At 42.6% G+C, this 576,716-nt stretch overlaps 2 protein-coding genes and 1 non-coding gene across 3 annotated transcripts; all 3 read right to left on the bottom strand.

Moving 5' to 3' along the window:
* Nucleotides 1–1,896: 1,896 nt before the first annotated feature.
* Nucleotides 1,897–2,454, bottom strand: LOC126156469 (protein mono-ADP-ribosyltransferase PARP12-like). The gene has a single exon (XM_049916312.1). It carries the CDS (start codon nt 2,452–2,454, stop codon nt 1,897–1,899), a length of 558 nt encoding a protein of 185 aa, XP_049772269.1.
* A 175,100-nt stretch (nt 2,455–177,554) lies between these two features.
* On the bottom strand, nt 177,555–461,502 carry LOC126156453 (uncharacterized). Its single transcript, XM_049916311.1, has 4 exons — nt 461,190–461,502; nt 385,341–385,451; nt 209,968–210,105; nt 177,555–177,880 (listed from the first exon to the last, which is right to left on the bottom strand). Exons 1-4 carry the CDS (start codon nt 461,500–461,502, stop codon nt 177,555–177,557), a joined length of 888 nt encoding a protein of 295 aa, XP_049772268.1.
* Nucleotides 230,308–230,381, bottom strand: Trnai-aau (transfer RNA isoleucine (anticodon AAU)). Its single transcript has one exon. It is a non-coding gene; the product is annotated as a tRNA-Ile (tRNA).
* Nucleotides 461,503–576,716: the final 115,214 nt, after the last annotated feature.

Raw genomic sequence — 576,716 nt, 5'->3', positions numbered from 1 at the left:
AAGATAAATACAGTAATATACAGTAAAATGGCAGTTTATTCTTTCAAACAATATTGCACGACTGTGGCTCAGCACCATTGAAAACTTTTAAAATATTTTCCTCTTTGATGAGCTTAAAGTATTTTCTCCTTTTTGTTTTGTGCAGACTATTACATATATCTTTTTCCCCTTTACCCACAATATAATCTGGCACACAAACATTGTGCATAGTGATTGTATATTATTATAAGGAAGAGTAGGAACACAGTGATCAGTTGCAATCCCATTGTTTTTTTTAATTATTATTCTTTCATATCTAGATTTCAGCAACACACTGATGTGACAAAAGTTATGGGAGTTCAGGCCTTCTTTTGCCCAACATAGTACAGCAGCTTGATGTGGCATGGACTCAACAAGTCATCGGAAGTCCCTTGCGGAAATACTGAGCCATGCTGCCTCTATAGCTATCCATAATTGCAAATATGTTGCCGGAGTAGGTTTTTGTGCATGAACTGATCTCTTGATTACGTCGCATAAATGTTCAAAGGGATCTGTGTCATAAGATCTGGGTGGCCAGATCATTCACTCAGGTTGTCCAGAATATTTTTCAAAACAATCACGAACAATTATGGCCCGGTGACGCGGCATATTGTCATCCAAAAAAACTCCATTGTTTAAGTACATGAAGTCCATTAATGGTTGAAAATGTTCTCCAAGTACCCGAACTTAACCATTTCCAGTCAGTGATCGGTTCAGTGGACCAGAGGACCCAGTCAATTCCATACAAACACAGTGACACCATTATGTAGCCACCATCAACCTGCATAGTGCCACATTGACAATTTAAGTCCATGGCTTCGTAAAGTCTGTGCCACACTCAAACCCTACCATTTACTCTTACCAGCTGAAATTGGGACTCATCTGACCAGACCATGGTTTTCCAGTCATTCAGGGTCCAACCATTTGGTCAATACCCCAGGAAAGGCGCTTCAGGCAATGTTGTGTTGTTAGAAAAGGCACTCGCATTGGTTGTTGTTGTAGGTCATTAACCCTAAATTTCAATGCACCGTCCTAACAGGTATGTTCGTTGTATGTTCCACGTTGATTTGTGCTATTATTTCATGCTGTGTTGCTTGTCTGTTAGCACTGACAACTTAACAAAAACATCACTGCTCTCGGTCATTGAGTGAAGCCTGCCAGCCAGTGTGGTGTTCTTAGTGAGAGGTAATACCTGAAATTTGGTAATCTCATCACCCTCTTGACACTGTGGATCTCAGGATATTGAATTCCCTACAATTTCTGAAATGGAATGTCTGATGCACGTAGCTCAAACCACCATTCCATGTTCGAAGTCTGCTAATTCCCACTGTGCAGCCATAATCACACCCGACACCTTTTCACACGTATTGTATGAGTACAAATGACAGCTCCACTAATGCATTGCCCTTTTATATATTGTGTGTGCAATACTACCACTTTCTGTATATGTGCATATCACTATACCATATATTTTAATTTTCCTCAGGCAGAGGCTCATCATTGTCTTAGACACTCCTTTACTGCCCTTAATGTTGCGTGATTTAGCAAGAATTCACATATCTGAAAAGTGCTACAGTGTCTCAAATACTGTGGTAAGTCCCGTGGTTTAACATATATTTTGGAAAGCACAATATTATACAGCAAGTCCCAATAGAATCAGTCATGCACATACATTAAAATATTTGTGCCACTACATTCCAGTGAGGTAACACCTAAACATCCAGTGTGCAGCATGTAAAGGCATGGTTGGCTATTCATGGGTTTGGAGTAAAATAATTTTCTTTTTATTACAAAATATAATTCATGCAACATTATTCAAATATACACAATAATTACAAAACTATGCACTCTCATGAAGGATGAAAAAAACTGAACAACTCAAATATTATAGTAAATGACATATTGTGGATAAAATTCATTGTCACTATACTTAACATAAACTTGCAAGGAATTTCCAACAGTTGTATCAATATCTGTGGGAGGCAGTGTAGTCCAGCTGTTACCTTCTGCAGTATTATTAACTAGTACAGTTGCAGCAATCATTGCTCTGTAAATGCCATTTCTCCTGTTACAATATGTATTGGCATAACTGGGTGATGGACTGAAACTAACACCTTGACCAAATCTGATTCGACATGAACGTCTCCAATCCAAGTTGCTCCTAATTATAGAGTCAATATTACTTTTGCTTGTAGCATGATACAGAGTTGTTTCCCTAACACTGCCATATCGATTCATGTATTCTGCCTTTTTCAGCTGATAACAGCTCCATAAATATGGATTCATAACCTTCACAACTGATGTGACTTTCAAGTCACGTGGCATAGAGTGGGTTATCCTTTTTTTTTCGAAGGTACCAATTTCTTCCACTTCAACTTCATCGGAACATGTATATGTCCAATTTGGATGTAGATGCTTCAATGCTAATTCTGTCATTGCTGAGTCACCTGTGGCAGAAATTAATTAAGAAATCAGGAGAGATACAAACATAGAAATATGAGCCACTGTAGTTTAACTACAATAGCTACAAACATATTTTTACATTTTCATACTTGCATTTTTTTGAAAAGGAAATATAATTTCAGCTTGCAACATTATTGCTGTTGTGCTACTACAGGACACACTAGGCCATATGATGTAAAAAGTGAGAAAGACACACCATTATGGGCCAATTATAGTCTAATCAACATTTAGCAAAATACACACTTACCAATATATTAAACAGTGCTTGGAGTTGTTGCCCTGACTTTCTGGATCTGCCACTTCACCAGAAAAAATTTTGTATTTACAAAATGTATGCACTGTGATTAAAAGAAGTCAGTGTCAGTACATGGAAGTGCACATTTCTGTTTTGTAACTAGTGCTGACTTTTAATACTGCTTGTTTGTATTCTAGATTGATGGTGATGTATTTGAAACATTAATAGGGACTATGTTTGTCCCAATATAATGTTTCATGTTATCTAGTGTAAACTGCCCTCCAAATATTGGAGTAAATAAGCATACATTAGTAATATATACTATGGACCTCTGAGGCCATGGATTGTTAAAGCCCTGTGCAATATATTACAGTTATACACTGAAGAGCCAAATAAACTGGTACACCTGCCTAATATCGTGTGGGGACCCCGCGAGCACCAGAAGGGCCGCCAACAGGACGTGGCATGGACTCGACTAATGTCTGAAGTAGTTCCGGTGGGAATTGACACAATGAGTCCTCCAAAACCATCCATAAATTGGTAAGAGTACGAGGGGGTGGAGATCTCTTCTGAACAGCACATTGCAAGGCATCCCAGATATGCTCAATAATGTTCATGTATGGGTAATTTGATGGCTAGACATGAATGGATGCAGGTGATCGGACAGGATGCCTTTGTACATGTCACCTGTCACAGTCATGTCTAGACATATCAGGGGTCCCATATCACTCCAACTGCACATGCCTCGCATCATTATAGAGCCTCCACCAGCTTGAACATTCCCCTGCTGGCATGCAGGGTCCATGGATTCATGATGTTGTCTCCATACCCATACACGTCCATAAGTTCAATACAATTTGAAATGAGACCTGTCTGACCAAACAACATGTTTCCAGTCATCAACAGTCCATTGTCGTGTTAACAGGCCCAGGTGAGGCATAAAGCTTTATGTCGTGCAGTCATCAAGGGTACATGAGTGGGTCTTTGGCTCAAAAAGCCTATATCGGTGATGTTTCATTGAATAGTTTGCACGCTGACACTTGCTGATGACCCAGCATTGAAATCTGCTGCTATTTGCAGAAGGTTTCACTTCTGTCACACTGAACATTTCTCTTCGGTCGTTGTTGGTCCCATTCTTCCAGAATCTTTGTCTGACAACAGAGATGTTAGAGATTTGATGTTTTATCAGATTTCTGGTATTCAGGGCACTCATGAAACGGTTGTATGGGAAAATCCCATCATCATCACTACCTTACTACCTCGGAGATGCTGTGTCCCATCATTCATGCGCCGACTATAACACCTCTTTCAAACTTAACTTAAATCTTGATAACCTGCCACTGTAGCAGCAGTAACCGATCTAACAACTTTGCCAAATGCTTGTCTTACACAGGCTTTGCTGACTGCAGTGCCATATCCTGCCTGTTTACATATCTCTGTATTTGAATAAGTGTGCCTATGGCAGTTTCTTTGGCACTGCAGTGTAGTTATAGCATATGTAATTTGACTTTTGGCAACAATAATGCTTCTGCAATTAGAAAACAGGTAAGGAAATTTTAGTACAAAGACAGCCACATAGTTTCACAAGTAGACAAATATCCTAGAATAATTAATTAAAAATCTTAATCCTCTCAAACAAAAAATTAGGATCATATTGCACCAAAGAAACCAACTACACGTGATTCCATTACTGCTACCATTTTAAATGTGGCAGGATCTAACCATTTGCAGCTATAAAATCATATATTTAAGACAACAAATACAAATGAAATTTTTAATTACCATTAGAAACAAATGTGTTTGTCAGTACAAAACTTTCACCCCTTTGTATGGATTTGATCTCTCTTCTTTCAGCTAGTTGTATAGCTGTATTAGGTAACAACTTAAAGCATCCTACTATAGAATATAGTTCTGCTGCATCCTTAAATGTTATAAATGTGGATGTGTGTACATTTCATATCTCCTCCTAAGCCACTAACTGATTTCAATCACCTCCTTAAGCCACTTCCTGATTTCAACCAAATTTGTTACACACGGCTCCAAAATACTGACACGAATTCTGTACAGACGAATGGAAAAACTGGTAGAAGCTGACCTCAGGGAGGATTCTGTTAAGACGTTGTAACACGCGAGGCAATACTGATCCTATGATTTATCTTAGAAGATACATTAAGGAAAGGCAAACCTCCTTTTTTAGCAGTTGTAGACTTAGAGAAAGCTTTTGACAATGTTGACTGGAATTCTCTCTTTCAAATTCTGAAGGTGACAGGGGTCAAATACTGGGAGGGAAAGGCTATTTACAATTTCTACAGAAATCAGATGGCAGTTACAAAGAGTCGAGGGGCATGAAAGGGAAGCAGTGGTTGGGAAGGGAGTGTGACAGGATTGTAGCCTATCCCCGATGTTATTCAATCTGTATACTGAGCAAGCAGTGAAGGAAACAAAAGAAAAATTTAGAGTAGTATTAAAATTCATGGAGAAGAATTAAAAACTTTGAGGTTTGTCGATGGGATTGTAATTCTGTCAGAGACAGCAAAGGACCTGGAAGAGCAATGCAAGAATGGGCAGTGTCTGAAAGGAGGATATAAGATTAACATGAACAACAACAAAACGAGGATAAGGCAATGTAGTCGCACTAAATCAGGTGATGCTGAGGGAATTAGATTGGGAAATGAGACACTTAAAGTAGTAGACGATTTTGCTATTTGGGAAGCAAAATAACTGATGATGGTTGAAGTAGAGAGGATATAAAATGTAGACTGGCAATGGCAAGGAAAGCATTTCTGAAGACGAGCAATTTGTTAACATCGAGTATAGATTTAAGTGTCAGGAAGTCATTTCTGAATGTATTTGTATGGAGTGTAGCCATGCATGGAAGTGAAACATGGACAATAAATAGTTTAGACAAGAAGAGAATAGAAGCTTTCGAGATGTGGTGCTACAGAAGAATGCTGAAGATTAGATGGGTAGATCACTAACTAATTAGGAGGTATTGAATAGAATTTGGGAGAAGAGAATTTTGTGGCACAACTTGACTAGAAGAAGGGATCGGTTGGTAGGACATGTTCCGAGGCATCATGGGATTGGAGGGCAGCATGGAGGGTAAAGTCACAGAGGGAGACCAAGGGATGAATACACTAAGCAGATTCAGAAGGCTGTAGGTTGCACAGGTTAGGGTAGCATGGAGAGCTGCATCAAACCAGTCTCTGGACTGAAGACCAAAACAATAACAGCATCGCTTATATCTGGACAGAGTCACTATGGAGGTAAGAACTGCCTACCTCTCAAAAGGGTGGGAGAGGAGTGAAAAATAAGCACAGCTCAGGAAGCGCAAATAGTCAGACTATACTTATCCAGTATTTAGAATGAGAGCACTTTGTGACTTGCAACAAACTTTACACATAATTTCAAACCTTTTCAAGACTTTTTCTTGCTCACACCACCCACAAAATGACGAAAGGATATAAGTTTATTGCTTATGACACTTTCAGTGTTCATACACTAAAAATTTAGCATCGTGCATGTCCTTTTAATGTATTACTTCTTTACTACTTATTCTATTCACAAAACATTTTACAGACATCGACCACATATACTACTGGATTTACCATATACTACTGGATTTACCTGCAAAATTATATCATTGGAAAACACAGTTCAGAAAATATATCATCATAAACCCTTAGCTGTGTGAAAACAAAACTGCAGGTTGAAATTCATTAGAGATACAGGTGAGATCGAAATTTTTTTAGAGGTACAGGTGAAATGTGTGTGCAAATATATGAGAAATACATTAAATAAATGTGAAATATTTTTTGCATGTAAGTAAGTGTATGCAGGCAAAGCAGTGGGTAAAAGGCTTCTAAATCCCTGGATCAATTTAAACCAAACTTAGTACACATGTTACATACTATATGCAAAGAAGTACTTTTGGGTAAGAACCAGTAATCTCCTACTGGAGTGGTAGTGGATAATGTGAAGAGAGAGGGGGGCAGGAAGAGATGGACTGACAGTGAGGGGGAAGGAGGAGATGAACAGAGAAGGGCTGGGGGTGGGGAAAACGCATAGAGAGAGGGGGAAGGAGGAGACTGACTAACAGAATTGAAATAAATACATACCTGGGCAATGCTGGGTACTAAGCTAGTAATATATAAAATGTTTTAGAAGTCTATTATAAAGAGAACTGTCAAACCATTACACATGTATGAACTGCTGTACTGGAATGTTAAGGTCACCATTCCTCAAAGACAATGGGGAGTCGCATATATTTCAACCATTAATAGAGTTGGAGCAGTATCCTAACCAGAAAAATAATGGGTTGGAAAATACTTGTTAAAAAATACAAGAACTTGTAATGGCTCTTTTTCTAAAAGTTTCAGTAACACCATTTGGCAGTGTAATTAGAATTAAAACTTCCTATCATGGAAGCTGAATTCACCAACTCTGATTACATGTCACATAGTGGTAACAAATTGTCTTGTATTCTGTTTAGGAGCAGGGTGTAATTAAAGCACTTCCCTGTGCACTACCTAGAGTAGAGCTTAGCAATCAGTTTACAACACACTCAGAACTGTTAGTTACCATAGTACATACGTTACCATGTAACATTACCATCTCCATTTTAACCTATTATCTTGTGTATTTGTTGGATGTTATGCAAGTCTGTAGCTGTTGGAAAGAATCTTATTGGTATTATCTGAGTAGTAGGAATGCTATTACTTATGGTTTTTTTTTTACAGAATGCAAGTGAGTCATTGACATTTTCTGCAACAACATATTTAACTACATTCTACTACCTTTTCATGACTACACTTCAATTCCATCTTTATACACAACATCCCATAAGCCATGGGGACACTATAATAAAAACCACTTTGAAACATATACAGTTTATGAATATTAACTCTGCACAACGTGACAACTTAGGTACCACTGTCCATTACTGATATTTCTATGCAGCACCCAACTGTAGATTTGAAAAAATAACAGCATCCAGCACTGATGTAAAACAGGATGGCTTGGTTCCAACTCCTGGGGGGAGGGGGGATGTGCCAGCATTAATGACCCAGAGGTGTCTCGTTCAGCATGGTATGAACTGAAGGTCACTGGCAGAGTTGAAATTGTTCCCATACAAAGTGAAACTGGTGCAGAGAGTGAGTCCCACAGATGCACAAGCCTGTCTCACAAGAAAACATCACGAACTTGACGTCATATTTTAACGAACAAAAGCAGCCCCAGTAATCGAAAATAATGAAAATTTGGGCCATAATTCTGACAGCACACAATTATGGCCTTATGAAAGTGCTCTGAATGTGTAATATCATCAGATACTACTTTGCTCCTGCCCATAACAGATGAGTAGACGGAATGACCTCACCGCATTTTGAAAAAGTGGAAAGACTGGAAATCTATCTTTCTGAACAGTCAAGACGAAATTCCCATTATGAAGAGAAATAAGTGATCTGTACATCTGGAGTACATACAATGAAAACTGTGGTATGCATCAACTAAAGTTTACCAAGTTTGACACAATCTGTCTAGATAAATTTAATAATGCATCCAGAAAAAAAGATGAAAATTCATGACATTAATGTATAGAAGTGGGTTTTCATGTCAAAACGGAGATGGGACTAAAACGTGAATGCTTTTAAAAAGCATGGTATTAAGTTGAAAAAAACATGTTACTACAAGTAAAGAGCCAGGTAAATAGACAGTGATACTTACTGCATGTGAAGAGTTTGTCATTAGCACTAGAGCTAATAAGGAAATGGTCAGTAGATGGAATGTGTACAATATGGATGAGAGCAGTTTTAATTTATAAATCATGTCTAGTCAATCTACTGTCAATAAAGGGATGAAATATGTTGAAACAGTAGTGCAGTCCATCTGTAACATAATGTACAGTTCCACAATAATGACAATGATACCTGCAGATGGACACTTACTGTCACCCCTGTGTGTAGTTTTAAAAAAGAGCCAAGCAGGATGTTTGGACTGCAAGTCAAACAAATTTTGTTTCATGTAACAGGATTGTAGCAGTCACCTCATTTTCTGGAGAAGTAAACAAGAAACATTTATGGATGTGGCAATAAAAAAAGTACTGAATAACTGTGCAAAATGACAGCAGAACAGTTTTAATTGTGGACTCATTTTATAGTCACAAAAGATAGTCAATGCATAAAGAGCATGAAGTAGAACACTGCAGTTTCTGTACTGACTATACCACAAAGTGGAACTGATACTGTCAACCACTGGATGTATTTGGCTTACACGTATTCAACGGCTTTGTTCACAGTTTACCAACTTGACATGACTTCTGGGCACTGGGTGAACTTCAGCCAGTATAACAGTCTCTTTTTCACAAGCAGTTACATGTACCAGTATTTCAGACAGTCGTCTGGTATCCTTGGTATCGAAGCAGCCCACCAGTGACTGGCTAGACATCCAGTGAAGTACTGCACTGTTTTGACGTTAGTAATGTGCTCTGTTCAATGTGTCAAAGTGTGTGTTTCCAACCAGTAGCTGATGCTAGAGATCTCTTTGCTCTGAACATTTTTATCTCACATACACAAATGCAATGTAAATGAATGAGCTGACTGAGTGTATCATTAATAGCACTGAATAATACTATCAAGATGTTAGCACCACTGTTGTGTGTTCTTTTCTTCAGACTGCAGAGCTGACACTGTAAAGATGAAGTACATTTTCAGGAGTTGTGCTGTTCTTCAATGTGACAAGAATTAAAATGTAAATAAAAAACTATTACCTTCATTTCCTAATAATTCTCCAGCTGTTTAGTATTATTTCTGTTGATTTTGTGTTACCCCCATTCTGCATAAAATAATGTGTTCTCAAGCAAAATTTCAAAACACATTGGGCACATGTGAAACTCTCCCTCCTCCTTCTCCACCTGCTTCAACATCTTGTGAATAGGTTGAGTTCTGGTTGTCACTCCACAGTACAGTAATTTGCACTCTGGCATTAAGCGGCTGCACTTGAGTGGAGCAAGTGACACACAACAGTGCATGCACAATTTAAAAGCTGTACTTTCAAAATATGGTAACTGCACACTGTCAGAATTGTGGCCCAAATAGTTGCAAGGGATTGACTGCTGGGGCTGATATTCCACATATGTGCTTTTTTCTCTATCTCCCCCCCCCCCCCCCCCCCCGTTTTTTTTTTTTTTTTTTTTTTTTTTTTTTTTTTTTTAATGAAGTCAACTTGGTGATATTTTCTTGTTAGGTTGTTCGGTATTCAAGACTTGTTGATGGAACAACAGGACTCTTAAAGAATGTGTGTATGTCAACAAACTGGCCACTATCAAGCAGCTCAATAACAATATATGAGTCAAGATTTGTGAATTAAAACCGCAATTCTTTGCGGACATACAAACACTGTACCGCAAACAGCTGCTCTTTTGTGAGGAATGGCTGTCATTTCAAAGATGTTAATTTTTCAATAACTAGTGTTTCCACATTTCCCAACCACATACTTCATATTGCAGACAGGAGTAATTAAGTGCATTTCCGAACAAAAAAGTTACACACTATTCAACCCCATGCATGAATTGTGTGCCACACTGCACGAGACATTTAAGCATTTGTGATGTGAGATGTTGAATGAGGAACATTGAAGGAGACTATTTACCCTCATGATTACAATATTTTCGGAATGTAATGTGAATTACCTATCAATAATAATTATTATTTATTTTACTGTCTCCATTGAACCACTCCAGATGTATACAAATTGTTGTTATTCAATAATAGTGCAGACAGATAATTGAATAAATTGTTGTTATTCAATAATAGTGCAAACATATAATTGAATAATACAATAGTTATGCAACGATTATTAAAATTTAAAAGACATAATTTTCAGAACTAATGTTCCTGCATTTCTCAACCATGTACTTCATATTGTAGACAGGAGTAATTAAATGCATACACACTTTCCAAACCCAATGTGTGATTTCTGTGCCACACTGTTTGAGACATCTCAGCATCAGTGATGCAAGATGTTGAATGAGGAACATTGCCCGTATGATTAAAATTTATTTGGAAAATAAAATGAATTACCTATGAATTATTATTATTATTATTAATCTTTTGTCTTCATAGGGCCACTCTTGTTAAAAGTTTATACAAGTTGTTATTCAATAATACAATTCAGTTCAATAATAATTCAAAAAGATAATTCAGTAACACAGTGGTTATACAAGGATTATTACAATTTTATTGTTACCTGAAGGGTGTTTTGCTCTATACTTCTTCACTGTTTCAGACATTTTCTTTCTTGCTTCATCTGAGATCACTATTGCTGTATTGCTTTTATTGATCTCTGTTTGTGTATCATGCAGTACCTGGTTTTCTTTATTTGGTTTTTTTAGGTCATATATTGGAGTTATTTCCTTAATTTCTGTGGTCCATTTAATGTTGCTCTTACTATTCTAAAAAAATTTCTATAATTCTCTAACTAATTCTGTTTTCTTGTGTTCTCATCAGATGTCTAAAGAATGAGATGTTTTTCTTCCGGATCGTGCTCATTACTGGTTCTATTTACTTTTATACTGTTTCATTTGAAGGTATTCTCCAGTGTCCAGTTATTTGATGTTGTTTATTTACGCATGCCCTAAATATTCTACTTCATATCTTTAGTACTTTCTCAATTTCTGCTGTACTGGCTAATTTGAAGATCATTTCAGCTGCATATGTTATTTCTGGCTGTGTAACATTTTCATAATGCTTTGATTTTGCAGCTAAATATAGGTGTTTTTGTTGTTACTGTTTTTGGTAATGTAATTTGATTTGTTCAGTTTTTTATTCTATTTTGTCATGGTGGTTTCTCATTTAGGTTGTATGTTATCATTCCATGTAAATATTTAAATTTATCAACAATTTTAATTTCCTGTTCTTCTGTAGTAACTTTGTTTGCAAGTGGTGGACCAATCACCGTAATCTGTGTTTTTTAAATGATGTTCTAAGGGCAATTTTCTGTGTTATTTGTTGTAGTGATTTGACTTACTGTCTATAGTTTCTTGAATATTGTTGGCTAGAAGAGCAAGATCATCAGCAAATCCCAAGCAGTTTAAACTTACACCATCTTTCACATTTCCAGTTCTTATGTTCTTTGGGTTATCCCCATACCATTCTCTCACTATGTATTCCAGTTCACAATTGAACAGTAAAGGCAACAGACAATCACCTTGTGTTAAGCCTGTGGTATGAGGAATGGTTCAGAAATTTTTCCTCTAAACTTAACATATCAACAATACTTAATGATGAAAACAAAACAATGAAAAGTCAAGAATGGACGGTCACTGCTTCTGGGCACTGTGGACAGCAACTGCATCTGACATGAGCAGCAATTAGGGCTGGTGGTGGGGCAAGGAGGAGGCATCAGGCGATGAGGAGAGGGATAGCAGGGTATGGGTGGGGGAAGATGATGTGCTGCTTGCGAGAGCATGCAGGGATGCGGTAGGGACAGGGTAGGGCTGCTAGGTGCATATTCGAGAGGCTGTGTTGGAGGGATGGGGAGTGAAAGAGGAAGAGGGAGAGGGGAGAAGATTGAAGTAGTGAAGGGGAAAGACTAGTAAGTGCATTGGTGAAACAGAAGGCGTGGGAGTGGCGGTGTGGGAGCAGGAAAGGGAATAGGTAGGACTGGGACTAGTGAAGGTTCCCAGCCCTCCATGACTATCAATGTCTCTTATTCCATCAATGCACTACTAGTCTTTTCCCCTTCTCTACTTTTTTTGCATCACCACCCTCCTCCATGTCTCAGTACACTTCTACAGGCAGCACATCTTCTCCAACCCCTGCTTTGCTAATCTTTCCCCTCCTCACCCCATGCCACCTTCTTGCCACCTCTATCCTCTCCAAATTGCTGCTCATATCAGATGCTGTCCACAGTATGGCTACAGCAGTCTGAGAAAGTGGTAATATGCACAGGACTTGGGCTTGTGTTTGCATGTTTGCTAGTTCTAGCAATGGACATGAAACTTTTACAGGACACTGCACTTTATGTTCTCGGTGTACTGAACTAAAATCATTGCACTTCAGTTATTGGTTTGGAAAATATAATTTTTTAACTGTAAGGTTAAAGTTTTGTGTAATTTTTGTACATTCTCCAAAATAATTGTAATTATTCATTGTGTTTTTATTTTCGTTTATTAGACTCAGTATATCTATGTATTAACTCCATTAAAGTTTGAATAATTTACTCCAAGTGGTTCCCGAGATTTAGGGAATAGATTTTTCATGGATCACATTCTTCTCTTAGTGATTATTTCTACTGAATTCTGTGCTTTATCAAGGCAAAATTATAGATTAGTTACAACAGTACAGTGGTACTGCTGTTAGGAATAACACTGATGGGTTGTTCAGAACGTGCAGGCAGTATGAGCTAAATTCCTCCAGTCTACAGAAAACAAATCAATATACCAACTATGGTGCAAGTAACACGATACCAATGAAGTTCTCTGAATTCCTATATGCCATAGCATTTTGCCCCCATAAAAACATCAAAGACGACCCCCCCCCCCCCCCCCCGCAATTTTAATGTCTTCCTCCAAACAAAACATTTTATGGTATGCAATTCAATATGGGATTATTGAAGGACTCATTCGGATTCTAAGCCTAAGTCCACAAATCAGGATATTCCAGGTCTTTGTAAATTGGTTTTATGACTTCCGTCACTGCTGCTGGTATGCAATGCTTCTGGCTATAGGAAGTGTTTGAATACTGGGCATTGTGTAACTTGCACCTTGAATCTGGTCTAGGATGGTAAAGTTGGTTTGTTATCTGTAGACAGGAGGAATGTAGCTCATACGGCCTGCGCATTCTAAACAACCCATCAGTGTTATTCCTAACAGCCATCCCACTGTATTGTTGTAACTAATTTATAAATTTGCCTTCAAGCCTACACTTAATAGTTTCACCATCAGAAAGTTTCTTGTTTCTCAATGTTATGTTATGTTAACCGGGGACCTAGAAACGACGGAGAGGCTCCGTTACTGCCGCAGCCGCAGTGGTCCGCAACCCCACGACGACTACTGCAGTCCATTTCACCCCTCCGCCACCCCACACCAAACCCAGGGTTATTGTGCAGTTGCCCCCCCCCCCCCCTGGTGGACCCCCAGGGAACGTCTCACACCAGACAAGTGTAACCCCTATGTTTGCATGGTAGAGTAATGGTGGTGTACGCATACGTGAAGAACTTGTTTGCACAGTAATCGCTGACATAGTGTAGCTGAGGTGGAATAAGGGGATCCAGCCCGCATTTGCTGAGGCAGATGGAAAACTGCATAAAAACCGTCCACAGAATGGCTGGCTTACCGGACCTCGACACAAATTTGCCGGGCGATTCCTGCCGGGGACCGATGCTCCTTCCCGCCCGGAAATTCTCAAATTTAGTTTTAATGCCCTCAACCGGATACCCATCCTCTTTTGGGCATGATCCAGACACTCCACATTCGTGCTACTCCACTTCTGTAAGCTTTTGGGTCCCATTACCTAACAATTTAGAATAACAAACACCTGTTTCATACATGGCCCGACAGAAAATTTCAGTGGCTGCAGAGGCCTCCATTCCACATATACGATATGCTTGGGTCACTGATTTACCATTACAAAAATGTTTTGTCAGAAGGAAGTCTACTACCTTTCCATTACTCACATTGTTCACTACTTCTACATACTACATCGGTTTGCATTATCAAAAGTGACTATACTGTTTTCAACAGTGCTACCATGAGAAACAACACAGTTCTGCCTGTGTACTACTGGAATCCACAGCCTTCTGTACAAACAGTTACTAACTTCATTTGATCCTGGAGTAATGCATGTGAAAATTTCAACATTTTAAATAGGTGCAGATTACACAAAAAATAAAATGAAAAATGGGATAAAATCCATAAATACATTTAAAAAAACATTTAAATTCCAGCTCCCCTTAAATGCTGAGTGGAGTCTCCTCTATGCTGTGAGTGACAATGTATCCTTTCCATTAACTTATGATGAATATTTTTAACCATAATAAACGCAACCATTACATTAGCTTGCTTGAAACATCATGAACGGCCAGATGTTGCAAATTTTCATCTTCAAGAATGAAGGCCATCTTCTGGCAGTCTCACTGCAGCAACTTTTTGGTACTTTCACACAGATTTGGAAATATGGCGATGAGGGTAGATGCAGGACGAGCCTCAATTAATAACCATCCTATCCTGTGTGGAGTAAGCAGTCAAATTATGTATCCACAAAAACAAAAGAAAACTGTGTAGGCTGCTGTTGAACTCTACACTTGAAATGTTTTGTACATCCATATCTACCACAGAGAAATGACACTAATCAATCACTTCATTGCTTCTATGAATTTTCCCCTGTCCTTTGATTTCTTAAAGATGAACAAAACTAAAATTTGTATCATTGGCACTCTCTTTGAAGCTTTTATGATGGATTTTTCTGTTTGTGATACTGCTTGCTTTCCTTAAGGAGATACTTATAACCACTCCTGCAAAGCACTGAACTGAAGTCTTAGGAATCAGAATCACTTCAATCCAGATGGAGTTAACACCTAATAGTTTCCAAGAAATTATTGATGAATCTGTTGGTAATGAATCTGATACTCTTCTTATGCAGAGTCTGGATATTGACCATTCAGCCACAAATACCACCCACAAAACGTTATGTAAGTAGTTACTAAGCAGCATAACTTTGAGAAATGAGTGCTTCCTAATAGCAGAAAAGTACTTGAATTAGATGTAGAATACAGAAAGGATCAGTTTCATCTAATTTTTGAAGTAATACTACGTCTTTCGCAAAGTCCACATATTAATGGAAAAACTTGTAGGCTTTGTTGCATTTCATTCATGTCAGGGTTGTACAACATCTGCTAACTGACAATTTTTGTGTTATTAAGTGTACTTTTCATCTCTCATCACAAAAGGTAGCAACTGTTATAGCCGCAGCAAAGCAAGCACTGGACAGCCATCTTCTTCATGGTTAATACTGGTTTTGCTACCATCTCGGAAGCAAATGTGTTTTTCTATGAAAAAACCAAGAACTTAACGCCATGCATGTAACTTCAATAAAACAGTGACTTGAGGTGATGTCTTGTCTGGTGTCAGAAGGGGAGTATATAATTGTTTTTAAGTGAGCTCACAGCACAGTCCTTCCATGTGTTTCTATGAGGAGGAATGCCACGCAGATCTATGGATGTTACATCCTAAATTATCTGTATTTTTATATCCGTCCAATAGGTACTGAATTCATCTAACATAATAGTTCCACACAAAGTTCATTCAACATATGAATATTTTCAATGAAAAAATGTAAGCACATGATGCAGTCAGTATGTTATCCAAGACAGTATCAGAGAACATGCTTGAGATGCTCTCAGGACACAGGCTAAAAGTAGCATCCTACCTTGAGTCTTCAACTGGGCTAAGAGCAGCTTTATACAAAGAATGGAGTTCACTTTTATGAAACTCTTGGACATCATGATAAACAGTCTCACATACTGCCGTATGTCTGCTAGGGGTAAACACATTCTACACATTCAAAACCAGTCCAAATCCTTTGTTTGGAACTGTGTTTTCATATTTTATGTTGTGTTGTGGTTGTGCATACACACAACTTGTATGTATTGTGCATTCTGTAGGTTTCATTATAGGGAAGAACCTTTATCCATATAAAACAAGCCAAAAACAATAAACTGACACATTAACTGTGCTATATCAGTACACATAAAGTAGCTTGGTAATTTTCATTGGGAATACTAAGAACATATGTAAGGGATGACACCTACTTCTCTACTCCCAAAATCTCTCAAACCAAGTGCAAACTCACATTGCATGTACAGTACAATAAAATGCCTCTGTTATAATCTATGAGGATCATTAATTCCAATTTTTCCTTTGGGTCTGTCAACGAAAATTTAGTTACCTTTAGCAAGAAATTAATCATAATGTCATATGGATTTGCATAAACATCAGTGCATAATTTTATGATGTGCTCTTTTGCTCTGAAGATATATCACACTTAGTAGTGAAAACTGACACAGGTGAAAGTTTATGAGGGAAAAGGGGGGGGGGGGGGGGCAAATAATCCGTCGCTTGTGTGGAAAAATGTTCTCAGACTGGCCGTGCAAGTAACTTTTTTGACAGATGGTACAAAACCTTTTAAGTATCAACTAAGGTTCAGAAAAATTGCATCAGGGTTCCAAAAAAATTCTGGCAACAGCAGATGAGTATTACTTTCCCGAATAAATGTTTGGCAACAGTGCATATGTATTTGATTGGTGAATAAGTTCGTAGCATTTTTATGTTGGATGTTGGTATCCCAGTTGCTATGGGTTTATTTATTGATAGTAAATTTTTATTTGTAGTTTGCTGTTGCTATTGGAATTTACATATTTTCATTCTGTTATTTCGAGATTGTGAGTGGAGCTGTGGGCACTAGAAAATGGAGTGCCAAGTGTAGAAATAATTTCTGACATATTCTTCTGTTTGAGTGAATAGAGTGGTGACAGCAGCAGAGGCAGGTAGAAGAATTTGTGCTTTGTACTGTGGTAATGCCATTGCAAGATGGTAATGATAATGCACTGTAAGAAAATGGTTTTCAAGTTTTAAGGAGGATCATTTTGACATTAGTGACTGCACGTTCAGGAAGACCTTCGGAATTTGATCAAGATCATTTAAATTCATTAATCCACAATAATCCATGTCAATGTACTCAGGAATTGACAAATATGATGAACTGTGATCTTTCTACCATCGTGCAACATTTGCATGCAATGGGGAAGGTAGAAAAATTGGCTTTAAGCCAAAATCACAAAAATCAGCAGGTGGCCATATGCAAATCTCTGCTTGCTCGTCATCAGTTGGCTCATAAACGGCAATGTCCATTCCTATCCTGTATTGTTACTGGTTACGAGAAATGGTGTTTTTATGCTAAAATGTGAAAAAGAAAAGGTATGGTTGAACCCAAACAAAGTTAACGACTCCCGTACAAAGACCTGCATGCATCGATGTAATGCTATGCATCTGGTGAAACAGCAATGGTATGGTGTATTATGAATTTCTTCTCTGAGGTGTAACCATCACTGCTGACATTTATCGTCAACAACTGAGACACCTTGCACACACAATCCAAGAACAATGACCATGGAGAGTGGGTGAAATGATGCTACTCCATAACAATGCCTGCCCACATTCTGCTAGATTGATAAAAAATACTAATGCCATTTCCCATCCACCTGATTGTGTGCCCTCAGATTTTCACCTTTTCTGCTCTCTACCTAACAACCTTCAAGGAACTTCCTTTGGATGAAAATGCACTCCAAACATGGCTCGACAAGTTCTTCACCTCAAACCATGTGATGTCTGTAGTTGCCAAATCAAATAGTTACCCCAGCATTGGTAAACTGTTGGAAATTGTGAAGGAGAATATATTATTGATGACTAAAGTCTTTGTTATGTTTATTAAACTTATGGAAAACTGCTGTGAACCTCACCCCTAAGCTTCACCTTTGTATTTGACAGAATACACTTTGTGTAGTTCATATAGTGAGGCCAGAATGTTTCATTCATAAGTCTTTGAATTAAATTTGTACCATTAAATTGGACAATACATCCAACAAAAACAAAAATACTTGTACATATGTACTTGTATGTATGAATACGGTTAAAAAGCCCACATTGTTATGGTTCAAGAACAATATTAGTATATTCAAGAACAATACTGGATACACAGAGAAGCTCAAAGCTTTGCTGCCAAGTTTCCACAGCTAACAGTGAATATGTCTGAAAAATAAAATGGTAACATGGAACTCCTGACACTTAGTAACTGTACAGACGAGGAAGGTGATCCATCATGTATATTTGTGATTTTGTGTTATTAAGTGTACTTTTCCTCTCTCATCACAGGAGGTAGCAATGGTAGCAGCCATAGCAACACGTGCTGGACAGCAGATCAATGGAGGACCACCGTCTTCATAAATGAATTCTGGTTTGTTACCGTGTTAAAAGCAAATGAGTTTTTCTCTGACAAAAAAAATAGAGAACTTAAAAGCATGTATGTATTTGATAGATACTATGAACTGTTGCTGCCTAAAATCTTTGGAAAAGTTAGGAAAAGAAAGTGGTTTTGAAATTTCTGCTGTAGAACTAACCTCAGTAAAAACAAACATCATTTGCCTGTACAGAAGTCCAAACTCAAACAAATTTATTCTTTAACAAACTTAAAGGCAGTCTACACAGTATCAAAGAGCTGAACAAAACAGTTAAAATTTGTGTAGTATTTAACACTGATTTCAACTATCCTTTTTGTAATATTGTAACTTCAACAAAGTTTCAAAAGACAGAGATGATTCTATGGTCATATTTGCAGTGTACAACTTGCTGCCAAATATAAATTCCCCACCAGTATCACAAATGTATCCAACATCACTACTGATACAGTACCGATAAACAAGGGAAGTTATGAATACACAGGTTTCCATGACCATTGTTCACAGCTCCTTGTAATATCTTCATCACTGAGCATATCTGTGCAAACAGAAACAGTGAAAAATGGAAGAACCATCAGCCATCAAAACATTGAGCATGTTGGGAGTCTTAAGGAAGGAAACATGGATTGATGTATACACATGTGAAGTTCAATATATTTATGGACGTCGTACCTCACGTCATTTTGTCCTAAGAGAGAGAGAGAGAGATCAAAACTTATCCTGAAGAAATAGAAAATGTGTTCAATACTTATTTTAACAATGTAAGTGAGCATTTGTCACTCAAGTCAAACCTTGCATTAATAGCCGTCCAGTATCATCTGAAAATACCAACATAAATCGTGCTTCGCACTTTCTCTTTATAATAACCCAGAAAGAAGCCCTGTCAGTTATCAGAACATTAAAAATGAACCTATCAGTTGGAATAGATAGCATCACAGACAGTCTTATTAAAAACATGGGGATCTCATTGCTGAACCATCACCTCTCTTTTGCAACAGTTCCTTTAGAACTGGAAATCAATCTACTTGTACAGTACAATATATTCCCTTTCCACTTGGCCAATAGGTACTCCGTACATCATAACTTATTGCACATTTAATGTAAAAATAGTGCAATTAATGTAAATTTAAATCGTGTAATGTTATATTTTGTTGTACATTGACGTGTCCTACATCAGAATTTACCATTTGTGTACTACATGATTATGTGCACCAATAAATATCTATTCTAATCATAACAATTTGGTAGCTCAATTACTGCAGCAGCTGAAGGAGAAAAAGCTACATTGCATATTTAATGACACAGTACCAGAAGTGATGTTGAAGTGTTGGTTCCTGCTAGTCAACAACTATTTTAATAATTATTAACTTCTTGGGATACACCGCATACTATTCAGTAAAGGAACATTTATGAAAAGACTGTAAAGATCACTTAAATTCAGTAAGTGAATAACCCCAGCACCACATAGTGTTCAACATTGTTTTCAAACAGGCAAAGTATAGAAACAACAACAATGGATTACATTACAGAAATATTGGTAATTTGAAAATTAAATAGGTGTTGCCGATGTCTATTTAGCTGTTTCTAAAACTGAACGATTACGTCCTAGTGTTAATCAAAAAATATATTCTATGTAAATTGGAAGCACTAGAAATTCAAGATGTAGCATAAAGTTGTTGAAATCAGATTCACATAACAGGATACAGATTGGGGAAGTATCATAAACAAATTCTAGACATAAAATTGGATTGATGACAGATGCAAACAACACTGAAGTAGGAGCACCAGAAGGCAGTGGTCCTTTGCTGACCCTCCTGTACATCAATGGGATACAGACAAAACTGCACAGTTATATTAATAAGATAAATTTGGTGTGTCATTTCAATACATTTGCCAATGTATATGGCACCTTAAATATTTAACTTTTTTGGAAATCATTTAGAATGTACATTTACCAGCCACTATTACTACGCATAACAAGTTTTCAGCCTCTACTGAGTCCAACATTGTATATACTTTTACCACAATTGTAGTAAACACGGACTCTGACTTGCGCGTGTAATACCAATAGGCCGGCCCTAAAACACCGGTTCTTTAAAAAATCAAACTCCTACGGATAAAACACCATTAAACTTCTGATTATTTTACAAATGAATTAATGTGTTAAATATTTGATGTTAAGTATGTAATCGAGAAAAAGTTTGAAGTGGCTAGTTTTTTACACATCTCAGTAGTAATATGGTCATATCTCTTGAACTACATATCGTACAATGATATAACTTTGCAGGTACATTCACTGCTATATGTGGATACAGTCTTCGAAAGGTCCGAGTGCAGCAAATTGTAAAGAAGAAATAAATTACAGCGTCATGCCAGATGCGGAAGTTTTACGGCATGAACGGTGAAAATATTGTAAGCGATAAACTTTATTTTTCCTTTCTTCATTTTGTGGGTGATGTTGGCGAGAAAAAGTTAGCAGTGGTTTGAAATTATGTCTGAAGTTTGTTGCAAGTCACTAAATGCTTCCATTCTCAAATAATTGAAGAATATGTTCTGGATATTTGCGCGCAGCGAGTTAACGCTGCCTCTCGATATATATTCTGAAATTTATACCTGTAATAATGGTCTTACTGTATTGAAGAAGGATTATACGTCGTAATAATCAGAACATGTCAGCTTTTTAAATTCGGGAACTAATTATATGAAATATTGAAAAAACAATTTTGTTGCCCCGGAAGCCGTTAGATAGGCAACCTGCAACTGCCCAGGGTTCCACGCCCAGCAAAAGTCGCTTATATGTAAGTACTGTAGATACGTTTAGAAAACGCCAACTTCTTTCTCACATTGCACTTTCTCTAAATTTTCTGCTTCAATTATAGAACTGTCAGTGCCGCGACTGAGGAGGTTCGGTGTACCTTGTTACATAATCTTTCACGAAACATTTTATAGGCTCTGTGAATTGATATAATACCGTATTACTGCTTATCTTGGTCAAGCGCACAGTGTTCCTCAGTGGAACGGTTCTCGTAATATTTAACTCTACATCAGTCTGTACCGTATTCTCCTATTTAGACACAGGAAACATGAAATGTTTCCAACGATCGAAATCGCGTAACATTTAAATTGCGATAACATTTATCAACGATACACACTATGCAAACCACTCTACTTACTCGCACTGCACTTACCTATAGCGCATTGTTTGTCATGGGATAAAAAAAAATCTTACCAAGAAATTATTCACTTTCAAGTTTACCAAGGTAATATAAATGAGAGTGGAAACTTACGAAGTTTGAATCTTCAGTTAAAAGTCCTTAACAGAGATCCGTCCCTAATGACCTTGATGTCGACGGGACATTAAATCCCAATTTTCTTTCTTTTCTTGATAGAATGACACTGACGTCTTCCACACCATTCACTTCCTACCCTCCCCGGCTTCGCATGGAATTATAGAACTGTCAGTGCCGCGACTAAGGAGGTTCCGTGTACGACGTACTTGCAGACTGCTACTGCATTGGTCGCAGCAGTGTCGCCACACAATTTTTCTACGTAGGATCCCGCTTCTGCGTAGGAAGGAAAATCCCCAAACAGTAGTGCCAACAGTGTAGGTGTACACGATGACAGGGATAGTAACCTAGTGTCTGCCTCGTACTACGCTGGTATTGCACCATTTTGCGACAGCTTCAGTAAATGTCTAAAATAACATAGAAGATCTATTCTGATTTAACACTGAATATAGTTTGACAGTTAAGTTCTGAACTCAGCGATTTCTTTCTTGTGGTGTAAAATCCGAGTAAAACGTTATCCGAAATTCGGTTTTTCGTCTTTCGGAAGATGTGTTGCATGCAAACGAAAAAGGATGGCAGCGGGTAAGCTATCTAAATCGGCAACTGGTTGCCGACTGGCTGGCAACGCATTTCTGCAGACCGTCCAATTCTGATATGAGAAACTGAAATTGCCGTGTTTGAGTGTGGAGAGGCAGGGTCCATACCGATGACATAGCGAGATAAGACCCTGCATAGGGTGGGCACAAAATCTTACCTTTTAAAAAATAAATACCTCTTGTATAATGTGGGCCAAAGAAATTTTCATCTGGTGTGTTTGTGTGTGTGGCGAGGGGGGAGGGGAATACAACTATTGTGGTGTATTCTCACCCACCGTGCTCTGTCTAAAGGCCTTATCCCTATACACGGCGCAAATGTTTCTGTCTCTGACGCTATCGCAGCTCTCCTAAACTCAAACGGAAGAATATGTCGTAAGTGTTCAGGTTTCTCCACCTGGCACTCCACTTTCTAGCGTCTATAGCTCCTCTCACCATCTCAAAATAACGGAATGGCAATACGTAAATACAAATATCAACACCTGAACTACAAATAAAAAATGACAATCGATAAATGAACCTATAGCAACCGGAACAACAACATGCAAAATAAAAACGCTACGAACTTAGACACCAACCTGATATTCCCAGTTCAATACGTTTGCCACACTTCGGTCAGAAAACTCTATGTTAAACTGCGTGCAGAAAACTTTTCAGGAAAACGCTTGAGTGACTTTCTCTTGATCATCTTTTTCTGCATTCCCCCTCGGATTTCTACTGGGAAATGAGAGTTACCTTTCTAGTAGTTTTTGAACAGACCTATGACACTGCTTGGTTACTAATGTTAACACCCTGAGGAATGTTTCACGACGGACTTGCAGACTGTTACTGCGTTGGTTGGCAATAATGTATTTAAATGTGGTCGATTTTCCTTCAAGACCTTAGTTCCTTTTCTTCTTAGGATTGGGTGTTTCAGCGTGACAGTATTCTTGCTTACTCTGTTCAGGAATGGAGTAAAAAGCGTCGTGGAAGTCTTCAATGTCGTACGTACACTATGTGATCAAAAGTATCCGAACACCCTAAAAAACATACGTTTTTCATATTAGGTGCATTGTGCTGCCACCTACTGCCAGGTACTCCATATCAGCGGCCTCAGTAGTCGTTAGACATCGTGAGAGAGCAGAGTGGGGCGCTCCTCGGAACCCACGTACTTCGAAAGTGGTCAGGTGATTGGGTGTCACTTGTGTCATACGTCTGTATGCGAGATTTCCGCACTCCTGAGCATCCCTAGGTACACTGTTTACGATGTGATAGTGAAGTGGAAACGCGAAGGGACACGTACTGCACAAAAGCGTAAAGGTCGACCTCTGTTGACTGACAGAGACTGTCGGCAGTTAAAGAGGGTCGTAATGTGTAATAGGCAGATATCTGTCCAGACCATCGCACAGGAATTCCAAACTGCATCAGGGTCCACTGCAAGTGCTATGAGAATTAGGCGGGAGGTGAGAAAACTTGGATTTCATGGTCCAGCAGTTGTTCATAAACCACACATCACGCCGTTAAATGTCAAACGACGCCTTGCTTTGTGTAAGGAGCATAAACATTAGACGATTGAACAGTGGAAAAACGATGTGTGGAGTGACGTTTTACGGTACACAATGTGGGGATCCGATAACAGGGTGTGGGTGTGGCGAATGCCTGGTGAACATCTGCCATCGTGTGTACTGCCAACAGTAAAATTCGGAGGTGATGTTGTTGTAGTGTCGTCGTGTTTTTCATGGAGAGGGCTTGCACCCCCTGTAGTTTTGCGTGGCACTATCACAGAAAAGGCCTACATTGATGTTTTAAGAACGTCCTTTTTAAGAACGTCCTTGCTTCCCACTGTTGAAGAGCGATTCGGGGAAGGCTATTGCATCTTTCAACACGATGGAGCACCTGTTCATCATGCACGGCCTGTGGCGGAGTGGTTACAAGACAATTACGTCCCTGTAATGGACTGGCCTGCACACAGTCCTGAACTGAATCCTACAGAACACTTCTGGGATGTTTTGGAAAGCCGACTTCATACCAGGCCTCACCGACCGACATTGACACCTCTCCTCAGTGCAGTACTCCGTGAAGAATGGGCTGTCATTCCCCAAGAAACCTTCCAGCACCTGATTGAGCGTTTGCCTGACAGAGTGGAGGCTGCCATCAAGGCTAAGGGTGGACCAACACCGTATTGAATTCCAGCGTTACCGATGGAGGGCGCCACGAATCTGTAAACCATTTTCGGCCAGGTGTCCGGATACTTTTGATCACATAGGTAGTGAGGAACATTGACAACCAACTCCATGGCTACATGCAGGTTACTGTAGGAGACCTTTTGCGAAATACCTGGATGCACGAAACAATGAACTCACTACAACAGTTGTAAATTGTTATATGAGTATAGTAGGCACATTTAACAGTTGAAGAAATTATACAAAAACGGAGACATAACTATATAAAATAACAGTTAAAATCTGTTTCTCCATTAATATACCAATTACATGGATTTACAAAAAAATTAATTCCCAAAGATATTTGAACACATGTATTATATTTCAGAGGTCCTGAATCCGAATATAGCTTTACTTTTCCCGAATTGGGTGTAGCTCTCAAGATACTTATGTTTTCGTATTTTAATTAAGTGTCCCATAGATGCTTATTTTCCACCAGTATCGTTGTCTTTATTTTCGTCTAACTTTTTCACTCTTTAATATTTCACAAGTAAATGTTCTATTAAATTCTTTAAAATTTATTTTGTTTATTTCTTTTATCTGTTTCAGGAAAATATGGGTTCTTCACGAAGAAGCAATGCCAATGTGTTCTTGTTATATTTACGGCGAATACTGCCAACAGGGACAAAGATGGAACATCACACACTTCCTGAAGATTTCATACCTTGCATGTTTTGGGATACAGCTTGGAGACCGTGATAGACAATGTGCTCCCCACACTGTTTGTAAAAATTTTGTAAAGTGTCAATACGGGAAAAAAGAACAAAGAGAATGTTTAAATTTCGGTGTGTCAATGGTCTGGCGAGAGCCAAAAAACTATACGAAGACTGTTACTTTTGTGCTGTAGATGTCAAAGGTTTCAGTCGATTCAAAAAATGTAAATGGTAGTATTCAAATTCAGAATCAGCCAGGAGACCTGTGGCATACAATGAGGAAGTTCCTATACCTGTGTTTACTAAACTAACTGAACTTGGATGTCAGAACCTGAAGAAACACAGGATTTGTAGTGCAAAAGCAATGTCAGCAGTGAACGTGAATGTGAAGGAGAAATTTCCACACTTATACTGTTCACTCAAGAGAAACTGAATTATCTAATACAATATTTTGATTTTCAAAGATGGAGTAGAACTTCTGGTACCCAGCTTAAAGGGAAGCTACTGTCTTAGTCAAAGTGAAAATTTCAGTACACCGTACAAGAGAGGCAATTTTCTGCAATACTTCAGGCAAGACAAAGAATTTGTATATTGCAATAACATTGGCTCAAATGGCTCTGAGCACTATGGGACTTAACATCTGAGGTCATCAATCCCCTGCAATAACATTCCCACTCTACTCATTCAGATGGGTTACAGGTATATCAACCAAAAGACTGGCGACTTTTTGTAGTTAGCTCCACCAGAAGCCTGAAATGTGTATTGCTTCACAACAGTAACATCTTTTCATCGATTCCTTTGGCCACTCAACAAAACTGAAAGAGGAATATGAAATTATCAAAACTATTGTAGAAATTTCGCTATCATGAACATGGTCTATTTGTTGTGATATGAAAATGGTAAACATCTTGGTTGGGCAGCAGTGAGGTTGCACAAAGTACTCTTGTTTTATATGCTTAAGTGACAGCAGAGCAAAACAAAATCATTGGAGCAAAGTGACATGGTCTTTAAGGAAGGAAAGTCTTAACTGTAGGTGCAGCCAACATCTGTCAGGAGCCATTACTTAAGAGAGAGAAAATAATTCTCCCTCCATTGCATATAAAACTAGGACTGATGAATGGAATTGTTACGGCCCTAGATAAAGGAGGCAATTGCTTCGAATATACATGTAGATTTTTTCCTGCACTGGAAATTAAAAAATTGAAAACAGGTGTATCTGATGGGCCACAGATTCGCAAACTCACGAATTATTCCAACGTGACAAATTTCATGAATGTTTCAGAACCGTCGACCTGGTGTTGTTATATCTTAGTTGTGAAAAACTTCTTCGTTAATCATAAGGCAGGTAGTTACAGACAAACTGTGCAGTCTTTAAAAAGTTCGGTGATAATATGAGTATCACAGTGCATTTCCTCCACAGCCACTTATCAAGATTTCCAGATAACTTAGGCGATTACAGCTAGGAGCAAGGGGAGAGGTCCACCAAGAAATTAAGATGATGGGAGATATCAAAAAGGTGGGACACACATATGTTGGCCGACTACTGTTGGTGCCTCCAACGCGATTGTCCTGAAGACCAGTACAAAATAAAATCAAACCGACATCGTCGCAGGAAGGAATAACTGCTATAGTCTCACTGAATGTAGGCATACTGTTTTCTTTGTTATGAAGTAATGCAACGTAATTAATTACAATACTTGATATGTTATTTTGGTGTTATATGAAACAGTAATCATGAACTTGAAATCAGGATACGCCTGCTCAGACGTGACATTGTTGTATGTTTATATTCATCAATAAATGTCAACCTGTAGCAAAGCGAGAGCCAATTTCGCAAAACTGAGGCCATATTCACATTCAGCAACGCAATGTGGTCCTCAGAACACTTAAAAATCATTGGCAAAGAAAACAGTGTTCAGCAGTGTTATAAAATATTGATGGCACTGGGTTTGGAAACACGTCTGCTTTGTTGGTTAAAGTGTTGCATTTTAATAATTATTTTTCTTGTATTGTAGTGTGTATTTTCAAAACAGTGACTCTCTCACCGCTTCCCCTATCCCCCTTTAGCTAATAATCCAACCCACGACCTCAGATTTTATCACAAGAATAGCAGAAGCAATCATATACGATTAAGAATCTGCCCATCTCTCAGTCAGTAATATGGCCTATATTACTACTTTACATGGCCTTGTATCTCGAAAACTCTTAGCATAAGGCCAGTTAAAACTCTCCAGAGATTTCTTCCTACATACCGTACATCGCCTCTGACCTTAAAATTCTTTCCCGCAATTGATAGTTACTTGCAATACACCCAAAAACGAAGCAGTGTAGATTTCAAGCTATCCTTATCTTTGTCTCTTTTCAGTTTTTCTTTTCCATATTCCAGGTTGCTGAATTCTCTTTCTGGCTTTTCCTTCTAAGGCTGGTGAAACATTTCCTTCCACTTCACTCATTTAACAGTTATTATTGGAAGTAGTACTATAAAAAGGCTTCAAACCTGAAGTACGGTTTAACACGCTTATTAGCTGGCACTGGCTATCACCATGTCCTATTTTCGAGGTCAGGTGATCATGTACGGTCTTACCATTGGTCACAGTGGCTTATTCAGCAAATGTCAGATTTTGAAACCAGGCTGTTGTGTAGGTGTCCACTTTCGAAGCGAACACTGAACTTCATTCAGCGTGTAGTTTATCATACGTACGTCCATTTCTGAAACAAAAGACTTCACCAAAATTCTCTATTGGAATTCACTGATAACAAAATTTCGACCGGGAGGACAGATGTCCATATTTAATATTAGGCAGCGGCAACGGAGCACTCGATTTACGTAGTTGCTCCTATACAACAATGGAGCCACGGGCGTCTCCAGAGAGGGACGGAAATTCTAAAGCCTAGTTTACACGACGCAGTTGGGTTGCGCCACTCGCGTGGAATGAGTTGCACGCAAATAGTTTCATATTTGACTGTAGACACGGTGAAACCAGTATATACTTCAGTTTCGTCGTTTTGTGGGTTCTTGAGTCGTGTCTGAAATGAAAGTTTTGGCAGCTGCACGTCGCACGAGTTGTGATGGAGTTAAAGCTTGTTGCGTGGAATCGCTGCATACGATAAAAGTAAGAAACATGTTTCGATTCGTGACTGGATGAAGAAAAGACGTCAGCTCGGTTGCTCGGCATCCTTGCTGAAATAATTTGTAATGGAAGACCCAAGAAGTTCTCTTAATTATCTTAGAATGTCACCAGAACTGTTAACGTTTCGTCTAAATAGAGTTAATTATGCGATAAGGAATAAACATATTGTAATGCATGAAGCACTGTCGCCAGAACTGAAATTACATATCATATTGCATGCATTACAATCGGGAACACTCGGCATGTAATAAGATGCGGTTTCAATTGGTGATGACGCTTTTTCACTGACACCAATAGTTATTAACAGCATTAATTATCAACATTAACAGCAGTAAATATAAGCAGGCCACATTTAAAAAGAGAATGGTTTGCAAACTACTCTCTTGAAGATGGCCGTGTTTCAAATTTCAAACATGTGTGAATGGGGAGCACTGCTGCGACGTTTTAAATAGATAAATATTGAATAAGGAATGTAGATTCTTGATTTGTGAAGCCATCCCTCCTGTCAACAATATTCCTTAAAAAAAGAGTGGGCCAATGCGAACAATGGGATTTTAGACACGAGCATTTCTACAGCTAGAATTATATTTGCTTGTATTCTTCTTAATTCAGTTGTATATGCACTCCTAATTCAATAAATTTTGCCCTGCAGCTCAGATATTGTCAAACTATTTATGTTCTGATCGCAAATGACGGTCAAAAGGAGCAGCAATATGTTGCTTATTTTTGGAACCAGCATAACTGAAATCCCACAAACACCTATGCAAAGCATATATGTACAAAAAGCGAACATTATTCTCCGTTCCCCACTTCATATTTCAGTTTGTCTACATTCTACGAACACAAATAACCTCAAAACTCATGCAACTAGTGTCGCCAAAGTTGGAACACGCCGAAACTGTTTAGTTTCACCGACGAGTTGCGCAAACGCGCGGCGCGCATGCGCAGTGGCCGGTAGCGCAGTAGCCTGCAACCTAGTGTCGTCATGTAAACTAGGCTTAAGATATGTTAATGGAAAAATGCAACTGAAATACTTTCTGTATCTCAAATTCGAATCTTGGGACACAAGCCATCGCAAGAGTGTCACTCGAAATTGGAGCTACAAGCACAGCACGCTGCACAGTGTAATTTGTTCCTCTTTTTTGATGCTTGTGCCCATAGTTCAGAACTCGCCTACAGAATTCGAACATTTTCGCATCACTTGCAACTACTGCCAACGTACGTGATTCAAGACTGCGTAGAACTGCGGCAGCGAGTAGTACGGAGCGCGAATTTTATGTATTTGCCAGACAGAGTCTCCCCTCTTAATTGCTCACCTGACGCCAGAATAGTGAGCAAGGTTTTTGTAATAGAATTAATGTAGCTAACTAAATTTACATATCTCAACATCTGCATTTCACCAAATATAATGAAATGAAGTAAACGATTTATATAATCTAATTCCCATGTCTCATTCATTGAACCTGCAATATAGGTTTTAGTGGTACTTATAAGTAATTTCTTAAATAATTTGCTTTGGCAGTTTACAGACATCTCATTTTACTCCGGGAAATTTCTAATATGGGCACTGTAGACATGGCATCACCACAGTGTCATCTGCTTTATGGCTGACAAATTAAGGTATGGCACACTTAAATGTATAACTTTGGCTTTGACGATCACTTTTCTCAGTTTACTAGGCATACATGCTCGAAATATATTTAAAGTAAATCCCAAAACAGTAGTTTCTTCCTCTGAGAGTTGTTTGTGGCCGGCGAGTTAAGTGCACTAGGTTCCTGACTTCACAGCGCATGGTACATTTCATCATACATCCAAAAAGTAAAGCTCAGTTCTAGAAAATCGTGAGTTCCCGGTGTTCAGCAAGTAATTAGAAATTAAAAATATCGTTTCAGCTGGTAGTCAATAGGACAGTGAAAACTGACGCCCTTACAGTCTTAACACAATGCATGTCTTATACATAACAGGTTTTCCTTCACCTGTGGCTAAGGAGATAGTTTGTTACAGTCAAAAATAAAAAATTGTACATAAGATTATGAAAAAGATTTCATGGAACTGATTCAAAAATAATGCAGACCGTCCCAGCATTTGCCTGAAGCGATTTAGGGAAATCACGGAAAACCTAAATCAGAATGGCCGGACCCGGGATTGAACCCCGTCGTGCTCCCGAATGCGAGTCCACTGCGCCACCTCGCTCGGTGGCAGTTGTGGGGAAGGCGGATAGTCGTCTTTGGTTCATTGGTAGAATTTTGGGAAGATGTGGTTCATCTGTAAAGGAGACCGCTTATAAAACACTAATACGACGTTTTCTTGAGTACTGCTCGAGCGTTTGGGATCCATACAAGGTCGGATTGTGGGAGGACATAGAAGCAATACAGAGGCGGGCTGCTAGATTTGTTACTGGTAGGTTTGATCATCACGCGAGTGTTACGTAAATGCTTCAGGAACTCGGGTGGGAGTCTCTGGAGGAAAGGAGGCGTTCTTTTCGTGAATCGCTACTGAGGAAATTTAGAGAACCAGTATTTGAGGCTGACTGCAGTACAGTTTTACTGCCGCCAACTTACATTTCGCGGAAAGACCACATAGATGAGATAAGAGAGATTAGGGCTCGTACAGAGGCATATAGGCTGTCATTTTTCCCTCGTTCTGTTTGGGAGTGGAACAGGGAGAGAAGATGCTAGTTGTGGTACGAGGTACCCTCCGCCACGCACCGTATGGTGGATTGCGGAGTATGTATGTAGATGTAGATGTAGGTAGGCGTTTTGCTACCTATTTCTGCTCGAGACACGTATGTATTGTGCACAATTCGGTTCGGTAGGCTGCGTGACGGTGGTATTCGTTTTCCATTGCTGACTACAGCGAGCTAGCAGTTCCAGGATTGTAGCTGCCTGTTAAGCGTATGCAGTATGGTAAGCTTTTAAAGAGCTCGCCTCACCTTAGTTCTTCTCCTGCATTTTCTCGCTGCTACCAACACTTGTGGTATAGCAGTCTTTGGCACAGAATAGATATGCTACTGCTGTACGTGAGCCCTGCAGGAATCTACATTGGCATTGTCAGCACCGCACAACACGGTGTGAACTGCATTGCCCCTTTCCGCGCAACCCCCTCTGAGGCGAGCTCTTAAAAAAGTTGTCGCAACTCATTGAGCTGTATCGCGGCAAACTCAGTTTCACATTCATTGATAGCAATAAATAGACTTATATATTTGAAAATGAATGTTCCTACAAAGGACTTTGACGAAACGTCTTTATGTCTGTGTATCATTTCTTCATTTCTACCATACCAGCTGATCGGTAAGTGGTGCAGTTGTTGGTAGCTGTGTACGAGCGCGAGAGCAATCTTAGAAGTATGATGAACTCGTTTTTCCACCCACGTGATAATTTCTAATTTAAACGTGAAAAACTTTTCAGTCTAAGTGAAAGTCGAAAACACATAAATCGTCATCCATACCCCATTCACAGTGAACTATTGCCACGTTTTTAAATCGCTGCTAGAAAATTATTGGAATATTTAATCGGATGCTTATTTCATTCTGGTAAGAATAGTATAGATTAAAATTAAAAAATTAATTATTTTTAACTTTACCTTAGTAAATTTAACATTATTTTAACAAGTGCTACAAAAAAGGACGAAATACTTTAGAATGGTGGGAAGCAGGCCCAATGGTGCAGTAGATAAAGTGCTTAACTGGAAATCAATGTATTAAAATGTCAGTTGTTTAGTAGGTCTATATATTTTCCAGTTTCGTTTTTCAGAATATTTAAAAAAAATCAGTAGGCAAAAACATTGGCAGCGATAAGGAGGATGAAGAAGTAAAGAACGGGAAAAACCTGGATTTCGCAACAGGGGATTCTCTTTCTCGAAAACTTAACTTAAATTCTTGGAGCTGGCGCTCTATACTCATGGCTATGTGGGTCACCCGTCAAAATCTAGTGCTTCAGAAGGTGACTTTGTGATAGGGTTTGGGGGAAAACATTGGCAGTCGCTGACTACCAACTTTCTCATAATCTCATGGCGAGTTACTGTCCAATAGCATATCTAAAATTCATGATAGAATTAATCTTCAATACTTTTCCCGTTCTACCCATGGCGATCCAGCGATTTAGAATTCGCTCAGATAGATTCTACACTGGACGACTGCTACGAAAATGATATCGGCCGATATGTTGACCGCGCATCAGTTTTATCGACAGAAGAGTTGCCGGGAAGTTACTGGACCCCTCCAGTGTCGTATAACTTTGCGAAAGACGCCACACATTTGAAGCGAAAATTCACTTATTCCTGGTTGGAAACTTATTTCCTTCGTTGGCATATTCCTGGTACAAAAGTAGTTTTCTGTTAATAGTGTACGATTTTTTTCGACAAGTCTGAATTCTGTTAGGGGCGTATCACACTGGGCTCTTTTTATCGTAAGACCATTCTGCAAGATGCTCACGAGCTGTGCAAGAAGCAGAAAGAAACCCACTTCCACAGAGCGGCACTGGAAGCTGCTAGAGACTTTCTTGCAAGTGTTCCAGCTGATCCACAAATTAATAAATACGCCCAGAAAAATTTAGAAGAAAACCCGAAAATTATTAAATCCGTTATGTCTTGTATTACGTTTTGCGGGACTCAACTTAGCTCTGAGAGCTAAGCATTATAGAGAAGGAAGGGTTATACACGAAACGAACTGAAGCAAGAGACGTGTGGCTCTGAAGAAGCGTATTGAGCATGGGAAGAAGAGTGCAAGCTATGGATCGGTCCATATCTAAACCGACATAGGAAGAATCGTCTAGTGTGTTAGCACATGAAACAGCTTATATTCTGGAGCTGAACAATTATCGATTGGGCTTCGATATTTCGATGAGGAATCCGATATAGACGAAAAGATGTATGTTCGATTTATCGAGCTGAAAACTCTAATGATAAATCGATTGCACAGACCATCGATGGCTTTTTGGCAAAAGCAAATCTTGAGTCTGTGAATTGCGTTGGTTTGGAATTTGACGGTCGTTCGACAGTGGCTTGAAAAGACACTGGTGTTCAGTTTCCCTCAAGTACATCAAGACTTCATTTTTTCACTGCTCTTCACAGAAACTGAATCTAGTCGTCAATGATCTCAACAATCTTCCTGCGATTCGGAGCATTATGAGAACCATCAAAGATATTATTAAATTTTGCCGTGGATTAGTATTGCGAAGGAAGCTGGTACCTAATAATTCCAAACTATGTGAAATATGGTGGAGTGGGAAACACAAAAGCGTCAGAATTTTAAAGGGAATTTCCCGGGTATAATGAAGGCCTCAGAAATTTTATCACAAGAAGGGAACGGTCCGACTAGAAAAATGTTTTTCAACTACATGCCGCTGCTTCTGGCTGCTTCCATTTGTTCTTAGCTTAATTTTAATATCCAAATATTTAGCTTTGATGAAATCAGTCGTAAATATTCTGCAGTCCATTCCTTTGGACACAGTCAAGGCTTTGCAGCACATAAAATTAATTCTGCAACTGTAGAAAAATTATCGTGGCAGTTTCGAAAAAGTCACAGACAAAATTATGAACGATGCTACTATCATTGCTGAAAAAATATTCTGCAGTCCATTCCTTTGGACACAGTCAAGGCTTTGCAGCACATAAAATTAATTCTGCAACTGTAGAAAAATCATCGTGGCAGTTTCGAAAAAGTCACAGACAAAATTGTGAACGATGCTACTATCATTGCTGAAAAAAATGGTTTTGAGGATGTAAAAATCCTCCGTGCAAGATTGGGAGACAGCAATACCAGGCAACCCCTCAGCAGAAAGCCTATCATATCTATCATTAATCCTCTTGAAGTATGTTTTGCTGAGGAAAACACCCTAACATTCGCTTTATCTCACTCATATCCTGCGCAAATGATGACCATGTCGAAATGTCATTTAATGGAAGTTGTATAACCTTCGTCAAATTTTATGATTTATCGAATGTAACAAGTGAAGCTGGACTTTGGCGAAATTGTGGAAGAACACGTAGAGCCCAACGAGCTAACTGTTCTTGATATCCTGAATGAAATGGAAAACTTCTTCCCCGAGACACGAAACACATCAAAAATTTTGATTTCGATCTCTTGCACAACAGATACTGTGGAACGATCTTTCAGCAGTTAAAGAAGAATCAATATCGGTTGAGGGCACAGCGTCAGAAAACTGCCTCAGTGGTTTAGCAATGATGAGTATTCACGGAATAATTATTGTTGACAATAAAGAGGTTTTTATTAGTAAATTGTTGGAAGACTTTACAAAAAATCAAATAGATTATGTTTTAACTAAATTTCTTTAAATTTTACTAATTTGTAAAACTCATTTTAATTGTCCATAATTTTTCTTATCATTAAACAATTTTTCTGCCTTAATCACTGTACCAGCATTTCTTGCTTCCCTTATTCTCTTTATCATCCTGCTCCACCCCCTCCCTCCTCCCCCCCTGTAGCCAGCTGACCGGTGACACTCTTGAATGGAGCTCCTGCTGCAACTTCGCTACAGTATTGTAGGATCTCAAACTTTAGCAAGCTGATACTCACTGAAATCTTCCGTTTGACTGATGGCAGGGCCGTTGTTAGGGAGGCATCAGTACCCCAGACCCGTACACCTGAAAGGGGCTCACAGGTCCAGACGCCTAACTGAATATAAATCAAGCGAAAGTTTTAAAATCTTTTTGAACGATAGGTCTGAGCGCTGGAGGCCATCGCTATAAAAAAATACACGTGCCTTCGTAACTATAGTCTGATTAAAATTACCTGATAGTTGAAACTTCGCACATTGGAGCTGCCTTCCTCCAATCAGAGGAACTGTTTGCATTGCAAAAGCCACAACAAATGGGTGGTTCACTTCTGAGTGCTTGTGTGGTTTTTTTCCCCTTGATGTGTCTGGACTCTCAAATCGTAGGACCAGCTGTTTTATTCCGCATTTCATCATCACGGAAAAGAACCCACAAAAAAACAACAGTAAGGAAATACGCACGTTTCATATACACCAGTACTGCATGATTTCGCACAAGATGCGTTTTGACGTTGCGTATTCGATTATTACCACCATAGAGATCGGCCTACAGTAGATAAACTTCACAAAACATTGTATGATGCAGCAAATCATCGTTCCAAGCGTTTGTATAGAGTAGTGAATATAACCAAGTCGTGCTGTAGCCGAGTGGATAAGTCCGCTGTTAGCAGCGGTGGGGCAAGGTCGTCGTGCCTGTGTCCCCCTGTTAGCGTACCGCGCGCGCGAGTGTTTACTGTTTACCTTTCGCTGCGGCGAGTGTCACGCGTCCGTGTCTCGGTAGTGCCATGGCGCATTCGTATCGCAAGTCCACAATTAAGATCACATTTCAAGCGGACTACGCAAGACCTCGAGCACTTGACATTGAACGTTTCATCTGGGAAGAACTTCATATTGCACCTCAAGACATCATTGGGATCCACTTTTCTATAACACAAACTGTCGTCTACATGAAACTGATCAATGGAAAGGCGTGCACTGATGTTGTGTGCCGACACACTCATGGACTTAAATTTAAGCATCCTGATGGCCACATAAGAACTGTCACGATCGACCACGCTGGACTAGGCCTTCGCACTCTGAGGGTCTTCGAGCTGCCATTCGAAGTCCCGCCAGATGTTGTGATGACAGCTTTCAAACCGTACGGCAACGTGCTAAGCCACTTGGCTGAAAAATGGCAAACGTTTGAGACGTACCCCGTCTTAAACGGAGTGCGACAAATTAAGATTGAACTGAAGAAGCATGTGCCATCCTATTTAGTAATTGGCGGCTGCAGAGCCATTGTCATGTACGACGGACAACCGCGTACTTGTGCCGGCTGTGGCCAGGAAGGACATGTCCGATCGGCCTGCATTCAACGCCGACTGACTCAGACACCGGTTGGTGAAGTTCCATCCTCGGCGACGCCTACTTCACTCCCCATCACGTATGCAGCGGCTGCAACCGCATCAGTTGTCCCTGCCCAGGATCGTAACACCATATTGCAGTCAGTGGTCGATGACAGTGTGGCGGCCAGCATATCCCCCTCTACGACGTCATCGGCAGACTTGCCTCAAGACGGTGATCAATTGTGCCACCAAGACGAGCCTAAAGAGAAGATGGAAGTAGAAACAGAAATTGTCCCGACTTCTGCCTTCCTACCAATGGAGACCGCATCAGATGATTGCCGCCCGCACTCTGACACAGAACAACATGTCCGGAAACAACGGTCCGCTCGAAAACGCAAGAAACGGCGCCATTCGCCATCCGATGATTGCCTGCTTCGGATGTGAGACCCGGACGAACATCCGGCGTCGGACGACACTCAGGACTCTACCACCACAACTCACCCTTCCCATCACGATGCTACGGCGGATACAATTTCTGAGCCTCGGTCTGACAACATCGCTTCTGCTACTAAACATGCGCGCGAGCGCTCTATTGACAGCACTAATCAACAGTTACCAATTGCTGCATCTGATTCTTGGGCGGATGATGTCGAGGATGAGCCACAGCACCAGGAGGATGCCGAAGGCAGAGATGCTCCCTCGGCTGTACCCAGCACCGACCAACCACAGTGACTACGGCTGTATCGTCAGTCTTCTGTGGGGCCGCCCCTGCCGCCAACAGCTGGCCTCCTAAACAACCCAATTGCCGACCCGGCTACCAAACATACCGTCTGGCGACGATTAACATCAACAACATACGTGCCCGACATAAACTAGCGATGATACAGGATCTGCTCAACGCAGCAGACATCGACATTGCGCTCCTTCAAGAGGTGTATGTCGCAGACTTCAAGGAACCCTATGGCTACAAGACTTGGGTCTCCTATGCGTCTGCCAATGGCAGTGGTGTGATGATCCTCCTCCGCGAAGGTATATCCGCAGGAGAAGTCGAGTATCTCCCTGACGCCAGAGGCATGGCTCTTACTATCCAAGGAGTCAAGCTTATTAACATCTATGCACTGTCTGGATCTGGTCGGCGTCGTGAACGATCCACCTTTTTCCCTCATACAATCACGCCCCTCTTTATGGGCCGTCAGGACGCCTTGATATCGGAGGGGACTTCAACTGTAGCCAAGCACCTAAGGATCAGATACCACATCATTGTCCTGCGCAGAACTTGCGACAATTATAAATAATCTTCAATTGGTGGACTCATGGGAACATGTTTGTGGCGATCGGCCCGGATTTACTCACTACACCAGCCATTCCTCCAGCCGCATCGACCGGATTTACATCTCGCGCTCCATAGCTTGGGGACAAGAGCTGCCGAAGTATGGCCCACAGCTGTTTCTGACCACGAGGCCTACATCTGCGCTATTACTCTCGGCCGTCAGAAGGTATGGCACAGCCGTGGTCCTTGGAAGTTGAACGTCGCCCTCCTAGCCTCTCAGGAATGCCGCCGCCTTATAGAGAACACGTGGGACTCTTGTAGCCGCCGGCGTGGCACGCACCGGTCTACACTGTCGTGGTGGTTACTCTGCGCCAAACCAGCCCTCCGGAAGACCTTGATAGGCTACGGCCGAGATGTTGCAGCATGGAAGAGACATACCATGGACTTTTATTACAGCATATTAAGGGAATGTACAACACTTACGTACTCACCTGCACGGCAGGTGACGGTGAACCGTGCCAAGGCACAGATCATCAGATTAACACGTTGCCACCTTGAGTGTGCGATAATCAGAGCGCGCACTCAAGACAGAGTGGCCGAGGAGGAACCGTCCATGTACCACGTCATTGCAGAACGACGGCGCCGACGCAGGACACTGATTCAAGCTATCACGCCGGAAGACGGACGACGCCTTGATATCCAGCGCGACGTAGGAAACGCCCTTCATGCTCACTGCACTAGGCTGCACTCGGAACATCGACATCCCCTAGAGGTGATCGCCAAAGTTTCTCAAATCACTTATGGCACGATCTCTCCGACAGCGGCAGCGGATTTGACTGCAGATGTAACGGAAGAGGAAATCATTGAAGCAATACAGGCTGGGGCTGCTCATAAGTCCCCGGGACCTGATGGCCTTCCTCTAGAATTTTACCTGACATATCAACAATTGCTGGCACAAGCATGGACTGATATTTGCCGCGATCTTATGTCTCCCCGACGCAGATCCCTGGGGCTTTCCTAGAAGGACTGACTGTGCCCATACACAAACTTTTCTTAAAAAATTTCACTAAATAAATGAGGTAAATAAAATCTTTAAACGGATCTAGGAACAGTGACTATCGCCCCTTGACCTTACTCAACAGTGACTTGAAGATTTTCACCCGGCTTCTGGCGGCACGCCTAAAGCGATCAGTACGATATGTTGTGTCGCAGGAACAGGCATCTTTAGGTGGTGACCATAATATTCGCACTGCACTGTGCCGATATCGAGATATGATCGTGCTAGCCAAAGCTCGCCAACTGCCAGGAGTTTTGGCCTCACTCGACTTTAGCCAGGTCTTTGACAGAGTCGACCACACATTTTTGATGGAGGTACTGCGACACATGGGGCATCCGGACGTCATAGTTGCGGCACTGATGCGTCTCCTACGCGGCGTGACGTCCAAGGTGTTATATAATGGCCGTCTCTCGCCGCCGATACAGATCCAGCGATCGGTGCGACAAGGCTGCCCTCTTTCGGCGATATTGTACGCCCTCGTCTTGGAACCACTCCTCTGCGGCCTCCGACAACGCCTGACTGGGATGTCCCTTGGTGGACACACTTTTTGCTGCACTGCCTATGCGGATGATCTGGTACTCCTTCTTCGCAGTAATGACGATGTTCGTGCAGCACTGGCGTGGGTGGCGACCTACGGCGCGGCATCGGGGAGCCATCTCAATCTCCACAAATCACACGCCCTGTCTATAGGCAGAGGTCTACCTGACGAGAGCGTCGCACCGCTACGAATCAGTGACACAATCCGCTGTCTTGGCATTGAATTTACATCTGACAGGAAGCGTTCAACAGCCCTTAACTACAGGCGTTTATTGAATCAGATGAGAGCAGGAATAAGTGACCACCGTCTTAGACATCTAGACGTCCTGCAACGGACACGATATGCTAACGTATATTTGGCGTCACGTATCCCCCATTTTGCACAGATACTCCCGATACCACCTATCCTGGCTCACCGCATGTTGGCGGTTTTGGGATCCTTTGTTAATACGGGCATGTTATTTAAGATTCGTTACGAGTCCCTAACCCTCCTGAGGAGCAGAGGGGGTTTAGGCCTTTGTCATGTTCAGAACAGAGCGAAGGCCCTGTTCGTCAGCTGTCACCTGCAACTGTGGTGACGAAGTCCGGCGTGCCTCACAAGTCTCTTACTGGAAGCCTTACGACCAATCTCACTCGCACCCCCTGTCATGATATCAGACATGCGAGCACCTTTCTTCTACATTAGCCAATTCTTCCTTGAATTAAGCTACATCCTCACTGCACTACTACCCACACGCTTGATGATGACGAGGGCAATATATGCTGCCATGCAACTGAACGGGACGCCGAATGTGAGTGAAAGCAAACACCCCACTACAAAGTGGCGCGCCGTGTGGCAGGCAGTGCATGCCACCACCCTTGATACTGACGTGCAATCTGCATGGTACGTAACTGTTACTGGGAAACAGTTGTGCCAGTCCCGCCTACATCACATCCACCTCGCCGACTCACCCTTGTGTGCCACATGCCAAGTGACTGACACGGATGAACATCGTTTTGAATGCGCTTCGGCAAAGGACGTTTGGTATTTGGTGCGTCAGATATTGGCTTTTCTCACACGCAATACTCCCGACAGGATAACTACCCGATCACTTCTTTTCCCCGATGAGATGTATTTCCCAAGAGCAAAAACGAACTCTGTGAAGTGGGTCAGCGGCCACGCTGTTCACTACCTATTCGGTAATGGCGAAAAGACAGTACCCGATTTTTGGTATTACCTCATCGAACGACATTGTGCGATCGTCAAGAACCCTAAATATAGGCAATATTTTTCTAATTTTCTTTGCAGCGCGCTCCGTAATCCGCCTCGCAGCTAGATTATCGATGACATGAGAAGATAACCATAGCACCTCTTCCCAGTTCCTTTTTTTTATGAGATTGAACAAACAACGGAAACAACACAGCAACGAGACGACAGTCACCGAAAAATTCGCAGCGGGCTAATAGTATGGAGCATCCTTTATTGTAATGGGACGACTTCCTATTATTCTGTTTATGTAGCCGAAGAGGAACGGCCTTCCTTTTATCCATTTGTATAAAAATAAAATAAAAATAAAAAAAGCAGAAAAACAAACCTTCCAAAATCCTTTTTTCTTTTTTTCATTTTTGTTAAAAAAGTGGCTAGGATATATTTAAAAAAAGTGGAAAAGGTAGAAAGCCGACATGCAAAAGTTCGAGGATTCAGATTTTGTTGGGTAAAATATTTTTTTTATTTGTAAATTTTTATCAAAATGGTTTTGATTATTATTAATTTCAATTCATTAGTTTAAATATAATTTTTAATTTTTAATTTTTCGTCACATCATTTTCATCATAGTAACGACTTTTTTGTTTGCTCTTATTTTTTCTTACAATCTTTCATTTTTCGGTTGGAATCTGCGTGTGTCACCTATAACCTGTAAATGAGTGCCAACCATGAGTGCTAATCAATTAGTATCGCGTCAGCGTCTGTAGCCAGTGTAAAGATAGTTTCAGGAAATCGATGAAAGCGAGCAGTTACAGTTCGCTTTTAGTGCTGAAAATGAAATTTTTTGTCTTGAGTTTGCATTTAGAGGTCAGATTTATTCACTGTGAGCAAAATGAACATCATTAATAGTTCTGCCACAGTTTGCTGACTGCCGTTGACGTTGATACATCACGAGGTTGGTTAGGTTAGGACTAGAGTGTAAATTGAGGGCTACAAAACGAGTCGTCTGCCGTATTTGATCATTGGCCACTTAAAAATCAGTTGTGGACAGACCTTCCAGCATTCCCGCCATACCTGACGGCAGCCTCTTCGATCATTGCTCCGAATTACATGAAACACACTTCAGCACTTGTGGAGTGACTCGCCTTGTGTACGCGTGTCGCCTTTAACCGAGCGTCAGCCGATATGCAACAGTGTAGCTTCAAGCGAAAGACGTCAACTATCAAGTAATTTTAATCAGACTATAGTGTTTAAATTAACGCAAAATACTATGGTTTTGCCTATAAGACACGACCAGTACGTGAGGCGCTGTAAAGAAAAAATACACTCCTGGAAATGAAAAAAAGAACACATTGACACCGGTGTGTCAGACCCACCATACTTGCTCCGGACACTGCGAGAGGGCTGTACAAGCAATGATCACACGCACGGCACAGCGGACACACCAGGAACCGCGGTGTTGGCCGTCGAATGGCGCTAGCTGCGCAGCATTTGTGCACCGCCGCCGTCAGTGTCAGCCAGTTTGCCGTGGCATACGGAGCTCCATCGCAGTCTTTAACACTGGTAGCATGCCGCGACAGCGTGGACGTGAACCGTATGTGCACTTGACGGACTTTGAGCGAGGGCGTATAGTGGGCATGCGGGAGGCCGGGTGGACGTACCGCCGAATTGCTCAACACGTGGGGCGTGAGGTCTCCACAGTACGTCGATGTCGCCAGTGGTCGGCGGAAGGTGCACGTGCCCGTCGACCTGGGACCGGACCGCAGCGACGCACGGATGCACGCCAAGACCGTAGGATCCTACGCAGTGCCGTAGGGGACCGCACCGCCACTTCCCAGCAAATTAGGGACACTGTTGCTCCTGGGGTATCGGCGAGGACCATTCGCAACCGTCTCCATGAAGCTGGGCTACGGTCCCGCACACCGTTAGGCCGTCTTCCGCTCACGCCCCAACATCGTGCAGCCCGCCTCCAGTGGTGTCGCGACAGGCGTGAATGGAGGGACGAATGGAGACGTGTCGTCTTCAGCGATGAGAGTCGCTTCTGCCTTGGTGCCAATGATGGTCGTATGCGTGTTTGGCGCCGTGCAGGTGAGCGCCACAATCAGGACTGCATACGACCGAGGCACACAGGGCCAACACCCGGCATCATGGTGTGGGGAGCGATCTCCTACACTGGCCGTACACCACTGGTGATCGTCGAGGGGACACTGAATAGTGCACGGTACATCCAAACCGTCATCGAACCCATCATTCTACCATTCCTAGACCGGCAAGGGAACTTGCTGTTCCAACAGGAGAATGCACGTCCGCATGTATCCCGTGCCACCCAACGTGCTCTAGAAGGTGTAAGTCAACTACCCTGGCCAGCAAGATCTCCGGATCTATCCCCCATTGAGCATGTTTGGGACTGGATGAAGCGTCGTCTCACGCGGTCTGCACGTCCAGCGCGAACGCTGGTCCAACTGAGGCGCCAGGTGGAAATGGCATGGCAAGCCGTTCCACAGGACTACATCCAGCATCTCTACGATCGTCTCCATGGGAGAATAGCAGCCTGCATTGCTGCGAAAGGTGGATATACACTGTACTAGTGCCGACATTGTGCATGCTCTGTTGCCTGTGTCTATGTGCCTGTGGTTCTGTCAGTGTGATCATGTGATGTATCTGACCCCAGGAATGTGTCAATAAAGTTTCCCCTTCCTGGGACAATGAATTCACGGTGTTCTTATTTCAATTTCCAGGAGTGTATTATTCAGACATCAAGTGTTGTAACATTTATGAATCAGTTTTAATTTCCACCAACTGATACTAGACTTTAATAGAAGTATAAGAAATTTTTTTAATCAAAGTAAGGACAATGTTTTAGCTATCAATTTTTCTAGCCATATCAAACGTGTATTACATAATATGAACGAGTATGCATTTATGAATAGTAAATTTCACATCCCTTGTTTAGTTCTGATTTCGCATACTGTCTCAGCTGTTGCCCACGTTTCGACAAGTTTAAAAACTTTTTTGACTTATGTTATATGGTAATAATGTAAGTATATAATGTATGTTCATTAGTGAAAGAAATAAGTGTTTAAAAGCTTGGGTTGCTTGCAGTACACTCTACTACCCAGATAAAAATGTTAGATGCATGAAAAGTTTAATTAATTGACATCTACATATGTTATACTTGATACTTCCTTCTTTTCTTTATTCCAAAACGATTTTCGCCTTTTATAGCATGAGGATGGCAAGGTAGACAAAATGTTTACACTTTGGTCTTGTAAAATGGTTTAGATTGGTAGTTTTGTTTAGGAGGAGGCCGGCCGGCTCACCCATTATCAGTCAGCCTCTACCATGAGTTACTGTAGGGGCCCAGCGATCGAAAGTAAGTTTTGACAAGAGGAGAGTACGGCACCGAATTACATAAATTGATAAATATTTGGGACAATATTGATGCAGAAAGTAGAAAATATTGTAATATTACTTGACTTGAATGTAACGATTCGTAGCACAAAGAAACATAAAGAAAAAAGAAAATGTCTTGTAGATGAAATACTAGAAGGAAATTTAAACCTGAGCACAGTGCACAGTTTTAAACTAATATTTTCAGTGTTGTTCTAGATACAGTTGTACGAAGCTTAACTGTAAGGTATGCTGCCATAGACGAATATATTTGCACGTGCTTCTGATTTTGGAACCAAGTACAGAACAGATAATGATACAGCGTAGCTAGTTTGAAACATCCCCTTAGAAAAATTTGTCAATTACTGTACTGGTTAATCCCTTACCTTATTTGATTTTCAAACAGCTGTGCAAAACTGAACGTACTCAGACATTTCTCACTTTACTTATTCTGATCATCACTAAACTGACACAATATTTCTTTTTTTTTTTAGCGCAACCTAGTCTGACTTTCTATACTCCCTACAAAAGAATGGCCCTGACTAACAATAACCTATAGCTTTCATGAATCACTTACCTCACAAAAATCTTTGTTACTCAAACTACTGCAATACAGCGACGCGAATACTGCCAGCTGAATAAAAATTTCTACCTACTGAAGGCACTAACTACTGATAGGCATAGTTAGCAAATGAAAGATTTTGATAATGAACAAACAACGTATTTACCTTAATAATGTTCAAAAGTCATCATATATATGTATCAATTCATGATATCCAATATTACAAATTTACTCTTTCTGATGGACACACGTCCAGATCGTCCGCTCTCTAAATTCTGCCATCTCTCTCCCCACATCCACTACTACTGGCGGCTCACCTCCAACTGCGCAACGTTACGCGCTGACCGCTGTTCACATCCAACACTACAATAGCATATATTCCAACAATGCCAACCAGCCACAGACTGCACACAGCACAGCCAGTGATTTTCATACAGAGCGCTACGTGACGTTACCAACATAAAAACCTAAACAGCCTACTTACAAGTTAAGGTAGTTGTTGCTTTCAAGTGAAAGAACAGATTAAGAGCATTGAACCGATTCCCATATCGATATTTTGAAGGTTTTTCAAAGTATGGGTTAAGAGAAGCGTATCTAAATGTTGAAATAGCTTTGCCAGAGACTGCAGTAATTTGGGTGAATGCAGCATGTCCACAGGATACGACACAGCTCTTAAAATGGACTTCAGTGACTTAATCACAGTGACGAAGATAATGGATTAATTGTGGGTAGGCTTAACTTATACCCTATTAGTCAGGAGATCCATGTGTCAATTCTTCTTGATAACAAAGTTATCAGGCACATAATCTTTAAATTTCTGATCACTTGTAAGTTTTCGCCCGTGGTAGCTGAGTGGTCAGCGCGACATGTCATACCTAACACCCCGGGTTCGATTCCCGGCTGGGTTGGAGATTTTCTCCGCTCAGGGACTGAGTGTTGTGTTGTCCTAATCGTCATCATCATTTCATCCCCATTGACAAGCAAGTCGCCGATGTGGCGTCAACTCGAAAGACTTGCACCAGGCGAACGGTCTACCCGACGGGAGGCCCTAGCCACACGGCATTTCCATTTTTATCACTTGTAAGTCGTTTAAGTGTTTTTTTTTTCTATGGCAGTTGTGTAGATAGAACTCAACCTGTCATATGTCATTGAATTGCGAAGGCAATCTTCAATGCTTTTAAGGGTGCTTATACTTGTTTCAGAAGTTGTAGTGACAGGAAAGGAAAGAATCGATTTGGAAAGCTTTGTTACTTCGTTTGAAATATTTTGAAGATCATTGTCCATTACGAATTTAAGAAGTTCTGCAGGCAGTAAATTTTATTTTTGTCATTACAAATGTTTCCTAACTCATTTTTCAGTCGTTCTATGTTGAAGAATGGATAAGTTGCGAAAATGCTGTTATGTATCATTGTTGGGAAATTACATTTATAACTTCCAAACTGATTCTTATCAAGAAACTCTATAAACTGAATATTCTGAAGACCTCTAAAACGCATTTCCACTTGCGCTATCATTTTGTCTAAACCTCATAAGATAATCTCTAAGGGACTGGAAGTCACGCTCACTAACAATTTTTTCTCTGTGAAATTTCTTATTACAGCTTTCAACACATGAGGTCACAGTTTTTTCTGATCTCCCATCCTTCAACAAACTGATGGTCTTCTTAATTTCAGCATTGCACATACTTACATCACGTGTAGTTGGTCTTCTTAATTTCAGCATTGCACATACTTACATCACGTGTAGTTTTGTGTTGAAGAAGTACGCAGAGATGATCAACATTTACAAATATTTCTGTGTAAAAGCAAAGCAGGAAAAAGAATTGTGTTTTATTAAGAACGATAAGCAAGCCAGAAAGCGCTACTGAAAGAATATGCATCCCAATCTTCTCCATCTGTGGTGATATTTTGGAAAATGTCTTTCAACTCACGGTATTTAAGGTATGTGGTCTGAACAGCTCGTGAATTGAAATTCCAATGTGAAGCATGTAAATGTTTGAGACAAACTGAATCCTTTACTTTCAAAGCGTTGTGTTTTCTTTGACAACTTCCTAAAAATAAATGGAATGCTAGAAGACTGTGAATGAAAAGCCTAACTGCTTTGATATTTTTAGAACAAAATAAGAGCGCTAGATTTTTATGAGTAAAACAGTGCAAAAGTATAGCTCATGGACATTTTAGTTTAACAAAATTTTGGACACCTCCTTGTTTATCTGCCATTACTGAGGCCCCATCACATGTCTGAATCACTATTTTGTCAGGAACTCCCCAAACAACAAGTGCACTGAATACAATTTCTGATAAACTCTGAACATTGCGAAAACCAATAAATCTTGCTAGAGTACCATCTTGAGTACAAAACTCGAAAATAAAACCCATTTGTGACTTTCAAGAAACATCCAAGGTTTCACCTCTTTGCAAACCAACAAACGAACTTGAGCTTAACTCTTTTTTAATGTGATCATTAATGTCATCGGTAATCAATTCAGTTAATTTGTTTTGAATTTTGCTTGATGTTCCTTTGAACGCTGTCTACACGAAAGTTACAAAAATTCAAGGTAATTCCCTTTGTTGTCCGAACATTCATCCTCATCCTTGCCCAAGAAACAAACAACATCAGTTTGGATCTCGATTATGAATCTGTTTTGTTACACAATCGCATTATTTTTTATGGCTAAAAGTTTGGCTCCTCCAGAAATTGAATGTTCAACTCGTCTCCGACCAAACAACCGAAAACTCTCTTGATTCTGGAGGCGTCTTCTGGAATTTTGGTGTTTCTCCTCTTTTCTGTCAAAATTTTCTTGTCAGCTAAAGTGTAAGTGACTGAACTATTTCGGGTTGCCTTACTATTGCAGTATTGTTTTTAGGGCGGAGATCAGTCCTACGCATCAGCAACATACTGGAAAATACGCTTGGTATGCGCCGATCTTATGTTCACGCTGTGCTTTTATTCTTTGAAGTAAATATGCTGAGAATATCTTACATGTGACTTTAAGGAGGGGGATACGTCTGTAGTTACTTACGTGTGTGTCCTGTTCACCTTTGTTTGTGGGGTGGGCTGGTGAGATGGTATTTCCAATCTTCTGGCTGTGTTCCATGTGTCAAATATCCACGATTGTTTATGTAAGTTTCTGAAGTGCTTCAACAACTCTGCGATGATGCCATCAGCCCAGATGTCCTGCTGTTTTTGAGTCTAAGGATATGCTTTACCGTCGTGGTTTCTGAAACATAGCACCTATAGTGTGTATCCACGTAAGTGTCCATAGAACGTCCTGTAAGTCACGTGTATTGTGTTCCCTAACGTTCTTTTCAATAATGTAATATTCTCTCTTGTGTCTCCTCTTTGTCTGTCTGATTAATGTCTACCACCTGCTTACTGATTTCCAAAACTTTTTTTTTAGTTTTTTTACTGTCATATTTCTAGAAAGCTCTCTTTCGTTCTTCCAGCCTTCACGTGCTTAGTCCCAACAAGACTGGTTCGTGTTCTTGTTCTGTGGGTTAGCTTTTTGGCTTTCTGTTGGTTTGGAACTATTCCCAGGTGACTGCTTTTCTTTCTCCTTACTATGTTCTATTAGTTTCTTAGATTATTTTCGTGTCAATTTTCTGAAGGTGTGTACTCTTGCAGTGTGCTCTTATGGGATGCTGACGACGTTTGCACCACTCGTATTTTTAAGTCGTGAACTTGTGTCTGAGAACTGTATGTGATAGCGATGTGGTGGATTTGATACTCATCAAGCGATTCCAGAATTGATTCTGGAAACATTCCCCAGGCTGTGGCTAAGCCATGTCTCCGCATTATCCTTTCTTCCAGGAGTGCTAGTTCTGCAAGGTTCGCAGGAGAGCTTCTGTGAAGTTTGGAAAGTAGGAGACGAGGTACTGGCGGAAGTAAAGCTGTGACAACGGCGCGTTGAGTCGTGCTTGGGTAGCACAGTTGGTAAAGCACTTGCCCGCGAAAGGCAAAGGTCTCGAGTTTGAGTCTCGGTCCAGCACACAGTTCTAATCTGCCAGGAAATTTCATAAAGCGATTGTTTGGTTTACCACCAGGTCTTTTGATTTCGGAAATGTTTTCTCAAGGACATAGACATGTTTTTCAAATTCTTTTGGTGATAAACGCAATGTATCTGGACCCATTTCTACTGATGCATTTATATGCTGGGAATCTGCAAACTTTTTTTGTGTACTTTATTTATGCCATGTTATGCGATGACATCGTCTAATAGACTTCTTATGTCGGTTCTTTATTATACATCATACTAAAACCAGTGTACAGCAGCTGTGCGAATAACATTTTATATAAATATAATTCAATTAAACAATATTTTTCAATTATCAAAATTAACTACAGCTGCGTGTAAAATATACAGAAAGAAATGTAGTTTTACGGGGGCAGGGGGAGCACGTTTGGTAGGTCTTCACCTCGTTATGACTTACGAGAGAAAGTAGTGTTTGTTGCTCCCAAGCACCCTGTGGTTACACTCGATTAAGATTCAGGGGAAGAAATGGTACTCTATTATTGTTAGACACCAAAGTGAACATTTTGAAACCGCTGCTGCTGCTGCTGAAATACCGTGTTATTAGCAGCTCACAACGTTGCAATTTGAGCTAATCCACAGCCACATTTATTAGCAAATTATTTAGCAAATTACTTTGTAACCCCACGAGCATCTCTTCCGTGGCGACAGAATACTGTACTTGAATGCTCATTTCACCCTGACTATATTTAAATTATGTGAATGACCACAAAACAAATCATTCACGTTGGTGTGTTTATGTCGATAACTCGATAGTTGTTCCATCATTTTTAAAAGAATTTCACACGCCGCGCCAGCAGCAAGCTGAACATCGCTAGACGGCGACAATTGGCCGCCATTAAGCGGCAATTATAAATTATCGTAATTATTATCCCGTTCTTTTCACAGGCGACGCTGGAGATCGGCGATATTATTTCTTTTATCCATGATCTGTAGGAAACTGAAATTTTCAATGTACTTAACTATTTATTCAGACGATTTATGTTACGTACGATAGGACACATACTTGGCCTGCACTAAGACGTATTAAATCACACGTAGGTCCTTACGTATTGAAAATGGTGAAATACTTTTGTATGTGTATATATCCTATAATGATTAACTGTTTTTGAGCATGGATTCGTCTAAGTGTATAATATAATTATACAGGATCCCACGCTACATTTTTGTGTCAGTAAAATCTAAGAACGATACGTGCCTTCCGCATCTTTTCAATGGAAACAAAATCAAATTAAAAATAAAATATAAATTAAATAAAATAGAATAATAAAACACACACACTAGTACGTTATAGACAGATATACTATAACTGGCGCCGTTTACCCGTGGGGCGAAAATAATAGAAAATAGACATAATTTCAAATAGAATTTGTTAATTCCTCTTCTTCTCCGCGGATGGATCACTTAGGACCATGCGTAATCAGCATTTGTTGGATTTTTTCGCCTAGTATTCCTTCATAAATAATGAATGGGCTAGCTTTCGTTGCGTAGACCATGTATGTTGGTTAGTTTTTCTCTCTTCTTCCTCAAAACCCCGTGTGTTTGTGATTTTTCTGATTTCATTTATGTCATGTAGATTTGGAGACCCTAATTCTCTCAGGTCTCTTTCCGTCTGTTTGTACCAGTTCAGTCTCGTAGTTTTGTTCTTTAAAAATGTATGGATTTTGTGCGTTAACCTGTTTGAGTCCATTCTTTCTAAATGCCCCATGAATTGAATTCTTCTCATGCGCATTGTTGTCTGTTATTTTGAGGATATTTTTATATATTTCTGCATTGGGTTTTGGATAATGCACACCATCTTTAGTTCTTGGTCCTAGGATTTTCCTCATTATTTTACGTTCTTTCACTTCTAATTCCCCTTTTACTGTTCTGTGTTGAAGGTTTAGTGTCTCAGATGCGTAGAGAGCTTCGGGTTTAATTAACTGTTGTGTAGTGCCGTATTTTGCACTTCCACGAGAGACTCTTTTTGTAGTAAACGTTTTTTGTTAACTGAAACGCCGACTCCATTTTCTGAACTCTTGATCTGACAGATTTCTTTTCATTACAATTATCTGCAATCCATTCACCTAAATATTTAAATTCTTTTACTCGAGAGATGTAGTTATTACCAATTTTGAGATCAGAAGGTGCATCTTTGATGTCAGTCATAAATTTTGGCCGCGCGGGATTAGCCTAGCGGGCTAAGGCGCTGCAGTCATCGACTGTGCGGCAGGTCCCGGCGGAGGTTCGAGTCCTACCGCGGGCATGGGTGTGTGTGTTTGTCCTTAGGATAATTTAGATTAAGTAGTGAGTAAGCTTAGGGAATGATGACCTTAGCAGTTAAGTCCCATAAAATTTCACACACACACACACATAAATTTTGTTTTTTCAAATTAAATTTGTAATCCTATTTTTGCTGCCTGCTCTTGTAATAATTCTAGCTATTTGTGCATCGGTAATGTCTTGTGCGATCAGTGCCATGTCATCAGCAAATGCTAAACAGTCTAATTCTATGCCCTTACGTTTTGATCCCAGTCTGTGTACTGGTGCACCTGCTTTTCTCCAGTCTCCAACAACTTTTTCAAGAGCACAATTAAAGAGCACTGGGGACAGTACATCCCGTTGTCGTACTCCTGTGTCTATTTCAAATTCTGTGCTCAATTCTCCCATAAATTTTACTTTGGATTTGGTCTCCGTGAGTGTTTCTTTTATGATGTTTGTTGTCTTTTGTTCTAGTCCAAATTCCGCTAATACTTCAAAAAGGGATTCACAGTCTATACTGTCATATGCTTCTTTAAAGTCGACAAACGTGATGACATAACTTTTGTTTGAAGTACTATGCAAATATTTCATCGAGTTTTTCTAGTTAAGGATTTGATCTACGCATGAGCGACCTTTTCTGAATCCACCTTGGTATTCGCCTAGTTTTGAATTCAGCTGAGGTTCTGCTTGGTTTAGTAGGGCTTTAGACAAAATTTTGTATGTTATTGACAATAAAGAGATTCCACGATAGTTGTTGGCGTCTGTTTCACTTCCTTTTTTGTACAGAGGATGTATGATTGCTGTCTTCCAGTCTGTGGGGATTTTTACAGTTCTCCAGATTTCATGTATAACTTCTTTGAGTTTTGCAATAAGATTTTCTCCTGCATTTTTCCATAATTCTGCGATGATTTGGTCTTCTCCTGATGTTTTGTTATTTTTCTTAATAATATTTGTATTTTTGTTATTTTATGTGTCTATAAGTACTCATAATTTGTATACTAACCAGAACCCAAACTTCTTTCACATGAGAATTACGAGCACCTAAGGAATGTTATATGGATGTGAAAAAAACCGACCCTGAGATGTACGAGGCTTGGAACTTTTAATAGTGGCAACTATTTATTTACAGATCGTACAAAATAGACGCGTGTTTCAAAGTTTAACTGACCTTCAAAGTAGTTACCAGCATTGTGTATAACCCGTTGCCAGCGATGTGGAAGTCGTGGGATACTCTTGGCAGTGCCAGTTGTGTTGACAGTTCGAACGCCGCGGTCTATTGCCCGACTACTTTTGTAGCAGTTCTGAAGCGAATGCCGTGATGTTTTTCTTTCAGTTAAGAAATCGAGTTGAACTTACGAGGGCTTAAGTCAGGGGGTTGCAGTAGGTGGGATAGCACTTAGCAGCCCCATCAGTGAAACAAATCAGTAACAGCTTGCACTGTACGTGCTTGAGCGTTGCCCTGCAAAATGATGGTCTGGTCCTGCAGAAAGTGTCATCACTTTTGTCTCCATGCTGTTCATTTTTGTAACACAGCCGACGACTTTGCCACAACAATCAAGGTTAGCATTGAGCATTTGTAATAGTACTTGCTTTTAGCGTGTGTGATTGTAAGTGTATATGTTTATGTACTGTGTCTAACGGAATGGACAGTGTCTTGAAAGGAGGGTATAAGATGAACATCAACAAAAGCAAAACGAGGATAATGGAATGTAGTCGAATTAAGTCGGGTGATGCTGAGGGAATTAGATTAGGAAATGAGACACTTAAAGTAGTAAAGGAGTTTTGCTATTTGGGGAGCAAAATAACTGATGATGGTCGAAGTAGAGAGGATATAAAATGTAGACTGGCAATGGCAAGGAAAGCGTTTCTGAAGAAGAAAAATTTGTTAACATCGAGTATAGATTTAAGTGTCAGGAAGTCGTTTCTGAAAGTATTTGTGTAGAGTGTAGCCATGTATGGAAATGAAACGTGGACGATAAATAGTTTAGGCAAGAAGAGAATAGAAGCTTTCAAGATGTGGTGCTACAGAAGAATGCTGAAGATTAGATGGGTAGATCACATAACTAATGAGGAGGTATTGAATAGAATTGGGGAGAAGAGGAGTCTGTGGCACAACTTGACGAGAAGAAGAGACCGGTTGGTAGGACATGTTCTGAGATATCGAGGGGTCACCAATTTAGTATTGGAGAGCAGCGTGGAGGGTAAAAATCGAAGAAGGAGACCAAGAGATGAATACACTAAGCAGATTCAGAAGGATGTAGGCTGCAGTAGGTACTGGGAGATGAAGAAGCTTGCTCAGGATAGAGTAGCATGAAGAGCTGCATCAAACCAGTCTCAGGACTGAAGACCACAACAACAATAACTGTGTCAAAGCGTGTGCAGACTTGTTACAATAGCAAAATCAAGCTATGAGCAAAGTGGGTAGAATTATGGATGCGAAAGCAAACACAGATTTTGTTCAGCATGATAACGTGCAGGGAATGAGTAGATTTGTTGATGATAGTACAGCCACTGCCTCATCAGGTGAGATGCTGGAGGCAGCTGGCAGCATTGGTCAGGTAGAACACCCGACACCAACAAATATGTTGGATATCGAGGATGTCAGGCCGTTAACAGAATATGTTTTGACACCGAACAGGCCAGTGGAGAGAATTTCTATGTCACCTGTGTGCTCTCCACCGACCGATCCATTTGCGGCTTTACTACGCAAATTGGAAGAACGTGATAAGGAACGTAATTGGTTACAAGCGGAGAGAGATAGACAGTGGTTGGAAAGAGACGAAAAGTTAAAACGAGAATTAGAAGAACGTGATCGATTACAAGGTGAAAGGGATAGGCAACTGCTATCACAGTTAGCTGAACGAGAACAAACTAATGAAAAAATGCTATCAGATTACCTGGAGAAAATTTCCTCAGAATTAAAGAATTCCTATCAGGGAATGCCTGAACTATTCAGCAACTTAACTTTGTAGGTAAAGGCTATACAGGGAGCACAAACGACTTTGAAGGTGGAGATCGATTCAATCACGACTCGCATGGAGCAACTACTAGTTTCACAGCGAGAGCGTATTGAAAATAATTTAGCCGATCAGGCTGACAAAATCGAGAAAGAATTCCAAGAATGGCTGGACTCGAAAGAACAGACAGTACTACATCAGGGAGACGAAAAAGTAAACACTGCGATACACCGTGTGACTAGGGGCGTTGACCTTGTTCAGGCCCGCTGCTTCCCCCATACCGCCCGCGTGCAAACTAAATTTGCCCCCCTCCCCCATAAAAAACTTTTTTTTCACATTCGTATTAAAGACCTGTCATCGGCATTTTCATACTACAGAATTTTTACAAAAAGAAAAAGTGAAAGTTTCTTCGACACTTACATATACACATACAAATTGAACTGTTCTTACTTTCATAATTGCGAAATCTTCTATTGTCTGTTTAGTACCTAAACTAATATCTTGTGTTCTATTGAAATAACAGCCAAATTTGTAACCCTTTGTTGACACATTGCTGATCTTAGAAAATTTTTTACAATTTTTAATTTCGAAAATGATCTTCCACCGGGTGCAACTGTGACTGGCAGTTAGAAATATTCTTAACTCTATTTCTGTGTTGGGAAACGTTGATATTAAATCATTTTTTAAAAGATATTGAAGAATATTATTTGGACCACAAGACTGATTTTCCAGGAAATGAAACCTTAAAATCAGTACCGTCAATGTCTGTTTCATTTCTGGAATCGGTTTCATTTCTGGAATGGTCTGTAAGTTTCATATGCAAATATTTACAACGTTTCATCAGTTCTTCTTTAGGGTAACTCAATAATGTACTACTGAAAAAAACGTCGTCTAAAATTTTTTAACTCTTCAGATCTGTTAGTTAAGGAAATTAATGTTTGGTCTAGAATTCGGAAAAAAACTCTACTCTGAAATTCGTTTTAGGTTCTAACAAAACTTCACACGATGTTCATATTGAAACTGAGTCGGTTTTCTTCTTGGGCGAAGTATATTTACTGGAGGGAAACTTGCTTCAGCATTTAGTTTATTTGCACATTGGTATCTTCCTTTAACGCTATTTCAAAGTTTTCATCTGTGCTGCTACATTGTGTGAATTCGTCAATCACGTCCTTTAACAAACTGATGCATATCTGAGTATTAACCGTCGGGTTTTACATCATTTCACTAAAATTAATTTTGCTCAAAACATCGTACCAAATTACAACAGAACAAATGAATGTATAATTTTCAATTTTTAAAGCAAGTGACTTTGCTTTGAGGCTGGTGGTGCAATCCCAACTAGAAGAGGCTTCTGATATTTCCCGCAGAGCATTATATACGTTTTCTGTGTAGTACCGTTATAAGGGATTGGTTGCTTCAGTTCTGCTAGACCGTCTCGTAGACCTTAAAGTTTTTAGCTTTAGCTCTGGTAAATGTTTGCAAATGATTGACCACCTGATTGCCGATGCTGAAAAGAAGACGTAAATTTTGTGAATAATTTCGAAGAAATTGATGGTCTCGTGAGAAATTTTGCTGTATCATTTACCACCAAGTTCAATCTATGAGCTGAGCATGGAACGTAAAATGCACGCTTATTGATATCCAAAATTGTTTTCTGCAGCCTGTTGTGTTTTCCACGCATGGTAGAGCCATTATCATAATACTGTCCACGCAAGTTTTGAATGTACAGGTTCAATTAAGAAAATAAATTCAAAACGAAATTTAACAAACCCTAGCCAGTTGAACCGATAATCGGGCACAAACCAATGAAATGTTCACTTATCTTTACTTTCTTGTCTGCGTGGTTTAGATAAACATGCCTAAATATTACTGTTATTTGTTCAGTATGGCTTGCATCTGATGTGCAGTCTAATATGATGGAAACACATTTAGAATCTCTTAGTTTCTTCAAAATATGTTTTTTATCATTGGGTCTAGTAAATCAATAATTTCATTTTGAATGTGATCTAAATAGTGTGCCATACTCACCCGACTTGTGTCAGATTTTGATTCAATTCGGCGAATATGTTACCGTATAACTGAATCAAAAGATGCCAGCGTCTCTGCTGCTTTTAAAAAAATCCCTTTATCACGTACACATATTTTTTTGGAAGAACCGCGAAAAGTCAGACATTGTCGCGACAAGAGCTTAATAACAGTAATAATCCTTTCTAGTACATCCATTCTCTATTAGTCTCAGTTGCATCTGATTTACATTGTTCTTTGTCTGTGACATATTATTCAATTGTACCAATGACTTCAAAGTTTCATTGTAGGAATCACTTGTTTCGTGTCTTTTCTAAGTCAATGATAAATGCTGCCAATCTGAGAATTCATTCGTATCAGGCAGACTGCTTACACTTTTACCAAACATTTCACAACAGAAACAATACACTGAATCCTTTGATAAAGAGTAAAGAAGCCAGTCTCTTTTAACTTTTCCGCCGTTAGCAAGATTTCTATGGTACTAAGTGTCAGCAAACTTTCTTCCCTCGTCGTTAATTGGATAAGTATGATTATGTACTTAAACAGGATCACGTTTAGTTAAAATATTAATCAGATTACTATTAATATTAAGAGGCCACAGCCCTAGGTTTTCGGTAAGTGTCAAACTCTCACAAACTGCTGTTGCACTGCTTGAAGATTCTTCAGTAGCAACATCACACGTGTCAATGTTTCGTTGAGACCACCAGAGGGAGCAGGAGCGCAACATGTCTTGTCTTCACTTGCTTCCGTAGTTTCAGACACAGACGTCGAGCACGTGGCAGAGGCAAGTTTCTTGACCGACTATTACAGATTTGGTCAAAAATTTCGTAACAGAACCTGCCAGTTTTTCTTTTTGCCTTTCCTTCTCTCGTTTCTGATTACGAATCTGAGCCCCAAGAAGGTTCATTTTTCTTTTCTGTGGTCCCTGAAATAATTTTTGGCTGAAACTAATGAAATTCTTTGTTGGTACTTGGTTGAGCAAATTTACAAACAAATGAAATGCCCACTCATCTGTTCTATAATATTTTATTTTGTGTTACTGTAGGCATTTTAGAGCGTATACGTATTTCCTTCCACTTCTGGCACTCTCAATGTTTTCCCGGCATGTCAGTGAGTGTTAATTCAAAACGTGGTCGATAACACTATGCAGTGTCTCTTAATTTTTATGAAGAGTTTATTAATTTAGGTTACAATTAGCAACAAAACCAGTGAGGCGGAGTGAATTAATCTATCTAAATACGAAACCAATCTTATATATCTTAATGTGATACGGAATGTACTTACTGTAATGTTTTAACATTAGTAAATAGTAAAGCCAATTAGTCCGCTTTTGGCTGACGTTGCCTCCATATACGGTTGGGTTTAACAATGAGAATATCGGTGATGTACTGGAGATGACAGGTAACCAGGATAAAAGCGCGACATAATGTTTCTCTGTTATTAATTGAATGTTACGGAAGCCACCTCTCCTTTGAATGCGCTGCCGCATTATGAGGTTCTAGTCAGTCACGGCTGGTGATCATGTGCTAATGTGCTACAGCACACTGTAAATATCGCACGAAAATTACGGCATTTATCTTTGAATGAAAGCCATAAATCGCAGTAAAATTACGTAATTTCTCCTCGATTGGGGGCCGGAAATCGCACTAAAATTACGTCAATTCTCTTCCAACGCGTGTTGGTATGTAAATAAAACGGAGAACAACTCGTTTTGGATATTCATTCTGATGTTAATGACGTAGGCCAATGACTTCAAAAACTCGTTTGTGGCAGACAGTGTTATATGAGAAAGCAGCAAGTCATGTATCAATGACACAACGAATGAAATTTACAAAACATATTTCGCTGTACGGACGGGGGCATGGAATTCATCCTACAGGGTGGCAGAATTCGTCAAGACAACTGAGCTTATGTACGAACCTTTTTATGATAGATTACAAATCACAAAGTTAGAAATCGTGATTACATTACCGACAAAAGTCAGTTTACCACAAGAATCAAATACGTATTGGCACAAAATTACGTCCTCCTTTCTTAAAAGGATATAAAGATGCCTACATTATTTTCAGAATTAACTGTGCTACTATTGCTTAAAAGTCCTTCGTTCGTACAGTAACTTACTGGGTATAAACGGCATTTTCCAAGTGGCGTTACTAATAAAAATATTATCACTTCGAAGAGGCAATAGGAAAGCAAATTGGAGTAAATTAGCCCAACTGATCGCTGCACAACTGTTACAAACTTCAGCGAAAATTTAATTTTTAATGTCAAAGGTGAATTACGGCCACTTTGGGAGAACGTTACGTTTGATCGATCGTTTAAAGTTCTGTATAGACACTGCTGTCAGAATTAACCTGCGAAAACAGCGACTATAAAACAGAATATTTAGTATTAGAAATTAATACAATTATAGTAGAAAACCGTACTCGCCATATGACGCTTTTTTCTCCGCCTATGTTTTATAAATCTAAAAAGAATGTGCGCTGATAGCATTCTTGAAGTTGCAATAAACAATCAACGGACAATGTGCGGCTTTCTGTATCACGCTAACGGCTCGGAATAAGTGAATGGAGAGCGAAATTTCGTCAGTCAAATGCACCTGCCGGAAAGCTACGGGGTTCCCTGTAAGGGAAAAGGCGTCTGGAGGCCGGCTTCTACTTAGTTCGAGTAATATCTCCATTGGGGATGTTCCTTAGAAAGTAAGAATATCTGCCGTTGTTAATGTGGTTCCAACATACAGACGTCTCGTATCTTCATTCAAACATACATTCCACTCTTAGGAGAGGATTAAATAATTCTGTCATGCAGACATGGAGACACTGAAACGAATCCGATCAAAACGATTCGGCTGAATTCTCCGCCCCCTAGGCGTGCAGCCCGTGTGCGCCGCACGCCTTGCACGCCCGCTCCCAGCGGCCCTGACCTTGCTCACAATTGAGTAACGGAAACGAACAGAAGTTGCACAGCTGAGCGATAAGTTACGCGCAGAGCTGCCACGTTGGCAGCGCGAAGTGACAGAGCGTATTGCCAACTTAGCGCGAGGAGCTCGGCTGTCAAAACATTAGGGAAAGTACGCCTACTCGTAAAGTGTATAGTAATGCACCGAGTATGGTCATAATTATGGTCAACCACATGATAGTGGCCGGAACAGCCACAATCCTAATAGTGTACCAATAATGCTATCTAGCATTCCGGGGGGCGGCGGTACTGGCACCGAACCTGATGGTAGAGGAAAGCCTACTTAAACACAGGCAATTCCAAATTTTTAATAGCAAAAAGAAATCAGTTCACCCAGTCATTTTCATTAAAAGTTTCAGGAATATCTTGCCTAGTATGTGGACAGAAAAGCAAAAGTTCAGTTTATTGTTATCTCATATACAGGGAGATGCTGGATTTAGGGCAAATGAGGCAATGGATAGGTGTCACAATACTAGGCAATTTGAAAAGACTTTCTCAGGCAAGTATTGGTCACCGAGTATTCAGGAGAGATTAAGAAATGAAGTCTATTGTCTAGAAATGTATAATCCCAGACACGGTAGTCTAAGGAAATATTTTGAGAAATACATTAGTAAGACCAGGTACCGGGGTGAGCCAATGGCTAGTAAAGATGTGATCCGGTTGATAGAGTTGCAGCTGTCCAGACATATCAAAGATAAGTTAATTAATGTTGACGAGGAACATTTAGACAAATACCTGTCAGTATTAGACAAGATTGAAATGGCACTAGAGGAGTCGAAGGCAGACAAAAGTGATACAAATCACTCGTCTTCTCCTCAGAAAAACAACAATATAAATAACAAAAAAGGCCACAATAATAACAGTGGTAAAGGTTATAATCAGCCAAACAGTAATGGAAGGCAAGCGAATGGCGATGGTTATCCGCAACTGAACAGAAAAAGAAAGCGGGATGACGGACCCAACACCGGATACCAAAGCAAATCGAAGTGGCGCAATAGCACAGTAACAAGCGAAACCAGTATCAGAGTAATTTTTCGCCACAGTGGAATCAAAACACAGGTCCCCCACAGGAACCGAACATTGAACAAAGAAATGAAAATCGCGGTGGAAACGTAAATGAACAACATTGGCCAGCACAGCAATCCAGTGTTAGGATAGTGGAGGTGTCAGACGGCAACCATCCAGGCCCCTCCCAGACAACAAACTACAGTAGTTCCGACCGCAATAAGGTCCCTATTGTTGGTCGGCGGGCGAAGTGGAGGCGCACCAAAACAGACTCGAGAAAACGTTAACCTGCGGCGGTATTATGATGATATCCCAACGCAGGATGAATTATTAAGCGAACCTAGTAAGCGCAAAAGCAGAGATCTAGAAGAGATACAGGCTGTGATTCAAACGCAGATAGAGGATATCCCACTCGACGCGTACATTGATACTGGCGCGGCTAGTAGTGTCCTGAGTTAGGAACTGTATAAGGCATTATGTAAGACAAATAAAATACCGACTTATCCAGTACAAAACTGTCGGGTGTCTGGAGCTATTGGGACACAGGCACAAATAGTTAAATTCCAGTTACAGGTTGACCTGAAATTAGGGAAGGAGCGATAAAATGCACTTTCCAAGTAGTAAAAGATTTATCAGTAGCTTGTATCCTGGGTTGTGATTTCCTGTGGAGCAGAAAGGCAAATACTGGTCTTTCCACTGGGGAAATTAGTTTAATGTATGGTGAGAGGAGAACTGTACTGGATATGGTTAGAACGAAAGAAGTACATGGCAAGTCCTGCCAGAGTATTCAAATAAAATGCCGCAGTTTAAAGATTTTACAGGTTAACTGTGATTTAAAAGAGAAGGAATACTGTTACCCTGAACAGGGAATAGAGAACACTACGGAAATACAGGAAATGGTTTACAACAAGGTTAAGGAATCGGATTATTTGAACAGCAGCCAGCAACATGAGCTTACTCGTTTGCTGTCAAATCATGTAAATATTTTCTCGGAGAAACCTGGAGTAATAAAGGGTTACGAATACAACACAGAGGTGTTGCCACATGAAACCTTCTGTCACGCCAGATCATCAAACTGTATATAAAATGATTCATAGTGACAATGTAGATATAAGATTTTCTTTCAGTTTTTGATGTATTTTTGCTGCATATAGTAGTATAGAAATGTTTTCCATGGTATATTTTTCTGTATTTAGGACACAGAAAATGTCATCCATGTGAGTGTACTTGACAAATGAACAATATTACTTGCTTTTCAAAGGCGCATAGGAAAGACATTAGTTACTGAATAATGCAATGAAGGACACAAGTTCATGAAATTGAATAGTGAATATAAAGTGACATCTATTTTTTAATGAGAACATTTGATTTAATTCCTTACTGTAAGGTAAAGTTAGGACTATTATTTCATTGGAACGTTCAGCTTGTGAAAGATTTAGTAGAGATGTAAGTTTAATTTTCTTAAATATACCATACCTATTTATTTGGTAATATTTCAACTACTAGAGTAAGAAGAAAGGTGACCATGAGTAAAACCCATGTTAAAGGGAAACACCATGGGGTCATAGGCAAAGCAGATTTCGATGGAACAATTTTTGGTCAGAGGGTCTCGGGAAAATACAAGAGGGGCTTCAGTCACAAAGGGTGCAGGCCGAACACAGGAAGAACGTAGATACAGGAACCATTGGTATAACAGTTGTAAATTGTCGTAGCTGTGTTGGAAAAGTACCAGAGCTCCAAGCGCTAATAGAAAGCACCGATTCCAAATCGTTATAAGTACTGAAAGCTGGCTAAAGCTGGATATAAGCTGAGCCGAAATTTTTGCGAAGAACCTAACGGTGTTCCGAAAATATAGGCTAAACACGGTTGGCGGTGGAGCGTTTGCTGCTGTTAGAAGTAGTTTAACTTGTCGCGAAATTGAAGTAGATACTTCCTGTGAGTTAGTATGGGAAGAGGTAATTGTTGGAAACCGGAATATAATAACAATTGGATCGTTTTACCGACTCCCCAATTCAGATGATACAGTTGCTGAAAGGTTCAAAGAAAACTTGAGTTTGATTTCAAACGCGTACCCAACTCATACGATTATAGTTGGTAGTGACTTTAATTTACCCTCAATATGTTGGCGAAAATACATGTTTAATTCCGGAGGTACGCATAAAATATCATCCGAAATTGTGCTAAACGCATTTCCTGAAAATTATTTCTAGCAGTTAGTTCATGAAACCACGCAAATAATAAACGGTTGTGAAAACACACTTGACCTCTTACCAACAAATAATCCTGAGTTAAAAACGAGCATCAAAACCGATACAGGGATTAGTGAACACAGGGTTGTCGTAGCGAGATTGAATACTGTAATCCCCAAATCCTCCAAAAATAAACGAAAAATATACCTATTCCAAAAATCAGATAAAAATTCACTTGACGCCTTCCTGAGGGACAATCTCCACAAATTCCAAATTAATAATACAAGTGTAGCCCAGATGTGGTTTCAATTCAAAGAAATAGTACCGGCAGCAATTAAGAGATCTACACCAAATAAATTAGCAAACTACGGAGCTGATTCTCCTTGGTACATAAAAAGGGTTAGAACACTGTTGCAGAAACTTTGGAACAAACACACCAAATTTAAACAGACGAAAAATCCCCAAGATTGGCGATATTTTACAGAAGCTCGAAATTTAGCGCGGACTTCATTGCGAGAAGCTCATAATAGTTTCCACAACGAAACTTTGTCTCGAAAACTGGCAGAAAATCCAAGGAGATTCTGGTCGTATGTGAAGTATGTTAGCGGCAAACAACAATCAATGCCTTCTCTGTGCGATAGCAATAGAGATACTAACGAAGACAGTGCTGCCAAAGCAGAGTTAACTGAACACAACCTTTCGAAATGCCTTCGCAAAAGAAGACGAAGTAAATATTTCAGAGTTCGAATCGAGAACAGCTGCCAACATGAGTAACGTAGAAGTAAATGTCCTCGGAGTAGTTAAGCAACTTGAATCACTTAATAAAAGCATGTCTTATGGTCCAGACTGTATATCAATTAGGTTCCTTTCGGAGTATGCTGATGCATTAGCTCTATACTTAACAATCGTATACAACCGTTCGCTCGATGAAAGATCGGTACCCAAAGACTGGAAAGTGCACAGGTCACACCAATATCCAAGAAAGGTAGTAGGAGTAAGCCACTTAATTACAGGCCCATACCGTTAACGTCGATATGCAGTAGGATTTTGGAACAAAAATTGTGTTCGAACATTATGAACTACCTCGAACAAAACTGCCTATTGACACACAGTCAACATGGGTTTAGAAAACATCTTTCTCGTGAAACACAACTAGCTATTTATTCACATGAAGTGTTGAGTGCTATTGACAAGGGATTTCGGATCGATTCCGTATTTCTGGAGTTCCGGAATGCTTTTGACACTGTACCACACAAGACAAGCGGCTTGTAGTGAAATTGCGTGCTTATGGAAATTTGTCTCAGTTATGTGACTGGACTTGTGATTTCCTGTCAGAGAGGTCACAGTTCGTAGTAATTGACGGAAAGTCATCGAGTAAAACAGAAGTGATTTGTTGCGTTCCGGCCGGCAGCGGTGGCCGAGCGGTTCTAGGCGCTTCAGTCCGGAACCGCGCGACTGCTACGGTCGCAGGTCGAATCCTGCCCGGGGCATGGATGTGTGTGATGACCTTAGATTAGTTAGGTTTAAGTAGTTATAAGTTCTAGGGGACTGATGACCTCAGATGTTAAGTCCCATAGTGCTCAGAGCCATTTTTCTTCTGGCGTTCCCCAAGGTGGTGTTATAGGCCCTTTGCTGTTCCTTATCTACATAAACGATTTGGGAGACAATCTGAGCAACCGTCTTCGGTTGTTTGCAGATGACGCTGTCGTTTATCGACTAATAAAGTCATCAGAAGATCAAAACTAATTGCAAAAAGATTTAGAAAAGATATCTGAATGGTGCGAAAATTGGTTGTTGACCCTAAATAGCGAAAAGTGTGAGGTCATCCACATGAGTGCTAAAAGGAATTCGTTAAACTTCGGTTACACGATAAATCAGACTAATCTAAAGGCCGCAAATTCAACTAAATTCTTAGGTGTTACAGTTGCGAACAACTTAAATTGGATCGAACAGTAATATAGCATTCTCCGATTACTGATTAGTTATCATATGTTTCAGTTTTCTCAGGAGGTGTATGACACGTTACAGTATGTCAAATACATGTGCAGTGTGTATTTGCCAAGTGAGTTTACTGTCTGTCGTGGATGCCAGAAGTTTCACAGCCCCTACACAGTTTAGGCAACCTTTGTAACTGAAGCTACATATCAATTTTTGCGTGTTTTCTCCATTGGCTTTCATTTTGCTTATAAGAAACCATTCCTCTGTCACATCAAACAAAGCAGCTGCTTCCTCTTGAGCCTTGCTGACATTGACGCTTTTGAGTAAAAGTTGTGTCATGTGCAAATTGCAAGAACTGTCCATGTGAGCTTAAATCATTTACAGAAACTACGTAAGAATAGGAGGGGGTCCATTACCGGCACGCAGTATTACAATTTCCGTTCACACTATAGTGCTCCTTGGACGGATCCAATCTGCGTTCTGTTTTGCAGATATGATTTGAGGATTGCCAGAACAGTGCATCCAGCGCCATAATGACTATGCTTATTTAGAAGGACCTTATGAGGAATGTAGTCAAAAGCGTTACTAAGGTGACAAAGTGTCAGTGCCAAAGATTATTTTTCTTCAAAACTCTGCTTTACCTTGTAACCAGATCTATCTCTGCTGGGGCTGTATATTTGCCTTTCCGGAAACCATGCTGTGCACCTGTGAAGAGGTCACTAATTTCAAAGTAATTAGAGATTTGGTCTCATTACAGTCTCAGTGACTAGCTAAGACTGCAATTACTGAGACTGGTCTGAAGCTACCTACCATTCTTGGGTCACTTTTTTTATGAACTGACAGTGTCTATGCAAGTATCAGTAATTCTAGAAATACACCAGCAGAGGGACACTTGTTAATTACCATAGTTAACGGTCAGCAATTTCGTAGATAATTTTCTTGAGGACTTAAATGGACATCCCATATACAGGGCGTCCCAGAAGAAAAAGTCAATATTCAGGGATATGACAGGAACGATTTCTCAAAGCAAAACAGTTTGGTAAACATGGCCTCTAAAATGCATGCCTTAACAGCTATGAGCACTTCTTCATCTTCGGTAGTGTGACACACATCTCTCTTAGTGTAAGCTGTTTGCTTTCCCTAATGTGAGAAGTGGTGGTATAGATCAGAAAAAAGAAAAAGTTCCCGTGAACATGGATTCAAAAGTGCTTACCTGAAGAGCTATCAGCACACTTCATCCTCGCTACTGTGAAACACATCTATCCTACTGAACAAGTGTCCATAGCTCTTAAGGCACGCATTTTAGAGCCCATGTATACATGACAACTTTTTTTTGGTTTTGATCCATACTACCTCCTCACGAAATATGGAAAGCAAAGAATTTGCGGTGTAAGAGATTTGTTTCACAGTATCGAAAATAAGGACGTGTTCATATACATTTTAAAGCCCATGTTTACTAGACTTTTTTACTTTGAATGATCCTCTCATATTACTGAAAACAGACCATTCCTCTTGGGGCAGCCTATATATCCCGGCTATCAGAAGGCTTGTAAGATTTTACAATCTTCATTATTTCATTTTTTTAAATAATTACCTCTATTTCGACATGGTGCACCTTTTATCATTTCTTACAGCAGCTGCAGGGTTTATTTGAGGTCTGGGAATGCACTTTTAATGTTTTCCACAGTGCCAATAAAATAAATGTTAAAGTTATCTGGACTACACTAGCTTAAGGGAGAGGTGGGTTTCTTTCTGTGTTCATTGACTAATCCCAGACTGCCTTGCATGGTTTGTGAGCTCCTTCAATGAACCTACCATTCTTTTTCTTTTTGGCTTCTTCTAAATCCTTTCACTAAAGTCTTTCTGCCCGTCGGTATTTGCTATAAAACATTTCTTTTGCACGTGGATCTGTTGCTGTTATGATTATGTAATAGCAGTACAATACATTTCAATTTTTCTCGGTTGAATATTATACTAAGTTGTTCTTTCTTTCACTGCATTTTGCCTATGTTGTGACATCCTTGCATGACGTTTTTTGGTCTTCTGTGGATAAATAGTCAAATTTAGTGTTGATGAACTGCAAGAAGTCTTAAAATGCATCAGTTGCTGCCATTTCCTGTAATCCAGGCTGCCACTGTATAGCAGATACTGCTGTTTGAATAGCACCTAAGGTTCACTTATTTATGATCCTTTTTGTGAATACTTAATTACTGTGCTAGGAAAGAACTCTCTGATTATTAGCTTTGATTATTAGTCCCATAACTGCTGCTCTATGATCAGAGATCGTTGGTTCAGTTACAATCATCTTAAAGTCCCAAGTATTTAGATTTGTGGCCACAGTGTCAAGGCAGGCATCACCTCTGGTCGGTAGATGGTTCGCTACAAACAGTCCTTAACTGACTACTATGTTCATAAATTCTCTTTCCTTCGTACTCTGTTTACCGAAGTGTAAATTGAAATTACCACAAAATGCAATTTTTGATTTGAAGCACATTACGTAGCACAAGCAAGATTCCATTTGGTTGCGCAAAATTTCAAAGCCGCCATTTGGAGAATGGCGTACTGAGGTGTCGATCTAATAGCTCCAAAGCAGCAAACTCTAAATCTAGAGGCAACGCCGTGAATACGGTCTACTAGCGATCTACAGTGCCATGTTAAGAGAATACAAATTGGAAACGTTTTGACTTCGATTGTTGTGAGCTGTGCAATGCCTGATAAACTGTTATCCCAGATGTTCAAATACCGATGATCTGTCTGTAAAAGCGAGTTTTTTTCTGTTTTGTTATTATAGAAACAATATATTTAAACACTGTTTCAAAGTGCAAGGCCACAAAATGTACTGCATAAACGTAACCTGCCAGTAAAAAGTGGTGTGTTATCTATAGTAGTAGATACGCATTGATATTAAGAAATAACGTTTTTCAGATGCCAATCAAATGCTGCATCACACGACATTCCAGCAGTTATCATTACGGTGGTGATACGAGCTACAGCATGATATTCCGGTTGCCAACTCGTACAGATACGAACAAAAAATTCCTTGGAAATGTTTAATAATTTGCAACAGATTCGTGGTCTATGTGAAACAATTTGAAGAAAATGATTAAAACAATTAATAGTTTATAACACGTGCAAGAAAATGAGCATAAGTGCCCACGAATTCGACCAAAATTACGTGAAAGTGAGATTCCAAGAATTTTTCCCGATCTACTGCATTATTTAAGTAACCCGACTAAATATGAGACTGGAAAAGATCCAAATAAAGAAGACTGAAGCGAGAAGATCTTCGTAGGAGAAACGAAGAGTGGCTTGCAGAAAATGTGGTTAAAAGATTTACAGACGTGTGTGAAAATGTAGCTAGGATTGAAGGGAATCACAAATGATACCATACTGTAATAAACGATTCATTGCGTTTCTATAGGTCTGCAGTGAAAGGACTTCAAAGAAGTTCAAAATTAGTGTAAGGACTGACAGTTATGAACTCATTGCTCCTTACACATATCAGCTGAAAATAAGCCAAGTAAACCTACACTGATCAGCCACAACATTATGACCACCTACCTTATAGCCTGTATGTCCGCCTTTGGCACGGATAACAGCGGTGCCGCTTCATGGCATGGGAGCAATGACGCCTTGGTAGATCGCTGGAGGGAGTCGCGCTACATCTGCACTCACAAATCACCTAATTTCCGTAAATTCCGGGGAGAGGGCGATGTGCTCTGATGCCACATTCAATCACATTCCAGATGTGTTCGATCGGGTTCAGATATGGCGAGCTTGGGGGCCAACACATCAACTGGAACTTGCTAGTGTTACTCGAAGCACTCCATCACACTCCTGACCTTGTGACATGGCACATTATCTTGTTGAAAAATGCCACTGCCGTTGGGAAACGAGATCGTCATGAAGGAGAGTATGTGGTCTGAAACCAGTGTGTGATACTCCTTGGCCACCATGGTGCCTTGCACGAGCTCCAGTGGACCCATGGATGCCCATATGAATGTTCCCCAGAGCATAATGGAGCCGCCACCAACTTGTCTTTGTCCCACCGTACAGGTGTCAAGGAGCTGTTCCCCTGGAGCACCACATACTCGCGCCCTCCCATCTGCATGATGAAGAAGGTGTTGGGATTCATCAGACCGTGCAACGCTCTGTCACGGCTCCAACACCCTGTGCCGATGGTCACGTCCCCATTTTAGCTGTAGTTGCCGATGTCGTCGTGTTAAATTGGCACATGCATGGGTCATCGGCTGCGAAGGTCCGTCTTTAAAAGTGTTCGGTAAAAGTGTCCGGCGCACTGTGTGTTCAGACTCACTTGTACACTACCAAGCATTAGAGTCTGTTGTTACTTCCGCGACAGTTCTTCGTCTGTCCTGTTTTACCAGTCTGCCCAGCTTACGACGTCCGACATCTGTAATGAGGGCTGGTCTTTCAATCCCACGACGTCTGGGCGCGGTTTTATTTTCGTTTCGCCGTTTGTTGAAGGCACCCACCACAGCACTACTCGAACTCCCGATAAGTCTTGCAGTTTCCGAAAGAAGACTGAAGCGAGAAGATCTTCGTAGGAGAAACGAAGAGTGGCTTGCAGAAAATGTGGAGGGAGTCGCACTACATCTGCACACACAAGTCACCTAATTTCCGTAAATTCCGGGGAGGGGGCGATGTGCTCTGATGCCACATTCAATCACATCCCAGATGTGTTCAATGGGGTTCAGATATGGCGAGCTTGGGGGCCAACACGTCAACTGGAACTCGCCAGTGTTACTCGAAGGCTTCGGGCTATCACAATCTGCCCTCGGTCAAACTCAGGTAGAGCGCGTGCATCCCTATCCTACACATGGACAGCACGCTCACTGATACTACATGAACCGTGCGTGTGTCTGACTACCGGTAATTTCCCGCCAGGTGACTCTGCTATAGCATGGACGGCTTTATATCCATAGTAGGTCGGTGGTCATAATGTTCTGGCTGATCAATGTATATCCAAATAATTTCATTTGTTCTCATATACCTTATTGTAGCTTTTACCTGTTAGTTGAATTGATTAAGAAACTGTGGTGATAAAACAGAATAAAATATAGTATATACCAGTTTCAAAAAACACCATAGAAAAACTTACCTAGCCAGAAAAATTTCACAGGCGCTACTTACAGGGCAGTTTACATCCACATATTTTCCCGCCTTCACAAATTTTTGAGACTTCCCGTTGAGTGAGTTCGTTTGAATATACAGACAGCAGAAACGGGTCTGCCAAAATAGCTAATCAGAAGTGTGTTTTTCGAACCAGACGCTGTATTACTTCTTACTCTTAATACTGACGAAGCTGATAATGAAATTCCTATGAATTAAGTGACTAATATTACAAACCACTTGGTGCGTACTACATCTAATAGCCTACTTGATAGCAAGTTACCATCATCTTTTACATATGCTTCAGTGAAAAAATTGTTTTTAATATATTGTCTTTTTGGTATGTGTTATGGATGTGCATGCCATGCGTGCTACCCTGTACTTAACAGCTTCTCAACATTTTATTTTCTTTTACTACAGTTTTCGTCTTTTGTTAAAATTCCACACGTGGTTATTTAAATGTTTCTTTTATATGTACGTCTGTTACTTATAGAATCACGCTTAGGGCCTATCCGTGTGCATACGTCCACCATTCGATAAGTACTGCCGTTTATTTGACTTCTGCACAATGTTCTGTTTTCGTGTTCAATTACTTTCGACACTTAGTTGAAATTACAATTGTCAGTGTTTAGTTCTTGAGTATGTGTGTTAAATGTACAAATGCATTTATTAGGAAGTAAAACGCCTTTGTTTTTGACGTGTAACGGCCGTCAGTTTGACAGTTGCGCGATGTTTTCAGATTGAAGGCTCCGGCCTGTGTAGAGTAGGCTAGTGGAGCGTGCTGCAGTCGCTTATCTGGTGAGTCACTCTGCAGTCGCGCCGTCTATGGAGCCCCATTTAACTGCACAGGAAGTGATTCATCATCCGCCGGCGACCATCTCACATGTCAAGAAGGTTCCATGTGAGTCACGGCTTTCTTTTTAACGCATAACGGCCGTCAATTGTACAGAGGACCTGAGGGCATAGTCTATACCTGAGTGTATGTGAATGTATGTATTCACGTTAGATGACATGTCACGTGACGTCATGCAATCTCAACTCGCGTGGCTATCCTCCTGCGTTATTAAATGTTTTTTCGCATGAACTACGCACCTTGCAAGGTATTTCTCAGGCTTTTTTTATGCATTAAGTACACATATAACACTGTAGTTTATATACGTGGGTTATGGAGCCCGCATTTGTACGAAACTGGTATTTCCCAATCGCAATGGTTTGCAGCTTGCAGCTATAGATCTTACGTTAAAGGAGGGAGAAAAAAGTGCTGAAGGAATAAAAAAAGAGAATGTGCGTCTAAAAAATGTAAAAATTACCTTGTTTGGAAGGAGAATTTCATACACTCCACCAGGAACTCGAGGAATATAGATCTTTCACGTCGAGACTGGTAGGTTTTTATATTGTGTACTTGCCTCTTTAACTCTTCAAGTGCCTTACCTGCACTGGGTATAATTAGTGAAACCATATAGATATTGGCCTCTGATGCTTACGACTACTTTTCACACTTAATTCAAAAAGCTTCTGGACGACATACCGGAGGCCCCTTCTAAGGGTCGTCAGGAGCATTTTCACTGCTCATCACATCTCTTCATGTGATACACAGTGTTGACGGAATCCGCCAGTTTGTTTCCTGATACGAACAAAATTATTTTTAAAGCGGGATTTTACATGTCCATTCGATAGAGCGGCCCCAAATTAGTCTAGTGCGATATTCGTTTTAGCCATATGTATCAGCGGAGACAGTAAAATACGTAGAATACCCATCACTCCAGCAGCGGCTGGGTAGCGCCCTAGCCCTCGCTGACTGCTACCGCGATGCAGAAGCGCGCTGCTCAGTCACTGCTTGAGTACTGACTAGTCTTCGAGTTGTAACGTCCCCGTTAATACATATCGATAAAACGAACAACGCACTAGACTAAACTGGAACCGGTCTAACGGATGGGGACTTGAAATACCGCATTAAAAATAATTTTGTTTGTAATGGGAAACAAACCGAAGTTGTCCATCGACACTGGGCTTCACATGAAAGATGTGATGAGTAGTGTTTGTTTGGCGTGACTCCTGCTAAATGCAATTATCTGGCGAGATGCCAGGGAAAATGCACCTGACGACTCTTAGGGGGAACACCCTATACAACACCTCAACTGTATAGAGGATATTTTCATTTCCCTTCAAGCTTTATCTAAACTGTATGGCTGCTAAGTGTTCAAGTGCCTTTCGTGTACTGAGCTAACTAGTGAAGCCTTATAAATATTGATATCTGATACTTGCAATAACTATTTCACACACTGCAGAAAGTACTTTACAGTGATGGCAATTTATCATGTGCTAATGTGCTACACCCCACTGTGAATATCGTACTAAAATTATGCCATTACGCTTCTATTGCAAACTGAAAATCACAAAAAGTTACACTTGAAATCGCACTGAAATTGTCGCTTCTCTTCAAATGCGCACTGGCGTGTGAATAAAACGGACGAAAATGTTTTGTCTAGCGTTCTCAATGCGAGAACTAGAAACCAGTTATACGATACAATGTGCAAAACAATTCATAAATTGTGTATTTTGTTCATATGTAACAGTGACGTACTTGTGTAACGCTATTTTGTTAAATAAAGTTTTGAAAAACAGAGTGATTTGATGCATAGATTGGCAATTTGTGGACCCAGAATCGATTCCCACTGATACAAACCTCTTTTTTTCATTTTGTTCCTTACAATTTTAAACTATTAATTATGAAATTTAAAAATAACAGTTTACTTTATATAAATAAAAGCAACATTTTCGATTTAGTTATGATTGCTACCATTTAAGTCAAAAGGCTATAGGCTAGAACTCTAGATGGTATAAAAGAGGCGAGCATACAAGGAAATTTAGTGTGAACGTGTTATCTGTAGATGATCTGCTAAAGATGCCATTTTCCAGCAGAACTTTGGAAGAGAAAGTTAAATTTTAAGAATTAGGTAGATGTACTTCAGACATAATCTAATAACATATGGATGTTGGACGAGGCTCACCTATTTGCCTTACATAAGACTAAAAATTTGGAAACACTTGCAAAATATTTTGATCAGCTTCCTAATTGTCCATAACCACTCTATAAGCTCGAATACTCAAACACCCCTGAAAATCAAGAAGAAGATTTACTCCAAACTATCAAAGGCACTGAATAAGTAATTAAAACCCTATAACGTTGGTAGAGAAGACTATTATAGCAGAACTTTTGAAACAGTCTCTGCCAAAAATTAAGAAGAATGAGCTAAAATTAACCTTTGAGAAAACTTTGAAAACAGAAAAACTGCTAGGAGAGTGGAAAGTGGTCTTGATACATGCACTACATAAGAAAGGCAGTAAACAAGATGTAAACAATAGCAGAGGAATTTCCTTGCAACCAGTTGCATGTATCATATTTTGCAAGATTGTACTGAACAGAGTAGAAACAACACTAGAGAGTAATTTAGGTGAATATCAAGGCGATTTTAGGAAGGTGAGTTCATGTTCTGAACAAATATTTAATCTGAAGTCAATCATTTGTCATAGATTACTGAAATCAAAAGATCAGTATTTTTCTTTGAAGTTGTGTGTAGCATATTGTGCATGCATAAAGTATGAAGGATTTTTCAAGCACTGTTGTAATAATTCTGCTGTAGGCGATTGGTCTAAGCATATACTGGTAATTTGGAGATGCAGGTTTGATTTCCATAATACTAACATTTTTGTTGTTTTGTCATTTTATTTTATTCTTTCCAATATTAAACTATTAATTATAAAATTTAAATATATATGTAAGTAATTCACTAAGTTAAATTATTATATTCAATTTGGTTATGATTACTACCATTGTAAGTCAAAAGGCTATAGGCCACCACATTGTAGCACATTGGTACATAAAATTTTGCATGAGCTGCCACTGGTACTTTATGCAGGAGGTATTTATCTAACATTTTCTTCGAAATATACAGCTACATTTTCAAAAGAAACATTTATATTGCCTTGCTTACATTTTAAATGTATGTATACAGCAGTAATTCCATGCTGCACGTCTCTAGCTTTTGTGGCAATGATACTCAATGTATCTACTAGATATGTTATCTAATAGATAATGTATTTGTACAGAAAGAGGATGTAAAACAAACACATGCTTTCCCCGTGGTAAATGGATTGTCAGACCATGATGCACAACTGATAAACTTACAAAACTTAACAGGGTACAGTTGAGAAACCATTAAGTAAAAGTGTGATGTTGCTCAACCTAGTATCTATAGAGCACTTCAGATAAAGTTTAAGAAATTTTAATTGAGGATGAGTATATAATGAGCCAAATGCCAATGATAAATGCAACATATTTCTTAATAAATTTATATCCCTTTTTGGACATTGTTTCCTAAAGAAAATTACTAAATGTAACACCACACACTTTTCAAAGAAACCTTGGATTACTACAGGTATTTATGTGTCTTCAGAAAGAAAAACAAAACTGTATGAAACAGCAAGAACTATTAAAGATCCAGAGGTAGTTTTACACTATAAAAATTAAGGTCATCAAGAAATATGTATGTTGAAGGAGAAATTAACCACTTCAGCAATAAAATTAAATCAATATGGAATGTTGTTAGAAGGGAGACAGGACAAGTAACAACCGGGGTAGGCAGTAACTATTAAAGAGAATGAAATCATCCTAACCAACAGTACAAAAATAGCTAATGTATTTAACAACTATTTCTTAAGTGTAGGAGAAAAGATTGATGAGAATAGTTCAAAAGAAAAGGCTAGGCAGTACATAGAAGAGTCATTCTTGAACAATTTTAGGCACATTAAGTTTCACCTAACAGCCTCTTGTGAAAAAAGGAAAATTATTAAATCTTTGAATAATAAATGTTCTGTTGGAGTAGATGACATCTCTAATAAGATATTAAAACAATGTAGAGCAATTACAGCTGATGTTCTGTGTCATATATGTAATGCATCACTAATTCAAGGTATTGTCCCAGACAGGTTAAAATATGACGTTGTCAGGCCTCTCTACAAAAAGGGGGACGCCACAGATGTCAATAATTATTGGCCAGTATCCGTGCTTACTGAATTTTCAAAAATCTTCCGGAAAGTAATGTACTAAAGAGTGGTTAGCTATTTCAGTGGTAATGGGGTAATGGGATACTTGGTAAATCACAGTTTGGATTTCACAAATGCTATTCCACCGAGACAGCAATACACATTTTCACTGTCCACATACGAGAGTCTTTAAATAGTAAAATGTTACCAACAGGTATTTCTGTGACTTGTCCAAAGCATTTGATTGTGTGAATCATGACAGTATGTTACAGAAATTATAATTCTGTGGTATAAATGGAGTAGTGTATGAGTGGTTTAAGTCATGCCTACAGAACAGGAAACAAAAAGTTTCTTTATATGGATCAGGTGATTTAAATAACTTTTCCACTTCATCTAACTGGGGTGAAACTACATTAGGTGTTACACAGGGTTCAATCATGGGGCCCCATCTGTTCTTGATATTTGTGAACGACCTCCCTTCTTATGTGAAACAAGAACCTGAACTGACACTGTTTACTGGTGATACAAGCTTCATTATTAATCCAGTAAAAGCACCCCAACTGAAAATGATACAAATAAGGTCTTTGGAAAAGTCATTAATTGGTTTTCTGCAAATGGGCTTGCTTTAAACTTTGAAAAAACACAGTACATCCACTTTTCTGCTGCAAAAAGTACATTTCCTTCCATAAATATAACACATCAACAGAAGTCAGTAGACAGAGTAGAGCATACTAAGTTTTTGGGTACACATATAGATGAGAATCTTAATTGGAAAATTCATATTTTGGATCTTCTAAAGCGACTAGGTTCAGAAACGTTTGCAATCAGAATAATTACCAATTTTTAGGATATAGAAATTAGTAAGATAACATACTTTGCATACTTTCACTGTCTGATGTAATACGGAATAATATTTTGGGTTAACTCAACACTTAGACAAAAAGTATTCACTGCTCAAAAGAAAGTAATTAGAATAATATGTGGGGTTCATACTTGCACATCTTGTAGGCATGTTTTGAAAAGATTGGCAATTCTTACAACAGCCTCACAATACGTTTACTCATTAATGAAATTCGTTCTCAACAAGATGGACCAGTTTAAAAACAACAGTGACATTCATTATTATAATACCAGTAAAAGGAAGACTTACAGTATCCTTTACTCTACCTATCTTTGACATAGAAAGGGGTAAAATAGGCTGCTATGAAATTTTTTGACAAATTACCAGATGAAATAAAATGTCAGACAGACAGCACTAATAGCTTGAAAAATAAATTGAAATCATATCTCCTTGACAACTCCTGCTATACCACAGATGAATTCTTGAATAGGAATAAATAAATCTATGATTATAGTATATGCATTTTGTACCATTTAAGGGAATGGGGTAATAGAAATATTAATCTTTAACATTGCATTGTATATTAAAAAAATCTTGTTTCATACTTGCATTTCTTGTGCACTTGACGCATTCCACATCATAACAGCTACCATACCATGCGATTGATCAATGGAACACGCAACTAACTAAGTAACTTAGAGCAGTGGAAGCAGTTTTTCTTTACACACCTGTCAATCTGAAAATGGAGGTGTTGCCGGGGCTTGTCATGTACACTGTTGGCAATGAGTAATCTGATTCAAATTCTGCAGCTGGTGTACCTCGTGATGCCTTGTCCTGGCCATGCCTTCAACAGTATTAACATCCACCACCGTCAAGCGCTCTGGCAAGAAAGGCCACAAGAAAGCCTTAACCTCTTCATATTTCCAGTCCTCCTTGCTCTTCTTTTTAAATGTTTTAGAAGCTGCTCTCGCTATGAAACTCGGCTTCGCTTGCATTCTGGGCCTGAAATCGAATGATATATATCGTTTTTTATCCAGCATTTTTTAAAAACAGAAGACAAAAATAATTAGAAATAGCTAATACTCATTGCTTCACAGTACATTTTCTAGCCCATCTACTATTTTCCAGAAATACTGAAACATGTTGTTCTCATCAGAATTGTTATCCAGAACAGACCACAGTCCGTATAACAGTGATCAATCAGGTGTAACTAAGTCATTCTTAATGATTAATTCTAACTTTAGAGCATATGAACTCATAAATTTTATTATAGATATGTTTGACAAAATATTAATAATAGGATAGATTGCTGCTTACCAGATACAGGGTGATGGTTATTGAACTATAAGAAATAAAATACTCTTAACTTCTGAACGGTTTGCGCGACCGCTGGGCATGATGGGAGTTAGTGTGCGCACGCGTGGTTTGATTTAGCGACGAAGTCCACTTCCATTTGGATGGGTTTGTCAATAAGCAAAATTTTCGCATTTGGGGCACTGAGAATCCGCATTTAGCGATGGAGAAGTCTCTTCACCCTCAACGGGTGACTGTGTTGTGTGAAATGCCCACTCACGGAATAATCAGTGCAATGTTCCTTGATGTCTTGGTGACTACTGAACGGTACGTGAAGGTTTTGGAAGATGATTTCATCCACAATATCCAAAGTGACCCTGATTTTGACAAGATGCGGTTCATGCAAGACGGAGCTCGACCTCATCGAAGCAGAAGAGTGTTTGATGTCCTGGAGGACTTTGGGGACCGCTTTCTGGTTCTGGGGTACCAAGAGGCCACTGTCATGGGCCTCGATTGGCCGCCATATTCTCCGGATCTGAACAAATGCGACTTCTTTTTGTGGGGCTGTATTAAAGACAAGGTGCACAGCAATAACCCCAAAACCATTGCTGAGCTGAAAACAGCGATTCAGGAGGTCATCGACAGCATCGATGTTCCGACACTTCAGCGCGTCATGCAGAATTTCGCTATTCGTCTACGCCACAGTATCTCCAGTAATGGTAGGCATATCGAACATGTCATAACCTAAATCCGAATATCTGTACTGACGTTACATGTTGAATAAAGTGTGTGTAAGCCGTAGTTTATAACAAATTTACGTTTTTTCTCATATTATTCAATAATTGTCACTCTTTAGATAGAAACTGAACAACAGACAAGCACATTTAACAATAGATTGGCTTACTGAGCCTTTGAGCAAAGCGCTCCATCACAGGGAGAAAACACACACACACACACACACACACACACACACACACACACATACATACACTTACAAAGCCTATTTTCTGACAGTTTAAATCTTTCAAAGTGATGCAAATCCAGAAAGAAGACAGTTTTAAACCTTATGTAGTGGAATCCGAAAATTAGAACAATATAAAGGTCTCTTGTGGGGCATTTAACACTCCTACTTGAAATCATGAGATCTGCGCAAATTCTTTATATTTCAAGTTTCTTTATAACAATCCCAGTATTTCCATGTCATGAACCTTCAGGTTTAATTACACATTAATGTATTTAGTAAATGTAAGTATATACATTCAGTTGGTAGGTTTTCCTATTTGGCCCATTATCTTCAACAGGTTTAATGTTTCTAAGAACTTGGTAAATAGTAACTCATTAGAAACAATTGTAAGTAGGCTGTTTAGGCTTTTATGTTGATAATGCCACGTAGTGCTCGGTATGAAAATCGCTGACTGCGCTGTGTGCAGTCTGTGGCTGGCTGGACTCATTGTTGGAATATTCGCTTGTGTAGTGTTGGGCAGTTGGATGTGAACAGCGCGTAGTGTTGTGCAGTTGGAGGTGAGCCGCCAGCAGTGGTGGATGGGGGGGGAGAGATGCCAGAGTTTTGAGCGGACGATGTGGACCTGTGTCCGTCAGAAAATGGAAATTTGTTTAATTGGATGTCACAAACTTATATTTATATATTATGACTTTTGAACGCTATTAAGGTAAATACATTGTTCTCTATCAAAATCTTTCATTTGCTAGCTATGCCTATTAGTAGTTAGTGCCCTCAGTAGTTAGAATCTTTTATTTAGCTGGCAGTATTGGCGCTCACTGTATTGCAGTAGTTCGAGTAACGAAGATTTTTGTGAGGTAAGTGATTCATGAAAGGTATAGGTTATTGTTAGTCAGAGTCATTCTTATGTAGAGATTATTGAAAGTCAGATTGCATTGCGCTAAAAAAATATTGTGTGTCAATTTAGTGATGATCAGAATAAGTAAAGAGAGAACTGTCTGAGTACGTTCAGTTTTGCTCAGCTGTTTGAAAATCAAATAACGTAGAAGTTTACCAGCACAGCCATTCATGCTTAAATTTTCTAAGGGACGTTTCACAATATACTTAAGTTTCTGGCTCTTTATTCTGCATATTAAAATACACTCCTGGAAATTGAAATAAGAACACCGTGAATTCATTGTCCCAGGAAGGGGAAACTTTATTGACACATTCCTGGGGTCAGATACATCACATGATCACACTGACAGAACCACAGGCACATAGGCACAGGCAACAGAGCATGCACAATGTCGGCACTAGTACAGTGTATATCCACCTTTCGCAGCAATGCAGGCTGCTATTCTCCCATGGAGACGATCGTAGAGATGCTGGATGTAGTCCTGTGGAACGGCTTGCCATGCCATTTCCACCTGGCGCCTCAGTTGGACCAGCGTTCGTGCTGGACGTGCAGACCGCGTGAGACGACGCTTCATCCAGTCCCAAACATGCTCAATGGGGGACAGATCCGGAGATCTTGCTGGCCAGGGTAGTTGACTTACACCTTCTAGAGCACGTTGGGTGGCACGGGATACATGCGGACGTGCATTGTCCTGTTGGAACATCAGTTCCCTTGCCGGTCTAGGAATGGTAGAACGATGGGTTCGATGACGGTTTGGATGTACCGTGCACTATTCAGTGTCCCCTCGACGGTCACCAGTGGTGTACGGCCAGTGTAGGAGATCACTCCCCACACCATGATGCCGGGTGTTGGCCCTGTGTGCCTCGGTCGTATGCAGTCCTGATTGTGGCGCTCACCTGCACGGCGCCAAACACGCATACGACCATCATTGGCACCAAGGCAGAAGCGACTCTCATCGCTGAAGACGACACGTCTCCATTCGTCCCTCCATTCACGCCTGTCGCGACACCACTGGAGGCGGGCTGCACGATGTTGGGGCGTGAGCGGAAGACGGCCTAACGGTGTGCGGGACCGTAGCCCAGCTTCATGGAGACGGTTGCGAATGGTCCTCGCCGATACCCCAGGAGCAACAGTGTCCCTAATTTGCTGGGATGTGGCGGTGCGGTCCCCTACGGCACTGCGTAGGATCCTACGGTCTTGGCGTGCATCCGTGCGTCGCTGCGGTCCGGTCCCAGGTCGACGGGCACGTGCACCTTCCGCCGACCACTGGCGACAACATCGATGTACTGTGGAGACCTCACGCCCCACGTGTTGAGCAATTCGGCGGTACGTCCACCCGGCCTCCCGCATGCCCACTATACGCCCTCGCTCAAAGTCCGTCAACTGCACATACGGTTCACGTCCATGCTGTCGCGGCATGCTACCAGTGTTAAAGACTGCGATGGAGCTCCGTATGCCACGGCAAACTGGCTGACACTGACGGCGCCGGTGCACAAATGCTGCGCAGCTAGCGCCATTCGACGGAAAACACCGCGGTTCCTGGTGTGTCCGCTGTGCCGTGCGTGTGATCATTGCTTGTACAGCCCTCTCGCAGTGTCCGGAGCAAGTATGGTGGGTCTGACACACCGGTGTCAATGTGTTCTTTTTTCCATTTCCAGGAGTGTATGACCGGCAGCGTATCGGACTGGTGCTCTCTCAGAAAACAAGACTCAAAATGAGGACAAAGAAATCTGAGAGCTAGTCGCAATTGCTGTATTGCATCCACTTAGAATTTTACAAACCCATTAATACGTGATTTATTTAACAGCGCATTAAATATCTGCAAATGTTTTGTAAATTAATCTACCAAATATCTCGGTTTATTATATGGTGTATCTTGTTTCTCTGTTGCATACTCAGCATTGTGCTTTCAAACACTCATCCTCATGGCGAAAATTTGTGCACATATACGCCTGCAAAAGTACTGATTATAGCTCAATAAAAAGCACATTTAAATTGTCTTTCGTTTACCTGGGTATCCCATTTCGTCCCTCATCTCTGTACGTACCGTTCCCTTACACAATGTGTCGCTGTAGCAATTGTCTTTCATGTCATACAGTTCAGAGACCGAACGAACCAACTCGATTACACATTCGTCGAATTTCATATTATAAATCTACTATAAAAATAACAATAACAAATAAAATATGCCACAGATTTATGAAAGTAAATAAAATGAAAAAGAGAAGTGAAGTATACGCACAATAGCAACCACCGATGGACTAAGACACTGATACATGTGCAGAGCTCCAAAATATGGGCGGAACGTAAACAAATATGGAGGTGCTCCTTGTCGACAGTAGGAGGGAAATATCACGTGACATCTTCAATGGCTCGTCGAAACATTCTTCCTGAGAAACCTGGACGTGATGTAACGGCGACGTTCCTTTGACAGTCTGTGTGAGTGCCGCCATTTGGACTACAGGAGAGAACCTTTTGACTTAATGGTGACGTTCCGTCAAGTGTGAATCGACCTTTAATCAAGCACGTGAACAGTAATCTGCTTACTGAGCATCGTGTCCCTGATCGGGGTAGTATAACCAGCACGCGTGAAAGAACGTAGTGCCAACCGTTTTAATAAAATACACAGAACCATCACCACTTAATCAACAAACACGGTTGAGAACCAAACGTCATTCTCGAATTACTTACGTGAAATTCACTGGAACATTTTCAGATCCAGACATCGCTATCTGCATTTTATGTACTAGGACGAGAGGTGAATACAAAATAAATATTCGTCATCGCCACATGCCACTAGGGGCGGCAATACAATTAGGCTTCTATTAAATGTTAGGTATGAAAAACATTAACCCAGATTAAAGAAATCATTTAGAGATATCAGCGCAAATGTTCTTTCCGAAGTTTCACTTCTAAACTTGGAATTAAATAAATATTCTCCGTACCACTGGGCACTTGAACCATGTATACTATACAAGCTGTCTCAGAAGTGATGGTCACTAAATCACACATGCAAAGATCAGGCCAAAAGTAGCTAAAACGCTCCAATAAACATGGATCCACAAATCAACCGTTGCTGAGGTATCGCATTAATTCGAGTTGGGAACCAACTGTAAACGACCCTGGATACCGCGGTATTTATGTTGATATCTCAAGATTAGGGATGGACTATCTGTTTGTTTATGCGTGCGCAACTACTTCCCTTTCCCCCTCGGTGCACTGTGCCATACCAGCCTCACAATAAGTTACGAACGTGAAAGCAACATGGACAGAGGTTACGCTAATGAACAGTATGCTGACATGCACTTCATGTGTGGCAAAGCGAACGGCAGTGCTCTTGAGGCTGCACGATTGTATGAATAAGATTTTCCTCTCGGCAGGCTGCCCGACAGGAGTACATATAGCCGGTTACATCAGCGCCTTAGAGAAACCGGGAGTTTCCCATACCACGTACGAGAAGGTCGACCCAGATCCATAACACTCGATGTTGAGGAAAACGTGTCACGCATTGTACACGAACGTACGAGTGCTTCAACAAGGAGGGTTGCCACCCAAGAGCGTGTCGTGAGTCATAGCAATGTGCGGCGGATTTTACGTCGGCACGTACTCTATCCATATCATCTCCAGCGAGTGCAAGGCCTTAACAATGCAGATTTCCCTCCTAGAAAGAATTTCCGTCAATGGGTGCAACAACAGTGTACCCTGGATTCCCTGTTTGTAAGTAGTATTCTGTTCACGGACGAGGCTAGATTTACCCTGACGGTATTTTTAACTACTATAACTGTCACATTTGGGCCGATGTCAATCCTAATGCAACAGACGCATCATGACATCAGCAACGTTATTCGTTCGACGTCTGGTCATGACTATCCAGAGGCCGCATAATTGTTCCACACTTGCTACCACAGAGACTAACCGGACAGCAGTACATGCGGTTTCATGCTGGAATTCAATATGGTGTTGGCCCACTCTTAGCCTTGATGACAGCTTCCGCTCTCGCAGGCAAACGTTCAATCAAGTGCTGGAAGGTTTCTTGGGGAATGGCATCCCATTATTCACGGAGTGCTGCACTGAGGAGAGGTATCGATGTCGGTCGGTGAGGCCTGGTACGAAGTCGGCATTCCAAAACATCCTAAGGGCGTTCTATAGGATTCAGGTCGGGACTCTGCAGGCCAGTCCATTACAGAAATGTTATTGTCGTGTAACCACTGCGCCACAGGCCGTGCATTATGAACAGGTGCTCGATCGTGTTGAAAGATGCAGTCGTCATCCCCGAATTGCTATTCAACAATGGGAAGCAAGAAGTTGCTTAAAACATCAATGTAGGCCTGTGCTGTGATAGCACCACGCAAAACAACAAGGGGCGCAAGCCACCTCCATGGAAAACACGACCACACCACAACACCACCTCCTCCGAATTTTACTGTCGACGCTACACACACAAGCAGACGACGTTCACCAGGCATTCGCCGTACCCACACCTTGCCATCGGATCGCCACATTGTGTACCGTGATTCGTCACTCCACACAACGTTTTTACACTGTTCAACCGTCCAATGCTTAACTCCGTACACTAAGCGAGGCGTCGTTTGGCATTTACCGGCGTGATGTGTGACTTATGAGCAGCCGCTCGACCATGAAATCCAAGTTTTCTCACCCCCCACATAACTGTCATAGTACTTGCAGTGGATCCTGGTGCAGTTTGGAATTGCTGTGTCATGGTCTGGATAGATGTCTGCCCATTAAACATTACGGCCCTCTTCAACTATCGGCGGTCTCTGCCAGTCAACAGACAAGGTCGGCTTGCACGTTGCTGGGCTGTACGTGTCCCTTCACGTTTCCACTTCACTGTCACATCGGAAACAGTGGACCTAGGTATGTTTAGGAGTGTGGAAATCTCGCGTACAGACGTAGACACTAGTGACACCCAGTCACCTGACCACTTTCGAAGTCCGCGAGTTCCGCGGAACGCCCCATTCTCTCTCTCACGATGTCTAATAACTACTGAGGTCGCTGATATGGAATACCTGGCAGTAGTGGGAGCACAATGCACCTAATATGAAAAACGTATGTTTTTGGTGGTGTCCGGATACTTTTGATCACATAGTGTATATGATGATGTCCCACTGAACCAACGCCTCAACATGTGGTTCATGAAAGACGGTGGTCCAGCACATTTTCATTTACGAGTGCGCCGGCTTCTAGCTCGGATGTATGGTCATCATTGGATACGTGGAGTAGGGCCTGTACCATGGTCTCCAAGGTCTCAGGATTTAAGTCCCATGTGGGGTCATATCAAAAGCGTGCTCTACTCTGCCGAGATCAACTCTCTTGAAGAATTACGCTTGCGGATTAAAGCAGCCTTCCAGCAATTATAGGATTCCCTAGGACCGTCTGAGAGGATTCGCAGCTCATTTGACAGACGAGTTAAATGTTGCTTTCAGACGCATGGACAGCATTTAGAACACCTACTTTAACGGCTGGAGATGCCTTGTATTCCTAGACACTGATGACCCGCAACATAAAACGTGTTGTATCTCGGTTGATTTGTGGACTCATGTTTATTGCAGGTTTTTAGCTACTTTTGGCCTGTACTTCTCACCTATGTGTTATTGACCATCACTTCTGAAACACCCTATGTACTATAATATAGTGGGCTACTGTTGCTATGTGCGAAAGAATGAATCCGGATTAAAGAGCCGTTTACGAGATAACGGCAACGGAATACTGGCGAAAATGCATTCTCTACGCTTCGGAGGTCTGTAGCTAAACGAATATTCGCAGCAAGTACGCCTTTATTCTACTGCTTGAATCCCCGAATCGGCTCGATAATCAGTGTACCTTATATCACACAAGGCGTTAAACACCTATTACTTTAAGTGATATGCGACGACGGCGAATTATAATTTAGTTTCGACCCTCAGAACTCAGCGCATAAACGTAGCTCGTATATTCTCGCCCATATTGAGCTGCGTGCAGCGGCCGCTCATGAGCACACATTCTGGATCCTCAAAAAATTTTTTATTCGGATAAATTTAGTGTGAGATAGCAAATGCTGTATAACAGTTATAAACAGGAACAAATTTATATAACTGCAGCCACTACCAATAATAATTACAACAACAATAATAATAGTAATATTCAATCTAATTTCACCATATAATGAGTGAATTGACATATCTGATGAGTTTGCTACCGTCTAACGGGATTTATGCCAACTGCCAAACGAACGGAGATACTCTTCAGCTGCAGTGTGCTACCACTTAGTGGCACTGACGTAAACTTGTACACTACTGGCCATTAAAACTGCTACACCAAGAAGAAATGCAGATGGTAAACGGGTATTCATTGGACAAATATATTATACTAGAACTGACATGTGATTACATTTTCACGCAATTTGGGTGCATAGATCCTGAGAAATCAGTACCCAGAACAACCACCTCTGGCCGATAATAACGGCCTTGATACGCCTGGGCATTGAGTCAAACAGAGCTTGGATGGCGTGTACAGGTACAGCTGCCCATGCAGGTTCAACACGATACTACAGTGCGTCAAGAGTAGTGACTGGCGTATTGTGACGAGCCAGTTGCTCGGCCACCATTGACCAGACGTTTTCAATTGGTGAGAGATCTGGAGAATGTGCTGGCCAGGGCAGCAGTCGAACATTTTCTGTATCGAGAGAGGCCCGTACAGGACCTCCAACATGCGGTCGTGCATTATCCTGCTGAAATGTAGGTTTTCGCAGGGATTGAACGAAGGGTAGAGCCACGGGTCGTAACACATCTGAAATGTAACGTCCACTGTTCAAAGTGCCGTCAATGCGAACAAGAGGTGACCGAGACGTGTAACCAATGGCACCCCATACCATCACGCCGGGTGATACGCCAGTATGGCGACGACGAATACACGCTTCCAATGTGCGTTCACTGCGACGCCACCAAACACGGATGCGAGCACCATGATGGTGTAAACTGAACCTGGAGTCATCCGAAAAAATGACGTTTTGCCCTTCGTGTACCCAGGTTCGTCGTTGAGTACACCATCGCTGGCGTTCCTGTCTGTGATGCAGCGTCAAGGGTAACCGCAGCCATGGTCTCCGAGATGATAGTCCATGCTGCTGCAAACGTCGTCGAACTGTTCATACAGATGGTTGTTGTCTGGCAAACGTCCCCATCTGTTGACTCAGGGATCGAGACGTGGCTGCACGATCCGTTACAGCCATGCGGATAAGATGCCTGTCATCTCGACTACTAGTGATGCGAGGCGGTTGGCATCGAGCACGGCGTTCCGTATTACCCTCCTGAACCCACCGATTCCATATTCTGCTAACAGTCATTGGATCTCGACCAACGCGAGCAGCAATGTCGCAATACGATAAACCGCAATCGCGATAGCCTACAATCCGACCTTTATCAAAGTCGGAAACGTGATGGTACGCATTTCTCCTCCTTACACGAGGCATCACAGCAACGTTTCACCAGGCAACGCCGGTCAACTGCTGTTTGTGTATGAGAAATCGGTTGGAAACTTTCCTCATGTCAGCACGTTGTAGGTGTCGCCACCATCGCCAATCTGGTGTGAATGCTCTGAAAAGCTAATCATTTGCATATCACAGCATCTTCTTCCTGTCGGTTAAATTTCGCGTCAGCAGCACGTCATCTTCGTGGTGTAGCAATTTTAATGGCCAGTAGTGTAGCTGAGTGGTAAGGCCTACCTGTGCACGCACGAACCGTGGACATTGCTTATCAAATCCGTAATGTATATTTCATCCCAATGAACCATGGACCTTACCGTTGGTGGGAAGACTTGCGTGCCTCAGCAATATTGACTGCCGTACCGTAGGTGCAACAACACACAAGGCTGAGAGGCCAGACAAATGTGTGTTCCTGAACAGGGGCAGCAGCCTTTTCAGTAGTTACAGGGGCAACAGTCTCGATGATTGACTGAACTGGACTTGTAACATCAACCAAAACGGCTTTTCTGTGCTAGTACTGTGAACAGCTGAAAGCAAGGGAAAACTACAGCCTTGATTTTTCCCAAGGGCATACAGCTCTACTGTATGCTTAAATGATTATGGCATCCTTTTGGGTAAAATATTCAGGAGGTAAAATAGTCTCCCATTCAGATCTCCGGGTAGGAACTACTCAGGAGGATGTCATTATCAGGAGAAACAAAACTGGCGTTCTATGTATCAGAGCGTGGAATGTCAGATCCATTAATCAGGCAGGTACATTAGAAAATTTAAGAAGGGAATGGACAGCTTAAAGTTAGAAATAGTCGGGATTAGTGAAGTTCGGTCGCAGGAGGAACAATACTTTTGGTCAGCTGAATACAGAGGTACAAATACAAAATGAAATAGGGTTAATGAAGGATTAGATTTAATAATGAATAAAAAATAGGAATGCGAATAAGGTACTACCAACAGAGTAGTGAACGCATTATTGCAGCCAAGATAATCACAAAGCCCACACCCACCACAATAGTACGAGTATACATGCCAACTAGCTATGCAGCTGATGGAGAGACTGAATAAATGTATGATGAGATAAAAGAAATTATTCAGATAGTTAAGGGAGAGGAAAATTTAGTAATCATGGGTGACTGGAGTAAGATAGTAGGAAAGGGAAGAGAAAAGGAAAGTCGTAGGTGAATATGAACTCGGGAAAGGAATGAAAGAGGAAGCCTCCTGGTAGAATTTTGCACAGAGTATAATTTAATCATAGCTAACACTTGGATTAGGTATCATGAAAGAAGGTTGTAAACGTGGAAGAGACCTGGAGACACCGGAAGGTTTCAGATTGATTATATAACGGTTAGACAGAGATTTAGGAACCAGTTTTTGGATTGTAAGACATTTCCAGGGGCAGATGTGGACTCTGACGACAATTTATTGGTTACGAACTGTAGATTAAAACTGAAGAAACTGGAAAAAGGCAGGAATTCAAGGAGATGGGACCTGGATGAACTGAAAAAACCAGAGGTTCTAGAGAGTTTCAGAAGGAGCACTAGCGAACGATTGACAAGAACAGGGAAAAGAACACAGTGGAAGAAAAATGGGTAGCTTTGAGAGATGAAATACTGAAGGCAGCAGAGGATCAGGTAGGTAAAAGGTCGACGGCTAGTAGAAATCCTTGCAAAACACAAGACATATTGAATTTAACTGATGAAAGGAGAAAATATGAAGCGGCAGTAAATAAAGCAGGTGAAAGGGAACACAAACGTCTAAAAAGTGAGATCGACAGCAAGTGCAAAATGGGTAAGCAGGGAAGGCTAGAGGACAAATGTAAGGATGTAGAAGCATATATCACCAAGGGTAAGATAGATGCCACCTACAGAAAAAGTAAAGAGACCTTTAGAGAGAAGAGAACCACCTGCATGAATATCAAACCAGTTCTAAGCGAAGAAGGAAAATCAGGAAATTGGAAGGAGTATATAGAGGGTCTATACAAGGGAGATGTACTTGATGGCAGTATTACGGAAATATAAGAGGACTTAGATGGAGATGTGATGGGAGATATGACACTGCGTGAAGAATTTGGCAGAGCACTGAAAGACCTAAGCCGGAACAAGGCCCCCGGAATATACAACATTCTGTTAGAGCTACTGTTAGCCTTGGTAGAGCCAGCCATTAAAAAACTCTTCCATCTGGTGAGCCAGATGTATGAAACAGATAAAATACTCTCTGAGTTCATGAAGCATATAATAATACCAATCAGCCGGCCGTGGTTGCCGAGCGGTTCTAGGCGCTTCAGTCCGGAACGGCGCGACTGGCACGGTCGCAGGTTCGAATCCTGCCTCGGGCATGGATGTGTGTCATATCCTTAGGTTAGTTAGGTTTAAGTAGTTCTAAGTTCTAGGGGACTGATGACCTCAGATGTTAAGTCCCATAGTGCTCAGAGCCATTTGCCAATAATACCAATCCAAAGAAAGCAGTTGCTGGCAGATGTGAAAATTACCGAACTATCAGTTTAATAAGTCACGGTTGCAAAATACTAACACGAATTATTTACAGACGAATGGAAAAACTGGTTGAAGCCGACCTCAAGGAAGATTAGTTTGTGTCCCGGACAAACGTAGGAACACACTAGGCAATACTGACCCTATGACTTCTCATACAGGACAGGTTAAGGAAAGACAAACCATCGTTTCTAGCATTTGTAGACTTAGAGAATGCTTTTGACAATGTTGATTGGAATACTCTCTTTCAAATTCTGAAGGTGGCAGGGGTAAAATACAGGGAGCGAAAGGCTATTTATAATTTATACGGAAACCAGATGGCAATTATAAGAGCCGAGGGACAGGAAAGGGAAGCAGAGGTGGAGAAGGGAGTGAGACAGGGTTATAGCCTATCCCCGATGTTATTTAATATGTATATTGAGCAAGCAGTAAAGGAAACAAAAGAAAAATTTGGAGCTGGAATTAACGTCCAGGGAGAAGAAATAAAAAATTTTTAGGTCTGCCAATGACATTGTACTTGTAATTCTCTCAGAGACCGCAAAGGACTTGGAAGAATAGTTGAACAGAATGGACAGTATCTTGAAAGGAGGATATAAGATTAGAAAATGATACACATAAAGTAGTAGATGAGTTTCGCTATTTGGGCAGCAAAATAACTGATGATGGTCGAAGTAGAGAGGATATAAAACGTAGAATGCCGATGGCAAGAAAATCGTTCCTGAAGAAGAGAAATTTATTAACATCGAGTATACTTTTAAGTGTCAGGAAGTCTTTTCTGAAAGTATTTGTATGGAGTGTAGCCATGTATGGAAGTGAAATATGGACGATAAACAGTTTATACAAGAAGAGAATAGAAGGTTTTGAAATGTGGTGCTACAGAAGAATGCTGAAGATTAGATGTGTAGATCATATAGCTAATGAGGAGATGCTGAATAGAATTGAGGAGAAGAAGAATTTGTGGCACAACTTGACTAAAAGAAGGATCGATTTGTAGGACACATTCTGAGTCATCAAGGGATCTCCAGTTTAGTACTGGAGGGAAGCATGTGGGGTAAAAATCGTAAATGGAGACCAAGTGATGAATACATTAAACAGATTCAGAAGGCTGTATGTTCCAGTAGTTACTCGGAGATGAAGAGGCTTGCACAGGATAGAGCAGCGTTGACGGTTGCATCAAACCAGTCTTTGGATTGTAGACCACAACAACAACAACAATGTTTATTTGACAAATAAGTCAATTACGTCATGCCAGTTTCGCATGTGCGAAGTCTCTTTAAAAAGAAAAAAAAAATGAAATTATCGTATGGCATTAGTGGCCAGGAGGACCCACCTGAGAAAGTTTGGCGGCCGAGATGCAGGTCTTTTCTGTTGAGTCCACACTGGGCGACTTGGGTATCGATGATGAGGAGAACACAACAGCCAATCCCGAGAAGAGAAACTCTATGCCCCGGGCAGGAATCGAACGCGGGCCCGGTGCATGGCAGTCAGATGCGCTGACTATTGTGCTAAATGGGCACACTCTTTAAAAAGTGCGGAACTGAAAATGTGCTCGCGACCCTGATGCCAAGTTTTACGGAGTGTAGAGGAGCAGTAGCACGGTAGATTTAAGTGCCATATGCGCACATTAAAATTCATGGAGAAGAAGTAAAAACTTTGAGGTTAGCCGATGACATTGTAATTCTGTCAGAGACAGCAAAGGACTTGGAAGAGCAATTGAACGGAATGGACAGTGCCTTGAAAGGAGGATATAAGATGAACATCAACAAAAGCAAAACGAGGATAATGGAATGTAGTCGAATTAAGTCGGGTGATGCTGAGGGAATTAGATTAGGAAGTGAGACACTTAAAGTAGTAAAGGAGTTTTGCTATTTAGGGAGTAAAATAACCGATGATGGTCGAAGTAGAGAGGATATAAAATGTAGACTGGCAATGGCAAGGAAAGCGTTTCTCAAGAAGAGGAATTTGTTAACATCGAGTATAGATTTAAGTGTCAGGAAGTCGTTTCTGAAAGTATTTGTATGGAGTGTAGCCATGTATGGAAGTGAAACATGGACGATAACTAGTTTGGACAAGAAGAGAATAGAAGCTTTCGAAATGTGGTGCTACAGAAGAATGCTGAAGATAAGGTGGGTAGATCACGTAACTAATGAGGAGGTATTGAATAGGATTGGGGAGAAGAGAAGTTTGTGGCACAACTTGACTAGAAGAAGGGATCGGTTGCTAGGACATGTTTTGAGGCATCAAGGGATCACAAATTTAGCATTGGAGGGCAGTGTGGAGGGTAAAAATTGTAGAGGGAGACCAAGAGATGAATACACTAAGCAGATTCAGAAGGATGTAGGTTGCAGTAGATACTGGGAGATGACGCTTGCACGGGATAGAGTAGCATGGAGAGCTGCATCAAACCAGTCTCAGGACTGAAGACCACAACAACAACAACATGCGCACATCACTTCGGTTCCGAGAGTCTCGGAACCTGTACAGAAAATTGGAATAGAGATCAACATAAACATCATTTCCGCCCTTTATACTGCTCATGAAAACCACACATTGCATCTTGTACCACCATACAGCGAGATCTTGAGAAGTGGTGGTCCAAATTGCTGTACACACCGGTGCCCCTAATACCCAGTAGCCCGTCCTCTTGCATTGATGCGTGCCTGTATTCGTCGTGACATATTACTCACAAGTTTATTAAGGCACTGTTGGTCCAGATTGTCCCACTCCTCAACGGCGATTCGCTGTAGATCCCTCAGAGTGTTTGGTTGGTCAAGTCGTCCGTAAATAGTCCCTTTCAATCTATCCCAGGCGTGTTCGATAGGGCTCATGTCTGAAGAACATGCTGCCCACTATAGTCAAACGATGTCGTTATCCTGAACAAGATGTGCACGATGGGGGCGCGAATTGTCGTCCCTGAAGACGAATGCCTCGCCAATATGCTGCCGATATGGTTGCACTATCGGTCGGAGGATGGCATTCACGTATCGTACAGCCGTTACGGCGCCTACCATGACCACCAGCGGCGTACGGCCACCCGAAAACAGCAGGGAACCTCCACCTTGCTGCACTCGCTGGACAATGTGTCTAAGGCGTTCAGCCTGACTGCGTTGCCTTCAGACACGTCTCCGACGATTGTCTGGTTGAAGGCATATGCGACAATCATCGGTGACGAGAAGGTGATGCCAGTCCCGAGCGGTCCATTCGGCACGTTGTTGGGCCCATCTGTACTGGTGTCGTGGTTGCAAAGATGGACCTCGCCATGTATGTCGGGAGTGAAGTTGCGCCTCATGCAGCCTGTTGCGCACAGTTTGAGTCGTAACACGACGTCCTGTGGCCGCACGAAAAGCATTATTCAACATGGTGGCGTTGCTGACAGGTTTCCTCCGAGCCATAATCCGTAGGTAGCGGACATCCACTGCTGTAGTAGCCCTTGGGCGCCCTGGGCGAGGCATGTCATCGAAAGTTCCTATCTCTCTGTATCTCCTCCATGCCCGAACAACATCGCATTGGTTCACTCCGAGACGCCTGGACACTTCCCTTGTTGAGAGCTCTTCCTGGCACTAAGTAACAGCGCGGACGCGATCGAACCGCGGTATTGACCGTCTAGGCATGATCGAACTACAGACAACACGAGGCGTGTACCTCCTTCTTGGTGGAATGACTCGAACTGATCGGCTGTCGGACCCCCTCCGTCTAATAGGCGCTGCTCATTCATGGTTATTTACACCTTTGGATGGGTTTAGTGACACTTCTGAACCGTGAAAGGGACTGTGTCTGTGATACAATACTCACAGTCAACTTCTATCTTCAGGAGTTCATGGAACCAGGGTGATGCAAAATATTTTTTGATGTGTGTATTTCAGATTAGCATCTACGTTACTTTTAACAAGATTCAATGGAAAATAACCAATAACGCCGCAACATGTCAAATGTTTGATATTCACGTGCTCTTGTGCTCTCACACAGCAGCCGCCACAAGCTGCCTGTATCTCCTAAATGACTCGTTAAACTGAATTCATTTATTCACACACAGTTGTAGAAGGACAATAGTGTGACTGGAGCAAGAGTGGTGTATCGACGGCGAATATTTATTTAGTTATGGGCTCCGAACTTAGCACTGAGAGCAGTTCTTACGTAGTTAATTGATTCCTTGTAATTGTTTCATTGCTTTGGATTGTAAGTTTTATGATGGTCAATCTTCAAAAATTCTTTCGTTATTACTGGTAGTAGGGCACTACAGCTTTCTGAAAAATGTGCACTGTGACGTTTGAAAATATTATATTTACGTTGCAGTTTTGTCGAAATAGTGCCGTGATTCCAGTAGCGTGCCATGGGAGGCGGGGGGCAGAAGTGGGGCGGATGCCGGGGACACATCATTTCTAGGGGTGGAAAGAAATTGTAAGACACAATGTTTATCACAAAATAAACTACGATATTTCAGGGCCTGCGTATAGTCCGCGTCACAGTTGGTGTCCAGTGTTAATGTTATTTCCAACAGTTATTACGAGTATTTTATATGTGCGGTCGTGCGGGTCGTCCTTACTCCGGCGAAGGCGGGTCGTTAGGTCTCTTGATTGGCTGGATTAGCTCGCTTTCGCTCGTGACACATGCACGAACTAAGTGCCCTCGCTTGCTTCACAACTCCATTCTTGTGCTTCTCTTCCAAACTAATGATTGTCCCTAATAGCCTACATCAGGACAGAAAAATCATCAGAATAGCCTTTAAATACAACAAAAAGGCAAATAATATTTATGTATTATAATAAGTTTATTTATTGATAAACTTACTTTCGAACTGAAGAAACAACAGCATTTTATTGCCAAGACTCGGGAATAAAAAGCCTGCTGTTTCCAAAATAGTTTTAGCAAGTTTCCCATAGGAAACAGTAGCTTATGAGATTGTTCTTAATCACTGCGTATCTGAGAGGGATGTCAGAGTTACCCAAATACACTTTTTTGTTCATAATTTATTAGTTTTTGCATATAATGGACTCCCTTTTTGTATTTTTTATTGATGCATCTGTTAAGAGACCATCTTTATATTGTAACGCAGGAAACAAATATTCTAAAGAAATAAGCAGTCGTTACTTGAATGCCCCACTCATTGTTCCCTGTGTGTTCTGACTTGCGACAGTATTTATTGTGCACGTTCTCTCCTGTTCGCCGTTTCTTTCCTGACTTGTGCATATGTACCACCACCTATTGTAGTCTTGGTTCTCTTCTCGCCTTCATTAGTGTCACTATGTCGACTACAAAGTTTTTACACAAGCTGTGTATGGATTGTGTTTATTTATTACCTGTATATATATATATATATATATATATATATATATATATATATATATATATATATTTCTTACAGGTATTTGATATCTTTTAAGAATTTATCTCATCTATAATGTGGTCAAGAAAGAATCTGGTGCCCAAGGTAGGAAAAGACAAAACTAGCTCAAAGTCTTGACAGATTTATTGCGGAAACTGCTGACAGCACTAGCTCTATGAGGACCACAGAATGTATATCTCCATACAATCCAGAGTCCGTAAACTTTTCGCTCTCTACAGGAGAAGCAGAGGCAGAGCTTATCAATTCCAAAGTTAGTTATTACCAACAAAAGGTGAGAGAACTACTTTGAATCACGAACTTGTTAAGAGAGGGCGTGTAAACTACAGAATAAATACGTATTTTTTCAACTGTTGATACTGGCAGAGCATTTTCGAAGGATTGTTTTTCTGGGAAGTTAGAAAATGGCGAGTGAGTTTTAAGGGCATGATTGTTGTATTTTTTTGTGAAACTTGGTATATATTGCTTTCCTTGCGATTAAGAAAATGAAGGAAGAAGTTCCTTTGTACAGCCACATCGTTTTAAAACATGGAAAAAGCTTAACCCCAAAGTACTAGAGCGTGAAAAAAGTTGTCATCAAGTTGAAGCGTTTAAAAATAGGAAAGAGCGTGAAAGGCGACTACAGAAATGTGAAACAATAGATGATGTTAGAACAACGTAAGTAATTTGAGAAATGAAAAGCTGTATTAACAACAATTCTTGATTGTGTATTTTATTAATCAAACAATACTTTCCCTTGAACGGTCACAGTAGATTTTTGTGGCATTGATAGCTGTGGAAATTTCCTTGAAACTTTCAAGCTAAATATGATTCAGTTGCGAATCATGATCTTCAAAAACCCCAGCAAACAGACGGCTTGTTGTGTCTTATCTTTCTAGACTACTTGGTGATCATGTCAGAATAGAGATATTTAAGAAAATTTCTAAGACTGGGGATTTGTCCATCATGTTTGATAGTACCCCAGACACATCAAATACCGACCAAGTATCTCAAGTAATTAATGAGTACAAGTTGAAGGTTCAGAAGTCACAGTCGAGGACTTATTCATTGACTTCATCCTATTACGTGGGGCGTCAGCTAATGAAATAATTGTACAAATTTGTAAGGAGATGGTCTAAAACTGGAGTACTGCAATGGACAAGGATATGATAATACTGCGACCATGACTGGAAACATTAGTGGTATTCAGAGACATATTTTGGATACAAATCCCAAAGCAGTGTTTGTGCCACGTAACAATCGCTCACTCAGTCTTGCTGGAGTACGAGAAGCTACTATTGGAACAAAACGGGTGGGTTTTTCTTCACTGTGCAAAATGTACACGTTTTTTTCTCAAGCTCTACATGCAGACGAAATGTTCTTAAAATCATGTTCCACTCGATGTGAAGCGATCCTGTGAAACAAGATGGAGTTATTAATCTGTGCCTTGAAAGGCTTGAGGGATAGTCAGAAGAAATTCTAGAAACCAAAGGAGGTGCAGGCAGTTTGTTGATTTGTACTGTGATCTATCCTTTCTTTGCATTCCTGAGGTGACACAAGTCGTGGGATACCTCCTAATGTCGTATCGGATCTTCTGTTCCACGTTGTAGTGCAGAAACTCGACGTGGCAAGGACTCAGCGAGTCGTTGGAAGTCCTCTGCAGCAATGGTGAGGCATGCTGCCTCTATAGCCGTCCATAGCTGCGAAAGCGTTGCCGGTGCAGCATTTTGTGCACGAACTGACCTGCGGAGCCGGCCCATGTGGCCGAGTGGTTCTAGGCGCTTCAGTCTGGAAACGCGCGACCGCTACGGTCGCAGGTTCGAATCCTGCCTCGGGCATGGATGTGTGTGATGTCCTTAGGTTAGTTAGGTTTAAGTAGTTCTAAGTTCTAGGGGACTGATGATCTCAGATGTTAAGTTCCATAGTGCTGAGAGCCATTTGAACCATTTTTTTGACCTGCCAATTACGTCCCATAAATGAAACTTCCTGGCAGATTAAAACTGTGTGCCCGACCGAGACTCGAACTCGGGACCTTTGCCTTTCGCGGGCAAGTGCTCTATCATCTGAGCTACCGAAGCACGACTCACGTCCTGTACTCACAGCTTTACTTCTGCCAGTACCTCGTCTCCTACCTTCCAAACTTTACAGAAGCTCTCCTGCGAACCTTGCAGAACTAGCACTCCTGAAAGAAAGGATATTGCGGAGACATGGCTTAGCCACAGCCTGGGGGATGTTTCCAGAATGAGATTTTCACTCTGCAGCGGAGTGTGCGCTGATATGAAACTTCCTGGCAGATTAAAACTGTGTGCCCGACCGAGACTCGAACTCGGGACCTTTGCCTTTCGCGGGCAAGTGCTCTATCATCTGAGCTACCGAAGCACGACTCACGTCCGGTACTCACAGCTTTACTTCTGCCAGTACCTCGTCTCCTACCTTCCAAACTTTACAGAAGCTCTCCTGCGAACCTTGCAGAACTAGCACTCCTGAAAGAAAGGATATTGCGGAGACATGGCTTAGCCACAGCCTGGGGGATGTTTCCAGAATGAGATTTTCACTCTGCAGCGGAGTGTGCGCTGATATGAAACTTCCTGGCAGATTAAAACTGTGTGCCCGACCGAGACTCGAACTCGGGACCTTTGCCTTTCGCGGGCAAGTGCTCTATCATCTGAGCTACCGAAGCACGACTCACGTCCGGTACTCACAGCTTTACTTCTGCCAGTACCTCGTCTCCTACCTTCCAAACTTTACAGAAGCTCTCCTGCGAACCTTGCAGAACTAGCACTCCTGAAAGAAAGGATATTGCGGAGACATAGCTTAGCCACAGTCTGGGGGATGTTTCCAGAATGAGATTTTCACTCTGCAGCGGAGTGTGCGCTGATATGAAACTTCCTGGCAGATTAAAACTGTGTGCCCGACCGAGACTCGAACTCGGGACCTTTGCCTTTCGCGGGCAAGTGCTCTATCAATCCGCCAGGAAGTTTCATATCAGCGCACACTCCGCTGCAGAGTGAAAATCTCATTCTGGAGACGTCCCATAAATGTTCGATGGGACTCACGTCTGGCGATTTGGGTGGCCAAATCATTCGCTCGAGCTGTCCGAAATGTTCTTCAAAACAATCGCTAACAATTGTGGTCTGGTGACTTGGCGCATTGTCATCCATAAAAATTCCATCGTTGTTTGGGAACATGAAGTGTACGAATGGCTGCAAATGGTCTTCAGATAGTCAGACATAACCATTTCCAGTCAATATCGGTTCAGCTGGACCAGAGGACCCATTCCATTCCATGTAAACACACACCACGCCGTTATGAGGCCAACACCACCTCGCACAGTGCATTGTTGACAATTTGAACTCATGGCTTCGCGGGGTCTGCGCTACACGTGAACCGTATCATCGGCTCATACCAATTGAAATTCAGTCTCATCTTAACAGACCACGGTCTTCCTGCCACCTATGGTCCAACTGACATGGTCATGAGCCCAGAAGAGGCGATGCAGACGATGTCGTGCTGTTTGCAAAAGCATTTGCACCGGTCACCTGCTGCCATAGCCCATTATCACACTGTCATATGCGTGCCACAATGATTTCTGCGATTATTTCACGAAGTGTTGCTTGATTGTTAGCACTGATAAATCTATGCAAACGCCACTGCTCTCGGTCGTTATGTGAAGGCCGTCGGTCACTGCGTTGCTGGTGGTGAGAGGTAATACCAGGCATTTGATATTCTCGGCACACTCTTGAAACTGTGGATCTCGGAATATTGAGTTTCCAACGATTTTAGAAATGGAATGCCTCATGCATCTAGCTCCAACTACCATTCCGCGTTCAGAGTCTGTTAATACCTGTCGTGTGGCCATAATCATTGCGGAAACCTTCTCAAATGAATCTGCCGAGTACAAATGATAGCTCAGTCAATGCACTGCCCCTTTGTACCTTGTGTACCCGATGCTACCGCCATCTGTAAGTGTGCATATCACTATCCCATGACTGTCACCTCAGTGTGTTTCAGTGCTTAAGGAACTGAATGATGCTCAGATATACCTACAACGAAGAGGACTTGGACTTTATCAGTGTTTTCAAAAGCAGAAGCACTCATTCTATTTTGTGAAGTAAAACGTGATTCCCTAGTCACAAAAGCAGCTGAGGGAGGTATGGGGGTATGCAGCCAAAACATCATGAACACTGCCTACTGCGACGTCGGTGGTGTTGTGGACTTGTGACGCGATAACAGATGCACGTAAGCGGCGCGGACACGGACGGGGGATCGCTTAGCGAAGATATGGACCGCATGTGGGGAACTCCATTGAGAGAAGTGATTTTGACAAATGGGAGATTATTATTACGTAGACCCTGTCAAAGAGTATTTCGAAAACGACGAAGCTGGACGAATGTTCCCGTGCTACTGTCGTGAGCATCTACGGGAGGAGGTAGAAGGACAGTGAAACTACCGCTACGCGCTAAACGGTTGGACGTAGATGGTGATCAGTGGCATCTCTGGAGAAACGGCATAATGCTGGTGCACGCACAAATGTTCCGGAGCATACCGTTCATTGCACATTGTTGAATATGAAGCTCGACATCAGACCATCCCTATATGTCCACTTGTTGACCCAACGACATCGTCAATTACAACTGCAGTGCGGAATCTGAGCGTCGATCAAAGGAAACGTGGAGGCTCTTCTGGTGAATCACATTTATGCTACATTAGATCGATGGTCGTCTCTACAAACGCCGTCCTCGAAGTGAACGCGCAGCGCGCCACGGACGCAGGCTGGTGGGAGCGGTCTTATGCTGTGGCAGACATTTTCCTGTGCTTGTATGGGATCTATGGTAGTAATCGACGACACGCTGACAGCTGCGAACCACCTGCACCCCTTCATGCTTGATGTCTTCCCCGACGACGATGTCATCTTTCAGCATTATAATTGTCCATGTCTCTGAGCCAGAACCGTGGTACAGTGCTTTGAGGAGCATTATAATTTGATGTCCCGGCGACCAAATTCGCCTGATGTAAATCCAGTGGAATCCATCTGTGTCTCTATCGGGCACCATCACCGCGCATGCAGATCAGCGGCCCGTTATTTACGTGAATTACATGACCTGTACGTAGACGTCAAATGTCACATACCTCCACAAAATTACCAAAAAACTGTCCAATCCATCATACGCAGAACCAGTGATGAATTTCGTTCCAAAGATGGACAAACAATTTATTAAGCAGGTGGTCATATTCTTTTGGCTCATCAGTGTATTTGATATTTCAACAGAAAAAAAGAATGGAAAGACGAAGGAAAATATCTGGTGAGAAAAGTATCGACTTTGGCTGAAATTGAAGTCAGGAAATTCTTCGGGGACAGTTTCAGGCAGTATATAAGCTCGTATCGGAATTATAAAAACCATATGTTACAAATGTATATACTTCATGAGCTATTTGCCTTCCTTCAACTTCAGAAAATATTGGATGCAGAAAAAGATTACTTCATTGCTCGAAAAGTTCAGCATTTACTTGAACAATATTGCGAATTGAATGCTTCATTATGATTGCTGAAGTACATTGTATTAGACGCCACATTTCTTTCTTTAAACAAGTCCATCCAGAAGAGAACATTTTTGCATAGACAACTTTAAAATTGTTATGCAGGATAATTAAGTGGAAGATGCAAGACAGTTTAATTTACACTATTGTGGAACTAAGAACTTTTTTTTATAAATCACTATGTCAAACTCTACAAGTAAAAGAAGTTTTTTTCGAAGTTAAAGCTAATAAAATCTATCAGAGATTGACTATGAGCCAGGAAAGGATACGTAACCTTGCAATTTTATCAACTGAAAGGATAATAAATGTAAATTTTAATCATTTCACTGAAAAATTTGCAAGAATAAAAGCCATAACATTTTGAATAAGTGCAGTTTATGCACTGAAATGTGCAGTACGTAAGTTTTTCTGTTTCCACGTTTTGTTACTCTTGTATTGATTGGTACTTGTAAGATGATACACTTTTGGAATAAACAATAATGACTTTAAAGAATTAATTTGATTTTGTGATTATAATTGGTGGTTTATAAAATAAATAGCTTTAAAACTTGGACTTGTAACAGCTTAAGAGTGGCGCATTATTTTAAATTGCCCCAGGCACTCAAACATCATGGTACGCCACTGCATGTGCGTCAGTTTGTTCAAAGCCTTGATGGACATTTGAACGATATTTTGATCAGAACATAACTGCAATGTCTAACCTTCAAAATAAAGCACAGTTCACTTTTATACGTTGAGTGCTTTATTTTTTAATTTTTTTTGGAAAAATTTAACAAGTAACATTCTTAATGAAAAACCATTTACATTTGTAACTTCAGAAGTTGACATTAAAAGGAAAGAGTTCGTTAGTTAGAGCACATCCTGCAAGATTCCGAAAAAAAATTATAGGAACGTCAATCAACGATTCATGCCCTTTTAAAAGTAAAGTGCATCAGCAGTAAGGCACGCCCCTCTGAAAATGAAGCTTAGATAGCAGCACTGGCGATGCTGCAAATCAATTAATGCTTTCTACCCGCATGCCTTGATAGTGTTACCAGCAGTGTTCACAAGGAAACAATGTGCTGCATTTGTGTTGACTGTTGTATGTCGCATTACAGGTTGGCTTAATGTTGACCGATTGTTTGTAATACGATGAGTGCTTCCGACAGTACACTACCGGAATACGACAACACAGAAGAATGTTGGAAATTAGGTGGACCGATAAGGTAAGGAATGAGGCGTTTCTCCGGAGAATCAGCGAGGAAAGAAGTATATGGCAAACACTGAGAAGAAGAAGGGGTAGAATGGCAGGACACCTGTTAACACTTCAAGGAGTAACTTTCATGGTACAGGAGGAGGCTGTGGGGGGCACTGTAGAGGAAGACAGAAACAGAAATACATCCAGAAAATAATTAAGGACGTAGGCTGCAAGTGCTACTCTGAGATGAAGCGGTTGGCACAGGATAGAAACTCGTGGCAGGCCACATTAAACCAGTCAGGTAACTGATGACTGAAAAAAAATCGTCGTCATTAGCTATTGTGAGCAGTTTTTAATAACCTATCTCCTGCATCTACCCGTCATCGTTTCTCCTTTGGAGTCTGTGGAACCTAATCCATGGTCTGCTGTAACTGTTCTCAAAGATAATCATAGGAGACTCGTAGCACTAGGTACTCCTCCTACACTTCGCTCAGTATCCCGTTCTCTCCGGCTACCAGGTGCATCCCCATGAAAGCTCTATGCAGTTTCCAAACTTCATCCTTAATGCCCATGTTAATTTCAACGTCTATCGATGATCTCTCATGACATCTTCTCGTCGAGTTAAAAGCGCCCTACCCTCTAGTAGTCATTATCTGCAAGGCACTCGCTCTTCCCGGCCGTCTCCATTGGCGGTGTTAACCTGCAGCAGGTATGCCTCAATCACTCTCTCTTCCCCTATACATCGGCTTCACACGAGGCATTAAGGCCTGGACGGACAGAACGCGGCCTGACGGTGCACCCCATGGCCTTGAGCCACAATAGCCAGCCACAATAGCCAGCCGCGCTCATCATTACATCGTGTCAGTCACGAATAGGGGAGCCTTGATGCGACAGACACTGGTCTAACGCAGTGGCCAGTGCAGAGTTGTCTCAGAATACAGATTCGCAACTGTGGCTTTGTGCACGTGCTGGTGCATTCAACTGTTGTGTTGCAACACTGATGACTGAGCCGGCAGTGGGGAAGCAGGCAGATCTGTCATATCGCTGCAAAATGGTTCAAATCTTATATCTCTGGCAGGAAACAAAGGGTGTTATTAGGAAAGAGACATGTATCAAGCTATCAGGCATCATCCAACTGGGAACTAATTACAAGTGAGGTCCCACAAGGTTCCATTTTAGGGCCCTTATTTTTCTTCTGTATATCAATGACCTTTCATCAGTAACATTACCGGAAGACAAGTTCGTTTTGTTTGCCGCTGATACAAACATTGCAATAAATAGCAAATCAAGTGTAGTCTTAGAAACGTCAGCTAATAAAATATTTGTGGACATTAATCACTGGTTCCTAGCCAATTCTTTGTCACTAAACTTTGAAAAAACACACTACATGCAGTTCAGAACTTGTAAGGCGTGTCCCACGAGTATATGCCTAACATACAATGACAAGCAGATAGAGGAAGTGGACAGTGTTAAATTCTTAGGATTACGGCTTGATAATAAATTCAACTGGGAGGAGCATACCATAGAACTGCTGAAGCGTCTTAAAAAATCTCTATTTGCAGTGCGAATTGTGTCAGACAAAGGGGATATAAAAATGAAAAAGCTGGCATACTATGCTTACTTTCATTACATAATGTCACACGGGATTATTTTTTGGGGCAATTCATCAAGCCAAGCTAAAGTTTTCTGGGCACAAAAACGTGCAGTAAGAGAACTCAAGAACATCCTGCAGAAGCCTGTTTAGGGAACTAGGGATACTAACTACTGCTTCCCAATATATCTATTCCTTATTGAAATTTGTCATTAAAAATATATCATTTTTTCAAATCAATATCTCAATTCATGGAATCAATACTGGAAATAAGAATAATCTTCACAAGGATTTAAAGTCACTTAGTCTTGTACAAAAACGTGTGCATTATTCAGGAACACACATTTTCAATAACTTGCCAGCAGCCATAAAAAGCTTAAGAACCAATGAAATTCAGTGTAAGAGAAGCCTAAAGGATTTATTGGTGGCCAACTCCTTCTATTCCACTGATAAGTGTGTGTGTGTGTGTGTGTGTGTGTGTGTGTGTGTGTGTGCGTGTGTGTGTGTGTGTATGTGTGTGTGTGTGTGTGTGTGTTTGGAATGAAAGTAAATCTAATCTAAACTATACACCAAAGCCTGTTGCTCTTACCTGCGTGGCGTCTCACGCCACTGTACATGCCAACCATCCATCACGCCTTGACCCGCAACCTCAGGTGGCATTCTGTTAAGCCAGGTCTTCAGTTTAAAAGGCAAGGTGTCCGCAAGTTGCACAGGAGCAGTCTACTTCTCTTCCTGTGTTATCTTCCCCTTCCTCCTTCCTTCCCCTCTTTTTGGTACTGACGCCAGCAACGGCTCTAAAGAGTCCAGTACATCCCAAAAGGGGCAGATACACCCCACTTGGACGACTGTTGTACGAGTAGAAAGTTGTAGATTCAGATTCACTGGTAAGGTAATCTCAGTCACTTGATATGAGCACTGAGAGTAGTTTCTTGTGTCTTTCGTTTCACAATGTATGGCTTTGTTAACATCACACACTGTCCTACACAGTATTCAAGTAACCCAGCATTTCGTCATCCCATCTGTTCCTAATGTTCCAGAGCCTTTGTATTTGATTTTTTTACACGATTCCATTTCTGCAATAAAGTTGTTCCGATATTCTGTACTGATTCCTCATTTTTCTCCACTTTTTTGTTTGTTTTTTGTTTTTTATAATACTACATGTATCTATTGTGTGTGTGTGTGTGTGTGTGTGTGTGTGTGTGTGTGTGTGTGTGTGTGTGCATGCAGTGTAGTGTAATATTTGTGTTGTACGATGGTGATGATGTGAGAAGGGAGTGGGTGAAACCCAGTGCTGGAACATAATCTACTCCTCAGAAATAGCACTGAGGGGACCACCAAGCTTAATGTCCCCATCTGACAGATGGATCACTATCAACCAGATGGATCACTATCAACAGTGTCACATGAAACATTGTAGAGAGGTTCAGTATTTAAACCAGGACACCGGTGCAAAGTCTAGTGATCTGGAACTTTATGTCACCACTTCTCCTCCCCTTGCCAACCAAAAATGTCTCGTGAGAATTCTTTCCAACACCATGAATTGACCCGGCTTATGCTAGGGGTCTAATGCCATGTGTTAGCGAAGTCGGCAAGGAGGTGAGTTATTCTTCTCAATATCAGGCTTCACTACCTCGAACGGTGATGGCATTTTTTGGCCATGCACTACGTTATATGATGAAAGTACCATATTTTTATGAACATTAGAATTATACGCTGCAACAGCATGTAGTACCAGCGTATCTCAGTATTGTTGTGGTGACTAATACATAGTACTGTTCAATGTACTTGCTCCTGTCTCCCATTCACTTATGGATGTACCACACTTGTTGTTAACTTACGAATACATGATAAATGACGAAGTAGCTACATGAAATCTGACTTGAAGTTGGTGCTCTGATCCGTATCCAATGTCTTTGGAACACTGAACTTCAACAGCCAACTATTTACTGTGGCCTGAGCCGCTTTGTCAGCTTGCTGATTTGGGATAGCCACTATTCTCATGTAGAGCAAAAAATGACCTGTTATTATGAGTACATAGTGATTTCTTGCAGCTATTTGCCCAAAAGGACCTAGAAAGCCCGTACCAATCATTTCAAACAATGTACCAGCCTCAGATAATCTTTGCAGTGGAATACACTGGTGGTTCAGATCAGCTCACTGTCCACATGTTATACAGTTCTTCGTGTTCTTTTTTATGTGTTTGCCAGCTGCATTCATCGATCACACGCTATTATGTGATTCTCCAACCCCTTGTCCTGCTAATACATGACCACATGTCTGTCTCGATACCTTCTCCTGCAGCATGGCTGGAACCACAATATGAGGTCCTAGTTCTGTTTTCCTTCATAACATTCCATCATGCACAATGACTGCACTGCAAATAGCTAACAGTCTTTGTTAGCTGCGTCCACTTTCTGTTACTCTGCAGTGGAGTGGTCTACTCTTTGTAACTGAGGACATGTGCATTCTTGTGCATTCTGCCTGGTGATGGATTACCTCAAAACTGAACTCACTAAGCTTCAGTACCTAACAGGATGCCGTCATCAGGAAAAACAAAAGTAGCATTCTGTGGGATAAAAGATCGAGTTTTAGATCCCTTAATCAGGTACGTCAGCTAGAGGATTTAAAAGCAAAATGGGTACATTGAAGTTAGATGTACTGGGAGCTGGTGAAGTACAGTCACAGGTATAACAGGATTTCTTGTATGGTAAGTAAAGGGTTGCAAACACAGAAACAAACAGAAGTGCAGAAGTAGATCTAGTAATGAACAAGAAAAAATGAATGCAGGTAAGCTACTATGAGCAGATTTATTTGATATGATATGATTCATGTAGGAAGAAAAAACAACAGCAGCCTCAGCACACTGTTGCCTTCGCCGAAACTGAGTTTATTGTACAATTTTACATCCTGTGATTCTCGTAAAGCCAACTAGTACCCTCAAAAAGTAGTAGGAGATCGTTTACTTGTTTCTTATTAGACACAGTTTCCTCAGGTTTTAATGACCTGAATATTCTGTGTCTTTTGCCCTCCAAAGCTTTGTATTGGCAGATTAGTTGTGGTTTGGTTTTATCTTCCTCACAACATAGTCTACACATAGTGGTTTCTTCCTCAATACCCATCCCTCCTATTCAGGTCCAAGATTACAGAACTTCTCTTGAAACATTGCTTCAGTATCATTAGCTTGCCATGTTTCTGTTTTTGGGTTATAGTCCAATATTCTGTGTGCTGACTTCTGATACAGCTACGTAGTTATGATTTTATGGTCGCCTTAGTGCTTGTTAGGACAGGTTTCGGTCCAATAAATGGAGTCATCCCACCTGTCCTGGCCAGTGTATCAGCTTGTTCATTGCCATTAATTCCTAAGTGACCAATTTTATCCTGTTGCTTTCCCCTAGTCTCTCAAGGGCTTCATGGCACTTTACAATCATCTTTGATCTCGTAGCGGGGGCTGATAGAGATTTCTGAATTGCCTGGTTGTCTGCCTAAATGCAGATACTATGGCCATTGAAGCACATAGGCAAATTCTCCTCTGTAAACGCACTGAAAGGGGAAATTTAAACCTGGAGTACTGTGGTCAGCTTACCTTGGGAGATTGCTCCCTCTAGTCGAGGTTGTACCCCATAACTCAGTCTCCAACGCCTTCATCTGTTTCCCAACCGTCAGTAAACCAGTCTGTCTCCCGAATGATGTCATGATTCGTTCTTTCACTGCCACCTACATCCAATTTTTACCTTGAAAGTTTTACTGAAGCAGCTGGAAGTTATTGTATGGTCAGATGCTATTTCACCTACCATTCCTATATTTACCACACTCACTATATTGGTGTGAGATTCTGGATATTCTACTTGTATCCAATTATTTCCAGTTTTTAACCTGTATGCGCCTGCAGCTACCACCTTTGTAACCCATATGTGGTAATTAGGGAATGCCCAACATGGTACCTATCCCAGCAGCGGGTGTGCTGCTAATTCCGTTTGTTATGGATCTCTGCACCCTGCCAAGCTCTTTAGCAGCCACCCTCTGTTCTACTTTACTCCACCAAATTATAACCCCATAAACTATCATGTGTCTTATTACAGTGGTGTACATTCTGTACTGTTCCTGAGGTTTAGACCTTCATAGCGCTCATAAGAGTACCTTTTGCCTCGGAACATATATTCCTTATTTGACGGATCCACGATAGTTTCAAATTCAAAGTTACCCCTAGGTACTTCACCACGCCATCTATGGCAGAGTTTCATTGAGGAAAATGAGATTACAGTGTGTATATTGGATATGCTTCCTCATTGGCAGTACTGAAACAGTTTTCTTGGACTGACCCTTAGATCCTGTTTTCTGCATCAGTTTTCAGGATGTTCAGTGCACATTGTGACGTTATTCTAATAGTACTAGCAATTTTACCGAGTATTACAATGGCTAAATAGTCTGCATATCCTTGGCAAGAGTTACCTCCAGTATTTAACTCTTCAATGAATTTATTCACCGCTAGGTTCCACAGTAGTGGACATAAAACCACTCCTTCCGAACACTCCCTGGTTGTGCTGGTGATCTTTTTCTTATTTCTTTTACTTCTTCATTCACCTGCATATGATGATCTCGGTGTCATGCTGTTCTGCAGCTCTATCCATTGATTCGACCTTTGTATTGCTAGAAGTTCCCTTCAATATCCGGGAAGATACAGAGAGTGATTTCCCGACATTATAGCGCTTTTTCCAACTTCCTAACAAATGCTGTTTCTCTCATGATTTGCTTAGTTGATATGCATGCTGATTTACATGTATAAGAACCTGAGTTAAACTCCTTTCCCTAACATTCACATTTAACAATTTTTCGGATGTCTTTAGAAGAAAGAGGGACATATTGATCAGTCTCATATCTTTAGTCTTGGTATGGCCAATTCTTCCTAGCTTCGGAATGAAAACAACCTGCACTGTCCTCCAAGCATTACGAATGATTCGTGCTGCTAGGGTGACCCTACACAGCCTATATAGGAATATAATCAAACCCACTTCTGATTGTTGCAGTAGAACTGGAAAGAGTCCATTTGAGCCTGGTGACTTGAGAGATTGAAACGTTCCCCATAGCCCACTGGATTTTTTCGAAATTATCACAGTCACTGCCAAATTCCAGGTTTTCCTTTTATTACCTGTATACCAGTACCTCCCAGGGACTACTCCTGTTCTGTGTTATCTACCAGAGTGTATTGAGGGAAATGGGGAGCAGATGCAGCATCTCACTCATTGTCCTAGTGTATCCACCATCCTCCTTCATTAGAGTACTTTTGGGCTCGTTCGTATATTAGTGAGAATTTTATGATGTCTGGCACAAGTAGTTGTACCTTCCACTTCTTCACAGAATACCTTCGCTTGCTTAACCTCAAGGATGTATTTGACAAGGACCTCCAGATGTTTTGCCAGCTGTCCTTTCTTTCTTATTAAGTTTGAAAGATCTTCTTACATGCTTCCTTTGCAGTTCCAGACTGTTGTTCTACCAAGATGTTTGCGCACTTCTTGGCGATTGAGCAGTTTTATAAACATGAGGTTGGATTGACCGATGTTACTATGTCTGCTATTTCCTCAGAATCTACTGGGTTCCTTAAAAAAGTTCTGACTTCAGATAAGTGGGAGTTCAGGTCTCTCCTATACGAGTCCCATTCTGTTTTCCTGGGATTCCTATAGGCCATGGTCTGTTTAACACCCATTTTAACCTCAAACTTAATATACATGTGGTCAGATAAGGATGGATCCTTAGACACATGCCTTTGTTTGATGTACTCGTAATTACCCATCAGAGTGGACCCAAAAGTTGTGTCACTTACTTTTTCCCTTCTTTTATTTCTGAAGGTAGGTTCCCTACCCCTATTCAAGATTTCCAAATTACTTCTTCGCATATATTCGAGTAGGTGCTCGCCTCTGCAGTTCATGTCACTGCTTTCCCACACCAAGTTGAGGGCCTTAGCATCAGAGTGAACCAACAAATATTCATTCTGCTGTGAGCGGCTGTCTACCTGTTTCCTCACTTCCTGGGAAAGAGGAATACTGTCCTTGTAAGGAAGGTAAGCTGAGACCAATACCGTTATCTTATGCATCCTCCTTCATTCTGATGGACGCTAAGTTCCTCGGATAGAAGTCCGCCTTTGACATGAACGAAATTCCATTGTTAATATAAATGCGTATTCTGGAGTTAATTAATTTCCAGCATAAATCAATTTACCTCCAGTTCCTCTGAGGCCTGAAATGCCTGGAAAGGGTTCCTGGATCACGCCCTCGTCCACTTCCTGTCTTCCCTGAAGGCAATTTCAGGGCGTCGGTTGCCACTTTACTGTGTTGCACGTTTATCAGCAACACTTGGAGCCTCCAACTTGCTGTCTTTGGTAGCTTCCGATGTGTTTAATTATCCTGACGGCGACCTGCGAGAATCCAAAGTACAATTTCAGGCCCAGTTCTCGCACTGCCGTCAGGGATTTTTCGCCGACTTACACCACCAGTGTTCGGCCATCCGATACAATCTCTCATTTGATTACGCTCCAGTTCTTTGTAGTGACGTGCTGGTTCTTTGCCCGTATTTTCCGGAACAGAGCTTGTAGGAGTATCCTTAAGAAGTACTGGTACTCAAAGTGAAATCTTTACAGTCTTGAAGAGCTCACACAACTGGTGTGTTAACCAGGAGCTTCGCCTCATCCCACAGAGATATCTTGGGGACCATCTCCTTAAGACAATCGACTGTTCCCATCTCTTCACAGACAAAGATAAGAGTACCCTTGTACCTAAAGCCGCCTTGACTGAAATCTTCCTGTCTTCTCAAACAAGACCTCTGAACAAAAGGAGCGAGGTGGCGCAGTGGTTAGCACACTGTACTCGCATTTGGGAGGACGACGGTTCAAACCCGCGTCTTGCTACACTGATTTAGGTTTTCTGTTCAAATGGCTCTGAGCACTATGGGACTTAACTGCTACGGTCATCAGTCCCCTAGAACTTAGAACTACTTAAACCTAACTAACCTAAGGACAGCACACAACACCCAGCCATCACGAGGCAGAGAAAATCCCTGACCCCGCCGGGAATCGAACCCGGGAACCCGGGCGTGGGAAGCGAGAACGCTACTGCACGACCACGAGATGCGGGCTAGGTTTTCTGTGATTTCCCTGAATCCCTTCAGGCAAATGCCGGGACGGTTCCGTTCAAAGGGCATCGCCGACTTCCTTCCCCATCCTTCCCTAATCCCAGAGGACTGATGGCCTCGCCAAATCAACCTCCCCCCAAATCAACCAACCAAACAGCGTCTGAAGGAGGTTCAACTGCTCTGAGGTTATGCTGGCCAGTGGATATCTCTGTTGGTTGACAGGTATCCTGCAATCTGAGGCTACAGTACTATAGGTCCCTGTCTCCTGCCTGGTTCTTTTTTTCTGGATTCGTTTATCCCGAGAAGTAGGAGATTAGATTCGGCCCTTGGAAGGGATTTGATTCCCCTCTACACCCCAACACAGCCTTGTTTTAGAGGTCTTAGGTCCAAGACCTTTTAGTTCCCTCTGTTTATATTTAGGAAGCCATTCCTCACGTTCCTTTTCTTGTAAAATGTAAACTTTCACAGCCAGAAATGTCACAATTAATAAAATGTTCCAGGCTATTACGCCATGGTCGAATGGATTTCACCTTGAAACCCCAAGTTTCTTCCCCATCTGATCATGACCTTACTCCTATATCACTTTCTAAGTTATATTTTCAGCTATAGTAAAAGTGGTTAGTTAATTTCTTAAAGCAAATTGCTACTACTTTGACACTGCACAGCAGCAGAAAGAGTAAAACTTTAAAGACAAGCAAAAGTTTACTTATTTATTATAAATGTCAGTTTCATAAAGTTTATATTTAACTGACTGTTAAGATTTTGCAAGATTAACGTAATTAACAGTCAAATTTACAAGTTCTTTCGACCTCTTTGACTAATATTATTAAAGTTGGTCGCAAACGTGATAAAAATTGTGCTTGCTTGACTCATTTTTTCACTAAATTCAAGTGGTAAAACTTCATAACAGATTTCGTCAATGAATTTGCGTAAAGATACAAAGAAAATTCTACATTTTATCCATTCAAGACTAGCAGTCGAGTTCTTTAGCAAATAGTTTTTCCATATAAAACCGTCGCAACGTCAGTTTTAATTCACCGTTAACCATCTTATAAATAAACAATTATTAAAAGTTTCATTGTAAATGAGCCAACGAAGAGTCAATGTGCCACCATATCAATTTATTCTCATGTAGAGCCTATGTGTGTATAGTGTTACATGAGTGTAGGTAGACTGTGCGAGTACAAAGACGCGATATAACACTCGGCAGTTAAAGTTTCATTCAACAGAGAGTACAGTTAACAAGCTTAAAGCTGAAATTAAACTGAAATAAAGTAGAAATAAAATGGTATGCGTCATATTTGACTCTCTAGCCGCAGGACTATCCAAAATTTGGTAGTGTCTAGTGATCCAAGTTTCCAAACAGCGCAAAGATACATTTATAAACGATAAAAAACTAATATTGGGTTGTATTTATGTACCTGCAAAAATACAGCCAGAACTTGAATAATAACAATTAAGTTCAAACTGAAATTAAAATGATGTTGAGTGGAGAAATATATTATTGTTCCAGTCCGGAAGCCTGGATACAGATCAGGCAGGCACAATACGTGTACCGTGTTGCAGAGGCTGCAAGGACGAAAACAGTCTGTATTGAACTGATATAAAAACCAAACCGGAGTGTTACAAGGATGAAGATGTAGAACCAACTCAGAGTACAATGCAACCATTTCAAGTCTAAATGATTAAAATATTGAAAACCATAAATGGAAAAATAGTTAACCTGAGAATGTATCATAGTTACAGAATGAACATTCCTAATACTAAAATAAATGCAAATGTGACTCTCTTGAAAAATAACATGAAAAGCCCGAAAAGTGAAATGCTCAATAGGATAACCATCTAATTAATAACGTGACTGAATTTAGTATTTGTTTGAAAGAGAGAAAGGATAGACATTACGCAGATAAATGAGTCCATGAATTCTGTTACAAAAGAACTAGTGAAGTGAAAAACTGGGTCACAAATATTAACAGTAAATTTGTTTCAGAAGTATAAAGAATCGAAAAAGTGTCAAATCTATTGTAGAGACGAAAGTACAAGAATTAATTTCAGCAATGAAAACTGAAATTCGAGAAGAAACAGGTTTAGAAATGTCAAGATTGAAAAACACCGTTTCTTGTTTATAGAGGAGCATATATAAACACTTAGGTTCATCTGAAAAGTAGCAAGTGAGAGTTGAAAAAAACACCTGAAAATGTTGCTCCATAAATTCGTAGCAAAGTGGAACCTTTGCAACAGTAAATACAGATTAATCGAATTTTTTAGCATGTGTGGTACATGAGGTCGAACTTTCAAACACCATATGGCCTTTTTTAAGAACTGTGAAAAATTTTTTCCTTCGGAAATGTGTGATCAGAAAAAAATCAACACATTGGTTGATGCCCTGGTCATTAAGGCAAGAAGGTTGGGATTGAAATTAAACAATCCGATAGGAGTCTTCTGAATTTAAAGACACATTATTAGAAGAATTTCAGTCGGAACAGAAACATGACAGCTCTTGCCATCAAATGGTCATCTAGCGAATGCCAGATCTTCATGAGAAGGAATTCCATGAAAGAATATTCATAAAACTGTCAATTAGAATGCTTAAAACGAAGAAGGTATGAATCTGAAATTGTGAAGGAGTTGTAGACAAAGCGCCTGATTACTGAAGTTGAGACAAGAAGAGAAACTACTGAAATATGGCAGTACAGAAGAACACTAAAGATTAGATAGGTTAATCAAGTAACTAATTAGGAGGCGCTCAGTCGAAATGGGTAAAAAACAAATGCATGGTACAGTTTGATGAAACGAAAGGCTTGTCTGTTAATGTATGTATAAAACCTGAAGGAACTGTCAATTTGGTAATGGAAGGAAGTGTGGAAGGTAAAAATTGCAGAGAGAGAGAGAGAGACCAAAGAAAAAATACAGTAAGCAGGTTGAGTAACGCAGGTTGCAGTAATTATTCAGAGATAAACAGGCTTGCACAGTCTGGAATAGCATAAACAGCTGCATCAAACCAATCTTCAAATTAAAGACCCAACAACGACAGTATTGTAAAATGTATACGAGCAGGTCTTGTCACCCACTGTGAGTTATTTGTTCAAATGAGACTCCACAGAACGTTTGTCACAGATTTGGTTCAAATGGCTCTGAGCACTATGGGACTCAACATCTTAGGTCATAAGTCCCCTTGAACTTAGAACTACTTAAATCTAACCAACCTAAGGACATCACACACACCCATACCCGAGGCAGGATTCGAACCTGCGACCGTAGCAGTCCCGCGGTTCCGGACTGCAGTGCCAGAACCGCTAGACCACCGCGGCTGGCTGTCACAGATTTGCTTGATGAACGATTGGAAATCATAATGTGAACATGTGTACGCTGCAGTTATGCTTTTCTAATTGGAGATGATTTGAAAGACCAAAACTAGTTTTAAAATAAAAGTACCTCACCTAGCAGATGTAGGTGTTTCTATACATTATCAGTTTCACTCTGTACTTGTCAGCTGTGCAGCACCAAATAGCAAAAATATTATACAGGACTTGCTTAGATACTTTTGTATTCCGCGAATATTGTTTGCGGTATGAAGTTACGAGTGGAACCGCAAAACCAGCTTACAAAAATGATGAACCTTTTTTCGATCATAATATTAAAAAACTCTCTATATGAGAAGACGTTTGCAAGCACATGTGGCTTACATTCAGTTTTAAATGTAGTGTCTATCAGTACCGTTGATTCAATAGGGAATTGATGAGTATTTTTTATCGTTACACATTTGAACCTTTCGACTCTAGCAAGCTTACATTGTGAATGGTAGAAATGACACTGCATGTTAGGAGTATAAGTGCAGATATATCTATTGAAGACAGATGACCATGTACTCAGCAACATTACATCCGTATATAGTTTATTTACAGACTGACAATTACAGCTATTACGAGTAATATGTTTTTAGGTTGGTTAGTACCTCAAAGTACGCGTGCACAAGCAAGCCATTAATGATTATTTTCCCCTGAGCCGTAGGTGAGATAGTGAAGTGTGAACACGTAGTCGCATACTGACAGATATGGTCTACTTCGTGACGCATTTACAACCGTGCGGAAAACCTCAGGTACTAATTTATGTGATATGTTTGTGGGAAGACTGTGAGAGGCAGAGAAAAGGAACTAACACACTGAAATGGGTACATATTAAAGTACCAATTATCACAATATCTGTACCTATACTGTAAAACCCTGTATTTAATCCTAATGATGACATACTTACGTACAGTACTATATTCTCAGATTCAGGACGTTTGTTAACCTTGTGTAGTGATAAGTTTTTTTCTTTATTTTTTATTTTTTGATAAGGGTCGCATTGTCACAGAACTTATTCAATATTACGTTAATGAATCCAAGTACCAAAACAAACGAATTCTTGACATCTACATCACAAAAATCAGCTGCCTACACAGAATAAAAGTTGCTGAACTAAAAAAGGGAAGTATGTGTAGAATTCAAGTCTGAAAATTTCAACACGCTACGCTCATGAGCCAAAACGTTATGACCACCTACTTAACAGCGTCTTCGTACAGGTCTGGAATGCGATACAGCAGTAATTCTGTATTGCATGAATTCAAAAGTTCTTGGTAGGCTTCCGATTGTATATATCTACACACAGATCATACAAATTAATATAAATTATGGGCCGGTGGTTTGTGTTTGCAGAGCTGTCATCCGGTAGTGTTCCAGAGGTGTTCCATCGGGTACAGATGAAGCAAATTTGGTGGCCTGGACTTCGATGCGAGTTCACTACCATGCTCCTAAAGCCATTGCAGTTCGGTTCTGATATTGTGACTTGGTCATCTTACCTGAAGATCCCATTGCGCAGGGAAGACGTCAAGCATTAAGGAATCCAGATGGTCGCCACTAATGTTCACAATGTCCACGGCCGTCATGTTGCGTTCCATTAGTACCACTAGAATGAGATGAGGTACTGGCGGAAGTAAAGCTGTGAGGACGGGACGTGAGTCGTGCTTGGGTAGCTCAGGTGGTAGAGCACTTGCCCGCGAAAGGCAAAGGTCCCGAGTTCGAGTCTCAGTCTGACACACAGTTTTAATCTACCAGGAAGTTTCATTAGTACCACTGCTTTCATGGAAGCCCAGAGCCCAGGTGAATTTCCTCATAGTATTATACACCCAAACCGGCATACATCCTTGGAAAGGTGTGTGTTTCGAACAGCTGTTTCCCCAAGATCCAATCTCGATAATGCCAGGCCCAGTGCAATCACAACTGACATTGTCGTTGAGTCAATTTGGGAAGACGCAGGCGTCATCTGCTGTGGAGTCCCGTGTTCAACAATGAGAGCTGAATGATGTGCTCCAAAACACACCAGCATTGTACTCTGTCATCAGATCTGCCACAGACAGCAGCCTATTTGAGTGGGAAAAACTCCGACCTCCAAGTGATAAGGCGTTGGAGCCCAACATCTTGACGTTTACTAGTTAGTTACTTAGTTAGTTACATGTACCATAGACAATTTGAACGATTCTTGTACTGAAACTATGTGAAATGAGTCAGTTTACAGGATTTGTATGCATGATTAATTTTGACATTAATGAACACATCATCGTTTTATTCCTGCTCATGCAGCTAGACTTAGAAACAACTTTATTTTTATTTTATGAGTATATTTTTACTGGCTACGAATTTTGATGTACAAATTCGTCAGTGGAATAGAAGGAATTGTCCAGGAGAAATAATTTTAGATCAAATTTAAACTTGCTTTCCTAGCTATGATACATTTTACGTTATTGGGCAAATGATCAAAAAATTTTATTGCAGCATATTGAACTCCTATCTCAGCTACTAATAGCTTTAACAAAGGGTAATAAAGGGCATTTTCCCTCTAGCGTTGTAGGTACTTTCATCACTGTTCTTCTCAAATTGTGATGTACTATTCTTGACGAATTTCATTAGCGAAAATATTTATTGTGATGGCGCAGTTAAAATGCCTAGCTCTCTGAATAAGTACCTTCAAGACATCCATGGGTGAACACCATATAATATTCTTACTACTCGCTTTTGAATAATCAATACATTCTTTCTAAGTGACGAGTTACTTCAATAAATTATTTTGTACGACCTTATTGAGTTGAAATAAGCCAAATATGTCTGGAAGTTGATACATTTGTTTCCAGGATTAGTAATTATATGAGGAGCAAAAGCAGCTTGTTGTAATTGTTTGAGAAACTCAGTAATACCAGTAATACCAGTTCAACTTGTCATTAATATGTACACCCAAACATTTCGAGCGTTCTACCATGTTCATTGACTCCTGGTCCTGTGCTGCATCAGTTGCTGGCCTGATTCTCATTTGTTGTACAGAACTGAATCTAGTGTGTTTTCCAAAATTGGTAGAGAGTTTATTTTGAGAGAACAACTTAATATTTCTGTGGAAAATATCATTTATTAATTCTTACCCTAGGTACTAAAATTATCTACTTTTCTGGCAGTGTCTGAATTATTCTGCACGACATTTTGCATTCAAACCAGCTGTAAAAAACCATCAATTTTATAAAACATGGGTTTTCTAATAGAGTACCATGCTCTACACAAACGAAGGCCTTGGAGGGATCACAAAAAATATCAACTGGCCATATACTATTATTTAATACTTGTACTAGTTGATGAGTGAATATATAAATAGCATTGTCAGTCATGCAACCTTTCTGGAATCCAAACTGTGATATGCTAAGTAAATTGTTTCCACTTAAGCGTGCAGCTACTCTTGACTACATTACTTTTTCAAATATTTTGGAAAATGATGTCTGTATGGGAATTGGACGATAATTCTTTAAATCTGTCTTGTCACCTTTTCTATGAAATCGTTTAATAATTGCATGTTTTAACCTGCTTGGAAAAAGCTTCTGTGGCTACTACTAAATTTGTGCTATGTTGATAATGTTATTGCTGTGAAAGGATTTTTGTGACCGTGACTGTGTGTAATGGGAAAGTATTGGACCATTTTTCGAATCTGGGAAGATTATTATTGAGAGGAAACAACAGCAAAATAAACGGGAATCGAACCAAGTTTCTATTAGTAATCAAGCATAGTAATTACATGACAATAAACGATCGCCAAATTAATTATGCAAAGTTGTAATCAGTACTAGCATGATTCACAAAGAAAATTAGCTATGTGGGTTGACTTCACTTGATACTAAGCTTCTGTTTTGCTGATCAGATACAAGAAAGTAGCAAAATTTAGCAAGTAATGTTCCAGTGAATTCACTTGAACTATACTGGAGAAGTATTAATGTGTTTAGGCAACAACTGGCTCTCAATAACACTTACTATCTGTACATTGCAGTACGAAAATGACGATAGTTATAGGTAAATGATTACTACTGGTGGAGCACTATTGACATAGTTAAGACGCTGTTTTGTCAGTTTAATTGTAGGAAATTAGTACAATTGAAATAGTTATGAATTAATAGTATCTTTTGTACTGATTGTTATTTGAATTTTTCTAAGTACGTTCACTACCTTGTATTATTTAGTTCAAATGGAATATGTGGCACCTGGATGTAGTATAGTTTGAGTAATCATAGTCAGCTGCTTATTTCTGATCGCTATTATAGAAAAGTAACATTTAAACTTAGCTCAACAACCAGCAAAAACTAATTTAATAGTAGATTCAGATCGTGTCTGGGGACTTTAGTTACAATACAAAATGGGAAACACTATTAACTTCATTACACATGAAATTGTAAACACTATTACTTCAATTAAAAGTATCTTCAAAGTGAATGCTTTAACTGCCCATTCATGTAAACTACTTGGAGTATTCAAAATATGCTCACTGAATAATTATGTACTTTACAACTCCACAAGGTTTGTCAACATGTGTTAAGGAAAATAAGTGCTTTTCAGTTCAGTGAAACAGGATACACGGATTCACCATAGCATTTGTGATAGTGTACTGTCTAGATAAATGACTAAGGATCAAACATGGTGACTCAATACAAAGCTTACAGAACACAAAATTATTTTTGAAACCGAAACAATGTAACTGGTTCGTGCAGTTATATAGTAATAATCTGATACTCCAGGATGAAGATGGAGGCAACGTCTATTTCGAGTGCTATTTAAAAAAAGGTGGCAAAAGTATCCATGATTCTTCCTGTGTGACAAGCTCTGAAAATTCTCTTCTTAGCGTCGGATTTTCATAGTATGGAGCCAAGCAAAGTATGGCATGACTAATGAGCCGCATTACCTCCATACCCACGGCTATACTGTATAACCTTGCAGTTCTTCTCGCCCCTTTCAGCTCACAAGATGCACACTCATCGCCTGCTAGCCACCGACTGACTCATGCCACGCAGAGCCTTGCAGTTCGACCGCTAGATCCACCTTTCCTATTCCCACCTAGTCAGTACTGTTGCAGAGGGACTTCTCACAAAGTTTTACATGATTACAAACCTACTTCCCCTACGCATAAACTAGTAAAACATAACATTTCATTCTTTTACAGGCGTTACTTTCGACATTGCGTTCATAGATTAATTACAATTATATAAATTATCACAAATAATCAATAAATGAATACATGGATGTAACATTAAAAAGCATAGTTACAAGGATATCATATTAAGTAAAAACAGACAAAGAAGTTAGATAAGACCATTATAGGTAATATCGATAATAGTGTTACACATGCCCCATGTTCAAGTGATGTTTCCTGTTAGGAATACATGAGTGAAATATCTGTATCACCTCAAACTGTGTTGGGTGAAAATAAATTTAAAACACACCACAACAACATTCACTTTACATAAATAACAATACAAAAACAAATATGTTATTTCACTTCATTCACATAAGAACAACATTAGTTACATTTTACATAACATTTGACTGAGGACTGAATAGCAACAGTTACATGCACATAATAATTACACATAAATAAGAGAACACTTAATACACAAATACAAGGGAGAAGATATGAGAGGAGCTTTTACATAAACATTATTTAAAATTTGTTCAATATTAACCAGTTGTTTACTAGAAACTTTCAGCAATATTTTGCTTTCAAGGCAATACAGGTAGCTAACCTTAAAATTTTTATCTTTTTCAAAATATTACTTTCAATTTGTGAGCATGAAAAACGATTAAAAATTATTGCTTTCACCAGATAGGTAGTTTTTCTATTTTATTTTATATGTAGTACAACAAAATAATACAACAGTAATTACAATAAGCATAAACTTTCTCATAGTTTCAGACTGTCTACTCCAATACATTTATTTACAAACCTTGCATTACTAAGGGATCACTTGGCTGCCCACTGAGATTTGTGGCAGTACATTTGAAACATCCTTTCCTGCTATGTTGCGAGCCCTAACAGCTTCTTTGGTTTTAGGTACACTAGATTGTGTGCGTTAGTGTGAGGAGTTACTTGCTCTTCAAACAGGTCATGGTAAATACAGTATATTTAAACTTTTAAATTTCATGATACAATTCCCTAGATTACTCATCAGTTTTGATAAGAACAAAATTTCCAGTTTCGAAACTGGTAGCTTTGAGGTTTTTATCATGCCTCTTAGATCTGGCTTCCGCTTTTTGCTTCAGTCTTTTCCTCACTAATTCCTTTTTTCCTTGTCCATTCACAAGTCCTCACATGGTGGAAATTCTAAGGCCTCTTCTATTATGCTTTTAGTTTTACTATTGAGCAAAATTCCTTCAGGTGTAAAGCGCAAGGGTTCAGGGTGTAGGGCATCTATGACAACTTCAAATTCCGACACAAATCTGCCCCACGCCCTATGGTTGTAGGGCAATAAATTCTGCATAATATACCATATTCACGCATATATAATTCAACAGGGCAACTTGCTGGGTGGTAGGCTGAAATATATTTTACATGGCCATTGTACTGCTACGTATCATCTTTCCAAATCTTTAAAATAAACTGAGGCCCATTATGTGATGGCACTAAGTTATATTTTCCTGTGGTATTGAAGTATTCTGCCATCCCATTCAATATTGCTTTAGCTGTTACCTTCTTGATATGGAGAAGTTTTATAAATTAAAATACTTCTAATACTAGTAACACATAAGTACAACTTGCAGAAGTTTTCAAAAGGTGGCCATACAAATCCACGGACAGTAGGTCAAATGTATCTTCCTGATTGTTGTTTAGCGTAGGAACTTGATTAGTTCGATTCATTACTTTCGCTCTTTGGCAAATGTCACACTACTTTAAAGGTCAGTTACTTTCTTGGTCACATTACTGATTATTCCTATTACATGTTAAAGCTTTTTCAAACATTTTTTCGGCGCACAGTGTCCTAATGCAAGGTAGAAGTAGTCTATCTCCTCAGTCTCGAACTGATAAGGCCAACATACTTTCCAATCGCCCCTATCCAGATTTTTTCGTTTATATAAAACGTCTTTACAGATCTTGTAATATTTGTCAATTTGGGGATAATTTACACGATCAAAATTGACTTTACTGATTTTCAAAATTTATCTTCATCTAGGCAATCATTATGTTTTTACAAATTTATTCAATTTTCCTTTTCCCATTCACTTCTTCAATGAACCTCATTCGCGAAGTACCATCTTCATTACTTTCTTTTGGCACACAGTTTAAATCTTATGGTAATCTAGATAAGGCATCTGCTACATAATTGTCAGTCTCTTTGACGTAACGAATTTCGTAATCGAACTGTTGAAGGTACAGAGCCCACCGGGCTAATATCCCTGCTAATAGTTGGCAATGTATCATAATAGTCAGTGCTTTATGGTCGGTATGTGTAATTATTTTATGCCTCCATAATAATTTCGCAATTTTTTCAAACCTCATACGATGTCTAAGACTTCCTTTTCTGATATGGTGTAATTCCTTTCGTATTTAGTTAACGACCCACTTGCGAATGCTATTGTTTTGTGACATGATTCCTCAGTTTCTTGAAAATTTCAACACCGATTCCACACGCACTGCCACATGCACTCATGTGAAAGGGTTCCGTTAATAGCGGGTAGTGTAAAACATTATTCTTCATTAGTTCACTTTTCAATTTTTCGAAGTTATCCTGACATTCTTTAGGCCCAATGGGCACTATTAAGTTCTTGCCTCGTTGCAAATTTGCGATAAAATCTGCAGAGTCCAAGGAAAGCCTTAAGCTCTTTTTGTTCTTGCGTGGAGTGCATTTTTCCATAGCATTTCATTTTCCAGGTTCTAGCCAATCAAAAATTCGAACTTTTTCAATTTTAATGTTATTGTAACTGCCTGAAGAGAAGGGAAAACTTTTTTAACTATTCACAGTACTCTTGCCACTCTTCTGTGGCGATTAACAAGTCGTCTACATGCACTGTCAATTTACCAGTTAGTTTCCATCCTAGAACTGGATCTAAAGCCCTGACAAATACCGAAACAGATGTATTAAGAGCAAAAGAGACAACTTCATACTGGTAACATTTTCCAGCAATTAAAAACGCGCTATATTTGCGAGATTCTGCATTCAGCGGAATTTGCCAATTTCCAGCCCTCAAACCAAGACTTGTTAAGTACCGAAAATTATGTAAATTTTGCAGCATCTCATATAAATTATCTGGCCGGTCTACTTCTCTTTGACAGGGAGCGAAAAGCTATTTACAATTTGTACAGAAACCAGATGGCAGTTATAAGAGTCGAGGGGCATGAAAGGGAAGCAGTGGTTGGGAAGGGAGTGAGACAGGGTTGTAGCCCATCCTCGATGTTATTCGATCTGTATATGGAGCAAGCAGTAAAGGAAACAAAAGAAAAATTCGGAGTAGGAATTAAAATCCACAGAGAAGAAATAAAAACTTTGAGGTTCGCCGATGACATTGTAATTCTGTCGGAGACAGCAAAGGACCTGGAAGAGCAGCTGAACGGAATCGAAAGTGCGTTGAAAGGAGGGTATAAGATGAACATCAACAGAAGCATAACGAGGATAATGGAATGTAGTGGAATTAAATCGGGTGATGCTGCGGGAATTAGATTAGGAAATGAGAGGCTTAAAGTAGTAGATTAGTTTTGCTATCTGGGGAGCAAAATAACTGATGATGGCCGAAGTAGAGAGGATATAAAATGTAGACTGGCAATGGCAAGGAAAGCGTTTCTGAAGAAGAGAAATTTGTTAACATCGAGTATAGTTTTAAGTGTCAGGAAGTCGTTTCTGAAAGTATTTGTATGGAGTGTAGCCATGTATGGTAGTGAAACGTGGACGATAAATAGTTTGGACAAGAAGAGAATAGAAGCTTTCGAAACATGGTGCTACAGAAGAATGCTGAAGATTACATGGGTAGATCACATAAGTAATGAGGAGGTATTGAATAGAATTGGAGAAAAGAGAATTTTGTGGCACAACTTGACTAGAAGAAGGGATCGGTTGGTAGGGCATATTCTGAGGCATTAAGGGATAACCAATTTAGTGTTGGAGGGCAGTGTGGAGGGTAAAAATCGTAGAGGGAGACCAAGAGATGAATACACTAAACAGATTCAGAAGGATGTAGGTTGCAGTAGGTACTGGGAGATGAAGAAGCTTGCACACAATGGAGTAGAATGGAGAGGTGCATCAAACCAATCTCTGGACTGAAGACCACAACAACAACAACAACAACAAATATATTCTTCATCCGAACTATGTTCTATATCTGATCATTACAGGTCACTGTTCCGTTCTAAACGCGGGTCCACACTGAGCGCGCCGTGCCGCGCCGCGCGAAACGGCTCTGCGCGGCTCTGTGCGCTCAGTGTGGACGGCGAACTGCGCTGTGCCGCGTCGTGCCGCGCAGTTTTCCGGCTGTTGTCGGTACATAAAAGGAAGTGGCGCGTTTGCGCGCGCTGAGTTTAGACGCGGTTTCGGCTCGCTCCATCTTCAGACTGTGCGCGCTTTCCAACTGGAACACAGTGCGCGCCTCGGAGCGGCGCGGCGGGGCGCGGACGGCGCACTCCTTTCTGTTAAAGGCGCTGCAGTCATGGACTGTGTGGCTGGTCCCGGCGAAGGTTCGAGTCCTCCTTCGGGCATGGTTGTGTGTGTTTGTCCTTAGGATAATTTAGAAGAAGTAGTGTGTAAGCTTAGGGACTGATGACCTTAGCAGTTAAGTCCCATAAGATTTCACACATATTTTTAGACACATGTGAATTTCCTCATCCGACCTTTTGTCGAGTTTTAAAAACACAGCCGCGATTTCCTCCTAATGCTTTTAGCTCTTTTTCTTTCACTGCAGACTCACAGTGTTTGCACTGACATTTACATCAGCTCTTAAGACCTCTACCTTAACTTCGTATCTAGTGTACCCTTTGTGAACTTAAGTAATTCGTAAACAATGATGTGTATCTGCTTCTTCTGTCCTCCTGACAAGAGTTTGTTCCGCAGGCGAATCGTTAGGAATGCTTCGTCAGCAACGATGAGGATTTCATCTTCTTCTATTCTCCTCATTGCGACCGTATTTCTGCTCTTGTTATCGATTCTCAACGTCCCTCTTTCTCTCCTTTCACTACTACCTAACTTTTTGGTCGTGTAATCTCGTTTGAAATCCTCCTACTGGCACTGCTTTAGCCCTTGGTATAGATCATCATTCTGTTCACAGTAACTAGTATACCCTGACAACTCATGTTCGCAAATTGTATTCTGCCCCTGCCTCGTTGAACAATATTAATGCGATACTTCCCGCCGTAATTTTGTTCATTTTCATTGTGATTAATCCTAGTGTTGTTATTATGGCGATAATCGCGATTACTTCGCCAATGATCTTCATCCTCTAATCTTCTGACCCTGTTATCAGCCATTATGGATTCTCGCCATAAACAATCTTGTTTATGTTCTGAACAGTATCTCTTGGTAAACTTTTGTTTGAAATCATTAAACGTCATCTGATCAGTATTCAAATTTAGCTCCCATCGTTTAGCATCAGCTGCTGATGCACTGATAACTACATTAATCTTTTCCTGATCTGACAAATAATCAGGGAAAATTATTTCGCAATTTCCCAGAAAATCCATTTGGCGCTGGCCAGTATGTCTTTTGGCAGGATCAAAGCATCCTTCACGATCTAATAGTTTATTATGCGGTATCCTATCACTGACGCAACTGGATTTGTCTCTTATTTTCTTTTCAAGTTCGCACATAGTGCCTTGAATTCGTGAAGTGTTTTGGCTACACATATGTTCACAGATATTTACTTCTTTGCTTACTTCTTTCTCAGAATCAACCACAGTCTCTCTCAAATGTAAGATTTCATTTCTACATTTGTAACCAGTTTCGATTTTTTCTCCGAAATCTTTGTTGTCCACTTTTCTTACTACTAAAGGTTCTACCGATTCTTGAATCTTTGGGATTTCTAAATCGAACATTTCGTAGATATCATTGACTGCCCCTGCATATTGGCCACATTGGTATTTATGGTATTTATTTCAAGTTTCTTGTCTTTTATTGCAGTACTGCAAACACCTGCTTTCTCGTCTGCTTTTTCTATCTGTTTACTGATTTTCACACTCAGTGTTTTCATTTGGTTATTGAGGCTACTAGTACAGCCTGCCTGTGTTTTCAGCTGATTCTCAAGACCACTAACTTGTCTTTCGTGTTGGTTATCCAGACCACTAATCTGTGTTTGAGTTAGTTGTCAAGACAACTAACTTGTGCCTTAATTTGACTGTTAATGCTACTAATTTGTGTTTTACTCTGATCATTAATTTGTTTAGACAAAACTTCGAATAGATCGTTCATGCTTAATATTTTTTCGTTATCCTGGTCTACTCTATCCTCATGCTCTGATTCTACATTACGTGATTGTATCGGTTCTTTCTGTTTGCGAAGTACTGAACATATGAGTAGATTCGCTTACTTAATCATTATCTTCCCCATAAGCTACTGTTTTTGTTTCCATTTAATACTGAGTATGAATTACAGTTTACTTTCTAAACTCCCGTAATATTTGGTATAATTTGTTTTATTGAATTTACTGCAGTTAGTGCCGCAGGATATTCAGTGCTCGTAATACATTTGTTTTGTGCTTAGTACCTGCGCTGTGGTCGGTATTTTACTGAATAAGAAGCTAAAAACCGTCCTGTCACGCAGAGCGACGTATAACACTGCCACTACTACTAAAGTTGTAGTTCCGATAATGGTCCGCCTGTGAAAAGATTTTTATGACGTGACTATTTGGGGAACAATATTCAATGATCCTCTGACACAGACTTTCTGATGTAAGCACTTTTATTATTCACAGTTATATACTGTATCCGCAAACTAAGTTGACACTCGGCGCGGTGGTTGCTGGGAGCGATCGCAGATGCATTTCCCATATACAATCGATCCCATCAGACATCGCGCCTTGTATCAACTTTGGTTGCGCGTACATTATATACCCATATATGCACAGCACACCTTCACAAACGTTTTGGTAAACAAACATTAGACGATCGGAACCAAAGAGATTACACTCGTCTATACCGGTGCATCCAGCATGCTATGTAAGTTCAGAATCGATTTTCGGTTTATTTGTGCATCCACCACAACTGTGTGCGATGGAAACATATCGGACTATTTTTCGATTCTGGGAAGATTGAGAGGAAATGATAGCAAAACAAACGGGAATCGAAACAAGCTTCTATTAGTAATCAAGCAAACTGTAATTACAGAACAAGAAACGGTCGCCACCCTAACTAAGCAAAGTTGTAATCTGTACTAACATGATTCATAAAGAAAGTTAACTATGTGGGCTGACTTTGCTTGCTACTGAACTTCGGTTTTCCTGATAATATACAGGAAAATATCACTATTTAGTAAATAATGTTCCAGTGAACTAACTTAAACTCCACTGGAGAAGTATTAATGCGTTTAGGCAACAACTGGTGTCAATAACACTTATTATCTGTACATTGCAGTGGGAAAATGATGATAATTATAGGTAAATGATTACTAATGGTGGAGTGATATTGACATGGACAGGACGCTCCTTTGTCAGTTTAATTATAGGAAATTATTACTGTGGAAATAATTATAAATTAATAGTAACTTTTGTACTGATTCTTATTTTCATTCACTACCTTATATTATTTAGATCAAATGGAATATGTGGCGCCTGGATCTGGTATAGTCTGAGTAATTATGTCAGCTGCTTATTTTTGATTGTTGTTATTGTAACATGGCAATTAAACTTGGCTCAACAACCTGCACTGGGGACCCAGAAACTAATTTAATGGTACGTTCAGATCGTGAACGCTTTAATTACAACACAAAATGAGAATCACTGTTAACAATATTACACATGAAATTGTAAACACTATTATTTCAGTTAAAGGTATCTTTGAAATGAATGCTTTTACTGTCCATTCATGAAAACTACGTGTAGTATTTCCAAACTTACTCTCACTAAATAATTATGTACTTTACAACCCCACAAGATTTCTTAACTTTTGTTAAGTAAAATAACTGCTTTTCAGTTCAGTAAAACAGGATACTCAGATTCATCGTAGCGTTTGTGATAGGATCCTGCCTAAATAAATGACTAAGGATCAAATATGGTGGCTCAATGCAAAGTTTACAGAACGCAAAATTATTATTGAAAACGAAACCATGTAACTAGTGTATGCAATTATATATTACCCTACTGATATTGTGAGATGAAGGTGGTGGCTGCGTCGATCTCCAGTTCTATTCAAAAAAAGGCAGCAAAAGTATCCATGATTCTTTCTATGTGACAAGCTCCGAAAATTGTCTTCTTAGAGTCGTATTTCCATAGTACAAAGCTAATCAAAGTATGGCATGAATAATAAGCAGCATTACCTCCGCATCTGCGGCTATGTTACATAATATTGAAGTTCTTATCGCCCCTGTCAGTTCATGAGATATACAATCATTGCCTGCTAGCCACCGAATGACTCATGCCTTACAGGAGCCTTTAGTTCGACTGCCAGATCCACCTTTTCTGTTCCCATCCAGCCAGTTCCGTTGCAGAGTGACTTGCCTCCAAGATTTAAATGATTACAAACTGACTTTCCTGTAAACCATAAAATATAACATTTTCATTCTTTCACAGCAGATTGCTTTCTACATCATATTCATAGATTAATTACAATAATATAAATTATCATAAATAATGAATAATACATTTACATGGGTGGTTCACATCAAAGAGAGTAGTTATACAGAAATCACATTAAGTAAAAACAGACAAAGAAGTTTATCAAGCTGGAACAACTTTTCAGAAATCTGTTTGAAAGTCCATCAACCCCACAAGCGATTTTTTATTTTAGAATTTCAGAGAAAGATGTTGCTGCTACAACTAGTTCCTCAAAGTTTTGTAAAGCGACATTTTTAATATATTCTCCTTGCATTTTCAACTGAACCAGTTTATCAGATACTTGCTGCTACGTTTAGGAAGTGATTGTTCAAGGTACTTGCACATTGTAAATTATCAGTCACAAAATTGTCATGTAGTTTAACTGTTTTTGAATCTTTTTGACTGACTAGTTGTCATGTCTTTTGATTAAAAATGTCCCATATACTTTTAGTGGTTTCACAGTTCTTCAAACACTTTCAATAAATGGTGACGACAGTAGCATGCCAACAGCTGACCAGCTTCTTCTTTTTCTGAGATTTTCGTTCTCAGGTAGTAGGCCACAACAATCTGCCATTTGTCAAAGTCGGCTATGTCGGTGGATTTCCCAGTTTGCAGCATGCAACATCACTAGAATAATTCCTATTCATCTCTTCTTCAGTTATATACATCGCTTTTTATGTTAGTAGTATATCTGCGTACTAGCAGGTGTACATTGCACTCCAATTCCATATTGAACTCGCAATACCACTGACTTCAGAGCAATGCTAGTGCAGGGTGCCAACATGCAAGGGCAATGTAGTCACAATAGAAGATAGTGGTAAGCTCATTCCTTATCAATGCTGTCATTATCACCACATGAAAAGCCATGTCATTGCCCATATCCCTGCCATTTCCCTCCTCCCTTCCCCTCTCTAGCCAATATCATATCAAAATTAAACAGTCAGTCACAGAGTAAAATTTTAATGGGCATTAAAACGAAATCATACTGCAGCATCAGAGCAGGCATCTTGTCAGAGTTAAGAGTAAAATATGAGTTTTTGAAACATGTTCACAATTATTTATTCAAAAATTAAGCAAAGCGTTTATCTTGTAGTATTCCTAGATCTAAAATATGCCAGTGACAGACACACATGCACACACTACACCTACCCACCCACCTACCCAGTCAACCACCCACCCACCCACCCACCCTCTGACACACACACACACACACACACACACACACACACACACACACACACACACACACACAATATTTTTACCATGAACTCACCGGTAAGTAGCACTAGTGAACTTGCAAAGTTCGACCTGTGTACCATACATGGTGTAAGGCACTACAGATCCTTGAATCAGACATACACATCTTGGTCATACACATCTTGGTCATACACATCTTGATCTTTCTATGATGTTTGCCAAGTGTCACAATGCTCTTTCAGCATCCAAAATCTCTGCAGAAGTATGTCATCAATACAAAATAATGATATTTTATGTTTTCATAAAGTTATTTTCCTCCAATTAAATATTTCCTTTGTGCAAATTGTTCTCTGCTGCTTGTCAAGTGTCACAATATTCTTTCCAAGTCTAAAATGCCTGCAGAAATACGCCTGCAACATAAAAAGGCAATGTTTTTGTCAAGCCTTGCAATGCTGTTTTATATTTTGTATTTTACACATTGTGTTGAGTTAATTTCTAAAATATCACTGTGGTCTCTTTGAGACCTCCTCCTTTCATTTCTATCTCAAGTGCCAGATAAATTTGGATCACACATTTTTTCATGTTAGTTTTGATATCAGACTTTTTTTATTCTGTCATGAGTGATTACAAGATTCAAGTACAGTGGAGTTTTGGTTTGGTTTTCATTTCTTATTTCCTTAAACATTTAGAAATCATTATAGTGTATGATGTTTTGGGATGTAGGATTATTGGCAGAGGCTCTGTTTTTCTCTTGGGCTGTAGTGAGCAGGGAATGTATTGCTAGCAGTTCGTGCCTGGGCTGAATAGTGAGGAATACTGACGGCCATGTAGGCCTGGCGGAAAGTGAAACTACCATGCACCTTTTGCTCTCAGGAAAAGGGCCCTTTCTGTAGCCATATTCTGTATCGCCCCCACCATTCGGCTCCATAGGTAAGCCCCAGTAGTGACCTCACTTTGTGTTTAGTGGATGAAGTTGCTATTCTGTACGATATTGAGGCCTGTTAATGATTGGTCTGCCTGCCGATTATTGGTCTGCTGTACCGAAAGGGGGTGAGGTGTCGGTAAGGTCACTTGTTTGGTTCGGTGTGCTTTGGTTGCGGAGGTAATATGATATTTTAGAAGTACTGAGTGATTTTTAGAGTTTTGATTTAGTGATTACCGGTACGTTTTACTGAAGTACCACTGAGACACATCCGAATGGAAAGTAAATTCGTAAATATTATTATACATGTAATTCAGCTGAAAAACATGGAAGTCGACATGGTGTGCACAGTGCTGTTAAGAAGAAGGCAAGAGTGATGGAGGCAGGCAAGGTGGCATGAGGAAATACGGCGCCATGCGATTTGGTAATGTAATATGCAGGATGGAGAGAACCACTTTCAAATGCCTGAGAGCAACTTTGTGGTGAGGTACAGATTGAGCTTGGAGGTGGCCTGTAATTTGTTTGAGGAAGTGCGGTCATACATGATCGCCCATCAAAGAGCTACAGCCATTCCTTTGCAACTCAGGGTACATTTTTAGCAAGTCCTGAAATGACTAAATCAGTTGAACAATTCTCATCAGTGATCAAATGCAATGGTTATTTTTTTCTTGTAGGTTTTGACATTTCTTAACTTATTGGAACAGGGGTCTAATCAAAAGGGGGTAAGGGCTGATAGTTCAGCTTACATGAGTTCGCCAAGCGCCTCAAAGTGCATCGACGAAATTGTGAGGGCTCTCAATGCACTGCAGTCGAAAACAGTAATAGGAATATCATGTCTGGTAGTTATATCGGCTGGCCACTTTGAGTGTGGGGTGCTGTGCACACTGTGGTGCGCCGTGCCATGTGCACAATCGTTGGGTGAACATGCCCACAGCTGTGGTTAGTTGTCTTTGATTGGCTGCTGTGAGGAGATATGGCAACATGGCTCTGACACACCTCAGTTCGTTGGGAGCCCCACTGACTCGCTACCGAATGGCTTACGGTATTGACCGGAGGCTTGGATGTGGTAACCCTACCACTCGGTGCAGTCAGCTACCGAACCAATCGGCAGAACGACTGAACAATACAGAATAGGGCTGCTGGCGAGGTCTAGCCACCTCACTGTAGCTGCCTGCATTTGGGAGATAGGTAGGAAGTGTGGTGCGTCAGAAAGATAATCAAACTGTGTTCCTAAGAATGGGATGCCTGGCAGACTGTTGCCAGTGGACGCTGTTTCGTCAATAAGTTTGAGACCAAAGAACAGGGAGCAGAAATATCAGTTGAGATAAAATCGTTTCCAGCCTTGTGGAAATATTGGACCACTTTAGGTTGAATATTCAGTTTTTAGCTTGCATTCTTGTGCGGAGGGTAAAAAGCAACTGTGTGTGTGTGTAGCCGGAGGGCTGGAAAACTTTGGACATGCTTCTGCCTTTTGGTAAAAGCGAGTCTGACTGGTCCTTTTATATTACCCACGCTGGTGGGACATAAAAAATTGTTACAAGGGTTTTGATTGGGAGCTGCATCTGCCATCCACCCAGCTACTGGGTATCTACCATGTGCCCAGCTATTGGTTATGGGGGAAGGCAATGAAGCTGGACTCCAAGGCTATGTGGCCAGCCATAGTTATCATTTTAGAACACTTTGGTATCGAGTCACTGGAAGTTAACACTTGGTATGCAGACTGTGACAGAGGGACCTCACATCAGGATTTTGTTAGAGACACCTTAGCTGGAAAACTTCATGTCCGACCATTTCCTTGATGGATAGAATTTTTGGGGGGGCTGTAACTTGCCAGGATTAAATCTTAGTTAGCCATCTTCACTGGATAGAAATGGCCTACTTCATTCAGCAGCACTAATGGTATGTTGAGGAGGGCAGCATTAGCAAGCGATTTCCATATGTTGCCCACTGCCCAGCTGAGGGTGCAGCTTGCAGTCACAGTACATCATCTACTGCCACAGACACAGATCCATCTGTGGTAAGATTGCAGCACAGTGTGAAGCATCGAGTGTAAATTTGTGAACAGATAGTTGAATTTTAGAATAGATAACGTGTGTTAAGTCATCACTAATATGTATTCAGTGGAAGACAGCTCTAGAGCCTATGGTAGTAAACTTTCACTTATCTTCTCTTGAACTGTTTTGATTCGAATAGTCATTCATTGGTCAGTTACATTTAACATAATTTCCATAACCATGTTATGAAGGGAATTGTGGCTGTTGTTGCTTTGCTTGAATTCCGCCATAGTCTTGGCTCCTCGTTTCAAGTACGATGGATTGTTTTGCAGTTTCCTCTGAGTTTTAACTTTGCATTGATTTATTTTTGTTTTCTCTTGCACAAACAATTGTCCAAAAAAAAAATTCTCTTCAAGCATGTAAACCACTTGTGGAAGCCCAAATTTTGTATCTTTTCTAATTAATAAAATTTTTTATCTGTATAAACACCTTTGGTTTAATAATTAGGAAGTCTGTTGAAGTTACTGACATTAGTACAACCTTATAACCACAACTTAGCTTTGTGACCACTATTCATTACAGATCAAATTCTAATTTACTTTTCAGTAACCTAACATGCACAGATTTAGTAGGTTCATACTAGCCCCTGCATCACAAGTTTAAAAAATTCAGGCATTGCCACAAATGTGACATTAGTCACAACCTTGAGCACGTGTTGACAAAAAAAAATTATAAACAGACATTGCTCTTTTCAAGTTAGGCTTAAATCACGCGATGTATCGATAGGCAGCGTTAATTACTCCCAGCTACTGGAAGAATGTAATTAATTCCAATATTTAGACCTACACTTTGTGTAAAACACGTTGCACCCTCATATTAAATATTTCACATCTTAATTGTTCTATGGCACTTATCAAGTGTCACTTTGGTATATTCATGTCTAACTACATATACGTATGTATAGGATGTTGTCATTTCAATCTGAGGAACTCTTATTCATGGTTCATAGAATGGAGTGTCATCACCTGTTGTTTTCACAAGTTTTAAAGTAAGTTGAGTAATTAAAGAAAATAAAAAAAAGTTTTTTCTCAAGATTGATCCCCCTAAAAACAAATTTATTTTCAGTAATGTTTCACCTTAGCAAGCACCATTTTAGGGATGAGGAGGATGATGAAATTGATGTATCATGATGAACACCAAAAAATATAAACATGATACTCATTGGCAATTATTACTTTTTATTACAAATTGTTGGGCTTAGTTGGGGTTATGTAGAATAACAACTTTCGAGAGAAACTGCAATATGTACCAAACAGATCCATGATGCAAAGGCTGTCAAAAACTTTATTTCTCATAATCAGCTACTAAATAACACAAAATCTAATCAAAATACATGGCCTACAAAAAAACACTACCATCAACCTCGACAAAAGACAAAGAAACTGAAGAAATGTGATTTTAGGAAGAAAGTAAATGCTTTGGTGAGATAATTTTTTGCAATTTTGTCATATTTTTATTGCAATGTATCACTTAAACTGCATATTTTTGTAACATGAAAAGAGAAATTCTGTTGTGTTTACAGTGAGAGTTGTTTCAGTTATGCAACAAGTTGTTACAATTTCAGGGCAAGTTGTGACAGTTACAAGCAAAGTAGCTAGATTCAGGGGAAAGTTATTATACTGTAGCTGTTGGACAAGTTGTTACAGTTGTGGTGAAAATTGGTACAGTTGGAGAGTAAATTATCACATTTGGACCCAAGATGTTACAGTTTTGGACCAAGTTATTACATTTCTGGGGCAAGTTGATACTCTCTTGAGGAAAGTTGTTATAGTTGTAGGGCAAGTTGTTGGAGTTGTGGGGCAAGGTTTTACAGTTGCCTAGCAAGCCGTTATATATGTGAGGTGCGTTGTTACAGTTGTTGAACACATTGTTTCAGTAGTGGGGCAAATATTAAAGTTGTGGTGCAAGTTGTTGCAGTCAAGAGTGCGAGTTGTTACAGTTGCAGAGCAAGCTGACCTGTTGTAGATCAAGTTATTACAATTGCTGGGGAAGTTGGTACAGGTACAGTGCAAATTATTACAGTTGCAGGCCAAACTGATCAGTTGTAGATCAAGTTATCGCAGTTGTTAAGCAAGTTGTTACAAGGAAGTACTGAAAAAGCTGAAATTATTTTTTTAAAAGCTATATATTTTCAGATTGTTTACAAAACAACTTTATTCCCTTCAAATACTCACTATTGCAACAAACACAATTGTATGATGCTTGCACTGTTCAAAAAATTTTATGTAGTCATGTTTAGAAATGGCTGACAGCTGCCCCCTCGTTTTTTACTTGACTTCTTCAATATTGTCAAATCTGTGTCCTTTCATGCTCCTTTTCATGTGTGGAAATAAGAAAAATCCTCATGCCATGTCAGGCAAGTAAGCTTGGGGCAGTGGAACCATGCCATTTTTAGCCAGAAGTTGTCTAACAGAGATGGCATGGTGGAAGAACCAGTCTCCTGTCTGCCACAACAAATCGGGTCTTTTTTGACGAACACTGTTGTGCAATATTCTTAAAATTTTCAAATAAAAAGTTTGATTGACAGTCTGACCTGGGGGAACAAAGTTTGAATGAACTACATTCTTGGAATCAAAAAATAAAATCAGCATTATTTTGATGTTTGATTTGACTTGACATTTTTTGGATGGTTTAACAAATAAAAATAAAATAATAATATAATAATAAAAATATATAATAATTTGTAAAATAATAATTATTGTTGTTTGTTTTTTGGATAACTGATCGAGAGATTATAATTTACGCCGTGAATTTATCGAGCTTCGCATGTCCGAAGATGTACGGAACGTAGCCAGGGCTCATTATATATTTTTTTTGTAGATGAAGTCTGCTATCTGACCTCAGCTTCAATCATGAAAATGGAGTGACTAAAACTACTAAAACAAAGAAAAGCATACGATTAAATAAAACATATATTCATTTTAACATGTACATTAAGATATAACTGACACTTACGTAAAATTATAGGTAAATAATTGCAGATCATTCACAAATGAGAGCGACTTATTAATTCTGCGCCTCTTTTCTGCTAATAAATATCAATATGGCTAACCGTGGAGCCGCACAAAATATTATGTCCTTCTAAGACAACGAATGACATCAGAGTGTGCTGATGCCTACTGGCTGTGACAAGAGAGCGGTGTTAATTCCTTTATTTTGCTTTCTATTGTCTTAAAAAATCGATTCATATACTCTAAGTGCAGTAAATTAAATATTGTCTGTGCTCGAGTGCAAATGGTTCCTTAAACTGCCCCACAAATTGCGAAGGCAAAGGTGTACCACCTGCAGCTGAGCAATTTGTTGACGTATTTTCTTTATTTGTCATGTCAGGAATCATGAGTTATTACGTATCATGTTTCACAGATTCACCATACATATAATATCATAAATCTATACAAATACATAAATAATATTAACATACAAGATAAATGAAAGTGAAAAGAAAAAATAAAAATATTTGATTCTGAGCAGTGTTGAACACGGGAACTCCGGTATCAAAGTCCAGTGCCCTGGCTCAGTACTATCACTGCCAATCCGCCCAAGGTTATCACTATTATAGAACAGTTCTACAGAGACTGCAACAAATTTCACAGTTCGTATTCACTTGTGCTGTTACTTTGTAAAATATTGTTGGGCGTATAGTCCATTGTTCTCTTTCACTTCAAGATTATTACACATGTTCATTCAATAAATAAAATTAATTAATGGTTTTGTGCATATTCAGAGATATTCTCTTTAGAATGTCACTTGTTAGTAAAGGTTTATACTGTGCTAAAGTCTTTGCACTTTAAAATAAATGTCACGTGTCACACGTTTTGTTTACACTGAGACGAAAGTTCTTGAAGTAATAAATTGGAAATCAAGAATCTCGCAATGAAGCGTGCTTTGGAAGACGTAGTTAAAATGTGGTTTCGTCTTGGTAGGAATTCATGGTGTGAGTGGTTCCATACTGACCAGTCCGTGTTACATCTACTCAATAATGTCCATATTTCGTCTTAAGAAAGGCGTATGTCGTCTCTTGGATACTGTGTCGTCGTTTCGTCGAAAAGTGTGCGATGGTTTTGCGACTCACGTCACCTAGTGTCCCATCATGAGCGCAGTGAACCGTTTTTTAAAAATTTGCATAAAACTTGTTCATACATGGTTCGTTGCAAAACAAAATGTTCGTTCACAACAGAGAGCACAAAACATAACAAATATCACTTCACATTGAGTACAGTTTTCTGTTACATATTTACATAGATATAAAAAATTTTCGGCACTTATGCAGTTTAGCAGGTACGGAAAACATTTTTCATTTTTTTTCAAAATTTGATCGATTATAGTCAAATTTGATACGCTGATTACGAATACGATATTTATTTTCGCCCCAGTCAATTATTTACATCAAAAAAATTGTTTTAAATTTTTTAAAAATTTTTTTATTTTTTTTATTTTTCAATATTTTGTCGATTACAGTATACGTTCATTTTAACGGAACGGTAGGTACGTATTTTTACTAATTAACCACAATTCGAATATAACATCCATTTTCATTTTCCCTTGACCGTCGGCGATATCTTCTGCCCGATAAGCGCGGCGCTGCCGATGACGCAACATTGCGTAATACACTAACTAATCAGTATTTTCAAATCATAGGCGGCCGCTGCCGCGGCCGCATTCCAGAAAATAAACTCCCAACCTAACCTCAAGTGGGCTACGCTACAGATCAATTTATGCAGTTTTGCAGGTACGGAAAATATTTTTCATTCCAAATGTATCTGGCTTGGAGAGCTTTGTGGGTGAATATGTAAAGTTTATTGGTGATTGTACTTTGTATTTTCATAAATAAAGTGATCTGTAGCGTAGCCCACTTGAGGTTAGGTTGGGAGTTTTTTTTTGGAATGCGGCCGCGGCAGCGGCCGCCTATGATTTGAAAATACTGATTAGTTAGTGTATTACGCAATGTTGCGTCATCGGCAGCGCCGCGCTTATCGGGTAGAAGATATCGCCGACGGTCAAGGGAAAATGAAAATGGATGTTATATTCGAAATCAGCACATCAGAATTCACTATATCGACAAAATATTGAAAAATAAAAAAAATTTTAAAAAATTTAAAACAATTTTTTTGATGTAAATAATTGACTGGGGCGAAAATAAATATCGTATTCGTAATCAGCGTATCAAATTTGACTATAATCGATCAAATTTTGAAAAAAAATGAAAAATTTTTTCCGTACCTGCTAAACTGCATAAGTGCCAAATTTTCTGTGGAACATGTACCTATACATTTACATTACATTGTTTGCTTAGACATATACATATTTTACATTTTTCAATTGTATTAAAATAGATATTTACAAATAAATATGGGTCAGACATAGAAAAAAAATATCTTATAGGTTCAGTGTATTGTGATATATTCAGAAAATCCATTTTCTTTTATAGGTCTCTTCTCCTTTTTAATAAAGTTTTCCTTTTAAGTATATTTTCCTTTACGTCAGTACTACACAATAAGTGTTCTTCCTCATTAAATGTTTCCTGCAACATAAACTTTCATAGTAGGTCAGAAAACAACTTGGAGATGATCTGTCCTGAAAAGTCATGATTACAATAAGACACGACACGTCAATCCACAATCAATTCCAAATTAGCACATGCACAAAGTATCATTTACAAATAAAATAAAGTATATAGCCTTGCTCAATTAATCTCATTTGTCATTTCCTGTAGAGTGTTTTTTGTGCGTGTTGTGTTCATGTGGAGTGTGGTGTGAGTGTGAATAGCAAATCAAGTGTCTATCATGCCAATTAATATATCAGGTTCAGGGCAGGAATTGTCTCCGGTCATTTAGTCTGTCAGCTTGTCTGCAGGGTATTAATAAATATAATCAGTAACTGTGCTTTGCATGAAAATTGTTAGTTCTTCTTGTGTCTTGCTGCTGCTGTTATTGCTGGTGCTGTAAAATGTAGATACTTAAGATTATAGCTTATATCTTCTTCTTCTTCCAGCTTGAAGTACCAGATGTGACTTACCTTGTTGTTGTATCTGCATACTCTGCTAAGTGCTAAAAGTTTTCAAATCTTTGTGAGTGTACAAACCTAAAATTCTCATATTCTTGGGGTTTTGTAACAGATATGCTCCAGGGTGTGGTATATCAATGATTGTTTAAGGACCTTCATATAATGGACGCCACTTAAAATTACGTTTTAGAGGTGATGACGATTTGTAGTGGGTCTTAAGTAAAACTTGCATGCCTATTGTAAAATTTTGCCTTCTTTTCAGATTAGCACCATAGTTCTTATTTCTAATGTCAGCTTGTTCAGTAATTGCAATGAGTACTTCCCTTACCTTTTTCTCTTATGAAGGTTTGGTGTCAAAATTGTGGTAGTGGGTTGCTCCATTCATTAGTTTCCTTTGTGTCAAACATGATTTCTCTGAGAGTATAGGGTGTGTTGTGTATTTCCTCAAAAAGTGCTAGGTAATGTATCCAGTTTGTGTGCTGTGTTGAGGTATAAGTTCTCATGAATCTATTTAATTCTCTAAAAATTCTCTCACAAGGGTTGGCTGTTGCATGAAACTTTGAAATAAGGATACTCTTAATGTTATTGTCCTTCAGAAATTTTCTCCAGGTGAAACCTACATAATACGTGGCGTTATCTGATAGAATGGCTTTGGGTTTTCCACAGTATGGCATGTAATCATTTGTGAATCTTCTGATGATGGTGTTTGCTGTGGGTGACTTAATGGCAAAAAGTTTGATGTGCTTAGAAAATATGTCATAAAATGCTAGAATGTATTTGCAACCTCCAATGCTAGTTGGATGAGGTCCGCTAAGATCTGTACAAAGTATCTCTCTAGGTCCAGTGGGTAAGATAGAGTGCAAATCTGTTTTGGTGGATTGATTTTGTGGCTTGGATTTTTGACATATGAGGCATTTGCTGATAACATCATGTATTTTTCTTCTCATGTTTGGAAAATAGCAATATGTATGTAACTTGTTTAGACATTTCTTTGTTCCGTAGTGTCCCCAAACTGTGTGAGTGTATGCAACGAGATTGTGTACAGAATCTTGTGGTATGCAAACGCACCAGTTAGTAGCATTTGTGTGTCTTTTGTAGAAAAGTATGTTGTTGTGTAACATGTATCTGTCTTGTAAAGTGTCATTGTGTTGTTGCACTATAATTTGTTTTATTTTGTACCAGTGTGGATCTGAATCTTGTAGTGTTGCCATGTTCTTGCATAGGTCTTTGTAGTATTGTGTAAACTGTTTGTCTTGCATGAGTAGTATTCTGTAATCGTGTGTGTTCTCAAAGTCTGTATTGTTGTGGTGTAATCCTTGCACTGGTCTTGAAAGTGTGTCAGCTATTATGTTGTCTTTTCCCTTGATGTGCTTGATTTCAAAAGAGTAATTCTGTAATGCAAGTGCCCATCGTGTAAGTCTAGGATGAATGAGTTTACATGACAAAAGGAAGGTAAGTGCTTGATGGTCAGTGTATATAATGGTGTGTCTTCCATACAGATAATAATTAAACTTTTTAAATGCCCATATAATACATAATGTTTCCAATTCTGTGGTGGAGTAGGATCTTTCACATTCCGTTAAAGTCCGACTGGCAAAACCAATGATCTTAATATGTTCTGAAGTTTCTGTTTTAACAAGTTGGAGTAAACAACATCCCAAACCAATGTCTGATGCATCACAAGCAATACAAAAGTTCAAATTGAAGTCTGGATGTTCCAGCATGTTAGAATTTACTAAGGCTTCTTTGATTTTAGTAAAGTCATTTTCACAGTCTTGGTTCCAAATCCATACCTGGTTCTTCTTTAATAAGTTTAGTAAGTATCTGCTAGTGAGGAACTGTTTAGGTATGAATCGTCTGAAAAATGAGCATAGACCGAGAAATGATTTTAACTGTTTCTTTATAGTGGGACTGGGGAAATGTCTGATAGCATCTAATTTTGAAGGGTCAGGTTTATGCCTTGTGTGTTGATGATGTGTCCTAGGTATTTGATCTCAGAACAAGCAAATCTAGATTTACAAAGATTGGCAGTGATTCCAGCTTGTGTGAATCTGCATAGTAAAGCGTTCAGGGTATCAGTGTGTTCCTTCCATGTTTTTGAGGCAATCAGTATGTCATCTATATAGTGTGTAACAGTTTCTAGTAAATCATCACTGAGTACAGAGTTTAGTGCAGTAAGGAATACTCCTGAGCTTACATTTAGGCCAAATGGTAATAACAAAATTGATAAGTTCTGCCACCAAACACAAAGGCTGTATATTTTCTGGATTATTTGCTTATTGGCACCTGCCAAAACGAATTTTTAAGGTCTATTGTAGAGAAATATTTTGCATCCAAGAATTTCTTTAGTTGTTCGTCAAGATTTTCTGGTTGTGTCCCCACAAGTAAGGTAATTTGGTTGATAGCTCTTGCATCTAATACTAACCTGGTACTTCCATTGGGTCTTTTCAGTCGCAGAGCTAGAGGTACATTGTATGACTTGTGGTAATAGATTTGGTGAGGCTTGACTTCAATCGTATACATATATGTGTTGATCCTACCTGGCTTACTAGTGAAAACATCCTTATTCATAAGTAAAATATGTTTAAGCTGGGATCTCTCCTCTTCATTAATAGCATCACATTCTGATAACTTAGAATTAATTTGTGTAAGTACATCATTCACTACCTCACTGTGTGATACAGGTTGTTGTGTGGAATCTATGTCAGTCTCACGTATAATCTGTATCTTGTAGCCAGAACAGTGCTTGTTGCTTGTTATGGTCTACTAGTCGAGTGCCCAAGTTCAAAACTATGTCTCTGTCTCTGTCTTCATACTTAAAATAACAAATGCCTTTGGAGAAGTCTACAGTGCAGTCATGCTCGCAAAGAAAATCAATACCCAATATACAATTGGCAGTAAGGTTTTGGACAACTAGGAAAGGCCATTGTACAATTCCATTTCCCATATTAACAGTCACAAATACCTGCTTATTAACTCTACTTGACTTATTACCTAATGCAGTTAATATTAAACAGTTTCAACTGGGAACTCTGGTAGCTTAGAAGTTTTCTTCATCATAGTATAAAAATTGTGAGAAATCACACTGACAGCAGCTCCTGTATCAATAATTATGTTGGTAGGTATACCTCCTACAACGCCTGAGGTGGAAGACAGTACAAATCTTTTCTTTACATTGTGACAGTGTGTGTTGTCATTTATCAGATCATCAGCTAAGTTTCCACTTTCATTATATCTTAAGAATAGTGTAGGCAACTCTTGTTGTGTAAATGTTAATTTTTCTTGTTTCACAGTTTCACTAGCAAGTGTGTATTCAAACATAGTTTCTAAATTGAAGTTGCCCCCCAAATGTTCCTCAGTCACAACCTGGGGCTCAGTAATGACTGGTTCTAGTTTACCTGGTTTCTCTGGTCATTGGCAAATGTAGTTGTAGTTTCATTAGCTACCTCAATAATATTTACATTAAGATATTGTCTTTGCCAATCGCCTGTCTGTTTTCGGTTGGCTGAAGTCACTTGTTGGTTTGTGTTGCTTGTTTGTGCAAAGTTCCCTTGTGGCATCTGAATATGATTTTATGGTGGCGGTTGCTGTGTTTGCCACTGTCTCACATAATACTGGTTGTTGTTCCGGTTAAAGTGTGGGGTAGGTGTTCCATTTCTTGTGTAATCTGTGTTGTTGTTTCTATGCCAGTATTTCTGTTTGGCTTTGTGTCCATTGTTGTTTCCATTATTCCTTCTTGAATTAAAATTGTCAAAATGGTTCAAATGGCTCTGAGCACTATGGGACTCAACTGCTGTGGTCATAAGTCCCCTAGAACTTAGAACTACTAAAACCTAACTAACCTAAGGACAGCACACAACACCCAGCCATCACGAGGCAGAGAAAATCCCTGACCCCGCCGGGAATCGAACCCGGGAACCCGGGCGTGGGAAGCGAGAACGCTACCGCACGACCACGAGATGCGGGCTTAAAATTGTCGTTTCTTCGTTTTTTGTACGGGTTATCTCCCTGTATATAGTTACAGTTGTTGCTTGTGTGCAGCTGTGAGTTTTGGTGATTGTTTTGCATGTTTACTGTGTAGTGATGTGAATTTTGCAGCGCGTTTGGTAATGTGGCAATGTAGACATGTTGATTCCTACTGTGTGAGTTGTGTGTTGGTTCTTGTTCTTCATACAGTAAATCAACAGCATCTAACTTTTCCAAAAAGTATTCAGCATCGTCGTCTGGTAAGTACAGTAATTTCTCTTTAATATTAAAAGGAAGTCTTGCTTTCAGTGATCGGATCACATCTTTTGGTTTCACTGGTTCATTAAGGAAGTGTATCATGTTTAGGTACTTCTCGAAATATCTGCGCAGGTTGCCGTTTTTAGGATTGAAGTGTTCGGGTTCAGTGACTTGTTTGCGGATACATTCCTGCACAGTGGGTGACCAAAACTTATTCAAGAAGGCGCGTTCAAACTGCTCGTATGTTACACATCTGTCACTTTCATGGTAAGCCCAGACAGCAGCGTCCCCTTGAATGTAATCCACAACGTACGCAATGCGTTTGTGGTCGCTCCACGAACGTGGGAAAGCGTTCCTAAAAGCTTTTAAGATGATGACTGGGTGTACAGCGTTTTTTCCTGGTATAAAAGGTTGGAATTTACGGTGCTTGAATAGACTTTCTTCTTCTTTGTTACGTTTTCGTCTGTTTCTTTCCGTGTAATCATTGAATTCTTCCATGTGTGTACATGGTTCTTCATCAAAATGATAATTGTATTGTATTTCAGGTGATGGGTATCTGTTGCTATGCGTGTCAGTGTATTGTGTATTTGAGTGTTGAAATTCGTGTGTGTACATGTGTTCATTTCCGAATCGAGATTTTCTTCTGTGTGTGTGTTAAAATGTGTAGTGGGTGTACTATACTGTTGTGCTTGGCATTGAGTTGTGTTTGTTTGCATATCGTCATCGATTACTTGCCTGTTGTTGTTCATGTATTCCACTACAGAATCGTGCACAATGTGTGACAATTTGTTTTGTATACATTGTTCAAAAATTTGGTCTTTGTGTGCTGTCCATTCTTTAAATTGTGAATTAATGCGAGAGAAATGGGGTTCTGTCTCTCTCTGTATTGTTGTGTGAATCTGTTTGTGAATGTCAGCTACGTTTGTTTCTATTGTATTCACCTTTAAATTAATTTCGTCACATGCATACGTGTTTGATTCTAATTTGCAATTAATAGTGTCACAGGTTTTTGTCAATTCATGGATGTGATTGGCATTGTCGCTTTGTCGTAACTCTAAATTTTCAAATTTTTCCGTAAGATCGTCGACCTGTTTGGAAAGACGTGTATTAGCTTTTGAGTCAGTGTGGCGAAGTCTGATTTTATCTCATTTCTGAAAGCTGCATTGTCTGTCATTAAATGTGTGAATTTTTCGTCATTATCTTGCTTAATATTGGATATGCCTTCCAAAATTGAATTCAGCATAACGGCAAAATTTTGATTGCAAAATGAACTTGCCCCCACCGCATTGTCGCTTTGTCGTAACTCTAAATTTTCAAATTTTTCCGTAAGATCGTCGACCTGTTTGGAAAGATGTGTATTAGCTTTTGAGTCAGTGTGGCGAAGTCTGATTTTATCTCATTTCTGAAAGCTGCATTGTCTGTCATTAAATGTGTGAATTTTTCGTCATTATCTTGCTTAATATTGGATATGCCTTCCAAAATTGAATTCAGTATAACGGCAAAATTTTGATTGCAAAATGAACTTGCCCCCGCCGCGTCATTAGACATGACGTGGTCTCTCAGGTTTGGTTCTGAATTGCTGCTTTCGGCGTTTGTGTGTGTGTGTGTGTGTGTGTGTAGCAGGTTATTTTGATGTGTTTGCGTGTCTGTATTAATTTCTGTGTCTGAATGTGTCTGTGTATCCATGTTTGCATTACTTGATTGTTGTTCCATTGTGTACTGGTGTCAAGTTTTTACCATATCGTGAATAAATTGTGTGCAATAAAAAAAATTGTTTAAATGCGTAATGTGAAAATGTACTGTCTATGTGTGTGTTTAAATGACAGAATGATTGAGAGATAACTTTAAAGATCGAAAGCAGCATACGTGTTAATGGTGACTAGCCATGTTGCTTGAATCCTGTACAGTGTCGGCCATATTGTGCAATGTAACTTGCGTATTGTTGGACCGGGATGTAATCGTCTGAATAATGAGATTCCGCGGAATTCGGAAAAAATTACTGAATGGAAACTGAATATTGAATTTAATGCTGAGAAAAATAATTTTGAATGAAAAATGTGCTTGGAATCAATCGTGGATGCGCGAGTGCTGCGTCTTACTGTACATGTAGTCTTGATGCGAAGATTGCATTTCCAGTCCAAATTGTCTCCAGATTTTATTCGCTTTCTTCCATATTCTCGTCACATGGGTCAGGATGTACATGAAAAAGAACAATTAGTTGTAGTACAGATACAAAAGTAGCACACAGTCGCCAGTTTAACAAATAAAAATAAAATAATAATATGTAATAATAATAATGATAATAATAATAATAATAATAATAATAATAATAATAAATCCTGTGGAGGCCAGGGACAAGAATAGGCCTCCAGTATGTTCTGCCAGTCGTAAAAGGCGACGAAAAGAACAAACCACTAATAGGGCTAACCCCCCTTTTAGTGTGATTACTTGGTTCAGGACAGAACTAAAGCCTCGGACAAGCGCCGTCATGGTCGGGGACGATGCTTGAACCCTATGCCCGCCCACAATGGTAACGACACTGCTAGAGAACTGGAAAATGATTTAAATCCAAATAAAGGTGTTTTGCAGGATATGCTTCCTGCAACCACCCTAGAAGGAAAACAAAGACAGAGGATGAGTTGGTCAGATGAAGTTAATCGACACCTCATGTTCTGTTATTACCAAGCAACAAACCTAGGAACCAACACAACTGTATACAGATCACAAGTATACACAACATTTATTACCAGGTACCCAGAATTAAAATTTTTAACAGAACAACGACTAGCTGATCAGATCCGGTAATAATAAAAAATAACTGGATACCCCTGTCAGAATTAGAAAACATCAAACAACAAGTACAACAAATACTGGAACAAAATAATGTGCAATCAAAAGAAGAAGAAGAAGAAAATACAGTAATGGACTCAAACATCCCAGAGCGAACAAACAAAGACCAACACGCATCAATTAAACAATCAGAGGAAAACGAAAACGAAATCTTAAAGACAGACACCAGAACAAGCACAAATAGAACACGAAGTGACACACATGTTAGATATAGAAGAGAAATTTCAGCTGACATATATAGAATACAAAGACACAAATACAGACATTAGACCATTCTTGCATAGACCGCCAAATAACCCACACGTCGAAACAACAATAAAAACTATCAACACAATCATACACAACAAAATAAATGAAAACACAACTATGGAAGAGTTACAACTACTAGTTTATATAGGAGCACTCACTACACTAAATATACACACTAGGCAGAGATCAGAACCAACCAACACACAGAAGAAACCCACAAAACCAGCATGGCACCACAGGCTACAGATCAGAATAGAAAAACTGAAAAAAGACATCGGACAGCTAACACAATTTATAAGAAATGAAATGTCAGAAAAAAAACGAAAAAGGTTAGGTAAAATCTCACAACAAGAAGCGATAGAGCAATTAGATGAAAAGAAGCAGAAATTACAAGCATTGGCCAAACGACTTAGAAGATACAAAAAAAGTGAAAATAGAAGGAAACAAAACCAAACATTCAACACAAACCAAAAGAAATTTTACCAGATAATAGATAACACACACATTAAAATAGACAATCCACCAAGCATAACAGACATGGAACACTTCTGGAGCAACATATGGTCAAACCCAGTACAACATAACAGGCATGCACGGTGGATACAAGCAGAAACAGACACATACAAGATGATACTGCGGATGCCTGAAGTGATAATTTTGCGACATGAAGTCACCCAAGCAATTAATTCTACTCACAATTGGAAAGCCCCTGGAAAAGATAAAATAGCAAATTTTTGGCTAAAGAAGATCACCTCAACACATTCACATCTAACTAAATTATTTAACAGTTACATTGCAGGCCCATACAGATTCCCTGATACACTTACACATGGAATAACTTATCTGAAACCTGAAGATCAAGCCGACACAGCAAACCCAGCTAAATATCGCCCCATAACATGCCTACCAACAATATACAAAATATTAACTTCAGTAATTACACAGAAATTAATGACACATACAACACAGAACAAAATTATAAATGAAGAACAAAAAGGCTGTTGCAAAGGAGCACGAGGATGTAAAGAGCAACTGATAATAGATGCAGAGGTGACATATCAAGCTAAAACTAAACAAAGGTCGCTACACTACGCATACATTGCTTACCAAAAAGCTTTTGATAGTGTACCCCACTCATGGTTACTACAAATATTGGAAATATGCAAAGTAGATCCTAAATTGATACAGTTCCTAAACATAGTAATGAAAAATTGGAAAACCACACTTAATATCCAAACAAATTCAAATAATATCACATCACAGCCAATACAGATTAAGTGTGGAATATACCAAGGAGACTCATTAACTCCTTTCTGGTTCTGCCTTGCTCTGAACCCACTATCCAACATGCTAAATAATACAAATTATGGATACAATATTACTGGAACATACCCACACAAAATCACACATTTGCTATACATGGATGATCTAAAACTACTGGCAGCAACAACTCAACCAATTACTAAAGATAACAGAAGTATTCAGCAATGATATAAATATAGCTTTTGGAACAGACAAATGTAAGAAAAATAGCATAGTCAAGGGAAAACACACTAAACAAGAAGATTACAATTTGGATAACCACAGTAACTGCATAGAAGCGATGGAAAAAACAGATGCCTAGAAATATCTAGGATACAGACAAAAAATAGGAATAGATAATACAAATATTAAAGAAGAACTACAAGAAGAATATAGACAAAGACTAACAAAAATACTGAAAACAGAATTGACAGCAAGAAACAAGACAAAAGCTATAAATACTTATGCTATACCAATATTGACCTACTCATTTGGAGTAGTGAAATGGAGTAACACAGACCTAGAAGCACTCAATACACTTACACGATCACAATGCCACAAACATAGAATACATCACATACATTCAGCAACAGAAAGATTCACATTAAGCAGAAAGGAAGGAGGAAGGGGATTTATCGACATAAAACACCTACATTATGGACAGGTAGACAATTTAAGAAAATTCTTTCTAGAACAAGCAGAAACTAGCAAAATACACAAAGCAATCACTCATATAAATACATCGGCTACACCACTGCAATTTCATAACCACTTCTACAACCCTCTAGATCACATAACATCAACAGATACGAAGAAAGTAAGTTGGAAAAAGAAAACACTACATGGCAAGCATCCGTATCATCTAACACAGCCACACATCGATCAAGACGCATCCAACACATGGCTAAGAAAAGGCAATATATACAGTAAGATGGAAAGATTCATGATTGCAATACAGGATCAAACAATAAATACCAGATATTACAGCAAGCATATTATTAAAGATCCCAATACCACAACAGATAAATGTAGACTTTGCAAACAACAAATAGAAACAGTAGATCGCATCACAAGCGGATGTACAGTACTAGCAAATACAGAATATCCCAGAAGACATGACAATGTAGCAAAAATAATACATCAACAGCTTGCCTTACAACATAAACTTATAAAACAACACGTTCCCACATACAAGTATGCACCACAAAATGTACTGGAGAATGATGAATACAAATTGTACTGCAACAGAACCATTATAACAGATAAAACAACACCACATAACAAACCTGACATCATACTCACCAATAAAAAGAAGAAATTAACACAACTAATCGAAATATCCATACCCAATACAACAAATATACAAAAGAAAACAGGAGAAAAAATTGAAAAATACATCCAACTGGCTGAGGAAGTCAAGGACATGTGGCATCAGGATAAAGTTGACATTAGACCAATTATACTATCAACTACAGGAGTCATACCACACAATATCCAACAGCACATCAATGCAATACAGCTACATCCAAACTTATGTATACAACTACAGAAATCCGTAATTATTGATACATGTTCAATCACCTGAAAGTTCGTAAATGCAATATAACATATACCGTACAGTTAAAAGGAAGTCACACTTGATCAAGGTCCGTGTCACTTTCCATTTTTGACCAGACATAACATCTGAGAAAAGAAAGAAAGAATAATAATAATAATAATTGTTTGTTATTTTGTTTTGGATAAGTAATTGAGAGATTAAAATTTACGCCGTGAATTTATCGAGCTTCGCACGTCCGAAGATGTACGGAACGTAGCCAGGGCTCATTATACATTTTTTTTTGTTGACGAAGTCTGCTATCTGACCTCAGCTTCAATCATGAAAATGGAGTGACTAAAACTACTAAAACAAAGAAAAGCATACGATTAAATAAAACATATATTCATTTTAACATGTACATTACGATATAACTGACACTTACGTAAAATTATAGGTAAATAATTGCAGATCATTCACAAATGAGAGCGACTTATTAATTCTGCGCCTCTTTTCTGCTAATAAATATCAATATGGCTAGCCGTGGAGCCGCACAATATATTATGTCCTTCTAAGACAACGAATGACATCAGAGTGTGCTGATGCCTACTGGCTGTGACAAGAGAGCGGTGTTAATTCCTTTATTTTGCTTTCTATTGTCTTAAAAATCGATTCATATACTCTAAATTCAGTAAATTAAATATTGTCTGTGCTCGAGTGCAAATGGTTCCTTAAAATGGGGACGGGAAAAACCCACCGTGGTTCAACAACAAAGTTAGGAAACTACTGCGAAAGCAAAGAGAGCTCCACTCCAAGTTAAAACGCAGCCAAAACCTCTCAGACAAACAGAAGCTAAACGATGTCAAAGTTAGCGTAAGGAGGGCTATGCGTGAAGCGTTCAGTGAATTCGAAAGTAAAATTCTATGTACCGACTTGACAGAAAATCCTAGGAAGTTCTGGTCTTACGTTAAATCAGTAAGTGGCTCGAAACAGCATATCCAGACACTCTGGGATGATGATATCATTGAAACAGAGGATGACACGCGTAAAGCTGAAATTCTAAACACCTTTTTCCAAAGCTGTTTCACAGAGGAAGACCGCACTGCAGTTCCTTCTCTAAATCCTCGCTCAAACGAAAAAATGGCTGACATCGAAATAAGTGTCCAAGGAATAGAAAAGCAACTGGAATCACTCAACAGAGGAAAGTCCACTGGACCTGACGGGATACCAATTCGACTCTACACAGAGTACGCGAAAGAACTTGCCCCCCTTCTAACAGCCGTGTACCGCAAGTCTATAGAGGAACGGAAGGTTCCAAACGATTGGAAAAGAGCACAGGTAGTCCCAGTCTTCAAGAAGGGTCGTCGAGCAGATGCGCAAAACTATAGACCTATATCTCTGACGTCGATTTGTTGTAGAATTTTAGAACATGTTTTTTGCTCGCGTATCATGTCGTTTTTGGAAACCCAGAATCTACTCTGTAGGAATCAACATGGATTCCGGAAACAGCGATCGTGTGAGACCCAACTCGCTTTATTTGTTCATGAGACCCAGAAAATATTAGATACAGGCTCCCAGGTAGATGCTATTTTCCTTGACTTCCGGAAGGCGTTCGATACAGTTCTGCACTGTCGCCTGATAGACAAAGTGAGAGCCTATGGAATATCAGACCAGCTGTGTGGCTGGATTGAATAGTTTTAGCAAATAGAACACAGCATGTTGTTATCAATGGAGAGACGTCTACAGACGTTAAAGTAACCTCTGGCGTGCCACAGGGGAGGGTTATGGGACCATTGCTTTTCACAATATATATAAATGACCTAGTAGATAGTGTCGGAAGTTCCATGCGGCTTTTCGCGGATGATGCTGTAGTATACAGAGAAGTTGCAACATTAGAAAATTGTAGCGAAATGCAGGAAGATCTGCAGCGGATAGGCACTTGGTGCAGGGAGTGGCAACTGGCCCTTAACATAGACAAATGTAATGTATTGCGAATACTTAGAAAGAAGGACCCTTTATTGTATGATTATATGATAGTGGAACAAACACTGGTAGCAGTTACTTCTGTAAAGTATCTGGGAGTATGCGTACGGAACGATTTGAAGTGGAATGATCATATAAAATTAATTGTTGGTAAGGCGGGTACCAGGTTGAGATTCATGTGGAGAATCCTTAGAAAATGTAGTCCATCAACAAAGGTGGTGGCTTACAAAACACTCGTTCGACCTATACTTGAGTATTGCACATCGGTGTGGTATCCGTACCAGATCGGGTTGACGGAGGAGATAGAGAAGATCCAAAGAAGAGCGGCGCGTTTCGTCACAGGGTTATTTGGTAACCGTGATAGCGTTATGGAGATGTTTAGCAAACTCAAGTGGCAGACTCTGCAAGAGAGGCGCACTGCATCGCGGTGTAGCTTGCTCGCCGGGTTTCGAGAGGGTGCGTTTCTGGATGAGGTATCGAATATATTGCTTCCCCTTACTTGTACCTCCCGAGGAGATCACGAATGTAAAATTAGAGATATTCGAGCGCACACGGAGGCTTTCCGACAGTCGTTCTTCCCGCGAACCATACGCGACTGGAACAGAAAAGGGAGGTAATGACAGTGGCACGTAAAGTGCCCTCCGCCACACACCGTTGGGTGGCTCGCGGAGTATGAATGTAAATGTAGATGATGACTTCGATTGGCCTGACTGTTGCTTTGTTTCTGGTTCATAAGCATCGCACCATGACCCATCACCAGTAATAACCTTTGATAGAAAATCTGGATCAGTTTGAAGCTGTCATTTTAAAACACTACTTGCTTCAACTCGACGTTCCTTTTGATTGCCATTCAGAACCTAAGTACCAACTTGGTGGCAACCCTTTCCATTCCCAAATCTTCCATTAAAATTCGCTGTGCCGAGTTCCAAGATAACCCAATAATCACTGAGAGTTGATCAATTGCCTGTCGACGGTCTGTGAGGACAACCTCTCGAATTTTTTCAATATTTTCATCGATTCGGGAAGCTGATGGACGTCCATAACGAGGTTTGTCATCAATCGACATGACGCCATTTTTAAATTTAGCAAATCATTTGTGCACTTGATGTTTTTCCCATAGCCCCGTCTTTGTAAGCATTTTTCAACATTAAAACAGCTTCAGAATAATTTTTACCAAGTAGAAAACATAATTTCACAGCTGCATGTTGTTCAATTAAACTTGCCATCATGAAAAACGAAACAAGAACAAAACAGCGCTAGCAAAAACAATCACAGTAGATGAATAGAACAAGCCAGGTCGTTCCGCCCACGACAATATTATTCTTTTTTTTTGGGGGGGGGGGAGGGTATTCCCATATACAGTTGTGTGGCAAGATGTTACAGTTACCTGGCAAGTTGTTACAACTATGGGTGAAGTTGGTGGAGTGGGTTATTACAGTTGGAGGGCAAGTTGTTGCAGTTCCAGGTCAAGTTGTTACAGTTGTAGGACAAGCTGTTACAGTTCTGAGGCAGTTTGTTACACTTTGGCACAAGCACTTACAGTTTCAAGACCATGTTGTTACAGTTATGGTGCAGCTTGTTATAGTTGTGGCACAAGTTTTTACATTTACAGTAGGAGCAATTCGTTATAATTTTTCACACACACACACACACACACACACACACACACAATGTATGTGAACCAGCTCACTTAATAATAAATTCCATATAATATGTGTGCACACACACACATCACAAATCAATAGATACTGTTTAGTATTACCACATCTCCCTCATCAACAGCACCATCTCTGGTTTATACACCATAGAAGATTTCTTATTTCTATCTCTCTGTAATGCTTACTTTAATGGGGCAACAAAATTTTAACATATTACAGAGTGAACAAAAGGATCTAATGTTTGCTTTCATGAGGCAACAACTTTATTATACACTCTAAGAGAACGAAAACGGCATACCATGATGTAATTATCCAAATGGGAAGAAGATCAGTAGATGTGATACGCTCGTACAGACAAGAAAACGATTAAAATTACAGAAAAAATTGAATGATTTATTCAAGAGAAAGAGCTTCATAAATAGAGCAAGTCAACATGCATTGGTCCACCTCTTGACCTTATGCAAGCAGTTATTTGGCATGGCATTGAGTGATAGAGTTGGATGTCCTCCTAAGGAATATTGTGCCAGATTCTCTCTAATTGGCACATTAGATCGACAAAATCCCAAGATGGTCGGATTGCTCTGCTCATAATGCTTCAAACATTTCAATTTGGATAGATCCAGAGACTTTGCTTTCCAAGGTAGGCCTGGCAAGCACAAAGACAACCAATAAAAACTCTCGACATATATAGGCCAGCATTATTTCTCACAAAATGTGAACCTTGCCATGAAGGGCAACAAAACAGGGCATAGAGTATCGTCGATGTACCGAAGTGCTGTGAGGGTACTGTGGTGACAACCATAGGGGCCCTGATATGAAAAGAAGTGGAACCCCAGACCTATTATGTCTGGACTGTCTGGACTTATGTCTGGATGTATGGCTGGTAAGATATATGTTGGTATCTGTCTGCTGTCTGGAGTCTCCATATACGTTTTCACTGGTCATTGTGGCTCAGTTAAAAGTGATACTCATCACTGAAAATAATTGTACTCTAGGCAATGAGATACCAGGTCAAAGATGTGTCTGGAGACGCCCTGAACAGCGATGGGATACCGAACTGACAGTCGCCTGACATACAGCCCAGAGACCAGAACTGACAGTCATTTCATTTCATAGAAGGACCGCTTTGGTTATCATCTGCGGCACCCTTACAGCACAATGATATGTCGACAATATTCTATGCCCCGTTTTGTTTCCCTTCATTGGCGTACCATCCTGGACTCACATTTCAGCAAGATAATGCCTGTCTGCACATGGCGAGAGTTTCTACTGCTTGTCTTTGTACCTAGAAAACCCTACCTTGGCCAGCAAGGTCAATGGATCCACCCCAGTTGATAATGTGTGGAGCATTATTTGCAGAGCCATCCAACCATCTTGGTATTTTTTCAATCTAATGTGCCAATTAAAGAGAATTTGGCACAATATTCCTTAGGAGAACTTTCGCTCAATCAATCAATGCCAAGCTGAATAACTGCTTGCATAAGGAGCAGAGGTAGACCAGTGTGTTATTGTGAAGCTCTTTTCATGAAATTTTTTGAAATTGTACTCATTTGTTTGTTTACACATGTTCATCACTTCTTCCGATTTTCATCCTATTTGGAATTTTCCTTCATGGTGTGTCGTTTTTTTGTCTTGGAGTCTCCATTTGTTTGTTTACACATGTTCATCACTTCTTCCGATTTTCATCCCATTTGGGATTTTCCTTCATGGTGTGTCGTTTTTTGTCTTGGAGTCTATATTATTATGTTGTCTCATCAAAATAAATATTGCAGGCTTTTGTTCTCTCTGTAGTGTAGTAAAATGTTGTAGTCCATTACAGTAAGCATTAGGGAATGAGAGGAATTTTTTGTAGTGTATAAATCATGAAGATGTTGCCAGCTACGGGTAATATAAGCCATGGGGAGATGATTATATGCCTCTCATTTCTCTCTGTAATATATTACAATGTTTTTACCTCGTTAAAGTAACCATTAATAGAAAGACGAAATTTACTGCAGTTTATAAATCAGAGAGATGATGATGGTTATGATGATGATGCAGTTGTGGAAACACTGTACTAATTTTTCTGTGTGCACACCTGTGAAATGGAATGTAATGGTGTTGCAGTTCTGCATTTACTGATGTGGAATTTTATACAGTGTGTGAGTTCATGTAAAATTTATGACATCTTGACCTCTCCTTTCTCCAAAGGATCAATTTGCTCGCAAAACTGTGACAAGTTGCCCCCTGAAACTGTAAGAACTTCCTCGGAAACTATAATAACTTACCCCAAAACAGTTGGGATCAAGTTGTTACAGTTGTGGGATAAGCTGTTACATTTGTGGGACAGTTATTATATTTGTGTGGAAAGTTGTTACAATTGCAGTGCAAGCTGTTACAGCTACAGGGCATGTTGTTACAGTTGTGGGACAAGTTGTCACAGTGTTGGGGCAAGATGTTACAACTGTGTGGTAACTTGTTGCTAACTGCTTAAGTTACAGAACAACTTATTACTGTTGTACAGAAAGTTGTTACACTTGTGAAGAAGCGAGTTGTTAGACTTGTGGAGCAAGTTGGTACGTTTGTGAGGCAACTTGTGGGGTGAGTTGTAACAACTGCAGGGCAAATTATTAGAGTTGTGTGGCAAGTTATTACAGTTGAATGGCAAGGCTATACAGCTGCCTGGCAAGTTGTTAAAGTTACGGAACAAGTTGATACTCTTGCAGGACAAGTTATTACAGTTGCAGGACAAGTTGTTACAGTTGTGGGGCAAGTTATTGCAGCCGCAGACCGTGTTCATACTGTTGTGAGGCATTTTGTAAAAACTCTGGGATTTTCTTAGCGTGACTGATTAATAGCATGCTTCAATGTGTTCTGCCAAGTTTTTGTTTCCATTTTACACACAATATATTGACAATCAACCCAGCTTTCTTCCTCAAGTGCTGCTGGTCCTGCTATTATTTGAACCAGACTGGTTGGAGGCCTGGAAGCGAGTACACATAACAGGAAAACTCCCAGTACCTGTAGTAGATGGCTGGATTGCTCATTGAAATACTGTTTTTAAAATAGAAACAACTTGGCAGAACACTTGGAAGCACATTGTTAAGCTCTTTCAATTGTCAGGTGAGATGTTAGAGTTGTGACACAAGTTGTTACAGTTTTTAAGACATTACAGACGGATGGCAAGACGTTACAGTTGCAGGGCAAGTTGTAATGCAGGTTACAAACTTACACTAACACTGCATAATGTATCAGCTCTGTTATTACTGTAATGCTTTGTCATTAAATTTAATATCGTATGTATGCACACAACATCGAAAAATTACATTCAGTGTTACCATGTCTCTTTCATCATCATCATCATCTCTCTGATTTATGCACCACAGTATATTTTCTCTCTCTATGTAACACTTTAATGAGGCAGCAACATTACAATATATTACAAAGAGAATGAAAAGAATACAATTTTCCCCAGTAGCTGGCACTCCCTGTAGCAGACACACCCGATACCTAACGTCATCTCTCTGATTTATATACAATGGCACATCCTCCCCTCTTTCTCTGTCCCCATAATGCTTGCTTTAATGAGGTGACGATATTATGATACATTACTCAGGGAATGAATGGCGTACACTTTTCCCTAAGTTTACATTGTGTCACAACAGAAGATGACAACATCTTGAACTGCAAAGCGAAGTTAAAACAGGGAATACTACACTTTTCGACTGATTTCGATATTAGGCGACGTTTTGATTGTTTAATTTAGTAGTTCTCATCGACAAACGTACTGTAAACTGTAATTTAGGTCAGTAGTATTGCTCATGTGTGTTTTACGATGTTATAGAACCATTATAATGCATTCATATGAATTTAATGTATGGAAAAGCTATCAAACTACACTCTTCTACTATCCTATAATTAATTAAGTAGCGCCAGTAATTGAGCTGAATGAATTTAACTACGTAATACAGTCAATTTAGATGTGGAAATGTTTAATTTCGAGGTCGTGTGTGCTCGTAAAGTGTGGTATAACAATCGTATTTTCCTTGTTGACAAGTGCTGCTTACTCACAAGCTTTTATCATAAATGAGCTGTAATTAATTTTGTTCATTTTGCGGAATAATTAAATTCTGATAATAGTGCCACGTGTGTTTTGCGTTGGAGGTCGTCGACATTTTGAGAAATAATAGAATTTCATTTTTTTGTCAAGTTTGAATTTTCATTTGCAATCATAGATGTGTAATTATTACTTGTGTATTATGATAAACAACATGCGCGTGTGCGCGCGCGCGCGAGCGCGCGCACCTGTGTGTTTGTGTGTGTGTTTTAGTACTTGGTAATTGATAAATAATTATACTTCGCTTCTGAAGATCACATTTCCGACATTCGAGCCTCCATCTCTGTCTTGTTGCAGCATTGTCATTGGCTACGTCCCATCTCTGTCATGCTCAGATGACTCGGATGACTCCAAACACGGCAGAATTTCTCCTTGCATATTACAAAAATACGCAGTTTAACCTATAGACTGCAATAAATAAATATCTCTTCAAAACATCTTCTTCCTTTCTTCCTAAAAACGAGTTTCTTTAGTTCGTTTGTCTTTTGTCTATGTTATGTGGCAATGTGTGTTTTGTTGATCATGTATTTTGATTAGATATTGGTGTTATTTAGAGTTGATTGCATGATGTGAAGTCTTAGAGAGCTTTGGGGCCATAGATCCGATTACTATATTGCAACTTTCCTCAAATGTTGTTTTTGTACATAACCACAATTAAGCCCAGTTATTTGTGATAAAAAGCAATCACTATCTCTAATTATATTGTGTAATTTAGAACGTGCTGAACTATGTTTGTACCCCCACCCCACTCTAAAATGGTGCCTGTTAAGGTGAAACATAACTGAAAAATCTGAAAAAGCAACACTTAATGACAGTTCACTTAATGCACCTCCAGTAACACTTCCATATATTTAAATGGCAATAACCTATACATATTTTAGGTAAGGAGATACCTGTGTAGCACTTGACAAGCATAGTAGAACAATTTAGATGTGAAATATTTAATTTGAGGGTGCAATGTGTCTTACTCTAAGTTAAGGTCTATGTAATGGAATTGATTCCACTCTTCCAGTAGCTGGTAATAGTTCCTACTGCCTATTTGTTTGTGCGCTTGCCTGCTTAGCATAGATTTCAACGAAGTGTATTCTGCAGTGATAAGCTTGGTCACATTATAGCCTAATTTGGGCCTAACTTGAAATGAGAGCTCTTTGTTTAGCATGTCTTCTTTTAGCCACATGTGTTTAGGCATGAAAATAGCAGTGAGGAACTTACTTTAAAGGTACACATTGATGTATTGGACATTAATTTGACGAATGTACGTTTGTGTGTTTCTCTCTCTCTCTCTCTCTCTCTCTCTCTCTCCCTCTCTCCCCCTCCCTCTGTGTGTGTGTGTGTGTGTGTGTGTGTATCTGTAGAAAATGACATTATGAAATTCACAAAATATTGCATTTTTTATGTTGTGGCATTTTTGGAGACTTTTAGATGTGAAAAAATCGTTGTGGCACTTGATAACCATTGTAGAAAAATTCATATGCGTAAAATATTTAATTTGAAGGAAATAACAATTTGAGACTTGACACAAAATTGCGTTTTTTGTATTAATGATGTACTTTTGCAGACATTTTAGATATTAAAAGTACATTGTTGCCTTCGACAAATATCATAGAACAATTAAATGTGGAAAACATTTAATTCAGTGGTTCAGTTTGTCTTATACCAGATCGACCTTTGAAAGTTCACTAGTGCTACTTACCTGTGAGTTTGTCGTACTTTTGAACATGGTACAAAAATTCAGATAGTTTTGATGATTTTGAAGATAATCAAGATGCCTGCTCTGGGGCTGCAATGTGGTTTCATTTTAAGTCACGCTAATGTACTTCATTACGCTCAATGTTTCATTTTAGTATTTGGATGATATTGGCTGGAGAAAGTAGGGGGAGGGGGAAAGGGGGTCGGTTTTTCATGTGATGGTCGTGACATCATTAATATGCAGGGTAGGGTTTCTAACCATCTAGTATTGTGACTACATTGTCTCTGCACATAGGCAATCTGCACTAGCATTTGTACCTGAAGTCCATCGTATCACCACATTTAAGTGCAAAATGTGCCGGGTAGTAGGCAGATATACTACTCATATGAAGTCTGCACAATGCTACCAAGCTGCACTCAGTATCGTGGTTGACAGTGATCCTAATGTGTTGGCTTATCGCTATAGTTTACATATAGAGTTTCCTCCGTTTTCTACCGTAATTTTTGAATCCACATCCTTTCTTGTATGTAACCGTGTTAAACATGTTTTCCTAAGTTTCGTAATAGCTGTTTATGTAAAATCAGTGATATTACAGGTACTTTTACTTACCTGCTTTACTTCAGTTGGTGTATTTGTGATGAACTTTTTTTTATGATGCTTCCATTGTCACCAAAGATAATTATTTTTGGGTTATCATTCATTATCCATAATATTGTTAGTATAACGTTTGACCAGAAGGTTGACAGATCATGGAAACAAGTTTTCCAAGCCTAACGGTCACGCCGTTCGAGTAGCAAGGTCTTCGCAGAGAATGAGGCGAACAGTGCGATAACCCCTCCCCCCCCCCCCCCCCCCCGGCAACATTTTGAATATTCTTTATGGAAGCCGAAGTCTGCAGGTCATGCTGGTATCCGTGTGTCGATTTTTTTTCTGCAGAAACGAGCGGAACGGGTATTCTGAGGTTGCGTGTTGTGCATTCGTAGGACGAGGCTGGCCCTGAGCACTATGGGACTTAACATCTATGGTCATCAGTCCCCTAGAACTTAGAACTACTTAAACCTAACTAACCTAAGGACAGCACACAACACCCAGCCATCACGAGGCAGAGAAAATCCCTGACCCCGCCGGGAATCGAACCCGGGAACCCGGGCGTGGGAAGCGAGAATGCTACCGCACGACCACGAGATGCGGGCCGCTCGTAGGACGAAAATAACATTTACTGCATTCTTTATATGTATATTTAAATGCAGTGTGAACTCCATTTACAAAATTTCAGAGGTTACTCGGGGACGTTTTTGAGTATTTTGGTGAAAAGGACTCATTGTCGCCGGTAGCTCAGTACAGAATAATAATACCATTATGACTTATTCGGTTTCTTACCCAATCGCCTTTGCTTCTGTGAAAATACCTTCACAACAGTGAAATAGCCTTTAATGTGGAATCACAAAAATGTACAGTGCAAAATGCAGAGTAATGCAGCAACCTCCAGTTTAAAAAGTATTGTGATGTGGTCGCTGCTGCAGCGGAAGTAGCTCTCCATAGCGTCGAGATGCCGCTCTCCCATTCCATTCAGTGAACCCACACACGCGGTGTACATCGGTCAGCTCTTCATCGATAAACGTACCCACACTGCTATGCGTCTCTGTTAACGTACAACTAATACCACGGAAAAAACAAATCGAAACAGAACTGAACAGTACAGAATTCAAGCTTGAGGGCGAAGATTTAAAGCGGACATTAAGTTGGCAACAGCAAGTACCGTGAATGAATGGAACAAGTCTTTTTTTCAGACAAGACACACAGTGAATACCGCCCATATTGGCACTGTCATGCAGGTATTTCAGTGCAATATTGATACAGAGCTAAATGAGGGTAAGCAACCAAACGACTTGTAAAAACTCTGTAACGAGCCTCTGGAACCCACGGCACCCTATTACCAGAACCTCCGAACAACCTTCGCAATATCGTCAATGGAGTTCACGTTCACCCTGTATATCGCATTCCTGACATAAACCCTGTCTAATCTGAAGGAATGAATGTGTGGTGTCCGTCAACGGGCCCTGACCTTCCACCAATTCAGAACAAGTGTGCTGTCATTTCCTGGAATGTTCGTCAGCATTCCCGCTGTAAAGGTTCCATGCTATGCTGAACGATCACAGCAACACGTCGTAACCACTTTGTTGTCCGTAGTTAAACCTTTAATCCTCGTACACACCTAGCCAAAATGTCGCACGACATTACAGTCCCGATGTACAAGTAAAGTATTGGATCAGTCACTATATAATGTCGCGTGTCCACAGTTTTGAAGTCAGTTTCACCACAGAATTCGACAAATGTTAAAAGAAACGGATTATACCTGAGATAAAGCGGCAAAGGTCAGATAAATAACAACTACAGCGGAACAAAATTATGTATTATAATGCGTGGTATTAATGTGCAGATGAGGGAATATTAATTAAATGAAAATGTATACGTATAATTTTTGCTCTTAGAAATGGTACTTACATATAATGTATAATAATTAATATTTCTCATTATAGTACAGGTAAAAGTCACTGTATCGTACTGTGGAAATGAAACGTACTATTGCATTGGGGGTCTATCATCGTCGCCTTCATTGCAGTATCTATGCCGACTTCCCCCGTATCACATCCCTTTTAGTGAAAAGTGTAATGTGTGGTAACCAAAATAGTTTAACTTTTTCAGAGAAGAACCACTTATTTTTATTTGGATAGTTTCTTGTGTTTTCTCATAGGACCTGAATTGTAATTTTACATTGTGTACTTCCTTTTTTACCACGTTGTGTTTTGGCCAAATGCTCACTAACCTGCCTCCTTTTCCTTCTGTTTTTGTAATCTTGGATCACCACAACCCAAAGACGTAGAAGGGCCTGAAAATCTTCAAGTATTTCCCATATTGTCTCTACAGAAGGCAAGTAGAAACTGACACAGAAACGAACAGATTACAGACTACGATAAGTTCGAAAAATGGTTCCAATGGCTCTGAGCACTATGGGACTCAACTACTGAGGTCATAAGTCCCCTAGAACTTAGAACTAGTTAAACCGAACTAACCTAAGGACATCACAAACATCCATGCCAGAGGCAGGATTCGAACCTGCGACCGTAGCGGTCTTGCGGTTCCAGACTGCAGCGCCTTTAACCGCACGGCCACTTCGGCCGGCACTACGATAAGTCGCGTAACGTTGTCGCATATACCCCGTTTCGATGGGGAAGCCGGGACGTGTGACTGTGTAACGGGACGGTTGCGGAACACGCCAAAAATGTCAAGGGACCGACCCGAAACTTATCTTTCGTGTCCCGCGACTTCGTCGCTAGGCATGTGCGGAGCTTCAGAAAGCCAAAACAGTGGTTCAAACTCGTTGCCATTGTTTATGAACAATAGAAGAGCGAATATCTAACCTCTTAAGACACTCTCTAGTGCGAAAGTTGTTACCGTTTGACAGATGGGGTTACACTACCACTCCAAGCGGTGAGGAAGCAGATAGTTATCTGCATCGTAAGGACAATGTTCGTTTTTCATTATTTTTCTACTTGATTAACGAAATAGTTGTCATGTTTCGCGTTCCCTGTCTTAGTAAATTCCAAAAGACATAAATTATCGTGAAAGAAACCTCACTGACTTAATTACATAAATTAAAACTCACTCATGAAGGAATACTTTCAAATATATCGCGCGTCTACACTTTTGCGGTCAGTTTCACTGCAGGATTCGACAAATGTTAAAAGAAACGGATTATATGATCAAGCAGCAAAGATCAGATAAACAACAACTACAATGGCACAAAAAATGTATTACAACGTGTGCTATTAATGTGCGGATGAGGAAATATTAATTAAATGAATATGTATGCATATAATTTTTACTCAGAATTATGTATACATATAATAATTAATATTCACTGTTGTAAAGGTATTATACTTTCAAATCTGTATAATTGTATCTTATATCATTGAAAGTAAGAGAATATGAACATATATTTCATTCTTGAGAAACATTTATTTCTATTACTGTCTTTTTCTATTGTATAGGAGCTTTCCTGGACACGTAAAAACTTTTTATGGAGTCTAATGATTCATCCATTTTTACACTTCACTCGACTTTCTAATTCATCAATTTTTTGTAAATGTAATTACTTTTGCTTCAAAAGCTGTTTGTGGTTCAGCTGTAGCAACTGTTTGGAATTGGTTTCTTTGGTCATGGGAAACCGTTTTATTTCCTTTGACGTTTTATTATCACGTCTGTGTGGCTTTTCCTTCAGCTTCAGTTGTGGTGGCTTATTTTGTATGTTAAATAATAAAGGTATTAAATTTCGCACAGGTTTCCTAAGTTCCACATTCATTTATTTGGATGGAACTGTAGCGATGTTGGGTAGATACAATAAGTCTTTCTGCAAAAGGTCAGGTCTTCTGGTGTTACTAGCAGTTTTTTCTTATTAAAGGTGTACGACATCTTTCAGCAAGTATTTGTACGTTCAATTGAATCAGTTATAAACTGTCCTGTAAGGTGCCATTTTAAACTTCCCAGTGTCCTTAGGAAACTAAAGAATGGCAAACGTGCTGTCATTTTTTAGTTATTGTCGATTTTTATTGCACTACATTCGAAGAGAAGTAATGTTAAAAAGACAGAAGGAATGTTGCGACTATTATGTTAGACCAGTGATGCCAGGTTGAGGGAAATTTCCCACAAACGAGAGAACATTAAGCAACAGTTTGGTCATGTGGTAAAAAGGGAAAAATAAGGGATAATTTCAGGAAATGTGCGAATTTTGAAATGATCAGCTAAGTAAGTCAACAAGGAAAAAATGTTCATACATGTACCTTTATTACAAACAAATGCAGTGGTTCTCGATATGTGCTGCTACCAGTGAGCTCATTTCCAGGGATTCCCTCATTTATAGAACTCAATGTTTCCTGCTGCCAGCAGCTCGCTGCCAGGGATTCCCCGGCTTATAGAACTCAATGTTTCCTGCTACCAGCTGCTCACTGCCAGGGATTCCCCCGTTTATAGAACCCGATATCCCGTGCTACTAGCGACCACTCTGCAGGGATTCCAGTGTTTATAAAACGTTCGCTGCGAAAAAGCAGTTTTAGTGCGTTAGTTTTCAATCTAGTTGCGTTTTCTCAGTATCAGTGAAAATGTACCTAGATAGAGAAAACTGGCTGTATTAACATTTCAGTATTACATATAAGTGTGCAAAATGAGCGAGAAACAAAGTACTCCTAAAAAGAAAAGGAGAGCTCATGGCGGATTAATGCCAGAAGAAGACGGTGAGAAAGTTTCTAGAAAGAGGACATTGCGAGACCAGTGGCTACGTGATCTTGCTTTCAAGGGATAGCTAATCAAATTGCAGGTAATGAATTCAAATGCAGATGCGTTGCATGTAGCGTGGAAATAATATGTGGAAAAATGTGAACTTCTCAAGCATGCTTAATGTCAAAAACATATCAAGTTAATCAAAACTTTCATGGCCACTCCGTCCACAAGTGGATACCTATCTAGATCAGAAGTAAGTGAAAGTGCAGGTCACAGAGCAGTCAAAGCAGCAGAGATGAAATTGGCAACTCTTTTTGTAGAACGTAATGATGCACTTCAGTTTGTTGACCATTTAATCTCCTTGGTGAAAGACATATTTTCTGATTCTAAAACTGCCGGGCACATTCGAATGAAAAGTTAGAAATGCACTAACAACATAAAATAAACTGTCGTCGAAGTAGAAACATATGAAATCGTAGGAGATATCAGAGGTACGCCCTTTTTAGTGTTGTTCTTTGATAGTTCAGCCATTAGCTTACATAAAACTCTGTGTGTGCTGATCAGGTATGTTTCTCCAGATTGGGGTAGCATCAGAATGCACCTTCTAGAACTCATTAGTTTAGACGCCAGAGATTGTTCTGTAGAACGAATATTGTAGGCATTTCCTATGATGATACCAATGTAATGGTCTGTGTTAGAGATTCTTTTTGTTTCCCGACTTGAAAACGAGGTAAATGGTTTTCCTGTAATCCAATGCCTTTGTCATTAAGCAACCTTAGTAGCTAGTATAGCTTGTGAAAAACTCTGTCTTGAGAAGATCTTTTAAGAGATGTCTTTTTACTTGTCTCATAGTTCCAAGCGTTGTGCCCATCTGGTTGAGATCCAAGAGTTTATGAACGTGGAAAAGAATAAGGTATTGAAACCAGCAGCTACAAGATGGCTAGCAGTGCATCAGCGCGTATTCCGTATAAACTGATAATTGGTCTGCATTAAAATGCGTTTTTAATGTAGCTGCATTTGAGGATAAATTATAACGTGCTGATTGCATCTTGAGTCAGCCAAAACAACTTGACACGTAAGCCTACATCTTACTTCTGAAATATCTCTTCATTTTTCCGATCGGACAGCACCTGAAGAAGACAGCGAGTCACGCAGTTGAAATATCGTGCAGGAAAGACGCGAATAACTATCAGAAATCCGATTAATCAACATGACAACGCCTCGCCGGGAAAGCCTGAAGAATTACATCTCTTCATTTTTTCAACAGTTTCAACGCCCTCTTCCAGATTCGAAGGGTTCTTATTCATTCCGTAGCAAAAAATTCTGTTAATCGTCTTAAAGAAATCGACCAGAACTTTTTGTCAGTAAGAACACTGTAGGAAATTGAAATACTTACTCTATGTTGTCCTCGGAACTTCCTTCCCGTAAGTGACATGTATTTAGGGTCCGATTGCGAAACGTTTCGCAGTGCTTCTGGCACTGATGAAATCGGAGAGAGACGTTTGGAATATTAAGTCGCTGCCGTCGAAGAACTATCCAGACGTTTGCCAGTTAGGGATCCAATGTATAAAGAAATGAAATTTTTGTGCCCTACTGGAGCACTGGGAAAGGATAAGTCTGGACTTACGGAATTACGACACTTAACTAAACATTTCAGCTAATATGTGAGTGAAAACAATGCGTCTGTACGGTGACGACTGTTACCCCATTTTTTGGTGAGCAGGAGACAAGTAATTTAACTAGAATGGAGGTAGTTGAAATGTGGAACTTTATAGCTAACGTTAAAGAATTTACTGATGAATTGAAATTTCCTAGCTTATGAAAACTTGCAACATTGGTTCTAACATTAGCACGTTCAAACGCAGAGTCAGAAAGAATTTTTTCAGTTGTGAGTGACGTAAAGACAAAGAAGAATCGAATAAGCGATGAAGCTCTCGGTGCAGTTGCAGTCGTACGGTCTTCCTTACAAGTCAAGGGAATGGACTGTCGTTCGATTAAGGCCACCAACACCCATCTGAAACTTCGCAATTCAGACATCCTGTATTAGACTGTGTACGTGCAATTTATGTATATTAGTATTTTAGATATTTTTATGAGCCTCTAATTGTTCAATTTTCTTCTTATGTGATTTCTGAATATTTCTGAATGTGTGGGAAAAATCTTGGTCTTATGGGAAATTCTGTGCGTACTTGAGGGAAAACTGAGATATGGTATCTGGCAACACTGTGTTAGACTGTGATATAGATCGAGTGTGTCGTCATACAGAAACCAGTATCTCGATCAACTGTCTATTAGAGGCAACAAGTTTCAGGCGATACTATTCAATTTATCTTTATCTTACCTGCAGTATTTTCAGTAAATTTTTCTTTATTACAGCAGGGGAATCTTGAGCAGTGCTTGAAAGTTAGGATGTATGTTGATCCTTAGACCTAAAACCCGATGGAAGTCATATATTTTGAAACAATAGACCATTAATATCCAGTTTACTACAGGAGTTTTATCTTTAACCAACGTTTCCTAGTGTATAATATTATACTTCTTACCTTGATATTGTTTCAATATCAGTAATGGAGTAAGCAGAAGTTCTAGGTAACCAACTTTTCCTAATGTATAATATTATACTTCTTACCTTGATATTGTTTCAATATCTGTACTGGAGTAAGCAGACGTTATAGGACATAAACCCTTATTTTGAAAAAAAAAAAAAACAAAGACAGATATAATGAATAGAAATGGATGCCATTTCTTATAAATCCATGTCACGCGTATCGTTCGGGCATTGTCAATCGAAATGCTTCCTGGCAAAGTGATATTTCGTCTTCTATTCCGGAAGAAGCGAAGAACACAGTGCAACAAAAAGAGGGATTCACTGAGGAATTGTCAGTGCAGATAGAATTGTCAGTGCAGTATTTCAAACTGTTTGTTACCATCTCACTTGACTGCATGTAAGAAAAGCTATTACCATTACATTAATGTTGAGAATTTCGGACTAATTACGTTGAACTGTACCACTACATTTGTACTACTAACAGAACCAAGTCGATCATTTGTTAAAATCAGTGGTTGACATCGGCTATAAATAAAAAAGATGGTAACTGAGGGTTCCACTTGGCATAGTGCATAATGAAAGAAACAGCTGTTCCCGTCACGTGACAGATGTTGGTTTCAAATTTTAACTCAGTGGAGACAGGGGTGTGCCCAATCCATATGTATTTACAGTATGTTCTAAGATTTAACCCGGACCACCTCAGTCTGAATTTGATGTGCTCCAATGTACTAACGTCCCTTCATCGTAATTATCCGCTAAATTATAATTCGACGGCATGTGAAGAAATTGCTTACCTCAACTATCTTTCATAGCTCTTTCGAAATCAGTACAAAGAGCCAAGTAAAGAATAAAAATTCAGATGGGTGTCGGCCTTCCGGCTCCGTAGCGTAGCGGTAACGTTACCGCCAACCACGCAGGGAGCCCGTGTTCGAGTCCCGGCAGGTGACTGGATATTGTGTGTCCTTCATCATCTTTTCATCATCATCATTGACTCGGAATTCGCTGCTGTGGCGTCACCTAAAGAGGACTTGCAACGTAGCAGCCGAACTCCTCCGCATGGGGCCTCCCGGCCAACAATGCCATACGATCATTTCATTTCATTATTCTAGGGCCTGGCAGCGGTGCAGAGTAGCATGTGATGGTTTTTGTCATTAGTACTGTGGCAGCAAGACACGAAAGAGTCATGTGCATTGCTTTGTTTTCACACATTATCACTGCTCATGTAGTTTTACACAATTTGTTGACGCCAGTAGATAGTTTTCCAGGATTTGTTGCTATGGATATCAAATAATTTCATGTTTGGTCGTCGCCAAGTAATCGTACAGTATCCAGAATAAAATTATCACTGTGGAACAGAGTATGCGCTGATATGAAAATTCCTGGTTCAAATGGCTCTGAGCACTATGGGACTCAACTGCTGAGGTCATTAGTCCCCGAGAACTTAGAACTAGTTAAATCTAACTAACCTAAGGACATCACAAACATCCATGCCCGAGGCAGGATTCGAACCTGCGACCGTAGCGGTCTTGCGTTTCCAGTCTGCAGCGCCTTTAACCGCACGGCCACTTCGGCCGGCTGAAAATTCCTGCCAGATTAAAACTATATGGCGGACCGAGACTCGTACTCGTGGTCTTTGACTTCCACAGACAAGTGCGCTATCGACTGAGCTACCCAAGAACGATTAACGGCATCTCCTTACTTCCGGCATTATCACATCTCTTACGTTCCAAACTTAACGGAAGTTCTCTTGTGAAACTTGGAGGGCCAGCACTCCTGAAAGAGAGAATATAAGATTTCATTCTGAAAACATCCCGCATGCTGTGGCTAAACCGCAAAATCCTTTCTTCCAGGAGTGTTAGTCCTGCAAGTTTCGGCAAAAGAGCTTCCGTGTTTGAAAGGTAGGAGGTGAGGTACTGCCTTAGTAAATCTGTGAGAAGAGCACCCAGTCGTGCTTGGGTAGCTCAGTCGGTTGAGCACTTGCTCCTGAAATGCGAGAGTTCCGATTCCGAGTCTACATAGTTTCAATCTGCCGTAGAGTTTCATTCGTGTAGTATGGTTGTGCCCTAAGGTCTGGTTAGTCTTTACAGTCTGAAGATGTTTGTATGTTCCAGATGCTACTAACACCTCTCATACTTACGTTTGGCTACATCAGGAGAGGAATACTTGGTAGTAAAAACACACACACAGTAAATGAACAAAGAAAATTGCCAATATTTTTATTGTCAGCACAGTTAGCTTGTTTACAATATCACGCAGTACATACGTAACAAGATGTTCGGCGCCGTGCTGTGAGCGGTGCCGGGTATAATGTTACAGGAAGAGTCACTCTCTAAATTTGCCTACGCTGGCAGCACAACTAGCCTTACTTTGGAAAAAAAGTAAGAGCCGACTTATATCCCCTACAACTTTGTACGGATGTGTTGTTGCGGAGCATGAGACTATAATTAAGGGAAAAACTGGGCGGAAGCTGGAAGCTGCGCTTGTTCAGCCACGTTACGTTATCTGGAGGGGGAAGGAGAGCATTCCGCCGGCTTTTGGTTGCGAAACTAGGGCTGGCTGGACGATGACGTCACAGGCCCTCTCGCTGCGGCGGCCAAAGCTGCTGCGTTGCTGTACGCAGCTCCTGGACAGTTCCCTAAGCTCAGGAGCTGCGCCTGCGCGGGAAGATGGAGAGGGAGCCATCGTTAGCCTTGGTCTTCTCCCCGGAAACCAGCACAAGTGCTGACATCGCGGCGCGCAGTCTTTCGTGTATCGACGTGAGTGCATTCGGAATGACTTCTTCAAAAACTACGCAAAGAAGTCGGTGCAGATTCGAAATTGTATTTAAACTTGGTAAAATAGTGTTTATTCTTATACAGTGCCGTTTCTAATTACCCTCGGATATATTTGATATGATGCCAAATAAGATAATTATCTTACAGTACTTCCTAGAAAGAATCGTTGTTTTTGCACTTCGTACGCGTTCTGGTTGAAGCCGGTGACGAAGGTCTCATTACTTTAAGAATAAGGAGTAGAAATGTGTACCTAATAGTCATATTTACTAAGCAAAGACTTGTGTATTCAGACTGCTGGGACAAACGTAAGGAAAATCCCTGTAAAGGAAGTTGAGCTGTAAACAATGTGAAATATGTGAAACAGTGAATCAACGACATTTACTTTCACTGTAGTGTAAATATAGATGAGAAATCTAAGTTGGAAGAATAGTAGTAGATGTCCTCATGTCATGCTTGTGCTATGAACTGAGTTGCTACTTAGCGATTGTTGGACACACGGTGTTCTAAAGAGTTGTACTTGTTCGATTGCTGTTCGTGACTCACAAAATTTTTCTTTTTTAAAAGTGTAACTGACTTAATATAGAGTCTGAGGCACGACTGGAACTCTTAGCGGAAAAAAAATTCTGTTGAAATGTGGAAATACGAGAACATAATAATAGTAGATACATCGATACTTTAGAACTGATATTAACAAGAATGAAGTACACAATACACAGTTAATTGCATCAGGGACAGTTTTAAAGCACCTGAATATGAAGCATGAGGTCCACGAACAATATTCTGGAAGACTGCTGCCATCTGTCGCTATCTCAAAAGAAAAACTGCTACTGTTACCCTCCTTCAGTCCCCATAATTGTCTGCACGACGAGCTCGTTATCAGAAAGTCAACCGTCCATCGTATATTTAAGAGAGTTTATTGGAAAATTTATACTCCAACATAACTTGATACTGACAACAGAGCTGAGTTTCGTCAGTGGTATCAAGAAAACTGTGCGGGTAGTACGAAATTTCCAAACAAAACAAACTGGATCGACGAAGCCATATTTAAATTAAAGGAACTGAACAACGTTGCAGTGTGGTGCCGTATAATAGCGATGGGTTGTTTTGGAACATTCTTTTTCACAGCTATGTCTGTGGTTCTCTCTGACTCTCAGAGCCTGTCGCTTGAGTAATTTGTGAAATCTTTTGTGTTGGAAAGATTTTCTTCCATCAACCTAGAGCATCTAGTCGCTACCTTCGTGAGGTAATTGCCTATCTTGGTGTCGGAGAGAGGACTGTAGGCAGGGAATATGTTGAATTCTCGTCGTGTTTACCGAAACTCACATACATGATCATTTTCTATGGTAATATTTCAAAGCTAAGGTTTATGCCATCAAAGGAGCGATAAATCTACTAGTTTCAAACGACATGTCTCATACAAATTATGAATTCACTACTCGGCCTTATCAGCTCTGTCTGACACAATGATGGTTATCAGTTTAACATTTGTCGAAGAACTAAGTGAAACAGACATGTTTTCTTTGAATAGATAATTCACTTTCCGCCTACGTTAACGAACAGTGCGTTTGATACCACTTAAACTATGAATTCGTCGTTTTCTGGAGGAACACCGTGTGTAACTGAAATTGTTCATCCTGTATGACTAGTGTATAATTAATGCTCAGAATGCAGCCGGCGGTAGTAATTATGCCGTTCTATTAGTACAAAAAAATGGGTATCATTTAACCTCCGTGCAAGAGCAGAATGAAATAATCGTTGACGCTCGACATTACAAGAAAATATCACAAAGAGTAAATGTTACCTTGATCCTTACGTGAAATGAGAAGAAGTGAAAGATACATTTTAACTGTAGTCTTGGAATCGTACGAAACAGTAATTTGCTTGTGTATGCAAGTCTAAAGACTTTTCAGATAATGCTGAAGACCTTACTGCAGAACAGAGATAGGACTGCATCGGTCAACTTCGGCTTTGTCATTTCGACCATGCCGTAAAGCCACTGGGAGACAGAAGTAAGCTGTTTCCACACGTAATCACTGGCATATTGCTCTGCGAATCTGTGACTATACGTATAAAACCACTCAGGTTATTGTTAACTTCCTCAAACTCAGATTTAAAACCCTAGAACGGTCATTTTTCCATACAACTGAATATTTTGTAATAACTGCGTTGTCGTATTTTAAGCAATGGTACCATGGTTGTCTGAAATACAGTGCGTGGGGGCTTCCTGCTTGGAAGAGTAGTGTATTGCTTCACCAGTTTAAGTCCGGAAGCGGGGAACAAAGATCGTAATTTATATGTAATACTTTGAACATCAGTTGGAGGCTATGCATTTAACTGAGGATATTGCTAAATTATGTGACTTCACACATAAATATGTTTGTAAAGGCTGTGCTCTGTTTGTGAAATTGCTTTGTAATCAGTCACTAGGTTTTATTCTTTTACTTACGTCACGTTTCGAAGGATTAGTTCCGTCTGCAGAAAATTTAAAATTTTAGCAGTTCAGCAGCTCAGGTGTACAACGTCGTTAATATTAATCACCTAAAATACTGATCACTTTGAATTTGAAAATAACGTATCTCGCAGTTCATATGCAGCGCTCTCCAGGATAAATACAGAGAGCGGAGAAACAAATTTCGAAGATGATGAAGTACATCAAAACAACTACTTTAGATAAAGTGCTAAATAAAAATGCTTAGTTACTTCCGGAAGTTTGAATTTCTAGGATATTGGTAGCAGTATCTGATCGCCAGATTTGATACCAGTGAATTATTTGCTGAAAGGCAGTTGAAGAATTTATTTCAAAGAAGTGGGGTCAGTCGAAAATATCATAGTTCTCCCTTTATCGGCATTACAAACTGGCAGCCGTTAAGATCTTTGTGGTAGAAAGGTTAAGCTATTAATGTTATAACAATTTCAGTAATAAATAGTCCTCCAAAAGTAGTGCCCCCTAGCGTTAGTTCATTTTTCTTTACACCTTTGACATTTAAGTCGCAAGAGAAAAATACTGGGTTTCCGAACCCTACTTTCTCATCTGAAGTAACTTGTTTTAATGCACTTTATTGTATCTTGAGGTCTGTGAAAGGTCTTCCGCACCTCTGCACACAGCACAAGTGGAATAAAGCTACAGAAATTCTAACGGCATTGCGTTCCTGAGAACTGCGTCGGCCATTTAAAACCAAATGACTGATTAAAGAGTCCTATTGTTTACTTTAAGGCTGCAAGAATGCTTCAGCCGTTCGAAATAGTTTCCGCAGCGGTATTGGCCGAATAGCAACCGCATACAATGGAAACAGATATACTATTGCTTTTCTTTTACCCGATTCTTTGGTAATATTTCAGCACAGAATTTTCCTCCGACGCTGTCTTAAAAACTGGTGATGAAATTAACAGATTAATAGCGAACTGTTAGGTCAAATAATTATTACCGATTGCGATACAAAGAATCGAACTGTTCATTGCACATTAAAGCCGAAAAAGTTGAGCCAATACTCTGGTGATGACAGCCGGTGTTCCCCCTCTGAGCTACCCGGGAATTCGCAACTCACATTCAATTTCAAGCAATGCTTTTCCTCTAACATCAATCATTTTCTTGCATCTGGTTGCTCTGGTGCAATGGAAAAACTTATGGTGTGACAGCTAAAAATTTAAATATGACATCCTATGAAGTTTCCCGTGAAGTAATCATATTAAACACCCTTATGAGTGAAAAGAGAAAACTAAGGTCCTATTTCTTTTACGTCTCTCGTTCCTGACGCGACTCTTTGAAATCCAATAGTTGGAAGTAACTATCTTCTCTATTTGTTTATTTTTATATGACCGTTCGCACGATAATAACTAAAATTATAGTTATGGGAAAGTTGTTGAAGAGAAAATCAATATTTCATTCCCCCAGCGGCCACAGTGGTAAAATAAGAGAATTGCGAACTGCATTGAAATGAGAACTAGTAGAAGTTAAGAACTTCGTTAAGCTATTGAGTACTTGTTTCTACTTTCGTTGATCAAAAATTTAGGGAAAAGGCCGTAAAATATACTCTAAGAACTACTGAAATTCTAGTTAGATAATATATAAATTCCGAAGAACTGACGTGACTACATTGGGAGTCCAATACCTCCGCCCGTCTACGAAGACTAAATGCGGCGTAATATGTTGTATAGAGGATCACCGAGTCGGCCAACTTTTGACAGTTGACAATACAGTACATCGATCGTGAGACGCTATCAATGACCGACAAAAATGTGGAGACGACAGAGAAGAGAAAAATGGATTCACTTCGTAAGCTTTCTGTCTTTTTATGTGACAGTGCTTCTCAATCAGAGATGTAAATCACTATAACGAAATATTGCCCTCAACCATTTAAAGCTTTTGAAGTCATAACGAACTCCCAAGCATCTACCACATTTTTTTTTTACTTCAACCATTTCTGAGTCACTGATGAAAACACTTCAGGGAGACTTGGAGCTTACAAATATTGGAGCAGAGCAGAACTGTTCCACGTCCGACATTTTGAAATGGAATGTAAGCGAGCGACGGTGAACATCAGTTACCTGTAGTTGTGGAAATAATACGACTCACGCCGACAATGGAGTCATGAAACCTACCTTTTCGAGTCATACAAGTATGATAAATTACTAAAATACTATGTTTCACAATAGATGAAGAAAGTATACTGGGCTCTCTCCCACATGCAACATGGAGTCCTAACATATTATAAGCGGTCCGAGATACTGAAACAAGGTTTTCGGCTAATGATAGTGTGTAAAAGTGTGAGTGTTTGTTGGATAGTTAATTTTCGTAACCTTAATATCTACCAAAATGTTGGAACAACTAAGATCTTTTCCAAATGAAAGGAATTACATTTTTAACAGCATTCTATAACTCGTGTCAAACTCCTTTATGAAATATATCGTTAAAATAGTTGGAAGATGTGCTTAGCGAGAGAGATATAACTATCGCTGAACAAATAAGTCTGAGCCTTTCTAGTTGGTGCATACATGAGACTACGCCAGAAGAAATCACCCTTCGTTTCACAAATTCCGTGACCATTTCTGCGAAAAGAGCCGCAGCGAAAACTGATATCTGCTAAGTCAACGTACTCCTATTCTGAAAAAGTCACTGTTACAGCGTCTGCAGATTTAGAACAGGCTTTTTACAACGTTGACTGCAATACCCTGTTTGAAATTCTGAAGTTATCAGCGATATAATAAAGACAGCGAAAAAGTTATATACAGATTGTACACAAACCAGACAACAGTTATAAGACATGGAAGAATGGCAGTGGTTGAGAACGAAGTGGGACAGGATCTCAGCTCATCCCATTTTATTCAATCCGTACTTTTTTAAATGGAATGAGGAGATATTTAGGGTAAAGCGGGTTAAAGTTCAGAAGGAAGAAAAAAGCTTTTCGGTTCATCGATGATCTTGTAATATTGTCAGAGGAGGCAAATAAGTTGAAAAACCAACTGAGCGGAATGGATAGTGCCTTGAAAAAAAAATGGTTCAAATGGCTCTGAGCACTATGGGACTCAACTGCTGAGGTCATTAGTCCCCTAGAACTTAGAACTAGTTAAACCTAACTAACCTAAGGACATCACAAACATCCATGCCCGAGGCAGGATTCGAACCTGCGACCGTAGCGGTCTTGCGGTTCCAGACTGCAGCGCCTTTAACCGCACGGCCACTTCGGCCGGCGATAGTGCCTTGAAAAGAAACAATAAGATAGACATTAAGAAAGGTAAAATAAGGATATGGAGTGTAGTCGAAGTAAGTCAGATGATACAGGGAGAATCAAATTGGGAAATGAATGCTGCAAGTAGTGGACGAATTTTGCTAGTTGGGCAACAAAATAACGGACTATGACCGAAGTAAAGAGCATGTGAGATACAGATTGGAAATATCAAGACATTCTTTCCTAAAAAAGAGAAATGTTAAACGTATTTGAGTGTAAGGAAGGATTTTCTGGGGCGAAGCCTTACATGGTAATGAACCGTCAATGATAAACAGAGCCGGCAAGATGAGAATCGAGTGTTTTGCGATCTGTGGTGCTGCGGAAGAATGCTGAACATTAAATGGGTAAACCAAATAACTAAAGAAGAGGTACTGAATGGATTTCGAGAACAAAGAGCCTTATGGCACAAGTTGAGTAAAATAAAAGACAAGTTGATAGGACACATCCTTACGCATCCAGAAACAGTTACCAGGTAATTAAGGTAATGGTGGGTAATGCGTGTTGTTGAGGGTGCCCAAGACTTGTATACAGTAAGCAGATTCGAATGGCTGTAGGTTGCAGTTATTTAAGCAGAGATGAAGGGAGTTTAAAATCTTCTGGGATGTTAAGCCCCGTCATATTTCTTCCAAACGATGGACGTTTCAACCTCTCTGCTGGGATTTTCCTCAGGACCTTGTGGTGTCCATTGCTGATTGTTGACTGTTGATTGTTTGTCAACAGTGGACACCACGAATCCGGAAGAATATCCCGAAGAGAAGTCGAAAGGTCGCTCTTATAGAAGAAATGTGATGAGGCTTAACATCCTAGAAGAGGCTATCTTCAGTGACAACGGCCACGAAAGCCTGTCGACTTACATGAAGAGACTTGGGTAGGACAGACGAGAGCTGCATTAAACTTTCTTCAGACTGAAGACTACAATAACAGGCCCCTCTTTTCACTAACCGCACAAATCCATTACAAAAACAATACGTTTCAGCCACAGTTGATTCCATCTCTCGGCAGATACAAAAGTTACAAATTTTGCTTGTAGAGAAAAACACTTGCGGTTTCGGTAAGCGAAAACCATGTTTCTGTGTCTTGAATATCGTGTGGAATAATAGAGGTCGCAGTCCGCGTTGTACATCCTGTGCCATTGATATCCAGTACCTGACACTTCCTCAATAATTCCTCCAGAGCCCTTTGGCTTCAAACGACTTTGAGTCAAACATGTGTAGAAGGACATGGATGGTGGTGTTTGAAACATCGTTGTTTTTAGAGGTATGATTACAACAACAATCTTTTCTCACTTGTGAAACATGTCCACCGTACAAATTATAAAATATTTAGAATGTGTTTTTCATAAGGTATTGCGTAAAAAAAATCCTCCGATACATGGAGAGACGAAAATAAGTAGAAGGCACTTCGATATTTTGGTTATGGCAGAGGCACTGTGACTTTTAAATTTAGGACATAATTAAAATTAATTCTTCGATTAAAACGTCCACCGTGTTTTTGAAAATCTGTGACATGGCATATACTTAACCATATTTTCTCACTATGCGAAGCTGTGCCCGAAGAATTCGTTGTTCCATTTCATATGTATTTTTAGGAACTAACCCTTTTTGTACTTTCCTGTTCAGGTGAGCGAAGATTGTAGTGATTTTTACACACTGCGCAGTGTGCTTAACTTGAAACACGGACTATGTCAGTGGGTGTACGCTTAAGGCTCTTCAGCCCGAAACTTGTACTGCTATAGCCAGTCGGAGCGGACTGTGCCTGGAAGAATAACATTACATTTCGCCGCTACTTGAAGTGTAACGTGACGAAGCTGTTATTTTTCTTATTTTTTTGTTCTACTGCTTGGGGAGAGAATAATGCGTACTATTAAAAGAACAGGTAACGCGTTTGAGGTATTTTCGCTGCTGAATGGTCAGAGAGCAGAGGTTTGTTGACATATAATGTTGTGGCTGTTGGAGTGGGCAACACAGGTAGACTGTTTCAAAGCTTTGTAACGGCGGGTAAAATATCAGTGTGGTGGCTGTGTGACTTGCTTGATGGATAGAATTCGAAATACGTTGATCGATAGTGAATGCTTTCCACTCCCTACCTACTTCAGGTAGGGGACAACGGAGTATTTAATTCGTCTTACATGCAGATAAACAAACTGATCTAAAATTCAATCTCACGCAACATCTCAGGAATTGAGTTTTGTTTTTGTAGATGCAGACAAACTAAATACAACGTTGTTTGCTAAGTAACGTTTTCAGCCACCGGGAAACAGTTTGTACTGATTCATATCAGTCGATTTGCTTCGGCTCAACAACTCAGTTCAGCAACCTCACTGAGAATCGACTTAGAGCGCACGTATAATCTCTGGCAGCCATTTGTCAAAGCCCGCCTAATTTGACGTTAGTCTCAGTCTTAAATTACCAAGAAAACAACAGTTCTGCTAGCAGTAGTGATCCTAGCGTGCCATATGGACCTCTGCAGTAGATCCTTGCTGTATCTACCGTTCTCGGCAAATGAGTGCCACCCACACTTTCGTGTTTCTCTGGCCGCTCGTATGGTGCAACTACCACTGATAATTATTCATCAGAAGAGTTGTGGTTAGTGCTCCAGCTCTAGTTTTGATCCACACCACAAAATAACACAGTGCTATAGTTTTGCCTGGCGCAAACAGTTCTCTCGGCTGCGCTCAACATAAGTCATCGGCGGTGGTACGTATTATGCGCAGTGCACCGAGTGTGACTCTCTGCAGCGAATGTCTCAGCAGTTTGAGATCTGAGACACGTCGTTCGTATCTCTTTTCCACAAAAAGTGGAGAGTCGATTTGTACCGGCTCAGAAGGCACCAGTTCCCTGTCTGATAAAAATTACTTGTTAGCTGACGCTTCGCATCTTGCAACCAATGCGTCCAGTCGAAGCACTCTGCGTCATGCGACACTTGTACTCCTTTGCCAGTGCGTGGCGAAGAGGCGCCAGTCGAGCTCGAGTACTACACAGCAGCCGGAGTGCCACGTCCCGACCGCTGTCGGCTTGTCCATCGCCTACCGCAGCGGCCAGTAAATTCGTTCCCCGCCACTAGCTGGTTGCTCTTCCAGGCGAGGGGCAGCTGACAAGCTGCCTTGGCAACGCCGTGGTGCCACGTCACAGGCGGCATCGACACTTACTAAAATATTCTGGGCTACGATGCTATGATCGGGTGAATTTCTTTGAAAAACCCAACGTTTCGACCCCTTCTGTGCAGGACTTCACAGAGGAGGACGGGATGGAAAGCATACGCCGCTTCTATGAAGGTTCGGTGCACACCGTGGCTCGCTGCTGACTGAAGTTAAATATTTCGTTTCCGCGCGCTCCTGAACAGAGGTGTGACGTCATATGTTTTTGAAAACTCGACCGCAATTTGCAGTTGGCAACTCTGTCGTCACATGGTAGACTAGCACATCTACGTCACCAGAATCCAGGTGGCGCTCAATTTCACACGCTCCTCCTTCCAATTAAAATTATTATCGTGTTTAATAATCTCGACAACCGCGCCGTTATCAGCCGAGCGGTCTGAGGCGCTGCCGTCCTGGACTGTGCGGCTGGTCCCGGCGGAGGCTCCAGTCCTCCCTCGGGCATGGGTGTGTGTGTGTGTTTGTCCTTAGGATAATTTAGGTTAAGTAATGTGTAAGCTTAGGGACTGATGACCTTAGCAGTTAAGTCCCATAAGACTTCATACACATTAGAACATTTTGAACAATAATTTCGACAGAGAGTGATAGAGGTTATCGAACAATATATACAAGAATTCGAACGTCCAGTTTTATATCTTCCTTCTTCCGACTAAAATTATCGTCTCGATGTCGGCAATGGTGTTCATTAAACTCGACAGTGATTTTACTCGGAAGGACGAGGGTGTGAAACTGAATACTGTCTGGAGTCTGGTGGCGAATAAGATCTATACCAATCTTCTACAGTGGGGCCACAGCAGTAGCGGATGACGCCGGCAGCGGGGAACGACTATTTTCGCTCGAGTTTTAAAAACATATGACGTCTCACTTCGACGGGGGAGCTCGCGGAAACGAAGTATTACTTACAAGGAGACGGCACGAGCGTGGAGTCGGGGATTTGTCCGAAATTTTGTGTGGTGAAAGAGGACCTCTAACATCTCACGTGGTTAAAATATTAGGAAAAACCTGGGAAAAATCGATCCAAAGTTTCTTAGATGCCTTATGAGTATAAAATGTTAGTCCATTGCCGAGCCGCCGTCTGGCCTAGACGTTTTTGCCGGCACGGTAGCTCAGCGTGTTCGGTCAGAGGGTTAGCTGCCCTCTGTAATAAAAAACTGAGTTAATCAACCAATAACGAAATTAAAACGGATGTCTTACGACGTCCGCCCCGAGCAGATGCAACGAATAAAATCGAACAAAATGAGATTTTTAAAAAAATGTTTGGGGCTCGGACTCTTACCCCAGAGGTCTCGGGTTCTATTCCTCCTCTGGCACCTTTCTTTTTTCTTCTGTTTCATTTACTTTTGTTATTCCACCAATTATTCAGAAAGTTTCCCAAACCTACATTATCTTTAACAAATTAGTTACATTACTGAATAAAAATTATTTTCTTTTTGTCCAACAACACAATTCATGGCGGTGGGTTTTCCATTTTTCATTGTAAAGTATATAAGGAGAATCATTGGGTTTTTAATCAGGATAACAAATTCGACTGGGAAACATTCAATTTTTATACATGTAATAATTATAAACAAGAACCGCAGTGGTAATTATCGTAAAAACAAGCAAAGCAATAATTTTTGCGACATCTTACGCAACATATAAAAGCGGAAGTTTTACAATCACAGGGCGTTTGCAATAAATCTGTACAAAAATATGCCCCATTAACATTTACCAAAATGTTTTGAGTTTCTGATAATTTTGAGGCAAACCAGGCATATTGAATCATGTCTCGGAATATTGGTGACGATAACTGATGGTGAATTATATAATGAATTTTTATACAGTCTTCCCGGAAATTAATTTCACGATTCTGCTGTAACAATGCGCTGCAATTTTGCAAGCAACAGAAGAAAAAAAAAGTGCCAGCGGAGGAATCGAACCCGAGACCTGTGGCGCAAGTGTCCGACCGCTAACCATGTAGGTCAGCCGGCGGCTCGTCAATGGACTAACATTTATACTCATAAGGCACCTAAGAAACTTTGGATCGATTTTTCTCGGGATTTTCCGAGTAGTGCGTCCTAATATTTTAACCACGTGAGGTGTTAGGGGTCCTCTTTCACCACACAAAATTTCGGAAAAATCCCGGACCCCACGGTCGTGCCGTCTCCTTGTTAAGTCAGTGGTGAGCCGGGCTGTGAAACGGAACTTGATAGAAGCTAGAAGCTCCGTAACGGGAGACAAAAACTTGGGTTTCTGCAAGAAATCTATCCGAACACGACACGATAGCTCGAAATAGTTTAGTAAGTGCTCGGATGTATACATTGTACAGTTGGTCGGCAACTAACAAGTAATTTTTATCGGAGTATAATTATTGCTTGTCGGCGAGGTGGCAGACATATTATTTTCTGTCCACTGTAGTGCAGGTATTGACGTCGATCACTCGCAAACGCCTTCGGGTTCGCGAACTGTCCGTGCAGTGTTTCGTCGTCGTGTGGTGTCCGTTGTCGGGCAGGGAGCGTCGGGTAAGCAGAGAAGCGGCGGAACGCTGCGGCGAGCCGAGCGGCGGTCAGACGCTGACGGGCGCGCTGACGCTGCGGCGCGGCCTCCCCCCTCCGGCGGGTCGCTATGCGGGCAGCAGCGAGGCGAGCGGGCTGCGGTAGCGCATGATCTTGGACAGCAGCAGCCAGAGCACGGCGGCGACGGCGCACAGCGCCACGCCGCCCCAGCCCAGGTCGACGCTCCAGCCGGGCGCGAAGAGGCGCGCGCGCAGCACGGCCGCGTCCAGGCGCAGCTGGCGCCGCTCCAGCGCCGCGCCGCTCGGCGACACGCCGTCCGTCAGCAGCGACGCCTCGTCCGCGCCCTGGCCCACGCACAGCGAGTCGACGCGCGCCGCGCGCCCCTGCGCCCGCTTGAAGTGCATGATGGTCAGCGTGAACATCGCGAACGTCGCTGCAACAGCACACAGAGTCGCGCGTCACTCTCAGCGGGCCAACTACACTGAAAGCATCGCAACTCGCCCTTTTTTCACACGATATCTTGCGAACCGTGGATGAAAGGTATCAGGCGGATTCCATATTCTGTGACTTCCGGAAAGCGTTTGACTCGGTGCCCCAATGCAGACTCCTAACTAAGGTACGAGCATATGGTATTGGTTCCCAAATATGTGAGTGGCTCGAAGACTTCTTAAGTAATAGAACCCAGTACGTGTTGAGTGTTCATCGGAGGTGAGGGTATCTTCTGGAGTGCTCCAGGGAAGTGTTGTAGGTCCGCTGTTGTTTTCTATCTACATAAATGATCTTTTGGATAGGGTGGATAGAAATGATGCTGTGGTGTACGGGAAGGTGTCGTCGTTGAGTGACTGTAGGAGGATACGAGATGACTTGGACAGGTTTTGTGATTGGTGTAAAGAATGGCAGCTAACTCTAAATATAGATAAATGTAAATTAATGCAGATGAATAGGAAAAAGAATCCCGTAATGTTTGTGTTGTGTATATAGTTCCGCGTAATCAGCGCGTACACAACTTTCCCACTAGATCGCGCCCCGCTAAGCACAACAGCGCTCGTCCGTCTCCGCACTACGAGATGGCGCTGCCATAGAGACGGACCGAATTCTGCTTCCGACAATCCTCATATTAATATGTAACGCAGCCAATGAGATTGCTGCTAACGTAGAACCTTTTATCCTCGCGGATCACTCTCGCACAGGATACGTGAATGTGCGAGGTATTATAACGAGTGTATAGACCTCCAGTTAGTCAGTCTGCATTTGTCTCACCAGTCTGTATGAGTTCTACATTTGTCTGTACCAGTCTATAGTCAAGTTTCAGTCTGCGCCCAATAAGATTACCATATTCCTGTACATAGCCATGAAGATAAATGTATTGACACTTTTGTCAAGTATCAGAGATATATGTGAGAATAAGATTAACGGACCAATACCAAAGGAACTTCAGATTGTCAGTTGTAAATAGCATCCAGAACCAACTTAAGTAATTTTTATGCTTGTTATTATTTTAATAAATGTGTGTGAAAATTAATCAAGTTCTGTTTAAACTTGGTCACCGTCAATCTGCTACTCTAACCGTGCAAGTGGCATTTCTATCGTCTGACCAAACGGCAGAAGATAAACACGCCACGATAAGACCACGAGACACATTGCTGACACTCGCCTACTACGTTAGGGCGACAAGTCAAATAATCTGATGGTGTGTGTACCGAAGGTCTTACAGTACGCACACCACAGTTTGAATACTCCATTAGTAGTGTAGCGCTTGACACAGTCACGTCGATTAAATATTTGGGCGTAACATTGCAGAGCGACATGAAGTGGGGCAAGCATGTAACGGCAGTGGTGGGGAAGGCGCATAGTCGTCTTCGGTTCATTGGTAGAATTTTGGGAAGATGTGGTTCATCTGTAAAGGAGACCGCTTATAAAACACTAATACGACCTATTCTTGAGTACTGCTCGAGCGTTGGGGATCCCTATCAGGTCGGATTGAGGGAGGACATAGAAGCAATTCAGAGGCGGGCTGCTAGATTTGTTATTGGTAGGATTTATCATCACGCGAGTGATACGGAAATGCTTCAGGAACTCGGGTGGGAGTCTTTGGAGGAAAGGAGGCGTTCTTTTTGCGAATCGCTACTGAGGAAATTTAGAGAACCAGCATTTGAGGTTGACTGCAGTACAATTTTACTGCCGCCGACTTATATTTCGCGGAAATATCACAAAGATAAGATAAGAGAGATTAGGTCTCGTACAGAGGCATATAGGCAGTCATTTTTCCCTCGTTCTGTTTGGGAGTGGAATAGGGAGAGAAGATGCTAGTTGTGGTACGAGGTACCCTCCTCCACGCACCGTATGATGGATTGCGGAGTATGTATGTAGATGTAGATGTAGATGAAAGCTGCAAGCCCATATCTCTCCTAACTGGCCTGAGTAAAATACTGGAATTAATAATCCTTTCACCCCTCCGTCGCCGGCCGTTGTAGCCTTAGAATCCTGCCTCGGGCATGGATGTGTGTGTTGTCCTTAGGTTAGTTAGGTTTAAGTAGTTCTAAGTTCTAGGGGACTGATGACCTCAGATGTTAAGTCCCATAGTGCTCAGAGAGAGAAGATGCTAGATGTGGTACGAGGTACCCTCCGCCACGCACCGTATGGTAGATTGCGGAGTATGTATGTAGATGTAGATGTAGATGTAGATGAAGCCTAATGGATACTGGTACAAGCATGCGTATTCAAATACACAAATATGTAAATAGGCAGAATACGACGCTACGATCCACAAAGCTTATATAAGATAAGTGTCTGGCGTAGTTGTTACATCGGTTACTGCTGCTACAATGGCAGGTTATCAAGATATAAGTGAGTTTGAACGTGTTGTTATAGTCGGCGACGAGCAATGGGACACAGCATCTTCGACGTAATGGGGATTCTCCGGTACGACAATTTCACGAGTGTAGGCCTACCGTCAATATCAGGAATCCTATAAAATGTCAAATCTCCGACATCGCTGCGGCAGGAAAAAGACACTGCAAGAACGGGACCAACGACGACTCAAGAGAATCGTTCCACGTGACAGAAGTGCAACCCTTCCGCAAATTGTTGCAGATTTCAATGCTGGGCCATCAACAAGTGTCAGCGTGCAAAGCATTCTATGAAATGTCATCGATATGGGCTTTCGGAGCCGAAGGCCCACTCGTATACCCTTTATGACTGCACGACACCAAGGTTTACGCCTTGCCTGGACCCGTCAACGCTGACATGTTAATGGTTGGAAACATGTTGCCTGGTCGGACGAGTCTCGTTTCAAATTGTATCGAATGGATGGACGTGTAAGGGTATGGAGACAACCTCATGAATCAAGGGACCCTACATGGCAGCAGGTGAGTGTTCAAGCTGCTGGAGATTCTGTAATGGTGTGGGTCGTGTGTAGTTGAAGTGATATGGGGCCCCTGATACGTTTAGATACGACTCTGACAGGTGACACGTACGTAAGCATCCTGTATGATCACCTGCATCCATTCATATTACTGAGCATTCCGACGGACTTGGGCAATTCCAGGAGGACAATGCGACACCCCACACGTCCAGAACTGCTCCAGAGTGGCTCCAGGAACACACATATGAGTTTAAACACTTCCCCTGGCCACCAGACTCCCCAGACATGAACATTATTGAGCATATCTGGGATGCCTTGCAACGTGCTGTTCGGAAGATCTCCACCCTCTCGTACTCTTACGGATTTATGGGCAGCCCTGCAGGCTTCATGGTGTCAATTCCATCCAGCACTACTTCAGACATTATTCGTATCCATACCACATCCTGCCGGCCGCAGTGGCCGAGTGGTTCTAGGCGCTTCAGTCTGGAACCGCACGACCGCTACGGTTGCAGGTTCGAATCCTGCCTCGGGCATGGATGTGTGTGATGTCCTTAGGTTAGTTAGGTTTAAGTAGTTCTAAGTTCTAGGGGACTGATGACCTCAGATGTTAAGTCACATAGCGCTCAGAGCCATTTGAACCACGCCCTGCTGCGGAATTTCCGCGTGCTCGCAGGGGCCTTACACGATATTAGGCAGGTGTACCTGTTTCTTTGGCTCTTCGGTGTAATTTCACCGACACGAAATGAATACACACTCATGGCCATAATAATTAATATTAGATGGAACATGCAGCAAACGTCAAACTGGCACGGAGTGCATTAAGTGCTTGGGTAGACAAATAATTAGCATTTCAGTGCAAGAGCACAAAGCATAGGGTTGGACAAAAACGTGGAAACACCACGAACATATCACGACGTTTAATGCGGTGTAGGAAAAACACCGGCCTTCAAAACACTTATCCTCGGAATGGATATACAAGGTGTTCCCGTCAGTAAGCACAAAAATTCAACAGGATATGGAGGTTGCTCCGCTGAACAATTTGAGGTAGGGAACCGGTGTCAGAGAAGCCAGCTTAAGGAGATAGTAGGAATAAAATCACACTACTGTTTTCGTATTCTTTTACCTCAACTACAGTGATCTCCAAATACCATCACTGACCCAATGAACGTACCATTTGCTCTGTATCTTACAACATGTGGTGAAACTGACGGTGATCAACCCCAATGCAAGCATGCCTTCGGCGAAAAAGATTCACAGGGAGCTACAATCCTGTATCTAATTCCACCTCCGTATCCACTGCGGTCTCATACCCGAGTGACTTACACACATTGGCTCATTGTGCAAGAATAATATCAGATGCTGATAACCTGCTCTATGAGTTGAGCCATTTACGCAATATATTGAGGGACAGCAGCTATAACGTTCATAAAGTAAATGAAGTGATTTCAAGCAAAAATCATAGTAAGACCACTGACAATGAGCAGGAAAAGACACCTGCTTTCTTGCCGTTCTGTGGCTCCGTGTTGGACAAGGTAATCCGGCTGCTGAAAAGTCACAGGATCAAATCCATCTTCAGGGCTCCGATAAAAATCCGTCACTCACTGAGAACAGTTAAAGACGCAACAGGACTCAGAACAGGTGGGATGTGCAAAATTATCTTGCCAGTGTGGCGAGTCTTACATCGGGCGAACAGTACGTACTGTGGAACAACGCAGGAAGGAGCACAAGATGTTTTATCGCCTAGGCTACCCCGATAAATCCGATTTAGCTGAGCATGCTTTAGAAAAAGGTCACTAGATAAAATTATAAGAAACCTCTGTCGTGGCTCGCACTGACGTCTTCTGGAATTGTGTAATGAAACAAACCATCGAAATAAAGATCACCGGAAACACACTCAATGGAGACAGTGGCCTGCAGCTCATTGTGGGATGGGATCCAGCGACCGTGCAGTTGAAGCGGGCACGTCGAACGCCGAGTCAACGTATGCCCATATATGGTGATGCCACGAACGCCAGTGTCGTCTCAGATGGCAGCTAGTGTATTTGTGGGGCGTACTAACAGGCCACTGGCAGTCATATCACTTGACAACGGGCAACGACTGCTTGGCCGAAAGATGTGTAATTTTAATCACTGGACGCAGATGGAAAACCGAGAACTTTTTATTCAGGTCGTGTATCTTTTCAACGGAATGTTATACTATTCTTCCTGCAAAACAGTGGAAAGTTCAGGTAAAGGTGATAGTGTACAGTGGATAGCGAGCAAACATTCTTCTCTCCAAAGTTGCCACAAAGGCTCAATAATATTGAGATCTGGTGACTGTAGTGGCCAGGGTAGTTGCGACAATGCATCCTCGTGCTCACAAAACCAGTCCCGGACGATGCGAGACGTGCGAACAGGGGCCCTGTCGTCTTGGAACGCAGCATCACCATTCGCGAACAAACATACACTCCTGGAAATTGAAATAAGAACACCGTGAATTCATTGTCCCAGGAAGGGGAAACTTTATTGACACATTCCTGGGGTCAGATACATCACATGATCACACTGACAGAACCACAGGCACATAGACACAGGCAACAGAGCATACACAATGTCGGCACTAGTACAGTGTATATCCACCTTTCGCAGCAATGCAGGCTGCTATTCTCCCATGGAGACGATCGTAGAGATGCTGGATGTAGTCCTGTGGAACGGCTTGCCATGCCATTTCCACCTGGCGCCTCAGTTGGACCAGCGTTCGTGCTGGACGTGCAGACCGCGTGAGACGACGCTTCATCCAGTCCCAAACATGCTCAATGGGGGACAGAACCGGAGATCTTGCTGGCCAGGGTAGTTGACTTACACCTTCTAGAGCACGTTGGGTGGCACGGGATACATGCGGACGTGCATTGTCCTGTTGGAAAAGCAAGTTCCCTTGCCGGTCTAGGAATGGTAGAACGATGGGTTCGATGACGGTTTGGATGTACCGTGCACTATTCAGTGTCCCCTCGACGATCACCAGTGGTGTACGGCCAGTGTAGGAGATCGCTCCCCACACCATGATGCCGGGTGTTGGCCCTGTGTGCCTCGGTCGTATGCAGTCCTGATTGTGGCGCTCACCTGCGCGGCGCCAAACACGCATACGACCATCATTGGCACCAAGGCAGAAGCGACTCTCATCGCTGAAGACGACACGTCTCCATTCGTCCCTCCATTCACGCCTGTCGCGACACCACTGGAGGCGGGCTGCACGATGTTGGGGCGTGAGCGGAAGACGGCCTAACGGTGTGCGGGACCGTAGCCCAGCTTCATGGAGACGGTTGCGAATGGTCCTCGCCGATACCCCAGGAGCAACAGTGTCCCTAATTTGCTGGGAAGTGGCGGTGCGGTCCCCTACGGCACTGCGTAGGATCCTACGGTCTTGGCGTGCATCCGTGCGTCGCTGCGGTCCGGTCCCAGGTCGACGGGCACGTGCACCTTCCGCCGACCACTGGCGACAACATCGATGTACTGTGGAGACCTCACGCCCCACGTGTTGAGCAATTCGGCGGTACGTCCACCCGGCCTCCCGCATGCCCACTATACGCCCTCGCTCAAAGTCCGTCAACTGCACATACGGTTCACGTCCACGCTGTCGCGGCATGCTACCAGTGTTAAAGACTGCGATGGAGCTCCGTATGCCACGGCAAACTGGCTGACACTGACGGCGGCGGTGCACAAATGCTGCGCAGCTAGCGCCATTCGACGGCCAACACCGCGGTTCCTGGTGTGTCCGCTGTGCCGTGCGTGTGATCATTGCTTGTACAGCCCTCTCGCAGTGTCCGGAGCAAGTATGGTGGGTCTGACACACCGGTGTCAATGTGTTCTTTTTTCCATTTCCAGGAGTATAGTAGCATGGGGTGGACCCCATCAGCTAAAATGGTCACATAATCCTTGACAATAACGCTGCCTTCCGGAGTAACCAAGGAGCTGAAGGAATACCACGGTATGGCTGCCAATATCATCACCGAACCCCCACTGTGTTCCGCCCTTGGGATGTAAACTCGGCCAGAAGTTAGAAACAGCGTGGAACAAGAGTCATCCACCCAAATGACATTCTTCCGTTGGTCAATAGTCCAAATTTTATGGCTTTGGCACCACGTTTTCCCGCTACAGGCGTTTGTGTCACTGATGTGTGGTTTTGGAAGTCCAACTCGCCGCGCAATACTGTGCTTATGAAGCTCCCTTCGTGTTTTTCCAACGCCGACAGTATTCACGAGTGCGATATTCACTTATGCCTTTTGCAGCTGTCTTCTTATTTCTCGTCAAAATTCTCTTCAACGACCGTCCTTCACGAACTCTCTACACACACTTTCGCCCGCGTTGTGACCTAGCGGATGATGTTTTTCCGCTTTCCCTATATGCAGTATACATCTTCGATACGGCGCCTCTAGAAACGCCAAATACTTCCGCTACCTTGGTTACAGAAGTAACCAACATACAAGCACCAACAATTTGCCTACGTTCGAAGTCCCCTAGCGCCGAAATAATGTACTTACCACTGCACAAAACGCTGTTTTCAACACGAATGACACTTGGAAACGTATTGAAATTATTGCACAGGTCCGTTTGTGGCCATATGTAACAAAGCAATCTGGACGCTTCGCTAACATATGCGTTTATGTTCAAGCACATTTTCATATCTTTGTCCAACTCCAGTAGTTACGGCAGACAATTTCTCATTCAGAAAACCCATTTCATTGTAGTGTGTTCCTGAGCAGATCGTATTGGGCCACGTCTAAGGAGAAGAACGGTCAACCAGCATGGGTCGTAATTCGACAGTGGCAGGCTAGTGGGATCTCCACCAGGTTGTATTAAAGGAAGATACTGAAGCAATCCAGTGGTGTGCTGCTACATTTATTACCGTAGGTTCCATCAACACACTGTCATTACAGAGATGTTTCGTCAATTCAAATGGGAATCCCTGGCGAGAAGACAACATTTTTCACAAAACGCTGTTGAGAAAATTTAGAGAACCGACATTTGCAGCTTGCTGCAAAAGATTCTCCTGCAACCAATGGCATTTCACGTTCGTACTATGAAGACAAGATAAGACAAATTAGGGCTCGTACGGATGCGTATAGACGATCGTTTTTCCCTCGCGTTATTTGCGAGTGGTTTAAATGATTCAAATGGCTCTGATCACTATGGGACTTAAAATCTGAGGTCATCAGTCCCCTACAACTTAAAACTGCTTAAACCTAACTAACCTAAGGACATCACACACATCCATGCCCGAGGCAGGATTCGAATCTGCTACCGTAGCGGTCGCGCTTTTCCAGGCTGAAGCTCCTACAACCGCTAGGCCACACCGCCCGGCATTTGCGAGTGGGGCAGGAAAGAAAATGGTACGAGATAACCACCGCCATGCACCACACAGTGGCTTGCAGAGTATGCACGGTGATTTTTCAATCATGTACAATCTCTAGGGATTGATCTATGAGAGGGTACGGAACAAGAAAGGTCTAATGCAATTACGTCCGGAAATGCATGGTTTCCATGCTAGAGAGCATTTATTCAGTCATATGGTGTTACAGAGACTTCGGTCTAATACGCGCTGTACCACGGAGCAACAGTTACAGTAGGTGTTGAAAATGGTTTGCATGTGCCTCAACGCATCTTCTGTCTCACACGTTCACATCGGTCACGCTGCATCCGAACAGTTCCAAAATCAAATGGTTCAAATGGCTCTAAGCACTATGGGACTTATCATCTGAAGTCATCAGTCCCCTAGACTTAGAACTACTTAAACCTAACTAACCTAAGGACATCACATACATCCATGCCCGAGGCAAGATTCGAACCTGCGACCGTAGCAGCAGCGCGGTTCCCGACTGAAGCGCCTACAACCGCTCGGTCACAGAGGCCGGCCAATCCGAACAGTGTCAAAGGCAGCATGAATCTGCTGTTGCCGCGTCTCCGCATCTGGAATGGGCTCTGCATACACGATACTTTTGAGATGTTATGATAACCACAAATCGCACGGGTTGAGATCTGGTAAACGAACAGGCCATGCAACTGGACCCCCTCGTGCGAGCCATCGATCAGGGACTACACGACTGAGATGCGTCCGGAAGTTAACTGCGATGTGGGCTGGAGCAGCGTCATGTAGCAGCCACGTAACCCTTCGAATCATCAATGGCACTTCTTCCAGCAGGAGAGGCAAAGTCACCTGCAAGAAACGTCAATAGTTCCGGACACTTAGGCGACGTGGAAAAAAGACTGGTTCCGAAATACGATCGCCAATTATCCCGGCCCACACATTCCAGCTGCACCGATGCTGATGACTCGCTGTCACCATACTATGGGGGTTCTGCAAACTGTCCCACAGATGGCTTACCAAAATTGAAGATACCACTCCGCCTAATGGTGGCCTCGTCTGTTAACAGGATGGATAACACAAACTCCGGAATCGTGGTTGCATGGTAAAGAAACCAGTGACAAAACTGACTAGGGCATGATGTATGAGGAACGGTACCACCCTCTAGGAGGAAGCCATGCATTCTGTAATTGTGGCTGCATGCTACAGCGCATATTAGACTGCAGTCCCTGTAACAAATTATGATTGAGTAAATGGTCTCTAGCATGGAAACCATGCATTTCCGGACATAAGTTCATTAGGCCTTTTTTGTTCCGTATCCTCTCGTCGATCAATCCCTAGAGTTTGTACTAGGTGGAAAAAATCACCCTGTGTACTAGATCTATATTTAGACTGCTGCTAGTGTTGTCATGCAAATATTGAATTGACACATGCAGGAGAGCCGTACTCAACGCCATGCTATGTCTCAGTGATGATTCACTGAGACGAATCTGAAAATTAGGTGGACTGATAGGGCAATGAATGAGGAGGTTCTGAGCAGAACCGGAGAGAAAGGGAATATGTGGAAAACACTGACAAGAAGGAAGGACAGAATCCGCCAGGGCAGCCGAGCATGCCGGCACGGTAGCTCAGCGTGTTCGGCCAGAGAGCCGGTTGGCCTCTGTAAAAAAAAAAAAAGCGCGCGCTAACGCGCTGCTTCCTGAACTCAGGTAGGCGCGCCGGCCCCAGTTCGAATCCGCCCGGCGGATTAACTACGAGGACAGGTGTGGTGGCGAGCCTGGATGTGGTTTTTAGGCGGTTTTATACATCCCGCTAGGTGAATACCGGGCTGGTCCCCACGTTCCGCCTCAGTTACATGTGTCGCAGACATTTGAAACACGGCCGCACTATTTCACGATTTACACTAGACGCAGACAGTTGGGGTACACTGATTTCATCCTGGGGGGTAAGGGGTGGCGGCAGGAAGGGCATCCGGCCATCCCTAACACTAACACTGCCAAATCCGTTGTAACCACGCCGACCCTGCGATCGCTGCGGGACTCTGGCGTAAGCGAAAGAAAAAGAAAAAGAACTGACAAGAAGAAAGGACAGGATAATAGGACACCTGTTAAGACATCAGGGAATTAATTCCGTGATACTAGAGGGAGCAGTAGAGAGTAAAAGCTGTAGGGGAAGAGAGAGACTGGAATACATACGACAAATAATTGAGGACGTAGGTTGCAAGTACTACTCTGAGATGAAGAGGTTGGCACAGGAGGGGAATTCGGAAAAAAAGGCTGATCGACTCGTAAACACAGCAGCTTTACCGGAGAAATTCAGTATGCTGTAGAAGTCCAGTAATTGGTGGCCGTGATTTGTGATAATCACTGGATAAACGTGATTCATCACTCCACTCGTTTCGAGTCATCCCCTGTCCAGTACCGTCACTCTTTACACCATCTAAGTCGTCGCGTTGACTACAGAAATGTGTGGCTTATAAGGAGGCGCTCGACCATTGCACCCCATTATTGACACTCAATTAAAAGTATGGACTGCTGGTTGCGCTTTGGAGCTTGCGAGTGATTCCTTACTCTCATTTTTTACAACAACCGACCCCATTGTGCGACGTACCTGTCTGTCAGTACATGTGGTCCGCTTGGTCTCGGTTTAGCTGTGGTTGCTCCATCGCGCTTCCTCTTCACAGTACCGTCACCAAAAGTCGACTTGGGCAGCTTTAGAAGAGTTTAAATGTCCCAGATGGATCTGTCAGGTGGCATTCAGTGAAGTTACTGAGCTCTCCGGAACGACCCATTGTGCTGTTGATGCTTCTGTCCTGACAACACAACACTCCCCCGTCTCCTATTACAGTGGTGGATCCGCATCTCGTGACATCTAGTGATCAGTACCACATTACAAAGGGGCGTCCGGTCACGTTTCATCAGATAGTGTACGTACTCGGCCCTTTTGTGACGCCACTCTCGTAAGGTTCTCTGAATTTTGTTGGCTGTCATTTAGTTTTGAGAGTCAATATTCTTTACACATTTTTTTGTAATTTTTACTTTCGTAGTCACATCATTAATATACACTATGTGATCAAAAGTATCCGGACACCCCCCAAAACATACGTTTTTCATATTAGGGTCATTGTGCTGCCAGCTGCTGCCAGGTACTCCATATCAGCGACCTCAGTAGTCATTAGACATCGTGAGAGAGCAGAGTGGGGCGCTCCGTGGAAATCACGGACTTCGAACGTGGTCAGGTGATTGGGTGTCACTTGTGTCTTACGTCTGTACCCGAGATTTCCATACTCCTGAACATCCCTAGGTCCACTGTTTCTGATGTGATAGTGAAGTGGAAACGCGAAGGGACACGTACAGCACAAAAGCGTACAGGCCGACCTCGTATGTTGACTGACAGAGACCGCCGACAGCTGAAGAGGATTGTAATGTGTAATAGACAGACATCTATCCAAACAATCACACAGGAATTCCAAACTGCATCGGGATCCATTACAAGTACTATGACAGTTAGGCGGGACGTGAGAAACTTGGATTTCATGGTCGAGCGGCTGCTCATAAGCCACACTTCACGCCGGTAAATGCCAAACGACGCCTCGCTTGGTGTAAAAAAATGGTTCAAATGGCTCTGCGCACTATGGGACTCAACATCTTAGGTCATAAGTCCCCTAGAACTTAGAACTACTTAAACCTAACTAACCTAAGGACATCACACACACCCATGCCCGAGGCAGGATTCGAACCTGCGACCGTAGCAGCCTCGCGGTTCCGGACTGCAGCGCCAGAACCGCACGGCCACCGCGGCCGGCTACGCTTGGTGTAAGAGCGTAAACATTGGACGATTGAACAGTGGAAAAACGATGTGTGGAGTGACGTTTCACGGTGCACAATGTGGCGATCCGATAATAGGGTATGGGTATGGCGAATGCCCGGTGAAATTCATCTGCCAACGTGTGTAGTGCCAACAGTAAAGTTCGGAGGCTATGGTGCTATGGTGTCGTAGTGTTTTTCATGGAGGGGGCTTGCACCCCTTGTTGTGTTGCGTGGCAGTATCACAGCACAAGACTACATTGATGTTTTAAGCACCATCTTGCTTCCCACTGTTGAAGAGTAATTAGAGGATAGCGATTGCATCTTTCAGTACGATTGAGCACCTGTTCATAACGCACGGCCTGTGGCGGAGTGATTACAAGACAATAACGTCCATGTAATGGACTGGCCAGCACAAAGTCCTGACGTGAATCCTATGGAACACCTTGGGGATGTTTTGTAACGCCGACTTCGTGCCAGGCCTCTCAACGACCGACATCGATACCTCTCATCAGTGCAGCACTCCGTGAAGAATGGGCTGCCATTCCAAAAGAAACCTGCCAGCACTTGACTGAGCGTATGCCTGTGAGAGTGGAAGCTGTCACCAAGACTAAGGTTGGGCCAACACCATATTGAATTCCAGCATTACCGATGGAGGGCGCCACGAATTTGTTAAGTCGTTTTCAGCCAGGTGTCCAGATATTTTTGATCACATAGTGTACGATACAAACACTAATTACTCGCAGAGTCAGGTGTTATGGCCGCTGGGGAAGTCAGAAGCATTTTTGGTAACCGTATAGCACGTCCACCAGCGATGCTTCTTTAAGGCTTCTGGGCCTTCATTTGGTATCTTATGTGTGGAGTTCCTCGTATGTAAACAAACTCTGCCGACTGTCATCATCGTCAATATTTGATTCTGTCTGCAGCTCGTGGTCTAGTGGCTGGCGTTGCTGCCTCTGGGTCACGGGGTCCCTGGTTCGATTCCCGATCGGGATGGGGATTTTCTCTGCCCAGGAACTGGGTGTTTGTGTTGTCCTCATCATTTCATCATCATCATCACCATCATCATCACCATTCGTGAGTAGATTGGTCTGTGTACAAAATTGGACTGCGAACAAATTGGGACTTTGTACGGGCGCTGATGACCGCGCAGTTGAGCGCCCTACAAACCAAACATCATCATCAATATTTGATTCTGCTCCCTGTGTAGCAGATGTATGAAAAGCCCATGATAAGGAATAAAAACCTTCGCAGCTGTTACGCAGTAGTAGCACTGATCTCACAGTCAGTTTTGCTGTCACAAGTCAGCTGGCCGCTAAGGCAATCAGTTGTGATATATTGCTATGCTAGCCGAAATATTCGGTAACTGCGAAATCTGTAGCTGCGTGAAAGGCCAAGGCCATTGTCTCCGCCTTTAGCAAACGGGCGGCGACTCAATATATCGATCCTTCCTTTGCAGAATGCAAAAGGCCACGTTTGCTGGGTTCGACGAGAGTACTACATCTTGAATGCGAATGACAGTTAACGTAAAAAAGGAAGATTTACATCTACATTCGTAACTACAGAAAAACAACTCTGTAATCGTGCGTTAGTTTCACATTATTATTTACAAAGTAACCACTTTGTTTATTCTGCTCGATGTTTTCGGCACGATATTGCAAACACGCATCCGATTGGACAATATTTGTATCTAGCTGTTTACTCGATTTTTAAAAATCTTTTTTCAAGAGCGGCTTGCAGCTGTATGACTTCTTGTCTTGATTCAGCCTTCCCTTCCAAAACAGTGAGAAACACATAAATAGAGAAAAAGACCACGAAACAGTACTGGCTTTTGATAACGTCGATTATTTCTGTTTGATACAGAGATGACTGCGATGCGTCTCCTAATACACTCCTGGAAATTGAAATAAGAACACCGTGAATTCATTGTCCCAGGAAGGGGAAACTTCATTGACACATTCCTGGGGTCAGATACATCACATGATCACACTGACAGAACCACAGGCACATAGACACAGGCAACAGAGCATGCACAATGTCGGCACTAGTACAGTGTATATCCACCTTTCGCAGCAATGCAGGCTGCTATTCTCCCATGGAGACGATCGTAGAGATGCTGGATGTAGTCCTGTGGAACGGCTTGCCATGCCATTTCCACCTGGCGCCTCAGTTGGACCAGCGTTCGTGCTGGACGTGCAGACCGCGTGAGACGACGCTTCATCCAGTCCCAAACATGCTCAATGGGGGACAGATCCGGAGATCTTGCTGGCCAGGGTAGTTGACTTACACCTTCTAGAGCACGTTGGGTGGCACGGGATACATGCAGACGTGCATTGTCCTGTTGGAACAGCAAGTTCCCTTGCCGGTCTAGGAATGGTAGAACGATGGGTTCGATGACGGTTTGGATGTACCGTGCACTATTCAGTGTCCCCTCGACGATCACCAGTGGTGTACGGCCAGTGTAGGAGATCGCTCCCCGCACCATGATGCCGGGTGTTGGCCCTGTGTGCCTCGGTCGTATGCAGTCCTGATTGTGGCGCCCACCTGCACGGCGCCAAACACGCATACGACCATCATTGGCACCAAGGCAGAAGCGACTCTCATCGCTGAAGACGACACGTTTCCATTCGTCCCTCCATTCACGCCTGTCGCGACACCACTGGAGGCGGGCTGCACGATGTTGGGGCGTGAGCGGAAGACGGCCTAACGGTGTGCGGGACCGTAACCCAGCTTCATGGAGACGGTTGCGAATGGTCCTCGCCGATACCCCAGGAGCAACAGTGTCCCTAATTTGCCGGGAAGTGGCGGTGCGGTCCCCTACGGCACTGCGTAGGATCCTACGGTCTTGGCGTGCATCCGTGCGTCGCTGCGGTCCGGTCCCAGGTCGACGGGCACGTGCACCTTCCGCCGACCACTGGCGACAACATCGATGTACTGTGGAGACCTCACGCCCCACGTGTTGAGCAATTCGGCGGTACGTCCACCCGGCCTCCCGCATGCCCACTATACGCCCTCGCTCAAAGTCCGTCAACTGCACATACGGTTCACGTCCACGCTGTCGCGGCATGCTACCAGTGTTAAAGACTGCGATGGAGCTCCGTATGCCACGGCAAACTGGCTGACACTGACGGCGGCGGTGCACAAATGCTGCGCAGCTAGCGCCATTCGACGGCCAACACCGCGGTTCCTGGTGTGTCCGCTGTGCCGTGCGTGTGATCATTGCTTGTACAGCCCTCTCGCAGTGTCCGGAGCAAGTATGGTGGGTCTGACACACCGGTGTCAATGTGTTCTTTTTTCCATTTCCAGGAGTGTACATCTCGTCGGGGGACAAAGGGTGTGGATACGGGATTGAGCAGGATACCATTTTAAAATAGAATGCGATGCGTTTGCGGAAAGGGTCTGATGTTTATCCTGAAGATTTCTGAAGATTGACTAGCGAGAGTAATGTGGACTGATGTGTGTAGAATTAATAACTGTAAGTAATAACTGCGCAATCTAGTTAGCGTGAGGCGGCGTGTTAAACTTATTTTTCTAAAGGGATTAGAGAGTGTATAGAGTAAAGATGGGAAGACGTGATGACAGGGGTTTGGCAGCTGGTCAGTGTTCACAGGGGTGGGTGGCACAGTAAGGTGTGAGCACAGAAAGATGTTCTAGGTATTTATTGAGGCATAAAGACTTTGTGAACTGATAAACGCTGTCGTTGGAGCATGGTTGTTGTTGATGGAAAGCAAGGTGGAGTCTGTGTCGTTAAAGTTTCAGCGGGGAGTATGACCTGAGAAGAAAATAGATTCATGTAACAACGGTGTAGGTGAGTATGGGACGCTGTGACAGCAGATGATGGTAATGTTCTGCCGGTTAGCAATTCTACACCGTTATGGGTTATCGTTTGTGTGATGTGTAAGAATACACAGTTAATTTTTGACCGGGTATTAGACATAAAGACATAACCTTTTAATTTAAATCCTGCAATTATGAATTCTTATGTTTAGAAGTTTCGGAAGCGGAAAGTTCTCTTATTATCGCTCCTGATTATTGCCTGAGCCTAAGCAACGTTGATGGTGAGGTACCCTTAGTTACATGAGAAAGTGAAGGTTTTGAGGTCCGCGCGCTGCTGAGAATTTGTAGGTGGTATGGACGGCGAGGAAGTCAGCATCATCAACACATCGTAGAGCTCTTCAGAAGGTGTCGGTTTCGGGACGACAGCTGTCTGCAGAAGGTAAATGAGCGTTGGTAGAATGCATCGTCAGGAAAAACGTGAGTTTCGTGAAAGACTGAGAGCGGACGGTGTTTACTGTAAATCACGCTGGCCGGTTAGTGAGATAGAAAGCAGGTGGATGTATGGTTAGTGAGATAGGAGTCAGATGGATGTAGTTGAATGGTATCACGTAGCAGTGGAGCCCGAATGAGATTCGTGGTCATAGGCTTTTTTAATTTCCAGGATCGGGATGCTGTGTTATTGATACTGAGTTGCCTACTAGATTCAGAGTTGTTCGTTGCAGGATATGTTCCATTTTTTAAAAGAATAAGAAGAAGGAAAAGAAGAATAAAAAGCTGTTATTGCATATCAAGTATATGAGCTTCGGGAAAAGGGATGCATACTAAGCAGCTCATAGCACTTTTGGCAGCGATCACGACTTGAAATTCAGCTTGTCTGAAGATCATAAGTCACAAGTGAAGAGAGCATCCTTTCTTCTTCCCCAACGGGCATTAGGTGACCTGTGTTTGTAAATATAGTGCCAACTCTCTGCAGCGATCTAACAAGGCAGGCCTCATTGCAGCCATGCCACGACTTGTCGTCGCTGTTATCCGACCCAAGGATGGACATACCGACTGTTGGGTAGGTGGTCACAAAGTTCTGACTGCAATGTTCTGACTGATCAGTGTATGTCCCCCTGTGCTCTTGAAACCATTGACCTCGTTGTGGGATACTATTGTCTATATGCAGGGATTGAGATTAAAGTTCCATCAGTGGATTTCACAAACGTAGGCCACTTGCCATTACTGGGATATCTCTCACAAAGTCGAAGGGGCAAAACGCCAAATGAAACAGCAATGGACAAAAATTGTTTTAGATAATCGATAGTTGAACATACAGTATCAGAAGAATTAACTCAAAACTGAATGAAGTTAAGGAAATACAAAAACTAACAGAACAAAAAAAAAAAACAAATTCAAATACTCTCACGAAGTAGATGACTAGATATTTATTTAGTCCAGGATCAAGAAAAAGCAAAGAGAGCTGTATGAGTACTATCACTCATAAGACTGAAATAAAAATTCTAAGGTACTGTTATAATAGTGAATCAGCAACTCATGTGAAAATCAAAATAGTACAAGACTTTGTAGGTTATGTGTTAGTTCAAGGATGAGGAGGGAAAGAATTATTTTTAAAACAACTACAAGAAACAATAAACAACAGTTAGTAAAAGAGAATCTTTAATGATAATAGGCCTTCTAAATGTTAGAACCATAAAAGTAGTAATGCCTAATCTAATTGGATCACATAGTGAAAAGTAAGTGAATTGAAATGGGAAACTATTAAAAGACTTTTATCCATTTCACTAGCCAAGAATAACTGATTCTTTTTTTTTCAGAAAAAATATATCTGATTAGAATGTGATACAGAATTGATACTGAATTCAAAATGAAAAATTGAAAAAAGAACTTATGAAATGAAAGAAAGTGATAAATTTAAGAAATAACTCTTGGACTAGTCAAATATTGAACTTCTTTCCTGGAGCATTGCAAGGACCAAACAGGTGAGAAGAAGACTGGAAAACATTGAAAACTAAAATTCTTTAAATAGGCTAATGTATTACTTCCGTGACTTTTGCAATGAAATTCAAAAATGTAAAAAAAATGGAATGAGGAATTAAAAAATAAATGAAAATAAATGAGGTCACTTACAGCAGTTACATAGAAAAGTACTAGAAGAGTAGTATTGAGCTAAAAAGAACAAAGACAAATAGTAAAGAGACTCTCAAGACAATCAAGCAGAGGAAGCTGGCAGTATTCTGTTAAGAATATTATTTATTTGGAGCACAAACATTTGCTTATCAAAAATTTCATTTACATAGTGGAACAATAGATCAAACAAAAAACATTATATTTAATAAAGATTGAAGCAATTATTACAAACAGGTGCCTGTTAATGAAGGAAAATCATGTCAGAGGTGGTAAGGAGAATGATGACTTTCAGAGAATATCTATGTTTGTCTTGGAGAATGTCAAGAAAAAATTTAAAAATGGAAAAAGTTTGCTCATGATAAATCAACGTTAAACTCATAAAATATGCAGGTTCAAAATGGAAAATAAGATTTGTACAACTGTTGAAAGACATCTAAGGCTCTGGTAAAAATCATGATGACTGGAGAGTCAGTAAAATCAATAAACGTAAAACAGGCAACTGAAAATATTATGAAAAATATACCACTATTGAATACCACCAACAAAGCAATACAAATCTATGATTAAATCAAAATTGTTCCAAATAACAGAAAACATAATACAGAAAGAAAAAGGTGAAATTCACAAAGAAAAATATTAAATGATGCAATATTCACAATTAAACAATTAATGGAAGGTGTAGAAAATTATTCTTCCTGTTTTATGTCAGTCTCAAATTATATGAGGGATTGTGATAGTCAACCCACAAATATGGTGGAAAATATGTATCAATATAGCAATTTTAATAAATGTCATTAAAATTCTTAATTATAACACACACCCATAGACATTAATAACATTGTATAAGCCCTTCAAATAGGACATGAGGTTTGTGTTATGATCTGTGATGTTCATATCGTGGAATGGAAAGAGGGCAGCTTCATAAGTATAAAGCTAACCCAAAAATAAAAAATATCTTGTTCACTGAATACTAGACATTATTAACAGAAGATCACCCTTAAATATATTTAGTCACATAAATGCAATGTTAAAGCTGTACAGCACAAACAGTAAGTAGATCAAATAGCATGGCAATAATAGATAAATTAAATAAAAGAGTTAAAATAATGTTTAAAAAGTTATGTTTAAAACTTTTTCACACTCAAGGCTCTGAAATTTTACTGTGTTTGCTCTCAGTCAACAGCACTCAAAGACACATAGTTTTTCTTAGTAATCTTGACGTTTTCCAAAAGTTTTGATGTGTTCCAAAAGCGACTCTTCAGTGAGCTACAAATAGAAGATCATTGTCATTTTCTGAGCACACTAATGAATAATAATAGTAACAGTAACAATAATGAAGAAGTATTAAAATGCCGTAGTATCTTCTGTTGCGCCTGTATTCACCCTGTAATTTTTTTCCTTCCCTTGACTTCTGCTATTCCTTCCATGTTCTGGCTTCCTTGTTATAAGAGGAATTAAGTTCCAATCTCTTTTGGTAAATCTTTCGCCAGACAGTATTCTTTTGGAACGTTAGTAGCTTTTTCTTAAATGAGATGAGAAGAATGTCTTGACACCTACCTTCTTGTAACTTCATCTCTCTCGATTTTATCTCATAATATTATTGGACAATCACGTCCAGCCGCCGAACTCCACACTGCTTACTCTTCATTTCAGTTTTTAATTTAACTTTAACTCTTCAGAAACATATGTAACTGTGAGTTCAGAAAATAGTTGAACATTTCAATGTCATTTGTGTTTGTGTTGTTATTAACAACAAATCACAATGGATTTAAGAAGTTTTAACAATATTTCGTAGGTAGTACATCTTATTGTATCATGTATGATAGACGTTATATTAGAAAACACTAATTAGCTATGCCAGAGTTGTGCCTATTGCATTTTCTGATAATTTACCGTTTGTACTAAGAGTAAACCTCTCTAGACATCTAGCATGGTAGGGCCCTGATGTGGTTTTATCGTTTGCTTTTTGTTGTTACAGTCGCCCACGTAGGGACAACGATACGATTTAAGTAACACCTTTTGACATATGACCCAGTTTAGATGTAAATGTCGTGTGACTAGGGCCTTCCGTCGGGTAGACCGTTCGCTGGGTGCAAGTCTTCCGAACTGACGCCACTTCGGCGACTTGCGCGTCGATGGGGATGAAATGATGATGATTAGGACAACACAACACCCAGTCCCTGAGCGGAGAAACCCGGACCCTTAGGATTGACATTCTGTCGCGCTGACCACTCAGCTACCGGGGGCGGACTATGACCCAGTTTATTTTCATTAATTCGCTGTTTTTAGCCTGGCTCAAAAAATGCTCAAATGTGTGTGAATTACTAAGGCGCCAAACTACTGAGGTCATCGGTCCCTAGACTTGCACACTACTTAAACCACCTTAAAGTAACTTATGCTAAGAACAACACACACACCCATGCCTGAGGGAGGACTCGAACCTCCGGCGGGAGGGGCCGCACAATTTGTGACATGGCGCCTCAAACCGCGCGGCCATCCGGGTGGCTTAGCCTGGCATTAAGCTGTCTAATTCACGACTGCTTCTAAAATCAAGATGGCTGTTTTAAGACGTCTGAGATGTATGTGTCTTCTGACGATATTCACATTTCTTTAAAATTTTGCTGATGCGTCCTTACACTTTTATTTTGTGCTATTTCATTTTTACATTATTTTCTTTTAGGTAACAGCTGAATGAACTAAATTTACTTAATTCAACCAAGAACTTTCGTTTATTCCCCCCCAACTCCTTGGTGTTGCATATTTTCCCTTAATTGTTCAATTCAAATAAAAATACGATGCGTACAATTGTTGACCATTACTTTGCAATAATTTTATGAAATGTACAGCGCGCGATATTTTTCCGGCGGTGGCGTACGTTATGTCCGTTCTCAAATTCAAAAATAAAAATTATAGTAAGGAAAGAATTTCGTGTGAAAAGAGTTTATGAGGTACATTTTGAAATACGGGATGTCCAGGCCAAATATATAATAATATAAAATGTAAAAACTTGAGAAGGAATTGAGATATTTATTGACGATATGTTTTTTTTACATATATTATAAGCCAAAATGTTTTTTTACACGCCTAATACACCCCAGTTTGCTCTCCGATGGTGGCACTACAGGTATCTAATCTGTATTTCACTTCTCTCTGATGTTTTGTAGCATTGCGGAAGTAAAATTTGCAATGGCTGCAAGAACGCAGATCTGGCAGATCACGAACTGGTGGAGTCACATTTGATGAAGCCCTACAGAGAATATTGTAATGTCTGGGCTGAAGACGGCCAAGCAGTCGATGGATTACCCCTCTCAATCCAGTGATCTGGGAACTCACGATCCAAGCAGTCCCTCGTAACGTTCGTAAAATAGCAAGGTGCGCCATCTTGTTGAAAGATCACGTCGCGAGGACGTTGTGGCATAACACACAGAATACCTTTCACTGTGGAGTCCACATGACCCTGACGCGCATTTATGTAAACAAAAGCAGTTATGCGCATGCGGACGTGGTACAAACTGCTGCAGTCAAAGACAGAAAATTATATTTATAGTTTCCAACCGATTTCTCATACACAAACAACAGTTGACCGGCGTTGCCAGGTGAAACGTTGTTGTGATACCTCGTGTAAGAAGGAGAAATGCGTCCCATCACGTTTCCGACTTTGATAAAGTTCGGATGGTAGCCTGTCGCGATTGAGGTTTATCGTATCGCGACATTGCTGCTCGCGTTGGTCGAGATCCAGTGACTGTTAGCAGAATATGGAATCGGTGGGTTCAGGAGGTTAATACGGAACGTCGTGCTGGATCCCAACGGCCTCGTATCACTAGCAGTCGAGATGACAGGCACCTTACCCGCATGGCTGTAAAAGATCGTGCAGCCACGTCTCGATCCATGAGTCAACAGATGGGGACGTTTGCAAGGCAACAACCATCTGCACGAACAGTTCGACGACGTTTGCAGCAGCATGGACTATCAGCTCGGAGATCATGGCTGCCGTTACCCTTGACGCTGCATCACAGACAGGAGCGCCTGCGATGGTGTACTCAACGACGAACCTGGGTGCACGAATGGCAAAACGTCATTTTTTCGGATGAATCCAGGTTCTGTTTACAGCATCATGATGGTCGCATCCGTGATTGGCGACATCGCGGTGAACGCACATTGGAAGCGTGTATTCGTCATCGTCATACTGGCGTATCACCCGGCGTTATGGCATGGGGTGCCATTGGTTACCCGTCTCGGTCACCTCTTGTTCGCATTGACGGCACTTTGAACAGTGGACGTTCCATTTCAGATGTGTTACGACTCGTGGCTCTACCCTTCATTCGATCCCTGCGAAACCCTACATTTCAGCAGGATAATGCACGACCGCATGTTGCAGGTCCTGAACGGGCCTTTCTGGATACAGAAAATGATCGACTGCTGCCTTGGCCAGCACATTCTCCAGATCTCTCACCAACTGAAAACGTCTTGTCAATGGTGGCCGAGCAACTGGCTCGTCACAATACCCCAGTCACTACTCTTGATGAACTGTGGTATCGTGTTGAAGCTGCATGGGCAGCTGTACCTCTACACGCCATCCAAGCTCTGTTTGACTCAATGCCCAGGCGTATCAAGGCCGTTATTACGGCCAGAGGTGGTTGTTCTGGGTACTGATTTCTCAGGATCTATGCACCCAAATTGCGTGAAAATGTAATCACATGTCAGTTCTAGTATAATATATTTGTCCAATGAATACGCGTTTATCATCTGCATTTCTTCTTGGTGTAGCAATTTTAATGGCCAGTAGTGTATATATATATATATATATATATATATATATATATATATATATATTTGCGAATGAGCCCATTAGGACAACGCGAAGTACTTCGTGGCGTGCATTTGTGGGCTTCTTTTCTTTCTTGAGACCACGTTGTTCCAGTCTTCTTTGGTTTCTTCACTTGGTCAACTTGCCACTTGTGAATTTTGGATCCGGAGATTTCCCTGTTTTGGTTATCCTCTAGTGTAATTCCTGCTAGTTTCAGATCTGTTTTTATTTCGCCAATCCATTTCATTGGGTCTGTTTTAGATTTACTCCTGTTTTCATAGAATTCAACTATTTGCTTTGTAAATCTGTCCGGATCCATTCTTTTGATGTGTCCATAGAATCTTAATCTGCGTTCTCTTATGTCACTGTGAATATTAGAGTATTGTTTTATTTCCTGTTTGCGTCTGAGCCAATACTGTTCATCTACAATTTTTGGGCCTAAAATTTTTCTTATGATCTTCCGTTCCTTTTTCTGAATGTTTTGTATGTTTTCCTGTTGAAAATTCGTGTCTCTTATCCACATAGGCATTCTGGTTTTATGACGGTATTGTAATGTTGTAGTTTTGTGTGCTTGGACACACATTTTTTACTGTAGATGATTTGAGTGAGTCGATAAGAGGTGTCCATCTTTTGGCATCTGACTTGGTTGGCTTTCGTTCCTATTCCATTTTCCTGAATCGTTCCACAGAGATATTTAAATTGTGGGACTCGTTTAATTTTGCCATATTTTGTCTCCATGAATTTTGGTGCTTGTTTGTTGAAAGTCATGTATTCTGTCTTTTCAAAAGATACTTGCAGGGTGACGTTTTCCGCAGTTTCTTTCAGGAGGTCAATCTGTTTTTTTTTTTGCTGTTTAAACATAGCAGTTAATATGGCTAAATCGTCAGAAAATGCTAATCAATCTACTGTTAATTTTCCTCTGCCGAGAGTAGTTGGTTGGTCAATCTTGAGGACTGATTTCAGTTTGCACCATTGTTGTATCACCTTTTCAAGGACGCAGTTGAACAGTAGTAGAGAGAGTCCATCTCCTTGTCTTTAAAGAACGCAGTTGAACAGTAGTGGAGGGAGTCCATCTCCTTGTCTTACTCCTGTTTTGGTCAGAAAAGGTTCAGAGATTTCCCCCATAAATTTGACTTTGGATTTTGTGTCTATCAATGTCTGTTGTATTATTGCAAGTGTTTTCAGGTCTAAACCATGTTCTTTTAATATTTGGAATAATGAGTGATGATCAACTGAATCGTAGTCTTTTTTAAAGTCAACTCTCTGATGTCTTAAGATTAATTTTAAGTTCAGAATTTGCTCTGAACTTGAAGGGCCTGCTCTGAATCCTGCCTGATATTCTCCAATTTTTGGTTCTAGTTGTTGTTGTGCTCTACCGAGAAGGCGCTGGTATTGAATTTTGTAAACTAGTGATGTCAATGAGATTCCTCTATAGGTGTTTACATCCGATCTGTCTCCTTTCTTGTGTAGAGGATGAATTAATGCATTTTCCCAGTCGTCCGTAATTCGTTCTGTTTACCAAATGTCTTGTCTTATTTCGGTGATTTCTTTTATAGTAGCCGGCCGCGGTGGTCTAGCGGTTCTGGCGTTGCAGTCCGGAACCGCGGGACTGCTACGGTCGCAGGTTCGAATCCTGCCTCGGGCATGGGTGTGTGTGCTGTCCTTAGGTTAGTTAGGTTTAAGTAGTTCTAAGTTCTAGGGGACTTATGACCTAAGATGTTGAGTCCCATAGTGCTCAGAGCCATTTGAACCATTTTTGAACTTTTATAGTATTTGGGCCTGCTTCTTTGAGGATTCCATCTTCACCTGCAGCTTTATTGTCTTTAGATTATTATATGTTCATCCCCAATACCCTTTATACTGATATAAAACGTTGTAGGTGTGTGGCGCCCAAGAGGAAAACCTAATGCAAAAGTAACAGAGAAACAACACAGTTTTATTCTCTGTTTTCGTCTGTGAAGCCAAACTTTTTAATCACAATATTTTAAACACACAAGCTGACGCAATTGTTAGCAACAGTCCTCTATTTTGGAATTAAGTCTGTCTCGTCCGAAACCGTCTTAACAGTTAATAAAACGCGATCTAGACTCTTCTGCTTATTGAATAATAACATTAAACGAGTTTAATGCAACTGATTACACGTTAAACGCAAAATACATTAACCAGTGCCGCTTTTGCTTCGTATTTAGCATTGTTCCTCAGTTCGATTTCAACATTCACTTACGTGATCTACCGCTGGCGTTAGTAATGAGCATTTCATGGAGCTGCATAACGAACAGACAGTTGTTTCAAACACTGTTTTTAAAAGGTGACAACGGACTGCGTGGAGCCGCGTTGTCAGTTACTCTTTGTGGTACGACCCAGCTGAGCGCGTTGGGTGAATATCGGCAGTGGAAGTTGGACGTACGCCACGACTCGCGCGCGGCGCTAAACCAATACGGACGCCCGACCTGGGCAGTGAGAGCGGATGACGGCACACGTGGCGGGAAGTTGGCGTCGGTCCCAGTGGGGCGTCGCGACGTTGCGAGGCGGGTCAGGGACACCGGTGGGTGGGGTGGGGGGAGGAGGGGGTGGGGGGGAGGCCCGCTGTCGATAGGCTCGGCGCCGGAGACGGCCTGCTCTGCTCCGTGTCCCATGCTGGAGCAGTGGCTGGCGGCCAGCCTTCTTTAGGAACACGTCTTCCATCGTTTCCGGCCGAGTAAGTAACAGGTGAAGAGCTCGCGCTCACGATCAATCGCGCATGTCGCTCTCCTTTTTTAAGGGGTAGTCCTCTTTGAAAATTTCAAAAACTCTATACTTTTTTCTGTCTTAGAATCTGTTCTGGAATGTCTGCTTTATTGCAGCGTTCATCCCAGTTCGCCAGAAATCCGTTATCGAGTTACAAGGCGATTTGTGAAACAGCGTCTCCCAAAACCACTCACAGCCAGGAAAAACAGTAGATATTGTAGCCTGTGTGGTAGCATGTAATTTAAACGACGCCCTCACAGGCATGATGGAAACCATGAATATGCTCGAACTTCGATTACACGAGCCTGCTTACAACTTCCGCAAAAAAAAAAAAAAAAAAAAAAAGAGACAAAAAGCGTGTCGAACGAGCATAGTAATAGATGACGGAAGCTGCCAAAAGGGCCCTCAAGACCACCACTTCCACGAAGAAGATCGAGGAGGATCTCCTTTAGGATCTGGAAGGCTTGGTGTATGGACCAAGGATCGCTGACCAGAGCTACATTTAACTCAACTACTAACAATGTAATAACAAAACTTTAAACGTGTTTTTACCGAAATCGTATTTTACAAATTGGTAGGAAACATAAGTTGCGAACGGTACGTACGATTTTGGTCAGAATAAGATGCCAGCAGAATCTGATACCAGCATTCTAAATTGAATTCTCTATCAGCGCATGGAGCCGTTTTGCTATATCTATTTTTGGTGCACGCTTTTTTCCTGATTTTTTGGGCAAAGAAAATGACATTTGTTTAAACGTATTACCATTCTGTTAGAAAAATTTTTCAAAAAAAATGTTCAAATGTGAATGAAATCTTATGCGACTTAACTGCTAAGGTGATCAGTCCCTAAGCTTACACACTACTTAACCTAAATTACCCTAAGGACAGACACACGTACCCATGCCTGAGGGAGGAGTCAAACCTCCGCCGGGACCAGCCGCACAGTCCATGACTGCAGCGCCTTAGACCACTCGGCTAATCCCGCGCGGAAATTTTTTTCACTTATCCTACGTATGCTGATAGGAAATATATTGAAAATGGTTTATAGAAAATTATTTTGCACCTGTTCTATGTATGCTGATAGAGAATATATTGAAAAGAGCGTATAGAAAAATATTTTGTTACAGTCCAATAGGAAGGCTTCGGGAATTCCTGTCGATGACCAGTGTTCTCGCTGCAAGGGATTGTTACACCTAGTGCAGCGGTTACAGGGAGTGTCCGACGTGGACGCAAAGATTATTTTTTTTAAGACAAAAGTGCAACGAACAAGACTATGTCATCATATTTAACATTTTATTTTACTTGAAATAATAAAACCCTACTCAAGCTCATAAATACGCAGCCAGCATTATAAACGCTTGTAAAGTATGTAAACGCTGGAAAATCGTTTGGATTTTGTTTAAAAACAATCGATTGAGGGATCAGATTCAGCTTCTTATATCACTCTTCTTTTTTATGCTCCTTCTGTCACAGCAGTCAATATAAGGTGATGACATTCTAGTTTTATACTTCTTATCAATACAGTCTTGAGCGAGATGACGTTTCTGTTTAATATTATCATGATTCCTTGGCCTAACATTGATTTTTAAATACTATTTTCAGCTTTTGTGACGGTAAGCAACAATTTCAGCTGTACAGTGTAAGTACGCTGAGCCATTGACCGCCTCCCCCCCCCCCTTTTACAGCTGTCTTAAATGTGTACTGCATGGCCATTAACAGAACCTGCATGTATCTTAAACTACTTACACGAAGTCCGATGTCTTATGAGGCGTCATTGCGTTACAAAGCCCTTATAGGCATTGAAATACCGATTCACGGTCACGTGTTATACTGTTAGGAGCGAAACAGCGACCACTGATTACGCCGATTTTTTCCCTAGCTCACGTCGTTAAGATGATTCCGCTATTTCTTCTTGCTAATAATAAAAAAATTAATCTTTTATTTAAAGTGAAAGAGGAACCACGAAAGTCACCGTCAGGTTGTGGGTTATTCACTGTGGGACAGAAGTTCCCAGTATGGGAGTAATTACACCCTGAGGGGTAAAATGAAATTTTCTGAGTGGTAAAAACAAAAGGGTTCGGCTGTGTTTTAGTCATGAAAGTAATTTTTTGAAAGATCATTAGAATATCACTGTTTCATACGACCATCAATACTGAGTATGTATTACCAATAATTACAATTTTTCCCTAACGTATGATACAGTGGGTGGAGGTTACACCTTGTGAAATAAATGTATGAACTTTTTCTTCATATAGTGCATGCACGACATTCATACTTCGCACTTTGAACCATGTGTGTAGGACAAATAAATTGAAAAATATACGCCACAAATGCTTAAATATCTCACAAAAATATCTTCTCTAAGCTGTAGATAGTCCCCAAAATGGACTAGAAATTGCTTCATTATTCAATTCACAGCATATAAACTAACTAATTGACAACACAACAGAACAGTAACTGTAAATGTATGCTTTCCCGGCGTATACAGCTGGCGAAGAGTTCTCGGGCTTCCAGCCGGGTGGCGGTGTCTTCAAACTGCGACGTTTCGACGAGTGACATACTCATCATCTTCTGGCGAAGATGATGAGTATGTCACTCGTCGAAACGTCGCAGTTTGAAGACACCGCCACCCGGCTGGAAGCCCGAGAACTCTTCGCCAGAACAGTAACTATTTAAAATGGCTGCTACATTGCTGTAGGGCCAACACAGTATTCTTATATTATTATTATCGTTAGTGGGAGTGGTCAGACACAAAGCATTTGTATCTTGAAGTTTTCCAGTTTCTGTCCGTTAAAAATCGAGGAGTCTAGCGTACAAGTGATATCCAAGCAACTGAGTATAGTGCACATATTTAAACTTGGTTAATTTGCAATGGAAGCGCACGGTGAAGCAAGCATCGCTGCGGGGAGGTGTGGTGCAGAGGACACGTTTTGCAGCAGGTGTCTGCTCTCAATGTGCACAGTTAGCTTTCTTTTCTGAGAAGGTGTTCTATGTACCACTTGCGGTGCACTAAAAATTGCTCTATCATTCCAAAAAATGAAAGGTTGTCGGAAATAAGCAGTGCCAACTGTTTCCCTGATTCATTGGTTCATGCTTTAACACAGTTTAAGGCAACAACTTCAAAAACTAAATATCATTTATCTTTTGTCACCTTAAAAAAAATTGTTCCAGGAAATTCTTTTTCATTCTAAAGTATAGGTAGACGCTAATTGTTGATGACGATGGGGGAATGCGGGGGGTATTCTTAATACCTGATTACAGTCAGAAGAATTGGGAACAACTGCTATAGACAGAAAATCAGCCTGGTACTGAACAGTGAATGTGGGGGCTGTCTATGTCAAAAATAGTTGGAATATACTTTGATACCAGTTAAAATTGCTGCTCGAGGAAGGATAGCCGAAAACGAAATTTTATTTATTGTCTGTATACAGTATAAGGAAGAATAGATAGTTAAATTTACAGTGATTTTAATGGTACACAGACCTGCCACACCTGGCAGTAACAACGCCTCTAACTCAGCTAGTATTCGAAAAAAGTGAGCTTCGATAAAAGGTACAGGTACAGCATACCATGTTGCTTCAGCTCTATGACTTCATCAATCGTAGAGGCTGCAAGTGTTGGCGTGCCAGTGGCTTGGTAGCCTATGACTTGGTGCTTTCAGTGGGTAAGCGATCTGGAGATCGTGTTGGCGGGACAACAGTCGAACATCCTCTGCGTCAAGGTAGATAAGGACAACAGGGCAACATGTGGTCTTGTGTTATCTTGTTGAAAACTAACGTCACGGAGGGCTTCAGTATGGTGTATAGCCACAGACCGGCCTTAACGCATCATTAACGTAACGCCTGCTATCCAACTTACCAACTAAGTGCATCAGATATGATATTCTGTGTGCCCACTGGCACCTCATACCATCACAGTGGCGACCAGCTAAGGCGGCAGAACAGAAGCCTGCTCGTATTGCTTTCGCATCCGTTTTCTTCTTATGTCTACTTATCCATCGAAAACTTGTAATGCTACAAGGAATCATGTTTATTCGGAAGGGAACAACACAGTAATGATAATGATAATCATTTTAGTACATATGTAGAGAGGGATAATCGAGGTGAAATACGGAATCGTGATGTAATAAACAGTTGTTTATGTACCCTACATGCTTGCGTATATCGCACTGATTTCATACTGAGCTCCACGTGCTTTGAATAATGTGCACTAATTGCTATACACTCATGAATGTGGCGACAATAACCGTTCATCACAAATCGTTATTATACTTTGCCATGAATGTGCTAGAATGGTTAACATTATTATTATTGCTCTTTTTCGAATAAATATCATTCGTTGTAGCATTAAAACTTGTTGAGGGAAGATAAGAAAAGAAGACGGAATGAGACTCGGGAGGATTGCTGTGCCGCTGTATCTGTTACTGCTAAGTTTGCTGCGCACTGTCTGATACTCTCGTGTGCTATTCAATAGGACTGTAAAACTTTGAACAGAGCACCATCTGTTACCCTTTAGTATGTTCTAAAACCACGCGAAAGATGAGCAAAATTGGTGACCTGTTGGACGCATTCTTCCTCAGTGAGCTTGGGACTGACTATGAATTACACTACTGGCTATTAAAATTGCTATACCACGAAGATGACGTTCTACAGACGCGGAATTTAACCGACAGGAAGAAGATGCTGTGATTTGCAAATGATTAGCTTTTCAGAGCATTCACACAAGGTTGGCGCCGGTGGCGACACCTACAAAATGCTGACATGAGGAAAGTTTCCAACCGATTTCTCATACACAAACAGCAGTTGACCAGCGTTGCCTGGTGAAACGTTGCTGTGATGCCTAGTGTAAGGAGGAGAAATGCGTACCATCACGTTTCCGCCTTTGATAAAGGTCGGATTGTAGTGTATCGCGATTGCGGTTTATCGTATCGCGACATTGCTGCTCGCGTTGGTCGAGATCCAATGACTGTTAGCAGAATGTGGAATCGGTGGGTTCAGGAGGGTGATACGGAACGCCGTGCTGGATGCCAACCGCCTCGCATCACTAGTAGTCGAGATGGCAGGCATCTTACCCGCATGGCTGTAACGGATCGTGCAGCCACGTCTCGATCCCTGAGTCAACAGATGGGGACGTTTGCAAGACAACAACCATCTGCAACGGACATTTCGACGACGTTTGCAGCAGCATGGGCTATCAGCTTGGAGACCATGGCTGCGGTTACTCTTGACGCTGCATCACAGACAGGAGCACCTGCGATGGTGTACTCAACGACGAACATGGGCGCACGAATGGCAAAACGTCATTTTTTCGGATGAATCTAGGTTCTGTTTACAGCATCATGGTGGTCGCATCCGTGTTTGGCGACATCGCGATGAACGCACATTGGAAGCGTGTATTCGTCTTCGTCATACTGGCGGATCACCCGGCGTGATGGTATGGGGTGCACGTCTCGGTCACCTCTTTTCGCATTGACGGCACTTTGAACAGTGGACGTTCCATTTCAGATGTGTTACGACTCGTGGCTCTACCCTTCATTCGATCCCTGCGAAACCCTACATTTCAGCAGGATAATGCACGACCGCATGTTGCAGGTCCTGTCCGGGCCTTTCTGGATACAGAAAATGTTCGACTGCTGCTCTGGCCAGCACATTCTCCAGATCTCTCACCAATTGAAAACGTGTGGTCAATGGTGTCCGAGCAACTGGCTCGTCACAATACGCCAGTCAGTACTCTTGATGAACTGTGGTGTCGTGTTGAAGCTGCATGGGCAGCTGTACCTGTACACGCCATCCATGCTCTGGTTGATGCAATGCCCAGGCGTATCAAGGCCGTTATTACGGCCAGAGGTGGTTGTTCGGGGTACTGATTTCTCAGGATCTATGCACCCAAATTGCGTGAAAATGTAATCAGTTCTAGTATAATATATTCGTCCAATGAATACCCGTTTATCATCTGCATTTCTTCTTGGTGTAGCAATTTTAATAGCCAGTAGTGTAAATAAATGCTCTGTTGCAGAATATCTTAACTAAGTTCGCACTTCTTTTACCCTTCTCTATCCAGTAACGATCTCAAGAAGTTTGTCACTAAGGTACAGAGTTAGACAGTGAATTACAGAGAATTGATTGAAGAAGGGAACAGTGAATTTGATAGGGGAAGGAAGAGTTGGAGAGAGAAAGACTGAATTAGAGAATGAAAGAGTGAGGTAGAGAGGAAAATTGAATTAGAGAGGGAAAATGTGAGAGAGGGAAAGAGTGACAGAGGAGGCAAATGAGAAAGAGAGAAGGAGAATGAGTTAGAGTGGAGGATAATGATGTAGAAAGGGGAAAAAATGAGTTAGACAGCGTGAGAGGAAGGGCGAGTGTGATAGTGAGTTAGACGAACAAACACACACACACACACACACACACACACACAAACACATACACAGAGATAGAGTGGAGAGAGAGAGAGAGAGAGAGAGAGAGAGAGAGTTAGAGAGATAGAGAGGGGGGAGGAAGAGTGGGAGGGCGAGGAAGGGAGACCATTCTTCCAGACCATTCTTCCAGGTGGGCGGACACTTGCAAGTGCATACCGGCGAGCAGGTACATGACGCCAGTGATCAGAACGGCGCTGATCTGGTGTCGCAGGACTCCGAAGGCGCCCACCAGGGCTGCGCTGCCCAACACGATGAGGCAGACCAGAGCGCACGAGATGGACAGGTTCTGCATGCCTGCAACACGCAACGCACGCGATTCATTTAAGTTCATTTAGGTTCAGAGCTTTCAACAGAAAGCCGTCTGTTTTAAATCAAGTAAGTAGTGCAGATCATTACGTCCTCGTTTAACTGTGTAGATGAAGATCGGAAAAATAAACACTTTGGTGTCATGACTCAATCGGTAATCACAATGAAAAAGCTGATTGGTATCATCTACATGTCACTCCACTCACCAATTAATTGCGAATATCAAAATTGATTTAATAACCTTAATAATTACTGCACAAACAAGTCTGTACATGACCATAGAACGAGATGCAGGCTGAACTTACCAAGAAAGAAATAACAAAGAACTCACACAGCGTTTTATCGGGGGATAAAATTGTACAGTAAATTACTTAAACATATTACTAAAACACACTTATTCAAAAATGCAGTTCACAGGTGCCGGTTAGGCAATACAGCTTGTTCGGAAATAGTCTGAATAGATTGCAAAAGTGTCGCACGATAGGCCGTGCTGAGAAATTATTGTTAAGAAAAAATCCGGTACACTGCGCCAATTCCGAGTTAGTTAGCACTGAAATTAGCCCATCAGACAGTTGCACGCGCAAATTGTAACGGCCAGCGAGATATAATTAGTGGCAGTTGTTCTCATAGCGTAGACGCCTTTGACTAGGGTTTGACCCTTACTACCATCCCACGTCAAATTTTTGTATCGCTCTCTTGTCGCAAACCAGACGGAGAACGCGTTTGGCGCCATCACGACTGGCGTACTACTTGAATCTGCGAGCGCAACGGCCTGATTGGCTAGCTTCAATACTAATTGACTCGGAAACAGCGCAACGTATCGAATTTTTCTTAACAATTATTTCTCAGCACAACCTACCCTGCAACACCCTTACAAGCTTTCCTGACTTTTTCTGACCGCCCTGTATATTCTACACAATGAATGGTTACCTAACATAGAATAGGTTTGTTTAAAAATGGTAAAAATGTAACAAAAATGGTTCAAATGGCTCTGAGCACTATGGGACCTAACATCTGAGGTCGTCAGTCCCCTAGAACTTAGAACTACTTGAACCCAACTAACCTAAGGACATTACACACATCCATGCCCAAGGCAGGATTTTAACCTGCGGCCGTAGCGGTCGCGCGGTTCCAGACTGAAGCGCCTACAACCGCTCGGCCACTCTGGCCGGCAATGTAACAGAAGTAAATAACAATAAAACAACTGTCATTTCACAAAACACTAACTTTTGTTCTGGACAACACTTCAGTAAAGCTCTGAACCGGATGATGCTAACGTCCTATCCTCTTTTTGAGCTCAATATCTGACCCATTACGGGGAGAGATTCGGCTGTTCAGAGAAGCAAATGGGGAGATGCGGTACGCAAAACGGTAATTAAATGCCTTCGTCAAGATCCGAATGTCTACGCAGCGAGCGTGTTCAGTGGCCGTTGTTGAGAAATGAAAGAACAACTAGCTTTTTACGTTATGTGGCCGCGCGGAGGCGCCATGTCACGGATTGCGCGGCCCCTCCCGCCGGAGGTTCGAGTCCTCGCGCGGGCATGTGTGTGTGTGTTGTCCTTAGCATAAGTTAGTTTAAGTAGTGTGTAAGTCTAGGGACCGATGTCCTTAGCAGTGTGGTCCCTTAGGAATTCACACGCATTTGAACATTCGGCGATGTGAGAAGACGATCATTCGAAGCAAAAATGTCTATTAAGCATGGGCCCTAAAACACATATCTCAAGAGATACGAGCCCTTGTTCAGTAGAGGAGATAGCTTTTAAGATGTGTATGTAAGAGCCCATGTTTACTGGGAATTTTTTTTTCTTATTTATGTCCATCCTGCCGCCTCTCAAAACATGAAAACTAAAGAGGTTGCGGTAGAAGAGTTTTGTTTCACAGTATCGTATATGAAAAAGTATTCATAACTCCTAACGTATACACTATAGCGCATATTTTTACCATTCTTTTTTTTTGCCTCGAATGGTCGTTCCTGTCATATCCCAGAATGTTGAGTAATGCTAATGGGATACAAACAAAACAGCGTTGTACATTATGGATCAACAGAACGACGATGTGCTGTTTGTAGTAGATTGGTCTTTTATCCTGAAGGATATGTGTTCGAACTGAGATCCTGCCAACGTGATATTGGTTTTCTGTGATTTTCCTATATTACTTGAGTCAAACGGCGAGAAAGTTTCTACCACAAGGCCATGACCGACTTCTTGTTCCACCCTTGTCACACTAGATCTGTAAGTACGTAATTGGCCTGTACACCGGATTTCTCTCCCAAAGGTCGTCAGACGCATTTTCTCTGGGTGGAGTCATCCTAAACAATTACTGATTGTCTTTCATGCGACCAGCAGTATCAGCAGAAAGCATCGGTTTGTTTCCCTTTACAAACAAAATATTTTTAAATCTGAATTTTACGTACCAGTCTAGTCCGATATTCGTTTTGCCGATAAGTACTAACAGGGGCAGTACAACACGAAGAATAAACAGCAGTCCAGCAGCGACTGAGTAGCGCTGCACGCACGATGGCGGTGGCAGTCTCAGCGGACCAGGGTAGTGCTAGAGTACTTGTTTGTTCTTAGAGTTTTACTGTCCCTGTTAGACTAATCTTGGACAACATTAAAAATCATTTTGTTTTTAATTGGAAATAAACCGACGCTTTCCGTTGGCACTGGGCTTCTCATGAAAGACGTGATGAGCACCATTTTTTTTTTTTTTTTTGGACTCACTCCAGAGCTACACAACGCAAAAACAAAGTTGCAGATATCCGCTGAAACACCAGAGAAAATGAACCTCATGACTCTTGGAAGAGACCCTGTATGTGAATTACGTAATATTTTCAATATCCCTGTAAAAGTGATCTACGAATGAATAAAATTACTACTGATGGAATGCCTGTGCCTCGGCACCTTCGGCGGGCGTCTAACGTCTTCCTGACGTCTCGCCTTGACGAGTGGCTGGTATTGCCAAAGTTTCACCCTGCATTTCTGGTGGCGGAGTGGAGTCGAGCTCGTAGCCGTAGATTACATGTACCTGTCGAGCCATCGTGCAAGGGCTTTTCTCCACATTACCGCTGTGTTTCTTGCCTAAATACTTTCAACAGTTGTTCGCTGTAGTATCGGAGTGCAGGATCCGCCTACCTTTAAGCTCTCTTCTTTCTGGTCGAAACTATTGTCATGTCTGTGAATTTCTCTTCCAAGGCTACAGTCAAGTTATGGTTGTAACATTCTGTGTTTATTTGCTAACAGTGGATGAGAGCAGTGCACAGACAACTTCTGGCATGATCGCGATGTATGACCTGGGACTACGCCCTTCAGCGGTCATATCGTACTTTTTAGCATCACACAATTACCGGTGCTTCAGCATAACAAGCTACCGCTTCTACTTGGTATCAGATTTAGTGCCTTTCCGTGATAGGAATCTTCTTCAGGCTCTTATTTATGCCGATGGATTCGTAGCGTGACCTCACCGACTGCCTAAAATACGTGATTTCGTGACAACGAAATTTCGTTTTCCTTCTCTTTTTCCACACAACTGCTTACTCTTTTCCTGTCTGGAAAATATTGACAACTCTTGAGAGCCCTACTTTATCGATCTAAAGTACCGACAAGTAGACGCGCACAGAAAATCTACTTCCTGAAGCAATGGTGGCGCGTGCTTGAGGATGTGTTCACATGATGGTCATACGGCGCATTATATATTATCCTTCTTACACAAGCATACGCCTATAGTCATGAACAACAAAATCTGGAAATTTGTGGTAAGGCCTTATGGGACCAAACTGCTGCCGTCATCGGTCCCTAAGCTTACACATTACAATCTAACTTAAACTAAACTAACTTACACTATGGACAACACACACACCCATACCCGGGGGAGGACTCGACCCTCCGACGAGGGGGAGGCACTCGGATTGTGAAATGGCGCCCCAGACCGCGCGGCTACCCCGTGCGGCCATGAACAAGGAAAAAAAATGGTTCAAATGGCTCTGAGCACTATGGGACTTAACTTCTGAGGTCATCAGTCCCCTAGAACTTAGAACTACTTAAACCTAACTAACCTAAGGACATCACACACATCCACGCCCGAGGCAGGATTCGAACCTGCGACCGTAGCGGTCACGCGGTTCCAAACTGAAGCGCTTAGAACCGCACGGCCACACCTGCAGGCCCATGAACAAGAATTTCAGTTGAAACTTCGAGGCAGATTAAGACTGTGTGCCGGTCCGAGACTCGAACTCGGGACCTCTGCCTTTCACGGGCAAGTGCTCTACCAACTGAGCTACCCAAGCACGACTCACGCCGCGTCCTCACAGCTTTGCTTCTGCCAGTACCTCGCCTCCTACCTTCTAAACTTTACAGAAGCTCTCTTGCGAACCTTGCAGAGCTAGCACTCCTGAAAGAAAGGATATTGCGGAGACATGGCTTAGCCACAGCATGGGGGATGTTTCCAGTTCTGCAAGGTTCGCAGGAGAGCTTCTGTAAAGTTTGGAAGGTAGGAGGCCAGGTACTGGCAGAAGTAAAGCTGTGAGAACGGGGCGTGAGTCGTGCTTGGGTAGCTCAGTTGGTAGAGCACTTGCCCCTCGAAAGGCAAAGGTCCCGAGTTCGAGTCTCGGTCCGGCACAGTTTTAATCTGCCAGGAAGTTTCATATCAGCGCACACTCCGCTGCAGAGTGAAAATACACTCCTGGAAATGGAAAAAAGAACACATTGACACCGGTGTGTCAGACCCACCATACTTGCTCCGGACACTGCGAGAGGGCTGTACAAGCAATGATCACACGCACGGCACAGCGGACACACCAGGAACCGCGGTGTTGGCCGTCGAATGGCGCTAGCTGCGCAGCATTTGTGCACCGCCGCCGTCAGTGTCAGCCAGTTTGCCGTGGCATACGGAGCTCCATCGCAGTCTTTAACACTGGTAGCATGCCGCGACAGCGTGGACGTGAACCGTATGTGCAGTTGACGGACTTTGAGCGAGGGCGTATAGTGGGCATGCGGGAGGCCGGGTGGACGTACCGCCGAATTGCTCAACACGTGGGGCGTGAGGTCTCCACAGTACATCGATGTTGTCGCCAGTGGTCGGCGGAAGGTGCACGTGCCCGTCGACCTAGGACCGGACCGCGCGACGCACGGATGCACGCCAAGACCGTAGGATCCTACGCAGTGCCGTAGGGGACCGCACCGCCACTTCCCAGCAAATTAGGGACACTGTTGCTCCTGGGGTATCGGCGAGGACCATTCGCAACCGTCTCCATGAAGCTGGGCTACGGTCCCGCACACCGTTAGGCCGTCTGCCGCTCACGCCCCAACATCGTGCAGCCCGCCTCCAGTGGCGTCGCGACAGGCGTTAATGGAGGGACGAATGGAGACGTGTCGTCTCCAGCGATGAGAGTCGCTTCTGCCTTGGTGCCAATGATGGTCGTATGCGTGTTTGGCGCCGTGCAGGTGAGCGCCACAATCAGGACTGCATACGACCGAGGCACACAGGGCCAACACCCGGCATCATGGTGTGGGGAGCGATCTCCTACACTGGCCGTGCACCACTGGTGATCGTCGAGGGGACACTGAATAGTGCACGGTACATTCAAACCGTCATCGAACCCATCGTTCTACCATTCCTAGACCGGCAAGGGAACTTGCTGTTCCAACAGGACAATGCACGTCCGCATGTATCCCGTGCCACCCAACGTGCTCTAGAAGGTGTAAGTCAACTACCCTGGCCAGCAAGATCTCCGGATCTGTCCCCCATTGAGCATGTTTGGTACTGGATGAAGCGTCGTCTCACGCGGTCTGCACGTCCAGCACGAACGCTGGTCCAACTGAGGCACCAGGTGGAAATGGCATGGCAAGCCGTTCCACAGGACTACATCCAGCATCTCTACGATCGTCTCCATGGGAGAATAGCAGCCTGCATTGCTGCGAAAGGTGGATATACACTGTACTAGTGCCGACATTGTGCATGCTCTGTTGCCTGTGTCTATGTGCCTGTGGTTCTGTCAGTGTGATCATGTGATGTATCTGACCCCAGGAATGTGTCAATAAAGTTTCCCCTTCCTGGGACAATGAATTCACGGTGTTCTTATTTCAATTTCCAGGAGTGTATCATTCTGGAAACAGTTTCAGTTGTTCATCTTCCTACAGTTTGCACACAGCCCTGCAGTCTAACATGGAAATGGCCGTAGTGATTTCGGGTGTCACTTTCGGAGATGTGTTCCATGTTGCTTTTAGTTTCTCAAGGGAGACAGCCTTATACAGACGAGATGAGACGCCGCGCCATTGCGTCGACGCCTGTCCAATGGGTGCGAGTCCGATAATCGTGCAGGTCAGGGTACTTGACGACCAGCAGGAGCAGGCAACACACCCCATCAAGGTGTATCAGACATCACAGGCGTTAACTAGTAATAAATTTCTATTGTACCTGAAAATAAGAGTACGTGCGTAGAAAATATTTCCCTGGAATGAAGGCAAACAAACCGAGAGAATTTAAGCAGGCTGCGATTTTCCTTAAATCAGGAGATTAGAGGGAATCTAGGTTACTACAAAATACTGTATGTGTCACTGCATTTACAAATGTAAATATAGAGAAATGTAAAAAACGGAACAGAAAAAAAATATTATAATGTTGAGGGGAGAAAAAACAGTGGCATATGAAAACAGCGGTCGAGCAAAACCAGTGGCCGTTCTAGCATTTACATTGAAAGGAAAAAGTGAACAGCTATTAAGGATAATAAAATCCATTTCCAGCGTAAACTGACACACAATTTCTAGTAATATATCTAAGATTATATGGGTCCACGTAAATATAAATAGGAAAAGCCGTGATAAAACTGATTGTGGTAATTCTAGCGTAGGATTTAGCTGGAGTGGACTTCCGACTGGGGGTTGTGCAGTTGTGTGCTTGCTCTGGCAAACAATTGTTTTATTAAACAGAAAATTTCTTCTTTGACAATTAACGAAATAATAATATCGCTTCTGAATGCAATATCCGGCTCAGCTATAGATCCTGAAGCCTGGGAATAGAACAACGCAATAAATGAATCTAAACTTAAAACAATGATAAAACAACTTGATATCAACACAACCACAGTAACAGTAAAATTGGAAGTAACAACAAGAACAGAAAAAGTTCTCAAAATTCGACCTAACGGTCAAAAATTAAAATAATCGTAAAACGAAAATAGCTTCCACACACGAACCCTCAGACTTAACTGGGCATTCGTAAGTTCACACTTAAACTTAATGCTAGACCTACCAACCACTCCGTTCACAGGCTACTCACTGTTATCAGCGCCAATACCATGCTACTAAAATACCACCCACGCAAAATTAGCAGTTACAATTCCTTGTACAACGGAATGTACCCATACTAGTCATAACCACAACGTAATAATAAAAGACGAGATTAGCTAAGCTCTTGGTTCGAGAAATAATTGCACGCCCAACACACAAGCAAACACAGTAATCTCAACACAGTCCATGTGGAATATGACTGACAATTAGTTACACTCAGTGCATACCGAGTGTAGTTAGTTTTTACAGTATATATAAATGACTTGGTAGATAAAGTCGAAAGTTCAGTGAGGCTTCTCGTGGATAATGCCGTTGTATACAGAGAGGTCGCAATGCTAAAAGGAAAAAAAAAAAAAACTGTAGCGAAATGCAGGAAGCCCTGCAGAGGGTCGGTGGTTGGTGCGGGTAGTGGAAATTGACCCACAACGTAAACAAATGTAACGTATTACGAATACACAGAGAGAAAGACCCTGTATTGTATGATTACACGATTTTCATTTAGTAAGCGTGAAAGGATCATGGAGCTGCTTAGCCAACTCAGTGGAAGACGCTGCAAGAGAGGCCTTCTTGACGGTCCGTTTCCCGAGAGCGTTGTTTCTGGAAGAGTCATCCAATATTTTAATATTTTGCTTCCTCCTAGGCATAACTCACGAAAAACTTATGAAGACAAAGCCTTACGCTCAATCGTTTTTCCTGTGAACCATTCGTGACTGGAACGAAAAAACGGGTAGTGACATTGTTACATACAGCATCCTTCGCTACGTACGGTAAGGTGGCCGGTGAGTAGAGATATAGATGTAAATACCGCTTGTGCCCCTTACTATCGATTAAACTCAGTTTGAATCAGCTCAACCATCCAATATTCCACTGTTGATCACTAAAGAACGCTTGCGATATGGAAGGCCCTGACTGCATCTCCTCTGGAATAGCCGTCCTCTCGCCCGGGAAAGACACCGACCACCTTCTTGACTTATTTGTTGTGTCCACACTGCAGCACCGCCCCACGTCGGCCGTTTGTCGAGTTCCAGTACAGAGTCCTCGGCACACCACCTCTGCAGAAGGCTTCGTACTCGGTGCTGACCACTGACTGTCCGTGTTGACTCCCACTCTCCTCACATCTTTGATTGCCGCAACTGTGACGCCTGCGACCTGCTACACCATTTCAGACGAATTTGGCCAAAGCCCCGCGCCACGCCAGGACTCGTCGGCCTATCATACCAAGGATACCGGTGAAAGCTCTCCTTGATGTCGCCGCATCCTCCCGTTCCGCTATCCACACCTCCAAGAACATCCCTCTTCATCGACCTCCGCCGCCGCTCCCAGTTCGGTCACGCACCCCGTTGACCGCCGGCGACACCGCAGCCTTCTCGTCCGCCCCACCGCACTGGCACTGGCTTCCGGGAAACGATTCCTCGTTGCGAGCACCGCAGATGACTGACCTCCAAAGTTTGCAGCTCAGTGACAGGCAGCGATAGCTGCTGCACAACGGCGCTGACGACGCCACGCCCTCTGACCAAAGATGCGCGCCAGAGCAGCAGCACAACTGCAGCCGGCTGCGCGGGCAGGAGTGTGAAGTGCCGTAAGTTTTAAATTTACTGCACATGACACAGAACAGATTGGGAACAGCGGAAAAGAATCGGTCAGGAAAACATTATGTTGCGGTAGTGTACGAAGACTGACCCTACAACTTATCTTAGAAAATAGATTAAGCAAAGGCAAACCTACGTTTCTAGCACTTGTAGACTCAGAGAAAGCTTTTGAAAATGTTGACTGCAACACTCTCTTTCTAATTCTGAAGGTAGCAGGGGTAAAATACAGGGAACGAAAGGCTATTTACAATTTGTACAGAAACTAGAAGGCAGTTATAAGAGTCGAGGGGCATAAAAGGGAAGCTGTGGTTTGGAAGGGATTGAGACAGGGTTGTAGCCTATCCCCGATGTTATTCAAACTGTGTATTGAGCAAGCAGTAAAGGAAACAAAAGAAAAATTCGGAGCAGGAATTAAAACCCATGGAAAAGAAATAAAAACTTTGAGGTTCGCCGATGACCTGGAAGAGCAGTTGAACGGAATGGACAGTGTCTTGAAAGGAAAATATAAGATGAACGTCAACAAAAGCAAAACGAGTATAATGGAATGTAGTCGAATTAAATCGGGTGATGCTGCGGGAATTAGATTAGGAAATGAGACGCTTCAAGTATTAAATGAGTTTTGCTATTTGGGGAGCAAAATAGCTGATGATGATCGAACTAGAGAGGATATAAAATATAGATTGGCAATGGCAAAGAAAGCATTTCTGAAGAAGGAAAATTTGTTAAGAGCGAGTATAGATTTAAGTGTCAGGAAGTCGTTTCTGAAAGTATTTGTATGGAGTGTAGCCACGTATGGAAGTGAAACATGGACGATAAATAGTTTATACAAGAGGAGAATAGAAGCTTTCGAAATGTGGTGCTACAGAAGAATGCTGAAGATCAGATGGGTAGATCATATAACTAATGAAGAGGTATTGAATAGAAGTGAAAAGAAGAGAAATTTGTGGCACAACTCGACTAGAAGAAGGATCGGTTGGTAGGGCATATTCTGAGGCATCAAGAGATCACCAATTTGGTATTGCAGGGCAGCGTGGAGGGTAAAAATCGTAGAGGGAGACCAAGACATGAATACACTAAACGGATTCAGAAGGATGTAGGTTGCAGTAGGTACTGGGAGATGAAGAAGCTTGCATAGGATAGAGTAGCATGGAGAGCTGCATCAAACCAGTCTCTGGACTGAAGACCATAACAACAACAACAGTGTACAAAGTCAGGGAAGCATAAATAGAATCCCCAGTGCGAGGGAACGATTGTTCTAATCGCAACTATCGCACAAGATGTGGCTCAGATAACTGTGTTCAAAACCAAAACCAGCGCTTTGTGTTGTGGACGGTAGAGGGTGACTTGGGATTTTGTAGTGATTGCATTACTTGTGTCCAAAAAGTAGGTGCTGACGTGAAGGGGTTATGATGTGCTTGGTGCTTCGTGCGGTTAGACCAGAGCAGTGATGAAACATGTGTAGAGACACTATTTTGATCCTGCAGCCTTTGTCATATAAAGAATGGCTTTAATTCCTTTGTGTCTTGATTCACAGTGGCAGCAGGATCACAAGGATGTCTGAGTTTTTGGATATGTCAGAACGAATGGACACCACATGTATACAACCCAAGCGATAACAGCCACTGATCCCTTAATTGCACACGCACAAGAAACTTGTACTCTTAAGAGAATCTGCGAGATCCCGCGACTAATGAGGCTAATGAGTAGGGGCACTACATCAGTGTGGTATAAGTTGAGAAGTTGAGTCGGATGGGAAGCGTACTAGGATAATCCGTGCGGGTGTGGGGACCACTGTATCTGATTGATGCAGTGGTTAGCGCATCTGCCTACTAAGCGGGAAACCTATGTTAGAACCCTACCAGACAAATTTTCAACTTGCTTCACTGATATAAACCACTGCCCACTGGTAACTAACGTCTGCAATTCCTTTATGTCTTAAGACAGTAGTACAGAGTGATCCATTCTCTGTCATATGCAGCAGTCCTTTTACTTACGATGATAGGACTTGTGGGGCATAGCATTCTGAGAAAGATGTAGGGGCTTCAAAGAACAGGAGCCGGTCAATACAGAAAGTGATTGGTCTAGAATTGTATATCAGGATAGAGAGAATATCGGACATCGTCGAACAAACTGTCAGAATTGCCCAGGGGAGATCGTCACATTGAGAGGTGGCATGAGCCCCTCTCATATTTCTATCTTACTCTGAGTAATTCGATTTTCCTCTCTAATTGCATGTGGTGAAAAGTTGCTATTCCTTCACACGTGGACTTCCCACGCAGCGTCTCTCGTCACATAGGTGGTCCGGTGACAGGCGGGTTCTGCTGATCTTGAAAGGGTTAAGCCGACGGGTGTGAGGGAGTCGAATGGATGCTTTCCAGACGCCGACATTGTCATAAGAACGGGGGCGACACGCCTACAGGGGTCTGGTGGAGCGGCTGCGCTAGAGATTCCGTTACTTTGCAGAAACTTAGTGAAAGCACTTTCTGGCGGGCTACCAGCGAGGCGTGGGAATGTGTTCCCAGGCAGTCTTGGCGGGCAAATTCCCGCGTTTTCTGCAAAATCGTAACTGTGATTGGCTTGCCCAGGGGATAGCTTCGTGACGTAGCAAAATCGGCGCAGAAATTGGCAGCAACTATCTCCATTGGTGGAACAGAACTGCGTCGGCAATAGAGGGGAATTTTCCGCCGGTTTTCGAGTTGCTGATTGGAACGTTTAACGACGGCCACTGTCGTAGGGGCGGGAATGTTCTGTGTTCAGCTGGTACGGGTGCTCTTGAGAGAGTCGGCTCTCGCCTTTCGGTCGGAGTAGGTTAGAAGACTGAGCTCTCGCTGCTCTGGACAGCCTGCCTTCCGTTGGCTGTCTAATATACTTTCTTTTAATTGTAACTGTTTGACAAAGTTGCTGAAGTTTCGACTTCAACATATTTTTCCAAGTATAGTGGGCACTTGAGCGTTCTGCATACAAGCGGCCTATATTTTCCGTCTTGAGCAGTTTTGGTTAAAGTTGACTTCATCGGAGTTACTGTGTGACTTCATTCGTTAAAAACAATCGCTGTACCGTCAGTGATTGCGTGGCGAGCCTTATTCGTCTCCCTCAGAGGCGCATTTGTTTTGATAGGAAGTTTTTAGTCTGGAACAACCAGACCAGGATAATTTGTTTCGGGCTATACTCGTGACATTATCATCACCACGACTGGACGTCGAAGCAACCAGCCAACGCTTCCGGTACGCCAGATCGTGTCCTTGCAGTTAAGAAGACAGCTTGGTAATGTATGTCCGCAGCACCGGCAGATTAGGGAATTTTGCTCCGTGATAATCAGAGCTCAGCAGAGCGCGTCTGTTCCCGTCTTTTCTTACGTGGTTCTGTCTTGGGTGTTCATTGTCTGAGTTCTCACTACTGTAACAGCAATTAATGTTGGGTTGACTGGGTGTTTCTCTTAAGATTTGAGTTGCAAGGAATTGGCTCCACATACCACTTGGTCATAAATGTCACAAGCTAGTTTACAGACAACTTCACCTTCACAGCTATTATTTGAGTATCCAATCTGACGTATTGTAAATGTTTCATGTGCTGTGTTTATTATTTTGAGTTTAGTCATAATAAATCAAATCGTTATTTTGGACAGAACTTTCATTCTGTAGATCGACAGAGCAACCCCTTCATTTCTCACCACGTTAATGAAACTTATTTATCAAATTAATGTCTATGAAACTAAATTACTGCAGGTGCCAAACTCTTTTCTACTCCACTTGCAGGGTCGATTAGAGTCAGTTCGCGTTTCTTCTTAATCCATGTGCAACAGCAAAAGTCGGAGTTAGAAAAGGGGGGTGGGGGCTAGAGCATCATTTCCATATGAAGAGTCCAGAAGAATTTAGTGTTAGATACACTGCTAGCCCCAGCACCTCGCAACATCAGACTCTGAAGTTTTTTTTGTGGACAACAGAATCAAAGCACCTTGAATCCAAGAGGTACAGAGGGGTTTAGACTAAATGGGAATAAAGGAAGGAGAGATTTACAACAGGAGAACTTTTAAATGGCTGAGGCAGCAATGGGGTTCCTGAATAGGTTTAGGACAAAAACATCTACAGAAGAGAGAAATCGTTTCGAAAGATTGAGAATGAAAAAGTACTTGAGAGCAGAAGACAGGAAACTGGTGCTAATTAACGGAGAAAGCGAAACGAAGAATAAGAAGAAGGCTTCCGACGGAGGTGGAGGGAAGCGTGCGGCGCCGCGGCGGATGAAGCGGGTCCAGCGGCGCGCCGGCAGTAACTGTGTAACGCGGCCCTCTCGAGCGGGGAGGGCCCTCCAGCGCGGTCGGCCGAGTGTTTTTAGACGTGCTCGGCCACGTTGTCGCGCCGCGCCGGCTCGAGAGCGGGCCGTGCCCTGCCTGACCCCTGACCTTCGCGGGCAATTGCCGGCCGTTCTGGCGCGCGGTTGGTCGATACCGCGGCAGCCCGCAGCGCGCACCCTATCAGCGCCCGCTGCACCCCCATCCACACGCCCCACCCCGCTCCTAGCTGCCCTGATGTATATTTGGTACCTCTGCGGAGGCACACTGCGGGCTATTTGCCAGGCCTATATATAGCACAGCATGGGAGACAAGTTGGAACCACTCTCTCTCTCTCTCTCTCTCTCTCTCCCACCCTCTCTCTCCCCTTTTTTTTTACTATCATCTGGAACGAGTCGCGGAGGACTCAGCAGTTTTTCCCTTCCGCATGGCACAGCGAAAGCAGAACTGCAACGTGTGGGCCCATTCTTTAACCTCTTGCGGCTATCCGGATGTAAAGGTAACTTTGGTAGTATCCCAAGGGAGTGTTACAGCCTATAAGTGCATAATGTTGCATCTCTACAACATGATTAGTAAAATTGTTTTGTGCGCCTCTAGTGGGAATTTAGTGAATTATTCCGTTTCACAGATGCAGCTAAGTTCTTCGAGTATCTCAGATACTAGGTGGGTAGTTGTTGGCTGCACTGCAGACTACTGGTAACCTGTTTGGATGAGTGCAGAGGAAGCTGTCAACTGTCAATTTTACTTAGTTTTAGGTTGTGTTCCCTTTATTAAGAGCCAGTTTAGGAAGAAGGAAATAAAAACCACACAAAAATGGTTCAAATGGCTCTGAGCACTATGCGACTTAACTTCTGAGGTCATCAGTCGCCTAGAACTTAGAACTAATTAAACCTAACTAACCTAAGGACATCACACACATCCATGCCCGAGGCAGGATTCGAACCTGCAACCGTAGCGGTCGCTCGGTTCCAGACTGTAGCGCCTAGAACCGCACGGCCACTCCGGCCGGCAAAAAGCACACAAACTAAAGCAAGTGTGCAAATCCATATTCAACGAGAAAGGCAGTCAATAATTCAACTTTGGATTTTACATCGTATTTTGTGCATGTTGAACATGTGCAACACACCACTGGTGAGCTTATTTCGCCTTTTCACGATTTCTCTGTAGATGTTATTGGATAGTGAGGTACTGCTATCTGGAAATTCCTTATTATTATTTAGCGACGAGTTTCAGATTATGGGTCGATTATTGAATCACGACAATTTTTTGAAGAACGGTGCTGCTGCAAGAGATGTAAGACAGCTATTAGATTTATCTTCAGGGAGTACTGATGAGCTCACTGACTTAGTTGGGGTTGGGTTGTTTGGGAGAAGAGACCAGACAGCGAGGACATCGGTCTCATCGGATTAGGGAAGGACGGGGAAGGAAGTCGGCCCCGCCCTTTCAAAGGAACCATCCCGGCATTTGCGTAGAGCGATTTAGGGAAATCACAAAAGGAATGCCGGGCATTTGCCACACCGGACATTTGCCACGCCGGACATTTGCCACACTTGCCCCTTCGCCAAGTAGCTTGAGTAGCGATCCCTCAGGTAAGGGACGCCCTTCCTCGTACTTCTTCTGTCCGCTTTGAAACCGCCGTCTCCACATCTTACTCGATACAACCAGCACGTAAGGGACCTCCTTCTTCGACATTTGGCGAAATACAGAGCTTCTTTTCCGAAATACCGACGATTATGTCAGTATGTAATTAGTTCTGCCAAGTATAAATATAGATCCCTCTGTTTGTACGGTAGCTTCCTTTCACGCTTACTGATTGCGATAGAAACAGTCCATCGCCATGGCAACAACAAGAAAGGAACGATGTAACGAGAATGCGAATGTACGCTAATCATTTCTTTTTGATCACTGCATTTGTGCCTACTGTAATTACTGCAACTGCATACCCAAAAGACAATAAGGAAAGAATAAATGGGTATGTGAATGTTTGAAAAGAAGAACGACGTATTCCATATTAATTTACTCTCTAAAATCATTAGTTAATAAAGTGTAGCGGGACAATGTTCAAAACATAACTGAAAACACGTTCTCTAAATAGAGGTAAGAATATCTATGATTGACATGTCATCTAAAGTCGACGTACAATTTTAAAATGTTAGAAATAAGGAAAGGAAGTAATACAGAATGCAACGTTTGTAACGTACGTTGTTCTTTTACATTGTTTAGCTCTGGTATTTACAGCGTCACAGAGAAAGCATCCTAGGTTCTGGAGGGAAAAGCTGTAGTTGTAATTATCTGCACTTCAACAGAAACAAGAAGGACAACTTAAGGAAAAATAATGTAATGTGTGTTCAAGCTCACAATCGACATTGTAGCAGATAGTTCCTGTGACTTAGTATGGGCAGAGGTTATATTCTACAACCGGAATAAATTAATAACTGGCTCCTTTTACCGACCCCCTGTCTCAGATGAAACAGTTGCTGAACAGTTCAAAGAAAACTTGAGTCTCATCACAAATAGGTACCCTTGGCAGTGGCTTCAATCTACCTTCCGTATGTTGACAAAAATATATTTTCATACCCTATTGTAAATAGAAAAGAACTTCCGCAATTGTTCTAAATGCTTTTTTTAAAAATTATTTTTAACTATTAGTTGACGAGACCATTCAGATTGTAGCTGGTTACGAAAACACACTTGACCTCTTAGCCACAAATAATCCTGAGCATCACGACGGATGCGGGGATTAGTGAACACGCAGTCGTAGCGAGGCTCACTTCCGTAACAAAGAAATTCACCGAAACTAAACGCGAAATCTATCTATTTATAAAAGCAGCTAAAAATTCGGTTGACGTCTTTCTAAGAGATAGTCTCCAATCGTTCCAAACTATGTAAATGATGACCATATGTGGCTAAGTTCAAAGAAGTAGTATCAACAGCACTCGAGATATTCATACCAAATAAATTAATAAGAGACGGAACTGATCCCCCATGGTACACAAAACAGGACAGAAAGCTGCTGCAGGAGCAGGGCAAAAGGCACGCATAATTTAGACGAACGCAAAATTTCCAAGATTGGTGAAGTTTTACTGAGGCTCGAAATTTTGTGCGGATTACATTGCGAGATGCATTTAATAGTTTCCACAACGAAACTCCTTCTAGAAATGTGGCGGAAAATCCAAAGAGATTCTGGTCCCAAGTTAAGTAAACCAGCGGAAAGGCTCAGTAAGTACCTTTACCGCGCGACAGCGACGGTAGTGTTACTGTTGACAGTGCCAATAAAGTGGAGTTACTACATGCATTTTCCGAAATTCTTTCACCAAAGAAGACGAAGTAAATATTCCAGAATTCGAAATGAGAACAGCTGCAAACATAATTTAGAAGTAGATATCCCTGGTGTTGCAAGGCAACTGAAATTACACTGTCAGTGACAGAGGAAAAGATCAAATATCTTTTTAGAAAGTCTCTAATGTATAAGAAAAGTAGGTCTAATACATTTGTTTCTGATGTTCTTTAGTAACAATTAATTTTCAGTAGTAAGCTCCTTGCTTTTACTGGGCTGTTTAAAGATAATCAACAATTTAGTAAGAAATTTTAATTCTTCAAGGATTGTATCTAAATGTACTTAAGTAGATTTACATCTACTATAAATGTTTGCCGCTAAACTAAAAGAAAAAATATTTAAGGTGCCAAAATTGTCAACCTCAGGATCAGATCAGTTTTGGGATGTCAATTTTAGGTGCAGTTCAAAGGTTCAGTTCCCGTTTTCTTTTACAAAAGCGTATACTATCAGTTTAACAAACCAATGATATTTTAGGTGATAGTTGCGACTCTGAAGCTTCAGAAAATATTTTTAAAACTCACAATTATTTAATAGTATGGCCATCATATTGGAAGGTAGAAAAAAGTTATCTTTACAGCAACAGGGATACTTTTGTGAGGCTTGAAACACTTTTTAATTTTTACATTAAAGGCTGATTCGCACCACACTTTGCACAGGTTTTGGACCGTCAAAATGATAAATGACCATTTACCATTCTGGCGTGTGCTTTACAATTACAACTTAATTTAGCTCCGATAATGCTGCCTTAATGTTTTAATAATTTTATCTCAGTAATCTGGAGGGACTCAGTGGTTTTCATAGTTTTTTAATACATTATTTTAACGTATTTTAGTCCAGTTTCTGAATATGGGCAATGGCTTTCAAGCAAGGCCTAATGTTGCCAGTCTCTTCATAATTCTTTACGATTCCCTCTATCCTGTCGTCCAGCTTCAAGTACTTCTTCTTCCTCTTCTTACCTTCAAGATTCATTTCAAATTTCATGTACATGCAGTTTGTGAGCTCTGCTTCCTTTTTCAAGCACTCCACCAAATAGTTGATTCTAGGGTGAGGGTTTCCAATAATACTATTTATTTTGTTGTGCCACCCTTTAACAGCATTCGTCGTTCGGTGCCTTTTTCCGTAACAGTCCCACATTTCTATTGCGATATCTGCATTCTCTAGCCAGTTATCCACAAAATAGTCAAAAAATTGAGAGAACCTTCCGTTATCAGGAGCTTCTGCATGAATCTCAATCCATCCATTGCTTACGTCCTCCAGTTTTACAAATGCCAGCGCTGTACACATGCTGGCGTGAAGTCTTAAATCCTCGTTCTGGTGGTACTACTCAGTTAGACCGAGAACTCGAATTCTTCTCCATAAACTCTTCTTCATATGGAAATAGCATCCATTTATTTCAAATGTGGGAAAAACTTGACCAATGGCAGATATAGCAGCTGCCTCAAAGTCGACCTTTACTTGATTAGGACACCATTCAGGCACTGCCTGTTTTATCAGATGAAACAGACGAACATATGCGTCTTTCTTCTTATTAGGAAGCGCTGCAAATACAGTAGGAAGAATGTTTGTTTCCTTAATCGGGCCTCCTAATTCTATGTGTATGGTGTAGATTTGTGCAAACTGCTTGCATCAGCTCTTAAATGTTCCATCCATAAAAAAATGGGAACATGTTTTTAAACTTTCTTTTCCTTTTCTTCCACTGAAAATCATTATTGTCTCCTCTTATCTATCGTTTTCCAGAAGAAAGCTACTGCCATCTCCCATTTTTAATAGCTCTTCATGAAGATCAATTTCATTAGAGTTCTTAGGCTCCTATTGGTTCCCCCGCGCTTGACTCCATCGACGACGTATGGTTCTCTTCATAGATTCTGAATTAGGCATCACTGTAACTAAGTCATAAACTTTATTATGTAGATTTCCCATTTCATCCGCGTATATCACCGATAACTATGTAGTCTCTTCTCGAGACCTTCTTTTCGCCCTTTCCACTTGCTTTCTCACTTTCAGAGCCGCATCGTCAGCTGGTCCACAGAGATGTTCTAATACGTTCAATACTTCTCCGTTCCTGGAAAGCAGCATTCCGTTGCAATGATCCGCTTTTCGGCATAAGCACATCCATGTAACAACACCTTCTTTAGATTCCCTCTGTTTAAGATACGTGTAACCTTTGTAATGAGCAGGAGGCCTGTCCTTGTTCGTTGTAATAACTTCCATACTGATGGTCACGTTAGGAACTTCGAAAGCAAACTGGGCGGGCGGGTGAGGAGGAGGGGGAGACAAGGGGCCCAACCCTTCGGAGCAGGTAAAATGGTGGCAAATGTCCGGCGTGGCAACTGTCCGGACACCTCACGGAAGACCTAAATCAGGATGGCCGAATGCGAGTCCAGTGTGCTAAGCACTGCGCCACCTCGCTCGGTCAGTGACTTAGTCTCGAATAATTTACATGGATAAACCAATTGTGAAAATGATTTCTCAGCAGAAGATAAAACAGAAGCTGCTGAATTATCGCATTTTTCTTCAATTACCTCACAAAGGGTTGAGTATGAACATGTTTCTTGTTATCTTATGCCGCTAATCGATCTCCGTAGCAACAAAACTATTGACTATACTCACAAGCAGTCATACAAGAATGGTGAACCTCGAAACCTCAAAGCAAGTAACAGAACCCAACCAGTGTACGCAGAAAAGAAAGAATGTTTCCCTCACCGAGTAAATAAAGAAATTTAAAGGGTACTTAGAATATTCTGATGAATTAAAACGTTGTCAGGTTGTTTCACTATCTGTTCAGTCACACATTCCTGGAACTTTTATAAGGAAATTCTATTGAAGAAGAAATCTTCTGAGCAATCCTTGAATCAGAAACAGTTCAGAATTGATGTGGGCTATGTCTTTTTGTCGTACAAAAAACTGAACAAAAAGACCTAGATCGAGCAATAATATTCAGTAGCAACTAAAGACAATAAAAAGAAAATGTGTACCAGGGTTGTTGTCCAACCTCAAGCTACACGAAGTGACTCTACTGACTAGTGCTGTAAGTAGAATGCCAAAAGAAGACGAAGTATCCTGAATGTGGTGGCTTTGCATTTGTTTCTTGTTCAAAATGTGATGTGTACCTTTTTCCTGCAAAGACAATAAGAATATATGAGGAGTCTCTTCTTTTGATCACATGCAAAAAAACAGACACAGTTTTGATCCTGCAACCACTAAGAATCAGGACACAGAGGAATTTAATAACATTAGTTGAAAATGGGCATTGTTTTAAATCAATGGGGAAAGTTGAAAATTTGTGCCAGACTGGGATTTCAACCCGGATCTCCAGGCAGTGGCGCTGACCGCTGCATCATCCAGGCAGAGTGGTCACACTAACTGTACAGACTACCCCAACATGCCTCCTGTCCCGTCCAAATTCTCGAACTATCCACACATCACTTACGTAGCGCCCCTTGCCCATTGTCATCATTACTCGCAGCATTCTGTTGATTCTCGTAGGAGTTCGCCTGTGGTTTGTATCCACACTGAAATGATCAGTTGGTCTTCCCTGACTTAATTATGTATACAGTGCGTGTCCTTTTAGACATGTCTGAAAAAACACACACAATTTTGATTATGTAGCCACTATGACTCATGCTACAAAGGAGTTAATGATATTAGCTGCACGTGGGCAGTGATTGAAATCAAAGGGGTAGGTTCAAAATTTGTGCTGGCCAGGATTCGAACCTGGGTCTCCTGTTTATTAGGCAGATGCGCTGACCACTGCGCCATCCAGACACAGTGGTCAGTGCAAATGCACGGACTACCCTAGCCCAAGTCTTTTCGGTACTAAATCCTCAACTTATCCACACGCTACTGATGTAGTTCCCCTAGCTCATTATCCTCATTTCTTGCACTTTTTCACTAATTCCTGTAAGAGTTCGAGCATGGTGTGCGTCTGCACTGATATAATCGATTGATCATCCTCACATTGTACAGGCGGAGTCAGTAACTATTGTCACCAAGAATAACTCCGAAAGTATGATAGGAGCTGAAAAGTTTGTGGGACAAAAGTTGCATGGGACAACGGGGGCCATAATATGACGTTGGTTTTTTTGTTGATAAGTGGTTTGCCGTCAGAGATATGAAGGTCAACTTTGCTTTCTTTAAATGGGATGCTATAGCTTGGTACTTATTTTCTGGTAGGGGCTATCGAAACGAATCCAGTGACGTGTAACAGTAATATCTTAGGTCAACGAAGGTCACAAAGGTGGCATGAACGCCCATTTACAGAAGGTGTTCGAACTGATGACCATTGGTATCAATGCAGTGCTGCAATCTTCTTATCATGGACAGAGTGGTATTTCTTATCACATCGGAACTTATCGAACCACATCCTATGACGATTCTCTCTCGCATATCTTCAGGTGTAGTTGGAGCGTCTTTATAAACAATATCTTTTACGAATCCCCACAAGAAAAAATCCAGAGGCATCAAGTCTAGCGAACGAGCCGGCCACGACCCATCTCCTTTGCGTCCAATTCAACGAATTGTCCCTGAAACTCATTTCTAGACATCAGCAAAAACTGTGCCGGACACCCATCGTGTTGATACCACATTCTGTTCCTTGTTACTAAAGATATTTCTTCCAATAACAGCCACAATGTTTCTTGCAGGAATGTGGGGTACTTTCTACCATTAGGACTTCCTTCGATGAAATAGGGGCCTATAATTGTGTCCTCCAGAATCCTACACCATACATTCACCGACCACGGTTTTTGGTGTGCAACTTGCCGCAGCCAACACGGATTTTCAGTTGCCCAATAATGGATGTTATGCAAATTAACATTTCTAGGGTTCGTGAATGTAGCCTCAACGGTAAATAAAATCTAATTAATAAATGTGTCATCCCTCTGAATCTGGAGTTGAGCCCATCGGCAAAATTCAGTGCGACGCATAGAATCCGTACCAGTTAATTATAGGTGGAGAATAATATGGTAAGGATGATATTTATGGCGATGCAGAACAAGAACAACACTGCTCTGGTTCATGCCAGATTCCCCTGCGATTTGACGCGAACTAACGCAAGGACCTCGTACCACAGCGGCAAGAGTACCAATTTCCGTTTCCTTGTTGGTAACTTCCTTTGCCGGATATGTTTCCGTTGCGTTAAAGATCTAGTTGTTCTCAATTTAACATACACATATTTAAATGTACGACGTGTAGGGTGAGTACTTTGAGGATATATTTCAGTGTATAAGTCTCTAGCTCTCACTGAATTTCGTTGGCATTCTCCTTAAATGAAAAGCATATCGACTTGTTCTTCGAAGGAATACATCAGTCACATTCGCTTGATTCGACGATGCTCGTCTTACCGTTCCTATTAGCGTTGCATTGCGAAAGTCTCGAATGGTGTTTACATGTCAATGGCACGTTAGATGGATTCACTGTATTCGACGAATGTTTATTATTTGCACGACATACGAGAGAGAATTGTCAGATCATGAGCTTCGATAAGTGCTGATTTGATAAGGAATACCACTCAATTAATGACAAGAAGATTGCAGCACTGCATTGATACCAATGGTCATCAGTTCGAGCACCTTCTGTGAATGGACGTTCATGTCACCTTTTTTACCTTCGTTGACCTTCAAAGATTTTACTGTTACACATCATTGAATTCGCCTCGATAGCTGCTACCAGAAAATAAGTACCGAACTATAGCGTTCCATTAAAAAAACAAAGTTGATCTCCATATTTCTGACGCGACCCCACCTAGCAACAAAAAACCAACGCCATACTATGGCCCCCGTTGTCCCATGCAACTTCTGTCCCACAAACGTTTCAGCTCCTATCATACTTTCGGAGTTATTCTAGGTGACAGTAGGTAGTGACTCACCCTGTGTATGTGGTGAACACACAGTTTTGATCCCACAGCCACTATAAACCAAGACAAAAACGAATTAATAATATAAAATGCAAGTGGGCATTGATTTAAGTCAATGGGAAAGTTGAAAATTTGTCCTGGATCAGGTTTAGAACGCAGGTCTCCTGCTTACTGGCTAGATGCTCTGATCACTAAGCCATCTGGACACAGTGGACATCGCAACTACACCGACTATCCTGGTGTGCCTCCCATCAGACCCAAATTCTTAACTTATCCACACATTACTGATGTAATGCCTCTTGCGCATTATCCTCACTACTCACAATATTTCACCAGTTCCCGTAAGAGCTTGAGCTTGGTGTCAAAATGCTCAAATCGGTGTGAATCCCTAAGGGACCAAACTGCCGAGGTCATCGGTCCCTAGACTTACACACTACTTAAACTAACTTACGCTAAGAACACACACCCATGCCCGAGGGAGGACTCGAAGCTCCAGGAGGCGCGCCGCAATCCTTGACATGGCGCCTCAAACCGCTCGGCCACTCCGCGTGGCTGAGCATGGTTATCTGCTTAAGGATCGAAGCTGGACTGCTGGTATTGCTGTAGTCTCATCGGAAATGTTTTCTTGCAGTTCATGAAGACTATGAGGGTTGTTACGATTCATCTTAGACTTGAGGACTCCCCACACAAAGTAGTCGCTCACTGACAGATGAGGTGACCTGGTGGCCAGCTAGGGCCGCGACCAGACTGACCTCTAATAATGACCCTTTCAGGCGTGAAGGTTGTGTAAATGTGCTCCAAGTTCGGCCGGCTGTATGGGCAGTTGCTCCATCCTGTTGGAAGTAACTTTAGGTCTTTTCCTCCTCCGATAATGCTACCACAAATGGTTTCAAAATGTTGTGAATGTAACGCTCCAAAGTCAGTGTCTGATGAAAGAAGATGGGACCAATAACGGGGCGTGCAGACGCTGCTCTCCAAACCCCAACTTTCTGATCATGCAGTGATGTTTTGTGCAAGTTAAGCGGATTCTCCGCTGCTCAGAACCTGTGAGTCTGTGAGTTGACATAACCACTCAGGTGCAACAAGGCTTCTACATCTACATCTACATCCATACTCCGCAAGCCACCTGACGGTGTGTGGCGGAGGGTACCTTCAGTACCTCTATCGGTTCTCCCTTCTATTCCAGTCTCGTATTGTTCGTGGAAAGAAGGATTGTCGGTATGCCTCTGTGTGGGCTCTAATCTCTCTGATTTTATCCTCATGGTCTCTTCGCGAGATATATGTAGGAGGGAGCAATATACTGCTTGACTCTTCGGTGAAGGTATGTTCTCGAAACCTCAACAAAAGCCCGTACCGAGCTACTGAGCGTCTCTCCTGCAGAGTCTTCCACTGGAGTTTATCTATCATCTCCGTAACGCTTTCGCGATTACTGAATGATCCTGTAACGAAGCGCGCTGCTCTCCGTTGGATCTTCTCTGTATCTTCTATCAACCCTATCTGGTACTGATCCCACACTGCTGAGCAGTATTCAAGCAGTGGGCGAACAAGCGTACTGTAACCTACTTCCTTTGTTTTCGGATTGCATATCCTTAGGATTCTTCCAATGAATCTCAGTCTGGCATCTGCTTTACCGATGCTCAACATTATATGATCATTCCATTTTAAATCACTCCTAATGCGTACTCCCAGATAATTTATGGTATTAACTGCTTCCAGTTGCTGAACTGCTATTTTGTAGCTAAATGATAAAGGATCTATCTTTCTGTGTATTCGCAGCACATTACACTTGTCTACATTGAGATTCAATTGCCATTCCCTGCACCATGCGTCAATTCGCTGCAGATCCTCCTGCATTTCAGTACAATTTTCCATTGTTACAACCTCTCGATACACCACAGCATCATCTGCAAAAAGCCTCAGTGAACTTCCGATGTCATCCACCAGGTCATTTATGTATATTGTGAATAGCAACGGTCCTATGACACTCCCCTGCGGCACACCTGAAATCACTCTTACTTCGGAGGACTTCTCTCCATTGAGAATGACATGATGCGTCCTGTTATCTAGGAACTCCTCAATCCAATCACACAGTTGGTCTGATAGTCCATATGCTCTTACTTTGTTCATTAAACGACTGTGGGGAACTGTATCGAACGCCTTGCGGAAGTCAAGAAACACGGCATCTACCTGTGAACCCGTGTCTATGGCCCTCTGAGTCTCGTGGACGAATAGCGCGAGCTGGGTTTCACATGACCGTCTTTTTCGAAACCCATGCTGATTCCTACAGAGTAGATTTCTAGTCTCCAGAAAAGTCATTATACTCGAACACAATACGTGTTCCAAAATTCTACAACTGATCGACGTTAGAGATATAGGTCTATAGTTCTGCACATTTGTTCGACGTCCCTTCTTGAAAACAGGGATGACCTGTGCCCTTTTCCAATCCTTTGTAACGCTACGCTCTTCTAGAGACCTACGGTACACCGCTGCAAGAAGGGGGGCAAGTTCCTTCGCGTACTCGTAAAATTGAACTGGTATCCCATCAGGTCCAGAGGCCTTTCCTCTTTTGAGCGATTTTAATTGTTTCTCTATCCCTCTGTCGTCTATTTCGATATCTACCATTTTGTCATCTGTGCGACAATCTAGAGAAGGAACTACAGTGCAATCTTCCTCTGTGAAACAACTTTGGAAAAAGACATTTAGTATTTCGGCCTTTAGTCCGTCATCCTCTGTTTCAGTACCATCTCGGTCACAGAGTGTCTGGACATTTTGTTTTGATCCACCTACCGCTTTGACATAAGACCAAAATTTCTTAGGATTTTCTGCCAAGTCAGTACATAGAACTTTACTTTCGAATTCATTGAACGCCTCTCGCATAGCCCTCCTCACACTACATTTCGCTTCGCGTAATTTTTGTTTGTATGCAAGGCTTTGGCTATGTTTATGATTGCTGTGAAGTTCCCTTTGCTTCCGCAGCAGTTTTCTAACTCGGTTGTTGTACCACGGTGGCTCTTTTCCATCTCTTACGATCTTGCTTGGCACATACTCATCTAACGCATTATGTACGACGGTTTTGAACTTTGTCCACTGATGCTCAACACTATCTGTACTTGAGACAAAACTTTTGTGTTGAGCCGTCAGGGACTCTGAAATCTGCTTTTTGTCACTTTTTCTAAACAGAAAAATCTTCCTACCCTTTTTAATATTCCTATTTAGGCTGAAACCATCGATGCCGTAACCGCTTTATGATCGCTGATTCCCTGTTCTGCATTAACTTTTTCAAATAGTTCGGGTCTGTTTGTCACCAGAAGGTCTAATATGTTATCGCCACGGGTCGGTTCTCTGTTTAACTGCTCAAGGTAGTTTTCAGATAAAGCACTTAAAAAAATTTCACTGGATTCTTTGTCCCTGCCACCCGTTATGAACGTCTGAGTCTCCCAGTCTATATCCGGCAAATTAAAATCTCCACCCAAAACTATAACATGGTGGGGAAATCTACTCGAAATATTTTCCAAATTATCCTTCAGGTGCTCAGCCACAACAGCTGTTGAGCCAGGGGGCCTATAGAGACATCCAATTACCATGTCTGAGCCTGCTTTAACCGCGACCTTCACCCAAATCATTTCACATTTCGGATCTCCGTCAATTTCCTTCGATACTATTGCACTTCTTATCGCTATAAACACGCTCCTCCTTCACTGTCCAGCCTGTCTCTGCGGTATACATTCCAATCTGAGTTTAGGATTTCATTACTGTTTACGTCTGGTTTCAGCCAACTTTCTGTCCCTAGTACTATATGGGCGTTGTGACCGTTTATTAATGAGAGCAGTTCTGGGACCTTTCTGTAGACGCTCCTGCAGTTTACTATTAGCACATTAATATTGTTATTCCCTGTAGCATTTTGCCTACTCCTACCTTGCCGCATCTCAGGAGGCGTCTTGTCGGGCCTAGGGAGGGGATTCTCTAACCTAAAAAACCCCCATGTGCACTCCACACGTACTCCGCTACCCTTGTAGCCGCTTCCGGCGTGTAGTGTACACCTGACCTATTCAGGGGGACCCTACATTTCTCCACCCGATAGCGGAGGTCGAGAAATTTGTACCCCAGATCTTCGCAGAATCGTCTGAGCCTCTGGTTTAAGCCTTCCACTCGGCTCCAAACCAGAGGACCGCGATCGGTTCTGGGAACGATACTGCAAATAGTTAGCTCTGATTTCACCCCGCGAGCGAGGCTTTCCGCCTTCACCAATTCCGCCAACCGCCTGTACGAACTGAGGATGACCTCTGAACCCAGACGGCAGGAGTCATTGGTGCCGACATGAGCAACAATTTGCAGTCGGGTGCACCCAGTGCTCTCTATCGCCGCCGGTAGGGCCTCCTCCACATCTCGGATGAGACCCCCCGGCAAGCAGACAGAGTGAACACTGGCCTTCTTCCCCGACCTTCCCGCTATTTCCCTAAGGGGCTCCATCACCCGCCTAACGTTGGAGCTCCCAATAACTAATAAACCCCTCCCCCCGCGTGCCTGCTCGGACTTTGCTGAAGGAGCAGCCACATGTCCACTCACAGGCAGAGCGGGCGATGCCACACGGCCAGCCTCCACATTGACCCTCCGCCTCGTGCGCCGCGAACGCCGCTGAACCCGCCACTCCCCTTGGGGAGAGGGTGGCCCAACCGCGCCCGGTACCCGCGAAGATGTCTCGACAGCAGGGACAGTGGGTGAAGCATGTAACACCTGGGGTGTACCTTGCGACGCACCAGACTCCCCACTGCCGCTACACTCCGAGGCAGCAGCCTGAAGACGGCTGACCGCGGCCATCAACACGCTCAGCTGTTCGCGAACAGTGGCCAGCTCCTCCTGCGTCCGTACACAGCAGTCACACATCCTGTCCATCCTAAGAAATCAATTTACTGAAGAGAGTTCATAAGATACAAAGAACAAATCCATGTCCAAGCCATTCATTGTTATCTGAGTGAACAGCCTCTCTCAAGACTGGAGACGCTGAGGAGGATCTGCTAGTTTTTATGCATGAACAACAGACACTCGGTAGGAACGCATGCTCAAGTACAGACGGGGTATTCATCCGCATGTTCGACGTGACATGCCGGTCTCTTCCGACAAAATGGTTCAAATGGCTCTGAGCACAATGGGACTTAACTTCTGAGGTCATCAGTCCTCTAGAACTTAGAACTACTTAAACCTAACTGACCTAAGGACATCACACACATCCATGCCCGAGGCAGTATTCGAACCTGCGACCGTAGCGGTCGCGCGGTTCCAGACTGTAGCGTCTAGAACCGCTCGGCCACCCAGGCCGACTCTCTTCCGACAGGCGTCGGTCTGATTTGGCAGGACTCTGAAGCATTTTCTGGTTAACTGCAGCCACATTTTCTGGTGTGCGGGCACATTTAGGAATGTTTTTCGACTTTTTCAAAAAACATCCTGTCTGACGCCATTTTCGAACTAAGCATTGCATGGCACTCTTTGGTGGCACTTTGACACCATTAAACTTCTCAGCAAACAACTGACCGCGCTGTTTCCACGATTTTGTTGTCACGTAACTTTGCATAACGAGCACCCACTGCTCCACTGTGAGTACCAACGTTCCCTTTGCAGTGCTCCACTCACGCTGACACAGCTCGCACTACGCTCTGAACCGGTGTGGTTCACGTGGCGGGCGTACACGTGAAGGGAAGGGTGTGGTTACTTGCATACATTGATATCCAATGTCCGAGCCAGTAGGTAAAATGCATTACAAACTACGACATGTCAAGCAGTTTTTTCTTGAACTAAGCTATATTGATGGACATTATTTCACGCAGGATTTACCGACGACGCACCTGTCATTAAAAAGATGGACATCTCCAATTGTCCGGAATCCCATTGAACTTAAATACCCGAGTGTCCATTGGAAGGCAATTTGGGACAACATAAGTTTAACCGTCCACACTGCTCAGGTGGCATCCACATGGTATAAAATGGTAAACGATGTTATACCCATAATGAAAGGTTGCGTAGAATCGGCTTCTGTGACATTGATAAATGCGTCCGCTGTGGTCTGGTCGACACCTTACGCCTTCGCTTCACTTGTGGTGGTCATCTCATTAACTGGAAATGAGTGCAAGAGAGGTTGGGCCTGATCACCCGCAGCAGCTCAGCCAGCCACTGCACTGATATCCTGCTCTGGCCGGACACGAAACATTTTCCCGCTACCAAGAACAACACCGTGATGTGGCTGTTAGGACAGTTTGTGACATATCATCATCCACAATAGTGAAGATAATCTTATTAGTTTCGAGGCTTATATGAGAACGGCACGATGGAAGATGAAACTTTACTCAAATTTCAGGACGATGTTTGGTAACATGTTAGACATAATATTTGAGAAACAAGGCGTAGGGTAATTCTCGACGCCGGTAAGGACACAAATCACATGCAAGACAATGTATCGAACAAAATACACAACGAATAAGGGGTTACACCTGTTCCTAGGACTGCTCCCGACTTCTGAGTGGTGTTATTAACTTCATTTGACGTTTTGCTTAATTTATGTTGCCTGTGCATGTCTTTGTTATTCGTTTGTATGCTCCAAATGACTGTCTGTGAAGAGTTTGGACGGTTGTGAATCAACTGACAGAACTGCAATTCTAGTTAAGACAGTCAATTATATATATTGTAATTCTCTTTAATATGTTTGCGTTTTGGTTCTATGTCTCTGTCTGGACTGAAGATGCTATCGTCAGTTTAATATTTTTGTTCTGTTTTGTAAGCTCACAAATGCCACTATATTGAACTGTGTTCTTCAGTCTATTGTAGGATACAATTCGTGTTGAAACGGTTCCAGTACCTCATTACTTTGATTTTGTGCTTATATGCTTATATGATTGATTTAATAAACATAAAAAAAGGAGTCAGCGCGATAGAATTAAAAAAAAAAAGTCCGATAGCTGCGCGATCAGCATGACGGATTGCCGTCCTACGGGCCCGGGTTCGATTCCCGGATGGGTCGGGGATTTTGTCCGCTCAGGGACTGGGTGTTGTCCTGTCTTCATCACCATTTCATCCCCATCCGGCGCGCAGGTCGCCCAGTGTGGCGTCGAGACCTGCACCAAGGCGGCCGGACCTGCCCCGCAAGGGGCCTCCCGGCCAATGACGCCAAACGCTCATTTCCATTTTCCATTCACGTCCAATTGTATCCACTCGTCCTCGCCGCTTTTATTTGCCCCACCCCGTATTTGACGACGAACTGCACCTGTACAATGTCCTCAATGTGTTGCAAGTGTCAGTCGTGGTCAGACAGTCTTCCGTGTAGTTGTGACAGCATTATGTCGGAGCTAAGTGAATTCGAAAGTGGGTAAATTGTTGGTGTTCGAATCGTGGGCGCTTCCGTATACAAGGTGGCCGAAGTGTTTGACGTTTCAATGGGCACCTTATCGAACATTTACACCGCATATAGAGAAATCTGAGTAACAACGCGGACGGAAAGTGTGTTGAGTGATCAGTGACGAGAATCGCGACGAAAAATAAGAGGACGACAGCTGCAAAAATCACTGCAAAACTGAATGTCGCACTCAAGAATCCTGTCAGCATCAAAACAACATGAAGGCAGCTCCAGTAGCAGGCAACTACAGGGCGAGCTCGAAGTCCTAAACCACTCATCAGTGATGCAAATGCCCCTGACAGGAAAACGTACTGCCGAAACCATAAAAGCTGGACTACGGAGAAACGGAAGAATGTCATTTGGTCCGATGAGTCTTTTTGTACACTGTTTCGAACTTCTGGTCGAGTTTAGGTGCCGAGAGTGAAACCGGTGGGGGTTCAGTGATGGTTTGGGCAGCCATATTGTGGTATTCCATGGGACCCCTTGCTTACTCTCCAAGGTCGCATTACTATCAAAGATTGTGTGGCCATTTTGGCTGATCAGGTCGATCCTATGGTACAATATTTGTTCCTGAATGGTGACGCTGTGTTCCAAGACAACTGGTCAACTGTTCACACAGCTATCGACCGGTATTGGTTTTGGTAGTGTGAACACGAATTGTCGCCTCTCTCCTAGCCACCACAGTCACTAGATCACAATATTATTCAGCCTTTGTAGTCTACTTTGGAGAGGAAGATGCGTGAGCGCTATCCACCTCCATCACCGTTATCTGAAATTACTACTATTTTTCAGGAAAAAATGATTTAGATTCCCCTGAAAATATACGGAACGTATACATTGTGAGACGACTAGAAGCTGTTTTGAATGGCAACGCTTTTCCCACACCGTAATAGGCATGACACTGATTTTTGTTTATGGTGTTTCTATAACTTTTATTACCATCGTCAAATTTTGTCGTTGTAAGTTCTGTGTATTACACATTCTATGTTTCTACAATTTCTTTTCAATTTACAGCGTCATTGTAAAGTTACTGGATCAAGAATACATCATTGTTAAGGAAAAGGCAAAAGAACAAGCATGGGTAAGTTAGTACCAACAACTATACTACACTACTGGCCATTAAAACTGCTACACCACGAATTGACGTGCCACAGACGCGAAATTTAACCGACAGGAAGAAGATGCAGTGATATGCAAATGATTAGCTTTTCAGAGCATTCACACAAGGTTGGCGCCGGAGGCGACACCTACAACGTGCTGACATGAGAAAAGTTTCCAACCGATTTCTCATATACAAATAGCAGTTGACCGGCGTTGTCTGGTGAAACTTTGTTGTGATGCCTCGTGTAAGGAGGAGAAATGCGTACCATCACGTTTCCGACTTTGATTGTAGCCTATCGCGATTGCAGTTTATCGTATCGCGACATTGCTGCTCGCATTGTTTGAGATCCAATGACTGTTAGCAGAATATGGAATTGGTGGGTTCAGGAGGGTAATACGGAACGCCGTGCTGGATCCCAACGGCCTCGATTCACTAGTACTCGAGATGATAGGCATATTATCCGCATGGCTGTAACGGATCGTGCAGCCACGTCTCAATGCCTGAGTAAACAGGTGGGGACGTTTGCAAGACAACAACCATCTGCACGAACAGTCCGACGACGTTTGCAGCAGCATGGACTATCAGTTCGGAGACCATGGCTGCGGTTACCCTTGACGCTGCATCACAGACAGGAGCGCATGCGATGGTGTACTCAACGAGGAACCTGGGTGCACGAATGGCAAAACGTCATTTTTCCGGATGAATCCAGGTTCTGTTTACAGCATCATGATGGTCGCATCCGTGTTTGGCGACATCGCGGTGAACGCACATTGGAAGCGTGTATTCGTCTTCGCCATACTGGCGTATCACCCGACGTGATGGTATGGGGTTCCATTGGTTACACGTCTCGGTCACCTCTTGTTCCCATTGACGGCAATTACAACAGTGGACGTTCCATTTCAGATGTGTTACGACTCATGGCTCTACCCTTCATTCGATCCCTACGAAACCCTACATTTCAGCAGGATAATGCACGACCGCATGTTGCAGGTCCTGTCCGGTCCTTTCTGGATACAGAAAATGTTCGACTGCTGCCCTGGCCAGCACATTCTCCAGATCTCTCACCAATTGAAAACGTGTGGTCAATGGTGGCCGAACAACTGGCTCGTCACAAAACGACAGTCACTACTCTTGATGAACTGTGGTATCGTGTTGAACCTGCATGGACAGCTGTACCTGTACACGCCATCCAAGCTCTGTTTGACTCAATGCCCAGGCGTATCAAGGCCGTTATTACGTCCAGAGGTGGTTGTTCTGGGTACTGATTTCTCAGGATCTATGCACCCAAACTGCGTTAAAATGTAATCACATGTCAGTTCTAGTATAATATATTTGTCCAATGAATACCCGTTTATCATCCGCATTTCTTCTTGGTGTAGCAATTTTAATGGGCAGTAGTGTACAACTGCAAAAGCAATTGTTTGCAGAATCTTTACACATCATATAGCAGAGTGTCACCGCAGTTTAGAGTAATTATGCCACTCTGACTTCACTTGTTACTCCACAAATAGTGTTTACGCGAGTTTTAATTTCAAGTAAATGTGATTCGCTTTACGGTGGCGCTCCGCGCTCACCGCTCGATGCATAATCAGGTTTCCGCAGTATCTGCCGCAGCAGCAGGTTGACAACGGAAAACAGCACTCACTGGACGCACGCAACGTGCGTGACTGAGCTGGGCGATTATGCATGCATTGACCCGGCGTTTCTCAGACCACATTGTCTCCCTTGCTATGGAAAGAAAGACCAACACTACATTCTAGACGCGCTCGTCACACTTTTCTATACAAAAGCATTTAAGACACGACACTCAAACGATATTTACAAAGAAATAGCGACAGTGGATAGCAAAGCCATGGCAACAAATATTTTCTCATCATTACCTGACAATGTCAGTTCTGTAGGAGGCGATCAGTAATTATCAATGATGTAGTCTTCTCGTGGGAACACCTTATTAGCCTTGATCGCAAATATTTGTACGTAGATAACTACTTTCGGCAAATAAATTGCCATCTTCAGATCACTTAGTATAAGGCAGAAGTGTCTACATTGATCATTACTAAATGTTCAAAATGTGTGTGAAATCTTATGGGACTTAACTGCTACGGTCATCAGTCCCTAAGCTTACACACTACTTACAAACTATCCTAAGGACAAACACACACCCATGCCCGAGGGAGGACTCGAACCTCCGCCGTGATCGATCATTACAGTTGGACATCTTGTGACGACCGTGTTTTACAATTTAATTCACAGTAAAGGCATTATGTTACGCCCCACTACATTACGAAAAGCATCAGGTACATAAAAGTGGTATAGTAAGCAGGTAACAAAATAATTTCCCCTAGTACAGTGTCAAAGGATATGTCCCCGATGACGGCCAGAAGTAGTCTGCATTACGCTATTGGGAGTAACATAACGCCTTTACTGTGAATTAAATACTAAAAGACAAAAAAATTGGTTCAAATGGCTCGGAGAACTATGGGACTTAACTTCTGAGGTCATCAGTCACCTATAACTTATAACTACTTAAACCTAACTAACCTAAGGACATCACACACGTCCATGCCCGAGGCAGGATTCGAACCAGCGACCGTAGCGGTCGCGCGGTTCCAGACTGTAGCGCCTAGAACCGCTCGACCACCCAGTAAAAGACAGTTATAACAAAATGTCTAACCATAAAGATCGATGTAGACACTACTGCCTTGTAGCAAGTTATCTGAAGATGGCAATATAGCCGGCCGGTGTGACCGAGCGGTTTCTATGCCCTTCAGTCCGGAACCGCGCGACTGCTACGGTCGCAGGTTCGAATCCGGTCTCGGGCATGGATGTGTGTGGTGTCCTTAGGTTGGTTAGGTTTAAGTAGTTCTAAGATCTAGGGGACTCATGACCTCTGATGTTAAGTCCCATAGTGCTCAGAGCCATTTGAACGATTTGATGGCAATATAATTTATTGAAAGCAATTATCTGCGTAAAAATATTTGCGATCGAGGCTAATAAAGTGTTCCCACTACACCAGTGTGAAATGTTTCCGCTGAAAAAAAATCCGGGAACCTTGCCGCATATGGTTATCCAAGTAATATTGTCTGGTTGTCTTGGCTAAGCTTACACATGAAGCATGTTTTGCCAATCCAGCCGTCGTTAAGGAGGGAAGGAAGATTAGGGTTTAACGTCCTGTCAACATCGAGATCATTACAGACGGAGTTGTCGTTAAATCACAGCCCTAGTAAGAGCACTGAGGGCTGAAGTTGGTCGATACTGCAGCAAACCGGACACCGTCTCACAGGACGTCACATTGCCTGCGTAAGGGACCCAGCACACGTTAATTAACGCGCACGATATAAAATTTGAGATGCGCAGGATCGCGTGGCCTCATTAGCGCTATAAAAAGAGTAATGTTGTATGCAGCAGATGCCTCCATATTTCACACAGTCAGCAGCTTAATAAGGAAGCCCGCTGTTGAAAATATTACACCCTTATATCCACAGTCTCTGTGAGCTTTATACATTTTCCGGAGTGATTTATGACAAAATGCAGTTCAAATAAAACTTCAGGTTCGTTAATTAAGATAAGAGTTCTTTGACTAACAAAATCATGTGGCTAAAAGCAGTGCAGATTCTTTGTGGCCGTTAATAATTCTGTGTTTGCTGCGTAAAGTGTGTTAAATACCAACTACTTGCGAACGTCTCGTTGTGTTGCCTAACATAAAAAAAAATTAGAAAGAAGTTAAACAGAACACCATTGTAAGAGATAATGTGAAGAATTAATTTGATCATCGGATTATTTTAGTCCGATAATTCGATTTAGCAAACCGCTTCACAGTTTTAAATTTTTGTTTAACGCTCTTGATGCAGCTCAGAATCTACGAGGGATATTCGGATAGTAAGGAACGATAGGTCGCGAAATGGAAACCACAGTGAAAATCACAACTGTTTTATTTGCAACAGTTAGCTGTAACTTCCAGCTACTTACCTCCATAGTCGCCGATCCGACTTAGACGTTTGTCGTAGCGTTTTACCAACTTTCCAATATACTCGTTATAGAAGGCAGCCGCCAGTGCTTTCCGCCAGTTCTCTACGCTGGCCTACAGCTCGTTGTCAGTGCCAAAATGTTGTCTTCATTGCCAGCGGTTCATGTGAGCAGAGATGAGACTCAGAGGGAGATAACTAGGGGATATATTGTGGATAAGCAAACATTTCCAATTGAAAACGATGCAAGAGCATCTTCATTGCCCCTGCAGAATGCGGCTGAGAATTGTCTTGAAGAAGAAACCGATAGACAGTTATGTAATGTTGGCTGCATAGCTTCAGGCGAAATTCAGGCCCTCGTACTTGGCGGGAGACACTATTGTTCTAGGTATCTTTATGTGCTCCCTGTGAGCTAAGAACTAAAAAGAACGACGTAACGCTATCGACGGGCATACTAGAGGCACTGCCTAACACACCTGTACAAAACTTCATCCGATTTTCACTGTGGTTTCCATTTCGCGACCGATCGTTTCTTACTTTCCAAATAACCCTCGTATTTTGAAACTTCATAGAAGGCCACCTGTCGTTGAGAGTTCCAACAGCAGTGCCCATAGAGATGTCACAACAATGTAGATTGCGTTCCAGATTCCACTGAAACAACAGACCGGAAATTTATGCGACGGATTCTCAATTACTGTTTTCATAATACCATCAGTCCTCTGTCGAACTTCAGTGTTTTGCTGTTGGCGTGAATCGAAAGTAAGAAAGAACCATTACAGGGAATTTTGCTGTCACCATGCTTACTCCCGTTTTTTTTCCCTACTGGCTGGTTTGATGCGGCCCGCCACGAATTCCTTTCCTGTGCTAACCTCTTCATCACAGAGTAGCACTTGCAACCTACGTCCTCAATTATTTGCTTGACGTATTCCAATCTCTGCCTTCCTCTACAGTTTTTGCCCTCTACAGCTCCCTCTAGTACCATGGAAGTCATTCCCTCATGTCTTAGCAGATATTCTATCATCCTGTCCCTTCTCCTTATCAGTGTTTTCCACATATTCCTTTCCTCTCCGATTCTGCGTAGAACCTCCTCATTCCTTACCTTATCAGTCCACCTAACTTTCAAAATTCGTCTATAGCACCACATCTCAAATGCTTCGATTGTCTTCTGTTCCGGTTTTCCCACAGTCCATGTTTCACTACCATACAATGCTGTACTCCAGACGTACAGCCTCAGAAATTTCTTCCTCAAATTAAGGCCGGTATTTGATGATTAGTAGACTTTTCATGGCCAGAAATGCCTTTTTTTCCATAGCGAGTCTGCTTTTGATGTCCTCCTTGCTCCGTCCGTCATTGGTTATTTTACTGCCCAGGTAGCAGAATTCCTTAACTTCATTGACTTCGTGACCATCAATCCTGATGTTAAGTTTCTCGCTGTTCTCATTTCTACTACTTCTCATTACCTTTGTCTTTCTCCGATTTACTCTCAAATCATACTGTGTACTCATTAGATTGCTCATTCCGTTCAGCAGATCATTTAATTCTTCTTCACTTTCACTCAGGATAGCAATGTCATCAGCGAATCGTATCATTAATATCCTTTCACCTTGTATTTTAATTCCACTCCTGAACTTTTCTTTTATTTCCATCATTGCTTCCTCGATGTACAGATTGAAGAGTAGGGGCGAAAGGCTACAGCCTTGTCTTACACCCTTCTTAATACGAGCACTTCGTTCTTGATCGTCCACTCTTATTATTCCCTCTTGGTTGTTGTAAATATTGTATATGACCCGTCTCTCCCTATAGCTTACCCCTACTTTTTTTCAGAATCTCGAACAGCTTGCACCATTTTATATTGTCGAACGATTTTTCCAGGTCGACAAATCCTATGAAAGTGTCTTGATTTTTCTTTAGCCTTGCTTCCATTATTAGCCGTAACGTCAGAATTGCCTCTCTCGTCCCTTTACTTTTCCTAAAGCCAAACTGATCGTCACCTAGCGCATTCTCAATTTTCTTTTCCATTCTTCTGTATATTATTCTTGTAAGCAGCTTTGATGCATGAGCTGTTAAGCTGATTGTGCGATAATTCTCGCACTTGTCAGCTCTTGCCGTCTTCGGAATTGTGTGGATGATGCTTTTCCGAAAGTCAGATGTTATATCGCCAGACTCATATATTCTACACACTAACGTGAATAGTGATTTTAGAAATGATTTTAGAAATTATGATGGAATGTTATGTATCCCTTCTGCCTTATTTGACCGTAAGTCCTCCAAAGCTCTTTTAAATTCTGATTCTAATACTGGATCCACTATCTCTTCTAAATCGACTCCTGTTTCTCCTTCTAACACATCAGACAAATCTTCACCCTCATAGAGGCTTTCAATGTATTCTTTCCACCTATCTGCTCTCTCCTCTGCATTTAACAGTGGAATTCCCGTTGTACTCTTAATGTTACCGCCGTTACTTTTAATGTCACCAAAGGTTGTTTTGACTTTCCTGTATGCTGAGTCTGTCTTTCCGACAATCATATCTTTTTCGATGTCTTCACATTTTTCCTGCAGCCATTTCGTCTTAGCTTCCCTGCACTTCCTATTTATTTCATTCCTCAGCGACTTGTATTTCTGTATTCCTGATTTTCCCGGAACATATTTGTACTTCCTTCTTTCATCAATCAACTGAAGTATTTCTTCTGTTACCCATGGTTTCTTCGCAGCTACCTTCTTTGTACCTATGTTTTCCTTCCCAACTTCTGTGATGGCCCTTTTTGAAGATGTCCATTCCTCTTCAACTGTACTGCCTACTGCGCTATTCCTTATTGCTGTATCTATAGCGTTAGAGAACTTTAAACGTATCTCGTCATTCCTTAGTACTTCCGTATCGCACTTCTTTGCGTATTGATTCTTCCTGACTAATGTCTTGAACTTCAGCCTACTCTTCATCACTACTATATTGTGATCTGAGTCTATATCTGCTCCTGGGTACGCCTTACAATCCAGTATCTGATTTCGGAATCTCTGTCTGACCATGATGTAATCTAATTGAAATCTTCCCGTATCTCCCGGCCTTTTCCAAGTATACCTTCTCCTCTTGTGATTCTTGAACAGGGTATTCGCTATTACTAGCTGAAACTTGTTACAGAACTCAATTAGTCTTTCTCCTCTTTCATTCCTTGTCCCAAGCCCATATTCTCCTGTAACCTTTTCTTCTACTCCTTCCCCTACAACTGCATTCCAGTCTCCCATGACTATTAGATTTCGTCCCCCTTTACATACTGCATTACCCTTTCAATATCCTTATACACATTCTCTATCTGTTCATCTTCAGCTTGCGACGTCGGCATGTATACCTGAACTATCATTGTCGGTGTTGGTCTGCTGTCGTTTATGATTAGAACAACCCGGTCACTGAACTGTTCACAGTAACACACCCTCTGCCCTACCTTCCTATTCATAACGAATCCTACACCTGTTATACCATTTTCTGCTGCTGTTGATATTACCCGATACTCATCTGACCAGAAATCCTTGTCTTCCTTCCACTTCAATTCACTGACCCCTACTATATCTAGATTGAGCCTTTGCATTTCCCTTTTCAGATTTTCTAGTTTCCCTACCACGTTCAAGCTTCTGACATTCCACGCCCCGACTCGTAGAACGTTATCCTTTCGTTGATTATTCAATCTTTTTCTCATGGTAACCTCCCCCTTGGTAGTCCCCTCCCGGAGATCCGAATGGGGGACTATTCCAGAAACTTTTGCCAATGGAGAGATCATCATGACATTTCTTCAATTACAGGCCACATGTCCTGTGGATACACGTTACGTGTCTTTAATGCAGTGGTTTCCATTGCCTTCTGCATCCTCATGTCGTTGATCATTGCTGATTCTTCCGCCTTTCGGGGCTATTTCCCACCCCTAGGACAAGAGAGTGCCCTGAACCTCTATCCGCTCCTCCGCCCTCTTTGACAAGGCCGTTGGCAGAATGAGGCTGACTTCTTATGCCGAAAGTCTTCGGCCGCCAATGCTGATTATTTATCAAAATTTGGGCAGTGGCGGGGATCGAACCCGGAACCGAAGACGTTTTGATTATGAATCATAGACGCTACCCCTAGACCAAGGGTACCCTCAGGTAAAAAAAGAAAAAAAAAGAGGCGCATCACACTATCCGAATGGCACGGAAATATGTAGATGTCATTTGAAGTATATGTACAGACGAACAAATCACAACAATTATAGAAAAATAATGGATGATTTATTCAAGAGTAATAGATCCACAAACTGAGCAAGTCAACAACGCCTTGGTCCAAAAAATGGCTCTGAGCACTATGGGACTTAACTTCTGAGGTCATCAGTCCCCTAGAACTTAGAACTACTTAAACCTAACTAACCTAAGGACATCCCACACATCCATGCCCGAGGCAGGATTCGAACCTGCGATCGTAGCGGTCGTGCGGTTCCAGACTGCAACGCCTAGAACCGCTCGGCCACCTCGGCCGGCGCCTTGGTCCACCTATCGCCCTTATGCAAGCAGTTTTTCCGCTTTATTTTGGTTGACAAAGCTGTTGGATGTCCTCCGGCTAAATACTGCACAAACTAGGGCGTTAGGTCGTCGAAATCCCGAGCTGGTTGGAGGGCCTTGCCAATAATGCTCCAAGCGTCTCAGTTGCTGGATACGGTAGGGCCTAAGAACCACGAAGAAAAGTAATACAAACCTTCACCGTATGCAGGCGGGCTTTATGTTGCTGACATGTAAGCCCTAGATGGCTTACCATGGAGGGCAACAAAATGGGGCGTAGAATACCGTCCACGAACCACTGTGCTCCAAGTGTGCCGCGGATGACGACTCCAGACCATCAGTCCTGGTTTTCGGCTCTGTAGCCAGCTAAAATCAGGTGCGTATCCCACCACTGTCCGGGGTGTCTTCAGACACTTCTTGACTGCTCATCGGGGCTCAGTTCAAAGCGGTTCTCACCACTGAAGGCAATCCTACTCCAGTCAACGAGATTCCAAGCTGAAGACGTGTCTGGAGACTCCCTTGACAGTGGTGGGATACCAACCAGACTGTCGCCCACAATACAGCGCGACAACCAGAGGATTGGTGGTTTGGGGAGCCATTTATTTTCATAGAAGAACCTTTTGGTTGTCTTCCCCGGCACCATTATACCAGAGCGGTAAGTCGACGATATTATACGTCCCGTTTTCTGCCCCTTCATGGCAAAGCACCCTAAGCTTACATATCAACAAGAAAATGCACGGAGAGCGTTTCTACTCCTTGTCTTCGTGTTTGCCAAACCCTACCTTGGCCAGCAACTCAGGTCGCCGGATCCCTCCCCCATTGAGAACATGTGGAGCATTACGCGCAGGTCCCTCCAACCAACTCGGGATTTCGATGACCTATCGTGCCAATTGGACAGAATCTTGCGCGATCTCCCTCAGAAGAACACCCAACAACTCAATCAATGCCAACCGAATAACTGCTTGTATAATGGTCGGAGATGGACGAACACGTTATTGACATTGTCAGTTTGTGAAGCTCTTTTGCTTGAGGAAATAATCCAATTTTTCTCAAAAAATCATTTGTTTGTCTGTACATGTACATCATATCACATCTAACGATTTCCGTCACACTCAGATAATTCCTTCGTTTCGAGTCGTTTTTTGTGTTAAAGTGTGTTTTGAGAATATTATGCAAGGAAAGAAACTGCAACTACTTAAGGAAATTACGTAATTATGAAAATATTGTTAACTGGGTACTGAAATCAGTGAACAGCTTTCATGAAAGACTTAAAATGTCAGCTATTGCGAAAAGTCAAGACTAAATAGGAACAGAATCTCAAATCACAGTCTTGTAAATGAGTGGGATTTTCGCATTACATCACTGGGGATGGTCTCAGTGAAGGTGCTTTGCCTTTGGTTTCCTGAACTCTGTTAATGAATTGTATACTGCCACCGTGTTGACGGTTGTAGTGAGATGCTATGCAGTATAATGTTCAGCTTTGGTGGTTATGTATGAGTTTGAAGTAAAAGGAATACAGAGAGTGAAACTAGGTATTGACAGTACACAGCCTAACCTTTCGATTAGCATGAAGAGCGCAGAGAGCTTAAAGTCCTCACTGACGAACGGATCTCACTAACCAGTATCGTGTGCGTCCATTCCATGCGGCACAGAACAGACTTTTTGGAATTCAAGTAAGGCATTGGCATAGAGTCTGAATGACACTGCGTGTTACTTATTCTCCCAGTCCCGACGACCACCTTGCCGCGCCAGGACCGAGTGACATTCCACTTGCTTGAATTAACGATGTCGCTATGAAGGCAGATGGTAAATTCCTAAATAATGGATTTCAACATTGTATATACCTTTACATTTACGGTGAGCGATTCTGACAAATAGGAAAAAGTGACTACAAATGGACATTTAGTAATTCTAGTGTACGATTGTAGATATCGTTTGATTTTTCATGTTTTCATGCAGAAACATTTACCTAGTCATTGGCCCGTGGGAACTGGGACTTTGTATGTTGGTTAAAGAGGCCTTCTTCCGAGGACGGTCCAGAGTTGTTTGTATGTGAGCAAAGCGCGTTGGATTTTACAGTCAAACGGGCCCATTACGGCCCAAAGTTGCGAATGGGGGTTTATCAACAGGTAGCGGATTTTGTACAACACGAATCTAGACGTGCTACTGCCAAAGCGTCAACAGAAGTTAGCGCAAGATATTGCATAAGCGGAATGAAGGCTTACTATCGGAAATATTCCCCCCAAAATTAAATCTGTCTTTTTCTTGGACTGGATATCTTGCATGACCGCCAGTTTTTCTCTGGCCGCCCGTCTCTTTATGGCTCATTTAATTAATATCCTAATATAATGGCAAGTTACAGCAATTGCATAGAAGATTATTAGCTCAAGGGGGAGCAGACCAAATGATTATTGTCGATGCTGCAGACTCATGAAAAATTCAGTGTAAGATGACCTGAGATAAGAGACATATTTTACAGAATGAAGCCATCTTTGAATATTTCTGTTTTGGGTTGTTTAAGAGGAACATTTGTGAATACCAAAGGTTCTTGAGTAACTGGCTAAGTCTTGCGTTATTTTGTAGAAGCGATGGCTGTAGAGAAAATTCACTGACAGATAAGCTGAGATAATAGACGAATTTTAGAGAGGGAAGCCATCTTTGAGTAATCTGATCCATACTAATCAAAAACTCTTTTGGGTTGTCTCAGAGGAACATGGCATGAAAGTAGACATCGAATACTAAGTTTCTGTGTTCTTGGCTGAGTTTTGCGTTATTTTGAAGAGGCAAGAGCTGTAGAGAAATATCTTGAGGCGCTGTAGATGACCCGTTGTCGAAATGATACATCCAGAGGGAATAGTGAATTTTAGGATAGGCCTAGCAGTTAGGCAAGGAGTCCTGGAACCGTGTAGGACGAGAAGCAGAGATACGGAGTGAACTTTGTGCAAAGAAGGTGGTAATTAACAACTGTCTTCTTGAGGAAGAAGTGGAATGGGTGTGGAGGAACTAGGATGCTTGTTGCCAACAAACAAATAACGCTCATAAGGCACTCTGTTACACTTCGTTATAGGTATGCGTAGCTGCAGCTATCATGCTCTCCAGTGAAGAATATATACTCTCGTAGTTCGTGAAAATTTCCTTGGATTCGTGAGAGTTCGCCAGACGAATCTGCTTGTCACACACTTCTGGATCAATGCACTGGCCAATTACGGTTCAGACTTTTTGCATTTGGCTTGGAAAGCTCACAACACACCTTCACGCATCGCTTAGTAACACCCACCTGCGAATATAAAGATTCTGACGCTTGCCTGACGGCGCTAGTTACCAAAAAATTTTGCGTCGCGCGTAGGACATTTGTTCAGTATCTGGAAGAGATATGGTGACGTAAAGAATCTGAACTCCAGATCACATGTCCCAGCTTAAATCACAAGCCTCTCCGCAGTTTGTCACGAAGTCGGTGCTTGTCGCGCTGTTTACGGTGATCCGTCCGTTGGATGGGAACGTTAAGATGGACGACTCCCTTGGCGCTAGTCGAGAGGCGTAGGTTATGGGCCAGTACCGGGTTTCACCCCCTCCCCTCTCTTCCTCATCGTCATCAATAACACAGGCAGGACACCGCATTCGGCCCTCGCCCATAACAGTCACCTACATTAAATAGACTGTTGTTAAGACTCAACAACATGCACACTTCGCGAAGACAATACGAGAACGATGAAAGGCCTTCTAATTGCTCAAAAGGTCCTTTACTTCGTTGTTTGCGGGTCAAAAAATGCCATTCGTGTTTCTTTGCTTTCTAATGCGTTAGTTCATCCTCGATAAACGAGAAGTATCTGCTTCTGGCTGTTCGGATCACAGTTTACCTTCGCAAAGATATTTCGACCTGAAGGGAGTAAACAAACATATTCGCAATCCAGATCCCAGTCCAGCTTTTCCGTGATTGCCCCAACTTGCTTGCTGCTTAAGTCGGGATGATTTATATATGAAGAAGCAGCCTATTTCCTTCCGTATTTCACCTAAAGTGAGCTTGTGCTTCATCTCCTGTCTGCGTTCATCTGATAAAGTTCAGTTTATCAAAGCAAGAGGGTTGCATACGTAATCGTGGTACTCGTAACAGGACAACATCAGGTGGGATTCATAGAGAAAATTCAGAGGAGTCAAAGAAAGGCAGCGCGTTTCCTCACATTTTCGTTTAGTAAGCGGAAGCGCATGTTCATCCAACTCCAGTGGCAGATGCTTCAAGACAGACAGTGTGCACCACCGTGTAATTTACTGTCGCAATTTCGAGAGCTTACTCCCACGCCTATATCGTGAAAAGACCAATACGATAAAATTCGAGAGATTCGAGCTGACAGGGAAGCTTATACACTCCTGGAAATGGAAAAAAGAACACATTGACACCGGTGTGTCAGACCCACCATACTTGCTCCGGACACTGCGAGAGGGCTGTTCTAGCAATGATCACACGCACGGCACAGCGGACACACCAGGAACCGCGGTGTTGGCCGTCGAATGGCGCTAGCTGCGCAGCATTTGTGCACCGCCGCCGTCAGTGTCAGCCAGTTTGCCGTGGCATACGGAGCTCCATCGCAGTCTTTAACACTGGTAGCATGCCGCGACAGCGTGTACGTGAACCGTATGTGCAGTTGACGGACTTTGAGCGAGGGCGTATAGTGGGCATGCGGGAGGCCGGGTGGACGTACCGCCGAATTGCTCAACACGTGGGGCGTGAGGTCTCCACAGTACATCGATGTTGTCGCCAGTGGTCGGCGGAAGGTGCACGTGCCCGTCGACCTGGGACCGGACCGCAGCGACGCACGGATGCACGCCAAGACCGTAGGATCCTACGCAGTGCCGTAGGGGACCGCACCGCCACTTCCCAGCAAATTAGGGACACTGTTGCTCCTAGGGTATCGGCGAGGACCATTCGCAACCGTCTCCATGAAGCTGGGCTACGGTCCCGCACACCGTTAGGCCGTCTTCCGCTCACGCCCCAACATCGTGCAGCCCGCCTCCAGTGGTGTCGCGACAGGCGTGAATGGAGGGACGAATGGAGACGTGTCGTCTTCAGCGATGAGAGTCGCTTCTGCCTTGGTGCCAATGATGGTCGTATGCGTGTTTGGCGCCGTGCAGGTGAGCGCCACAATCAGGACTGCATACGACCGAGGCACACAGGGCCAACACCCGGCATCATGGTGTGGGGAGCGATCTCCTACACTGGCCGTACACCACTGGTGATCGTCGAGTGGACACTGAATAGTGCACGGTACATCCAAACCGTCATCGAACCCATCGTTCTACCATTCCTAGACCGGCAAGGGAACTTGCTGTCCCAACAGGACAATGCACGTCCGCATGTATCCCGTGCCACCCAACGTGCTCTAGAAGGTGTGAGTCAACTACCCTGGCCAGCAAGATCTCCGGATCTGTCCCCCATTGAGCATGTTTGGGACTGGATGAAGCGTCGTCTCACGCGGTCTGCACGTCCAGCACGAACGCTGGTCCAACTGAGGCGCCAGGTGGAAATGGCATGGCAAGCCGTTCCACAGGACTACATCCAGCATCTCTACGATCGTCTCCATGGGAGAATAGCAGCCTGCATTGCTGCGAAAGGTGGATATACACTGTACTAGTGCCGACATTGTGCATGCTCTGTTGCCTGTGTCTATGTGCCTGTGGTTCTGTCAGTGTGATCATGTGATGTATCTGACCCCAGGAATGTGTCATTAAAGTTTCCCCTTCCTGGGACAATGAATTCACGGTGTTCTTATTTCAATTTCCAGGAGTGTATTTACCACAATAATTGTCATTACCGCGGAACATTACCGATTGGAACAGGGATGAAGGGAAGGGGCAGTGGTACACAAAATGTCCTCCCCCAAACACCACGATGTGGCCTTCGGAGTACAGATGTAGAACTCTTCAATCTCCGGCGATGACAGATGGTCGCCCACTTCGAGCTTTATCTTTTATTTCTTCAATTACTTCATATTTTTATAAGGGGTGATCAAAATGTTTACGTTCGAAGGTAGCAGAGTCCAGAATCGGTGTACCAATCAGGCAAAATCACCGTGAGTATTGAGACAATCATCCATTGAAGATATCTGTTTGGTAAAACATCGTATCCTGCTGCATGAAGGAGTTCGTAACTGCCCACTGCCCGTCCTCGTGCGACAGGAATCGTCGATCCTTCAATGTCGAAGGCGTGATAATCGCATAGGGACAGATCAGAAATATAGGGCGGGTGTACGAGTGTCTCCCTCTTAAGTTGGCGTAACTCCCAGATCGACCGGCATCTTGAGTCGAATCGCAACCAGCACAGAACTTGCCACACCGTTCCACAACGGTAGTTTTCGACAGACATTCTGCCCCACACAGATTCTTCATTCTCCGATGGGCGTCTACCGGTGTTTGTCCTTCAACAGAACAATAACAGCACGATGGTCCTGTTTGTGCGCATTTGTTCATAACGTCAACGTAGTTTACGTTTCAACATTTGTCGCACACACGTCGCGAAGACCCTCCCCTACATGTCAGTGCTTATATACCCGAATTAAAGTCGGTCTACATTGCATATACGCCGCAGTGACGCCCTCAATGGAATGTTTCCATCGCCACTCAGAATTATTTCAATTTAATTGTCTGTAATAATATTTTTGTTATATTTAAACTAATTGCGCATTAGGTATGAGAATTACCTCGCATGTTGATTCTAAGCCAGATCGAAGCTCTCTGGACGAGGAATGATAGTTCTCTGAGAATCAGAAGGAAAGAATTCTGGATAATGAGATTCTGTTAACTTGTAACACAGCAAATGTCACTTTCTGCTGAAAAATTAATAACGTGATTATAAATATATGGTATGCCGTAGCGTCGAGGGTCCAGAGTTTTCAAAATATGCCACCATACCATTGCCCTATAGAAAACATGTTTTTGCAATACATGGTAATATGTAAATTATATATGGTAGAAAAGCAAGTACCTAGCGGGTATGCGCTGTCTGCCGGCTGCACAGATGCGGTTCCCGTGTTTAAATTGTTACTTATTTTAAAAATCCGCCCTGTACATTACTCGGCTTTGAAATTACAAGACCAGGCCTGGAAGCAAATACCGGAATTTTACTTATTCTCTGTGTATAGTGTAATCGAAATAATACAAATAGTTCAAATGGCTCTGAGCAATATGGGAATTAACTTCTGAGGTCAGTCCCCTATAACTTAGAACTACTTAAACCTAACTAACCTAAGGACATCACACACATCCATGCCCGAGGCAGGATTCGAACCTGCGACCGTAGCGGTCGCGCGGTTCCAGACTGTAGCGCCTAGAACCGCTCGGCCACCCTGGCCGGCGAAATAATACACGATTGCCTTTGTAGGTGATTTGAGAGTTCACGGGTTGCAAAATTGCCACCGGCCGGACAGAGAACTGAACTCTTCTTCTGCTCTATGCCGGACTTATCAATCGTCCTGATCGGCGAGTGCTGTCGTGCTGGTCTCTCGCCAACCCCTGACAAGATGTTTAGAACCAGAGACAGATCTGAAGGATGTGCTGACCAGGCGAAAAGTCTAACGTCCTTTGCCAGGACGGCAAGGGCAACATGCGGTCTTGTGTTATCTTGCTGAAAACTAACGACACGTTGACATCGAAGATAGGACACAGACACTGGGCTTGACGTGTCGGAAATATAATGTCCGTTGTTGAAATTACCGACTAAGCGAGCCAGAGGGGAAGGAAAGTTCCTTGAAGACTGTTTGATAAATAGGGGAAAAGTGGAAATCTGAGGGCGCAAGATCAGGTGAACAAGGTGGGTGCGGAATGACTTACCAACTCAACTCCTGTATAGTGCTTTTTGTCAGTCTAGCAGAAAGCTGACGGAAGTTATCGTGGAGTTACATCATTTCACGCAGAATTTCAAGTAGTTGTTCTTGTTCTGTGTCTGCAAGACACGTCAGTCGTTGACAGTAAATGTCAATAGTTATGGTTACAGCTGGGGAGTAATTCGTAGTACACCACATCGTCGGTCCCACGACATGTATAACATACCTTTTGTGCATGCGCGCAGGTCTTGTTGCAGCTTTGTTTCATTCCTTTCTTTTCCTTATGTTAGCATAAAGACACCATTCCTTGCCACCAGATATGATAGAAGATAGGAGTGGTTGGTGCTGTTCACGAACCAATTGATGACGAGCAAGTAGAGATGCATATATGTTAATCAGCTGGTTTTTGTGATTCTGGGTTAAAGCATGCGGTACCCATACACCCGATTTTTGAACTTCCCCCATTGCATGCAAATGTCAGACCAAGGTGGAATGATCACAGTGCATTACATTTGTCAGTTCTCCAGTACACTGACATTAAGCATTGATGATTAATGCGTTTAAACGATGTGCGTCAGACCACGAAGATCTTACTGAACATGGAGAGTGAATAATGTCTAAACGATCCTTCTGAAAACGAAAAGCATCATTCCCATACACAACGCAAATATTTCTGACTGCCTCCGCTGTTATCACCCCTCTATTGACTCCAAACAGAAGAATATGTCGGAAATCTTCATTTGGTACTCCATTTTCTATCGTCCACAGGCCCACCCACTATCGCCAAATGACAAAATGACAGTATGTAAACTCAAACAACAACAATGACCTACAAATAAAAATTGCGATCTATAAATAAACCCATAGCAACCGGAATAGCAACATCCAAAACAAAAACGCTACAAACTTACGCATCAACATAATAACAAGATCTTCCCACAAAGGGCCAACATTCAAACGCAGTTTCTGAGTGAGAAAAAAGTTACTTAATCTCTCCTTAGGTACAGAATGTCGATGGCGTTACTATTACCTACTTTATGTGATTGCGCTCGAATGCTAATCGTTTGCATAATCAGACACGCCAGATTGGCGTTTTATGCGTGCCGTTTTCTTGGTGTTGGGTTTCATTGGCTAGTATAGCAATCTGGGTGTGAGTAAGCTTTATAGTACATTATACTGCTATGGTTCCGTTTCCTTTCACTGCTCTTTTAACCCGGACAGTCGTACATTGTTTCTTCCAAGTAACAGGGTGAGCAGCAATCGGCAACTGTTTGCCGATGACGCTGTGGTCTGCGGGATGTGTCCTCGTTAAGTGACTGTAGGACGATACAAGATAACTTAGACAAAATTTCTCGTTGGTGTGATGATTGATAGTGCTGTAAGTGTAGAAAACTGTAAGTTAATGTACGGGAGTAGGAAAGACAATCACCTAATGTTCAGATACAGCGTTAATAGTGTGGTGCTCGACTCAGTAATGTTGATTAAATATTTGGGCGTAACGTTGCAAAGCGGCATGGTTCAAATGGCTCTGAGCACTATGCGAGTTAACTTCTGAGGTCATCAGTCGCCTAGAACTTAGAACTAATTAAACCGAACTAACCTAAGGATATCACACACATCCATGCCCGAGGCAGGATTCGAACCTGCGACCGTAGCGGTCGCTCGGTTCCAGACTGTAGCGCCTAGAACCGCTCGGTCACTCCGGCCGGCCAAAGCGGCATGAAATGAGATGAACCAGTATGGGCGGTAGTAGGCAGGCGAATGGTGTACGTCGGTTTATTGCGAGAATTGTAGGAAAGTTTAGCTCACCTATAAAGCAGACGGCGTGCAGATCACTAGTGAAACCCATTCTTGAGCACTGGTCGAGTATTTGGGATCCCTACCAAATCGGATCGAAGCAGTTCAGAGTCGAGCCGCTATATTTGTTATCAGTAGGTTCGATCAACACACAAATGCTATGTAGATGCTTCAGAATCTCAAATGGGAATCCCTGGAGGGAAGACGATGTTTTTTTCGCGAAACACCACTGAAGAAATATAGAGAACCGACATTGGGAGCTGACTGCAGAACGATTCTATTCCCGCCAACGTACATTTTGCGTTAAGGACCACAAAGGCACGATAAGAGAAATTAGGGCTCATACGAAGGCATATGTTGAAAGGGTCCTGTAGCCACCTTTCATTAGTCCGGTAGCCCAATTTCACAAGTATTTCTCTTTCTTTTCCTTGTTTCTCTCTTCTCTTTACTCTCATAGTGGCGTGATTGAATGAATATGGTTGTGTGTCACGTTGCTAGACGGTGGCGTAGTCTGCTGCAAAAAGTCTGCGATGGTCGTACAGATTCAGCAGCACTGGTACAGAATAGCCAACTCTCGTATATTGTGGTCAAGTAGGCAAAGAGGTTTGCGCTACTTGTGAGAAATCCACCTGCGTTAGGTTGGTGGCGGAAATGGTATCTTTGGGCTTTCCGGTCCACGCGGAGCGTGGTGGAGGAGGCTGGAGAGGAAAAAGGGGGCAGTCTGCCGCCGGTACGGGAAGCGTCCACAGCTGTGCTCCAGTCGAAGAAGGGTGAGTTAGACTGACCACGTGGCACGTTGTTACTTGGCGAGGGGAGAGCTGTTAGCTTTTGGTCTCGCTTTTCAAATCTGGAAGAGTGCAAAACTTTGGCAGATTTTTCTTTTAGCCAATTTCTGTAGCAGACTTGGATCCGCCGGAAGAGCGCCACACAAAGGTGTCGATAAGAAGTGAGCACTCGCTTCTGTATGAATGTCTGTTTGCCTTCAGCTGTGCCTGCTTAAGCTTTCACCTTTCTAAATATTTAGAGCCTTGCCTTCTAGTAAATTCTCCTTGCTTTATGTGTCTTTCGTCCGTGGGGAGCCAACCACGTGGTAGAACATTATAGTTGTTGGGCTACCGGCATCACTAACTGTCCGATCGCATGTTTGTTTTAGATAATGTTAACATGATTGTGTGATGTGATATTGTGGGAATTTGGCACTATACCTAGAAATTGTGTCTCCACAAACCACGTGTTATCAGGAATCGTGTACATGCCTCACACCCTTATCTTAAGAATAAATGATTTTATCTACAATTTTCTCTTGTGTTCCGAGATTACGTTTTTGCACCTAAGCCACTCACCTCGTAGCTTTCCAGTTAGCACATCCAATGCGTTTCCTTATGCACAGGTCCAGTGATTAGTCTCCCCTTGTATTTCATAACAAATTCTTTAGGTTAAGTCTTATTTTCAGGTGTGTTGCTGGGAGCTGATCTTATGCAGTGTTCATGCATTTTCAATTTTATTTTAAATGTTTGATTGTCGTGAACAGTGCACGGGCAATACTATTAATTACATCGTAACCGCTATGAGCGACCTCACAACGTATGCATTTTTGTGAGTTTTTGGTCTGTGATCAAATTTATTTATTTTCCGACTCGACCAAACCTTCGATTAGTTGTGTGGTTCGAGTCGGTGGCGACCCTAATGTTCTCAAGTTAACTTCACAAGCAATAAGCATTTACATTCCCAATAATAACATAATAACCCGTAGTAACCGGTTAGTTACAGTGTAACAGTAAAGGGAACGATTAGTAGAGGTACGAGGTACCCTCTGCCAGGTACCATATGATAGCATGCGGAAAACGTACACTGAGGTGACAAAGCCATGGGATAGCTCCCCACGTCGTGTCGGCAGCACCCCGACGTGGCACCGACTCAACAAGTCTTGGGAACTCCCCTGCAGGAAAACTGAGCCGTGCTGCGTCTGCAACCGTCCGTAATTACGAGTGTTGTCGGTGCAGTATATTGTGCACGAACTGGCCTCCCGATTACGTCCTATGCGATTCATGTCGGGCGATCTGGCTGACCAAATCCGCCTGAATGGTCCACAATGTTCTTCAAAGCAACCGCGAATAATCGTGGCCCGGTGATATGGCGTATTGTCGTCCATAAAGATTCCATCGTTGTTTGGGAACAGGAAGATTACGAACTGTTCGAAACCGTCCCCAAGTAACCGAACATAGCCATTTCCAGTCAAAAATCGATTCACCTGGACCAGAGGACCCAGTACATTCCGTGTAAACACGGCCCACACTATTAGGAGTCACCAGAAGCTTTCATACTGCCCTGTTGACAACTTGGGTCCATGGCTTCGCGGGTTCTAACCCCAGCTCATCTGACCAGACCACGGTTTTCCGTCGCAGGTTCGAATCCTGCCTCGGGCATGGATGTGTGTGATGTCCTTAGGTTAGTTAGATTTAAGTAGTTCTAAGTTCTACGGGACTGATGACCACAGCTGTTAAGTCCCATAGTGCTCAGAGCCATTTGAACCATTTGAACCACGGTTTTCCATTTGTCTACGGCCCAATCGATATGGTCACGAGCCCAGGAGAGGCACTGGAGGTGACATCGTGCTGTTAGCAAAGGCACTCGCTTCGGTCGTCTTCTACCGTAGCCCATTAACGCCGAACTTCGCCTCGCTGTTCAAACTGATACATTAGTCGTACGTCCCATATTGATTACTGCGCTTATTTCACATTTGTTGGTTATCTATTAGCTCTGACAATTCTACGCAAACGCCGCCGCTCTCTGTCGTTATGTGAAGGCCACTTCGTTGGCCGTAGTGAGACCTAATATTCGAAATTTGAAATTCTCTGCACAGTCTTGACACTATGAATCTCGGAATATTGAATTCCTTAACGATTTCCGAAGTGGAAAGTACCATATGTCTAGCCCCAACTATCAATCCGCTTTCAAAGTTTCTTAATTACCGTAGTGTGCCGACAGTGACGTCGGAAACACAAGAATCACCTGAGGACAGATGAGAGAGCTCTGCCGATGCTTGTGCCCGCGATACTACCGCTGTCTGCATATGTGTGTGTCACTGTCCCATGACTTCTGTCCCCAGAATGTATGTAGACGTAGAAGTGTACATATCCGAGTGTCCCATCCATAAAGAATTCTTAACGTATTGTTTCCTCGCAGAATGACTATCATACTCATGGTGTACGTATGCTCCTTATCTGTGTGTGTGTGTGTGTGTGTGTGTGTGTGTGTGTGTGTGCGTGTGTGTGTGTGTGTGCGTGCGTGTGATATGTACCACGTGTACTGGGCTGCTCCGATGAGAGTATAACTCGAAAGACCCCGTTGTCCACACACTGTACAAGCATGTCACACTTGGCCGTGTTCCAACACACCAGTGCCAGAATGTCGGCCCCGACTGCAGACAGGGCCGCGGCCACAGGAGAGGGCGCACGACTTTAGGAGGACGTACGGGCTCTGGCGAATACTGCGGCAGAGCTGCGGCTGTACGTATTGACTGAAATCGCTTTGCGGCGCTTACCGAGGTTTGTCATGCGCTCTGCCACAAGGCCAACGGTTGCCAACGGCTCTAAGCCGATTACGCTGCTGGGTCGGCCTTTCAGGACGCGAAGAACGGTTTCCTCGCTGTTATTGCAGTCGTCTCAGTCAGAACGAGACAAACAAAGTCGCTACTGCAGTTTCTCGACACGTAAAACTCTCCACGGGGATTTATTGAGCGTAGTAAGCCTGAAGCAGCAAAAAACAGACAGACTTATGAATAAGAGATATACGATCGTCGTGTCAGTGACATAGAACTTTATTATCCAGTATGTTATTTATCGCACCGATATCACCATAAGACAGACTACCGACAGGAGTTCCATGACACGGAGAACAAATTACGAGTTACAACAGAATTCCTTTTTACTGAATTGATGGGACTACAGTACCTGAGACTGAACTTTTGTAAAGCGAACTTTTATTGTTTCACGGTGACCAAACAGTCAGTACAGTTGACCATTTTCAATTTTTACGACAGAAGGCGATGGAAATCTTCCTTGGAAGTACCACGACCAATATCCTGCGCCGAAACGGAATGCTGCTATCTGTACTGTGAGAATAATCTTCACAGTCTTTGACACTCGCCGAAACGGAATGCTGCTATCTGTATTGTGAGGATAATCTTCACAGTCTTTGACACTCGCCGAAACGGAATGCTGCTATCTGTATTGTGAGGATAATCTTCACAGTCTTTGACACTCGCCGAAACGGAATGCTGCTATCTGTATTGTGAGAATAATCTTCACAGTCTTTGACACTCGCCGAAACGGAATGCTGCTATCTGTATTGTGAGAATAATCTTCACAGTCTTTGACACTCGCCGAAACGGAATGCTGCTATCTGTATTGTGAGAATAATCTTCACAGTCTTTGACACTCGCCGAAACGGAATGCTGCTATCTGTATTGTGAGAATAATCTTCACAGTCTTTGACACTCGCCGAAACGGAATGCTGCTATCTGTATTGTGAGAATAATCTTCACAGTCTTTGACACTCGCCGAAACGGAATGCTGCTATCTGTATTGTGAGAATAATCTTCACAGTCTTTGACACTCGCCGAAACGGAATGCTGCTATCTGTATTGTGAGAATAATCTTCACAGTCTTTGACACTCGCCGAAACGGAATGCTGCTATCTGTATTGTGAGAATAATCTTCACAGTCTTTGACACTCGCCGAAACGGAATGCTGCTATCTGTATTGTGAGAATAATCTTCACAGTCTTTGACACTCGCCGAAACGGAATGCTGCTATCTGTATTGTGAGAATAATCTTCACAGTCTTTGACACTCGCCGAAACGGAATGCTGCTATCTGTATTGTGAGAATAATCTTCACAGTCTTTGACACTCGCCGCAACGGAATGCTGCTATCTGTATTGTGAGAATAATCTTCACAGTCTTTGACACTCGCCGAAACGGAATGCTGCTATCTGTATTGTGAGAATAATCTTCACAGTCTTTGACACTCGCCGAAACGGAATGCTGCTATCTGTATTGTGAGAATAATCTTCACAGTCTTTGACACTCGCCGCAACGGAATGCTGCTATCTGTATTGTGAGAATAATCTTCACAGTCTTTGACACTCGCCGAAACGGAATGCTGCTATCTGTATTGTGAGAATAATCTTCACAGTCTTTGACACTCGCCGAAACGGAATGCTGCTATCTGTATTGTGAGAATAATCTTCACAGTCTTTGACACTCGCCGCAACGGAATGCTGCTATCTGTACTGTGAGAATAATCATCACAGTCTTTGACACTCGCCGAAACGGAATGCTGCTATCTGTACTGTGAGAATAATCTTCACAGTCTTTGACACTCGCCGAAACGGAATGCTGCTATCTGTATTGTGAGAATAATCTTCACAGTCTTTGACACTCGCCGAAACGGAATGCTGCTATCTGTATTGTGAGAATAATCTTCACAGTCTTTGACACTCGCCGAAACGGAATGCTGCTATCTGTATTGTGCGAATAATCTTCACAGTCTTTGACACTCGCCGAAACGGAATGCTGCTATCTGTATTGTGAGAATAATCTTCACAGTCTTTGACACTCGCCGAAACGGAATGCTGCTATCTGTATTGTGAGAATAATCTTCACAGTCTTTGACACTCGCCGAAACGGAATGCTGCTATCTGTATTGTGAGAATAATCTTCACAGTCTTTGACACTCGCCGAAACGGAATGCTGCTATCTGTATTGTGAGAATAATCTTCACAGTCTTTGACACTCGCCGAAACGGAATGCTGCTATCTGTATTGTGAGAATAATCTTCACAGTCTTTGACACTCGCCGCAACGGAATGCTGCTATCTGTATTGTGAGAATAATCTTCACAGTCTTTGACACTCGCCGAAACGGAATGCTGCTATCTGTATTGTGAGAATAATCTTCACAGTCTTTGACACTCGCCGAAACGGAATGCTGCTATCTGTATTGTGAGAATAATCTTCACAGTCTTTGACACTCGCCGAAACGGAATGCTGCTATCTGTATTGTGAGAATAATCTTCACAGTCTTTGACACTCGCCGAAACGGAATGCTGCTATCTGTATTGTGAGAATAATCTTCACAGTCTTTGACACTCGCCGCAACGGAATGCTGCTATCTGTATTGTGAGAATAATCTTCACAGTCTTTGACACTCGCCGAAACGGAATGCTGCTATCTGTATTGTGAGAATAATCTTCACAGTCTTTGACACTCGCCGAAACGGAATGCTGCTATCTGTATTGTGAGAATAATCTTCACAGTCTTTGACACTCGCCGAAACGGAATGCTGCTATCTGTATTGTGAGAATAATCTTCACAGTCTTTGACACTAAAACGCGAAGTCATTTTTACTTTGCATACTTTCATATGAGGTGTGTGAGAAAACTAATGAGATGATCTTTTATCTAGCGAAGATTTTATTTGCTTCGAACAATAACTCTGTCCCCTTCAAAGCAATTCCCTTGTGCAGCTTTGAACCGGCAGAGTTGTTGTTTCCAGCCTTGCTAAAATACTGAAAGACTTTATATCATAGGACCTTCAACATATCGGTCACATTCTTTTGAATGTTCTCCAGAATCCCGAAATGACGTCCTTTTAAGACATTTCTCAACTTCGGGAAAATAAAAATTTCATAAGAACACAGATCAGTTGAATAGGGGAGCTGTGAAAAAAAGGCAATGCCTTCTGTGGTTAAATATTCGGTGATGGAAGTGGCCGAGTGACATGGCATGTTGTCATGTTGTAACATCAACTTGTCTGCAATGTCTAGTCTCACTCGATTCACTCTTTCCCCGAGCCTTTGAAGTGCATCTTTGTAAAACACTTCGCTGGCAGTTCGTCCTGGTGGAGCAAATTCTATATGCACGATACCAAATCAGCATTTTTTTGATCTTTGATTTGCTCATTACAGCTTTTTTCGGTCAAGGGGTGTCACAATGTGCCACTCCTTACTTTCGCGCTTTGGCTCAGGATCTAACTAAAAAATCCAGAATTTATCACCTTTAATTGCGCGACTGAACTATTCACGGTCATTCGCAATCACCTCAAGAATATCAACGGACAAATTTCTTTGATTGTCCTTCTGCTCGGCTGTGAGGTTTTTCGGGACCATTTCGGCACAGACCCTTCGCATGTGAAAATCTTCGGTCAAAATTGTACGGTGAAAGTGTTGTAGTTTAACAGATCATCCATCATTCTTATTTTTAAAAGCTGGCCTCATCTCACAAGAGTACGCACGCACTCGGCGTTTCCGTCGATTTTTGCAGATAAAAGTCTCTCTGACCGAGGTTCGCCTTCAACGTATTCCCGGCCTTCCTAAAACGGTTTGTGCTTTTAGTAAGGAATGTTCCCCATAGGCCTGTTTCAACTTCTCAAAGGTTGCACTCGCACGTTCTCGAAGTTCAACACTAGACTTAATGGCATAACGTTGCTCTAAATCCGCTGTTTCAGTTTCATAATTAACAACAAAAACACAACTTCACTGATGTCGCTTTCAAAAACCACATAATGGCTGTACGGAGCTGAAACTCGGACAAAGCATCTGGAAGGGACGAACACGCCGTTCTACACAAGTAGAACAACACAGTATTCCCAGATAGCTTGCACTGTTGTCATTCTGATTATTTTTTTCACACACCTCGCATCTTGGGGCAACTACGTGCAGTTGCGAAAAAAGTTCCTTGCCCAGGAAACGGCGGTCAGACAGATCTGTAATGTCACTTCACGAACTTCGAGTACACCGTTCTTCATGTGGCACAGAATTTTAATTCTGTCATCAGTTTAAACATATCCATGGTGTGATCTGTTGTTACCAATACTGACTTATTTAAAATAAACTGCAACATTCATACTGTGAAAACTACAAACATGAAAAAAATTTTTGCGTCAGCTCGGTCCCGAGAGTTCCGGAACCGGTACAGAAAATTGTAATAGAGATCAACATAAAGATCATTTCTGCCCTTTTTATTGCTCATGAAAACCACACATTGCATGTTGTACCATCATACAGCGAGACCTTCAGAGGTAGAGGTCCAGCTTGCTGTACACACCGGTTACTACCTCTAATACCCAGTAGCACGTCCTCTTGCATTGATGCATGCCTGTATTCGTCGTGACATACTGTCTACAAGTTCATCAAGGCACTGTTGGTCCAGATTGTCCCACTTCTCAACGGCGATTCGGCGTAGATCCCTCAGAGTGGTTAGTGGGTCACGTCGTCCATAAACAGCCCTTTTCAATCTATACCAGTCGTGGCCACTCTAGTAAAGCGGTGGTGTTATCCTGAAGGAAGTACTTCACAAGATGTGCACGATGGAGGCATGAATTGTCGTGCATGAAGACGAATGCCTCTCGAATATGCTGCCGATATGGTTGCACTATCGGTCAGAGGATGGTATTCACGTATCGTACAGCAGTTACGGCGCCTTCCATGACCACCAGCGGTGTACGTCGGCCCCACATAATGCCACCCCAAAGCTGCAGGGAACCTCCACCTTGTTGCACTTGTTGGACAGTGTGTCTATGGCGCTCAGCCTGACCAGGTTGCTTCCAAACACGTCTCCTACGACTGTCTGGTTGAGGGCATAAGTGACACTCATCGATGAAAATAACGTGATGCCAATCCTGAGCGATCCATTCGGCGTGTTGTTGGGCCCATCTGTACCGCGCTGCATAGTGTCGTGGTTGCAAAGATTGACCTCGCCATGGACGTCGGGAGTGAAGTTGCGCATCATGCAGCCTATTGCGCACAGTTTGAGTCATAACACGACGTCCTGTGGCTGCACGAAAAGCCATGGTGGCGTTGCTGTCAGGGTTCCTCCGAGCCATAATGCGTAGGTACAGGTCATCCATTGCAGTGGTAGCCCCTGGGCGACCTGAGCGAGGCATGTCATCGACAATTCCTGTCTCTCTGCATTTCCTCCATGTCCGAACAACATCGCTTTGGTTCAAATGTCGTCAGGTCAAATCAAAATGGTTCAAATGGCTCTGAGCACTGTGGGACTTAACATCTAAGGTCATCAGTCCCCTAGAACTTAGACCTACTTAAACCTAACTAACCTAAGGACATTACACACATCCATGTCCGAGGCAGGATTCGAACCTGCGACCGCAGCGGTCGCGCGGATCCAGACTGAAGCGCCTAGAACCGCTAGGCCACACCAGCCGGCAACATCGCTTTGGTTCACTCCGAGCCGCCTGGACACTTCCCTTGTTGAGAGTCCTTCCTGGCACAAAGTAACAATGCGGACGCGATCGAATCGCGGTGTTGACCATCTATATATGGTTGAACTACAGGCAACAAGAGCCGTGTACTTCCTTTCTGGTGGAATGATTGGAACTGATCGGCTGTCGGACCCCCTTCGTCCAATTAGCGTTGCTCATGCATGGTTGTTTACATCTTTGGGCGGGTTTAGTGACATCTCTGAACATCAAAGGGACTGTGTCTGTGATACAGTATGCACAGTCGACGTCTATCTTCAGGATTTCTGGAAACCAGGGTGATGCAAACCTTTTTTTGATGTATGTAGATGGAAAAATAATTTGCACTTGGATAACACTTCCTTAATTATTATCCGAAAACGTGTGCAGTATTTAGCAGGTTTCCAGCAGAACAGAAAAAAAGAGTGATACCACACGACTTCAGATCTTAAGCGGAAAGACTTGCTTGTGGCACACACTACATTGTGTGTACAAGAGATCTCGCACTAGTTCACGACTGTTTTCTGTAGTGTGTTTTTTATTCGTTTACTCTCTCAAATTTTCTGTGTTTTATTAATTCTTTAGTTGCTTTTATGGCCAAATTTTCTAATCAGTGGTCTGTAAGCTTTGTACTGCAGCGTTCCATGACGGAATACCTTCTGCTCACAGTATCTAATAAAAAATAAATAAAAAAAATAAATCCGAAACAAGAATGTCGTCTGAGAAAGGTGGGACATATCTAACACAACAAGATAGGAATTCCACTTCGGAACCAGTCTACGTTTCCGGTAAGCTAGTGCTTGCTACCTTAATTCGAGTGCTAGAATCGGGAAAGGACGTAAGATGTCGCATCCAGACGTAAGAAAACTGTTTCTAAAAATACTTTACCTTGAGCAAAGCTGATGTGCTCAGAGCAACGGGCGAACATCATTTGTTTGATGGAATAATCTTCGGCTGTTAGCCAATGAAGCTATCCTGTTCAAATTCCACAGCGGACTGGATCACTGGCACATCCTCTGAATTTCTTTCTAATCCATTTCTATTGTTTGTTGTAACTAGCAGTATAAGAAAACACCAATCTTTTCTTTCATGCAGAGTGAGATTAATAAGTTACTGATAGCTCTGAGGCTTCTGGTAGGGGTTACGTACTCTCTAGAACAAATTGTGTGTTACCAATTCACAATTAACTGGTTTTTACAGTCTTCTGTTACGTATGTATATCCCTCAACTGTAACGTTATTGCTTTCTATCTTTTACGTGGATTTCAATACAAAACAGCATAGTATCACCCTGAAAAGTATTCAAACATCTACCTAAGAACACGATAGTAGCAACACTACACTATAGAACATGGTAAATTAAACAAATTTATTCAGAACTCGAGAAGATGTGAGAAAATATTATGATCATTTGGCAAGGAAATAAAACAGAAATTTAGGTTGGCTAGACATTTTATCTCAACTGTTAAGGTGGTAGACAGTACAGTATATAACGACAGAAAGAAGGGGGGGGGGCTCTAAGCACTATGGGACTTAACATCTATGGTCATCAGTCCCCTAGAACCTAAAACTACTTAAACCTAACTAACCTAAGGACATCACTCAACACCCAGTCATCACGAGGCAAATCCCTGACTCCGCCGGGAATCGAACCCGGGAACCTGGGCGCGGGAAGCGAGAACGCTACCGCACGACCACGAGCTGCGGACAGACATAAAGAAAATGTGACAAGTATTTGACAACTTCTTTAAACGTTGGTAAGCTAGAAAAGATGAATCAGAAGTATTAATAGCCAATTAAGGAAAAAAGTTCGTTCCAGAAGAAGTGGCCACTGAGATGTACAAAAACCATTCGAGGTATGAGGAGAGGATAGGTCGAGGAAACGACTGTTTTCCAACAGCAGTGGTTAAAGGTGGAGGAACAGTAATACAAAAGGAGCTTGCAAAATTATTTACATAATATCTGGGGAATAAGAGAACTCCAACAAACTGGAAGAATGGTATAATTACTATTCTACACAAGAAAAGAGACAAGAAATAAAAAGCTTGGGATTTATCAGGTTCCTGTAATAATGTAGTCAATCAAATTACCACCAACAGAACAAGAAAAATGTTAGAGTTTAATCAGGAAAAGGAACAAGCTATTTTATAAGTGAATGCAACACCAACTGCGACTTGCAAGACGTAAATGAGACCACAGAACGGGGAGCAACGAGTGTGAATTATCGCTTTGCATTGGATCCATAGAATCTTTGTATGTCAACAAAATATATAGTAGCCGTCATTCCGAAAGTAATTTGTGTTAGTGTACTGAAGAATAAATGTATCAGTACTACAGCTTCCATCTGATTTTGTCGAGATAGCGGGAAATCTAGAAGTGAAGGAGGAGGTGGATATGTCATACAAAAAACAAAAACAAAAAAAAAAAAAAAAAAAAAAAAAAAAAAAAACCAAATATATATATATATATATATTCACCGTGGTCCTACAAACTGTTTTCAGATCGATAAGCTGGAAAGAACGAATACACGTTAATGGAATTGCTGAGGGCAATGTACTCTGTGTCTCGACCAGAGGCACACTTCAGTTATAGAAGAAAATGATACAACTTGAAAAAACGCACGAAGATCAACTATAATACGACGAAAATAGTGTAATTTACTAGCAATACGTCGAAAGGAAAATTGTACGAATTAACGACGGAATTATAGAAACAGCTGACGAGCGATTTTTGCAGCCAAGACTGGATTGACGGCAAAGGCAGAGGTAAAAAGGACCGTAAAATTGCCTGGGGTATTTTTGTCCAACTAAACAGAACTTTCAAAACTAAGCTTCATATTACTCAGAAACAATTTTAGAATCAGTGTGTCTGAACAGTTTTGAGCTATGGCCAAGAGACACAAACATTCGGAAATGGAAGACTCTTCATAGAGCAGTGGAAATATGCGTGATGAGCGTTTCTTGGAGAGGCAGAATAAATAATTGGATCAGGGGACTGGTAAAGGTATGTATGACCGCACTGAACATGGAAGAGGAGTGGTTTGGCGTTGTAGCCAGGAGAATGGATGGTCGACTGAGCAAGGAAGGTATTTAATGGATTTGAAAAGAAATGAAAAAACCAAAGGAGGACGTAATGCAAAATGGGCAGATGAAATTAAAAAACAAGGAGCAACATGGACATGTATAACAGTATTGTAACATAGAATGAATCTGGACGTGTTTATTGGGTAGTGGATGAGAATGGTCGCACCTGATGATGTTCCTGAGTGGATAAGGTGGGTTCTGCGATGAACATTATCAGAGATGCGTGGTATGCATACACTGATCAGACAGAACATTACGACCAGGACGTACTATCGATATAAACCCGTCCAGGCGATAGCAGCGACAGCTGGCGGAGAAAAACTGCGAGTCAGAGAAACGCACGGTGCATGTAGTGTCAGCGAACGTGCTGTCCCTGTGTAGAGTGGGAAGGCGCGCGATCTGTCTGAGTTTGTCCGAGGGCAGATTATGATGGCCCGGAGCCTCAGTACGAGCATTTCGGAAATAGGAATGCTGTGGTAAGTGCCTTCAACACGTGGGGAAACCAAAGTGAAACCACGCTCAGACGTCGTGGGATTGGGCGGCTACGTCTCATTACAGATGTCGGACGTCGTAGGCTGGTCAGACCGGTAAAACAGGACAGGCGGCGAACTGTGGTGGAACTAATATCAGAATTAAATGCTGGGTAGAGTACAAGAGGTTTATCTTATGTGATAGAAGAAGAAGCAGGAGTCGATTTAGAAGAGACAGGGGATCCAGTATTACAATCAGAATTTAAGAGAGCTTTGGAGGACCTAAGATCAACAAAAGGCAGAAGGAATAGATAACATTCCATCAGAATTTTAAATCGTTGGGCGAAGTGACAACAACACGTGTATTCACGTTGGTGTGTAGAATGTATGAGTCTGGCGACATACCATCTGACTTTCGGAAGAATATCATCCACACAATTCCGTAGACTACAAGAGCTGAGAAGTGAGAGAATTATCGTACAATCAGCTTAACAGCTCATGCGTCCAAGTTGATGACAAGAATAATATAACGAAGAATGGACAATTGAAGATATGCTAGATGACGATCAGTTTGGCTTTAGGAAACGTAAAAGCAACAGAGAGGCAGTTCTGCCGTTGCGGTTGATAATGGAAGCGAGACCAAAGAAAAATCAAGACACATTCATAAGATTTGTCGACCTGGGAAAAGCATTCGACAATGTCAAATGGCACAAGATATTCGAAAGTCTGAAAAATAGGGATAACTATAGGGAGAGACGGGTAATATACATTATGTACAAAAGCCAAGAGGGAATAATAAGAGTGGACGACCAAGAACAAAGCGCTCGGATTGAAAAGCTTGTAAGACAGGGATGCAGTCTTTTGCCCCTACTGTTGAATCTGTACATCGAAGAATCAGTGATGGAAATAAAAGAAAGTTTCAGGAGTGGAATTAAAATTCAAGGTGAAAGGATATCAATGATACGATTCGCTGATGACATTGCTACGCTGAGTGAAAGTTAAGAAGAACTACATGATCTGCTCAATGGAATGAACAATCTAATGAGTGCAGAATATGGATTGAGAGTAAATCGAAGAAAGAAGAAAGTAATGAGAAGTACCTGAAATGAGAACAGCGAGAAACTTAACATCAGGATTGATGGTCACGAAGTAGATCAAGTTAAGAAATTCTACTACCTAGGGATCAAAATAACCAATGACGGACGGAGCAAGGAGGACATCAAAAGCAGCTAGCACTAGCAAAAAGGGCTTGTTTGACAAGAGAAGACTACTAGTATCATCATAGGCCTTAATTTGATGAAGAAATTTCTGAGGATGTACGTTTAGAGCACAGCATTGTATGGTAGTGTAACATGGACTGTGGGAAAGCCGGAACAGAAGAGAACTGAAGCATTTGAGGTTTGGTACTAAAGGCGAATGTTGAAAGGTAGGTGGACTAATATGGCAAGGAATGATAAGGTTCTGTGCAGAATGAGAGAGGAAAGGTATATGTGGAAAACACTGACAAGGAGTAGGGACAGGATGATAGGACATTTGTTATCAGGGAATGACTTTCATGGTACTAGAGGGAGTGTAGAAGGTAAAAGCTGTAGAGGAAGACAGAGATTGGAATATATCCAGCAAATAACTGAGAACTTAGGTTCCAAGCGCTACTCTGACATGAAGAAGTTGGGACAGGAGTGGAGTTCGTGGCGGGCCCTATCAAACCAAAAAAAGAGTACAAGTGTGTCTGAACACACTCACTGCACCGAACGCTCCTAATGACGAGCCTTCGCAGCTGACGACCCATGTATGTGCCAATACTAACATCATGACATCAAGTACTACGACTGTAATCGGCACATGATCATCGGCACTGGACGTTGGCGCAGAGGCAGATTGTTGCATGGTCTGATGATCCCGATACCTTCTTCCTCCGGCCGATGGGGGGGGGGCTCGAATCCGTCGTCTTCCAGGGGAACAGCTCCTTGATACCTGTACTGCGGCGGCTCCATTGTGCATTCGCACAGGCATTCATGGGTCCAATGAAGCTCGTGCAAGGCACCATGACGACCATGGAGTATCGTACACTGTATACTGCTTGGAGACCATGTACACACCTTCATAATGACCATGTTACCTGACGGCAATGGCATTTTTCAACAGATAATATGGCGCATCACAAGGCCAGAGGTGTGATGGATGATGATGATGATGTTTGGTTTTCGGAGCGCTCAACTGCGCGGTTATCAGCGCCCGTACAAATTCCCAACCTTTGCTCAGTCCAATCTCGCCACTTTGATGAGCGATGATGAAATGACGAGAACTGCACAAACACCCAGTCATCTCGAGGCAGGTGAAAATCCCTGACCCCGCAGGGAATCGAACCCGGGACCCCCTACTTGGGAAGCGAGAACGTGACCGCGAGACCACGAGCTGCGGACCAGGTGTGATGGAGTGGTTCAAGGAACACAGTGGCGAGTTCCAGTTGCTCCCCAACTCGCCAGATCTGAACGTGTTAGAACATATCTGGGATGTGACTGAACGTTGCGTCAGAGCTCGTCGCCCCCCCTCCCCGGAATGTACACTACTTACATGCGACGACGCGTCGCCGCTGTCACCCTTGCCAAAGATGGGTATATCGGCTATTAGGCAGGTGGTCATAATGTTCTGGCTGATCAGTGTATTTGTTAAATATTAATGCAGAAAGTCAGTTTCATTTTTACTATTGTCACCAGCATGTAACAGGCTGGTCTAGTGAATTGACACGAGTTTAATAGTTGCCTGTTTTGCTTCGGCGTTTACTTTTCTCTACTGGCGACAGTGTTGCAATAATACTCGTATTTATTTTCCTCAGAACTTTCAGGTTACTCTTGGGTTTTCATTTAAATGCACTAACGTCTCATAATCCATTGGGCACCAATGAGATATCTCTAACAGCCTTGTGTAGACTGTCCAAGTGCAGAAAACAGACGTGACACGAGCCCTGTAAGTGGACCTTAGCCATGTATGTTCGGCGGACTTATCTCGCTAGCCCCTCATAACTGTCCAGTTACAGCAAATGAATGATTTTCAGCAGCATTTCACATCTGGTGGTTTAATGTGTTCGAAGCATTCGTTTTCCGTTATATGGTCTTGACTCAGTCTTGCAGATGCCAGTATGACTGCTGAGACATCTGTGGTCGTTGTAATTTGGTGGGTGTTGTAGGCCAGTGGCAGTAACTGATTTCGCGGATAAAGCGAAAACTCAGATTCAGATGTAAATTTCCTCCCGCATCTGAATAGTTTGGGGAACGATCTGATATCTAAATGGATCCTGTAATTGTTGTTGTTGTGGTCTTCAGTCCTGAGACTGGTTTGATGCAGCTCTCCATGCTACTCTATCCTGTGCAAGCTTCTTCATCTCCCAGTACCTACTGCAACCTACATCCTTCTGAATCTGCTTAGTGTATTCATCTCTTGGTCTCCCCCTACGATTTTTACCCTCCACGCTGCCCTCCAATACTAAATTGGTGATCCCTTGATGCCTCAGAACATGTCCTACCAACCGATCCCTTCTTCTGGTCAAGTTGTGCCACAAACTTCTCTTCTCCCCAATCCTATGCAATACTTCCTCATTAGTTATGTGATCTACCCATCTAATCTTCAGCATTCTTCTGTAGCACCACATTTCGAAAGCTTCTATTCTCTTCTTGTCCAAACTATTTATCGCCCATGTTTCACTTCCATACATGGCTACACTCCATACAAATACTTTCAGAAATGACTTCCTGACACTTAAATCTATACTCGATGTTAACAAATTTCTCTTCTTCAGAAACGCTTTCCTTGCCATTTCCAGTCTACATTTTATATCCTCCCTATTTCGACCATCATCAGTTATTTTGCTCCCCAAATAGCAAAACTCCTTTACAACTTTAAGTGTCTCACTTCCTAATCTAATACCCTCAACATCACCCGACTTAATTCGACTACATTCCATTATCCTCGTTTTGCTTTTGTTGATGTTCATCTTATATCCTCCCTTCAAGACACCAGCCATTCCGTTCAACTGCTCTTCCAAGTTCTTTGCTGTCTCTGACAGAATTACAATGTCATCGGCGAACCTCAAAGTTTTTATTTCTTCTCCATGGATTTTAATACCTACTCCGAATTTTTCTTTTGTTTCCTTTACTGCTTGCTCAATATTCAGATTGAATAATATCGGGGAGAGGCTACAACCCTGTCTTACTCCCTTCCCAACCACTGCTTCCCTTTCACGTCCCTCGACTCTTATAACTGCCATCTGGTTTCTGTACAAATTGTATATAGCCTTTCGCTCCCTGTATTTTACCCCTGCCACCTTCAGAATTTGAAAGAGAGTATTCCAGTCAAAATTGTCAAAAGCTTTCTCTAAGTCTACAAATGCTAGAAACGTAGGTTTACCTTTCCTTAATCTTTCTTCTAAGATACGTCGTAAGGTCAGTATTGCCTCACGTGTTCCAGTATTTCTACGGAATCCAAACTGATCTTCCCCGAGGTCGGCTTCTACTAGTTTTTCCATTCGTCTGTAAAGCACTTGTGTTAGTATTTTGCAGCTGTGGCTTATTAAACTGATAGTTCGGTAATTTTCACGTCTGTCAACACCTGCTTTCTTTGGGATTGGAATTATTATATTCTTCTTGAAGTCTGAGGGTATTTCGCCTGTTTCATACATCTTGCTCACCAGATGGTAGAATTTTGTCAGGACTGGCTCTCCCAAGGCCGTCAGTAGTTCCAATGGAATGTTGTCTACTACGGGGGCCTTGTTTCGACTCAGGTCTTTCAGTTCTCTGTCAAACTCTTCACGCAGTATCGTATCTCCCATTTCATCTTCATCTACATCCTCTTCCATTTCCATAATATTGTCCTCTAGTACATCGCCCCTGTATAGACCCTCTATATACTCCTTCCACCTTTCTGCTTTCCCTTCTTTGCTTAGAACTGGGTTTCCATCTGAGCTCTTGATGTTCATACAAGTGGTTCTCTTATCTCCAAAGATCTCTTTTATTTTCCTGTAGGCAGTATCTATCTTACCCCTAGTGAGATAAGCCTCTACATCCTTACATTTGTCCTCTAGCCATCCCTGCTTAGCCATTTTGCACTTCCTGTCGATCTCATTTTTGAGACGTTTGTATTCCTTTTTGCCTGCTTCATTTACTGCATTTTTACATTTTCTCCTTTCATCAATTAAATTCAATATTTCTTCTGTTACCCAAGGATTTCTACTAGCCCTCGTCTTTTTACCTAGTTGATCCTCTGCCGCCTTCACTACTTCATCCCTCAAAGCTACCCATTCTTCTTCTACTGTATTTCTTTCCCCCATTCCTGTCAATTGTTCCCTTATGCTCTCCCTGAAACTCTGTACAACCTCTGGTTCTTTCAGTTTATCCAGGTCCCATCTCCTTAAATTCTCACCTTTTTGCAGTTTCTTCAGTTTTAATCTACAGGTCATAACCAATAGATTGTGGTCAGAGTCCACATCTGCCCCTGGAAATGTCTTACAATTTAAAACCTGGTTCCTAAATCTCTGTCTTACCATTATATAATCTATCTGACACCTTTTAGTATCTCCAGGGTTCTTCCATGTTCTTAGTAGTTGCCTGTTTTGCTTCGGCGTTTACTTTTCTCTACTGGCGACAGTGTTGCAGTAATAAGTCCTGTAATATAAGAGAATAAATGGAGAGAGATTTCGAGGCTGAAATAATGTTCAAGATACTAGCCTGAATTTGTTTAAATTTATTACCTTCCGGTATGTGCCCCACAGCCATCTCAATACACGAAATTTGCTTCTGCCGTTTTTATTTATTTATTTTTTTTTGAAAGCGAAGAATGTTCATTTGTTTAAGTCGTACTCTGGTACGAAACTACATAGACTTAAGACATTAATTTGTTCTCTGCGGACAATAGAACTTACCGACAGTGAGCAGGTGGATCAGAGTCTACTGAACAAAGCCATGAACTAGTTTTGGTACAAACTGCGGGAAACAGCAACAAACAAACATGAGATTAATACAAATGTATGGAACGGAGACCATTGGTAAACGGCTGACTCAAACGTTTTCAGAAAGGAAGGAAAATTGTTTGTAATGCGCCACGTTAGCATCAACCGGCAACATTAAACTGACGGACAATGTCAACTACACTACTGACCATCAAAATTGCTACACCAAGAAGAAATGCAGATGATAAACGGGTATTCATTGGACAAATATATTAATATATTATACTAGAACTGACATGTGATTACATTTTCACGCAATTTGGGTGCATAGATCCTGAGAAGTCAGTACCCAGAACAACCACCCCTGGCCGTAATAACGGCCTTGATTCGCCTGCGCATTGAGTCAAACAGAGCTTGGATGGCGTGTACAGGTACAGCTGCTCATGCAGCTTCAACACGATACCACACTTTATCAAGAGTAGTGACTGGCGTATCGTGACGAGCCAGTTGCTCGCCCACCATTTTCAATTAGTGAGAGATCTGGAGAATGTGCTGGCCAGGGCAGCAGTCGAACGTTTTCTGTATCCAGAAAGGCTCGTTCAGGACCTGCAACATGCGGTCGTGCATTATCCTGCTGATATGTAGGGTTTCGTAGGGATCGAGTGAAGGGTAGAGCCACGGGTTGTAACACATCTTAAATGTAACGTCCACTGTTCAAAGTGCCGTCAATGCGAACAAGAGGTGACCGAGACGTGTAACCAATGGCACCCCATACCATCACGCCGGGTGATAACGCCAGTATGGCGATGACGAATACACGCTTCCAATGTGCGTTCACCGCGATGTCGCCAAACACGGATACGACCATCATGATGCTGTAAACAGAACCTGGATTCATCCGAAAAAATGGCGTTTTGCCATTCGTGCACACAGGTTCGTCGTTGAGTACACCATCGCAGGCGCTCCTGTCTGTGATGCATCTACATCTACATCTACATCTACATCCATACTCCGCAAGCCACCTGACGGTGTTTGGCGGAGGGTACCTAGAGTACCTCTATCGGTTCTCCCTTCTATTCCAGTCTCGTATTGTTCGTGGAAAGAAGGATTGTCGGTATGCCTCTGTGTGGGCTCTAATCTCTCTGATTTTATTCTCATGGTCTCTTCGCGAGATATACGTAGGAGGGAGCAATATACTGCTTGACTCTTCGGTGAAGGTATGTTCTCGAAACTTTGACAAAAGCCCGTACCGAGCTACTGAGCGTCTCTCCTGCAGAGTCTTCCACTGGAGTTTATCTATCATCTCCGTAACGCTTTCGCGATTACTAAATGATCCTGTAACGAAGCGCGCTGCTCTCCGTTGGATCTTCTCTATATCTTCTATCAACCCTATCTGGTACGGATCCCACACTGCTGAGCAGTATTCAAGCAGTGGGCGAACAAGCGTACTGTAACCTACTTCCTTTGTTTTCGGATTGCATTTCCTTAGGATTCTTCCAATGAATCTCAGTCTGGCATCTGCTTTACCGACGATCAACATTATATGATCATTCCATTTTAAATCACTCCTAATGCGTACTCCCAGATAATTTATGGTATTAACTGCTTCCAGTTGCTGACCTGCTATTTTGTAGCTAAATGATAAAGGATCTATCTTTCTGTGTATTCGCAGCACATTACACTTGTCTACATTGAGATTCAATTGCCATTCCCTGCACCATGCGTCAATTCGCTGCAGATCCTCCTGCATTTCAGTACAATTTTCCATTGTTACAACCTCTCGATACACCACAGCATCATCTGCAAAAAGCCTCAGTGAACTTCCGATGTCATCCACCAGGTCATTTATGTATATTGTGAATAGCAACGGTCCTATGACACTCCCCTGCGGCACACCCGAAATCACTCTCACTTCGGAAGACTTCTCTCCATTGAGAACGACATGCTGCGTCCTGTTATCTAGGAACTCCTCAATCCAACCACACAATTGGTCTGATAGTCCATATGCTCTTACTTTGTTCATTAAACGACTGTGGGGAACTGTATCGAACGCCTTGCGGAAGTCAAGAAACACGGCATCTACCTGGGAACCCGTGTCTATGGCCCTCTGAGTCTCATGGACGAATAGCGCGAGCTGGGTTTCACATGACCGTCTTTTTCGAAACCCATGCTGATTCCTACAGAGTAGATTTCTAGTCTCCAGAAAAGTCATTATACTCGAACACAATACGTGTTCCAAAATTCTACAACTGATCGACGTTAGAGATATAGGTCTATAGTTCTGCACATCTGTTCGACGTCCCTTCTTGAAAACGGGGATGACCTGTGCCTTTTTCCAATCCTTTGGAACGCTACGCTCTTCTAGAGACCTACGGTACACCGCTGCAAGAAGGGGGGCAAGTTCATTCGCGTACTCTGTGTAAAATTGAACTGGTATCCCATCAGGTCCATAGGCCTTTCCTCTTTTGAGCGATTTTAATTGTTTCTCTATCCCTCTGTCGTCTATTTCGATATCTACCATTTTGTCATCTGTGCGACAATGTAGAGAAGGAACTACAGTGCAATCTTCCTCTGTGAAACAACTTTGGAAAAAGACATTTAGTACTTCGGCCTTTAGTCTGTCATCCTCTGTTTCAGTACCATTTTGGTCACAGAGTGTCTGGACATTTTGTTTTGATCCACCTACCGCTTTGACATAAGACCAAAATTTCTTAGGATTTTCTGCCAAGTCAGTACATAGAACTTTACTTTCGAATTCATTGAACGCCTCTCGCATAGCCCTCCTCACACTACATTTCGCTTCGCGTAATTTTTGTTTGTCTGCAAGGCTTTGGCTATGTTTATGTTTGCTGTGAAGTTCCCTTTGCTTCCGCAGCAGTTTTCTAACTCGGTTGTTGTACCACGGTGGCTCTTTTCCATCTCTTACGATTTTGCTTGGCACATACTCATCTAACGCATAATGTACGACGGTTTTGAACTTCGTCCACTGATCCTCAACACTATCTGTACTTGAGATAAAACTTTTGTGTTGAGCCAACAGGTACTCTGAAATCTGCTTTTTGTCACTTTTTCTAAACAGAAAAATCTTCCTACCCTTTTTAATATTCCTATTTACGGCTGAAATCATCGATGCCGTAACCGCTTTATGATCGCTGATTCCCTGTTCTGCGTTAACTTTTTCAAATAGTTCGGGTCTGTTTGTCACCAGAAGGTCTAATATGTTATCGCCACGAGTCGGTTCTCTGTTTAACTGCTCAAGGTAGTTTTCAGATAAAGCACTTAAAAAAATTTCACTGGATTCTTTGTCCCTGCCACCCGTTATGAACGTCTGAGTCTCCCAGTCTATATCCGGCAAATTAAAATCTCCACCCAGAACTATAACATGGTGGGGAAATCTACTCGAAATATTTTCCAAATTATCCTTCAGGTGCTCAGCCACAACAGTTGCTGAGCCAGGGGGCCTATAGAGACATCCAATTACCATGTCTGAGCCTGCTTTAACCGTGACCTTCACCCAAATCATTTCACATTTCGGATCTCCGTCAATTTCCTTCGATACTATTGCACTTCTTATCGCTATAAACACGCCTCCCCCTTCACTGTCCAGCCTGTGTCTGCGGTGTACATTCCAATCTGAGTTTAGGATTTCATTACTGTTTACGTCTGGTTTCAGCCAACTTTCTGTCCCTAGTACTATATGGGCGTTGTGACCGTTTATTAATGAGAGCAGTTCTGGGACCTTTCTATAGACGCTCCTGCAGTTTACTATTAGCACATTAATATTGTTATTCCCTGTTGCATTTTGCCTACTCCTACCTTGCCGCGTCTCAGGAGGCGTCTTGTCGGGCCTAAGGAGGTGATTCTCTAACCTAAAAAACCCCCATGTGCACTCCACACGTACTCCGCTACCCTTGTAGCCGCTTCCGGCGTGTAGTGCACGCCTGACCTATTCAGGGGGACCCTACATTTCTCCACCCGATAGCGGAGGTCGAGAAATTTGCACCCCAGATCTCCGCAGAATCGTCTGAGCCTCTGGTTTAAGCCTTCCACTCGGCTCCAAACCAGAGGACCGCGATCGGTTCTGGGAACGATACTACAAATAGTTAGCTCTGATTCCACCCCACGAGCGAGGCTTTCCGCCTTCACCAATTCCGCCAACCGCCTGTACGAACTGAGGATGACCTCTGCACCCAGACGGCAGGCGTCATTGGTGCCGACATGAGCAACAATTTGCAGTCGGGTGTACCCCGTGCTCTCTATCGCCGCCGGTAGGGCCTCCTCCACATCTCTGATGAGACCCCCCGGCAAGCAGACAGAGTGAACACTGGCCTTCTTCCCCGACCTTCCCGCTATTTCCCTAAGGGGCTCCATCACCCGCCTAACGTTGGAGCTCCCAATAACTAATAAACCCCTCCCCCCGTGTGCCTGCTCGGACCTTGCTGAAGGAGCAGCCACATGTCCACTCACAGGCAGAGCGGGCGATGCCACACGGCCATCCTCCACATTGACCCTCCGCCTCGTGCGCCGCGAACGCCGCTGAACCCGCCACTCCCCTCGGGGAGAGGGTGGCCCAACCGCGCCCGGTACCCGCGAAGATGTCTTGACAGCAGGGAGAGTGGGTGAAGCATGTAACACCTGGGGTGTACCTTGCGACGCACCAGACTCCCCACTGCCGCCACACTCCGAGGCAGCAGCTTGAAGACGGCTGACCGCGGCCATCAACACGCTCAGCTGTCCGCGAACAGTGGCCAGCTCCTCCTGCGTCCGTACACAGCAGTCACACATCCTATCCATCCTAAGGAATCAATTTACTGAAGAGAGTTAATCAACCTTTAACTAGACTGCTAATTCACTAAAGGCGGCTGTTTATTCACTAAACTGTGGTAACTGCTGCCATCTTCTCCGAACTGATAGGCCATGCTGGTGCGAACGTCGTCGAACTGTTCGTGCTGATGGTGTTGTCTTGCAAACGTTCCAGTCTGTTGACTCAGCGATCGAGACGTGGCTGCACGATCCGTTACAGCCATGCGGATAAGATGCCTGTCATCTCGACTGCTAGTAATACGACGCCGTTGGGATCCAGCACGGCGTTTCGTATTACCCTCCTGAAACCACCGATTCCATATTCTGCTAACAGTCATTGGATCTCGACCAACGCGAGCAGCAATGTCGCGATACGATAAACCGCAATCGCGATAGGCTACAATCCGACCTTTATCAAAGGCGGAAACGTGATGGTACGCATTTCTCCTCCTTACACGAGGCATCACAGCAACGTTTCACCAGGCAACGCCGGTAACCTGCTGTTTGCGTATAAGAAATCGGTTGGAAACTTTCCTGATGTCAGCACGTTGTAGGTGTCGCCTCCGGCACCAACCTTCTGTGACTGCTCTGAAAAGCTAATCATTTGCATATCACAGCATCTTCTTCCTGTCGGTTAATTTCGCGTCTGTGGCACGTCGTCTTCGTGGTGTAGCAATTTTACTTACCAATAGTGTAAATGCGCCAGGCGATGGATCGAATTTGGCGATTGTTTCTGACTTTCATATCGGAGAATTTTGGGATTAGTAAGGACACCGTCATTCACAAAGATAGGGATAGGCGAAAGATCTGTTCTCGATAGGTGCTGCGAAAATTGACCAGCAAATGGAACAACGAAACTGCTGGAAATTTCACATTTCACGCACCCAGCATTAAAGTCTGATATTTTTTCCGCCTGTCCTGTTTTACCGGTCTGCCCAGCCTACGACGTCCGACATCTTTAATGAGAGGTGGCCGCCCAACCCCACGACGTCACTTTGTTTCATTAAATTCCATCTTATTTACAGACAATCATCAGATAGAATACAGCTTAATGTTACAAATTCGTTCTGGATACCAGTGTGGCTACATCCACCTTTGTACTCGGCGTGTGGCATGACGTATCGTTGTGTACCAGTATCATATTCCCCCTTTACGCGAGATATGCGTTCGAGGCAATAGTTTGATTCCTTGTTTGGAACATGGGCTCTTGAAGTATTTTGAGTAAGATTCTCCGCGTTGCTTGTCGTCCCTTCTGTGAGGTTCTCACACCGACTAAACAAACTAACGAACTTTTCAATCTCTTCCGTTATCGATCATGACAAGGGCCCAGGCCGACGAACAATATCCAACAGTTGTGCGATCAGAGGTTTTGTAGTACATCTTTACGTGCGTGAATACACGTTTTTAAGATTCTTTCAATAGATGTGACTGCGGCATCTGCCTCCCACACGGTTAAATTTATGAGGTAATTCCACATCAAACCACTCTGAACAAAAATCACAGCCACTTGAGGGCTATAACTGATTCCAATGACTGATTGTCGGTCCCTTAATCAAACGATATCAGATTTCTTCGTCTGTCTACGTGCATCACATTACATTTGTTTATTTGTGCAATGCCGACATTGCTTTGGGGTCAAGACCCAGCAACTCAGTTTACTTATTTCTTACTTAATTTTCTACCACAGATTCCAGCACTGCACTCGGATAAAGGACGAACAACTCAGTTTACTTACTACTTACTCAGTTTCTTATCACAAACGCGTATTATCTTTAATGGTGCTTTTTCGAATGATTGCGATCATTTTCAGACCATTAGAGATGCAGGGAATGTACCATTCACAGTCACGTGTCAGGTAAAAAGATTGTAATCGACGGGACGGGAGACGCGTGTCGCGCCTTCTCAACGACAATTAGCCTCAAACGCGACGTGAACTGCTGCTTTCGATACAAGCAGGACCACGTTAATGAGTTTCAGAACGAACATTTCGAAGATAACTGCTTGTAGTGTACGTCTGGAGTCGAGTACCTCACAAATGGCCATTGCTCACAGGGGCACATAAAACTGTTCACTTGTCCGATTTGTCAGGAGTTAGCTGCGTCTTGTTGGTGGCTGATCTATGCTCAAACTCGTAACTTCGTGTCCGTGTGTTTTTATGAGACTCATATTAGGGAGATTATGGAACTTGGCGACAGCACAACGCTTGCTTATCACGAGAGTTGGCCAATTGCACAACTGGCCATTAAAATAGCAACACCAGGAGATATAGCAAATAACAATTTCACTTATTGCGCTTGTACAGTCTAGAGGAATAAATACATGATTAAATTTGCAGTTTATTTGGTGGTATACACGCTTCGAAATATAGTACAAGAGCTGTCACCTCTTCCTGAATCATTACTTAAATCTGGCTGACCATCGAGTCGAAATGAACGTAGATGACGCATAAGAATACGTCATTCCATGAGTACGTCGTTCCGTCCCATAGAGTATAAGACCACAACTTTGCGGATGATTATTCATTTTCTACGTGTTTTAGGAAGTTGTTTTATTAGTTGTGCTGAATATTATTCTTGTAAATATGTTCTCAAGTTACAAATGCTGTCTGTTATATAAGAAAGAGAATACGCATGGAATGTTAACATTTTGCAAGTATACAGGCTGGCCTAGTCAGGAAAAGCTATGATCAAAGAGTATAATAAATTGTAAATGCATTATCGCTGGGCGTGCGAGCGCGCTAAGAAAGTGGTAGGCGTTCGAAGTCGCGAGGAAACTGTTGTTGTTGGTTGTGTGTATTTGCCTGTGACGCTAGACAAAATTGCGGAGGTAAAAAGTCTGTTCCCGAAGTGCGGAGCAGTGAAAACTGAAATGGTTGTTTTGTCGGATGTTTAATATCGGTAAGCTATGTGTATGGCATTTATTGGACAAAGTACAAATGCAGCAAGAGTAATTCACATAACATCAAGAGTACTGTAGTTCCTTGTTATTGGTTATGGTATGGCAAGAAGATCAACCTGTGCCCTATTTTATCGCTAAATGAAGCCACTCGACAAACCAACGGCATCATAAAGTGAAGTAAGGCCTAGACTTTTTATAATTAGAAGTGTAATAGGATGACCAGCGTAGTTGGAAATTTATTTCTTAAATAACATTGTTTTCGCGCATATTGTCATGTAAATAATTTTCCTAAGTCGTTATCCAAGTATTATCCATACTATCCCTTTGTACGAACCGCATAATCAGAAAATGAAATGAAAATGAAGTGAACATTAATTTATTAGATTATCATAACATAATTTTTCCAACTTTTGGACAGTTATGTAATAATGAAATCTTTGACTGTAGTATGAATAATGTCAGAAACAGAATAATGCGAAAGCCAGTATTAATTCATTTGCTAAAAGCAGAGTAACTTTCATAATAAAAAATTGGCAGTAAAACTTTACCTAACTCGGACACTGAATTTCACTGTCAAAGCTTAGTTTCTAATTTATAGATTGTGACATAATTTATGACTTTTATTAAAAAGAAATATCAGAATAACTGCTAGGTAAATGGCAGTCCATACCAATGAGTAAATTCAAACAATCTTTCTGCTTACTACAATTACGACCGTAATACTTTACGGTGAGAAACGTAACAAAAAGTTTCTGTCCACAGCCAGTAAACAATCATCCGTTAATTGATCTTTGAAAATTAATATAGTATGTTGTATGTGTTTGCTATTTGATTATTATTTGAGCATTGTGATATGTGTGGTGTGAAGTACCTGAAAGTGTGCATTAGGTGCTGTTACTACGTCATGACGTCAATAACTATTCTTACGTAAGATTGCTTACGAGTATAACGTTCAATTTCAATTTAATTATTCTTGTTCCAGTGAGGAACTGGCGACCGTTGGTTATTTTCATTAATGACATACTTTCAAAACCTTTTTTCCAAAATTTTCAGTAACTACTGTTAGTTAAAAAGTAGTTTACATAATAAAAATATATCAAGTTAACCGAACTTCGTTCCTAGTAGTCATTGCTAAAGTACTGAGCAATGGCGATTCGGTTATAATTTCATCTACGTCTCTCGATTTTGCCTTATTCTTCGGAGTAGATGCCCTTACTCCACAGATTATGGATTTTAGGTACGCGGCCATGCAGAAAAGTCTAATTAGCTGGAGACGTAGGAGGGATATAAGTTCATCTATCAGAAAGGAAGAAGGAAGATTGGGTTTGGCGTCCCGTCGATATCGAGGTTTTTAGAGACGGAGCACAAGTTTGAATGGTGTCAAAAATGAGGAAGGAAATCGGCCGAGCCCTTTCAAGGGAGCCACTCCAGCACTCGACTGGAGCGATTTAGGGAAATCACGGAAAACCTAAATCTGAGGAGCTGGACACGGATTTGAACCGTCGTCCTTCCGTGTGAGGGTCCATTGTGCTAACCACTACATCACCTCTCTCGGTAGTTCATCAGTCGTTGTGACTGCCGTATGGTGGCTTGGTGGTCTCAGGGAAGCCCATGACCAGGTGTCAATGGACGCCAGTTCTGGAGAACGTGCTGGCCATGGCAACAGTCACTATCTTTATCTAGGTAGATCAGAACAGAAGGTGCAATATACGGTCTGGTGTTATCTTGTTGAAAAACAACGTCACAGAGTCCTCGAAGGTAGGTCATTGGCATCGGTCTTAACACTCGTGCCGTCCAGATTAACAGCTAAATGGACCTGAGGTTGCTGTTTTGTGTAGCCACTGGCAGCCCATGCCATCATGGAGGGCACCTTATGACGGAGACAAATGCTGTCTGGCAATTTGCCTTCTCCTAAGAGCCTCCAGACGCGCATACGCCCGTCGTGATGGTGTACGCGAACTCGCGCTGCCACTCCTGTGTCCAGTGCTTTCTTCGGGCGCGCCACCGTCGGCGCCCCTCTCTGTTGCCTCCTCAAGTGAAGCCGCAACAATAGTCGCTACGCTGAGAGTCTATGATGCTCTAAACGTCGTCTGTGTGGATTAATTTTGTTGCTACAAACAATCCCATTCGCCGAGTCAAGGCACATGACGTGGCTGTACAATCGTACACAGCAAAGTGAAGAGCATGTCTGTCCCCTCGGACTTCAGTCGTGACAGGCCGTTGAGATCCTGCTTGGCGTTGGGAGTGGCCCTCCTGAACCCATAGATTCCATATCCGCATTGCAGTTGTGGGATCCTGACCAACGCAATGGACACTACCATGGCAGTCACGATAGCCCACGATCTGCCATTGTTGAATACCGAACTTGTTGGTAAAAGTTTCTCTTTCTTAGAGGACGCGATATACTCTGAAATAACTTACATTCAGAAGTGGTTTCTTAATGGGATATCCGCTGCGTAATTAATTTTGTACGTCGTACCTACTCGTGCTTTGTGCGGTTGTGCTGGACTGCTGTTCATTAATATATCCAAGCATGTTGTAAGCTTCATGAAAATTTATTGCATGCCACTTTCACTCTGTAGCAATTTTAATAGATAGATGTGTTTAGTCATAACACTGGCGAGCCGTGCCGCGGGTCAATACATCGCCTCCGGCTTGCGAGTGGCCATATATTTGGCCAGAGGGCGCGCGTGCTTGGTAAACTGAGGCCCTGGTGGACTTTCTCTTGGAGTGCAACCGGCAAGGACTAAATCGAAGGTAGCTGGAAGTAACCGGCTCAGTACACCCTGTGACTGCTACATGGTGCAGGGTTGTGTTGGCCGTTCTCGGAGTCCCGAATTCTACTCTGTGCTAGTCCGTCGTGCATTAGGAGCGTGTTTTGGCGGAAATTGGAGGAGAACGAGTAAACACTTTCCGCACTAAGCCCTTACACAACACGTTCTCGTAAACGCATCTCTTTGGACGAGCCCGTATGTCGTACGTTGCATTGTTTTCCACGCGTTTGTAATGCACAAACGTTCGCTGTACGTTTCGTCAATTGAACTGGCGGCAAGAGCAGTTGATTTACTTTCCGACAGAGATTACTATGAGTCTGCATCTTGAGCGTAGGCAACATATGATCGGTTTTCACGGGCACAGTCGCATAACTTTACAGTTCGGCCTAGCGCAATTTGCGTGTTTGTGTTGTGAAAGGAATAGCTCAGTATCAAGTATAGTTGAAGAGGAAAGGACATCTCTAAAAAGGGCAATCACAGAAGCTGGAATGAGAAACATAGATACAAAGAAGGTTACTGCGTAGAAACCATGGGTAACAGAAGAAATACTTCAGCTGATCGACGAAAGAGAGAAGTACAAAAATGTTAAGGCAAATTCAGGAATACAGAAAGACAAGTCGCTGAGGAATGAAATAAATACGAAGTGTGGAGAAGGTAAGACGAAATGGCTGCATGAAAACATGTGAAGACTCGAAAAAAAATGTGAGTGTCGGAAAGACTGACTTAGCATACAGGAAGTCAAAACAACCTTCGATAAAATTAAAAGCAAGGATGGTAAGATTAAGAGTACAACGGGAATTTCACTGTTAAATGCAGAGGAGAGAGCGCATAGGTGGAAAGCGCACATTGAAGGCCTCTATAACGGGAAGATTTGTCTGATGTGATACAAGAAGAAGCAGGAGTCGATTTAGAAGAGATTGGGGAGCCAGTATTAGAATCAGAATTTAAAAGAGCTTTGGAGGACTTCAGATCAAATAAGTTAGAATGGATAGATAACATTCCAACAGAATTTCTAAAATCATCGGGGGAAGTAGCAACAAAACGACTGTTCACGTTGGTGTGTAGAATGTATGAATCTGGCTACATACCATCTAACTCTAAAAATGTATCAGCCACATAATTCCGAAGACTGCAAGAGGTGCAAAGTGCGAGAATTATCGCACAATCATCTTAACAGCTCATGCATCCAGTTTTCTGACAACAATAATATACACAAAAAAGCAAAAGAAAATTGTGGATCTGTTATATGACGATAAGTTTGGCATGAGGAAAGGTAAAGTCACCAGAGAGATAATTCTGGCGTTGCGATTGATAATGGAAGCAAGACCAAAGAAAAATCAAGACACGTTCATAGGATTTGTTGACGTGGAAAATGCGTTCGAAAATGTCAAATGGTGCAAGATGTTCGAAATCCTGAGAAAAATAGGAGTGAGCTATAGAGAGAGACTGGTAATATACAATACGTACAAGAGCCAAGAGGGAATAATAAGTGTGGACGACCAAGAATAAAGTGCTCGGATTAAAAAGGGAGTAAGGCAGGGATGTAGTCTTTCACCCTTGTTGTTCAATCTATATATCGAAAAAGCAATGATGGAAATAAAAGAAAGGTTCAGGAATGGAACTGAAATTCAAGGTGAAAGGATATCAGTGATACGATTTGCTGATGTCATTGTTATCCTGAGTGAAAGTGAAGAAGAACTACATAGTCTGCTCAGTGGAATGAACAGTCTAATGAGTACAGAATATGGATTGAGAGTAAATCGAAGGAAGACGAAAGTAATGAGAAGTAGCAGAAATGAGAACAGCGAGAAACTTAACATCAGGATTAACGGCTACGATGTAGATGAAGCTAAGCAATTCTGCTACCTAGGCCCAAAATAACCAATGATGTACAGAGCAAGGAGAACATCAAAAGTAGACTGGCACTGGCAGAGAGGGCATTCCTTACCAACAGAAGTCTACTAGTACCAAACATAGGTCGTAATTTGAAGAAGAAATTTGTGAGAATGTGCGTTCGGAGCACAGGATTGCATGGTAGTGAAACATGGTCTGTGAGAAAACCGGAACAGAGGAGAATGTAAGCTTTAGAGATGTGGTGCTACAGACGAATGTTGAAAATTAGGTGGACTGATAAGGAAAGGAATGAGAAAGTTCTGCACAGAATCGGAGAGGAAAGAAATATGTGGAAAACACTGACAAGGAGGAGGGACAGGATGATACGACATCTGTTAAGACATAAGGGAATGACTTCCTTGGTACTAGAGGGAATTGTAGAGGGGAAAATCTGTAGAGATAGACAGAGACTGGAATACATCCAGCAAATAACTGAGGACGTAGCTTGCAAGTGCTACTCTGAGATCAAGAGGATGGCACAGGAGAAGAATTCATGGCGGGCCCCATCAAACCAGTCAGAAGACTGATTACTCGAAACAGAAAAAAAGGAGCATTGTTGCTTTTGATGGTTCTTCCGGATCAGACGAGGAAAATTCTGATGTGGATATTGTTCACGAACCTTAAGACGTATTTTCTGAAACTTCCATCAGTTCAGGTGCGATTTCGTAGTACTGAAAAATATTGTAAAGAAATAATATGCATGTTACTATAAAAGCAAATGTTGACTCAAATTATTCTGATATGTTTATAGTGATTTATATGTGCGTTTATTTATTTATGGACAAATGAAGATAAGAGTTCTAGTACTGCTGCTTGTCCTGATACATCGCAAACAGTGATCACTGGTGTGAGCAAATGGGCAAGTGTTAACAACCAGCCTGATTTAACAGTGTTCAGTAGTGCTAGTGGTGTAACTTTCCAAATGGATGAAAATTGCAATGAACTTGAATGCTTCTCAGCGTTTTTCGACAATGAGACGATACAAACAATAATAGTTGAATCAAACAGATATGTGGGACTAAAAATTTATGAGATGAATAAGAAGAAGTCTATGAAATGGAAGTCTATGTGGCAACGGTGGTCAATAGTAAAGATACATGAAATGCACTTATTTGTCTCTGTCAAAGGTACATTTATAAGTATTTCATGAGGGAGCAAGGTAATGAGCAGGCACAGATTTTGTACAGTTTTGTTTATGTTGCACTTGAACGACGGCCGGCCGCAGTGGCCGAGCGGTTCTAGGCGCCTCAGTCTGGAACCGCGCGACCGCTACGGTCGCAGGTTCGAATCCTGTCTCGGGCATGGATGTGTGTGATGTCCTTAGTTTAGTTAGGTTCTAGGGGACTGATGACCTCAGATGTTAAGTCCCATAGTGCTCAGAGCCATTTGAACTTGAACGACAACACAAAATTCATAAAACTAGGTCAGCTAAGAGATGATCCAATGCACAAAATTAGGCCTTCCTTCCGTTTTTTCTCTCAAAGTGTTACAATGAGTTCAAATAACACGTGAACGTCACAATTGATGATGGAATATGCTCCTTCAGAGGCAGAACAGGAGTCGAAGTGTATATGAAAAGCAAACCAAATAAATACGGAATCAAACTTTATTTCCTGTGTTACTCATTAATAGGTTATGCTTTGAATTGTGATAATTACACAGGTAAAGCAAAAAATGTAGGTAACTCTGTCTTGTCAGTAATTGGGAGGTTGTGTGAATATTATTTTGCCAAAGCACATTGCATGTATATGGATATGTTCTACACAAGCCCTGTGATGTTGGACTACCTGTGGCAGAATAAAACCTTTGGTCAAGGCACTGTAATGAAAAGCAGGAAAGTTCTACAAATGAAATGAAGACTGTGAAGGGGGAAATGATGTTTTGGGGAAGGAATATTCACTTGAGGTAAAATGTAAATCAACCAGGGATGTGTACTGTCTTTCGACCAAACATCGAGAAACTTCAACTGTTACTAGTAACAGAAACAAGGACAAGTGAAGAGATGTGAACCAGATGTTGTAATAGACTATAACAAGGGTAAAACTGGAGTATACAGGGTTGACCAGCTATCAAGCTATTATCCTTTCTGTCGGAAGACACTGAAATTGTGGAAAAGGGTTTTCTTTCACTTGTTTCTTTTGCAGTAGTGAATAGCTGGGTTGTGTATAAACAAACAACGAAAAAGACAACATCTCTGGTATGCTTCATGAAGGCCTTAGGTAAGCAGCTAGCAACTCATGGTGGTGTGGAAGGGTTTCAGGATTCACAAGGTCGACCATCATGAAGTGTGGACAGAGTGTTTGGTCGACACTGCCCAGAAAAGATTTCAGCTGCAGCATGTAAACAAAATGCAGCAAGGCGCTGTAAAGTGTGTGCAGATAAAGAGAAAAAAGAAACTGGATAATGTGAGTATCTGCGTAACTGATTGTTCTGTATTGAATTTTTCTTGCGTGCACATGTTTTTTTTTAAATAAAATGAGTACTTTTGCACAGACTTATTTCTTTCAAACATTAGAAATAATGAGTTTTAGAAGCCAGAATTTTCTTTTTTTGGGAAAACATTCAACTTTTAAAATTCTAGAAAAAATATCGTTTACGTTCAGAAAAGGATTGTATAACAGCACGAGAAAAGAAGTTTCAAACTTTAATGCAAATGTATGACTGCAGAGTCTCGCGGCGATAACATTGAATAAAATGTTCTCGGGTATCCAACCGCGGCAATTGCTCAAAACTACACGAGCTTTCGGCCAAGCACTTCTTGGCCATTGTCAAGTATTATGACTGCCGGTAAGCTGTTGGTGCGCCCTTATATACGCTAGCTGCCGGCTGTGACGTCACTGGTGCCCGTGACATTGCCATATATGGGCATGTTTTGAGTCGGCGTTCGATGTGCCCTCTTCAACCGCGCGATCACTGGATCCCACGCAGCGCTGAGCAGCAAGCCGCCGTCTCTATTCAGGGTGTTTGCGGTAATTTTTATTTCAATAGCTTCCTTTATTAAACTGTCCCAGAAGCCGTTAGTGCGAGCCACGACAGAGGTATCGTCAAATTTTATGTGCTGACCGTTTTCTAACGCATGCTCAGCTAACGCAGATTTCTCTGGATAGCGTAGGTGATAATACCTCTCATGTTCTTTCCTGCGTTGTTCCACAGTGCGCACTGTTTGTCCGATGTACTTCTGGCCACACTCACAAGGTAGTTCGTAGACTCCAGGTGTTCTGAGACCTACTGCGTCTTTAACTGGTCTCAGTAATTGACGGATTTTCGTTAGAGGCCTGAAGATTGATTTGATCTTGTGTCTTTTCAACAGGCGGCTTATCTTGCCCGACACAGAGCCACAGAATGGCAGCAAAGCAAGTTCCTTTTCCTGCTCTTCGTCGGTGGTCTTATTCTGATACTTCCCAAAAATCACTTCTTTCACTTGATGGGCGCTGTAGCCGTTATTACTAAAAACCTTGCGTAGGTGGCTCAGTTCGTGGGGCAGGTTGTCGTCGTCTGATATTGCTCTTGCACGATGCACCAATGTTTGTAATACTGTGCGCTTCTGTGCTGGATGATGATGGCTGGTGGCGTGCAGGTACCCACCCACACAGACCTGTACCTGATTTCATTAAATTCGAAATTTATACCCATGACCAACATCAGTAAGAGGTGTGACGCCCGAGGGCACGAGTGATCTCTTACATTCGTTGTGAAAGGGAACCCTACAGCCTCCGGATGTCGTGGCATTTAGTGCTATGCCTGAAGAAGATGCAGGGTCACTTCACCAAGACTACTGGCCGGAGACTGGTGTGAGGGTATACGTCTTCGCATCAGGTTTGCCGACATGCTCTAGGGATGACAAATCAGGGGACCAGTCAGGCAGTCAAGCTTTCGTACATTCGTCATGGCGTTTGCACTGTAAAACGCAGTGTGGGCTCTTGCGTTATCCTGCTGGAATATGCCATTCTGATGAAGGCTATGACAACAGGGTTTACCATTCTTGACAGATACTGCCGAGCATTCAACAGTTACCAAATCAGTCCTGTTGTCATATTAAATACTACTTCAGGAGTTGAAGAGATGTTGGTCCCTACAACCACTGCTTCCTGTGCCCTTTCACCAGATCGTCTACAGACACGCCGCGTTGGTCTGACAGTCGCAAACGAAAGCAAAACTGATCCCTGTATACTGCAGAATACCACTCAATGAACCACTTAATTTTGTCACTACACCATTTACGTCTCTGATGTCTGCGTTATGGTGTCAGTAGCGAACGACGCACGGCAAGTCGAGCTCTCAGCACAGCTTGCGGTATTCTGTTCCCGAAGGTTCGTGGTGCCTGTAATTGCTGCGTGAAATTCGTCTATTGTCATTCACGTGTTCGTCAAATCCAGTCGAATAATCCTATGGTCTTCTCGTGGTGTAATCCTTTATGAAGGAGTTGTACCTATTCGTATTGCGACACCGTTGTCCTGTGTCCATCTCGTCTCCATCTGTTCTGCACTCATTGCGTTGCAACCAACTGTCTGTGTCATCTGTAAGTAAAACATTTCTATTTCCCTCATGCCCAGTGATTCGACTTTTCTCAGTCTGAAATTTGGCAATAAACTGTCTCTGGGAATACTGTGTTGCGAAATCCACCTGCAGCGTTTTAGCAACGTTAGACACGCCCATTAGTTCTCATGCTCTCACAACATTTTTCATTTGTAGGAACAGATTTTCTGCGTACTGAAAACAAGTGCAAGCAAGGACGAAAACTTCATAGTGCAGTATCAGTTTGGCACTATTCATTCGATTGATCATGGTGTATTTCTTTCCAGTTCTGTAAACGTACTTTCTGGAATAATATAAAGGAAGAATGGCGTATTATTATGACTGAAATTTGATCTCTGAAAGCAGACGGCTCCAGTAAACAAGGTGAGGGTCTGGAGGGCGCACCTGAGCCCCGGGAACGGTAAACAGGCGCAGCCTGCGCTCCGACGCGCTTCCGAAGGGCCGGGATCGATACCCGCGCAGCCCCCAGCAGCACTGCAGGTGTTGCCTCCCGTCTTCGTGCATTTAAACAACTTACCGCAAGTCTCCAACTTTCATAAATTTACGCTAGGAAACTCTGCATCAACACTGCGGTAAGCTGACGTCTAGGATCCGCACCAGATAATATTGGCAGAGAGAATAGAGAAGATTAAAAGAATAGCAGCGCGTTTCGTCACAGGTTCATTTAGCAAGTGGCAAAGGTCCTCGGAGATGCTCAGCTGACTCCAGTGGCTGGCGCTACAAGAGATGCGTTGTGCATCACGGTGTAGTTTACTGTTGAAATTGCGAAAACGTACATTCCTTAAAAAATGAAACAATATATTGCTTTCTCCTATGCACGTCTCGCGAAAAAAGCACGAAGGCAAAATTAGAGAGATTCGAGATCTCACCGAGGCTTACCGGCAATCGTTCTTCCCGCGGACCATTCGCTGCTCAAACAGGAAAAGGATGATGATGATGATGATGATGTTTGGTTTGTGGGGCGCTCAACTGCGCTGTTATCAGCTCCCGTACAAATTCCCAACCTTTGCTCAGTCCAATCACGCCACTTTCATGAATGATGATGAAATGACTAGGACAACACACGCAGTCATCTCGAAGCAGGTGAAAATCCCTGACCCCGCCGGGAATCGAAGCCGGGACGCCGTGCTCGGGAAGCGAGAACGCGACCACGAGACCACGAGGTGTGGACGGAAAGGGAGGAAAGGGGGGGAAGTGAAATAGGTGCACATAGTACTTTCCACCACACACCATACTGTAGCTTCAGGGTATAGTGGCATAGATTCTGATGTAGATACGTAGGTCAACAAGACGGGCAGGAGGTTTGGAAGAGTAATCACAGTTATGCATACTAACTACAAACAACAAGAAAAATATTAAAACTTCCTGGCAGATTAAAACTGTGTGCCGGACCGAGACTCGAACTCGGGACCTTTGCCTTTCGCGGTAGAGCTCATGCCCGCGAAAGGCAAAGGTCCCGAGTTCGAGTCTCGGTCCGGCACACAGTTTTAATCTGCCAGAAAGTTTCATATCAGCGCACACTCCGCTGCAGAGTGAAAAATCTCATTCTGGAAGAAAAATATTACCGGTGATTTTGTGAGTTAAGACGTCGTGGTGCCTAGTAGTTTCTCGTTTGAGATGAAACATGACTCACTATCAGTGACGGCGACCCGTGGAAAAAATGCATTTTGCAGTGTACAAATTTTGAATTTATAATCACGATTTAATGTACATTCCGACTGCGAGTGAAATACCACGGATGAGAATCATCCATAGATCAGTTTGAATCCGTTATACAGTTCGGGACGACCAAGAATGACTAGGTCGCTTATCATACGTGCGTTTTGCTCTAAGAAATCTATTATGGATGCAAGTCAGGAATGAATAATTTGGGTGACGACTGTGTGGAGAATTTTAATAAAACACTTGCAATTGCATCCATAATTTTCCAGTTGGTAGAAGCTCTCAAGACTACAGAATACGACAAAGCGAGCCACGTTTACAAACAGCATGTTGATCTACTACGAGGGTGAGTCAAACGAAAACCTTAAATTTGTAATAACAAATCAAAATTTCGCGCCGTTATCCTGTAAGTTGGTAAGCGTGCTACAAACAGCGTGCAGAATGGCCTGTAGGTGGCAGCATAGTGCAGATGCACACAGTCGCAGTATCAGTATAAAGATGGCCGCCCCACTTACGACTTGCACCAGGGAAGAAAAGTGTTCTGTTATTCGGGTTTTGCGTAGTGAAGTTGTGAAACCTATTGAAATTCATTGACGAATGAATGTTCAGTACGGTGATGCATGTTTGTCACAGCAGCAAGTCTACGAATGGAGTAGGAAGTTCGCAAATGGTGTGACTTCCGTGAAAGATGCTCATCGTCCAGGTCAGGCACAATGAGTTGTGACTCCACAGAACATTGTAGCAGTTGAAGCCATAGTGAAAGAAAACCGCTGACTGACAATGAATGACATTGCAGCATGTTTACAGATTAGTCATGGGTCAGCACACCACATTGTGCATGATGTGCTCCAGTTTCACGAAGTGTCTGCAAGATGGCTGCTACGGCAGCTGATTCCTGAAATGAGTGAACGATGTGTTGATGTTTGTGAAGAACTTCTTTGGCGCTTTGAATGAGAAGGTGATGGCTTCCTTGCAAGAATCGTTATTGGGGACGAAACCTGGGTTCACTTCCACCAACCGGAAACGAAGAGGGCGAGCAAGGAATGGCGCCATTCCTCATCACCAACTGAGTTCCATATGTTTGGACCACTCAAAGACTCAATGGGAGGAAAGAAGTTCCGTTCTGATAAAGATATGTCACTTGGTGCATGAGTGGTTGCGCGGAATACCAAAAGAATTTTTTTCTAAAGGAATTTATGCACTCTGTAAGCGCTGGAGGACTTGCATTGAGCGTGGGAGACATTGTGTTGAAAAGTGATACAGCTTTGTACCACTTCTGCACAATAAATAATATTTAAGGTTTTCATTTGAGTCATCCTCGTACGAAACCGTTTTGTCTCGTATCGCCTTTTTTATTTTATCTCTCTTGGAGGGTAAACACTCAAAATGTATTTATCTGGGTTCAGAAAATCTCCAGGAAATACTGCCACGCAGACAATTATTTGCAAATCCAATTCGTTGTCTCACTGTGACAGTGTTTCCTTTGCAATAAAGGTACGGACACTTCAGAAATTATTGTTAATTTGTTTAATTAATGGTCGTATAGCATTTTTGATGTTGCAGTCGTAAGTGTAGTAGGCAGGCAGTTCACACGTAGGCAGGCAGTTCACACATCTACCGAACCCCATCATGATATCGAAATAACGTCTCATTGGGAAGCTGATTAGTAACCACAATGAAAAGCGGGGAATTTCACTGATTATAATCAATGTTTGTAATATTTGGTTTTTGTGAAGAAATGAGTGTGAAATCTTCATGCGGTTATCTTTCTTAGATTTCCTGTGTTTCACCTAAATAATGTAAGTTGAAGACCGGAATGCTTCTTTCTGAACAGCCTATATTCGTTATCCGTCTCAGCTCCGTGGCTATCGTCTTGCTTCCTTTCCTGGTGTGTTCGTAGCGTTAGAGAACTGTGATAGGCACTAAACAGACCACAAGGTATGACCGTACAACAGCTTTAATGTAAACGATTTAATATCAATCGATCATAAATTCATATTTGAACTATTTAACCTAGCAGTCAGTCTGGTCGTAACATTGTTTAACATGAACCGAATAAATATATTTATCTTACTTTTTTTGTGCACATTATACCTCTGAAATTTCGAAACTTTTCAGATCCGATACTGGTTAAATTGAGCACGGTAGTTTTATTACCATATTTTTCTTTACTTTCATACTGAATATTTTTTTTTTAGTTTAAAATGAATCCCTAAGCAGAATGTGAAAGTTTGAAACTTGTTAAGCGTTAATATACACGACACAGTAAAGTAAAATGTGGGTCCTACAGAAAAATCCTTATAAGAAAATATTTAATTTAATTTCTGTTTTAGCGAATAGTTCTCATTTCGTACATAAATTTCGTGATGTACCTACAATAAAGAATTAAAGCCATACTCATAAAACATGTTTCATAATTTTCGAATTTATTCTATGTTTACTACTTTACAAGTTGTGATATAAGTGAACCAACCAAATATTCTAAAGTTTTTCATGCTTATTAATACGTACAGACAAATTCCACCTATAAAAACGCAGGTACACTGGTGATGATAATCATCAGAACCAATTAGGTTACGAGGATATCTATGTATTAAAGTAAAAACTAAAATTATTGGCGTAGTTATCTGAATTATGGTACGATAGACAAAATAAGGGCGACTTACGTACGTCCACCAGAATCCTTGCAGCCACTGTGAACGAATAATACAGAACCGTTGGCGAAAACTGAACATTATGCTTCTATTTACTTCTAGGACGACCAACTCCATTACAACATCATTGTCGCGAAAGTTCCTTTAACGTGAATGATTTATTTACATTTTTTAATTCATTTAATGCAATTTTACTCGAAGAATTCCCTTCTTATAAAAAAAACGAATTAAAAATACGAGTACTTTTTTGTAAGGTTGTGGTCCAGAGTTGCAGTATGTTTCTTGAAAGACAAATTTACATAGCTGCACCATCAGCTGCTGTGGAAACCTTAAGTTGCCGTTAGCTTCGTTCTATATACAGCCACTGGTTAAAAATTTCCCTATAACGTTTTACTTTCTTATGCGTTACATATAACTGCCGTAATATTACGTTAAGTACGCAAGCATCAGTGTTGATATTACATATCACTAGTAAAGTAAGTACACTTGTCTGTGAATGTGTCCAGATAACAAATGTGTATTAGCGGCATATAATACAACACTTACGCTTATCTATTTAATTTAATATTACGACAATTATATGTAATGCATCAGAAACCAAAATGCTATTACGATGTTTTGACCGGTGCCAGAAGATGGTCCAGGTATAGGGTGAAGCCAATAGCAAGTTCATTAAATTTTTTACAACAGCTGATGGTGTAATGCCTTTCATAAAAAAATCTGATTAAAAGTGACTATATAACATACTTTCTTGTTATTACTACAATTGAAAATAATTTTATTCTGTTGACAACTAATGACAACAAATGTGTACCACAACTGTTCCTAAGAGATAAATCGATTTAATTTCTTATAGAGATCCCTTGTACTCTATGTGGTATATCCATTAAAATTCTCTTTGCTCGCTGAGCTCGCTGTATTGCGTAAGACTGTCAACGGCATCGAATTCGATACTCTTTGCAGAACTACTACTCGAGCTGTTCGACATTCTTAGAATTAGGGGTGGGTGTGAGACACTAACATAAACAAATATTTTCCGAGCACTCGAGCATCACCTCACGAAGGAAAGTTTAATATTACTGATTTATTTACAATTCTTTTAAAACAGTGCTAAAACGTTGTTTTCCCTGACTCTGGTTTCAACAAATCAAAAGAAGTGAAAGTGGATTTTAGTTCCTCAAAATCGTCTATTCTTAAATATATTATATTTGATACGTTAATCTCTACGCCTACATTTTATAACCCAACGAGCAAATGACAATCGATACCATTAATCTATTCATTTGTAGTTCCAACAATATTTTGTTGTTCTTGGGACTTGTATGTCCCCTTTATAATTAAGGTACAATTTCTTGGTTCCCCTAAGGTTATGATATGTTGGAAATGGCAGCACGCCTGCTTTTTTCGCCATTTTTAAATCGCACATCAAGTCATTGACACTGCCCCACTTGCAGAGAAATGCAGAAGGAAAGAAATGATTCGATTTCAAGATTAATTTTGTGGATAAACTGATGTACAATATCGAAGTACAAAGATTCACTGTCATAGGAAATCCTTAAATAGAGGCTTAGGAGGCTTATGAAGGAGGCGATCAACAGTAAGAGAAAATCACAACTCTTTTCGACCAAAAGAATAAACGTGCTTTGAATATGAAAGAAATTCATGTTAAAAAAAGGGCAGATCAGCGTCCAGGGTAACATATTGTTCAAGCCTAACAAGTAAGACATGTTCTTCAAGCAAGGCATTCGTTTATCTAACTTCAGCAAGAAAGTGTTTCGTTAGATTCATACTTCATTAAATATAATTACATTGTAATTTGTGTTAATTTTTAAAGCTATTTTTGTGAGTTTTCCATTTTATCATGTTTGTTAACATCTTGACCTCAATAAATAACAAAAATGCGCCAACATTCACCAATCTTGCACAGTTTACATCATTACCAAACTAAGGAGTGATCTATTGTCATCCAAGTGTAATTTTGTGTTATTGTATAGGTACCTCACCACATTGTCTTACGCAGTTCTTGCAGTCCCAGGCAACGAAAGCGAAAGAACCCTGCTCTTGCTTGTAGGCGCGGTGACTGTTACTAGGCCGCCGGGATATTAAATTGATTGCATATCCACCGTTCGACTGTGAAAGGCGTCGGAAACGTTTCTCTTAGGTCTACAACTTTGTTTCCGCCGTTTTGCAAAAGAGGGAAGGAGCGGCCTTTGGTGATGCAGGTGGTAGGTCGTATGAGTCATACAAAAAGCTCAGGCATTTATAAACATAACGCCGTCAAAATACTAGTCGATTTGTGATTGAATCATAAAGTTATTCTCGTATTGAATATCTCAGCTTACGAGGTCATCTCTCGTTATTTGCGGAAAGTTTCCATTTTCTGTTTTAACATGAAGTAATCTATGGCTCAGGCGCATAAAATGCTGGGTAAGACCTATGGTGAGGCACGTATTAGCGAAAGAACATTAATGGTGTCAACATTTCAAAAAAGGTGAATTTGACGCCGAAGAGCGGCGTGGCTGTGGAAGAGAGGTTTTCAAAGTTACTGAAACTGACGAAAACGATCGCAGGTGATTGTTATCGAAAGAAATTAATGTTTCTGAACCGAGCGCTGACAGACAAACCCTCACAATAGCGCGGTAGGCATGGAAATATGATTTTTTAGTATGATAATGCACGACCCCATGTCGCAAAAGCCGTCAAAACATACTTGGAAACGTTGGAATGGGACGTCCTACCTCACCTGTCGTATTCTCCGGACACTGCTCCCGCCGACTACCGCCTTTTTCGATCAATGACACGTGGCCTGGCTGACTAGCACTTCCGGTCATACGGACAAGTGCGAAACTGGATCGATTGATTGATCTTCTCAAAAGACGTTCAGTTCTTCCGGCGCGGGATTCGTATGCTGCCCGAAAGGCGGGAGAAAGTAGTGGCCAGCGATGGTCAATATTCTGAATCGACAATTTTTTGCTTTGCACAATAAAGCCTCGAACTTCGAGAAAAAACGGTGAAAGCAAAGTTATAGACCTAATACTTACAGAGGATCCCATATTTGTTTGCTACTGGGAAAGGTAGGGGGATATTCCAACTCTAGTAAGGAATGAATAAAAAGTAACAAAAATGTTGATATGTTATGAAATCAGAATTTACCTAAATACAATAGTTAGCGTATGGCAGTGTTCACTGGTGTTACACAACGATAAAAGACGCAGAGTAAATGTACTGAAAACATAGCTAGGTACACAGAACTACGATCAAACCTGAGAGAAATGAATCATCTCAAATCGAGGCGACAAAAGAGAAGATTCCAGTGAATACTATTACATAGCCGGCACAGTTGGTTCGCACTCGCGGCGCGGGATATTTCGCTCGCCGCGCGATCGAAACGGAGAGCGAACGTGGGCGACATTGCTGCATCCTGTTCAGGCCGATGAAGAGCTAAATTGCTACTAACTGCAAGGTAGTAAAGGCTAGTAGCAAGACGTGTCCTCCATGATGACGAAGCTGCAGCTGCTGGTCCGTCTCAAAGCTTAGACTGAATGGCTAGGACACGTTGAAGACTAGACCTTTTATGGCTTTGCTTTTGCCATCACCTATAAGCTTCGGATCTGAAAAAATAGAGCCATTACCTAACGTGTGCGAGGACAGGTGCGATAGCCTATCTACTGAAGCAGAGCATCTGACCACGTATTTTTTCTTTTTTTGCCGAAAGAGGTTTCCTTTTCTCAGTTCTAATCATCAAAAAGACGGTTCTCACTCTATTCATATACCTCTACGAAAAAAAGAACGGCCGTTTCAGACAAGAGTAGTTTTAACGGTTGTTGCTACTTTTAATAAATTATCAACTCCTCTCAAAATGAACGCAATTAAAATGTATCTCCAAATTTTGGTTCGTCAGCGTGTCTGGAATCATTACATGGGGTTTCTTTTCTCTTAGGATTTCGTCAATAGTTTCAACTGCGATTAAATTTTGAAGGAGCTCAAAATGAACTTCATAGAGAAATTATTGATAACCGGGTCGGCTATTCTTTACCGAATGTTGTCTGACTGCTTATTAATTCCGTCTCGACACTCTCTTTGTTTGCGGCTGTACACGAGCATTATCTCGCCCCGTAGCGATCCTGTTAGGGCAACCAAATGTACAACAAATTGTGCATCACCAACAACAGTGTGTAAGCTTCCAACAAATATGTTCAGCAATATGCTACCTTTAGTGGAGGCAACCAACTCATTAACGTCTGTTAGCTTCTGTTTATTTTTTACATTTGGTTACTAGTCCGTAGAGGTTAAGTATCACGAGGTCAAAAACAAATTACTTCCTACAATAAAACAGTGACATCATGACACATGTAGTTAAGAAATTCCCACTTATCTTATGGCAACAGAGATAGACGATAAGTGTCGTGAAAGTAACAAATTAACATGGAAGCAAATATGTGGTCTCGTATGAAAAAGCTTTTTAGCCTTGTGCTTGAGAAAATTACATTTAAGCAACTTCTTTTCTTGATTTGTCACATCGACTTAGCGGTCCATATATTTTCTCTGTACTTCATACACAGTCGTCCTGCTCAGTTGTTGTTATTATCTGCCAGCCGTGGTGGCCCAGCGGTTCTAGGCGCTTCAATCCGGAACCGGGCGACTGCTACGGTCGCAGGTTCGAATCCTGCGCCGGGCATGGATGTGTGTGATGTCCTTATGGTTACTTAGGTTTAAGTAGTTCTAAGTCTAGGGGACGGATGACCTCAGATGTTAAGTCCCATAGTGCTCAGAGCCATTTGAGCCATTTTGTTATAATCCATTTATTTCTCCCGAGTCCCATCTCTTCTATCTTTCCGCCAACGTTGTTCTCCATTTCATCACATGAAAAGCCTAGTGCCCAAAATGGAATGCCCCAGACGTCGCGCATTCGCATGCAGGCTGCGATATAAGGCACTGATATCGAGCTTCGTGCCCGTCTTGAGCTCGTACATCACAAAGACGAGCTGTACAGTAAAATGTACGACGACATACAATCACGTGACTCGTCGAACTACTTCGTCCTCCATGGCGGCAAAACTGCTGTGTCTCCAACACTGCAATTATCTATATATCTACATCTGTGTCCATACCCTGTGAGCCAGCTACCGGTGTGTGGTGGCGGTTACTTCCCCGCAGCGCTTTCACTTCACGTCTTTCGTGTTTCATTCCCCATTGGTGTGTGGTGTCGATCAGCCTGCACGTGAGCCCCAATTCTTCGATTTTCTTGTGGCTGTCATTTGGCTCAATGTATGTGGAAGGACATAACGCTCCCGACTCTTCACGGACAGCATGTTCTCAGGATTTTGACAGAAATTCTCTCCATAACGCAGATGCATCTCTTGTAACACGCTTGATACTCCAAAGTAAAGTTTGACCGTAGTCTCACATTCAAAGAGCATTTCCAAGAAACAAGGCTAAAAGTATCTGTTCGGAACAACATCACACGTAAACGTAATGGCACTACCTGGGCGTCACATCCTGACGTACTCCGTACGTCCTATGCTTCTCTGCAGCAGAATATGCAGTATCAGTCTGGCGCAACTTCACACAAGCCAAACAGGTGGACACGGCTTTGAATGAGACAGGAAGCATTGTGACTGGCTGCTTAAGACCAACTACTGTCACCAAAATCTATCAAATTGTGGGTATAGCACCACCTGACATCCGCAGAAGAACATCCGCAGAAATTGAGAAAAAGAAACAGGAAACCGACTCCAGGCATCCCCTATTCGGACATTAAGCATAAAGATGTAGACTGAAGGAAAAAAAGAGCTTCATGCGCACAGCATCAGCTAATCCGTCAGCACCTGGAACTCGTCGATGAGAGTAATGGCCAGATTCATTAACTGAAAGGGATAAGAAGAACTTCAAAAAGGAGTCTGCCGTGGGTTTTCATCTGACATATATGACATGGAAGACTAAACCGACTGAGGACAGCACTGTCAAGATGCAAGGCGAACCTCAGGAATTGGGGCTACACCACTCAGGATGAATTACGTGAGTGTAGCAACCTATATCACACACATCTCCTGGTCTACAGAAACCTGCCCGATCCTTGAATCACAGATCTTTATGTAGAACGTGATAAGGCTATTAAGATTGTGGAATTCTGGAGCTTGCGGTCCACTTAATAGAAAACCATACGTGTCCTGCTATATTATGTTATTACTTTCACTATTTGCAATATTGTACTGGGTTTTTATTTATCGTTTTGCATTTTAATTGCTTTGCATATCTAAGTTCTGGAGATGTAAAACAAGTAAATAATAAACACGAACTAGTGACGAAATGCATCTCTCTTCTTCGGATATTCCCTACCTCCTTCATTAATCTTGTCTGGTGAGGATCCCGACTTTACCAGCAGTTCTCTAGCATCTGTTAAACGAATGTTCTGTAGCCACATCTTTCCCGAATCAAATAAATTTACTTTGGATTCTTCCAATGAATCTCAGCCTTGCATCTGATTTTCCTACAACTACTTTTACGTTATCGTTCCATTTTACGACACTCCGGGCGGTTACTCGTAACTATTTTATGGTTGTCTCCGTTTCCAGTGATTTATCGCCAGTAGTATAAAAGAGCAGCAATGGGTTTTTGGCTCTATTTCTGCACAGTACGTCATCTTTATTAAGTTGTTGAGTCAACTGACAGACGCAGCGCTGATCAGCTGTAGGTCCTTCTGCATTTCGCTACAGTTTTCTGTTGTTGAAACTTCCCTACATACACTCCTGGAAATGGAAAAAAGAACACATTGACACCGGTGTGTCAGACCCACCATACTTGCTCCGGACACTGCGAGAGGGCTGTACAAGCAATGATCACACGCACGGCACAGCGGACACACCAGGAACCGCGGTGTTGGCCGTCGAATGGCGCTAGCTGCGCAGCATTTGTGCACCGCCGCCGTCAGTGTCAGCCAGTTTGCCGTGGCATACGGAGCTCCATCGCAGTCTTTAACACTGGTAGCATGCCGCGACAGCGTGGACGTGAACCGTATGTGCAGTTGACGGACTTTGAGCGAGGGCGTATAGTGGGCATGCGGGAGGCCGGGTGGACGTACCGCCGAATTGCTCAACACGTGGGGCGTGAGGTCTCCACAGTACATCGATGTTGTCGCCAGTGGTCGGCGGAAGGTGCACGTGCCCGTCGACCTGGGACCGGACCGCAGCGACGCACGGATGCACGCCAAGACCGTAGGATCCTACGCAGTGCCGTAGGGGACCGCACCGCCACTTCCCAGCAAATTAGGGACACTGTTGCTCCTGGGGTATCGGCGAGGACCATTCGCAACCGTCTCCATGAAGCTGGGCTACGGTCCCGCACACCGTTAGGCCGTCTTCCGCTCACGCCCCAACATCGTGCAGCCCGCCTCCAGTGGTGTCGCGACAGGCGTGAATGGAGGGACGAATGGAGACGTGTCGTCTTCAGCGATGAGAGTCGCTTCTGCCTTGGTGCCAATGATGGTCGTATGCGTGTTTGGCGCCGTGCAGGTGAGCGCCACAATCAGGACTGCATACGACCGAGGCACACAGGGCCAACACCTGGCATCATGGTGTGGGAAGCGATCTCCTACACTGGCCGTACACCACTGGTGATCGTCGAGGGGACACTGAATAGTGCACGGTACATCCAAACCGTCATCGAACCCATCGTTCTACCATTCCTAGACCGGCAAGGGAACTTGCTGTTCCAACAGGACAATGCACGTCCGCATGTATCCCGTGCCACCCAACGTGCTCTAGAAGGTGTAAGTCAACTACCCTGGCCAGCAAGATCTCCGGATCTGTCCCCCATTGAGCATGTTTGGGACTGGATGAAGCGTCGTCTCACGCGGTCTGCACGTCCAGCACGAACGCTAATCCAACTGAGGCGCCAGGTGGAAATGGCATGGCAAGCCGTTCCACAGGACTACATCCAGCATCTCTACGATCGTCTCCATGGGAGAATAGCAGCCTGCATTGCTGCGAAAGGTGGATATACACTGTACTAGTGCCGACATTGTGCATGCTCTGTTGCCTGTGTCTATGTGCCTGTGGTTCTGTCAGTGTGATCATGTGATGTATCTGACCCCAGGAATGTGTCAATAAAGTTTCCCCTTCCTGGGACAATGAATTCACGGTGTTCTTATTTCAATTTCCAGGAGTGTACATTGCCTGGAGAAAAGGGAGTACTCTGAAGGACCGTGTTCAGGGGAACCAGCGTATCATATGTATATACCGGGGTGCTGTAGTGTTAGTGATTCAATTGTCACGACCATCGGCGATAAGATGGCTCAGGAGACCTGCCTGTGCGCCCTCTATTTTGATCCCGCAGGCACTAACTGTGCTAACTATCATATCCCACCGACGAGAAAGTTATCCTGTTGAATTTTCAGCAATTTGAACGGGATCGCATTGTGGGCCTTTGGGAAGCTGGCTAGACGTACCGACGCACTGTTGCACCTGTTGGCACAGTAGCTATACCCGTGAGGCGTCGTTGCTTTCAACAGTGGTCTGTGGAACATTCCCACACCTGTAGAACAGTTTCTGGACGTCGATACTGCTCGGATAGTACACAGGCACGTCAAGATTGCAGCACTATTCGAGCAGCTGTAGGCGACAGAACGTAATCCAGGGACGAAATTCGGGTAGGTGTTGGACCTGCTGTGTCATCAGAGGCCACTGGGAATCGCCTGCTGGCTGCAGTATGGAGGTCACGTGTGCCACCACGACACCGTCAAATATGGCTGCTCTGTGTCGTGAAACGGTCGACTGGAGAGTGCAATGGCGCTCTGTTGTCTTCAGTGATGAGAGCAGGCTCTGTCTGTATGCGACTCATGGACATACACGTAGAACTGATGAGCTGCCTATTCCAGATTCGCCAACGATGCGTGGTCCCATCGTAGACTTCATGGTGTGTGTGTGTGTGTGGGGGGGGGGGGGGTCATCAGTTACAACTCGCGGTCATACCTGCTATATCTGCAGGGGATAGTAAACAGTGCCCGCTACATTGTACACGCTGTTATCCCTGTGTTGCTATCATTTCTTCGAGAGGAAGCTGATGTGCCTTTTCAGGTTCAAAATGGCTCTGAGCACTGTGGGACTTAATAATCAGAGGTCATCAGTCCCCTAGACTTTGAACTACTTAAACCTAATTAACCTAAGGACATCACACACATTCATGCCCGAGGCAGGATTCGAACCTGCGACCGTAGTGGTCGCGCGGTTCCAGACTGAAGCGCCTAGAACGGCTCGGCCACAACCTTTTTAGGAGCACACTGCACATCCGCAGCGGATGCTGCGACCCAACCTGCTCACACTGTTATGTATAACAAAATTATCCTCTAACATCTCCATGAAGTAGCGTCTGATATTATCCAGATCATATATGTGTTGTTGTTGTTGTGGTCTTCAGTCCTGAGACTGGTTTGATGCAGCTCTCCATGCTACTCTATCCTGTGCAAGCTTCTTCATCTCCCAGTACCTACTGTAGCCTACATCCTTCTGAATCTCCTTAGTGTATTCATCTCTTGGTCTCCCTCTACGATTTTTACCCTCCACGCTGCCCTCCAATACTAAATTGGTGATCCCTCGATGTCTCAGAATATGTCCTACCAACCGATCCCTTCTTCTAGTCAAGTTGTGCCATAAGCTCCTCTTCTCCCCAATTCTATTCAATACCTCCTCATTAGTTACGTGATCTACCCATCCAATCTTCAGCATTCTTCTGTAGCACCACATTTCAAAAGCTTCTATTTTCTTCTTGTCTAAACTATTTATCGTCCATGTTTCACTTCCATACATGGCTACACTCCATACAAATACTTTCAGAAATGACTTCCTGACATTTAAATCTATACTCGATGTTAACAAATTTTTCTTCTTCAGAAACGCTTTCCTTCCCATTGCCAGTCTACATTTTATATCCTCTCTACTTCGACCATCATCAGTTATTTTGCTCCCCAAATAGCAAAACTCCTTTACTACTTTAAGTGTCTCATTTCCTAATATAATTCCCCTAGCATCACCCGACTTAATTCGACTACATTCCATTATCCTCGTTTTGCTTTTGTTTATGTTCATCTTATACCCTCCTTTCAAGACACTGTCCATTCCGTTCAACTGCTCTTCCAGGTCCTTTGATGTCTCTGACAGAATTAAAATGTCATCGGCGAACCTTAAAGTTTTTATTTCTTCTCCATTGATTTTAATACCTACTCCAAACTTTTCTTTTGTTTCCTTTATTGCTTGCTCAATATACATATTTAATAACATCGGGGATAGGTTACAACCCTGTCTCACTCCCTTCCCAACCGCTGCTTCCCTTTCATACCCCTCGACTCTTACAACTGCCATCTGCTTTCTGTACAAATTGTAAATAGCTTTTCGCTCCCTGTATTTTACCCCTGCCACCTTCAGAATATGCAAGAGAGTATTGCAATCAACATTGTCAAATAAGTCTACAAATGCTAGAAACGTAGGTTTGCCTTTCCTGAATCTTTCCTCTAAGATAAGTCGTAGGGTCAGTATTGCCTCACGTGTTCCAACATTTGTACGGAATCCAAACTGATCTTCCCCGCGGTTGGCTTCTATCAGTTTTTCCATACGTCTGTAAAGAATTCGCGTTAGTATTTTGCAGCTGTGACTTATTAAACTGATAGTTCGGTAACTTTCGCATCTGTCAACACCTGCTTTCTTTGGGATTGGAATTATTATATTCTTCTTGAAGTCTGAGGGTATTTCGCCTGTCTCATACATCTTGCTCACCAGATGGTAGAGTTTTGTCAGGACTGGCTCTCCCAAGGCTGTCAGTAGTTCTAATGGAATGTTGTCTACTCTGGGGGCCTTGTTTCGACTCAAGTCTTTCAGTGCTCTGTCAAACTCTTCACGCAGTATCATATCTCCTATATGTCCTCAAGTGCATCGCCCCTGTATAGACACTCTATATACTCCTTCCACCTTTCTGCTTTCCCTTCTTTGCTTAGAACTGGGTTTCCATCTGAGCTCTTGATATTCTTGCAAGTGGTTCTCTTTTCTCCAAAGGTCTCTTTAATTTTCCTGTAGGCAGCATCTATCTTACCCCTCGTAAGATAAGCCTCTACATCCTTACATTTGTCCTCTAGCCATCCCTGCTTAGCCATTTTGCACTTCCTGTCGATCTCATTTTTGAGACGTTTGTATTCCTTTTTGCCTGCTTCATTTACTGCATTTTTGTATTTTCTCCTTTCATCAATTAAATTCAGTATTTCTTCTGTTACCCAAGGATTTCTACTAGCCCTCGTCTTTTTACGTACTTGATCCTCTGCTGCCTTCACTATTTCATTCCTCAAAGCTACCCATTCTTCTTCTACTGTATTTCTTTCCCCATTCCTGTCAATTGTTCCCTTATGCTCTCCCTGAAACTCTGTACAGCCTCTGGTTTAGTCAGTTTATCCAAGTCCCATCTCCTTAATTTCCTACATTTTTGTAGTTTCTTCAGTTTTAATCTACAGTTCAGAACCAATAGATTGTGGTCAGAGTTCACATCTGCCCCTGGAAATGTCTTACAAGTTAAAACCTGGTTCCTAAATCTCTGTCTTACCATTATATAATCTATCTGATACCTTTTAGTATCTCCAGGGTTCTTCCATGTATACAACTTTCTTTCATGATTCTTGAAGCAAGTGTTAGCTATGATTAAGTTATGCTCTGTGCAAAATTCTACCAGGCGGCTTCCTCTTTCATTTTTCTCCCCCAATCCATATTCACCTACTATGTTTCCTTCTCTCCCTTTTCCTACTCTCGAATTCCAGTCACCCATGACTATTAAATTTTCGTCGCCCTTCACTACCTGAATAATTTCTTTTATCTCATCATACATTTCATCAATTTCTTCATCTGCAAAGCTAGTTGGCATATAAACTTGTACTACTGTAGTAGGCGTGGGCTTCGTGTCTATCTTGGCCACAATAATGCGTTCACTATGCTGTTTGTAGTAGCTTACCCGTACTCCTATTTTTTTATTCATTATTAAACCTACTCCTGCATTACCCCTATTTGATTTTGTATTTATAACCCTGCATTCACCTGACCAAAGGTCTTGTTCCTCCTGCCACCGAACTTCACTAATTCCCACTATATCTAACTTTAACCTATCCATTTCCCTTTTTAAATTTTCTAACCTACCTGCCCGATTAAGGGATCTGACATTCCACGCTCCGATCCGTAGAACACCAGTTTTCTTTCTCCTGATAACGACGTCCTCTTGAGTAGTCCCCGCCCGGAGATCCGAATGGGGGACTATTTTACCTCCGGAATATTTTACCCAAGAGGACGCCATCATCATTTAATCATACAGTAAAGCTGCACGCCCTCGGGAAAAATTACGGCTGTAGTTTCCCCTTGCTTTCAGCCGTTCGCAGTACCAGAACAGCAAGGCCATTTTGGTTAGTGTTACAAGGCCAGATCAGTCAATCATCCAGACTGTTGCCCCTGCAACTACTGTGAAGGCTGCTGCCCCACTTCAGGAGCCACACGTTTGTCTGGCCTCTCAACAGATACCCCTCCGCTGTGGTTGCACCTACGGTACGACTATCTGTATCGTTGAGGCACGCAAGCCTCCCCACCAACGGCAAGGTCCATGGTTCATGGGGGGTATATATATATTGTAAAGAAAACATTGCATTCTCGGCCTAGTCTGTGCGATTTCTTGCATACAGGCAATGCATAAATGTCTGTAATAAAATGTTGCCCGGTGCATATTTTCGATGGAAAATGCGTGTCAGAGTATGGCAGCACTGTAATCTTATGTACGGAAATAATCTGCATTCCGTATGGTATAGCAGCGCTGGCTAGTTTAGTAGTGCGTATAGTGCGATGGGTTGTAATTCTCGAGGTGGAGCATTCGATTGTGGAGGTAGGGATACCTTTTAATGTCAAAGGTATACAAAAACTATTTTTGGAACTACTGAAAATAGCTCCATACTCGTTTCGCTTTATTAATATAAAACATCATCTATGTTATTATTTTGTCGCCGATGTGCTCTTCAAATGGAATTGTCTCGTTTTCGGCTTAATTTCGTGTTGGTTTGCGGCACTACGTATTTCTTGACGTGAAATACTACGTCATATAGCACCACTAGTATTTGTTTACGTTCACCTGACTAAACGTATCTGGTGAAATAAATACGTATCTGACAAATACGTATCTCAAATGCAATAAATCGAACTTGTGTTACAGGTAGTTAATAGTTACTAGTGCTAGCGCAGCCTGGCGACAGTCAGTGAGGCGAGGGTGCTAGTGACGCTACATCTACTCACAGGTGTTTTGCGTAAGTAACTTTACCATCCGACGGGAACTCATATCATTGATACATTGTATCGTCACCAAGCTGGTCCGACATTCTCTGTTCAGTTTGTCGTTAGCGTATAATCATTAGTGTATAACACAAACGGACTTTCTGTTCAAGAACTTGTACTCATTTCTCGAGTACGCTTAACAGTTAGTCGCAAGTGTAGCTCTACTGCAATCGAGATGGATACTGGTCAAGGCACTAGAACAGTATTCAGGAAAAACGAGAATCAAGACCTCGTCCCGTCAATTTGGGTACACGAATGCCGGGATGATTCCTATGAAATTTCCACAGTCGAGTTCCTTGGCTACCCTTGTCAAATCTCAAGTTGTGATTTGTCTCTAATGGTCTCGTCGTGGACGACATAATACCCCCGATCATCCTTACTTTCTGCCGGCCGGAGTGGCCGAGCGGTTCTAGGCGCTACAGTCTGGAACCGCGGAACCTCTACGGTCGCAGGTTCGACTCCTGCCTCGGGCATGGATGAGTGTGATGTCCTTAGGTTAGTTAGGTTTAAGTAGTTCTAAGTTCTAGGGGTCTGATGACCTCAGAAGTTAAGTCCCCTAGTGCTCAGAGCCATCCTTACTTTCTACTCATGACACTTCATTCATGAAATACACTCTCGTGTCTTGATTATATTTCAGTTCTGGGTGCTGATGTAACACTGAAAGTAGCATCAATTTTAAATAATTGTTGCTTTAATTTGTGGTGTAAGCGGTGCAGATAGACAATAAAAGCGGTTTAAAAGCTGTGAGCTGTCTGGGGAAGTTAACCTTGCATTACTGAGCAACTGTTTCACCAGGTATCCAGTCTAGCTTACCAAATTCCCAACGAGACTAATATTAATTATAATCTTTTAATAGTCATACGACAACCGGTGAGATATATATATATATATATAAGAGAATTTAAATAAAAAGAAATAAATCAGTTTATATTTGGAAATTTATTTTAACATTGATCATTGAAATTTCAGCATATTAAACGTGAGTCATAACTAAGCTGGTGCCTTATTTAGGACTGTGTAAATGTGAGTTTGTAATCTTACGGAACACATCAAATATGGAGCCAAGATCGGGAGACTGCATACAGCACTGCATTCATAAAAAAACACACGAAGAACGTTGAAACATATGCAAGAGGAAATTAACCACAACCAACCGATTCAATTTTCACCAAAGAAGTTACGTTCGTAGCGCAATCCTGTCCGTCATGTAATTACCACACACTGGTATACTAAATTCATACTAACTCTCTGTGAAATCTTCCCGAAAAGAATAGCTGAGGGCTACTTTGATGATTACACCACATGCTTCACGTGGTCAACTTGGTTTACACAAAAAGCGTAACTCCACAATAATTTTGATGATTAAAATAAATTAGATCGAAAAGCAATTTACAAAAGAAAAACCTCGAACTGGTTACTATCGTCTCACTATTAACCTGATGGGTCAAACAATTGTATAAGCACGTGGTACTGATCTCACAAAGTACACCCCATGTGGGTTGAACATAAAAAAAGTTGCTATATTGAAAAATATTGTCAAGACGAGACGTTATAATCTCACGCACATTCGCGTTGAAGATTGATGATGCTAGTTAGAGTTACTGATCAACACGTAGTTCCACTTTACTCACAAAGTAGTGACAAAGCAACTACCGGAATATATTCTGAACTGTACACTCGAATCACACTGCGTTGCAATTTAAGATAACATTAGATATTTTAGAGCTAAACCTGAAATAAAGGTGATTAAATTTTCAGTTAGGCTGAACTTAAGAAATCCATTGTCCTACGGACTTAGCAGAGACTCGCTTAGCCGGAGATCTTACCACTTCAGACGCTCGCCACGGACAGACTGCCGTGGTCCCTTCCTGAGGGTGGCTCACAAATACAAACGGAAGTGCCCAGAGGGGCAGCTTCCTATACCAACATGACAAGGGACGGACAGGACCATACTAAGGATAGAAACCTCTCTGCTTTTAGAAAGCGTTGGTCCTACTGTTCTCTAGCAGACGGGCTTGTCTGCTACCCTCAAGCATGCAACTAGAAATACATTTGCTCATTCATCCTCTCACACAGAAGGGAATGGGGATGACAGTATCTTATCATATACAGTATATAAAAGAAAGCCGATGTAGGTTCTGTATGAGACTGTGTGACATGAATTACATGTAAACTGTGTTTTAAAGTGTAGTAGTGTGACAGATCGTTCTTGTTTATGTGTAAAAGTAACACGTTCCACTACTCAGTCTCCTCCCAGATAGTCAGAAACGCCACAGTAAATTTAGAAGAGGAATTTATGCCGTAAATGACAACAGATTTTAGAAATTAACATGAAAGGAATCCAACAGAGACCTTTCAATAATGAGGATCTTCTACAGGCGGCAATGATTTGAAGCTTTGAATGCTCGCCGTAATATCTGTTCGTGAAAATCTTGTATGCTTGGTGCTCCGCAGCTTGCAAGTATTTATTAAAAAATATCTTGCTGTACACCATGAGCACCATGTAGAGTTATTTAATTACCAAACCGGCTTTCGAGTATAGACGCCACCCTCAGTGGCACATATTGTGCATGTCCATAGCAAATGGTGGATTCCATCATGATTATACAGGGTGGCCCCTTGATCGTGACCGTGCCAAATATCTCACGAAATAAGCGTCAAACGAAAAAACTACAAAGAACGAAACTTGTCTAGCTTGAAGGGGGAAACCAGATGGCGCTATGGTTGGCCAGCTAGATGGCGCTGCCATAGGTCAAACGGATATAAAATGCGTTTTCTTAAATAGAAACCCCCATTTTTATTGCATACTCGTGTAGTACGTAAAGAAATATAAATGTTTTAGTTGGACCACTTTTTTCGCTTTGTGATAGATGGCGCTGTGGTAGTCACAAACATATGGCTCACAATTTTAGACTAACAGTTGGTAACAGGTAGGTTTTTTAATTTAAAATACAGAACGTACGTACGTTTGAACATTTTACTTCGGTTGTTACAATGCGATACATGCACCTTTGTGAACTTGTCATTTCTGAGAACGCATGCTGTTTCAGCGTGATTACCTGTAAATACCACATTAATGCAATAAATGCTCAAAATAATGTCCGTCAACCTCAATGCATTTGGCAATACGTGTAACGACATTTCTCTCAACAGCGAGTAGTTCGCCTTCCGTAATGTTCGCACATGCGTTGACAATGCACTGACGCATGTTGCCAGGCGTTGCCGGTGGATCACGATAGCAAATATCCTTCAACTTTCCCCACAGAAAGATATCCCGGGACGTCAGATCCGGTGAACGTGCGGGCCAATCCACCTGTCATGAAATATGCTATTCAATACCGCTTCAACCGCACGCGAGCTATGTGCCGGACATCCATCGTGTTGGAAGTACATCGCCATTCTGTCATGCAGGGAAACATCTTGTAGTAACATCGGTAGAACACTACGTAGGAAATCAGCATACATTGCACCATTTAGATTGCCATCGATAAAATGGGGGACAATTATCCTTCCTCCCATAATGCCGCACCATACATTAACCCGCCAAGGTTGCTGATGTTCCACTTGTCGCAACCATCGTGGAGTTTCCGTTGCCCAATAGAGCATATTATGCCAGTTTACGTTACCGCTGTTGGTGAATGACGCTTCGTCGCTAAATAGAATGCGTGCAAAAAATCTGTCTTCGTCCCGTAATGTCTCTTGTGCACAGTGCCAGAACTGTACACGACGTTCAAAATCGTCGCCATGCAATTCCTGGTGCATATAAATATGGTACGGGTGCAATCTACGTTGATGTAGCATTCTCAACAGAGACGTTTTTGAGACTCCCGATTCTCGTGCAATTTGTCTGCTACTGATGTGCGGATTAGCCGCGATAGCAGCTAAAACATATACTTGGGAATCATCATTTGTTGCAGGTCGTGGTCGACGTTTCACATGTGGCGGAACACTTCCTGTTTCCTTAAATAACGTAACTATCCGGCGAACGGTACGGACACTGGATGATGTCGAGCAGCATACATAGCATACGCCCGTTGCGCATTTTGATCACAACAGCCATACATCAACACGATATCGACCTTTTCCGCAATTGGTAAACGGTCCATTTTAACACTGGTAATGTATCACGAAGGAAATACCGTCCGCACTGGCGGAATGTTACGTGATACCACGTACTTATACTTTTGTGACTATAACAGCGCCATCTATCACAAAGCGAAAAAAGTGGTCCAACTAAAACATTCATATTTCTTTACGTACTACACGAATATGTAATAAAAATTTGGGGTTCCTATTTAAAAAAAACCGCAGTTGATATCCGTTTGACCTATGGCAGCGACATCTAACTGGCCAACCATAGCGCCATCTGGTTTCCCCCTTCAAGCTAGATATGTTTCGTTCTTTGTAGTTTTTTCATTTGAGGCTTATTTTGTGAGATATTTGGCCTGGTCACTATCAATGGAATGGACCACCATGTATAGACAAGATTATAATTATAGTTAGATTTTAAATGTTCACGGGTTCTATCTTTTCTACATCGACATTGATTTTGACGCAATAGATACACTCCTGGAAATTGAAATAAGAACACCGTGAATTCATTGTCCCAGGAAGGGGAAACTTTATTGACACATTCCTGGGGTCAGATACATCACATGATCACACTGACAGAACCACAGGCACATAGACACAGGCAACAGAGCATGCACAATGTCGGCACTAGTACAGTGTATATCCACCTTTCGCAGCAATGCAGGCTGCTATTCTCCCGTGGAGACGATCGTAGAGATGCTGGATGTAGTCCTGTGGAACGGCTTGCCATGCCATTTCCACCTGGCGCCTCAGTTGGACCAGCGTTCGTGCTGGACGTGCAGACCGCGTGAGACGACGCTTCATCCAGTCCCAAACATGCTCAATGGGGGACAGATCCGGAGATCTTGCTGGCCAGGGTAGTTGACTTACACCTTCTAGAGCACGTTGGGTGGCACGGGATACATGCGGACGTGCATTGTCCTGTTGGAACAGCAAGTTCCCTTGCCGGTCTAGGAATGGTAGAACGATGGGTTCGATGACGGTTTGGATGTACCGTGCACTATTCAGTGTCCCCTCGACGATCACCAGTGGTGTACGGCCAGTGTAGGAGATCGCTCCCCACACCATGATGCCGGGTGTTGGCCCTGTGTGCCTCGGTCGTATGCAGTCCTGATTGTGGCGCTCACCTGCACGGCGCCAAACACGCATACGACCATCATTGGCACCAAGGCAGAAGCGACTCTCATCGCTGAAGACGACACGTCTCCATTCGTCCCTCCATTCACGCCTGTCGCGACACCACTGGAGGCGGGCTGCACGATGTTCGGGCGTGAGCGGAAGACGGCCTAACGGTGTGCGGGACCGTAGCCCAGCTTCATGGAGACGGTTGCGAATGGTCCTCGCCGATACCCCAGGAGCAACAGTGTCCCTAATTTGCTGGGAAGTGGCGGTGCGGTCCCCTACGGCACTGCGTAGGATCCTACGGTCTTGGCGTGCATCCGTGCGTCGCTGCGGTCCGGTCCCAGGTCGACGGGCACGTGCACCTTCCGCCGACCACTGGCGACAACATCGATGTACTGTGGAGACCTCACGCCCCACGTGTTGAGCAATTCGGCGGTACGTCCACCCGGCCTCCCGCATGCCCACTATACGCCCTCGCTCAAAGTCCGTCAACTGCACATACGGTTCACGTCCACGCTGTCGCGGCATGCTACCAGTGTTAAAGACTGCGATGGAGCTCCGTATGCCACGGCAAACTGGCTGACACTGACGGCGGCGGCGCACAAATGCTGCGCAGCTAGCGCCATTCGACGGCCAACACCGCGGTTCCTGGTGTGTCCGCTGTGCCGTGCGTGTGATCATTGCTTGTACAGCCCTCTCGCAGTGTCCGGAGCAAGTATGGTGGGTCTGACACACCGGTGTCAATGTGTTCTTTTTTCCATTTCCAGGAGTGTATTTTACAATTGAGACTCACGCTATTGGATATGTACGTGCACAATATACACCACCGACGATGTTCTATACGCCACAAAATCGGACTGGCAAATATCTTTCATGCAGCTCACGATGTATAGCAAGACGTCTTTTAACATGTAACTGTTTATATTGCAGCTGCCTACGGACCACTTGCTGATGAGCGGTTTGCCTACCTAAATGAAAGAGAACAATAACACCAATTGTAATAGCTATTCCTGTTGGTGAATGACGACTGCTTCTGGCAGTATCCAATACTGATATTCCAGACGGCAGAGATTGCAGAGCGACTAAGACAATACAATAACACAATGGCTAAAATCGAGCTGCCAATTCGCGGAGGCATTCGAATGAATTCTTTGGCGATACAGATCTCCATTCATGGTCCACCCTCAAAGAATCTGCGACGTCGTGAGAAAGTGAGGCAGGAGAGGCGTAAAGGCGGACGCAGTAATTCTTTTGACCGAAAGCAGTTACGTGACTAGAAAACTATGAACTGCAATCACGAGACGGAGATGGGAAGTAAATCTAGAAGCTTCATAGGGAAAGACGCCTCGCAGTTGAATACACATATGACGGTGAAGAGTTAAAAAAAGAAAAAAAGAGCGATGTACTATTGGGAAGCGAGCGCGAATAGTGTTCGAGACTGAGGTGGCCCAGATATACGGAGTTCCTCTGGAAATGCGGTGCAAAGCGAGAAATCGTTTATTGACTCCTATCCTCGAGTGACACTAGGACACCGAGGTGACAAGTAATGCATCTGAATTTTTTGGAGATAACCCTTTAAGCTTTTTTAATAAAAGAGACGTTAGTAACATTCTACATCTTTATTCTTGATTCTACAAATTTATTTCTCGGCATAATCACTCTGGCGACGAACACATTTCTGCCAACGAGAGCCCAGTTTGTTGATAGCGCGACTGTAGAATGTTTGATTTTGTTGACGGAGCCATAAGCTCACCTCTGCTTGCGTCGCCAGTACTGTCAAAGTGTTCTTTTGTTTTGGAATAAATCAGATGAGACCAAATCGATACTGTTTGGAGGATGACCGATGACAGTGAACCGAGGGCGTCGTTCCGTTGTAGATGTCGCAGCGCTGGTATGTGGCCTGGCATTGCCGTGCTGAAGGACAGGGTGCTGCATCTGTGGACGAACTCTTGGCGTTCGAAACTATAGTACGCTGTTTCTCACGCACCGACGTAGTTGTTGCACACCGCCCTCTTATGCGCTACAATTCGCAGCCCTGTAACTGCAGAAGGTTGCATATATGTAGACAGAAAGTAATCGTATAAAGATGTAGACTGTTAATAACGTTTGTTTATTTAATAAAGCTTTAAGAGTTTTCAAATAAAAAACTCAGAGGCGTTACTTTTCAGCACGTCCCCGTACTTTGCACTACATTTTTTTCCATTTTCTAATTCAAATTGCTTCCTGTTAGACGGTAAACACAATAACACAATTAGTCTATATTAGATTACTCTGAGGACAAGTAACATAATTTATTGTAATTCACGTCATAGACTGAATTGTTAACAAAGATACGTATAAAAAAACTTAAGTAAAAACTAAACGTTTTCTAAACCAAAGGTTGGTTTGAAGATAGCAGTATTTTTTGTAGCGTAGCCCTATTGGTGACATTGTAACAAAGGAACAAAGATTAGGGATTAGCGCCCTGTTAACGGTGAAGTCGTTAGGGACGGAGCACGAGCTCGGACTGGAAGGAAGTCGACTGCACTCTTTCAAAGGTCGTTAGCTCTAAACGATTTAGCGACGTCACACAAAAGCAGAATCTGGGCGGGGTGACTCCTCTCAGCCCAGAGACTTACCGCAGTGCTACCTCGCACGGTTCCCACCTTTGCACTGGCTGGCTGTGCCAGTTGTAGAGAGACTTGCTTTTTAAAGAGGAATTCCATTTTTCACGTGAACAGATGGCTTCATGAGTTGAAAGAAGCGATAAGTGACAGAAGGAAAATCCTAGCACCGTCTGAGGATTGCGTCTATAACATCTGGATTTGTAATATGCGTTACTGATCTAATCACATTCCAAACACGAGACAGAAACATTGTACAAATTGCAAATTCCAGTACCAGGAGTGATATACAGGACTTAAATTGAACATTTTCGATTCATCAAAACGCGCTTTTGATTAACGTTGACTTCTTAAGTAATAGAACCCAGTACGTTGTCCTCGATGCTGAGTGTTCATCGGAGGTGAGGGTATCATCTGGAGTGCCCCAGGGAAGTGTGGTAGGTCCGCTGTTGTTTTCTCTTTACATAAATGATCTTTTGGATAGGGTGGATAGCAATGTGCGGCTGTTTGCTGATGATGCTGTGGTGTACGGGAAGCTGTCGTCGTTGAGTGACTGTAGGAGGATACAAGATGACTTGGACAGGATTTGTGATTGGTGTAAAGAATGAGGGCTAACTCTAAATATAGATAAATGTAAATTAATGCAGATGAATAGGAAAAAGAATCATGTAATGTTTGAATACTCCATTAGTAGTGTAGCGCTTGACACAGTCACGTCGATTAAATATTTGGGCGTAACATTGCAGAGCGATATGAAGTGGGACAAGAATGTAATGGCAGTTATGAGGAAGGCGGATAGTCGTCTTCGGTTCATTGGTAGAATTTGGGGAAGATGTGGTTCATCTGTAAAGGAGACCGCTTATAAAACACTAATACGACCTATTCTTGAGTACCGCTCGAGCGTTTGGAATCCCTATCAGGTCGGATTGAGGGAGGACATAGAAGCAATTCAGAGGCGGGCTGCTAGATTTGTTACTGGTAGGTTTGATCATCACGCGAGTGTTACGGAAATGCGTCAGGAACTCGGGTGGAAGTCTCTGGAGTAAAGGAGGCGTTCTTTTCGTTAGTCGCTACTGAGAAAATTTACAGAACCAGCATTTGAGGCTGAGTGCAGTACAATTTTACTGCCGCCAACTTAAATTTCGCGGAAAGACCACAAAGATAAGAGAGGTTAGGGCTCGTACAGAGGCATATAGGCAGTCATTTTTCCCTCGTTCTGTTTGGGAGTGGAACAGGGAGAGAAGATGCTAGTTGTGGTACGAGGTACCCTCTGCCACGCCCCGTATGGTGGATTGCGGACTATGTATGTAGATGTAGATGTAGAACGTTACGGTACTGTATATCGTACTTGACTTGGAGAATTCACTTTAGTGTGCGGTCTCCAGGCGTTGGATTCGAAGCTGCTAATCGTCGGGACACGGGAAGAAGTTCCAATGCTAGTTCCCCCCCCCCCCCCCCCCGCCTTCCTGCCACCACAGCCACCCATGTCTCGTCACCACCTCTAACAATTCCTCAGACCTCATCACTACCACTCTCTTATCTCCCTCCATACACACCCTTCCGCTCATCTACAGTCTTCAGTCCTAGGCCATGGCCTTTCCCAGTTTTAGTCGAAGTGTACAATTCTCAGTTTTTTAATGGCCAGTGTATCTTCTGTCATGTTCAGTGTTTCAAGTGTTTTTTCAAATGATTAGTGTTCTTAAGTGTTTGTCTAGCGTTTTTAAAGTGTTTTTAACTGTGCTGTGTGTCCACAATTTTATCGCTGTCTTTAAACAATTCATGAAGACAGCATTATATTATTTATATTTCTCCCATTCATGTCTCCTTTTCACATAATTTTAAATTTGAGAGAGGACAAGTTACTCTCTCACCTATTTTTCGCATATAGAAAATTATTAAAGATTTCATCACAACCTGATGCACCTTGAGCGAGGCTCTAGAAAGTTTAAGGTCTGAGCAGATGTTGGTGGAGCCTGGTAGGGCACTATAAGCATGAGGTACTTTTATGATCCACATAGAAATGGCTTGTTGGGAGTTGGAAGCAATAGGCGGCGAACCCATCCCTTAGTAAATCTTGCTGGACAGGACCACAGCCATACAGGGCAGCCACTCCTGCACAACTGCGTAATTAATTTTGTACGTCGTACCTACACGTGCTTTGAGCGGTTGTGCGTTCTGTCATATAAGTGAGCCAAATTGGTACAACCAGCGAACGGGTGTGTCACACACTGAAATGTATCGTGATTTCAGGGCTCTGGTAGAGAGTAAATTTCGATCCGTCTGCCTGATCACTAGACCGTGATATCTTTGCTTTTCTTTCGTGGGCACGATCGAGTCACAGGTGCGGCCCCTACATCTCACCTCCTTTGCCGCACACATCCCGCCAGCTGCAAGTCACGTCGCCGCACGAAGCAAACAGGGTAACGTAGTGCCGTTCCGGCATTGTTGGCGTACAGATCTCAATCGCCACTTGCTCTCAGCTGCAGCTACGTGGAGAAACTTCAGTAGATTCGATCATTTAAAGTCTGCTCAGCGTCAGATCAATTCAGCTGGCGTTATCCACATCTTTAGGGCCAGAGTACTTGACTCACTGACCACCTAGTTAAACTGTCTTTGCCAACCAGGATCCACCCAGTGGGAAATTAAATTAGTTGTTTAGGGTATTTAATCTATAACTTGTTTAGTATAATTTATGTCTTGTTTGAGAAAATAAATGTTGTTAGTACACTAAATTTTGCCAACATTCTCAATCAATTAAATAGCTCAAACAAGTTACCTTTCAAATTCATAGCACATACGAGGGTTGGAACTTGAATAATCGCAACTACTTATTCCCAGCCGATACAAAAGGGTTACATGTTTGCACCTATTACTGTCCTTCAAAGTAGTCATCAACGTTGTGTAGAACCCGTTGCCAGCGATGTGGAAGGCGTAGTATACCATTAGCAGAGCCTGTTCTGTTGATGGTGCGAATGGAGTGGTCTACTGCCTGTCGAATCTCTGGAACAGTTCTGAAGCGAATGCCACGAAATGGTTCCTTCATCTTCGGAATCAAATCAGAGTCACAAGGACTAAAGTCCGGGGAGTATGGTGGATGGTACAGTACTTCCAAGTCCCATCGACCGAGCAGAGCAGTCACAGCTTGCGCTGTATGCGCCTGCGCATTGTCGTGCAAAGTAATGGGTGGGTCGCGCAGAAAGTGTCGCCGCTTCTTTCGCAAAGCTGATCGCAGGTGATGCTCCAAAAACGAACAGTAATACTGTGCATTGACGGTCTGCCATGGAGGAACGTAATGCGTTAGGATAACACAATCACAGTCGTAGATGAGAATCACCATAAGTTTAGACCGCTCCACTCGCACCGTCAACAGAACAGGCTCTTCTAACGGCATACTTCGCCTTCCACATTGCTGGCAACGGGTTCTACAAAACGGTGGTGACTACTTTAAAGGACAGTAACAGGTGCAAACATGTAACTCTCATCTATCGGTTGTGAATAGATAGTTGCCAGTATTTAAATTCCGGTACCCGTAATGATGTCTCCTTGTTTTTTGTTTTAGCCTCCAAGCTAGAGTTAAGTTCTCCTGGATGAAGTGCGGGTTATTTGTATCAATGGCAGCCCACCCCACATGGGTCGAGGGTGGAATGAAATAACAACAAAGTAAACAAATGTCCACATCTTTAGTGTTAAACAAATTGTTCACGATTACAACATGTGACAAACTTGGAGAAACGACGTGGGCAAAGCGAAGTAGTTATGTGAGATAAATAACAATAGATGTAAGACGAAATTAAATAACATTAAGCTGTTAGTCTGTATGCGATGTTGTTCTTTGAATATATCTTTTACTACCTGTGCCTGTGAGTTTCTGTGTAACTGTTCATGGTTGATGGCGGCACAGAATAACTGTCTCTAACAGTATAACCATTATTTGAAAAATTAAACAATTGTAAATTGCACATTTGACAGTTCGTTAAGTGCATACAGTGTGTTTTGTAGGAAATATTACAAGGTTCGTTTTCTTCATGCTTATGACTGGATGTGACATTTAAATAACTTGGCAATACTTTTGTCCTCATAAGCTCTTCCATGTCACACATCTTTGTATTTTTGATGAGGACATTTGAGGATATCCGACTCAGGTCTGCCCAAGGTTCTGTCATGTCACCCTACTGTATGTCCTCTGCACTGCCAATAAGCCAAAGCTCACCCCTCATGTTCATCTCCTCCAGTATTTCGATGACACTACCTTTCTCGCTCTCAACCCTACCCTCCAAAGATCCAAACCATCCCTCCAGCTCCCTCTCAATCATTTCACGTTTTGGATTAACCAGTGGCTCCTCAAAATCCACCCCACCCAAAGCCCAGGCCGTACCACTTGCAACTTCGACCACCACGACTTTTACCTTAGCAATTGCGACTGTTATATTCACTTGACTAAGACACTAGAATACCTCGGACTAACACTTGATCACCGACTGACATTATAGCCCCATCTGCTAACCTTTCAACAGAAAGTCTACAACAGACTAAAATTACTAAAACTACTAGCTGGTTGTACATGAGGATTGCACTCTTCCTCAATCCTCTACCACTATATAGCCCTAATATCTGACCTATCCTCTGCTATGCCAATATGACGTGGACTTCCTCTTCTCCCTCCTTTTACCACGCCCTACAGATCCTCGAACGTAATGCGTTAGGATAACACCATCACAGTCGTTGAAGAGAATCACCATAACTTTAGACCGCTCCATTCGCACCATCAACAGAACAGGCTCTGCTAACGGCATACTACGCCTTTCACATCGCTGGCAACGGGTTTTTTTAAATTCTCGAGCCTACTCTTCCATATTGAACTCCATCGAATATCCTACATTACTCACAAACTTACACTACCCACACCCTAATTTCCCCTCCGCTCAATGATCCTTGTACTCTGCTATGACTCTACCAGCAGATTCCCACAACACTACACCTCCACTCCCTCCACATCCTCTCCCAGCGAAACTTTAATCACTTTCCCTTACCTGACCATGAAAATCACCCTGATATATGCCCATCCTATCGGATCTAGGAGATCCCTACCACCCTCCCCTTGTTGGGGCTCCCTTCCTCTCAAATCCTCTCCAGTCACTTTCTAGGTCTTGGTTCAGAACTGCATTCCTCTCCATTCTTCTCACATCCCTCCTCCAAACACTCACCGACACGAACCCCTCTCCTGTGTGCTACCTTTAAATGCCACGTTATCATGATACCCTTGTTTGTGGCAATCTACTTCCACTCATCTCTTCACTCATCTACGTATCTATTTTAATCAGTCAACATATCAGCCTTTCTGTTTTACTTTATGCAACGGTCTATCTGTTTTTATATATTCATGTGCGACACTCATTTTTCATTCATCTGTGTCTATATTTTAATTCATCACCAAATCAACTTTTTACATTTTAACTTATGCAACTGACGATCTGTCTTTTTATTGTACACAACGTTTATTTTTGTCAACTGCCATGTCCAGTTTTTATACTATGTTTTTAAAATTTTAATTTCATGTGGCTGAAAATCCTGTACCACAACATCCGCTCCCACCCCACCAATAAACATCTTTTAATGAATACCCCATCCCAATACAATGTCCAGACTTTTATGCTTAATGAAACGTTCCTCCAACCCTGTCACCCCATTTGAAACTCTCCCTGCATCCTCCACTGCATAGATAACGCAACGTCCTTACATTTTTCCTTAATGAAACGTTCCTCCAATCCTATCACACCATCCGAACCTCTCCCTATATCCTTCACTACATAGATAACCACCTTCCCCTGGCCAGGGGCAGAGCTGTAATTGGCCATAAGAAGAACGTCCCTGTTCAGCCAAGCCCTTGTACCATACTCCTACCAGACACCTTCTCCTTACCCTCTTTTTCCAAACCCTAACCATTATCTGTGCTACCACCTACATCCTACCTTATCAACTCATCCCTATGATTTCCTCACCCACATAGATCATACCTTGTCCGCTTATGTTATGGTCACAGACCTCAACATCCGTAGTAGATCTCCTGCAGAACTCCAGCGGTGACATCAGTTTACCGACTCCCAGCATGATGACATTGTTTCCATCCCATGTCACATCCATCGTGAAAGCAACACCATCCATGATGTCATCCTAGCATCTCCCAAACTCCTTGGATACATCACTGCAGAAGTCCTTGATCTGATTAGAAGTGAGCACCTACATGTACTCGTCACCAACTCCTACATACAACCTCATCCCCATCCACCCCATTCTAATCTCCATCCTAGAGTTGGCACCAACTGGAATGCCTACTGGGAGTCCATAGAAACCCTGATTGGAAGCGAACCCTGTCCTTCCAGCAAGTTGATGATATTCCTCAAGCCACCTCCATCCTGCAGCAGACCTTCTCAGGCACTACACCCACCCACATCCCTACCTAGACCATATATACTCACAACCCCCCTCCCCCCCCCACAAGCCCTACTACTCCTCCGACAATCCTGTCGTATTTACTGCTCCTTCTTGCAGACTCGTGACCAGAATGCATTCACATGCCATCAGCAAATACAGACGCATAGCAGGAATTTATTAAATGCAGAAATCTCTGGGACTGGGGACAGACATGCACCAAATTCAACAATTCACTCCCCATTAACTCTCTCAACTACTGAAAAGCATTCCATCGACTCATTGGCAATAATCCTATACCTTACTACCCGCATCTCCACAATAACCACCCCTTACCCGATATCGTGAGCAGATCTCACCATTTTGCATCCTATCTGTCTACATCTTCTCCATCTCTGATGACCCACATTTTAATTACTCACTTTTCCCTACCTTACACGACTGTATAAATACCTGTGCCCCACCCTTCGCTCCCAGCTTTCAGTACTTGAACAACATACTACACACAGAATTAAATACACCAATTATAGCAAGTGACATAATACAACAACACTTCCCCTGATCGTGACTGCATTACTTACTGACACTACAAAAAATGTCCCCTCTCCTTTTTCATCACCATGGCAACCCTTTAAGCCAATATCCTCTCCACAAGTTACTATCCTCAACAATGCAAAACATCTAAAATCACACTTTTCCTCAAACCCCACAAATCTCCTACTGATACCTCCACCTACCATTCCATCTACCTCACCTCAGTGTTTCGCAAGGTCTTTGAGTCTAGTGTCTCCTGATGCATCCTTCAACACTTGAATCAACTGCACCTTCTTCCCATTAACCAGTGTAGCTTCTGTCCTGATTTCTCCTCTGATGACCAGATCTTGCACCTCATCCATCTCCTGTCCCACCAACTCAACTCCTGCAAATTAGCTATTTATTCTTCCTTGACCTTGCAAAAGCTTACAAACATGTGTGGCATACCGGTTTATTTTTCAAACTCTAGATGTATGCACTTACAATAACTATGTCCATCTTATTTCATCCTTCCTATCTAATCGCGCATCCTATGTCACTATTAACAGTAACAAATCCCATATTTCCATCCAACGGCAAGAGTGCTCCAAGGCTCTGTTCTCCCTCCCCTCCTTTATCTCCTCTACAAAGATGATATGCCCGAACCACCCCCATCAGTGCACCTCCTTCAGTATGCTGATGACACTGTTTTCCTTGCCATCTACCCAACACGCCAGAAATCCCAACGATGCCTCCAAATGCACTTCAACCAGTTTACCTCATGATATAACCAATGGCTCCTCAAGATCAACCCCTCCAAAACCCAGGCAATGGGCAAACCACCCACACCTTCAACCTCTGTGACTTCTACCTTACCATTGACAATCGTTCTATCCAGCTAACTAATACATTAAAATATCTTGGATTAACTCTCGGCCGGCAACTAACGTTGAAACCTCATCTACAAACCATCCAATATAAAACCCACAATAGACTTAAACTACTAAATAACAAACCAAACTTTGGAATTATACTCCTCCACTATTCTCCAGATCTACAAAACCCTGATATAACCCATCCTCTGCTACGAAAATGTTGCATGAATCTCTGTCCCACCAAAGTTCTATAAGCCCCCCCCCCAACACCATGCACTCCATCTCGCTTTCCCTATCTGTTTACTTTACCCCACCTGGATCCCCTACCGTTTCATCAAGTTACTTCCCCTCCTCACTCACACTGAACACCCCTGTACTGTCCGCAAAATAGATTACAATCATCCCATTGTTTCCCCTCTGATCACCACCTGTAATATGCAACCACGCCATCACAGACACATTCGTCTGTTAATAAACCTACACACCCTCTATATCCTATCCTAATGCAACTTCACCAAATCATTCTCCAAGACAATGAGATCCACTCCTATATTTGTCCCTCCTACCAACTTTAACTCTTCTCTATGTATCACACAACAATCAAGGCTCCTCTGTCCCTTCCCTCTCCATAAATCCCCATCCCTTTCCTCGTGCAACCACTGCTCTACCCACATGACACACTACTCATTATCTCTCTTTCCCACCAACTCTATTTCCCACTACCCACCTCAGCTCCTACCTCTCATCTCCATAGTTTTCCTACCTAACAGAGCCTTATACTTCTATCCTCACCCCTAACTCAATGGAACATTTTCTCTTTTCCCGCAATACTTCTCATCCTAGTGGAGGTCCTTCAGATTTTAAGTGAAACTGCAATGCTTCAGTGTTTTTATCAGAAGAATTTCACCTTTTTGCGCTGTGTTTTTAAAACTATATATTTCCGCTTTTTAACTGTTATTTGTTTTTTAATTTAGATTAGGAAACAGTCTCAGATTTTTTTGTATTTCTCATTGCAATTTTTTTTAAATTTGCTTGACTGAAGAACGGAGAATTGCGTCGCTGACAGCTCCCACCACCTTCCCCATCGTCCCCCATCCGTAGGAGGGCGAAAGGATTGAGATACCCATAAAGAAAGAAAAAGTTTGACGACTGTACTTCGCACGATTATGTAGGACGTGCGATTTTTAAATTACTGGCGATGATATAGCCAAATATGTTACTAGAGATAAATATTATCTTTGTGCAATGGTACGTCCAATTAGTTCCATAATTTGTGTTTAGCTGTTTTTTGCTATGGTGTGTTGCTATGTTTTCAGACACACTTGGGAATGGGCAATGCCCGAAACCGGCAGTGTGAAAAATAAAAAAATTCAGAGTTTGGTGAAAAAATGTCATTCTTCAAATTTATTGAGACTGTGGGGGCCACACAGAAGAAAAATACAGAGTGAACCAGATCTCCACAAACAAACTTTCAGTGGTATAACAAGGATCAAAACAAAATAAAATTCTAGTAAACATGGGCTCTAAAACGCATTCCATAAGAGCAATGAGTACTCGTTCATCTTCGATACCGAGGAACATATCTCTTTGTTTTCCATATTTTGAGACTGGGTATTATGGACCAAAACAAGAAGAAAAAGTGCATTAAAAATAGACTCTGAAGACACACTTGGAGCTGTCCACTTGTTCAGTATATTTCACAGCAGCGAAAATAAGCAAGTACTCATAGCGCTTACGGTATGTACTTTAGAAGCCATGTTTACTGAACATTTTTTCTTGTTTTGGTCCATACCATAAAGTATGGAAAGCAAAGGGCTTGCAGTAGTAGAGATGTATTTCACAGTATCAAAGATGAACAAGTGCTCATAGCTCTTCAGGTATGCACTTTACAGTCCACGTTCACATAGACAGTTGTTTCCTTCTTTTGGTTCATATTACTACCTCCGACAGTTTGTTGGTGGAGTTCACAATCCATGGCTACTTCCAACGCACAGTCCATGTAGGTACTACATCACCGTAACATGGAAAACATTGACAAGAAGAAGGAACAAGAAGTATTAAGACATCAAGGAATAGTTCCCGTGGTACTTGAAGCTGTAGAGGGCAAAAACTATAAACAAAGAGAGATTGAAATACTTTGAAGAAAAGTCTGCATAGTTCCACCTCTCGCTTTATTTATAACAGCGACCGGTTTCAGGTTCAAAAATGGTTCAAATGGCTCTGAGCACTATAGGACTTAACATCTGAGGTCATCAGTCCCCTAGAACTTAGAACTACTTAAACATAACTAAACTAAGGACATCACACACATCCATGCCCGAGGCAGGATTCGAACCTGCGACCGTAGCAGTCGCACGGTTCCGGACTGAAGAGCCTAGAACTGCTCGGTCACCGTGGCCGGCTCCGGTTTCAGGCCCCAAAACCATATGTCGGGTGTCATGATAGAACGCCCTATGTCGTATCAGCACACCTGACATATACCACTGAATAATGGTCTTGTGGGCCGAAACTGGTTAGTGGAACTCTACGGATATTCTATTGAAAATCATTTCCACAGTTGCGGAATTGTCAACAATATGTTCCACGTGGTGGACAAGTACGAGGGCAGTTCAATAAGTAATGCAACACATTTTTTTTCTCGGCCAATTTTGGTTGAAAAAACCGGAAATTTCTTGTGGAATATTTTCAATGCCCGCTTCGTCTCGTATAGTTTCATTGACTTCCGACAGGTGGCAGCGTTGTACGGAGCTGTTAAAATGGCGTCTGTAACGGATGTGCGTTGCAAACAACGGGCAGTGATCGAGTTTCTTTTGGCGGAAAACCAGGGCATCTCAGATATTCATAGGCGCTTGCAGAATGTCTACGGTGATCTGGCAGTGGACAAAAGCACGGTGAGTCGTTGGGCAAAGCGTGTGTCATCATCACTGCAAGGTCAAGCAAGACTGTCTGATCTCCCGCGTGCGGGCCGGCCGTGCACAGCTGTGACTCCTGCAATGGCGGAGCGTGCGAACACACTCGTTCGAGATGATCGACGGATCACCATCAAACAACTCAGTGCTCAACTTGACATCTCTGTTGGTAGTGCTGTCACAATTGTTCACCAGTTGGGATATTCAAAGGTTTGTTCCCGCTGGGTCCCTCGTTGTCTAACCGAACACCATAAAGAGCAAGGGAGAACCATCTGTGCGGAATTGCTTGCTCGTCATGTGGCTGAGGGTGACAATTTCTTGTCAAAGATTGTTACAGGCGATGAAACATGGGTTCATCACTTCGAACCTGAAACAAAACGGCAATCAATGGAGTGGCGCCACACCCACTCCCCTACCAAGAAAAAGTTTAAAGCCATACCCTCAGCCGGTAAAGTCATGGTTACAGTCTTCTGGGACGCTGAAGGGGTTATTCTGTTCGATGTCCTTCCCCATGGTCAAACGATCAACTCTGAAGTGTATTGTGCTACTCTTCAAAAATTGAAGAAACGACTTCAGCGTGTTCGTAGGCACAAAAATCTGAACGAACTTCTCCTTCTTCATGACAACGCAAGACCTCACACAAGTCTTCGCACCCAAGAGGAGCTCACAAAACTTCAGTGGACTGTTCTTTCTCATGCACCCTACAGCCACGATCTCACACCGTCGGATTTCCATATGTTTGGCCCAATGAAGGACGCAATCCGTGGGAGGCACTACGCGGATGATGAAGAAGTTATTGATGCAGTACAACGTTGGCTCCGACATCGACCAGTGGAATGGTACCATGCAGGCATACAGGCCCTCATTTCAAGGTGGCGTATGGCCATAGCATTGAATGGAGATTACGTTGAAAAATAGTGTTGTGTAGCTAAAAGATTAGGGAATAACCTGGTGTATTTCAATGCTGAATAAAACAACCCCAGTTTCAGAAAAAAAGTGTTGCATTACTTATTGAACTGCCCTCGTAATTAGATTGATTTTTTTATCAGTCTCCTGACTGGTTTGATACGGCCTGCCACAAATACCTCCTGTGTCTTTCGTCTCAGAGTAGCACTCTCTGTCTTCCTCTACATTTTTACCCTCGACAGCTCCTTCTAGCACTGTGGAAGATTTTGCCTAACCTCTTGGCACGTGTCCTGTAATTTTGTCCTTTCTTCTTGTCAATATTTCCTCGCCGACTCTGCAGGGAACCTCCATTCCTTACCTTATCAGTCCACCTAATTTTCAACGTTCTTCTGTAACACCACATATCAAATGCTTAGATTCTCTTCTGTTCGGGTTTTCCCACGGTCCATGTATTACTACTATACAGCGCTGTACTCGAAACATACATCCACAGAAATTTGATACTAGTAGACTTTTATTAGCCAGGAATGCCCTTTTCGCCCGTGCTAATCTACTTTTTATGTTCTCCTTGCTCCGTCCGTCATGGGTTATTTTGTTGCCTGGGTAGCAGAATTCCTTAACTTTATCTACTTCGTGATCGCTAATTCTGATATTAAGTTTCTCGTTACTTTCGTCTTTCTTTGATTTGCTCTTCTGTACTCATTAGATCGTTCAGTCCCTTCGCCACATCGTGTAATTCTCCTTCTCTTTCACGGAGGATAGCAGTGTCATCAACGAATCTTATCACTGATATCCTTTCACCTTGAATTTTAATACCACTCGTGAACCTTTCTTTTATTCCCGTCATTACTCGTTCGATACATAAGTTGAATTCTAAGGGCGAAAACTAGATCCCTGTCTTACAAATTTATTAATCCGTGCACTTCGCTCTTGGTCTTCCAGTTCTTGTACATATTGTATATTACCCTTCATTTCCTGTAGCATACCCCTATTTTTCTCTTCTTCCATATACTTTTTGACATACCATATGAATGCGTCTTGGTTTTTCTTTAGTCTTACTACCATTATCAATCGAAGCGCGAGAACTGCATCTCTGGTACCTTTGCCTTTCCTAAAGCCAAACTGATCCTCAGTCTCCTTTTCCACTCTTCTGTAAATTCTTCTTGTCAGCAACTAGTGTGCATAAAAAGTTAAGATGATAGTGGGATAATGCTCCCACTTGCCGGCTCTTGCCATCTTCGGAATTATGTGAATGATATTTTTCCGAAAGTCTGATGGTATATCGCCAGTCTCATACATGCTATATACCAAAGTGAATATTCGTTTTCTTGGCACTCCCCCCAACGGTTTTGGACATTGCGATGGACTGTTATCCATCCCTTCTCCCTCAATTGATCTTATGTCTTCCAAAGCTTTTTTATAATCTAATTATAATTCTGGCTCCCCTATCAACCGACTCCTGATTCTTTTTCTATCTTGTCATTAGTGAAGTAAGAGCCCCCCTCCTAGAGACCTTTAATGCACTCTTTCCACTTATCCGTTTTCTTCTATGTATTTAACTAAGGAATTCTGATTAAAATATGATCATAAATAACTGAGAACGTTTGTGTAAATGCTATGCCGGCCGTTGTGGCCGAGTGGTTCTAGGCGCTTCAGTCTGGAACCGCGTGTCCGCTGCGGTCGCAGGCTCGAATCCTGCCTCGGGCATGGATGTGTGTGTTGTCCTTAGGTTGGTTAGGTTTAAGTAGTTTTAAGTTATAGGGGACTGATGGGCTCAGATGTTAAGTCCCATAGTGCTCAGAGCCATTTGAACCATTTTGTAAGTGCTACTCCGAGTTGAAGAAGCTGGCGCATCAAAGGAATTCGTGGTGGCCAGCATCATATCAGTCAAAAGACTGACGACAAATAAATTTGAAACAACAGTTACGACGCAAGACCTTTTTGCGTTTCTTGGCAGTATTTCAGTCAGATGTTACACGTACAGAATCAGTTGCAGAGTAGATATAATATTCATTTGCTGTTCCTGTGAGACTGCAAGGAAATCCTATGCGGGGAATGAAAAAGAGAGAGGTACTGGTCCTTGAGCTGTCAGGTACGCTGGAACACACACATGAAGCGTTTCTCCTCCGGACATCTGCAAAGAGCATGAGGGACACTAGCGTACGACTACATAATAACCACACCATACAAATTGCAGAGTCGCTCTGTGTTACATTTTCGTTCAGAGGTAAAATGCTCTTAAGGAAAAAAGGTCAGCGTGAGAGTGCCTATCTATCCTTTGGGGCCATATGTGACGCTATGCTAGTTGCTTTGCAGCGCGTGCGTAATTGGGCTGCGGCAGTGACCTGTGCGACAGGCGGCGTTGGCGGCCGGTCGTTAGTATGGAAATTCATTGCGGCACGCCGCTCTGGCCGAGCCCCGGGGTGTGAGTAATTGGCGGGTAGCGGGCATTCCACAGCCTGCTTGGAATGAGCCGCCACTCCGAGCCGCCGTGCATCATCTCACACCACTTCCGTCACCCAGTCCCCGATAATTGAATCGTAACACCGTAATGACGGGCCAGACGCACCGGCGAAACAATTTCCTGAACATAATGTTTGAAACACGGAACGGCCTAATAACCACAAAGAAGCGGGCCGTTACACGACAGTTAGCGCTTGACTGCAAACGACACTAATGAGCTACTGATACCGTGGCATTTAAATTCACTACAGATCATTTCCCCCAAGAAGTACAATAAATTACAAGAGAATCACATCACGAATTTCAGCTTGTCTACTATTCCTCTTTCCTCTTCTCGGTCTTCGTCCCACCAAATATGAAAGGTAACCTGCTTTCTTCAGTGGTTGTTAACTGCGTGAAACAATAACTTTGTCCCATCTACACTACTGACCATTAAAATTGCTACACCACGAAGATGACGCGCAACAGACGCGAAATTTAACCGACAGGAAGAAGATGCTGTGATATGCAAATGATTAGTTTTTCAGAGCATTCACACAAGGTTGGCGCCGGTGGCCACACCTACAATGTGCTGACACGAGGGAAGTTTCCAACCGATTGCCTGGTGAAACGTTGTTGTGATGTCTCGTGTAAGGAGGAGAAATGCGTACCATCACGTTTCCGACTTTGATAAAGGTCGGATTGTAGCCTATCACGATTGCGGTTTATCGTATCGCGAGATTGCTGATCGCGTTGGTCGAGATCCAACATGGAATTGGTGGGTTCAGGAGGGTAATACGGAACGCCGTGCTAGATCCCAACGGCCTCGTATCACTAGCAGTCGAGATGACAGGCATCTTATCCGCATGGCTGTAACGGATCGTGCAGCCACGTCTCGATCCCTGAGTCAACAGATGGGGACGTTTGCAAGACAACCACCATCTGCACGAACAGTTCGACGACGTTTGCAGCAGCATGGACTATCAGATCGGAGACCATGGCTGTGGTTACCATGACGCTGCATCACAGACAGGAGCGCCTGCGATGGTGTACTCAACGACGAACTTGGGTGCACGAATGGCAAAATGTCTTTTTTTCGGATGAATCCAGGTTCTGTTTACAGCATCACGATGTACGCATCCGTGTTTGGCAACATCGCGGTGAACGAACGTTGGAAGCGTGTATTCGTCATCGCCAAACTGGCGTATCACCCGACGTGATGGTATGGGGTGCCATTGGTTACACGTCTCGGTCACCTCTTGTTCGCACTGACGGCACGTTGAACAGTGGACGTTACATTTCAGATATGTTACGTCGCGTGGCTTTACCCTTCATTCGATCCCTGCGAAACCCTACATTTCAGCAGGATAATCCACGACCGCTTGTTGCACGTCCTGTACGGGCCTTTCTGGATACAGAAAATGTTCGACTGCTGCCCTGGCCAGCACATTCTCCAGATCCCTCACCAACTGAAAACGTCTGGTCAATGGTGCCCGAGCAACTGGCTCGTCACAATACGCCAGTCACTACTCTTCATGAAGTGTGGTATCGTGTTGAAGATGCATGGGCAGCTGTACCTGTACACGCCATCCAAGCTCTGTTTGACTCAATGCCCAGGCGTATCAAGGCCGTTATTACGGGCAGAAGTGGTTGTTTTGGGTACTGATTTCTCAGGATCTGTGCACCCAAACTGTGTTAAAATGTAATCACAAGTCAGTTCTAGTATAATATATTTGTCCAATGAATAACCCTTTATCATGTGCTTTTCTTCTTGGTATAGCAATTTTAATGGCTAGTAGCATAGAATACAGAGGACTATCTTTTTGTATAATTATACTGATAACAGCTGATATGTGATAGACTTTTTTAAAACACGGTGTGAAATTGACAATGCTGTATGTACCCTCTTGTAGCGAGAGGTGTGAACACGTAATGCACCCAGGAACGTTGCCGAAATTGATCGTTTCGGTGATACTGAAAGTCGGACGTCTGTGATTCTGCTGCGTGCATACACAAACTCTGAATCTGAGATATTATTATCGCGAATAGCAGCGAGCGAACAGTTGTCGAGTTGTCGGTGGAGAGAAGCCGCGCGACATGAGAGGTCGGAGCCTGCCGTGATCGTGCTAGTAGCCGTAGGAAACTTTGGTATTAACTGAGGATTTTTGGTAATTTGCCTTTGCGCTGCACGTAGTTATTGGTTGCTTGCTCAGTGGAGGGATTTTGTCACATTTGTGTACGCATTTATTGAGAGTAATATTCGTATCTTCGTTGTGACCAGAAACGTATTTATTCAGTATAGACGTTGTGGAATAATTGAAAGTCTGTGTAAAGTTTGTCACTGTTTAAATAATATATTGAAAAAATAACAGACTATAGACTTTATTGGTTTCTTTCAGTTTCATTACACCCTTTAAAGCTAGTTCAAACTCCTCCAGATCATGCAGTTTCTACGGCGCTGCAGTCATGTACTGTGCGGCTGATCCCGGCGGAGATTCGAGTCCTCCCTCGGGCATGGGTGTGTGTGTTCGTCCTTAGAATAATTTAGGTTAACTAGTGTGTAAGCTTAGGGACTGATGACCTAGTAGTTAAGATTTCACACACATTTGAACATTTTGAACATTCAGTTTCTATATTATACAAATATGGCAGTATTTGTTGCGCAATTAGTCCATGCGTTGCACTCTGCATGGATCGCAGTGTTGCTTTTGAAATATTTTAGCATGTTGCTGATCACGCAGTCGCAGCGGCAAGACGAGGTAAGTTGTCCGCTGCGCAGGAACATTGCAGAACAGTTGTTAGAGAATATTTAAAAACTCGCAGTCAGATAGTTGAGAACTGATTTCTTTCTAGATTACAGGAAGCGATTTTAACTTCTGTGTTTTGTCAGCAGTCAGATTTCCATTGTTGTCAGAGACGGAACGTCAGACTCAAGTTCCGAACGTCTTTCAGCAGAACTAATAATAATAATTTGGAATATATACGACCGCTTTTCAATACAGGTATTATTGTGTGAAGGTATATAATGTTGCACGGCCATATTTAGCTCCAAAACTTTGAACGTGGTACAATCACCGGTCAATGCTATTGTGTACTCCTTCCCCATATGCGTCTCAATGTTATTGTACACTCCTTCTCCAAGTGCGTCTCTTAAGGTTTGCATTCGGCCTTGACTTCATTTTTATACCTGACAATGCGCGACCGCATCGAACGGCGCAGGCAGAGCAGCTCTTGAAACGAGAGACATGCTGCACCGCACTCATTCTTTATTTCACGATGGTTGTCTACCGATGAATGTCCTTCGATTTAACAACGCTTTGGTCTCGTTTGGGCGCATTTGGTAATAACGTCGCTATAATTCACGTTTCCGCATTTACCTCACGCACGTCGGAAAGACACGAATGCCCCACAAATTCCTTGCCTACATGTCGGTGTTTAGATACCCACATCTGGTCCGCGTTGCGTTGTATATACGCCGCAGCAGCGCTCTCACACGGAAACTGTTCGATCGCGCCTTATACACTACTAGCCATTAAAATTGCTACACTGCGAAGATGACGTGCTACAGACGCGACAGGAAGAAGATGCTGTGATATGTACATGATTAGCTTTTCAGAGCATTCACACAAGGTTGGCGCCGGTGGCCACACCTACAACGCGCTGACATGAGGAAAGTTTCCAACCGATTTCTCATACACAAATAGCAGTTGACCGGCGTTGCCTGGTGAAACGTTGTTGGGATGCCTCGTGTAAGGAGGAGCAATGCGTACCATCACGTTTCCGACTTTGATAAAGGTCGGATTGTAGCCTATCGCGATTGCGGTTTATCGTATCGCGACATTGCTGCTCGCGTTGGTCGAGATCTGATGACTGTTAGCAGAATATGGAATCGGTGGGTTCAGAAGGGTAACACGGAACGCCGTGCTGGATCCTAACATCCTCGTATCACTAGCAGTCGAGATGACAGGCATCTTATCCGCATGGCTGTAACGGATCGTGCAGCCACGTCTCGATCCCTGAGTCAACAGATGGGGACGTTTGCAAGACAACCACCATCTGCTCGAACAGTTCGACGACGTTTGCAGCAGCATGAACTATCAGATCGGAGACCATGGCTGCGGTTACCCTGACGCTGCACCACAGACAGGAGCGCCTGCGATGGTGTACTCTAAGACGAACTTGAGTGCACGAATGGCAAAACGTCATTTTTACGGATGATTCCAGGTTCTGTTTACAGCATCATGATGGTCGCATCCGTGTTTGGCGACATCTCGGTGAACGCACATTGGAAGCGTGTATTCGTCATCGCCAAACTGGCGTATCACCCGGCGTGATGGTATGGGGTGCCATTGGTTAAACGTCTCGGTCACCTCTTGTTCGCACTGACGGCACGTTGAACAGTGGACGTTACATTTCAGATGTGTTACGACCCGTGGCTCTACCCTTCATTCGATCTCTGCGAAACCGTACATTTCAGCAGGATAATGCACGACCGCATGTTGCAGGTCCTGTACGGGCCTTTCTGGATACAGAAAATGCTCCACTGATGCCCTGGCCAGTACATTCTCCAGATCTCTCACCAACTGAAAACGTCTGTTCAATGGTGCCCGAGCAACTGGCTCGTCACAATACGCCAGTCACTACTCTTGATGAAGTGTGGTATCGTGTTGAAGCTGCATGGGCAGCTGTACCTGTACACGCCATCCAAGCTCTGTTTGGCTCAATGCCCAGGCGTATCAAGGCCGTTATTACGGTCAGAGGTGGTTGTTCTGGGTACTGATTACTCAGGATCTATGCACCCAAATGGCATGAAAATGTAATCACATATCAGTTCTAGTATAATATTATTGTCCAATTAATACCCGTTTATCATCTGCATTTCTTCTTGGTGTAGCAATTTTAATGGCCAGTAGTGTATTTAATATGCGTCTAAACATTTTAATCGCTTTTGGAGTTTTTTCTAAAGATTTTACAGCTCGTGTTACTAAATGGCAAATGCTCCTCGACTATCAGTATCAACAATTGTGTACTAATAATACATGGGAACGGCTTCAGATTTCTCTTTTTAGCAGAGCTACTGGACTCGCAAGGTTTTACGCAGATAATTTGTGCAGTGTTGGATTAGTATGAAAATGTTGATTAAAGACATTGTTTGTCCAGCCCGCGGCTAGGTCGTCTAATTATGGTCAGTCACACATCCGTGATTTGGCAATTCATTTTTACGTAATTTTGGCTTGTTGTCCTCCATATCGCCGGCCATTGTGGCCGAGCGGTTCTAGGCGCTTCAGTCCGGAACCGCGCTGGTGCTACGGTCGCAGGTTCGAATCCTGCCTGGGCAAGTATGTGTGTGATGTCCTTAGGTTAGTTGGGTTTAAGTAGTTCTAAGTCTAGGGTACTGATGAACTCAGACGTTAAGTCTCATAGTGCTTGGAGCCATTTGAAGCCATTTTCCCTCCATATCATCCGGGAGGAAAGTATTGTCCGCCATCTGTTTATGAATCGAGGAATTTGAGTCTGTGTGAACGTGTTTCTTGTGCGGCCGCCGAGAGCCAGGTCACTGTTTATTCAAACTTGAATTGATAACCGCTCAAAACCAGTTGAGTTGTTCGGTGTACCAGACCAGAGATCTACAGCGCGGCGCCCCAAGGTGACCAGCGTCTGTAAACCCCTCCCTCCCCTTCCGCCGCCCCCCTCCCCTCCCTGGCACCGTCACCCTCTCCCGTCCGTCTCCAGCAAACGCGCTATGTATAATGAGTAATTGGGTAAATCTGCTGAGAGAGAGCTTACCGACAATCATTCTTCCCATTCGCCATTCGCCAATGAAACAGGGAAAGGATCAGCAGTTAGAAGTATCAGAAGTATCCTCTGCCACTCAGCGGAGTATTGATGTTTTTGTAGGGTAGTGCTAAATTGCAATTTGGGCTTGGTACGTCAGATACGCTCAATACCTGTATCGTAAAACTGTCAAAGTCGTTCTCGCGGCACAGTTACAGTCTGTCAGAGGCACTCGTTTCGGCAACCCCCAGCTGTACTTTGCTGAAGGAAACGCTGCCATGTGCGGGATGAATCCGAACTCCACAAACAATTTCGGACACCGTTCAGAGACTTTTTCCTGAGTATTCTGGTACAAGGTAGACAGCAGCATGGACACTTTTAATGTTGAAGACTTGTCCGATGTGCGCCGTATGTGCGGATTCACTTAATGCAAGAAGAAAGCGGCTAAACGACGCTATGCTAGCTGTTCCTGCAGCTGCGGCAACTAGATCACAGTAATCTGTGAGGGCTGAACATGCGCCTGGATATGTCAGTTGGTAGAGTATTTCCATGGTCAAATCTCGATCTGGCACACACTTTTAATCTTCCAGGAATTTTAAAATTTGTGCACACTTCACAACAGAATGGATTGTTGTATTCTACTCTGTTATGCAATACCCTTTGCTAACGGGGTTTGCTAGGCTTCATTGTACTACTACACTTAACACACATGAAAGTGATTATATGTACAAAGGTGACAACAATTAACACAAGTAGTTAGCGACTGTTCAAAAATCGTGCTACTCGTTGGGGAATCAGTTATACAGGGTGTCTCATAAATGTTGCGACAATTGTAGGGGATGTGGGGCATATCATAAGGATTGAGAATTGTGTAGCAACCTATGGCCGCAAACGTCAGGGGTAAGTGGTAGCAGAGGTCGAAGATAGAAAAAGAAACAAGGGAGTATTTATTGGACGTAACGAGTACAAATGGTGTACGACATGTGTAAAGCTTTAATCTTACAACAGATGCTCGAAGTTCGCACAATCAGAGCCACGCTTGTCTGACACCAACGAAGCACTGACTGCCGGGCACGCGCGAACAAAACGGGAGTTTCTTTGATTGTGGCAGCTGCGCAGACGATTTTTGTGACGAAATTCGTTGCGGAGGCCGCAGGACCGTGATATGTAAGAGATTTCATCGCTCCCTACAAAAAGAAGTCGAGGCTCAATAGACCCGGAGAGAGTGGGGGCCAGCGAAATGGTCCACCAAGCCCAGCCCATCGATGCGGGAATGACGTGTTGAAATGCCTATGAACAGCCAGTCCAAAATGACCAGGCGCTCCATCACGTTGTAACAACACGCTGCGCTTCACATTCGCTGGACATATTCGGGCAGACCGGAAAGACCGAAGACCGAAGACCGAAGACCGAAGACCGAAGACCGAAGACCGAAAAGGTCTGACAATAGGCGGCGGTCAAGCGGGATGGTGAAATGTACGACCCTACTAAGCAGTCCCCGATGTGCCGCACGGTGCCGCACACCGTAGGGGTTTTCTGGAGTACACAGATGCTCATTGTAGTGATTGAATACGCCATTCATAGTGAATGAGTCTTCATCATTTAACAACACATAAGCTGGGAAATGCACATTGCGGCCACTTTGTTGCAGAAACCACTGTGCAAAAGCACTCGTGCAGGATGGTCATGCGGTAACTGCAGCCTTTGGAGATGAAAGGCGTGTAAGGACACGGTCTTCAAAACTGCTACGAGACATTCTTAAGGCCAAGGCAACGGCACGTATGCTTAAGCTTGGATTAGTCTCCACGGTATCAAAAACACTTTATTTCCTAACTACCGATCGCGTCGATCGTTGCCCGCCTTCAGAAGCTCTGCCACTTGTTAATGACTCGTACTTGCACAAATTTAAATACAGACGTGCAAAGAAACTGTGATATCTTTCTGGGAACAGTTATGGATAAATGTGTCCAGCGGCTCGTCCATTGCACTCAGTGGTCCTCAGGCGGTCATCTTAACCTGAAGGCTTGGCGCCGGTTCCGGAACTGGACCCGACCATTGGCACTCCAGTCGACTCTGATTATAGTCATTCATCCCCGGCGGGCAGAATGATAGCAAGCAACCCTCTATTTTCGTCCAAGGGACAAGCGATGCAAAGTAGTTCCGCAAAGGTGTCCCTCTCTGTAGGTCAAATCGGATCTTACCGCATGCCGTGCAGGCAACCCATATAACACTGCTGTACCGCTTGAAGCCTCTGTGTCCCGTGGGAATAAGCGTGGATGCGTAAAAGTAATTTTGTATATGTCAGAGAAACCGCTGAACCAGTATGAAGCAAACCACTAATTCTGAATAGGAGCAGTCGAGTAATTGACCCTATAGTTCAACGTCTGAAGGTCTTCTCTATGTTACAGAACAAGTTAATTAATACACTTGAGTAGGAAAAGTTGGGAAATAAGACTGACAACAGAGAATCGGCTGTTTGTTTTTCACATTTAAGCCCAATAGTAGTTTTTTTTTTTTGAGTTTGTAGGACGAATGCAGCACACCAATTGAATCCGAAATGAACCTTACGATTCGAAATGATTTCGTTGTTTAAATTATTGAGATACACGATGGTGTCCTCGAAAGCTTGCACAAAAGAATTATTAGCCGATGCATGGTTTGCATCTCTGCAATAAATATCTCTCCTAAAGTAGTCTCCAAAAAAATATGAAAAACTATCTCACCATAGCAGAGTGATAACGTCCATGTTTGCCTTACAGAAATCTCTGGTTCGTAAAAGAAGTATTTTTCATTGATGGAATGTCTGGAACAGGTAACGTTAACACTCTTGAGGACATTCAGTAACTAACCGAAAGGGAGGTGGTACCTCTAGTTTAGGATGACTGAATTAACATCTGGATGGAGGCTCTGTGAACTACTTGTATATGTCTTCACTAACAGCGCCTGATGTTGTGACTGGTAGAAGACCACGCAGAGGTCGGTCGTCATGGTGTACTCCACTAGATCCACCAGCAGAGTTGTTGATGATATTTCTTTCTTTCAGTTTTGTTTAAATCAGTTGAAATTTCTTTCTCGTTTATGTGTGCTTCTGTTCTGTGCAATTTCTTACTTCACTGTAGCAGATATCACCCTGAGAATGCCATCACATTATCGACAAATGTAAGCTCGTATCCTTCGAAGCTTTTTATGCGAGGATAACAATCCCATGACTTGCAGATAAGCTGGTTATCCCACAACACTGGACTACATCTTGCATGAATGCGCAATCCACGACAGGTAATGACTAACGAGGCTCGAACTTCTTCTTCGATCCGCGACCCAGATTCTGTACGCCCGCTTCGTGCGACGTGACGCAGTCAGCCAACTCTGCGACACAGCACTCGCTCGCCAATGTCGTAAACCCTTGCTGCTATTCTCGTAGCTGCGCTCTTCACATGAGCATATAATTCTCCTGTCTCGCTGCACGTGAATCAATACAGTGTTTTAAGGCAGGAGTGGCTGTCGACATACAGCTGAATACATATCTAAAAATTGCTACATTTTTTCTGTAGTTAGAAAAGCAAAAAAGCATGTAATCTACACCACTATATAAAGCGAAGTTGTTGTCTGACTTTGTTAGCAAAAATCTCGAAAAGTTCTTGCTCAATGTACTTCAAAGTTTTGCACGATATTCTAACAAACGTACGGATGGGCCTAGGCTACATATGTTTTAACATACACGGTATACATACATATATAGGCTCCTCACATGCCAGTGATAAAAAAATGTCTGTTACAAAATTTCGTCCGGAGAGTTCAACCGGCAGAAAAAATTCGTTAAAGAGTGGCAATCTGGCAACACTGTAAACACATGTATGGTGACTACTTCTGTCAGCAGATAATAGTCGTTCTGTACGATTGGTGCACTGGATAGAATTTTGGGTTAGCATGCAGGACGACGAGGTTTCGATGCTGGGTTGGGGCGCATTTTTTTAATTTACTAATTTCATTTTGACATTTAATACTGTAATATACACCGTTTCTTAGATCACATGTAGCCTAAATTTACAACATTTTGTAACGCTGAACATAACAAATAGGTGGTTAGACAAATAAGAAATATACAGTTGAAACAAATGACCTGTCATAGGACAGAATAACTACAGAAACAATATCAATTTCGAGATGCTAAAGATGATAGCACAATACAATAACACAACATCACTTGTCATTTATACCACAGGTAATATGAGCTCTGAGATGTAGCACATTAGCAACCAGTGACGACACTAATATCTATATTAAGGGCCGTATGGCCTTAACAACGGAATACATTGTCCTCAGAACAACAGATGCTCAAAGCGATCTCCCTGCATGTCCAAACATTGCGCAACCTGCTGGGTCATACAGCTCTGGACCCTTCGCAGCAAAGCTGCGCCCACAGTACCATGCGCTACCAATTCTTCCACATTCGCTGAAGGAGTAGAGTACACGTGCTCCTTCAGGTGTCTCCACAGGAAGAGATGCAGCGGATTTAGGTCAGGTGAACGTGGTGGCCATACAACTGGACCTCCACGTTCGAGCCAATTCCCTGGAAATGTTCTGTCAAAATACTGTTGCATATTAATTCGAGAGTGTGGAGGTGCACCATCATTTTGGAACCATATCGTCTGCCGAACATGTAGTGGAACATCTTCCAGCGCATCAGGCAAATAGTTTGAGAGGAATGCACGATACCTTCGTGCAGTCAACCAGTCAGGCAACATGTAGGGGTCCAAACACCTGTCGCCCAATATTCCGGCCCGCACGTTAATACCAAAGTGAAATTGCTGTCCACGATCGCAGGTGACTTGTGGGTTAACCTAATAACAATGGTGGGCATTGTGCATATTGAAGACACCCTCACGCCTGAATGCTGCTTCATCCGACCATATTTCGGTGTTCACGGAGTCATCGTTGGCTTTCTGTTGTTGTTGGAACCATTCACAGGATTGCATCCTCTGATGGCGACCTGCAGGATGCAGGTGTTGCGTGAAAGCAATGATAGAGGTGCAGCCCATGCTTCTGCAGCATTTTAACGACTGTTGTAGTATTGGTAATTTTCGCCTCACAAACATTAGTACACACTCAATAGTAAACGCCTGATGGCCTGAAGGTACCGAATAATTGTAATGTAAAAGAAATGAACCGTCGCATAGCAGCGACAGAATCTATTATTCTTTATCTTTGCCGCTCCTGCGCGGCGGCTGTATATCTCTATGTACACGTATCGATTAATGATATAGAAAGAATTCTGTTGTTTCAAGACAAATGAAGCCCTGAGCGCTTCACCTTTTACTGTTTCTATTCCAAGAAAGTCAGACGCGGATTTGCTGCGTTCCGCAATCTGTGTTTTATAATTTGTGAAAAATATTCTGTAAATGTGCTAATTGTCTTCTCAATCAGAGAACATATATGTTTATGTAATTAATTACGAGCAGGCACGATCAAGAGGACTTTAATCTCGAGTATTGCCTGTTATGTGCGAAGCTTTTGTTAATACGCACCAGCTATTGTAACTGTAATATAAAAAAGATACGTAGCATTTAAAAATGTGTGTTACATATGAAGTGTACTTATTTAGACCTATTGTCCTTAAGTATCTCCATCTCCTCATTACAGGAATGTTAATTATTTTGTATCGGTTTATCTACAGAACTTACGATCACGCTGATGGACCGAACGCAGCACTGAGTCAGGAGGGCCCACCGCTGTGGCCGTGCGGTTCTAGGCGCTTCAGTCTGGAACCGCGTGACCACTACGGTCGCAGGTTCGAATCCTGCCTCGGGCATGGATGTGTGTGATGTCCTTAGGTTAGTTAGGTTTAAGTAGTTCTAAGTTCTAGGAGACTGATGACCTAAGATGTTAAGTCCCATAGAGCTCAGAGCCATTTGAACCATTTTTTTTTTTTTTTTAGGCAGGAGGAACATTATCGTTTTCCTGTCATTTCTGAATCAATCCTTTTTAAATTGTGTAGTGCTGTTTTTCTTTTAAAGTCAGAAAATCTTTTGGTCCCTTAGTGTCGATCCGGGTATGACTGCATCGCGGTCAGGAAAATGCGCGGAAATGATAATGTTGCTTCCTATCACTCTCAAGTAAATTAATCTGCCCCTCTATTTCCAAAGAATGTTAGATATTCAAATAAATGTTTACCAGGTGAAATAATCATTACAGCGACTTGTTACGATAAGACAATACAATCAATCTCTAATTCTGTTGCCAAGTTACACACAAAATTTCATTATATATTCAACACTATACTTTTTATAACACTACACTGTGCATTGCGAGACACGCAGCTGCGTTGCTACGCTACGTGTACTTCGCTGAGGTTCTTGGTGTATGACCTCCAGAATAGCTTCCTCAGTAGCTGGAGTATGCGAATCCTTGGACGACCTCTGTCACGCGGTGGTGGAAGGAGAGAACCTGACTCCCAAAGGCGCAGATTTAGACGATGAAGAACGTTTTTATCTGGATGGCGTCGAAGAGGATATCTAGCAGCATATTCACGAGCGGCAACACCAGCCCAGTTATCAAATGCACCAAGAACCAGAAGCCTATCCACATGTTCATCGTTTGTGTGTGCTATACGTCTGCCACACTGGTTTAGAGGTTTACGATGAGAAAATTCGATACATGTATGCATGTACATTGGAGTTTGTCACGGGCGCGCTACTTCACTCGCAACCAGACCCTGTCTGGTAGACAGCGCATACAGTATAAACACACCGTCAGTCCTGCGCAATGATCCGCCTAACGTGCATAGCCCCTCTGACAGATATTGTTCTGCATAATTCATCCCTACGCCCCTAATTGTGAAATTTTCGGTTTTGAATGGCACTGTTTCCCTAACAGTAATAGAGATGATATTTCCACAATCCCATCGATAGAATAATAATAACAATAATAATAATAACGCATTGAGATACGTACTAAACAGCATGTAGTTACCAGACTCATTGTTGACAGGCATAATTAGTGGTACCATGGTGATAACACACATAAATAGTAACCGAGTTTGGACATTATTTGCAAGGCACGTTGCTAGTCCTACTGGTAATGTAAGGCCCTAACGAAATGTAATGGACCTGAACGAGGCAAGAATAATAGTTGGTACTAATCTATGGGACCATTGGAGGAGGGTACAAAGATAACAGGTTTCGCATCTAGTATATAAAGTGGTGCGAATAAATTCACGCTCACGGCGTGGAAAGGGCTTCTTTCAAAGCTGACCATTTTTCCATTGCTACGATTGTAGTATGTAACTGAAAATGTTTTTTAGATGACCCGCTGCAATCGCTGTTGACAATTAAGATGCCAGATACCATACCACCCGGACTACATATACCAAATAAAAAACATATGCCTCAACCCAGGATCGAACCACCGACCTCCTACATGCTAACCCAAAACTCTATACACTGCACAAAACGCCAAGCATCTGCTGACAGAGGTAGTTGCCATACATGTGTTTACAGTGTTGCCAGATTACCACTCTTAAACGTCCTTTTTCTGCCGGATGTACCGGCCAGACGAAATTTTGTGAGCGATATATATATATATATATATATATTTGATTTTTATGTTATTAGCCAGAACAGGTTTTGCACAGCAGTCTTTGATCACACACAAGTAAAGTTTCATCACTCATGAACTATTTACGTAACTGATAACATAATAGCAGCTGCCCATGTCCATGTCCCATGTCCACGTGAAAATGACATAATAAAATCCATAATTAACCTCTGAAGTCTCCAGGAAGCTGAAAGGGATATTTTAATGTACCGTTACCGTTACCTGCCCGCTATATTGCGGGAAAATTGCTTTCATTCAATTTAATTTGAATTTGCCGCGGCAGCTGTTCCCGCGATCGCTGCATGTCTCTGCGTCATGAAAATTCCTAATATGCTGAAAACTGGTAAGAATGTGGAATGAAATCTTGGGCAAGCTAGCAATAAATTATTACAGGTAATAATTTTAACAATTTCTGTATTCAAAAAATCAACATAAATTGAAAGTACACACCTGTTACAAATATCAGCCTCCAATGGCGTCTTTCTCGATCAAAGGAACGAAGGTTACCTAAGCATTTAAGCGGGCGTCACAGACTCTTACAACTCTAACGGCTACAAGAAGACAGAGACAGTAATGTTTTAACCTCCACTATTTATAGGCAGTTTAATATGCATCTTTGTACTTATTTCTAATTATCATTGTCTGCTTCGATACATACATTCTCCGATGACAGACGTTATTTCTGAAATATAGATACATAAATTTGCACAAATATAAAAATGAAAAATTATTATTTCCTTTTATACATAATCTACAACCATTCATACAGTAATGAAATAATAATAATAATAATACAGATAAATGTTTATTTTTATTATTTTTATATTATAACGATTTTGTAAATGTCTTGCCAGGAGACGTCACAGCATGTAACATCCTTACAACTGAAGCGGTATTTTCAACCTCTACTGGTAATACTTTTTAGAGATGCTTTTTGCAGGAACATGTGCACTTGCGTTGTTCCATTTTTGTTGTGCATAACAAATATGAGTCCTGAACGCTTCCTAATTTCAAGATTATAAGCCGTAATTTATGCAGAAAAGACGCAGGTGCAGAATGCAAGTCTTTTGAAAATTCGGATGCTTTCTTTTCAGAATATAAGAGTTATATAACTTGTCTACTGATTATTGTCTTTATTTTCATCTTCTTTTAGTATGTATATCTGCATAGGGCCGGACACGTAAGGGAGTTATAGCAAATACGGAAGCATAGTAGTGAAATTATTAAATCTGATGTTTTTTTAGTGATAGACTAAATGATAGGTTCAAATGGCTCTGAGCACTATGAGACTTAACATCTGAGGTCATCAGTCCCCTATAACTGAGAACTACTTAAACCTAACTAACCTAAGGACATCACACACATCCATGCCCGAGGCAGGATTCGAACCTGCGACCGTAGCGGTCGCGCGGTTCCAGACTGAAGTGCCTAGAACCGCTCGGCCACACCGGCCGGCAGACTAAATGATTTACGCGACAGATTCTAGATCACTTGCCGAAAATGAGTTCTGCTAATATCACCCATAACATACCATCCAGTGACATTAAAACCGAACACGAAAGTCTGTTTAACTGACTTTTTATTTTCACTCGATGATATTTCCCTCCGAGGTATCTCTGAGGATTTCCTTGAACCAGAAAATAACTATCTCAACAACAAAATACTGTTAATGTATTTCGTCTAGGCCAGTCGCCCATCAAACCAAACATTACTCATACTACTTATATGCATATACTGTGTTAAATCTTTTTAGAGTGTTTTTGATCAGGATATCCCAACGTAGTGAAACTTTCCATAAGCAGTTACGTTTGGCACAAAATATGAAATAGAGCGGCCACATTAACTCAATAAGATTGCAGATTTAGTTTCATTGATTGGATACTGGGAAAGTTTAGTCATTCCGCAAAGGAGAGTGCTTACAAAACCCTGTAGTCCATCGTATAATATTGCTGAGGTGCGAGACAGTCTTACAGAATATGCCTGACGGAGAATGTTGAAAGTATATGAAGAAGCGCAGCACGAATGGTCACGTGTTTATTTGACCTATAGAAAAGCGTAACGGGAATGCCGAAAATCTAAAACGGCGGACGCTTGAAGGTAGACGCCAACGGACTTAGGCAAAATATCATACATACAATACCCAGCGACAGATAGGTGGGAGGACTATCGTACAATCTTAACGATGAGTTTGACTTTAGGAAAGGTGAAGGCAGCAGAGAGACAGTTCCGATTTTCCGGTTGATAATGGAAGAAAACTTAAGAAAAATCAATACACGTTCGTAGGATTTATCTGTCGTGAAAACGCGTTCGAAAATCTAAAATGGTGCAACGTGTTCGAAATTCTCAGAAAATAGGTAAAGGTACAGCGAAAGATGAATAATATACTGTATGTTCAAGACCAAGAGGAATAAATAAAAATTAAAGTCCAAACACGAAGTGCTCATATTAGAAAAGGCATCATAGATGAGTGTAGTCTTCCACACCCGACCTGAACCCAAATGAATTACTCTGGGATGTGTTAAAACGTCGAATCCCTTCCAGACTCCCAGCGTCCAACGTCTTTATCTTCTGTGGCTTCGCTTCTTGAGGATGAATGGACTGCCAGTCCTCCACAGGCATTCAGATATCTCATTGAAACCTCACTGAACATGTCTCCGACAATGTCCCAGCCATTATAAAGGGATGGATTGATACACTCCATATTAATGTCGTCTGGCTACTTTTGATTAGGTAGCGTATGTGGTACAATGGGACGTATCCTCTGACATGCAATTCACCGTTGCTCTTTCGTAGTGAGGATGCATATGTAAAATGCGACGAAATATGAGTCTATCAAAGTTTCCATTTGTGATCATGAAGCCTCATTGTTATGGTCGCGCAGCAGCACGTATTTGTGTAATCTGTAAGGCCGCGCAAATAGAGTGTGGCAGATAGAGTGGCTGTTTCCGGGACAGCCCGACAGCGGCACGAGCAGATGGAGGGGTCGCCAAATCGGCGGATGGCGCTGGGCTGCATTACGGAAGGCTCGCAGCCGCCTCCTCTCTCCAGCCGCGTCCCCGGCACTCGGCGCGCTGCCTCCAGCTATCGATTGTCCGCCGGCGCCCGCGCTGTCCACCCCCTGGGCCGCGCTACCCTGTTCAGCTTCCACACAGAAAGCTTTCGCCCCCGCTGTGGCACGTGCCGTGGTCGCCTTCCATCGTAGCTGGCTCGGGGAATACTGGAAAGACACATGTTTTTCTGTCCCTTCCTTTCATCTGTACGGATCCCTTTTCATAAAAACAATACTCTGTAGGTACACTCAACCAGTAATACGTGGTAGTTATAATTAAAGTGCAGCTACTCACTGATATCCAGTGTGGGTTGTTATTATCGTATGGCAGCGATACTTGGTATATATTCTAAGGCGATTATGCGGTACCGATTTACGCTGGAAAAAAAGTTAGTTCAATTTCGGTCACTAGGTGCAAATCTGATACTGTGAATGCAAGAAAGACGAATATAAATTTTTCCATATGTAACGGATTAGGGATGGGACGTGGGCTGAAAAGGTCAAACAGGTAAGGAAGACATAATGTTGATGTTATTGTTAACCGCCACTTACAATTTGTTGACTATGAACACTGCAGACATCGAAGAGATGCTATACACCGCCAGATTTGCAGCTGATGGCCAAAATTGGAACTTTTTTCAGAGTAAATCTGTTCCACATTAACGCATTAGAATATTTACCAGGTTTCGCTGGTATACGACAATCACAACCCACAATGGACCTATTTGAGTAGCTGTACTTCAATTATAGCCACACAGTACAATAGTCACGCCTGGTCGCTTTCGAGCGGAGTACGTGATATACGAGGTTTGCAACTTAAATAGTGGCAACTACTTATTTACAGCTCGTAAAAATAGGTATGTGTTTCAAAGTTTTACTGACCTTCAAAGTAGTCACCAGCATTTTGTATAACCCGTTGCCAGCGATGTGGAAGTCGTTGGATACTCTTAGCAGTGCCAGGTGTGTTGACAGTTCGAAAAAAACAAAAATGGTTCAAATGGCTCTGAGCACTATGGGACTTAACATCTATGGTCATCAGTCCCCTAGAACTTAGAACTACTTAAACCTGACTAACCTACGGACATCACACAACACCCAGTCATCACGAGGCAGAGAAAATCCATGACCCCGCCGGGAATCGAACCTGGGAACCCGTGCGCGGGAAGCGAGAACGCTACCGCACGACCACGAGCTGCGGACTTTGACAGTTCGAGCGCGCGGTTGCAGCAGTTCTGAAGCGAATGCCGTGAAGTGTTTCCTTCTGTTTAGAAATCGAGTTGGGAGTGCAGTAGGTGGTATAGCACTTAGCAGCCCCATCAGTCAAACACGTCAGCTTGCACTGTACGTGCTTGAGCACTGTCCTGCAAAATGATGGTCAGTTCCTGCAGAAAGTGTCATCACTTCTGTCTCTACGCTGTTCATTTTTGGAACACAACCTACGACCAGCTTAGACAGCGCCGCTCGAACTGTTAACACAACTGGCACTGCTAAGAGTATCCTGCGACTTCCACATCGCTGGCAACGGGTTATACACAATGCTGGTGACTAATCTGAAGGCCAGCAAAACTTTGAAACACGTATCTGTTTTGTACGAGCTGTAAGTAAATAGTTGCCTCTATTAAAGTTCCAACCCTCGTAGATTTGGTACCAGGAGCTTTTGTGACCCTCCACTGTTGACGTAGGTGATGCCAGTGACGTTGTGTGTACGTGACAGTCGGTTGTATGCATGGAAAATGTGTCGTCGCGGAGACGTGACAGGATGGCAGAGAGAAGCTATCGTGTTTGGTTTCGCCCTTGAGCACACAGTGAATGAATTTGCCAGAATTCTTGTTGTATCAACGTGGACTGTCCAACGTGTCTACAACGTACGATGTTGGCGTTCCACTCCCAGTCACGTAAAACAGAATAAGAACAGTGGTCGTCAAAAATTCCTAATTGACAGGGGCCAGGGAGATGTGTCACACATTGTCAGTCGAAATCGGTTCCAAATACCGTAGGTGCTGTCAGTGCTCTCAACCAGTTTCCCAGCGAACGTTGCGTAGGGAATTACGTGCAGTGAACATTTCGGTTCCATACCTCTCTAAAGAGCATTGCTCGCAGTGGCACAAATGGCAGCAGGTCTTCGATCGACCATACAACACAGAAACTAATAACTAACTTTATGAAACTTGTTTGGTCCGACTAGGGGCACAACATCAAATGAAAAGTATCGACATTTCACTCATGGTTAATATCGTCAGAAAATTACCCTACACATAAAAATATCGGGAGGAAAGTATATTATCTATGATAAAAAGATTAGAATAGATACTCTCTATCGGCTGCATTATCCCCATCTGTTTTTCAACTCTTTCTGTAATAGAGAGAGATAGACCATTTTCCGAAGTTCTAAGTAGAATCATAAAAGCGCAAAATCAAGCGATACTTCTATTTTCATTACAAAAAAGTGGTTCAAATGGCTCTGAGCACTATGGGACTTAACATCTATGGTCATCAGTCCCCTAGAACTTAGAACTACTTAAACCTAACTAACCTAAGGACACCACACACATCCATGCCCGAGGCAGGATTCGAACCTGCGACCGTAGCAGTCGCGCGGTTCCGGACTGAGCGCCTAGAACCGCGAGATATTTTTCATTACAGATTAAATTTTTTTTCATAATTTGGAACTTGAAATGTGTAGCTACAGAACAGAATGGAGACACAAAGTCGATTTTCACAACTTTTAAATAGAATAATAGAAGAATCAAGTCTAGCTGTGCTTTTATTTTCATTACAGACTGCAGTTCAAGAAATGTTGAACTTGAAATACGGAATAACAGGACAGATATTAGAAAAATAGTGAGTATAGCCTAAGAGTAAAAAAATAATAAATTCTACTTAAATTTCGAAGTTTTACTCCTTACAATATTCAAAAATAATATTTTATCCTGCTGTTACGCTTATAATGTGTTACTTGACTTTCACAACATGTCTTTGAAAATAAACGCTCGAAGGGCACTTATCTCTGGAATTGCCTAGTGCTCGTTGGTTATATTGTGCCACTGGCAAATAATACTTCTTTTCTTCCCGTTGCTCTAAAGCATTAGCCCACAGCGGTGACACAAGTATTGCGAAATAAAGGTTCATTCCATCTGTTTGATCAGCCAAAGTAATTTCGAAAGAAGCGACTGTTCCATCTTTTATCGTTTGCTGTGTGTTAATGTCTTACGATTACTCCAGAAGTCATATACTGTTTCAAGAGAATAATCACTTTCCGGGTACAGCTTTGTGGCGGTGTTTACTCGAGATGAAGTGGGTCCACTGACAAGCCCAACATCGTCTCTCACTGGTGAAACAGAAACCTGCTATGCATTCGTCCTCCCCCAGAACTTTCCGCCATATAATGAACCACATCATTATTCCGAACTGGACAAGAATGTTTCAAGCAATTTTCGATCTACGAGAGGTTTTTTGTGTGACCCTCCCAGATAACCTGTATCAATCGTAATTAGTTCACTTGGGACGCATGGACAGAGGTGAGCCATCTCCGTCGTCGCGGTGGACGGTTGACTGGTCCGGGTCATGATGGCTGCGCAAAGCTTTCGGTGTTCCATGGAGCCCATACCTATACACGTCACTGCTGTCAGCAGAATGTCTCTCCAGCTGCTCAGGAGTGCAGTTTTACACCAATATCGGACTGCGCGCATATGCAACGCAAGGCTCCATTAGTATTGACGGGCTAGGTAATCCTGAACTCCGACCACTAGCTAAGGCCATGAAGGTTGCACAGCAGTATTTTTCTGGCAAGATTGTAACATTCGATCTTTTTGTAAGAAATGTTTGCTTTTGACAAATCATTACACTGAAGAAAGGTCACAAATGATTACCTCTCCATCTTTATGAAACTGAACAAATGGTGCGTCACTAACAGCTTCTATATCGATAGGGTGTTAAACTTTCCGCAAAGCATCACTGGGATTAGCTGTCTGAATATGGCTGACCACAGAACACATTCAGAAGAACGACGACTCCATATCACTCTCATTTAGAATCAGATGATACGCTTACCTCTCAGGTAGCTCTCTCTGTATTCGTCAGAACGAATCATCTAAACTACACAGAAACGTCTAATAAAATATTTATAATTTTTACTGAACATCTCGTGAGAATTTACAACTGTGTACTTGACAGAAATTGTAACATGATGTCTATCTGATGGAGAAGTTACTCTACCGGCATAATCTAAGATGAATAGTTGAGCAAATCACGATTTACTGCTTTCTCGTACAAGACTTACGATATTTTTCGTATTGCCAATCATCCCTAACTTCTTACCAGACAGAATGATGCCGAGAACCAGAGGGTTACATCGACACTGAAATTTGTCTGTTTCTAATAGTGTGCTCATAAGGTTCACAAATTAAATTTTTTCTCAACCATGAATGCAGCTTATTTACTCCTTCTGTTCGGAAATCAATTAATACTTTTGGATTGGTGCATTAGTACGTAGCGGTTTTCCATAAATTTAATAAACACAACAGACACGCGTAACAGAGACCTCATCAATAATATATTCTCCTTCATTATTTACAACAGTCTGTCAACGCTGGGGCAGCTTTTCGATTCCGCTACTGTAGAAATGACGCAGTATTGAGACTAAGAACTCGTCGAGCCATGCTCAGAGCGCACTTTCATTCGGAAAGCAAGTTCGCTGAAAATTGTTCGACAGAGAGTTGAAAAAGTGAAAATCTGAGGGCACAAGATCAGGTGAATAAGACGGGTGCCGAATGACTTCCCAACCCAACTCCTGTGTAGTGTTTTTTGTCAGTCCAACAGAATGCAGACGGGCGTTATCGTTGAGAAGCATCACTTCACGCAGTCTTCCAGGTCGTCGTTGTTGGATTGCGTCGGCAAGACTTCTCAGCTGTTGACAATAATTGTCAGTAGTGATGATTGCACCTCGGGGAAGCAATTCGCAGTACACCACACCGTCGCTGTTCCATGAGATGCATAGCATTTTCTGTTGTGGATGGGCGCAGTTCTTTGTATGGAGAGTTGCTGCTTTGTTTCGGCTCAACCATTCCTTTCTTGTCCTTATGTTCCCACGAAGGCACCACTTCTTGTCACCAGTAACGATACAAGAGTTGAACGATCGGTGTTGTTCACGAGCCAACTGATGATGAGCAAGCAGAGATGCACATATGGCAACCTGCTGATTTTTATAATTTTGGCTTGGAGCGTGCGGTACCCATTCACCCGATTTTTGAACCTTCCCCAATGCATGAAAATGTTGCACGATGATGGAATGACTGCAGTTCATCACATTTGGCAGTTCACGAGTACACTGACGTGGATCATTGTGGACTAATGTGTTTAAATCATCTTCATAAAAACCCGAAGGTCTTCATGAACGTGGAGGGTCAATAACGTCAATAATACACTCCTGGAAATGGAAAAAAGAACACATTGACACCGGTGTGTCAGACCCACCATACTTGCTCCGGACACTGCGAGAGGGCTGTACAAGCAATGATCACACGCACGGCACAGCGGACACACCAGGAACCGCGGTGTTGGCCGTCGAATGGCGCTAGCTGCGCAGCATTTGTGCACCGCCGCCGTCAGTGTCAGCCAGTTTGCCGTGGCATACGGAGCTCCATCGCAGTCTTTAACACTGGTAGCATGCCGCGACAGCGTGGACGTGAACCGTATGTGCAGTTGACGGACTTTGAGCGAGGGCGTATAGTGGGCATGCGGGAGGCCGGGTGGACGTACCGCCGAATTGCTCAACACGTGGGGCGTGAGGTCTCCACAGTACATCGATGTTGTTGCCAGTGGTCGGCGGAAGGTGCACGTGCCCGTCGACCTGGGACCGGACCGCAGCGACGCACGGATGCACGCCAAGACCGTAGGATCCTACGCAGTGCCGTAGGGGACCGCACCGCCACTTCCCAGCAAATTAGGGACACTGTTGCTCCTGGGGTATCGGCGAGGACCATTCGCAACCGTCTCCATGAAGCTGGGCTACGGTCCCGCACACCGTTAGGCCGTCTTCCGCTCACGCCCCAACATCGTGCAGCCCGCCTCCAGTGGTGTCGCGACATGCGTGAATGGAGGGACGAATGGAGACGTGTCGTCTTCAGCGATGAGAGTCGCTTCTGCCTTGGTGCCAACGATGGTCGTATGCGTGTTTGGCGCCGTGCAGGTGAGCGCCACAATCAGGACTGCATACGACCGAGGCACACAGGGCCAACACCCGGCATCATGGTGTGGGGAGCGATCTCCTACACTGGCCGTACACCACTGGTGATCGTCGAGGGGACACTGAATAGTGCACGGTACATCCAAACCGTCATCGAACCCATCGTTCTACCATTCCTAGACCGGCAAGGGAACTTGCTGTTCCACCAGGACAATGCACGTCCGCATGTATCCCGTGCCACCCAACGTGCTCTAGAAGGTGTAAGTCAACTACCCTGGCCAGCAAGATCTCCGGATCTGTCCCCCATTGAGCATGTTTGGGACTGGATGAAGCGTCGTCTCACGCGGTCTGCACGTCCAGCACGAACGCTGGTCCAACTGAGGCGCCAGGTGGAAATGGCATGGCAAGCCGTTCCACAGGACTACATCCAGCATCTCTACGATCGTCTCCATGGGAGAATAGCAGCCTGCATTGCTGCGAAAGGTGGATATACACTGTACTAGTGCCGACATTGTGCATGCTCTGTTGCCTGTGTCTATGTGCCTGTGGTTCTGTCAGTGTGATCATGTGATGTATCTGACCCCAGGAATGTGTCAATAAAGTTTCCCCTTCCTGGGACAATGAATTCACGGTGTTCTTATTTCAATTTCCAGGAGTGTATAATGATCTCCAGATCACAAAATGACAATATATAGACTCAAATAGCAACAGCGAACTTCAAACAAAAAACAACAATCGACAAATAAACCCACAGCAACCCGAATACCGACATGTAAAACAAAACGCTGCGAACTTATGCACAAACTAAGAAAATACGGCGCGTCTAGATGGCAAGATGCCTTTCTTAAGCCTGTAATAGCTGTGTTCTCGATAACAGTGTATTCAAACGAAAATGTTTGGATTCATAAATATCAAGAACACAGCTGTTAACGGACTTATAAGTTGTGAATAAAGAGAAGTGAATAATATTGCAGCCGGCCGGAGTGGCCGAGCAGCTCTAGGCGCTGCAGTCTGGAACCGCGCGACCGCTACGGTCGCCGGTTCGAATCCTGCCTCGGGCATATATGTCTGTGATGTCCTTAGGTTAGTTTGGTTGAAGTAGTTCTAAGTCTAGGGGACTGATGACCTCAGATGTTAAGTCCCATAGTGCTCAGAGCCATTTGAACCATTTGAAGCCCATAGTGCTCAAAAAATGGTTCAAATACCTCTGAGCACTATGGGACTCAACTTCTGAGGTCATTAGTCCCCTAGAACTTAGAACTAGTTAAACCTAACTAACCTAATGACAATACACACATCCATGCCTGAGGCAGGATTCGAACCTGCGACCGTAGCGGTCCGCGGTTCCAGACTGCAGCGCCTAGAACCGCACGGCCACTTCGGCCAGCCATAGTGCTCAGAACCAACCAATAATATTACAGCTAAGCTGTTCTAACTCATTTTTCAATGCAGTTCCATGTTATACTGTGAAATTTCTTGCTTAGAACTTGTTCTTTCTCTGCAGTTAAGATTCGCGCGGAGATTAGGTTAAACCTTCATCATCGCCCAAGGAAATCCCATGTTACTTGGCGAATGTAGCGGCAGAAAACGTTTTAAAGTCTTCCCCTATACAACTGACGCACAGAATAGGTTTCCTCGCGGAATCGCGCAGCGGCGAAGTGACTGGTCGATACTTCCCTAATGACTCCCAACTCTGTCTGCGGAAGGCATCCGAAGAATTGCTGCGCATTCCTTCACAGACGGAATCTGGCAGCCGCTCTCGTGAAAATCAGCAGCGCAGCGTAGCCGTGAGATGCGCGGAAATGCCAGATGATGGATGTTCGTTCCTTTACAAGGCCGACATTAACGACTTTTCACGTGACGGCAGTAAAGGAAAACGAAGCTGAGGTTGACATCCTGTCAAAAATATTATATATTTGCTGTTCCACGTGCGTTACTCTATACGATAATGTCCTTATGAGTATTTCTGTGTTAGTATCTGCGAGTTTTCGTGGTAGCCATGGGGAATCCATGAGTAGCTTCATCACAGGTAGATCGGTGGTTGGTTTGGGTCAACACGCTGAAAAAAGAAATAAAGAATGACGCACATCTGCGTTTTATTTATTACAGGAAACGTGCAGTGATACAGAGACACCAGGCATATTATTCATATTACGACAACTTTTGTTTCCCGCAAAGCTAATTCCACTAGTGGATATATGTAAGATAAATGTTCTGAAAGTTTACAATCAGTGGAGGAAAATCCTAGCAGTTGATGGTCAAAAATACCTTAAGCGGACTTATCCACTATACTTGAAATCTTGCAACTCAAAAGACCGACAGGGAATTTTACTAGAGGGAATAAAAGCGAAGAATAAAAAGTAAGAAAAGATGAATATGAGACTGATGATCTTATCTGTTAGGTCTCCTTCGACAATTAACCAACAAGCATAGTTAAATTCGAGTATATTTCTCTGACCTTCGGCTGGTCCCGGCGGAGGTTCGAGTCCTCCCTCGGGCATGGGTGTATGTGTGTTTGTCCTTAGGATAATTTAGGTTAAGTAGTGTGTAAGCTTACGGACTAATGACCTAAGCAGTTAAGTTCCATACGATTTCACACACATTTGAACATTTTTTTGTCTGACCTTCATTAGCCTTGTAACGAGCTGTTTATTTTCAAATAATCTTATGAATTCTGATCTTTCGCTTTACTAAGTGTCCTGTACAACAATTCGTTTGATTTGCTTTTTTTAGGTAGAGTTGTGGAAAGACATTATTATTATTATCATCGTAATCATCATCATTATTATTAAAATCTCTGTTTCCATTAAAGCTCTTTTGTTTGCCTTTTCTTATCCTTGGAAGATTTGCGACCTGTCGCCGACTACGTATTTGGTATTCGCCTTCTCTAAGACAGGGACTGATCTATAATATATGATGGCTTCCTGTGTTACTGCCTTTCGGACTTTCAAATAAATAAATGATGTGTGGTGGTGGCCCTCAAGTACATACCCTCTGACTCAGAGTTGAAATATTAAAAGTAGTGGCTGGTTTCGTTGTTCAGGGGCTAGGATACGTAGTTGCCACATTACAAGCAAAATACTGCTGAGACTACAGTATACAATATGAATACACACATGAATCGAATGGTAGAAGATACCTATCACTCCGCAATTGCGAATTTTGAACGTGACATAGACATTTATAAACGAAAGATTGCAATTAAATAAAATCTGCAGGTACTATTTTAACGACTTTAAATGATGAGTACTATAGCAGAAGTACCTTTAAGAATGCCCTTTATATTTGAAAAACACTTATATTGTGTGTATGGTCCAGGAATTAAATAAAATATAAGTTGAATAACAGGGAAACAATAGATTCCTACTTCACGTAATTTGTTATGAGCAACAACATATCTTGCGAGATATTCATTTCTAAACGAATACTACGTCTTGACTGCAGAAGCCACGGAAATCTCACAAGCGCACAAGTCGGCACTACGAAATATCTCTATCTCCCGCGACCACGTGCAAACTGCTCGCCGGCCACGGTGGCCGAGCGGTTCTAGGCGCTCAGTCCGGAACCGCGCGACTGCTGCGGTCGCAGGTTCGAATCCTGCCTCGGGCATGGATGTGTGTGATGTCCTTAGGTTAGTTAGGTTTAAGTAGTTCTAAGTTCAAGGGGACTGATGACCACAGATCTTAAGCCCACAGTGCTCAGAGCAATTTGAACCATTTTCCAAACTGCTCCACTCTCCAAGTCTTTTCCGCAACTCCCCGTCGCTGTTTCCTGTTCAGCACTCTCCGTCCAGCGCCTCCCATGCCCTGTGCCGTACTCTCCCTCCATTGACTTCGGTAGTCGCCTACTGTAGTAACGAGCGTGTGATTGGCTAGAGCGCTCCCTCCATGTCTCCAAGCCAACACACACTCACAAACATATTGAAACACATACGAAATACTGGATTTACATTTAATAACTTGCAATTAAATAAATATTCCTACGGCTGGACCATAAACATGCTCTACACACATTGTTAAATACATAAACAAATTAGATAAACACATATCAAAGGTAACTTCCTGACAGATTAAAACTGAGTGCCGGACCGAGACTCGAACCCGAGTTCGAGTCTCGGTCCGGCACACAGTTTTAATCTGTCAGGAAGTTTCATATCAGCGCACACTCCGCTGCAGAGTGAAAATCTCATTCTGGAAATATATCAAAGGAATGGAACAGAAGTAAGCCAGTAGCCTAATGTTTCTGTGCTTTCTAAAACACAGTAAATAATTGACCAATTTCTTCATGAATAGTATATATCAGATATAAACAAAGACATAGATGAATAAATATATTTCTAAGCATGCTGCTACCGTTTTTTCGTGTAACTGTCGAGTACTTACGGCCTGATGCGATCAATAGTAATTGGCCATTTTGACCTCCAATAACTCATGTACTATTCAAGTTACATGCCTGTAATTTATACCAATTTACGTTTACACTACACTTTCGCAAGACACGTCGATCGACAAAATAGGATGGACCGTTTAGATTTTGGAAATTCGTTGTTGGGTGTTACTTGTATAACTTATTGTCAGATACTAAACTTTAAAGTAATAACGATATTGAAAATCTGATCACACCATCAGAATCGTCATGCAAGTAATGGTAATGTATATGTTTCTTATGTATCATGATTTATCTGGCTACTATTAATTTCTGTAGAAACAGTGAAACGTCTGCCATTAAGGTTTCACAAAGTCGCCACCTTTGGCACTCTTGGCATGTCTCCTTCATCAACACAGCGTCACCATGGAATTCCCAGCCACACGGTCGGCTGGACAACATGGTCCGGCCGCTGTTGTGTGGTATCACGCGGTTGCTAACGAGTTGCAGCTTGCCGAGCGGTGGCCGCCAACTCTGCACTTAAAATATTTCCTGGGCGCCACAACTCGCCCGTTACCTCACAAGGTCTTTTTAATAACATCCACGTGTTGTCCAACGCACAACCCCTTTGGAATTCATCAAGAGAGTTCTGTCGATTCACTGTTCTGGACAGTATCTTTTTCTTCTGTCTGGTGTTGTGCTGCGGTCATGAGTTTCGCCCTATCTTTCTTCGTTTCACAGTTAATTACTTTATATTTATAGCAGACTGGCCTTCCTGTCATCATAGTATATCACCTGTCTGTGAACGGTGTTCTGAATGCCATTGTACATTAGGTAATGCTGATCTTCTTTTATTAAGCTAGTGTTTGGAAACCGGGATCGTGAAGACAGGATAAACAATAATGATGACCTCAATCACATGAGGAGTAACGTGCTGATAGGGTGAATGGGTGATTAGGAGGAAAAGTCATTAGTGGGCAACCTACCAGGCACTTGCTATACCCCCCTACATAGTGGGTGATCAAAAAGTCAGTATAAATTTGAAAACTGGATAAATCACGGAATAATGTAGATAGAGAGGTAAAAATTGACAAAAATGCTTGGAATGACGTGGGGTTTTATTAGAACCAAAAAAATACAAAAGTTAAAAAAATGTCCGACAGATGGCGCTTCATCTGATCAGAATAGCAATAATTAGCATAACAAAGTAAGACAAAGCAAAGATGATGTTCTTTACAGGAAATGCTAAATATGTTCCCATCATTTCTCAACAATAGCTGTAGTCGAGGAATAATGTTGTGAACAGCACTGTAAAGCATGTCTGGAGTTATGGTGAGGCATTGGCGTCGGATGTTGTCCTTCAGCATCCCTAGAGATGTCCGTCGATCACGATACACTTGCGACTTCAGGTAAACCCAAAGCCAATAATCGCACGGACTGAGGTCTGGGGGCCTGGGAGGCCAAGCATGACGATAGTGGCGGCTGAGCACACGATCATCACCAAACGACGCGCATCTGTCGGACATTTTGTGAACTTTGTTTTTTTTAGTTCTAATAAGACCCTATGTCATTCCAAGCATGTGTGTCAATTTTTACCTCTGTATCTACATTATTCCGCGGTTTATTAAGTTTTCAAATTTATACTGACTTTTTGATCACCCGGTAGAAAGAACAGGCACACTTTGCTACAGATGGTAACGGAAAAAAACACGCAATGAGACGAGCGGAAACGACACCTTCATTCAAAGACTGTAATTACACTGAAGTTACCACAATTCATAATCGTCTCCTAGGCATTAGAAAAGGCGGTGTAAGATTCTTAACAGTGTGTGAGATAACCATGGACAGCAGTGCGTGGTGTGCAGCGTGCTCCCATGCCGGCCACTAGGTTGGTAACGAGTCGTTGTGGTAGGACGTTCCGCTCCTCCACCAACGAGGCTGACAACAGCTGGGCGGTCGTTGGTACACGTGGATGTGTTGCAATACGTCTCGCCAGCGCTAAATTGGATATCAGTTGGGGGAATGGGCAGTCAAATCGATTCGCCGAATATCCTCTCGTTACGAAAGTTCCTGCAGCTATACTGTTCGATGCGGTTGCGCATCGTCGTCCATAAAAGTGAAGTCAGGGTCGAATACACCGCTGAAAAGACCCAACGACGTCGACTGGCGAGTCCAACGTGTTCAAGGATTTCTAGGTCGGTACGCCCACGTAGTATTATGCCTCCCCGCACCATAACATCTAAACCACCAAATCGATGTTCGACAAAGTTTCTGGGTGCATTACATATTCCCATCTCTCGCTATGTGAGAGTACGTCCAGCATTCTCGAACATGATCGTTTCGGTGCTCCAGGTGTTACGGTGTGGGAAGGCATAATGTCACAAGGGCGTACTGCCCACAGTACAGTCACCGGTCAATATTATTGTGACACTGTACTCATTCCCCACGTGCGTTTTTTCAGGGGTTCATTCGGCTCTGACATCAATTTTGTGGGTGACAATACGCGGCCGGAACGAACAGCGCATGCAGCAGTTGTCAACAGTGCTGATGGAGAAATGCGACGCTCTACCAAAGGAACTTGCTACCAACCTTGTCTCTAGCACGGGAGCACGTTGCATAGCATGCAGAGCTGTTGGTGGTGATCTCACACACTGTTAAGAACCACGTTCTGTCTTTTGTAATGCCCAAGGAACAATCATGAATCCAGATGACTTCAGTGTAATTATTCTCCTTGAATGAAACTATCATTTCTGCTCGTCTCCTTTCGTATTCGTTTCAGTTATTTCTGCACTACTCTGTAGCAGTTCCTTCTGTGTATGGTCCAGATTTCATCGAGTATGTTATTTGGAAGGGACACATCATGCGAAAGTTACTTCCATGCTTCAGTTCTACACGTCAGAGTATTTTCAGTAGTTCCAGTACAGAAAAAAGCCCTTCCTACAACTGAAGTATAGTGTGAGTACATATTAGCTGTAGGGTGTCTCTAACGTCATGGGAGCTTCTCAGGTGGACATCATAAGCAACATTCCCAGAGGACGTGCACGTCAGTCTTATCGCCATCTTTCGAGCTTTGGGAATAATCGAATCATTTGTATAAGAGACGAGGGAGTATCGTACCGACATCTCACAGATAGTTGGCTGCATGACGGTTGGTAAAGAGGTGGACTGCGAACAACAGTGTCACAAGACATGAGGATACTGAAAATGACAGAACGGCCGATTTGAATGGAGGCTCAGTGCTCGTCAATACATGGCGAAAATGGTAAGCCCTGTTGGCACATCCTTCATGGCCAGGGTACCGAAATGCATATCTTAGTAGCGTAATGCAAGATGGCTGGCCAGCCCAGTGGCCCAATTTGTCATCCACAGTTCATATCTGGGATGCGGTCGGAAAACGGCCTAAGGGCCTAAGTAGTGAGAGAGCATAATGTGGCAGACATAATGACTAATGCCATTTCACTATACCCCACTCCCCCCGCCCCGTAACAGCAGTTTATTTGCAGTTGCTACAAGCACGTTCCAAATTGGCTAACCGTAGAGTCCTTTTTACTGCCTCTTTCGTGAATAACTGTAATGCAGACGTTGTCCAATAGGGCTCTGCCACCCCAAGGACTGTTAACAGCCAAAGAAGGACGTAAGCGTATTGTCTTCCGATCGTGGGACAGAGTAAAACTTAAGCATATCTTCTTGGTCTTAGAGACCAATGATGAAATGCGTTATCAGTACGCCCTTTGCGATGTAGCAGTTGCTGTGCTGTGCTCTCGACGAACATCACGGCGCACAATTGTAAATGTATTGCTCCCTTTGAAATGAAGAACGCAAAACGCTTTCTCTTGCTGTACTGTCACCATCTCGACTAGCTGTACGTTGTGCAACGAACGAACAAGCTGGCGAGATGCCGGCAACCACATAAACCGGCACCTTATAAATGTCGCCAAAGTACACTTCTAGTTTCGAAGCCTAATTTAAAATTCCCCCCAATATTCTGTCGTCTTGATAAATCGTATGAATCGTTTTAAAACGCCTTATTTTTCAGTTTGAACAGGAGTGACAAATGCAATGAAACAAAGGGAGAGAGAGAAAAATGGTGGGAAAGGAGACAAATCTGACTGCAAGCATTCGAAAAATTGCACGCAGTCACTTCTTTTAAATAGGAGAGAAGAAAATACATGTGTATGCAAAATGTTAAAATTACACTAATGACACAATCTGATAACTTCTTTGGACAAATCATTAAATGAAAAACTGAATACTTGTTTTGACACCCTTTGAAACAAAAAATAATTTTTGTTTTGTTTCTTCACCCCTTTATCCTGCATGTAATTAAGTCACCACATTTTGTGAAAACAAAATCTGGAACATTTTGGAGACAAGTCGGCTACCTGAAAACGATAGATTTTCTTGTTGTGTTCGAAGAGCATTTTATTTCTTACTAGTTGCTCCCCCCCACGCTTTGCTGTGGATCAGGCTGTTTAAATGGGAAACAAAGATAAGACAAAGCACACGTATCTAATATGAAGGGAATTGGGTATACGTCTTAGCCTCCTTCTCGTCCATGTCTCTGTCCATCTCCACCGCCCCCTCTCTTTGTCCATTCTCCTCCTCCTACCTTCTCTCTCTGTCCATCGCTTCTGATCCTCTTTCTCTGACCATCTCCTCCTTTCCGCTCCTTAAGTTCATTTCCTCCCATCGCTTTGTCCACCTCCCATTCCTCCCTCTCCCTGATCTTGAGCCTTATTTGTAAAAATTTGAAAGAAACAGTTTTAGTACTTTTTGAGAAATTTTGATAACAATGTTTCACCTTCATATATTACAAACATATTTGTATACTATATAAGTGAGAAACATGTTCCTCAGAGAACTGTGTAAAAATTTGATGTAAATGAATCAAAATTTTTCGAGATTATTGGTAATAACGTTTCCTCATTATATATTACAAATTTATTTATATATCATATTTCTAAAAATAGGTATATGAAAATATGCGCATATTCGAATGTAACATTGTGTCAAAACTTCAAACCAACTGGTGAAGAACTTTCGGTGGTTTGAACAAACCTACATTTATATACTTTCGTTTACCTGTTACGAACTTTTAACTTCTTAGAGATATGCGTGCTCAACTGAATATCGGGCATGTCTATAATTGTGGGATTTTGGCTTTTTAAGGGAAACGTTTGCACGAAATGTTCCTGGAATTACGATGACATAAGAATTCGGTTTGATTGCCAAAATGTCGCTCGGGGATACTGTTGAAATGTTTCAAGTGGCTACATCAGGTCTAGGTTTCTGTTCTAATTTCTGTGTTAAATGCGGTGAAGCTGATGTGAACGTCATTCCTAGTGTACATATTCCTTTCTACTTGGTTACCTTTTGTAGACATTTTTATGGTTATTAATTCTGAAAGCACCACTGTATTTCTTGTAACACATCTGGCAATTTTTTCTCCTTTTACCTACATTACAGGCAGGTTGTTTTTCACACCGTAGTCTGCCAGTAGCGCAGTTCAAAGAGGAACCCGAGCCAGGAAGCCACTAGACTTGTTGCGACTAACAAATTCCTTAAAAGTCAACTCCCACAGCTGCCGCAGTAGGTCGTTTGTGTAACTTTGCACGGAGAGGCTCAGAGGGAAAGAGGCGAGAGCAAACAGTCCCCTGTGTATCTGAGTCGACGACTTGTTAATTAAGCCCGCAGTTAATACTGCCGTTCCATCCTCAGCAGTATCTGTCCTCCACATCCTGTTACTCTGAAAACGAACATTGGTGAATGTGTTCATCATCAAATAAGTGAGCGAAGTGTAGTGAAAGTAATCTTCTATGCGCTTCTGCACACTTAACGATTTGCCTTATCCTATCGTAATATGAGCAAGAACACCTCCGATACGAATTTAAATTCAAAGCTGCAAAATGATTACCAGAGGTTTCAGTATCTACTTGTGATATCAGAACGTGTTTTGAGTGTTTCGGATTACAGAATTTTGGTGAGCCGGACATAGATCTTAAAACCATACACAAAAACTATCACGTTACGCATTAGTCAGTTGGCAGGAGGACACTGTGGGATCCCGTGTCAGATCATTCTATAGAACTTTCAACAAAGAACATTAATACATAATTTACGGAGGTGGTTTGAAAGTTCTTGGAACGGAGTAGAAAAGAAGTACTTGCATCACTGAAACTTTTTATTTTTCAATGTAGATTAATGCACTTGGTTCAACTACGTTCCAGTGCTTTGACCCCATCTCGAAAATGAGTTTCCTCCAGGCCTGCAAAATAGTTAATTCCGGCTATCAATTCTTAGTTTGAAGTGAATCTTCGTCCACCAAGAAAAATTTTCAGTTTTGAGAAGAGGTAAAAGTCTGACGGAGCCATATCATGTGAATAAGGTGGTGCGGCAACAGTTTGTACCTTAATTCGCGTAATTTTGCCATGGTGAAGCCACATGTGTACGGGCGCTTATTCTCTTGGTGGAAGATGACTTTCTTCCTTGCTAAACGTGGCCTTTTTTCGCATATCTTTTGTTGCAATTTGTCCAGGAGGTTAGCATAGTATTCTCCACTAATTGTTTGCCCAGTGGGGAGATAATCTTCGCATCCCAGAACACTGATGCCATGACCTTTCCCGTCGACGGAATTGTCTTTGCTTTCTGTGGTGACGGAGAATCAGCGTGTTTCCACTGCTTTGACTGTTGTTTTATCTCTGGGGTATAGTAGTGCACCCAAGTTTCATCTGTGGTCACAAACCGGCGCAAAAAATCTTGTTCGTTTCTCCTAAAGCGGGCCAAACATTGTTCCGGTATGTCCTTTCTCATGCGTTTTTGACCCAGCGTCAAGAGTCGCGGCACCCATCTTGCAGATAATAATAAGAATAAAATGTGATATACCCTTTCTGATGCACATCTGGCAAGCGTGAGCAGCTTCACGCACTTTCAATCGGCGATCCTCCATGACCATTTTGTGCACTTTTGCAATGATTTCTGGAGTAGTGACACATCTTGGCCAACCACTGCACGGATCATCATCTAAGCTCTGCCGACCAAATTTAAATTCATTTGTCCACTTGGCAACGTTTGATTATGAAGGAGTAGAGTCCCCCAGTGTATTGTGGAAATCGGCAAGAATGTCCTTTGCTTTTATATCTTTCTTTACGAAGTACTTAAACACTGCTCGAATCTCGATTTTTTTCCATCTTCGCAAGTCATTATGCGGGATTAACAACATAGACACGTCACCACCACAGCTCTCTTCCAAGAACACTGACGTGGCATGTGTTTACAGGCAACAGTTCAATGAATATGACGTGAACAACTCGTTGCGCTAGCGCTAACCTCTCGTGCTGATTACGAGAACTTTTCAAACCACTTTCATAGATATAGATGACCATTCATTGTTAGAGCTGACAGTCGCACACAGTACAGTAGTGTCAATAACCAGTAACTTGCAGACTAAGTTAATTAGTGATCGCACAAATCGGTTTGACATCAAAACGTCGTCTTCAAAGTGTCCAAATTAGTTTTGTATCTTGGGTATTTTTACTATATTTTAGAATGATGTTCTCAAAGTGTGGGCCAATTTTCTCACTTGCCAAGCAATAATACGAAAATAGTTCAAAATAACATTCATTTTACACCTTCTCTTCCCTAAAGTATATGCCTTAATGGAGATTTATACAAGTGGAAATATTTTACGATACGTTTAATGACATAAATCAGAATTTTTCTTCTGATGCTATACTGAGTCTCGGATGAGGAAACTGATCCAAGTACTACCCAATCTGAAAGACTTATTTTAACATTTATAGAGTATATGCTACGATGTAAAGTCCATGAAAGTTTCCCCCATATCAATTTTCGAGCGAATGGAAACGACGGCTTAAATAAAATGCAGGAAAGTCTCTGCCGTTAACTCACAGTGCAATGAACGTTGGTATGTACCACCGATACAGACAATGAAGCAAACTATCTTTCTGAGGAAACAGCTACTGTATGAAGACGTAGAACACGAGAAAACTAACAGATTTCCTGACCTTCGGTGCCGACGGGACATCCCCCCCTCCCCCCTCCACGCAATCTTTCTCCCGTCCTTCCCAGGCCAACTCTAGATCATTAGTCTGAAGACGGTCGCAAAGGGCTCGAAGTGGACTCTTTGACCGTGAACTAGATTTTCTCCTCGTTAAAATTGCGGAAGGAGGACAATATTTAGAACCTTCAGAGTGGAAATCGATAACGGGCTAAGTGCCAAAAAACTGATTCTGAGTTTTTAATTTTTTTGTTTTGGAACAAATATTTTAATAAAAACACCTCAACAACATTTTTCTCGTTATCTGCAATAATAGCCACACAATTATTGTAAATTTTTTGAAGTTAAGTTCCTTTTCATCAATGATACTTTATTCTGAACAACTCAAAATGGTTCAAATGGCTCTGAGTACTATGGGACTTAACATCTGAGGTCATCTGTCACCTAGAGCTTCGAACTACTTAAACCTAACTAACCTAAGGACATCACACACACCCATGCCCGAGGCAGGATTCGAAACTGCGACCGCAGCGGTCGCGCGGTTCCAGACTGTACCGCCTAGAACCGCTCGGCCACCGTGGCCGGCCTGAACAACTCAGAACGTGCTAAATGCCATTCAAGTATCGGCAAAAACGAGATAAGTGCCAATGAAAGGAATCTCAAGCACTTATTAGTTTTTTAATAATAAACATTTTACAGATACATTATCCTGCGATTAAATTTTTTTAATCCTTATTTTAATTTTATAGAGCAGAAAGAAATTTTAATTAACTAATTGTTCGAAACATGTTCTATTAGCTTCTTTCAACTAAGGCAGCATCTATTGCAAATCCTGCTCACAAGTTGTTTCTACATTGTTGTGACGGTAAAACAAAATTATTATATCAGTAGTAATCCCTTTTTTGAAAATCTTGTGGGTGTTTCAGTCCTCAAGTTCGTTAAACGTTGTTCTGGTCTTGACGATACCAGGTGCAATTTTTTTCACTTGAATCCAGCTGCTTTCATAAACATTTATTTTCATTGTGTTAATATGTGTATTGGCTGTTTTTTTAAACTAATATATCCTCAGGTTGGAGCATAGTAACCACAAATGGATTGTTAGGTGTCGCATTTTCCGTGAGTTTTACAACGTCCTTAGGTACTTGACACTCTGACATTTTCAATCGGGGCAAAATCTCTGTCAGACGCTGCAAACAATTACAGAGCTTTGTGGCTCTTAACCTCATCAGGGGTCCGGCACATACAGCTCATGGCATCTTTCGATCCTCATGAACACTACTAGAAATGACCGTAGCGCTTTGCCCGCTTTCATGTTGTTGGCAACAGCACGTAGCTTGGTTTTCCGGCTCTAACTCAGCAATAATAATAATATGTTAGGCACTTAGTCCGTTATCGACTTCCACTCTGCATCTGTAGACTGCTACTGCTAAGCTGTACCTGTGCTTCGGGGCCTACCACGCGAAATTTATAATAATTAACCATCAAAAGTAACAGTTTACATCAATTTCGAATTAAAGGGATACAGCGGTTCATTTAGGTTTATTACTTAATTCTAAAAAAATTCCACACAATTGTATGATTTGATGAATTAATGAGATTAAAAATGAAAGATGGAAATCACGAACGTATTCAATACGGTCTGCTAATATCGCTCTCAACAACTATATCTCGCCGCGCGGTCTGGGGCGCCTTGTCACGGCCCGCGCGGATCCCCCCGTCAGAGGTTCGAGTTCTCCTTCGGGCATCGATGTGTGTGTTGTCCTTAGCGTAAGTTAATCTAGATTAGATTAAGTAGCGCGTAAGCTTAGCGATCGATGACCTCAGCTGTTTGGTCCCAGAAGACTTTACCACAAATTTCCAAACTATATTTTATTAAAAGTTGTGGTTCATTTCCATGCAGAAATCAGTATTTCAATGTTAAAAATGACGTTTCATAACTATAAGCAGCTAGTAGCAGAGTAATTAATGCGAGGAAAATCTGTTTCTTATAAAAATCTATCTTTTTGTTTAAAAAGGCATTTGTTTATTTGACTTTCGAATTTCCTGCTAAAGTGGTCACGAAGGTCACGTGATCGTGCTATGACATCATGAGCCAATAAGCTATCGATCTTGTGACATCTTAATCGTCTCCCGCAATATCTCGTTAACAAATCAAGTTATTTCAAAATAGTTTTCCCCACCTTCAATAGTTTAAGGATCAGCGTCTGGCGGTAGAAAGTAAAAAAAAAAAAAAATAGATGTGGGTACAGATTTCGATGGTATGGAAGAAATCGGGTTTCCACAAAATCGAACTTACTTTAAACTGCCAAAATTCCACTAACCATTCTTTTAAAAGTCTTTGAAATTTTGCCAACTGAAGTGTCATCGCTTTTGATCGGGCGCCATTGTGATATTGACACGAGGGAGCACAGGGGTGGTTTTAGAGGTAATTCCGACTTAATTTACAATATTTTAATAGAAAGCAGTCCATATCCGAATAAATACAGGGCTATTACAAATGATTGAAGCGACTTCATAAATTCACTGTAGCTCCATTCATTGACATATGGTCACGACACACTACAGATACGTAGAAAAACTCATAAAGTTTTGTTCGGCTGAAACCGCACTTCAGGTTTCTGCCGCCAGAGCGTTCGAGAGCGCACTGAGACAAAATGGTGACAGGAGCCGAGAAAGCGTATGTCGTGTTTGAAATGCACTCACATCACTCAGTCACTTCAGGACGAAGTTCAACAAAGATCCACCAACTGCTAACTCCATTCGGCGATGGTATGTGCAGTTTAAAGCTTCTGGATGCCTCTGTAAGGGGAAATCAACGGGTCGGCCTGCAGTGAGCGAAGAAACGGTTGAACGCGTGCGGGCAAGTTTCACGCGTAGCCCACGGAAGTCGACGAATAAAGCAAGCAGGGAGCTAAACGTACCACAGCCGACGGTTTGGAAAATCTTACAGAAAAGGCTAAAGCAGAAGCCTTACCGTTTACAATTGCTACAAACCGATGGATCGGTCGTGGTGGAGATCATGATCAGCAATTCATGTCATGGCCTCCACGCTCTCCCGACTTAACCCCATGCGATTTCTTTCTGTGGAGTTATGTGAAAGATTCAGTGTTTAAACCTCCTCTACCAAGAAACGTGCCAGAACTGCGAGCTCGCATCAACGATGCTCTCGAACTCATTGATGGGGACATGCTGCGCCGAGTGTGGGAGGAACTTGATTATCGGCTTGATGTCTGCCGAATCACTAAAGGGGCACATATCGAACATTTGTGAATGCCTAAAAGAACTTTTTGAGTTTTTGTATGTGTCTGCAAAACATTGTGAAAATATCTCAAATAATAAAGTTATTGTAGAGCTGTGAAATCGCTTCAATCATTTGTAATAACCCTGTATATAATCAGCAGGAATTAAAAATAAAGATGTATTGCGATCTGGACTGATTTTCATTAAAATATTAAGCTGTGTTCTATAATGATGTCAGAAATTATTAATTTATAACAGTTTTCTGCTGAAAATATATCCACAGAAGTCTACATAAAATAACTTCGTACATGTCTTTTACGATTATAAGAAGTCCCACATCACAGTATTAAAACAACCACATTTCAACTTTAAATGTTTCTGGTGCAAGCCCCTTTTATAGTGTGGGACGCTACGCTGCAGGATAGGTAGCTTGGGCGTAAATGTGACGCTGCAGCGAAAAAGTGCTTACGTGTCTATGTATGTGCTGTTATTTTACCTTCACGATCTCTTCTGCAGTGATACAAGCGAGGTCGAAGAACTTTCTTAACATTCCATGTCAATAGGGTTTTGTATTTTTAAGAAGTTGGATTATGTTAGAGACTACGTCTTCCTTCATGTCCCGACCAGTCGAGATGTTTCTGCAATTTTTATGCTCCCACGGGACGCAAAAAACCTGTGACTATTCACGCTAGATTTTTTTCCCCATTCATACGAAGTCTCCAATGAGTCCAGACGGACTATCCCGAAACCTTACCACGTCTTGTATGATTCTAGTGCGTTGAGCCTTCAGCAAGTAACGTGGCACTTTTTTTTCTGAAAACAGACCGGTTTTATTCAGGACAAAATCCTGTTTTTCAACATAATCCCCGTTCAACGTTACGTTCGTCACCTTACTGGGAGGTCTTTCATGTCCGAATGGTACCATTCCGCTGGTAGAAGTCGGAGCCAACGTCTTGCTGCAACAATAACCTTCACATCAACTATATACTGTGCTGTGCCGTCCAACAAGACACAGTCAGGGCAACGGCACCACAGGCGCAAAGATGCGAGCTGTTACCAACGCCATAGAGACTCGCCACTTCGCGAGGTGGCGCTGAGGATGAAGATATCGACTTCGCCTCGGCTAGTTGCCGGCCGAGTACAACCCGCCAATGACCGTACGATAACGGACAGAAGCCTGCTCGGAAGACAGAAGAACAGATCCCGTCCACTTGCTTATAGATCAGTGTCCAGGGCTGACTTAGAGAGGGAACGTCATTTAGTGAACTCTTAGAAGTGAACAGACAGTTGTTGCAAATTGCATTTGCTGTGTACCGTGAAGTTTACCCGCGATTATTTGCACTTAGACATTGAGGGCCTTTTTGTATTACATTACATGCAGTGTTGCAGACTTCATTATTCGACAAGTCACAAAGATAAGTAAACGTATTTAACTCATTTGTGTGACTTTGTTATTAATTTGTTGGAGTGTCGTAGAACCTTCGTTCTTTTATCCTGTTACTTGGCTCTGAGGCATGGCTGTGTAACGGTGGCAGGAAGAAATTGTCTTAGCGGTGTACTGCACCTGACCCCGTTTCAAGAACTCACAAACTCAGTCTACCGTAACAACAGTGGCAACTCGGTCTCCATGGCAGCAGCGTCGAGGCTTTTACGAAACTGGCGACTAGGGTTTACAAAATACTGCTTCCTCTTCTTAGAACATACATTCGCAGAACAGTAAACCTCTAAGTGGTACTTAACATCTCTCTTGTAGGTCAGCTGATGGACTCTATCGAGCACCTCCGTAACGCACTTAAGCGTACTAAACTATCCCATTGCGAAACGCGTCGCTCTCGTTCGATCTTCTCCACCTTTTCTCGTATTAAGCTAACCCGGTAAGATTCCCACACTGATGTATAATACTAAAGAATCGGTCGAACAAATGTTTTGTGAGCTACTTCTTTCGTTGATGAATTACATGCCCTTAATATTCTTGGAATAAATCTCAGCCTGGCGTCTGCTTTTCCTACAGATAGTTTTATGTGGCCACTCCCCTTTAGTTCGCTCCGGGCAGTTACTACGAGGTATCTTAACAACTGTTATTGTTCCAGTGATTTATCGTCAATACCGTAATCCGACTGTAATGGGCCTCTTCGCCTATTCACTCCCAATACCCCCACATTTATTTACGTTCGGGGTCAACTGGCAACCCCTGCATCGGTTATCGATTCCCCGCAGCTGTTACAGCATTTCGCCACAGTCTTCTAACGTTGCAGCTTTCCTATAGACAACAACATCTACGAACAGCGTCCTGGAGCTTCCGAAACTATCTACTGCATCATTAATGTAAGTTGTGGCACTTCCTTGGGGTGCTCCCGAAATTACATTTACATCTGTCGATTTCGTCCGAAAACGAACAACGTGTTGAGCTCACTTTGATAGGAAGTTTTCGATCCAGTCACAAATCTGGCCCGATACTCATCGAGCTCGTATGTTGTTCACTAGATGACAGTGCAGAACTACATCGAATGCCCTCCAGAAATCAGGGAACACGTCATCACCCTGCCCGCTTACGCTATGCGTTCTGAATTACAGGGACGAACAAAGCGCACTGTAATTTGGACGATCTCTTCTTGCAGAATCCCTGTTGATTTTTGTAAAACCGATTTTCGTTTTCTAAAATCGTCAAAATGCGTGAGTGCTAAACTTTTTCGATAATTCTGTTACAGACTGACATCAACAATACAAACCTGTAGTTATAATATTCTGCAATTTTTCCCAATCGCTTAGTACCTTTTGTTGCTTCAACGATCACCGTCTCCTAGTCGGAGAGTAACTTCTTTCGCACGATTAAGTACAGTTCGTCGATCTAGGAGCCATACTGTATATGATCATCGGAAAAGGTAAAAATTCAAAGACGAGCTGCAATCTTCCTTAACTTTTTGCTTAGTCACCACGAGAACGTCACAAATTACTTAAACTCCAATTCGAGCCACAACAAGAAAGGCACTGTGCGTCGCTTAGAGCCTTAGCAACTAAATTCTGAGTCTCCGTATTCGCGCAGGAGTCAAAAAACATATTATTTCATTTATATTCTGTCTCACATAATGCTCACGTGGTCACAATTGGAGAAAATTTGACATATACTGGAGCGTCAGCGATAGTCTTTCTTGTCGTACACCATCCACGGAGAAAATACACACATAAAAAAAAGTTTTGCATCACCTCGGTTCCCAGAACGCCTGAAGATAGACGTTGATTGTGGGTATTGTATTACAGACACAGTCCCTTTGACTGTTCAGAGATGTCACTAAACCCGTCCAAAGATGTAAACAACCATGCATGAGCAGCGCCTATTAGACGGAGCGGGTCCGACAGCCGATCAGTTCCAGTCTTTCCACCAGGAAGGAGGTACACGGCTCATGTTGTCTGTAGTTCAACCGTACCTAGACGGTCAATACCGCGGTTCGATCGCTTCTGCATTGTTACTTTGTGCCAGAAAGGGCTCTCAACAAGGGAAGTGTCCAGACGTCTCGAAGTGAATCAAAGCGATGTTGCTCGGACATGGAGGAGATTCGTAGAGACAGGAACTGTCGATGACATGCCAGGCTCAGGCCGTCCAAGGGCTACTACTGCAGTGGATGACCGCTACCTACGGATTACGGCTCGGAGGAACCCTGACAGCAACGCCACCATGTTAACTAATGCTTTTCGTGCAGCCACAGGACGTCGTGTTACGACTCAAACTGAGCGCAATAGACAGCATGATGCGCAACTTCACTCCCGACGTCCACGGCGAGGTCCATCTTTGCAACCACGACATCATGCATCGCAGTACAGGTTCCGGAATTCTCGGAACCAAGGTGAAGCAAAACGTTTTTTGATGTGTGTACTAGAGGGAAGAAGAGGCAAGGCGACCAGGTACCGTCCGTCTTACATCGTACGTTTTATATGTTGAAAGCAGACTCGAGCCCAGTAACTCCACTTCGGAAACGCGTGGAGAAATAGCCTGTTGTAAGTGAACGAGACACTGTCTTTCGACAGTGTTCACCCATACAGGGATTCCGGTGGAATCTTGAAGAAGATGCCAGCAGAGGGATCGAAACGTCGAGCAGTGGAATCTGGAGAGGAAATTTAATGAATGGTGTCACTTCTAATTTCTTCATTTAATGACTGTGTTTAATACAGTCTACAAGACCGTGGAATTCATTTGTCTACAGGAGCAACTGGACTTGGTTGAACAGCTTGCAGCTCCAGTTAACATGTAGCTTTTATACGCTTCCTGAATAAGTGAGGATCCGGCCGGTGTGGCCGAGCGGTTCTAGGCGCTTCAGTCTGGAACCGCGCGACCGCTCCGGTCGCAGGTTCGAATCCTGCCTCGGGCATGGATGTGTGTGATGTCCTTAGGTTAGTTAGGTTTAAGTAGTTCTAAGTTCTAGGGGACTGATGACCTCAGATGTTAAGCCCTATAGTGCTCAGAGCCTTTTGAACCTTTTGAATACGTGAGGAATTTATCACTGGTGTCCTGATAGCAAGACGTTTGCGATACTCGCTTGGGGACACTTCTGCTGCCACAATGTTTACACGCTGTTGGCTCACTGTGTCGTGATGTGTCTTCAAGCAGTATGCTGCCAAATGAACGCTCTCTAACACAGGTGTAGTTCTGCCAGGAATTTTGTGTCAAGTGTAACTTCTTTCACATTCTGTACTACGGGATAAAGCTTTAGCTACCATTCTACTTTGGCTTGTCTTTTTTATGCTTCCGCCTTCTCGACTGTTAATTCCATTGAGATACCTGACAATTTTCGACTGCTGTAATTTTTGCTTTTTTGTTCAACACTCACTTCACTGTTGTATCATAAATGTTCTGCTTAAACTCATCTTCATTAATTCACGTTATGTCTAATTTCATATTGTTTCGTTTAAAATCTTCCCACCTAAGTTTTTACTTTCATTTCTTAGTTTTTTAAAAGCATCGAACTTCAACAACAGGCTCCAAAAAGCAAAGTTATTTAAGGGCACTAGCATTTTGCCTATACATTTTAGTTATCATCGTGAATGAATGAAAACCTTTCTGTTGCTGTCCGTCTTTAAAGCACTAGTATCATATTAATAACAGGTAGCCGTATGTATCCTGTTTCATTTCTGATTTCATTGTGTTAGCAAGTTTGTCATTGTCGTTTCTTGTTCGGGCCTCTCTGTTATAAGTTCTGATGACTTCTATTTTTGTCTTGCTAATGGTACTTTCATTCATTTACTCTAAAACTTTTCTTCATGTTAACGCTTGTCGTGATCACCTAACAATTATACTCTTCAACTTTTGCCTCCATTCGTAATTGCTCCAGTTAACTTTAAAAGATGAAAACAACAAGCGCGAAGCCTGAATCATATGTCAGATTCTATCATCTCTTACTCTAAGGCAATATGCTTTTGCATTATAGTTACACATATTTAAAAACCTTTTTTTGCCTTAGATATTGTCCTTCATTCATCGATCAACGCAGAACATATGTATGCATTTACAGTAGTGTCGATGTTCGTCGTGCACATGATGAACAGTTTCTGGGTGCGAGCTTAATAGGTCGTAGCTAATTATACATTGACTACTGCAACAGAATGCTATCTGCTACATTAATGATGCATCTCTTTTGTCCAGAACCAACGGCACTCGTTACGTTGAGCTCCCGCTGGCCGCATTATTCCCACATGCGCGGTGAATACGAGTGAAGAGATCGGAATAAAACTGCGATGACGGAACAGGCAGCGCTAAAAGTCTCCTATGTATTCGTGTAGCGGAAACAATGGTGAACTGAATTCTTCATTTTGAGTTTACTCTTACTTTGGCTTGCCGTGATTCCTTCAACAATACTGACATTAAAGTTAATTACGTAGATGTTTCATGTCTGTCGAGAGTTACAGAAACCGCCTGAACATATTGCGGACCATTAGTACTCGATACTTATCTCTTTTGTCCTATCAAATATTGCCTGTAGTTATATCTGAAAAATTTTGTTGGGAGTGTTCATACGTGTTCTTTCTCCGGACAAGCGTGAGATAACGTTTACAGTAGTACCTCACATTAACTGTAGAACATAGCTTGAAGCATAGGTAAGATATTTATATATTAAATGTTTCATACAATCAAGTGATGATTGTAGATTACAATATGTAGAAAATATTAATTCATTAGTGGTGTTATTTCGGTTTTGTTTCTTTGTAAAACATTTACAAAAAAATACGGATTACATAATGAAGCAGGCATTAAGCGAAAATAATCACCCAAAATACGTAATGTAGGTGACATTTTTGCGCATTCCATCATGAGGAAAGACTAATGTAACATTCTCAGTTCTTCTTAGGGACGTGTAATCAAATTTTTTCAATAACTCTAGTAGTTGAAATTCAGTCCGTGTATTGGTCATGAGTCATAGGGGAAAGAAAAAGTAAAGCAAACTTTCTTATTTGTTCAGTTTCATTATTTTAGCGCTACAGATATTATTTCCGATCAATTAATTTGTAACGTACCGTAAAAGAAACATTGCACGATAATTTGAAGCCATGTTGACCACTAATCGACCGTGATCGTTTCAAAAATATGAAAAGGTTTCCCAAAGGTTTCAAATACCACTATTAGTTACAAAATTTCTAACTGGAAGTGGTGTTTAAAATGCTTTCCAGACATTACGCACCAAATGAAAAGGTCGCTGTTTTTTATTTTTATCGAAGGTCGGCGATAATCATACAGTTTGATACAATGGAGATATACTATAAAAATAGTTTAGTTTCAACGTATAATTCATTCAGATGGTGGAAAAATCGTATGACCGAAATATCCTACGGAATCTATGGATCAAGATAAGTCAATCTTTCGCTACATTTAACACTGATCATGTATGAATCATCTCTGTGTCAAATTTTATTTTATCTAATAACCATATTTTAACTTGAACATGATATTTATCACTAAGCCCAAAGTACCGAATTTCTCAGAAAAACTTCTATGTTTAATATTTTGTTAGAAAAGAAACCGCAATTTCAGTTTTCATTTTCCACACTTTGCCCCACATTTGTGTTTCAACGTTCGACTGAGCAACAAGTGAGGTGATCGACTCTTAATGAGAGTAATAGTGGTCGGAAAAGACAGAGGAAAGATAACTCATTTGAACACCGTTATGGTCTTTTAAGTACTTTATTCTCCAGGAAAAGATAACAGCAGATCGTTTTACAGTTAGGGACTAGTTTTTCCGTGAAGCATTTGCTAAGCTTTATTCGAAATTCGGTGAGCATATGCATGTAGCCAACTGCTCTCTCACGTTATGCGCATAGTTCGTCTCTTGCCTACAATAATATCAACAGTGAAAAAGACATTGTCCCATTACATTCTAAAAATGTTTCATAGATCATAAATAAGATGATCTTGCATTTCAAGAAATTGGACCGTCTCTCAGTAAATGGTACTGAGTAGAACGAATATGTTCGAAACGACCAACCTGCTTTGTCGAGCGACAATATGGCAGAAAAATAAGGCCATGGAACCTCGCTTAGAAATTGCTCTTTTGACTTCTCGTCCGCGACAAATACAAGAGTCGCCTTGGAACTGTTTGTACTTTTTAGTCATTATACCTCTGTGTGCCCCGACGCAGAAATATCTCTTATGTGTCTTGGGAAGAGGACCAACCAGATAAAAAATGGTACAGTTCTTCAAGACATCTTACAGAAAAAAATACATTTATTGCTAGACACTAAAACACCATTTTCATACAACTAGCTGGTGCTGTCAGGCGCCGGCCGCAGTGGCGGAGCGGTTCTAGGCGCTACAGTCTGGAACCGCGAGACCACTGCGGTCGCAGGTTAGAATCCTGCCTCGGGCATGGATGTGTGTGATGTCCCTAGGTTAGTTAGGTTTAAGTAGTTCTAAATTCTAGGGGACTGATGACCTCAGAAGTTGAGTCCCATAGTGCTCAGAGCCATTTGAACCATTTTTTGCTGTCAGGCAAATGGTAAACTCTGGAAGATACAGTGTACAGCACTGTACATCGGTTTCCTCTCTGCGTAGCTCGATACATGCGTCTATTTTATGAGAAGACTTAACACTCAGAGCGAACGGTACAATTTACCGAAAATAGCTGGCGTTTCCTCTGAGGCTGTTCAGCGATAGTCAAGAAACATTGGTGCTGTGCGAGACCTTTCAGCTTGAAGTTATGTTAAGCACACCAAATAGTTGGAAAGAAGATGAAGTATCCTCTTGAAGCCGAATTTATTTGATGGGATGTTACAAGAAGGAAAATAATAACAGAAAATAAGTTCGCAGATTTAAATACAACTTTCATAACTCAGCAGTTACCTCAGTCTTGAGTTTGAAAATGATTGAAAGATGGGTAGCAGCAGCTTCTGTTCAGTGGAGAATACGTGTTTTAAATGGAGAAAACCTTGAGGATATAAGTGAGCGATTAGCGATTAGTACGACAAAATCTCCTCGTCGTCTAGCTTAGCCTAATATGGTGGAACCAACTACAAAGCCGCATTCAGCAAACTTCATCGCGACACATAATGAAAACATATGACATAATGTGGAGTGGAATGTGCAACTAAATTTAAGCTCTACTCTTAGGTCGCAGCTCAACAATCATTTCGGAAATCTTGACATTTTACGATAAAAGTAGCAAACATTAAGATCTTTTCATTTGCGGCAATTTACTCTCTGCTCTTAGGTCCCGACCTAACCACTATCTCTGAAATCACGACGAATTCAAATAAACGTCTTTCAGAACGACAAATACACTGAGAGGAAAAAAGTCATGGGATACCTTCTAATACGGTGTCGGACCTCCTTTTGGCATGTTTAGTGCAGCATTCCGACGTAGCATCGACTCAAAAAGTCGTTGGTAGTCCGCTGCAGAAATATTAGGCACTGCTGTCTCTGTAGCTGTGCGTAACTGAGAAAGTATTGCCGGTGCAGGAGTTTCTACAAGAACTGACCTCTCAATTATGTCCCACAAATATTCGATGGAATTCATGTAGGGCGATCTGGATGGCCAAATCATTCGCTAGTATTGTCCAGAATGTTCTTCAATCCGAACAGTTGTGACCTGGTGACATGATGTATCGCCATTAGCAAAATTTCTATCGTTGTTTAGGACCATGAAGTCCCTGAGTGGCTGCAAATGGTCTCCAAGTAGCAGAACATAAGCATTTCCAGTCAATGATCGGTTCAGTTAGACCAGAGTACCCAGTACATTCCATGTGAACCAGCCCACACCGTTATGGAGCCAACACCAGCTTCCCACAGTGTCGTGTTGACAACCTGTGTCCATGGCTTCTCAGTGCCCACGTCACACTCGAGGCCTACCATCAGCTCTTGCCTTCTGAAACCGGGACTAATCCGACAAAGTCACGGTTTTCTAAGAATTTTCCAAATCTATTAAAAACTGTGGTAAAAATTGAGGTAATTAACAACAAAATTTGTGTTTTTTCTAAACATGAAGTTTAAAATACAACAGCTCATTCGTTTTTTCGTAAATTAAATAAATTCTAGAGTTTCATACACCTGTAAGTATGGTATGTATGCTGTGCAAAATTCATCGAAGAATCTCTCTAACTTATGAAGAAAAGTGTACCTATAGCAACAAATGCAGCCATTAGTAAGTGAAAAAATGATGAAATTTCACACGTAAAAAAATTATTTTGTTATGTTTTCGAACTTCCACTACAATGAGTGTGAATCCTGAATCCTTCCTGGTGATACTGACAAAGTTTTATGAATTTATTTGTGAAAGTATAGACACTGGAAATTAAAATGTCGTGTGATGCCTCTCCTGCTCCAAGTCGGCCCGTTTGACGTCCTACCCCCCTTAAAAATGGTTTAACGAGTTCAATATTTGACGTTAAGCATGTAAAAACCTTTATGACTGAAGAAACAAAATCCTAACTATGTTGGTTTTAAAAATTTCGGATTATTCAACGTTATCTCCTGAACTGTGTGTCGTCCAGTGATATAATTTTACATGTATATTCAATGGTCCTGGTGGATAGTGTCTGCATAATGTGTTGTGAATAGAGTTAGTAGTAAAGAAGTAATAAACTGAAACATCATTCCTGATTGTGAGGTTTTGTAAGTAGCATGAACAGTCTGTTTTCCTTTATTATTTTGTGGGGGTATCAGTGAGAAAAAGTTTCACAAATATTTGAAATTATGTGTAAAGTTAGTTCGAAGTCGCTTTATTCTCATTCTAAAATACTTATTGACTTATACCTGTACGGTAAGATTATACTTCTTACAACTGGCATTACATCACGACAGCATTTTGAACTTTAAAATCCGGTCGATAATTATATGAAGTACTGAAAATCAAATTTTTGTTGACCCTGGGCTGGCCACGGTGGCCGAGTGGTTCTAGGCGCTTCAGTCGGGAACCGCGCGACTGCTACGGTCGCAGGTTCGAATCCTGCCTCGGGCATGGATGTGTGTGATGTCCTTAGGTTAGTTAGGTTTAAGTAGTTCTAAGTTATAGGGGACTGATAACCTCATATGTTAAGTCCTATAGTGCTCAGAGCCATTAGAACCATTTTGTTCACGCTGGAACGTGTTAGATAGGCAACCTGCAACTGAGATTGTTGATTGTCTTAGCCGTTCAGTAACAGATATTAGTGTATGAGTCAGATGGGTTTCGGCAATAAAATATTTCTGGTATCAGCAGTTCGGTGATTGAAAATTGTGAGTCGCGCGTTATTTTCACCGCATGCAGGGCGTGAGTGAGCGTTCTTGTTGTACGGGTACAGGCACAAAGGAACACGCCAGAGTTACTGAGTAACAAATATGCCGCGATGCTCGAAGTATCGTTTCATTACTGCCTAAGAAGTTTCGTCACTCTTGTATCTTGTTTACCACAAGTTCGTACCGACCCAGCTGTTTTCGTATTCTTCCAGTTTCTAAGCGTAGAATATTGGCAGTAACACGTAGTTATAGACTGCGTTTTGTCTGTCGTTACTGTATGTTTTCTTCTGCGCATGCTGTTCGTGTCCGGGTTGGGCAGTCGCGGCAGTATTCATAAGCCTCCAGTTCCTGACTTTCACATATCTTTTGCCCGTGCGGTAAATGGCGTGAGCGACTTGTGCAGAAAATGTATGTCTGCAACACCATTTAGTTCTACCCATCAACGTCTCCTACGAAGTCGCCAAATGATGATCGAAGAAGTCTATGGATATCAGTCACTGAATGCTGGCCCCTATTTTGACTGAACCAGAGGTGGAATTCTTCTTACATGTCTGAAGACGGCGTAACGTAGGGCTGAAATTGGTTGTACAGATAAAATAAAACTTGAAATTTGAACGGCTGAAGATGTTTTGATTTGACATTTTATACTGAATAGTCGAGGTTCCGCAACCATCTTGCATAAAGATGGAGTTACAAAGACTTTTTTAAAAAGTTTTCAGAGCGACTATAAAGATATGTTGTAATTTGAACTGAGCTATCTCACGATGATCTGTTATACTATTCATATAGTTCATACAAACAATAATTTAGTGCATTTTCGCACTATGTAATGCAATGTCATGTAGCGGAAAAGAAGCACACGGTGGGAATTTCTTTTTCAGCGACGAGCCAAAAAGTAGAGCAAATTGTTCTTCTGTGCCGACAGCTATACCCACAAGGAGACCAAAAGACAATCGAATTTTTGTAATTATTTTTATTTACGCCACATGAAGTTCAGAACTCAATTATCAAGTATACAAAGCAGACTCTCAAAAATTCTCGAGAAAATTGTTTTTTCACTTGTCCGAGCGATTTTAATTCACTAAAGGTAGGACAATATTCGACGGGCGCATTACTCTACTGGTAGCTCTGGAGACTGGTAAGTGGTCGATCACTGGTTCGAGTCTCGCTTCGATCTTTCCTTTTTGCATTTTTTTCGTTCAATTCGAACATCTGCGTTATTTAAAAGTGAAAATTTAATATATTATAATTAACAGATATTATTTACCAATTTTTACGAAAAATGAACGTCTTCCTATTTCTAATACAGAGTCAATCCAAAATACGTTTTTATCGGAAGTATACTGAAAACAAATTGCGACTGTGAAAATGCAGTATTTGTGCAATATGCCTGATATAGTGAAATTTTTAGTTTTCCGTGTTTTTACGACGCTTATCACTCTGGCTCGTATGGCATCACATCTATGGTACAAAACAGTACACACAATCAAATTAAGAGTGATTTACAATCGAATGTTTTTTTCTATTTTTGATCCAAAACTTTTTTTAATCAGACTGTCATTAGTAACAATCTTACATAAAAGATTGGTAATTGGGAGTTTATATTTCCAAATAACACTGAAATTTTGCTTGTGATATGTAATTAAAAAAAGAGGTGCATTTTTTATGAAAATGATGTATTAATTTTATATATTTGATGAATTTTATATTTAAATGACATAGGTATTCGAAATGAACGAAAGAAGAAAAAATAATCACCGAAGCTGGATTCGACCCAGCGATTACCATTCTTCAGCAGTATCAATAAACGCACTCGGCCAGTCGAAAATTATCATACCTGTAATGAATTAAACTCGGTGGAACAACTTCGAACTCGATATTCTCGAGAAGTTTTGAGAGTCCACATCGAATTGCTTTGGGGGATCAATATTTGAGTTCGGAACATCCCGTATACATGAAAAATTACACAAGTCCATTTGCCGCGTAGTCCCTTTCTCGGTCAGAGTAGAGCGTTCGTAACACATTTAAAAAACGTCCTTGCCAATCGTTGTTCGGTACTGACGTGACTAGTAACTAATACTTCGTAGCGAGTATTTGTCTCGACAATACAGGGCACACACGGTAGGAAATTTAATCGCTGCTTTGACTGCGCTACGCAGCAGGTATGTGGACGACAGTGTGTACTCACGGTGCTGCCAGTCGGGCCGCGACTCCTCGGGCCGCGCCGCCTCGGGCGACAGGTAGTGCACGCAGTCCGGCCTGGTGAAGCCCACCTCAGACAGCAGCTGCTGCTGCTCCTCTGCGGACAAACGGAGGCCCAGTCACAACACTTCAGCTCACCTCATCACCGCACCTAAATTACGTCTCAACAACAAATTTGCCGAGCGGCCACATCACTACCTGAAGGTTTGTTTAGTCAAGTCACTAAAGTATGTAATATACCTAATATACAAAGACTTAATGAAAACTTCGATTCCCTGACGTCGTGTAGTACAATATCTCGCTTTAAAATGATTGGTGTTGTGGTGATTCGTGAATTTAATAAAAATGACACTAAATTGGAGACTAATTAGCAGACACCATTACAAAATGAAACAAACGACGATGTAGTTTAACAAACTGTGGAATTCATTGTAGTAATGGTAAAGACTTGAATTAGTGAAAATGGTAGGAATAAAATATATGGTGTTAATCACCAACTGTAATTATTCAGATAATGGGACGTTTACGAATGTAGTTTACTCATTCAAGAAGTTATTCTGTCGCTTGCAAATGAAGGCACATATTTTAAGACGTAAATTTAGGATGAAAGCTGCAAAGAACATTCCGTCTTAATGACTTTATTAATTAAACTCGTATTGTTGTAACCAGATATACGCCTAATTATAAAATTCTAGCCATCTGTTACAAATTCTGTCAATCAAAACCTGTTTCGTTTTACTCTCTTAGCTTCAATTATTGTTAGGAATGTGAGTCGTTGTGTAATTAACGTTATTAATTAATTTTGTGAAGGTCATTATTGTACTCATATTTAGATGGAATTTTCACATTTAAAAACATTTTTACATTATAAATTTCACATGTTATTGAGTTCTGTAATTTTAGACGTATTATTCTGTGTAATCAGAACATCTTAGCTTTGGAACTTTTAACTGTAAATACGATTAAAAATATGTTGTCATTATTAAGTAATAATGGTCCAAGTGACCATCCATTATTTAGAATATATAAGTAGGGAAGCAGCGAGGCTGCTGGGTCGGGCAGTTTGAGCTGATATCTCGAAGTGTAACTTGTGTTAGTTACTTGAATATTATTTCACTAAGATTTAAAGTTGTGAAAAAGTACGTTTCTTGATTTGTGAACCAGTCAGTTGTTTTACGAAGACATACTGTACAACTCGGCCTCTTTGCATTGTGTCATGATGGATTTGATCAGCGGTTACGAACGGAAGAATAAATGTTTAAAAACTGGAACCGATCACTTTCACTGTAAACCACACGCTTCATGAAGATTAAGACAATCTACGAATATTTCAGTTATGTGGAAAAAAATTTGGTTTTTACCTTCTACTTATGATTCTAGATAACATCAGATGACATACACTTTCGATAAGTCAGTTCATCTGTCTTCGAAGTTTTGAGCATTACGTTACTGACGAGTAGATAATAATTAAGTATAAGTGTTAAAATTAGAACAATTATGATTAACAACGGACTAGAAAAAATTAAAAATATAGATCTAATACTACAGTTGAATTTAATTAAAATAACTGAAGAGGTGTCAATGTCATTCGCCGTCATCGCTGAGTTGCTGAATATCATACCAGGTTGCTGTTGTAGTGGTCCTGTGTCAGAAGACTGTTTTGATGCAGATCTCCATGCTAGTACATCCTGAGCATGCCTCTTCATCTTTGCAGAAATTACTTCCATCTCAACCCGCTTATTGTAGTCAATCCTCGGCCTCCTCTACAATTTTTACTCCCCTCGTTTCCCACCGTTACCAACTTGACAATTCCTGGACGCGTCAAGATATGTGCTCTCAACCAATCCTTTGTTTCAGTCAAGCTGTGCCACAATTTTTTTTCTCCCATTTCGATTCAATACGTCCTCATTACTTACTCGATCTTCACATCTAATATTCAACATTCTTTTGTAGTACCTCAGGTGTCCAGGGGAAAAAAACACTCGTCGGCACTGTGCTGAGTTTTTAGATTTATTTGTGGAGGAGGGCGCGTGTATACTACAACAAGCACAAAGTATCAGATCACTTTCTGATAACCTGAACAAGATGAAATACACTACTGGCCATTAAAATTGCTACACCACGAATATGACGTGCTACAGACGCGAAATTTAACCGACAGCAAGAAGATGCTGTGATATGCAAATGATAAGCTTTTAAGAGAATTCACACAAGGTTGGCGCCGGTGGCAATACCTACAACGTGCTGATATAAGGAAAATTTCCAACCGATTTCTTATACACAAATATCAGTTGACCGGCGTTGCCTGGTGAAACGTTGTTGTGATGCCTCGTGTAAGGAGGAGAAATGCGTACCATCACGTTTCCGACTTTGATAAAGGTCGGAATGAAGCCTATCGCGATTGCGGTTTATCGTATCGCGACATTGCTGCTCGCGTTGGTCGAGATCCAGTGACTCTTAGCAGAATATGGAATCGGTGGGTTCAGGAGGGTAATACGGAACGCCGTGCTGGATCCCAATGGCCTCGTACCCCTAGCAGTCGAGATGACAGGCATCTTATCCGCATGGCTGTAACGGATCGTGCAGCCACGTCTCGATCCCTGAGTCAACAGATGGGGACGTTTGCAAGACAACAACCATCTGCACGAACAGTTCGACGACGTTGGCAGCAGCATGGACTATCAGTTCGGAGACCATGGCTGCGGTTACTCTTGACGCTGCATCACAGACAGGAGCGCCTGCGATGGTGTACTCAACGACGAACCTGAGTGCGCGAATGGCAAAACGTCATTTTTTCGGATGAATCCAGGTTCTGTTTACAGCACCATGATGGTCGCATCCGTGTTTGGCAACACCGCGGTGAACGCACATTGGAAGCGTGTATTCGTCATCGCCATACTGGCGTATCACCCGGCGTGATGGTATGGGGTGCCATTGGTTACACATCTCGGTCACCTCTTGTTCGCATCGACGGCACTTTGAACAGTGGACGTTACATTTCAGATGTTTTACGACCATTGGCTCTGCCCTACATTCGATCCCTGCGTAACCCTACATTTCAGCAGGATAATGCACGACCGCATGTTGCAGGTCCTGTACGGGCCTTTCTGGATACAGAAAATGCTCCACTGCTGCCCTGGCCAGCACATTCTCCAGATCTCTCACCTATTGAAAACGTCTGTTCAATGGTGGCCGAGCAACTGGCTCGTCACAATACGCCAGTCACTACTCTTGATGAACTGTGGTATCGTGTTGAAGCTGCATGGTCAGCTGTACCTGTACATGCCATGTAAGCTCTGTTTGACTCAATGCCGAGACGTATCAACGCCGTTATTACGGCCAGAGGTGGTTGTTCTGGGTACTGATTTCTCAGGATCCATGCACTCAAATTGCGTGAAAATGTAATCACATGTCAGTTCTAGTAATATATATATATATATATATATATATATATATATATATATATATATATATATATATATATATATATATATGTCCAATGAATACCCGTTTGTCATCTGCATTTCTTCTTTGTGTAGCAATTTTAGTGGCTATTAGTGTATTTAACTTTGAAACAATCCATGACCACAGGATAGTCTATGTACGTTGCTGTCACCGAACACTAACGTATCAATAGATAAAGTACAGAATAATAATCCTTTCAATGTACAAGTGGCTATAAACTTTGCTACATAGCTCTGTTTAATACAACTTTCGCACTGTTGTCTCTGTAGTGTGACGACGCTGTCTTCTTCGGCAATGATTGCAGACTGGGCTGAGCGTCACTCCGCACTGACGGAAGTAAGTCATCAGCAGAGACGGCGTCCGGAAACTCTTGGATGCGTGTCTACGACTATGCCCCTCATTCGTTACCGCATTTGGCAACGACCGTGCTTACATGTAGTATCGTCGTGTAGAACCAATTTTGTCACGGTACCTCGTTATTTGGACGACGCCACGAACATTTCCAAATTTTCCATACTTACCCGAACAGTTTATCGTCCGCGTCTTACTTCTTTGCAATACTACGAGAGTATGTCAATTATTATCCCCAATTTAGCTATATTTTTGTTTATTTTGGTAGTACTGTCATTTTACGTTGATGACGCATGCTTTGTTTAATTGTTGTTGTAGCTTTGCAATTTTCAAGCTGCTAAGTTAGTTTCGTTGTCGCTGCCGTGCTGTTAAACATGGCTACTCCTCTGTCTATTTGCACCAAAGAAGAGTAACGTTCAGTGATCCGTTTTTTTGTGGTCGGAAGTCGTATCAGGGGCCGAAGTTCATCGAAGACTTTCGGTACAACTGAGTGTCTACGAATGGATTGAAAAATTCCGAAATGGTCGCACAAGTTTACGCATGATGAAGGAGTCGCACGACCGTTTACCGCTACAAATGAAGAAACCATTGAGCGTTCACGTGAAATGATTCTCTTAGACAGACGATTAACTATTTACGAAGTGGCACATCGTCTGCAAATTAGTCACGGTTCTGCCTACGAAGTCATCCACAACAGACTTGGGTTTCATAAAGTTTGTGCAAGATGGATCCCAAAACAACTCACTCAGTTGCATAAATAAACGCGCTTGAACATCTGCAAAAAAACATTTGGATCGCTATGGTAACGAAGGGGACAACTTCTTGGACAGGATCATTACTGGTGACGAAACATGGGTCCATCATTACGAGCCGGAGAGTAAACGGCAGAGTATGGAATGGAAACATCCAAATTCGCTGTGCAAGAAAAAGTTCAAGACCCAACCGTCCGCCGGAAAACTGATGCTTATGGTGTTTTGGGATGCACACGTTCCAGTACTGGAATATTATGGGGAAAGAGGCACAACAATAAACAGTGTACGTTACAGTGAGATGCTTACTACCAGGCTAATTCGAAGCAAACGCCGAGGATTGCTGTCAAAAGGTGTTGTGTTGTTGCACGACAATGCCCGTCCGCACACTGCAGCCCACACTGCTGAAATATTCCAGAAACTCAAATTTGAAGTACTGGATCATCCTCCATATAGCCCGATCTTGCCCCTTCTGGCTATCACCTGTTTGGTCCACTCAAACAGGCATTATGGGGCCATCGATTTGCCTCGGACGAAGCAGTGAAAGAAGCGGTGCATTCCTGACTCGCAGCTCAACCGAGAACCTTCTTTTATGAGGACATCAGGAAGCTTGTACAACGATGGACCAAGTGCGTTGAAAGGCAAGAGACTATTTCGAAAAATGATGTTCTTATAAGTTTCCTATTTGATTACAATAAAATATTTATAACTACTTTTCGGATAGTAATTGACTTACCCTCGTAGATTTAAAAAAAGACTTCATTTAAATTTATATTCGATGTTAACAAATTCCTCATTTTCACGAACGCTTCTCTTCCCAGCCGCAGTCTGCATTTTATATCTTCTCCATCTTGGTCACCATCAGTTATTTTTCTGCCCAAATATCAGAACTAACCTACTATTTTTTAGTCTCATTTCCTAATCCAACTCCCCTAGCATCGCCTGATTTAACTCTACATCCAATTATCCTTGTTTCATATTTGTTTGATGTTGATCTTACAGTCTCATCTCAAGAAACTATCCATTTCCCACAACTGCTTCTCCAAATCCTTTCCGTCGCTGACATATTTACATTGTCGTCAGCAAATTTCAAAGCTCTTTTTCTTCTGCCTGAACGTTAACACTTTATTCTTTGTTTCCTTCACTGCCTGCTCGATGACAGGTTGAAAAACGTCGTGGACAAGCTATAAGTTTGTTTCACTCCCTTCTCATGCTCTTTGACCCTTCAGATTGTAGTTTGGTTTCTGTACGAGTTTGGTTTCTGTAACCTTTCGCTGTTCTGTACTGAGCGCACATAAAACATTATATCATTAGAAGTACACAACATTTATGACTGAATAAAGTATGTACAGTATTTAACTCTCTTTTAAACAGCATGAAGTTAGACACAGTATTTTCCTAGTATTCAGTTTCTATCAAAGTACTAATCAGGTTGAGTTAAACTTGCAAGAAGTTATGAGCCCATTTGCCGTGCGATGAATGTGGCGGGCGATTGTTGTACCAGCTGGCAGGGTATCGGAGCCGGAAGTAGACCCGCGGACTCTCCTGTCGAACTCAACTCTCCACATCGGTCATCAGGCATTCTATTGTAGTCATGTGGCCGACCTGTAATTGGTATTACTATAGTTTTCTTGAGTTCTTAGGGTATTTCGTCTATCTCAAATATCTTGCATACCAAATGGAATAATTTGGTCACGGCTGGCTCTCCCAAAGGTCTCAGTAATTACGAGGAAATGTCGTCTACTCCACTGATATGTCATATTCTTCTCGCAAAATCATCTCTCCCATCTCATCTTCATTTAATTCCTCTCCTCTTCCTATAATATTGTCTTAGAGTTCGTTTACCTTGTACACATTCCTTCCACCTTTCAATCTTCCGTTCTTTGCTTAGTAATGACTTGGATTGTGCTCTTAATACTTATACACTTACTTAATTTGTTCCGATAGGTGGCATTTGTCTTTTCCATAGTCATTCATAGTTGTACCGCTTTGCATTTCTCCTCCAGCGCCGGCCGGAGTGGCCGAGCGGTTCTAGGCGCTACAGTCTGGAACCGCGCGACCCCTACGGTCGCAGGTTCGAATCCTGCCTTGGGCATGGATATGTGTGATGTCCTTAGGTTGGTTAGGTTTAAGTAGTTCTAAGTTCTAGGGGACTGATGACCTCAGAAGTTAAGTCCCATAGTGCTCAGAGCCATTTGAACCATTTTTTTTTCTCCTCCAGCCATTCCTACTTTACGAAATTGCACTCTCTGTCAATCTTATTTTTACACGTCTGTATTTTTTTCTACCTGCTTCATTTGCTGCATTTTTATATTTTATCCTCAGCTAGATTAGATACATCGTGCTTTATCCACGTATTTATACTGGGCTTTGTCTTTTCGCATATTTGAGCCTCTGTTGCATTCTCTGCTGCCTTCACCCCTTCATCTCTCAAAGGTACAGATTTGTCTTCTATTGCACCCCTTTCCCCCGTTTCAAACGTGGCTTAGTGCTCACTTTGAAACTCTCAATAACGTCCAGTTCTTTCAATTTACACAGGTCACATCTTAATTTTGTACGTTTCTGAAATTTATTTAATTTTATTCTGCTGTTTATAACCAATAAATTATGGTCAAAGTCTAAAATCTTCCACTGAAAACGTTTTGCAACAATCTGGTTTCAGATCCTCTGCCCTCCCAATATGTAATCTATCGGAAACCTTCGTGTGTCTCCGTATACAACCTTATCTCATGATTCTTACACCAAGTGTTAGTGATTAAATTATGCTCTAAGCAAAGTTGTATGATGTAGCTTTCCTTCCCATTTTTTTCCCCAGTCCATGTTCTTCTGCCTTTATCCTTCTCTTCGTTTTCCTACTGTCGAATTCCAGTCTCTCATCACAATGAAATTTTCGCCTGCATTAACGATGTGAATAATTAACTGTTATTTAAATGTCATAGAATGAAATGATTTATTTTTATAAACGTGGTAGTATGATATAAGCCGTAACATTACTATTAAGAATTGATGAATGACATAATGGAAACGTCACATGCATCGTACACTATGTTTTGTCAACAGCGTGTAGCTTTTCCTGTATGTTTATATTGGGTCTTGTAGAAATGTAATGATAATTTCGTTACCTTGAATAATCTATTGCTGTTTTTAAGTAAAGGCAAGTTAGCCGTCTGTTCAGTTAGAGGAGTGGTCTCATTTTCTATTAGCTGAAAAGGACCAGCTTCCATTTCTTTTCTGAATCGGAAAAGCTATGAAATTAATCATGTCATTTGTATAGCATCTAACTTATTCAAAGTATATTCTCAAAATTACATTCGGTTGTTAGCTTTCGGTAGAAAAGATGAATAATTTTTACTATTGGCCAAGAACCAACAGGGGAGAAACACGTATCTTGTAAATTCTCTCTGAAACACTGGAATGTTTCCCTTTGTGGAATGAGATTTTCACTCTGCAGCGGAGTGTGCGCTGATATGAAACTTCGTGGCAGATTAAAACTATGCGCCGGTCCGAGACTCGAACTTTTCTTTTTGTTCGTCGTAGTTCGTTGCAATTGTTCGTAGCGGACGTTCCCTGACGCCCGTTGAAGTACGTTATTGATCCATTCACTCAGTTTTTTTATTAGAGAGTGCAAGTAACTCTCTGACCGAACACGCTGAGCTACCGTTCCGGCAACCCGGGCAAGTGCTCTACCTACTGAGCTACCCAAGCAAGACTCACGACCCATTCTCACAGCTTCAATTCTGCCAGTGCCTCGTCTCCTTCCCTTCAAACTTCGCAGAAGCTCTTCTGCGAACCTTGCAGAACTAGCACTCCTTTCTTCCAGGATTGGAAAAGGTTGCCAATTCAAGAAAGACGTACGGATGGCCAATGCTCGATGAAATGACCAGGGACTGACTCTCAGCATAACAAAGTATAATATAATGCTAGAAACCTATCGCTGATAGCCGTTATTGTGTGTTTCCACCATCACTGATCAGCAATGGAATCAAAATATTGTATCTCTGGACGTATCCATACTTGGACAACCACATAAATCTATTATTGTGGAAATGGAAGAGAACGTAGATGAAGATGAAATGGGACATATGATAATGAGTGAAGAATTTGACAGATCACTGAAAAAAAAATTGAATTGAACGTACAGCATTGTGGGCCGGTAGTCCCTCATTCGGGGATGTTCGGCCGCCGAGGGCAAGTACTTATTGCATTCGACGCCACATTGGGCGACTTTAGGGTCGGAGATGGGGAAGAAATGATAATGAGGACAAAACAATACCCAGTCCCTGAGCGGAGAAAATCTCCTGCCTCAGCCGGGAATCGAACCCGGGCCCCTTGGCGTGGCATTCCGCGGCGCTGAGCACTCAGCTAACGGGGGCGGACTGACAGAACACTGAAAGACCTACGTCGAAACAACGCCCCGAGGGTAGATATTTCTTTATAATAACTGATAGCCTTGGGAGAGAAAGCCGTGACAAACTCTACCATCTGGCAAGCAAGATATATGAGACAGGCCAAATACCCTCAGACTTCAAGAAGAATATAACAATTCTAATCCCAAAGAAAGCAGGTTTTGACAGGTGTGAAAATTGCCGAACTATCAGTTGAATAAGTCACGGCAGCAAAATATTATCACGAATTCTTTACAGACGAATGGAAAAACTGGTAGAAGCTGACCTCGTGGGAGACCAGTTTAGATTCCGCAGAAATGTTGGAACACGCGTGGCAGTACTGACCCTACGACTTATCTTAGAAGATAGATTAAGAAAAGGCAAACCTACGTTTCTAGCACTTGCAGACGTAGAGACAGCTTTTGACACTGCTGACTGGAATACTCTCTTGCAAATTCTGAAGATGGCAGGAGTAAAATACAGGGAGCGAAAGGCTATTTATAATTTGTACAGAAACCAGATGGTAGTTGTAAGAGTCGAGGGACACGAAAGGGAAGCAGTGGTTGAGAAGGGAGTCAGACTGGGTTGTAGCCTATCCTCTATGTTATTCAATCTGTATATTGAGCAAGCAGTAAAGAAAATAAAAGAAAAATCTGAAGTACGAATTAAAATCCATGGAGAAGAAATAAAAAAAAATTGAGGTTTGCCGTCGACATTATAATTCTGTCACAGATAGCAGTTGAACGGAATGCACAGTGTCTTGAAAGGCGGATATAAGATGAACATCAACAAAAGGAAAACGATGATAATGGAATGTAGTCGAATTAAATCAGGCGATGCTGAGAGAATTAGATTCGGAAAGGAGACACTTTACGTAGTAGACGAGTTTTGCTATTTGGGGAGCAAAATAACTGATGATGGTCGAAGCGGAGAGGATATAAAATGTAGACTGGCTATGGCAAGGAAAGCGTTTCTGAAGAAGAGAAATATATTAACATCGAGTATAGATTTAAGTGTTAGGAAGACTTTTCTGAAAGTATTCATATGGAGTGTAGCCATGTATGGAAATGAAATATGGACGATAAATAGTTTAGACAAGAAGAGAATAGAGGCTTTCGAAATGTGGTGCTACAGAAGAATGCTGAAGGTTAGACGGGCTGATCGCGTAACTAGTGTGGAGGCACTGAACAGAATTGTGGAGAAGAGGAATTTGTGTCACAACTTGACTAGAAGAAGGGATCGGTTGGTGGGACACGTTTTGAGGCATCAAGGGATCACCAATTTAGTATTGGAGGGAAGTGTGGAGGGTAAAAATCGTAGAGGAAGACCAAGAGATGAATACACTAAACAGTTTCTCTGAAACCATTATCCGCAGATAATGTTCATTCAAATTTTCAACTTATTTCATATTCATCATAATCATCAGCTGCTTTTGCGGCAGTGTAGTGTTAATAAGGTGATAAAACTGAATTAATGTTCATTGTGTTTAACTCTTAATGTTAAACAATGTGCAAACCCTGTTTTGCTTCGTAAAATCTGACTGGAAGTAAGTCTTGTATGAAGCAATAAACATGTATCAAAATGAAAGTCGCACAACTGAAAAGAAAGACCAACCGAAAGATCTACAGTACAGGGCGGCCACAAAACCCCAGCACCACCTTCCTGCCCCCCCTTTCCCAATTAATAAGCCCTAAACTTGAATAAATAACATAACAACAGCTCTTTAAAGGAGTTTGCTTGACATCTGAACCATGTAGAGAAGCTCCTGAGAGGCAATGCACCGCTACCGATGGAGGTCTATGAGACAGGGCCCTCCAGATGGCAATTGAGATGAACATTGCTGATATAAAGTCTTCTTCGGCCTGGGTAAGCAGATTCAAGAAACCAGAAACTATAGGAAGTCACAAGACGTTGAGGTTTATTTCAAATCAAAGTTTAGAGGAGACGCCATTAATTCGTAGCTGATGTGAAGACAAAGCTTGCTGTTATCCCCATGTCTGCTATGTTTAATTCCAATCAGTTAGGTATCGTCAAAGAACGGCGAGAAAACCGCACTTGCATCATTTTGAGGGGAAAAATGACAGAGACTGGTGTGAAATCAATTAAAACTATAATACATACTTACACAACAACGCCAGTGAAGGGATTACTTTTTCTGCAACTATATAACTGTCTTCAGGGACCTCAAGACATATTAGGACCAAAAATAAACGAAGTGGCAAAAATTTTATAATCGACTTATCAAAATCTGGAAAAATATGAAAGAATAAGTTTTAAAAGTTTATTCTAAACTGTTTCTGAACAGGTGCAGAAATTAATTCATTGATTTTGTTGGACTCGGGGCCTAACGATTCCTCCGACTTCCAAGAGGACAACGAAAAGACTGTTGATATAATTTAAATTCCACCTAGAACAATCAGTGTGACTCTAGATAAGAAAGTTTCTCGACTGTGAGAAGTATTTTTAAGGAAATGTCAGCCAATATAATTTTCGATATCTCCGTTTATCAGGAGAACATCATTCTCAAATTTCAGTCATTTGTGAATTATCAGTTGGCGTAGGGACATTTTCCGGATTGTTTTAAGGGCGCTCGGTATGCAGAAAAATAAGCAGATCAACAGCCAGCATCATTTCTTACTCCATCGCAATTCTGTGTAAGTAAAACTAGTAATTAATGTGATGTATCCGAAAATATGCCCTTTATAAGAGCAGCAAACCACCTTTTAATGGGAAGTCAGTGATAGTCTGAAAAAACTGAAACAGCTGACAATCAACCGTTTAGAAAAAAATTCGTTAAGTTGCGCCGTTTTCGAGTGAATTAGTTGAAGGCCGTTACGCGTGAAAATTCAAGAGGCCCGCCAGATTACAATTAGTGTCAGCTGTTCTCATAGCGTAGCTGATAGCGCACGGGACTGCTCAGCCTGTGGCTCGAGTTCGATCCTCACTACTGTTCCACGTCCAATTTTTGTATCGCTCTCTTGTCCGATTTTAGGAAACCAAGCGAAAGTACCTATCGCGGCGAAGAATTATACCGCAGACAATGGCACAAGCTGCTTTCTGTTTACATTTCTTAGTGAGTGGCGCCGTTTTTATTCCCTTCACTTTACTACAAGTGTTCCATCATCTTACTCATTCGTTCCCTTCTCTCACATCTATTGCTGCCACAATACATACTCTAAATTTATTTGCACGTAATTTTCTTCATTATTCAATTTTTCACAACAAACGTAACTTTCTTTCACCTATAGCTATTACTGTTTTTATTATTTATGTTGTAATTATTTTTAAATATTGGATTCCTTGTTAACTGTAAGACTTCTTATGGTATGTGTGCCATGACGAATGTTATTATTATTATTATTTTGAGTTGTTGTTATTCGCCTTCGTGCTTCACAACGCAGTGTTGTAAAATATGAATTACAATCACTTAATTTTTTTAAACGTTCTTTGTTCGTGTTCGAACCAATTTTGTGACACAGAACACATTCTGGAGATGGCACTTTGGAGATCTTATGCAGGTGTCAGCCAAACAGTCATGTCCAGTACTGTAGCGGAGAATGGTTAGTGCTTCTCTCCTCGGTACATCAAGTACCATTGAGTCCTCCATGAGGTTTTCCGGATGTTACCCTCACATGAAATTTAACTGAGTCGTTTTAATTTTTCTTGAAATACGCTGTTAATGGTGCGATTCACTGCAGAATACTATAAGTAAGTTTTTCCAGACTGTCTAACGTTCGTGCCCTATTTGGCTAGAAAATCTGCTTTTACATCACCTTCTAAGCCACAGTGAGATGGCATCCACTGCATTGCATTTATCCTCTTCTTCTGTTAGTACTTCTTTAACTTGAACTATTTTTGGATCTTGTGTATTAACTGACTCTGGAGTCACAAAATATGACAGCTTCCTCGAATGTTTGTAAATAGTTGTTTAGCTGACTTACTGCAGTTCGAAATTTGAGCGATGTGATTCTAAAGTTTGATAGAAAGAGAGAATTTTTCTGCACATTCCTACGCCAACTGTTCCTTCTTTTTCCACTAATGACCCATCTGTGCAGATGTGGAGCCATTGCGTCTAGTTTGTATTGCTGCTGAGACTCAATAATTGGAGAGAATGGGAAAATACATTTCTCAACATCAGTTTTCAGCAGCTTGTGACCTTCCGTGTACCTGTGGTTTTACCGTTAGACTCGGTGGACCGAAATACTGAGAACTGATAACCGGTAAGGGAAAGTCGAACGATGTAGGCAGCACTAGAAATGAGTTTTAACTGTGGTTTAACATAATATATTTTCACTGTACTAACGTTGGCAGAACCAAAGTATGTTGCGAGAAATATGGTTGAAACAGTACGCACTAAATAAATATTACGATAGTTACATAAATCGAAAGCTGTCTCATAAATATTATTCTTGGAACATTAGTACAGTCTCAGATTTACAGTTTCACACGAACGTTTCAGGAAAAATGCTATGGCACAGGTGCATAGTCTTCACACATGTATTTATTGCTCATATTATGTTGGGGCGCAGTTTCACTTTAACAAACACGGTTGTTTGACCATTAGGATAATGATGTGATGGTATTTACACGATCCGACATGTAGCTGTTAACGGTGTACTGCTCGGACACGATTGTAACGGAATCAGGCATCATTACGTATGTTCACTAACACGACCAATGGAGTGCTACATGTATGCTGGCCGCGATCCGGCATAGAGATGTTAACGGTAGAATGGCCGGTCATGGACTATCGATTTTGGTAGAGGATGACTATTTAATGACAGGCGTAAGAACATGATATGAATTCTGAAATTATGTAATGCTTTAAAATTGGTTATCTTAGATTTTACTATTCAGCAACGACTCTAAGACTTCACTATTGTTTGGTTTTTGAAAAATGTAGCATGTTAATAATTCACAAAAGTACATAAAACATAATTATTACTCGGTTTCTGGAATCCCCTGTTCACGAGTATGCCATACATTTTGAAAATATTCTTTTACGATTCTGAATTAAACGAAATCTCAATTAGTGACTAAATTAATTAGTGAGGGGTGGTGTTTGATTCTGAAAAAATATATTGCTAAAGTTTCAATCATTGAGGCAAAATACAGTATTCAAATATAAAGAGACTGAACTTTTGGTATCAATTATTTCTTAAGTGAATTACTTGTAGATTATTTCAAATAAGTTCTCGAAAAGTCGGGAGTGCATGTTTTCGAATGAGTGGTAACAATAACCCCTCTTTGCTTATTACCTCGCAAAATTATTCCATTACATAACGCTGTCGTAAATCCAGTTATCTGTATCTTTTATTTATTAGGGCTTGCAGAAAAACCAATCGCATTACTGTAATCAGGAATATAGCTATAACAAACTGAGCTATTAATTTAAATGAGATTCCACGTAAAAAAATCTTACGTATTCCTGTGCTGACGGTATATTACGTGCGCTCATACTTTGGATATAGAAACGAAAAGTTTTTACTTATTCTTGGGCGCAGTAAACATAACAAATGGGTTATATCACAACTTGCTACATTTCAGGCTTGTATTGTGATCTTACGTTTCCTACTTTTTCAGTGAAGCTAGTCCCTATGTTTTCAACTGTCTACTATGTATTGTTACATGAATCTTTATATTTTGGCCATTTAATATGATCGGGTAGACGAAATAGTTTCTCAGGCTAAAGTAGTGCTGAATAATTTAAAACTAACATTTACAGCGTAATTTCGTGTCAGACAACTTAAACAATTACGTCTCTGAACTGCAAAAAAGTGAATATGATTTATTTTATACGTTGATGTGGGTCACTGTTTTTGATTCAGTTAATTCAGTTAGTTCGTCCAGATGAAAACGTGTCACTCGTATCCTAAACATACCAAGGTATAATTGAGGCGAAACAGTTAAATGGAACTCCCTATGTATAGCTTTTCATTAGTACATTTACTCCACAGAAGGCAGTGATACTGAACGTTGTTAGTAGACTGTTTACGATCAAATCGTTTCATAAATTATAAGAAGTCAAACATTCATAGTTATTCCACTGATATTTGCTAATTGATTTGGTGCAAGGAAAACATAGTCTTCCAGAAATAGAGCTGCTGCAATGACTGAATCACAGAACTCGGATTTGGGACGAGTGGCGTACAAATCCCCTTTCGGCCGTAAATTAAATGTTTTCCGTGAATCACTTCGGACGAATTCCCTGTTCCATCAACATGTTACGGCTGACTTCCTGCTGTGTCCTTGTTCCACTTAGCTCCTCTGTACTTAATGACATCGATGGGATAGTAAAGTACGAACTATCTTACCTCATAACGCCTCTCATTGTTACGATGGAGTTTGATGATAGGTTAGGCAAGCAATTGTTCTTGTAATGAAAACGAACATATTTGGCGTGGCCTAGTGGAAAAAGGTACAACCTTACGCAATGGTTCTAAATCATTCAAGGTACATTCACGTGGGCTACACATTGTAATTACTATAATCAAAGGTTCAAGCACCTACGAACAGAATGACATGGACAAAAATCTCAGCATCTAGTGAGGCGTCATCTAGATACAATTCAGAACTGTAATTGTGTAATAACACGAACATAAAGGTGTCGGATGTTATCTTGGAAGGTGCAATATAATACTCTACCTCTTTTTGGAGTCGTAAATGGTCAAGGGATGTTGCCAGGAGTGCATAACGGATTTGATTTCGTCCCATCATGTCCAGCATATGATTAATGTAGGACATATGTGGTGATATTGCTGGTCAGGGGATTTGATGACTATCTTGGAGGTGCGTTTGAAGACGTGAGAACTGCGTGCATAGTTTTTCGTCTACTGAAAAAGCACAGCACCTTGACGTTGTGGCAACAGCAACAGAATGGAGTAGCTGATGAAAGGTATGTGTACAACAGTGCGCCTCAACAAACACCAGAGATGTACGGTGTTAAGCCTGTTTCCCACAACGTGGTCCCCCGGGTTGGTCCTGCATTTTCCAGTCCAGTAAGCCCTCGTTTCCGCTCTCCTGTGACGCAATAGGAAACAACCATAACTGACACCAAATTGGGATTTCTGTCGTCGATAAGTACAGCACGGCACTTACAACATGCATGTTCCGACGCGGTGGGCTGTACGTGGGGTGTGAGACGAGGCGTGACGGGCAGCACCATTTCTCGTGGCCCAGACCCCAGCAGTGGATTTACGGTGCTCGTATGTCAGTGCGTGAGAGACTCTCAGAAAACGTAAAGCACAATTCGAAGAGTTCGTCCACACAGGGATCACTCTCGCCTTCAGCATTATAATGCCAGACCACACACGAGCCCTACGACATCTGCAGCAATCCGACGCCTTGGTTTCACCGTCATCGTTCATCCTCCGTAGAGTACCGACTCGGCCCTGTCCGAGTTTCATTTGTTTCTAAAACTTAGAGAACACTTTCGAGGACTTCACTTTGGTAGAAATAAAGCGGTGGTGAGGCTGTGGTTGCAGGTCGGATGTTCTACTGTAACGGTATCAAAGAAATGGTCTCTCGTTGGAAGAATTGTTTTCGCCGCCAGAGTGACTAATTTGAGAAACAAATACGTAGACATGAAGAATAAAGATGTAGAATGTTAGTAAAGTTTGTTTTAACAAAAACTTTAAGTTTTCACATACAAAATTTGGAGGCGTTACTTTTTAGCACGTTCTCTTCTAACTTGCTTGAACCACAGACACCAAACGCTGATACATACCTTACACCTGCCACTTCGAGCAGTTGTTCGGAAGGACTCACACCTCAGGCTCCTGCAGACCATCAGTACGGCTAGGTTAAACAATGTTAATTTCACAAATTCATCTCGTCGACAACTTTCTTAGTCTGTCTACAAAATTTATTGACTCAGTAACATGATAAAAACAACATATTCCTCTGTCACCATGGCAAATACTGTTTTAGACTCAGTGGTTTTATTCTCATGAGGCGATGTGGTTTGTATTCCACTTGTGCGACTGTCGAAGATTCGATGTGATCATTGCGGTTGACGATTAGAGTATAAGAATAAAAACATACACTCCTGGAAATTGAAATAAGAACACTGTGAATTCATTGGCCCAGGAAGGGGAAACTTTATTGACACATTCCTGGGGTCAGATACATCACATGATCACACTGACAGAACCACAGGCACATAGACACAGGCAACAGAGCATGCACAATGTCGACACTAGTACAGTGTATATCCACCTTTCGCAGCAATGCAGGCTGCTATTCTCCCATGGAGACGATCGTAGAGATGCTGGATGTAGTCCTGTGGAACGGCTTGCCATGCCATTTCCACCTGGCGCCTCAGTTGGACCAGCGTTCGTGCTGAACGTGCAGACCGCGTGAGACGACGCTTCATCCAGTCCCAAACATGCTCAATGGGGGACATATCCGGAGATCTTGCTGGCCAGGGTAGTTGACTTACACCTTCTAGAGCACGTTGGGTGGCACGGGATACATGCGGACGTGCATTGTCCTGTTGGAACAGCAAGTTCCCTTGCCGGTCTAGGAATGGTAGAACGATGGGTTCGATGACGGTTTGGATGTACCGTGCACTATTCAGTGTCCCCTCGACGATCACCAGTGGTGTACGGCCAGCGTAGGAGATCGCTCCCCACACCATGATGCCGGGTGTTGGTCCTGTGTGCCTCGGTCGTATGCAGTCCTGATTGTGGCGCTCACCTGCACGGCGCCAAACACGCATACGACCATCATTGGCACCAAGGCAGAAGCGACTCTCATCGCTGAAGACGACACGTCTCCATTCGTCCCTCCATTCACGCCTGTCGCGACACCACTGGAGGCGGGCTGCACGATGTTGGGGCGTGAGCGGAAGACGGCCTAACGGTGTGCGGGACCGTAGCCCAGCTTCATGGAGACGGTTGCGAATGGTCCTCGCCGATACCCCAGGAGCAACAGTGTCCCTAATTTGCTGGGAAGTGGCGGTGCGGTCCCCTACGGCACTGCGTAGGATCCTACGGTCTTGGCGTGCATCCGTGCGTCGCTGCGGTCCGGTCCCAGGTCGACGGGCACGTGCACCTTCCACCGACCACTGGCAACAACATCGATGTACTGTGTAGAGATGGGGGATCCGCTCTTGAACTAATTCATAGAGTTCAATCTTTCAAAGGAGTGAACAATCAGTGATTCAGAAAAAAAGAACGGTAGCTCCAAACGTTTCCCACGGCAGAGAGAGAGAGAGAGAGAGAGAGAGAGAGAGAGAGACGGAGCATATCAGCAGCGCCTCTGCTGGTCACAGCACAGTGCACGCCACACAACACAGCCAGCGCCGGCCTCTGCCCTGCTTCTACCTTGGCTGCCTGCATTGTGCAGTGCCCCATTGGATTTTGTGTTTCACATATGCCGTGGCGTCTCTGTGCGTCGTTTGCCGCGCAGTGTCTGGCGCAGCGTAACTTCGCATCGCACTCTGTCGGCGATCGTTTCAGTCGCACGTCCTGCCCTCTGGGCAGTTGATGCGAGCAACAGGACAGAGAGCCACCTAGCAGATAACATAGGAACTACTTGCAAAAACCCGCTCGCAAGGGAACGAACTATTTGTCTCGGAGCGGGTGAGTTCACCGCTACCCCCTCCCTCGGAACTCGCCCGCTCAACGCTCGCCCCACCGTCTCGACTCTAGCCAGAGCGTCGAGCAAAGCGACTCAGGTGTCACTGTGGTCTCTGCGGTCTCAGCTCACGCAGTAATACAGCTCGCGGCTCGACCTGCTCGACTCAGCGCCTCTGCATCGGAGTTCGTCCCCACTGGATATTGTTCTTCGTAGTAATGCCGCTATGTATATTACATTATTATGTTATGTATACATCAATTGTTTTTATTTTATTTTTATTTGTTTAAACTGGTTAGATTAGGTTCCTGATGACTCCTCTTACTATAGGATTTTTATTATAGACACTCAAATTTACGCTTTAATTACGAGTGAACCGATAAACGTATCGCAAAATGTGATACACCAATATTTTCCTTGTTTTATTCTGCGTAAGGCTATATGCAGCACTTTCGTTTTACAGTCAAATTTATATATTTTTTTCTTATTCTGGTACGGATTTTGCGATTTTAGGCGTCCTCGAAAGGAAACGTTCACTTTAAAAAATATATGGCTTGCGATGTATTTGTATGAGGTTAATGAAATTTTAATACGTTATAGCCAAATATATTGTTAATGTAAATCTCAAGTTACAACATTTTCCGATCACCCAAAAAACCACGATAGTGCAAAATAAATCAATAATCAAAAACTTTGTCATATCGTGGAAATTTCAATAAACAATACAAAATTCTTACTCATTATCTGTGTTACTTCAAAATAGGATCAAATAAGATCAAAATACAGGTATAGTACTGGAATAAACCAAGTTTAAAGGGCAATGTGCCTTCCATTTATTTTATATTGTAAATGAGTGGTGAGTCATGAAAAAGAGCTAATTCATTTCAGGGAGTGAACAGTTCTGATCCAATCTCTGAAAAGAACAGTTTTGCCCATCTCTAGTACTGTGGAGACCTCACGCCCCACGTGTTGAGCAATTCGGCGGTACGTCCACCCGGCCTCCCGCATGCCCACTATACGCCCTCGCTCAAAGTCCGTCAACTGCACATACGGTTCACGTCCACGCTGTCGCGGCATGCTACCAGTGTTAAAGACTGCGATGGAGCTCCGTATGCCACGGCAAACAGGCTGACACTGACGGCGGCGGTGCACAAATGCTGCGCAGCTAGCGCCATTCGACGGCCAACACCGCGGTTCCTGGTGTGTCCGCTGTGCCGTGCGTGTGATCATTGCTTGTACAGCCCTCTCGCAGTGTCCGGAGCAAGTATGGTGGGTCTGACACACCGGTGTCAATGTGTTCTTTTTTCCATTTCCAGGAGTGTATAATCCGTAGCCTCGATGGAATGTAGGACATCCACTGCTACAGTGATGGATCACGTACCGATGGAAATAAAGGCAGACACAATTGAGCTAGCGCCGCCCCCGTGATGGAGGAATGATGTGACCAATAAAGGAAAACAGCTAGCATGACACTAGTCTCGAGTTCTTCATAGTCCTTTGCTTTCTCGTTCGGACTGATCTATTTTTTTTATTCTCAATGGTCTCCAGTGCATTTATTTTCTTCTCTTTTTCGTCTTTCAAGTAACCACGGAGTTCACTAATGTTTTTATTCTGATTACCGATGAGGAGTCGTTGCACAACCTTAGTATAGTAACTGAATGAGGTTATTCTGTATTTGGCTGTTAAAAGTATTATTTATGCCATTGCAGTAATGATATGCAGTCATTGCCAAGCGTTGTGGAATGTTGAAACTCACTCTACAACATTAAGTTCTCACGTGGTAGAATATAGTTCCACACAGTCTGAAACCAAGTGTTTTATTGTTTCTTACTCTAGTGTTCTGCATTCAACTACACAACCTATCAATAAGTTGTTGGATTTTTGTAAATTGAACAAAATATTGTTGTTGGTTATAAAACACTGCCATCCAGTTTCCCGAGTTACGACGCTGCACCAGAATTTTTGTGCCAGTTACATCACCGTACTAGTCGTTATCAATGTAGCGTTGTACAACTCCTCGACATTACCAATTCCCTGTATGATATACGCATCACCTACACCTTCCATCACTGTACCTGATTTTGCATTGCTTTGAAGAACTTCAAGACATCACGTTTTCTAGTCTATTTGCTTGGTCGCGATGCTACCAGCTCGTTCACAGGCATCTCAGATGAGATGTAAGCACTCTTCTTGTTAATGCTAGACATACAGTACATTTTGCAGTTTATTAGATTGTTAATCCTTGTACAACAACGTTATTTGCAGTGATCGTCGATCTTGTTGAATTTCGCAGTGAGAGCTTCGGGAGCGGAAGTAATCACGCGGAGAGAATAGCTTTCGGAATCGACTTACTCGCGCTGCTCATCCGCTTCGCCTGCGTTAGCTGCGATGTTGAACGGGGCGTATCGGTTGCAGGAGTGCCTACGCAGAAGGCCGATTGCTTCCGGCAAGTTCCGCCAAAGAAGTGAACGAGAGTGGAGTTCAATTTCTTGTCGCCGGAGAAGTCTTCGGACTCGGAGCACAGACTAAGGTGGAAAGGATGAGTAAGGGAATGGATACTGTAATTTTCAAGGGAGCCATCCCGATATTTGCCGTAAGCAACTCCGAGAAACCGCGAAAAACCAAAATCTGAATGGACCTCCATCCGATACGTCTAAATACATAACTGTAGTAATTCTTCTCAGTATGTGATACCTGAACTGACAGAAGACGAATAACACCAAAAGCAGTGACAAGAAGAAGAGTAGAAAAATATAACGAACGTACCGCTTCGGAACACCAATGAAAATACGACATAGATGCAACAACATATAAAATGATTAAGTTGACCACAGAGAACGAGAAGTTAACGATATGTCATGAACTATGATCAAAGCATATCTGTTGTTAACATTGAACTTTGTTACAGTGTGTACTGGATAATGTAGAGAATAAATGAGAATTGAAGTAGACCATTGTTATACCGTTGCTATTTACAGCTTCTTGCTTCTTTAAACTAAGTGTGCTGCACAACATTCTCAAAACATTAGAGGCTGTGATCATAACTGTGATCCTCATCAGTGATGGTATTTCTGTTACGACAAATTTCTGTTTGATGATAATCGATTGTGTATTAGACCATGATCTATTGGTATGTGCGGAAAAATACTCGATTTGTTACTAACCGAATGTGTCAGAGCCAGTAAGCTACCGATTAGTAAGGATTTTGCCTACATGACGCGTTCCGAAAGTTGGTCTTGTAAGGTGATGGATATGTGTAAGACTATATCTGTAACATTCGACATGTGTATGTGTGGGAACGTGTCTGTCCCCACATAACACGCAATAAACATTATTAAATGTGACACACACATGAGCAATATCATACCTTTGATAATGGGCTAAGGACAGTTATGTAATCTATGTGCACTGTGCATTAAAGGAAGAAAAGTGACAGCCTACGTGTTTAGAATAGTTCCATCATGTAGACGACCTGTTGTGCTCATCTGAATGAGAACAGGACAATTAATCGTCTAATCACTTAGCTACCTGCAGGACATAAAGATTCTGTCATCCGAAGTAAATCAGATGGAATTTTTGAACACGCTCAGTGCTAATGTGGACCAGATTCGTCCTAAGCAGATAATGTTTTTGGGCTCTAAAGATTAAGTGGAAAGATAAGAAGAAAGCAGCTGCCATCTTCCTTTGATTTTGTAGAGCGTGATACTTAAAAGACAACACAAAAATAAAAACCCATGACCGAATAAATTATAGAGCCACAAAAGTAAGTCACTCCTGTCCAGATACAGACATTGTTTAACAGGTGGGAGATTTGAAGATAGTGCTGCTGTTCACATTTTTTATTGTAACAGAAATATACTATTTCAGTATCTATTCTATAAAACTAAATGAAATGGACGACTTATTAAATAAAAACATGTTACAGAAGAAAAATTTATAATGAACTTAGCATTTTAATACATATCAATATCTAAAGTGAGATAAGTAAGGATAGTTGTACGAGTCTCTAGATCTGATCGAAAATATAAAAAAATGATATTAGAAGTTTGAGCCGTTACACAGAACTAACTTCAAACGAATTCCACGGTCAAATGCTTAACCAATGTGAAAAGAATGAGACTTGATATTTTGTTGTTACAGTTACTGAGTCACAGATTTCGAGGTTAACACGAAACATGCTTTAGGCGAAATATATCAAAAGTCTGGCACGTTACTGATGACGATAAACCGATAACCAGAAGGAGCAGGTTTGAAGAATCTGAAACACTACATGAACCTTCCTAGCCAAAAATTAACACTTTCCTCCCACTTATTAATGAAATGTGGAGTATGAAATTGTTTCGCTAAAAGATGAAACTGTCCGCTTTGCCAGTCTGAAGATAAACGATAAAAACCACTATAATTCTGACACAGACACTGCCTAAAGACGGTATAACATCGTGAAGACGAAGAATTCAGTGTCTCTTTACTGAGTTTGATCATCGATAACTTATTGTTTCAGTTTTACTACTTGTCACATCATACAACAGTAACAGAATTGTAGTGATCATTATTTCAAACGGAAAAATATTTTTTTCTACCGCTAGCACCGTGTTTTATAACCAAACATATTCAGTGTCAAATAAGTGTTAAGTCCCATAGTGCTTAGAGCCATTTGAACCATTTGAACCGGGGGATTAGCAGACCCAATCGACTTGTTGGTGACGTCAGCTCTTTAGGCATTGTCATTACTCTGTTGCTGCTACTAAATGGTAGCCAGATGGCGAGACGAAAGCAGAGCTCACCATTTGCAGCATAGTACAGGAGAGATGGCGGACCTTTGGTGCAGAGCCGAGAGGAAGGTCTGAATCAGAAGCTCAGACGGTGTAGGCTGCAGACACCTCGGCTTGCGCCGTAATGTGGTGAGGTTTCTGGTTCCACTAAATAGATCAGGAGTCCATTACACACAAGAGGTGGCTGCACGGGCAGCAGGGGCTGTGTGGCGTGTACGGGCGGTTTTTTCCGTTAGAGGGTCTCGGTGAAACATAAAAAGGACTTCATTCTCAAAGGGTGCAGGCTGAGCACAGGAAGAACTTAGCTCTAAGAACCACCGCTATAACAGTTGTAAACTGTCGTAGCTGTGTTGGGAAAGCATCAGAGCTCCAAGCACTAATAGAAAGCATTATTGCTGGAAAGCATTATAGGCACCGCAAACTGGCTAAAGCCGGAGATAAGTTCAGTCGAAATTTTTGCGAAGGGATTAACTGTGTTCGGCAAGGATAGGCTAAATAGTTGGCGGAGGCGTGTTTGTTGCTATTAACAGCAGTTTATCTTGTAGCAAAATTGAAGTAGATAGTTCCTGTGAGTTAGTATGGCTAGAGGTCATTTTTGGCAACCGGAATAAAATAATAGTTGAATCCTTTTACCGACCTCCCAACTGAGATGATACAATTGCTGAAAGGGCCAAAGAAACCTTGAGTCTAATTTCAAACACGTACCCGACTCATACAATTATAGTTGATGATGATTTCAATTTACCCTCGATATGTTGTCGAAAATACATGTTTAAATCCGGAGGTGCGCATAGAACATCATCCGAAACTATGCTAAACGCATTTTCTGTAAACTGTTTCGAGCAATTACTTCATGAGCCCACTCGAATAGTAAACTGTTGTGAGAACACATCTGACCTCTTAGCAACAAACAATCCTGAGCTAATAAGGAGCATCAAAACTGATACAGGGATTAGTGAATACAGGGCTGTCGCAGCGAGACGGAATACCGTAACTCCCACATCCTCCAGAAATAAGTGAAAAATATATCTATTCAAAAAAGCAGATAAAAAACCGATTGACGCCTTAATAAGTCACTCTCCACTCGTTCCAAACTAACAATGCAAGTGTAGATCAAATGTGGCTTGAATTAAAAGAAATAGTATCGGTAGCAATTGAGAGATTTATACAAAATAAATTAACAAAAGACAGAGCTGTTCCCCATGGTGCACAAGAGAGGTCAGAACACTGTTGCAGAAGCACCGAAAGAAGCAAGCCAAATATAAACGAACCCAAAATCTTTTACAGAAGCTCTAAATTTAGCGCGGATGTCACTACGAGATGCTTATAATAATTTCTCAAACCTGGCAGAAAATTCAAAAAGACCCTGGTCGTATGTAAGCTAGCAGCAAGACACAATCAATGCCTTCTCTGCGCGATAGCAACGGAAGTACTATCGATGACAATGCTGCTAAAGCAGAGTTACTAAATACAGCCTTCCGAAATTCCTTCACCAACGAAGACAAAGTAAATATTCCAGAATTCGGATCAAGAACAGCTGCCAACATGAGTAACTTAGAAGCAGATATCCTCGGAGCAGTGAAGCAACTTAAATCACTTAGTAAAAGCGAGTCTTCAGGTCCAGACTGTATACCAATTAGTTTCCTTTCAAAGTATGCTGAATCAGTAGCTCCATACTAATCAATTATATACAACCGCCCGCTCGACGAAAGATCCGTACCCAAAGACTGGAAAGTTACACGGATCACACCAACATTCAAGAAAGGCAATATGAGTAAGCCACTAAATTACAGACCCATATTATTAAAGTCGATATGCAGGAGAATTTTGGATCATATATTTTGTTCGAACATTATTAATTACATCGAAGAGAATGGTCTATTGACACACAGTCATCACGGGTATAGAAAAAAATCGTTGTTGTGAAACACAGTTAGCTCATTATTCACACCAAGTGTTGGATGCAATCAACAAGGGATTTTAAACTGATTCTGTACTTCTGGATTTTCAAGCGGCTTTACACACCGTACCTCACAAGCGGTTTCTAATCAAATTGCGTTTTTGTGGAATATCATCTCAGCTATGCGACTGGATTCGTGATTTCCTGTCATAGAGGTCATAGTTCGTAGTAATTGACGGAAAGTAGTCGAGTAAAATGAAGTGGTGTCTGGCGTTCCCCAAGGTAGTGTTATAGGGTCTCTGCTGTTTCTTTTCTATATAAATGATTTAGGAGACAATATGAGCAGCAGTCTAAGTTGTTTGCAAATGACACTGTCGTTTACTGCTCAGAAAAGTCGTCGGAAGATCACAAAAAATAGCAAAACAGCTTAGCAAAGATATCTGTATGGTGCGGCAATTGGCAGTTAATCCTAAATAATGAAAAGTGTGGTGATGTCAATTAACATGAGCACTAAAATACTAAAACGAATCCGCCGCGCGGTCTAGGGCGCTTTCGCACAGTCCGCGCGACTCCCCACCCCCCACCCCCCCTTCCGAAGTTCGAGTCCTCCCTCGGGCATGGTTGTGTGTGTTGTCCTTAGCGTAAGTTAGTTTAAGTTAGATTAAGTAGTGTGTAAGCTTAGGGATCGATGACCTCAGCAGTTTGGTCCCATAAGACCTTACGACAAATTTCAGATTAAAAAAGAATCCGTTAAATTTCGATTACACAATAAATCAATCAAATCTAAAGGCCGCAAATTCAACTAAATAACTGAGAATTACAATTAAGAGCAAGTTAAACTGTAAAGAACATAAAGAAAAAGTTGTGGGGAATGCGAACCAAAGATTGCGATTTATTGGTAGAACAGTTAAAATATGCAACAGGTCTGCTAAAGAGACTGCCTTCACTACGCGTGTCCATCTAATTTTGGAGTATTGCTGCGCGGTGTGGAATCATTGCCAGATAGGGTTAACGGAGTACATCAAGAAAGTTCAAAGAAGGGCAGCACGTTTTGTATTATGGAGAGAGTGTCACAACATGATATAGGATTTGCGGTGGATATCATTAAAGCAAAGGTGTTACTCGTGGCGGTGCGATCTTCTCACGAAATTTCAATCACCAGCTTTCTCCTCCGAATGCGGAAATGTTTTGTTGACGCCGACCTAATAGGAAGACATATTTATTTTACCATAAGAAAATAAAGTATCATTAAAATAAATTATCGTAATAAAATAAGGGAAATCAGAGCTCGCACGGAAAGGCATTGGTGGTAGATTTTTTCGCGCGCTATTCGAGAGTGGAATAATAGAGAATTAATGTGAAGGTGATTCGATGAACCCTTTGCCGGGCACATAAGTGTGATTTGCACAGCATCCATGTAGATGTAGCAACTGCACGTCATCAACATGTCACCGTGCTGCATAGTTCCTTGCGGCTGATGTGTCGCGCTGTTCACGAAACAAAGCTGAATGCGTACTTGGTAAGGGTAAAGAGTGGAATTGAAACATCTGTGTTACACTGTCACTCCATAGTGTGGATGTATTCAAATTGACACAAAAATAGGGATTAAAGGTAATTCATGTAAGGTTTATAATTTAAAACAGCAACCAGTCAAAATTATGGTTTAAAAAGTTTGTTTAAATCAGTCCGTCACCGATTTCGGATTCATTAGGAACGCATCTTCTTGCTTTCCTGTCGCGCCATTGTTCAGTAGTCGTTACTGGTTTGAGAGAGAGAGAGAGAGAGAGAGAGAGAGAGAGAGAAAGAGAGAGAGAGAGGGGGAAAATAATTGCTAACCTACCACTATTTTTTCTACCTTAAAACTCTTATAATCCTTCTAAAGGTATTAACGTATGTGCCGCTATTTTCACTAATTTGGCATTAATCAGTTCGGGATTTCAGTAACAACAACACAAAGCAAATTCGCATGTTACCCTCCTATTCGAAAGAGCTGTTTGCCTGAGAATATATAATACCAAGCGCTATTTAGATTAGCAGCGTAATTGCTGTGGCTCCCGTTTATATTAGAGAAGCGTACATATTCATAATGTGTTTTGCTCCAAGCTATGTTATTGGTTGTCGATAATGCGCGCGTGTCGCATTGAATATGTACTGTGGGCTGTCAGCCACTGTTTGGTCAGCCTATAGCGGCGTGATGAGCAACCCGTATCGCTCCGCCAGGTGCTGTCATAGCCTGCCACAGGCCCAGCATACTCCAGAACGGCTTCCGTGGTCTCTGGTAGCGTCGCTACTGTGGTCGCGGGATCGAGTCCCATAGCGAGCTCAGGTGCGGTTTCGAAACCTGTCGTTATTAGGTGTGTCCTCAGTACATATCACAGAACTGTTATGCTATAAAATGACGTTCCTTCTAAATACGATGGGCATTCAGTAACTAAAAGGAAAAATTGTTATCGAAATTGCAAAATTAGACGTTTAGTACCTTCAACATAATATCTACCGGTATTAATACACTTTTCCCCATAATGAACTAGTTTTTTATATTCCTAATGCAAAAAAGTTTTAGTCTTGTTGTTTGAGCCTCTTTTCCGCCAGTTCTTTGACCTCCTCGTTGTTACTGAACTTTTTTCCACGTAATGCCTCATTGAGTGGACCAAACAAATGCAAATCCGAGGTATTCGAATCTGGACTGTGGGGAGGATAAGGCAGTACCTCCTAACCCACTTTTGTCAATGGTTTCTTGCGTCGTCTGGGCGGTGCGAGGGCGAGCATTGTCGTGTAGCAGTATCACGCCATTTCTTTGAGGTTCGTGAAGTGTTTCTCTCACTACTAGCCTTAATTTGTTCATCAGCATGTTTGCATGGTAGGCAATGTTTATCTTACGCCAATCTTCCAAATAATATCAAAAGACATCACCTTTCACATCTCAAAAGACGGTAAATGTGATTCTTTCTGCTGGTGCTTGAGTTCGGGATTTCTTTCGGACAGGGGAGCTGGTTTTCTTACATTCCGTGCTTTCTCTGCTGGACTCGGGTTCAAAACAATGAACCCAAGTTTGATCACACATTAAAATCTTGTCTCGAAAAGGGGTGACTTTCCCTTTAATAGCGTTCTTTCAAATCTGTACAAAAATGGTTCAAATGGCTCTGAGCACTATGGGACTCAACTTCTGAGGTCATTAGTCCCCTAGAACTTAGAACTAGTTAAACCTAACTAACCTAAGGACATCACACACATCCATGCCCGAGGCAGGATTCGAACCTGCGACCGTAGCGGTCTCGCGGTTCCAGACTGCAGCGCCTAGAACCGCACGGCCACTTCGGCCGGAAAAATCTGTACACACTTTGAGTCTTGTCTTCTTGTGTTGTTGCGTCCTGTCGAGACCCACCATGCACTTGTTTTTCTGTCGTTTAGCTTGTTACTGATAACCTTATGAGTTGTGACAACACTTACTGCAACTGTTTTTGCTATATGTTCAACTGCACCACGTCGGTCTTCACGAATAAAATAATGTCGTCGGTGCGGATTTCTAGTGAAGGGGTTGAGACTTCAACTGGCCGGACAGGACGTTGCTCGTCAGTCACTGAGGTTCGGCCGTTTTTAAACTGTTCTGTCCACTCATAAAAATTTTCGCTGTTATACAACTTTCACCATACTGTAAAACCACTCGAGAAAACATTTCTGCAAGTTTTTCATATCCAGAAAGCAAAGAAAGAGTCGCTGAACGTTGTTCAATTAATGTGGAAACTTGAAATGTTCACACCATCATTAAATGTAATATTGAAGCTTTCATCTGTCTGCTGTTCTCAGCTCGTCCGAGTGATGCCAACCTAAAGTCATTAAAGTATAAAACTCTTCTTACAAACTGTTTCATTTCTGGATCAGTTTGTTTCTGTAGTTACTAGATGTCTTTCGTACATTGCGTGTTCACCTGTTATGAGTGAGACTTCTAGAATAGAAGAAGTAATGAGGAGGTACCATCCAGAATAAGTCTCTCTCTCTCCAGAGGACAATGTGCTGTGCTGAAACTGACCCTGGCAGGTTAGGACTGTGGGGTGAGCGGAAATGGAATACGGAACCTTACCTCCTACGAGCCGTGCTTTTACCAATTAGTTTCCTTTTTTTTCTCCCCTTCCAGTCCATTCCTTCCCCTTACCAAAAATGCCCTGTATAACTAGCATCTCATACTACATTCTACGTTTTACTAAGGCATAACGTGTAAAACCAATGTTCAACGGAATATAACAACCAAGGTTACTCGACGAAACAAAAAGGAAAAAAACTCATTTTAAAAATACAAACATGATATCTCTTCCGAAACAAAAAGTACGTCTCTTCCCAAGCAAATAACTGCTATTCTGAAGCAAGGAAGATTCCTCTATTATAAAACACAAAATTCTTCTTCCAAACAAAAGATAGTAAGTCTCCCCTTCTGAAATAAACATTGCTTCTTGTCTGAAATAAGAAATTTCTCCCCTTGTAAAGCAAACTGGACTGTTCTTCTTAGTCTAAAAAAACGAATCTCGTCTTTCAGATCACTGTTCCTTTTCTAACGCGAACAAGACATCTAACACAATCTACCCTTCTCTTCGACAATAACGAAAACTTCTCCCCTAAGACTACTCTTGTGAAATACAAATATCCACTTCAACAACAAACTTCTCTTCTGAAGCGAACCGTTCTTCTTCATCTAAAACAAAGAAAGGCATCTCTTCTCAATCAATAACAACGAGGCTATTTTACTAAATCAGCAAGCGTTTTTTCTTTATAATAAACAAGGCTCCCCTCCTAGAATAAAGAAAACTTGTATTTTATAGCATCTGTCTGTGGCAGTAGACTGGTTAAAAATCGATCAAAGTGATCTTTCTGTTTCGTGTATCGTAGCAGTTTGTTGCGTTACTCTGTCGATTAATACCAGTAATCTTAGATATTCAGCTTTCTTGCTAATTGAGTAATAGATATTAATGGGCTAGTAGCCACAGAAATGCGTTGCTTTTAATTTTGGGATAAAAGGACTTGTCTGCAAATAGAATTTCTGATCTGTACGTGGATGGCGAAGTTCGTGATATGATAGCAAATTTTTGTCTCATCCACAGTCAAATTTCAGGCTTCTCATAGCATAGTAGGCGATGGTGTATCGTATCTTCTACGTTACAGCGAGTGCACATTGAAGAGGGGCTAAGCCCTATTTTATGTAGTTTGCTGTTTATGGGACTCTTTTGGTAGATAATCTTATGCCGCAGATATGGCTCAATGGGTTATGGATATTTTCCCATACCTTTTTCCATTTATTGGAATTATTCTAATTTTCAACATCGCTCATATACGAGGGTGAGTCAAATGAAAACATTAAATTTGTAATAACAAATCGAAATTTCGCGTCGTTATCCTGCAAGTTGGTAAGCGTGCTACAAACAGCGCACAGAATGGCCTGTAGGTGGCAGCATAGTACAGATGCACACATACCGTCGCAGTATCAGTATAAAGATGGCAGCCCCATTTGCGACTTGCACCAGGGAAGATCAGCGTCCTGTTATTCGGTTTTTGCGTAGTGAAGGTGTGGAACCTATTGAAAGTCATCGACGAATGAAGGTTCAATACGATGATGCATGTTTGTCACAGCAGCAAGTCTACGAATGGAGTAGGAAGTTCGCAGAAGGTGTGACTTCAGTGGAAGATGCTCCTCGTCAAGGTCAGGCACATCGAGTTGTGACTCCACATAACATTGCAGCAGTTGAAGCCATAGTGAAGGAAAACCTCAGAGTGACACTGAATGACATTGCAGTATGTTTACAGATTAGTCATGGGTCAGCACACCACATTGTGCATGATATGCTCCAGTTCCACAAAGTGTCTGCAAGATGGGTGCCACGGCAGCTGACTCCTGAAATGAGAGAACGACGTGTTGATGCTTGTGAAGAACTTCTTCGGCGCTTTGAACGAGAAGGTGATGGCTTCCTTGCAAGAATCGTTACTGGGGACGAAACCTGGGCTCACTTTCACCAACTGGAAACGAAGAGAGCGAACAAGGAATGACGCCATTCCTTATCACCAAAACCAAAGAAGTTTCGAACAGAACCATCAGCAGGGAAGGTTATGCTGACTCTCTTTTGGGACTAAAAAGGCGTCATTTTGGAGCATTACATGCTTAGAGGAACCACTGTCACCACTGCATCGTACACAGATCTCCTAAAAAATCATCTGCGGTCTGCAATCAAATCAAAGTGACGTGGAATGCTGTCAGCAGGTGTCCTTTTGCAACATGACTATGCAAGGCCCCACACTGCCTTTACAACAGTTGCAACTATCACAGATCTGCATATTGTCTTCCCCATCCACCATACTCACCAGACCTCGCCCCCAAGTCATTTCCATATGTTTGGACCACTCAAAGACGCAATGGGAGGAAATAAGTTCCATTCTGATGAAGAGGTACGCCACATGGTGCATGAGTGTTTGTGCGGACTACCAAAAGAATTTTTTTCTAAAGGAATTTATGCACTTTGTAAGCGCTGGAGGACTTGCATTGAGCGTGGGAGTGATTATGTTGAAAAGTGATACAGATTTGTACCACTTCTGCACAATAAATAGTATTTTAAAAATTTAAGGTCTTCATTTGACTCACACACGTATTATTGGCCTATTGCATTACATATTTTCTTAGCCGTTGGATTTCTCGCAACTGATTTTTAGGGTTCCTTATCTCAGTCGGTAACGGGATCGCTTTGTTATTCCTCTGTCTGTATGTCTTTCTGTCTGTCAGACTGCTAAGTCCTCTTTTTATAAGGAAGGGGTAAACGTATCAAACTGAAGTTTGTCTCACATACTTAGCTCTACGGCCCCTCGGCAACGTAAGAAATTTGAGCTTCTAAGTCAATGCAGTCAAAATGTATGGCCATTTTATGTCACATATTTTGATACTCGCAAACTCAATCATCAAAACCTATTGGGTGTTTTCCGTTGCCCAAGAATCATGAAACCTGATAAGAAGTATGGTTTGTTTTGGCATTTATTATCCACCTGTGTCTGTCTGTTCGTCTGTTAAGACCCCCTTTCCTCAGAACAGGTGCAGTACAAAAAAATAAAGCTTCTAAGTCAATGCAATCGAAAGACACGATCATTTATGCCCCATATTTTGATATCCGCCGACGCACTCATTGAATACATTATTGCAGTGCCTGGAACTGCGCCGGCAGGGGTGGCAGAGCGGTTCTAGGCGCTGCAGTCTGGGACTGCGCGACCGCTACGGTCGCAGGTTCGAATCCTGCCTCGGGCATGGGTGTGTGTGATGTCCTTAGGTTATTTAGGTTTAAGTAGTTCTAAGTTCTATGGGACTGATGACCTAAGATGTTAAGTCCCATAGTGCTCAGAGGCATATGAACCATTTGAACCTGGAACTGCAGCATAGCATTTATCTGCCGATACTAGGCAGGGACTTTCAATTAAAATGTCCTTTCCTGTACAGGATTTACATTATGTATGTACGAGTACAGGTTGTGACGCAGGAACGACGATACATGAAAGTTTGGGTCTGGCCGTGGGTCGTGTCCTGATAAACAAAACCGGTTGAGGCGACCGTTCGCTTAAAACGGGAAATCAGGTTCGAGTCCCGGCCCGGCACAGATCTTTCACTGTCATCATTTTCTTATGCAGCTCATGGGTGTTCATATTTGTAACTGCGAATACATTTCATGTCACTCATCACAGGGAACTTCCTATCGACGTATAACAACGAAATTTCTCAGGAAACAGGGTTCGACAAGGAAAACATCAGAAAATTGTTAATTTGTTATTACATCGTACGAAAAAAATATTTTTCATCATTTGTTATCTGACTGTCAGTTTATCTGACTGTCAGCGCTGTCCGTCTGTTTAGGCTCCTTTTTGTCAGGAATGACAATAGCAAATCCGAAATCTATCAAAAAATTTGAACTTAAAACTTAACATGGAAGGCGTCTACTGGGGCACACTTGTATGTGGCCCCAGAATAAGATAAGGATATTAATAAATTAAAATGAAACTAGTATAATATGAATGATGAATGTCTCTGATAGGCTCGATAATGCGGATCGCTGACTGTGCGCGACCGCAGAGCCAAAGATACTGCTGTGCCGGGCGCACAGTTGTAGGTGGCTGTCTGTGAGTGAAAGACGATGGAGTAGGCAGTTTTTCGGGGGTGTGCATGGAAGCAGAAGACTTCATTGAAATAAGGTAAAAATATTAAATAATTATGATTTTTGTTTCTGCCAGCGCGTTAGTATAGATGAGTTGGCTGATAATTTATAATTGTTGAGTAACCCCAGAATATACATAAACTGTTGTGATAAAAAGGCTAATTAGGTATCTCATTTTTGTAATGCTTTTAAGATTTGTTAACACAGCTATGTGTAATTTGATGATTTGCATTTATGTTGGATTAATGGAGTTAGGTACTACTTGCTGTTTAAATATCATTGTTTGTGAGATTTAAGCAGCAAGATTTTGACATATGGCTGCATGCCACCGATTTGTAGATGCGTGGATAAAAAGTTGAAAGAAGTAAAAAGACAGAAGCAAGTATTTAACCATTTACGTTACATAAAACTCCTAGTTTCCAAGTAGCAGTTCTTCTGTAAAGTAGAGGACGCTGTCCAGGACAGACATTTTTCTTTAAAATTTATACGCTGAAGCTCCAAAGAAACCTATATAGGCATGCGTATTAAAATACAGAAATATATGAACAAGTAGAATACGGCGCTGTGGTCGTCAACGCCTGTATAAGACAAAAGTGTCTGGCGCAGTTGTCGGATCGGGTACTGCTGCTACAAGTGAGTTCGAACGTGGTGTTACAGTCGGCGCGCGAGCGATGGGACACAGTATCTCCGACGTGGCGATGAAGTGGGGTTTTTCCCGTACGACCATTTCACGACTGTACTGCGAATATCAGGAATCCGGTAAAACATCAAATATCCGACATGGCTGCGGCTGGAAAACGATCCTGCAAGAATGGGACTAACGACGACTGAAGAGAATTGTTCAACGTGTTCAACGTGAGAGAAATGCAACCCTTCCGCAAACTGCTGCAGATTTCAATGCTGGGCCATCAACAAGTGTCAGCGCGCGAACCATTCAACGAAACATCTTCATCTACATGGATACTCTGGAAATCACGTTTAAGTGTCTGGCAGAGGGTTCATCGAACCACCTTCACAATTCTCTATGATTCCAATCTTGTATAGCGCGCAGGAAGAATGAACACCTATATCTTTCCGTACGAGCTCTGATTTCCCTTCTTTTATCTTTGTGATCCATATTACCTACGTAAGTCGGTGTCAACAAAATATATTCGCATTCGGAGGAGAAAGTTGGTGATTGGAATTTCGTGAGAAGATTCCGGCGCAACGAAAAAACGTCTTTCTTTTAATGATTTCCAGCCCAAATCCCGTATCATTCCCGTGACACTCTCTCCCATATTTCGCGATAATACAAAACGTGCTGCCATTCTTTGAACTTTTTCGATGTACTCAGTCAGTCCTATCTGGTAAGGATCTCACACCGCGCGACGGTATTCTAAAAGAGGACGGACAAGCGTAGTGTAGGCAGTCTCCTTAGTAGGTCTGTTACATTTTCTAAGTGTCCTGCCAATGAAACGCAGTCTTTGGTTAGCCTTCCCCACAACATTTTCTATACGTTCCTTCCAATTTAAATTGTTCGTAATTATAATTCCTAGGTATTTAGTTGAATTTACGGCTTTTAGATTAGACTGATTTATCGTGTAACCGAAGTTTTTAACGCGTTCTTTTTAGCATTCATGTGGATGACCTCACACTTTTCGTTATTTAAGGTCAACTGCCACTTTAAGCACCATTTCGATATGTTTTCTAAATCGTTCTGCAGTTTGTTTTGATCTTCTGATGACTTTATTAGTCGATAAACGTCAGCGTCAACTGTAAACAACCGAAGACGGCTGCTCAGATTGTCTCCCAAATCGTTTATATAGATAAGGAACAGCAAAGGGCCTATAACACGCCGGCCGAAGTGGCCGTGCGGTTAAAGGCGCTGCAGTCTGGAACCGCAAGACCGCTACGGTCACAGGTTCGAATCCTGCCTCGGACATGGATGTTTGTGATGTCCTTAGGTTAGTTAGGTTTAACTAGTTCTAAGTTCTTGGGGACTAATGACCTCAGAAGTTGAGTCCCATAGTGCTCAGAGCCATTTGAACCATTTGATCCTATAACACTATCTTCGGGAACGCCTCAAATCACTTCTGTTTTACTCGATGACTTTCCGTCAATTACTACGAACTATGGCCTCTCTGACAGGAAATCACAGATCCAGTCACATAACTGAGACGATATTCCATAAGCACGCAATTTCACTACGAGCCGCTTGCGTGGTACAGTGTCAAAAGCCTTCCGGAAATCCAGAAATACGGAATCGATCTAAAATCCCTTGTCAATAGCACTCAGCACTTCACGTGAATAAAGAGCTAGTTGTGTTTCGCAAGAACGATGTTTTCTAAACCCATGTTGACTGTGTGTCAATAGACCGTTTTCATCGAGGTAATTCAGTACGTTCGAACATAAATATGTTTTAAAATCCTGCTGCATATCGACGTTAACGATATGGGCCTGTAATTTAGTGGATTACTCATACTACCTTCCTTGAATATTGGTGTGACCTGTGCACTTTCCAGTTTTGGGTACCTATCTTTCGTCGAGTGAACGGTTGTATATGATTGTTAAGTATGGAGCTAGTGCAGCAGCATACTCCGAAAAGAACCTAAGTGGTATACAGTCTGGACCAGAAGACTTGCTTTTATTAAGTAATTTAAGTTGCTTCACTACTCCGAGGATATTTACTTCTTCGTTACTCATGTTGGCAGCTGTTCTCGATTTGAATTCTGGAATATTTACTTCGTATTCTTTTTTGAATGCATTTCGGAAGGCTGTGTTTAGTAACTCTGCTTTGGCAGCACTGTCTTCGATAGTATCTCCATTGCTATCGCGCAGAGAAGGCATTGATTGTTTCTTGCCGCTAACATACTTCACATATGACCAGAATCGCTTTGGATTTTCTGCCAGGTTTCGAGACAAAGTTTCGTTGTGGACACTGTTACAAGCATCTCTCATTGTAGTCCGCGCTAAATTTTGAGCTTCTGTAAAAGATCGCCAAACTTGGGGATTTTGCGTCTGTTTAAATTTGGCATGTTTCTTTCGTTGTTTCTGCAACAGTGTTCTAACCCGTTTTGTGTACCAAGGAGGATCAGCTCCGTCGTTTGTTAATTTATTTAGTATAAATCTCTCAATTGCTGTCGATACTATTTCTTTGAATTTAAGCCACATCTGGTCTACACTTATATTATTAATTTGGAATGAGTGGAGATTGTCTCTCAGGAAGGCGTCAAGTGAATTTTTATCTGCTTTTTTGATTAGGTATATTTTTCGCTTATTTTTCGAAGATTTGGGGATAAACATCATCGATATGGGCTTTCGGAGCCGAAGGCCAGCTCGTGTAGGCCTACCGTTGATGACTGTACAACACAAAGCTTAACGCCTCGCCTGGGCTCGTCAACATGGACATTGGACTGTTGATGACTCGAAACTTGTTGCCTGCTCGGACGAGGCACTTTTCTAATTGTATCGAGCGGATGGACGTGTATGGCTATAGAGACAACCTTATGAATCCATGGAGCCTGCATCTCAGCAGGGGACTGTTCAAGCTGGTGGGGACTCTGTAATGGTGTGGGGCGTGTGCAGTTGGAGTGATAAGGGACCCCTGATACATCTAGATACGACTCTGACAGGTGACACGAACGTAAGCATCCTATCTGATCACCTGCATCCGTTCATGTCCATTGTGCATTCCGACGGACTTGGGCAATTCGAGCAGTACAATGCGACACCCCACAGGTCCAGAATGGCTACAGAGTAGCTCCAGGAACACTTTTCTGAGTTTAAACACTTCCGCTGGCTACCAAACTCGCCACCAAATTCCCCACACATTAACATTATTAAGCATATCCGGCATGCCTTGCAACGTGCTATTAAGAAGAGAACTCCACCCCCTCGTACACTAACGGTTTTATGGACAGCCCTGTAGGATTCATGGCGTCAATTAAGTTCAGCACTACTTCAGACAGCAGTCGAGTCCATGCCACGTCGAGTTGCAGCACTTATACGTGATCGCGGAGTAGACTTGGCCACTGTTTCTACGTATGTTTCGATACAGTGTGTCGATACCTGGAACTGTTTCAGTGTTTCGGAACGGCTATGGTTCACTGTTTCGAAACAGTGGTGTTTCATTCCGCCCTTGTCTCGGATCTCGAGCCAGACACAGAAACTGTATCGTTGTTTCAAAATAAGGCTGTTTCAGTCCACCTGTGCTTGGAACGGACTAATTGTATCGAAACAGTGGTGTTTCATTCCACTCTGTGTCGGACGAGATTCGGGCTCTGCACAGATACTGAAACACAACATAACACTTCGTGAAACACTTTCAAGAATGTCGAAATCTTTTTGACAAGCAATAGCATGAAGCTTAAGATATCCGAAAATAAAGCTTCGTTTCTAGCTGACTGTCCTATTCCGAAATGGCGTAACATCTGCTTTATAAACACTAACCAAACAATAAAACAACGCATACTATTCGCATTCAAAATAATAAATATGTGAAAATCATTCAGTTAAATTACACTTTTTTTTATAACATACGCTTCTCTGTTCATGTACAGTAATCGTATTAAGAAACGCAAGTAAGACTACAACATTTTAAATAAAAAAAGGCGTAGAGTGACAGTTATTAGACATGTATATAAATTTGATGTAGGTATAATTGCAAGCAATCTGTTTGACATATCACTGATAGTGTAATGGTGAACGGGAAGCATCGTAAATTCATAGTAACGGTTCGAAACACCTTGAAACACAATTTTTTCTGTTATATTTTGTTATTTATTCGAATTATTTGGTGTTATTTGTGAGTCTACAGTCACTGTGTCTATTATCCACAATGATTCCCTTTGTGTGCATGGAAATTAGCAGGATGGGTATATTACCCACACTAACGGAATGTGGGAATCCCAGTAGCATATCTGTTGTTTCTGCAGTTTGCTCCCACCTCCAGTTCCGTTCGTGGTGGTTCTTCTGTCTTCAGCTAAGATTTTCCTCAGCCAATTGAAAAGTATGAAAGTCACATGACACAAAAGCAGCGCATTTGCTGCAGGAAATACGAAACTGCTAAAACGCCTAAGTGATAGTTTCATACTTTCTGCGATATGATTAGCGCTCTCGCACCTCATTTGTGTTTATATGGACATACTTATACAGTAGACATTCAAGTGCCGGGCCTATCGTTGGCCATGGTCGGAGTCCGATTCATCTAGGATGGTTGGGGGAACCGGATGTCGATGCCAGCGGCGTCACAATAGCCAGCTTTCGACTGCGAGTTGTCATTGAATTACTTGTTAAAGAGGGGAGAAGTGCTGCAGAAATTCGCCACAGACTTCAACATGCCTAGTAGATGTTTGTACGGTGTCCAACAGTGTCAGCAGATGGGTGAATCACTTCAAAGATGGGAAAACCAGTACCCATGATGAGCCGCGTAGAGGTCGCCCGTGAACTGCCTCCACGGAACGCAACAAGGAAAGAGTTGGTGATATCATTATAGGAGACATGCGTGTCACCGCGAATGAAATCGCTGCTAAACTTGCAGTAGAACTCAGTGCAATTATCGAAAACTTTGTGCCCGTTGGGCCCCACGTTTATTTACCAAAGCTCACAAACCTCAGAGAAGACCCATCAGCCGAAACCTTTTCCTGAGATGTGAAAATGAAAGTGATGATTTATTGATGAGTATTGTATACGGTTCATTCAAATGAAACCCGTCTGTGCGTTTACCGTTGCCTTACACGTAACGTGGCACCACGGAACTGTGGGTATGGTGGCGCCATATATTGGTAGAGAGACTGACGCTTGCGCACCGTTTGATGTTGCATAGCGCCAAATCGTTCAAATGTCTCTAAGCACTATGGGACTTAACATCTGAGGTCATCTGTCCCCTAAACTTAGAACTACTTAAACCTAACTAACCTAAGGACATCACACACATCCATTCCCGAGGCAGGATTTGAACCTGCGACCGTTGCAGCAGCGCGTTTTCGGACTGAAGCGCCTAGAAACGCTCTGCCACAAGGGCCGGCTTGCATAGCGCCAGTTCGGTTTCACGCCGAAGAGAAGGTGGTCACACAAGTTATCGTCCACTACCGAACATGCAGGCGAGCAAGCAGGAACAACGAGGAGTGATTCGATTTTTGGCGGCTGAGGGAGTTGGGGGCCGTGAAATGTATCGACGGATGAAACCATCAAGTCGAAACGCCGAAGCATGTTGTCCAATGGCATTATCCTCTTGGATGATAATGCCCGCCCACACACGGCCAATGCGGTGAAGACGACTTTGCAGCAGTTTCGCTGGGAAACGCTGGAACATCCACCGTACAGTCCCGACCTTTCACCGTGTGACTTTCATGTATTTGGATCTCTAAAACAAGCTATTCGCGGACATGTGTGACTGGGTCCAGGCCTGGATCCGACAGCAGCCTATCAGCTTTTTCAAGGATGGAATCGACCGGCTAGTGTCGCAATGGGACAAATGTGCCAACAGTTTTGGCGACTATTTTTGAGTATGTGCACTGTGTATAACTACGTTTTTAAGTTAATAAAATCGTTACCGTTACTTTACACTAGCGAGCGGGTTTCATTTGAATGCCCCTTATAATAGGCGATGAAATCTTTAAAGAAACAATGCGAATCCAATACTGCGAGACGATGGAGGATATTCGGAAAGCAGTGCGTTAGAGTCTTTGAGCACCTGGAACGTAGTTCAGTCGTAAGGGTATTTTCAGACTTGCAGAACGATGGGTAAAATGTGTTGAAAGAAATAGAGATTATGTTGAAAAGTAGAGAACAGCATGTAGATTACGTTGATGTCGTTGGTTTATCTTAAAATAAACATTAAGAAATTTGAATATTATTGCTCACTACCTTCAGTATGATACTCGTAGAATGTTTGTACACTATACGTAGATCTCGTCCACCAAAACGCTATGTTTTTGTTGGCGGAAAATAGATACCTTCACAGCCGATTTCTCGAAACATCCTGGATTCTATGACGTCACCAGCGTTTGGCTGAAAGTAGTCTGCAAAAAATAGGTTCCTGTCATTGCCCACCATTGGATGACGAGCGTAGAGGAACTGAGGTGCTGGCTGATGAGGTAACAAATCATACGAAAAGATTTCGAAGTTGCTAGTTGCACTTTCTAGAGAAATCAACCATTGCTATAAAACTGTCACAGAGAGGAGCACCCAAGAAGGGTAGAGTAAATTTCTCTTTATACTCTGTCAGGCTTCTTTGTCATTAGGTAAGCGATTTAACAGCTTTGTAGCCCCATAAGGACTGGCCCTGACTGTTAGTCCGATATTTTAACCATTGAGACTTCTCCTAAGTGTGTGAATTCTAACTAATTCTTGGTGATAGCAAGTAGTTTCATTAATCTACCAAGCTATATTTTTGGCATAATATCGAAAAGTTCAAAGTGATCTCGAGAAACCCCAAATACTTCCTTTAGTTCAGTTACAAGTTTCCGCTGACGTCCGCCAGAGTGGAACCTAGCAGAGAGTCTGCACTGTCTGCACAGACTCTGTAGCAATTGGTAAAGATAGTGACTGGCACTATGAAAGTATCGATACTTCAGAACTAGGTTTCATGAAGACACAGAGACTATCGACTCCATTCGCTGTCACTATGCACAGTTTACGTCTACAAGAAACCTCTGAAAAGAGAAATCGGCAATGACCGACGAAATAGTGGAACATATACGGTTGTAAGTAGACTGTTTAGATTTTTATGGTTGGTAACGCCACGTAGCGCTCTGTATGAAAATCACTGACTGTGCTGTGTGCAATCTGTGGCTGGTTGGACTCATTGGTGGAATATTCGCTTGTGTAGTGTTGGGCAGTTGGATGTGAACAGCGCGTAGCCTTGCGCAGTTGGAGGTGAGCCGCCAACAATGGTGGATGTGGAAAGAGAGATAGCAGAGTTTTGATAGCGGACGATCTGGACGTGTGTCCGTCAGAAAAAGGAAATTTATAAGACTGGATGTCAGGAACTTATATATAATGAGTTTTGAACACTATTAAGGTAAATACATTGTTTGTTCTCTATCAAAATCTTTCATTTGCTAACTACGCCTATCATTAGTTAGTGCCTACAGCAGTCATCTTTCATTTAACTGGCAGTATTGGCGCTCGCTGTATTGCAGTAGTTCGAGTAACGAAGATTTTTGTGAGGTAAGTGATTCATGAAAGCTATAGGTTATTGTTAGCCAAGGCCATTCTTTTGTAGGGATTATTGAAAGTCAGATTGCGTTACGCTAAAAAAAAAAAAAAAAAAAAAAAATGTGTGTTGGTTCAGTGATCAGGAAATGTCTGAGTACGTTCAGTTTTGCTCAGCTGTTTGAAAATCAAATAACGTAAGAGGTTTATCAGCACAGTCATTAATAATTTTTCTAAGGGGACGTTAGACGGTGAAGTGTCGTATGTAACCAACAGAAATCTACGAATGGAACTAACTGAGAGCTGCACAATCCGTAACCAGGAAGGAAAAGAGCATTCGGATGTAACGTTCTGGTGATGACGACTTCGCAATAAATGAAGCGTAATCTTGTGTTGACGAAGGGTGGGTAACGAAATCGGCAGTGACCTTTAAAAGAACCATCCTGGCATTCACCTGAAAAGGGTCCCGTCTCAGCTCCTTTGGTGTAATTGTTATCTGAAATACTTAATCTACATTCCCTTAGTGTAGCGGATTACTCTCCTACTGTTTGTTTTATATAAATCATAGCCGGGAGGACTGCGCAGGGATTTTATTTCCCCTTATTTCACATCAGTAACCTGTGCTACCTTCTCTCCTTAATTCCCACCATGGATAAGCTCTAGGATGTATCGATAAGTGAGTGATCGCATGTGCACCTGTAACTGGAGAACAGAGTGTAGTATTGTCTTATTCTTTCTTTGCAGAGACTGGATAACTTTGCGTTGAATTTTGGTTCCAAACATGGCTTGTGGCATGATGTGGCTAGAGATAACGGGCGTCCCACTGTCTCTAAAAGTACGGCTTGCGATTTGTCGAACCAACACGGGAAGCTGTGGAAATTTCCACTGTTTTCTCTGCTCAAACTTTGACCGGTCAACTTCAGTAGGATCAAGGCAACGACCATTCTGGTGGTTGGTTAACTCCCACCCGATAGGGTAAGAGGCTTGCGCTTCCTGATCGTTTTCGGGATTGGCTGGCTAACGACCTCGTTCTGTAAAGATGCGGCAGGTAACGTTGATGTCTGAAAATGCTGGAACACAGTACTTCAGCTGTCTCTAACGAGATCATCTAGTATAAGTTCTTTTTCGGTTAGTGCTGCGTCGTCCGCACAAGACACAGCCAAAGCAAAAGGGCCGCATGTGCAAAGATGCGAGCTGTTGCCAGTGCCATAGAGATCCGCCACTTGGGTGACTTCCTCCAGCGCCATGGGCGGCGCTGAGGATGAAGATATCGACTTAGCCTCGGCCAGTTGCCGGCCAAGTACAATCCACCAATGACCGGACGACAACGGCCAGAAGCCTACTCGGAAGATAGAAGAGCAGCTCTCGCCCATTTCGTTATAAATCATCTTCCAGGGCTGACTTAGACAGGGAATGTCGTGTAGTGGACACTTACAGGGTGTTTCAAAAATGACCGGTATATTTGAAACGGCAATACAAACTAAACGAGCAGCGATAGAAATACACCGTTTGTTGCAATATGCTTGGGACAACAGTACATTTTCAGGCAGACAAACTTTAGAAATTACAGTAGTTACAATTGTCAACAACAGATGGCGCTGCGGTCTGGGAAACTCTTATAGTACGATATTTTCCACATATCCACCATGCGTAGCAATAATATGGCGTAGTCTCTGAATGAAATTACCCGAAACCTTTGAAAACGTGTCTGGCGGAATGGCTTCACATGCAGATGAGATGTACTGCTTCAGCTGTTCAATTGTTTCTGGATTCTGGTGGTACACCTGGTCTTTCAAGTGTCCCCACAGAAAGAAGTCACAGGGGTTCATGTCTGGCGAATAGGGAGGCCAATCCACGCCGCCTCCTGTATGTTTCGGATAGCCCAAAGCAATCACACGATCATCGAAATATTCATTCAGGAAATTAAAGACGTCGGCCGTGCGATGTGGCCGGGCACCATCTTGCATAAACCACGAGGTGTTCGCAGTGTCGTCTAAGGCAGTTTGTACCGCCACAAATTCACGAAGAATGTCCAGATAGCGTGATGCAGTAATCGTTTCGGATCTGAAAAATGGGCCAATGATTCCTTTGGAAGAAATGGCGGCCTAGACCAGTACTTTTTGAGGATGCAGGGACGATGGGACTGCAACATGGGGCTTTTCGGTTCCCCATATGCGCCAGTTCTGTTTATTGACGAAGCCGTCCAGGTAAAAATAAGCTTCGTCAGTAAACCAAATGCTGCCCACATGCATATCGCCGTCATCAATCCTGTGCACTATATCGTTAGCGAATGTCTCTCGTGCAGCAATGGTAGCCGTGCTGAGGGGTTCCCGCGTTTGAATTTTGTATGGATAGAGGTGTAAACTCTGGCGCATGAGACGATACGTGGACGTTGGCGTCATTTGGACCGCAGCTGCAACACGGCGAACGGAAACCCGAGGCCGCTGTTGGATCACCTGCTGCACTAGCTGCGCGTTGCCCTCTGTGGTTGCCGTACGCGGTCGCCCTACCTTTCCAGCACGTTCATCCGTCACGTTCCCAGTCCGTTGAAATTTTTCAAACAGATCCTTTATTGTATCGCTTTTCGGTCCTTTGGTTACATTAAACCTCCGTTGAAAACTTCGTCTTGTTGCAACAACACTGTGTTCTAGGCGGTGGAATTCCAACACCAGAAAAATCCTCTGTTCTAAGGAATAAACCATGTTGTCCACAGCACACTTGCACGTTGTGAACAGCACACGTTTACAGCAGAAAGACGACGTACAGAATGGCGCACCCACAGACTGCGTTGTCTTCTATATCTTTCACATCACTTGCAGCGCCATCTGTTGTTGAAAATTGTAACTACTGTAATTTCGAAAGTTTGTCCGCCTGAAAATGTACTGTTGTCCCAAGCATATTGCAACAAACGGTGTATTTCTATCGCTGCTCGTTTAGTTTTTATTGCCGTTTCAAATATACCGGTCATTTTTGAAACACCCTGTAGAAGTGAACAGACAGTTGTTGTAAATTGCACTTGCTCTGTACTGTGAAGTTTACCTGCGATTATTTGTACTTAGCCATTCAGGGCCTTTTTTGTGTTATATTACATGCAGTGTTCCAGAGTTCATTATTCGACAAATCACAAAGATAAATAAACCTTTTTAACTCATTTGTGTGACTTTGTTACTAATTTGTTGGAGTGTTGTAGAACCTTCGTTCTCCTATCCTCTTACCTGACCTTGGTGTATAGGTGATTAATAGTGGCAGGGAGAAATTGTCTTAGCGGTGTACTGCACCAAAAGCCGTTTCACGAACTCATAAACACGACCTACCGTAGCAGCAGTGGAAACTCGACCACCACAGCAGTACGGCGACGTCTTTACAAAAGCGGCGACGAAAGTTTACGAAAGTCAGGATCCGTTAATTATTTCATAGTTCAATGTAGTCGATAATTTGTTATTTATATTCAACCACTAGGTGAAAAAACCGCTCTTTGTTGACATGTGAAGCCATGATGTTTCTAAAATCTGTTGCTGTTCTGTCTGTGAAGTGTGTGATCTCTCCGATAAAATCCTCATCCTGACAATCAGAGCGTTCGTAGGTCAGTAGTATCCAAATTTACGTGCGCCGATTTTTACCGTTTTTTTTCCATGTTTGGGGGGATCGATCTTAAGGCTATGGACCACCCACAACAGTACCGTATCACTGTCTTCCGCGTAACTGAAATGAAATGATGACATGGCATTGATGGCCAGGAGTCTCCACCTTGGGAAGTTAGGCAGCCGAGTTGCAGATCTTTCCAGTTAACGCCACACTGGGCGACTTGTGTGTGTCGATGATGATGAAATGATGATGAGGACAACGCAACGAACCGTCCTCGAGCGGAGACCGAGAGGGGTAGCACAGTGGTTAGCACACTGGACTCGCAATCGGGAGGACGACGGCACAAACCCGCATCCGGCCATACTGAGCCGGGTTTTCCGTGATTTTCCTGAATCACTTAAGGCAAATGCTGAGACAGTTCCTTAGAAATGGGCATGGCCGCTTTCTTTCTCCATCTTCCCATAATCCGTGCTTGTGCTCCGTCTCTAATGACCTCGTTGTCGACGGGACGTTAAATACTAATCGCCTCCTCCTCCTCCTCTTCCTCTCGAGTGGATAAAATCTTTGATCCGGCCGGAATCGAAGGCGGACCCACTGTATGGCCTTCAGACACTCTGAACACTCAGCTAAGGAGGCGGACCCTACGCCGGCCGTAGTGGCCGAGCGGTTTTTTGCGCTTCAGTCTAGAACCGCGCGACCCCTACGGTCGCAGGTTTCAATCCTGCCTGAGGCATGGATGTGTTAGGTTTAATTAGTTCTAAGTTCTAGGGGATTGATGACCTCAGATGTTAAGTCCCGTAGTGCTCAGAGCCATTTGTAAGATTTTTGAAATTGCGGACCCTACGTAACTTAGATTATTATAAATACTTCGGAACCAGGGAAGGGGTTGGTAGTTTGGGATGTATCACAATTATCACAGTTTTATCGAGCATGGTGAACTTACCACGATAGGAGGAAGGGCGGCATCGGACTTAAATTTTTAGTCTGTTAACAAGTTTGTTTGTCAGGCCATCCTCCGCAGCAAACATATAAATACTTGTTTTGCAACTCAAACTGCCTTTTCTTGCTGGTAGTTATTTTATTTATCCCATACGCGTTTCGCCTTCTCCTATTGTCAGGCATCATCAGTGGGATCAATAATGATACAGTTTTGTTAGTTATAGATTATCAAACAGTTCACTTCGCGATCTTTTGTAAAAATGTAATTACTTAAGATTTGGTGATCTGCGTTTCCTCACATCTGGTCTGGAGGTCGCACTATCACTTTTATCACTGTTCTATATTCACATCTTTGTGTTTTCGCCATCCACACACTGTTCACCGTGTATCTCACTCTTGTGATGGACTATCGTTCTTCTGTCACTCTATACAACTATTTCGTCGTACACTTCTTTTCACAGCGTAAATATTGCGACTCCATTACGTGTTTCATCGTCTTTGGTATGTTTACCTATTTGTTGCCAACACAACGAAGTATAGCAGCAAGAAAAGGCAGTTTGATTTGCAAAACACACACACCACAAATATCAGTATATTTACGATAAGTCATCTTTATTTGGTTGTAATGCACCAAGATGGTTACACAAGTAGTTGAAATCGATCTGCAGTAAACAGATTAAAAATTTACAACCTATGGAGTTCTTCCTCCTATCGTGGATCTCATTAATAAGGTCAATAGCACGTTTCCTGATGGAAACAAACATCGTGAACTTAGTTTCTGCCCCCCCCCCCCCCCTTTGATTCACTTGTACTGATGTTGCTTATTCGTGTACGAATCCTATGTGCCTTCCCACTATAGCTTTTTGTTAGTCGGAGTAAATGTACCTACGTCACGAATGTTGGAGCTTATTACATTCCGAAGTGCATTCACGATTATTTTCTCTGGCTAACGATCCCTTACCGATAATGATATTTATCGTGAAAACCACTCCATTTTAACGTACCATACCAACAAGTTTGTTCTATTTTTGGTACATCCTGAGTAAGTTAAGAAAGGAGAGGTTACAAACCAATAAATGTCTGTTTCATGGAAAACTAATCGGTTTTAGTTTTCTCCCATGTGCACACCAATATCTTCCTAGGTCCCCTATGATATCATTGACAATAGCACTCCCTGTTTGAGGAATGGTTACTGAAGGATTGATATAATCCTTTCCCTGGACCGTCGTGTTGAAATCATGATATAAAAGTCACTTGCGCACTTACTATAATTTAACGGACCATATTCTTTTAACGACTTCGCATGACATTGCATCCAGTGCAATCAGAATGTGGTGAGGCTTTGTCCACCGCTAACATCTCAAAAAAGAATAAGAGGACACCTGTTAACCTTAAAGGTTTTAATGTAACCACAAAGACATAAATCTAGGTGATCGGACGGCGATTTGGACCTACACCCTCATGAATACTGGTACAGAGTCGTACCAGCTCGCCACCGCGCGTTCGTAACCTATGGTTAGAGAGTCGTTATGAAAACGAATGAAAAAGAAACATTACTGCTTGCCTTTGCTACAAGCTCTGAGGGTAATGGGGTGGTTTCAGTGAAAAACTTGTCTTCTGTGAGGAAGCAATATTTTTTGAATGGTGCAGAAAATATACAATGTGTGAATCTGTGACACCGAAAAACCCACACTCTCGTGCAGCACACTAGGACTCACCCGAAAAGTTTTTATCGAAGATAGTTCTAAAGCACTAAAATTAAATATTTCGTCTTAGTGCGGTATGTTTGATCATATTCAAAGTTCAGGTATGAGTCAATCAGTGATGTATATGCGCCAGTTTGTACTGCTAGTACAGGTCAAGTATGGTTCCTCAGAAAGACATTTAGCAGGTCTTCATGGCATTGTCTCTTTTGTTGTCGTCTGTTATCACGATTAAGTAACAGTTTTCAGAAAAGTTTAGAATCGATATCATTCACATGTGCGTGTCTGTCGCTCAAATTAATGATGAGGTCTTTGGAACGCTGACAAGTCTACCTGGATTACCTACGTTCCAATCGATGTTGGTGACGTAATTGACTCGCCTGTTGGGATAGTACAGCAGCCTCAATCTCAACAGTTTTTTTGTGTTTATAGTCAGATGCCAAGTAACTGTTTTAACAATAATAATTTAAGTGATAACTACAATTTATCAACTATCCAGTCATTATCGCATTTCTGCAAAGTTACAAACAAGCATTGTTTAGGTTATTAGATGTAAAGTATGCTGCCATGTAGTATTAATTTAGATATATAATGCTATTAAACCTTTTTCATCGTTAGGTTCACTGCAGGAAAATATGAGCTGTATGAAATCAGAGTGGCCTCAAACAAGGCAAAACGACAGCTTTTTTTAAAAAAAATAATTCAATTGCCTGAACTAGAAACAATATGTGGGCAATCGTATGCAAGGCATACACAGTGTTGGATGTAGTTCCGACAGAAGGTTCATGTTGAAAACTTTTGCTAGAAATTTGGCTCAAGAATTTGGTCGTGTGTGGTGATATATGGTTATGAGGCACTGCTGACAAAGTCTCAGGCAGTTATGAGAAGGGAATGGTTCAATCGGCGTGTCGAAACCTACCCTGAAATTTTACTGCAGGAAGAATACATCTAAGGCGCACAGTACATATTTAAAAAATGTTAAAGCTACTCATTTTTGCTGCACGAAGAACCGCTTATAACAGCTGTTTGCTGCCTAGCGCGCGATCGGCGAATAAGACGCAGCCGTGACATGAGAATGTAGCGCCGCGTACCGCAAAGTGCGAAGTGCACACACGAGAATTTTAAGCGCTTAAACCATATCGAACATGTCTCAAATAACTAATTTTTATTAATAACTTGAAGTTTATGTTGACCGCTTAACTGTTGCAGTTGTATTTGTTACACAAGTGACTAGCAGAAGCTAGGAAATAAAGGCAGTGTGTGATGCAACATTACAGACGACTTCCCTCAACCGGCATTTTAATATGTTTACATTATGTACAGTATTTTATAAAAAGTTATCTATCACAGACCCTCTGATAATTTTTTAGTGATGTATTTTTACAAACAATGAAACCGTTCCTCGTTTATCCACTGTAATCATTTCAAAATTGCGAAGTGTCTATTTGATGACGAAAACAAAACTTTTCCTTACACCAGGCACACCTAACAAAATATTAATGCATTCAGGCACTTAATAGTCATTACAAGTTTTATTTATACAGAACTGAAATGGAGTAAGAAACGTTCGCGGCCATTGCGTGTCAGGCATGCTTGATCAAATTCGTAAAATGTGATGATGCAAGACGATAGTGCAGAAATGACAGAAGTTTAAAAATACTGTTGGGCTGGTAAACCTGAAATGACAGAGCTATAGGAAATTATACAGTCCGACAATTTTCTGAAAAATGCTTTACATTGTTGAGAAATTTTATTCTCAAGAGGCTGAATCACACCCAGTTGCGAGAGGAATCCGAATTACATGAACAGCCTTTCTGTCAAAAATGTTCAAATGTGTTTGAAATACTATGGGACTTAACTGCTAAGGTTATCAGTCCCTAAGCTTACATACTATTTAACCTAAATTATTCTAAGGACAAACACGCACATCCATGCCCGAGGGAGGACTCGAACCTCCGCCAGGACCAGCCGCACAGTCCATGATTGCAGCGCCTAAGACCGCTCGGCTAATCCAGCGCGGCGCCTTTCTGTCGTCGTACTCGTATTTCCACAGTTTATAACAAAATGTCGACATCATTCAAATGAATGTCCAAGAAATTAACTAATAAATAACACGTATGTAGGTCTTCAGTGAAGTAGGTGATTTCGATTGCACACCATGTTCTTCATATTTCGTCTCTGAGAGGTCGAAAACAGTAACTGGATACCACATTACTGTGAAACTCTCGAACCTGCAAAAAGACAGATGCTATTAGCAACAACTGCTAATTATAATGGATATTAAATGAGTAGCAGATTCGAATGAATAGTAACTGTGAGCAACTGTGTCAGAGAAACTATCAACGGAAACTGAAATTCTCTTTACAAATTACGACCGCATTGTGCCGTGTTGTTTTTCACCCATGTCGACCAAGGATATGTGCCTGCCGGGTTGCACATCCTCTGGAGGATTAGGAATTTAGCAATTTTCAACATTTTTTTTAAACTTGCAGTGTGTCGTATCCGCTTAAATTTTGACATTGTGGTTCTTTTGATGTATTCCTCCTTTACAAAAATTTCTGAACAGGTTTCGACATGTCGGATTGGACCGTTCCGTTGTCAGTGGTGGCTTGCAGCCAACTCTAACTCCCAGTAATTCAGACCCGCCGTAATTGTTATTAGGAACCTGCGTACTGCAACAAGGTTGCAATTTCGTTCCAGGCCCGCTAGTAGAAAGCGCTAGCATACTTCACTAAAAGTCAAAAGCTGTTGGTATTTATCTCAAAATAAATAAATAAATAAATAACCATTTAATCCGTACGAAAAGCGATGCTGAGATCACTAATACAATGGGCAACTATTTCACATTTACATCTACATCTATATTCCCCAAATCTTCTTTCGGTGTGTGTGGCGGAGCGTACTTCTGCTACCACTATCAGAGACTCCCTCCCCAAAAAATGGTTCAAATGACTCTGATCACTATGGGATTTAACTTCTAAGGTCATCAGTCCCCTAGAACTTAGAACTACTTAAACCTAACTAACCTAAGGACATGACACACATCGATGCCCGAGGCAGGATTCGAACCTGCGACCGTAGCGGTCGCGCGGCTCCAGACTGCAGCGCCTAGAACAGCTCTGCCATCCCGGCCGGCACTCCTTCCCCCTTCCCTGTTTCATTTGTGAATGGCGTTTGGAACGAATGATGGCATTTATTGGCGGGGATATCCCTTTCGGGGTTCGGCCACCGTATTGCAAGTCTTTTTATTTGACGCCACTTCAGCGACTTGCGTGTCCATTATGATGCAAATGATGACGATAGACACACAACACCCAGTCACCTGGTGGGAATCGAGCCCGGGGCCTCTTGCGTGATAGGCGGTAGCGCTACAGCTGCGCTACTGAGGCCGACGGAAAGAATGATTATCGGTAAACTTCCGTATTAGCTCTAATTTTCTCATATTTTCTCGTAGTGATCACTTGGAGAGAAATATGGGGAGGAAGACATATGTTTCCCGACTCTTCCCGTAACGCATTCTCCCAGAATTTCAATAGTAAACCTCTCCATGATGCACAACGCACCTTTTGTAGCGTATGCCACTGGAGTTTGCTGGGCATCTCTGACACGCTCTCTCACTGACTGAACGATCCCGTGACGAAACGCACCACTCTTCCGTTGGGTCATGTCTATCTCTTCTATTAAGCCAACCCGGTGTGTGTCCCAGATCGATGAACTAAACTGAAGAACCGATCGAGTAAGAATTTGTAAGGCATTTCCTTCGTGGATGAATAACATTTCCTAAAGATTCTTCCTTTGAATCTGACCTTGGACCTGCTTTTGCAACTATTTGTTTTGTATGGTCATCACTTTGGGTCGATCTGGGTAGTTACTGCTAGGTGTTTTACGGTAATTTCTGTATCCAGCGGTTTGTCACGAATTGTAAATTAGCGAATTTCTTCGCGCAATATGTACCATTTATTTACGTTTAGAGTAAAATGCCGGTCCCCGGACTATTCATCAGTCCTCAACAGATCTTCTTGTAGTTCGCAACAGAGTTCCGGCGTTGCTACATTTTTATAGAAAATCGCACCATCTGCAAATAGCCACATGGAGCTTCCGATATCGTCTACTAGATCATTGATATATATTGTAAAGAGCAACGCACCTGTACACTTCTTCGGAGTGTTCCTGAGTTTATCTATACATCTGCCGATTTTGTTCCGTTAAGAGCGACGTGTTGAGTTGTTTCTGCAAGGAAGTCTTGAATCCAGTCCAAAATCTGGTCGGACACTGAGTAAGCTGGTATTGTTTTTTGTTTCAGTAAACGGCAGTGTTAAACCTTGTCAAAAGCCTTCATAATGTCAAAGAATTCGTCTACAGCACTGTGGATCTGATGCCAAGTTTCGCAAGGCCTCTACTTGGGGAATCTATGTTGATTTTTACAGAGGAGATTTTCGTTCTGCAAAACCGTTATTATTCTTGAGCATAAAACGTGTTCCATAATTCTACATTGGATTGAGGTCAACATTACAGGTCTATAATTGTGTACATCTGTCCTGCGTCCCTTTTTGAAAACGGGAATGACCTGGTCCTGATGCCTCTCCACTACTAAGTGACTGTAGTTGCTTTTCTATTCCGCAAACGCTTATCTCAATATCTGCCATTTCCCCGTTCGCGCAATGATTGAAAGGTGGGACCGCATTACGATCTTCAGCGGCAAAAACAGTTCGGAAGACCAAATTCAGTATTTCTTTCTTATGTCATCTTCTGTTCAGTGTCAGTAAGAACAATAATTTCACATAAGACCAGAAGTTTTTTGAGATTTTTTTATTCAGGTTGGCAAATTTTTAATTTGAAATTCATTTAATACCTCTCAAATTGTATCCTTGCGCTTATTTTCGCTTCGTTCGGCTAATGTTTGTCAGCTAAGTTTTGCCTTCGTTTAAATCTCTTAAGAATCTCTCTCCGTAAAAACTTTCGTACATAGCTATTAACCATCCATAAAAACCACTAAGGACATGCTTGCCTAAGGTGTATTGAACGATGGTTTTGAATTTTATCCATTTGTATTAAACATCTTTGTTCTCAGAACTGAATATTTGATGGTGAGTACTCAGATACTCCGCAGTTTTTATCCTGTCATAGTCGATAAACCAGTGGAACCAGTAGCAATCATAAAATAATTAGCAGTAACCGTTCGCTGCGACCGAAAGCGGAACGACCACATAAACGCAGTTAAGGGGAAAGCAGATGCCAGGCTAATATTTATTGGAAGAATGTAAATGAATTGTAATTCATGGTATACTGAACTTTCCGACGGTGAATCTTGCAGTCTTCTAACCCGTGATGTCAACGTGGCTTTTACGACCATCAAAGAAAGCCGCAAATGGTGGGTGCGGGGGGGGGGGGGGGGGGGAGAGGTTATGGTCGTAAATACCACGGTGCAAACTGACGGTGTAAAACTGATTGGTGTTAGCCGTCTTTTTTTTTTTTTTTTCTTTATTGTGATTTTGAAACCTGTACAACAGGCAGGCTGGCAGCAGCATTCTACGCTGCTCTTCAGCCATAGAGTAGACAATGAGAAAAAAACAAAAGGAATACACATAATTTACATAATGGCGGGTAATAAAACAGCAGACACATTAATACAAAACCACGGAGCCGTTCACACTCGACGATAATCCCCACTACAAACTGTTGACACGACACACAAACACTGATGATGTCGATGGCACACGTGAACGATGGAGTGTGACGGTGAACACTAAACACAAAACACGACGGCACACACGAGAAACGGATGGCGATGATCTCCGGCGCTCGAATGTTCACGTAACGTGTGCGAGTCTGGGGACCTGCCAAGAGCGGGAGAAGGGTGAGAGGGAGGGAGATGGGAGAGCAAAGATGCCAATGGCAGAGGAGATGGGAGGAGGAGTAGAGGGACAGGGGAGGGGAGGCCCGGGGGAGGAGTGGGAAGAAAGGGAGGAGGGAGGGAAGGAGGAGAGAAGGGAGGGAGGGTGCCCAAAGGAGAAAACACAGGAAGTGGGAGGGGAGGATCAAAATTGATAGGAGGGGTAGATGGAGGGGAGGAGGCATCATCAGGGAGGGAGAGCTGGCGGAAGCCACCTTGGGAGAGGGTAAGGAGGGTAAGGAGGGTAAGGAGGGTGGAGAGATGGGGAGCAGGTGGGACGTGGGAATATAGGCGCGGCAGCGGGCGGGGGTGGGAGAGGATGGGTGAGACAAGCGGGTGAGGAGGATCGAGTTTACGGGAGGTGTAGAGGATCCGTATCCGTTAAAGGAAAAGGAGGAGGTGGGGGAAGGGAATTAGGTCGTACAGGATCCGCGTGGGGGATGGGAGACAGATGCGATAGGCGAGGCGGAGAGCACGGCGTTCAAGGATCTGAAGGGATTTGTAAAAGGTAGGGGGGTGGAGATCCAGGCCGGATGGGCGTAACAGAGGATAGGGCGGATGAGGGATTTATAGGTGTGGAGTATGGTGGAGGGGTCCAGACCCAACGTACGGCCGGAAAGGAGCTTTAGGAGACGGAGTCGGGAGCGTGCCTTGGCTTGGATGGTCCGGAGATGGGGGGTCTAGGAGAGGCGACGGTCGAGGGTGACTCCAAGGTACTTAAGGGTGGGGTGAGGGTGATAGGACGGCCATAGATGGTTAGGTAGAAATCGAGGAGGCGGAAGGAAGGGGTGGTTTTGCCTACAATGATCGCCTGGGTTTTGGGTTAGCCGTGGCTTTTCCCATCCTTTTATAGTAACATCCTTTCACATTTTATCCAAGTTTAGGATAGCTACACACAGAGTAAATAGGCATGTTTAAAAGCTGTTTGATCTCAAGTCTGATTAAAAAATGAAAGACTAAATTTCTGCGAGTGAAACGGGAAGCAATGACATTTGTATTCTTGCTTGTCACATATATTCAGCTGTATACTTCTGAATATGTCGGGATTTCCGATGGTGTGGCTGGACAGGAACCTAAAGGGGGCGTTAGACGAAGATCCGCCAAGAACGGTACAGGTCGAGCGCGCCAGCCATCTGGCCGCAGAACGGATGGAACGCAGAGAATTAGCAAGCGTATTATCCGTGCGCAGATACAGACACTAGTTCTAAACTCCCGTGAATGCGCACATGCGCATTAGACGGCAATAACGCGAGCATGGGCAGAAGAGGGGACTTTATGCTTGTTATTGTTTATGATGTGCTGTTATAGCTGATGCGTGTGGCCAGCAGATAACGTGGGGTTTTCATATTGAACATCTTTCAATCAGCAAATTTTCATAAGTGCCGTAATTAAACAAAACAAATATTTTTTACCAGCAGATTTTCTTTTATACAAGGTGTTGCGAAAATCATTATGTGTACTGATTGCTTCGTATTCAGAAATGGAATGGACAAAACAAATTTTAAGCGTCCTGATCCGGGCGTATAGCGTTTAAAGGTCACAATGGTGCTCACGGCCGCTGTAACACAAGGTAGGTTTGTTATGCCGTGCAGCCGGCCGTAGTGGCCAAGCGGTTAAAGGCGCTACAGTCTGGAACCGCGCGACCGCTACGGTCGCAGGTTCGAATCCTGCCTCGGGCATGGATGTGTGTGATGTCCTTAGGTTAGTTAGGTTTAAGTAGTTCTAAGTTCTAGGGGACTGATGACCTTAGAAGTTAAGTCCCATAGTGCTCAGAGCCATTTGAACCATTTTTTTGTTATGCCGTCCGTTCATACAGCGCGGTCGGCGCACGTAAGACGCGCCAACGCCTTCTCGAGCACCGTGTGCCAACGCTCCAGTTGCAGTAGCGCGGCATACTTCCAAGTGCTCACAGTGGGGGCGCCACAAGAGATGCAGCAGTCATACCACTGGAGTCGACGGAGCCATTCAGGATGGCGCCCCACGTGATTAAGTCGCATCGTCGCGGCCCGGAAGGGGAGTCGTGTGGTGGGCCTCCTGGAGTACGGAGCAGGTCTTCTCTCAGTCGCGATGCTGTTACGCTGATAGTGTTTACGGGACACGAACTTTGGATACGGACCTGGACACGAGCGGTTGCGCTGAGCTAAGTTTCACCTTGTTTCCAGACTAAATCTTCTAAACTGTATTTAATTCCGACTTTCCATTCGGTACTTCGTACCTGCGACACAACAACATTAGCAGTCGTTTATTTCTCAGTATATATACATATAATTTGACATGTGCTATTTTCTGTTTGTATACGTAGCGCCTTAACTGACGAAATAAAGAAATGTATCAACAACTGCGAATATGGACAAACATCAGCTGTATAATGAAATGATGACAATGAAAATTTGTGGCGGATCGGGACTCCAACCGGGATTTCCCGCTTATAGCGAGCGGTCGCCTTACCATTAGCCTGTCCGAGCAATACTCACAACTAGACTCAATCTTTAATATGTTGTCAACATCTGTCTATGGCCGTACCGTGCATCCATTATGTATATTCCCGTACATGGGAGACATTTCACTTGAAAGTCGCGTGTCCGCACGTCCGAAGGAAAATTGCATCGTAAATCGGAATAACACAGGCATTGAAATGTAGTAAATATCATATTAACTGACGAAAGTTCACATCTGATTTGATTACATCTTTCGCTTTGTTTCAGCATCCTGGGAAGGAGACAGTGGCTGTGACACTTGAGCGAACTCCTTCCTGCAGCATCGACAGCAGCTACGTTCACTGCCCCGAACTTCCGAAATTTTTTCGGATCTTCGAGCCTCCATTCCTTCGGAAATAGGGATTATGTCCACCTGTCATCCTCCCTTCTACCCAGCGAGGGTCGAACGCAACAGCATCTGGTTTTTCGTCCTCGTCCTCGTCATCGTCGTTCTGCCCTAATCCTTTAGGATTCCGTACACTGCCAGCTCAGTAGTTGCAAAAACAACTGCGTCCTCCATCCGGAAAATGCTACGTAAACTTTAATTTAGACAAAATATCCTTGTGGAAACAAGTGTCAATATATAAAACGAAGAGCTGGGCCCATGATTCAGAAAAGTAATAACATAATTCCTTGATTGCTAAGTAAGACAACGACGATTAATTAATACGTAGGAAAGCGTCGGAAACGCCACGGCCGAGAAGTACACGGAGCCGTACAACATCCATTAATGAAGTGGCTCATAAAACTCTTTTAAGAACGATTTTTGCTCACCAAAAAACCAACGATTTCTTAAAAAGTCGAGCTTCCATGTATCAAACAGCATCAAACCCCTGATTACAAATGCATTAAAGTGTTAAATATTTGACGCGAAGTATATAAGCAACACAAAGCTTAAGAAAAGGTTTCAAATTTTACTTAAAATTTGTTGGAAGCTGCAAAAATACTCTCATTATTAAACGATGGATGAGTACATGCTGGGTAATGTGCCTTCCATTTTAAGCAAAAGCTAGTTTTTCATTCATCTCAACGTTTATCACATCATATCTCCGGAACTGTGTCGTACAATGATATAATTTTGCACATACATTCAGTAATATATGTGGTTACTGTCTGCAAACTGTGTAGTGAATGAAGTCGGTAATAAAGAAGTGATAAATTAAAATGACATGTGTAATGCTGAAGTTTTCCTACCAGGATGGGGAAATTTTAATGAGATTAAATTAGACTAGATCCAGTTTTCGTTCCGTAGATCCAAAAATTATTCTCATGGGTGTGGAACATGTCAGAAAGAAAACACAAAAAACATAAAACAGTTGAATGCAGTACTTACTACCCCGATCATTTGTCAGGAGATTGTCAAAATAGGTGAACTCATTACAGTAAACTGCAACTGCTAATATTTACAGAATTAATACACCGTCAGAATGAAACATTGTTATATAGTTCTAATAAATTTTCATACACAAAATACTCAATCTTGACTGTTGTGCTCAAGTGTTGTCGACACTGAAATCTAATAGACCTTTTTACTTAAGCTGGTCTAATAGTCCCTGTTAAGATATCCATCTATAGAGTATTCATGTAGAGCAGAATGAGTTGCCTATCAAAATGTCTTTCAAACTATGTTTAAACCGTCCTTTAACTGAAACCAAGTTTTTAATGGTTGCTGGCAATTTATAGAAAATAGGTGTTCTTGAATACTGGATCTGTTTTTGTACCAAGGTAAGTGATTTTAGGTCTTTATGTAGATTGTTCTTATTCCTAGTATTGACACTATGTGTTGAGCTACTGGTTGGAAATAGAGATATATTACTTGCAACAAATTTCATTAAGGAATAAATAACTGAGAAGCAGTGGTTACAATACAAAACTCCTTGAACAGGTTTCTACATGATATTCTTGAATTTACACCACAACTGGAACTTATTACACACTTTTACACACTAAAGCTTTTCTGTGTTTGATGAGTTACCCCAGAATATGACATAATAGAATGAAGGTAAGCAAAGTATGCAAGTTTTTTTATATTTATGTCTACATCTGACATCATTCTCACCGCAAGTACAGACTTGTTTAGGCGCTTCAGCAGTTGTGTGGTATGCCATATGCCCTCCTCAACTGAATTTATTATCAAGTTGTAATACCAGAAATTTAACACTGTCAATCTCTTCGATCAGCATGTCTTCATTTGTTACACAGATGCTGGAAGGAAATCTCTTACAGGCTCTGAACTGCATATAGTCGGTCTTTTCAAAGTTTAATGACAATGAATTAGCTTTAAACCATTTATTAATGTCAGTGAAAATTTGATTAGCACTTATTTCTAAATCTATATTTGACTTGTTACTTATTGCAATGTTCGTATCATCTGCTAACAAAACAAACTCAGCATTTGGCATTGTAACAGACGAGAGGTCATTAAAGTGCACAAGAAAAAGCAACGGACCGAAGATGAAATATTAAGGTATACCACATGTAATTAACTCCCAATCAGATGAAGAGTGACTGCTTACTGCACAGGTATTTCGCAACGACGCCTTTTGTTCCCTGTTAATTAGATAAGACTCAAACCATTTCGCAGCATTGCCGGTGACACCATAAATGCTGTCGTTCACACAGTCAAAGGCTTTTGACAGGTCACAGAAAATGCCACTAACCTCTAATTTGTTATCAAATGAATTAAACACATTCTCATTGTAGGTGTAAATAGCTTCCTCTATATATCAGAACCCTTAACAAACCCAAACTGAGACTTGGACAATATATTATTTTTTCCTTTCATCATTTTTTGGGAGTTATCAACGAGAAAAAGTTCCGTAAAAGTTTGGTTCAAATGGTTCAAATGGCTCTGAGCACTATGGGACTCAACTGCTGAGGTCATTAGTCCCCTAGAACTTAGAACTAGTTAAACCTAACTAACCTAAGGACATCACACACATCCATGCCCGAGGCAGGATTCGAACCTGCGACCGTAGCGGTCTCGCGGTTCCAGACTGCAGCGCCAGAACCGCGCGGCTACTTCGGCCGGCTAAAAGTTTGGAATTATGTGTAAATCTTGATGGAAGTCACTAAGCACTCTCATTCTGAAATACTGGATCAATAAAGTGGGTTCTTACGCGCCGTCAGTTACGCTGCCTCAAGGAAAACACACAGTTCCTAATTGTAATACTTATCTTATTCTTCTGTTAAACTTTTAACCTAAGATTATCAATCTTAATGAGTAGATTACGACAGCATTTTAATTTTGAAATTCGGTGAATTATTACGCGAAATACTGAAAATCAAATTTTTGTTACCCCTGGAACTGGGACTATTGCAGAGTCAGCATAAGAAGATCCATCAAAGTTGCAGTTGACTCGACACTGCAGCTTCTTGCGTTTACCTCAGCCAATCACATAAAGCGATTTTGTAAACGTTGAAACGCGTACGCAGCGATGGTGAGCCATGAGAATCTCTGACCAGAGAGCATATAGTCAGTTCAGTTGCGAGAGAGTAATAGCACGGAGAGTTCAGTTCTGCGGCGAGAGAGTGGTGGTACGTAGCGAGTCGGTAGTTGCAGTTGCGAGTTAGCTGTTGTGTGAGGAGTCGGCGGGCGTCGACATGGAACTCTGGTCGAGATTCAGGACAAGGTATATTTTTTAATAAGGTAATGAAGCAGCTTTGCGCTCATCTGATAATGTAATGGATCTTAACTGTAATTAATTTGTTCAAGAATCGCCCCAATAATAATTTCGTTTTTAAAGCAACCATTTTTAACAAAGAATCCCTTTTTGAAATAATATTTTCCTTGCATTTCCTTAAAGAAAAGTTTCCCTTAAATTCAAAAAAAAAGAAGAATATATTTGCGATGCATTTCCTCCAAGCTATGGCAAAAAATAAGAGCAGATGCAGTTTTACTGAGGTAAGAATTTGAGTTTAATCAGGGCCTAAAGATCGACATTTCGGTCTATTTGCGTTTTCAGTGTCACTGTGATTACATTTTTATATTAAATTGACTTTCATTTTTTGGGAGGATACACTTAGCACGATTATAATTGTCATTTCAAATTATTGTCATTGTAAGAAAATTTCTCTGGGAAGTTACACTAGTCTTTTTTCTCTTACATTTCTCTGGGGAGGTTACAACGTCACTATAGCAACGCCTCAATTTTGTCGTAGCTATATATGCAACTATTCTTTTTGTCTTCAGTCATTAGCGTTGTGCAGCTGAAAGTGACCAACAGCGCTGCTAGCTGTCAGAAATCCTTTTATTCCAACTAGACTACGGGTTCCGGGTTCCAGTCGCTGAGTAATACACTTTGCTCATGTCTGACACTCTTCAGGTTGGATAAATAAGATAAAAGATGCAATGAAGAGCACGCATTTCCTCGTGGGTTCATTTAGGCTGCGCAAGATTGTTACGGAGATGCTCAAAAAAATCTAGTAGCAGACACTACGAGACCTTACAAGACCTGAGTTACTGGAAGCTGTTGTGGATCACAGAGAGGTTTACTGTTGGAGTTCCAAGACTGCACATCCACAAAAAATCAGGCAGCATATTACTTCTTTCAACATACACTCCTGGAAATGGAAAAAAGAACACATTGACACCGGTGTGTCAGACCCACCATACTTGCTCCGGACACTGCGAGAGGGCTGTACAAGCAATGATCACACGCACGGCACAGCGGACACACCAGGAACCGCGGTGTTGGCCGTCGAATGGCGCTAGCTGCGCAGCATTTGTGCATCGCCGCCGTCAGTGTCAGCCAGTTTGCCGTGGCATACGGAGCTCCATCGCAGTCTTTAACACTGGTAGCATGCTGCGACAGCGTGGACGTGAACCGTATGTGCAGTTGACGGACTTTGAGCGAGGGCGTATAGTGGGCATGCGGGAGGCCGGGTGGACGTACCGCCGAATTGCTCAACACGTGGGGCGTGAGGTCTCCACAGTACATCGATGTTGTCGCCAGTGGTCGGCGGAAGGTGCACGTACCCGTCGACCTGGGACCAGACCGCAGCGACGCACGGATGCACGCCAAGACCGTAGGATCCTACGCAGTGCCGTAGGGGACCGCACCGCCACTTCCCAGCAAATTAGGGACACTGTTGCTCCTGGGGTATCGGCGAGGACCATTCGCAACCGTCTCGATGAAGCTGGGCTACGGTCCCGCACACCGTTAGGCCGTCTTCCGCTCACGCCCCAACATCGTGCAGCCCGCCTCCAGTGGTGTCGCGACAGGCGTGAATGGAGGGACGAATGGAGACGTGTCGTCTTCAGCGATGAGAGTCGCTTCTGCCTTGGTGCCAATGATGGTCGTATGCGTGTTTGGCGCCGTGCAGGTGAGCGCCACAATCAGGACTGCATACGACCGACGCACACAGGGCCAACACCCGGCATCATGGTGTGGGGAGCGATCTCCTACACTGGCCGTACACCACTGGTGATCGTCGAGGGGACACTGAATAGTGCACGGTACATCCAAACCGTCATCGAACCCATCGTTCTACCATTCCTAGACCGGCAAGGGAACTTGCTGTTCCAACAGGACAATGCACGTCCGCATGTATCCCGTGCCACCCAACGTGCTCTAGAAGGTGTAAGTCAACTACCCTGGCCAGCAAGATCTCCGGATCTGTCCCCCATTGAGCATGTTTGGGACTGGATGAAGCGTCGTCTCACGCGGTCTGCACGTCCAGCACGAACGCTGGTCCAACTGAGGCGCCAGGTGGAAATGGCATGGCAAGCCGTTCCACAGGACTACATCCAGCATCTCTACGATCGTCTCCATGGGAGAATAGCAGCCTGCATTGCTGCGAAAGGTGGATATACACTGTACTAGTGCCGACATTGTGCATGCTCTGTTGCCTGTGTCTATGTGCCTGTGGTTCTGTCAGTGTGATCATGTGATGTATCTGACCCCAGGAATGTGTCAATAAAGTTTCCCCTTCCTGGGACAATGAATTCACGGTGTTCTTATTTCAATTTCCAGGAGTGTATATGCCGTGAAATAACTACGAACAGAAAATCACACAAATCAGAGCTAATAGCGAAGTAAATCGGCAGTCGTTCTTCCCACAATCCGTTTGCGAATTTAACAAGGAAAAGGACAGTGGGCTGTAATGGTATAAGAAGTTCTCTTCACCCAGGCCCTAAGTGTCTTTCGGAGTGTACATGTAGATGTGGAACGTTTAGGCAACGAGATTCGCTTTGCTTAGAATTCGAGAGATTCAATATTTCTATGGCTTCAGCGAGAATTTACCAGACGCTTACACGTGCGTGGCATCCATATCACATACAAACCTGTAGAGACCACCCTGCAGTATCCAGTCCCATTTACCACTAAGGGCTTGCGTCAGTCCCCCGAGAGCCTGTAAAGAAACAGGACAACTACGACCCCATTTGTCAACGTGCCTTACACATGCTCGGGGACGGGGCTCGTCGCTTGCCATTACATTTCTCGAATGTCCAGGTTCTGCAAGGTACTCTTGTGATGCGCTGGGAATGCTGAACATCAGACAGAATTCAGGGACGACACCATAAGCAGGAGCCACCAGCTAGTCTACTGCGGTTTCCTCGATGCACTTCGTGCCGGAAAGACGACCACGCATAATGTTAAAATCGTTACAGCCTTTATTACGAAATGTCCAACTTTCTGATTTTAAGTGACTGCCAATATGATTTATGTACCGTTAAGGAGTCGCATTTCTTGTACTCGATTGAATATCCTCTCCATAAATAAAAAATATCAGTTAGGGGCCACATGTCCAGAGAGACCAGCAGTACTCATACAAGGGTAGGTGCCAATTCCCGTAATAAGTCTGTCGCTTGTTGTCAGTAACAATGTGGACTTGGAGTTGAGCACCAGTTCAATGTAGTTTGTGTACCCATCGTCCGATCCGAAACACCAGGACACCTTTGTGTATTGCGGAATTTACAAGTATATGCCACGAGAGGCCGTCCTGCCAGAATAAAACGAGGCAGGAAGTATTGTGTTGTCAACAGAGACACAGTAACAGCCGAATAGACAGTTCAGGAGAGTTCAGTGCCTTCGAGAATGGCCTGAGTAACAAATCCGTTCTAAAGCTGCCCAAGTCGACGGTTGGTGACATCGCTGTTAAGTGAAAACGCGAAGAAATAACCACAGCCAAAACATGACCAAGCAGACCTCACTTACTGACGGTCAGGGATCGTCGAACACTGCATGGAATCAGCAGAAGGAATCAGTTGTGAGTTCCAAAGTGCTATTAGCAGTCCGGTGAGGAAATAACCCTACATAGGAAAAACAATGGCGTACAGTGGTCGAAAGGCAGCGCCAAGGGAAACTTGAGGCGGTGTGAAGAGCTTTGCCACTGGACAGTGGACGACCAGGAACGAGAGATTTGAAATGATGAATCCCACTACACACTATGGTAATACGATGGAAGGTTTCACGTATGGAGAACGCCCCGAGAAAGCTACTGTCACCAAGTGTAGTGCCAACAAGAAAAATGGCTCTGAGCATTATGGGACTTCTAAGATCATCAGTCCCCTAGAACTTAGAACTACTTAAACCTAACTAACCTAAGGACATCACACACATCCATGCCCGAGGCAGGATTCGAACCTGCGACCGTAGCGGCCGCGCGTTTCCAGACTGTAGCGCCTAGAACCGCTCGGCCACCCCGGCCGTCGTAGTGCCAACAGCGAAGTACGTAGGAGCTGGTGGTACGGAATAGGAGTGGCCCCATTACTGTTCTTAAGAAGGCGCTAAATGCGGAAGGATATGAACGCATTTTACAGCGTTCTGGACTACTTACGGTACCTCAGAGACGATGATTGTATGAGCGTAACAATGCACCTTGTCATAAAGTAACATGTGTGAGGCAATAGTCAGTGGACAATAACAGTCCTGAAAGGGACTGACTTGTACATAAATCGTAACTGAACCTAATAGAAGACCTTTGGGATGAGTCAGAACGTCGACTTCGCTCCAGAGCCCAGCATCCGACATCAATATCTTCTCTGGTTTCGGCTCTTGAGAAGTAATCAGCTCCCGTTCACCCACAGACGTTCGTACACCTCACTGAAAGGGTCCCCAGCAGAGTTCAAGTTGCCATAAAGGTGCAGCACGGACAGAACCCATACGCCTAAAATATGCCCGGAAACTTTTGATCAGAGAGTGTACTCAGCATTTTGCACGATGGCTTGCCGAGACGGTGGACCGGAGCTCGTAGATTAGTGCACGGAAAGTCTCGTGACTTTCTTGCTCTGAACGTTTACTTTTGGGAATACGTAAAAAGTTTGTTGCACATAACTCACTATAACAACATCGGTAACCTAGGATAGCGTATCTACAAGGTGTGATCCAGAAGTTTCAAGACTGATTTATTTCTGAGTAGGGGAGCGCGTGCAGACCGGTTCCGCCAGGTGGGGGAAGTGGTGGAGGGTCTCAGGAAACGAACTGACGCGCTGCGGCAGTTACCTCCGGAACCCTGGAGAGTGCACATCGCTTGCAGAGTGAGTGCGTGTCATTGACCTCGGTCGAAACGTGGGAGAGGCGGAAATGTAGCAGCTTTTGCGTTTACGTTTTGCGTGAAACTGAATGAAACCGCTACGGAGACTCTCGGTTGAGTCAAGAGGCCTTTAAGGAAGAAGCCATGTCCTAAGCAATGGTTTTCATGTGGCACAAACGTTTCAAAGATGACTGCGGGAACGTTGAAGACGACGACCCCTCTGGGAGGCCATCATCAAGCCGAACGGATCAAAATGTGGAGAGAGTGCGGGAAGTTTTAAACAATGACCGTCGTCTTAGTGTGAGTGCTCCGCCGCTTCAGGGATCGAGTTCACCGCGTCCGTCCACACGTTGCGCGCCGCCGCCGAAGTTTTGGACAAGTTCAACGTGACAGCACAGCCGCAGCCACCCTACAGACCCGAATTAGCTCCAAGTGACTTTTTCCTCTTCTCCCGAATCATGACAGGCCTAAAAGGGAAGCGATTCGACTCCATCGACGCCATCCAGCAGGCTTCGAGGAAAGCGCTTGACAGCATGACGCCCGAGACCATCCAGAAGGGCTACGACCAGTGGAAGATGCGCTGGCAGCGCTATGTTGATGCTGAAGGATCATATTTTGAAGAATTTTAGTCTGCTATACTTAAATGTCCAATAAATTTCTAGTTCTGAGTTAAGTCTTGAAACTTTTGAATCCCCCCGCCTACCGCTGTTTAGAAGGGCCTCGCTATCATCGACTGTCTTCGACTAGCAATGTTGAGGTGTTGTCCGGATGCATTAGAGCTCAGTGCAAACAGTTTGAGCATCCAGAATTAATCTTTCATTCTGCAGCGGACTGTGCTCTGTTTCGAAATTGCCATCACAACTGAAAGCAGGAGAGAGCTGCTGAAGCTGTGAGGGTGTCTGGATAGTTCATTCGGTAAGAGCACTGTCCTCAAAATCTCTCCATGTTTGAGGCCCGGTTCGGCATATAGTTTTTAGCCTGCTTGAAAGTTTCAAACCGTTGACCGTCTTCTGTAAAGTGGGCAGCTTACGCACAGTACCACTGCAGCGTGTGACTAGGTAAGAATGCGTCACAGAGCATATGCTCGCAAGAAATTTCTGTGTTGTTTGACCCAGCGAGAGGTTGCTGTAAGACACTAGAGTCGCATTCGAGAGGACTCGTTTCACACCCCATCTGGCAATCCACATTTAGGATCTCTGTGGTTTACCTAAATCTTTTAGGGCGAGTGAAGGGACTGTAGGATTGACAATTAAACGGACTGTTTCCTTCTATATCTTTCTCCAATCTAAACTTCTGCTCTGTCTCCAATAGGACGATAAACGCTGATCTGTTTTGATCCTGAATTCCCTCCCCCTCCGTCACCACCCACATACCATTTGCAACACCACCAGTACCTTCAGCATCACACCCCCGCGATGTTTCTTATAAATGTTTGGAAACTGTATTTGCCGTTGAAGATACATGTAACGTAAACGTAACTCTGAAGATAGTAGAGCAAAATTTTTCCACAAGTGATAAAGCGTGAATATTACAGTCTACCACCACATCTTCTCTAGAAGCCGTACTCGCCATCTATGGTGTCACGTTTAGCAGTTGCCCCTATTTCCTGCGATAATTTTCAATGCGACCTTTAAAAAGCACTGTATTACTGTCTGACACTGCTCAATAGTTTCCGAATACCATAAAGGAGTATACGTTCTGTTTAAAAACATCCGTACTTCAATATCTTGGCATATGAAACTGCTAAGAGAAAAATCATAATGCAAATTCTTGCCGCCTTGCTTACTCTCACCTTTTTTTAAATAATATCATAGATGTCCAGGTTTCGTAAAGGAGCCTCTATGGCTGTTTTACAATAATGATTATCATATTCTCCCTCCTTTTCTAGTTGTGATATGGCCAGCAATGACGTTGTTATAGAGACTGAGTTGATAAAGAAATTCCTTATTTCTTTCATGTATTGAACAGTTATCATTATTGTTTTGAACATGGCTGCTATTCATCAACCTATACTAGTTTCAGTATAAGATCAAACACCCAACCGGTCGCACATAAACGTTAGGAACATTGACCTATGTTTCGACACCTACGATGGGTGTCTTCATCAGAATGAACAGTAGCTAAATCCTGTAAAATAATACATAGAAAATCAGGTATAAACACATTAACCAAGATGACAATTTTCATGACGCATAAAGGTTACTTACGTGAATTACATTCCATGGAGAGTTGTCATTACTCTGGATGATCAAGGTTCTTACGAGCTCTAGACATCGTCCAATGATTGTCATTTATAGTAATCGTGGCTTCCCTGATAAGAAATTTCGAGATGATTACCTTGAAAAGACCACGGCTGATTTCGTGCACCAACTTATTCAATTCGGGCTTATGCTTCGTCTCTAATGACTGCCTGCGAAAGGCAAGGTTCCGGGTTCGAGCCCAGGTCCGACAAACAGCTTTAGAGTGACAGGAAGTTTCAGTAATGCCAGTAGCATGCCTCCACAGTTTCAGCATGGAATCGCTGCCTCCTAAAGCGGGGTATCGAGGCTACGATTCCGCTTGAGGTATGGTTGTCGCTTTTAAATATGTTGTTACTGTGTCTGCCCTACACAGACAGAACACAGGAAATGAAAAATGGGAAAAAACGATAGTGATAATCTGGTATAAAGAGTGACGAGTGTATTCCAATGTGGCTTCAATTTAACAGTCGTGGCGAGAGCAAAATTTCATGTAAAGAATGCTAAAGTTGTGTGGATCATCGCCTGAAAGAGATCTGTTTAACACCATTTCAGCAGCTTATGCGTCGTAGGGTGATGTGTTTGTGCAGAATGTGTTGTTCTGGTTGTGTTGCTGACGAAGACGAGAAATTAAGATTGAGGTTAAACCCGGTGTTTTGACGACGGTGTGAAAAGGGTTGGAGAAGAAGAAATTCTGTTCCGATATGCGGCCTATTCCTTCCGAAAAGCATCTAGGTTGCCGCCGAACTGATCATCCCCGTATGAAAACTATGTGATTACTAACAGTTTGGCATTGTAGGGAGGCATCTACATTTGCATCCATGGAGCGCAAAATCCGTTAAGGTGCGTGTCGAAGGGTAATTCGTGTATCAGTATCACTTCCCCACTTTTCATGTTTCACTCGCGAATGGTGAGCGATACGAATGACTGTCGATAAGCCACCGTGTGACCTAGAATGCAACTTATTACACGTTCATTGCCTTTTTGCGAGATGTATGTAGGAGAAGGCAATATGCTGATTGCTAAACGCTCTCTGAATTTTATAAGTATACCACACCGTGGCGAACATGGCCTCTCTTGTAGCGTCTGCTATTAAAACTGGATGAACAACTCAATGACGCTTCCACAATTGCTAGATGAACCCATGTCGAAACGCGCTTACTGTTCTTTAGATGTCTCTATTCTTGTACTTCAGTCCTCCCTGGGATGGTCGAAAACTCAAGTACCGGTAGAAAGACGGTTTCCTAAACTACCGGGTGATCAAAAAGTCAGTATAAATTTGAAAACTGAATAAATCACGGAATAATGTAGATAGAGAGGTACAAATTGACACACATGCTTGGGATGACATGGGGTTTTATTAGAACCAAAAAAATGCAAACGTTCAAAAAATGTCCGACAGATAGCGCTTCATATGATCAGAATAGCAATAATTAGCATAAAAAAGTAAGAAAAAGCAAAGATGATGTTCTTTACAGGAAATTCTCAATATGTCCACCATCATTCCTCAACAATAGATGTAGTCGAGGAATAATATTGTGAACAGCACTGCAAAACATGTCCTTAGTTATGGTGAGGCATTGGCGTCGGATGTTGTCTTTCAGCATCCCTAGAGATATCTGTAGATCACGATACACTTGCGACTTCAGGTAACCCCAAAGCCAATAATCGGACGGACTGAGGTCTGGGGACCTGAGAGGCCAAGCATGACGAAAGTGGCGGCTGAGCACACAATCATCACCAAACGACGCGTGCAAGAGATCTTTCACGCTTCTAGCAATACCTTGTTTTTTTGTTTCTAATAAAACCCTATGTCATTCCAAGCATGTGTGTCATTTTTTACCTCTCTATCTACATTATTCCGTGGTTTATTAAGTTTTCAAATTTATTCTGACTTTTTGATCACCCGGTATATTCTTCGTGGGCTGACTACACTGCTTGAGGATTCTTCCAGTAGATCTCAATTTGGCACCTCCCTTTGCTACGATTAGTTTATTTGTGGCTATTTCACGTTAAATGCTCCTCTCCAGCCCACCCCTCTACCCCCAAATACACTGACTGAAATGGAAAGTGTTACAAAACTAACACACTGACCGAAGGCTACCAGACTGCTATATAGTATTATCATGCCAGAGGAATGTGTTCATGAAAATTTCATCTTTATGGGACCTTATTTTCAGCACAGGTAAAAGCTGTTCCTACATATGAAGAATGGTGTGGTTATGTGATTGCTACTGGTTGTGTCTAACGCTGCTAGAACATTTCAGGTACAGACGCAACACAGCATGACCGGAGGACGCGCGAGCAGTTTATCATAAATAAATTTGGCACTTTGGGAAAGGATTAGCATGAAGGAGCCGGCCGTTGTGGCCGAGCGTTTCTAGGCGCTTCAGTCTGGAATAGCGCGACCGCTACGGTCGCAGGTTCGAAAACTCCCTCGGGAATGGATGTGTGTGATGTCCTTAGGTTAGTTAGGTTTAAGTAGTTCTAAGTTCTAGGGGACTGATGACCTCAGATGTTAAGTCCCGTAGTGCTCAGAGCCATTTGAACCATTTAGCATGATGGAGACGGGAGCATCGTACCCAAATATCGCGCAGCCGGCTGACAGCAGTGCAGTGACTGCAGAACGGTACCGTCGGGAAAAAATTTCTGGGACTTGTATTGAGATTTAGCGTTGATTCCAGAGAGCAGAGACTTCTTCCAGTAATTTTCGGCTTTGCAGCCGGATCCCATGAACACTCTGCCACGATATTTCGGCCCAGAGACGTCCGGCCATCCTCAGGTAAGTAGACGAAGTACTGAAGAGACCTAAAGCAGTCATGGCATTTATAGCGAATTCCGCGCACGCGAATCGTACTGGCGGCTTACGGCGCATGTGTTAGGAGGTCACGTACGCGAGGCAGCCAAGTAGTGTGTGCTGCCCTCAGTGGTGAAGTAAGAACACTCTAATCGCTGAGTATCGACTGAGCATGACTATCCGCTGTAACCGCATAATTTTAATGATTGGATTCCAATTTTTATCCACCTGAAAGCCGTTATCACGATTCATTAAATTGTCAGCAAGACGTATTTCCACGGATTCTTTAATTACATAGTCCCAGAAGCTGGAAACCAGTGCTAAAATTCTGGTGTTGTTGTATTCTATTGGCTGTCCCGTGGAAATGCAATGTTCTGCTACTGCTGATTTTAAGGGTTGCAACAGACGGTTGTTTCTTTCGTGTACTACAGAGCCTTCCTGGGCCGTTCGTATCGTCTGACCTATATATGCCACGCCACACTCACAGGGAATTTTATAAACACCCGCCATCCTCAATTGTAAATCGTCTTTAACTGATCCGACTAAGGCCCTGCTCTTTGATGGTGGACGGAAGATGACATTGATATTATTCTTCCTAGGCAATCTGCCTATTTTAGAAGATACGTTCCCGGCATTTGGAAGGAACGCAGTTGATTTATAGTCATCAGTCTCCTCAGAGCGTTGCTTCTTGTTATTATAATTGTGCATGGTCTTCCGTATTTGACGCGAAGTATAGCCATTCTCTTTAAAAACCTTCTCCAGATGCACTAATTCTTCGTGAAAGCAATCAGCATCCGATATTACATGCGCCCGATGAAGTAAAGTACTGAGAATACCGGCAGTTTGTGCGGGGTGATGGCAGCTGGACGCCTGAAGATATGGATCTGTATGTGTAGGTTTTCTGTACACCGAATGTCCCAAACACACATCATTCTTATTGCGTACTAACACATATGAAAAAGGGTAAAGTCCCATCTTTCTCAATCTCCATAGTAAACTTGATGTTCTCTTGTAAAGTGCTTAAATGACAAAGGAATTTTTCCAGTTCTTGTCTGCCATGAGGCCATATAACGAAAGCAACGCAAGTATCATCTACGAAACGCCAAAAACCGTAGGCTTTAAGACAGCAGACTCAAGAACTCTCTCCTCAAAGTCTAAAAGATTGCCAGCACAGGGGACAAGGTACTCCCATGGCGACACCGTCAATTTGTTCAAAAAACTTGTTATTAAATAAAAAATAAGTTGAGTAGAGAGTATTTTCAAACAAACCCATCAAATCATAATGAGATTTCCACTCTGCAGCGGAGTGTGCGCTGATATGAAACTTCCTGGCAGATTAAAACTGTGTGCCCGACCGAGACTCGAACTCGGGACCTTTGCGTTTCGCGGGCAAGTGCTCTTGCCCGCATGGTCTTCCGCGAGGTCTTGCCCGCGAAAGGCAAAGGTCCCGAGTTCGAGCCTCGGTCGGGCACACAGTTTTAATCTGCCAGGAAGTTTCCATCAAATCATCACTGGACAAGTTACCAATAAGATTCAGCAAGTCAAATAAAGGCACTTTGGCAAAAAGTGAGACCACATCGAAGCTAACTAGTAAATCCGAGCTGCTCAGTTTAACAATCTTCAAACGATTGATAAAATCCTTAGAATTAAGTACATGGTGGCAGCACTTACTCACATACGGCTTCAGTAAAGAGGCCAGATGTTTTGCAGTCGAAAGTAGAAGCACCAGTATTACTCACTATCAATCGTAGTGGGACACCATCCTTGTGAATCTTGGGCAGCCCATACAGTCTTGGTGGAACAGCATAGTGTGGCCTCAGCCTCTTGATAACTTGTTTAGGAAAAGAACTATCGTTCAAAAGCGTAGCAGTTTTTCTGGATGTATGGCTCGTTGGGTCATTATTGATTTTACGGTACATAAAATCAGTTGACTGTATATCTTCTCGTTGTAGGCTTCCCTTGTCAAAAGGACCGTAGCATTACCCTTATCAGCAGGGAGTACGACCGTACCAATATCTTCACGGAGGTTGCGAAGAGTAGCTCTTTCTGCTGGAGAGATGTTGCTCCGTTGCGGCGCACATTTCAGCAAGGTACTACACGAGTACCGTCGAATTTCGTCTGCAGAATCCGCGGAAAGAGGTCTAATAGCCTCCTCGATAGAACTGATGAAATCGATTAAAGGAGGTGAAGAAGGTGTAGGAGCATAGTTTAAACCTTTCGCAAGCACTGACATCGTCGCATCGTCAAACGATTTCTCCGTGAGATTCACAACGGATCGTCCAGAAGGGGCTTCTTGAGGTTTACGTGTTGCGAGACGATTAAACTTAGGACTTTGTCTATTTGTACTATCCCTGTGGGCCCAGTCCGCCTTGGCCCAAGTTACACCATCAATCCAATCACAATTAAGGGAGGAGCATCTTGCCGCAATCTTCAGATGTAGATAAAATAAATCCTTGGAAATCACCTCTAACTCTCGACTTGTTAAACGGATTCGTTCTCTGACCAAGGCCAAACTTGCCCTGCGCTTAATCTTATTTGCAGCAACACTATTAATAAAGCGAACAGCTCTATCAAATATTGGAATCAAATTATTGTCTCTACATTTCAATAAGAAATTAAGTGAGCGCAGTAACCTGGCTCTTTTCTCACGTAATTTATCCAGTCTGAGTATATCCTGAACCATCTCGTCCCCATAGATTACTGGAAGAGGAAGTGCGCCGGGAAAACTTCAGAAGTCACAATAGAGACTTCCGTGGTGTAGATATGGTGTAAACTCGTACAGTGATTGGCAATCTGAGGTGAGTCTCTCTTCTGTTTGTAGCGGTGAGATCGACACCATCACGTCTGCAGACGGCGTGGTTAAAGCTCACAGAAAGCAATATTTCTCTTGACCATTACCTTTCCCACATATGGAATCATGGTGTGACGAGTTATTGGATACGACAAAAGAACTCATTTAGTAACTATTGTAGGGAGGCTGAATGCTCGTCAATCTGTGGCAAGAATTGTAAACCCTGCTGCCCTACTCTTCGTGAGCAGGCTAACAAATTCAGGGTAATGCAAAGCAAACATCGGAGTTCACACCACAGGTGTCTTAAGGTATGTACGGATTGATGACAGAATTTTCCGGCACCCTGATTTGTCGTCCATTGAACATGTCTGGGACGTTGCCGGATACCAAACACGTTGAAGCACCGGCGTCCGAGACTCAGGGAGGTGTGCCAGCTCCAGATCGAACCCCTCGTGGATTAACAACGAAGGCCGAAGTGCTGGCCAGTCTGCATGCGATTTTTCTGCGGTTTTCCACATCAACAGAGGTAAATACCGAGCTGGTTCCCATTTTCTGCCTCAGATACACGATGTGTGAAAACTTTGTCACATGATGTCACATCTGACCAAGCGAATACTCCAACGCAGTCTGAAGGGGTACGTGGATACCTTCCGGGAGGGGAGGTGGCAGTGGCTTTAAAGTGCCTATGACAGTGGCGATCACGTCGTAATAATAGCCTGTGTACGAGTGTGGTCTGTTCTCCGCGAATTAGGAGAAGTATCATATCAGTCACGACTCGGCATTGACTGGATAAATTGCACTGGATAGGAACGAAGGAAGGATACGCCTGGAATGTGATGGGAAGGCGTTATATTTCGTACCAGTCTCCAGTCGGCAATATTCATGAAGCGACACAGCATTTGGTTCTGGAACGGCAAGGAATCATTCGGAGGCCGTTGCCACAAGGAATATAACAGAGCGTTCCTGTCCATGGAGGTCACATCTCATACTGATGTTGATAATACACTGAAGTCCCAAAGAAACTGGTATACGCATGCATACTCAAATACAGAGATGTATAAACAGGCAGAATACGGTGCTGCGGCCGGCAACCCGTATATAAGACAACAAGTACCTAGCGCAGTTGTTAGGTCGGTTACTGCTGCTCCAATGGCGGGTTATCAAGACTTAAGTTAGTTTGAACGTCGTGTTATAGTCGGCGGACGAGCGATGGGATGCAGCATTTCCGAAATAGCGATGAAGTGGGGATTTTCCCGTAGAGCATTTCACGAGTGTACGGTGAATATCAGGAATTCGGTAAAACATCAAATCTCCGACATCGCTGCGGCCGGAAAAAGATCCTCCAAGGCCGGGACCAACGACAACTGAAGAGAATCGTTCCACGTGTCAGATGCTTCCGCAAATTGTTGCAGATTTCAATGCTGGGCCATTAACAAGTGCCAGCGTGCGAACCATTCAACGAAACATATCGATATGGGCTTTCGGAACCGAAGGCCCAATCGGATTTCCTTGGTGACTGCACGAGCAAAGCATTACGACTGGCCTTGGCCCGTCAACAAAGACATTCGACTGTTGATGACTGGAAACATGTTGCCTGGTCGCCCGAGTCTCGTTTCAAATTGTATCGAGTGGATACGGGTATGAAACAGCTTCATGCATCCAGAGACCCTGCATGTCAGCAGGGAACTGTTGAAGCTGGTGGAGACTGTAATGGTGTGGGGTGTATGCAGTTGGAGTGATATAGAACCTCTGATACGACTGTGACAGGTGACAAGTACGTAAGCATCTTGTCTGATCAACTGCATCCGTTCATGTCCATTGTGCGTTCCGACGGACTTGGGCAATTCCAGCAGGACAATGCCACATCCCACAGGTCCAGAATTGCTACAGAATGGCTCCAGGAATACTCTTCCCAGTTTGAATGCTTCCGCTGGCCATCGAACTCTTACATGAAGTAGGAGTAATTTCAGGTGTGCCGCAGCGGAGTATCGTAGGACCGTTGCTGTTCACAATATACATAACTGACCTTGTGGATGACATCGGAAGTTCACCGAGGCTTTTTGCGGATGATGCTGTGGTATATCGAGAGTTTGTAACAATGGAAAATTGTACTGAAATGCAGGAGGATCTGCAGCGAATTGACGCATGGTGCAGAGAATGGCAAATGAATCTCAATGTAGACAAGTGTAATGTGCTGCGAATACATAGAAAGAAAGATCCCATGCCATTTAGCTACAATATAGCACGTCAGCAAGCGGAGGCAGTTAATTCCATAAATTATCTGGGAGTACGCATTAGGAGTGATTTAAAATGGAATGATCATATAAAGTTGATCGTCGGTAAATCAGATGCCAGACTGAGATTCATTGGAACAATCCTAAGGAAATGCAATCGGAAAACAGAGGAAGTAGGTTACAGTACCCTTGTTCGCCCGCTGCTTGAATACTGCTCAGCAGTGTGGGATCCGTACCAGATAGGGTTGATAGAAGAGATAGAGAAGATCCAACGGAGAGCAGCGCGCTTCGTTACAGGATCATTTAGTAATCGCGAAAGTCTTACGGAGATGATAGATAAACTCCAGTGGAAGACTCTGCAGGAGAGACGCTCAGTAGCTCGGTACGGGCTTTTGTTGAAGTTTCGAGAACATGCCTTCACCGAGGAGTCAAGCAGTATATGGTTCCCTCCTACGTATATCTCGCGAAGAGACCATGAGGATAAAATCAGAGAGATTAGAGCCCACACAGTCATACCGACTATCCTTCTTTCCACGAACAATACGAGACTGGAATAGAAGGGAGAACCGATAGAGGTACTGAAGGTACCCTCTGCCACACACCGTCAGGTGGCTTGCGGAGTATGGATGTAGATGTAGATATCTGGGATGGCTTGCAGCGCGCTGTTCAGAAGAGATCTCCACCTCTTTGAACTCTTAGGAATTTATGGAGAGCCCTACAGGATTCATGGTGTCAGTTCCCTCCAACACTACTTCAGACATTAGTCGAGTCCTTGGCACGTCGTGCTGTGGCACTTCTGCGTGCTCACCGGGGGTGTACACGATATTAGGCAGGCGTACCAGTTTCTTTAGCTCTTCAGTATAGATATCAGTTCCGAATGGAATAGACGTCGATTTGATACCCATTGTGCGATTAACTTCTCCACAAATTTCGTATGGACTGACGCTTCATGGCGTGATACATCCCATTTTCGTCAGTGTATTTGTGACTCCATTGATTGTTCGTGAATCTTATAATCGATTATTGCTGTTTCCACCTGTTTATGCGGAGTACTTTATGTCTGTTTATGCAGAGAGTCAATTGCTACTTCCTGCGCAGGTCTCCCCGCATCTCGCTCAGTCTAGTGGCAGACAGCGTGGCGCCGGACGCCGTGCGAGGTGAGACAAGGCGGGGGCGGGGGCAGAGGCACTGACCGGTCAGCGAGGTGCAAAGCGTCCAGATGCCGCCGTGCGTGGGCACGAGGAAGACGGCGTCCTCCTGGCGGCTGAAGGCGGAGGCGGAGCCGGGCGCGAGGCGGCGCGTCACGCCGAGCACGAGCCGCGCGACGCGCCCGCCCAGCAGCCACTCGGCCGCGACCGGCGCCAGCGACTGGTTGAGGCGCGCGCGGCTCCACGACAGCTGCTCCCAGCGGTCGGTCATCATGGCGGCGCACAGCAGCGCCGTGGCCGCCGCCGTCAGCGCCAGCGTCGCCAGCAGGAACCACGCCGTCGCGCTGCCCGTCGGCATGGCCCGGCCGCGCGCTCCGCCCTAGTGACGCGGCCCACCTCGCTGCCGCTGCCGCCGCCTCCACGGCGAATCGATGCGGGCGCGCTTCCGCCGTGCCGCCCACTGCCGCACTGACCGACGCCACTGCGGCAGCCGCGACGCCGGCGCTGCGCTGCCGGGGGCGGCGCGCGCAGCCGCCACCGATCCGGCGGCGACGCACGTGCAAGCAGAGCGGGGCGCACACCCTGGCCGGTCGGCTGCCAAGCGTCGTGATCAAAAAATCTGAGAAATGGACTGACATCACTTATCAGGCAGAGCTTGTCTCCGACAAGTGACGTGGGTCCTAATCCAACAGTTCGTTCACAGACTCGTTAAATCTTTTACTGTGAATCAAACTGCTGACCGCCTTGGAAATCAAGTGGTCCAAGTGCCAATGGCAGTCACGTCTTCTACTACCGCCTGATAATGAATAACTTCGTGAGTTATGAAACACAACGTCCATATTTTATGTCAAGTAAGACCTTCAAGAGTGTGTTATGTAGAGGGGAAAAAAAGTTGCTACTAATTAAAGCAACTGGCAGAGAATGCTCTGGTGTGTTCAGAAACTCCCATTACAGACTTGAAGGACCTGTAGAAAGGACTGAGTACACAAGACTTGTAGGACCTGTAGAGGGGACTGAGTACACGAAACTTATAGGACCTGTAGAGGGGACTGACTACACAAGACTTGAAGGACCTATAGAGGAGACTGAGTACATGAAATTTATAGGACCTGTAGAGAGGACTGAGTACACAAGACTAGTAGGACCTGTAGAGGGGACTGAGTACACAATACTTTGAACGTGATCCCCTGTCCAGAAACGCCATCCAACGACGCTACAGAGCGTCAAAGTTATAGGCGCCGACGTCCGTCTTCTTCCATTGGAACTACATCCCAGGATGGAACTTGCCTCCTCGAAAATTTTCCGCCATTCCTCTCTGGACTTCGCTGTAGATCTCCAGTTACGGCAACCAACTCGGGCAGCATCTTCTCCAACCTCATCACTCCATCTCAAGCTCGCTCGTCCTCTTGTTCTTCATTCTCCAACTTCACTGCAGCAGGTTTTCCTTGCAGGATCCGTCTCATCAAGTCGTATTACATGTCCAGCCCATCTCAATCTACACAACTTTATGACCTACAACACATCATCCTCCTTATAGCAGTCATAAAGCACATCATTCCATCGCCTCCTCGTACTCTCATTTTCATACACAGGTCCAAAGATTCAAATCAATATACTTCTTTCGTGTGGTCTTAATCTACTTTCACCCTGCTTTGTAATCGTCGATGTTTGTGAGCCACCCGTAACTTTTCGGCGTATCAGGGTTTTATATAATCGGCACTTAGTCTCTCGTGATAGAAGCTTGGATTTAAAATGTCACAGCATCCCAAAATAATATCGATTACAAGCACTTATGCGGGTCGTAATTTCAGTCGAATTGCTGCCATTTGCTTCTATCTTTGCGCCCAGGTAAGTGAAACATTCCATTCGCTAGAAAGTCGTTCGATCAAGGCCGGTGCCAATAAATGTATGTATATACAGGGCGATTCCTTGATGATGTTACAAACTGTCTAGGATGATGGAGAAGAATGATGTCTCAATCTGAGGTAAGGGTCTCTGTACCGGCAACGAACGAGTCGATATCCATAAGCGAAAACAATTCTGATACCTCTCACAGTGAAATACGTGTACTGCTACTATTGTTGCTAAGATTGTAGGGTAGGCAACTTTCAGAGAAGGTAGTATGGACCATGACAGGGAAAAAATAACCAGTAAACATAGGCTCTAAAATGTGCACCGGAGGGGTTATTAGCACTTGTTCATCTTCGCTACCATGAAACGCATCTCCTCTATTCAAAAAGTGTCGTAGCTCTTAAGGTACGTGTTTTAGAGCCCGTGTTTACTAGACATTTTTTTCTTGTTTTACCAGAGCTATCAGAACGGTTTTCGCTTATAATTTCCGGCTCGTTCGTTTCGTAGGAGGACCCTTATCTCAAATACAGTAGATATATCATTTTCCTCGATCATCCTAGAAAGTCTGTAACATCATCACGGAATCAGCCTGTACAGTATATATCCATTTACAGGCGTCGGTGTCTATAACTTTGGCGCTCTGTAGTGTCGTTGGATGACGTTTCTGGACATGGGATCCTATTAAAGGTATTATGCACTCACTCACCTCTGTAAGTGCCAGAACTTTATAACGAAAATCTCTGAACACCCTGTATGTAAAGAGGTTCATTTGTTTGTTTGAAATTCATATGAATCTACAGTTTCATTTCAGTATTGACTAAATTTTGCAGACTTAACCTTCAAGACGATAAAAGGATCACCGTCTACATAAGATTTCGCAATCTGACTTGAAACATATATGTATATAATGTACAGGGTGAATCACCTAAAATTTGCACCGCAAATATTGCGAAAATGGAAAGTGCTGTTGATGCGATTGTCACAGAATAGATTGGTAGTCATGGATCTCGTACTGGCAGTCAATCAATAGACTGTATAATAATAGTTGCCGCGCGGGATAAGCTGAGCGGTCTTAGCGCTGCAGTCATGGACTGTGTGGCTGGTCCCGGCGGAGGTTCGAGTCCTCCCTCGGGCATGGGTGTGCGTGTTTGTCCTTAGGATAATTTAGGTTACGTAGTGTGTAAGCTTAGGGACTGATGACCTTGGCAGTTAAGTCCCATAAGATTTCACACATTTTTTTGTAATAATAGTTAGAAAGTGTATTTTTTGTACAGACATACACTTTTTTTAAGTGGAATAATGTTTATTGACATTAAATTAGGATATCAGTGGTGTTTTTGCAGGTTACAGTTCGAGTTGTTTACGAGACTACATATTTTGAAAAGTTCTCACGCCGACACTTGTACAATACTAGTACTACACACTAAAAACAACACAAGTGGAATCACTAGTTACCTGGGTTCTGGGCAGTAATGAGACACCTAACCATCACAAGTTGTGTTCAAAATGACCACCGGCAGTGGCAATACACGCTTCCAGGCTGATATGGAACGACTGTTGCACACGTGCTAGTATTTCAGCGAAGTTGTCCGAGCAGGCTGCAGTAATAGCCGTTGTTTATCATCGGGTGAAGGCGGTATGTCCTTGTAGACAGCGTCTTTCACCTTTCCCCACAGAAAAATGTCTACAGCGTCAAATCCTGGCTACGGGCCGATCAGGTTACGGGTCCTCCTCACCCAGTCCAACGATTTGGAAACAATTCGCGAAGACATGCTGCAGTGTTTCGTGCCAGAAGTCATATTGGTACCACAGGTTCCTCCTACTCTGCAGAAAAACGTCATCTAGCATCCATGGAAGAGGTCTGTTAGAAGGCTGTGATAGTTGTGCACTTTCATTAATTCGTCTGTGGAAAATGGGCCTGTGAACTGATGGTTCATTATCCCACACTACACGTTTATACTCCATGAACACTGACGTTCCACCTTACGAAGCCAACGGGAATCGTCAACAGATCCAATAGTCCATGTTTCGGCGATATATTATTGGTAAATGTGGCTCCACCACTAAACAAGATACAAGATGCATCTGGAGTATCCTGTCTTAATGCCCATGTACGGAAGTTAACACGATTCTCATAATCGTTTACATGAAGCTCTTGATGGAGACGGATGTGATAAGGAATGAACCTATGCAGCCGCGCGGGGCAGCCGTGCGGTCTAGGGGGGCGGCTTGCCACGGTCCGCGCGGTTCCCCTCGTCGGAGGTTCGAGTCCTCCCTTGGGCATGGGTGTGTGTGTTGTCCGTAGCGTAAGTTAGTTTAAGTTGGATTAAGTAGTGTGTAGGCTTAGGGACCGATGACCTCAGCAGTTTGGACCCATAGAAAAAAAAGGACCTATGAAGATGAAGGTTGTGTGGGAGCCTATGAAGATGGAGAATGCGTAGGACACTTCCTGACTCAAGCCACTTCCTCGTACGATTGTGTAGGAGCTGGTCTGCGGGTGAACTGCAACAGCAGCAAGAACATTAATTTCCCCCTCTTCTGTCGTCCCTTGTTTCCTTCTGTTACGTTGTCTAGGTGTTACACTACCACTTTTACGTAACTGGTTGAAGAGGTAGATAAATAACTGTCGAGATGGTTTGTGGCGAAACAACCGCTGTACCATTTGAGAGGTACAGAGGCGAGCGAGTGTGCCGAGACTTCCCCCGGTTCACTGTTACTGGCGTCACTCATCATAATGCGCAGCATGCAAAGTATTGCGCCATAATCTAAGAAAGAAATTAAAAATTAAAGTAGCTTTTCCGAACTTTGTCAATATATATTTCGCTAAATACATTGTTTTAAGTAAAACACAAATGGCGCTAAATAATAAAGACAGAAAGCCAAAAATTGTTCACGCTGTGCTTATGTATGTCGCAATCAATTGTTACAAGACTCAACCTGATCGGAGCAATATTTTGGTCAAAACTGAAGGCGCTAAGTATCAGACTCAGAAAAACGAGTTGAACTCGCGAGGACTGTACACAGTCCTGGATCGTTAAGATTTCTAAAGACTCACTTCGCACCCAGGTATCAACCGGTCCGCGTCAATCAAACGCCGGCTTACGCGCTACTTCGGATGACGTCACAGCCAGTCTGCTGCTAAAAGCATGTTTTCGGTAAAAATAGGAAGTGAACTCGCGAGGACTGTGCACCCGTTCTAGATCGTCTTAGTTTCACGGAAGTAAGTGTTTGTGTGCCGCCCGTAATGTTAACAAAACAGCGTGGCAGGTGGTGAGATTATTTTCCACTTTTGTGGCGAACAATTAACTTTGATGAGTGGTGCTTACCGTAGAGGTCGCCTCTGAACTGCTCATAGAGCGGTTATGATAGTGACATTATTATTATTATTATTATTATTATCAGGAATATTATATTGTATTAAACTAGGGACCTAGAAACGACGAAGAGGCCACGTCCCTCCGTAGCCCTCAGTGGTTCACAACCCGGCGACAGGCTACAGCAGTCCACCCACCCCTCCGCCGCCCCACACCGAACCCAAGTTTATTGTGCGGTTCGGCCCCCGATGGACCCCTTCCCCCCCCCCCTTCCGTCTTCCGGGAACGTCTCATGCCAGCCGAGTGTAGCCCCAAATGTTTGCGTGGTAGAGTAATTATGGCGTACGCGTACGTGGAAACAGTGTTTGCGCAGTGTTACTGATGCGGAATAAGGGTAACCAGCCCTTATTCCCCGAGATAGATGGAAAACCACCTTAAAAACCATCCACAGGCTGGCCGGCACAACGGACCTCGACACTAATCTGCCGGGAAGCAGCGGGTTAGACCGCGCGGCTAGCTGGTCGGGCTTATCGGGAATATTACTATGTTTGTGCGTGTAAACTTTTACTGAATAAGTAAATCAGACAGAATGCAAAACTTTTACTTGTAATCATAGTTCCTGATTACACGGAGTAAATAGAAAGTAGAAACATTTCAGTGAGCACAAGAAGAATGCGGACTTGCAGCCTGGAACCTATAGCCAGCATGTTCTCCATCCCTTCCTGGCTGACTGCAAAAACAGTTTCCAAACTAGGAAACGACAGCAAATATATTCTTATTTAACTTCCCGCCCCACAGGTATACTGGGATATCTTGCTGCATACACAGAACAAGAACGAACTGCATTCTTCCCACATACTCCATACAACTTGAGCATGTCGGATTTTTCTGCATTGGTAAATCCCACTGTCCTCTTATGACCTACTGCTTGACTGAACAAGAACGAACTGGGTTCTTCTTACACACTCCATACGCCATGAGGATGGCGGCTTTTTCTGAACTGGTGAATCCCAGCGTCCACTCTCAACCTGCTGCTTGGACTGTCACACGCTACCTGATTAACAAGTCGCAGTGCACTCAAGGAACACACACGCAAACAGTAAGCAAACATAACAACATCGTACCTAGCAACTACACCGACTGAATGGCACAAACAAGTGTCGGCGTGGAAACTTTTCAAAATAAGTTATTCGTAGACGACTCGCACTAGAATCCTGCAACAAACACCACTGGCATCCTAATGTACCCTACTTTTAGTTTGTTAATCTCAGTACGCATTGTTGCATTTAAAAAAGTGAATGTTGGCACAAAAAACACAATTTCGAAGTAGAGGCGTCCAGGAAAATGTAGACACTTTTTGATAGCTAATATCTTTGGAACAAAAGACATACCGTTGCAGTTTTGCGGGGTAGCGTAGTTCATTGCTTTTTTTCAGCAGATCTTGGCGCGCGTTTTCAATGAGATGATGTGCAGCAGTGAAAGGACTAATACTGTTGTTTGCGCAATGCAAGGCCGCATTGGAGTGGTAATGGAAGTACGAAAACAAGACGGGCGTTCAGCGACAATGGCGCAATGTGTACGGGACTCAGCCACCAACACGTGCAACAATTTATCGTATTCGGAATAAATTTGAAGCGACGGTACTGTTCAGGACATGCATACGGAAAGGTCTGACCGACCAAAAACATGAGCAAGTCCAGCTTCCAGCGCTGCTGTGTTGTAACATTTTACTAGGTCAACTCACAAATTTGTGGAACAGGGTGCACGTGAAAGCGGAGTAAGCCGATCAAGCATGCGACGAATTACGAAGGATGCAAAGTGGAAAGTGTACATTCAAAGATCACTGCATGCTATGAACGAGGACGACACGGATCAAAGGATGAAGTACTGTGAATGGTTTGACGGCTTGCTTCGCGACGGTGAACGGTTTGCAGGGATGGTTATCTGGTCTAACGAGGCGCAGTTCAAACTGACCGCCACAACTTCGTTTACTGGTCTCCTGAAAATCCTCACGTTCACGTGGACATACCTGTTGATCAGCCGTGTGTAAATGTGTGGTGCGGTCTGTCATCGCACTGTTTGATAGGCCCACGTAGCTGGTGAGGTGTATCTTCATATGCTGCAAACATCGATTTTACATGCCATCCGAGAGTTGTTTGGAAAGGAAAGATTTTACCTTCAACGAAATGGCGCGCCGTCTCACTACCAGAGAGATGTCAGAGCCTACTTGGATGAAAATCTACCTGGATGATGGATAGGTCGAAGAGGAGCTGTCGAGTACACCCCACGTCTCTAGACATTACACCTCTTGACAGCTTACCTATGGCGGACCTTGAAAAAGTTTATCGACAGAAGCCAGCTATACTGTACGAGCTACAAGACACCACCGAGGCTCCCTGTGCGGCTATCACACCGGCAATACTGTCAGCCGTTATTCGGTCAACAGTTCAGTGGCATCGACGTTGTTTGGTTGCTAATGCGCGTCGCTTTGAACACATAAAATAATTGTAACGGTATGCCATTGTGTTCCATTAATACTGAGTATCAAAGATAGTCAACTTTTTATGGACCCCTCTGTATTATTACGATGTATTTTTTGGCCAACAGTACGAGCCAGCGACTACCAATCTATTCGGTGAAACCTGCACCTCAGTAGCACTATCCATTACCATAATATTGCGGTGCAAGTTTTATGTGATTCACCCTGTATATTCCTGACTTGGTCAGTCTGAGTGCAATCTGTAATATATGATACCTGAACAAAACTTCAAAAGTCATTATCGCTCAGAATGCATTTTATTGGATGACCTGTTTCCACAGAGCTACGCTGTCATTGTAGGATCTCATGCTTTAAAACTTTTTACAGCATGTTGTCCATCAGTGTTGCAATATACAATGATGGACAACAGCCGGCCGGGGTGACCGAGCGGCTCCAGGCGCCACAGTCTGGAACCGCACGACCGCAGGTTCTAATCCTGCCTCGGGCATGGATGTGTGTGATGTCCTTAGGTTAGTTAGGTTTAAGTAGTTCTAAGTTCTAGGGGACTGATGACCTCAGAAGTTAAGTCCCATAATGCTCAGAGCCATTTTGATGGAAAACAGGAAAAAATTTTTGAAGCATAAGATGCGGCGATGCCAGCATAGCTCTGTCAAAACCGGCCATGCAATAAAATGTTTTGTCAGCGATCTTGGCTTGTGAAGTTTCCCTCATGCATCAACTACGTTGTAGTGCGGCCTGCCTTGAGTACCTGGCTAGCCGTTTTTCATGCCCCTGTTTTCCATGAAAATCGATGTTAGGCGTATCCTTAGTTAGTGCTGTTCCGAGCACGTGGGTATAGCGTAGTAGCTAAAGCTCACTGCCACTGCAGTACGTGTTCGAATCTTGCGTGTGTACTTCTTTATTTTTTTCCTTTTCTTCTTCTTTTATAACATGATCGTACAGAATATCATTAAATATTGTAAGTCACACAAAATTATTAAATAAGCTAATCATGTCCTCCGCATTAATTTCATTAATAAATCAATCACCGCAGCACCTTCCTTCAAATGTGCACTCGGTTTGTGGTTGATAGTTAAAACTCCAAATTTTTGGACAGCTCCAAAGAGTTCGCAACGGTGGAGCAAGAATTAGGAGGAGCGGAAAGATTCCAGATATAAACAAAAGTACGAATCCCTAGTTTTGGGCTCAATTAAGTAACTGATACACTAAAACCGGCTGCCAGTACCAATCGATATACAATAGATCCTCTGCGGAACAAGGGGCGCCCGGGTTCCCGGGTTCAATTCCCGGCGGGGTCAGGGATTTTCTCTGCCTCGTGATAACTGGGTGTTGAGTGATGTACTTAGGTTAGTTAGGTTTAAGTAGGAAGTTCTAGGGGACTAGTGCTCTCGATTTGCTGAGGACTAATAGAGAAATCGCTTCGAAGGAAGATTTTATAAAAATACATTCCTTAATTTTGCATCAATTTAGTGCACGTGCTTCCACAGTGCTACTCATTGCAGTTGATCGAAGAAAGATCAGTCTTTTTGAATTTAATCTAACTGTGTTTCCGGACTCTGCTTATGAAATATCCGCGTGCCTGCAAGACAGTAGCTTTCATTCAGTGAGCTTATTGTTTTACAAATTTATGTTTCGGTTGTATCTATGACAAATACCATTTGTAATTCTGTTACAGTATAGCAGCACAGCAAATGATACAAGCAACAGCGAGTAAGACGGTTCTGTAGTCTGTTCTCTAAGAAACAGAATATACACTCCTGGAAATGGAAAAAAGAACACATTGACACCGGTGTGTCAGACCCACCATACTTGCTCCGGACACTGCGAGAGGGCTGTACAAGCAATGATCACACGCACGGCACAGCGGACACACCAGGAACCGCGGTGTTGGCCGTCGAATGGCGCTAGCTGCGCAGCATTTGTGCACCGCCACCGTCAGTGTCAGCCAGTTTGCCGTGGCATACGGAGCTCCATCGCAGTCTTTAACACTGGTAGCATGCCGCGACAGCGTGGACGTGAACCGTATGTGCAGTTGACGGACTTTGAGCGAGGGCGTATAGTGGGCATGCGGGAGGCCGGGTGGACGTACCGCCGAATTGCTCAACACGTGGGGGCGTGAGGTCTCCACAGTACATCGATGTTGTCGCCAGTGGTCGGCGGAAGGTGCACGTGCCCGTCGACCTGGGACCGGACCGCAGCGACGCACGGATGCACGCCAAGACCGTAGGATCCTAGGCAGTGCCGTAGGGGACCGCACCGCCACTTCCCAGCAAATTAGGGACACTGTTGCTCCTGGGGTATCGGCGAGGACCATTCGCAACCGTCTCCATGAAGCTGGGCTACGGTCCCGCACACCGTTAGGCCGTCTTCCGCTCACGCCCCAACATCGTGCAGCCCGCCTCCAGTGGTGTTGCGACAGGCGTGAATGGAGGGACGAATGGAGACGTGTCGTCTTCAGCGATGAGAGTCGCTTCTGCCTTGGTGTCAATGATGGTCGTATGCGTGTTTGGCGCCGTGCAGGTGAGCGCCACAATCAGGACTGCATACGACCGAGGCACACAGGGCCAACACCCGGCATCATGGTGTGGGGAGCGATCTCCTACACTGGCCGTACCCCACTGGTGATCGTCGAGGGGACACTGAATAGTGCACGGTACATCCAAACCGTCATCGAACCCATCGTTCTACCATTCCTAGACCGGCAAGGGAACTTGCTGTTCCAACAGGACAATGCACGTCCGCATGTATCCCGTGCCACCCAACGTGCTCTAGAAGGTGTAAGTCAACTACCCTGGCCAGCAAGATCTCCGGATCTGTCCCCCATTGAGCATGTTTGGGACTGGATGAAGCGTCGTCTCACGCGGTCTGCACGTCCAGCACGAACGCTGGTCCAACTGAGGCGCCAGGTGGAAATGGCATGGCAAGCCGTTCCACAGGACTACATCCAGCATCCCTACGATCGTCTCCATGGGAGAATAGCAGCCTGCATTGCTGCGAAAGGTGGATATACACTGTACTAGTGCCGACATTGTGCATGCTCTGTTGCCTGTGTCTATGTGCCTGTGGTTCTGTCAGTGTGATCATGTGATGTATCTGACCCCAGGAATGTGTCAATAAAGTTTCCCCTTCCTGGGACAATGAATTCACGGTGTTCTTATTTCAATTTCCAGGAGTGTACATTTGAAGAAAGTATGCTTAATGACTGATTTATTAATGAAATAACTACGGTGAAAATGACGTTTTTAATAATTTAGAGTGACATTTACTATTGAATGATTATCTGCACTACGAAATTTGCAAAAAGGGAAGTATATAGACGGGATTTGAACCAGTATCGCCTGCGTTGTGGCCGTGAGCTTCAGCTGCCACACTACGCTAACTTGGTCAAAACCTGACTAACGTTACGGGTATACGAACCACACTTAAAAATTTGGATCGATTTTATCGGAAACTAGAGGCTGTCGCATGAAAAATCACTAGCCAAGTACTCGGGACAGTCCCTCCACAACACAAGACTCAACAAAATCCGTGGTTAATAGTTCTGATGATCTCCCTGTGAATGAAACTGCTGAGCGCCTAGGCGATCGAGTGGTGTACGTTCAAGCGTCCATGGCAATCAGGTCTTCTGCCTCCACAAAATAAGGAATAATTCCGTGATTTATGAAACTCTGCGTTCATATTTTATAACAGTCAAGATATTCAAGATTGTGTCACGAAGAGGGAAAAAAGTAATTACTAAAAACTGGATCTAACGGCAACAAATAGACTTGACCTCTTTGAGGATGTGCGCATCGAAATTAGCATCAGTGACTACGACGCGGTTGTGGGAACAATGATTACCAAAGTACAAAGGACAAATAAAACAAGCAGAAAGATATATATGTTCAGTAAAGTAGAAAAAAAAATCAGTAGTGTCATGTCTAAATGAGGAATTTGGAACTTTCAGCAAGGGCAGGAGCATGTAGGGGCACTCTGGCACAAGTTTAAAAGAATAGTTGATCACGCAGTGGATAGATATGTATCCAGTGGAACAGTTCATAATGGGAGGGAACCTACATGGTATCCAGTCACTGTAAAGAAACTTCTAATGAAACAGAGTGCATTATAGGTGTAAAACAACGTAGAGCTATTGGTAGAGAGATGGCGAATGGAACGCGTTTGGCTGTCAAGAGAGCGATGAGTGATGCCTTCAGTGTCTACCGTAGCAGAGTATTATAAGTGATCTTTCTCAGAACCCAAAGAAATTCTGGTCGTATTTAAGTTGTTAGTGGCAACACAGTTAGTGTCCACTCCATAGTGAATGAGACAGGAACTGAAACTGAGGGTAACAAAGCAAAAGCTGAAATGCTTAACTCCATTTTTAAATGTTTCTTCACAAAGGCAAACCCAGGAGAATTGCTCCAATTTAATCCTAATACACTGAAAAGATGAGTGCAATAAGTATTAATGTCAGTGGTGTTGAGAAACAGTAAAATCGTTAAAACTGCACAGAGCTCCAGGGCCCTATGGAATCCCTGTCAGACTCTACACTGAATTTGTGGCTGAGTTAGTCCCTCTTCTAACTGTAATCCATCGTAGATCGCTCAAACAACAAAAAAACTGTGCCCAGTTCTTAGAAAAAGGCACAGGTCACACCCGTCTGGAAGGAGGGTAGTAGAAGTGATCCGCAAAACTGCCGTCCATTAGCCTTAACATGGGTTTGTTGTAGAATTTTACAATATATTCTGACATCAAACATAATGAAGTACCTTTAACAGAATACCTCCTCATTGCCAGCCAATATGGATTTAGAAAACATCGACCAAGTGAAACCCAACTCGCACTTCTCTCACATGATATACTGAAAGCTTTGCATCAAGGTAATCAGGTAGATGCAGTATTTCTTGATTTCCGAAAAGCATTTCACTCAGTCCCACACCTACGCTTATTGTCAAAAGTACGATCATATGGGGTATCAAGAGAAATTTGTGACTGGATTGAGCACTCTTTGGTAGGGAGGTCGCAACATGTTATCTTGCATGGAGAGCCATCGTCAGGTGTAGAAATAACTTCCAGTGTACCAGGAAAGTGAGCTGGGACCCTTGCTGTTCATGTTGTATATTAATGGTCTTGCAGACAGTATTAATAGCAAAATGGGGCTTTTTGCAGATGATGCAGTTATCTGTAATGAAGTACTGTCGGAAAGAAACTGCATAAATATTCAATCAGCTCTTGATAATATTTCAAAGTGGTGCAGAGGTGGGAAACTTGCTTTAAATGTTCAGAAATGAAAAATTTTCCACTTCACAAAACAGAAAAATGACTATAATATCAATGAGTCACTGTTGGAATCGGCCAACTCATACAAGTAACTGGATGTAACATTTTGTAGGGTTTGAAATGCAATTATCACATAGTCGTTGGTAAAACAGGTGGTAGTTTTCGGTTTATTAGTAGAATACTGAAGAAGGGCAATCAATCTACAAAGGAGATTGTTTACAAATCGCTTGTGCGAACGGTTCTAGAATATTGCTCATGTGGGACCTGTACCAGATAGGACTAACAGGGGATATTGAACATATATGGAGAAGAGCAGCACAAGTTGCCATAATTTTGTTTCATCAGTGGGTGAGTGTCACAGAGATACTGAAGGAACTGAACTGGAAGACTCTTGAAGATGGACGTATACTATCTCGAGAAAGTCTACTAACAAAGTTTCAAGTACTGGCTTTAAATGATGACTATAGGAACACACTACAACCCTTTACGTATCGCTCATGTAGGGATTGTGAGGAAAAGTTTAGAATAATTATTGTACGCACAGAGACATTCAAACAATCATTCTTTCCACGCTCCATACGTGAATGGAACAGGAAGAAACCCTACTAAATGCCATGCACATCATGGTGGTTTGCAGAGAAGAGATGTAGATGTAGAAATGAAAGCAAATGACTAAGGTGTGTCACATGAAGTACATAAATACCACGCCACACTTGTTTTTTATAAATGAATCTTGGACAACAAGATTAAATTCCATGTGCTTCATTTGAGAAAAGGGCGACTACCGGAAGCAGGGCTGGATGCCCGTCAATGAAATTTGCTCTGGGACAACTTCAGACAGGTTACCCAGATGAAAGTTCGGAAGGTAACCCTGGTTGGACTATTTAAATGATTGAGAATGTAGGCAAATGTTAGTGTACTAACAACATTTATTTTTTCATAACAAGTCATAAATTATACTAAACAAGTTATCGATTGAATACCCTAAAGAGGTTATTTACTACTCCACTGGTTGGATCCTGGGTGGCAGACCAAATTTAACTAGGTGAACAGTGAGTCAAGCACTCTGGCCTTAAAAATGTGGATAACGCAAGCTGAATTGATCTGACGCTGAGCAGACTTTGATTTATCAAATCTATTGACGTTTCTCTACAAAGGTGCAGCTGAGAGCAGGTGGAAATTGTAATCTGTACGCCCTGACAATACCGGACTGGCAATACGTTATCCTGTTTACTCCGACTTGCAACTGGCGAGATGTGTGCAGTGGAAGTGAGACTTGGAGGCGGCACCTGTGAATCGATCACGGCCACGAAAGAATTGCAAAACTCTCACGGTCTAGCGATAAGGCAGACAGACCGCAATTTACTCTCTACCAGAGACCTGAAATCACAGTAGATATCAGTGTGTGACACAGCCGTTCACTGGTCGTACCAAGGACCAATTTAGCTCACTTATACAACAGAGCACACAAGGATACCAAACGTCAGAAACGAATAAGTGTGCCCTCGGCAAGAGAGTAGTCCGAGACGTATGAAGTCACACTGTCGGTACAGTAAGAACTTCACCACAGGCATCCCAGTCTTAACTACTCGTAAGGGAATTAAGTCTCAGGGCAGGTCCCAAGTACCAACCACACATGCCAGAGCTTCGACCAGAAGTGGTTACCAGATCAAAGTCCCACACCCAAGTGCCTCGCACCATGCCAGAAAATATTTTATTTTCCTGCAACGTGCACAAACGATGCCGCCTTCATCCTGGCTTGAGCCAATCGCAGGGCTCTAGAGGCGCTAAACCTCCCCTCCCACATGACAGCACAAACTCATGTCGAACCAGGGCAAGAGTTAAGAAACCTGTGTCTCTGAAAAAAGGGAAACTGCCAATTACTGTTTTTTTTTAGTTTTGCGGAGGGAGAAGGGATAATCTCCAAATGTTTCTCAGATGCCAGAGTTTTCTTATACAACAGAGGCAGCCGGGGGAAAACTTGTGAATTTTTATTATCCATAGCTCTGCACACAGTGCTCTGTTTGTGACTACACTGTGTAGATACATCCCTTTAGACTGTCACCCGAGCCCAGGCTTCCACTGGCGCCACGGCAGGTAGCTTGGCAGTGTTCTGCTGGAGTCCTGTCTCGACGAGGGGCTGCCCTGTTGGCCCTGTACGGCTGTGGGCCTGTCCAGCAAGATTTACTAAGGGATGGGCTCGCCGCCAGTTGCTTTCAACTCCCAACATGCTGTTTCTATGAGCTAAGTTTCATAAAAATACCTCATGCTTTTAGCACCCTACCATGCTCCATCAACTTTTGTCAGACTGTTAACTTTCTAGAGTCTCGCACAAGGTGTGTCAGGTTGTAATGAAATCTTTAATAATTTTCCATATGTAAAAAAGAGGTGAAAGAGTAACTTGTCCTCTCTCACTGCCCTCTACCTGTTGTTGATTTCTGCATGGGTAGTGTCCCACTTCGATATTGTTTAGTGTGACATGAACCAGAGGAAATCATTGAAAATAGTAGGAGAATCTCATCCTCATAATCGATATATGTGTGAAAAAAGTTAACTTTGCTATTGAGGATTGCCCTTGGCTAAAACACATCCTAGCTTGAACTCATTGATTCCAGGGAGTTATTCACGCACATCAAACAGCAGATCAGCAAGAGTACATATAAACATTGCTGTCAGTAGTATTTATCACGTTAGAGACGTGCCACCTCCGCTGGTAGATGACAGGGCTGCGTGACGTACGTGCATCAGCTGGCAGTGGCCGGTTCTGTCATTGCAGGCAGTCCCCCACACCTGGGTTGCTATACATGACTCATTACAGCTGCCCGCTGCACTCGCCTTTAGCTGGCTGGCGTGGGCCATGAGGTCCAGTCTGCCGTATTGGTTCCAGAGTCCACACAATCCTCAAGTGTGGCCAAGTGCCTTATTCTCTCACAAATGTCATTACATCGACACAATCAATTTACAGAAAAGAAAATAATGAGTAAATATATATATATATATATATATATATATATATATATATATATATATATATATACGTGTGTGTGTGTGTGTGTGTGTGTGTGTGTGTGTGTGTGTGTGTGTGTGAGGTGTCTTTGTTTGGCCGTGCACATACTTTTTGTTATTTTTTTGTTAGTTCTACTCCTGTCATGGACCCTAATTTTACCCTGGCGCTACCTCTATATCTCAACCAAACGTGCAGACTTCTCCCAATACTAAACACTAACTTACTGTACTACCCTGTGCCTTTGCTAATACTATCAAAGCGAAATTTCATGCATTTCATTCCTAGTATACTCCTCTTTTATTTTTCGATGTTCGGCAGTGGTGTCTGCTGACGCTGAAGTGGTCAGGAAGTGTGTCTACTCACTTAGGTGCTGGTGATTTGTCTGATATCTTTGTGGTGGCATTTATGATTATGTACACGTAAATTTACATAGTACAAGGATGCCTCCCATCTCCTCTGTCATGATCGCTGCTGATGAAATGAAAAGCAAGCATACTGCACTAATATATATATATATATATATATATATATATATATATATATATATATATATATATCCTGGAAATTGAAATAAGAACACCGTGAATTCATTGTCCCAGGAAGGGGAAACTTTATTGACACATTCCTGGGGTCAGATACATCACATGATCACACTGACAGAACCACAGGCACATAGACACAGGCAACAGAGCATGCACAATGTCGGCACTAGTACAGTGTATATCCACCTTTCGCAGCAATGCAGGCTGCTGTTCTCCCATGGAGACGATCGTAGAGATGCTGGATGTAGTCTTGTGGAACGGCTTGCCATGCCATTTCCACCTGGCGCCTCAGTTGGACCAGCGTTCGTGCTGGACGTGCAGACCGCGTGAGACGACGCTTCATCCAGTCCCAAACATGCTCAATGGGGGACAGATCCGGAGATCTTGCTGGCCAGGGTAGTTGACTTACACCTTCTAGAGCACGTTGGGTGGCACGGGATACATGCGGACGTGCATTGTCCTGTTGGAACAGCAAGTTCCCTTGCCGGTCTAGGAATGGTAGAACGATGGGTTCGATGACGGTTTGGATGTACCGTGCACTATTCAGTGTCCCCTCGACGATCACTAGTGGTGTACGGCCAGTGTAGGAGATCGCTCCCCACACCATGATGCCGGGTGTTGGCCCTGTGTGCCTCGGTCGTATGCAGTCCTGATTGTGGCGCTCACCTGCACGGCGCCAAACACGCATACGACCATCATTGGCACCAAGGCAGAAGCGACTCTCATCGCTGAAGACGACACGTCTCCATTCGTCCCTCCATTCACGCCTGTCGCGACACCACTGGAGGCGGGCTGCACGATGTTGGGGCGTGAGCGGAAGACGGCCTAACGGTGTGCGGAACCGTAGCCCAGCTTCATGGAGACGGTTGCGAATGGTCCTCGCCGATACCCCAGAAGCAACAGTGTCCCTAATTTGCTGGGAAGTGGCGGTGCGGTCCCCTACGGCACTGCGTAGGATCCTACGGTCTTGGAGTGCATCCGTGCGTCGCTGCGGTCCGGTCCCAGGTCGACGGGCACGTGCACCTTCCGCCGACCACTGGTGACAACATCGATGTACTGTGGAGACCTCACGCCCCACGTGTTGAGCAATTCGGCGGTACGTCCACCCGGCCTCCCGCATGCCCACTATACGCCCTCGCTCAAAGTCCGTCAACTGCACATACGGTTCACGTCCACGCTGTCGCGGCATGCTACCAGTGTTAAAGACTGCGATGGAGCTCCGTATGCCACGGCAAACTGGCTGACACTAACGGCGGCGGTGCACAAATGCTGCGCAGCTAGCGCCATTCGACGGCCAACACCGCGGTTCCTGGTGTGTCCGCTGTGCCGTGCGTGTGATCATCGCTTGTACAGCCCTCTCGCAGTGTCCGGAGCAAGTATGGTGGGTCTGACACACCGGTGTCAATGTGTTCATTTTTCCATTTCCAGGAGTATATATATATATATATATATATATATATATATATATATATATATATATAGTCTCATCTATGGTCCATCATTTCTTTTCTGCTTCCTATTTCTGGGTCTGGGGTTCGCCACTCTACTGTGACTTGCACTTGTCTGTGCTAATTTCCCATACACAATATTTCGCCGACGGCGCTCACATGGCGCTGACAAAATTCCATCACGAGACAGGCTACACTGCACAACAGGCGATGGCTCATAACACACCGAGTCTTAGCGTCGACACGCGCCCAAAGCATGGACCGCTAATACCATACGAAACACATCCGAAGATCGAGACGCACATGCTCACAACACACTGAATCTTAGCGTCAACACGCGCCCAAAGAGTGGACTGCTAACAACATAGGAAACTCATTCGAAAATCGGGACGCAGAGCTCTGTGGAACGATTTACCCTCTTGACACCATGAAAAACATAAAGTGACATACATACATCCCTTGGGCAGTGTACAAGAAACCACGGAAAGTAAACAAAAACAATTTTTTTTGGCCATGGTGATACTTGCGAAGGCTCTTCTACGAGAATGCTATGACAGAGTAGGGTGCTCAGTTGCGGTCAAGTCACGACAGATCTCCTTGCTCTCCAGGGAGCGGAAATCGGACAACTGTGAGGTCCAAAGAAATAATAGCAGTACTCAGTCGTTTGGGGTATTCAGTATTGCAACATACCTGGTTTGGTATGCCACAAAAGTGACAGTTGTTGATGACATATAACTTGCAACGGAATTTTAATTCAATCTGCCACCTGCCAGTGAATGTTGGCGTGAAGATTCACAAATACGCAGCTCATCTGACCACGTTCAACAAGAACTCATGCTGAAAACTTCTGGAAATGACAACCAAACAAAATAACACCGAAATATAACAAATGGAAAGTTATGCTAAGCAACACAATATCAACATTAAATTAGTTCACCCATGGAGACTTTTTACATATTGCACCTTCTCTGAGCTGTAGATCTATTATGTACACTTATTCTACGAATGGCTTGACATGACAGACATGGTGGATGCCAAGATATTTCCTTGATTTCAAGGTCTCTAGCTCCAGAGAGTTCCACTGAGCGATTCTCCAGGCACGGACAGGTCCATAATAGATGGGATAGAATTTGCGGCACAGCTGTTTCTGTTTGCTGGATAGACGCAAACTTCTAACGAGCACTTTTTGGCCGATTCGGTACTCTCGCGCGTGCTTTTCTATCCCAGCTCTCTTTCCGTTTCTCTCCTGCCTCACGCAATTTCCTGAGTACAAGGTCAACAACTTGTTGGTGTTGTTCTCGAGTTCACGGGGGAAAATTTACAACTTCACGGATGAGATCTGTGGGTTGCCTGTTCTTGAGAACTGATATTGGTGCTATTTTGGTGACACTGTGTGGCAACTCGTTCATCACGTCCTGGAAGTCACGTAATAAAATATCCCAGATGGCGTGTCGTTTCGCACAGTAGATACGGTAGAGGTTTCCCAAGCTTTTCATCACTCTCTCTGCTGGTAACGATTGTGGATCTCGTATGGAAGCGAACATGGGTTTGATTCTGTGTTTCCGCGACGTCTCTTTCCACTTCTCTGACCGGAACTGAGGTCCATTGTCGGAGATGATCCTGTCGACATGGCCGACTTGCGTGAGGAAATCCTTGCAGAGTGCTCTACATACTGACTGCGCAGTTACTTTCTTGAGCGGGGTTAAAGTGACATACTTGGATGTCAGCTCTACTACCACAGTGATGTAGCAGTATCCTCTGTTTGTTCGCACTAGTGGGCCCATTAAATCTGATGACGTAAGGTGCTTCAACTTTGATGGGATGGTGGTATACAGAGATGCTTGCGTTGCCCCAGTGACGTGCTTTGACTTCTGACGCGCTTTGCAGACAGCCAAAACCTTCCGGATTCTTCTGTTCATATTCATGAAACAGCACAGTGTGCGTAATTTTAAGTAGCACTTCCTGGAACCAAAATGTGCGTAACTCAGGTGCGTTTGCCAGATAGTTTTGTTAACCAGTTTATCTGGAATGCAAACGCGCCAGGGCGCTTCTTCATCCTCACTTCGAATGAACAGAATGCCCTTTCGTACCAATTAAAACTGCCTCAGTTTTGATTCCCTCTTGTTTTTCACCCTCTGTTTTAAAGCATATAGACCTCGTTTCTTGTCCTGCTCCTTGCTGATGTCCTTGAGGTTACATAATTCTCAAATGCAACCTTCTTCATATAGGACAAGCTGTAGTGTTCGTCTTCCAGTGAGTTAGCCTCACTTGTTTCTAGCCCCACAGGTGAACGTGACAGTGCATCCGCAATGATGTTCTCCTTACCTAGTATGTGCGTGATCCAAAAGTCATACTCCTGGAGCAAAAGTGCCCATCTCATTAGACGTTTGTTTCGGAGTCTCGCTGTTAATAGGAATTCCAAGGCTTTGTGGTCGGTGTATACTGTTGTTTTTCTCCCATACAAGAAAAAACAAAATTTCTCGAAGCCAAAAACAACCGCCAAAGCTTCTGATTCAGTAACTGAATAATTTCTTTCACGCTTGCTGAGGACTCGGCTTCCAAAAGCAATGGTTTTGTGCACCATTTTTCCCCCTCACTGACATCGTTGGAAAATCACTACAGCAGTCCCAGAGTAGGAGTTGTCTGACGCCATGCAAAAGTCCTCCAGAATTGGCGCATTCATCTGCGCGGTCTTGAGGCCTTGGAATTCATCTTCCGCCACATCGTCCCGTTCCCAAAGCGTCTTTTATCCTGTGAGCTGACATAGCCGCGGTGTCTCTAATTTCTTCTCATGGATGAATTACTTATAGATTTGCGATGCCAAGGAAGCCACGTCGTTGTTTCTTGATTGTTGGTGTAGCAGATTTCGTAATTGCCTCTATTTTGTTCGGGTCTGGTGTAATTCCTTCCGCGGTAATGATATGTCCGAGAAATTTTACTCGTGAGGTTTCTATGCATGACTTCGTGATGTTGGCAGTTACGCCACTTTGTTTGAAGGTCTGTAGGATTTCTCTGAGGATCGCATTGTGTCCTCTTCACGTCGGTTCCACTATCAAGAGGTCGTCCACGTAGGTGGTGATCCTTTGCTTAATGGAATCCTTTAAGATGATATCGGGTCCTCTGATGAAGGCATACGAAGACACGTTTAGTTCGAATGGTATAAGTTTAAATCGATAGCATTTCCCGAATGCAAGTAACGCCGTGTATTTCCTGCATTCTGGGTGGAGCATAATTTGCCAGAAACTGGACCGCAAGTCAAGAGATGAAAAACCCTTAACACCATGGAAATTTTGCAGGAGTTCCTCCAGCTTTTCCGGACGATCTGCCTCTGGCTTAATGATTGTATTGATTTGGCGCGAATCCAGCACCAAACGGATCGAGCCGTCAGCCTCCTCTACCACTGTGAATGGGTTGTTGTACGTGGAGCTTGTTGGTTCAATGATGTCTTCGCCAAACATCCTTTTGATCTCAAGAAAAACCTGTCTGTTAGCGTGTGGCATTTGGTAGGGAGGCACGAAGAATTTAGTGTGTTCCCGCACCCGAAAAGTGTACATGAAATTTCGGATTGCTCCGAATTTCGGTAGAAAGACATCTGCGTTTTCCTTTAATACTCTCTCTACCTCTTCCTTTTCCTACGTCGGGATGTTTACTAAATTCCCTAGCATGTGATCAATATCATCGCGCACCTCATGTCGAATTTGCTCAACATCATGAGTGTTGCGGCTACACTCATGGTGCCACGATTGATTTTTTCTTCCCTTCTTTTTTCTGCGTAGTTTAGACTGGGGCATTAGGCAGGGATTTGCGCACGTATTGCGTGGTCGGCAAAGGAAATCTTCATGGGGCCGTCTTTATGTAAAGTCAGTTCTCCTCGCCCTACGTCCAATACGACCTGTTGTTGATTTAGAAAACCCATGCCAAATATTTTCTCAATTGCCAAAGAAGGGACGACCTGAAAGTTCGCTTCTAAGGTATGCCCTTGGCAGCTGAACGTCAACCTGGTGTGTAACTGCACTTCTGTATGCTTCCCTCTGAGAACGCCGGTGATTTTGGTTTTCTTCAGCGTGAGTGCCGACCAAGAATGACTCGCAGTGCATTTCTTGTATGCCGAATCCGATATCGCTGTCACTTGGCTTCCACTGTCCACAATCCCGGTTGGATTGACCTTGCCAACTGTGATGTGAATGATGGGGTGTAAAAATGGCTCTGAGCACTATGGGACTTAACATCTGTGGTCATCAGTCCCTTAGAACTTAGAACTACTTAAACCTAACTAACCTAAGGACATCACACACATCCATGCCCGAGGCAGGATTCGAACCTGCGACCGTAGCAGTCGCGCGGTTCCGGACTGAGCGCCTAGAACCACTAGACCACCGCGGCCGGCGATGGGGTGTAAATCCGGTTGTGTCATGATCTCCATCTCTTCCCGTAGCAGTTCTCTTGTATCTTCGTACTCTAACAGATTAACATCGCTCGTTCCGATAGTTTCTGCGGCATTGTTTTGAGCTAAGTCCGTAGCGGCTGTGTGTCAATTCCTGTTTGAATTTTCTCTGCGTTACCCCTGCGATGGGTTAGGAGGCCTCAATTCTACATATTCGCTTCGTCCGACATTCCATCGACCTTGACCGTTGTATGTCCAGCTATTGCTTTGCTGTTGGTCCCTAGAATACTGTTGGCCCTGGTTCGAGTTATGTTGCTCTTTCAGTTTCCTTTTCGTCGGTAGTTGTTGTTATGATTACAGCTGCCGAGAATTCTTCCGGGTTGTATGACCGTGGTCCATGGAACTCTTCTATCCCTGACGTTTCGTCCAAAACTACGTTGTATATCTTCGGATGTGCTCCTGGTTGAGCCGAGTCTTGCTGACTGACGAGTCGGACGTCAAAGTACGGACTAAATACCGTGGAAAGTGGGCGTGGTCTGGATTTCACGTGATAGCAGAGATAAACCTTGTCAAGGATAAAATATAACTATCGATCATAGTACGTCAAAGATAAAAACTTCTCATCGACTCTGTAGTGCCACTGCCCATATATCGCTGAGTTTCATAGCTTCTTATTTTCTGTTAAAATTATCCCCATGTTCATAAATTTCAATGGCTTCTCTATATAGCCGTGGATAATAGTTCGTCGTAGTACATAAAACTTCAGTTTTCGAAAATTTCACTGCGTGATCACCCGACTGAAGAGCATGTTCCGCCAGGCTGACTTCGCCGGTATTTAGGCAGTCATCTAGTGAAACAGAAGTTTTATCTTCTGTTCCTCAATGAAGTGTTATGCGCCTATGCCCTCTGCTGTTCTACATACCTACATCTATATCTACTTCTATATGACTACGCTGCAACTGACGACTAAGTGCCTGCCAGAAAGTTCTTCGCCGGCCGGTGTGGCCGAGCGGTTATAGGCGCTTCAGTCTGGAACCGCGCGACCGCTACGTTGCAGGTTCGAATCCCGCCTCGGGCATGAATGTGTGTGATGTCCTTAGGTTAGTTAGGTTTAAGTAGTTCTAAGTCCTAGGGGACTGAGGACCTCAGATGTTAAGTCCCATAGTGCTCAGAGCCAAACTACCAAAGAAAGTTCATCGAACCGCTTCAACCTATTCCTCTACCGTCCCACTCTCGAACAGTGCGCAGGAAAAACGAAGACGTAAATCATTCCGTGCGAGCTCTGATTGCTCTTATTTTATTACAATCGTCATTTCTCCCTACGTAGATGGGCGCCAACGAAATACTTTTTCATTCGGAGGAGAAAGTCGGTGATTGAAATTTCACGAGAGGATCCTGGCTTTGCTCTAATGACAGCCACACCAATTCACCCATCATATCCGTGGCACTCTCTCTCCTATTTCGCGATAATACAAAAGGATCTGCCTTTCTTTGAACTTTTTCGATGTCCTCTGTCAATCCCATCCGATGCAAATACCACACAACGCAGCAGTACTCCGGAAGAAGGTGGACAAGCGTAGGGCTGGCAGTAGCAGTAAACGATTTAGGGGACACTGTGAACAGCCCTGTTAGATTGCTTGCAGATGATGCTGTTACTGAGTCATTTGGCAGTCCGGGAGGGCCACAAACATAAAGGCTATCGATTCAACTAAAATCTAAGGGTTAAAATTACGAAAACGTTAAGTTGAAAACATAGTATAGAAAATGTGTGGAAGGCGAAAAAAGGCTACTTTTCACTGGCAGAACACTTAGAAGGAGAGGTAAGTAGATTAGAGTTTAACGTCTCGTCAACTACGAGGTCTTTAGATACGGAATACTGAGAAGATGCAATTAATCTACCAAAGACATTGCCTGTACTATGCTTATCCATCCTCTTCTGGAGTATAGGCACACTATACGGTACCCTTACCAGATAGTAATGACTAGGGACATAGAAAAAGTTCAAAGAAGAGCATCTAATTTTGTATTATCCCGAAATAGGCGACAGGCAAATAAACCGAAATAATGCTCAGTGTATTATAGTTACCAATATTTTCATAAAAGGCGTGCAAAGAAAAGACAACGGCAAATTTGGGGTGGCAAATGAATTTCCAAGGAAGGACTGTAGTTACAGCATCCAAGAGGACTCTGCAAATAAATTTCCAGGAAAGTATTGTGAGGCGTACACAACAAGTTCATATATAAAATTGGATGATTGTTTTAAATTTGCCGTAGAAAAACGAACTTGGTTTACATACATCAAAGGTTCTCCCTCATCATACAGTTTCCAGCAAACCGCGCGTTACGCTGCTTCAGGTCGAAATGAAACTAACGGAACACGAAGCCCTGCACACTTTAATTACAATCCCTCCTTGGAAAGTTATTTTCAGGGTCCTCGTGGACGCTTCATGGAAATTTATTTGCTATCTCAAATTTTCTTTGCCTATTATTTTCTTGCTTTTTATGAAAATATTAAGAAAACAATGTATTGAGCATTATTTCGGTTTATTTGCAGTGTAAGTAACATAAAAATTGGAAATAAATAAAGTGTCCGCGTAAGGAACCGACCGCACGACCCTCGGTTTACCCTTCTGCACTCTTTGCTCTGCGCCAAACGCTGCCTGAAAACTACAATAATGTAAATGATTCATGCCTCACTCGACTCGTGCCAAAAATGCTAGTTTTTCTTAAATGTTTGTCCATCTGGAGCTACCACTTCCGTCACTTTCATTTCTGGCCATGCCTTAATCGTGCCATAAATTTGGACGAAATCGGTGATGTACAATAGGTGCAGACCCCTTCTAAGTAAAGTAGCAATGGCGTGTTTTCTGTGCTGCTTGAGTCTGTGCAGTAACACACACCAGAAGTGAATCGACAGTTGTTTCATTTTTTCTAGATCGAATGTGCTTTATGATTACTCACAGGATTCGGCTATAGCCCTGCAGCCGCGCGGAGTGGCCGCGCTGTTTTGAGGCGTCATGTCACGGACTGCGAGGCCCCTCTCGCCGGAGGTTCGAGTCCTCCCTCGGGCATGGGTGTGTGTGTTGGTTTTAGCATACGCCAGTTTAAATTAGTTTAAGTAGTGTGTAAGTCTAGGGACTGATGACCTAAGCAGTTTGGTCCCTTAGAAATTCACACACACACACACACACACACACACATAGTCCTGCAGATACTCAATGTGAATGATTGAAACAGAAGAAAAGAAAAAGTACAAACATCTGCATTGACGTCTACATGATTGCCCTGCAATTCACAATTAACTGTCCGGCAGTGGGCTTACAGAACCACTTTCTCTACCGATCTCTCTCGAATAGCACAAAGGCAAAATAACAAATTAAACCTTTCCTTGTGATGTCTGGTTTACTTATTTTATCACGCTAGTCATTTCTCCCCATGTACATGGAGTCAATCAAACGTTTTAGCATTCGGAGGAGTAAATTGGTAATTTCGTGAAAACAACTCACTACAATGATAAAGACGTCGCATTTTTCCCGCTGGCGGATGGCTTGGCGGCGACCTTGATTGTAATCTGGGTTTCGGCTATCCAGGAAATGACCCACCTCTAAAATCACTTCGTAGTCGTTCTGCAAATGCCCGTCGCGCAATGGTGTATTCATACGAAGCAAGAGGAAGAAGTTGCCGGGTGCCATGTTAGGTTCAAATGGCTCTGAGCACTATGGGACTTAACATCTATGGTCATCAGTCCCCTAGAACTTAGAACTACTTAAACCTAACTAACCTAAGGACATCACACAACACCCAGTCATCACGAGGCACAGAAAGCCATGTTAGGAAAATGCGGTGTATGAAGTAAAATCTGATAGCCCAAAGAAGAAGCATTTGGGCTTGTGTCCAGTGCACAATGACCTGGGACGTCGTCGTGGGGCAAAAGCACCCCTTTGGACAGCTTCCCACAATCCTTCATCCTCACACCCTCTCGCAGTGTCGTCATGAGACTTCGTGTGTTCCTGCGACGGTTTCCCCTACAGAGCGTTATATGTTAGAACCACTCACGGCAGTCCCAAAAAACCACTCACCATCACCTTTCCCTACCATTGTTGGATATTCCACTTTCTCGGCGGTGGTGAATTCTAATGTTTCGACTGCTTGTTTTATTCTTTTGACTCGGGGGCAAAGGGACACATCCAGCATTCGTCCATGGTGACTAATCGACTGAACAAATCACACACATTGGCCTGATACAACTGAAATATTTACGCTGCTGCCTCAGGTGGGCGGGCATTTTGCGTTGGTGAGAACAGTTGCGTAACCCAGTGGGCGGCGACCTTTATCATTTCAAAATTTTTGAAAGACGGTGAAAACTTATTCATGACTGAAAGTTACTGGCAGATTAAAACTGTGCCCCGCACCTGGGACCTTAGGCTTTGACGAGCACGTACTCTACCAACTGTACTATACAAGCACGACACTCGACTCGCCCTGACAGCTTTACTTCCGCCAATATCTCTTCTCTCAAGGGCCGTGAGCCTTGCTTGGACGGCTGTAGGCAGAGCGCCCGCGAAAGAAAAAGGTTCCAGGTCCGAGTCCTGCCCCGGCACACTATTTTAATATGCCAGTAAATTTCAGATCAGCGCACACACCGTTGCAGAGACAAAATTCATTCTGATCCATAACTGATTTTCGCTTTTTCCATTATCGGTTAGTTTGTGATACTCCAGTCTTGGAGCACCAGAGTCTCCATTACGAGTATCCGCAGAGAGATGGTTCACCACTTCGTACCTCGTCATTCCGACTTGTTTCACCACAATGTAAACATCTGCGCCATATAACCATTGAGTCATATGATGATACTTTGTTGCCATATACTTCCAAGAACTCAGCCTGGATTGCTGTATTGTTGTTCCTCTTCAAATGCAGAAGACGAATACCGAATGATACTCCAGCAATTGGCTGCGCTATTTTGCCTTTTCTGAGCGCAACGCTACTGTGACGTGGATATTTCAGTGTGTAACAGGACTGCAGAAATGTACTTGCAAAGGAAAAAAAAATTACGTAAGTATTTTTCTAACTTTTTACTGTCCCTCGTACAGAGTGTGGCGGAGGTTAAGAAATGCTGTTGGTACGGCTCTAGATGTCACTGGCCCAGCGAGGTGGCGTAGTGGTAAGACTCTGAACCCATATTCAGGAGGTTGGTGGTTCAGATCCTGCTGTCTGCCCATCGAGATTTAGGTTTTCCATCGTTTCTATAAATTGCTTAAGGCAAGCGCTAGGGTCGTCCTTTTGAAGAAGCATGGCCGTTTCACTTCCTCTTCTTTTCCCATCCCCAGCTCCATCTCCGATGACCTTGTCGTCGTCTTTATTTTCCATGTGTGTTCACATTTCTCCAGTTCTGTACACTGCTTGACACAGACAAAAAAAGCACTCAGTAGGAATAGTCGGGAGTCTATGTAACTTCGTACACACACACACACACACACACATCATGTAAATGATTAGAGTTTTAATTCTGCTTCTACTTCGTTCCTGGACGTTCTTACCCGCCGTAAACCCAATGGGTGTCTGCATCAGCGTTTACTGCAAGACCACTCACACGAATCGGTGTTTGCACGTCACCAGCTACCACCATCCAGCGCAGAAACGGTCTTTTCTGAGGACCTTGGTACATCGACCTGAAACCGTCTCAGACGCCGAATACTTGCTGGGGGATCCGACCCACTTACGTAAAGTTTACAAGGAAAACGGTTAGAACAACAGACAAACTTCGCTAGCAGTTTCATATAAGACTCGAAAACAGAAGAAAACAAGAAGATTGCATTTTTACCGTTTTGCGGTTCAATAGCAGTGAAGATTAGCCGGCTCCTGAAGAAGCATAAAATCGACTGTCTTCAGGACCCCAGCAGAGATACGGCAAGTCTGTGAAAGACGATTAGGGCTCGGAACACCTGGGATATACAAAATAACATGTGAGTGTGGATAGTTTTATGTCGGTCAGACTGTCCACACTATTGAACAGCGCCGCATAGAACATTTGTAAGTAGGCTGTTTATGTTTTCTTATTGGCAACGTTACGTAGCGCTCTGTATGAAAATCACTGGCTGTGCTGTGTGCAGTCTGTGGCCAGTTTGCATTGTTGTCAGCCATTGTAGTATTGGGCAGCTGGATGTGAACAGCGCGTAGCGTTGGGCAGTTGGAGGTGAGCCGACAGTAGTGGTGGATGTGGGGAGAGAAATGGCGGAGTTTTGAAATTTGTTATACTGGATATTATGAACTGATATATATATATATATATATATATATATATATATATATATATATAATGACTATTAAGGTAAATACATTGTTTGTTCTCTATTAAAATCTTTCATTTGCTAACTATGCCTATCAGTAGTTAGTGCCTTCCGTAGTTTGAATCTTTTATTTAGCTGGCAGTAGTGGCGCTCGCTGCATTGCAGTAATTCGAGTAACGGAGATTTTTGGTGAGGTAAGTGATTTGTGAAAGGTATAGATTAATGTTAGTCAGGGCCATTCTTTTGCAGGGATTTTTGAAAGTCAGATTGCGTTGCGCTAAAAAATATTGTGTGTCAGTTTAAGCACAGTCTTGTATAAATGTTCTAAGGGGACGTTTCATACATTAAAGGTGTTCCTCCTAGGCTATCCCAAAAAATCAGCAGTAGCAGAGCATGCACTGAAAAACGGACCCCAAATTCCAATCGATGATTCTTCTATTACTAAAAGTGTTGGGTTGGGTTGTTTGGGGGAGGAGACCAAACAGCGAGGTCATCGGTCTCAGCGGATTAGGGAAGGACGGGGAAGGAAGTCGACCATGCTCTGTCAAAGGAATCATCCCGGCATTTGCCTGGAGCGATTTAAGGAAATCACGGAAAACCTAAATCAGGATGGCCGGACGCGGGATTGAACCGTCGTCCTCCCGAATGCGAATCAAGTGTGCTAGCCACTGCGCCACCTCTCTCGGTCTAAAAGTGTTCTGGCGTAACATCAAGCGCCGGCACGTCGGCCTGGGACGTTACAGCAGAGAGGGCTGTGAGACCACGTCGCCAATAGTAGGCTGACCTGTACGACACCACGGCATAGGGACCGCTCCTGGTCCCTATGCGAAGAGATTATAAGCGCCGCTCCGCCCAGCCGCGGCCGCACCGGAAGACGAGCAGTCATCCAAACGCTTTAGCCGTGACTTATGAACTGTTGCGTTTTGCTTACATTGAAATTGTATATACCAAATGACATCGATTATTTGCATGCCTGCCTTTGCTTGTGAAACCTCTTTGTGAAAACGCAAAGTATTGTCAGCTTAACTTACATGTAATAAACTCCATTAATAAGATTTGCTTGAATTGCTGCCTAGCTATCCGAGAAAACAGCTTCCTAGACACCCTATACGAGACGAGTGGGCAGGATAGGACGAAAAGGACCAACAGCTTGTGGGACAGCGTAATAAATGAAGCAACAGAGATCGAATTGTCAGACAGCATCCTCAATAAAGACGGTGGTTTGACCTGAGTAAGCCCTAGGATCCTTTTACAGGGAAACTGAAGTGGGCGCAGCGGTCGCGCCACCAAAAACATTTACAATGCCGAACGGGGCACCAGTGACGTCACTGGCGGCGGCACGGCTATATTAAGCACGGCAGTGGCATTCACACGACAATCAACACTTGGAAATGGCAGAAGAGATCTCTGCCGAAAGCTCGTGGGCAGTTAACCACCTGACGTGGCTTGAAACCCGAGAATATTTTATTAAAGGAAGATTAGAGTTTAACGATCCGTCGACAGCGTCGTCATTAGAGATGGAGCACAAGCTCGGTTACGAAAGCACGAAGAAGGAAATCAGCCGAGTCCTTTGCCCCAGAACTTGCCTGTAACGACTTAGGGATATCACGGAATAACTTGACAGACATTTGAACAATTTTCCTCCCGAATGAGAGTCTATGTGCTCACCACTGCGACTGGTGGTGAATGGCGTCGCACTGTGTTCAGCAATGACTCACGGCGCCACACTACCCTTGGTGTCCATTGTCGGACAGTATGCTAACGACCTGGAGAGAGATCGCAAATGGTTCAAATAATTCTGAGTACTATGGGACGTAACATCTGAGGTCATCAGTCCCCTAGAGTTAGAACTACCTAAACCTAAGGACAGCACACACATCCATGTCCGAGGCAGGATTAGAACCTGCGACTGTAGCAGCAGCGCAGTTTCGGACTGAAGCACCTAGAACTGCTCGGCCTCAACGGCCCGCAGGGAGATCCCGCTCTCCCAATGTTTTGGAAAGGTACAGCGATGTCACTCCTGGCATCATGGTGTGGGGAGCCATCAGGTATGACTTCAGGTCATGGCTGGTAGTACTTAAGGAGCTCCGAAGGGACAACAGAACATCATGCACATCCTGCATCCTCGTGTGTGACCACTTGTGCGACAGCATTTTGGTGTCATTTATCAACATTACGATTCTCGTTCACACAAGCAAGTGTCTCTTTTGTAAGTGTATATGTATATACACGGAAACCCAGGAGGAATGGTCAGTATTTAGGGATATAACAGAAATGCTCACTTGAAGTATAAGACTTTTATTGTAGTCCAACCTAAATCGTTGCTTCAAACCTGTTTGCTCGGGATGTCTTTCTGCTATTAAGTTAGCCTGTTGTGAGTGGAATAGCTCCAGGACTGAGAATGTATCTGGGAAAGAATCGGTTGAATGTGTTTGTAGATGGGCTGGCTAAAATGCCATACAACTAAACTAATCAAGAATATGCAGATATGGGGTACAGTAAGCCTTCTGCGTTGGTAGTACTCCTGCTGTTGTTGAAGAATTCCGTCGGCGCTTTCCAACACGTCTAACTCCAGAGCTTTCAGCACACTGTGTGGAACGGGTATCCTTCCAAGTTCCCATTTTTCTTCTGAACTGTAGTTCCACAATCTGTGTAGGAACAGCAACACATTGTTGAAATGAAGCAGCGGTATCCTATTGCTAGCACACGGTGACCGCCTTTACGGGTATATGTATATACCACGAACACGTTTGTGACGAACATTACACTCGTACATACACTTCGCATACAGCACGTCCACAGTTTTCACACTGGCGACTATGCCGCATGACTTGAATTTTGTAACTGGGTAAATGATGATAGTCACTTGCTTCCATCCACTGTTGGAATCACGTTTTTACGGAATGGAATCGACAACACACGTAATAACCCTCAATGATCGCGGCTAAATCCACGCTCTACAATGGAAACCAATTTCCAATTTTGTTTTTAAGTCACTGTTAGGCGCAGTATGATCGTTAACATGTTGACAGGTCCAGTTGTTTTAGAAGAGTGAAAGACGGGGCAGATTTACTTGCATTTTTTTGGGAAAATTCGTTTATGGAACACCTGAGGACGTTGCTTTGGCTACGCGGGCTGCAGTGTGCGATGGTGAGAGAATAAGTAAATCGCAAATGCCAGAATACGGTATATCATTTTAAATTTAGCGTCTATACTTATCTAGAAGGTGGCAGAAGATGGCCGATACACAGTATTCCGCGGCCGATAATTACGATCTGCAGTCACACAAAGATGGCAGGTGTGCTATGAGTGTCTACCTGACTAGAAAAACGTGATATTTGTGAGCCGGAGACTGTCCGTAGAGCACATCCATAGGTAAATTCGTCCCGTTTGTGGTTAGAGCTGTGTTTCATGGATTTTTGTTCAATTGGCTAGAGGAATTCAGCAAAGACCAAAAAAAAAAAAAAAACCCAAGGAAGCGTCCTGGCCGCCTAGTTATCCAGTGATGGCACAGTATTTCCCTGACTAGAGACATTTCGCTACCTTCTTGTGGGTTGCAGCAATTTGAGGAACCAAAGACAATTATTACTACTCGACCACGATATTATTACACTTGGCCTCCCATGTTCGTTATCGGAAACATGCGGTGACGTTACAGTACACAAGTACAGCGGTGACTAAGGAAAACGCATCGCACTGTGAACGATTTCAACACAATTTTGCATATACTATAAAGTGTTTCAGTGCGTTCTCATGAAATATCACGATAAAAACTTACGATAAGCCCATCAAAGCACCCTCACTTTCGAGAACAATAATACTGTGATTGACTAATACATTCCGAGAGGTCACGCGTTAGATACAAATGCTGCAGGTTCTAACGCTTTGTCAAGTAATAGGAAAGTGTTTAACCCTTTCAGACCTGAATTTTTTTTTCTGGAGGAAGAAAATTTTTTCTTTGTGTGGTAATGCTCTTAAGTGATTTTTTAATGATTTTAGATGCAAAATTTATAAAAAAATATGTACCCTTTTTCAAAACATACTTCATACTCTTGGCTTCATTTTATGGAATAAAATACCTAATTTCGAAATATTCTCTCTTGTAATAATCAGTAAAATGGTCAGTCGATAATTACTACTGGAAATAACAATAACAATATTCAATTATACAGTGGAATATAGCGAATCAACCAGGTCTGTGTTTTCTGGTGGTCGCGAGCTGCTGCACATGACTACATTGACATGTTGATATCTTCAATGTGATGTCCAACAGTTGGCAGCACCTACCCCTGATGAAAAGGTTGAACATTCACAAATGTGTACCTCAGGTTTCCATTGGGGGAAATACTCCTGTTGCAGTAAGACACAGCAAAAGTTAATGTACACAACTGTACCCAGAAGGTCTGAAATGGACAAGCTTACAAGGGGCTTAGGTTGAAATTGAAGGTGAAAGGATGTTAATAATAGATTCACTGATTACATTGCTATTCGCAGTGAAAGTGAAAAAGAATTACAGGATCTGCTGAATGGAATGGTCTTATGAGTATAGAATATAGATTCAGAGCAAATCGAAGAAAGACGAAAGTAATGAGAAGTAACAGAATTACGAACAGCCAGAAACTTAACATCAGGATTGGTGCATGAAGTAGTTGAAGTTAAGGAATTCTTCTACCTAAACAGCAAAAAAACTCATGATGGAAGGAGCAAGGAGGACATAAAAAGCAGACTAGCATTCCTAGCCAAGAGAAATCTACTAGTATCAAACATAGGCCTTAATTTGAGGAAGGAATTTCTGAGAATGTACGTTTGAAGCATAGCATTGTATGGTAGTGAAACATGGACTGTGGGAAAACCGGAACAGAAGACAATCCAAGCATTTGAGATATAGTGCTACAGCAGAGTGTTGAAAGTTGGGTGGACTTATAAGGTCAGGAATGAGGAATTTCTCTGCAGAATCCGCGACAAAAGGAATGTATAGAAAACATTCACAACAAGAAGAAACTGGATGTAAAGTTTTTTAACTACCGCTAGCAGTCACAAAATTTGTTAACTAATGTATTATTTATTTATTGTCCGACGTGTTTCGAGGGTATACCTCATCATCAGGCTATATGGCATTACAAAAAGACTTTCACAGTAGGATCATGCAGATGTTAAACAGTCTTTTCATAAATGCTGTGGTTATCGTGTGGAAGAAGAGAAAACCAAGCAAGTGGCGATGTGACTTTGTAAGCTAGACTGATGTTTGCATGGAAATGTTTTGTAACAGTCACTCACTTTGTTCTTATGGCGTGACAGTCTTGTTGTACTCAACTGTGGTGTTTCATTTCTGTGGCTCTCTTGGCTTTCTTGATCACTGTTACAAATTTTCACACAGGGTCCAATAACTTGGAAACACGACCACAAAAACAAATCTGTAGTGCAGTGACAAGATGGCGCTCAAAATACTGTTGGTTTCAATTTGACTATCGATCTGTCGATCTATGTGGTGTCAAATGTTTACAATGTCTTCTGCACATCTTGTTATCCTATTACAGATGTGGGTTGACGAAATACATTACAAATTGAGCACCTGTTACAATATTATTATACAAATAGTGACATAAAAGCAATTTATTTTACACATTTCTAAGCTATTGCTGGAGCTCGAGTCAAATGACTGTTATGCTTATCTATTACGGATATTTTAGAACCGTGACTGTATATTAATATAAATAAGTTATACACAACTGCAACCAGTCACTTTTTCAATAATAATGCTTTAATGTAATAAAGCATTATTATTGAAAAAGTGACTGGTTGCAGTTGTGTATAACTTATTTACATCAAATGACTGTATTTTGACCGCCATCTTGTCCACTGCACAACAGCCTTTTGTGATCGTGTTTCCAAGTTACTGGTACGTGTGTGAAAATTTGTAACAGTGATCAACAAGAAAGCCAAGAGAGTCACAGAAATGGAAACACCTCAGGTCATCACAACGAGACTGTCACGCCATAAGAACAAAGTGAGTGACTGTTAAAAAACATTTTCATGCAAACATCAGTCCACCTTACAAAGTGACATCGCCCCTCACTAGGTTTTCTCTTCTTCCACAGTATAACCACAGCATTTATGAAAGGACTGTTTAATATCTGCATGATCCAAGTGTGAGTTTGTTTTTGTAATGTCATATAGCCTGATGAAATGAAATGTCGTGTGATGAGGGCCTCCCGTCGGGTAGAGCGCTCGTCTCGTGCAAGTCTTTCGATTTGACACCACTTCGGCGACTTGCGCGTCGATGGGGATGAAATGATGATGATTAGGACAACACAACACCCAGTCCCTGAGCGGAGAAAATCTCCGACCCAGCCGGGAATCGAACCCGGGATTGACAGTCTGTCGCGCTGACCACTCAGCTACCGGGATATAGCCTGATGATGAGGTATATCCTCGAAACATGTTGTACAATAAATAAATAATACATTAGTTAACAAATTTTGTGACTGGTAGCGGTAGTTAAAAACCTTTACATAATTTTGAGCCAGTCACGGTAGAAAAATAATCAAAATGGCTTCAAAAAGGAACAGGGTGGTAGGACATCCGCTGAGACATCAAGGAATAACTTCCATGGTACTTGAGGGAGCTGAATAGGGTAAAAATTGTAGAAGAAGACAGAGATTGGAATACATCCAGTAAATAATTGAGGACTTAGGTTGCAAGTGCTTCTGTGAGATGAAGAGGTTGGCACAGGATAGGAATTCGTGGTGAGCCATATCAAACTAGATGGAAGACTGAAAAAAAAGGTTGAAAAGGAAAGTAAGTCTTGGGCTGGTACACGCAGCGCTGATGTTTCTATCCCAGTTTGCGACTTATTTATTGAATCATCCTCGTACTTCCAGCGTGACGTAACCCCTTCACATTTTATCAGACGTGTGAGGGAGAAGCTCGGCCGTACGTAGCTTATCGTTGGATTAGTCTTGGTAGAAAAATTCAACTGCCCACCAAGATCGTTAGAACTTACCACAATAGATTTTTGTTTATGGGATTGTGTTAAATCACAAACGAAAGGTGAATGCGCGAGATTAGATGCTTGGTCGTCTCATGGACGCTGCTGCCCTCACTAGGGAACGTACAGAGGCAATGAGAAAAGCAGCACAACATATTCTCCCGTATTGAAATAGATGGTGGGAAATTCTAAGATATATTGTGAACTGTACAACAGCTGTAATGTGACATCTACGATAATCCATAGAGGTGAAAGTGTCAAAAATACATATTTTTCAATTAACAATTTGTTAAACGAATCTTGTAATGTTTACTAACTATTGTACTTGTTTAAACCTGACATTGTACTGAACAATGCAGAAAATAATAAATAATGTACATTAAATGTGTTCTGTCTCCAAAACCAGTGGGAATAGGGCATACCGGGGGGTACCCCACCCCCCAAAAAAAACGGAATAACATTGCCACATTGCCATGGGTGGAGCTTGTGTGTGTAACGCAACTCATTGCCAGTTCTGTGCTGCCTGTGTTGTCGACCTGGCACGTTCCGTTCATGTGCAGTGATTGTTTTTGCTAGCGCTGCTCTGATGTTTCGGTTTTTATGATGACAAGTTTAAGTGAACAACGTGCAGCTGTGAAATTTTGTTTTCTATTCGGTAAAAATGCTGCTGAAACTGTTTTAATGTTGAAAACAGCTTACCAAGATGACGCCATGGGAAAAACTCAAGTGCATGAGTGATTTGTTCAATTTAAGAAATGGTTCAAATGGCTCTGAGCACTATGGGACAACATCTGAGGTCATCAGTCCCCTAGACCTACAACTACTTAAACCTAACAAACCTAAGCACATCACACACATCCATGCCCGAGGCAGGATTCGAACCTGCGACCGTAGCAACAGCGCGGTTCAGGACTGAAGCACCTAGAACCGCTCGGCCACAACGGCCGGAGCTCAATTTAAAAATGGCAACACGTCACTGATGACAAACTTCGTTCTGTACGGCCATCAACTGCCTGAATCCACGAAAATATTGAAAATATTCGAGAGCTTGTGCTAACAGACTGTCGACAGACAATTGATCAACTGTCAGTGATTAGTGGGTTATCTTGGAGCAGGATTCAGCAAATTTTAACGGGAGATCTGGGAATGAAAAGGGTTGCTGCCAAGTTTGTTCCTCGAGTTCTGACTGAAAATCAAAAGGAACGTCGAGTTGAAACATGTAGTGCTTTGAAACAACAGCTTGAAACAAATCCAGATTTTCTGTTAAAGGTCATTGGAGGTGACGAGTCATGGTGCTTTGGCTACGACCCAGAAACAAACCACCCAAAAAAATGTCGTCAAGTCAAATCAAATATTGCAATAATGCTGATTTGTTGTTTTGATGCCAGGGGCGCAGTTCATTCAGAGTTTGCTCCCCAGGTCAGACCGTCAATCAAACCTTTTACTGCCGGCAGGGGTGGCCGAGCGGTTCTAGGCGCTACAGTCTGGAACCGCGCGACCGCTACGGTCGCAGGTTCGAATCCTGTCACGGGCATGAATGTGTGTGATGTCCTTAGGTTAGCTAGGTTTAAGTAGTTCTAAGTTCTAGGGGACTGATGACCTCAGCAGTTAAGTCCCGTAGTGCTCAGAGCCATTTGAACCATTTTTGAAACCTTTTACTTGCAAGTTTTAAGAAGAGTAGCAGTGTTTGTCAAAAAAGACCCGATTTGTGGTAGACAGGAGACTGGTTCTTCCACCACGACAAGGCACCTGCTCACACAGCCATCTCTGTTAAACAGATTTTGGCTAAAAATGGCATGCTTACGCGGCCCCACGCATCTTACTCGCCCGACCTGGCTCCGTGCGACTTTTTCTTATTTCCACGCATGAAAAGGGGCATGAAAGGACACTGATTGACAACATTGAAGGAGTCGAGAAAGAAACGACGGAGGAGCTGATAGCCATTTCTAAAGAGGATTACAAAAAATGTTCCGAACAGTGGCAGCACCGGTGGAACAAATGTATTAGTTGTAACGCAGAGTATGTTCAAGGGGATAAGATTGTTCTGTAAACAATTTGAAAACATTTAGCTTTTTTAAAAAAAGTCCGTGTTTTTGGGTACCCTCTCGTATATCCAGATGAAGTTTTTTTGCTTCAAATTATCGTTCCTGTTGGATCCCTGAATTCTGACCATTCATTGTGGGACATCCTATATACCGTATATACAGGATACATGATGCAAATTGAGGTGACGGTACTCACGACTCCAGAGAGTACCGCACCACAATCGATAAGCCGCGCTCAAGACTCTCGGAGCGCAGCAGCTGTATGGGTTGGCAGCGTGATCTATACCGAGGTCCGCCAGAGGTCACAGCCGCCATCTCATGGGCATCACGTGTGTGGATAGCGATTGGTCGATGCATCGTTAAATACCGGTAACTGAGTAACGACGAACGGTTCTCTTCAGTGCGCCGAGTCGTGTGCAGTCGTTAGTTACCACCAAGTCTACAAGCTGCACTTTTCTGTTGGAGTCCGGCGAGGTACGAGCCAGTCGCGAGAACGTGTTTATGTCGTACTTGCTTTCCGCTATGAGTCTTTTTCCTTATCGCGTCTTCCCGTCTGACTCAACTTGCCTATCATTTACCTGCTTGTTTCCTCCTCAACACCGCCATAGGTACAGGTGAGGTAGTCTGAGCTAGCTAGACTTTAAGGGGATGGCTATCTTAGGGCACGAGGGGGAAAGCCAGGGCCCCACCTAGGGCGGTAAGCCCGCGTTCCCCAAGGCAGGCCGGGACTACAAGGGAAAAGAGAGGCAGTGCGTCCAAAAAGAGAGCTGTTAAACCGCTGGAGGTTGCACGCTACTCACCTTTCAAGAAGGCGAAGTCTGTAGTCCCACGAAGGAAACAGATATTACGACTCACTGTTTCGCAGTCTGCTGCACAGGTCAGCTCACAAGAACCTGATCGAGACGCTACTGACAGCTAATTGGCTTTCTACTTTCGACCTGAGGCAATGGAGCAACTCACTGAAATAGTTGTCCAACAACTACCATGAGTAAATGTACGACAGCGCGTGAGACATACATCACCAGGAAGAGGAACGCCCCCTCGACGTCGCTGCTGTCCCTGACGACGACGATGAACTCGGCCTGGTTGAAAATATGGAACATGAAGACGTCCATTTCACGAATGACGCGCCGCCGCATGAAATCGCCGACGACGAAGGTTTCATTATGGTGCAATATAAGTGCCAACATAAATCTGGCTCACTGCCACAGGATTCAAACGCTCGTAGAGGGCGAGTGGAGACGCTGGAAACATCCAATCTCTTCCAGCCCCTCATGCAACTGAGGGCCCAAGATTACGACACACAGTAAGATAAACTGGACACCCAACCTCCGCAACAGGAACCAGCAGCGGCCGGTGCCCCGAGACCATGGAAGAAAGTACCACCTCTTACTAAGTATTACACGGAAGAACACCTCAAACTAAACGCAGGGCTAGAAACACAAGTAGAGAGTACAAAAATGGTTCAAATGGCTCTGAGCACTATGGGACTCAACTTCTGACGTCATCAGTCCCCTAGAACTTAGAACTACTTAAACCTAACTAACCTAAGGACATCAAACACATCCATGCCCGAGGCAGGATTCGAACCTGCGTCCGCAGCGGTCGCGCGGTTCCAAACTGTAGCGCCTAGAACCGCTCGGCCACTTCGGCCGGCAGTAGAGGGTACACTGAAGGCTGTATATCAAGTAAACAGAGTCAAGTACCACTTTGAAACTTACTCTGACCAACAGAAAACCAGCGCTTTCTTCCAAAAACATCCACTTGACTTTTTCATACATCAATACCCTGAAGATAAGCCGTTCAGAGTTGTTTTGAAGGGTCTTCCAGTACAAGTCCCGGTGGACAGCAGATGAAGAAAATCTGTGGGAAAGCTTTCCTGCAGCCACTGTATATCTACTCGTATACAAAAACCGAGAGAACTCGTCCAAGGACCTGCAGTCTCTTCCAGTTTACGTCATCATTCTGCCGAAAGACAAGGACAATGACCGTATCTATAATCTCCAGTATGTCTTTGACACCAGGGTGTGCGTCGAAGATTGTAACTAAAGGAGGGACCACCCCAGTGTAAGTGCTTTCAGCTCTTTGAGCACACTGCTAAATACTGCCACATCCCGACGAGGTGCATGAGATGTGCAGGCTACCATCACTCTTGGGAAAGCACACTGCCAAGAACGGAAAAAGTTAAGTGCCGTAATTGTGAACAAAAGTACCCTGCCTCATAAAGAGGCAGCCCGAAGTACCAAGAATTACTCCAAGCCTACCAAGGACGAGCTGCTGCCCTACCACAACCTCCTCAGCGCACAACAATCATCAGACCGACTTCTCAGGACGTTTACCACTTACCTGCTGACCATTCACAGCCAGGTCATCCATTGCTCTGGCCTCACCAACAACCACAATCTCAGCAACATCGACAACTGCCACGAATTACCCCCCTGACTCGACTACAGTCTTATGCACAATCTGCCAGCCCTGAACATCACCAGCAACAGCTGTACAACGAGTTTACTTCCTTCACGGGACCTACGACGCTAGCCGTCACAGATATTAGGAAGCTGTTGAAAATGCTACAGCAAAAACTCACAAGTATACTGTCCCTAATGGGGGGCACTTATTAAAGCGTTAGTCTAGCCTTAAAATGGTCCATAGGCAACATATTACTCTCCACCTTTTTAGCATATGGAAGGCTAATGGTCTGATGAGCTGTAAGGTCGAACTTGAAGATTTCATCACCACTCACTGACTAGACGTCGTCCTTACTTCAGACAGGCATTTAACGGCAACGACACATTTCAAGGTTATCGAATGGATAGAGTAGGCCACAGGGGAGGGAGATTGCAGTCTTTGTCAAGAACACCTTTACTCACTCTATGGAAATTTTACCACCTATGATCCCTCTGGAAGCGACAGCTATCGCAGTCAACCCAGCGGTTGTAAATCCCAAATGACCTCCGCCATATATTCTATACGTATCAGAAGGTATTACTCGATGGTGATGTGAATGCCAAGAATACGGTCTGGCATTTGCTTACCACCAACCCCAAGCGTCGCATCCTGTATGATCTGGAACTAGAGTTTGATGCAGCTGTCTATGGTCCACAGCAGCCGAGCAGGATACCCTATTTTCAGCACCAAACGGCTGATGTATTGGATATCGCTATAGTCAAGAATCTCCATCCTAATCTCCAACTTCAGACTACAAATGACTTTACTCAGACCATCTGCCGGTCGTAGGGGTTACTGAACGAGGAAGACTTCCTTCCCAATCTCCCATAACGAGAACACTCAACTGGGACCAGTTCAGTTCTTACCTTGATAATAACGTCCTGCCTAGCTTGACTCTGAACACCAAGGAAGTCATTGACGAAGCCGTTCAAATGCTAACTAGTAAAGTCCGTACGGCTCGTAAATGGCCTTCCACAGTTGTTGTCCTGCCAGAACCGATCGTCGAACCGTTTCCGCCGCTGTTTCAAGAACTAAAGACCCAAAGGAAAAGGAGCAGCAGAAGACGCTGGAAGCGCTACTGAAATCCAGCTGACAAGCCTTTCACTGGAACTCCGCCGACGAGCCCTAGAATGGAGACAGGGCTGTTGGGAGCACAAAATGGCGCAATTTCTTCTCAACGCTAACGGAGAATGGCAATTCGTCCGACGACTCTGGCAACTCACGTTCGCCAAACGTGCTATTCAAGGTCCCGACAGCTTTCTGTATGATCCACTGGCGAAGGCTTATGTTTATCCGACTGTCTATGAACGGCAGATGTCGACTCCACAACCACAGCAAGACTTGCCCAACAGCTTCAGCAAAAAAATAATAGACTGCTGCGACTAGACACTGACTTCCAGCAGCGACTGACGAAGGATCGCCGTTTCGTGACGACGGCCCAAGAGGTCAAGAAATTGTCCACAAAACTAAGAACAATTCACTTGGTGAGGATTGCATCGTCAATATAAACATCTACCTCGAAACACGCTGTTCTGCTTACGAGGATTATTAACAGCTGTCTTTTACTGGAGTACTGCTCAGACACTTGGAAGATAGCTCATGTTGTCCCATTTCCGGAGCCTGGACAAGACCATTCTCAACCACACAGCTATTACCCGATAAGCTTATTGCCTACTGTGGGGAAAGTTGTGGAACGAGTTCTCCTTAACAGGATCACCGATCAATTGGAACATCACATTGTACGCCTAGAACAGTTTCGTTTCCAGGCAAAGTTGTCTGCGGATCTTCAACTCATCCAGATCACTGAATTTAATCGGTATAACTTCAACAGGTCCAGCTCTACCCTCATCGTTTTCATAGATATAGAAAAAGTGTACAGTAAGATTTGGCGCCTTAAGCTGCTGGAGAAACTTCTCACCAATATGCCTTTTCAGGACTGTTATGTGAAGATTTTGGATACATTTGTACACGACCGACAACTTTTCGTTCAACTTGAAGGAAGGAAGTCTGGCATGAAACATCCCATCGCTGGCATCCCTCAGGGCTCTGTTTTATCACCGTTACTGTTTAATGTTTATATTAATGACGTGGCACTGAAACGCAACGTGTCCAAGAATCTTTACGTTGATGACGCGGCTTTCCTAATCACTGGTCATACTGTATTATACAGAAGCTGATTGCCCACTTGCAGCGACAATTGGATTGACTTGAAACATGGGCTTTCTACAACAAAATAACGCAACCAGAACTGCAGCAGTCTTATTTACGAAGAAACGGCCGCTACTGGACGTGCACTTAATGATCAACTAAGACAGGATACTCTGGAAGACTCACACTAAGTACCTTGGTGTACGGCTTGACAAGGGACTCATCTTCAAAACACATGATAAATAGAAGAAAAAGACGACACTAAAGATGTCGCATGTCCTGATGCCAATCTTTCTGAGCAAAGATCTCAACATGGCAACGAAGCTGAAACTCTTCAAGGCGACAGTACAGCCCACCCTCCTATATGGCAGCGCTGGTTGTCGGACGACCTGCAACTCTAATATTAAAGAACTTCAGACTCTCCGGAACACGTGCCTTAAATGGACTTGAAGTTAATGATCAACGAATACTGGATACCCTGGAAGACTCACACTAAATACCTTGGTGTATGACTTGACGTGGGACTTATCTTCAAAACACATGTTAAGGAATAGAAAAAGACGACTCTAAAGATGTCACATGCCCTGATGCCAATCTTTCTGAGAGATCTCAACACGGCAACGAAAATGAAAACTCTTCAAGGCTACAGTACAACCCACCCTCCCAGATGGCAGTGCTGCGTGGGGGATCTCGCGTCCGTCGGCCGTCGTAATTTAATATATTATTATTGTTATTATTATTTTTTTTTTGATTGTTGCCGACTTACGTGGTGGGCCTTAATAAAAATGATATTCCATTTAATTTTGATTTTGCGGTTAAATGCTTTCCTGAAGTTCTCCTTTTTAACAATATTAATCTCAAATTATTTGTTACGTTAATGAATGTTAGACTTGCTGCATCTTAAAACATGAGCATACAAGCTGAACAATGTAATAAACTTTTCATATTAATTTCCTCGGCTAGTCAATTCATTTTAAAGCAAAAGATCTTTAGTTGTTAATTACAATTGCGGCCCACACACGCGCGAGAGTATTTTTTCTTACCTCCGTTACCCACTGTATTGTAGTCGGAGTCCTGGCTCTGGGTCTCGGCTATGGTACTGAAAATAAGAATCTTAAAGCTAAGTATTTTCTGCAACGTCGGGCGGCTGTGGAAAAAAAATTAATATTATGTTAATAGCGGGCGAGTTTTCCGCTTCCGCTAATTTTTCATAAGTTAATATCGCCACGTAATGGAGTCGTTGGCTGCATCGGCCACTGCGATTGTTGAACTGTAAATTACTTGAATGCAGGTTAATTCAAGGAAGGCGGACATGAAATCGGGATCACCTCTTACAAATTAAAAGAGCACAATATTCAATTAATATATTATCTGCTTAACTCATACAAATATGCTTACATTTGTCAGCACTCGAAAGATGTCCGTCTATACACACTCAAGACAAAAGAGGAAGTGAAGACGACTAAAAAATTAACAAAGGAGCGTGTCTTGTCGTCTCTTTAGGTCACTTTGTTATATTTCTTTGCATTTCTCGACAGAGAAATTATTGTTTTACGGCTACATGAAAAAAAATATATTATTCAATTTATGAATGTCTCTTATTTATAAATATTGTTGTTAAGTCTTTTCGTAATATGGCACTGGGGACGCTATATTGCCCCCCCGAAATGTTTATGTCATAAAAAATGTTCGTGTTTTTTGACATAAATGTTTCCTCTTTAATGTCCACAGTGTCCACACGCAGATTTTTCTTTCACAGTCTACATATGTCACATCGTATATTTAAATCGTTAAATTACTGAGGTGTGTTGCACACAAAGTGTAATACAGATGAAGTTATCTACATAACAATAAAATATACAATTGGTTACGTATACAGTCATGTACAAAAAAAAAAGGACATAGAATACAATAGAATACAATTTTGGCTGCTTCTTTTTGGGTTGCAACTTTTGCAGTATTCAAAGGTATCCAGTCACTAGTTAGTCTGTAGAACTTGAAGTCCCAGGGGTGTCAACTGTTCGCTCCCCATTTGGCGCGGCCGTAGGGAAACCTGGGGAAAACCTCGGCGGAGCGACAGACTAACTGCTTTGGTCACTTTCACTTAAATGTTTCTGGGATGTCATTGGAGTACAAGATGTGCATACGTTACAAAAATTTTTTGATGCACTATGCAAAGAATGAGGTCATTATAGTAATTGGTTGCGGTGTCGATGATCTACGCCGCGATGTTTAGCTCGCGACGGCGTCGGTTGGTGTGTTCGGTGCTCGGCGGTCGCGGCGGCTGCGGAGAGGTCAACACCCGCTCGACGCCAGCGTGTCTCTCGCCGTCGCGGAACGTCAGAATCAGCTGATCGGCTGCACGGTTGGCGATGCGCTTCTGTCTCGGCCGGGCGTGGCGGAGTGGGATGATATCCGCCTACCGCGCTTGTTGGCAGGAGTCAGCTCTGCTACGCATCTCCGACGTAGTACATGAAACATACACACAACCAACGTAATATTTGTTTCCCGCTGCAGATGGTTACGCTAGTGGGAAAGGAGCATTTATTGGTGCGGCAGTTGTTGTTAAGTTTTCGCCAGTTTCCGAGTGTCAAGCTAGCACTGTCTTGCAGAATACGTGACATGGATCTTCTCCCGTGAATGAAGTTTTGTTGCGCCACTGTTTCCATTACACGTCAGTTTTTGTCTTGATACAATTATTTATGTTTTCGCCGCACTCGCAGGCACTGGTGAGTGTCCCAGTACGAGCTTAGCACAAACATTCGCCGTTTCTGCGGTCGCTATTTTGCAACAGTCCACGCATCGCATTCCAATCTCGCATTATTGTGCTCACTGAAACTACAGTCTGTCCCAAAAATATTGACTGTGGGTTCACTTCACGTTAACAGTTCACATTTATAAGCAAATTCACAGTTTTTCGTGCGTAATATTGGCGTTTGGCGTCCTTACCGCTGTTGAACGTTCAATACTAGCACTTCACTGTCCATATCACAGTTTTACCTTCACAGTTTTTCACACTGCTTAAAGTAACTGTTTCGATTAGTTCACAAACACTAATGTATTTCATTCAGTCTGAACTGGATTTTGGCTCGTGCTGGATTTTACCAGTCTCTCGCACTATGTATCTCTTTTCATTTTCCACTTAGAGTCGCACTTGCCTTCAGATTTTTTTTGACTATACAATTGTATTTCCGTCTCATCTGAGGTAAGTCCCCATGTCATGTCTGCCCACTCATTGCGTACTTGCCCTCCAGAGCCAGGCTCGACTTTACAAAACTTTGCCTCTCGCATTATCGTACACATTTTATAATCTAGGCCTAGCGTGCAAGTTCCTAGATTAGTGTTTGATTTGTGACTTTTGTTTACACGATAAATTCGTGTAAATCTCTGCCTTAGCAGATGGCAATATATTTTAACAGTGCTTAGCGGTAGTCGCGTTTACTGATTTGCTTTGTACGTTGTCCACAACACATGAGGTACCTTGGGTGATGTACACCCTGCACTCATATTGTTAAGTAAATTATGATTGAGCATATTTCAGGATCGGTATAGACATAAATACATGGAACAACATATACACTATAATATTGAATTTCATAAGTTGCGTTACTACTACAGTTCAAAAATATCCATGACACACTAATGAAAAATTCTTTCATCATTACATGCCGTTGAATTTTTTTAAAGCATTTTTCAACATGAAATTTTTAAAATATTCTTAAATCTACGTTCATTTTTTTTCAAAATGCAATTGCTTAAAAATACTATTATTCCTTAACATCTACAAAATTGAATCGCACTAATCTTGTGCGCCTCATTGTCTTTCAATGTTACACTAAAATCTGAACATTTACACACAGAAAAAAACACACTCTAAACTTAACCTACTACACACATATGTAAACGTTGCTCTACTGAGAGAACTTCTTTAAGTCTTTGTATGGATAGAGTCCTTTAATCTCTTCCGATTCTACGTCACCCAACAAATAGCTACATCCATGTGGTATGTCTATGATTTTGTAGGGCCCGGCATACACCGGTTGCCATTTTTTATTCTTTTTCGCTAACAGAGATGACTTGGGATGAGTCCTTATTAGCACCAAGTCACCTGGTTGGTACACTGTTACCTTCTTTATCTTCTTGTCTTGCTTCCCCTTTCGGCGCTCCGCGCACCTCGTTAAGTTATTTAGAGTCTCAGCTATAATTTGTTCGTGAGGTACAACTTGTCGTGGTACAGTTGGTAATGGTGACAGCCAGCTGTCGGTTTCATTCTTTCCAAACATGACTTCTACTGGAGTATAACCGGTGGCTGAATGTGGCAATCTATTGTGGAGTTCCTCAAAAGTCGAAACGTATTCTGCCCACTTGGTGTGGCGATTCGGAATGTAAGTTCTCATGAACCTGTTCAACTCTTTAAAGGTACGCTCTACAAGACTGCTCTCCGGGTGAAATCGAGCTACAAAAATGTGTTTAATACCTTGCTCTTGTAGAAACGTTTTCCATTTGAGACCAGTAAAATAGGTGACATTATCAGATAATATGATCTGTGGTTTACCAACATTAACAAAATAATCTGTTCGTAATTTCTGAATGAGGGGTGTGGCCGTTGAAGCTTTTACAGGATACAATTTAAGAAATTTGGAAAAGGCATCATATACAGCAAATACATATTTCACACCACCTCTGCCAGTGGGTAGTGGCCCTAGAATGTCAACAGAAACTAGTCGTAATGGTTTGTTAGGAACAACAGGGTGCAATTCACTTATAGTGGGCAGATTTGTAGGTTTCGTCCTTTGACAAACTACACATGTCCTTACAACATTCTGAATTATTCTTTTCATATCCTTAAAATGACATTGTCTTGCGAGAAGTGCTCTACATTTTTCAATACCCACGTGTCCCCACGAAAGGTGCACGTGCCAGATTAAATCACTGATACATACTTCCGGTACACAGATACACCACAAGTCCTTGTTAACATCCTTCCGGTAATATAATACCCCATTTTGCACAGAATAATGGCTACCTATCTGATTTCCACCCGAAGATAGGAGTTCTTGTTTGACTTTTCCCAAGGCGGGATCTTTGTCCTGTAAACTAGGCAGTCGCCTGCACGTCTGCAGGAACTTTTTTCGACAAGTAGGGTCTTTCATAACTAAAATTTTGTACTCTGTTGCCTGTTCTAGTATTGTTGTTAACTCAGGCAGACCTTGCGGCAGCCGTGACAAAGCATCAGGTACTACGTTGTCACAACCTTTTATATACATTATTTGAAATTGATATTCCTGCAGAGCAAGCACCCACCTAGTCAACCTGTCGTGCATTAACTTGCATGTCAGCAAAAAACTTAAGGCCTGATGATCACAGAAAATTTTTAAATTTTTTCCGTACACATAGTATCTGAACTTCTTCATGGCCCATACTACTGCTAGTGTTTCGAGTTCGATGACTGTATATGATCGTTCACAACTTGACAACACTCGGCTTGAGAAACCGATTATTCTTACGATCTTGTTTCCACCATCCTCATCGATTTGAAATAAACAAGCGCCTAGTCCGACAGTGGAGGCGTCTGTAGCAAGGCAAAATTCCTTTGACATGTCAGGATGTGACAGTATATTAGCATTTAGAAGGGCTTGTCGTATTTGCTCAAATGACTGCTGGCACAGTTCCTTCCATATCCAGGGTGTATCCTTTCTCAACAAGTTTAACAGGGTATTATCATTTAAAAGCTGGTCAGATATGAATCGTCTGAAAAATGACACCAGACCCAGAAATGCCTTTAACTGTTTCTTGGTTCTCGGAGGAGGGAAGTTCTCAATTGCTGCCATTTTCTTCGGATCGGGCACAATACCTGTAGGTGATATTACATGACCAAGAAATTTTATTCTCTCCCTGCCAAATTTGGATTTTGCGAGGTTTGCTGTTACGCCTACCTCAGAAAATCTTTTTAGTACGCATCTCAGCGTGTCCATGTGGCTTTCCCAATCGGGAGTAGCTATTAATAAGTCATCGACATACAACGTTACTCGGTCCAGCAAATCTGGTCCTAATACAGTACCTTATCGAGCGCTGCAATGAAGACACCTGCACTAACATTTAATCCAAATGGTAAAACTTTAAATTGGTAACTTCTGCCGGCAAACACAAAGGCAGTGTACTTTCTTGATGATTCAGTCAGTGGGATTTGCCAATACGACGAACGCATATCGACAGAGGTCAGATATTTAACTCCATAAAACTTCTGTATCTGTTCATCCAGGTTTTCTGGTCGCGTTCTGACAGGTACAATTATTTTGTTAATATCGCGCGCATCAAGCACGAGACGTATACTGCCGTCCGCTTTCGCTACGGCCACGAGCTGACTGCTGTACGGGGATAGAGATGGTTCAATTATCCCCCAATCAAGCATTTTTCTTATTTCCTTCATAACTGCCTCCTTCTTTGACCACGGGATGGTGTAGTTTGCGTGACAGAAAGTATCGTGAGGTACCACTTCGATGTTATAGGTGTAGCCCTCGATAACACCGGGTTTTTCCGAAAACACATTCTCATAATCTGTAAGTAGCTGTGTCAATTCGTTTTGTTGTGCTTCAGTCAAATGTTCTGACTCCCTGACTTTCATGGCTATCAGTTTCCTTTTTTCCTCTCTGTCTTCAGTAATAAATGCTTTATAATATGCTTGTTTTGTACTTAAGTCAGAATGTAAATTCATTACCTGTATTCCTTCGAATCTCGACTGAAAGTTCCGCAATATTTATCATGCACTTCCCATGTCCTCAACAATGGCAAAATTACACGTCTATCCTCATTCATAAGGCTTACTTCCCCGCACAAGAGGTCGATTTTTGCGTCCCTCTGGCGTAAAAATTCCATCCCCAGGATGCAAGCAACACCTAATCCCTTAACTACTAGGAACGAGCTTTTCATTGCTTCATTTCCTACCGTAAACTCGACTTGCACCTGGTGCTTTATGAAATGAGATTGTGCACCTATTGCACCTGTTACACGACAATTCTTCACTGGCAATACTGGTATTCTATTATTTTGACTCAAGTACTTGTAAAAATTTGCACTCATGACATTGGTTGACGCATCGGTATCGACTATTATCTGTATTGGTGCTCCGTACATAATCTGCTTGCAATATAGCCTGCACAACACTTTTGTCGGTTCGGTTACATTTCTGCGGTATGTCTACAAGTTCCTTTTCTATTTTTATTCCCTCATTGTATCTTAGCATACAAAGTTTTTGGCTGTCATCCGTGAATGTGCCCTCACTACACCATCCTGCAGCCAACAACGGAGAGCGTATTGTGGCTGTCTTTAGCTTAACGGATGAGCATTAGTGGGTTGACAGTTGTCTGTCACTTCCACTAACCTCACATTGTGGTTCTGGTTGTTGTTGTTGTTGCTACTGTTGGGTTGGCCGCCCTGCCTCCCCGATGGTGTATTTTGATATTGTGTATGGCTCTGGTTTTGCGGTGGTCGGTTGTAACTTCCTGACATGCTCTGTGATGGACCTGGGTTGGCGTTCCATTGTAGCGCTGTGTTTTGTTGCCACTGTGGTGTCGGTTCGTTACGACCACGCCACTGGTTTCGGTTATTCCGCCATTGCGGATTGCCGTAACCATTATATCCATTACTCATGCGTCCATCATGATGTCTCTTTCGATTTTGACGATTATAACCGTTGCCGTTATAACCATTGCCACTGTTTGTGCCTCGATTCTGTTGCCTGTGCTCTTCCCTATTCCCGTTACCATTTGGTACTAAGTTACTACCATTACTGTAGCTGCTATTGTAATCGGCTTTTTGTTGATTACAGCCTGCATGGTTCCACTTGTTTTCGGTTTTCATATCTTCGATCAATAAGTCAACAGAATCCACTATTTCCATGAATTGTTCTATATCGTATTCCGGCACATTGATGAAATATCTTTTAATTTCACTGGGCAACTTCATTTTTATCAATCTGATTATGTCACGATCGGACATTGGCTCGTCCCAGTACCTGGTTTTGTTTATATACTTTTCGAATTATTTGCGTAACGTTCCCATCTTAGGATTGTACATTTCTGGACTGTACAACTCCTTTCGTAGTCTTTCTTGGACGCTATCGGAGCAGAATTTTTGCAAGAATGCACCTTCAAACTGTTGCATCGTTAGACATTTTTCGGACACGTCGGTGGCCCACAGTGCCGCGTCACCTTGAATAAAGGAGACCACGAACTGTATTCTTTGTCTTTCCGTCCATGTCCTGGGAAACACATTCCTGAAGCTCTTAATAAATACCACAGGGTGGACATTTCGTTTTTCGCAATTGAAGGGTTGGAATGTCCTGTGTTTTATTACATTTATTACATTTATTGATTGCTACATTCTGGGACATTCATTACTTCGTGATGTGCGCTGCACGGTATCGCATGTTGTCCGTGCTCTTAATTCGCATTAGGTTGCGGTTGCGCACTCGCACCCTGCCTACCGTGAGCGTTATTATAGTAATCAGTGCGCGGAGTCGGATTCATTATCTGTCCGCCACTGTTTGCATTGCTTTCCAACGCAGACAGTCTCCGCGCGACCTCCTGTTGCCAATTTGGCAACTCCGCAGTCACACGGGATTTGATCTGTGTTAATTCGGCATGTAGTGCAGCAGCGCTAGCGTCAATGTTTACACTCGCGGCCGCAGTCGCTTGTTCTACAGCCGTTTTTTCGTCGCTTTCAATCTTTGCAGATATCTCGCGATCCTTTACTCCTAGCCATTCATTTAATTCTTTTTCTACTTTTTGAGCTTGCACTTCCAAATATGCATCAATACTTTTCCGTGCATCTATCTCCACATTATCCACGCGGTTGGTTAAAGTCTGGACATATTCTTCAAGCCTAGTCTGCGATATCTGTAATTTTTGCATCTCGCCGGCTAAGCTTTGCACAAGATCGGGGATTTCTTTGCAAACGTCCCGCATCTCGGCAAGTTCGCTTTGGATCCTATCTAGTTTCGCTTCATTGCGCTCCTCTTGCTCACGTAGCATCTGACCCAGATTCTCGTCTCTCTTTTTCCCTCTGTTCTAACATTCTTTCTTTTTCCCTTTCTTTCTGTTCGCTTTGTTGCTCTTGCTCATAGAGCATCTGAGCCAGTTTTTCGTCTCTTTGTTTTTCCCTCTGTTCTAACATTCTTTCTTTTTCCCTATCTCTTTCTTCTAACCTGCGCAGAAATTCTGCAAATGGGTCTGGTGCCCCGCTTAATCTAGCACTCGATTGGCCCCCCTGCCCAGGCAGTGGAGTTGTTACTCTATTCCCATTCTGCTGTGGAGCGTCATTCACCGTCCACAGATCCTCGCCCTCCGCTCCGGAAATTATGTTCCCGGAGGCGGTGGCTTGGGATTCGTTTACGTTTTGCAAATGATCCTCACTTTCCATATTAACAGAATTTTGTTCTTCTGGTACGGATGCTTTAGGTTGTCCTATCTTACCCATACTAAATTCACTTTAAGCCACTGACAAATCTTTAACACTGATACGCACACGAATAATTATCCCCTCCAAAAATAAACACATAAATACACAAAACGAATTATTATTCCCTCCAAAAATAAACACATAAATACACAAAACACCGAAGGTATCTCATGTGCACATGGGTTCGATGTTCCGCACAGAGCTACACAGGATGCTTGCACAATAGGCCTTACCTTACTTATTTTTATTTCTTGTAATCCCTTTTCTTTTCTACACTTTTTCTTCTCCAGATCTCCTCAGGGTGTGGTTTTGTTGTTGTACATGTAAAAGAATTCATATAAGCATTAATATTTTACAACAATTAGACACATACATAATTACATTCAGTACAATAGAATCATATTAATCGGGCCCCAAAGTTGCGGCGCCAATCTCGCGTCCGTCGGCCGTCGTAATTTAACATATTATTATTGTTATTATTATTTTTTTTATTGTTGCCGACTTACGTGGTGGGTCTTAATAAAAATGATATTCCATTTAATTTTGATTTTGCGGTTAAATGCTTTCCTGAAGTTCTCCTTTTTAACAATATTAATCTCAAATTATTTGTTACGTTAATGAATGTTAGACTTGCTGCATCTTAAAACATGAGCATACAAGCTGAACAATGTAATAAACTTTTCATATTAATTTCCTCGGCTAGTCAATTCATTTTAAAGCAAAAGATCTTTAGTTGTTAATTACAATTGCGGCCCACACACGCGCGAGAGTATTTTTTCTTACCTCCGTTAACCATTGTATTGTAGTCGGAGTCCTGGCTCTGGGTCACGGCTATGGTACTGAAAATAAGAATCTTAAAGCTAAGTATTTTCTGCAACGTCGGGCGGCTGTGGAGAAAAATTAATATTATGTTAATAGCGGGCGAGTTTTCCGCTTCCGCTAATTTTTCATAAGTTAATATCGCCACGTAATGGCGTCGTTGGCTGCATCGGCCGCTGCGATTGTTGAACTGTAAATTACTTGAATGCAGGTTAATTCAAGGAAGGCGGACATGAAATCGGGATCACCTCTTACAAATTAAAAGAGCACAATATTCAATTAATATATTATCTGCTTAACTCATACAAATATGCTTACATTTGTCAGCACTCGAAAGATGTCCGTCTATATACACTCAAGACAAAAGAGGAAGTGAAGACGACTAAAAAATTAACAAAGGAGCGTATCTTGTCGTCTCTTTAGATCACTTTGTTATATTTCTTTGCATTGCATTTCTTTGCATTTCTCGACAGAGAAATTATTGTTTTACGGCTACATGAAAAAAAAATATATATTATTCAATTTATGAATGTCTCTTATTTATAAATATTGTTGTTAAGTCTTTTCGTAATATGGCACTGGGGACGCTATAGGGACGACCTGTATTAAAGAACTTCAGACTCTCCAGAACAGGTGCTTTAAGTCGTGTTCAGGTCCCCATAGTGGACAAGTACACGAGCGATTCACAGAAATCCTAACGGATGGACGCCTTACATATTGTCCGGCAACTTGAACACGTAGGTACCATCCAGCTATGTCCGTGGCATAGATAAAATGTCCCGCGACAATTGATGGACCGTTAACCCAAGAATCTGACCTGCCGCACGTTCAGCGAGATGTTTATGCTGTATTCAGCCTTAATTCAGTTCAGCGTTCAACCCTTTTACATTTACGATTCCAGAGGTGGAAAGGACCCACTTGAGCCGTTTGAGTGCCCACTGCCCTCTGAAAGTGTCAAATAAAGAGAAAATTTCCTTCTACCACCTATTCTGGAAGCAGAGACCGCTCATGACGGTATGAATTCAGTACTACCACACAGCCACAAAAGAAAGGAAAAATCTACAAGCTGCAGTGTTCGTCCGTCGTCTCTGTGGGCATCATAGGCCAGCCCTGGACTCCACGTAGGCAACTCTCAGAGGCACAGTGACACGTGCAAAATGGTTGAAATGGCTCTGAGCACTATGGGACTTAACTTCTAAGGTCATCAGCCCCCTAGAACTTAGAATTAATTAAACCCAACTAACCTAAGGACATCACACACATCCATGACCGAGGCAGGATTCGAACCTGCGACCGTAGCGGTCGTGCGGTTCCAGACTGCAGCGCCTAGAACCGCTCGGCCACCCCGGCCGGCCACAGTGACACGTCTTCAATATTTTATAGGACCGGTAGTAATTACAAACGTCTAATTGTGCTTAACATTTCGCAAGAAGAAGCGTCATTTAAGTTGAGTATTTCTTCATATTCACTAAAAAGCGTTTTGTTACTAATTGTTGAGAATCTTTCTGATTGAAGATAACCTACGCCGTCCTCCTGCATTCGCAGCTGGTAGCATCTGTCAGATATACCGTTTTCGCTACAGAGACCAGAAGGCAGCGGTCAAAAAAAAAAAAAAAAAAAAAAAGTGTTGTGCGTAACAATTTACTGTACATGTGGGCAATTTTTTGTTTCTTACAGGCGGACAAAAACTTAATTTAACAGTGTTTCTTATTTATCGTATATATATCTGTGAGATTCATATGTTTCATGCCTAACGTTAACGGTTACATGCATTATTTTTGTCTCATACACAACAGATGACGCAGCTCAATGCCGCTCTTCAAACATTGCTATTTAGACAAGAAGGACAAAACAATAAAATCGCTCTGCCACCTTTCCGTGGTTATGACGAGAAGGTAGAAGACTGGAAAATAAACCTTTAGCAAATACAGCGTCCGCCCCCGGTAGCTAAGTGGTCAGCGCGATAGAATGTCAATCCTAAGGACCCGGGTTAGATTCCCGGCTGGGGTGGAGATTTTATCCGCTCAGGCACTGGGTCCTGTGTTGCCCTAATCATCATCATTTCATCCCCAGCGACGCTCAAGTCGCCGAAGTGGCGTCAAATCGAAAGCCTTGCACTCTGCGAACGGTCTACTCAACGGGAGGACCTAGTCACGCTACATTTACATTTTTATTTTAACAACTACAGCAACACTTTACGGCATACTGCATCAAAGATGAGAATCGTCGATCATTTTTTCTAAGCTGGGTTGGCAAGGAGACCTTCAGACTCCCTGCCGAACCTTTTCCTGAGTCTGACCCGATCAAGTGCTCTTATGACGAGATTGTTACATGTCTGACGGACTATTATGACAACAAAATTCACGTTGCTGTTGCTCGATTCAAATTCTTTCGATGTGTCAAACGACCGCAGCAAACGTACAAGGAATGGCTTACTGAGCTAGGTGGTCTTACTAGAAATTGAAAATTTGACTGTTCATGTGGAAAAACATTTGCTGATGAGTTGCTCCGTGATGTAATTACTCAGAACGTTCCTGATGAAAGAATCCGTTCTAAAATACTGCAGCATCGGAATCCAACAGCGTCAGATGTTGCGCAGATTCTCGAATCATGAGAGACTTGTGATTCAGCAAACACTGACGTGCCCCTTCCTGTTGACAAAATGCCGCGGCAAACAGCTGCCACCAAGCGCGGCCACCCGCGCTCCTGCGGGCCGGAGCAGACACAGCCTTCTCGTAAACAAGAGACACGCTCGCACAAGCACAAACAGTCATTACGTGCAGCTGCCGGAAATAAATTAAAATCATGCCGACAGTGCTTTGTACGCCACGAACGTAAACTCTGTCCTCATAAAGATGTCGAATGTGTTTTCTGTAACAATCCTGGTCATGTATAGCAAGTGTGCTCTCAAAGGTTATTTCGAGAAAGCCTTCGGCATGTAGACAGCAATAGAACGCATGGAACTAAATGTTATTGATACCACCAAATATTATTAATGCCACCAGACGTCGTAAATCTCCACCCGCATCTGCGACTGCTAAAAAGGCAAAACCTCTCCAGAGTCTATCAAAAGTTACTAGAAGTTCAAATAAATTATTCATTTCTCTGAAGATTGGTCAGTGCGATGGGCAATTTCAACCTGACGCAGATGCATCTCTTCCATTACTGGATCAAAATACTTACAAATAGCTTGGTAATTCATCATTGCTCCCTTCAAATACATGTGTGACGAGTCTATGATGGTGCTAAATTTGACATTTTAGATACATGTGTCTCAAATGGCCAGCCCCGGTGGCCGAGCGGTTCTAGGCGCTTAGTCCGGAACCACGCGACTGCTACGTTCGTAGGTTCGAATCCTGCCTCGGGCATGGATGTGTGTAATGTCCTTAGGTTAGTTAGGTTTATGTAGTTCTAAGTTCTAGGGGACTGATGACCATAGATGTTAAGTCCCATAGCGCTCAGAGCCATTTTTTGTCTCAAATGCTACTTACAAGAACACAAAAATCATTGTTGTTTATTGTCCTTTTGTTGCCAGATGTATCCAAGATGGCGGCGATGGCGTCATCCAAGATGGCGTCGTGTAGACTTGGCAACAGTGCATGACGTCATCCAAGATGGCGGTCGTGACGTCATTCAAGATGGCGGATTTTGTCAGGAAGTTTGAATTTTGGCGGGAATAAGGTCAACTGGGCTACCTCCACTAACCAAACCCCCTCCCTTCCTCCAGAAAAATGGCGTGAATTTCAAATCCCAAGAGGATAATGCACCACTCCCAGTTATCTCCACTAAGCAAAGTAAATCGCGGGAAAATAGATCACTTGGGCTAACCTAAGTCACCCAACTGCCACTTCCTCCTATTAACTGGATCCAAGTTTGAATTTTGGCGGTAAACAAAGCTCACTTCAGTGTTTTGCTGCTAAGCTAAGAAAATGGCGCGAAAGAAAGGACACTTGTACTAAGCTCAGTCGCCACCACCTCCTAAGAATTCGTGGGAAAAATGACTTGTCTTTATTATTTAAACAATTTCATGCATATGTATTCGCCACTGGGTCTGCACTCCAACTGGCTTAGTACATATCACCACCAGCAGAGGGCGCCCTCATGACGACAGGTGATAATGCAAGTACCATTATTGAAGATGGGTGCATACATTTTGTTCGCCATGTGCTCTAGGACACAGCCACTGCACGATGCCATTATGTAATCCAAGATCATCTGCTATGTCTCACACCTTTATAACAGGATACGCGGCACATGTATGGCCAGCGAGTGCACGACTGATGACGTCACAGCCTCCAGCCAGCACGTTCATACTCGTGCCACAGATAGTCTCCTGCAAATACTCTAACAAATGTAACTGAACACATGTGACACCCACATCGCTCATCTTACTTACCAACTACCTAAGTACTTAATTCCATTTCAATTTTAATTATATCCAATAACTGAATGTACCATTTCCATATTCAATGATCAAATAAGAAGTTCCACATTTTCCCACTAGGAGTGCAGTGTTCCTTCATGACCTAGCACCACCCACTACTAGAATGCTGCTCTCCTATTGGCTACTTCATTAGTCATGTGATTCAACATCATGGAACCTAGGACTTGGAATAAATTTTTGCGAATGCCACACCCACCTGGACTTGGAATGAAATAGTTAGAGTCTCCTCCATTATCCTCAACCGACCGCCATATCCCCCTACCAGCCCATGTCGTCGGGCTAATGTGCACTAATGTGTACTAACATGCATAGTGCATGACGTAATCCAAGATGGTGGGAAAAGGACTCTGGACACAAGTCTTTATTTTGCATGCAATGTCTCCACCATGAGATCTAGACTCCAACTGACCTAGTAGACATTACTGCCATCAGAGGGTACTGTCATTCCTCCTGTGACATAATCCAAGACGGTGGTCTGTAGGGAAAATGGAGCCAAAATGACTCAGACTGCGCTGGGCTACTGGATAGAGTAAAGAAGGAGTGTACTCTATTTATTTTAGAAGATTTTATTTCAGCATGGAGTACATTTATCACACTGATACAAAACACATGCTCACACAAGCTTGGGCTCATCTCACATAGCCCACCGACCTGCAAACTACTTCTAAATAATGCTCTCCAGACATGCAAATACCTCCTAAATTAACCAAGTAATTTCACTACACACTTCCAGACTAGTCCTAAATAATGAAGCACAGTGTTGTGTAGATACATTTAGTACTCGTAAACTGTCCAAATAGCGCATATCACAACCTACAGACCTGCCCACAAAATAATGCAATTAATGCGTGCAAGCACCCTCCACCACCCCCAGTCCCCCCACAAAGTGACACGGCCGTCAGCTGTCAAGCCACACACAGACGCCCATTCAAGACCACGTGCTCTGTCACACTCGCAAGCTGCTGCCACTGAACACAGGTGAAAGTTTATTCTGTACAGCCTCCATTATACCAACGTCACGGAATTCCAATGGCCCCTCACGCCAGTCTCATATGGGAGACATCTCCAACACCACTTGTCCTTACCATTGATGTCAGAATAGCACAGGACACATTGCTCCTAGCGCAACATTACACATGCGTTTAACCATACTCAACTACCCAGCATGACTAACGCAACGTCACCAAGTGCAAGCGCGTAGTTACAAACGCATCTATCAACGTTCCCAATGTTATTCTTACGTCACATGGTTTTGTAAAAAAAAAAAAAGAAAAGAAAAAAAAAGCGCCAATTCGACGTCTCAGGAATTGTATAGTGTCCCAGAAATAGTTAATGCTCACTTTCTAGATGTCTCAGTTTGTATGCACAGAAATTCTCGCCCTAACAGAACCTGTTTACGAAAATAACATCGAATGCACTCTTCCCAGCGCTCCTAACGTTATACGATTACTGCTTTCAATGTACACAAACGTTCCCTCCGCTAGGTAGAGGCTCCTATATCTAGGTTCAAACGCTTTGAATGAATCGAGCAATCTGATTATCTCTTATCGAATTTACCCTCCAAATTACTGATGCCACCGGTATCGAAGCACCATCCACCTCTTCTTTCTGGAGCTTGCAGAGGTAAAAATTATTTTGCACAGATCGCTAAATTGCAGTGACAGTTAAACCCGCAAAGTTGTCTACAGACTCACGAGAATATTGGAAGCCAGCAAGATATTTACCAATGTAACTACATTTAAATATTAACATTGCTGCTACAGTCTGATACTGATCAATGTACAGCTAATGTCTCCTCCTGAGGACTGTGCTTCTGGAACAAATCTCGATATCTATAGTGCATATAATTTTCCAGGTAATAAATCTCGCTCATAGCCTTGCGGTTATCCATGTGTTCAATTTATTCATCCCTCACAATAGCACACACAATCATCCTCTCTAGTCATGCCATAACATAACATAAACCGTACTAACTTTACAATCCAGTATATACATATGTTACACAATGTAAGCCATAGTAACTTTACAATACAATATATACACATATTACACAAACAGTGCAGTTATCTTTTATATCTGTGCAGAACCCGAAAAAATTATGGTATGCCTACACTCACGCTGGCTATATGTCATGATGCTCCTCAATCCTAGGGAATCACTGTCAGCCTTTACTGTAACGTGTACTAATATGCATTCGTCTCCCCACGGCACAAATGCATTACTATTTCTGCTCCTTGCTTGCTCGCTTTTCTACACACATCTCCAGACTTCAGTATTACAAGAACACACCTATTTTCCCCATAATATTATACAATTTTTGGTGTACTTCTCCATATCAAGCACTACGCGCCATCCTACCGATCGCTAGCGCAACATAATTCCCAACATACAGAATCGAAATTATTTCTCTACAAACTCCAAACTTTAGCATGGGACAGCGTCCTGTAAACCTCTGAGTAACTAGAAATAAATATGTCAAACTGATACTTCTACTCTCGAATACCGAAGTAGGTTATCCAACAAATTCCAAATCACCCCTATAATTTACAAGCCAACTAAGGTCTTTCTGATGTCTAGAGAACAGGCTAACATGTCTCCCGCATGATAGATGCACACACCATGGGAGGGAATAACAGAGCAGCGCAAACGCACCTCCATACACAATCCTCTCAAATTTCCACATGATCACGAAAGCCACTCAACACATACTAAGTATTAGCTTGGTATTCGGTGGTCTAGACGAGGGTAAAGTTAACTAAGATACATTTCTACACTCCAACAGGCCTCTGCATTCGGACGGCTGCTGCTGTTAATGGGAAATGAGAATCATTCCCACCACAGGCAATCCATACACGGAATCATTCCAGAAAACCTGTCACATATATTTTTTATCATTGTCCTTACAATCAAATGTTACGATCATGGTCTCAATCTAATGGCATTCGACAATGAGCGAAATATCGCAAACACACCCTGTTGACTGCCATGGCGAAAGAACCCGATCCCAACGACTACTACATGTTACTCTGACAAGCGCTATTGGTTCTACGGGTCCACACAAGTATCCATGTTAAAAGCTATACCCGCTTTACAAATCGCGGTATGACATTACTTCTAAATGAGGTGATTTTCTTTCTTCCAGACAAATACCATGTCAGTGATCCTAGAAATGTGTAAGCCCACCATGCAACCTTGTCATAAGATCAATGAACTTTGAAAGCGATTTCGCAAAGGAACTTGGTATGTAAGCGGTATTTGCGACTCCCTCACACCGCCCCAGCTAGATAATTCTATAGTATTTGTAATGCATTCTGTCTCACGATGTCAAAGGTTCCTTGATATATCCGCTGAGTTATAGGCGATGACTGACTGAGAAGGAGCACAAACAGTAGTAGTAGATTATGTGCTGATTGAGGTCCTAAGAAAATGTATATCACCTTCTCAGATCTTTAGTCTTGCACTATCTGTTACAATTGATGCACATTATTTGGAGTCAGGTCTTTCCATTCAGGCACATACCTGCCCTCGATCTTATTGACAGTTCATTTAATGATTACAACTACTACTCAATCATATTTCTTGCACTCCCATATCTCGAAACGATTCACCTTTCACGAGTCTAGCTGCTACAGTAAAATTCCAACGTGGTTTTAGTCAACCCCTACACATCTTGCAACTAATCCCATTTCTACATCTTTCCACAAGTGATATTTCCAACTTAAGTCGTAAGTGAGGAGAAGTCGGTGAAAGACATATCCACCACCTTCTGCAACCTATGTAAAAAGAAAATGATCTCAGTTACTGCAACAGGACCGTGTTTTGAACATTTGGGGGAAATGCGCACAATGTGGCACGTCCCCAAACAAGATACAAGTACTACAGATCCGCGTCCATTCAAATCAATCAGCCCAACATACTATCATCGTTATTCTCTACCCCACAACAAAGAAAAATTACCAACTATAAAAGCTCATATCATTTAGAAGTCGCCAAGGCAGCGATGCGGGCGCAATGATGCGGCGCAGTCCAGCGCGGAGAAACAGATTTCACAATACTTCCCAGAATAGTGTAGCGTGCAGCCATCCAAGCATTCCTAATGGTCTAAGGCGTTCCTCGCCGAATTTACACTCAAACTTCTACTGCTACTGCTACTGCTGCTGTCTGTATGACACGATCCAATTAAGTATAGAGGCACCGCAGTTTAAAGTTTAATCACCTATATTCTAGGCGAATGATCCTATGAGATGCTCCCTCTGGTCCTGTTTAGTTGTTTCAAACACTGTTTTCTAACTCACTTTTGTACAACGCCAAACATTTCGTTTTTCTGCCACGACTTCGATGCATGTGGCAGGTTCTAAACTGATATTAAGACGCTCTGATCCACGGCCTATCACAGAAAACTAGACATCGCACCATGTAAATTAATTTCTTACTGCAACTACCATAACACACTACACACGGTGGATAATTTCAAATAAAAGACAATTACAACATAAGGAAACTAGAAGAGTTTGGCTGTATTGTGGAGAGTTTCCCCCCCATGAACCATGGACCTTACCGTTGGTGGGGAGGCTTGCGTGCCTCAGCGATACAGATGGCCGTACCGTAGGTGCAACCACAACGGAGGGGTATCTGTTGAGAGGCCAGACAAACATGTGGTTCCTGAAGAGGGGCAGCAGCCTTTTCAGTAGTTGCCGGGGCAACAGTCTGGATGATTGACTGATCTGGCCTTGTAACATTAACCAAAACGGCCTTGCTGTGCTGGTACTGCGAACGGCTGAAAGCAAGGGGAAACTACAGCCGTAATTTTTCCCGAGGACATGCAGCTCTACTGTATGATTAAATGATGATGGCGTCCTCTTGGGTAAAATATTCCGGAGGTAAAATAGTCCCCCATTCGGATCTCCGGGCGGGGACTACTCAGGAGGACGTCGTTATCAGGAGAAAGAAAACTGGCGTTCTACGGATCGGAGCGTGGAATGTCAGATCCCTTAATCGGGCAGGTAGGTTAGAAAATTTAAAAAGGGAAATGGATAGGTTAAAGTTAGATATAGTGGGAATTAGTGAAGTTCGGTGGCAGGAGGAACAAGACTTTTGGTCAGGTGATTACAGGGTTATAAATATAAAATCAAATAGGGGTAATGCAGGAGTAGATTTAATAATGAATAAAAAAATAGGAGTGCGGGTTAGCTACTACAAACAGCATAGTGAACGCATTATTGTGGCCAAGATAGACACAAAGCCCATGTCTACTACAGTAGTACAAGTTTATATGCCAACTACCTCTGCAGATGATGAAGAAATAGATGAAATGTATGACGAGATAAAAGAAATTATTCAGGTAGTGAAGGGAGACGAAAATTTAATAGTCATGGGTGACTGGAATTCGTCAGTAGGAAAAGGGAGAGAAGGAAACATAGTAGGTGAATATGGATTGGGGGGAAGGAATGAAAGAGGAAGCCGCCTTGTAGAATTTTGCACAGAGCATAACTTAATCATAGCCAACACTTGGTTCAAGAATCATAAAAGAAGGTTGTATACCTGGAAGAATCCTGGAGATAATAAAAGGTATCAGATAGATTATATAATGGTAAGACAGAGATTTAGGAACCAGGTTTTAAATTGTAAGACATTTCCTGGGGCAGATGTGGATTCTGACCACAATCTATTGGTTATGAACTGCAGATTGAAACTGAAGAAACTGCAAAAAGGTGGGAATTTAAGGAGATGGGACCTGGATAAACTGAAAGAACCAGAGGTTGTAGAGAGTTTCAGGGAGAGCATAAGGGAACAATTGACAGGAATGGGGGAAAGAAATACAGTAGAAGAAGAATGGGTAGCTCTGAGGGATGAAGTAGTGAAGGCAGCAGAGGATCAAGTAGGTAAAAAGACGAGGGCTAATAGAAATCCTTGGGTAACAGAAGAAATATTGAATTTAATTGATGAAAGGAGAAAATATAAAAATGCAGTAAATGAAGCAGGCAAAAAGGAATACAAACGTCTCAAAAATGATATCGACAGGAAGTGCAAAATGGCTAAGCAGGGATGGCTAGAGGACAAATGTAAGGATGTAGAGGCTTGTCTCACTAGGGGTAAGATAGATACTGCCTACAGGAAAATTAAAGAGACCTTTGGAGAGAAGAGAACCACTTGTATGAATATCAAGAGCTCAGATGGCAACCCAGTTCTAAGCAAAGAAGGGAAGGCAGAAAGGTGGAAGGAGTATATAGAGGGTTTGTACAAGGGCGATGTACTTGAGGACAATATTATGGAAATGGAAGAGGATGTAGATGAAGACGAAATGGGAGATAAGATACTGCGTGAAGAGTTTGACAGAGCACTGAAAGACCTGAGTCGAAACAAGGCCCCGGGAGTAGACAACATTCCATTACAACTACTGATGGCCTCGGGAGAGCCAGTCCTGACAAAACTCTACCATCTGGTGAGCAAGATGTATGAGACAGGCGAAATACCCTCAGACTTCAAGAAGAATATAATAATTCCAATCCCAAAGAAAGCAGGTGTTGACAGATGTGAAAATTACCGAACTATCAGTTTAATAAGTCACAGCTGCAAAAAACTAACACGAATTCTGTACAGACGAATGGAAAAACTGGTAGAAGCCGACCTCGGGGAAGATCAGTTTGGATTCCGTAGAAATGTTGGAACACGTGAGGCAATACTGACCTTACGACTTATCTTAGAAGAAAGATTAAGAAAAGGCAAACCTACGTTTCTAGCATTTGTAGACTTAGAGAAAGCTTTTAGCAATGTTAACTGGAATACTCTCTTTCAAATTCTGAAGGTGGCAGGGGTAAAATACAGGGAGCGAAAGGCTATTTACAGTTTGTACAGAAACCAGATGGCAGTTATAAGAGTCGAGGGGCATGAAAGGGAAGCAGTGGTTGGGAAAGGAGTAAGACAGGGTTGTAGCCTCTCCCCGATGTTATTCAATCTGTATATTGAGCAAGCAGTAAAGGAAACAAAAGAAAAATTCGGAGTAGGTATTAAAATTCATGGAGAAGAAATAAAAACTTTGAGGTTCGCCGATGACATTGTAATTCTGTCAGAGACAGCAAAGGACTTGCAAGAGCAGTTGACTGGAATGGACAGTGTCTTGAAAGGAGGATATAAGATGAACATCAACAAAAGCAAAACGAGGATAATGGAATGTAGTCAAATTAAGTCGGGTGATGCTGAGGGAATTAGATTAGGAAATGAGACACTTAAAGTAGTAAAGGAGTTTTGCTATTTAGGGAGTAAAATAACCGATGATGGTCGAAGTAGAGAGGATATAAAATGTAGACTGGCAATGGCAAGGAAAGCGTTTCTGAAGAAGAGGAATTTGTTAACATCGAGTATAGATTTAAGCGTCAGGAAGTCGTTTCTGAAAGTATTTGTATGGAGTGTAGCCATGTATGGAAGTGAAACATGGACGATAACTAGTTTGGACAAGAAGAGAATAGAAGCTTTCGAAATGTGGTGCTACAGAAGAATGCTGAAGATAAGGTAGGTAGATCACGTAACTAATGAGGAGGTATTGAATAGGATTGGGGAGAAGAGAAGTTTGTGGCACAACTTGACTAGAAGAAGGGATCGGTTGGTAGGACATGTTTTGAGGCATCAAGGGATCACAAATTTAGCATTGGAGGGCAGTGTGGAGGGTAAAAATCGTAGAGGGAGACCAAGAGATGAATACACTAAGCAGATTCAGAAGGATGTAGGTTGCAGTAGATACTGTGAGATGAAGAAGCTTGCACAGGATAGAGTAGCATGGAGAGCTCCATCAAACCAGTCTCAGGACTGAAGACCACAACAACAACGTGGAGAGTTTCCAAACTGATGTCTGAAAGTGATTGACGACCTCTACATTTAAACTCATCTGTCACAGTGACAGAACAGATTATGGCTATGCGTTCAATTTCGAGTGATTCCTCATTTTGCACTCATGTACGCGATCACTGTTTCGAAGCTAGCAACCCCCAGAAACTGTCAATCATCCACTAAACTCATTCCCCAACTCAAACAAGCGTTCTCATTCAATTATTATGTTGTAACCAACAGCGCACCAATGTACGGATGGGATGGAAAAGACACCGCTGATCTACTGCAATATTAAGCAACACAGTTGATAGCGCGAACAATTTCAGCAATTTTACAGAAACTCCAACACCGCCCAATCATGTGAAAGCATGTTTCCTCAATTTCAGTATCATAGCTAAACCATACCTACTTTGCGAGTATCATTGTGAACATGGGTAGATGAATGCTCAGTACACCCATTCAGTGTTAATTCTCGAACACATAAATCATCAAAGTATACCAGACAGCGCCGTATATATTTCTAAGACGTCGAGCATAGGGCTTAATTTACGATCAATTTCTCTGCATATGGGAGTCATAGAGCATTCTAGCTGTCTTAGGGTAAAATTAAAAACTGAAAGACCATCCTCACACTGCAATTGACCAACCCGCCCTGCAGCACCACTATCAAATTAATCTGCAACTGGTCAGAAGAAGAAGAAGACCGTTACACTCCATGTCTCGTGAATGAATAGAGCTTTGCGAGTCCTAACCCATCCAAGTGTACGAGATTTCTCGAGATGTGACCATGTTGAGGAACTTAGCACTTCTTATCCATGTATAGAAACAGATTTCAAAGTACTGTAACGTAATAGTAGACGGTTAAGAATAACAAGAAAGGAATCATTTTTATACGCGATCGAGCTCCATATTGGACGCATCGAGTTCGACGAATTTTTACGTAAATCAACCATGCTGTCAACTATAGGTATTGGTAAACGAGAGAACATAAACACACGCACTCCTAAGACTACAACGTTCTGCACATAAAAACGGGCTATAATGTTAGATCGCCTACGTTTCCGACCTACCAGACCTATGGAATGTAGCGTTGTTAATACTGCATTATGAAAAATATATTTCAAGTGCATGACATACTTCCTTCTTCCCGGTTTCTCTACGAAGAACTATATTATCGAACCATAAAACGAAAAAACTACTTCCATAAAAGATTTTCATTTGTCTTATATGAACACAATATAACTTTTCGGAGATGTATAGTGTCCACTGTTCACATCCGAGTGCGGTTCAGAAATTATACTATGCCTGCATCAGGCCTATATAAAATGATAGTAGCGGGAGATACATCCGACAAGGAAACAGATAAACGCATAGCAGCAGTGTCCGACATGTGAAAATTACAAGTCATTCCATCACTAACTCTAAACAGCACATCTGTTGGGCAAATGTGTACACAGGAATTGCAGCACCTCACAAGCTCTTACCACTAACTTAGAGGCTGAAGTCTTGAGTTTACACCCAAGATGCGACAGGGGGGATCACATAAATCAAAGTTACTTTAGAGGAATGTGTCGCGTTTCATCACACATGAGATGGAAGTACTCCGATGACCGACAGGTATACCGTTAACGATCGCAAGTAGACAGTGCTTTAAACCACATACGGAACTTGTAGTTGTATATGAGTAGAATACAGGCTATGTCACGTGACTGATGCATCCGAATAGAACACTGGAAAAAAATTGACCTACAGCAATTTCTCCTTCTCTAGAATGAATCTGTCAACCATTAAATCGTACCTCCTAACAGCTCTATCTCAATCGATCAACCTGTCCACTCTCCGTTATCCTTTAGCGCAGATGCAAGTAAGTTTAGAAGTGAATGGTTCTCTGTCCTCCTGAAAAGCACCAAATACTGTAGTCAGCTTGCATGTATGTATCACTGGTACCTCAATAGACATACAGTATAATACTGTATCAATGGAAAAAAATTGACTGCCTCCCTTATTCACTTTGTTTCCATGTCAACGTTTTCCCGGATTCCTCTTGTTGCCGCATACTTGTTCCCATGTACAAATTGTTCAGCGCGAACCAGAAGATATGCAAGGACTTCCTCAATTTCCCCAATTTCGGTCAATTTATACCTATTCCCTCATAATTTTTCGCAATTCTATCGATTTTATGTCAGATCTATCTATGCAATCACGACATAACCTCTCTCTATGTGTTCTAAAATTGCCTGTAAAGGTAGCACAGCTGCGAACACCTAGCCCAAATGCACTGATCGGGAGGTGTAATATATCACTGTAATCGACTGTATCCAGTCACCTCTACATTCAGAGAGTGTTTGCTCTGTTTTCTGTATGTCTGTGTATATGCACGCCTCGTGGACAGTTCCCAGGACACAGTCCCCTCAGCTGGTGGACCAAACTTCAGTATTCGAGAGTGGAAATATCAGTTTGGTATATTTGTTTCTAGTTACTCAGTGGTTTACAGGACGCTGAACCTCGCTAAAGTTTGGAGTTTGTAGAGAAATAATTTCGATTCTATACATAGGGAATTATGTTGCGCTAGCGATCGGTAGATTGGTGTGTAGTGCTTGATATGGGGAAGTACAGCGAAAATGGTATAATATTATGGGGAAAATAAATGTGTTCTTGTAATTCTGGAGTCTGGAGATGTGCGTAGAAAAGCGAGCAAGCAAGGAGCAGAAATAGTAATGCGTCTGTGCTGAGGGGAAACGAGTACATGTTAGTAAGCATTACAGAAAAGGCTGACGGTGACTCCCTAGGATTGAGGAGCATCGTGACATATAGCCGGTGTGAGTGTAGGCATCCCTAATTTCAAATCGTTTGTGCTGGGATATAGGAGCCTCTACATAGCGGAGGGAACATTTATGTATGTTGAGAGCAGAAATGGTATGACGTTAGGAGCGCTGGGAACAGTGCATTCGATGTTATTTTCATAAACAGGTTTTGTAAGGGCGAGAATTTCCCTGCACACAAACTGAGACATCTAGAAAGCGACCGTTAACTATTTCTGGGACACTATACAATTCCTGAGACGTCAACTTGACTCTTTTCTTTTTTTCTTTTCTTTTTTTTTCTTTCAAAGCCTTTTGACGTAAGAATAACATTGGGAACGTTGTTAAATGCGTTTGTAACTATGTGCTTGCACTTGACGATATTGCATTAGTCACACTGGGTAGTTAAGTATGGTTAAACGCATGTGTCATGTCGTGCTAGGAGCAATGTGTCCTGTGCTATTCTGACATCAATGGTAAGGACAAGTGGTGTCTGGAGATGTCTCCCATATGAGACTGGCGTGAGGGCACATTGGAATTCTGTGACGTTGATATAATGCAGACTGTATAGAATAAACTTTCACCTGCATTCAGTGGCAGTGGCTCGTGAGTGTGACGGATTGTGCGGTCTTGAGCGGAAATCTGTGTGTGGCTTGACAGCTGACGGCAAAGTCACTTCGCAGGTTGACCAGGGTTAGTGGAGGGTGCTTGGCGCATTGATTGCATTATTTTGTGAGCAGGTCTGTAGGTTGTGATATGTGCTATCTGGACAGTTTACAAGTACTTGGCGTGTCTACACATTACTGTGCTGCATTATTTAGGAGTAGTTGGAAGTGTGTAGTGAAATCATGTGCTTAATTTAGGAGTTGTTTGCGTGTCTGGAGAGCGTTATTTAGAAGTAGTTTGCAGGTCTATGGACTGTGTGAGATGACCCCAAGCATGTGTGGGCATGTGTGTTGTATCAGTATGATAAATGTACTCCATGCCTAAATAAAATCTAAAATAAATAGAGTACACTCTTTCCTTACTCTATCCAGCAGCCCAGGGCAGTCTGAGTCATTTTGCCGCCATTTTCCCTACAGACCACCATCTTGGATTATGTCACAGGAGGAATGACAGAACCCTCTGGTGGCAGTAATGTGTACTAGGTCAGTTGAAGTCTACATCTCGTGGTGGAGACATTCCATGCAAAATAAAGACTTGTGTCCAGAGTCGTTTTCCCACCATTTCGTCCCACCATCTTGGATTACGTCATGCACTATGCACATTAGTATACATTACTGCACTTTAGCTTGACAACATGGGCTGGTAGGGGGATATGGCGATCAGTTGAGGAGTGTGGAGGAGACTTTAACTATTTCATTCCAAGTCCAGGTGGCTGTGGCATTTGCAAAAATTGTGTCTAAGTCCTAGATTCTATGATGTCTAATCACATGACTAATGAAGTAGCCGATAGGAGAGCAGAATTCTAGTAGTGGGTGGTGCTAGGTCATGAAGGAACACTGCACTCCTAGTGGGAAAATGTGGAACTTCTTATTTGATCATTGAATATGGAAATGGTACATTCAGTTATTGGATATAATTAAAATGGAAATGGAATTAAGTACTTAGGTAGCTGGTAAGTAAGATGGGCAATGTGGGTGTCACATGTGTTGAATTACATTCGTTAGGGTATTTGCAGAAGACTATCTGTGGCACGAGTATGAACGCGCTGGCTGGAGGCTGTGACATCATCAGTCGCATGCTCGCTGGCCGTACACGTGCCACGTATCCCGTTATAAACGTATCCCATTATAAAGGTGTGAGAGATAGCAAATGATCTTGGATTACGTAATGACATCGTGCAGTGCCTATGTCCTAGAGCACATGGTGAACAAAATGTATGCACCCATATTCAATAACGGCACTTGTGTCATCATCTGACGCCATGAGGCGCCCTCTGCTGGTGGCGATGTGTACTAAGCCAGCTGGAGTGCAGACGCAGTGGCGAACACATGTGCATGAAATTGAATAAATAATAAAAACAAATCCTTTTTTCCCACGAATCCTTAGGAGGAGGTGGCACTGAGGTTAGTACAAGTGTCCTTTCTTTCGTGCCATTTTCTTAGCTTAGCAGTGAAACCCCAAGTGAGCTTCGTTCACCACCAAAATTCAAACTTGGCGCCAATTCATAGGAGAAAGTGGCAGTTGGGTGACTTAGGTTAGCCCAAGTGATCTATCTTCCCGCGATTTTCTTTGCTTAGTAGAGATAACTGGGGTGTGGTGCATTATCTTCTTGGAATTTGAACTTCGCGCCATTTTTCTGGGGGGAGGAGAGGGGGTTTGGTTAGTGGAGGTAGCCCAGTTATTCCCGCCAAAATTCAAATTTTCCTCCAAAATCCGCCATCTTGAATGATGTCACGACCGCCATCTCTGATGACATCATGTGCTGTTGCCAAGTCTACAGGACGCCATCTTGGATACTTTTGGCAACAATGTAGAGTGGACTAATGACCCCCTTGTCCCAATACTCAATGTCTTCTCGTACATTCTTTACTAGTGTTTATTTGCTCAATCGCTGGGGTGCACAAAACATTATGCTGCACATATTACTCTTCCCCCAGACGCACCTCTGAAGGCGCGCCCTGTCTCTCATGCACTTTGTGATAACACTGCAACAGAGCTACATTCATTTCTAGGCATTGGCGTTTTGCACCCTATTGCAGGAAGTCAGTGGGCGTCACCTCTCGTCGTAATAACAGAACTTAATGGAGACAGTAGAATTTGTGTGGATTTCAAATCTACTGTAAACACACAGAATATACACTCCTGGAAATGGAAAAAAGAACACATTGACACCGGTGTGTCAGACCCACCATACTTGCTCCGGACACTGCGAGAGGGCTGTACAAGCAATGATCACACGCACGGCACAGCGGACACACCAGGAACCGCGGTGTTGGCCGTCGAATGGCGCTAGCTGCGCAGCATTTGTGCACCGCCGCCGTCAGTGTCAGCCAGTTTGCCGTGGCATACGGAGCTCCATCGCAGTCTTTAACACTGGTAGCATGCCGCGACAGCGTGGACGTGAACCGTATGTGCAGTTGACGGACTTTGAGCGAGGGCGTATAGTGGGCATGCGGGAGGCCGGGTGGACGTACCGCCGAATTGCTCAACACGTGGGGCGTGAGGTCTCCACAGTACATCGATGTTGTCGCCAGTGGTCGGCGGAAGGTGCACGTGCCCGTCGACCTGGGACCGGACCGCAGCGATGCACGAATGCACGCCAAGACCGTAGGATCCTACGCAGTGCCGTAGGGGACTGCACCGCCACTTCCCAGCAAATTAGGGACACTGTTGCTCCTGGGGTATCGGCGAGGACCATTCGCAACCGTCTCCATGAAGCTGGGCTACGGTCCCGCACACCGTTAGGCCGTCATCCTCTCACGCCCCAACATCGTGCAGCCCGCCTCCAGTGGTGTCGCGACAGGCGTGAATGGAGGGACGAATGGAGACGTGTCATCTTCAGCGATGAGAGTCGCTTCTGCCTTGGTGCCAATGATCGTTGTATGCGTGTTTGGCGCCGTGCAGGTGAGCGCCACAATCAGGACTGCATACGACCGAGGCACACAGGACCAACACCCGGCATCATGGTGTGGGGAGCGATCTCCTACACTGGCCGTACACCACTAGTGATCGTCGAGGGGACACTGAATAGTGCACGGTACATCCAAACCGTCATCGAAGCCATCGTTCTACCATTCCTAGACCGGCAAGGGAACTTGCTGTTCCAACAGGACAATGCACGTCCGCATGTATCCCGTGCCACCCAACGTGCTCTAGAAGGTGTAAGTCAACTACCCTGGCCAGCAAGATCTCCGGATCTGTCCCCCATTGAGCATGTTTGGGACTGGATGAAGCGTCGTCTCACGCGGTCTGCACGTCCAGCACGAACGCTGGTCCAACTGAGGCGCCAGGTGGTAATGGCATGGCAAGCCATTCCACAGGACTACATAAAGCATCTCTACGATCGTCTCCATGGGAGAATAGCAGCCTGCATTGCTGTGAAAGGTGGATATACACTGTACTAGTGCCGACATTGTGCATGCTCTGTTGCCTGTGTCTATGTGCCTGTGGTTCTGTCAGTGTGATCATGTGATGTATCTGACCCCAGGAATGTGTCAATAAAGTTTTCCCTTCCTGGGACAATGAATTCACGGTGTTCTTATTTCAATTTCCAGAAGTGTACATAGAAAGATAGATCCCTTATCATTTAGCCACAATATAGCAGGTCAGCAACTGGAAGCAGTTAATTCCATAAATTACCTGGGAGTAGGCATTAGGAGTGATTTAAAATGGAATGAGCATATAAAGTTGTTCGTTGGTAAAGCAGATGCCAGACTGAGATTCATTGGAAGAATCCTACGGAAACGCAATCCGAAAACAAAGGAAGTAGGTTACAGTACACTTGTTCGCCCACTGCTTGCATACTGCTCAGCACTGTGGGATCTGTACCAGATAGGGTTGATAGAAGAGATAGAGAAGATCCAACGGAGAGCAGCGAGCTTCTTTACGGGATCATTTAGTAATTGCGAAAGCGTTACGGACATGATACATAAACTCCAGTGGAAGACTCTGCAGGAGAGACACTCAGTAGCTCGGTACAGGCTTTTGTTGAAGTTTCGAGAACATACCTTCACCAAAGAGTCAAGCAGTATATTGCTCCCTCCTACGTATATCTCGCGAAGAGACCATGTGGATAAAATCAGAGAGATTAGAGCCCACACAGAGGCATACCAACAATCCTTCTTTCCATGAACAAAACGAGACTGGAATAGAAGGGAGAACTGATAGAGGTACTCAAGGTACCCACCGCCACACACCCTCAGGTGGCTTGCGGAGTATGGATGTAGATGTAGATGTAGATACGTTTATCACCAAAATCTGCAATAACCCTAATACCATCAGTAGCTGAACCTAACTGTTCCACCAGATCATTGATGTGTTTTTTCCAATTCAATTTCTCATCAGTGCACACACCCAGAAATTTTGAGTATTCTACATAGCAACAGACTTCTGTTCATAGTCTATATTCATCAATGGTGTTATGCCATTTACTGTACAGAGTTGTATAAACTGTGTTTTCTCAAAATTTAGTGAGACTCAGTTTGCAGAGAACCACTTAATAATTCTGAAAGGCATTATTTACAATTTCCACAGCTGATTATTGCTTGTTGGGTGTGATTACTATACTTCTATCATCAGTAACAAGAACTAGCTTTGAATCTTCATGGTTGTAGAGTGGCAAGTCGTTAATATATATTAATAACAATAAGGGACCCAAGACTTAACCATGTGGGACACCATTCTTGATACCTCCCTAGTTAGAGGGCACTGCTGGTTTTTGTAGACTATCTGTACTGTTAATTTCAGCCTTCTGAATTCTTACAGTTTAGTATAAATTAAACCATTTGTGCACTGTCCCACCCATACAACAATATTTATGCTTATTTAGAAACACTTCATGATTAACGCAATCAAAAGCCTTTGAGAGATCGCAAAACATTCCAATGAGTGATGTCTGATTATTCAATGCATTTAATATTTGATCAGTGAAAGCATATATAGCATTTTCTGTTTGAAAGCCTTTCTGAAAACCAAGTTGACATTTTGTTAGTACTTCATTTTTATAAATATGCAATGCTACGCAGTCTGGGGCGCTGCAGTCATGGACTGTGAGACTGGTCCCAGTGGAGGTTCGAATCCTCCATCAGGCATGTGTGTGTGTGTTTGTCCTTAGGATAATTTAGGTTAAGTAGTGTGTAAACTTAGGGACTGATGACCTTAGCAGTTAAGTCCCATATGATTTCACACACATTTAATTTTTATGTGATGTTACTCTTGAATACTATATTTTTCAAGAATTTTGGATAAAGCTGTCAGAAGTGAGATTGGGGGGTAGTTGTTAGCATCAGACCTATCCCCTTTTTTATGCAATGGTTTAACAATAGTGTATTTGAGTCTATCTGGAAAAATGCCCTGTTTCAGTGAGCTACTACATATTGGCCTGAGAATCTTACTTATTTGTTGGGAACAAGTTTATAGTACTCTGTTGGAAATTCCATCAATTCTATGTGAGCTTTTACTTTTGAGTGATATTATTATTTCCCTAATTTCAGTAGGAGAGGTGGGTTGAATTTAAATTTTATCAACCTGCATAGCTACTGCCTCTTCCATATACTGCCTGTATACAATGAATAGCTGGATCCTATTTTCTCTACAACACTTAAAAAATTATTATTAAAAATGTTTTCTACTTCTGACTTCTTGTTAACAAACTTTTCATTGTGTTTGATAGAAATACAGTGTTCCTGTGCTCTCGATTGCCCTGTTTCCCTTTTAACAATGTTCCAAATTGCTTTAATTTTATCATCAGATGTGGTAATATCAGACATATGTACAAACTTCTCGACTTTTTAATAACTTTTCTTAATACAGTGCAGTAGTTTTTATAATGTTTCACTGTTTCGGGATCATTACTCCTCCTAGCTGTAAGATACATTTCCCTTTTATGAACGAGTGAGGTGGCGCAGTGGTTAGCAGACTGGACTCGCATTTGGGAGGACGACGGTTCAAATCCGCATCTGGCCATCCTGATTTACGTTTTCCGTGATTTCCCTAAATCACTTCAAGCAAATGCTGGGATGGTTCCTTAGAAATAGCACATCCGATTTGCTTCCCTATCCTTCCTAGATCTGAGCTTGTGCTCTGTCTCTAATGACCTCGTTATCGACAGGATGTTAAACACTAATCTCCTCCTCCCTTTTCTGTTTGATAGATATTTTTACCCCTTTATAAGCCATGGCTTTTTGCATGGTTTCGTATAATTATATTTCACAGTTTTATTAGAGAAACTGTTTTCAAATATACTCTCAAAGATATCATGAAATAGGTTACATTTTAATTAAGCATCATGGTCCCTGTACAACTTACCCCAGTGTAATTGTTGCAAGCTTACACTAAAATTTTGAATTGTTAAATCGTTAATTGAATGCCCTATTTTGAAGGACTGTTTTGCATTACTGTATGGGCCTATATCATACACTGTAGCTAGCTATGAATCACGATCAGATAGATCATTCTTAACAGAAAAAGTTTTTATTTGATTAAATTTATCTTGGTCTATGAAAACATTATCTGTCAGTGTGCTGCTTTCCTGTACCACCCGAGTAGGAAAATTCAATAACTGATGTCAAATTGAAAGAACCAAGTAATACTTCAAGGTCAAGCTTTCTATTGGACTCTTTCAGAAAATATACATTGAAATCCCCACAAACAATAATTTGCTTTCTTCTGTCTGACAGGTAGCACAGCAAAGAATCCAAGTTTTTCAAAAATAGTTGAAAATTTTCCAATAGGGACATATACACAACTGCAATTATAAAAGTGCCGTTATTTAGTTTAAACGCAAAATTTTTTTAGTTTTCAAATTTTTCACACTATAACAGATTTTAACATATACGGCAACTCTTCCTCTCTCCACAGTGTCCCTACTTACATATGCTAAGAGCTTATATCCACCTACATTTACCACTTCCATGCCTGTGACTATATGATGTTCAGACAGGCATAGTACATCTATTCCACCCTCAGTTTCTAAATCTTCTAAACAAGCAAGAAACTGATCTACTTTGTTTTTTAATCCCCTGATATTCTGATGCAATATATTAACCTTATTTTTCACTGTACTTTTTGTGAATCTTGTGACATACTAACATTAGTTTTCATTGTACTGTTTTGAGAATCTTGTGATATTATCACATCTCTAGTACCTGCCTGTCAGAAATTCTCATTAAGCTTATTTTCAATTAATGTAGGATGATTGGACACTGATCTTAGCCTAAAAAACTACTCCCATGAGTTTCAGTGCCCCTCCCCATTAAAGATTTTGCTATCATCCCAGCCAGTTTACCCTTCCATTTCCTACTGAGATGCAGGCCATGTCTTGTGAAGTCCAACCTACCAATACCATCAACAGGAACCAAACCTATGCCTGAAAAAGTAGCTGCCCTAAGTAGCTGATCTAGCTCCATATTGACCCTCCTGAGAAAGCTGTTCAGTTGGGGCCAATCATACCACATGAAAGCAGGAACCAAGCCAACATTTGTATGGTTCGTTGCAGATGCTATTTTTACCAGGTCACACTCAATATTGTAGCCCTGATCCCTATCAACACTGTTTCCCACTCCATGCACTAACACAACGTGATCCTGCTTTGTAAAACCCTTGCACAACGATCCTGCATCCTTTATCGCTTGGCTAAGACATGCACTGGGCTTGAAACTACCTGGTACCTGGTACCTGTCATCTAATTTTTCCTGTAAGATGTGGCCCACACCTCTTCCATAGCTACTACCTAACAACAGAACTTTCCTCCTACTTCCTATTTATTTTTTTTTTTGCAACATTTGGTTTCCTAGTGAAAGGCTACTGAGTGATGACTACACTTACATCTACCTGAGCCTCTTCCTTAACTGACTGAGGTAGTAAGGCAAATCTATAGTTTGTGCCAATGATGAAACTGTCAGATACTGTTGTTTTTCTGTGGCCCTTGTTCCTTGCTACCACTTCCCACCTGTCTTTACCCATCTCCCCCCTTAACCTCACCAGTTCCAACCTAGCACTATCCAGTTCAGCCTGAAGGGATCTAATCTTCCCTTCCTGTTCCGCTATTTTCCTATCCCTTGAACATAGTCTGCAATACCATGGAAGACACCGATTTACTTACCCGATTCCCATGCCACTACATTCACCCCAATGTAACCATCTGCTACAACAGCTGCACAGAACCCCAGAACTGACTTTCCTACGGAGGCTCAAACACCTCTCGCTCATGGTTGTTTACGATATTTTTACAAAATCTATCTAGTCAATAACAGTAATATTCTACTAACTATACTATTAATGTAGTAACGTAATGCAGTTAAATTAATGTTAAAGATCAAAACTTGCATATCCGAAAAATTAGGCCAAAGATCGTGTATGCACGATACGTACTTCACGCGTTTTGAAAGGAAATAAAAGATAGAACTTAAAACCTTTAATTCCCCGAGTAGATACGGCACTACTAAATATATGTGTGATGAAAACAACCTAAATTCTTCACTTAATACTTAAAGAAATGTCTTAAATTTGTATGTAAACCTACGTCTGAAGTACGAGGAAACTGGCCTTCAGGTTATGTTTTTATTTTTTTCGAGAAATACTTTGAAAGGAGTGAAACCTTCAGTAGATCATATAAAACAGAATCTAATTAACTTCGTTAGTGTGTAATATTAACTTAATTGACAGTTATTATAGAAGTAATTATTTATCTTCATGAGCTTAATATTCAAGTGTGTGCGATCTGCGCCAGTTCTTCAACGTTGAGCATTGCTTCTTTCCGATTATAATTACAATACTGTCTATAGGCCCCCCACTAAACATGCAAATGTAGATACACTTTCACGTCTTCCAGTCAATGAAGACCACGTTTTTGATTCATCAGAAGGTTCTTGTTGTCAACTGGATCAGTCTGAGACTGGTACATTGCAATCCTTCCCGATCGATGCGCGGATCTTCGCTAAAGCCACCGCACGCGATCGGAAATTGAAACAGCTTTCTCAGTACATTCAGCATGGACGGCCGATTAATACGAGGGCTATCCACAAAGTACATTACGTTTTCGTTTGTGTCCGTTAGGGGCGGGGCTAGCGCGGCCATCTTGGTGTCATGGCATTTCGCCGCTCAGTCGGCATCCTGCCGTGCTAGTGAGAGGTTGGTGCTGTACTCCGTTGAGTTACTGTGACAGTTTGAAATGTCAGCGTTAACTGAAAATTCCGCGAAGTGTGAAGTGCGTGCTGTAATAAGGTTTCTGACTGCAAAAAACTTGACACCGATAGAAATCTATCGGCAGCTTTGTGAAGTGTATGGGGACAACATAATCACTGAAGGTGGAGTGCGTCAATGGATCATAAAATATAAAAATGGCCAAACTAACGTTCACGACGAAGAGGGAAGTGGAAGAGCCAGCATAGTGACTGCCGAACCTGTCGAAAAAGTCGATGCCGCGGCCCGTGAAATCGTAATTTCACAATAACGGAACTCTCTATGAGTTTTCCACAAATTTCACGAAGTTTGTTGCACGAAATCATTACCGAAAAGCTTGGTTACCACAAGTTTTGTGCAAGATGGATACCAAAAATCTTGACAGAGATTCACAAAAATCAGCGATGGCTGCAGCGTTAACGTTTTTGGACGCTTACGAGAAAGATGGCGACTCATTACTCGATCGCATCGTTACTGGTGACGAAACATGGGTTAAGCATGTGAACTGCGAGACAAAATTGCAGTCAATGCAGTGGGGGCACACAAATTCCCCCCAAAAACCCAAGAAATGCATGCAGACAATGTCGGCAAGAAAGGTGATGGCGACTGTCTTTTGGGACAGAAAACGTGTGATTTTTGTGGATTTCCTGGAAAGAGGCACTACAATAAACTCTCAAAGGTATTGCCAAACTCTGCACAACATCAGAAGAGCAATACAAAACAAGCGCAGGGGAAAGTTGGGCTCAAAGATGTTGCTGATTCACGACAACGCCCGGGCCCACATGGCAAATGCCACTCGTGAAGTTCTCGAATCTTTTAAGTGGGAGTTGTTTCCTCATCCGCCGTACACTCCCGACCTGGCACCGAGCGACTTCCACTTATTCCCAGCAATGAAGAAGTGGTTGACTATGCAGCGTTTTGATGACGACTCACAGCTTCAAGAAGAGGTAACCACGTGGTTGAAGGCGCAGGCGGCCGAATTTTACGACGAAGGAATTTCCAAGCTCGTCCATCGCTACGATAAGTGCCTTAATTTAAATGGCAACTATGTAGAAAAGTAGTATTTAAGTGTGGCTTTCATCTGTATATAATAAAAAATTTGTCCAATACTTTATTTATTTTTAATTCCAAAACGTAATGTACTTTGTGGATAGCCCTCGTAGACCGAAGATCACAGATACTGTCATTCGCCATTACTTTCCGCAACATCAGGCATTGTCAATACACCACGGTGTTATTCTGGTTCATTCACCAAACCGACCTACTTTAGTCTTAGTTCCTCACGAGTGTCAAGGTTCTGTTTTACTCCAACTCCACATGGGACATTGGCGTCTGGCCAAGACCAACCAGCTGGCTCGTCGACATTGTGCTTGGTTTGGACTCGATAAGCAGACTGAACGCATCACTGTGCATTGTCGCGCGTGTTCTGAGAATTCTGCAGCGCCTCAGCAACAGCATTCCAGTTGGCCTCGTCCAGCTGCTCCTTGGGAACGAATCCATATTGACTTTTGTGGACCATTCTGGAAGACGAGATGGCTGATTGTAGCGCACGCAAAGAGTGTTCCTATGCACTCCACAATATCAACGAGCACCATTCGTGCATTGGAGACTATTTTCTTCTTAGAGGGATTGTTTCCGACAATGGACCTCAATCTGTTTCTGCAGAATTTCGCCAGTTTTGTTCCCTCAGTGGAATCAAACATTTGCTTACGGCTCCTTTTTCACCACAAGGCACTGAGGAAGCCAAACGCTTCATAAGAACGTTTAAGATGCAGATGACGAAGCTCTGCCGAGAACATTTCAGAGAGAACACTCTTCCCTTGCTCCCCTGTCCTTATCGCTCTCTGCCTTCAAATGGCAAGTCCCTAACAGAGTTAGGTACTATTTTGAACTTATTACATCCCTGAACTGTGCCACTTCTTAGCAGTTTCGCAGAAAATTCACAGTGTGTGACAAAGTATACTTCCGCATATACAATCAGCGATATGTCTGGCAGCCGGGCACTGTGGTCGCCATTCATGGTAGGGCACATTACGACATGATGTTGGCTTCTGGTCGCATCTGTCATCGGCACCAGAACCAGTTGAGGCCACTTCTTATGATGAGAGATTTCCGTCTACAGATTCCAGACGATCGCCAACCCAGGCTTCAGCAGACTGCCCAGTTGTCCTACTTCTGGCTTCATGGCGTCTCCTCCAACCTGCCCCACCTCCAGTGTGCAGCAGCCTCCACATGTCTTCGAGCAGCCTTTGTCAGCAGTGCCATCTTTCCCGTTACCAGTCCACATGGACTTGAACTCACCATCAATGGACGATCATACACCCATGGACCTGGACATGCAGAAGTCATCTCCATCATCGAGCACCTTCAGGAACTACCAGGGACGCCTCATCTGGCATCCCTGAAGACCAGTACTGGGCATGCACCCTGCTGACAGTTTCCCAGTGGACATTTGCTCATGTTCACAAGACAGATGTTGGGATCTAGGCTAGTGGGCGCCGACCGCCACAGTTCCAGTCTCCTCATGTACACCCAACAGCAGTGCTCATTACCCCCCCTCCCCCCCACCAACATTCTCCATATACTTCTCTGACAACGGTACATCGATTCGGGAAGGGAGGGATGTGGTGATGTAGCTCACGAGTCCAGAGAGTATCGTAGCACAATCAATAAGCCACATTCGAAACACTCAAAATGCTGCAGTTGTATGGGTTGATAGTATGAATTGTACTGAGGTCTGACAGGGGCCACAACTGCCAATCCATGGGGCATCACGTGTGTGGTTACCAATTAGTAGATTCAATGAGCTACAGTGGACAGTTCTCTTCAATGGGCCAAGCCACGTACAGTCTCCAGTTACCACCAAGTCTACAAGCTGCAGTTGAGACATGGTACACCAAACTCCCACTTAAACTACACCATCAGTTAGATTACTATTAATATTTTAGGTCATGTCCATGTTCCCCAGTACTACCTTTGGTATGGGTGGGATAAGACTTTTCTACATGAGGAAATTGTAAGCAGAATGTGCATATAACTGCATGTGTAGCCTGTAGAGAACTTTTACCTGAGGGGCCGTAGTGGAAGTGACAGAGAACACCCGGAGAATGATGGATTGTGGGCCATAAATGTTGTGTCCAGCAACCTGACTTTGCAAGAAAGCAGAGCTCTGTCAATTTTACCTGTAGGACTTCGGGCGATGGCACTCCACTCTTACCACTTAGGATCGTAGCAGGAGGGTGCTGGCTCGCAAAACATTTCGCCTGGACCACGCAATAAACCGTTGTGAAGGCAGGCAGGTAGCGAAAAGTGGGTAGAGGAAGCCATTTAAGAGAGACTGCTGTAATCTGAGCTTTTGTGCAATGACGAGACTGTCATAAGACTACAAGCATTCTCGTATTAGAAACTGGGACGATACCAACAGGGCAGCTGTTGCAGGTGTTCAGTGGACTCCCCTGATTCCCGGAAGTCGACAGGTTATTTTAGCGAGCGGCAAACCGTATATTTCATGGGCATGACTGTCTTGGAAGCCCAACAGCCTTCTTTCAGAAATTGTAAATGGTCGGCCTGGAAAGATTAGATCTCTCCATAAATGAGGGCTATGGTCCTGTCTAGGTAGATGTTTTATGCCAAAACGTGGCTATGCTTACCAAGAGAACGACGCCTCCCCAGTCTAAAATCTTCTTTTTTCAGACAAGAGAGATTTTGAGTCGCTGATTGGCTTCTCTTAGGATATGCGAAGCAAAGGCTTGCTTCCCCAGAGTGGGAAACCCGGTTCTGAGTCTAGATTGTCTATCAGACCAGCAGAACAGTCAAGAGGGGAGATTCAATGAGTAGAAGATAGTTCGATTGGTTTGTACAACGTGGAGGTGGGTTTTTTCGGCTAATTGGTCTTCCGTACCGAAGCTTGGTGAAAATTGACTGTGATTCTTTGCCTTCTTCGTCTTCTGGTCGTCCCCTGGTGGAGAACTTCAGGTCTTTCCCTAGTGGGTGAGACTTGTGGTCTGCGATTTGTGATGAACTAAGAGCTAGTGACATTTTCCATCTGTACCAACAGTGAAACTGCATATCACTCGGATATAATGTGTGTCACAAGGGTGAACTTATTCATCCTGAGTTGGACGTCTTACGTTTGACAATTCCAACAGGCACCGATGTGCCTGTAAGTCAAATTGGTTTGGCCCCACCATCGAATGGGTGCACCTCATACTGAAATCTGCCAGTATTTCAAGGTTCTGGTAGGGAAGTTTCCCGCGTTCTAATAATCAGAACACCAGTCCACGTAGTTTGAAATTTTCGTGGATGCGTCGGAACTTTACAGCTGCCACAGCGCTCCACTCCTCGGTCATAATGTGCCGTTTTCTGCTGCCGCCTGAATCAAGGTGGAAGGATAAAGTACTGCTGCACCGGTGTTGTTAAATGATATTCACAGCTCCCTGTTCTCTGTGAACCATAGTTTTTGTGTACCTGGTCGTAGCTGATTCCGTTTGAAAAGAACTCGGACTCACAGTGGATTCATACAAACTAACAAGGGGAGGCCACGACGTTTGGGACGCGGATTTACTGCAAACTTCGTACACTCGTAGTACTCCATGAGGACAACAAAATGTGTAATTGATAAAATCGCAAGATAATTTCGGTCGTCGAATATATATTTGTGCTTTGCCATTTTAAGCAAGAAGCGGCTGCGGCAGGAGTGGTGCCGGCACGGTAGCTCAGCGTGTAGAAGTTCCGTTTCAGCCGCGCTCGCGAGTGGCCGCTGTTAACTGTTGCGCTACACTTCAGTGTTCACATCGCTGTACTTGTGCTTCGCCGAGTGCCGTCCGTCCGTTAATCTCCGTGTTCGTTCCTATTCCTTGTGATCTGATCGCTCTTTCTAGTCTTGCTGCTGCTACTTGGAATTTCGGTTGTTTAACCGAAATTGCTTCTCTGGATTAACCATGGCTACAAACCTCAGGAAGAATACTCTGGTATTTGCTTTTGACAAGGAATCCCGTCCTTTTCAGCCGACATCACTGGAAATAGGTGACTGGATTACACAGGTAATTGGCCTAAATTCTGAAAACGTCCATACCTGGCAACTGGATCAGGAAAAATACTGTGTTTTTGTCAAGTTAATCAGCACTTCGACTGTTTACAAAGTGTTACGAAAGTGGGGCTATGAAGTAAATTTTCTGCATAGAAATGGTTATAAAAGTAAGGTTTCCATCTATAGTGCGGACATTCATTACAAAACCGTTCGTGTCTTGAATATTCCCATTGAAATTAAAAATGATAAGATTAAGGAAGCTCTTTCAAAGTACGGAGACGTTAAATCAATTGCAAATGAAAGATGGTCGCCTCGCTTTAAACTGCAGTGTTTTAACGGGGTCCGCTGTGTAGAGATGGGCGTTAAGACGAATATTCCGTCTCACATAACTGTTTGTGGGTATAAGGCACAAATTGTTTATACAGGTCAGGAAGCTACATGTCATATACGTAACGAAACCGGTCACTTCAGACAGGAATGTCCGCGGCGAACTGTTGTTCTTAAAAGTAATTTGATACAGCGTCAGAAGCTTACCTTAAATGATCTGTTACCAAAGAGCCGGCCGAAGTGGCCGTGCGGTTAAAGGCGCTACAGCCTGGAACCGCGAGACCGCTACGGTCGCAGGTTCAAATCCTGCCTCGGGCATGGATGTGTGTGATGTCCTTAGGTTAGTTAGGTTTAACTAGTTCTAAGTTCTAGGGGACTAATGACCTTAGCAGTTGAGTCCCATAGTGCTCAGAGCCATTTGAACCATTTTTTTATTACCAAAGAATAGCCCGGAACAACTGGTTGAGGATGTTAACGCAGCGGGCCAAGCTGATGTCTCCCTCACGATAACAGTCAATTTCCCCCGTTAACAACAAAAGGAAACCCTGTTGCCACTACTCGTTAAACTGAAAGGCAACCGAAAAAACGACCTCTGGAGATAACTGATAGTTGTTCAGAGGACGAGCTGTCTTGTTCCACTCCCTCACTTCGCAAGCAAAAACAGTGCAATGAGGAGGCAGAGGAACCTGAAGGCAAAATGCGAATGGAAACTAATGAACAGAAAGATAATACACATATGGTACCAGAAAATGAAGGGGGTGTAAGCAGCATTAATTTGCAAGAAACAACAGGTGCAGTAGCCGATTGCAAAGATCAGAATCTATCTGTTAATAAACAAATTCAGGGAGAGGTTGCAAAACTGCAGTCTCCATTTGTTTACCTCGATCAGAAAGTGAGTGAAATTAATAAAGAACGAGGAAGTAGTGACCAAACTGAAATCACGGTCAACACCTCAGGGCAGGCGCCGGCAACCGAAATTGCGAAAGTGTCTGCTGCTGCAACAGATAAGCCGCGAAGTAAAATACCGATGCAACCAATTGAGAATGTAGCTCGTAACCAAGGGAAGGGAAAATCCAGTAGTGGTGACCCAAGCCCAAAGAATGTTCAGTCCGAAACGGTCGTACACAAATCACTTAAGAAAAAATCAGAAAGTTTACCGGGAAATCAGTCTGCTTGCGGTACAAGAGAAAACATCAGAAGTAGAAACAAACGGGACAGTAACTAATAAACTGATTGAAGTGTTATTCCTTGTACCGCCTTCTGAGAAAACTGTTACAGCTTAACTGAATCCTGAACCACAGGAAACTAAATTAGTTCATCAAAACAACTACATAGTGACAGCACAATGACGCAATCTTATTCTGTCACCACTATAAACATAAATAAAATCACGAACGGTTTGAAATTATCGGCCCTTAAGGAATTTTTGTACGAATCCGCGACTGATATTGCCCTGTTACAAGAAGTTCCAATTTCGGATTTGGTAATTCCTGGTTTTGTCAGTTACATAAATGTGTCTCCCGAAACAAGTGTTGGAACAGCTATTTTGGTGAGCGAAGGGATTACAGTAAGCGAGGTGGAACGACTGGAATCCGGAAGGGGAATAGGACTAAATATCTATGATGTGACTATCATCAACTTGTACGCCCCTTTCTTCAAAGATGACCTGATATACTTGTTAAGGAAATCGCCAAGACAGTTGTTACTTGGAGGTGATTTTAATTGTGTTTAAAATCGAAAAGATCAAAACGTTCAAACGTGTGTGAAATCTTACGGGACTTCACTGCTAAGGTCATCAGTCCCTAAGCTTACACACTACTTAATCTAAAGTATCCTAAGGACAAACACACACACCCATGCCCGAGGGAGGATTCGAACCTCCGCCGGGACCGGCCGCACAGTCCATGACTGCAGCGTCTAAGACCGCTCCGCTAATCCCGCGCGGCTCGAAAAGATCAGTTACCTAATTTTAATTTCTCAAGTGAACTAAAACAACTAGTTACTGGTTTAGAATTAAAGGATATATAGGAAATCAAACATCCCTCCACTGTTGAGTTCACTTATGTCACGGCAAAATCACTTAGCAGGATTGATAGACTATATATTGAAACTTCCTGGCAGATTAAAACTGTGTGCCCGACCGAGACTCGAACTCGGGACCTTTGCCTTTCGCGGGCAAGTGCTCTACCATCTGAGCTACCGAAGCACGACTCACGCCCGGTACTCACAGCTTTACTTCTGCCAGTATCTCGTCTCCTACCTTCCAAACTTTACAGAAGCTCTCCTGCGAACCTTGCAGAACTAGCACTCCTGAAAGAAAGGATATTGCGGAGACATGGCTTAGCCACAGCCTGGGGGATGTTTCCAGAATGAGATTTTCACTCTGCAGCGGAGTGTGCGCTGATATGAAACTTCCTGGCAGGAAAGGTCCCGAGTTCGAGTCTCGGTCGGGCACACAGTTTTAATCTGCCAGGAAGTTTCATATCAGCGCACACTCCGCTGCAGAGTGAAAATCTCATTCTGGAAACATCCCCCAGGCTGTGGCTAAGCCATGTCTCTGCAATATCCTTTCTTTCAGGAGTGCTAGTTCTGCAAGGTTCGCAGGAGAGCTTCTGTAAAGTTTGGAAGGTAGGAGACGAGATACTGGCAGAAGTAAAGCTGTGAGTACCGGGCGTGAGTCGTGCTTCGGTAGCTCAGATGGTAGAGCACTTGCCCGCGAAAGGCAAAGGTCCCGAGTTCGAGTCCCGGTCGGGCACACAGTTTTAATCTGCCAGGAAGTTTCATATCAGCGCACACTCCGCTGCAGAGTGAAAATCTCATTCTGGAAACATCCCCCAGGCTGTGGCTAAGCCATGTCTCCGCAATATCCTTTCTTTCAGGAGCGCTAGTTCTGCAAGGTTCGCAGGAGAGCTTCTGTAAAGTTTGGAAGGTAGGAGACGAGATACTGGCAGAAGTAAAGCTGTGAGTACCGGGCGTGAGTCGTGCTTCGGTAGCTCAGATGGTAGAGCACTTGCCCGCGAAAGGCAAAGGTCCCGAGTTCGAGTCTCGGTCGGGCACACAGTTTTAATCTGCCAGGAAGTTTCATATCAGCGCACACTCCGCTGCAGAGTGAAAATCTCATTCTGGAAACATCCCCCAGGCTGTGGCTAAGCCATGTCTCTGCAATATCCTTTCTTTCAGGAGTGCTAGTTCTGCAAGGTTCGCAGGAGAGCTTCTGTAAAGTTTGGAAGGTAGGAGACGAGATACTGGCAGAAGTAAAGCTGTGAGTACCGGGCGTGAGTCGTGCTTCGGTAGCTCAGATGGTAGAGCACTTGCCCGCGAAAGGCAAAGGTCCCGAGTTCGAGTCTCGGTTGGGCACACAGTTTTAATCTGCCAGGAAGTTTCATATCAGCGCACACTCCGCTGCAGAGTGAAAATCTCATTCTGGAGACTATATATTTCTAAAAATATTGAAACTTCCGTGACAAAAGTAGAAACCATTCCTACGTACTTTTCAGACTATTCAAGTGTCTTAGCTTGCATAAATCTAACAAGACAGCCGGTTCGCCGATTCAAGAATCAGTGGAATTTGAACACTTCCTTGTTAGTAAATCATGTTTTAGAAGATCTGATTAAAGAAACATGGGCAATAAGCCTGCGAGCCCGTAGTAGATATGCTACTGCTATTGACTGGTGGGTTAAAATGGCAAAGCCAAAGTTGAGGAAACCTCTTATTCAATACAGTGCCCAGAGCGCAAGGGTAATGAAATGCACTATAGAGTATTACTATTCCGTTTTGAGATATCTATATGGTCAAGTCTCAGCAGGTTCCTCACTTCGGATAGCAGACATCAAAAAAGTCAAAGCCAAGTTACTTAATATCAAGAGAAGTCAAATGGAAGGGTTGAAAATAAAATCGAAGGCAAATTCGGTGTCAGAAGATGAAACTACTTCCCTACATCATTTAGTGAAGCATACTAATAACGGGAGAAGGACTTTTATTGGTAAAATTCGAACAAAACTCGGTACGATTCTTAGAACCCAGCAGGATATCATGGACGAGATTTATCGCTACTATTGCGAGCTATGTTCTGTACATCAAAATAGTGATGCTTCCTTGGAAAAATTCCTTGACATCCTAGCCCCACAGCTGACGGAAGATGACAATGAAAATTTTCTCGAGTTTGTCAGTGAAGAAGACGTGTATGAGACACTGTGCGCCTCACCACCAAAAAAATCCCCAGGACCGGATGGTCTGCCAGCAGAGTTTTACATTCGGTACTGGCGAATAGTAGGTGCGAAAATCACGGACATTGTAAATGAGGTTATCAGGGTAAAATGATTCCGGCTGAGTTTAAGGAGAGTAAAATTGTTCTGGTGCCAAAAAATAATGGAAACAAAGATTTAAATAATTTTCGTCCAATTTCGCTGCTGCATTCTCATTATAAATTAATAGCTAGAATAATAAACAAGAGAATTTCATGCCTTACAGATAAAATTATTAGTCAACATCAGAACTGTGCACAAGGCAGAACCATTTTTCAAAATCTAGCGGAATTCAGGGATATCATTGCAATAACTTCTGTGACAAACATAAAGTGTGCTTTATTGTTTTTAGATTTTTATAAAGCGTTCGATGTAGTAAATCATGAATATCTTCTACAGACATTGAAGAAAACGGGTTTCAACGATAGGGTCATACAGTTGATAAAGAACATAGCAACTGGAATAAATGCTAAAATAGTGGTGAATTGTCAAGAATCCAGACCGATGCAAATACAACGAGGTGTTCCTCAAGGAAGTACTCTGTCCATGTCGCTCTTCGCCATTTCGCTGGAATCTTTCCTCCGACATGTCCATGCTAGATTAAAAGGCTTAACATTATCAGGAAATAAAAAGTTATAAGAGCCTATGCTGATGATATAGGGGTGATTATAAGGAATAATGAGAGTAACCACGCTAGCAACAGTGACTGATTTGTACTGTAGAGCATCTGGAGCAAATGCAAACGACAAAAAGTAAGATGTTAAATCTCAGAGGTTTTGATAATATCAACGTCGAGAGGGCAAAATTAGTCAGACAACGTAAAACACTTGGGATCACCCTGACAGCATGCCCTATGAAAATGACGGCTTTAAATTGGAAAGTTACAGCAGATAAAGTGCAAGGAGCCATTGTAGAGAATTTACCTCGATATATGAACCAAGTTCAAAGAACACAGTATATCAACTCATGCATCCTTGCTAAGGCTTATTATACCGCCCAGCTGTTTCCAATACCGAGAACGATAGCGAGGAGAATAATGTCCAAAATCACCAACTTTTTGTAGAGAGGTGAGGTGTTCAGAGTACCTGCTAAAGTAGCCACTTTAGATCCTAAAAATGGTGGACTAGGATTAACTGATATAACGGATAAAGCCTCTGCTCTTTTTATCAAAAGGCAAGTTAATTTAATAAGAGACTCACGAGAAAGCATAACCAGCCAACTTTTCAAGATCATTAAACCTCCAAGCCTGCTTCCCCCGATTGACGTGCAGAATATCAACAGTCGCTTACAGCACGTGAGGATTTTCTATGTTGAGTTTAGTTATGTCAGTGTCGAACTCAGGAAGTCCCGACACTTAACATCGAGAGCCATAATGCGGGAACGAAAGAAAAGCGAAGGAAGAAACAAAATAGAACGACAGTTTCCAAACATTGAGTGGACCGAGATTTGGAAAAACATTAGTTCCAATGTGCTCACGTCTAATACAAAAATGTCATGGTACAAGACAGTTAACAACATAGTTAGCGCCGATGAAAGACTGCACGCAATCGGACTCTGTGAAACAAATTTATGTCAGCAATGCCATCTAGTTGACACAGTAATTCATAGATATACTTGCAGTGGTCACATGAATAGTTGGAAGTGGATCCGGGAGCAAATAGCTCTGATTACAAGAACATCCTCTGAGTATATATCGCTTTCATTGATACACAGGCCTGAAGCACGCTATTTCCCAGAAGCAAAAAATAACGCTGTGTACTGGTTGCTGGGAAATTTTGTTAACTACGTCCTTAACAAATTAGGATCCGATATCATCATCATAGAGTTCAAAGTACACAGACTGTGTGAGTTCCACAAAATTAGAAGGTATTCGAATCATAAGAAAAAGTTCGGTAATATGCTAAAAATTGTATTTGAAAGAATGGGCATTGGTTAATATAAAAAAGAAGACTGTGTTGACCGTGATGTATTATAGTTACCTTAAGGATACTATTTAAGATTTTACAGTATATTTATGATGTGTGCTTTTTCTACTTCAGAGAGTAGTTTTTGAAATTTATAAGCTAATGAACAGAACTTATGTGACATTGAGATTGTGTGTCTAATAGCGTCAAAACACAAAACATTAAAGGTGCATTACTGGCTTATACTAGAAAAAAAAACGTGTTCGGCCAGAGCGTTAGCTACCCTTCATCATAAAAAAACTGAGCGAGCAGATGAACGAACAAACTGAACGGGTGTCATCGGACGTCCGCCTGAACAAATTCATCGAACAATACGGAGCAAAATGTTTTTTTTTTTAAAAAAAAAGAAGTGTTTGGCGTTCAAGCCGCTGGATCGCTGGATCGAGTTCCGTCGTCAGTTTTTTTTATTTTCAACACAGTCATTTTCTTTACTATTTATATTACAATAGATATAATGGGAAAAATACGTGTAATCGGATGGACTTTTATTAAATTTACACTGTTATTTGGCAGTCTACTAATTTTTATTAACACAAATAATGTAATATTCTTAACTATCGACTGGTAAACGACCAAACGCATAAAGTGATACTCAAAATGTATGCTTGTCCGTGTCTTCAAAACTGTTTGTATTTAATCGAAAGAGAACGAGAAATTGCTTCTCGGAAAACTCTATTAAAATACACTCGATACTGCATAACCAATTATCAGCACCGATTTTTTAAGGAAATACTTGCTTCCAAACTCTCGTCTGAAAGAGAAGTTTCTGAAAGTGTTAACGAAGTTTGTTTTTCCACGGAAGACGTCGAAGGACCTTGCGTATGCAGCTGGTGCCGTTTAACTTTATGTTTGCCATGTTTTCACGCAAAATACCATCCTGCAACTTGTACTCGTAATGTCGAATGCGACGATTAATCGTACGTCTTTCGAAAGCCGTCTGTGCCGGTCAAAACTTGGAGGTAACAAGTCGTTTCGGGCTCCTTCCAGGTATGAGGTATTTCTCAAATCACGGACAAGCATACTTTTTCAGTGTCACTTTATGCGTCTGGTCGTTTACTAGTCGATAGTTATGAATATTACATTATTTATGATAATTAAAATTATTAGACTGCCAAATAACAGTGTAAATTTAATAAAAGTTCATCCGATTACACGTATTTTCCCCATTACATCAATTGAAATATAAATAATAAAGAAAATGACTGTGTTGAAAATTAAAAAAACTGATGAACGGAACTCGATCCAGCGGCTTGAAAAAAAAAAAAAAACATTTTGATCTGTATTGTTCGATGAATTTGTTCAGGGCGGACGTCAGATTACACCCGTTCAGTTTGTTCGTTCATCTGTTCGCTCAGTTTTTTTTATTATAAAGGGTAGCTAACGCTCTGACCGAACACGCTTTTTTTTTAGCTACCGCGCCGGCACCACTCGGCCGCAGCCGCTTCATGGTTAAAATGGCCACGCACAAATATATATTCGACGACCGAAATTATCTTGCGATTTTATCAATAATGCTTGAGAAGTACGCGCTCCTGCTTACAATTTTGTTGTCCTCATGGAGTACTACGAGTGTACGAAGTCTGCAGTAAATCCGCGTTCCAAACGTCGTGGCCTCCCCTTGTAAGTCTGATTGAGTTGTAAAAGGGATTAATTCAGAGGATAATTTGTATAGTTCCCACCCCAATGAATTCCTTGCCAATCGAGTACCATCCCTTTTCTGATTTATACTTGTCATTTTTTGTAACATTTATCAGCTCGATTGTAGTTACAAAAGGATGAATAAAAACTTGTCATTATTTTTGTAAACTTAAATGCGCCACTGTTGTCATTCATACTCCTCCAACCATTCACTGTTTTTATTTTGTTGTGGTACGAGGAATAAATGGATACACCAGCAGTTCAAAATGCAATCGTACTAAATTAGTTATTTTCCTGATGAATTTGAGTTCTGAAAGTGACTGCACACATAGGCAACAAAAGCTCCACGAGTAAATTCACCAGTTTCATATATAAAAATTAATGGTATAGCCCACGATTTGAAGATAGTTGAGAAGATAATACTTTTGTTTATGTAAAGGTAATAACATTTATCATCACTTGGACATATATTTATGATTAAAGCAAGTGGCCTCTTGCAATTGACGACCCTTGGCCAGGATCTCAATTCATGGCACTTTTGTAACTTAGTTAGTGCATTAGCGGAAAAGGCGCTTGTTTTTCTTTTTCAAAGCGAGACTATGGTGCACTGAGAACATTTAGACTCGTTTTTGGCGGTATGCGTTGTATCTCAGTAATTTGTAGTATGTTTTATTAATTTTATTTCAATGTGACTGTGACTTCTGCGTCATTTCTTGTCCGATGTTGCGTCGTCGCGAACAGCGTTGTGCAAGGTTTTGTGGAGAAGATTTGTTGATGGGGATATGTACGAAATTTTAGAATAGGTTTTGTTTCATGGTCTTAGGTATAAATGTACGCATTATTTGAAAAAAAGTCAGAGTAGACTTGTAGCGCATGATGCATTAGAATCGGAAGCTTGCGGAAGTAGCAATCGATTTGATTTAGAAAGAGAACCCGAATTCGTTACACCACAAGTCATGCATTGCTCAGTATGATAGGGTACTACCCGAGTCATGGCCACGAGTATACAAACTGGAATTCGTCTGTGGATACCTGGGAGGTTCAATAGCAGAGCACACACGTAACGTTGCAGCAAACTGAGCAGTTACAGCGAAATCAGAGAGACTTTCCTAAATACCTACTGCTCGCAGGACACCCAGGAAAGGATTAAACAAGAGATTATGTTAGGGAACGATGACGAAGAATAGGGATGCCGCAGTCCGGTAAAGTTCTTCAAGATGCTTGTCAGCAAGAACTGTTACCTGGACCAACCATATAGTGATAAGAAGATAATGCAACACTGTTACATGAAGCTGCCATTGAGGTTCCAGGAACTGATAACTGTCAAATGTAATGAAACAATAGAGTCGTTCAAAATGGCCCTGCGAGAGTTAGACTTTGTCAAGGAAGTACAAAACGTGAGGGACCGAATGAGACATAATGAACGAAATTCGCAAAGTGGATCTGGAAGAGATAATGATGGGCAAAATACAAACAGAAACAGGTCAACAAGAAATCAGCATCAAGGCCAAAGATTTAATAATGAGCCTCAGTGGAATGATAGTAACAGACAGGGGACATATGGTGGTAACTTTCACGAAAACGGAAATAGCAACAGGAGGGAAATGCAAAATTCTAACCATTTTGTCTGTCTGGAACTCACGGCAAACAAGGAACAAAGGAGGGAATGGTAGGCAAAGTCCGCAAAATGTTGAAATGTGTGTGAAATCTTATGGGACTTAACTGCTAAGGCCATCAGTCCCTAAGCTTACACACTACTTAACCTAAATTATCCTAAGGACCAACACACACACCAATGCTCGAGGGAGGACACGAACCTTCGCCGGGACCAGCCGCACAGGCAAAGTCCGCAACGTGATCACCAAGAAAACTTAGTGGTAATCAGACCACATAACCCCTCACACAGAAACCGCATCAGAAGTCCACGTAGGATCTGACAGATGGCCTCTACGGCCTCAGTCCAAAACAAAGCCACACATAGTAGTGGCACAGTCAACATTAACTTATTGGAAATTGAGGAACTAGGAGAACTGTTGCATGAGGAAACAGAAGTGATTATCAGACATGATTTACACCTCATTATTCATGTAACCATAGGTGATGTCGGGCTGACGGGAATTTTATACATTGGGAGCCACTTTACTTCCATATCAGACAGTGCATACAATATCACTAAAACAAGAATGACAGGCGCCTTGATGAGGAAGTACACTGAGGTGCAGTTTCAGAGTCGACTGGTGGTTAACTACCAAGAGCATATGCTAGAGACAAACTTCCTGGTCGCCCCTGCTCTATCGAGATAGAATTTGAAACGGACTTCTTAAATGAACAGCGGGCTTTTCTGGACGTAGGACGAGATGAACTAATCCTGCAGGAAGAGGACATGGTCATTTTCAGATCACGCAATATGGGCATAGTTCCCAGTAGAGTGTGTAAACCTGAGCTACACTACCAACAGGGAAGGAGATGTAGGACCACCATGTTAGTATAGAAGTAGACCCACAACACAAGAGGTGACACTGCATAAGGCAATAGATTACATGTTGAGCAACCTAGACAATCTCCCAACGTGTGACAAGGAGGATTTGGAGAGTCTGTAAAGAGAGAACACCGATGTATTCTTGCCAAAGATAGGTGCAACTCGAAATTTCGAATATGCGTTCCATTTATGGGACCACAACAAATTTTTTGCGCCTCCATACATGATACCACTGGCATACCAGGAGAAAGTCTGTTTGGAGATCAAGAAAATGCTGGATGATGATGTTATGGAACCAGCGACCTCCACATACAATAATCCGATCACTGTAGTTGAGAAACAAGATGACATAATTCGCTTGGTGCTGGATTCGTGCCAAATCAACATGAAAATTGAACTGGAAATGGACCGACCTGAATGCCGCAAATACACAGCAATTCTTGTGTTTGTTAAATGCTACCAATTCAAACGGTTGCCATTTGGTCTGCTTTCGTTGGAGGTCTAGACAAAATCCTTAGTGACACTGTTAAGCGAAGGATTACCAGCTATGTGGATGATATACTGATTTCAAAGCCTACATGGAGACAACACAAAATGACATTATATCTATACCTTCAGAGATTGTAGTGTTACTGCAAATATGACCAAATCGTGCATCGGGACATCTAAAGCAAAAATTTATAGGCCACATCATTACGGCAGAGGGAATCTCGGTGGATCCAGAAAAAATAAAAGCAATAGGAATATTTGCTATCCCAAAAACAAATAACAACTCCGTGGGTTTCTTGGTATTGTCAGTTTCTACAAGAGTTTTATACACACAAAACAATTGGCAACACCACGGCTTTGCCAACTCACTGGAAAGAAGTCTAAATGGCTATGGGACGACATGACCAAGGATGAATTTCAAACAGTCAAAAACGCGTTCGTTAATGCGCCAGTCCTGCTTCATCCCAATGTAGAAGAGGAATTGTGTACGGTCAATGACGCTCCTATACTGACCTGGGGGTTACGGTCTTCCAGAGGTAGAAAGAATGCCATAATATGGCACACAAAACCATAGCTTCCGGAAGCCATGTCCTAAGAAAATGTGAAAAATGTTACTGAGTCACTGAGTTGGAAGTACTGGCGGTCATCTAGGGCTTCGAGTATTCAGATTCTTCCAGTATGGTCGAAAAACGAAAGTATACACTGACCACAAGGCGTTAGAGCTTCTTCTCATAGCAAGCCTCTGCTAGAAAAGACTGGTAAGATGGGTTTTCACATTACAAGAACTTGATTTTACAATCACTCACATACCTGGGGAAGAGAGCATCACTGCTGATGCGTTTTCATGATCATCTATGGGACTGGAGAGAAATAGTGCGAATCCACATCAGGAGGAGCACTTCAGTCTATATTACACTCCTGGAAATTGAAATAAGAACACCATGAATTCATTGTCCCAGGAATGGGAAACTTTATTGACACATTCCTGGGGTCAGATACATCACATGATCACACTGACAGAACCACAGGCACATAGACACAGGCAACAGAGCATGCACAATGTCGGCACTAGTACAGTGTATATCCACCTTTCGCAGCAATGCAGGCTGCTATTCTCCCATGGAGACGATCGTAGAGATGCTGGATTTAGTCCTGTGGAACGGCTTGCCATGCCATTTCCACCTGGCGCCTCAGTTGGACCAGCGTTCGTGCTGGACGTGCAGACCGCGTGAGACGACGCTTCATCCAGTCCCAAACATGCTCAATGGGGGACAGATCCGGAGATCTTGCTGGCCAGGGTAGTTGACTTACACCTTCTACAGCACGTTGGGTGGCACGGGATACATGCGGACGTGCATTGTCCTGTTGGAACAGCAAGTTCCCTTGCCGGTCTAGGAATGGTAGAACGATGGGTTCGATGATGGTTTGGATGTACCGTGCACTATTCAGTGTCCCCTCGACGATCACCAGTGGTGTACGGCCAGTGTAGGAGATCGCTCCCCACACCATGATGCCGGGTGTTGGCCCTGTGTGCCTCGGTCGTATGCAGTCTTGATTGTGGCGCTCACCTGCACGGCGCCAAACACGCCTACGACCATCATTGGCACCAAGGCAGAAGCGACTCTCATCGCTGAAGACGACACGTCTCCATTCGTCCCTCCATTCACGCCTGTCGCGACACCACTGGAGGCGGGCTGCACGATGTTGGGGCGTGAGCGGAAGACGGCCTAACGGTGTGCGGGACCGTAGCCCAGCTTCATGGAGACGGTTGCGAATGGTCCTCGCCGATACCCCAGGAGCAACAGTGTCCCTAATTTGCTGGGAAGTGGCGGTGCGGTCCCCTACGGCACTGCGTAGGATCCTACGGTCTTGGCGTGCATCCGTGCGTCACTGCGGTCCGGTCCCAGGTCGACGGGCACGTGCACCTTCCGCCGACCACTGGCGACAACATCGATGTACTGTGGAGACCTCACGCCCCACGTGTTGAGCAATTCGGCGGTACGTCCACCCGGCCTCCCGCAAGCCCACTATACGCCCTCGCTCAAAGTCCGTCAACTGCACATACGGTTCACGTCCACGCTGTCGCGGCATGCTACCAGTGTTAAAGACTGCGATGGAGCTCCGTATGCCACGGCAAACTGGCTGACACTGACGGCGGCGGTGCACAAATGCTGCGCAGCTAGCGCCATTCGACGGCCAACACCGCGGTTCCTGGAGTGTCCGCTGTGCCGTGCGTTTGATCATTGCTTGTACAGCCCTCTCGCAGTGTCCGGAGCAAGTATGGTGGGTCTGACACACCGGTGTCAATGTGTTCTTTTTTCCATTTCCAGGAGTGTATATAAAAACTGGAGCATTTGAAAACGTGACGCGAGCTCGAAAGACATCGGGAGAGAACAGGAGAGAGTCCCAGCTCTGTCAGTCTCGATGGGGAGAGTCAACGACCGTGCAGAAACAAAGATTAGGCAGTTCTACTTGTTATCTAAAGGGTGCTTTTCTACCTTAGCGAAGGGGAAGATGCATTGTGGCGCGTCTGCACGCCTGATGAACTCGTAAATAAAGTGACATGGCATACACACTTGAGTTACGCGCACTTCGGTGCCAGGAAGTGTTATTGGTAGCTACGCACACTGAGCTATTTTAAAGATATGGAAAGGAGGATAAGGAGAGTACTAGCGGTGTGTAAGGCATGTTAGAAATCGGAATATACAAATCCCAATGCTGGCGCCACAGTACCGTATCATTCCGACGAAATTAAAGCATGTGGCCGCCACAGATCCCATGGGAGCTCTACCACGCACGAGTTGAGCGTACTGCCGCACACTAGTTGTCGTGGAGCTAACATCTAAATACATCACACTGACGCCACTGAAGAAGGCTACCGCGCAAACGGTGAGCAAAACTTTTTGGAAAGGTTTCTTGTCACAAGTAGGGCATGTAAACAGAATCATCTCCGATAACGGATCCCAGTTTAGCTCAAACAAATGGAAGACCATGTTGAGACGGCACAGGATGAGACCAATCTGTGAATCCATAAGGCATCCCCAGTCGTCGCCGGCGAAGAGAATAAGGAAAAGCCTCACAAATCTCTGCCGCATCTACTGAGCTAAAAGACACGCCGCCTGAGAAATCTTCTTACATGATATCCAGGAGGTAATGAATGAGCTGCCACACGGAGTGACAAGAATGGCACCAGTGACCATGCTAAAAAACAAGTGGCCCAATCACCTGATTCGCGAGATAATTGTGTGTGAAGTGATGTACTAACTGGCCATCAAAATGGGAGCAGACAGATGGACACTAACACAAAAAAGCCGCCCATACAGTCGCAGTAAGTACAAAACTAAAATTTTGTATCCATATCGACAGATAAACAATACTCATAGCGATACATAAACACATGTTCCATCTTCCTGTCACAGAGCCAGCTAGAAATAGTGACGTAACTTCCAAAAAACAATTTGAAGATGAACCTGAAAAGTTTCGAAAACCGGTTCATGGAATAATAAATAACTGTTCAAAAAAGTGACTGGTCGCAGTTTTATGTATTTACATACAATTGACTTTCCGCCGAGAACCTAGAAACAACATAAATGTGTTGTATAACTGGCTCTCAGACGTCTGCGGGTGGCAGGTACGAAGAGAAAGGATGCATGGAACAGGAAAGCTCGGAAACGAGAGTTTCGTATTGGACAAAAGTCCTCGCCAAAAGATTCCAAATATCGAATAAGCAAAAGCATCTATGCCACAAATTTTATCTATCTATATCTGACCTGTTCGAGTTCGTAGGATAGCTCATCCAAACACGGCGGAACTCGAAACATCGAAATCCAAGAATTCCTTAGGGATTCATCACATCTGCTATGTGACACACTTCATAGAATAAAACTTGTACAGTTAGGTCATTATTTTAGGGTTAAAAATCATTTGTTCCCGATTCATTTATGTATTCATTTAGTGTATTGTTCTTTATTTGTTGGCACTTGCACTTTTTGGATGATTTGTTATCATAATTAGAGGATAAGATCTTCTCCTGTGTTATCTGAACAGTGAGTCTGGCGTTCGTAGTTTTCTGTCCAGCATTTTCACTTTTATGATTTACCGCAAATTTGCGACGAACTGGTATCTTCTCATGTTTCGCCGATAGAAATTTATTTCATGGACATGAATGTGCCGATTTCTCGTCGTAAACATCTCTGGTTTATGGCAAAACTGGTTGGTTCAACACTTGAATATTGCTGTCTTAGTAGTTGCACGCCACTGCAAACGTATATGTTGGAACAACGGGAAAATTTCATTTCTTGGTTCAGAAATAATCACACGAGTCTTGAAGACGCAGTTCTCCTCATATTGGAATGTAGTAATGGTTTGGTTTCTTCCCTGATATTGTGTGCATTGCCGGTGGGGCGTATGCACGGTCAGTTCCACCATTCGGAGTAAGGATGGCATAGTGGTGTCACAGAAGTTGATTTGTGATCCGATAGTGGATATTTTTGTGATATGGATCATGCCACCGATAATGGCGGGGGTATCTTGCGAGATGGAATGGGCTGTCTGCGCCAGAGGCGTTTTGACGTTCGAGTTGGTTATTTTTCTTGCTGTGATTCGATTAGTGTTATCGCCAGTAGAGCGATGTGTCTCATTGGTGGTTTGCGAATGTGGTTACACTTATGGATAATCGCCTATGGCGCGATATTTTACGCTGGTGGTACTTTTTCGTCTGTGGTCATCGCTTATGGATTATCGCCAGGACTGCGATGATATCCGTCTTGAGGTATTTCGATTGTGGATCACCAGCACAGAGATGCGTAATCGGCAAAGATTTGTATTACATGACGTGAGCACTTGGAGTGCGTGTCACGGTAATACGTTTTAGATGGACAGGAAGCAAATGGCGAATGAGACCAAATGAAAACGAGCGATACTAATCGTTCAGCATTAAAAATATTAATAAGACTTGGTATTTTTATATCATTGCAACAGCTGTTAGTTGATGATATCTGTATGTCGATTTTTGAGAGTAAATTGGTCATTTTCAGAGGGAAAGGTGAATTCGTGCCGGTGTCTGATTTATGCTGAGAGAACGAAGGGGAGTGTACAGATGGCAGTGAGCGGTATTCGACCCAGATTCTGAGCCAGGTATCCGCAACAGCGTCAGCATCCAATAAGCTGGCAACAAGAGAAGTATAAATGTCCAGAATAGCGTAAAGTAGAAAGTGTTAGAAGTAGCTAAACTTGGTAATGGGTAAAATAATTAGAAGTAAGTGTTGTGTGAGGATGCTTGAATTATGAATGTGCAGGCTGTGCCGGCGTAGCCTGATGGGGTGCATTAAGGTTGTTGGGAAACTAACATGACACTGACATAAACAACAGCAATCGCTTCACAACTAGAAAATGATTAGTTTACATGTTTTTTAGACAAGGATTAATGATCGATGTTTCGTCCTTTATTCAAATGAAAGATGCAAGCAAGACACGTTTTTCTCTATTAATGGTATTTTAAGGTTTAATGACCATCAGTTCATATATTTTTTATGATTTTTTGTGTATGTGTTTTTAAACATTTATTGTAAAACCACAGCACTAAAACATGTGCTAAGGACTGTGCAAAGGACTATGGCGCTCCTAACGGCGACCAATAGAAGACTGTGGCTGGACGTGGTTCAGTGCACTGCAGGCGCCCAAATTACAACCCGGCTGATGTCAACAACTACCGCACAATCTCTCTTCTGACTGCCTTATCCAAAATTCTTGAAAAAGTGATGTATTGTAGAGTAGCTTCACACCTTTGTAAAAACAAAGTTTTAACAAAATGTCAGTTTGGTTTCCAGAAGGATTTTTCAACGGAAAATGCTATATATACTTTCACTAATGAAATATTAAATGCTCTGAGTAACCGGAAGTCAAGAACCTTCAACATTGCAGTGCGTCAGCAGTCGTTGGTTAATATATTAAAAAAACTAGAAAGCCGCCTCGACTGCGAAAAAAGCACCTAGTGTTTACCTAGGTTTCGGCGTGTATAACTACACCTTCTTCAGAATAATAAAACCCACAAGTGCCTAAGAAGACCTTTGTCTTGTGGGTTTTATTGTTCTGAAGAAGGTGTAGTTATCTACGCCGAAACCTAGGTAAACACTAGGTGCTTTTTTCGCAGTCGAGGCGGGTTTCTAGTTTTTTAATATAATAACCGGAAGTCACCCGTTGGGATTTTTTGTGATCTATCAAAGGCTTTTGATTGTGTAAATCATGGAATACTTCTAGATAAGCTCAAGTACTGTGGTATGAATGAGACAGTGCTCAAATGGTTGAAATCATACCTAACTGGAAGAGTGCAGAAAGTTGAAATAAGCAGTTCACATAATATGCAAAAAACTGGTGATTTCTCAGACTGGGGAACAATCAAGAATGGGGTGCCGCAACGTTCGGTCTTGGGTCCTCTGCTGTTCTTAATATATATTAATGACTTGCCATTCTATATTCAAGAAGATACAAAGCTGGTACTTTTTGCCGATAATACACGTATAGCTATTACACCCAACAGACAAGAATTAACTGGTGAAATTGTAAACGATGTTTTTCAGAAAATCATTAAGTGGTTCTCTGCAAATGGGCTCTCATTAAACTTTGACAGAACACAATATATACAGTTCCACACAGTAAATGGAATGACACCATTAATAAATATAGACTTCGATCAGAAATCGGTAGCTAAGGTAGAATATTAAAAATTTCTAGGTGTATGCATTGATGAGGGGTTGAACTGGAAAAAACACACCGAGAATCTGCTGAAACGTTTGAGTTCAGCTACTTATGCTATTAGGGTCATTGCAAATTTTGGCGATATGCATCTGAGTAAATTAGCTTACCACGCCTTTTTTCATTCTCTGCTTTCGTATGGCATCATATTCTTGGGTAACTCATCATTGAATAAAAGAGTGTTCATTGCACAAAAGCGTGTAATCAGAATAATTGCTGGAGCTCATCCAAGATCATCCTGCAGACACTTATTTAAAGAGCTAGAGATCTTCACTGTAGCCTCACAATATATATATTCACTTATGAAAATTGTTATTAACAATCCGAACGAACTCAAAAGTAATATCAGTGTACATGGCTACAACACTAGGAGAAAGGATGACCTTCTCTACTCAAGGTTAAATCAAATTTTGGCTCAGAAGGGGGTAAATTACGCTGCCACAAAAGTCTTTGGTCACTTACCTAATAACATCAAAAGTCTGACAGATAGCCATATAGCATTTAAAAGGAGATTAAAAGAATTTCTTAATGTCAACTCCTTCTACTCATTAGATGAATTTTTGGATATAGTAAATAGGTAATTTCCCCAACCCCCACATAAAAAATTAAAAATATTAAGTGTCATGTAATATTTTGTGTAATGTAATATCTTGTATAGACACCTTTTATTAACCTGACATGTTCCACATCATTACGAAGTGTCGTATTCATGATCTATGGAACAAGTACTAATCTAATATAATCTAATCTAAAGGGCTTGGGTGTCTCATCGAGACCTTGGACGCGACTGCCAGTGTCACGTCACGGCAGGGGCGACATCCCCGGACGAGAGACCAGCTGAGGAAACGTCGTCGCAGGGGTGCCTCACGTGCAGCCAGCAGGTGCTGGAGGCTCGCCCCTGACATCACGCGACTACCAGGGACAACCGCTGTCTGACGAAAGAGTCTCGAGGGACCCGACCTGAATGTAACGCCGCTGCCGACCACAAAGGAGAGACTGGAGAGCGTCAGACCAAGCGATTGACGTCTCTGGGCACTTGCCATGACACTGACAACTGCTGCTGGTGGACTGTGTTCAACAAGAACAACCGTTTGTCATATGCTGCCCCATCTCTAGTTTGTCAATAGTCCAGATGCCCATCTGTTGCTGCCGTAGACTGGAGACAGGTCCTGCCCCTACACCACAGCCACCACGGATTATGTGAAGTAAAGGGATAACCTCTTAGCACCAACTCACCCACCACACCTGCCTCATACAACCCGTTACACACCTCTTGAGTGTAATGCTGTGTTTATTCGTCTGTCTAATGTCTAATGTTAAAGTTAACTTTTGGGCTCCCTAAAGACCCTTGAGAAGGGAGCAATAGAAGACTTTAAAATGTTTGTGTTTTCTAATTCTTAATTTTGTGTGCCTTGCTGTATTAATTTTATTAGGTCAAGGGTAATTTTTTAAGGGACAACACCATTTTTAGATGCATACTGGGGTACAAGGTCAATCTAATCTAAAATCTCAGATTGAAAAAGGTCACACACAACAAATACTCTAATATTCAAACCACATTTTGAAACTGACTCATGAATTTTATTTTGTCTTTGTCATTTGTATAAAGTGTCACTCTATTTCACATGGTATTTATATTTTGTTTGTGTTAACACGATTTGCTCTGTTGTACTAAAAGAACTAGTTTTGCTGAATGCTTGAATAGAATTTGTCATGTTATTGTCTCTATGGAAGATTGAGCCACTGTTAATGCTTGGGCAGAGGTAACAAAATCTCTGAGGCAGAGAATGCTCAATGCTCAACAATATTCTACTGTGGTAGGGAAACCAATCATCTCTGACCTCAGCTTCGGTGTGAACGGGTTAGTTGAATGTCTGCATGACGTTTTAACCGTTAAAATGTTATATTTATTGTCAGGCTTGTATGTCAAAGACCTGAGAGTCCACAAAAACAAATCCGACACCCAGCAAATCACAAAACTTTTGCAGGCCTGCAGCAGTGAGTGCTTGTGTATGACCTCTGGTTGAATGAGGACAAGACAAGGTATGGTTTTCTTTTTTTCTTTTTTGTTTTTGGTTGTCAAATCTGTCATGGTCTTGCATGTTATTCTCAAAGACTCAGTTAGAGTGCCATAATTTCTTCTGCTCCATGTCACATTCACCTCACTATTGAAGTGTGACACTCCTCAAGCAGAACTTATTCAATAACAGGAGGTTGTGAGAGGTGGAACTCCACTCTCTCACCTTAACTACACCGTCGGTCGGCTTAATATTCATATTTCAGGTCATGATTTGCGTGTTCCCCAGTATTACATTTGGTATGGGTGGCTTATGAATTTTTTACATGAGTAAATTGTGGACAGAATGTTCGTATAACTGCATGTATAGCCTGTAGAGAACTTGTACCCAAGGGATCATAATGAAGACAATAAAGAACAGGGAGAAAGATGGATAGTGGGCCATAAATGTGGTGTCCAGTGACCTGGTTGTGGAAATGATTCGGGGAAGAAGCGCTCTGTGAATTGTCCTGCAGGAGGACTTCGGGCTGCGGCACTCCATTCTTCCCACTTAAGGTCAGAGCAGGAGGGTGCCAGCTCACAAAACATTTTACCTTGGCCAGGCGACATGCCATTGTGAAGGTGGCCAGTTGGCAGAAAGTGGGTGGAGGAGGCCATTTAAGAGAGACTGCTGTAATCTGAGCTTTTGTGCAGATGGCGGGACGGTCATAAAACTACAAGCATTCTAGAAGCTGGGACGATACGAGCGAAGTGGCTGGTGCACGTGTTTATGGAGGCAGGACGGTAACTCCCCTGATTCTAGGAAGTCGCCATGTTCTTTTAGCGAGTGGCAACACCATATATTTCATGGACACGACTGTCTGGGAAGCTTAACAGCCTTCTTTCAGAAATTGCAAATGTTCGGCCTGGAAAGATTAGATCTCTTCATAAATGAGGGGCTATGGTCCTGTCTAGATAGACGTTTTTTGCCGAAACATGGCCATATTTACTATGAGAATGACGCATCCCTTGTCTAAAGCCATACTTACTATGAGAATGACGCCTCCCTTGTCTAAAGTCTTCTTCTCTTAGACAAGAGAGATTTTGAGTAACTGATTGGTTCCTCTCAGGATACGCAAAGCAAAGGTTTGCTCCCCCCGCGTGGGAACCCTGGTGCTGTGTCTGGACTGGCTACCAGACCAGGAGAACAGTCACGAGGGGAGATTTAATGAGTAAAGGCGGGTTTTTCTGCTAATTCGGCTTCTGTACCGAGGCTTTGTGGAAAATGGTTGTGATTCTTTACCTCTTTCGTCATCTGGTCCTCCCCTGATGGAGAACTTCAGATATTTCCCTAGTGGGTGAGACTTGTGGTCTGCAACTTGTGGTGTTCTAAGAGCCAGTGGTACTTTCCAACTGTTCTGACAGTGGAACTGCGTATCGTCTTGGAAATATTGTGTGTCACAAGCGAGAACGTATTTGTCCTGAGTCGGCCGTCTGACGTTTGATAATTCCAGCACGCACCTTCATGCCTGTGAGTCAAATTAGTTTAGCCAGACCAGCAAAAGTGTGCACCTCACACTGAAGTCTACTGGGATTTCAGGGCTCTGATAGGGAAGTTCCCACATTCTAATAATCACAACGCCAGTCCACGTAGTTTGCCAATTCTTGTAGATGCTTCGAAACTTTACAGCTACCACAGCGCTCTACTCCTCGCTCACAATGTACCGTTTTCTGCTGCCGCCCGAATCAAGGTGAAAGGGGAAAGTATTGCTGCACCGGTGTAGTGTTGTTAAATGATATTCAAGCTCCCTGTTCTCTGTGAACCATAGTTTGTTGTGTACTTGGCCATAGCTGATTCCGTTTGAACAGAATTCGGACTCACGTTGGTTTCATGTAAACAAGGTCTGACTGCATTGAAAAAGGGATTAATTCGTGGGAGAATATGTATAGTTTCCACCCCAATGAATTCCTTGCCAATCGAGCACCATCCCTTTTCTTATTTTTTTATAAGATTTATCAGCTCGATTGTTGTTACAAAAGGATGAATAAAAATTTGTCATTATTTTTGTAGATTTAAATGCGCCACTTTTCTCATTCATACTCCTTCAAACATTCCCTGTTTTATTTTATTGTGACGATTAATGGATACACCAGAAATTCAAAATGCAGTCGTACTAAATTAGTTAATTTGATGAGTAATTTGAGTTCTGAGAGTGACTGCAGACATAAGCAACAAAAGTGCTCCGAGTAAATTCACTATTTCATACATAAAAATTAACGGTGTAGCTCACGATTTAAAGATTCTTCAGAACATAATATTTTTCTTTATGTAAAGATAACATTTAGCGTCACTCTGACACATATATATGTGATTAAAGCAAGTGACCACAGTGTTCATCCGTCGTCTCTGAGACTTAGGCCCCGAGGGCATCGTAAGGCCAGCTCTGGACTCCGTGTAGGCGTCCCTCAGAGGCAGAATAACAGGACTTCAGTGTTTTAGAGGACTTTTACTGATTTCAGACCTCGAATTGTGCTGCACATTTCACAAGAAGAAGCGTCATTTAAGTTGAGTATTTCTTCTTATTTAATAAGTATCAGCTTATTACTAATTGTTGGGAGTCTTTCTGATTGAAGATAATTTACGCCGTCCTTTTGTAGTCCCCGTGTTGTGTGGGAACCAACATTTCTGTAGGAGAGCTGTGACCACCGTTTATGACCTCGCCTGTTCCTCAGCCATTGTGTGATGCGGTACACCAGTTGTAATTGAACTAGACGGGTTAGGAACGGCCTTGCAAAGAAGTGCGAGAAGTTCGGTGCACGATTTGTCTCACAGAGCTGCGCACGAACTCAAACCGAAAGTTTACAAAGTAACGGTAGTGTGTCGACTGACCAAATCAGAAATTGCTGATCGACGTCAGTACTGAAAATGACTATTGCAGTCTGGTGGAAATTTGATTCTGAAATTCTGTGTTTCTGCTGATGAAGTATACCTGCTTTTATCGGTATAGCTAAACTCTCAGAACAATTGGCGTTAGACTTCTGAAACCCTCGTCATTTATATCAAGAACTTCTGCATGGTAAGACACTAGTCTGTAGTGCTAAACAGTGCAGCGATTTTCTCATTCTTTTCTAAGGTCACTCCTAAAACGACTTTCTCTCTCTCTATCTCTCTCTCTCTCTCTCCTTCTTTTCTCTCTCTGTCTCTCTCGAGACTTGAGACCAATCGAACACATTTTTAGATGAGTTGCAACGTCGACTTTACTCTAGACCCAGCGTCTAACATCACTACCTTCTCTGGTTTAGGATCTTGAGAAAGACTGGGCTGCCATTCTGCACACTGAAAGTATCCCCAGCAGAGTTCAAGCTGTCATTAAGGCGAAGTGCAGACACACTGCTTATTAATGTCCACTAACAGGTGTGCGAATATTTTTGATCAGATCGTGCCTATACTCACACTCAGCATCACTAGACTTCGCGAAGCTCACTTCGACAGGTTGTTAGGTTCACGACTGCACTGGAGCGATTAAATCAAAAAGCAGTGGCAAAAATAACATTTGTCTAAAAGACCATAAGCATACAATCACATCGCTGTCCGCTGTCCACATCGACACAGTACTCCCTCACGTAGCACCAGCGTAACTGTCGAAGGTAGTACACGGTGGAGGGCCCTTCATACAAAAATTAGCCACTCTCCATTTATTCCATTACCATACGAACCAAGGGAAAAATGAGTGTAAGCTTCCGTACGCACCTTAAATTATCCTACCCTATTCTGATGATTCCTGCTTGAGACACACAGCGAAAGCAGTTTGTGCACTGAGGCGACAGAAGTCATGGGAAACCTCCTAACATCGTGTCGGACCTACTTTTGCCCGGCATAGTGCAGCAACTCGACGTGGCACGGACTCAACAAATCGTTGGAAGTCCCCTGCAGAAATACTGACCCATGCTGCCTCTGTAGCCGGCCACAATTACAGAAGTGTTGCTGGTGCTGGATTTTGTATGCTAACTGACCTCTCGATTATGTCTCATAAATGTTCGATATCATTCGAGTCAGGAGATCTGGGTGGCCAAATCACTCGCTCAAGCTGTCCAGAATATTCTTCAAACCAAATAAAATTGTGGTCCAGTGACATGGGGCATTGTCATCTATACAAATTCCATCGTTGTTTGGGAACATGAAGTCCGGGAATGGCTGTAGATGGTCTCCAAGTGTCAGATCATAAGCACTTTCAGTCAATGACAGGTTCATTTGGACCAGAGGACCCAGTCCATTCCATTTAAATACACCACACACCATTGAGGAGCCACCGCCAGCTTGCACAATGTTTCGTTGACAACTTGGGTCAATGTCACACTCTAACACTACCATCAGCTCTCATCAGCTGAAATAGGGACTCATCTGACTAGGCCACGGTTTTTCAGTCGTCTAGCGTCCAACTGATATGGTCACGAGCCCAGGGGAGGCGCTGCAGACGAAGTCGTGCAGTTAACAAAGGCACTCGCGTCAGTCATCTGCTGCCATCCCCCATTAACGCCAAATTTCACTGCACTATTCTAATGGATACGTTCGTCGTACGTCCCACATTGATTTTTGGGGTTATTTCAGGCAGTGTCGCTTGTCCGTTAGCTCTGAGACTGATGACTATAGTTGTTAAGTCCCATAGTGCTCAGAGCCATTTGAACCGTTAGCTCTGATAACGCTAAGTAAACGCCGCTGCTCTCGGTCGTTAAATGAAAGCCGTTAGCAACTGCGTTGCCTGTATTGAGAGGTAATATCTGAAATTTGGTACTCTCGACACATCCTTGACACTGTGGATCTGGGAATACTAAATTTCTTAACGATTTCCAAAATGGAATGTCCCATGCGTCTACCTCCAACTACTATTCTGCTTCAGTCTGTTAATTCCCACCATGCATACATAATCACGTTGGAAACCTTTTGCCGACCGGGGTGGCCGAGCGGTTCTAGGCGCTACAGTCTGGAACCGCGCTGCTGCTACGGTCGCAGGTTTAATCTCGCCTCGGGCATGGATGTGTGTGATGTCCTTAGGTTAGTTAGGTTTAAGTAGTTCTAAGTTCTAGTGGACTGATGACCTTAGAAGTTAAGTCCCATAGTGCTCAGAGCCATTTGAACCACTTGGAAACCTTTTCACATGAATTACCTGATTACAGATCACAGCTCGCTAACGCACTGCCGTTTTATACATAGTATAAGCGATCCTACCGCCATCTGTATACGTGCATATAGGTACTCCATTAATTTTGTCATCTCAGTATAATCTACTTAGAGAAGTGGTTCTCTAAACTTTCTCAACAGGGATTAGCGGGAATAATATCTCCTTTCATCCATCAATTCCCATATGTGTTGTTAGATTTTTGTGTTATTCTGACATGTAACGAAAATTGCACAGAGCCATTGTTTCACTCCACTTGATATGGAGCAGTAGTGTATAACAGGTCACACTATAATCTTGAGGTGTGCTTCCAAACATATACACTGCATTTCTCCAAAATCTTCCCAGCTATATTCCTTTGAAGTCGAAGCAGGTAAAGAGCTAAATCGACAGTGGGAAGAGATATGGCTGTGGTGAAACCAAAGAAAGAGGAAAACTATTTGAAGGCTTTCAGAAGCTGCAAGTAAAAAAGAAAGTACTTTGAAGTGAGAATAGGGGGAAGGGACACTTTTTTATTTCTACTGAAGTTTTCCTCAATCCTTTTTTAGCTTGAGGGACAGAAGTCAAAATTCCACATTTGACTGTGGACAGAGTACTAAAAAATTACCAACTGAAAAAATAAGAAACAGTTGAATGGGAACAGAGGCTAATGCTTAAAGGTATACTAAAAGAAGATACAGAAGTGATCGTAACCCAGTACGAAAAATAAATATTATTTATGAAACGATGTATGGTCCTGGTATAGAACTTAAGACACTGGGAATGACTGATAAGTTGGCTACTTCCTGCAAAGATACGAGTGTTCGGATTCCCAAGCAGGAAGAGTGCTGATTGAGTGTGAATGACTTATAGTACCCTGACTAAGTGATAAGACGGTTCATAGGATGGAGTGGATGACAGAATATACAATTGAGATAATCTGTGAATGTAACATTGTCATTGTAAAAGCTGAATGTCGTGAATTGACACCAGGTAAGAGGGAGATAGTGTCCAGACCCACCCACACAGGAAACATTGAGAAAGTTTGGTTCAAAAATTGGTTCAAATGGCTCTGAGCACTATGGGACTTAACTGCTGTGATCATCAGTCCCCTAGAACTTAGAACTACTTAAACCTAACTAACCTAAGGACATCACACACATCCATGCCCGAGGCAGGATTCGAACCTGCGACCGTAGCGATTAAGAAAGTTTCAGGCTGGCGATAACCAAACCGTGAGGACTAAAATATGCCATTCAAAGCAAAACATCAGCCGAAAAGATCACCAAAAATATCCACATCCAGTCCTTATCATGAAACCCGAAACAGCAAATCTAGAAAAACCACCAGATTTAGCAAATGTAAATAACTCTAGAACATGACATAGTCAATAAAGATTGTGGCTAACAATCAGAGCAGGCAAAAAAAGGAACCCTTCATTGTAAGAGAATAACAAAAGGCAAATGTACGGGGTGCATCTGAAATGAATGTACACTACTGGCCATTAAAATTGCTACACCAAGAAGAAATGCAGACGATAAACGGGTATTCATTGGACAAATATATTATACTAGAACTGACATGTGATTACATATTCACGCAATTTGAGTGCATAGATCCTGAGAAATAAGCACCCAGAACAACCACCTCTGGCCGTAATAACGGCCTTGATACGCCTAGCCATTGAGTCAAACAGAGCTTGGATGACGTGTACAGGAACAGCTGACCATGCAGCTACAACACGATACCACAGTTCATCAAGAGTAGTGACTGGCGTATTGTGACGAGCCAATTGCTCGGCCACGATTGACCAGACGTTTTCAATTGGTGAGGGATCTGGAGAATGTGTTCGCCAAGGCAGCAGTCGATCATTTTCTGTATCCAGAAAGGCCCGTACAGAACCTGCATTATCCTGCTGAAATGTAGGGTTTCGCAGAGATCGAATGAAGGGTAGAGCAAAGGGTCGCAACACATCTGAAATCTAACGTCCACTGTTCAAAGTGCCGTCAATGCGAACAAGAAGTGACCGAGACGTGTAACCGATGGCACCCCATACCATAACACCGGGTGATACGCTAGTATGCCGATGACGAATACACGCTTCCAATGTGCGTTCACCGCGATGTCGCCAAACACGGCTGCGACCATCATGATACTGTACACAGAACCTGGATTCATCCGAAAAAATTGCGTTTTGTCATTCATGCACCCAGGTTCGTCGTTGAATACACCATCGCAGGAGCTCCTGTCTGTGATGCAGCGTCAAGGGTAACCGCAGCCATGATCTCCGAACTGATAGTCCATGCTGTTGCAAACGTCGTCGAACTGTTCGTGTAGATGGTTGTTGTCTCGTAAACGTCCCCATCTATTGACTCAGGGATCGAGACGTTGCTGCAGGATCCGTTACAGCCATGCGGATAAGATGCCTGTCATCTCGACTGCTAGTGATACGAGGCCGTTGGGATCCAGTAAGGCGTTCCGTATTACCCTCCTGAACCCACCGATTCCATATTCTGCTAACAATAATTGGATCTCGACCAACGCGAGCAGCAATTTCGCGATGCGATAAAACGCAATCGCGATAGGCTACAATCCGACCTTTATCAAAGTCGGAAACGTGATGGCACTCATTTCTCCTCTAAACACGGGGCATCACAACAACGTTTCACCAGGCAACGCCGGTCAACTGCTGTTTGTATATGAGAAATCGGTTGGAAACTTTCATCATGTCAGCACGTTGTAGGTGTCGCCACCAGCGCCAACCTTGTGTGACTGCTCTGAAAAGCTAATCATTTGCATATCACAGAATCTTCTTCCTGTCGGTCAAATTTCGAGTCTGTAGCACGTCATCTTCGTGGTGTAGCAGTTTTAATGGCCAGTAGTGTAGAAAATGAGAGGGCTGGCAGAGTGGGTCCTAACAATCATATTTCACGTAGGAACCCATGTCTGCGTCCCTCAGCAAACAGCGCTAGGCGTCATTGACAGTGTCGTGCACTTGCCAAGAGCGTAGGCACACAACATAGAATCCTGACCGTCATGGTAGCAGGCCTGCAGGGCAAAGGTTTCAGTGCATTTGTGGCATCAATGTAAATTATAAGTTGGGATGAAATTTTATAACCTTTAATTGAAGATAGTCACAACAAGTACTTGAAATTACGCCTTCCTGCTTAAAGGCACGCCTTACAACTACGCTAGGGTGATCTCACGCTCTTTCAAACATTCCTGGCAAAGTGGAAATTGCATCAGAGACTGCCATAATGCCTGCTGTCAGCTTTTCATCAGTGGCAATGGGTGTTTCATAGACAAAACAGATTTAAAGTGGCCCCAGAAGACAAAATCTGTGGGTGTCAAATCGGGTGAACGTGCAAGCCATGCCACAGGCCCACTGCATACTACCTAGTTCTCACCAAGATTTCATCCAAATGTATTTTTACTGCACGTCTGAAGCGCGCAGATGCACCATCATGTTGGCACCATATTCACTGTCACACGTTGAGTAGAATATGTTCCAACAACTCTGACGGAGTTTCTCATAAAATGATTAAGTATCTGTTTGCAGTCAGTCGCCAGGGGAACGTGTATGAACCGCCAGATAGCTCCTACCAAGCCGGCCAAAGATGACAGTGAAGCGATCATGGTGACCATGAACAAAGATGGCGTGCGGATTTTCCCATGCCCACACCTGTTGATTGTGGCTGTCGAACGTAACCTCTAGTGTGAAGAATGCCTCATCTGTAAAAAGTACATGATACAAAAAGTCCGTTTGAATGGTACACCTTTCCAAAAACAACTGGCACAATTCAGTTCGACGTGAAAAATCGTCTGTGTTAAGGGCTTGAACCTTCCGAAGGCGGTAGGGATGCAAATCATCTTCATGCCACACAAGCCAAATTGTAGAATGGCATACACCTCTTTCCCATGCAACACACCACGAGCTTGTTTAGGGTGTGTTTTCCAGACATTCTAAGGACTCCTCTTCAGGGCCCGATGTATGAACTGTACATTGACGACCAACTCAGTCAGGTCTTCGCACCTGCAACACAAAATGAATGCACCAAGTTTCGAAGTAGGCCTTAAATGCACATGTGCAATTAGGAGAACATGCCATTGGAAAACGTAAAGTGAACCTGCCTCTTGTAGGAACCTGTGGATGGCAGTAAATCCTTGTGAATGTGGCACTCGACAATTTGTAAGCCGCCAAAGGTACAAACTTTGGGCAGCTTGAGCATTTTCATCCACCATCCTATAAGCACAGTGCATCTCTGCCCTTTCCTCTCAAGACTAGCGCTCCATTTTCTGTCCGCTCCACACAATAACAAACACAATTGTCCCCATTTGGTGACAATCTGATGCAGGGCAAACCATACTCTACAGCATGCACAGGTGCTGCCCTCTATGCAACACCTATCGAACAGGCATTTTCACAGCCAAAAGTAGCGCGTTCATGTCCCCTTAAGAAGTGAACAACCTGCAGTGTTGTCCTTCCTCGCATATCCATAGCTGTGTTGACTACAGCGTTTGCAAATAAAGGTCATAAAACTTCAACCCGATGTCTCTTTTACATTGTTTTCATAAATACATTGAAATCGTTGATCTGCAGATCTGCCACCATGACGGCTCAGATGACATGTTGTGTGCCTACCCTCATGACGGCATGCGACATTGTTCAACAGCACCTTGTACAGTATGCTAAGGGATATGGACATAGGTTGCTATGTGAAATATGCTTGTTCTTCCCCACTCTACAGACCTCTCATTTTCTTCATTCATTCCAGATACATGCTATATATATATATTGCCTGATAGAAAAAATGAAGCATCCAGAAGACACAATCAGATGTTAGTTTAATGTCATACATGCACGCATGTTTGTATTCCATTTCACCTGCTTCATTTCCTGCATATTTACACTTTCTTCTTTCATCAGTTAAATTAAATACACTCCTGGAAATGGAAAAAAGAACACATTGACACCGGTGTGTCAGACCCACCATACTTGCTCCGGACACTGCGAGAGGGCTGTACAAGCAATGATCACACGCACGGCACAGCGGACACACCAGGAACCGCGGTGTTGTCCGTCGAATGGCGCTAGCTGCGCAGCATTTGTGCACCGCCGCCGTCAGTGTCAGCCAGTTTGCCGTGGCATACGGAGCTCCATCGCAGTCTTTAACACTGGTAGCATGCCGCGACAGCGTGGACGTGAACCGTATGTGCAGTTGACGGACTTTGAGCGAGGGCGTATAGTGGGCATGCGGGAGGCCGGGTGGACGTACCGCCGAATTGCTCAACACGTGGGGCGTGAGGTCTCCACAGTACATCGATGTTGTCGCCAGTGGTCGGCGGAAGGTGCACGTGCCCGTCGACCTGGGACCGGACCGCAGCGACGCACGGATGCACGCCAAGACCGTAGGATCCTACGCAGTGCCGTAGCGGACCGCACCGCCACTTCCCAGCAAATTACAGACACTGTTGCTCCTGGGGTATCGGCGAGGACCATTCGCAACCGTCTCCATGAAGCTGGGCTACGGTCCCGCACATCGTTAGGCCGTCTTCCGCTCACGCCCCAACATCGTGCAGCCCGCCTCCAGTGGTGTCTCGACAGGCGTGAATGAAGGGACGAATGGAGACGTGTCGTCTTCAGCGATGAGAGTCGCTTCTGCCTTGGTGCCAATGATGGTCGTATGCGTGTTTGGCGCCGTGCAGGTGAGCGCCACAATCAGGACTGCATACGACCGAGGCACACAGGGCCAACACCCGGCATCATGGTGTGGGGAGCGATCTCCTACACTGGCCGTACACCACTGGTGATCGTCGAGGGGACACTGAATAGTATACGGTACATCCAAACCATCATCGAACCCATCGTTCTACCATTCCTAGACCGGCAAGGGAACTTGCTGTTCCAACAGGACAATGCACGTCCGCATGTATCCCGTGCCACTCAACGTGCTCTAGAAGGTGTAAGTCAACTACCCTGGCCAGCAAGATCTCCGGATCTGTCCCCCATTGAGCATGTTTGGGACTGGATGAAGCGTCGTCTCACGCGGTCTGCACGTCCAGCACGAACGCTGGTCCAACTGAGGTGCCAGGTGGAAATGGCATGGCAAGCCGTTCCACAGGACTACATCCAGCATCTCTACGATCGTCTCCATGGGAGAATAGCAGCCTGCATTGCTGCGAAAGGTGGATATACACTGTACTAGTGCCGACATTGTGCATGCTCTGTTGCCTGTGTCTATGTGCCTGTGGTTCTGTCAGTGTGATCATGTGATGTATCTGACCCCAGGAATGTGTCAATAAAGTTTCCCCTTCCTGGGACAATGAATTCACGGTGTTCTTATTTCAATTTCCAGGAGTGTATCTCATGTGTTACCCAGGGATTTCTACTAGGCCTTGACTTTTTGCCTATTTGATCCTCTCTGACTTTACTATTTCATCTCTCAAAGCTACCCATTTGTCTCCTACTGCTTTCCTTCCCCTGTTCTAGTCAATTGTCACCTAATGCTCTCTCTGAAACTCTCAACAGCCTCTGGTACTTTTAACTTATCCCGACCCTATCCCCTTAATTTCCTATCTTTTTGTAATTTCTGCAGTTTTAATCTACATTTCATAACCAATAAATTGTGTTCAAAATCCACATTTGCCACTGCAAATGTCTTACAATCCAAAACCTGAGTCGTAATCTCTGTGTGGGCCACAGTGGCCGAGCGATTCTAGGCGTTTCAGTCTGGAACCGTGCGACCGCTAAGGTCGCAGGTTCAAATCCTGCCTCGGGCATGGATGTGTGTGATATCCTTAGGTTAGTTAGGTTTAAGTAGTTCTAAGTTCTAGGGGACAGATGACCTCAGATGATAAGTCCCATAGTGCTCAGAGTCATTTGAACCAATCTCTGTCTTGCCATTATATAGCCAATATGAAACCTTCTGGTGTCTTCAGGTCTCTTCCACATATATGGCCTTCTTTCATGATTCTTAAATCAAGTGTTAGTGATGATTAAGTTATGCCCTGTGCAAAACTCTACCACAGAACTTTCTCTATCATTCCTTCATCCATTCTATATTCACCTACTATTTTTCCTTCTTTACCTTTTCTCACTATCTAATTCCAGTCCTGCATGACAATTAAATTTTCGTTAACTATATGAATAATTTCTTGTACCTCATCTTACATACATTTCAATTCTTTCATAAACTGCAGAGCTACTTCACATATAAACTTTTAGTACTGTGGTGGGTAGCTTACCTGCATTTCTATTTTCTTATTCATTATTAAATCAATTCCTGCTTTACCCATATTTCATTTTATATTTATAACCCTCTATTCCCATGACCAGAAGTCCGTTTCTCCTGCCGCCAATCTTCACTTATTCTCGATATATCTAACTTCAACCCACCGACTTCTCTTTTTAAATTTTCTAACCTACCTACCCAATTAAGTGATCTAGCATTCTATGCTTGGGTCTGTAGAATGCCAGTTTCGATGCTCCTGATAACAACTTCCTCCTGAGTAGTCCCCACTCAGAAATCCGAATAGGAGACAATATCACCTCCATATTGTTTTACCCAAAAGGATGCCATCATCATTTAATAATACAGTAGAGCTGCATGCTCTCCAGAAAAATGACAGCTGTAGTTTCTCCTTGCTTTCAGCCATTCACTGTACCAGCACAGCAAGGCCGTTTCACTAGATATTACAAGGCCAAATCACTCAAACAACCACACTGTTGCCTCTGCAACTATTGTAAAGGCTGCTGCCGCTCTTTAGCAAGGTTTCATGGTTCTTTTGGGGGGGGGGGGGTTCATTAATGGTTCATGATTCATCAATGACCTGAAAATGAAGGATTTTCAGTCATATATTTATCTGATCATTTTTTCTTGTTTTGGTGTATGGAACCTGTCCCTCAGTTGTAAAAGTATTTTCGAAACCCACTGTATACCCTACCAGGTAACAACACTAAACATGGACAATACTACAGCTCTGCAATGGGGGAACAACCTGAAGCAGAAAATTGCAACTCTAATTACTTAAATACCAGCTATGATGTGTAATTGTACAAAGTTATATTGGCAACCGGTC

The sequence above is a fragment of the Schistocerca cancellata genome, chromosome 2, assembly GCF_023864275.1.
Source record: "Schistocerca cancellata isolate TAMUIC-IGC-003103 chromosome 2, iqSchCanc2.1, whole genome shotgun sequence".
Classification (NCBI taxonomy): domain Eukaryota; kingdom Metazoa; phylum Arthropoda; class Insecta; order Orthoptera; family Acrididae; genus Schistocerca; species Schistocerca cancellata.
This window is presented reverse-complemented; position numbering and strand designations above follow the sequence as displayed.

What these genes read in the sequence shown, in the direction of transcription:
- LOC126156469 (XM_049916312.1), bottom strand. Translation starts at nt 2,454, where the DNA reads ATGACAGAATTAGCATTGAAGCATCTACATCCAAATTGGACATATACA.
- LOC126156453 (XM_049916311.1), bottom strand. Translation starts at nt 461,502, where the DNA reads ATGCCGACGGGCAGCGCGACGGCGTGGTTCCTGCTGGCGACGCTGGCG. An exon ending in GCTTTGCACCTCGCTGACCG is followed by an intron (nt 385,452 to 461,189) that starts GTCAGTGCCTCT and finishes GTTTGTCCGCAG; the next exon opens with AGGAGCAGCAGCAGCTGCTG. An exon ending in CGTCATGTACCTGCTCGCCG is followed by an intron (nt 177,881 to 209,967) that starts GTATGCACTTGC and finishes GTGCTGTTGCAG; the next exon opens with CGACGTTCGCGATGTTCACG.